This window comes from Moschus berezovskii, chromosome 19 (genome assembly GCF_049115385.1).
Source record: "Moschus berezovskii isolate FMDL1 chromosome 19, NW_MosBer_1.0, whole genome shotgun sequence".
Taxonomy (NCBI): Eukaryota; Metazoa; Chordata; class Mammalia; order Artiodactyla; family Moschidae; genus Moschus; species Moschus berezovskii.
In genome coordinates this window covers 55,362,416-55,886,581 of record NC_142478.1, presented here as the reverse complement: position 1 = coordinate 55,886,581, position 524,166 = coordinate 55,362,416, and the positions used below count along the sequence as shown (strand labels likewise).

At 48.2% G+C, this 524,166-nt stretch overlaps 12 protein-coding genes, 1 long non-coding RNA gene and 1 other non-coding gene across 50 annotated transcripts; 6 read left to right on the top strand and 8 right to left on the bottom strand.

Moving 5' to 3' along the window:
- The first annotated feature begins 5,569 nt into the window (after positions 1 to 5,569).
- On the top strand, positions 5,570 to 32,894 carry HIP1R (huntingtin interacting protein 1 related). Of its 4 annotated transcripts, none has more exons than XM_055404466.2 (32): positions 5,570 to 5,761; positions 20,307 to 20,370; positions 20,761 to 20,903; positions 21,171 to 21,227; positions 22,331 to 22,411; positions 22,757 to 22,833; positions 23,077 to 23,138; positions 24,788 to 24,928; positions 25,618 to 25,675; positions 25,801 to 25,876; positions 26,047 to 26,187; positions 26,277 to 26,338; positions 26,548 to 26,620; positions 26,695 to 26,878; positions 26,968 to 27,056; positions 27,139 to 27,255; positions 27,344 to 27,445; positions 27,644 to 27,838; positions 28,057 to 28,204; positions 28,318 to 28,404; positions 28,712 to 28,819; positions 28,958 to 29,094; positions 29,341 to 29,451; positions 29,664 to 29,722; positions 29,980 to 30,010; positions 30,096 to 30,158; positions 30,533 to 30,633; positions 30,765 to 30,870; positions 30,967 to 31,090; positions 31,174 to 31,235; positions 31,372 to 31,562; positions 31,815 to 32,894. In XM_055404466.2, the coding sequence occupies exons 1-32, from the start codon at positions 5,669 to 5,671 to the stop codon at positions 31,852 to 31,854; spliced, it is 3,183 nt and encodes a 1,060-aa protein (XP_055260441.2). In that variant the 5' UTR covers positions 5,570 to 5,668; the 3' UTR covers positions 31,855 to 32,894. The 4 variants fall into 4 exon arrangements, with proteins under 4 accessions (XP_055260441.2, XP_055260439.2, XP_055260440.2 ...); XM_055404464.2 differs by having other exon boundaries at positions 31,372 to 31,582; XM_055404465.2 differs by having other exon boundaries at positions 5,571 to 5,761; positions 31,372 to 31,575.
- Positions 32,895 to 34,504: 1,610 nt separating this feature from the next.
- On the bottom strand, positions 34,505 to 64,400 carry VPS37B (VPS37B subunit of ESCRT-I). Its single transcript, XM_055404467.2, has 4 exons — positions 64,223 to 64,400; positions 39,129 to 39,300; positions 37,437 to 37,519; positions 34,505 to 36,731 (listed from the first exon to the last, which is right to left on the bottom strand). Exons 1-4 carry the CDS (start codon positions 64,331 to 64,333, stop codon positions 36,228 to 36,230), a joined length of 870 nt encoding a protein of 289 aa, XP_055260442.1. The 5' UTR covers positions 64,334 to 64,400; the 3' UTR covers positions 34,505 to 36,227.
- Positions 64,401 to 94,199: 29,799 nt separating this feature from the next.
- Positions 94,200 to 134,282, bottom strand: ABCB9 (ATP binding cassette subfamily B member 9). Of its 6 annotated transcripts, XM_088828129.1 has the most exons (15): positions 134,130 to 134,282; positions 125,320 to 125,401; positions 122,498 to 123,556; positions 121,100 to 121,239; positions 116,848 to 117,538; positions 111,347 to 111,461; positions 110,628 to 110,758; positions 109,527 to 109,732; positions 106,614 to 106,811; positions 105,191 to 105,319; positions 102,935 to 103,123; positions 102,268 to 102,441; positions 99,521 to 99,680; positions 97,834 to 97,970; positions 94,200 to 95,441 (listed from the first exon to the last, which is right to left on the bottom strand). In XM_088828129.1, exons 5-15 carry the CDS (start codon positions 117,452 to 117,454, stop codon positions 95,181 to 95,183), a joined length of 2,307 nt encoding a protein of 768 aa, XP_088684255.1. In that variant the 5' UTR covers positions 117,455 to 117,538; positions 121,100 to 121,239; positions 122,498 to 123,556; positions 125,320 to 125,401; positions 134,130 to 134,282; the 3' UTR covers positions 94,200 to 95,180. The 6 variants fall into 6 exon arrangements, with proteins under 6 accessions (XP_088684255.1, XP_088684254.1, XP_088684253.1 ...); XM_088828128.1 differs by lacking the exon at positions 121,100 to 121,239; XM_088828127.1 differs by having other exon boundaries at positions 116,848 to 121,239; positions 122,510 to 123,556.
- A 34-nt stretch (positions 134,283 to 134,316) lies between these two features.
- OGFOD2 (2-oxoglutarate and iron dependent oxygenase domain containing 2) lies at positions 134,317 to 139,282 on the top strand. Its single transcript, XM_055405168.2, has 7 exons — positions 134,317 to 134,878; positions 135,309 to 135,365; positions 136,093 to 136,206; positions 136,297 to 136,396; positions 137,072 to 137,199; positions 137,453 to 137,710; positions 137,783 to 139,282. The coding sequence occupies exons 1-7, from the start codon at positions 134,747 to 134,749 to the stop codon at positions 138,044 to 138,046; spliced, it is 1,053 nt and encodes a 350-aa protein (XP_055261143.1). The 5' UTR covers positions 134,317 to 134,746; the 3' UTR covers positions 138,047 to 139,282.
- A 142-nt stretch (positions 139,283 to 139,424) lies between these two features.
- Positions 139,425 to 141,820, top strand: ARL6IP4 (ARF like GTPase 6 interacting protein 4). 3 transcript variants are annotated; one of them, XM_055405172.2, is made up of 6 exons: positions 139,428 to 139,571; positions 139,905 to 140,079; positions 140,505 to 140,786; positions 140,870 to 140,987; positions 141,384 to 141,453; positions 141,532 to 141,820. In XM_055405172.2, exons 2-6 carry the CDS (start codon positions 139,917 to 139,919, stop codon positions 141,586 to 141,588), a joined length of 690 nt encoding a protein of 229 aa, XP_055261147.1. In that variant the 5' UTR covers positions 139,428 to 139,571; positions 139,905 to 139,916; the 3' UTR covers positions 141,589 to 141,820. The 3 variants fall into 3 exon arrangements, with proteins under 3 accessions (XP_055261145.1, XP_055261147.1, XP_055261146.1); XM_055405170.2 differs by having other exon boundaries at positions 139,425 to 139,571; positions 141,384 to 141,820; XM_055405171.2 differs by lacking the exon at positions 139,428 to 139,571 and having other exon boundaries at positions 139,830 to 140,079; positions 140,481 to 140,786.
- A 1,547-nt stretch (positions 141,821 to 143,367) lies between these two features.
- On the bottom strand, positions 143,368 to 308,835 carry PITPNM2 (phosphatidylinositol transfer protein membrane associated 2). 10 transcript variants are annotated; one of them, XM_055405143.2, is made up of 27 exons: positions 308,784 to 308,835; positions 266,550 to 266,638; positions 183,294 to 183,466; positions 172,966 to 173,180; positions 171,779 to 171,900; positions 168,515 to 168,742; positions 165,594 to 165,902; positions 163,582 to 163,677; positions 160,750 to 160,854; positions 160,509 to 160,579; positions 157,472 to 157,719; positions 156,520 to 156,709; positions 156,261 to 156,380; positions 155,491 to 155,696; positions 153,788 to 153,966; positions 151,499 to 151,669; positions 150,776 to 150,925; positions 149,538 to 149,702; positions 148,721 to 148,852; positions 147,677 to 147,825; positions 147,233 to 147,349; positions 146,768 to 146,884; positions 146,511 to 146,659; positions 146,269 to 146,418; positions 145,701 to 145,884; positions 145,491 to 145,619; positions 143,368 to 145,377 (listed from the first exon to the last, which is right to left on the bottom strand). In XM_055405143.2, exons 3-27 carry the CDS (start codon positions 183,369 to 183,371, stop codon positions 145,051 to 145,053), a joined length of 4,107 nt encoding a protein of 1,368 aa, XP_055261118.1. In that variant the 5' UTR covers positions 183,372 to 183,466; positions 266,550 to 266,638; positions 308,784 to 308,835; the 3' UTR covers positions 143,368 to 145,050. The 10 variants fall into 10 exon arrangements, with proteins under 10 accessions (XP_055261118.1, XP_055261120.1, XP_055261125.1 ...); XM_055405145.2 differs by lacking the exon at positions 308,784 to 308,835 and adding an exon at positions 307,271 to 307,599; XM_055405150.2 differs by lacking the exon at positions 148,721 to 148,852.
- On the top strand, positions 263,992 to 266,102 carry LOC129542595 (uncharacterized). 2 transcript variants are annotated; one of them, XR_008683087.2, is made up of 3 exons: positions 263,992 to 264,128; positions 264,985 to 265,134; positions 265,968 to 266,102. It is a non-coding gene; the product is annotated as an uncharacterized LOC129542595 (long non-coding RNA). The 2 variants fall into 2 exon arrangements; XR_016035337.1 differs by having other exon boundaries at positions 264,985 to 265,125; positions 265,968 to 266,091.
- A 944-nt stretch (positions 308,836 to 309,779) lies between the features above and the next one.
- Positions 309,780 to 369,919, bottom strand: MPHOSPH9 (M-phase phosphoprotein 9). 11 transcript variants are annotated; one of them, XR_016035336.1, is made up of 26 exons: positions 369,612 to 369,919; positions 366,493 to 366,755; positions 364,306 to 364,459; positions 357,695 to 357,784; positions 356,460 to 356,983; positions 355,141 to 355,264; positions 351,250 to 351,340; positions 347,654 to 347,760; positions 343,795 to 343,920; positions 343,159 to 343,619; positions 342,703 to 342,858; positions 338,295 to 338,382; positions 336,092 to 336,307; positions 332,360 to 332,407; positions 331,088 to 331,152; positions 329,607 to 329,708; positions 323,328 to 323,453; positions 321,759 to 321,931; positions 320,470 to 320,616; positions 319,547 to 319,667; positions 318,649 to 318,752; positions 317,720 to 317,967; positions 317,347 to 317,415; positions 311,434 to 313,646; positions 311,111 to 311,229; positions 309,780 to 310,619 (listed from the first exon to the last, which is right to left on the bottom strand). XR_016035336.1 is itself a non-coding variant. In XM_055404446.2 (24 exons), the coding sequence occupies exons 2-24, from the start codon at positions 366,597 to 366,599 to the stop codon at positions 313,545 to 313,547; spliced, it is 3,549 nt and encodes a 1,182-aa protein (XP_055260421.2). In that variant the 5' UTR covers positions 366,600 to 366,755; positions 369,438 to 369,919; the 3' UTR covers positions 309,780 to 313,544. The 11 variants fall into 11 exon arrangements, 6 of the variants coding, with proteins under 6 accessions (XP_055260421.2, XP_055260420.2, XP_055260423.2 ...); XR_016035335.1 differs by having other exon boundaries at positions 309,780 to 311,229; positions 311,434 to 311,482; positions 311,923 to 313,646; XR_008683025.2 differs by having other exon boundaries at positions 311,111 to 313,646.
- Positions 369,920 to 369,933: 14 nt separating this feature from the next.
- MTRFR (mitochondrial translation release factor in rescue) lies at positions 369,934 to 382,629 on the top strand. The gene is made up of 4 exons (XM_055404452.2): positions 369,934 to 370,071; positions 373,143 to 373,192; positions 380,238 to 380,538; positions 382,242 to 382,629. The coding sequence occupies exons 3-4, from the start codon at positions 380,257 to 380,259 to the stop codon at positions 382,476 to 382,478; spliced, it is 519 nt and encodes a 172-aa protein (XP_055260427.2). The 5' UTR covers positions 369,934 to 370,071; positions 373,143 to 373,192; positions 380,238 to 380,256; the 3' UTR covers positions 382,479 to 382,629.
- Positions 382,630 to 384,936: 2,307 nt separating this feature from the next.
- Positions 384,937 to 395,374, bottom strand: CDK2AP1 (cyclin dependent kinase 2 associated protein 1). The gene is made up of 4 exons (XM_055404454.2): positions 395,024 to 395,374; positions 390,196 to 390,293; positions 388,443 to 388,569; positions 384,937 to 385,764 (listed from the first exon to the last, which is right to left on the bottom strand). The coding sequence occupies exons 1-4, from the start codon at positions 395,076 to 395,078 to the stop codon at positions 385,697 to 385,699; spliced, it is 348 nt and encodes a 115-aa protein (XP_055260429.1). The 5' UTR covers positions 395,079 to 395,374; the 3' UTR covers positions 384,937 to 385,696.
- A 16,508-nt stretch (positions 395,375 to 411,882) lies between these two features.
- SBNO1 (strawberry notch homolog 1) lies at positions 411,883 to 467,742 on the bottom strand. 3 transcript variants are annotated; one of them, XM_055404434.2, is made up of 32 exons: positions 467,576 to 467,742; positions 457,831 to 457,962; positions 457,181 to 457,285; positions 454,671 to 454,983; positions 451,185 to 451,285; positions 447,456 to 447,552; positions 445,901 to 446,061; positions 442,641 to 442,774; positions 442,362 to 442,452; positions 441,024 to 441,185; positions 437,446 to 437,581; positions 437,260 to 437,365; positions 436,971 to 437,124; positions 436,362 to 436,544; positions 435,454 to 435,551; positions 433,681 to 433,832; positions 431,090 to 431,287; positions 430,544 to 430,711; positions 430,270 to 430,445; positions 429,666 to 429,797; positions 428,172 to 428,307; positions 427,362 to 427,474; positions 427,201 to 427,272; positions 426,632 to 426,731; positions 424,575 to 424,649; positions 423,766 to 423,912; positions 423,588 to 423,682; positions 423,395 to 423,487; positions 417,738 to 417,875; positions 417,002 to 417,078; positions 415,295 to 415,488; positions 411,883 to 414,134 (listed from the first exon to the last, which is right to left on the bottom strand). In XM_055404434.2, exons 2-32 carry the CDS (start codon positions 457,960 to 457,962, stop codon positions 413,992 to 413,994), a joined length of 4,182 nt encoding a protein of 1,393 aa, XP_055260409.1. In that variant the 5' UTR covers positions 467,576 to 467,742; the 3' UTR covers positions 411,883 to 413,991. The 3 variants fall into 3 exon arrangements, with proteins under 3 accessions (XP_055260409.1, XP_055260411.1, XP_055260410.1); XM_055404436.2 differs by having other exon boundaries at positions 447,456 to 447,549; XM_055404435.2 differs by having other exon boundaries at positions 454,671 to 454,980.
- A 10,303-nt stretch (positions 467,743 to 478,045) lies between these two features.
- KMT5A (lysine methyltransferase 5A) lies at positions 478,046 to 495,782 on the top strand. 4 transcript variants are annotated; one of them, XM_055404475.2, is made up of 8 exons: positions 478,046 to 478,070; positions 483,491 to 483,612; positions 484,702 to 484,858; positions 487,954 to 488,173; positions 488,550 to 488,637; positions 491,467 to 491,526; positions 493,767 to 493,957; positions 494,746 to 495,782. In XM_055404475.2, exons 1-8 carry the CDS (start codon positions 478,061 to 478,063, stop codon positions 494,954 to 494,956), a joined length of 1,059 nt encoding a protein of 352 aa, XP_055260450.1. In that variant the 5' UTR covers positions 478,046 to 478,060; the 3' UTR covers positions 494,957 to 495,782. The 4 variants fall into 4 exon arrangements, with proteins under 4 accessions (XP_055260450.1, XP_055260449.1, XP_055260451.1 ...); XM_055404476.2 differs by lacking the exon at positions 478,046 to 478,070 and adding an exon at positions 483,112 to 483,243; XM_055404474.2 differs by lacking the exons at positions 478,046 to 478,070; positions 483,491 to 483,612 and adding an exon at positions 482,949 to 483,243.
- A 4,590-nt stretch (positions 495,783 to 500,372) lies between these two features.
- On the bottom strand, positions 500,373 to 523,748 carry RILPL2 (Rab interacting lysosomal protein like 2). 2 transcript variants are annotated; one of them, XM_055404478.2, is made up of 4 exons: positions 523,112 to 523,736; positions 514,304 to 514,455; positions 507,368 to 507,481; positions 500,373 to 500,894 (listed from the first exon to the last, which is right to left on the bottom strand). In XM_055404478.2, the coding sequence occupies exons 1-4, from the start codon at positions 523,433 to 523,435 to the stop codon at positions 500,864 to 500,866; spliced, it is 621 nt and encodes a 206-aa protein (XP_055260453.1). In that variant the 5' UTR covers positions 523,436 to 523,736; the 3' UTR covers positions 500,373 to 500,863. The 2 variants fall into 2 exon arrangements, with proteins under 2 accessions (XP_055260453.1, XP_088684251.1); XM_088828125.1 differs by lacking the exon at positions 500,373 to 500,894 and adding an exon at positions 500,922 to 501,310 and having other exon boundaries at positions 523,112 to 523,748.
- LOC129542938 (U6 spliceosomal RNA) lies at positions 507,604 to 507,710 on the bottom strand. Its single transcript, XR_008683192.1, has one exon. It is a non-coding gene; the product is annotated as a U6 spliceosomal RNA (small nuclear RNA).
- Positions 523,749 to 524,166: the final 418 nt, after the last annotated feature.

Below are 524,166 nucleotides of genomic sequence, written 5' to 3'. Positions count from 1 at the left end.
TAAACACTTTTTTTCTCCCCCAGGCTCGGCTGGTTTATACAGGGCACAACTGAGAAAGGTACTGTGTATAGAACCATTGCCTCCAAGTTAGAAACCCAAAATGTCCCTGGAGAGGCCGACTTTCTGTCTGAGAAACAAAGTATTAAATTTTCTCCTTCTCTTCATGATAGGTTCGCGGCTGCACGTCAGCTTACCTAGTGAAAAGAGAGAACACTGATGAGATGCTAAGAACAATTTCAGGGACCTGAAGGATTTGAAAAAAGTCCAGTTGTTTTGTGACTAAATGTCTTTTAGCTCATAGAGTTATAGTATCTACCCATACCTATTCTTACCCACCCACATTCTTATGTATTACAGTACATGCATTTCAAAAATGGAAATCTTAGTATTATGAATTTATCTCTCTCAACCCTAGTTATTTAAGTCCATAAGCAATTTCTGTGAAAGAGAGGCAGGCTTTGGTTACAAGATAAAACTAGATTTCAGCCTTTATATTTTGTCATCAACATTTTTCATCCTGAGAGGGGAATTCCCTGGCAGTCAAGTGGGTAGGACTCTCTGTTTCACTGCCAAGGGTGAGGGTTTGATTCCTGGTTGGGGAAGTGGTTTTTCCGGTAGTCATGTATGGATTTGAGAGTTGGACCATAAAAAAAAGGTTGAGCGCCGAAGAATTGAAGATTTTGAACTATGGTGTTGGAGAAGACTCTTGAGAGTCCCTTGGACTGAAAGGAGATCAAACCAGTCAATCCTAAATGAAATCAGTTCTGAATATTCATTGGCAGGATTGATGCTGAACCTGAAACTCCAATACTTTGGCCACGTGATGCGAAGAACTGACTCATTTGAAAAGACCCTGATGCTGGGAAAGACTGAAGGCAGGAGGGAAAGGGGACAACAGAGGACAAGATGGTTGGATGGCATCACCAACTCGATGGACTTGAGTTAGAGCAAGCTCCAGGAGTTGGTGATGGACAGGAAAGCCTGGCGTGCTGCAGTCCATGGGGTCACAAAGAGTTGGACACGACTGAGCGACTGAACTGAACTGGGTAAGTAGGATCCCATAGGCCATGCAGAGTGGCCAAAAAAGGAGGCAACTGAATTGTACTATAATATAATTTGCCTGCCAGAAATTATCTCAGCCTTCAAAAGAATGATGGGAGTGTATTTTTAGAGTTTGTGAACAGATCTATTAAATAGAAATAACCCAAAAGAAAGAAATTCTGAATAAAGATAATACTGAAATTCTGAATACAAGATAATACTTAAAGAGTTTTACCTAAAAAGTGCTAATAGAATGCAAAGGATTGAGGGTTACTATGGGGTAAGCTTGGTTTATTTCAGGAAACGTGGCTGAGGTTTAGAACATTGTGTGTGTATTAATCGCTCAGTCGTGTCTTACTCTTTGTGACAGTATAGACTATAGCCCACCAGGCTCCTCTGTCCATGGGATTTTCCAGGCAAGAATACTTGAGTGGGTGGCCATTTCCTTCTCCAGGGGATCTTCCTGACCCAGGGATTGAACCTGGTTCTTCTGCATTCGCAGGCAGGTTCTTTACCATCTAAGCCACAAGGGAAGCCCCAGAACTTTGTGTATACCATGGCTAATTGATCCTGGAGTTGTTCTTGGTGACCTTGACCTGAGATTTTCCTTCTCTGGTTAGATACCAGCAGCTACAGTGGCTGTTTCATAGCCATGCATCTTTGTTTCTCTTGAGCCATGTGATGACAATTCTGTTGGGGTCCATTTCAAAAAGGTTCATCATTCTGGGCCAAACAGAATCATCATAGTAGCCACTTCATACGTGATACAGAACAATGAATACAATCAGATTAAGAAACCAGACACATTAATCAGAACCACAGCTGGCAAGATAGGTTAAAAACCAGAATGGTCTTTGAGAGAACTTCATCAAATGAGGGCACATTAGTCAGTCCTGTAAATGATGATTTCTGGGTCCTCAGCCAAATGCACGCTTAAGAGGTCTAGCAAAGAGACAAAATAATTTGAGCTCGCATTAAATATTGTTTTGCTGGCCACTGCAGACACAACAGGGAGCAAAACTGACTCAATCTTTGTCTACAGTCTAGTGGAAGTTGTTGTTGTTTAGTTGTTAAGTCATGTCCAACTCTTTTCTGACCCCGTGGACTGTAGCCCCACAGGCTCCTCTGTCCATGGGATTTCCAGGCAAGAATACTGGAGTGGATTGCTATTTCCTTCTCCAGGAGATCTTCTTGACTAAGGGAGCAAACATGTGTCTCCTTATTTGGCAGGTGGGTTCTTTACCACTGAGCCACCAGGGATGCCCATCTAGTGGAAGAGACAGATCTTAATCAAATAATCACAAATAGGTTGTGAAAAACTGGTAAGTGCTATGAAAAATAAAGCTTTGAGCTACTGTGTCAGCATACAATAGGGGCATAGGTCGAGAGTGGAGGGTTCAGGGAAGGCTTCCCTGAGGAAGTGACATCTGAACTAAGCCTAAAGATGAGTAGATGCTGACTGGCAAACAGGAAGAAAAAGAGCATTCCAGATAAATGGTAACAGCATGTGCAAAGGCCCTGAGGTAGGAAGGAGCGTGATACATTTTCTGACCTGATGGACTAGGATGGAGCAAGATGAAGCAGGAAAGAGAGGCTGGGACACCAGATCAGACACATGTCAATGAGGCAGCGTGGGAATTGCAGCACCATCACTTAATAAGTCCAATGATGTAAACTCTACTGTTTGTTTTCTTGGTTTTCCTTGTAATCAGGTCTAAGTTATCCTAAATGCTTCTAAATATCCAATATCCTAAATGCTTTGCCCTGTAATGGCCCAGGGGAAGCATTAAACAGCACTGGAGATACGCAACAACAAGGAGAATCTCAGCTAAATAGTGACAGAGCCAGTTTTAGAATCAGGTCTCCTGCCTGAAGGTGTTCTCACTGAGGAACCTGACAAATTGAGGGTGGGGAAGACTGTCCTTGTGTCCATAGGAATGCTCTTTGATAAAACTAAGCCATATGTTGATGGGCCAAATTACGGGGGACTCTGTATTCACTTTTTCAGCTCCTTCATTCCACACACATTTTTGCTGGATGTTGCTAATGTACCAGACACCCTGCTAGGCACCACCAGGATAAAACTGAGTAAGGCAGGGAACCCCCTGGCGGTCCAGTGATCAGGGAACTCAGATTGCACAGTCTGTACTGTGTAACTGAAAATTACTAAAACAAACTTAGTAAGACAGGGTGATCCTTGCCCTCCAGCTGCTTAAATATCTTCCTTACAAACAGATCAATCACAATTCATTAGAGATGTCTTTAACAAAGTACTCTGGGATCCCAACAGTAATAGCACAGCTCCTGGCACAGTTATCAACCCTTTCTTATTGATAGGAGTGGTAGTTAGTTTCTGATGTTAAGTCCCTGTGGCAGACATTGCTTTTTTTTTTTTAATTTATTTTTTGGCTGTGCCATGTGACGCATGGGATCTTAGTTCCCTGACCAGGGATTGAACCCACACCCCCTGCATTGGGAGCTCAGAGTCTTAACCACTAGGCCTCCAGGGAAGTCCCAAGTCCCTGTGGCAGACATTCTAAACCCGGAGCGGGTACTGCCTGGTTTAAAAGAAGATGCATGAAGGTCACATAATACGCGCTTTTGTTGAATGTGGAAAAAGGTGTTTGAGAAACAGCTGATCTGGAGCCTGCAAATCCCTTTCCTGCAGGCCTTCTTCCACCACAGCTATTGACTAGGGGCTGAGGGTTAAAATTAAATAATACATGCAAAGGGTTTTACCTAGTGCCTAGCAAATACTAAGCATTCAGTAAATATTAGCTGTGGTTAGTCACTCAGTTGTGTTCTACTGTTTGCAACCTCATGGACTGAAGCCTGCCAGGCTCCTCTGTCCATGGGGATTCTCCAGGCAAGACTCCTGGAGTGGGTTGCCACGCCCTCCTTCAGTGGACCTTCCCAACCCAGGTATGGAACCCAGGTTTCCTGCATTGCAGGCAGATTCTTCACTGTCTGAACCACCAGGGAAGCCCAGATATTAGCTATTGTTATTTTATTGTAAAGAAGATTTTCGATGATTAGAATTAGATTAAAGCGGGGTTATTTTCTCTTTATAGGGGAGTAAGAGGAAAGCCTTGTTAAATACATCTTTCAAGTTCCCAGTGTCAGCTCCGGGACTAGACAGTGAGGAACCAGTGAGGTTACAGAAGGGGTCCAGAAAACACCGTTCAGGGTTGTGTAGGTATCACCTTCCCACTTCAAGGGGTGTCCTTAGTATTGGGTGATTCCACACCTATACTCTGAGAGGAAAGCTGAGGTTAGCAGAAACAAAATAACCATTTGAGAGCATACCTGTGATTTAAAAAGAAAAAAAAAAACTTTAATTTTGTGACTGGTAATTTTAAAAGCAAACCAGTAGTAATATTAAAAAAGAAAAGAAAAGAAAAAGACACATCACCTCCTGTGGCATCTGCTACATGCTCTCTGATGACCCAGCTCTGGATCGGTCCAGAGCTGTCTCCAGGCTGTCCCAGTCCTGCCTCTCCGGCTCAGGTTCTCAGCTCTAGGAGGGTCTCTGAAGAGTCATCCCACACTCAGGTTCTCAGCTCTAGGAGGGTCTCTGAAGAGTCATCCCACAGTCCCGCGTTGATTACAACTGCAGTTACATTACACCTGGGCTTCCCAGGTGGCGCTAGTGATAAAGAACACTCCTGCCAATGCAGGAGAAGTAAGAGACTGGTTCGATCCCTGGGTCGGGAAGATCCCTTGGAACAGGGCATGGCAACCCGCTGCAGTATTCTTGTCTGGAGAATCCCATGGACAGAGGAGCCTAACGGGCCTCTCAGTCCATAGGGTCCCGCAGAGTCGGACACGACTGAGTGCGCACACACGCAGTTACATTAGAGATGCACAGAGAGTGGACAGCCCAATTTTATGCCTTTGACACATAAAGACATAGGAGATCCAACCAGTCCATCCTAAAGGAAATCAGTCCTGAATATTCATTCGAAGGACTGATGCTGAAACGGAAACTCCAATACTTTGGCCACCTGATGCAAAGAGCTGACTCATTTGAAAAGACCCTGATGCTGGGAAAGATTGAAGGTGGGAGGAGAAGGAGGTGACAGAGGATGAGATGGTTGGATGGCATCACCGACTCGATGGACATGAGTTTGAGTAAACTCCGGGAGTTGGTGAAGGACAGGGAGGCCTGGCGTGCTGCCGTTCATGAGGTCGCAAAGAGTCGGAGACGACTGAGCGACTGAACTGACACAAAAGTAATAGAGGCCTGTTTAAAATGAAAGAAAACGTGTCTAGATGTGCTTCTCTTGGTCAGGTTTCATTGAGGCCAGGTTTTCTCCAGTTAACCAGATCCTGGCCTGGTGCGGACAGGGATCAGTGAGTCGGGGCGGAGGCTGCGTGTGCAGACGGAGTTTCCGCTCGCACACTTGAGGGTGGAGGGGCTGGGGGCCCTCCCCGCCCGCGACCAGTGCCAGCGCATCCCGCCAGGGGCGGGGCCAGGGGCGGGGCGGGGCGGGGCGACAGCAAAGCTCCTCCCCCGAAGGGCGGGCGTTGCCGTGCGGCGGGCGGCCTCGCGGTGCCTAGGCTTGGGCGGCCGGCCTGGGTCGCTCAGTCGCGCGGAGCCCGGCCCGGGAGCGCAGGCGGCGGCAGGATGAACAGTATCAAGAACGTGCCGGCGCGGGTGCTGAACCGCAGGCCTGGCCACAGCCTGGAGGCCGAGCGCGAGCAGTTCGACAAGACCCAGGCGAGCGGCGGGGCCGCGGGCGGGCGGGCTGGCGGACGGCGCCCTCTCCCCTTCCCCTCACACACGTCCCTCGAGCCCGGCCTGCGCCCGTCCCCGGGGCGCCCCAGGCCCCTCGCTCCCGGCCGCCTTGGTTCCCCTGGCTGCACCTCGGTCACGGCCACCCCGGCTCCCCGGCCTCCGCCGCCCCGGGCGCAGGTGAACCGGAAGCGCGCGCCGGCGCCCGGGCCGGAGGCGGCGCGGGGGGCTGGGGTGGCCGTGACCGAGATGCCGCCGGGGACTGAGATGCGGTCGAGGGGCCCAGGTGGCCCGGGAACCGGCCAGGTGTTCAGGGACTGAGATGCGGTCGGGCGCCGAGATGGCCAGGGGACAGCGGTGTCCAGGGACCGAGAGGCGGCCGGGGACCTCGGGTGCCCAGGGGCCGAGAGGCGGCTGGAGACCTCAGATGGCCAGGGCTCCAAAGTGTCCAGGGACTGAGGCGGCCGGGTACCGAGGTGGTGGAAGGGGATCCAGGTGGAGGGGGCCGAGACGCCGCGGTGGTCCAGGTGGGTCAAGGTACGTTCCAGGTCCGGGTGCATCCAGCCCGGGTTGGCCCGAGTGGATTTCTCCACCCTGGCCGCTCAGCGCCGCCCCTCCCGGGCTCCGGCCACCTTTTTCCACGCCTTAAAAGAATGCCCCCCTCTTCGGAGAAGCAATGCATTTCCTTCAAGGAAACTCACTGCTTCCTTTCCTCCTGAGTTGTTTTCCAGGGCCGCACAATATCTTATTATCTGCTGGGTGAAAAGTTTCACGTATGTAACCAGACTTGTTTGCCCGATCCATTGGCCCACATATAAACAGGTTCACACCCCCTTATTAAATGCCGGCGCCTGACAGACAGAAACTTCCTAGGGTTCCCTTCCAGCACTTCCCACGCTCAGGCATCTCTTCCTGAGGGTGGCCTATCCTGGGAAGGTTATTTTAAAAATGAAACAATGACAGGGGGTGTGTATTTGTCCGTGTGTTCCTGCAGAGACCACACTGATGAGGGCGTTGCTGTTTCTGGTTTTCTGTTCCTTTTTATTTTACAAACACTGAGGTGCTGTTCTGCCCGGGTGGGGGTGGGGGGAGCTAACTTGTTTTTTTGCCAAAGTAAGTCAACCAGGACTGACACAACAGAAAGTTTTTCTTTAGAAATAAGCTGTGGACTTCCTTGGCGGTCCAGTGGTTAAGACTGTGCCCCGCGTGCGGGGGGCAGGGGTTCCATTCCCCGTTGGAGGCCTCATATCCTCCAAGAGTAGGCCAGAAAAAGAAAGGAGCTAAAAGGACTGAACTTACCCCTGTCTGAAGCTGGGTGGTGACATTTGTGTCTGCCATTATTAGCAAGGTTCTCCTCCTCTCTCCCTGTAGGAGCAACAACTTCTGAGGTGTCTTTCAAATCAAGTTAGTACATGCAGCCTACAACAACTTTCGCTTTGAAGTAAGAGAAAATGCAGAGGAAACAGCTAACCTTTGTGCTTGAGATTAACAAGGAAGATGATAATAAAACCTTGGCTCTAGGAAAGCCTAGTGCTGAACTAACCTAGCCACAAATTATTAATTTATCCTTGTGATCATCACCATCCGGCCCCTGGTATATTTTCAGCCCAGATAGCCCATCATAAAAACAAATATGGCATTTAATTTAAAGTCATTAATGCATAATTAACTGTGCCAGGAACTTGCAGAAGGATGGGGAGAAAAATTTGATTGGCAGAGAGAATCTGGATGTCAGATGTTATTCATTTGTTGACTTTTAGTTTCTTTTATGCTTTTGAGAAGGTATAAAGAGGCCGGATTGCTACACAGAGGAGATGAAATTAAAGGGCTGAGTTAATTGATCCTATTCTTAAATTGTGATAAATCAAGGGCAAGCTTCCCGAATGTCAAAGAGAGTCCCTGATACAGCACCGCATACTTTGATGGTTGGTTTGGTAAACAAGAGGGTGTTTTGTTCTTGCTGCTTGGGTTTTTTTGAGAGGCCGAGAGGGTTACTTATCATGAATAATTCTTTCTAATAAGTGCATCTAATAGGCTTTACCCATTCCAGGGCTCTTTCTTTTTTTTTTTTCGGGAAAGATAGAGTTCAGTTTCTGTCTAGATTTGTCTTCAAAATGACTTATTGAGAGATGCAGGAATAAGGTTTTGTGCGTGGTTAATATTTAATTAGATCGCTCCCAGAAATATCTAGTGAGCTGCCAGCGGGGCCCCGTTGGAGGAAAGGACATGGAGAGCTGAAGCTGCTGCTTACAGGTCTCCTTCTGAACAGAAAATAGTTCATCCAGCCCTCGGACACGCCTTGCCTTCGGGATGCACTGCCTGGGTCTCCTTGTTGACCACAGCACCCTGTATAGCAGAGGGGCATTTTGGCTTCCTTAGAACACATGTCCCCACCGTCCTGCCATCCTCACTATTCCTCTTGGACTTATGGGTCAAGAAGAGGAAAAATGTGACTGACCACACCCTGTTTTGCAAAAGGGTTTCTAACCCCGCCCAGGTCAGGAAAGTGGAGGGAGAGCAGTCCTGCATCCTTCACGTTTCCGGTACTTGTGGTTGTTATACGTGATGTCAGTGTGTGAGTGCCTGTATATTAGTCCCCAGGGCGCCGTGCAGAAAGCTGGTTTGTTCTTCCCCAAGACTTTATGGTCCCTTTGGTGATAAAGCCCCTTTTTAAAGTGGAAGTGACAAAACTGTATTGGCGTTTTGTTCTTGTAGTATTCTGAATACAGAATACCGTGGAATACAGCATACCCGTGTTCTGAACCTGAAAATCACCTGTCTCGTTTCTAAGGTGGTGTGATATCACCGAAAGTCAGTGCCCCTGTGTCCCTGGGCAAGGTGCTTAACTCCTGTTTCGTGGTCTGTAAAAATAGAGAATTCCATCTACTTCCTTGGGCTGTTTTAAGGTCTAGAAACGATGGGGTGGGCTAAAGAGGCCCACCCCCACCAAAGATGTCCGTGTCCTAATTCCTGGAACCCGTGAATATCTTAACAGTCCAGGGTAAGAAAATGCTAATCAGAGGACCTTAAAAATAGGGGGCATGGCCTGGCCACGGTGATCCCAATGTAATTACAGGACTTTTAAATGTGGAAGAGGTCACGGGGAGGTCACGGTGATGTGCGGTGAGGGGGGACATTGCTGGCTTTAAAGCTGAAGGAATGCGAGTGTCCTCTAGAAGCTGAAAAAGGCCAAGAAATGGATTTTTTCACAGAACTTCTGTGAAAGAAATGCAGCCCTGCAGGCACCTTGATTTCAGCCCCTAAGATCCATTTTGGACTTCTGACCTCCAGAATTGTAAGATGATACGTTTGTGTTGTTTTAAACCACTGAGCCCACTGTGGTCATTTGTTAACAGGAGCATTAGGCAGCGAATACCATCAGAAGGCAAAACATGTAGTATGGGGCTCTGCAAGCGGTCAGTGATAGCCTTCTTTCTCCCTACCCCCACCTCCCCGAAAAGCTTTACAATTTGAGAACTATTTCAGACCTTCCATTAGAAAGGAGACCCATTTTTGAGGCCTAGCGTGGATGATGGCTCAGCAGATGGGAGTCCTAGAAATGCTAAACCCCAAGCTTGTTTTCTTCCTTGTCTATGAGCACATTGGCTGTCTGGGCCTCTGTTTCCCATGTAGGAAATGGAATCAGAGCCCAAAAGCTTCTTTAAGGTCAGGACAAGAGAGGGGCCCCAGTGCTCAATGAGCCGGGCCGGGTGGGGAAGAAGAGCATCACGCCTGGGTGGGAGGGTCAGGAGTTGGGGTCTTTCTGGGAGGGGCGGGAGCTGTGGAGGGGGAGCAGCAGGCGGTAAACTGTTCATAAGTTCAGTTTTTCAGGTCAGTGACATATCGCCTCTGCAGCCTCTGTGGAAATGAAATCTTATAAAGATTAACACTTATTGACATTTAGGGCTTCTCACCCTGGCTTGTCCAATAGAGACAGAGTAGGAGCCACCTGTATCGTTTTTAGATTACTTAGCCACCCTAAAGACATAAACAGGTAAAATTCATTTTCTTCGTATATTTTATTTAGCCCAGTGTATCCAAACTATGGGGCTTCCCCAGTGGCTCAGCGGTAAAGAATGCAGGGGAGGCGGGATTGATCCTTGGGTCAGGAAGATCCCCTGGAGAGGGGAATGAGAGCCTGCTCCAGAACTCGTGCCTGGAGAATCCCATGGACAGAGAAGACTGGCGGGCTGCAGTCCATGGGGCCACAAAGAGTTGGACACGACTGAGCACGCACATCCAAAATATAACGATCCCAACACGTAATCACTGTGGAAATTATGAATGGGGTATTTTACATTGTTTTCCTCCTATTGAATCTTGAGACTCGTTTTGTGTTTGATTCAGCACATCTCAATTTGGGCTCACATTTCGGGCACTCAGTAACGTAACGTGGCCAGCAGCTACTGGATTGGTTGGCTGGGTGTTAGAATCACCTGGGGGCGTTTTTACACTCGTCAGTGTCTAAATCCTGGTGATTGGGAGTGATTTGACTTGGATTGGAGTCCTGGGCACATGGTCTATTAAAGTTCCCTAGCCAGGAATTCTGTAGAACTTCAGTATCAAAGGCAAGCCCCAGCACACGGACAGGTGTTCGGGCACTTCACTTGAATTTCTGGTTTGAAGGCCGTTCCCAAATTGGCAGTAGTCTTTTGGACTTCTGATTTCCTCTGTCCTGACTTGCCTACCCTTGAATGTCATCACCCGTCTCTGCCGGGTGGGCAGACTTACACACTCTCCCTTTTAAAAAACATTTTATAGCTGATTTACAATGTCTAATTTCTGTTGTACAGCAGAGTGACTCAGTTGTACATATATAGTCTTTTCATATCCTTCTCCACTGTGGTTTATCGCAGGATATTGAATAGAGCTTTACAGTAGGACCTTGTTGTTGATCCATTCTGCGTGTAATAGTTTGCATCTGCTAACCCCAGACTCCGAGTCCTTCCCTCCCCCAGTCACCCACCCCCTTGGCAATCACAGATCTGTTCTCTGTGTTGTAAGTTTGTTTTTGTCGTCTCGACGCGTTCACTTGTGTCATATTTTAGATTCCACGTATAAGTGATATCATGTGGTCTTGCTCTTTCTGACTCATTTCTCTTAGTTTGATCATTTCTGGGTCCATCCACATTGCTGCGAATGGCGTGATTTCATTCTTTTAGTGGCGTGATTTCATTCCATTGTGTATGTGGACCACATCTTTATCCATCCACATGTTGATGGACAGGTTGTTTCCGTGTCTTGGCTGTTGTAGATAATTATACATGCTCCCTTTCTGTCTTCATTATTCCTTATAGATACTGTGGTATTCAGTTCAGTTCAGTTCAGTTCAGTCGCTCAGTCGTGTCCGACTCTTTGCGACCCCATGAACCACAGCACGCCAGGCCTCCCTGTCCATCACCAACTGTGCAACACTGTAAGTCACCAACCCCTTTCTGGGCCTCATTTAAATGTTTATTTTAAAAAAGTTCCCCCACCTCCGAGTCTGGGAAGAAACCTCAACCATATGGTGGAAGTCAGAAAGCCCCCAGTGCCACCCACGTCTGTCGGCTCCCGGAAGGCTGGGGCAAGGGAAGGGGCCTGGCACCCAGCACAGGCTGGTTGAAAGGCTAACGAGAGGTGAGCCCGAGGTTTTCTGAAAAGGACGGGAGAACGAACCCGGCTCACAACCCCCACAGGATGCTGCCCGCAAAGCCACACCTGAGCTGCCCTAGCAGCAGTGGCCTTCCTCCCCGGCCACCAGGGGTGGGCCAGCTGGGGTTGGTGGAGGGTGGTGAGCCGTGCCCTTCCTTCCAATGGCGCTGCTGTTTCACGCCCCTGAGACACCCTCCACCTGATCCTGCCCCAGCAGCCTGCTTGGTGATGCTCAGGACAGCTGCTGACTTCCAGGTTCCTGTGGTTTCCCCCCAGAATCCCCCTGGGCTCCTCAAGTGTCTAGTGACCTCTTGGTCCAGGCTGGGGTGAGGCTGCGGCTGCTCATCCTTCCCCTCCCTCTTCCCACCTTTGCTGTGTGTTTGTCCCACGACATGTTCACGAGAGACCACTGACTGCGTGTCTGTTGGCTTGTTTCCGGTGCCCTGGGATGTGTCTCCTCCGAGGCTGTTCACTTTGGTGACGGAGGTGGGAGATGGACAGGGGGGCTGTGGCAGAGCTGTCTGAGAGTGGGGCTCTGTGCCTCAGTCACCCCATCTGCAAAATGGAGCTAATCTTAGCGCCCGAGTCATGGAGTAGGTGTGAGGATTTGCAGGACGTCCCAGCGCCTGGTGCAGAACCAGTGCTGGACCGAGCAGCTGTTGGCCATTAGGCTGTGCATGGGAACGCAGGCTGGACCAAAGAAATAGAAGTAGCGCCCTCCTGGGTTCTGTCCCTGTGTCCCCAGGTGAGCCTCTGTAAGTGGGGAGCTGGGGCAGTCGGGGAGGGCTGCCGGGGGAAGGTAGGGAGCTGCCCGTTCCTGGCAGGGCGATCCTGCGGTGCCACCTTCTCAGGTATGGCAGGCCCTGTTCCTGGGTGACGCTGTCCCCTGGAAGATGCCCCAGGGGGATGCCCCAGAGAGGTCGGGGGAGGCCAGCTGGACTTCTTGGCAGAAAGGCCTGCCCTCCTGACCTTGCCCCCAGGTCAGCATCCCGTTTGTGAATGAAACCCGCCTGGGCACTGAGTCCAGCTGCACGAGGTGGAAACTCTTTGGAATTGAGTCTAGGCCTGCTTGGCTGGGTGAGGGTGGCAGGGAAACCCAGCCGGCTAACCTGAGCCGGGTCCCAGAGAGCGTTTGCCAGGAGCACCTCTGCCAGCCAGGCTGACAGCAATACCCTTCCCCCCCTCCACCTGGCTCCAGGGTGGACTCAAATATCACCTTGTTTGCAAGGCCTTCCTGTGCTGCCCTAGTTCTCGCGATACTATCCCCACTTGTTTCCCTGTCTCCCGAAACCCTGCAGCCAAGCCAGCAGGAGTGGACAGCCCTGAGGCTGGGCGTGTGTTTGGACCCGGAGTCACACGAGGAGGAGAGGTTGCATTGCCTCCTTCCCAGCCTCTAAGCACCACCCCCTGGAACCCCAGGGTCCTCAGGCAGGACACCCTTGACTCCTCTTGTGTCCTGGCACCCAGGAGTGCCCTGCTCGGGACCCGCTTGGCAAGTGTGCGCTGAATGAATGGGTGCCCTGGGGACCCATGGGTCTCCCTTCATCGATGCTGCTGCTCGGTGAAGCCTAAAAGGCCCTGGCACCCACTGCGGGGAAAGACTGAGCCCTTGGAGAAAAGTTTAGTAGAGGCGGGGTTGTTTTTCCTCCTGCTGAAACAAACACAATCTCAAATTGCAATAGGTTCTCCCGCCAGAGAGTGACTCAGGCCTCTAGCTTGTGGGCCAGACAGGTCTGGGGAGTGATGTCAGAAGGGCCCAGGAAGGAACCTGCCCCGGGGCTGGCTCCCTGTCCATCCTGGAGGCGGGACTCAGGCCACATCCTGCTGTACCACTTCCTCCTCATGTGTCACCTGCAGAGCCCAGGGGTGGTGGCGGGGCTGGGGGGGAGGTGGCAGTGCCCACCCCCGCTGAGCCTCGTCCTGGGGAATGGGAGGAGCCCTCCTGGGGCTCATGCCCTCCCCTCCCCCATCCAGTTTCGTAAGGTCAAATGATGGAGGGGCCCAGACCAAGCAGGGACTGGGGGGTGGGAATGGAGGGAAAAGACAGTTGAATGGGCAGGACGGTGTCGCTCCACAGACTTCCCATATGCTAAAATGGCCAAGCTGCCGACCTCTGACCCTGAGTTCCCACCACTTTGCCTGTGACAACATCCAGCCACCTCTCTGGCTACAGAAATCCCATGTTTGCTTTCATCAGTGGCCATTGAAGTGGCAAATGCATTTGCATGCGGCCTCTTTCCTCTTTGGAAACACTAAAGCAGGATAACCCACCTCTCTGCCAGCCCCTGTGCCCTGGCTCTTTGAAGGACGTTGTTTTTTTTTTCCCTGCCAAGTGCCACCATGAAGCGTCAAGATAACAGGACAAGGAAGATTAAGTCTGATTCATTTCAGGGTTGGTTTTAAAATAGAAATGGTTTTATAGTTGCCTTTGGTATTTAACTCTAGTGGTTAAATCATTAGCTGGAGAAAGAGACACACACACTACCTTGAATTTAACCAGTACTTTTGAAAGAGCTTTTGTTCATTCAAGTGTTCACTCTTTCACTCATCCAGTAAAGATTTACTGACCGCAGGTTTGAGGACTAGAGGTACAGCAGGGAGCAAGACCAACCCGATTCCTCATGCCAAGTTCAAGTTCAGGGGTGGGAGCTAGAATACATGGCAAACACATGGTTTCAGAGAATAAATATCCTGGGTGAAAGTAACCGAGAGAGCGCTATCTGTGTGGAGGAGGGGGCTGCTCTGGAGACGGGGGCTGCTCTGGAGACGGGGGCTGGAGGAAACTTCCCAGGAGGGGCGGCTTAGCAGGGTGACCCCAGAAACACCACCGGACCTGGGGGTGGGACCAGACTTGCCCTGTTTGAGGGCCAGAAGGAAGGCAGTGTGGCTGGAACAAAGCAAGCTGTCCCACCTCTCCCGCGGAGATGTCCTGCGTCTTCGTGTGTGTTGTGTCCTCGAAGACCCAGAGGTTTTTTATTCCTGCTTTCCAGACGGGAAAGGGGAGGTTTCTAAACTGGAGGTTCCCCAGTGAGTCGGGGTGCACGGGCCTGGACTCTCAGGGCCAGGGTGCCGCAGGTGGCCATGGTGGAGCTGGGCGAGCTGACCTGTATTTGTCCCCATTCACGTGGGCTCCTGGGGAAGGGGTCTCCCTGAGTCTGCATTCCTCTGCTGTGCAGAGCCCACCGCAGCCTGGCTGGGAGGTCAGACCTTGCAGAGAACAGTCAGGGCTGCAGCCTCTGTGGTCACTGGGCTCTGACCCCTCGCTGGGGTTTCCAGCATGGTGGCTTCTTGAGCGGGCACATCCTTGGCTACCGTGTTCTCCTGAGGTGCTCCCTGGTCCCTTCTGCCTGCTGTGCTGTCCCACGGCAATGGGGCGGTTGGGCGGGCTTGACTTCTGTCTCAAGTCCACGGCAGATGCCCAGGTGGCAAGCCTCTGGGGAATATCACCTGTGGGGTCTACTCCCCACCCCCAACCCCGCCTCACCGGGTGCCCTCTCCTGACCCGCACAGAGATGCTCCCTCTGTGTCCCTGGGAGTCACCCATCCAGGGCCAAGCTCCCTGGAGGCTCTGTTCACCCTGGTCCTGGGGTTGTCACCCCAGGCTTGACTCCCAGGCCTCTGCTGGCACCAGACGGGGTTTTATTTGACAAACGAGACTGTTCCTGGAAGCAGAGCAGGTGTGTCCTGGGGCTCTAGCTCCCACGAACCCAATGGAGCCCACATAAGAGGCCTTCCTAGAGGTCCCCAGCCCAGCAGCCAGATGGGAGCCGCCCCAGGAGGAGCCAGAGGGAGCCAAACTGAAGGCCTCAGTCAGACAGTCTTCCTTGCCTGCAGGAATGGGGAGCCTTGGGGGACCCCCCGAGCTCCTTGCTGCCACCCAGTTGCTGTTATTACCTGTAGTTTTCACAAATCCCGGATCCGGAGTCCACATCATGGCTTGGGGTCAGGCCAGGTCCTCCCTGAGCGCGGGTCCCGACAGTGGGACAGAGAGGGGCCAGAAGGATGTCTGTGCGGGCCCGTATCCCCCCCACCCAGCCCCTCCTGCTGTGAGACCCGGGACCGGCAGTGTCTAAGGGGACTGTCTGCAGAGCCAGCAGCCTGGGTCCCAGTACTGTCCAGCCACCCTGGGGACTGCTCACCCTGGGTTAGCAGGGGAGGGTTGCGGGAGGATTGTCTGGGGGGACAGTGCCTGGAGTAGTGCCCAGTGTGGGCACTGGGGCTGCATTTCCTCATTATGACCTTGAGCAAGTGACTTCACCTTCTCGAGCTCTGGTTTCTTCATCCACCTGCTTCCAGGATTACTCAGGAGGCTAAATGAGATAATGCTGGTGAGGCGCTCGGCACGGTGCCTGGCACATGGCTGAACTTGATAAAAATAATTTTATTAGTCATTTATTGAGGCCAGCTCGCTGGCCCTTCGGCATGAAGTATGCCTCCTGCAAGCTTCCCGGGGCCAGCGATTCCAAGTGCATCTCCAGAGCCTGCTGGAGGCCTCCCAGCCCTCAGCCTGGTGCGCCCTGTCCAGAGGGGCGGGCCCCTTACCTCAAGGTAGTCCCCAGGCCTAGGCTTGGAGTTCTCCAGCAGAGGAGCAGCCATGGTCTGAATGCTCGGGACGTGGTGTAGTCACCCAGCCTCAGGGTCCAAGAAGCGCACCTCTGCCTGCCCTCCCCTGTCTCTGCAGACCCCTCTCAGCTCCTTCCCCCAGAGTCCACCTACCAGCACCTGGCATATCTGGGGTTCTCACAGACCCACCATTCCTGCTGTTGTCCTGCTCTCCCACCCTGGTTCAGAAGTGGGCACAGGTGCTCCCTGCCCCGCCGTCCCCAGCCACTCAAAGATTGAGTGGGAAGTCCGATAAACAGACCCCCAAGATGGTCGCCACCCGCCCCTTGCCACTCCCTGCCCCCTTCCTGGACCCCCTCTCCAGTTTGGGCTCTTCTATCTCCACACCCAGAGAAAAAGTGAAACTATTAGCCACTCAGTCACATCCAACTCTTTGCGAACCCACGGACTGTATGTAGCCCTCCGGGCTCCTCTGTCCATGGGATTCTCCAGGACACTGGAGTGGGTTGCCGTTTTCCTTCTCCAGGGGATCTTCCAGACTTAGGGATCGAACCCATGTATCCTGCACTGGCAGGCGGGTTCTTTATCACTTGCTCCACCTGGGAAGCCGGTCTCCACACCCAGGCTCCTAACCAACCCATTCTGCTTGAAGCTTCTCCTGTCTCCCGTACAGAAAGGCTCTCTCCACGGCAGTTGATCCCGCCTGTCTCGAGAGATTATACTCTGTTGGCAGAACTGCCCCGCTTGATGGACCAGGGTGGAAGGCAGCCTCTTTCAGTCCCCGGTGCCCTCTGACTGCCCCGCAGCCCTCAGTCTCCCCACAGGCACCGGGGGGCTGGTGGAGGACGCCATGCTGTGTGGGCAGGACCGGGTGTCCTAATCAGAGCCGCCCTGGATTGGAAGCCCGGGATCAGAGCCGTGGCGGAGTCGGCTGGCACAGATTCCTGGGCTAAGGAGAGGAACCCCGGTGTTCCCCACACCCAGATTCTGCGGCACATGCAGGACAGTCCAGGGAGGCGACGGGCACCCCAGGGCCTGCTGTCCCGTCCTGGGACGGGGCTTGGCTGCCGTGCCTGGTAGGAACAGCAGGGCTGTGAGCGTCCACAGACCCCCTCTGTGTGAGCTCTGTGCCTCCTTGGGAGGCTTCCCGGCCCACACATCTGCCGCCTGCACACAACGGGGCCGTGTTCCCGCCCGGAGGGACCGTGTTCCCGCAGCCGGTGGCGAGGGGAGCGGGCGGCACCAGGAGGCGGGGCCTGCGGGGGCCCGGGAGGGGCCTGGCGCCCAGACTGTGCCAAGGGCCTGGGTCCCCCGTGTCTCGCTGGGTCCCCAGAGCCTCCCTCGCTGCCTCTGAAAGCCTTCCGTGTGCCAGGCGCCATTTAGGGGTTTGGCAGAACCGCTCCCTCACCCCACGGCACTGACAGGGACTTAGGGGTGCGGGGGAGTGAGTGAGGACACTCGTCAGGGGTGCTGAGCGTGTGGAGAGGCGTAAATCAGGGGAGACTGAAGCAGGGCAGTGGCAGGAAGGGGACCCACGAGCGCACTCCCCAGAGGGAAGGCCAGGCACCCTTTCTGGGGGTCCGGCCCAGCCATGAGAGGGCGCTTACATCTGGACTGACGTTGTGGTCAAGGCCGCCCCTCCGCAGCCTCCGGGGAGGGAGGGGAGGTGGGGCTGCTGACCCTAGGCTCAGCTCCCTGCTCCCCTGCTGGGCCCCAGCCCACCCACTCTGGCAGGGTGGGTCTCTGCTGCAGGCCAGGGGAAGGTGAACGGGGGACTGGCCTCCAGGAGGGTGGGGTGTCCGCACGCCCCCTTCCTGGGGTCTGGGGTCGGCCCCAGGACAGTGGGAGGACAGGGCACCTGCTGGGCCTGACTGCAGGTGATGTTTTGGCATCCCCCGACCTTCAGGGCAGTCTGCTTTGCACGTGTGGCCCTGCTCTGTGCTGGCCCATGGTCTTGTGGGCTGGGTGGCAGTCGTCAGAGCCAGTTCAAGTGTCAGGGCAGCGGGGGGATGGGGTTTCCCACCCCAGAGACGGGCCCACTCCCACCTTATGGGCTGGTGTGCCTGCCCCTGCCAGCTCTCTAGCTGTGCTGGAAGGAGGGTCCTGGGAGCTGGACCACAGGATCGTTAAGGACACAGCCAGACCTGCCTGTGCCCTTATTAGCTGTACAGATACCCAAGCTCCCGGAGCCTCAGTTTCCTCATCAGGAAAGTGGGCTCATGCCCACTGGGAGCATGTTGCCCGGACCTGGCGCAGGGGAGTGCCCAGGAGTTGCTGGTTGTTGATCTCTGTTCTCAGCCTCTGTGGGCCAAGTTCCTTGCCCGGTGGGGCATGATGTTGGTGGGAGGGCAGCAGTACACCCGGGCCGGCGCCTCTCACAGTTGATGCCTGTGGAACACAGGCAGGCGCTGGGGCCTCGGGGAGGCCGAGCTGGCAGAGGACCAGCAAACATGGAACAGATGGCCAGGGAGCCTTTCGTGTCTGGCTCGCCGAGGCTTCTCATGTAAGGGGAGCCAGAGCCGGCCTGTGTCCTCTCAGGACCCTGGTCCACAGTGAGGCTAGAGCCGCGCCCCCCAGCCTGGCCCTTGATGCCAGGGGAGCCGCCCCCCAGGGCCCAGCCTGCTGTGTGCTGCTGCCCAGCTCTCACCGAGCCCCCGAGAATGGCCACAATGAGCGCTGTGTGTGAAAGGAGGTCAGCCAGCCTGACTGGGGTAGGCGCAAGGGGCCCGGCCGGCCCAGCCCCAGCCGCTCCCAGGCCCAGGAGCTGGAGCAGAAAGCATGGCTGTGGCTCTTGGGGTTGTCCCCCTTGCAGAGCAGGCCTCCATTTGGTCATAACAGGACCGCAGATGAGTGAGATCGCCTTGTGCCTGGCAGGGCCAGGTCCTGTTGTCCCTGCCCCAGAGGTGGACAGCAGAGTGGCCTCCGGGTTAGAAAGGAAGCGCCCACTGCCCCTCAGGGCTCTCTCCCCGTCCTGTCTTGCTCCCACCACAGCTGGGCCCGCTCTGGACAAGTCTGGGCAGGACCGGGCTGCAGGGGGAGCAGGGGCCCCTTGCCCAGCCCTGCAAGCTCCCTGGACAGCTCCCCATGACTCCCACATGGGGCTTAGAGCCGTACCTATGGGGGACTTGGGAGAATTGCTGAGCTGGAGAGGTGTCTGTACTGGGCAGGGACCCTGTCCTGACCCTGCCGTCAACCAGCAGCTCTTCTCACTCTATCCACAAGCTCGGGGCTAGGTGGGTGGACAGAGGCTTACAAGACCTGCCTCCAGGTGGAGAATTAAAACATATCCATGAGTAAGCCCAGGGCCAGTGGTGGTTCCTGGATGAGTGAGCTGGGGGTGACAGTCAGTGCCCCAAGCCTTTGGTGAGGGAGCAGTCATATTCAGGAAGCCTTCTCAGAAGAGGAGGCATTGAGTTCAGGGGGACGAGACTCCAGCAGGTGAAGGTGGGAGGGGGCCTGAGACTGCCACCATGCTTCGAGCCTGAGTCGGGGTGGCACATGTGCTAGGCAGGTCCCCCCCTTCCTGCCACCCCTGCTGGGGTGCAGTCACTGTTTGGGTCGGTGGGACTGGGAGCTGAGTCCGGACTCGCCCATCCAGGATGCACGCAGACAGGCCGTGGGACCTGGTGTCTCCTGGTTTTCCATGTAGTGGCCATGGGGGCCTCGTCTCTCTGGGCCAGGCCACAGCAGTCTCTCTGAGAGGCAGGACCCATGGAAGCTGTCAGGAGGGGACTGGCCGTGCCCCCAGGGCCCTGGGGGGGCCACGCCTTCTGGGGAGAAGGAACCGCCTGCAGTTTTCAGATCAGAGTTGTTCTCCTGCAGCACCAGCTGGCCCTTGGCCTTATTTCCCAGACCCCAGATGCTCTCGGGGGTGGCGGCATCAAGCCTTAGTTGTAGTTTGAGCTGCACATATCAAGTCAAAGAACAGTCCCGAGTGGTCTGGTTTGCTTAGGTTAGAGAATCTCTTTTTTAAATTATATTTATTTAATTTTTGGCTGTGTCGGGTCTTAGCTGTGGTGGGCAGGTCTCTCCTTGTGCCTCACAGGCTCAGTAGTTGCGGTGGGCAGGCTTAGCTGCCCCGTGGCGGGGGGAATCTTAGTTCCCAGCCAGGGATCGAACCCACGTCCCTGGCATTGGAAGGCGGATTCTTCACCACTGGACCACCGGGGAAGTCCCTCAGAGAGTTCCTGTTCTCCCCTCATCTCACCCCTCGCCTTTAACCAGTGGGAAGGATCCACCCTGTCTGTGTGTCGCCCCTTCCCCCTTTGGGTGCTCTCTCCTGGGAAGGCTGCTGGGTGGGTCTCTGACCTCCGCCTCCTTCGTCTCCTCCCAGGCCATCAGCATCAGCAAAGCCATCAACACCCAGGAGGCCCCCGTGAAGGAGAAGCACGCCCGGCGTATCCTCCCTGCGGCCATTCCTCTGGGCCCCTGGGGGAGGCGGGGAGTGTGAGGCGCACATGGGGGAGATGGATTTGGGGTACAGCGGGGGCTGCGGACGGCCCGAGGAGGTGTGGCCCCCACGGCCTGGTGCCAGCCTCGCTCGGCCCCTTCCAGACTCTTGAGTCCTGCCTGGGGAAGGCCACCTGTTGTCTTGGGCTGTTGGGCCCGGCATGGGGCGTGGGGCACGACCGTGGCTGAGAACCACAGCGCTCAGTGGGGGGCGGGGGGCGCGGGCGGCCCGCCACCCCCATCTCTGTGGTCAGTCGCCTGCTCTGCTGCACCCACTGAGCGCCTGCCCTCGCTCATGCTGGGGGCCCTGCTGTGTGCACTTGGCCTTGACCTGGCAGGCATCATCCTGGGCACTCACCACGAGAAGGGGGCCTTCACCTTCTGGTCCTATGCCATTGGGCTGCCGCTGCCCAGCAGTGCCATCCTCAGCTGGAAGTTCTGCCACGTGCTGCACAAGGTCCTCCGGGACGGGCATCCCAACGTGAGTAGCCGCCGCCTGCTGGTCCAGGGGCCCCAGTCCTCTGTCTGCCGCCCCCCACCCCCACGAGCACCCCTGAGCCACGTCCTCTGGAATGAGTGATGGACTGTCCCCGAGTCTGGGTCCCTCAGCTCTGGGCTGGCCGCCCGTCCTGCCTGCTGCTCTCCACCCTCCGCCCCGTCTCGAGGGAGCACGTGTCGCCCCCTCCCCCTGCCCCATCCCCTGGAGGCACCGCCCGGTCATCCTTCCCCTTTGTCCCCCTTGGGGCAGGTGCTGCACGACTGCCAGCGCCACCGGAGCAACATTCGGGAGATCGGAGACCTGTGGGTAGGTGCGGGGCGTGGGTGCGGGGGCCTGGGGGACGGAGCCCCGGTGGTGTCCTCCCAGCAGAGCCAGAGCCACGTTCTCAGGGGCCACGGTGGGGGAGGAGAGCGTCAGTACCTGAACCTGAGCCTTGCTCTTAAGACCTGGTGCAGGAAGCCCCAAAGGCACCTCTAAATGGGCCCTCCAGGTCCAGAATTCAGCCCTTCAGTCCCTGGGGGTCGAGTGCCCCATGCTGAGTCCGGGTGAGGGGTGCAGATCTGGATGCCCTCAGGACCATCGGCAGCTGTCAAATCTTGAATCTGCATTTTCAGCAGGCTCCCCAGAGGTTCTTATCCACAGTGAGGTCTCAGAGCCCCCAGGAGCGTGTGTGCTAGGTCCACTCCATGACACTGGGGAATCAGGGGCATCTCCTGGGCAGAGAGAGGGCCCCTGGCCTTATTTGTCCTCCAGGAGCACAGCTGGGGCTGCATCAGCCATGTGGGGGGCCAGGCGGGCCTCTGGAACTGACCAACCTGCAGTGGGGAGACCCCTAGAATAAGGAAAACGGCATCCCTGGTGCCATCTGCAGACGTGGGCCCAGCTGCCGTGGTCACAGGGGACGTGGTGTCAGGAGGAGGCGGCTGGGAGGGTGTGTGTACACACCCGTCGGAATGTAGCTCCCCAGCCGCCACCAGCATTTTAACAAAGTATCCCGGCTCAGAACTGGCCTCTTGCCTGGACAAAGAGCTCTTTTGTCACAAGAGTCTTTCTGGCAAGACCAATAAGGAGAGAGCAATAACCCGGGCGGATTCATGTCAATGTGTGGCAAAACCAATACAATATTGTAAAGTAATTAGCCTCCAATTAAAATAAATAAATTTAAAAAAATTAAAAGAAAAAAAAAGGAGAGAGCAATAGGCAGGGAGGGAGCTGGCAGAGAAACGTCTTGGGGAAAGAAGGTCGGCCGCCTCTGGTGGGCTGAGCAGTGTTTGTTGAATGAATAAGTGACTGCGTGGGTGGACGCAGGACCGACACCCCCGCTCCTGGCCTTGCATCTTCCAGCCTTGGCTTCCTTGCTGGGCCCATGGGGTTCCCGGGCGCGTCCTCACCCGGGGCTTTCTCCGCAGGGCCATTTGCACGACCGATATGGGCAGCTGGTGAATATTTACACCAAACTCTTGCTGACCAAGATTTCCTTTCACCTTAAGGTAGTTTCCTCAGGGGAGTTGTGGGGCTCTCCCCCCTGATCCCACAATGACGTCGAGGAGGGTGGGGTCTGTCCTGTCCCCGCCTGACCCTGGGGGACACTCTGGACAGATGGCAGGGAAGTCAGAAGGCCCGGGGGTGGTTCCCAGCGCGGGCCGTGGTCCCAGCCCTGCCCTGGGCTCTGGCTGGACCTCCTGTCCCCTCCGCCTCGGCGTCTGCAGGCAGTGCCCGGGGCGGGTGGTGGCTCCACAGGCTGGGGGCTGGGGGGGCTGCTTCTCCGGCCCCTTCCCTCCCACTGGGCCAGAGCCGAGGGGTGCTGAGGTTGCGTGGGGGTGTCCTCTCCGCAGCACCCACAGTTCCCTGCGGGCCTGGAGGTGACAGACGAGGTGCTGGAGAAGGCAGCTGGGACAGACGTTAACAACATGTGAGTCCCCTGGCTCCCCCGGGGTGGTGGTCGTGCCCTGTCCCAGGGCCGAAGGTCACGTGTGCCCAGGAGATGAGGCTGAAGCTAAAGGGATGGGCTCACGCTGAACTGGGTGTTTCGGCTGAAGGACTGCCATCTGGGAATCCGTGCGAGGGTGTGACCATGAGCATCCCTCCCGCCTGGGGGGCTGGGGGCGTGCCCCGCGCCCCTCCCGCCCAGCTCTCCCTTCTTCTCCCCTCATAGCTTCCAGCTCACCGTGGAGATGTTTGATTACATGGACTGCGAGCTGAAGCTCTCTGAATCAGGTGAGCCGCCAGGAGGGATCCCGGGTGTGTAGTCCTTAGTCATGGGGCCTCCAGGTGCCTCCAAAGCACAGGGAGGAGAGGCCTTTTCCACCCCTGCAGGACACCAGGCCCTCGGTGGGCATGTCCAGGGCACGGTCTGGCAGAAGGAGCCCTGCTCTGTTGGCCCCGAGGTGGGAGAGGGGAGGGCAGGGCGGGGAGGACCCCAGGAGCCATGTCTTCAAGTTTCCAACCACCTCCTACCCAGGACAGTTGGTTTGGGACAGTCCCACTCATTCCCTGCCGTGAAAGGCCTCTGAGTCACTTCATCTCCCTGCCCAGGAACCCAGCAGCCATAGCACAGGAAATCTCAGGGTTCCCCCCCCACCATCAGGGCTGCAGAGGTGATGGTTTTGAGTGGCAGCTTTGAAACAACTTGCAGGTGACTCGGTGCTCTCCATAGGAGAGTGAGAGGCAGATGCCTTTTTAAGGGGAAGCCAGGAGTTAGAGTGGGTCCAGGCAGCCTCCTGGCACCGGTGTCTGGACCCTGAGGTCAGTGGTCTAGGGTGGGGGGCAGCTGTCCTGCAGAGATGTGCCTCTCCCTGAGGGCACCCCCACCCCACGTGCCAGCATCTCCCGGAGAAACAGCATGAGGTGGAGTGGGCATTCCCCACCCTGAGGTTTTTAACAGCCCCAAACAGAAATGTCCTGAACGCCCCCAGATGAGAAGTGACTGCATTGTGTTTTAAAACCCAAAATCATATTTTATGTGTATTTAGATTTTTTTACAAGGAAAACGTACTTGATGTGACATGTAACTAAGAATCAAGGTTTAAGCGGGTGAGGCACAACACTCAGTGCCTTCCTCCTCGGCCCTTCCCTCCCGGGTGTCCTCGTTTCACCCTGAAGGTTTGCAGGTTGGCCCCACCCGGGGCAAGGCGAGAGTAGGCCCAAGCTGGGGGCCACCATCTGGAACAGTGTCCCCTGTGGGCTGCCCTGGGTGTCACCTACTCACGTCTCTCCCTGCCCCAGAGAGGGGCCCGGCCAGGGGCAGCAGTATGTCTGTCTCTTTCCCTCCTGCTTGGGCCATCGGATGAAAGGATGATTCTCAGGGGCAGGGGAGATTGACCCTGGGTGCAAGTGAGGTTTTGGGGTCCCTTGGGGTTTGCAGAACCACATCCTGAATCCATTGCTATGAGACTGGCCAAGCCCGGGCTGTTCCACGTCTGCGCAACCTTAGGTCTCTCAGATTCAGAGTGAGGGGGAAACCTGTGGGTACAGGACTGTCAAAGTCACCCGGATCCTCAGTCCCGCTGCCTGGAGGCTCTCGAGAGATGAGAGCCACTGGCCGAGCTGAGCTGGGGTTCACGCGCCCCTGCCTTGCTGTCACCCTCACTGGTGGAAGGGCTGGGCCTCAGTCTGCGGCAGCTTCAGTGCCTGGGGCCCATCCTCACCTCGAGGAGCGTACCAGTTCCCAAGAGCCTGGGGTCGAGTCCCACTGCCCAGCAGGACTGGTGAAGCCAGTAACCCAGGCCATTGCCCTGTCTTCGGGTGACGGCCAGCTGTCCTCACCGTGGTCATCCCTACTCCTGTGACCAGAGTAGGCTCCACACTGGTGTCTCCGGGTCCCCTGTTCAGGCTCCTCCCGCTCCTCCTGCCCCTCTCTTCTGCAGTGTTCCGGCAGCTCAACACGGCCATCGCCGTGTCCCAGATGTCCTCGGGCCAGTGCCGCCTGGCCCCCCTCATCCAGGTCATCCAGGACTGCAGCCACCTCTACCACTACACAGTCAAGCTCATGTTCAAGCTGCACTCCTGTGAGTCCCCGTGCCCCCAGCCCTGCCTGCCTCAGCCCTGAGGGTCAGCCGAAGCCCCAGAGGGCTGTGCGGACAGCCTGTGTTAGGGATGGGAACTGAGCAACCTTTAAGATATTCATTTATTATTTATAAGTATATTTATATATATTTATTATTTATATAATGAGTAATAAGCCCATTACCAATTAATAGAAATAACATTTGTTATGGAAAAAAAATCACTATTTTCTAAAACAAGATTTAGCAGGGAGAGTTGCAGAGATTTACATGTTTGCAGTTCTCTTGACCTCCTGGCCTCAGAGGCTGCAGTGGGGCCCCTCCTGTGCTGCTGGGGAGGACCAGGGGGTCCTGTGGTGGCTCTTCAGTGTTCAGAAAGGGTCTGTGTGCTGTCCCAGCGTCAGCTGTGGGCAGACTGCAGTCCTGAGGCACCAGCAGAGCCTGGCGGGCCGTGGGCTGTGGCTGAGGTTACGCCCATCCTTCCCTCACTCAGTGGAAAGCCTGACCCCCTCACAGGGGTCCCTGGGGCCTCCTGATGGTGGGTGGGACCCAGCCAGGTGGCAGGAGGTCTTGTCTCTAGTCTCCGATGGTTTCTAGAAGGGGGAGGAGCAGGGAGGGGCCCGGGAGGGAGCCCTTTGAAGTCTCAGAGCCGTGAGCAGACAGGAAGCCCCCTTCAACCTTGCTGCCCCCAGGTCTCCCAGCGGACACCCTGCAAGGTCACAGGGACCGGTTCCATGAGCAGTTTCACAGGTACCGGCCTGGGCGGGGTTGAGGATGGCAAGAAAGGGGCTCCTCGGCTCTGGCCGCAGCGTGCTGGGGCTGCGGGCCGGTCCCAGCTCCTCTGACCTTCGAGCCTCCCTCCCTCCCTCCCGCAGCCTCAGGAACTTCTTCCGCAGAGCCTCCGACATGCTTTACTTCAAGCGGCTCATCCAGATCCCCCGGCTGCCCGAGGTACCTGCGCCCTCCAGTGGCCGCCGCCGGGGCTGCAGCCCTCCCTGTCCCTGCGCTGGGGTGGTGGGGGGAGGTGGGCATGTGGCTGGTGCGGGGGGGCGGCAGAGGGAGGGGCTTCCTGGTTGTTGGGGCGGGGAGTGCCCAGCAGCTTTCACCCACTGCCTCCGCAGGGACCCCCCAACTTCCTGCGGGCCTCGGCACTGGCCGAGCACATCAAGCCGGTGGTGGTGATCCCCGAGGAGGCCCCCGAGGAAGAGGAACCCGAGAACCTCATCGAGATCAGCACGGGCCCCCCCGCGGGGGAGCCAGCGGTGAGTGGCAACCCCATCCCTCCCTCCTCCCTCGGTCTCCTGGGGGAGCGGGGCGGAACTCACCGAGCAAGCATTGTTGCCCGTGGCAGGTGGTGGCAGATCTCTTCGAGCAGACCTTTGGACCCCCCAATGGCTCCGTGAAGGATGACAGGTGAGGGCCTGGGGAGCCCACTGCAGTGCGGGGCGGTGGGGATGGGGAACAGCAGCCTTCAGGGAGCTGTGATCCTGAAAGACCACGGGTGGGGGACACAAGCAGGAGATGCCCAAATCCACTGCAAAGAGCAGTGGCTGTGCCCGGGTCCCCCGAGGGCCCTGGGTGACTGAGCTTGAGAGTGAGGGCCCGCTGACCTCTGTCCCCAGGGACCTCCAGATCGAGGCCTTGAAGCGGGAGGTGGAGACGCTCCGCAGCGAGCTAGACAAGATCAAGCTAGAGGTGAGGGGCGTGGGCAGTGGGGCTGGGCAGCCTACGGGCCCCACACCCACACCCGCGCCCCTCCCGCCGCCCAGGCCCAACGGTTCATCGCGCAGCTGAAGGGCCAGGTGAACGCGCTGGAGGCCGAGCTGGAGGAGCAGCGGAAGCAGAAGCAGAAGGCCCTGGTGGACAACGAGCAGCTCCGCCACGAGCTGGCCCAGCTGCGCGCCGCCCAAGTGGAGGGCGAGCGGAACCAGGGCCTGCGCGAGGAGGCCGAGAGTATGTGGGCAGGGCCGGGGGATGTGGCAGACGGGGGCAGTTTTTCCCGAGCTGGGGGGTCACGGCCACAGCCTCTCTCGCCCCCGCAGAGAAGGCCAGCGCTACCGAGGCACGCTACAACAAGCTGAAGGAAAAGCATAGCGAGCTCATCAACACGCACGCCGAGCTGCTCAGGAAGGTAGGCCCGTACACGGAGGGGCAGGAGGGGAGCTCCGAGCGTGGCGGAGCCTAAATCGAACCTGTCCGGTCTGTCCGTGCAGAACGCGGACACGGCCAAGCAACTGACTGTGACGCAGCAGAGCCAGGAGGAGGTGGCGCGGGTGAAGGAGCAGCTGGCCTTCCAGGTGGAGCAGGTGAAGCGGGAGTCAGAAATGAAGGTGCGTCTCAGAGCCCCCTCCCCCACCATGCCCAGAGCACACCCCCATCTCCACTGCCCCCCGTAACATCCTGTCGCACCACGTGCAGCTGGAGGAGCAGAGTGACCAGCTGGAGAAGCTCAAGAGGGAGCTGGAGACCAAGGCGGGGGAGCTGGTGCGCGTGCAGGAGGCGCTGAGCCGCACGGAGCAGGTGTGGGGCCTCCCCGGCGGGGAGCACGGGGTTGGTTCAGAGGGGCTGGGACCAGCACCAGGGAACACTCGGGAAGCGGGATCTGGTCCTCACTCAGCCCTTAGTCCCGCCCCCACCCAGTCTCATGGGCCACTAGGAGCTGTCTGTGAATTCAGGGAGGATGGGGCGGGCAACCCACTTACACGCTGGCGTTCACAGAGTGGGTCGGAGCTGAGCTCCAGGCTGGACGCGCTGAGTGTGGAGAGAGACGAGCTGAGCAGCGTCGTGCGGCAGCGCGAGGCCGACCTACTGGCGGCCCAGAGCCTGGCTCGGGAGAAGGAGGAGGCGCTGAGCCAGGAGCGGCAGCGCGGCTCCCAGGAGAGGGACGAGCTGCAGGGGCGGCTGGCGGACAAGGTAGCGGGGCTCGCCCTCCCGGTGTGACCGCTGCATGAGGACAGGAGCCCTTCTTAGCACTGAGCTGGCTGCCCTGCTCTGGCAGGAGCCGCCCAGGCACTGAGGGGTGGAGCAGGGCCTCTCTCCAGAGCCCCCTCCCCAGCGAGGGTCTCAGGGGGCACCTGACTAGCTGACCTAGCCGGGGTCTCAGCCAACCCTCTGTCTCCCCCGCCTGCCAGGAGTCTCAGGAGCAGGGGCTGCAGCAGAGGCTGCTGGACGAGCAGTTCGCGATGCTCCGGGCTACTGCCGCGGAGGCCGAACGCATACTGCAGGATGCGGTGGGCAAGCTGGACGACCCCCTGCACCTGCGCTGCACCAGCTCCCCGGGTAGGGCTACCCACCTGCCCACGGTCCCTCCCCTCCTACACCCTGAGAGAGGCGGGCTGGGTACTGGGGCCTCAGCTCAGGCCCCACCCCTGACCCAACCTCCTTGTCTGCAGACTACCTGGTGAGCAGGGCCCAGGCCGCCCTGGATGCGATGAGCGCTCTGGAGAAGGGCCACACTCAGTACCTGACCTCCAGGGCAGGTGAGTGCCACGGGCACGGGGCAGGGTGGGGCAGAGGCCACAGGCCATGGTGCCCACTGGCCACTGCCGCTTGCAGGCCACCTCTTCAGGGAGCCCACCCACCCTGCGGGCCTGGGGTCCCACAGACCCCGGTTTGGTTCCTGCTCTTGCTCTGCTGCTTTGTAGCTGCGTGACCTGGGCCTGCCCCGCTCCACCCTGTGCTCTGGGAGCTGGGCTGCTGGGGCCCTTTGGGCTCTCGGGCAGGGGAAGCAGCACCAGGCCTCGCTCCGAGGCAGCAGCGTTAGGGTGTGTCGTCCTCCCCGAGCAGATGCCTCTGGCCTCGTGGCGGCCCTGACCCGGTTCTCGCACCTGGCTGCAGACACCATCGTCCACGGCAGTGCCACCTCCCACCTGGCCCCCACCGACCCTGCTGACCGTAAGTGGGCACCAGGCGCGCGGCACACGTGGTCCTCGTGGTGGACCTGGGAAGGGGACGGCTGCAGAGAGGTCCTGGCGTCAGGCCGGGCAGGGGTCATCCAGGGCTCCCCCCTTACAGCCCTCTCCCCCGCCTCAGGCCTGATCGACACCTGCAGGGAGTGTGGGGCCCGGGCGCTGGAGCTCATGGGGCAGCTGCAGGAACAGCAGGCCCTGCTGCAAGCCCGGCCCGGCCTGGTGCGGACCCCCCTGCAGGGCATCCTCCAGCTGGGCCAGGTGAGGCGGGCAGCAGAGCATGGGCCCGGGTCGGAGGAGGGTAGTGGAGCTGAGGTGGGGCTGGGGTCCCCAGTTTCTCTGCATCTCCTTCCAGCTTGGACAGAGCAGGGGCTCACGTGCAGGGCCTGCCACTGCGGGGCACGGGGTGGGGAAAGAGCACTGCCTCAGTCTTGCCCCCAGGCTCTGTGGGGCAGCCGGGGCGAAATCCATCCACCCTGCCCGACTCCCGGATGCCTTGTCCCCCAGGAGCTGAAGCCCAAGAGCCTGGATGTGCGTCAGGAGGAGCTCGGGGCTATGGTGGACAAGGAGATGGCGGCCACATCCGCGGCCATCGAGGATGCGGTGCGGAGGATCGAGGTGAGGACCCAGGGCGGGGGCAGGAGCCCTGGGTGCACCTCCCTCTGTGGGAGGGCCTCTGCAGATCAGAGGGGAGGGGGCGGCCGGGGCCTGGCCTTCCTGCCGAGGCTCTTTGGCTGATGCGGTGGTGGGGGCTGACCAGCACCAGTGTCCCCCTTTGTGGCATGCTGCCCTCCTCCCAGCCCACTCAAAGCTCTTCTCGTCGGCTGTAGAACATGATGAACCAGGCCCGCCATGCCAGCTCTGGGGTGAAGCTGGAGGTCAATGAGAGGTGAGCCCCACGTGTGCCTCCCAGTCCTCCTGGGGCGGGTTCCTCAATTTTCCCGGGTCTGGGGAGGTGGGTTCTGTCCCCGACTGCTTAGCAAACCTCCAGTGAGAAGGGCTGGGAACCGGCAGAGCACACCCTGCCCTGTGGGCCCACCTGCTGCGTGCCCACGAGGCCGGGCCGAGCTCCCTGGCTCCCCGTGGCTTCTGGGGCCACAGTGCAGACCCTTTTCTCTCGTTCCCCATCCCTCCTGCTCCCCCTAGGATCCTCAACTCCTGCACAGACTTGATGAAGGTGAGTGGCTGGCTGAGACCCAGGCTGGGCAGGCTCTGTACCTGGCAGGGCCATCCAAGGGTGACTTGTGTCTTGATCTTGTCAGGCCATCCGGCTCCTGGTGACAACATCCACCAGCCTGCAGAAGGAGATCGTGGAGAGTGGCAGGGTGAGCTGGGCTGCTGGTGGGATGGGGCATCCCTGGCTGGGCCAGGTGGGGCCCCCTACTTAGTGGGCAGGCTGCACAGCTCGGCCATTGAGGATAGATCCCTGCAAAGGGCCTGACCCTAGAGCCCTCTTTGTCCCAAATCACCCCATGGTTTAAGCCCCGCACAGGGCTCCTTTTGGGCATGAGACCCCTGAAGTGTGCAGAGTGGCAGCAGCCTCCCCCAGGGCCTGCAGTGTGCCTGGGAACCACAGCCTAGGGGTGCGCCCTTGTGGCCGGGTGAGGGGAGAGGGAGAAGGAAGGGCTCACCCCTGGGGATCTGGTGTCCCCCTGGTGACATCCTTGACCGGTCCACCCTGTCCTCCTGTCACCACTAGGGGGCAGCCACGCAGCAGGAATTTTATGCCAAGAACTCGAGGTGGACAGAAGGCCTGATCTCCGCCTCCAAGGCGGTGGGCTGGGGAGCCACCCAACTGGTGTATGTTGCCCCAGGTCTGGGGGTGGGGTGGAGGGGGCAGGGTGGGGGTGCTCAGGGTTTGGGGAGGGGGCGTGGGGGTGCCCCAGCTGTCCAGGAGTCGGCGACCCAGGCCCCGCCTGCTCTGCCCCCAGGGAGTCGGCGGACAAGGTGGTGCTGCACACGGGCAAGTACGAGGAACTCATCGTCTGCTCCCACGAGATCGCGGCCAGCACGGCCCAGCTGGTGGCGGCCTCCAAGGTGAGGCTTCCCAGCCTTCCCGGGAGGGAGACCACGGGGCGGTGGCGCACCCGCTGGGCCTGTCCCTGATCTGTCCCCGCACCCCATGGCCCCCAGGTGAAGGCCGACAAGCACAGCCCCCACCTGAGTCGCTTGCAGGAGTGCTCGCGCACTGTCAATGAGATGGCCGCCAACGTGGTGGCCTCCACCAAGTCGGGCCAGGAGCAGGTCGAGGACAGAGGTGGGCACTGGGGTCGCCGTGGGGTGGGGTGGGGTGGGGTGGGGAAGGCATGCAGATGCTGACCCACCCCGCTCTGCCCTCAGACACCATGGACTTCTCTGGCCTCTCCCTCATCAAGCTGAAGAAGCAGGAGATGGAGACCCAGGTGGCTGCCCTCTGCCTCTGCCCCCCTCCCATCCCCCTTCCCCTGCCTCGTCCCCTCTTCCGTCCCGTCTCCTGTCCCATCCACCCCCCCCCCTGGGGCGAGGCCCAGCCTGCTGAGATGCTGTGCGGGGCTGCAGGTGCGGGCCCTGGAGCTGGAGAAGACGCTGGAGGTGGAGCGTGTGCGGCTCGGGGAGCTGCGGAGGCAGCATTACTTGCTGGCCGGGGCTGTGGGGGCGCCGGGTGAGGAGGAGCCTAGCCAGCCCAGCGCCGCCCCCCGCAGCGGGACCAAGAAGCCGCCCTTGGCCCAGAAGCCCACCGTGGCCCCAAGGCAGGACCACCAGGTGCCCGGTGGGTGGGAGGGTGACGGGAGGGGCCCTGGGGTGCTGTCCTGGCCTATGCTCCCAGGTCTGTGGGCCTTGGGGACAGTCAGATACCGCTGACCAGCGGGAGCAGACACGCCCAGCACCCTGGGGAGCATGGCAGGTGCCCAGCGCTCATCCTGCGGGAGGGACGGGGGCCTGACCCAGTGTCCTGCACTCTCGGGCGTGGCCACTGAGCCCCTCCACCTTGACTCTCACAGCTCGACAGGAAGGATGGCAGCTACGCAGCTCAAGTCGTGAACTAAGCCCCTCCAAGGGGTCCGGCAGGGAGGCTGACAGGAGACCTGGGCCTCGTGGCTGAGGCGCCTCCGAGAGGCCCAGCCGCCCCCTCAGGTGCCCAAGCCCCTGGTCCCCAGCCCTTGCTGAGGGCTGACCACGCGCCCAGGACTGACAGAGGCTGGCCTCCTGGACGAGAGCCTGTTTATCTGCGACAGGGACTGCTGAGAGCAGCCAGGCCCCGACGGCCTGAGCCACAGCTCCTCGGGAGTACACGGAGCGTTTCAAATATTCTGAGCTAGACCTTTTGTGAGTTTGTGTTCAGCTTGCCGGAAGGCAGGGCCGCTCCCTGCCCTTCAGCCCTGCGGTTCTGAGGTTAGAGATGAACGGCACGCAGTCCGTGCTGGCTGTTGGGGACGGGTGAGAGGTCACTTGTTTGTAGCCTCTTGGGGCGTGGACTCCAGGGAGACAGGCCTGCTGTGGCCTCAGGCAAAGCAGGAGTGGGTATTGCCCCTTTCTCCCTGGGCCTCGCCCTAGGGCGGTGCGTGGAGCACAGGGAGGTGACCTTTACCTGGGCGAGGCGGGCCCCGCGCCCACCGGGCACAGGTGCTGCCATCCTCCTGGAGTCTGCGGTGACCCTCCTCCTTCCTGTTCATTCCCCGGATCTGCCAGCCCCTGCCCGGGAGCCCTCTCCCCTTGCCCACCTTCCTCCCTTTGCTGCCCCCACCCCTGGGAGGTTTCCAGCCTTCCTGGAGGCCTCCCCAGCTCAGCCACAAAAAGCCCAGAAGCCAGGAGCCGCCTGCCCACTCTGCAGAACAAAAGTACCTCCTGCTCCACAGGAAGGGGGCTGCCCCGGGGAGGGGGCCCGCCCCACAGAGAGGAGCGCTTGGATGAACGTGCTCCCCTCAAGCCCCTCCTCCTCCCAGGAAAGGGGGAGACCCCCGGCTGGAAGGAAAAACCCGGGTCTGAGAGGAGCTCAAGGAGCCACCTGGGTTTGCCCTGCGTGTAGGTGTTTCCTTGTGTTGAAGGGTCCTACTGGCAATAAAACACACTGACTGTTGTCACCCTCGGCCCCTGTGAGAGGCCGTGTCTCGGGCTTCATTTCTCGGGGGCCAGGACGCTCTGGGGTAAGGGGCCCACTGAGTTTGTGCGGTGGAGCACTGGGGCTACAGAATCCTTGCTGGCGCTTTTTCTGCCAAGAAGTGTCCGGCTGGTTTCCCAAGGGGAGGGCTGTGACTCTGGGGCGCCGTTTGCTGAGTCTTAGGGCTTTTCCCTGAGAGGCCTCCGTTCCCAGCCAGAGGCCCCTCAGAGCACGGGGGGCTGCACCCGCACCCACTTTCCCCAGCAGCACCTGTGCACGGCCTTGGCCAGCTGCCTCAGAAACCGCACCCTCCCCGCTGGTCGCCAGCACTTGGGGACCCAAGGACAATGTAGGTCGGGGGAGAAGCAGGTCAGCTTGGGTGGCTCCTGCCCTGTGGCCTCCTGCAAGCACCCAGCTCCCAGGGCTGTGGTTTCCGGACCCCGAGGTGGGGCCCCGCCTCCTCCAGGGTGGCTGTGAGGGGCGGGTGAGGTCAGGTGAGAAAGTGCTCCGAAAACCAACTTCCGTGAGCTGAAGAGCACCGAGAGGGAGCGGCGTCTGCTCCTTGTCTGCTAGGGAGACGGTTTTAGCCAACAGACTGACGCACCTGGTTCCCGCACCAAATCCAAACCAGTGCAGAAGCGTTTGCGCTGACTACACTCACCAACCCAGTGGAGACATCTTTCTGTGGAGCCCCCACCAGTGAGCACACCACCTAGCACTCTGGCAGGGGCTGGGCCCTGGGCCTCCCTGGACGGGTCCTGAGCAACATGGCCCGGAGGAGGGGGAGAGCTCAGGCAGGGCTGTGAGGAGCCAAGCGCACTGTCCAGCCCCACTGGGGGTAGACTACAGATTTGCCTGTAAGCTTCCTAGCAGCCACGGGGAAAAGAGGAAACTGTCAGAGACATTCTCGTAAACAAAAGCAAGTTGCTTTCTCAGCAGAAGCCCCCCTCTCACAGGAATACCATAGTGTCTTCTCGACACCCTCAGCACCGTGAAGGGAACGACATCTGTTTAAAGTGGATGATGACGGGGACGCTTCCACGGGGCAGCTCCAGTGCTCGTGCTCCTGAGTAGAGCTCCTCCCAGGGGTACAGAGGCAGCGACGCAGCTCAGCCCAGGGCCATGGGCCCAAGGTTCCCCTTCCCACCCTCCAGCAGCCCGTGATGCTGCCATGGGTCCCCTCCGAACACCTGTGGGCGAGCCTCTGGAGCAGAAGGTCATCCACTGGACTAGTCTACCTGAAATCAGCAGAGAATGTCCTCACCAGAGAGCCCATCGGCTGGCCTGAACCCAGAGGGCATCCTGAGTGCCCTGCTCTGAGGCGCTGGCAGGGCAGCCCGGACCACAAAGGCACTTTCTGATGGAAGAGGGAATGCGCTTCCTTCTTGACATACCTTGAGAAGCTGATTAAAAAACAATTCTGCTGTGAGGGCTGGGGCTCCCGGGCCAGGCAGCCACCTCGGCCACCTCCATGGCCTTCCGTGTCTTAACTTCAACCACCTTACCAGTCCACTTCGCTGTCGGAACGCTGACTGCTGAGACGCCAGAACCAGACACATCACAAGGCTCCCCAGGCAAATAAAGGGCAGGCTGTTATTAACAATTCTCTATTTATTAAAAAGGATCTTACAGCTTTACAGCCACAGCTCAGATGTGGCCCCGGAGAGACAGCGAAGCCAGCTTGGCGGCCCCTTCCCATCAACGCCGACCGAGCTCATGCGTTTGGCGGCGTCCGACGGGGCAGGCACCCCCAACGGCAGGGCGGACGGCAGAGGTACGGCGTGGTGGCACCTCTCTCGAGGCTCACAGATGTGGCAGGCCCACCTGATTGGCAGGGCAGTAAGTTGTCCTGTACAGTTGTTCTCTTGAAAAACAGTTAATGATACAGCAGAGTTCAAGTCCAGGAGTAGAAATGTACAGGAATCGAGGACAAAGGCTGGTGGCCTTGCCCATGGCCTGCTGGGCCAGACCCCGTCTGAGCGCCGCCTGGATTCTGTCCTCTGGGCCGTGGCCTGCTGGGGAGTCACAGGTCCGAGTTCCACCACTCAGCGTGATTTTTTCCATCAGCAGGTGGAGGGGGGCACCACCACCCCCAACCCCCTGCCCCAGCTGGGCCCTGGGAGCCCGGCACACATGGCACATGCAGATGAGCACCCAGGGGGGCAGGGAGCACCCAGGGTGCGGCCAGGGCCTCAGAGCTCGTCAGCCCCCCTCCACACCGAGGGGCTGCTGGCGGCCGCCGCACCCCTGCCCTACGCCCAGCCGGAGGCAGAGAATATTGGCTACGAATAAGTATCCTGGTTCGAGGTGGGTGGACTTTCCTTCCACCTGCAACACGACAGGGAACGAATGCAGACGAGACCCCCGGCCTGGCCTGCCCCTCCCGGCACCAGGTGAAGCTAAGGCACAGCACGGGCCTGCAGGTGCGACTGTGCGCTGCTTGCACGGAACGAAATTGCGTCACTTCATCTGCACCTCAACCTGCTCAGAACTGTATGTGCATTTTTCCAAAAGTTTCCCTGAATGGTCTTATGAGTGTCAAAAAAAGATGTTTTCTTCCCCAATATAAAACAGGAAAAGTACACACGTAGTAAAAACATTGGAGGAGTAGGTCTTCACAGAAAGCCTGGGCTGGCTCCAGGAGGAGGAGCAGGAGCTGCGGACGGCCTCCGTGTGCCAAGTCCAGCTCCCACCCTCCTCCTCACCCGGCCACGACTCGCCGGCCTCTGGATGTGGCTGGGGGCCAAGTGCAAACTCCGTGGGCAGCTGTGAAGCGTCCAGGGTCAGGGAGGGAGGGACTGGGAGGACCGCCTGCCCCACGCAGGTCCAGGGAGCACCTTCCAGACTGGCTCACCCGACCAACCCCCACCGGCGGCTGCGGTGGGTGGTGGGCTGGGACGTACAGAACCGTCTTGAAAATAAAGCAGAAATGATGAACCGTGCTTATTAAATAAAGCTGCAACAGGAAGACGACGATCCTATGTGGGAACAGAGGTGTGGAGGGGGAGGGAGAGGAAGGGGAGGCTTTTTCCCCCAAACCCAGGGGCTCATCAACACAGAACAAGAAACCATATTGAACACACACACCAGCTCGACCACAGCCATGCCCGGCCAAGGCCCCGCACAGCTGCCTCAGAGTCCAAAACCAGGGTTCTAGGTCTATCACCACTGACTTATGGCTCGAAAACCAGCCGGACGCCCTGCCCCGGGCACCGGAGACCCTGACAGAGCAGCCAGTGCTCACAGCCTCCATCTGTGTGTGTGGAGCCCCAGCCGGCAGGCGGCAAGGGAGCCTCCCGGGGAGGATGAGTGCAGCTCACTGCAGGATGAAGCCTGGCTGGTGGGGGGGCAGCCGGGGCGGGGGTCTCTGGGGCAGCGCTGGAGGGTATGGTGGCGACACAAACTGCTGCGCAGGGAAGCCCTGCTGGGTGGGGAGGCCCCCTCGGGGGGGCAGGGGCGGGCACTGCACGACTGGGTACGGGAGGGCCTGTCCTGAGCCCATGGCTGCGGTGAAAGGTGTGGCTAAGCGTCCTGCAGGCGCCAGGGGCGGCGGGGGCGGGATGCGCCGAGGCACCACGGAGGGGGGCCCGCTGGCCTCCGGGACGGGGTAGGGCAAGGGGGCGGCAGGGGCCGGCTCAGGCACCCTGGGCGGCAGCGGGGCGGGCGCGGGGGCCTGTGGCAGTCTCTGCCCCTTCAGCACCATCTCCTGGAGCTTCTCAATTTTAACCCTTCGCATGTGGGCCAATTTCCGCTTGCTCTGATAGACGTCGATGAAGGAGTCCAGAGGGAGTTCTCCATCAAGGAATTTCTCGGCCATGTTCTGAAGGAGCAGGAGAAACTCGGTCACGGGGCGGGCAGGTCAGCTGTTAGGGACGGAAGACCCCCCCACCGACCGGGGCAAGGGGAGCCGGGGCAAGCTTCCTCCCGACACCCGTCCCCTCCTCGCTGCAGACCGTGGCCCACCCAGGACAGGGGCCAAGAGAGGAGGGCTGGTCCTGTCCGTCTCCCGAACCGCAAACTGGACGGGCAGCAGGCCCTGCGAGAGCCGGCCTTCAAGCAACGGGGCCCGAGACCTCCATTTCCTTCCCTCCACTGGCTGCGACCTGACATGCTAGCCCCACGCAGGCCAGCGGGACAGGCCAGAGGGCCACCCCGCCCAGTGGGTCATCAGACCACACGGCCCAGTTTGGCACCATGCTGCCCGCCCCACTGTGCCACAGCGGCTCAACTTTTGACCCCGATTCGTTTCCTTATCACTGAGCAAGGCTCCCTTATCACTGAGCAAGGCTCGAGCCTCAGGTGCTCTGGGCTGTGCCCACAGGCTCCGCCCAGCCAGCTGACTCCAACAGATGGTAACTCAGCGGCCGGCACCCACAGGACAGGTGCTGAGTCTCAGGGCAGCACGCGCCCCTCACTGGAAGACCTGGCCGCCCCGCTGCTCCCCTGGACCCCTGCCCGGTGCACTCCTCAGCCCACAGGCCCGCCTGCCCCAACCTGGGGTGTCCCCCGGGGCTGCCAGAATTACCTCGGTGTCTTCCTCAATCTTGGCCCCCTCCGCCTGCAGGAGTGCTAAGAGGGTCTCCAAGGAAGCGCTGCTGGACTGTTTATCTGGAAGAAGCAGGAGGCACGACGCGGTCAGGGGGCACTGGCACCCCCTCAGAGCTCACCTCGGTCCCCAGCCCCTCGGAGCGACACGCCCCGCCCCACGCCCCGCCCAGACTCCCCACCCCGTGCCCCCTCAAAGAAAGAGCGCACTTCAGCTGGAGAGGCGACAGGAGAGTGCACGTAGTGAGTGGACTTCCAGGAAGCAGAGGGGAAAGTGGGAACATGCAGGAGGGGAAGAAGTGCACGTGATGGGGGGGCGGTCTGTGCCCGAGTTAGAGCAGCCGTGCCACCACCTGCCCCACGATTCAGGGGCGACCACTGTGCACCTGACCTATGCCTGCAACCACCCCGTTACTTCCTCTGGATTTCTGAAGGATAACTGACATAAATACCGAAAGGAGACACATCTTCAGTGTATAAACCCACCACCACCTCAACCCAGCCTGAGACAGAACGTCTGCAGAGGCTCCAGCCCTGCTCCCAGAGGTGCTGACGTCCACTCTCCAGGAACGCTGCCTGGTTCTGAGCTTCATCCAAGCAGACTCACACAGCGTGCTCCATACTGGCCTCTCTCACTGGTCTCTGAGACCACCTTTGTGGCGGCACGAATGGGCAGCTCATGCCTTTCAATGCTGTGTGGCACGGAAAGCTGCATATCGCGACGTACCCATCAGTCCAGAGACGGGTGTTTAGACTGCTTCCAAATTTAGCTCTTACAAATAAAGCTACAAGGGGCACTCATGCGTGCATCTCTCGGTAGATGCGAACGCCCGCTTTTGTGGGGGAGACGCCCACCAGCGAGACTGGGGGATCAGAGCGCGCGGCTCCACTGCTCCAGGCGCTGGCAGACCGCATCTCCAGTTCGCACTCCCCCCAGCACTGCAAGAGCCCCGCGTGCCTGCCAGCACCGGCATGACCGGTCTCTGCGCCTCTACTCAGCCTGTCAGGCGCGTTACAGTACACGTTGTTTACAGTTACAGAGACACAGGGATCACGGGATCGGATGGCACTGAAGCGTCACTGGACAGAGTGATTTTTTTACCTTCTCTCTTTCTTTGGCCACGCTGCATGATACATGAGGTCTTAGTTCCCTGGTCAGGAACTGAACCTAGGGTCGAGGCAGTGGAAGCACCAAGTCCTAACCACTGGACCACCAGGGAAGTCCCTTTTTAACTTTCTATCAATCTCAGAGTTTCCTTGAAAGCTACTCAAGGCTTCAAATGCTAGTCAACTCCTGGGTCACTTCATAATGGCTGCAAATTGAAGTGTGACATTAAAATAACAGTATTCCAGTGATCAATCTCTTTCAGAATTAACTGTGAGGGCCCAACCTCACAGGATAAAACACTAGTTGTATTATCATAATTCAGAATACTGCCTTTTTTTCCTATGCTGTTTGGAAAAGGTACAGTCTTGTTGAAAAGGCAATCAAGTCTCTTTCTCTAAACTGGTGACACAATCCTATATACAGATGGTTTTTTGGCAGCAGTGATCACTGTCTTAATCTGAAATTGTTCCCTAAATAACCTTTCTTTCCTGGTTAGTGCAACAGCTTGAAAATGCACCCTTCCATCAGCTCTTTATTCTTAAAAGACCACCCTAAAAGAGTTACCTAGCTTGGTCTTCTTTATCTGATAGGCTTCAAAGAGCACCTGGAGTTCCTGGTATTTCTGGGTCAAATGAGCCTTCCGAGAGTCCAGCTGGGGCTGGTAGAGGAGGTTTCCTTCTGCCAGGCTCCGGTTGCTGGCCAGCGTCATCTCCTTGTTGAGCTGAACGTTCTGTGTCTGAAAGGACCAAACAGGGTGATGAGAAGCAGCGTGTTAACCCCTGAGCGCCATCCCCGGGGCCATGGGACCAAGAGCTTATGTTTGGCTGGGCGGCTGCCCCCACCCCAGCTCCAGCCCCAATCTTGAACACTGCTGTCTGTTCTTAAAGAGCAAGGCCATTTCCTCTCCCTCTGGCCCGCAGGCTGGGCTTTGTCCTGGGGCCTGCGAGGCTTTCATGCCCGGAGCTTTGCTGTGACCAGAATTCCTTACTGCTGCTGCCACTGTGCTCTTAGAAGTGACTGGTGCTAAACATTCGGAGCTAGGCTTTTCCTAAACAAGTTGCTGCTACTCCAGAAAAGTGAAAGAATCACTTCTTATCAGAGGAGGGCTGGTTGGCATGGTGTCAATTCAGGCTTAGTCACCAGGATCTGAGATCAAACATGAAAGCCCGAGACCCTGGGAAGGAGCCTGCTCAGGGGCCCTGTTCTACTCTGTCCCCATGCCCACTGCAGGCTCTTTGCATCTGAGCAGAGGCCCAGCTCCTGGTCACTGGTCCACCAGTGCCGCCAGCCCAAAGATGGGGGTGGGGGATTTATCTGCCAACGGGGGTTCTGGGCATCCAGGGGGTGAGAGATTGTGTGGGGGTGGAGAAGCCCACCTGGACCTCAGTGAGAGGGGTAGTGGGAAGTCTGAGAAAAGGTGAGGAAGTCCTTAAGAAACATAACCCAAAAGTACACCTGAATGAAAAAGCAAAAACACTGTGTCGTGCACCTAGTTCAGTTCCCTTTCCCCCCATTGCTGGGTGGTCCTCTGCAGCCCGCAGCCCCGTCGCTGCCTGGATGTGAAGACTCCTTTGCCCTGGGCCTCGCTCAGAAGTGCTCCTTCAGCCCCACACCAGCCATCCCGAAGTCCACCCTGCAGTAATACCATCTACACCCCACCCCTCCCCACCCCACCCAGGCTATTTTCGCTGCTGCTTCCTTCCTCCTGCTCCTCTGACTGTAGATTCCTGGCCTCGGTGCCTCGGCTCTGACCCTCCCCACTCCAGCCATACCGTTTGGTGCTTGTGTACAGTTCCCAACACGCACACGCGCACACACACACACACAGGTGAGAACAAAGAAAGATCCTGGGAGGCCCTGACCGCTGAGGGATGGGGATGGGGACGATCCTCTCCTTCAGTTCAGTCGCTCAGTCGTGTCCAACTCTTTGCGACCCCATGGACTGCAGCAAGCCAGGCTTCCCTGTCCATCACCAACTCCCAGAGTTTACTCAAACTTATGTCAATCAAGTCGGTTATGACATCCAACCATTTCATTCTCTGTCATCCCTTTCTCCTCCTGTCTTCAATCTTTCCCAGCATTTTCCCCAGATTCTCTCCTTTGCAGACACCTAATCTGCATCTCCCCACCTAGATCACTTCATGGCAAATAGATGGGGAAAAAATGGAAACAGGGACAGACTTTATTTTCTTGGGATCCAAAATCACTGCAGATGGTCTGCAGCCATGAAATTTAAACAAGCCTGCTCCTTGAAAGAAAAGCTATTACAAACCTAGAGAGTATATTAAAAAGCAGAGACATTACTTTACCGACAAAGGTCCCTACAGTCAAAGCTATGGTTTTTCCATCTATGGATGTGAGAGTTGGACCATAAAGAAAGCTAAGCTGCCGAAGAATTGATACTTTTGAACTGTGGTGTTGGAGAAGACTCTTGAGGGTCCCCCTCAGACTCCAAGGAGATACAACCAGTCCATTCTAAAGGAAATCAGTCCTGAATATTCACTGGAAGGACTGATGCTGAAACTCCAATACTTTGGCCACCTGATGAGAAGTGACTCATTGGAAAAGACCCTGATGCTGGGAAAGACTGAAGGCGAGAAGAGAAGGAGACAACAGAGGATGAGACGGTTGGATGGCATCGCCGACTTGATAGACAAGAGTTTGAGCAAGCTCCGGGAGTTGGTGATGGACAGGGAAGCCTGGCGTGCTGCAGTCCATGGGGTTGCAAAGAGTCGGACACGACTGAGTGACTGAACTGACTGACTGATCCACCTGGATGACAGAGCAGGGCCCTCAAGATCAGGCTCAATTTAAAGCAGAATTTAATTTAAAATAGAAAATAAAGCCTATAGCTTAATATAGTTCAACACTGTAAATCTGTGCAGTAGAAACACTTTCCTCTCTTGCTGCTGTTTTTAGCCAGCAAGGAATATGGGGGCTGGCAAGACCTTCCAGAGGACTGGGGGAACCAGAGACTCCAGTCTTGAAGGGCACAAACAAAATTTTGCCCACACCGAGACCCAGAGGAAAGAAGCAGTGACCCTGCAGGAGACTGCACCAAAACTACCGCTAGAGTTGGAGGGCCCCGATGGAGGGTGTGGGTTGGCAGAGGCTCACTACAGGGACAGGGGCACTGGACGGTTCCCTTTGGCATAAACTCTCTTGGAATTCACCATTAACCCTACAGGGAAATAGCAACCCACTCCAGTATTCTTGCCTGGAGAATCCCATGGACGGAGAAGCCTGGTAGGCTACAGTCCACGGGGTCGCAAGGAGTAAGACTTGACTGAGCGGAAAGCCTGTAGACCCCAGGGCTGGGTCGCTTCAGGCCAAACAACTAGCAGGGAGGGAATGCAGCCACACCCATCAGCAGAAAATTGGATTAAAGCTTTACTGAGCAAGGCCCTGCCCACCAAAGCAAGACCCAGTTTCTCCCATCACCAGTCCTTCCCATCAAGCTTACACAAGCCTCTTAGCCTCATTCATCAAAGCGCAGACAGAAGAAGCAAGAAAAAGCACAGTCCCACAGCGGCTAAAACAAGCCCTATTATAGAAAGTTAATCACGATAAAAAAGCAGAAAGTGATGTCTGTCATGAAGGGACAAGATAAAATCTCAGAAAAACTACTAAACAAGGTGGAAATAGGCAACCTTCCAGAAAAAGAATTCAGAATAATGATAGTGAAGATGATCCAGGATCTCAGGAAAATAATGGGGGCAAATAGTCAAAAGATGCAAGAAATGTTTATCAAAGACCTGCAAGAACTAAAGAACAAACAGAGCTGAATAATACACTAGAAGGAATCAACACCATAATAACTGAGGCAGAAGAATGGATAAATGACCTGGAGGACAGAATCATGGAGATCACTGCCACAGTCGAGAATACAGAAAAAAGGATGAAAAGAAATGAAGACAGCCTAAACCTCTGGGACATTAAATGCACCAACATTCACATTACAGGGGTCCCGGAAGGAGAAGAGAAAGAGAAAGGGACTGAGAAAATACTTGACGAGATAACAGCTGAAAACTTCCTGAACATGGCAAAGGACTTCCTCAACCAAGTCCAGGAGGTACAGAGAGTCCCAGGAAGGATAAACCCAAGGAGGAACACACTGAGACATATGGTAATCAAACTGACAAAAATTAAGACAGAGATAAAATAATAAAAGCAACAAGGGGAAAATGACAACATACAAGGGAACTCCCATCAGGCTACCAGCTGACTTCTCAAGATAAACTACAAGCCAGAAGGGAATGGCATGACATATTTAAAGTAATGAAAGGGAAAAACGTACAACCAAGAATACTCTACCCAGCAAGACTTGCATTCAGATTTGATGGAGAAATCAAAAGCTTTCCAGACAAGCAAAAGTTAAAGAGAATTCAGCACCACCAAACCAGCTTTACAACAAATGCTAAAAGAACTTGATGGACATGAGTTTAAGTGAACCCCGGGAGTTGGTAATGGACAGGGAGGCCTGGCATGCTGTGGTTCATGGGGTCGCAAAGAGTCGGACACGACTGAGCAACTGAACTGAACTGAGGCAAGAAACACAAGAGAAGGCAAAGACCTACAGAAAATAAACCCCAAACAATTAAGAAAATGGTAATAGGATCATACATATTGATAATTACCTTAAATGTAAATGGATTAAATACACCAACCAAAAGACACAGACTGCTGGGTGGATGAAAACATGCGCATGTATGCACTTCTACTTACCACCTTACCACATCATTGCCTGACCCCACAAACTGTATATAATTATTTTATATTGTTAATGTTTTATTTGTTGTCTGGCTATTGATTGTGAAAACTGATAAACATCTTTTACTATTGTGATTATGTAACTATTACTCAATTAATACCATTGTATCATGACGGGTCAACAGAAAAATAACAGAACTTTATATATCACCAAAACTAGGATCCAACAGAAAAACCTGTAATCACTTTTTAAAATCCAGATGCACATCAGAATCATCTTGAAATGTTCTGGAAAATTCAAATACTCAGGTACTGCTTTTTTTTCTCCAGAGCTCCAGATACGTTTCTAATGAGCAGTCATGTTTAAAAACAACCGGATTATATGATGACCTTTTACTTTTATCTGGTTTGTTTCACTTTTTCTATTTCACATTCAGTGCTCCCATTTCATTTGGTTTATGTGCTTCAATTTCTCCGTCTTTTTTTGATGTTCTTTCTTAAGCCTTTATCAAGTGCAGTAGAAAAGCTTTTGTATACATATAAATATGTATAATATATATATTTTAGAAAACTTACGAATTTTTGCCTAACTAAAAGAATTATGACATTTTGATTCCACTTGTTTGACTTAGTATGACTAGACTGCTAGATTTCTGATTAAAAAACAGATATGCGACAAGCAACCAAGGTTTACTGTACAACACAGGGAACTACAGTCAGTATCTTGTAATAACCTCTGATGGAAAATAATTTCAAAAATAATTTATGTGTATTTATATAACTGAATCACCTTGCTGGGCACCTGGAACGCTGTAAGCCAACTATACTTCAATAAAATACACTTTTTTAAAAAACAAAACAAAAACCACTATACACCCTGGAAAACAGCTCAGAAACTCCTTTTAAACAAACCAGGCAACTACCATACCATCCAGAAGTTGTGTGGTTTGGCATTTATTCCAGAAAGGTGAAAGTTTATGTTCACAAAAAAACCCTGCACATCAATGTCCAGAATGGTCTGCTATGTAATCAAAACCTTGACGCCACCCAGGTGTCCTTCAGCAGGTGAAGGGCTTCAGCACGAGCAGGGCACAGCCCTGGGAACGGACAAGCTGCTGAGACACGTGAACGCCCAGGTGAAGACCCAGGCGACTCGGCCGAGAAGAGGGAAATAAACAACAACTCACAGGGACACGACTCCGTGATTCGGCATGTACATTTCTTGAAATGACAGAACTACAGAAATGGAGACTGAGTCACGGCTAGGGGGAGGGACGCGGCTGTCAGAGGCAGCAGGAAGCTCCTCATGGCCGTGGTTCCCTGCTCTGTTATCGGTGTCAAAAGCCTGGTTTGTTGTCCCTGGGGGAACCTGGGTGAAAGGGTACACAGGATCTCTGTGTTATTTCTAACAACTGCGTGTGAATCTACAATTACCTCTAAATTTAAAGTTTGAAAGTGAAGTGAAAGTGAAGTTGATCAGTCGTGTCCGACTCTTTGCGACCCTGTGGACGCATAGCCTACCAGGCTCCTCCATCAATGGGATTTTCCAGGCAAGAATACTGGAGTGGGTTGCATTCCCTTCTCCAGGAGATCTTCCCAACCCAGGGATTGAACTCGGGTCTCCCGCATTGTAGGCAGACGTTTTACAGTCTGAGCCACCAGGGAAGTCCAAATTTAAAGTTTAGTTATAAGTAAATAAATAAAATGCTGAGAGGCTTCCCTAGTGGTCCAGTGTAGAATCCGCCGGCCAGTGCAGGGGACACGGGTTCAATCGCTGGTCCAGGAAGATCTCACATGCTGCGAAGCAACCAAGCCTGTGTGCTGCAACTATTGAGCCCAAGCTCCAGAGTCCATGTGCCATGACAACTGAGCATGCCCGCCCTGGAGCCTGGGATGGGCCGCAAAAGAAACCACAGCAACTAGAGAGTAGCCCCTGCTTGCGGCAACTAGAGAAAGCCCCAGTGCAGCAAAGAAGACCCAGCACGGCAAAAAATTACATCTTTTTTTTAAAACAAAAAATAAACTGTTGGTGAGATCTTCTGCTCCTACTGGTCTCATCTGATGGACAAGAAGGGAGCAGAGGGGTTCAAGGCCACAGTCTAGACCCACCACCCCGGGCAAACTGTCATTCTGACTCAATCAGCTCTGTGTGTAATGAACTCTGAGAGGAACAGGCATGTTTCTGTCCTCAGATCACTGGAAATGGAACAGAATTCGTCATGCCCTGATCTCTGAGCCCTGGGATGACCTGGCCCTAACTCACCCTGTCCCGCCAGTTCCAAGAACCAACCAAGCTCTCCCCCACGAGCCCCAGCTTAGCGCCTTGCTTCTTTCCTGTCTTGAGTGAAACTCAGCGAGCACTGTGTCTGTGTTCCCACTCGCTGTCGACCCTTTGGAGCGTTGACAGGCTCCTGTTGTCTGCGGTGGGCCAGGCACCCAGCACATAGCGCCACGCAGCAAGGATCTGCTGAATGAAGCAGAGAGACCCTCTCGCCCCTAAAACACCAGTCACATGAGGCCAGGTCTGGCAGACAAGGTGGGTAAACAAACACAGAGTTTAAAAAAAAAGAGCTGCGCTTGATGGCCCAAATCCTTTATGCAACAGACGGGCTCCTGTAAAAGAGTGCTTGGAGACTGCGGGGTCCCAAGACCCCTGTGGAGGGTCTCACTCACCCTGTATCTAAGCGTGATCAGATCAGGAATTTTCCCATGTCTTCAGAGCACCGTCAAGCGCCACCACCTCCAAGGGCTACTCTACAGCGGGGCTGTCTGTGTCAACCGAGTCCCCTGAAGGGGAGGTGTGCATGCTCAGTCATATCTGATTCGTGCGACCCCATGGACTGAAGTCAGCCAGGTTCCTCTGCCCATGGGGTTCTCCAGCAAGAATACTGGAGTGAGTCGCCATTTCCTTCTCCAGGGAATCTTCCTGAACCCACGTCTCCTGCACCTCCTGCACTGGCAGGCAGATTCTTTACCACTAAGTCACCAAGGAGGGAAGGGGGTGTTCACAAATCCCCCAGGCCCAGACCAGTCCTGGAGTGTCTTCAAAGCCCCCGGGTGATCCCAATATCCAGTAAAGCATCCGGCCTCACAGCTCCGCCCAAAAACATGTCTATGAATAAAGCGTATTTTCCTGGGACCCAAGTTAGGTCAGACTCACGGCTACAAGTCACACACAGGATGCACGGAGGCAAACTAAAACTTCAACCCATGGGGACGACTGTTAAGCTGGCTGTTTTCTCTCCATCCCCGAGTGTTCAGAAAAACAGTGTTCATGTTTTTCCATGAACATCAGGAAAACCTCCAGCGGCCTCCCAGGGCAAACCCGCAGTACTCTCTGGGGTGGGGTGGGCAGCACTGTGGAGACAGGTGGCAAGGACGGTGGCTGAGGTGGGGAGAGAAAGACCTTCCTCCATGATCCTCTTCATCATCCCAGTTGAGGGAAACTGGGAGGAAGCAGCCAGCCTTGTTCTATCATTTGCAAAGCAAAGGTGGGGACAGGACTCAGGGGACCGGACAGACCACACTCGGCAAGGAAAAAGCAGCAGCCAGTCTGGGTGATGGGAAGATCCAACTCTCAACCTCCTGTCCTACCGACTCAAGGACGCCGGGAGAGGCCCACTGTGCAGAGCCACAGACCCTGAAATTGAAAATAGGCTCGCCAACCTCTTGATGGTTTCTCATGATCCTTTCTCTTAACCATAGAGAAATCTTTTCAGGAAATAATCTCTCTGTGGTAACAAAACATTTTTATACGTCTGCTCAGTTTCACTTCAGTTTCCTTTTCCTTTTCTGTTCAAAATCAAAGAAAACTGAGATGTGTGATGGCAGCATTTACAGTTAAGTTCAATTTATACAGTGATTTCTGCCCAGTGGTTCATCTGTGAGCAGGGCTGTCAGAAAGGACAGTCACCCGAAGCCTACAGCAACCTCTCAAAGGTGTGACTTTTTTTTTTTACTTTCCTCTTTCTACTTGTGTACAATGTGTGAATCATTGCAATAAGTATGTATAAATTTACAGTAAGTTATGCTTTAATTTAAAAAAAAACTGTTAGATATTAATAGAACCAGAAGAGCAGAGGCTCTAGAGAGAGAAGCTGCCTTTGTTTAAAGCAAATAAAACAACGAAGGTCTTTTACATACACTTGTCCAGGCCGAGTGGAGCTCCCCCTCTCTCCTGGGGGGCTCACACATCACCACAGGACATTCTCACAGAATCCACATGCCACCTCAAATGCTCAGGTCATTCTCTATCTGAAGGAGTGTCGTAAAAAATAAAGTTGGTTAAGAAAGAAAACAGACCTAAACTCCGCTCTGGGTGGCATGAGTGGCATTACAGATGGGAGGCGCGGGGCGGCCCGGGAACCTGCCTGTGCCCCGCTGTCCTGCGCTGGGTCAGGGCTCAGGGCTCAGGGCTGCAGTGAGGGCGTGTCTTCCAAACCACACACTTCTCTGATGGGAAGTTCGGATTCCAGCCGGCCAGTTGGCCCCTTCCTGAACACTTGGTGGGTACATCTGCTGATGTTTCCAAGTGAAACCTTTTTATGGAAAAATACTCATAGAGTGGTCCCTTCCTCCCACTTTATAATATAATCCTCATCGTAACAAAGTCGATGACATTATTAAATTATGTTAGCAAATCTCAACAAAATAGATGGAAATCCTTAGTCGTATTAGAAGACCTTTAAATGATCAAAAGCCAGGAAAGACTCAGAATCTGTGCTGGGAACTAAGATAACACAGGTTTGGGATGAGCCTGGTGGTCCAGTGGTTAAGAATTCACCTTCCAATGCAGGGGATGAGGGTTCAGTCCCTGGTCAGGGAACCAAGACCCCACATGCTCTGGGGCAACTAAGCCTGTGAGCCTCAGCTACTGAGCCCGAGCGTCATGGCGAGAAGTCCATGTGCCACAACGAAGCTCTCTCGTGGGGCCAGTTAAGACCTGACCAGGAAAAGTAAATAAATAAATATTTAAAACACACATCTGCCTTCTTACTTACCGCCATGCTCAGAAGGCCTAGTATTTATACAAAGTCAACGGTCCCATTTTATTTAACAAGCAAACCTCTTGTCTGGTAGGTAAAACACTTTGCCGACGATTTTGTTCATGCTGCTCCCCGGCCTGGAATGCCCCCTTCTCCTTAGACCCCTGCCCTGGCTACGGCCTTGGGCCTCTTTTCGGCCTCAAAGCGCCACACTCTCACTCACGGATTGCCAGGCATGAGGCATAACCTACACACCGCTCCACCCATCCACTTAAAGTGTCAGACCCCACGGCGAACTGCACTAGCCCTGGGGGGTCTACACCCACTACCTCCTTGTAAAGAACCCCTTTATTAAACACCCTGGAGTCCCCTAAGCTGTGTGCCCCCTGTCCTGCCAGAGGCCCAACTGGTACACCTGAACTGGCTTTCCCCATAACACGCAATGACATCTGGGCTCTTTCCTGTGGCCTCATTGAGCACACTTCTGGTTTTACTGTGCTGCAGTTCACTGTGCTTTTTTATCTGTTTATTCATTCACCTGAAAAGGCATTTTCTGAGGCACTGTTACACGCTGGCTCTGGGCAGGGTAGGTGATGGACATGGGTGAACAAGTAGGCAGAGACCTTGCCCTCACAGAGCGCCAAATAACTGAAGACACATTAAAGTCACGCCAACACTACCACTGTGTCACAACTCCCGGGAGTGACAGGGGCTTGTGGTGGGCTGAACAGTGGTTCCCAAGAAGAAATGTCACATTCTAATCCCTGGAATCTGGGAACGTGACCTTATTCAGGGAAAGGGCCTTTGCAGATGTAATTAAGTTAAGGATCTGAAGATAAAGAGATCACCTTGGATTACGTGGGAGGCCCGAAATCCAATGACAAGTGTCCTCGTAGGAAACACACACAGGAGATGTAGAGGGAGACGGTCAAGAGAGAGACGGGGACCGAGTGATACGGCCACAGGCCAAGGAGGCAGCAGCAGCAGGAGCGGAAGAGGCTACGCAGGGTTCTCCCCGAGAGACTCTGAGGGGGTGTGGACACCCCTGATTTTGGACTTCCGCCCTCCAGAATTGTGAAAGTGTAAGTTTTTCTTGTTTTAAGCCACCGAGTTTGTGTGATGTGTTATGGAGTCCACAGGAAATGAATCCAGGGCTGGAAACTTCCACTTCCCCTCGAGATCCACTCTCCATCCTGCTCTGTGTCCCGGGGGGGCTGCCTGGCTGAACCACAGCCACCACGTGCCTTCTGGTTCCAGCTGGACTCAGCGATGGGAACTGAAGGTGGGGGGAGCCTGAAAGGAGGAGGGGGTTCTCTGGGCCCCTTCCTCCGGGGTGGCGATCGGTAACCTCAGCCACCACCCCCATCCAGGGCAGCCCTCTCTCTCCTCCTGTTCTCCACAGGCTGCTCCATCCCTCAGGCCTGGAGGCGCGACACGCACACCTGTGGCCCGTCCCGCACCGGCCCGTGGAATGGCTTTTCCCGAGACATACAATGACCTCTCAGCAGACGCTCAGCCCTCTGATGAGAACAGCAGGCCCCTGCAGAGGGGAACTGCGTCGTGTTCACTCCCCCTCACCTGGAACGTGGCGCAGCGCCCCTGTCACCCCCACCTGGCGTTAAATGCTGGCCCCGCTCTATCGGGAGGACGCCTGACTGCCGCGGCCTGTCAGCTGTCAAAACCTTGCTAAGCTGTTCTGAAAATTAGCTTCTCTGAATGTTTATAATAAATTTTCAAACAGTTCATGTCACAGATAAATGCTTGTTATTACAAACAACCAGGCGAAACTATCTGCACCAGGAGTGGTAACAGTTTGGAAGTGAGACGTAAAGGGAGGACACTGAGATGATGATGGTGACTGCGCTAAGGAACAATCACCCGCCACGGCGCAGACATCAGACATGCAGCACGCATATGGAGACTCATCAGACACAGGTCAGCTTTACACAACCCCTTCTCTGCAGCTGAAATTCAGCCCTCCTGGAAAGCCTATTAAAATGTGGGAGTAAAGTTATGATTGTGATGGCCTAGAAGCCACTTATTTCATGTATCTTTTTTTTTAATCACTCATAAACTCCAGTACCTAGACTATGAATCATGAGGGCCACCAAAGCATGTTTCAACACGGTGGTTCGCTCATTTCATTCATTCATTCAAAAAATACTTAAGAAGCACCATTAGGTGCCAAGCTTGGGGGAGACAACAACCAGAATACAGTCTGTCCTCCTGAGCATCAGTCTCCATGTCAAGACCTCCCTGGAGACAGGCCCTGGGAGCTGAACACCACCCCACTCCAGAGGGCACCATTCACTCTGCACTGCAGCCTGCAGCCCCGGCTACATTTGCTCTTCAAATAAAAGGCCCTGGGGAGGAAAAGTGGGGTGGGTGGGGGAGTCAAACAGATGTGAATTTAAAGATTTAAGTAAGATGAATTATTGGTGGTGACAGGAAAGCTTCACTCGCCAGCACCTGTTCAATGTCCAGCGAACATTCACTGAGCACCCACTGCATGCTTGGCGCTGTGCCACCTTCTCGTCACGTATTATCTCCATTTAACCGTCTCGGTAAGGGTGAGACAAATCTGTTCCCATTTTACTTGGGAAAAAGGAAGTTCAGTCTTAGGGAGGTTGAAGAGACCACTGCAGTTACAAGCATCGGGAAGCAGCTCCGGATCTGCAACCTTCAGTGGGAGGCCATTCGGCCCCAGCGTATTCTGTATGATCACACCATCGACTATGCCACAGAATCCGCTCTCCTGCACAGAGGCCAGCCTACCACCATGCCTCTAAGTTCCCACAACCACCTAAATTCCTTTCCGATTTATGCCTATTTATTTTTTTTATATTTTCAAACACAAAGCAAAGCAAAGGTTAAATATAATGAATCCCTGGGTGCCCTTCTCCCGGGTTCAACAGTCAGCGACATTCACCAATTGCATTCCATCTGCCTGTACTCCTCACTTTAGGGAATGTATTTTAAAGCAAATCTTGGCATAAGTATCGTTTCACCCTTAAAATTAATATGTATCTGTAAGGCACAAGAACTTCTATTAACTCTAACTACAATGCCACAACTACACTTACTAAGAAATCTTTAATTTCACCTGCTGTATGGATCAGTTTGCATTCCTCTACGAGCATCCTGCCTCATCTGTTTGCGTGTTTGAAATAACTGATATAGGAAAAGCAGGATAAATGTGTGATTTCACCACCCCTCCACTTTCAAAACCACTTTTAGAAGGCTGAGTTAGTGCTCCAGCAAACTCTAAAAACAACCAGCAGGCTTTTTTTGGAGGTACCATTATTAGGTAACAGATTTTTAACCAGCTGTCGTCATTAATCTTTCCAGTGCTCAAGTTGTTCACGGCCAGTGGGAGACACCTCGAGCTGGCTCTCAGGCTGACACCACCGCCCCGCCCCCGGGGCCTGACAGCTGCCCTGCTGTCTCCTGAAACAGGGCGTCCCAGAACCATCTGTACGCATGGGGCCCCCAACCCAGACTGGTCCTTCCCAAAGACATACTGGTTCCTTCTGGTGGGAAATTCATTTTGATTTGGATCTTTTCCTCTCTAAATAAAATTAAGTAGAAAATTATTTTTAATACAAAGATACAGAACGGAAAAAATCTCAGCCTTTGTACTTCCTACTAGGAACATTCAGGTTGCATTAAGACTTTAAACACAGCAGGCTTAGGGATTAGGTGATAAAAAGGTCGGCATGCATTCAACCAGGTTAACCTCATTTCCTTTAACTGTGCTATATTTGATCTAGTTCACCAATTAATGTTAGGGTGGATTTCACCAAAGTTGCATGCAATTTGAGTTTGGGCTTAAATACTAAGGGTTATCAGAACACCCAAATTCATCTTCCATTCAGTGAAAAGATGTTCCCAGTGATGCACTCACTTTCAGAATCTTCCAATTAAAGACAGCCTCTCAGGAGGAGCCTGTAAACGAAGCCTACAATATCCCTGAGGAGACTTGCAAACGCAACCCAATGTGGCTTGATTTAAACCAAGTATTCCTTGAGTTTTTATGAAAAAACTTAACAGCTGTTGAGTTGGAGTGTTTAACATACTGACAAAATTAAGAACCTAAAAAACTAAAAAATATAGTTAAAGAACTGGAGAACATTCTGAAATTGCTCTAAAATACAACAGTTTCGTGGGCTGTGTGAAACCATCTCCAAGGCTACAGCCTCCTCGGTAAAGGACATTTGCCAGCTGCTTATCAAATGTTCTACCAAAACAACCACTCAAACAGAATGTATTAGACTAAAAAATACAGCTATTTCTGATGGTAGATATCAAAATCCTTCTTACTGAGAAAAACTTGCTGTCCTTAGAAAGCAGCAGATGATGATGGATGTAGACTCGACCAATCCCTTCCACATGGAGCTGGCTCGCATCTTAAAAATTGAGTGTTATTCACTTTAAGTGCAAAACTGAAGACAGAAATGCAAAAAACTAGGTTTGAAAATAAATGGGCCAGCTCCAGGGAAGAAGTCAGTGGTCTCAGCAACACACAATTTGATTGTTTTCTACTTCTGGCAGGCACAATATACCAGGGTGTTCTGTTGGGCTTTTTTTTTCCCCTAGAAGACTTACTTCCTAATATTTAGAGGAAAACTAAACAAGATCTCCCCACTTGCTGGACTTGTGTGGACAGTTGTGTGGCCAATGACAAACATTACTTTCCTGGTATCATGGGCCTTGTAATTCCTGGGACTCAGGGTGGAGACAGAGAGGGGTGAGGAGCAGAAGGCAAGATGGGACCCAAACAGATCACAATGTTACCTGTCTCTGTCCCTCATCTCCTAAAAGCAAGGGGCTTGTCACACCTGGACTCACCCTACTCCTACGGAATCAGAACCTCACTGCAGGCGAACCAGGAAAACAGAGAAGCCCTCGTTTCATACTATCAGAACCAGTCAGCTCAGCTGCTGGTTAACTGAGCAGTTTGGTTAAAGTGGTAACTCACTAAACACTTAGCATTTTACAGATCTTATCTGTGCTCTTCATTTATGGCAAAGGTCTTTTCTTAGAGATAAGGTCCACTAGCTCAAGTTTCAAAAGTTCCTCACCCAGACCACAACCTCTCTGTGGGGAACTTAAAAAAAGATACTGGACAAGCAAGATGAGAGCAGAATCCTTCTGGAATCTTCAATTTCCCCCCATCTAGTCCATACCTAATTCACTAGCTTTGTTTTTTTTTTCTTTAGTGAATCACCTGTAAGCCCTCAGCTTACAGTTTTTTTTTTTTCTCAAGATTTTTCTGATGTGAACCATTTAAAGCCTTTATTGAATTTGTTACAACAGTGTTTCTATTTTATGGTTTTTGCTTTTTGGCCATGGAGGCATGTGGGATCTTAGCTCGCTGACTAGGGATTGAACCCTCATGCCCTGTATTGGAAGGCAAAGTCTCAACCCTTGGACGGCCAGGGAAGTCCCAGCTTACAGTTTTCACACATGGTTCATCAGTTGCCATAGTATTTCATGAAATCATATAATTACTGTAACAAATAAAATCAGAGTGAACAGGTCTGAAAGCCAACACACTCACTCTGGGTAATTACTCGGTGTGGGAGCCGAAATGCCCGGGGAATCTGACCGTGCTGGGGGGAGGCATCAATCATTGTATCTGATGAAGGGCCTGGACAGCGCCAATTACTGGAACACTTCAGTTAAGTGGAGGGAGGTCAACTAATAGCTTCTTCTCTAATTTTAAAATCCAGATCCCTCCTTTCCTTCCCAAAAGAAAGCAGTCTATGGAAGACAGAACTTCTAAACTTTGCTTTTCTTACAACCAACCGAAGCGTTCACTTGTTTAGGAAGAGCTTCGGGGTTTTCCCCTCTTCCTCTCCTCTTAACCACAATCTACAAGGAAAGTATGTGTGAGAATTTCCTGGGATCATCTTTATACAGCTGCAGGTAAGAAAATGCCTCTCCAGGAAGATCCGGGTGTGTATTAAGATTACATCTTCAGAAGATTTTGCTTTTACATGTAAAATATATCATGACATGAACTTTCCAATGCCTGACTCAAAAATTCAGTTTAATAGATAAGGTTTACTCTCACTTGACTGCAATTATTCATCTTCTGCTCACTATGAGAAAATGCTATTCTAATAACGAGGTTTTTTTTTTCCCCTAGTCTGTGGGTAGAGAAAGGGATTAGTCAAAGGAGAATCAGTTACTCTAAGTTATTCTACTTAAATTTCACACACACACACAAAACTGCAATTATCACTGATGCAGGGAATAAGATTTCTAACTAAAAGAATCACCAGATACTTAATAATTTTTTGAAAATAAGTCATTCTTAAGTGTTTATATTTTAGCAGATTTATTATGTTCAAAGATGTTAACTGCAATATAAATTATGAAAGCAAAAAAAAAAAAAAACACCACCCAGTACCTAAGGGACTAGTCACATAAATTGTAGCATCAGTTCAGTTCAGTTGTTCAGTCATGTCCGACTCTTTTTGACCCCATGGACTGCACCACGCCAGGCCTCCCTGTCCATCACCAGCTCCCAGAGTTTACTCAAACTCATGTCCATTGAGTTGATGATGCCATCCAATCATCCCATCCTCTGTCATCCCCTTCTCCTCCCGCCTTCAATCTTTCCCAGCATCAGGTTCTTTTCAAATGAATCAATTCTTCCCATCCATCAGGTGGTCAAAGTATTGGAATTTCAGCTTCAGCATCAGTCCTTCCAATGAATATTCAGGACTGATTTACTTTAGGATGGACTGGTTGGATCTCCTTGCTGTCCAAGTTGCAGCAGACCCACATGATTAGAATATAAGCCACTAAAAATCATGTCATGTAAGAATCTTCTGACAAAAAATAAGAAAGTGCTCAGAGCATAACTTCACAGATAAAAAACAAGACAAAAACTCTACATGCAAAATTATCCCAGTGGCAGAAAACATAAAGAAAACATACAAAATGTTTAACAGTGTTTATCTCGGAGTGGTGGTATCACACGTGACTACGTATTTCTTCTTCATAGTTCTGTATTTTTTAGTTTATCTATAATATAAATGTTAAAAATGCAATTTTTAAAGGTTTGATCAATTTGGATCAGAAATTTTACACACTATATATACTTCCTTGCCTTTTCAAACAGAGAGATGAAAATAGGACAGCCTTTGCTGGGACAGAATTGTCAGTATCAAGTAACCATGGTGCCCTATGTGATAAAAACATACTCCTGGGCCATGGAAGCAGATGGCTACATTTATGACCTTAAATAAGCAGTTGCCGAAGTATGCCCCAGGGAACCTAGCCCCACCAGACTGATTAAGTGTGGGAAATACTGCAATACATACTATTAATAGCTGTAAGAGAGAAACCAAACAAAGCGAAGCAAAAATAGAACCCCTCTTATTTAACCAGATTCCCCAAATGTCTTTATCATGGAACCCTTTTAATGTAATCACCATCAAAAGCCATGGAAATAGGCAAAGCCTACCGTAAATCAAACAGCCCCAACCACTTCATTAACAACTGTTGAAGCTTTATTTGCTGGGCATTTGTTAAACTGTCATGCACTGTGTTCCACAGTTTACAAACACTGTCTTATTTAATCCTCCAAATGTCTCCTAAGGCTGATATCTTAATTCTCCCATTTTAAAGATGGGGAAGCCAATACTTAGGTTCATCCATGTCCAGAGTCTCCTAGCAACCCAAATCCTGTCTTAACAACCACTATGCTTAACAGCTGATCTTCCATTTTTTGAGCAGCTTCATTTATTTCTTGATGTCGTATAATCAGTTCTACTAGTTATCTCCTACACCCTGTAAAAAATCTGCCACTGACAAGCCAGAGGATCGTGTTGTTATCTGAGTTGTGTGCAAAGCAAGACTCAGCAGACTGCGCACCGAGTTCAGTAAAACTCCCCGCTAAGAGATTCTGGCTGACTGAAAAAAACATTTTTTCTTCCATCTTCTTTCAGCCTTCCGACTGATCTCTCTGCTTTCTGGTCTTACCCCCTCAAATCCATTCTCCTCTGGCTGACTGAATCATTTGTATGAATCACCAAGTGTGATCGCACCACTCCCAGGCTTAAAACCCTCCCTGTGACTGGAAGGTGAAGCCCAAGCCCTTCCAGCAAGCTTGGGACCGTCTGGTTTCTGCCGGCCTCTCTGACCCCGTTCCCTCATGCCCTGCCCTGGCCCCTCCAGCAAGGCCTGCAACAGTCCTGTGCACACGCTCTGTTTCTCTGCTCTGAGTCTCTGTTTATGGGGCCGGGAAACCCTTCTCCCTCCTTACCTGGCTAACGCACCCTTGCAATCACAGCTCCTGAGTCATCTCCTCCAGGAAACACTCCTGCCAATCACCCCCAGCCCTGCAAAGGCTCTCTGTAAGCTTCCCACTAGGCTGTGCCCTCACCCCTACTGCGTCACGTGTACATTGGGATCGGCTTACGTGTACCAGCGCGATCCTCAAAGATGAAAATTCTGTGGCTTAGCGGTTTCACATCCCCAAGGTGCTCCATGAAGGCTGAGTAAATGCATAAACTTCCTCGACCTCAGCTGTACTCTCATTAATGAAAGCCGCTTTCTGATGGCAAACGTTAATTAGCACTTACTCTGTCCCTCTGCCAACCCCGGCCCTGGGCTACGGTATGAAAATAACCTCAAGGCGCCATTAGCTAACCTTGGAGACAATAGAAAATTTGATTGGAAAGGAACATTAACTATGGCACTGCTTGTAATATAACAACTATTCAAATATCTGCTTTCACATACACTCTTTGGTATGATGGACCACGGTGCTCACAGTTCCGAGAGAGATGCGTTTAAAAGCTTTCCCCCGGTGCACTGCAAGGTAACCTACTGACAAGAGAGCTCCACCCATGGCTCTCCTTTCCCTCTTCCCTATGAAGAAACTCAGAATATTTCCTCCATCTTTGTACCACTGGGTAGGATGGTTTTCCTGCATGATGACGGGATGTGAAAACCCTCTGGAGCTGAGGAAGGGGATAAACCAGCTAACTCTTGCCCCAGCGTGTTCTGAGCCTCAGCCATCATACCCGTGAGCAGAAGCTGACGCACAGGTTGTTACAGACAACTGGGCACTGCTTCCTGGCACGGTCCCCTGAGTAACAATCTGCCAAATGCTGTGATAAAAGCCGGATCTACCATTGAGCTGACTGGGCTCAAGAGCACCTCGATTCTGCATGTGTCCTGAGGTTCCTCTTGACCAGTCTGTACAGCAGAAGGCAGTGCAAAAGGATGCTGACATGTCTGTAAAGTCAAGTCATCTGACCCATTTCTCCTTGCCCCTCCACAGCACCTCTTTCCTTCTCCCAACCCACTGATGATTAGCCCAATGGCCTTTTAAACTTCTATGTTCGCCTTGATTTCAACAAGTGCTTGGAAGAGGTTACTTAGCTCTCAAATTTGTATCTCTAAGCAAACCATCCCTGAGGTCCAGAACTGCACAGTCAACTGCCCACTGCAAGAGGCCATGTAACTGTCCTGCCTGTCCCCCAGGCCAGGCTCCCAGCCTCAGGGACCCCCACCCCCTCCTCCAGCCTTGCTCTGGGCCCTCCTTCTACTAGCTTTTGCTTGAAGCCCAGCTAGCTCCACTCACTCAGGAGCACTAACTGGGCACAGCCTATGTGCCAGGCCTGTGCTAGGGTGCCCGGGACACAAAGAATGGAGCCCCTGGGCCAGGCGGGAACACAAGGAAGCAAGTGACTTACAAAATGTGTCAAGTGCCACCAAGGAGGCACAAAAGAGGCTAAGGGGCCGTGTGTCTGCGACCGAGTGGGAAGAGCATTCAGAAGGCAAAGCTGAGGGGGCCCCTCAGTGGGCTGGGGCGGGAGGCAGCTCCACGTGGCGTGGAAGGGGTCCGGCCAGCTGGGCTGCATCTCCACTTCCAGAACTCTGGCTCGAATCCTAACTTCTTCTCACCTGGTCTTCCGGAACCCCCCACGCCGATCCAGCCCACACTCTACTGCCAACAGGGCCTTCCTGAAGTGCTCCTCTGATCACACCACTGCCCCGCTCCAGAGTCACGGAAACTCAGTGCTCCCCAGTGAGTCACCACCCAGCTCCTGCCCGGGCTCTCGGCCTCATCAGCTTTATTTCTTGTCATTTCCCTTCACACTAGCAAATCTGACCTGGTAACTCATGAGTCATGAAATCTGCCCCGAGCTTTCCTGCTTGTTGCCTGGGCTCAGCCACCTTCCTGAGCCCCCACTTCTGTCAAAATACAATTTAGAGAAATAAATACCTAATTCAAGACAGTGGCTCCCTGGGTGGGGGGGGGGTAGGGGTGGCGATCATGCTCGGGATGGAGCACAGGGAGGTTTGCTCTGGCTTGGTCGTGTTTTCTTCCTAAGCTGCTGGCAGGTACACAGATGTTCCTTGAGTCATTCCACACCGTTATAGGAATTACTGTATTTCATCATTTATTTTCTTAAAGCTTACCCACCTATCAAAGTCCACCTCTTGCAGTAGGAACCTACTCGAGCCAGAAAGTCCCTCTTCATCTGACAGTCAATGTTATTTACAATTCATGTGTGGCCTTTCTCTTATTCTTCCTCTAAAAAAAATATAAACAAACGACTGTGGTAAAATACACACAACATGGGCCTTTCCTGGTGGCTGAGCAGTGAAGAACCAGCCTGCCAATGCAGGAGATGTGGGTTTGATACCTGGGTTGGGAAGATCCCCTGAAGAAGGAAATGGCAACCCACTCCTGTATTCTTACCTGGGAAATCCCATGGACAGAGGAGCCTAGTGGGCTACAGCCCATGGGGTCACAAAGAGTCATACACGACTTTTCGATTAAAACAACAGCATACACAACATGAAGCTGACCACTTTAACCATTTTTCAGGGCACACTTCCCGCGGAGTTCACGGGCACTCACACGTAAACTGTGCGAGCTTGCTGTGCCGTCACCACCGTCACCTCTCTCATCTCCCCACACCGAAGCGCCCCACCTCTCATTCTGCTGTACTGTGGATGCGTGTGCACTGAATTTCTCTCAGTTATAAGACAGCGATTAAACGCTATGCACGCTTCTGCCCTTCACAGTGCCTCACACTCAGTGCTCCACAGACATGGAACTGAGACGGAATCGTCTTGAAATGGCAGCCAGGACATTATGCCTTTTAGTTTTAGCAATAACGGCCAATAATAGCAGTTCACTCAGTGTTCACTCCGTTCCAGGTACCATGATAAGTATCTTAACAACTTCTCTGATTTAGCCCACCTGCAACCCTATGGAGGCGCTTGCTGTTATTATCCCCTTTATTTTCAACGAGGAAACTGCAACTGGAAAAAGACTGAATACTTGCCAAAAGTCACATCACTGGTAACAAAAGTCAGTTCTGTACTGTACTGCCCCCACTGTGCTTTTAATTGATACAGAGGAAGTAAACAGCAATTAAGTAAATAAGGGATCAGATTTCATGTAAGCCAGCCTAAACAATTCTGAAAATCTCTTCAAAGAAAGGGAGCCACCCTCTACCAACTTCACCTGCTATGCCACTTAGCCTCACAAGGACCCTAAAAGGCAGGCACGGCCATTGTCCTCACTTTCCAGGGGACGCACTGAGCTGGAAAACAATGAAATAAGTCACCAAAGTCTCAGCTATAGTCTTTCCACGAAATCTCGATGCCTTCTTTGAAAAAGAAAAAGTGTCAGCCAATATTGGATTCCAGAAAACATTCTGGGACACAATAATGTTTTACTCAAGAGTTAAAGTCATAGGTCCATGGAAGAGAAGATTTAAATAAAGAAGTTGAAGCCTTTATATATATATATACGATAATGACTGGATGACAGGAACAGAAACATACTCCAGTAGTAGACACTCAAAGGGTTTTACATCTCAGCTTCTAAAAACCAGTCCCACCAGCGTTCAGAGCTTGTTTGAGGAAGCAGTCCCTGGTCGGTACACTTCAGAGCCATTATGATTCATGCAGTAGCTTCGCAGCCCCACACAAATCACACCAGAACACGCCTTAGGGAAACAGCTTCTTCCAGACCAGGCTCTTGAGTTTCCACAGAACTGTTTCTCAGATCCTCAGAGTTTTTGCGTGTGGGCAGTTTCACTTGCCACAGGAGTAGAGTTCCTGAGTTTGAATTCTTAGTGAATCCTCAGCTAACACCAACTCGTCAGCATTTCCTCAGAAAGCACACTGGGAAGAATGACCCAAGAGGTCCGGTTTAGCTGCCTAATCCCCTCAGCGACGGTTCCTTTTAAGGGAGTGCCCTGCAAGTCCAATGGGGTTAATGTGGACAGACAGACAAAGGCGCATTCCACTGCCAAGTAAAAATAACTCAACATAAAAATAAAAACGTGTGCATAAGAAATATCAGCCCAGAGCAAAAGGAAAGGGCCGACAATCAGTAGGGACACACTACATTTTAGAGAACTGCACGCAGACAAGAGGAACAGGAAAAGAGAAACCCACGGGCAGGGAAAATGAGAATGTCTGCAGCTCCAACACGATTTGACTCTAGTTTCCAGCTGGACTACAGCTCAGATGCCACAATTAAAACAATGTAAGTGGAGCACAATACACAGTTGTATTTAAACCTAACAGTGAATGCCTTCAAAACCTAGCCACACTTTCCAGTCGCCACAAAATAGCCCCTCAGGCTTGAAGAAGCCTTACTCTACAATTTAAAACACTTCCTTCTGCCAGTTAAAAAAGAAAAAAGGCCTCCGGTTTAGGTTAAGAGATCTATGCCTGAAAGTCCTATTCTATTTACTGTCTCATTCTAGTGCTACAGAGACAATCACTAACCACAGAAAGCTAAAAAAAATTTTTTAGGCTAATAGCAAATAAAAATCTACTTTAGATTCTTGAAATAAGACCCTATTATCTGGTTGGGATGACTTTGTATGCATGACTGTCAGTAACTGTTCCAAAAAAAGAATTACAAGTTACTAACTCAATTACTCTTTATTGAACACTATTAATACATACCATGTTAAGGACCTAACCCTGGAGAAGGAAATGGCAACCCAGTCCAGTATTCTTGCCTGGAAAATTCCATGAACAGAGGAGACTGATGGGTTACAGTTCATGGGGTCCCAAAGAATTGGACATGATTGAGCACTCACACAAGGACCTAACATGCCCTCTCTAACATAATCCCCAAGTCAACTCTAAGAGGTATTTTCATCAAACTTTCTTGGTGGTCCAGTGGTTAAGAATCTGCCTCACCAATGCAGGGGATACAAGTTTGATCCCTGGTCCGGAAAGATCCCACAGGCCACAGGGCGGCTGAGCCCCTGTGCCATAACTATTGAAGCCCAAGTGCCCTAAAGCCTGTGCCCCATGAGAGAAGCATGTAGGCAGTTTCTCTGCAATGAGAAGTCCAATCACTGCAACTAGAATAGCCCCTGTTCACCACAGCTAGAGAAAACCCACATGTGTAAACCAAGACCCAGCATGGCCAAAAATAAAACTAAGAAGTATATTTTTTTTCCCACATATCCTTCCCCAGCAGCGGCTCACAGAGGTGAGGTGACCTGCCTGCAGTCACACAGCTGGGCAGTGGCCAGGCCTGGCCCGGAATGTATAATTCCAGAGCCCAAACGTTCTTTAACACCATATCATAAACATGCCATCTGGTCAAAGCTATTTCACAAATATTTTCTTCTGTCTCACAGCCACCCCCAAATAAACCAACACACAACATTAGCAGCTGAGTGAAACTACCAGGGCCAGAACGTTGGTTGTTCACATCACAGCCCTTCCCTCAGAAATGCACCACACACACCCAGAGCAACAGGACTTTCGAAGGGTCACCATGGCTGGGTGAGCTGCCTGGCTAAGGCAGTCTGGTTTTCACGTTCAATTTCCTTGTTTTAATAAAAGCACTACACCCTGAAGAACAAACTTCTGCTGAGTAATTTAACTTAATCACGTGGCCTAATCAAGAGAGGTTGGTCCTCAGTATTTGTATAGGGTAACTCTGGAATGAAGATCATCTGTACTAAAAAAATAAAACGAAACCTGCTAGATTAATCTGCCTTTCCCTTTAAATAGTAACCTACGGTGTGTCTCAGATAGAGGAAACAGGTAAATCTGTCCTAACAGCCTGAGTCAGCAGACTGACTTGACTCCACAATCTTCCCTCCACTAAAAGACACTTTACTTCTATTAATGTTCTACTAATATAACTACAGTACTCCGTCCTGAAACTGGGGAGTCACATATAATAAAATTAACTTGTAGGCAGTGTTACACATTAGAAATACATACCTATCATTTTATTATTAAACTAGAAAGATGCCTGCAGGCAGTCAACAAAAGGTCTCCCGGCAACTGACAAGCAGAGTTAACTAAGCAAAGATTTTCTTTCTTTGGAGACAAGAAACTCTCATTCAGTCAAGAAAGATGGATTTTGTCACTTATTCTTCTCTTAAAAGGAAAGCGCCACATGGAGACCATAAATGGGGTGAATTGCATCTCAGAGCAATGTTTTATGTGCCAAGTTACAAAGCCTCTGAATACAAGGGGTGGATTAATGGAAAGACTGATACCATCTTACTACAGTGGCCTCTCTGTAGCTCCGGACAATGATCTGTTGAGGGTTTTCCAGTGATTTTGAATGTGCAACCTCCATACAAGCCCCCTTTTAAGGGGGCTGGCTCAGTGCTGAACAGTCAATCCCTTTGCAGAAAGCAAGCCAAAAGCCCCCACACAAGCTTCTGGGTGAGAAGCTTGGCCTTGTAGGCGTGGGAAGGCTCAGACTTCAGAGACAAAGGAGTCAAAGCGGGAGGTGGGCCTGGGTCTACCAGCCTGGAGAAGACCCAGACTAACAGGGCCGGACTCTCGGGGAAAGAGTTCGACAAGGCTGGGGGAAAAGGACAGAAGAAAGCACACCAGGAGCGAAGTCAGTTACCCCGGAGCACAAATCCTGCTACAAGGGATGAAGTGAGATCTCCAGAAACAGCAGTGGGCACACCTTGCAGAGACGGGGCAGCCTGTCTACTATCAGAGCTGGGGGTAGGCTGTCAGCCCCTGACCTCCGGTTTATCTCCTAAAAAACAACTTCAGGGATCCTCCTTGGCCCCAGCGAGGAAGGACACTGTGGGGCAGAGCCACCATACTAGAATTACCACATTCCCTTCTTCTACGGAGTGGGGCATGGCATCCTTCTGCCAACCCACAAGACCGGAGGTGAGCCCCCTGGGACAACACTGGTAAGACGCCTTCCAAATGAAGTCAGACCCGGAACAGACCCTCTGACCCTAAGGATCCCTTAGATAAACGGCCAAACCAGATCTTAACCTGGGTAAGTCCGCTGCCTCGTGTCTCCCAGCCTTGGAGACCCCTGCCCACCCCTAAGGCCCATCTCAGAACCACCTCTCAGATTTAACTACAGACACTGCCCCCAAAACCATCTTGGAACCCCCGATCCTTTCCTAAGATTCCTATCCAGCTAATGCACTCAGCCCCTCAAAGCCTATCCTCAGATCCCAGTAACTATCTCCCTGTACCCGTTAACCCTCCCCTCAACCCCAACCCCTGCGCAGACCTAACTCTCAGCCCCCTCAGTCCGGTCTCAGGCATCCCCAGTCCTCGACTACCGTTCCCTCGACCCATTCCAACTCAGTCTCTGGTCCCTCCACTCCCTCCTCGCCTCCCCAAACTCGGCCACAGCCCTCCACGATCCCGACTGCCCCTTCCAGGCTCCCTAATCCGCGTTCCACTCCGCCTCGGGACCCGTCCAGCCCCCGCAAGCTCCGTCCCACCCAAGACGCTTTTCCCATCTCCGCCCCAGCCTCGGTCCCCTCATCCCCAACCCCACCTCAAGCTCCCCCTTCCCAATTTCTCGTCCCAGTCTCCTCAGCCCAACATGAAGCACCGCGACCGTCTCCGCCTCAAGCCACCTCCAGCCCGCCGCGGGCCCCCGGCCCCGCGCGCCCCCCTCGAGGCCCCGCCACCGCCGCTTTGAGCTGCCGCTCGGCTCACCTCCTCCATTTTCTGCACCATCTCTGTCAGCTGCCCCTCGTCCTCCAACAGCTCGTTGAGCTGCACCAGCGACAACCCGGCGAACCGAGCTTCGCTCGCAGCGCCCGCCATCCTCCCGTCTCGGCCGCCGCCGCCGCCGCCGCCGCAGCTCTGGCCGCCAGGCTCCGCGGACCGGAAGCGCCGCCCTCACGGCCCGCCCCCCGCGGGGGGGCACGTGACGCCAGCCGTGGGCCCTGACGTCATCGCCTCGCGGGCGGGCGGACATGACGTCGCAGTCTGGGCACTGGGCAGGAAGCGTGTTAGGGGCTGGGGTTGTCTCTGGGAAGGATGGGGGCTTCTAAGGGAAGGGACTGGGAGACAGGCTTGTGACGCAGTGGTCAGCAATAATGATGTCACTGCAGCATGACATCAGGAGGGTGCGCCATGATGTCAGAAGAGCCTTTTCCTCAAGGAAAAGAAATGCCTAGAACTGAAGACAGCAGGCAGTGGGACGGAATTTCGTGTAGCCTAAGCCCAGCCTGACCAAGGGAACCCCAAAGAAGGGGATTTATGAAAAAACAATTTTAGATGCCTTTGGTTTCTCGTAATTGTGGAACTGCCAAGTCATTCATTTGACAAAATTAAGACCTACTATGTGGACGAGGAATTGGGTATATAGTTCTGAATAAAATAAAAAGGACCCCTGCTTATATGGAGCTAACAGACAGGGAGGCAAACAAAAAATAAACGAAATGGTTACAAATTGGGAGAGTGCAAAGAAGGAAATGAATGTTGAAATAAGAGTACTCACTGGAAAAGACTCTGATGCTGGGAGGGATTGGGGGCGGGAGGAGACGGAGATGACAGAGAATGAGATGGCTGGATGGCATCACCGACTCGATGGACATGAGTTTGAGTGAATTCCAGGAGTTGGTGATGGACAGGGAGGCCTGGTGTGCTGTGATTCATGGGGTCGCAAGGAGTCGGACACGACTGAGCGACTGAACTGAACTGCACTGAATGGGGATACCTTTAAAAAGAGTAATGACAGGTGGTCCTCTCAGAGAAGATGACATCTGAGGAGATCTGAAGGGTGAGAAGGGCACAACCACCCACCATTCCTATAGGAATCCCAAGGCTGCAAGACCAGCATGTACGAAAGCCCCGAGACAGTTCTAGCTTGGTACATTCAAGGAAGGGCAGAAAACCAGTATGACTGGAGCATCAGAGCAGGGACCCATATTAATGCCGTTTGCCTCAACTCAGAAGAAGGTACCTAGACATTTAGGTGGGCCAAGCTGTGCGCTTTCAGAGATATTATTGCAGGTGCCATTGTGCAGTCTCCCTACCCCTAGAAGCCTCTCAAGATCCAGGAATTCTGGGAACTTGTTATCCTACTTTGGAATCTTCCACAGTTCTAGCTGGAAGAAACCAGTATCTGAGGATAACCACAACAGCCTCCTAATTTTACACATAAGGAAACTGAGGCCCTTGGAGGAGGAAGTTGTCTTTTTTCAAAATCAAGTAATTGGCAGATCTCCTGGCTCCCAGACTGGCATCGGCCACGCTGGCATCCTACCACACTGACCTCGGTGCATAACTCAGCACTGAGCACAGTCCAGACATTCAGTAAACACTTGTTGGCTGACTAATGAGCTTTGTGCATGAAGCTGATGTTTCTGCTCCCCCATCCGTAGAACATAAGGTCTGAGTTGTCTGCCCATACATTAAACTGGGCTCCAGTGACCATTCTCTTTCCTCCGAGCCCCTGTGACTAAGGGCACACATTAGTGGGAGATGAGTAAAACTAGAGGAAGCATTTCATACTATCTGCAAACAGAAGATTTTTATTGAGTTCAAAAAGGACCTTCGATTGTTTTCTTCCTTTGAGCTTGTCCAAAAAGGTGGCTTTAAGAAAGAACATAATAAAGAAGAAGGGGATGGAGAAAGTCAAGTTTGTAACCAGAGTAGGCACTCAGTTTAGTTTCGTTTTTTCCCCTTTTCTCTCCAGGAAAAGTATAAACCTGCCAAATTGAGAATAGTAGCTGCACTTCCAGGAAATCCTCACCCATGAGGCTTAAGATGATGTGCAGAAGTTTCTCAAATTCCCCACAGAAGGTAAGAACAAGGTTGGAGGTCGGAGCACTCCAGAACATAGAAGGATGAAGTGACTCATCCAAGGCACACCAAGAACAAACCTGGTACTGAATGGCATACCTATATACAATTGTCCCTAGAGTGCTTAGTCCAAACCAGGTTCACAGTTCAGCCCTGCCTGGTCCTTATAAACCTTCTCAAACCTGCTTTCTGCCACTGACCTAGTCGAGTCACACACCACTTCCTTTGTCAAACAGAGCAAACCACAGAAAGGTCTTGTTTTCTGCTGCTCTAAAAACTTCTCGTTGCTCTTAAAAGTGGTTGAGAGAAGAAAAGAAACATAAGAAAATCCTGGCATTGGTGTCAAACCTGTTGATTTAAATGCGTGGGTGAGCTGGTACATCTCCCCCACCCTCTTTGTGTTAAACTGAGATCGGGGTTTCTCTGCAAACTTAGGTCTGCCTGCAGTATTTCTGGGTTAACTAAGATTTTGCACTGGCGAATCAAGGGCAATGTATGTAGGTGCCAGGGCTTCTGTCTCAATAGGAGCATTGTTACCGCCTAGAAATGGATCTCCTGTTACATAACACGGGGAAATGGTTTGCAAGGCATACTTCCCCACCACCTGATAAAAAAAGAAAAATATATAAGGTTCAACTAGGTGGAGGTTACAGTCTTCTAGCCTTGAGGTTAGAATTCTTTCTCTCTGATGGAAGTAAAGAGAATTACAGATAGATATTTTCCAGTTTGAGAAGCTGGAAGAAAATATGGACCTGATGATGCCATATCCATAGCACATGCTCTCAGCTATGTATGGGCAGCAGAGGAATGATTCCCTAAGGCGGTAGGTGGAACAGCCATGCTCCTCGGGATGTGTTCCTCCCCCTGATGTCACTGCCCTTGTCACTGTCATCTACTAATATCTAAATAGCCAACATGACCTAAGTACTAGTCATCAAGAAGGGGGGAAAAACTCATTTTGGACAAAGTCCCTACTTTGGCTAGTGTAAGGAAGATATAAAAATAGAGACCAGTATTTTTTAAATTATATTTAAGGTTGGTGTTATTTGGGTGTGTTAGGAAGGTGGAGGATGTAGAAAGCTTGGTTATTTTGATTTGAGGTTTGCGTTTTCTTGGTTTGGTGATTTTTCTCTTATTTTTTGCCTCCCTTGTGGGGATTATTTAATCAACTATTTCAGTTCCCCCACAAAAAAGAAGAAGAGGAAGAGAGAAACTATAACAAACCCTCACGTAACTCACCAAGTTAAGGACTAAACATCACAGGCACAGTTAAAGCCCCTAATATCCTTTCTCCCTCTCGAGAGGACAGCTACTGTCCTATTTATTTTACCTTACATGTATATATCCATAATCTTAATTTTAAAACATACACATTATATGTATATATGCATATATAAGGGGCTTCCCGGGTGGCACTAGTGGTAAAGAACCTGCTTGCCAATGCAGGAGACATAAGAGATGCGGGTTCAATCCCTGGCTCAGGAAGATCCCCTGGAGGAGGGCATGGCACTCCAGTATTATTCCCTGGAGAATTCCACAGACAGAGAAGCCTGGCAGGCTATAGTCCATTGGGCTGCAAAGAATCGGACATGACTCAAGCGACTTAGCACAGTGCAGCACAGCACACGTACATATATACACACACAGATCTTTCTGCTACTTGCTTTTTAGAATCAACGGTGAGTTTTTGCTTTTCAGTTTTTTTGTTTTTTTTTTTGGCCACACTGGATGGTTGTGGGATCTTAGTTCCCCAACCAGGGATCAAACTCCAGGCCCACAGCAGTGAAAGCACGGAGTCCTGACCACTGGACCACCACGGAATTCCCAACAGTGAGTTTCTGAGATGTATCCTTATTGATTCAGGCTTCCCAGGTGGCTCAGTGGTAAAGAATCCACCTGCACTGCAGGAGATGCCGAAGAGGTAGGTTTGATCTCTGGGTTATGAAGATTCCCTGGAGGAGGAAATGGCAACCCATTCCAGTATTCTTGCCTTAAAAAAAAACAAACCCATGGACAGAGAAGCCTAGCATACTACAATCCATGGGGCCACAAAGAATCGGACATGACTGAGCACACACACATCCTTGCTGATTCATATAGTTTGAAACATTTTTTCCACAGCTGTATGGTGTGCCATTACACATATGACAGGTTTTAAACTCCTTTCTTCTGTTGTTGGGGTCAGAGGGTATTCACATCTTCAACACTATGGGATGTTGCTAAATTGCTTGCCAAAATCATTGTACTGGTAGTGCTTGATTTATTGTGATCAAATATATGTAAAATTTACCATTTTGAATATTTTAAGTGCACAGTTCAGTGGCATCAAGTACATTCACACTGTTATGTGACCATCACCACCGTCTGTCTCCATAAGTGAAACCTGTACCCGTGAAGCAGTAATTCCTGTTTTCCCCTTCACCCTCTGGAAACCATCATTCTATTTTCTGTCTCTATGAATTTGATTCTATTAGAGGCCTCACATAAATGGAATCATATAATATTTGTCATTTTGTCTTCCCTGGTGGTCCCATGGTTAAGAGTTCTGCCTTCCAATGCAGGGGGTGCAGGTTCGATCCCTGCTCGTGGAAGCTAGGATCCCACGTGCCTCTTGGCCAAATAAACACCAAAACATAAAACAGAGGCCATACTGCAACAAATTCAAGGACTTTTAAAAAATTTGTCCTTTTGTGACTACCTTATTTCACTTAAAATAGTGTCTTCAGGGTTCATCCTTGTTGTAGCATATGTCAGAATTTCATTCCTTTTAAAGGATGAATAATATTCCATTGTGTGTATTGACAACATTTTGTTTATCTGTGAATGGATATTTGGGCTGTTTCTACCTTTTCTGTTGTGAATAGTGCCACTATGAACACTGGTATATAATGATCTGTTCGAATCCTTCATTTCAGTCCTTTTGGATGTATACCCAGAACTAGAATTTCTGGACTATATGGGATTTTTATCTTTTTGGGGACCCACCATATATATTGGTGCACATAGCAACTGCACCATTTCACATTCCCACCAGTCACACACAAGGACTCCAATTTCTCTGCATCCCTGTCAAACTCATTTTCTGGAGGGTTTTTTCTTTTCTTTTTTAAGTATATAAACAGCCATTCCAGACTCTTTGTTGGCTTTGCTTTTCTTAAAATAAAAAAAAATTGTGCCAAAAAAAGTGATCTCTGAAAGATTTGCATCACCTCATCTTTCACCCAGTGCAGGTCAGATGTAGGAGTGTCTAAAAAGTTCCAGAAACCAACTGTTATCTAAAAAGACAACTTTATCTCTACAAGCCAGGAAGTAAGATGTAAAGAGGTCCTGGATGAGCAGAGAAATGAATGTTTCTGTATGTAAAAGATGTGGCTAATTTTGAGACTGAGAACTTGAAAATGATGAAAGGAACGGGAGACAGATGGCTGTTAGATATTGGAAAGGTGCCTGGGGTAGCCAGCCTCCTGATACGCACACCTGTGAGTAGCCCTCTGCTGTCTGCTAACAGAGCTGGGCTGTGCAATCAGGGGAATAAGGCAGATTAGGCTTCTATTTCACACTCCTCTTTCACCTGATGAACTCAGGGGTGAGCCAGCTGTCATATCAGGAGCACATTCAAGACGGACACATGATGGGGCTTCTCTGGTGGTCCAGTGGTTAAGGCTGGGTCAATGCAAGGGACACAGATTCGATCCCTGGTCCAGGAGGATCCCACTTGCTACAGAGCAACTGAGCCCATGCACCACACTGCTGAGCCAGAGCTCTAGAGCCCGAGATCTGCAACTACTGAGCCTACACACTGCAGTTACTGAAGCCTCGAGCCTGTGCTCCACAGCAAGAGAAGCCATCGCAGTGAGAAGCCTGCAGACTGCAACTGGAGAAAGCCTGTGTACAGCACTGAAGACCCACAACAGCCAAAAATAAATAAAACAAATCTTTAAAAAAAAAAAGGAAGTCGTACACATGATGAAGTCGTACACAGGTGACCATAACCTCATGAGAGACCCTGAGCCAGAACCACCCAGCTACACTGCTGGGCTCCTGACCCTCAGAGACTATGAGAGATAATAACTATTGTTAAACTGCTAAGTTCTGGTGTAATTTGTTCTGCAGTAAGAGATAACTAATGCTACACCTATAGAGTGGTCATAAGAGATAAGGATGAATAAAGGACCATATTATGATGACTTCTGGAGTACGAAATGGCAACCTGCTCTAGTATTCTTACCTGGAAAATTTAATGGAGAGGGGAGCCTGGTGGGCTACAGTTCATGGGGTCACAAAGAGTCAGACATGACCAAGTAACTGAGCACGCACGCACACACACACATTATGAAACTTAAATGATCAACATTAATAGAATGGATAAGTCTGGGTGGTAAATCTGACATGGTATATTTAATAGCCATGCAAATAAGAAGCAGACTATCAAACAACATGGAAAAACCAATAGGAGTTAATATCAAGGTACAAAGGCAAAATATAATCACATATTGTGATTATAACTATGAACAAGTCATGCTTGTATATAAACAAAGGCTAGAAAGTCTTTTTAAATTGTTGGTGGATAGGACAGTAGATTAAATTTTTTCTTGTATGAGAGTTATGTTAAGGTGACAACTAGCTTGTAGTTTTTTGTTTAAAAGCAACAACAAAAGAGAAAACTGATGTAGGTTCTTTTTAGCAGCTACTGACGACCTCAGAAAAACCTTTATTGAACATCAGTACAAAGACCAAAATAATCAGCAAAAGCATAATTCCTCAAACCCCAGACTTCTATGCTAAACCAACCCACAAGAATTGAAAATGTGTTGATTCATACTCCAGTTTTTACAGTCTGATTTCCTTTCAACTCCCTACTTTAATGTTGCTGAAATTTTACTCTTCTCACTATTTTAAAGAGTTTTTTTTTTAAATATTGGCTTTGCTTTTTGTACCTCTCACCAGAAACTATTCTGTTCTGCATCATTATTTCAAATTAAATCAAGAAGCAGACTTCCCTGATGGCCCAGTGGAGAAGAGTCTGCCTGCCAATGCACGGAATACAGGTTTGATCCCTGGTCTAGGAAGATTCCTCATGCCGCGGAGCCACTAAGCCTGTGTGCCACCATTACTGAAGTCTGCAAGCCTAGAACTTGTGCTTCGCCATGAGAGAAGCCGCTGAAGTGAGGAGCCCGCACTCCCAACGAAGAGCAGCGCCTGCTCAGTGCAACTGGAGAAAGTCCATGCGCAGTCAAAAATAAATTAATTTTTTTAAAAAAAGGCAATAAAGCTATTCACTCTTCTGTTCAACCTTCCCCTTCTGCTCAACGAATCCATTCCACAGGGAAGATCATCTGTAAGATTACTTAACTTTTGCTCCCTCGAAGAACAGTTTCACAGATTGTCCCTGGAGAGGACTCTAAATGTTTTCAAATCCCAGAACTTTGTTTTCCTCACCAAAATGGCCTTCAGAAAGTGTTCAATATTTTGGCCTGTCTTTCCTTGACCCTGCAGCTAAACCACAGGGTCAATAAACAGTCTGTTCTATGTATATATATACTGCAGTAAGCTTGACAATGTCAAGAATATGAAGTTCATGCACTAAGAAATTAATTCGGTTCTAAATTTCACTTCCAGTCCTCACAAGGTTTGAAAAACCTAACATATGAGCAATGGTTACGACATTTAAGTTGATTTACATGTAGGTAAAACTAGAAAGACAAGATTTCCAGGCAATGTACTTGCAAACTCTCTAGGGAGAAACTGAAACTCTCTCAAAGTGGTACTTTCAAAAGAATCTTTATAGGGTTTGGTTTTTTTTTTTAATTATAGAAGTATTTTGTATCTTTCATTTCTTAACTGGGTGATGGGTTTATTTTTCTCTGTCTCTTTTGGGTAAATTTGAAGTACTTCACAACATAAATATACAAATTAACATTCAGAAACTTAAATATTAGTCTACTGTGAAAACACTCCAAGTAGTTAAGATGTAAACTGTAATGTTAAAAAGAAATCCTAATCTCTTATCCTAGAGGTAACTATAATAAGCAGATTTGTGTTTTTCTTTCTAGAATTTTTCTAAATCTAGGTAAACACATACACATGTAACATTTCATTTAGCAGAAGTAGGATTTTACGGCATACCCTGCAGTTGGAAGTTTAGTAATTTTAGTTACACCACATTCTTTTTAATGGTTACATAGTATTCCAGAGGACCTGCTGTGGGCCTCTAGGTTTCTAGTTGTCCATACACTATGATGCAATGAACTCTCTCATATATACATCTTTGCATACTTCTGTGAGTGTATAGGTAGAATTTCCTCTCAGTTGAAATGGAACTTCTTAATTTTTTAATAGATTTTTAAAGAACAGTTTTAGATTTACAGAAAAAAAAAAGAAATGATAGTTCAAAAAGTTTCCATATTGTCCCTCATCCAGTTTCCTGTTTTTAACATTTTATATTAGTAAGGTACATTTGCCACAATTAATAAATCAATGAAGTGAAGTTGCTCAGTCGTGTCCAACTCTTTGCGACCCTGTGGACTGTAGCCTACCAGGCTCCTCTGTCCATAGGATTTTCCAGGCAAGAGTATTGGAGTGGGTTGCCATTTCTTATTTTGAACTAAGGTCGTACTTCATCTCAAGGGCCTTTGTTTTTATATCTAATGTTCTTTTTCTGTCCCGGGATCCTAATGCGGACACCATACTGGATTTAGTCTCCTCAGGCCCTGCTGCTGCTGTGTCGCCTCAGTTGTGTCCGATTGTTAGCGACCCCATGGACTGCAGCCTACCAGGCTCCTCCGTCCATGGGATTTTGCAGGCAAGAGTACTGGAGTGGGTCACCATTGCCTTCTCCGCCTTAGGCCCTGAGGTTGTGGCAATTTCTGACTTTATTTGGTTTTCAGGACCTTGAGGAGTACAGGCATTTTAGAGGTTGTTCTCTATTGAGAATTTGTCTAGTGTTTTTGGGGACTTCTCTGGTGGTGCAGTGGCTTCCAATGCAGGGGACCTGGCTTCCATCCCTGGTCAAGGAACTAAGATCCCATATGCCACAACTGAGACCTAGCACAGCCAAATAAATATTTTTTAAAAAACATTAAAAAGGAATTTGTCTAGTGCCTTTCTCATGATTAGACTGGAGTTGCAGGTTTTGGGGAAGAAGGTCATTGGCATCACGTTGTAGCAAGAGTATAGACAAACACTGACTTCTCTGATGGTGCAGTGGATAAGAATCTACTTACCAAAGCATGAGAGATCGGTTCAGTCCCTGATCTGGGAAGATCCCACATGCCATGGGGCAACCAAGTCCATACACCACAACTACTGAAGCCCGCATGCCCTAGAGGCTGTGCTCAGCAACAAGAGAAGCTACCGCATTGCAACAAAGAGTAGCTTTCGATCATTGCGACTAGAGAAAGGCTGCGGGCAGCAGTGAAGGCCCAGCACAATCAAAGAAAAAAAAAAGGGTATAGACAACCGGACCTGATTGGTCACTGTCAATGTTGACCTTGATCACCCCTGAGTAGCCAGTGGGTGTCAGGTGTCTCCCCTGTGAAGTTATTTGCCTCCTCTCCACAGTCCTCTTTAGAAGAAAGTCACGAAGCACAGCCTACACTTAAGGAATTGTGCTCCCCCTTTTTAATTCTTAAAGTCATAAAATGGTATAAAAATCCAATTTTAAATCAGTTGACATGGAGGCAAAACAAAAAGCCATTGTTAACAGCCTCCTGTGTTTCCTTCCTGGAATTTTTTTCAAGGCATTTTCAAGTCACTGTGTTCATCTCCACCCTCCCACTCACTCCTCACCTTTTTTTTTTCTTTTTAAAAGGGGGGATCATATTTGACTTCACGGAATCTATCATTTTGAAATCATTCCACTAAAGCAGATAAATCAACGTGACTGTTTAATAACATGATCTGACCTGTGGATCATTTCAAAAGCACTTGAAGCTCCTTCAGCAAACACTGCCTCCCTTTCCATTTCCTCTATCAGCACTGAAAATAGTTGGAGTTTTCTTTTTTCTCTTAATTCCATGCATTAAAAAAAAAAGGATTCTTCTTGCCAGAAGGTGTTAATTCAGGCACTAAATCTGGAACATTCTAATCACTGTGAAGTTTTGTGTGTCTCATCTTTGGCAGAAAACGTGTGAAGATGAGAGCTTATTCCTTACACCTTACAGCTCCTGAAGCAGCTCTGCAGAAGCTCATCACTTTACATCCTCCCACACCTGAGTCACCTCCCACCTCCTGACCTCATGTTCCCAGCTTCAGGGTTTCCAGAAGCCCACCTAGTTCCCTCTCTTCTTTCAGGAGGGGCTGCCTTAGCTGATGCACCCCAAATCTGCCTTCTCCTCCCGAGCCTCTCCCCCTGTACCATTTTGAACTGTAAAAGTCATAAGTGAATCCCTCTGTATTTGTTTCATTTGGCTGCTTTAACAAACCACCACCAACTTAAACACAAATTCACTCTCCTACTGTTCTGGATATCAGGAGGCTGAAGTCAGGAAGTCCTGAGGAAGGTGCTGGCGGAACTGGTCCCTTCTGCAGGCTGGTGGAGTGGGGTCCCCTTCCTTGCCTTTCTTGCAGCTTCTAGTGGCTGCTCACAGTTCTTGGCTGGGGGCCACCTTCCATTTTCAGAATGCATCACACAGAGCTCTGCTTCCACTGTCATGTCTCCTCCCTCACTCTGACCCTCCTGCTTCCCTTTCATAAGGACCCTGTGATCACATCTACCTCGCCTGGATGATCAGGAGACACCTCATCTCAAGGGCTTTAGCTGAACACACCTGCCAAGCCCTTCTGGCTTCATAAGGCAATGTGACAGATATTGAGTATTAGGTTGTGGGTTTACTTGGGGGGTTATTATTCAGCCAGTCACACCATCCTTCTTTAAACCGAAATAAGTCAGAACCTAAGAGCTCCTTTGGGGCTTCCCTGGTGGCTCAGCGGTAAAGAATCCACCTGCCAATGTAGGAGTTGCAGGTTCAATCCCTGGGTTGGGAAGTTTCCCTGGAGAAGGAAATGGCAACACACTCCAGTATTCTTGCCTGGGAAATCCCAGGGACAGAGGAGCCTGGAAGGCTACGGTTCATGGGGTCACAAAGAGTCAGACACAACTTATCGACTAAATAGCAACATTATTCAGCTAGCCTCACCGTCCCCCTTTAAACAAAAATCAGAACCTAAGTGCTCCTTTGACTGCCTAACTTTGTACCCTATCCTGTCTCCCCAGAGAGACCACTATTAACTCAACTTGGGGTGTATTTTTTTAGACCATTTTTATCTTTAACATATGTACATATATTCACGCAGCAGATTTATTTAGTATACTGTTGATGGTGAATTTTTTAAATTAAAAACCCAAGTGGAATCATATTATTCAACATATTTCTCTGTTTTAAGATTCATCTTTATTAATAGATACAAAACTAGTTCAGCTGCCACCATTTAAAACTATTTGCGTTTCGTAGTAAAATACACACAAAATTTACCATTTTAACCACTTCTAAATCTGCAGTTCCATGGCATTAAGCACATTCACACTGTTGTACAACCTTCATCATCATCAACTTCAGACAGTTTTCATCAGCATAAACTGAAACTCTGTCCCCCTTTAAACAACAACTTCCCGATTCCCCATCAACCCCACAGCTGGGGACCGCTCTTCTTTTTATCTCTGAGTTTGCCTCTTCCAGATATTTCATATAAGAAGCATCACATAGTGTTGATGCTTTTCTGTCTGATTTTGTCTCACTTTGCATAATTTTTTCAAGCTTCCTGCATATCACAGCACTATCGGCACTTCATCTGGCAATCTAGGCCTTCTGTTTGTGCTCAGCCGACTTGCACCTGTTTACATTCTCTTTTGCAAGCCATCTGCAGCCTTTTTCACCTGGGTTTGATCTGTCCTTGCCAATGAATTGTAAACTAGGGGAAAAAAAAAAACCACAAAAAAACCTAAGGGACACTGGTTCGATCCCTGCTCTGGGAGGATCCCACATGCCTCTCAGCATCTGAGTCCGTGAGCCACAGCTACTGAAGCCTGGTCTGGGTAACTGGAGAACCTGGGTTACCCGGTACAGTCTCCAGGAGGAGCAAGTGGTTTTATTTCTTAGACTTCTCTTTTCCCATCTGGAAAATGGGGCTAATTCCTGTCTCAGCTCCTTGACTGTAAAAATAAGGCATCACAGGGTCTTCCCTGGTGATCCAGTGACTAAGACTCTGTGCTCCCAATTCAGGGGGCCCGGGTTCGATCACTGGTCAGGGAACGAAGACCCTACATGCCACAACTAAAGACCCCGCAGAGCCAAATAAGTTAATAAAAATAGATTTTTTTAAAAAAAATAAGGCATATGTATAGAAAAGCCTGCATGGGCAGATCTTGCCTCTTGACAAGTCAACCCCCGGCAGCCTGGGCTGGGTGGCCTGAGGTTCCCCCGACGCCTGGCAGGGGCTTGACAGAGGAAATAAAAAGCTACACAAACCCTTTCTAACCCTCCTTCCTCCTCTCCTCTCAGCTGGAAGGGTCCTGGGATGGTTTTTCTGGGCTGGAAATATTTATCTTTGTTCCAGGAGAGAAAGACGGCTGAGCAGGTGGAGCTATGCCTCTTCCCTGAGGGGAAAGCTCTGGAGACTCTCAGGGGTTGCAGGCTGGGCCGGTCACAGCTCAGTAGCTGAGTAACATTCCTCCTCCAGCCTGTCTATTTTAAACCACACAGATAACGAGGGAGGCGAGGCGAGATGACAAAGGCTGAACAGTGGGTGAAGGACATCTGGCACCAGGAGCTGGCAGCAGGCTGACGGGCTTTCAATGACATGGCCCAGCTCCTGCTGTGTGCAAGCCTGGGAGAGGAACGTGGGGGGCTCCCTCTCCCCTCCTGCACGCAGCTCACAGTTGAGGGGAGGGAGTGGGCAGGGCACACTTACGGAATCCTTCAGTCACTTGTTCACTCATTCAACAAATATTTAGCCTCTTCAAGTCTGTTGACATCTCTTTTTTAGTCCTGGATAATTCCCAGCCATTCTCTTTTTTTCGGCCACACTCTGAGGCATGAGGGATCCTATTCCCCAACCAGGGATCGGGCCCCCAGACCCCTGTATTGGCAAAGTGGAGTCTTAACCACGGGTACGTGCTAAGTTGCTTCAGTCATGTCCAACACTGCGACCCCATGGACTGTTGCGCTCCAGGCTCTCCTGTCCGTGGGATTCTCCGAACAAGAATATTGGAGTGGGTTGCCATGCCCTCTTCAAGAGGTTCTTCCTGATCCCAGGATTGAACTCACATCTCTTCAGTCTCCTGCACTGGCAGGAGGGTTCTTTACCACTAGTGCCACTTGAGAAGCCTCCTTAACCACAGGACCGCCAGGGAAGTGCCCTGAGCCATTCTGTCTTACAATGGTTTCCCACCCCATTCTCTCTTGCTTCTCTAAAACTCCAAACAAAGGTATAACTAATAAATCCTCCCATTCTCATTTTTCTCTTTCTGGTATTTTCTATATTTTTCTCTCCGTGTTGTAGTTATGGATTTCTTCTAATATCTCACTACTCCTTCTGCTGTGTCCAGTCTTCTGTCAAATATGATTGTGTTTATTATTTATTAAATTTCTACCAGTTCTGTTTTGTTCTTTAACAAATCTCCTAGGCTGCTTTTCATAGCTTTCTGTTGTTCCTTGTAAACATTTCCAAGCTTGCTGATGATTTATTTGTGTGTGTGTGCTAGTCACTCAGTCGTGTCTGACCCCATGGACTTTAACCTCCAGGCTTGTTGGTCCATGCGATTCTTCAGGCAAGAATACCTGAGTGGGCTCCCAGTTCCTTCTCCACGGGATCTTCCTGACCTAGGGATTGAACCCAGGTCTCCCACCTTGCAGGCAGATTCTTTACTATCTGAGCCACCAGGGGATTTTAACCAGGATCAATAAGCACGAGTGTCTTAGAGTCTGGATAATCCAGTCCCCCAGGTTTCTGTGAGTCTGTTTCTGCCGGCTCTTGCTCACAGTGCTCTGTTCCTTTGTGAGCTAGGTTTTCTTCAACGACATGATGTTCGCTGCCCTTGGATAATTATTCGTGGGGATTCTCTGTGGCCTAGGCTGAATGAGCCAGCCTCTGAGGAAGACCTGTGCTGCTTCTGCCGGGCTCTTAAGGCACCACCAACTGGAGCCATCTCAGATCAAGCAGGCAGGTCTGCAGCAATGACTTCTTGGGAGTTATTTTCTCGCTGTTCCTTTTTCTGGCTTGCTCACCATCAAGACAGACCACTCTGCCACCCATCCCCTGGGGTTAGGGTCGGTCATGTCCCCCCATGCTGTCCAGGTCAGTGTTGAGTAGTCAGCTATCAGGGAGGGAAACGGCCCTAACCCGTAGCACCTGCTGCTCCATGGTGTAAATACTCTCACTGTGGCTGGTTTCAAGCTGCCAGCGAGAAGTCAAAAACGTGATGGTTGGAAGACCTGGTGAGCCCCACCCAGGCATTTGGGGTCTCCCCCAGGATTTGGGTGAATATGAGCTGAGAGAGTCCTGAATGAGAAGGGGGTGGCCAGGAGAGGAGGAGTAAGGAGAAGGGGTGCAGGCAGAGGGAAGATCTTCGCATGGACTCAGAGGTGGGGACAAAGTTGGCATGCTTTAGGGAAAGACAGAGGTCTTTGTGGCTGGTATGGTAAGCTGGGGGAGGGAATGGCAGAGATGAGGTTTGGGGAGGGGAGCATGGCTAGGAGACCCTAGATCAGAAAGACCAGCTTTATTCCAATGGCAGGAGAGGTTACTGCAGGGTTTGAACCAGAGGAGTGAGAGGATCTGATTTAGAGGTTTGTTTGTTTTTTGCCGCACCTCATGGCATGTGGGATCTTAGTTCCCCCACCAGGAATTGAACCTGTGCCCCCTGGAGTGGAAGCTCAGAGTTCTAACCACTGGACCACTAGGGAAGTCCCTGATTTAGAGTTTTAATAACCTCCATGACTCCTTAGGTGTAGGCTGCACATAGAGACTTCCTGCCAGAGAATAGGATGGAAACGGGTAAAGAATAACTTCCAACATGCCCCCGCTCACAGTCTGATCGTGAGAAAAACATCAGACAAATCCCAAAGGACACTCCACAAACACCTGCCCTGTCCTCCTCAAAACTGTCAAGATCATGAAAAACAAGAAAAGTGTGAAACTGTCACAGCCAAGAAGAGCCTATGGAGACACAACAGTTAAATGTAACATGGTCTCCTGGAGGGTGTCCCAGAGCAGAAAGAGGATATTAGGGGGGAAAAAAACAAGGAAATCTAAATAAAGCATGGAGTTTAGTTAATGACGTATCAGTATCAGTTCATTCATCGTCACATACCATCATGTTAAATGTTAATAATCAGGGAAACTGGGTAAACGTATTACTAGCCTAATTTCTGTACTATCATCCCAATTATTTTGTAAATCTAAAACTGAAAAATAAAGTCTAGTTGTAAAAACAAAATAGGAAGATATTGCTGGCTGCTGTGTGGAGAATGGGTCATAAGGGTGGGGTGAGATGGGAGCTCAAAGACAAAGATTATTATCCCAGTCATGCAGTGAGATGTGGCTTGGGGTTTCCAAGGCACAAAGGAGATGGAGAAACAAAATCAGTCCCACTGGACAGGACGAACTGAGAGCCTATCCAGAGATGAACTGCAGGGATAAAGAAAGGGAGGAGTCAGGTATGAAGGCCAGGTCTCTGGGCTCTAGGGACTGGCAGATGGCGCTGTTAATGAAGATGGAGTTTATGTTGGGGAGGAGTGAGGGAAAGATTTGGGAGAAAAATCTCCAGAGGCTGCATTTCCGCTGTGATGAGTCTGAGGTGGCTTTGGGACTTCAGAAAGGAAATATCAGGTAGATTGGGAGGTGGATGAATTCCTCTGGCAGTTAGCCTTAAAGCACCTACTATGAGAAAGTAGCACCCACCTACTATATGGGGACCCAGGTGTGAAGAGGCACAGGTCCTGCCTTTGAGAAACTTCTAGTATGTTTGGAGAGCAAGTATCTAACTAGGACAGTGTTGACAAATCAAATATATGAGGATGGGGACTTCTCTTGTGGCCCAGGAGATAAGAATCCGCCTGCCAGTGTGGGGGACACGGGTTCGATCCCTGGTCTGGGAAGATTCCACATGCCTTGGAGCAATTAAACCTGTGTGCTGCAACTACTGAAACCCTCACTCCCTAGAATCCATGCACCGCAATGAAGAATAACCCCTGCATGCTGTAACTAGAGAAAGCCCTTACCTAGCAATGAAGATGCAGGAAAAACTCAAAAAAAATCACCTCATGAAAATAAAGATCATTAAAAAAAAAAAAACCAAATGCATGAGGATGAGGAGACCAGGTAGGGTAGTGAGAAATCTGGGGAGACTGCCTGGAGGCAGCGAGGGCACAAAGGATGTACCCAAAGCAGACATTGTCCAATTCTAGAAAAGCCTAATGTTCACCAGAGCCAGTCCACATCAGTCGAGACTTCTAGCCAGGCTCCCATTTGGAAATAGCTTTCCCTTTTCTGAGGCTGACGTCCAGAAAAGCCAGATAATTGAGGGTCAGAGATCAGCGAACACACACATGGCAGGTGCCCAGGCCTCAGGGCCCATGTAACTGTCCTGAGTCAGTTTCTGAGGTCCTGGAGTCTCTGATTGCCTTTCGTCACATAATGCATCAATCCAATCCAGGGCCAGGAAAAGTGAAGGGCCTCATATGTCCCCGGACCCTTGCTGACCATTAGAGCAGAAAACCCCTCAAAGTATTCCTCAAAGCCCCACAGCTCTTTCAGTTATGAAGACCAACAGGACATCCTGAACAGGCCAGCAGGAAGGTCCAATGATGAAACAATTGCTACACCCCCTGTTTGGGGCTACAGAGCAGGGTGAGCCCAGGTCTGGCTGTCTTGGGGAGCAGTGCGGGATGGGGGGCACCTCCCCTGGCCCTGTCCACACAGAGCCAGAGGATCAGTCATGTCACACTCTGATCAAAACCCTCCTGTGCTCTCCACCTTTGCAGAGTCATCATACGCCTCCTTAGAAGCCACACGTCCATCTCATCCTGTTCCTTCTTCCTGCTTCACCTTCTCCATGCTCCACCCCACTGCCCACTTCCTGCTCCGCCAACATCCAAGCTTCTTCTGCCTGCTTCGTAGTCTTGAGACCTGCTACCCCTTTGCCTCTGGTCAATTTTTCCATCTTTCTTATCTTTTAAAGAGGTGAAATTCACACAACATGCAATTAACCATTTTAAAGCCGGCAAATCCCTTAGTCTTAGTTATATTCACAATGTGATTATCACCAGGTCTTGGGAGTTACAAAACTCTCTCATCACCCCATAAAAACCACTTCTCACCCAATGAAGCCTCACTGCCCTGCTCACTAACCTTTAACCTGCTTTCTGTCTAGAGACTTGCTTATTCTGAGGAAGTCATATAAAAGTAATCATACTTTCACACTTTTGTGACTGGCTTCTTTCATTAGCGAAATGTTTTCAAGGTTCATCCACATTGTGGCCTGTATCAGAACTTCATTCCTTTAAAAAATTTTTTTATTTGGCTGCACCAGATCTTAGTTGCGGCATGTGGGATCTAATTTCCTGACCAGGGATGGAACTTGGGCCCCTCACATGGGGAGCATGGAGTCTTAGCCACTGGACCACTAGGGAAATCCCTTCATTTTATGCCGAATAATGTAGTCCCCTGTCTGCATATACCAGTTTGTTTATTCATTTGTTAGCGGATGGACATGGGTCGTTTCCACCTTCTGGCAATTGTAAATAGACCTGTTATAAACATTCATGGACAAGTTTCCTGCATTGACACCCGTTTTCGTTTCTTTGGGGTTAGTACCTAGGAGTGGGATTGCTGGGTTACATGGTAACTCCAGGGTCAGCTTTTTGAGGAACCTCCAGACTCATCCTTTGCCCCTGACATCTGGGGCTGGCCCTTCCTCCTCATTCAGCCCTGAGCTCAGATGTGACCTCCTCAGATCACCTCAGCTCAAATAACACTCCTCTCCCAACCACTCTTGTCTTTTCATGATGTTGGGTTCATAATCCCTTAGGACATAGGTGATTCCGTACCTCTTATTTTCCCTGGTGACCCATAGCCTCACACAGTACCCAGCACTCGATGAAGGATAATAAGTTATTGCTCAACAAGGCTTATGACTAAGAGGCTTGTAAGATGGACAAGCTCCAACACTTTGGCCACTTGATGTGAAGAGCTGACTCATCAGAAAAGACCCTGATGCTGGGAAAGATTGAGGACAGAGAACGAGATGGTTGGAAGGCATCACCAACTCAACGGACATGAGTTTGAGTAAGTTAAAGAAAGGGAAGTCTGGTGTGCTGCAGTCCATGGGGTCACAAAGCGTCAGATGTAACTGATTGATTGAACAACAAAGATGGACAAGACAGAGAATGCAGGCCAAGGAAACGTAAGCTTAAGAGTAATCCTCTGCTACACAATGAATACTGATCCATGGGCATTTGGTACCCTATTGAGGTGGCAGATCTCACGGCTCTATTCTCTGACCTGTGTGTAATCAGTCAGAATGTAAAGATTTAAAAGGCTTGTTTTCGGGACTTCCCTGGTGGTCCAGGGGTTAAGACTCTGCGCTCCCAATGCAGGGGGCCTGGGTTCCAACCCTGGTTAGGGAACTAGATCTCAAGTGCCGCAACTAAAGATCCCGCGTGCAGCAGCTAAGATCTGCATGTGTGCGTGCTAATTTGCTTCAGTCGTGTCCAACTCTTTGCGACCCCCATGGACTGTAGCCCCCCAGACTCCTCTGTCCATTGGATTCTCCAGGCAAGGATCCTGAAGTGGGTTGCCACGCCCTCCTCCAGGAACTAAGACCATCTTACAAGCCTGGAAGTGCAGCCAAATAAAGAAATAATACCTCTAGAAAATGTTTTATAATTATTTAGTATATAAATAATAATAATCAGTCATTGCTGAATGACCGATCTCAGGTTATCTAAGGTGAGGACCTGCAACAAGGTAAGGCATGTCCTTGTCATCTTAAGTCTGTTGGGACCACCCAGGGTGACTCAGCTCTTTAGTGGACTACTTCCTCCTGCCCGCCCCCCTTCCAGGGAGAAACAGAAACCAGTGGAAGGAAGTCACGCTGATGATCTATTTCTAAATCCCTCCCCATGGTGACTCAGCACAGACATCTCTTCAGCAAGCCCCAACTCCATGGGCTGGCACATGTAACCCCTAGTGACTAATTGCAAAGGGAAGAAAAAAAGACAAAGGTGGAAAAAGGGTAGAAAACAGGGTGGAAAAAAAGACAAGGGTGGGGTGGGAAATTGGTTATATGTATAATCTCATAGTCAGCCTGGTGCAATGGTTAAGTGCTCCAGCTGGGGGTTCAGGCTGCTGCTGCTGCTGCTAAGTCGCTTCAGTCGTGTCCGACTCTGTGCGATCCCATAGATGGCAACCCACCAGGCTCCCCCATCCCTGGGATTCTCCAGGCAAGAACACTGGAGTGGGTTGCCATTTCCTTCTCCAATGCATGAAAGTGAAGTTGCTCAGTTGTGTCCGACTCTTAGCGACCCCATGGACTGCAGCCTACTAGACTCCTCCGTCCATGGGATTTTCCAGGCAAGAGTACTGGAGTGGGTCGCCAGTGCCTGCCAGGGTTCAAATCCCAGCTTTGGAACTTGCTGCAGGTTATTTTTATTTGCTTTGTGGCAGGGAGTGGGCTTCTCCTGTTGTGGCTCAGAAGTTTCAGCGTGAGGGCTTACTGCTCCAAGGCATGGGGGAATCTTAGTTCCCAACTAGGGATCGAACCCAGGTCTCCTGCATTGGAGGGTGGATTCTTAACCAGTGGACCACCAGGGAAGTCCCTCTGCAGGCTATTTAATCTTACTTTTCTTTTTTTTTGGAAAAACAGGGTCAATAGTAGTAGCTGCCTCATAGACTTGTTGTGAGAATTAAGAGAGTTAATATTATGTAAAGTGCTTAGAGAGATCTGGGTATGTTGCAAATGCTTTATACAAGAATAGTCATCATCATTATCATCCATCTCAGTACTGGTATCTGCAGCTGGGCAATCAGAAGGAGATAATAAATGGGCTTTTAAAAAGTTAAATGGGGAATTCCTTGGCGGTCCAGTGGTTAAGACTCTTTGTGACCCCATGGACTGTAGTCTGCCAGGCTCCTCTGTCCATGGGATTTCCCAGGCAAGAATACTGGCGCAGGTTGCCATTTTCTCCTCCAGGGGATCTTCCTGACCCAGGGATTGAACCCACATCTCTCCCATCTCCCGTATTGGCAGACGGATTCTTTACCACTAGTGCCACCTGGGAAGCCCAAGTCCTGGCATGTGGGTTCAAGTCCCAGTCTGAGTTACACATCTTCAAACATGACCAATTTTTATCCTATGTACACTCTACCACAATTTTTTTTTACAAAAGTAAACATTAAACAGCCTCTTTCAGAGCCATCTGCCAAAAAAGACAAAAGGTAAAAAATGTCTCTGTATTATTATTTGAAATTATAATAGTTCTCCTACCTGGGGCCAGAAATAACTACATCAGCAGAAATGGCTGTTTGGGTGCCGGATTAGGACAGGATGACTGAGTGGATGGAGCTGCCCACAGTGGGTGCTCAGGTCTGGGAGAGCGTCTCGGTTGGACGCACTGGCTGGCTCTCGGGCTTTTCAACAACTTCTGTTTTCAGTAAACATAAATCAGAACAACTGTTCTCCATCTTGTCTTCCGAAGCCCCTTGGGCACTTATCATGTAAGGACTGGGTTAGCTTGTTTTGAGTACCCCATCCCCCCGGGGAAAACGGACACCCAGTCCTGAAACACACGTGTGCCCACTGCTCAGAACCAACCACTGTTAACCTTCTTCTATTTGCTCTGAATCTGCTTTGATTCTTAACTAAAGAGGAAAGCATCACATGTTCGTGCCCGTCTAGTCTCCAACCACCAGAGACAAACTCCAGCATGAATGGAGCCTGTAGCCTTCCAGCTGATTGATTTCTGAACCCTGTACACATATTTATAGATCCAAGAAATAGATTTGCTAGTGTTTCATACTAACACAGATAAACACTATCATAATATCTTTCTGCAACGTGTTTTTTTTTTGCTTGTTTTTATGTTTTTGAGATATTTCCAAGTTAATATGTATGGATCCAATATGCCTTTTCTTCCCACATAATATTTCACCATATATCCTGTACCATATTTTTAAAAACCAAATTAAAGACCTCTCCATTGTTTCTAGTGATTTGCAAATGAAAACCAGGTGGCTACAAGCATCCTTGGGCTAATTGCTGCAGAGCAATATTTTTCAAATAGCCTGAGGCATACCTAAGTCATGAAGTCAAATTTTCCTTAAATGATATAGGGTAGAATAACTTTAATGAATATTATTCCTTGGTGAAGGTTTTGTTTTGTGTGCATGTGTTCCTGGTACGGAGGCAAAGATGTTTTTCTTACTAATAAGGATTGTAGTGAAAGCAAAGTTTAAAAAAACATTGCTCTCCCAGTAATTCTACCCAAGAGAAATGCGATGTATAGCCGCACAAAAACAAGTACATGAATGTTCACAGAAGCTCTATTCACAATAGTCGTAAAGTGGAAACCACCCAAATGTCCATCAGCAGACGAATGGAAAAACAAAACGGGATCTAGCCATAAAATAGAATCTTATTCCACTATAATAAAAAATAAAGTATGGATACATGTTCCAACATAGAACTTTAAAGACATGATGCTCAGTGAAAGAGGCCAGACACAAAAGACCACATATTGTCTGATTCTGTGCATGTGAAATGTCCAGAAGAGACAGATCCATAGAGACAGAAAGCAGATTAGTGGTTGCCAAGGGCTGGCAGAGGGTGGGGCGGGGGAACAGAGAGTGACTGCCTCCTGGCTACAGATTTCCTTTCAGGGTGGTGAAAATGTTCTGGAACCAGGTAGTGAAGATAGTTCCCCAACACTGCAAATTTACTAAAAGCTACTGAATTCTATGCTTTAAAATGGTTTAAGTAATGAATTCCATGTTATGTGAGTTTTATTTCAATTTTAAAAAAAGGAAAACCACTCCTCTAAGGCAATGGTCCCTAACCTCTGGGATCTATGCCTGATGTTCTGAGTTGAGCTGATGTAATAATAATAATAATAGAAATGAAGTGCATGATAAATGTAACACGCTTGAATCATCCTGAAACCATCCTGCCTGGCCCCCAGTCCCTGGAAAAATTGTCTTCCACAAAACCTGTCCCTGGGGCCAAAAAGGTTGGGGACCACTGCTCTAAGAGTGGAATAGTTTTAGAGTTTGCACATTTTAACTTTTTTTTTTTTTTTACTAGATGTGGCAAATTGCTCTCCCAAGTTGCATTCTTACCACAGTGAGCTTCTGTCTCCCCACATCCACACCAATACGTTACACCCAAGAGAAGAGCAAGAAGGGGAATAATTCAGAGCTAAGTTGTGGGTATGAACCAGGGCTCACAATCTAGAGGCCCAAAGACTTGTTTTGTTTGCCCTGTTTGTATTTTTTAAAAGTTTGAATTAGATACCTACTGTTAAAGTCAAGACATCACAAAATGTGGTTTGCCCACTTCACTTGAAACATTGGAAGATCTGGCCCCATTTCATACACATTTCCTTGTGTTGACAGCGACCAAGGTGAGCAGCAGGTGCCCCCTTTCAAGAAGTAATGAGGTCTTCACTTCACCATAGTCCCCCGCCTCTCCCTAATATCTTACAGCTGGTCCCCTTTACGGCTTTATGTTCCCCCTCTGGCCCATGTACTTTGAGCACACTCATCCTGATGTAAAGTTTTTTTTTTTTTTTTTTAAGTATGTTTGGCTGTGCTGAGTCTTGGTTGTGGCACTAGGGTCTTCAATCTTCCTTGTGGTATTCGGAATCCTCAGTTATGGCACATGGGATCTATTAATAGTTCCCTGACCAGGGACCAGTTCCCTGCATTGGGAGTTCAGAGTCTTAGCCACTGAATCACCAGGAAGTCCCATGGTGTAAAGTTTTGAGCTCAATATGGGAGCTCACCCTAATAGCTTACATTGGCCCACGGTCGGCATACCTGTGCCAGGGCAGCCCTGAAGAAGAAGAGGAGAGGATTTCCAAGCCAACGAACCACGGATGTTTTCCTGAGATAGGGGAGGTTGCAGCCAGACAGGGGGAGAAAAGCAGACTTGGGAGTCTGAGGGGAAGGTGGCGTCAGAGCCCTGGCACAGCCACCGTGCCAGGGAGGGGTGGGAGTGGAGTGTGGAGTGACTATAATTCCAGTGCCCACTTGAGCATGCTCAGCCTCAAAGAGCCCACCATAAGCAACATCTCAAGTTCCTGGGTTTCTGTCCTTGGAGCTGTCGGCTCTGACCGTGACCCCAAATCAGATTAACAGCCTCCTCCCAACACACACGCTTTGGGTCAGAGTCTGCGGAGACCAGCTGTTTGGAAGAACCCATCTGCTGCCTGATGAACTCAGTTCTGCTTCAGGGGCCAGTGTGGAGGAGGGAGGGGGCAGCGGCTGGGGAGTGGGGTGCCCTGTAGCATACAGCTCTGATGGTGAGCAATGTCCAGGATGATGACCTGGGATGGGGAGCAGAGTGCTGGTTATAGAATTCCCTGCACTTTTCAAATATTAACAGCAACAACAAAAGTGCCCCCTTCACCAAATGCCAAAGATTCAGTTGTAGAGAGAGGCTTTCCCAGAACCCAGCCTCTAGCGAGGACAGCTACCTAGGACTAGGTACATAATGTGCGGGACCCAGAGAAAAGTGAAAATGCAGGGTCCCTTGTTCAGAACTGAAGAATTTCAAGGAAAGTTCCAGGTGGTCCAGTGATTAAGACACCACACTTCCAATGCAGGGAGCCCGGGTTCGATCCCTGGTCAGGGAACTAGATCCCACATGCTGCAATGAAGACTGAAGAACCTTCACGTTGCAACTAAGGTCTAGCGCAGCCAATTTAAAAAATATGAATATTAAAAAAGAAGAAGAATTGCAAGATGGTGGCCACAGAGCTTTAAATCAAACGTGGGGCCCTTCTAAGCATAGAGGCCATGTGTGACTATCTGGGCTTCATGACAAACAACCCTTATCCCCCGCCACCCACCCCTTGAAGCCAGGGCTACCTCTACCCTCTCACCGGCCCCAGATCCTCACACCAGGATTAAGCCTGCTCTGGGTCTTCACAGCCCCCCAGCTCGTCTCCTTTGTCTTCGTCTTGCTTGTATCTTTGCCTGTCTCCCCTCCAGATGGTGCTTTTCTTGAAGGTCCAACTGCCATGCTTTCCCCTGACTGTCTAGTGTAGTGCCTGGAACAGAGGAAGGCAGCTGTATTTGATAAATGAATTGTAATACAGAAAAAGTCAGCTTCAAAAATCATGACTCTCTACCTTCTACCCACTAGGATGGCTATAATTTAAAATAAATAAATAGGAGGACCTCCCTGGTGGTCCAGTGGTTTAGACTTCATTTAAACCACCATTTAAACAACCAATGAAAGGGGTGCAGGTTCAATCCTTGGTTGGGGAGTTAAGATCCTACATGCCTTTGGCCAAAAATCTAAAAGATAAAACAGAAGCAATATTGTAACAAATTCAATAAAGAATCAAAAAAGTTTTTAAATAAAACCAAAAAATAACAGAAAATAACAAGTGTTGGTGAGGATGTGGCAAAATTGGACCCTCATACTTTGCCAGTGGGGGGGATATAAAATGGTGCAGCCACTGTGGAAGATGGCGTGGTGATTTCTCAAAGTGTTAAACACAGAGTGATCATATGACTCAGCAATTCTACTCCTAAGTATAAACCTCAGAGAATCAAAAACATGTCCACACAAAAATGTGAATGTTCATAGCAGCGCTGTCCACGGTAGCCAAAATGTGAAAATAACCCAGGTGTTCATCAGTGGATGAATGGATAAACAGAATAAACCGAATGGGCTCCATCCATGCAATGGAATATTATTCAGCCCTAAAAGGGAATGAACCACTGATGCAGGCATAGAGACACAGACGTGGGTGAACCGTGGAAACATAATGCTGAGTGAAAGAGGTGACAGAAAAGGCCCTAATGTCTACAGTTCCATTCATACGAAGTGTCCAGAGCAGGCAAATTTACAGAGACAGAAAGCAGACTAGTGGCTGCCAGGGTCTGGGGTGGGGCAATGGAGGGTGACAGTTAATGGGGACCTGGTTTTTTGGGGGGAAAGGGTGATGAAAATGTCCTGGAAGGAGATAATGGTGACCGTTGTACCACACTGTCAATGTACTAAATGTCGTTAGTGGTAAATGTTATGCATAGTGTATCTTAATAAAAACAATTTTAAAAAACCTAACTTTGAATTGAATTGAGTTTTAGAACAGAAAAAGGACACAGTGGGAAAACTGGGGAAATCCAAAAAAAGCTTGGCATTTCACTGCCAGCACTGCGCCTGGGTAGGCTTCTTAGTCGTGACAAATGTGTCCCAGTCATGTGAGAAGTTAACATAAGGCAAAGCTGGGTGAGGGAATATATACAGCAATGCCCTCTGCTATCACTGCAACTTTTCTGCAAACCTAAAATGATTCCAAAATGAAAATCATACCTAACTTCCAGAAAGGGGACTGCTCGTTCTCCAGAAGGTTCTTTTGTCTGGCTAGGGCCCATGCTGGGGTTCAGATTTGCAATTTAGGGAGCTGAAGCTGACTTCAGCCTGGGAGAGGGAGAAGAATCTGGAATTTCCAGGCTGGGAGAGAGGGATGAGGCGAAGAGAGGGGGATGGGGGAGGAGGGAAGAGGAGTCTGGGCAGGAATGGGGTTGGGCTGGGGGGATCCCCCATGGATGCACCTTGCTGGGGAAACTCCAAGAACTTTGAAGAACAGGGATGTCCAGCACAGAGGTTGCCAATGGATAACCCACAGTCCAAAGACTAGGGAGGTGTTACATTTACCCTTGGTTTTGTAAACATAATTGAGCCAATCTATAAAAAGCAGTCAATCTCACATGACAATTGGAGATTTCCAACTTCTCTGGAAACATCTGAAAACCTGCTAATTCGAGGCCACCTTTCTCTATGTCCCCAGATCTGGAGCTGAGTTCCAGCCATCCCCTTTACTTATTTTTAAATTTATTTATTTGTGGCCGCGTCAGATCTTAGTTTGGGCATGCAGGAACTATAGTTGTGGTCAATGGGCTGCTCCCTAGTTGTGGAACACAGGCTTAGTTGCCCCAACACATGTCAGATCTTAGTTCCCTGGCCAGGGACCAAACCCACATCCCCTGCATCAGGAGGCAGATTCTTAACCACTGGACCACCAGGGAAGTCCCCTGGCCATGCTTTTTAAAGGGGTGTGAGCTCTCCTGTTTGCCATGATCCCCACCATCCCCATTTGTCACCAATTATGGCAAGAATAATAGAGAATCTGCCTGCCAATTCAGGAGATGTGGGTTTGATCCCTGGGTGGGGAAGATCCCCTGGAGAAGGAAATGACAACCCACTCCAGTATTCTTGCCTGGGAGAATCCCATGGACAGAGGAGCCTGGTGGGCTACAGTCCATGGGGTCGCAGAGTCAGACAAAACTTAGCAACTAAAGAGCAGCAACTGACACTTAGTTTCAGTTGTCACTTATCTTCAAGCTTGCACCATATTCTACAGACTAATTGACAGATTTTCTCTGTACTATGTCAAAAGTGGAAAAGCAAAAGAGAAATCAAGACACTGTCTGATTTTCATTATATCTGGCTGGCTTCACTCACCTATGGTACCTACCTGGCTCCTGGAGAGACTCAGGTTTAAGAACTCAAGTCTGATGTTTGATGGGCAGCTTTCCCTTGCAGGTCAACCTACCTGCCCCAATCCACACCCTTAAGTCTTCATGCTTGCAGGTGTTGTGTGGTTGGGATCAAACATACACATTCTTCTTGGGTGTGAATCCTGGTTCTACTCCTTACTAGCTGGGTGGTCTTGGGCAGGTTGCTTAACCTCTGTGTGCCTCAGTTTCCCCATCTGTAAAGTAGGGATGACACTGTACCTACCTTTCAGAGGTTTTTTGAGGATTAAGTGATGCAGCTCATACAAAGCACGCACACCTGGGCCTGGAACAGAACAAAAGAGGCAGAAATTTCAGGGGGTGATGAGTGCTGTGATGATAACAGATCATCAGGGTGACCGGGGGAAATCTCACCTCAGTACATGCCAACGAGGAGGGGACACATGAGCTGAGACAGAAATGAGAAAGAATCATCTGGGAACCCAGGGGGAGGAACAGTGTGTCAGGAAGAAGGAACAGGCAGTGTAAAGGCTCAGAGGCAAGAATGAGCTTGACTTGCTTGAGAAGGAAGAAGGGCTGTGTGGCTGGAGAGGAGCTACTGAAAGGCAGGCAGAGGCCAGAGGGAGGTGTTTGGACCTGATGCACTGAGACGCTCTGGAGGGTTCTCAGCACTCAGAGGCCAGGATCCGATTTGACAGGAGGGACACATGAACCTGGCAGCAGCAGGCTGGTCAGGCCTGAAGCCTCTGCTTCCAGTCCCATGGTCCCTGTCACAACCAGCCTGACTCAAGCATGGCTGTCGTTGCCCTCTGAGCATTGCAACCCCCCCAACTCCAAACCAAACAGGAAGTCTTGAGATGGCCTTGGGCCGGGGCAGGGGCCCCCAGGATGGGGCAGAGTAGGGGATGCAAAATCCACGTGAAAGAAGGCTGCAAGTTATATGCTACTCAGTCAGTCCAACTCTTTACGACCCTATGGACGTTAGCCCACCAGGCTCCTCTGTCCATGGGATTCTCCAGTCAAGAATACTGGAGTGGGTTGCCATGCCCTCCTCCAGGGGATCTTCCCAACCCAGGGATCAAACCCTAGTCTCCTGTGGCTCCTGCACTGCAGGTAGATTCTTTACCGCTGAGCCACTGGGAAAGCCCAAAGGCTGCACGGTTCCCCCTAAAGAGATCCATCTCAAATCCCCAGAACCCGTGAGAGTGACCTCACTTGGAAAAAGGGTCTTTGCAGACCTGGTTCAGAATCTCAAGGTGAGATGACTCTGGATAACTCATGTGGGCTCAGAATCTAATGTCAAATGACCTTACAAGAGAAAGGCAGAGGGAGATTTGAGACACGGGGAAGAAGGCCAGGTGATGATGGAGTCAGAGATTGGAGGGAGGCAGCCACAAGCCAGAAACCCCTGGAGCCACCAGAAGCAGGAAGGACCCTCCCCCAGAGCCTTCAGAAGGAGCTCAGCCCGGTCGACCCCTCGGTGTCAGACTTCTGGACTCCAGGTCTGGGAAAGATATGGTTCTGTTGCTTTAAGGCACCTGGTTTGTGGTCATTGGTTACAGAGGCCACAGGAAACCAGCACACCCTCCTCCAAGGGCCCCCACCTTCCCAGGCAAGTGGTTCAATTTCTCCTTCCACCCTTGTGACACATCCCCCATTACAGGTGAGAACATTGAGGCCCAGAGAGGGGAAGATAAATGGGGACGCTCCTTACAGTTGTCTCAACCTTCCTCCTGCCTGAATTGAGCTCACCTATGTATCTTGTTGTCGAGCAAACTCCAGGAGATAGTGAAGGACAGGGAAGCCTGGCGTGCTGCAGTCCTTGGGGTCACAGAGTCAGACTCGACTGAGCAACTGAACAACATGTACTTTGTTGGGTTTTCACAGCATTTTAAAATTTGTGTTTATCATGGAATGGTAAGCACAGCAAAGAGTCTAGATAACACAATGCCCTGAAACTTTTTCATTCCCTGATACTGGCGGGGGTTAGCTGCGGGGTCTTGGCTGTGTTCAGTTCAGTTCAGTCGCTCAGTCGTGTCCGACTCTCCACGACCCCACAGGCCTCCCTGGCCATCACCAACTCCCGGAGTTCACTCAAACTCATGTCTACAGAGTCGGTGATGCCATCCAGCCATCTCATTCTCTGTCATCCCCTTCTCCTCCCGCCCCCAACCTTTCCCAGCATCAGAGTCTTTTCCAGTGAGTCAACTCTTCACATGAGGTGGCCAAAGTATTGCAGTTTCAGCTTTAGCATCAGTCCTTCCAATGAACACCCAGGATTGATCTCCTTTAGAATGGACTGGTTGGATCTCCTTGCAGTACAAGGGACTCTCAAGTGTGTGTAGTGTAGGGTAAATCAATTAACCTCTTTGAGCTTCAGATTCCTCAACTTTAAAATGCAGAGAGAATTGGTTGTTGTGAGGATTAAATGAGATCAGACGCTAAGAACCTGGTATCTCTCCAATTCCACCTGAAACCCCAGCCTGGGCCTCAGCAGGTTCTTGCTGGGGCACCTCGTTCTCAGGTTCACGATGGCTTCTTCAGGGAGGGAGCCAGAGGGTCCTGGATAAATGAGATGCTCAAGGCAGGTCCAAGTCCCTGAGGGCAAGCAGGGGACTGAGCTGGCCACGGTCTGGGCCTCAGGCCTCAATTTATTTGGCAGGAAAATGGATACATGGCAGACATGGAGTTGGTGTATGTAGTGTGACTTCATTGGTTGTTAAAAATATTCAAATACTTCCATACCTGTTGGTAAAAGCCACTGCCCCAGCCCCTCTCCCAGAACCCCAGACTTCCACACAATTCAGCAAGTAAGAACTACCATCAGGAGGTCTTCCTGTGTCCAGTCCTAAGCCTCCCTTCTGATTGAGCTGTGCTGCTGGGTAACATGTCTTGGTGCCATGGGCTGTGGCATTTGCTGGGTCTCGGCTTTCCCGGGAGGCACAAAGGACCCCGGGGGTTTAGTGGAGACCGATCTGTTATCCTGCACAAGCCCCATGGAGACAGATGGATGTGAGTGTCTGCACTGGGGGTCCTGGGGATGTGAAGGGCACCTGGACACTGGATGGGGGGAGGCCCTAGACCACCCAGAGTCTCCCCACAACTACACCAGGCACGGCCTGATGGAGAAACCTAACCAGGCGATGAGGCAGATGGCCCAGGAAGAGGTCAGGGGTCAGAGGTAGTATACTTTATTGACCGGGTTCTCCCAACATCTCACAACCCCCCTACAAAGCCAGACCCAGGCTTTGCCAGCATCCCGTGCACCGGACTCCCAGATGTCCAGAGAGCCTCAGAACAGCAGAGCGGCAGGGCAGCTGTGGGGAGGGGGCTGCCAGCCAGGGGAGAGGGCACGAGAAGGGGCAAGCCAGGGGGAGGGGCTCAAGCTGGGTGCTGGGCCAGGGACCCCCTGAGGCTCCGCCAGGCCTGGCCAGCCCCTCACTCCCCTAGTTAAGGTTCGTAGTGGTTCACAGTGAGACTGGCTTAGATTTGGGGGGTGATGGGCAGGCAGGTGCCTTCCACTCCCCGCCCACCGTTGGCCTGACTCACGAAGCTGGGAAGAGGGCAAGACGGGAAGTCCCCGAACCCCGCCATGTTCCCACCACCACAGGGACTGGGACACCCCTTCTCTCCAGGGGCAAACGGCAGAGGCCCAGTTCTCCCTGAAATCCCCCCAGGCTCTTAGGGAGAAGGGTCATTCACTCCCAGCTCAGAAGTTTCCAGAACATCTCAGGGACCTTGCCCATCATTACTCCCAATTAGAAAAATGTTTTTGAAATCTAGGAGTTGATGGAGGTCATCAAACCAAGCAGTAAAAAAATCTGGTTAAGATCTTGGTTTAAAAAGGTAGTTCTACCTTCACCTAGAAGCTTCGGGAGACCAGCCCAAGAGACCAGTGGTGTCTCCGTGCCCAGACTGGCAGGGGTGGCTCATGGCAGCAGGGGGCCGGTGGTGGCCCGGGGAACAGGGTGGGGACTCGGGGAAGAGATGCAGGAAGCAGTGACTCGTGGGGCAGGGCAGATGGCCCTCCCCCTCCAGGGCCATGGGCTTGGGCTCAGAGGGCAGCAGGGGCGGCTGGGATTGGGGGCCCCCGTGGGCACCTCTGCTGGGCCGGCTCTGGGGCCTCTGCCCCACCAGGAGAGGCAGGGCCCTGTGGTCAGGCCTTGTGACTGCCGTTGCCCGGCGGCTCCCTGTGGCTGACTGTGTAGTCCGCGGCGGGCTCAAGCCCCAGCATCTGCCGCTGTACCAGCCTGGCGTAGAGGCCGCCTTGGGTTAGCAGCTGCTGGTGTGTGCCCTGCTGCACTACACGGCCCTTGTCGAGCACCACGATGAGGTGTGCCCGCTCCACCGTGCTCAGCCGATGCGCGATGATGAGCACCGTGTGTTTCTGCAGGTTGCCGTGGATGGCCTGCTGGATCTGCGGACACAAGAGGGCACCGGCTCACTTGGGCGCTGCCACCGCCCACCACCCCTCCCAGTCCTGGCTCAGATCCCGGGTTCACCATATCCCACGGACACTCAGCCTCTCTGGGGCTTCTTCGCCTGTAAAGCGAGGGCTTGCATAGGACCTACTTCCTGAGTTTTTGTCCTTGGGGGACAGAGCTCAGAGCCTGACACGGGGCAGCACTTGGTGAATGACGGAAGGGCCCCTGACATGGTCTTCCCCTAACCTTGGCCTTGGTTAATGGTCTCACCATCAGCCTCAGAGCTCATGCCAACAAAACCAGCATCACCTGCTTCCTCATCCTTCCCTCACCCCCCAAACCTGACTCATCAGCAAATCCTGTAGCCCCATCTCCCCCGGGTCTCTCTGCTCCATCTTTCCACCTCTGCCACCGTTCCTTTTCTCCTGGATCCCAGCAACTTTCCTGACCCCATGTGGATTTAATACTTTTAATCAGTGTTTGTTGAACTCATGCTCCAAGCCCTCCAAGAGCTTCTTGTCCTATTTAGGATAAAACCCAAACTCCTGGGGGGAATTTTTGGGCCATGAAACTCTTCTGCATAACGTGACATCCTGTGTTTGTTAACACCCATAGAATTTGCAACACAAAGGGACCCGTGAATGGTGACCTTGAGTTAATAACAATGCACTAATACCAATGCACTAACACCAGGGCTTCCCTGGTGGCTCAGAGGGTAAAGCGTTGACCTGCAATGAAGGAGACCTGGGTTCGATCCCTGGGTCAGGAAGATCCCCTGGAGAAGGAAATGGCAACCCACTCCAGTACTCTTGCCTGGAAAATCCCATGGACAGAGAAGTCTGGTAGATTATAGTCCATGGAATCGCAGAGTCGGACACGACTGAGCCACTTCACTTTACTTTATACCAGTTTTCAATGGGAACTAATACACTGCTAATGTAAAATGTTAATAACAGGTGACATTGTTTGGGGGGAGGGTATATACGGGAACTCTGTACTTCCTGCTCAATTTTCTGTAAACGTAAACCTATTCTAAAAAAAAATCCAAACCCCTTTCCAGGGCCTGAACGGCTGGTGTACCCACAATGACTCTGTCCTGACCTCACCATGCTCGACTCCCACCATCAACCATGCTGACCTTGGGGGGTTGGCTGTGGACCTGCTCCGAGCCTTTGCCATCACTGCCCTTCTTCCCAGGATGCTCTTACCCAGATCCCCCTGACTGGCTCCTTTCCCTTCTGGTCTCAGCTAAATAGCTACCTGATGACCCTGTCTGCACGTGAATTCTGGGCAGAATTCTGAGCACGTGAATTCTGAACCCTGCACCACATTCCAGTGGGGCTCCTGCAGGGGCAATGACCCCAGCCCCTAAATGCCGCCAGGAGAACTGAGTGTCCTAACCAACACACGCCAGGCGGTGGGTGGCTGAGCTCCCTTTCTTAGGGTACTTACTTACCAAAAGGGGCTTAGAGTTGTCACACCTTCCTCTGTCCCCGGGAGATACATATGCAAATCTCCTAAAGCTCAGGAATGTCTCTCTCTGTCATTCCTTTGAAATGCAGTCATCAGGAAGGATAGGGCCCCATCTCCCAGACTCGGTGGTGGACAGGAATCCTAATTCGAGTGGTTGCCAACTGTCTGCCAGCTCCCAGCCCGTTGTGAGTCTCCCCTGAGCTCTGCCCCCACCCCTTCCCTACATCCTCAATCTCCCTTTGAAATGGCTGCCCCATCACCATCATCACCCCTGCACAAATCTTAGACAGATCTCAGCTCTTTTCCCTGCTTTATTAGCTACTGGATAAAATCTGTTTTCCCAGCTTTAACTAATGGCCGGCTATGTTTCTCAACCTCTCTATCACAGGACTGTTTCATTTTCTACATAGCACAGGCCCCAGGGCAAACCCACCCTTGTCTCCTTGTTATCTGTCTCTCACCCTGGACTGGAAACACCTTGAGGGCAGGGGCCAATGTGACCCTGGCACCCAGAACAGCACCTGGTGCCCGGGAGGCGGGCATTAAATACCGTGTGATAAATGAATGGATCCATGGCAAGATAGGGGTAGCTAAGTCTTTAAATACACTGTGGGCCCCACTTTATCAATGACGTGAGAGTTGGAGTAAGAGAGACACTCAGGTTATGAGCTCCAGGGTGGAGCTCCTAAGCCAGGGCCCACATCTCCTGATGAACCCAGGTGCATTTGGTTTCAACACCTAGAGCCCTGAGGCTGGGCTGAGTGACCACGCCATGGGTCTCCTCTCCGCCCTCAGCTCCAGAACACCCTAATCCAGGAAGCTGGCCTGGGAGAATCCCTACAGCCACCCTGAGCCCTTCCCAGCACCTGTCCGGTGGTCTGCTCCAGCATCACCCGCCACCCCACAACTCACCAGATACTCGCTCTCTGCATCCAGAGCGCTGGTGGCTTCGTCCAGGATGAGAACGGGTGGGTTCCGCACCAGAGCCCGGGCCATGGCCACCCGCTGCTTCTGGCCCCCGGAAAGCTGGGCACCCTTCTCCCCTGTCTCTGCGGGGAGGAGGTACAGGAGCAAGTGAGTGGGAGGGGAGGCTGGGTGGGCCTTGGGGAGGAACGAGCAGTCCCTTGCCTCTGCCTTTCCCTTCTGCCAAGGGAGCTCTGCTCCCCGGGAAAGGTGGGGCTGTGCGAGGGCCACGGGCTGGAAATCTCATGGAACAGTGCTCCTTCTTCTGCTCATAAGGGGCAAGCAAATTATGACTGTGTGCGGTTGGTACCAAGATGCCAACTTTTACTTATTAATCTGGCAAAGCTTCAAACATTTGAGAACACACTGTGCTGGGGTGGCTGAGGGCAAAGGGCACCCCCAGTCTTCCTGGAGTATAGCTGCTGAGATCCCCGTGCTGCGGTGCACACTCCTCTGGGTGTTGGGTTGTGCTGTGTGAGTGCACAGACCACAGTTACAGACACACAACCCCTGGACCAGCAAACCCACTTCTGGGAATATTTCCTGCTCATTTACTTGCTCGTGCGCTGTGACTCACAGCACTGTTAACTGAAAACGACAAAACCCCCAAACCAAAAAACAATACAAATTGTCTATCAATAGGAAACTGAGGAAATCAGTTATTTTTGAGGAAAGTATTATAAAGCCACACAATAGAATACTGTGCAGTAGCTAAAAAAAAAAAGTAGCTTTCTAGGTATCAATATGGAAAAAAATGGTATCACTTAAAAAACCAGGTGCAGAATATAAGGTGCTGTTTTGTTTTTTTTCTATAGATGGTGGGAGGAACTAAAAACACATACTCATATTTGCATAAAGAAACTCCAAAACAACATGTAAGAAATTAATGAAAGAAGCTCTGGTGGGGGCCGGAAGGAACTGGTAGGGAAGACTGGGATGAAATGAAACTTTTCACTGGATGTAATTAGGTCTAATTTTTTAGTTTTGAACTGTGTGAATAGCCCTGCTGCAAGAGTTAAAATTTTAAAATACATTAAATCAAATCTATAAGTTAATATATTGTTCAACTCATTAAATTAAAATACTTATTCACATAAAGTAACTATAAATAATATAATACATATATCATTTTAAAATAATTGTTTCAGAACTAAATTGAGGTGATGGTTTTAAAGCACTGTGAATGTACTAAGTGCCGCTGAAGTGTTCACCTTATTTATTTATTTTTGGCCACACCACACAGCATGTGGGGTCTTAGTTGCCTGACCAGGGATCAAACCCATGCCCCCTGCAGTGGAAGCACAGAATCTTAACCACTGGACCACTAGGGAAGTCCCTGAATTGTTCACTTTAAAATAGTTAAGTTTAGGGACTTCCCTGGTGGTCCAGTGGTTAAGAATCCACCTTGCAGTGCAGGGGATAACTAAGCGTGAGAGCCACAACAAAAGCTCCCAAATATTGCAACCAAGACTCAATGCAGCCAAATAAATAAATAAATATTTTTAAACAGTTAAGTTTATGTTATGTGGATTTCCCCTGAAATAATAAAGAGTAGCTGGCAACGCATAACTCAGAAGGTTGAATCCCTGAGGATGGACCTCCAGGCACAGTGGAGGTGATGATCTGGGCCCTGTACCTGTATTGTAGCCATCCTGGAGCTCCATGATGAAGCCGTGGGCATTGGCCTTCTGGGCAGCCTCCACCACTGTCTCGAAGGGCACAGTGGGCAGGCCATAGGAGATGTTGTCTGTGATGGAGCGGGCAAACAGCACTGGCTCCTGGCTCACCAGGGAGATCTGTGGAGGAGGAAGGAGGGGGCATGGGAGGCCGGGAACGCATCAGTCCAGCTGTCACCAAGAACCTCACCAGCCCCAGGCCTGGCTGATGCCTGGGGCCTCAAGTCTGAAATCTGATCAGGGCCCACGGCTGGCTGCTGCATTCAGTGGCCTCTCTTCTTTCCACACATTGGAGTCTACTTTCTGCACAAGCCCTCAGCCTCCCTGATCAACATACTGGGGGCCCCGCTAAGCTTGCCGCTCTGGGCTCAGCCAAGTTCCCTGACCTCCGAGACAGAGCTCATTGGCTGCCTCTGACCTGGAAGAAAAGAGAGTGAGAGAGTGTGGACTGTGCCTCTGTGAGTGTGTCCACAGCAAGAAGCAAGAGGCCACAGGGACCTCCCTGGTTGGTGCCCCCTCCCTTTTACAGACTAACAGAAAGGAACTATTGTCTCAGGGTCCCAGCTTTAGGAATCTGTATGTAGTTGGAGGATGTCATTACAATACTGTAAAAAGAAAAAAAATCTAATTGTCCATAAATTGAGGATTGATTAAATGATTACAGTTCATCTATAAAATCAAGCTGCTACACGTATATATATTTATATATATATAACTATTCTAGTTTTGTTTTAAAAAATAGTGTATGTGCCTTTATATATTGTTGTTGCTGCTGTTTACTTGCTAAGTCATGTCCGACTCTTTGTGACCCCATGGACTGTAGCCCACCAGGCTCCTTTGTCTATGGGATTTCCCAGGTAAGAATAGTGGAGTGGATTGCCATTTCCTTCTCCTGGGGATCTTCCCAATCCAGGGATTGAATCTGTGTCTCCTGCATCTCCTATATTACAGGCAGATTCTTTTCTGCTGAGCTATCAGGGAAGTCTCTATATGTAGATATGTTTATATAAAGATGGGAAACACGTTGGGAAGGAAAGGATGTTGACTAAACTGATAATGCTGGATCGTGCCATGGGGTGGAATTCAAAAGGTGAGGTGGAGGGGATTCTCACACGTTTGTTATAAAATTCTCTGAATATTTGGGAATATAGTTAGACGGTTGAGTTCTACTGCTTTGGGTTTATGAAAATTAAAAAATTTAAAAAAAAAAATAAATAAAAAAATAAAATAAAAATTTAAACAAAGGATGTTCACAAAAGAGGAAATTCAAAAGTCCAAGAAACATATGAAAAAGGACTTAAAATCTTTAGTCACCAGGAAAATGGAAAAGACCTCAATGAACTACCTCTAGATACTCACCAACTGGTTACAGATACAGGACTGATACTAGCTATCTGAGATTAAGTGTCTGAGCATGTTAACTATTGCAAACCCTGAACAGCTCTGTCCAGGAGCCACTTCCAGAACTCTAGTGGGCAGCAGCCTGGTGCTGGCATACCTGAGACCACTTCTCCACCATCTACCCCTGGTTATATACACATGAGTGGGAAAAGGTCACAATCTGTGGCTTCCACCAGCGTCTACAACTAGCTGGAAGTTCTGGAATCTCTGTGCCAACCGAGGCTCTCGCATAACTTAAATGTCTGTTGACGATGTAAATGGTGTCTGCTTAATAGCTGGTATTTCCTGTATAGTGTGCAACCTGAACAACCGTCCAGGGTGTCCCTGCTCTTACATCAGCTCAGGGTCAGATGTTGTGTATACCTGTCTGAGAAGATTACCAAAAACTGTGTAAGGTCGAGAATAGCCTCCTTTAAGTACTGGAGATAATTTAAATGTGGAAAACCTGAACTCTCCTTCACTGCTGGTGGGACTGTAAAGTTAAAAAAAGAAAAAAGTAAACCACCTTAATGGCAGGAATTACTAGAGCTGAGGATACGCATCCACTCTGGAAGAACTACCCGCCTGTGCATACCAGGACACACAGTATCAGTGCTGTCCATACCAATATTGTTGCCAATACTAAAAAGTAGGAAGCACCCCCAACTGCCCATCGAGAAACAGAATGTGTAAGTGGACTGTGACATGTTTTCACAGTGGATTATCTCCCAGCAATGAAAATGAAGGAACGACAAACACAGCCTCAACCTGGAAAACTCACAAATAACGCTGAGTGGAGGAAACAAGACACAAAGAATACACATGTTATGACTCCAGTCAGATGAAGTTCAAAACTAGCAAAACACAGCTGCGCTGTCTGGGGAGGCACACAGCGATGGGAAGAACAAAAGAAAAGCAAGAAAATGATGATTATGAAAGTTGGGTGAGATGGCACTTCTTGGGAGGAAAAGAAGGGGCACATGGAGTGGGGTGGGTGGGGGGGTTCTGGAGTGCTGGAATGTTCTATTTCTTAAACTGGGTGGTGTTACGTTGGTGGTAATCCTTTTTTTTTTTAATATATATTTTATTTGGTTGCATTGGGTCTTAGTTAGAGCATGTGGGATCTAGTTTCCTGACCAGGGATCAAACCTGGGCCCCCTTCATTGGGAGCACAGAGTCTCAGCCACTGACGACCCGGGAAATCCCCATGATAATCCTTTGAACTGTGTGTGTATCCTGAGCCCTCCTGCCTGCATCTGTTAGTGCTCACGAGAGAAGGTCAAACAGGTAAAGGGCGGAGGAGGGCGGCAAAAGCCCATGCACCTACCACTCGGTGTAAGTACTTGTGGTCATAGGCGCCGATGGGCTTCCCATCCAGCAGCACTTGGCCCCCCTCCAGTGGGTAGAAGTTCTCCAGGATGTTGACGCATGAGCTTTTCCCGCTGCCAGATGGCCCCACGAGCGCAGTCACCTTTCCTGGGGACAGGCTGAAGGAGACGTTCTGCAAGGAACACGCAGACACAAGGTGGGGCTGCTGGCTCACTCAGAGGCTCTGGTCTCAGAGGCCCTGGGCACCCTTCCCAGCCTGCCCCATTGCCAACGCCCCCAGAAGGCTCTCCTTTCTAGGCCTTGACAGCACTTTCATACTCGTCTCCTTTGCCTGGAATGTTCTCTCTGCAGAGAGCCATTGGCTGGCTCCTGCTCCTTGTTTAGGTCCCAGATCAAAAGTCACCTCCCCCGAGAAGCCCTCTTGGACTATTAATACCATCTCTGCAGACTACCCCGATTTATTGCCTTCCTAGCATTTCTCTTAGAATCCTTTTGTTAATGCTCTGCCTTCCCCAACAAGAGCCCAACTCCAGGAGTGGAGAGACTCTGCTTTTCATATTCTCGGCTGCACTGCCATGGCCTGGCCTGTAGGAGATGCAAGAGAGATGGGAGGAGGGAAAAGATGATTGCGGGTGGTGGTGGGGGGTTCTCAGGCCCTCTCTCACCTGCAAGACTTGGGTGTGGGGCCGAGTGCGGTAGGTGAAGGTCACGTTCTCAAAGTCCACCCGGCCCTCCAGGTGGTCAGGGGCCAAGCTCCCGTCATGCACCATGGTCGGCTGCCGGTCAATGAACTCGAACACCTTCTCGGCAGCCCCTACTCCTTGCATCAGGCCACTGTAGACGGAGCCCACGGACTGTGGAGGGAGGAGAAACATGTTCCTGACCCAGTGACACTCCAATCCTAGGTCCCCTCTACATGGTGCCGGAGGGATGAAGGGGGTGTAGAGAGAGCAAGAACACAGCAGCAGGTCTGATGGGGGGTGGGCGGGGTACGGTCACAGGAGGCTGTCGGAGCCCCACCTGCTGGTACAGCAGATCAGGATGATGATGCAAAAAATGAAGAGAGTGATAAAAAATACTGATGCTTTATGTGTTACAGCTGAACCTCACCACTGTCCAGCAGGGTAGGCATTATCACCCCCCGGAAGAAGAAATGGAATTGCAGAGAAGCCAGAATGTAGCAGAACAGGAACTGGACCTTCCTCTTTCAGCTGCCACAAGATTTTTAAATTTTGATGATAAAAATGGCCCTAAATTTATACTATATGTTTCCTTGGGTAAAAATATACACAAGTATAAATGTGAATAATGACTCATTTTACTGAGTACATGTATATCTTATGAGGTAGCTGCTATCGTTAGCTCCTTTGCGGTGATAAGGAAACTGAGGCGCAGAGTGCTCAAGTAACTTCCCCCAGGTCACACAGATGGAGAAGCGGCAGAGCCAGGATTCGAACCCAGGCATCCTGGCTCCCGAGTTCAGGCCCTTATGACCTGTGACTGCGGGTCCTGGTTGATGTAATGGGGGTAATATCAGTACCTGTATCGTGGTTCTGTGAAGACAGTACTCAGCACATAGGAAGCCCTCAACACACCACAGCTGTTAACATCCAGATGTAATTACTCATTAAGACACAAGTGCTGTGCAGACATGGTCCTCTAGCCCTCATCCCAGCGGTGCCCCGGTTATCAGGGCGCTGTGTCTTTCAAGTCCTTTTTCTGCTTTTACAAACACATGCATGCACGTAATTAAATAATTTTGAGACGAAAGAAAACCACGAGATCAGACCACCCCTATGACTCAGAGATTAGCTTTTTCACTAATTCTGTATCTTAGGGTTCTCTGCACCAGTGCACGCAGCCCTGTCTCACTCCTGTGGCTGCTGCCTAGTTTTGGTAGCACAGATGGACTGTTTCTGGCATAGATTATACCGTATTGCCCAATCGCTGGTTGACGAGCATTTAACTTTTCACTGTTACAAACAATGCCACACTGGACATCCTGGGACACATGTCTTTGCCCACTGCTGTGGATGTTTCTGAAGCATGGCTTCCTTGACACTGATTCAAATGACACTGCAAGTCTGACTGGAGCCAAGGCCAAGTGCCATCTGCAGAAGACACTAACCACCCCCCGACCCCCACACCTTTGGGCTTTTATCACTGCAAGACACACAGGCTCTACCTGAGTGCTGGAGGGCTTTGTGGGGGGGGTGGGATCAGACCAGAGAACCAACACCCTCACTCTGCGTATCCTCTGGAAGTGACTGATGGCAATTTAGGCACAAGCTCCCCAGCTCCCTCATCTCAGGACCTGCTGGTGGGAGAAGCCAAATTAAGACTTAATCTACAAGGACTTCCCTACTGCTTCAGTGGCTAAGGCTCCATGCTCCCAGTGCAGGGGGCCCGGGTTCGATCCCTGGTCCAGGAATTAGATCCTGAATGCTGCAACTAAGACCAGACACAGCCAAATAAAGTTTAAAATAAAATTGAATACTGTATGCATGTATGTGTGTATATATATATAAAGACAGAATCCATTTAAAAAACAAACCCACTCTGCTCTTTTTCCATAGAGCTGCTCTTTAAAGTGGGTTAAAATAAAGTCAGACCATCTGGCTTGGAACTGGGAACCCCTGCGAACATGGGGGGCAAATCACTGAACCACTCTGAGCCTCAGCTTATTTTTCTGGGAAGTGGGGACCCGGGGATCACTGAGACCTCGTACAGGTGCTCAGGAGCATCTTCTGAAATAATTTCTGTTGCTGCCACACATTAGTGTTAGTTTAGTTGTTGGTATTATCATGTCCTTTAGAAAGAAATGCCACCTCCTGCGGACCGTGGAGCACCCCCATTCAGATCCCTCCCCCTTACCCTCTCCCTCCTCCCCAGGACACCCCCTTCCCCAGCCAGCCCCTCACCTCCATACAGTCTCCCAGGACAAACTCATAGATGATGAAGGAGATGAGGTTGCCACTGGTCATCTGCCCCGAGATGACAAGGTGGCCCCCGTAGTAGAGGATGCTGACCTGGACCACAAGCAGTGTGAGCTGGAGGGCAGATGGAAAGCGGAGTCTGACTCACGGGGGGCCTTGACTCAGATCCACAACCCCATTCCCTCTGTCTCCCCGCCCCACAGGCTGCAGGGGAGGTGAGAGCAGCTGTGGGCTCCGCACTCATAGTCACAAACTGCAAGTCCAGCCAGCGGCAGGGACGGCCTCCCACGAGCTGGTGCCCCTCTGTCACTCACACCCTCCCCACCCCCACTAGGGAGTTTTTCCCTGCAAAGGCCCCCTGCTGGAACAGGCCATGAGCCTGGTCAGGAACAAGGCTTTCTTTGTCAGGCCCTGGTGTACACACACACACACACACACACACACACAGAGTTTCCAAGCACCTCAGCGAGGCCAAACTGGAGCTATTCGTCTCCTCCTTATTGGGAAGAGCATGGTTCAGAGAGGCTGAGTCCTCTGGCTAAGGTCACACAGCAAGCCAGGCCAAGCAGATGAGGTCTGTATTACCAGGAAGGAGGGGCTGTGTCTGGGGTGTGCTTGCCTCCCACCTGCTCCGGTGCTGGGGGAGTGTCTTCAGGAGGAGTGGGACCTGCACACCCACGACACAACCCACTCGGGGCCCCTATCTGCCCCGCCTCATTCGAAGCCAGCGGTGCTGGGTCGGAACTAGACCCACAGCTGGACCACAGTGCCTTTGCACAAGCAGCAAGAGGCACCCTGACTTGTAGGCAGACTGCCAGGAGACTTGGCTAGCTGGATTTCAGGCCTTTCTCCCCTCTAGCTGGGCACTTTTGAGGAGGGGTTACCTTGGGTGGGGGTAGGTCCCAGAAGTTCCTCATCCCCTGCTTGTCTGTAGACCACCGGCTCCTTCCTTGCCCTAAATTCCAAACCCTCCTCATGCCTACCCAGCTCTTCTCCGAAAGCCACCCTCAGGTGTGGCCAGAGTGACAGGCCCCATGTGCTCCTTCTCCAGGAGGGGCTGGAACGCATCCCCAGGGAGTGAGCCGGACACTCTAGGACCTGCCGGGAAGCTGCCCAGGTCACATCCCCAGATGGCCTCGGGGTGACTCCCCACCTTGGCAGGGGTGTCTCCCCAACAGGGAAAAGAAAGTTCCTGCCCGGCCGCCTCACACCCAGGTGAGAGGTAAGAGGGGGTGTCCTGGGGGGACATTCACAGGAGTCTACGTTTCTTTCTAGACAGATTCTCTGGGGACAAGCAGAAAGTCAGGACAAAGTCAAGCGTCACACCAGCATGCAGGGACCTGGGCTAATGTCCTGACCAAGGGGCCCCCATCTTTGCGTCAGACCTGCCCAGGCTGGGGGCACATACCCCGCTGCCCCAGACGTAGTACATGTAGGCCGCAGCTTCCTTCCTGTTCAGCTGGTACACCTGCTGCAGCTTCCGCGAGTACACCTCCGCCTCCTCCTCCTCGTTGGCAAAGCTCCGCACTGTCTTCATGGCGCTGATGGTCTCCTCGGCTGTGCTGCTGGCTCTGGCCAGAGCACTCTGGACCTCTTTGGAGAGCCTCTATGGGTGGGAGTGGAGACAAGAGGAGGAGACCTCAAAACAGACAGGCTCACCCTCTGCCTGAGCCCCAGGTCTCTCTGGGGTTTTCTGTCTTTAGTTGGTGTCAGGTCTATGCAGGGAGTTCCAGGGACAAGGGGATGAGACTTAGCTCCCCTTCTTCCCCCATCTCCTTCTAGTGTGATTTGCTGAGCTCAGACAACAGACTCCAGCTGGGCTTTGGGGGTGAGCTCCTGAGGCTCTATCTCCTGAGGGACGGGGCGCTGATCGTGAAGTTATCTCTAGTATTCAGAGGAAGTTATGCATGACCATACATAATCTTCTCAGAAAAACGAGTCTCGATACCTGATCCTAAGCTGGCATAAGAGCAGGGATGCGCTCTCTGGATGGTTGTTCAGGTTGTACACTGCACAAGAAACACTACCTATTAAGGAGGCACCGTTTACATCCAGCGACATACATTAAATTATGTGAGAGACAAAACTGGCACAGAGATTCCAGAACTCTTAGCTGAGTTCTAGATGGTGGTGGAGGCCACGGGCTATGAAATCTGCCCACATTGTGTGCTTATAACTGGGGATGGATGGCTGAGAAGTGGTCCCAAGTACATGACCACTGGACTGCTGCCCACAGAGTTCCGGAAGCAGTCCCTGGGCCTCGCTATTCAGGCTTTGCGATAGTTACCACACTCAGAACTTCACACCAGCCAGGAAGGTTGCCCAGGAGGCTACATTGGCATGTCTCATGACCTGCGAGTCACGCCCAGGCCATCGGAAACACACAGTGTACTCAGGCTCAGGCACCGTGGGAGGAGCCACACTGCCTTGAGTCATGTCTGGCTGTGGACAACGTGTGTGGCTTGTGGTGATGACTCAATGATGGTATCCTATACATGGGGTACAGGTACAGGTAAACAGGGCTTGCCTGAAGCCTCACTCCTGAACTAGAAGGTGGAGCCTGAGGTGTGCACAGAGGCAGGGCTGATGTGATGCAGGGCGGTCCAGGGCTTCCTGGCCCCTCCCAGGGGCTGGCAGGAAGGCAGGAAGGGTGGGGTGGAAGGGAAACTGCTCCGACTCCAACTCATATATTTACTTTCTCTCCTCAGGGGCGAAAACAGCGAGGCCAGTGATCCAGAGCTGCGGGGGAGAGGGCCCTCCTGGGTGACTGGGCTCTGCAGGAGGACGACACAGTGGGCTGTGGGGAATGGATTCATTCAGGTGCTGGCCTCAGGTCATGGGCACTAAGGGTCCTGACCAAGTGGGGACCTCAGGGTCCAAGCGCCCTGCTCAGGAGTGCTCCTGTCCCCCTCAGGCCTGAATCACTTGGGAAGGGGCTGCCTGCACCTGCCTGCACCCACCCTGGGTCCCTGAGGGCTCAGAGGCACCCACCACTGTGGGAAACAGGAGGAAGGTGAGGCAGGGGCCTAGCTTACAGGCTGATCCTTCTGACAGAGGAAGCACTGGGGGCAGCTGGAGGGGACTGCTGCTTGCCCATCACTGCATCGTGGGTGAGGGCCTCGATCATGGGGGCCTGAGCACCTCCAATCCTGCCCCAAACTTGAACATACACTCTACAGAAAAAGAGCAAACTTTGCACTCAGAGTGAAACCCAAACTTCCCACAAAGGCCTATACCATCTAACCCCCTCATCACCTCCCAGGTCTCTCCTCACTCCTGGTTCCGGCCTCACCAGCCTTCCTGAGGCTCCTCAAACAGGCCAGTCACGTTCCCACCTCAGGGCCTTTGTACTGGATGTGCCCTCTGCTTGGAACGAGCTTCCCCAATATGTCCACCTCTTTACTCAAAGGCTACTTTCTCAGAAAGACCAATTTAAAATTGCAGCCTGGGACTTCCCTGGTGGTTCAGTGGTTAAGGATTCACCTGCCAATGCAGGGGACACAGGTTCCATCTGTCTTCCAGGAAGATCCCACGTGGCTTGTGGCAGCTAAGCCTATGCACCACAATTATTGAGCCTGCACTCCAGAGCCTGTGCTCTGCAACAAGAGCAGCCACCGCAATGAGAAGCCCGTACACCACAACTAGAAAGTAGTCCCTGCTCACCACAATGAGAGAAAGCCCAAGCACAGCAATGAAGATGCAGCGCAGCCAAAAGCAAAATAAAAATTTTAAAAAAGGATAGCAAAAGAAAGACATTTAACTTTAAAAATAAAATAAAACTGCAATCAACCCTAATGCTCTCTATTTCTTTTCATTTATCTCTTCATCTCCTCCAACTTTTATTGTATTATATCCCTAGTTGTTAAGTCGTGTCCGACTATTGTGACCCCATGCCTGGCAGGCTCCTCTGTCCATGGGATTCTCCAGGCAAGAATACTGGAGTGGGTTGCCAGTTCCTCCTCCAGGGAATCTTCCCTACCCAGGAATCAAACCCGGGTCTCCTGCATTGCAGGCAGATTCTTTACCAACTGAGCTATGACTGTATTATATATTTCCATCATTATCACTGTTGCTATTTATTGGCTGGCTCTATTAGAATATAAGCTCCCTGGGGACAGGGGTCCTGTCTGATTGATGTATCCCAGTGCCTGGGACTTAGCAGGTGCTCAATAAACATTGACTGAACGAATGAATGACTGAATGCAAACTCAGTTTTAAGACAAGGCCCTCACTAGCCCCCAGCGGCCCTCTGAGCCCATCCTAAGGGATCATTTGAGAGCTGCTGGTGGGGAGACCCCTGTGGGGGTCAGGCGGGGCCTACCTTGTAGTACTTGCCATAGATGTCGGACACCATCATGATGATGGGGAAGCCCATGAAGGTGACCAGGGAGAGCTGCCACGAGAGGCTGAACATGAAGACCACCACGCCTGTGACTTTAACCGTGTTCCGCAGGAAGATGTTGATGTTCTGGGAGACCAGGTCGCTGACCATGGTGGTGTCCGAGGTGAGGCGGGAGATGAGGTCCCCTGGAACACAGGCCTCTCAGCTCCCTCTGCAGTAACAGGGCCACTGAGAGCGGGGGCGGGGGACCCTTGGGGAACTTGGACCTTCCCTATCTTCTGGGCTGGGCTGCAGGGGGGACAGGGTGAGTCGATGGCCCTGAGGGCTGCTCTGAGCCCAGCCCTTATCCCCAGCATCTGGTTTCAGCTTCAGCATCTCCCAGAGCACAGACGAGGCAGCTGAGGCTCAGAGAGGGGAAGAGTCTTGCTCAGCGCCACATAGCATGGCCGTGACTGAGCCAGACCTGAACCCGTGGCCCTTCCCTGTCACTGGCAGAGGGGTCACTCCCCTCTTCAGCCTCATGGTAATAACAATCTGAGCTATGGAAGAGAGAGGAACAGACCGACCCTTACTGATGGCTGGATACTGGGCTAAGACCTTGACAATCCCGTGGGGCAGCTGTTATCGTTCCCATCTTACGGAGGAGAAAACAGAGGCTCAGGAAGGTGAAGTCAGGGATGGGGCCTGCACCTAGGCTGGGCTGCCTCAGAGACTGGATCTCGGCCTCTCTGTTCTGTCCTGTCCCCTGCCCTGCTCACCCCCACAGGCCGGAGGAGTCCTGGCCCATGTGCTTCCCGCAAGCCAGTGGGAGGTGAGGCCTTGGTTGCTTCGGGGACAGGGTGGCCTGGCCAGGGTCCTAGAGTGGCCAGAGCTCACAGCAAAACCTCAGACCAGCTCCCCAGGGCTCAGGGGGGCTGGAGGCCCAGGCCAGCCACCAGGGTCATCCCCACCCTGAACTGGATGGCAGGGAGAGCCAGCAGGACTGAGAACACCGATTCACACATTTACATCCTCAACATGGGGCAGGCCCACCTGGCCGGGCCCAGCCCCAGGTCGCCAGAGGCCCCCAGGAAGACCAACCTGTGCGATTCTCATCAAAGAAGCTTGTCTCCTGAGACACCAGCGAGCGGAAGAGACGGTTACGGAGACGAATGTTCAGTCTGGCAAATATGAGGGTAAAAATGCCGCCCCGAATACCTGCGGCAAATGAGCTAATTGCAGATAAGAGATGTTATGTATAGCACGACATCCTTCCGGCAACTGACCCCCACCCCTCACTGCTCCCTCCCCACTGCTAGCAGGCCAGGGCCTTCGCAGGGGTGAGGGACCCCAACCTGGAGCCCACTCTCTGGGGCTGGCACTGCCAGGCGGTCACCCTGTTCCCAACAGGAGCCCCCAGGATGAGGGCACAGGGGGAACTTCTTTTACTGTGGGCGAGAAGCCCAGCTCCACCCATCAGGCCCCTTGCCTTTCCAGAACAGCACAGACAAAGCTGGCCCTTGTTTCCTGCCTGGAAAATAGTTGGGGGTGGGGTGGTGCTGAAAGGGGAACCCCGAGGACTGAAGTCATTTTTAGGGACAAGAGGGGTGTGGCTCTAGGGTGGGGCTCAACCAAATAGGCAGAACTAAGCCAGTAGCTGGGTTGTTGGTTACCATGGGGACCAGCTGAGGGACAGGCCTTAGCCTCCCATCCCAAGGGGCATTTCTTGGGCCTCTCTGGCCCCTTTTCCTCTCAGGAGCTACCCCATCCCCGTTCCCAGCTGCAGGCCTGGTGGGTGGGTGCAGGCAGGGGGTTGCTACCTGCCGATGGCCAGCACACACATGACGATGACGGCCGTGCTGAACTGCTCCATGCTTTTCTGGATGACGATGCCATCAATGGCCCGGCCAGTGTAGTAGGGAAGGAAGGTCTCTCCTGCCGGAGACAGGGCGGGCTCATGGGGGCGTCTGCAGCCAGGAGGGGGATCTGGAAGCCCCCAGGCTACCCTCACTGCTTACTCCACCTGTGGGGTTTTCTCTCTCTCCAAACTCCTGCTTATTACCCAGGCAGGGGCGGGGAGGGGGCCCCCTCTTTTCAGAGATCAGGAACACGGGAAATGTGTTATTCAGTCTATACTGACTGGATCCTGTTATCATGAATAATGGCTCCCAGACGTGGAGAACACAGAGCCATGGGGCTCCTGGGTGATGGTTCATCCCCTCTGCATGAGGACTCAGAAGGCGACCCTGTTATCACCCATTTTACAGATGAAGAAAGTGGAGCCGAAAAGATGAGCTGAGGCTCACCGAATCACACCACCAATTGATGACTGACAGCCACCAAAGTTCACTTCTTTCTTCTCTCTGCCAGAGGGTTTAGAGTCCACATTCTAGAAGCTCAGAAGATGTTGATGTTCTGCTTCTGAGCAATGCTAGAACTGCCACCCCACCCCTCTTGGTCGGGCACTTTACAGCTTGACAGATAATTTCTTACCCATGTGTCTCGCTGTATCTTCACATCAATCCTGGGTGTGGCGGGGGGAAAGGGGCATCCAGCAGAGATGTCATCCCCATTTCACTGAGGTGGAATGGGAGACTCAGAGAGGCTGAGTAACTTGCTTGACATCACACAGCAATTAAGAGGACGGCAGGACTCAAACCCAAACCAGCTTCCAGTCTGGGGACTCATTCCTTGTGCCTTCCCTCCCAATAACCTGGAATGAATGTCCCACTCTCATGGAAACGATGGACACGAAATGGGAGGTGGTCAGACCAGCCTGTGTCCAGTTTTCACTGCAGCTCTTCTGGCAGCCACAGCCCGGGTCAGCACCAGGCATAGAGGAGGTGCTCAACAAAAGTCAATCAGTGCACCCTGTGCAGGTCTGGTGAGTCCCTCCCTGGTCAGCTCTGCAGAACTGGCTCAGCCAAGACAGTGAGGCCTTCTGTGGGGTTCTGGCGCCCTCTGCTGGAACCACAGGGTGGCTACAGAGCGGGCCTCCATTTCCCCTGCCCTTGGCCAGATGGAGTCTCCAGCCAGAAGTTCTGCCTCAGCTGAATCTCTGCTTCAGTTTACCCATGGGGAAGTAAAGGGCCTGAGGAGCTCCAGAAGAATTTTCAGTCCAACAAGCACCAGTGATGATATTAACCACCAGAGACATTCATGGAGCCCTTGCTGGGTGGGGGCGCTGAACTAATAAGCAGGTAGGCAAACTCTTTTGTTGAATCTGCCCAAGAACCAGGTGAAACTCTCTGGTCTGCCAGCAAATCTTATGCCTCTACTTTCAAAATATTTCCAGAATTTGCTGCCTCTCCCTCTGCTGTCCCACCTGGCTTTGTCAACGTCCTTCTCCTTGCTGCCACCTTTGTCCCCATCAACCTGTTCTCCACTCCCAGCAGACAGCAGGAGCCTGTGAAACCCAAGTCAGATTGTCTCACCCTGGATCAAGGTCCTCACGGCGGCTGATACCCCCTGCCTGACTGGCCCTAGTACTGAGCTACTATCTTCTACTCTCCCTCTACTCTCTCTACTTTTCCTTTAATAATCAGGCAGCTTTCTGCCTCAGGACCTTTGCATAGGCTGTTCCCTCTGCCTGGACCACTGTTACCACAGATAGCGGCTCCTTCACCTCTTTCAAGTCTCAAATGCCTCCCAATAATCCTCTAAATGCAGTATTATCATTCTTCCCATTTTACAGATGAGGAAACGGGGGCTCAGAAAGGTTAAGTCATTTGCCAAAGGTTATTGTAGTTAGGTTGCCATGAAATCCGTATTAAAGAATCTCAATGGGAGACACTCAACACTAAATTTAAACTTTTTTTTCCACAATGGGCAGTTTTCCTTTTACATTATAAGGTTTCAGAAAAATCTAGGCCCTACTGGATGTTTATTGATTGAAAAATAATTGTTAATCACAGTGTGTGCACATGTGCTCAGTCGCTCAGTTGTGTCCGACTCTTTGTAACCCCATGGACTGTAACCTGCCAGGCTCTTCTGTCCATGGAATTCTCCAAGAATACTGGAGTGGGTTGCCATTCCCTTCTCCAGGGGACCCTCTTGACTCAGGAATTGAACTCACGTCTCCTGCATTGGCAGGCAGATTCTTTACCACTGCACCACCTGGGAAGACCAACAACCATAGTATTTAACTTTTGTGAAGTACCTAGTTTTGCCAGGCACTGTGCTTCACCTCATTTAATTTTCACAATAACCTGGGACTTCCCTGGTGGTCCAGTGGTTAGGACTCTGCACTTCCAGTGCAGGGGATACAAGTTCAATCCCCAGTCAGGGAACTAAGATGCCCTGTGGTGCAGCCGAAAAAAAAAATTCACAAAACTCTGACAAAGCCCTCATGAAAGGATGAGACACTGAAGTTTGGCCATGGTAAGTAAACTCGACTAAAACTATCTGAGACTTCCCTGGTGGTCCAGTGGTTAAAAAACTACACTTCCGATGCAAAGGGTGCAGCTTTGATCTCTGGTTGGGGAACTAAGATCCCAGATGAGGCGTGGTGTGGCCAAAAAAATAAAACAATGAATGAAGTTGGGGGCCTGATCTCAAGCTGAAGCCCTTGACCTCAACATAACCCTACAGGCTGGCACAATCTGCTCGGCTGTATTTTAGGACATCTGTATCCCTGAGCGTACAACAGCTCACAACAGTGCCCTGTCAGGCGGGGGAAGCAAGGCCGTGTTGGAGACAACTGCCAACATGGGCAGGATGGTCATTCACTCATTCATCTACCCAGTGAGTCTGATTCTGTGCCAGGTATTGGGGGCCCTGAAGGAGTCAGACCTGACCTCTGACCCCAAGGGGCTCCAAGCCTGAGGGGAGGCAGCAGAGTAGATGCAAGATACTCCTGTCACCAGAGCTGTAGCTAAGGACCAGAGTCAATAGAATCCCAGTAGGCTGCTCACGAGCAGACTGCTGACCTCGTAGCATGAGGAGGAGAAGCAGTCTGGTTAAATGACAAGGGGTCATCTCAGTACTAACGGCCACTAAAACTTACTGGGAGCTTTCCATGTGCCAGGAGTTGTCCGAGGCAGCCTACTTGTATGAGCTCACTGAACCTCACAACTGCTGATTTTATAGATTTTACGTGCCTAAAATCATACAGTGGTCAAGGGGCCGGAACTGAGAGGACAGAGGGTAGATGGTACATGGAAAGGGGCTCTAGGGCTCGCCAGTCCTCTCTGAGATCACTGTGGCTCTGTGGCTGCTTCCAGACTCTGTCCCTCTGTGAGTTAAATATGTAACAACTCACAGGAGTGAACATCCCTGTACTGACCGTATGGAAAAAGCTCTGTACCTCTCCTTCTCCTCTCAATCCTTTCTGTTTGATTGTTTGTCTGTGCCTCGTGGCATGTGGGATCTTAGTTCCCCGATCAGGGATTGAACCCATGACTCTTGCATTGGAAGCTTGGAGTCTTAACCACTGGCTCGCCAGGGACGTCCCTCTCCTCTCTGTCTTTATTCCAACTTTACAACATCTTGTAACAAGGATGCTAGCAACCCCCATTTCACAGAATAAAGATGTGAAGCTATGAAAGGTTGGATCATCCACCCACGGTCACACAGCCAGGCCTGGAGCAGGAATGGAAATGGTACCTGGGCCGTGTCACCCCCAGAACCCACAGAGTTTCCACCCTGCGATGTCAGCTTCCCACTGTGTTGCTGAAGTGGCACTTTCACTGTTCAGACCAGACCGGAGTAACAGATATCATTTATATCACCAACCAGGACACACACACAGGTGCATACAACTAGGATACAAGTTTCATGCAACTTAAGCTCATCGGACACGACTGAGCGACTGAACTGAACTGAACTGAAGCTCATCACAGACTATATACCCTGATGGCTCTATTCTGCTTCATTATAAAAAATGCTTTGAACCCAGAAATGCCACTTATCTGTAGGATGACTTCTTTAGATATACCCACATTTATAGGAAATGTGTATAAACAAGAAAAAAGACTCAAAACCACCCAAACAGGAGACTGACTAAATAATCTATGGTACAGTCACACGGTGGGATATTATGCAGTCAAAAACAAAATGAGGAACTAATTGGGAAAATTCTAGGGTATATTATTGTTGTTATTATTTTATACGGCTGCACTGCATAGCAAGATCAAACAAGTCAGTTCTAAAGGAAATAAACCCTGAATATTCATTGGAAGGACTGATGCTGAAGCTGAAGCTCCAGTACTTTGTACATGTGCTGCTAAAGTGAGCATTGAAGCTCCAATACTTTGGCCACTTGATGCAAAGAACAGACTTATTGGAAAAGACCCTGATGCTGGGAAAGACAGCTAAGAGGAGAAGGGGGCGCAGGGGATGAGACAGTTAGATGACATCACTGACTCAGAGGACATGAGTTTGAGCAACTCTGGGAGACAGTGGAGGACAGAGGAGCCTGGCGTGCTGCAGTCCCTGGGACTGCAAAGAGCCAGACACAAACTTCGACTGAGCAACAACAACAGCGCAGCACGTTGGATCTTAGTCCCCCTACCCGGGACTGAAGCTGCGCCGTTGCATTGGAAGCTCCGAATCTTAACCACTGGACCCCCAGGGAAGTCCCCAGGATATATTAAGTGAGAAAAGCAAGATACAGACTAGAGGGCAAAAGGAGGGGGGAGAGAGGCGTACATGCACTTCTTTGCTGATAGCTGTATAAAGAAACACTGGGAGCACATATAAGAAATGAATAAAAGCAGTTTCCTGCCCACTTGGAAGTTGCTGGAACCATTTCCTGTAGTTAGCCCTGGGCAGGAGGATTTAGGGTTGTCAGGGGGGCAGAATTAGGGTGAAACTCTCAATGTTTACCTTTGCGAATTAATTTGATGTTTGAACCATGGAAGGAAGATATTAAAACTGGAGAGGATGGGGCTTCCCTGGTGGCTCAGTGGTAAAGAATCCGCCTGCCAATGCAGGAGATTCGGATTAGATACCTGCTCCAGGAAGATCCCACATGCCGCGGAGCAGCTAAGCCCGTGCGCCACAACTACTGCGCCTGTGCTCTGGAGCCCGGGAGCCACTACTGAAGCACGCGCGCCTAGAGCCTGTGCTCCATAACAAGGGAAGCCGCCGCAATGAGAACCCTGTGCACCGCAACCAGAGTGGCCCCACTTGCCACAACTAGAGAAAGGCCCGCACAGCAGCAAAGACCCAGTACAGCCAAAAATACGTAAATAAATAAACTTTTTAAAAATTGTATAAAATTTTTAAAAAACTTGAGCGGAAAGAAGAGGTGGTTACCCCACCACCACCACCACAAACATATCCCCTGGGTGCCCACCAGGCCCTGCGGGCCAGCACTTACCCAGAGCCGCCACGATGAGGAAGAAGGAGGCTGCCACGAGGAAGGCAATGTCGGGCTTGGTGTAGGATAGCAGCTTCTGCAGCGTGGCCCCGGACGCCTGCTCCGGCGCGGGCCGGTCCTCCCCGGGGAAGCCCTCGCCTTCGCCCTCGGCCCCAGCGCCCCGGCCGAGGGCCTTGGCGTCCGGCCGCACCGTGGACAGCAGCCACCAGAGCAGGAAGGAGGCAGCGAGTGAGACGTAGGTCCACACGAAGAGGGCCCAGAACCACGGGTCCCGGACCGGCTTGCGTACCTCGGAGAAGAGCAGCAGCTTCACCATGGTATAGATGCCCCCAAAGAGGCAAACGAGGGCGATGACCGTCCACGAGGCCCGCAGCCTCTGGGGCCCCAGGGTGCTGTTCTTGGCCACACCGATGGTGGCCCCCAGCAGCAGGCAGCTGCGGTACAGGCAGGCCGCCCAGAGGTCCAGCACCGAGTCAAAGATGTTGAAGTGGCGGATGTCCTCCAGCAGGCTGCGGTCCAGGTGGCTGAGGATGTAGATGGCCGTGGTCATGCCGACGTCCAAGCTCATGAAGGCCAGGGTCACCACCACCGCCTTCCACAGCTGCATCCTGCTGGCCAGGGGTAAGCAGGCACCAAGGGGCAGGCTCTAGCTCATGGGGGCAAGGCCATTGTCTGTGGGGCGAGGCCAGACCTGCAGGGGGCAGTGGGGTGAGGGGTGAGGGCCTGCTGCTTGCTGGCTGTGTGACCTTGAGCAACTCACTTGACATCTCTGAGCCTCAGATTTCTCACCGGTAAAATGGCAGTGACAAATTACACAGGGGTAGGGTGAAGGTTCCACTCATTCAAGGAATATTTATTGAGTTCCCTCTGTGGGCCAGACTCTGTTCTTTGTGCTGAGGATTTAAAAAAATTATTTATTTAGCTGCACCGGGTCTTAGTTGCAGCATGCAGGATTTTTAGTTGTAGCATTCCAGCTCTTAGTTGGGGCATGTGGGCCAGGTTCTCCAACCAGGGACTGAACCCGGGTCCCTGCACTGGGAGCTCTGAGTCTTAGCCACGGGACCACCAGGGAAGTCCATGTGCTGGGGATTTAACTGTGAACCAAAACAACAAAGATCCCTGCTCTTGAGGAGATGGGACATTCATGTCAGAGACAGACAAAAAGTAAGTGATACAGTGTGTTAAGAGACTAGGGCTTGTGGGGGAAGAGTTGGGTGTAAGGGATGTGAGGGAAATTTTAAATGGGGGTGCAGGGAAGAATTTTCTGTGAAGGTAACACTTGAGTAAGACTGAAAGAGGTGAGGGAGTCTGCCATGTGCATACCTGGGGGAAAAGCATTTTGGACAGGTGGAACAGACATGGCGAGAGCCCTGAGGTAGGAATGTGTTGAGGGAGACAAGGAGACCTGGGGGTCTCTGATGCCCCATCTGCAAAATGGGCAAAGCTCCAGAGTCCCCAAAGGAGGAGAGAGGCATGGAGCAACAGGAGGGGTGGCTGTGAGTAGCAACTGGGAACAGAGCAGCAGGGCAGGGGGGCAGCCTGAGAGACTCTCTCTCTCACAGCTCCGAGGCTCTGACCAAGGTGAGTGACTGGATGTTCTGGAATGCCAGAAACCTCACACAGCTCCAGGAGGCCAGTACTTCCACATTCCCATTTATAGTTGGGGAAACTGAGGCACAGAGAGGCAAAAGCACGTGGCCCACGTCATTCTGGTAACAAAGGCCTGAGCCGGGACTCACACCAGTGTGTGAAGGGTCCCAGCACCTGACCCACAACCTCAGAACTGCATTCTTGACACAACAGCAGGTGTCCAATTACCACGAGCAAACAATTACGAGGCCCAGTGCCTCCTAGCAGGCCCGCCCTTTATGTGAGCCGTGTGCTTTGCATGTGTCCGCTGATTTAGTCCTCGCAACAACTTTGTCAGATTGACACCATCATTCCCACTTAGCTGATGGAGAAACTGAGGCCCAGGGGAGCTAACAACATGTCCAAGATCACACAGCTGGTGAGCAGTGGAGCTCTGATTTGAACCCAGAGTTGTCTGGTTTTAGAAGCTAGGCTCTAAACTGCTAAGCTAAAATGTTTGTCAAGATAGCAAGTCCTTACAACAGCCAAGACATGGAAGCAACCTAAATGTCCATTGACAGATGAATGGATAAAGATGTGGCATGTATATATATACACGAAATACTACTCAGCCATAAAAAAGAATGAAATAATGCCATTTGCAGGAATGTGAACAGACCAAGAAATTACCACACTAAGTGAAGTGAATCAGAAAGAGAAAGACAAATACCACATGATATCACTTACATGTGGAATCTAAAATATGACACAAATATTAATGAAACAGAAACAGACACACAGACGAAGAGAATAGACTTGTGGTTACCAAAGTGGAGAGGGGGTGGGGGAGGGATAAATTAGGAGTTTGGGACTAGCAGATACTAGATATAAAATAAACAAGGACCTGCTGTGTAGCAGAGGGAACTATGTTCAATATCTTGCAATAAGCCATAATGGAAAAGAATATGAAAAAGACTATATATATAACTGAATCACTCTGCTGTACACCAGAAACGAATACAACATTGAACATCAACTATACTTCAATTTAAAAATACATATATATATATATACACACACACACAGCAAGCACAAACACAGAGTGTTCATCAAAGGAGAACAGAACCTACAGAAGAGGGGGCGCCGCCAAGAAAAGAACTGAGGACAGTGACAACGCTGGCAGGGACAGCAGCCAAACAGCAGACGCTGATGGTACTGTGCGCCTGGCACTGCTCTGAGTGGTTTACATGCAGTCATCCCTCACAAGAATCCTATGAGGTACATTTCATTGTTATCCCCATTTCACGGTGAGAAGACTGAGGCACACAGAGGTTAAGTGACCTGCTGCAGGGCACCCAGCTAGGAGGTAGTAGCAGAGCCTGGGATGTGAACCCAGGCCTTTGAGTTCCAAAATCTGGGCTCTCAACTCTGAAGCAGTGATTCTTCAAACCAGCCCCTGGCGGCAGGGGTGGGGGTGGGGTGCGGGGGGAGTGGTAGGCAAGACTTTTAATGATGCTCAGGAGGGTCTGAGATGCAGAGGGGACACAGGGGTGTGATGGTCCCCAAGCCTGAGGGGCTCTACTGTCACCACAGCTCTTCTAGGAAGACTCAAGTCCGTCCTAGAGAAGACGGTTGCCCTGTCAGCAGCTGACTCTTCCAGGGAAGCCTGGGCTGAGGGGAATCCAGGGCAGGGGAGGGGGTGGAGGTGGAGATGGGGGAACAGACAACCCCCTCTGCAGGCCCTTGTTCCAACCCCGGTAGGGCTGCCGGCTCAGGCTTCTGTCTGCTGCAATGCAGAGGCCTCAGGGAGCCAGCGAGTGGGTGAGCATGACACAGAGCCTGGGGAGGGATGCTCCTGGCCTGGTGCCTCCGCAGACCTCCCGGCTGCCCAGGCCCTGCCAGCCATCTTGGCTGCAGCTCACCTCGGGGTGGGGGCGACGAGTCCCTTTAGCCCTCGGGAAGGAGCTGGCATTCAGAAGTGGGAGAGGAGGCAGACCTGCCAGAGTCCAGCACAGGAGCGGGGTGGGGGGGTGGGGTGCTGAACCAGCTCTCCCCACCCTCACTCCCAGTCACTGAGGGATTCCCTTCCCGACACCCTCTGCTTCGGGTAAAGTCAACCCGTTTGATGGCCAGCCACCCACCTGGGAGCCCAGCTGTTTCTCTTCCTCACCGGCATAAACAAAGTTTTGCACTCCAGCATCACAGGCTATTTGAACTACATTTTACAGATGGGGAAACCGAGGCCCAGAGAGGGAGGGAGAGAGGCTGGTCTGAGGTTACCCAGCGAGTGAGGGCAGAGCAGCCACAGCACTGGGGTGCCCAGCTCTCAAGTGCTGAGTCCTCCTACTCCAGGCTCTGATGGAGCAGAATCCAACTCGGGTCAGGTTACAGCCCTCAGTGGAGATGGGCTCTTGTTATTTTTAAAGTTACTGAGCAGCAGAATGAAGGGGATGCGACTACCAGCCCAGACTGGGAGGAGGGGAGTGTGGGGATCAGTGGGATGCTTGGAGCCACGTCCATGCTCCATCTGCCTGACGTGGGTTTGGCCAGGTGAAGCTGGAGGGCAAATTGTGGGCACACGGGTGACGTGTGTGCCCCAAGGGACAAGGACAGGGTGGTGGTCAGAGGTCAGGGCAGGCTGTGCCCAGGGCCTGATGTGCCCAGGAAGACAGGGTCAACTCACCTTGACCCTAAGAGCTAAGGAATGGCATAGGATTAGCAAATGACCCCACCCTCACTGATGGTCCTGTCAAAGGCTTTTCTTTCCGGTAGAAGAAATGGTGGTTGGGGCATCATCAGCTGTCAGATGCACAAAAGGAAAGTCTGAAACAGCCAGGAGACAATAAATAGCAATGATTATTACAAGGGTGACAGCTACTGTTTACATTTACGGAGTATTGCTAAGTGCCTGCCACCTCCCTTCCTGATTATTCACTGCTATTCAGGGAGGGTCTCTCACCTATCATTACCATTTTACAGGTAGGCATACAAAGGCTTGGGGAAGTCAAATGACCGGAGAGAACAGGTGAAACCCACACTTCACTCTCTGGGACCCAGGCTATGCAGGGCTCCCAAGAAAGCGTCATGAAGGACCTGGAGGGGCCCACCCAGGTCAATTCACCCCCAACTTCTGGGGTGAACTTTTCACCCCCTAGCGGTATTGTCCAGCTGACTGGGGCTGGTGCTGTGGGACGGGACGGTGTCACTATGGGGTCTCTGGATACAGGGCCAGGATTTCTTCCACTCTGACTCCCACCTTTGCTGAGCCCCCCAGCCCACGCTAGGCCTTTGGCGAGTTGTTTCAGATGACTCACAGCGCTAGGTGAAGCGAACTGGCTAGCTACAGTGGCCTTCCTGACAACCTCCTTTGGTCACCTGGTACCTGCCCGCCTGAAGCAAGGGAATGGAGGCCAGCCAATCTCCAGGGGGCGGGGCAGTGGGCGGGGAATCCTGTCAGACCAGCTGAAAGCTATTTTAATTAACCTCAGGTCTGGGGAGGGGCACCCTGCTTTAACAGAGGCTTAGAAACAAGGGAGAGACCCTTGGGAACCCACAGGCTTAACTGCCAGGATGGAGGCAGAGAAGGCTCAACCCACTGGCCAGCCAGGGTGAATGGGGGGAAGGGGTTCGCCAAGGTCGGCAGGCCCAGGCCTGCCCCCAGGTTTCTGATATAGCCAGGCTCTCAGGATCTGTGAGCACGGCCCGCTGGAGGGTGCAGGGAGCCCTCCGAAGAGCTGCCAGTCAGATCCTGGGGGAACAATCATCAAAGGATCCACCCCCAAAAGGCACCCCCACCATTTTCCAAGAGGTGGCGGCACCTGAAAGGTTAAAAAAAAAAATTGCAATCTCCTTGCGGCGTGGAAAGGATGCTGCAGGGATAGGGGGCTGGGACTTGCGACTGCGGGCGCTGGGGTACCAAAGCGGGGGCCAGGAAGGCTCCCAGGAGGCTCCCACTTTCTACCGAGATGCCTTTACTCCACCCCCGGGAAGGGAGAGCCAAATGGCCCCCCAGCCTGTACCTGGCGTAGCACCTCAATCTGAGAAAGATCTGGGTCGGGGGTCCCGGGCGCCGCACTCTTACCTGTTCCCTTACCTGGCACCAGGTGGGCCGTGGGGAGGGGGAGCAGCGGGCTGGGGTCCTCAGGGGCGCCGGTTCCGCGCGGCTCATTGGAGACTGCGCCCGGCGCTGCGCTCGCTCCGCCCCTCCCTCCTCCCGCCGCTCCTCCCGGCCTCCCGCCCGGGGCTGCGCCGCAGCAAGGTCGGAACGAACCAGGCGGGGCGGGCACCGGCCTCCCGCTAGGCGGGGCCTCCGTGGGGGCGTGGCCAGGATTACCCGCCCGCCCACCTGCGGAGAGCCCCGCCCCCATCCTCAAGGCCAAGGCCCTTCCGCTAGGGCTCCAGCCCTTAGAGGCCTCGGTCCTATTCTGAGCAGGAGGAAATGGACACACCTGCTGCGGGAGGCCTGCTCTTTAATCTGCCATTTGCTCTAGAGGACAGCCTTGCCAGCCCTGGAGGATGGAGGTTATGATCCTCATTCATTCAACCAATATTTGGTGAAAGGCACTATGTGCTGTGCCCTCTTGTAAGTGTTAAGAGATGCTGCGGAGAACAAAACAAGATCCTTGCCCTTCTGGGGCTGACAATCTAGTGAGAGAGCCAGGCGATACACATAATGAATAAGTAAATTATGCTTGTTAGAAGGGAATACACTTCATGGAGAAAAATAGAGCAGGGTGGTGGGAAGTAGGAGACAGGAGGGAACCTACATGTCCTCCGCGATCGCTGGGGTCTAGGTGCTCGATGTTGAGTGTGAAAAAAGAGAAAATTCCCATTCTTTGTAGGGTGGGGAAAATCAACATGTAAATACGGTAAGATAATCTCAGGTAGTACCAGCTTATTACTTATTTCCTGTGAAGTAAATAAAACCTGGTGAGGCAATGGAAAGGGCCATGGGTCTGCTTAATTGGGAAGGGCTTCCTGAGGAAGGTGAAAGGGGAGAAAGAGGGAGCCATGGACAGATCGGGAGGGGATGTATTCTAGGTGAAAGGAACTGCCAGTGGAAAGGCTCTGAGGTGGGAACTCACCTGGCATTTGAGAAACAGAAGAGGGATCCATTCATGGGCAGGAGAGTAGGTCAAGCCTAGAGGGGTGGGGGTGGGGCAAGATATGTCCCTGTCTCTATCCAGCCTTCAGTCAGAGACTGAAAACACTCCCTGAATTTAAAACAGCCTCTGCTCCTCACATGGGACAGCTTCTTTCAAGGGGATCTAGCCAAGTGCAGAACTGTAAATGCACTTCTTTTTTTGACCCAGTAGGAAGTTCTTCTATAGATAGACTTGTGGAGGGAACGGAAGATACTAGTTTGCTGATAGTTACTGGAGGAAAAAAAGTCTGGTGGGAACTGCCAAATAATTACAGAGCATGCTCAACAGGATACCCTGTTGCTACTGCTGCTAAGTCACTTCAGTCGTGTCCGATTCTGTGAGACCCCATAGACGGCAGCCCACCAGGCTCCCCCGTCCCTGGGACTCTCCAGGCAAGAACACTGGAGTGGGTTGCCATTTCCTTCTCCAGTGTGTGAAAGTGAAAAGTGAAAGTGAAGTCGCTCAGTCATGTCTGACTTGTAGCGACCCCATGGACTGCAGCCTACCAGGCTCCTCCGTCCATGGGATTTTCTAGGCAAGAGTACTGGAGTGGCTTGCCATTGCCTTCTCCGGGATACCCTGTAGCAGGGGGGTAAAAAAAAAAAAATGTATCCATCTGTATTCAGAAGTTACAGAAAGGTATGAAATGACCTCCTGAATGTGTTGAGTAAAAACAAGGGATAGAATCTAGCTGAAGTATGATACTGATTGTGCAAAAACAAAAGCAAATATATAATTGTACTGGAAGAGAAGCTCCTGGATGGATTACCCAAAAGCTAGAGTGACTCAGAGCTGGGACCAGATTCAGGCTTTCTCATTTTTGCTGTGTGAGAATAGCCAACGTCATATTGAAGGAGCGAAACAAAGTCACTGTGCTGACACTACCTGACTTCAGGACTTACTCTAAAGCTGCCATAATCAGGACAGTGCGTTGCTGACAAGAGACAAACAGATCAAAGGGACAGTACAGGGAGCCCAGAAATAGACCCATATAAATACAGTCAACTGATCTCCCACAAAGGAGGAAAGGCAACACAGTGGAACAAAGACAGTCTTTTCAGCAAATGGTGCTGAAACAACTGGACATCCATGTGCAAAAAAAAAAAAAAAAATCTTGTCACAAATTTTACATCTTTCACAAAAATTAACTCAAAATGGCTCACAGATCTAAATGTAAAACACAAAACAATCAAACTCCTAAAAGATAATGTAGGAGAAAATCTCTATTTTCTTGGGGATGGAGATGATTGTTTTAGATATAAAATCAAAAGGCATGATCCATGAAAGAAAGAACTGATAAGCTAGACTTCATTAAAATTTAAAAAATTCTGGAACTTCCCTGGTGGTCCAGTGGCTAAAGACTCCACACTTCCAATGCAGGAGACCTGGGGTTCAATCCCTGGTCTGGGAACTAGATCCCATGTGTGGGAACTAAGAGCCTGCGTAGTCAAATTAAAAAAAAAATTAAAACTTCTACTCTGCGAAAGATATTGTTCAAGGAATGAGAAGACAAGCCACACACTGGGAGAAAATACTTGTTATATATATATATATATATATATATATATATCTGATAAAGGATTGTTATCCAAAACGTACAAAGATCTCTTCAAATTCAACAATAAGAAAACAATCTGAAAAACAGAGAAGAGACATTTCACCAAATGAAAAATACAGATGGAAAATAAACGTGAAAAGATAGTCAATGTAATTTTCATTAGAAAATTGCAAATTAAAACAACGAGGTACCACGACATACCTAATAGAATGGCCCAAATCCAAAACACTGACAACACCGAACGCTGATGAAGATGCGTAACGACAGGAACTGTCTTTCATTGCTGGGGGAACGCAAAACGGCACAGTTACTTTGGAAGAGAGTTTGGTGGCTTCTTACAAAATCAAACATACTCCTACCATATGATCCCACAATCACACTCCCCAAACGAGTTGAAAACCTATGTCCACACAGAAACCTGCACACAGATGTTTCAGTTCAGTTCAGTCACTCAGTCGTGTCCGACTCTCCGCGACCCCATGAATCACAGCACGCCAGGCCTCCCTGTCCACTAAACCTTTAATAGACATACAATTTGCAATTCGTTTCTCCGGTTTTGTAGGTTGAAATTTTGCTCTTGTGATAGTAGTCTTTGATGCACAGAAGTTTTCAGTGTTAACAAAGTCCCGATTATCCTTGTTATTGCTGCCTTTGCTTTGGTATCATATATAAGAAGTCATTAAAAGAGGGAAAAAAAATATTTCCAAATCCAAGGTCATGAAGATTTGCCCCAATGCTTTCTTCTAAGAGTTTTAAAGTTTTAGCTCTTAAGTTTAGGTCTCCTGAGTACTCATTTTGAGTTAATTTTTGTAAACAACACAAAATAGGAATCTAACTCCATTATTTTGTGTGTGGATATCCAGTTGTCCCAGAACGATGTGTTAAGGAGATTGTTCTTTCCCCCACTGAATGGTCTTGGCATCTTTGTCAAAAATTAGCTGACCTCCAATTAAAAATAAATAATTAAAAAAATTTTTTTAAATTCCATCCTTTGAAAAATATAAAAAAATAAACCCACAAAAAAACCGGTTGACCATAGACATACGGGAACCCTTATTATCTCTTATGTAGATTTCTCTTCTGAGCTTAAAACCTATATGTATCCATCAGGCAATACAATACAAGCACCTTGACATTTCCAAAGCATACTTCATGGTCTCCAACATCCCCAAACGTGTCCATGTTCCACTGTTCTTTCTGGGTACCACCATTTATCTAGCCAGGGAAGCTACAAATATTTCCCTCTCATTCACTTTCCTTATCCAACTCCTGTCAACTGAATCTCCATAATATATCTTAAATCTGTCCAATTCTTTCAAGCTCCTCTGCCATTCCCTAGATCAAATTACTGTGGTCTACTCTCTGCACCATTAAAAAGGTCGCCTAACTAGACCTGCTTCTATTCTTATACTCTTTTACTGTATTATTCAGGGAATTTTTTAGAGAAGACAAATCATCTCCCTCTTACTCTCGTTCTTATTCCCACTTCAAGCCTGTGCTATGCTGTGCTTAGTTGCTCAGTTGAGTCCAACTCTGTGACGCCATGGACTGTACCACCACCACCCCCGCAGCCCCCAGGCTCTTCTGTCCATAGGGATTCTCCAGGCAAGAATACTGGAGTGGGTATGCCCTCCTCCAGGGGATCTTCCCAACTCAGGGATCAAACCCAGGTCTTCCACATTGCAGGCAGATTCTTTACCGTCAGAACTACCAGGGAAGCCCCCATTTCAAACCTACCTTGTTTTAAATTTTTCAATTTTCTCCCATTGTTCATAGGATAAAGATAAAAATGGTAATGTGGCCTGTAAAGTTCTGCAGGACCTGATTCTGAATTTCCTCTTCAGCCCAATATACCACTCTTCACCATTCACTCTTTACCTTTACCTTTTACTCCTACTCAACTTTCAGGTCTCACCTCAAATGTGACTTGTTCAGTTGACCTCTGCTAGATCAGGTCTCCTTGCCAATTGTTATTTTAACATACTGTACCTTTCCTCTATGGAGCTTTACACAACTTGAAATTAAAGTATATGTGAGACTATGTCTATTCCTCACTAGATTTAAAGTTCCATGAACTCCACATTTTCTAGCCTGGAAATTTCAAGACCCCCCCATCATCTGACTTCTGTAGACTTATTCACAACTATGCTGCTTCACATTCCCATCCTCACATTCTGATAAAAACCAGTAAAAATTACGTCATTGTAGTCTGTCCACACTACTGTTTTCCTGTTTTCTCTTACCATATTTTTCTACAATTATTTTACTACTTACTCTAGTTCATTTTCACTGTTCACTCATTAAGTTTAATCCAGGGAGTACCTATTGTACTCCCCTACAGGGATCAAGTCCTGTACTAGAGATAAGGGACTGCTGCTGCTAAGTTGCTTCAATCGTGTCCAACTCTGTGCTACCCCACAGACGGCAGCCCACCAGGCTCTGCCGTCCTTGGGATTCTCCAGGCAAGAACACTGGAGTGGGTTGCCATTTCCTTCTCCAATGCATGGAAGTGAAAAGTGAAAGTGAAGTCGCTCAGTCATGTCCAACTTGTAGCGACCCCATGGACTGCAGCCTACCAGGCTCCTCCGTCCATGGGATTTTCTAGGCAAGAGTACAGATGTTTAGGGCATCTTTATTCATAATTGCCAAAACTTGGAAGCAACCAAGATGTCCTTCAGGAGGTGAATGGGTAAAATGGTAATCCAGACAATGGAATAGTACTCAGTGCTAAAAAATATATACGAATTATCAAGCCATGTAAAGAGGGAAGAAACATAAACGCATATTACTAAGGGAGACCAAGGAGATCAATCCTGGGTGTTCATTGGAAGGACTGATGCTAAAGCTGAAACTCCAATACTTTGGCCACCTCATGTGTCGAGTTGACTCACTGGAAAAGAGTCTGATGCTGGGAGGGATTGGGGGTGGGAGGAGATGGGGACGACAGAGAATGAGATGGCTGGATGGCATCACCGACTCTGTGGACATGAGTTTGAGTGAACTCCGGGAGTTGGTGATGGACAGGGAGGCCTGGCGTGCTGTGATTCATGGGGTCGCGGAGAGTCGGACACGACTGAGCGACTGAATTGAACTGAACTGAAGGGAGACAGGGTTTCACAGGTGGTGCCAGTGGTAAAGAGCTGCCTGCCAATGCAGGAAACATAAGTGATGTGGGCTTGATCCCTGTGTCTGGAAGATCCTCTGGAGGAGGGCATGGCAACCCACTCCAGTATTCTTGCCTGGAGAATCCCATGGACAGGGAGCCTGGTGAAATTCAATCCATGGGGTTGCAAGGAATCAGATATGACTGAAGTGACCTAGCACTCATGCACGCAAGGGAGACAAGCCAATCTGAAAAGACTAAATACTGGATGATTTCAACTATAGCATATCCTGGAAAAGATAAACTATGGAGGAACTTCCCTGGTAGTCTAGTTGTTAAAACTCCGCACTTCTACTGTAGGCGGCATGGGTTTGATCCCTGGTGGGGAGATGCGATCCTGCATGCCTTGTGGTGAAGCCAAAAAAAACAAAACAAAACCTAGGGAGGCAGTAAAAGGAACAGTGGTTGCCAAGGATCAAGAGAGGATGGGGAAGACTTCCCTGGTGGCACAGTAGATTAGAATCTGCCTGCCAGTGCAGGGGACATGGGTTGGATCCCTAGTCCAGGAAGATTCCACATGCTGTGAGAACAACTAAACAAGTGCACCGTGACCACCACTACTGAAGCCCGAGAGCCTGTGGTCTGCAACAGGAGAGGCCGCTGCCACGAGAAGCCTGCTACAGCGTAGAGGAGCCCCTGCTCGCCACAGCCAGAAAAAGCCCGAACAGCAACTAAGACCTAGTGCAGCCAAAAAAACAAGTAAAAATTTAAAAGAATAGCAATTTAAAAAAGAGAGGAAGAGGGGATGAATGAACAGGCAGAGAACAGAGGATTTTTAGGGCATTGAAACTATTCCATATGACACCATAATAGTGGATATGTGACCCTCAGTGCAGTTCAGTTCAGTCGCTCAGTCGTGTCCAACTCTCCGCGACCCCATGAATCACAGCACGCCAGGCCTCCCTGTCCATCACCAACTCCCAGAGTTCACTCAAACTCATGTCCACAGAGTCGGTGATGCCATCCAGCCATCTCATTCTCTGTCGTCCCCTTCTCCTCCCATCCACAATCCTTCCCAGCATCAGAGTCTTTTCCAGTGAGTCAACTCTTCGCATGAGGTGGCCAAAGTATTGGAGTTTCAGCTTTAGCATCAGTCCTTCCAATGAACACCCAGGATTGATCTCCTTTAGAATGGACTGGTTGGATCTCCTTGCAGTCCAAGGGACTCTCAAGAGTCTTCTCCAACACCACAGTTCAAAAGCATCAATTCTTCGGCAATCAGCTTTCTTCACAGTCCAACTCTCACAGCCATACATGACCACTGAAAAAACCATAGCCTTGACTAGACGGACCTTTGTTGGCAAAGTAATGTCTCTGCTTTTTAATATGCTATCTAGGTTGGTCATAACTTTCCATACACTGTCAAAAACCATAGAATATGCAACTCCAAGAGTGAACCCTAATGTAAATGAAGTACTTTGGGTGGTAAGGACATACCAATGTGACAACTGATTGTCACAAATGTACCACTTGGTATGGGGTGTTGTTGGTAGGGGGAGGCTCTGTGTGGGAGCAGCAGGGAGCATGTGGTAAATCTCTATGCTTTCCACTCTATTTTGCTGTGAACCTAAAACTGCTTGGAAGAAATAAAGTGTATTGCAAAATGGTTACGAAGCCAATTTTATATTATGTATATTTTAACCACAATAAAAACTGTTCACTAGAGCTTCATCTATGACATTCCCAAACTGGAAACAAGGCAAGTGCCCATCAGCTGTAGGAGGTACAATGAATGGTGGAGGAGATCACCTAGTGGAACACTATGCAAACACAAAAAACAATAGGCCACTGCTACATATAACACAGATGAATCTTAAGATCACAATGCTGGGGGTGGGGGAGAGATAACCTAGGAGTTTGGGATTAGCAGATATAAACTATTATATAAAAAACAGATCAACAACAAGATCCTATTGTTTAGCACAGGGAACTAAATTCAACATCCTATAATAAACTATAGTGGGAAAGAATTATGAAAAAGAATATGCATATATGTATAACTGAATCACTTTTCTGTACATCAGAAGCAAGCTAACACAACACTGTAAATAAACTACACTTCAATTAAAAAAAATAATGCCGAGTGAAAGAAGCGGTATACAAAACAGCACACACTACATGATTTTATCTGTATAGAATTCAAGAACAGGCAAGACTGGTCTTTGCTCTTAGAAGTCAGAGTAGTGACTACCCTTGGGATGGCCAGTCATTGATGGGGGACATATGGTGGGGGGCTGGGGTTTTCTGTATTTGGATCTGGGTGCGGTTATGTGGGTGTGTCTAGTTTATGAAAATTCAGCAAACTGTACACTTATGATTTGTGCCCTTTTGTACATGTGTGCTGTCAGTTCAAATGAATATGTACATATATACATGCATATGACATACATATACATACATGTACACACACACATCACTCTGGAATCCAAAGGATGGCTGTTCTTTTTTTGGCCATGCTGCAAGGCTTGTGGCATTCTAGTTCCCTGACCAGGGATTGAACCCTGTGAGAGTGCAGAGTCTTAACCACTAGGCAACCAGAGAATTCCCCAGTTGGATGTTCTAATTCTGCTTCTGCATCCACTAGTTTATGTCCCTAGGCAGGACCCTGAACCTCACTGAGCCTCTGTTTCCTTATCTGTAAAATGGGGATAGGGGCTTCCCTGGTGGCTCAGTGGTAAAGAATCCACCTGCCAATACAGGAGACCTGGGTTCAATCCCTGGGTCAGGAAGATCCCCTGGAGAAGGAAATGGCAACTCACTCCAGTGTTCTTGCCTGGAGAATCCCAAGGACAGAGGAGCTTGGCGGGTTACAGTCCATGGGGTCGCAAAAGAGTTGGACACGACTGACTAAACAACAACAAAATTAGGGATGTGAGATATTATCCAAGTGAGTGCTGGCTGTGAGCACAGTGATCCAGTGCTTACTGTTATTATTCTGGCTGTGGCTCCCTCTGGTGACAGCCCAGGTTGGGGCAGAGTGGGGTTGGGGAGGGCCAGTCTCAACTGAGAAGCAGAACACACTCATCTTGCAAAAACAGCCATAAAAGGAGCACCCTAACAAGTGACCTGGCCAGGGTTGGGGGGCTGCACATGCCGGCTTGTGTGGTGGCTCCCTGGGCAGCTGGTCTGCCCCGGGCCTGGGGAGGGGGGAGGTGGGGGGAAGGTGCTGGGAAGGGGAATGAATGAAGACCTGGGGAAATAGATCCTCTCCTGGAGAGCAGGGCAATTCACTATCGCTGGGCAATCAAAATGGCTGTAAAACTTTAATCACCTGCTCAGGCCCCACAGCTCTGGGCTGGGGAGCGGGGTCCTTGAGGGGCAAGCAGGTCCCTGACAGTCATTCTGCTACCTGGGAAAGCCTGGTAGCTTCGGAAGTCCCAGGTCTGGGCCCCAGAATCTCCGAGGTGCAAAGACCTGGCTTTCGTGCCCAAGAAGGCACCTTTAGGAAGGAACCCAGCAGGATCAGACTTGGGTTCCCTTCCAGACTGCATCACAGATGAGCTGTGTGACCTCACATGGGTCACTCAACCTCTGTGAATCTCAATTTCCACATCTGTAAAATGGGGATAGTTCCTACCTCAAGATCCTATCTTGTTGTGAGTACTAAACAGCTTCCCTTTGTACACAGAATAAAATCCAAAATGTTACCAGTGGCCCAAAGATTTGGTTCCAAATACAACCCTGGCCCTATTCTCTATGACTCGCCCTATTGTAGGCTTTTTGCTGTTCTTCAAGCACTCTAAGCTCAGCCCACTGCAGGGCCTTTGGGTTTACTGGGTTTATTGATACAAGTGTGTGATTGTGACTGTAATATGGAATGTTGCATGCATATAAAGGAGGGAGTGTTGATGGTATGTGTGAGGGTGTGAGCACATGTATGATTTTGTGTGAATGTGTGTTAGCACGTAAGGCTATGTTTGAGTGTGTGTGACTATGGATGTGAGTGTGACTGTGTGAACCTGTGTGTACACTAGAGGAAAGGAAAGCAGAATCATCAAGAAAATGCCAACAAAGGATTTCGCTGGCAGTCCTGGTGTTAGGTCTCCACGCTTCCACTGCAGGGAGCATGGGTTCGATCCCTGGTCAGGAACTGAGATCCTACAAGCTACACGGTATGGTCAAAATATTCATATTGTGGTGAACAGGGAACTCAAAGGGAAGACTGTTGGGTTCAATCCCCATATATATATGTCCCTTACTGGGGAATGACATGGGGCAGGTCACTGCACCTCTCTGGGCCTCAGTTTCCCTGTGTGTGTGTGTGTTTAGTTGCTCAGTCGTGTTCGACTCTCTGTGACCCCATGGACTGTAGCCCACCAGGCTCCTCTATTCATGGGATTCAAGGCAAGAATACTGGGGTGGCCAGCCATTCCCTTCTCCAGGGCATATTCCTGACCCAGGGATCGAACCTGGATCTCCTGAACTGCAGGCGGATTCTTCACTATGTGAGCCACCAGGGAAGCCCCTTGCCCCTCTGTAACATGGTGATATAATAGCACCCAGCTCAAAGGTTTGCTGTAGGGATGAAAGGAGCTAAGGTGAGTGGTAGCAGACGTGTTAGCTCAGGTCCAGTTGAGGTGGGGCTCAGCCAACAGTTGTCATCCATAGTCACTGCTTATCTGGGGAGTCTTAAAGCCCCAGAGTCTTCCTCCCCACCTCCATCCTACCTTCCTGCTGAACCATGGAGGGAACTCTAGTGCAGTAAGAAGTTCTACGGGTCAAGACTTCCTCCCAGCACCTTCATACTGCCAGCTTGGCAACATGACTGTCTGCCCAGCTTCTTCCCAGGGGTTTGCAAGTTGGGAACTTGGGGGTGCATGGTGGACAATAATGGGGTTCCCAAGACAGAGTTATCATGCAAAATGCCATGCTGGATGAAGCACAAGCTGGAATCAAGACTGCTGGGAGAAATATCAATAACCTCAGATAAGCAGATGACACCACCCTTATGGCAGAAAGTGAAGAACTAAAAAGCCTCTTGATGAATGTGAAAGAGGAGAGTGAAAAAGTTGGCTTAAAACTCAACTTTAAGAAAACTAAGATCATGGAATCCAGTCCCATCACTTCATGGCAAATAGATGGGGAAACAAGGGCAACAGTGACAGACTTTATTTTGGGGGGCTCAAAAATCACTGCAGATGGTGACTACAGCCATGAAATTAAAAGACGCTTGCTCCTTGGAAGAAAAGTTGTGACCAACCTAGACAGCATATTAAAAAGCAGAGACATTACTTTGCCAACAAAGGTCCATCTAGTCAAAGCTATGGTTTTTCCAGTAAGTTGGACTATAAAGAAAACTGAGCGCCTTAGAATTGATGCTTTTGAACTGTGGTGTTGGAGTAGATTCTTGAGAGTCCCTTGGACAGCAAGGAGATCAAACCTGTCAATCCTAAAGGAAATCAGTCCTGAATATTCATTGGAAGGACTGATGCTGAAGTTGAAACTCCAATACTTTGGCCAACTGATGCAAAGAACTGACTCACTGGAAAAGACCCTGATGCTGGGAAAGATTGAAGGCGGGAGGAGAAGGGGACGACAGAGGATGAGATGGCTGGATGGCATCACTGACTGGATGGACATGAGTTTGAACAAGCTCCGGGAGTTGGTGATGGACAGGGAAGCCTGGCGTGCTGCAGTCCATGGGGTAGCAAAGTCAGACAGGTCTGAGCGACTGAACTGGAGTGAACTGAAGACAGAGTTGCGTGTACTGTGATTGGGTCTCCGCGAGGTTGCCGGGCACGCTCTATCAAACAGAAACATACTCATCTCACACTTTGCTGTGCAGAACTTGAACCTGGTTGCGCGGGGTGTGGCCACGACCAACCACACCCTATTTCCCCCCTCACACCTGAATCCGTGAGGAGAGCCACCGGAAGTTTCTCCGGACGGAGCCCTCTCTTGGAGACACTCTCTGGAGCAATCCGCGGCGAATCCTAAGAAATAGGGGCGTAGGCAGCGGGAGCGCCGGGCAGGGACCGGGATGAATACTAAACCCAAGCTCAGACGCACAAAACTGGAGCGCAGTTGGAAAATCGGACCCCAAGGCTCCAACTGTTCTCGTGACGTCAGCTGGTCTCTAAAAGCTCCTAGCAGAAAAAGGAGGCAGAGCGTTTAAGCCGAAGGTCTTGGAATTCCGAGTTCCTACTTCTCCACGTCCTGTGAAGGTGTGACTCAAGTTCACCTATCTGTAAAGAGCGACGATTAATCCTCGCGGATGGAGAAACTGTGAAGCAGCGGCCCATTAGGCTGGCGTGTTCTCAGCCGACGCTGCCGGTCTAACTTCTGCCTGGCAGCATCTTTCTGCACCACAGACCGTTTTCTGGGGCGGAGTCTTCGGTCTTTTCTGCACTTGGGAATTTAAAACGGACCCTTGGCCGCTGGTTCCAAACCACGCCCCTGCCCGGCTGGGGGAGTACCCGGAAGTGACCCTACGGTAGCCGGCGGGGCAGTGCAACGCTTCTCACCATGGGGACCGCAGCGGCTCCCCGGCGCTTCTGCCGCTGCGCTTGCTTTTGCTCAGAAAACTTGTACGTGGCGCGCTACGGCCTGCACGTGCGCTTCCGGAGCGAACAGCAGCTGCGCCAGGACTACGAGCCCGTGAGTGGCCTCTATTGGCTCTGCGGGGAAACGAGGGGGGAGCGGTGGTGGAGGAGGGAGCTCAGTCCCCGGGGTCGTTAGTACTTTGCCTTTGGCGCGCTCAGATCAGAATGAGTTAACCTCTAGCTGCCTCCCGTATTTTCCACTTCAAATGGCGATCATGGTATTGCTTTAGTGAGATTGTCGTGAGGAGTCAATGAATGAAAAGTGCTTTCATTAAAGTAAAGTGCTCAGGGCAGAGCCTGGCTGAGTACTCTCTGTTATTAACAAGAGCCGCTGCTGTGTGCTTAACGTGCTTATCACATTTCATTTTCACGATGATCCTGTGATCGGATCATCTTCATTTCAAGGAGGAGAAGCTGAGGCTCAGAGACCTTAAGAGACTTGCCCCAGGTCACACCATCACACTTACTGGTTTTTCTGCTCCCAGATCCTGCGCAGCCGAGGCTGTGTCAGCCCTAAAGACTTCCAGCAGCTGTTGGGAGAGGTAACATTCCCCACCCTCCACCGCCCCCTCTGCATCCAGCCCGGCCCTTCCTGTTTAGATTTGTGTCAACAGCTTGAGGGGTCTCCCGGCCTCAGGTTTGCCAGTGTCAGATCCCGGAAGGGCTCCTTTGACCTCCCTTTACCTCCTTCCTGACTCCACTTACCACAGCACCTGGGTGCTGGCACCAGGAAAAGAGAAAGCAGGGAAAATGCCAAGTTGGTCTGCTTTGTGCCTTTTTGAGATGAGAAACTTGCACTCAAAGGGAGGAGTCACCTACTCAAGGTTTCACACCAGGTGCTACCTAGCTCCTGACTCTTCATTCTTCCCCCCACACTCTGCCATTGCTGATTGTCTCCCATGGAGCGGGGGTGGTAAGTGTCGAGAAGCTTCCTAGGACAGCCATCTGCAGCTTCTGGAACACAAGACTTAACCAGGACTCTGTTTCCCCTCCTTGGTTGGGCCCAGCTGTTGAAGGTGCAGGGATGGGTCTCAATCCAGCCAAGCTGGTGCAGCCCTCAGTGGGATGGGCCCCCTTCTGGAAGGAATCCCCTTGAGCTAACAGTTTAACACCTGCCATTTACCCTGGCAGAGTCAGGAACACAGGAAGACTGGGCTTCCAGCTCTGGCCTTTCCTTGAGCTTCCTGAGCCTCAGTTTCCTCATCTGTACGACAGCCTTGGGAGGGATGGGAGACCCCGTTCTGGTAACCAGGCCCTGTGTCACCCCAGCTTGAGCAGGAGGTGGAGCGGCGGCGGCGGCTGGGGCCGGAGTCGGCTGCCAGGAAAGCCCTCATTGCCAGCTCCTACCGCCCAGTGCGGCCAGAGGTCTACAGCTTGCTGCAGGTACCTGGCAGGGGGCAGGTTACTGGAAGGAGGTGGAGGCATCCGGGCCTGGGGGCTGTCTGCCCCATGGCTGGTGTGTTCTGCCCCCAGGAGTCCGCTTTGGCCCCTGAATTTCTGGCTGCAGCTGAATACAGCACGTTGTCAGGCGCAGACCTTAAGGGCCTTCTCCAGCAGCTGGAGACAGTGTCAGGTGAGGTCTTGGCCTGCCACCTGGCAGGACTGGGGGTGGCAGACTGGTGGAAGACTTCACCCACCATATTTGCCTCTAAAAGTCAAACCAGCAGGAGTGAGAAGAGGGGTGGAATGGAGCTACCAGGAGGAGGGCATCTGTATTCACTCACACCTGCACCCACCACAGTGATCAGTAATTCAGTGCTACACACCAGGCACGAGCCAGCGGCATCCTCAAACTGAGGTGACTGAAGACGTTAACGAGGGGATGGTTGAGACAAGTGTGGGCTCAGGGGTCAGCGAGGGATGGTGAGACCTGCCCCAGGGTTAGCAGTGGGGGTGGGAATGGGGAGCAGTTCCCATCCTGAGACCTGAAGGAGGGGGCAAGAGTGAAGTCTCCCGAACCTGCCAGGACCTGGAGCTGGGGGCAGAGGGGTGGCCAGCCAGGATGCACATCTGAATTTGGGGGGTCAGACCTCAGGGCAGAGTGAGGATCTAGGGATAAGTGGTGGCGGGGGGGGTGGTCCAAGAATAGGGCACCCTTGCCGCGCACGTTATGTCATTTAATCATCACAAGAGCCCTGAGAGGTGAGTACTCACGTCATCCCCATTCTACAGATGAGGAGACTGAGGCTGGGGGAAGTGAAAAGGTTAGCTCCTGGCTAACCAACCGTCCTTCCCTCTCCCTCTGCAGAAAAGAAGCGAATTTACCGGCTGCCAGTGTTCACAGCGCCCTTCTGCCAGGCCCTGCTGGAGGAGCTGGAGCACTTCGAGCAGTCAGACATGCCCAAGGGAAGACCCAACACCATGAACAACTATGGGGTGGGTGAGGCTCCACCTGGCCGGCACAAGAAGGCAGGGACGTCTGTCTGGGGAGACGTGTTCCCAGTGCAGACCTCCTTCGAGCCTTGGTCTCACCATCTGTAAGATGAAATCAGGCAATATTATTATGAAGTTAAGCATGTTGATGATGTCTGCACAGCACTCAGCACTGTCCTTAGTGAGGGACTCCCCCAGGGACCCAGGGACAGGCCCTACCAGCTTCCCTGCTAATTCTGGGTTCCCCCACCTCCAGGTGTTGCTACATGAGCTGGGCCTGGATGAACCGCTGGTAACACCACTGCGGGAGCGCTTCCTCCAGCCGCTGATGGCCCTGCTGTATCCAGACTGTGGCGGGGGCTGGCTGGACAGCCACCGGGCCTTTGTGGTCAAATATGCGCCTGGCCAGGACCGCGAGCTGGGCTGCCACTATGATAATGCCGAGCTCACCCTCAATGTGTCCCTGGGCAAGACCTTCACAGGGGGTGCCCTCTACTTCGGGGATCTCTTCCAGGTTAGTGTGTGTAACCTGTGAGGCCAGGCCGGAGCCACCGCGAGTACCCAGGCCTGACCCCACTGTCTACAGGTGCCTTCAACCCTGGCCAAGCCCTTGGAGGTGGAGCACATGGTGGGCCAGGGCCTCCTGCACCGGGGGGGCCAGCTGCATGGGGCCCGGCCCCTGGGCACCGGTGAGCGCTGGAACCTGGTCATCTGGCTCCGGGCCTCGGCTGTGCGCAACCGCCTCTGCCCCATGTGCTGCTGCAAGCCTGACCTGGTGGACGACGAGGGCTTCGGCGACGGCTTCACCCGCGAGGAGCCTGCCACGGTGGATGTGTGTGCCCTAACTTGAGCTTGGCCAGGGCCAGTGTGGTGGGCAAGGACAGAAATAAACACCCTGCAGCCCTCAGCATTTCTTGCTTCGAGAGGACACACAGGCTTCTGGGTCATTCTTTCATCAGACAGGCTGGCTTAGGTCAGGTTTGTAGACCAGATCCTTACACAGGAATTCCTGTGCAAGTGGTTTAAGGAGGGAGCACTCCAGGGAGGAGGAGGAGGACAGGGCAGGAAGGAGCTGGAGCAGGATGGTTTGACACAGCATCCAGCTTCAGCCCAATCCCACAGGGCTCTCTGGAGCATGAACTGTAGCACAGTTTGCCTCCAACAGCAGTTATTGGCTATGGGGTGTTTCAGGGTATGGAGCAGGTGAGTAACTTCCCAAACATCCACCTCCAGGGCAGCATGGCTCCCAGTGGTCAAGGGAATCTTCCAGAGCAGAGTCCAGGTGTGGGGTGTCAGCAGCAGACACCATGGCCAAGGTCGAATGCACCTGTCTTCTAAGGGGATTTGGGTGGGTCACCTCCATCTTCTGGATGGTATGGAGGGGTTACTGCAGAGGGATTAAAAGCAGGGACTTGGAGCCAGACCGCCTGGGTTCAAATTCCGATTCAGCCACTTCCAGTTGTGACTATGGGTAAGCCGCCTGCCTCTCTCTGCCTTAGTCTTTTTTCCTGGAAAGTACCTACATCCTAGAGCTGTTCTGAGGATCAAATGACTTCCCATTATAAAGCAATTTACAACAGTCTTCTGGGTTTGCTGCTGTCATCACTGTCAAAGAGTTTGCAACTTGGTGGCCCCAAGAGTGGATGAGGCATGCAGCTATGCTGTGTTTGGGAGGATTTTCCATGTTGAAATCTTGAGTTCGGGATTCCCTGGGAAAGTGGAAAGATCTGGAAATACCCGGCCCCAGTCTACATTGCAGAAACCAACAAGACCAGACTCAGCTGCCCCACTTCTCAAGGCCTGCGGTACACTCCCTCATAGGGGTCCCTGGTGACCTCTCTACTACTGAATGCAGACATCGGAAAGACCAAGGTTCTGGAGCTCACGGCCTGCTGGTGTGGACACGTCCGCAGATCCACCGTCGCCTCCTCCCCTGGGCTTCACAGGGACTGGGGGTGCTGCAGGCCGACCGAATAGGATAGAGATGGGAGAGGGCATAGCTGCGGCAAAGGGCCTATGAGTTCTGGGACTGGCACCAGGCTGGAGAGCTGGTCTCTCCTCCAGGAGCTCCGCCTAGAGGCGGAAGCCTGGAGCCCCAGCTCGCTTCTCTGGGAGGTGAGCGCGTCAGACTCGGTTTCTTGGGCTGCCCCACAGACGGAACCTGGGGCTTCAGAACTAAAGGCAGCAGCGCCTCGCTTCGCGGCCGGACAGCCTCCCATTGCACCGCCCCGGGCCGGAAGTCACCCAGCCGTTACTTCCTCGCTTCCTCACGCGAAGGCGTGGTGCCGGGGTGGCGGTCCCGCCGGATGGGCGCTTGAAGAAGGAGCGGAGCAGCCCCGGGGACTTACTTTGCCGCGGAGGGCACGGGGTGGAGGGTAGGAGCGCGCTGAAAGGGAAGAGGAACGCACCTGGCAGCTGAGGAGCGCGGCAGTTCCTAGAGGCGCCTGAGCTGCGCGCGCAGCAGCGAAGCGTCCGCGCGGGGGCGGACCCTTAAAGGGGCCGCAGCGGAGGAGCCGGGAGTCCGCGGAGAACTTGGGTTACCCGGGGTTGGGGGCGGGCAAGGATCGTACAGTTGCTCCAACTTCCCCTCAATAACGCTGCCCCGGGTAGTGACGGGTGCCAGGCCTCAGTAGAGCCTCCCTGGGAACCCAGTATGCGGGCCGGCCCCGTGATCGATCCCGGGTTTAAGCGCGCCTTCGTGTCTGCAGGCTCGCGGCGCTATGGCTCACGTCGGCTCCCGCAAGCGCTCTAGGAGTCGCAGCCGTTCCCGGGGGCGAGGGTCGGAAAAGAAAAGGAAGAAGAGCAGTAAGGACGCCCAGAGGAGCTGCTCGGCTTCGAGATCCCAAAGCCGCAAGGCCAGCACCACCTCCTCTGGGGCTGAGGGTGAGGACCAGAGGGAATGGGAAAGGGATGAGGGAACCTCAGGGAGGAAGGTGCAGGCAGTCGGGAGGGTTTCTCCAGACTGCCTTTGGGAAAATCGCAGCGAGCACTATTCGGAGGGACACAAGAGTGTCCTGGCTGTCTGGACTGAAAGACGCTCAGAATCCAGGGGCTGGGCCAACCCATTGAATACGGAGTGAAGCGAGCACTTATCATCATTTTGGTGTATCTGGGCCTAAGATGTAGGTGCTGGCCACCTTGCTCCTGGGCAGACAGTGACTGCGGAGTCGAGAAAGTGCCTCTCCACAGCGTGCTGAAGCCCTGCCAGGAGGTAGTCAGCCTGAGCCTGCTACAGGCCAGAGCAAGGGGACGAAGGTTTACTTCTTCCCCTCCTGGCCTTCCAGCCTCACCTTCTCCCTGCATCACAGAGAGAAGCAAGCACAAGGCCCGGAGGAGACCACGATCCAGCTCCTCCTCCTCTTCTTCCAGTTCTTCTAGCTCCTCTTCCTCTTCGTCCTCCTCCTCTTCCTCCAGCGATGGCCGGAAGAAGCGGGGGAAGCACAAAGACAAGAAGAGGAAGAAGAAGAAAAGGAAGAGGAAGCTGAAGAAGAGAGGCAAGGAGAAAGCCAGAACGCCGCGGAGCGAGGCCCTGCCCGGACCCTCGCTGGACCAGTGGCACAGAGCAGCCAAGGAGGAAGAGGATGGCCCAGGTACTGTGCTGCCCGGTGTGCAGGGCAGGGAGGGTCCCCTCCCTGAGGCCCTGCCACCGCCTCCCTGCCATCTTACCTTCCAGTCCTGACGGACGAGCAGAAGTCCCGCATCCAGGCCATGAAGCCCATGACCAAGGAGGAGTGGGATGCCCGGCAGAGCGTCATCCGCAAGGTGGTGGACCCGGAGACAGGACGCACCAGGTGGGGCGCGCTGGCCCCAGACCGCAGTCTCAGGAGGAGGGATGGGGGCTGCTGCTGCTCTAAACAGGCTGAGGACCAGGGGAAAAGTCCCTTGTTGATGAGACTTCTCAGGCCATTGCTCCCTATTGGCTGGAGTAGGCAACTGCAGGGGCTGGAAGGGCCTTGAGGGAGGGTCTTCAAAGAGCCACAGCTGGCCTGTCTGATGGCAGAGCTACCCCCGTCCTTGTCTCAGTGACGAGGGAGGGAGGTGAGGAGGGAGGAGTGGGAGTGGCCAGCAGTATAGGGTAGCCTGCTAACGGTGGTTGTGGGGCCTGAGGCCTGGCGCCCCTCTGCTGGGCGCTTCTGGTGCTCTGGCCTCTCGGTTAAGAGGCTCAGCCTGCCCACCCCCATCCCCAGGCTCATTAAGGGAGACGGCGAGGTCTTAGAGGAAATCGTCACCAAGGAACGACACAGAGAGATCAATAAGGTGGGTGTTGCCCCCTTACCCAGGCCCACCCCCAGCTCCTCTTCTGACCTGCCCCCTCCTGTGTGCTTTCTTCCCCAGCAAGCCACCCGAGGGGACGGCCTGGCCTTCCAGATGCGAGCAGGGCTCCTGCCCTGAGGCCCCCCGACCCCCAGCCAAGGCCTGCTACACACAGCGTTGGCACGACCTGGAGGCTGGCCTCAGGGTGGGCAGCGGGGAGCCTGCTGGGGGTTCTTTCTCCTGCAGACCGGCCTCTGGCCCAGCCTCCTCTCCAATGCAGGGAGTGGAGGTCGGGGTCACTGGCCGAGTCAGCTCCCCCATCTCCTGAAAGAGCGTTACCTTCCCAGATATTAAATGTTCCCTGGTCGGAGATGTTTTCTGTGTTGTTGTTTTTTGTGCTGAGGGGGAGAGGCAGCCCGACTTCAGGGCAAAAATAAGGACTCTGGGAGCTTTGGCAGGGGTCGGGGGCACACACCAGCCACTCTTGCAGTCCTCACCTTCAGGTCAGCCTGCCTGGACCAGGGCCCCACCCCACCCCTGGTGAATCCCAAACCCTCGGCTCAAGCTGATTTCCTCAGGCCTGGAGGGAGGCTGCTGCCCTTGCTGTTAACTCTGCAGATAAGAGAGTCCTGTTGGCCTGGGAGGAGTCCTGGCCCAGATCACAGGCTGTGTCCTCTGTGAGGCAGAGGCTGACAGCACCCACCTCTATCACTGGATTGCTGTGAGGACAGACTGAGTTCATACCCAGGAAGGGGCTAGAAGGAAGCCCAGCAGAGAGAAGGCCCACGGGAGTGTGTTGGTATTACTGTGAGCACAGCTGGCATTGTGTACTGGGAAGGACTGCCTTTCCCCCAAGGGCAGGCTGCACCCCCACCCCGTCCCCCACCCCACCCCCAGTGCTCTGGTGGCCGGCGCAGTACTGAGACCCAGAAGGAAGCCTTCCTGCTTCTTTAATCGGTGGAACAGACAACGACACAGTACACAGAGCACACGCAGGCCCAAGGGAGCAGGGACAGCAAGGGCGGGCGGGGATTCGTCAGGACACCGCTCACAGGCGGCCCAGACAGGACAGACAGACGGGTTGAGACATGAAGACTGCGACGTGGCAGGCGGGCAGGCGGGCAGTTCAGACCGAGCTGGGACGGGGGCATGGGGTCTCTGCTGAATCCCTCTTTAGAAATCAAAGAGAAGGCAGGTGGTGGGGCCTGGGAATGGCGGGCTGAGGCTCAGTCCTGGGGGTGGGGGGGCTGGGACTAAGGCTTCTACTCTAACAGGCCTGGGGTGGGGTGGCAGTCAGCAAGGCCTGCCTCACCCTTTGGTTATGACTGGTCGGGCCTGAGCCCTGCAGCTCAGCACCCAATGCTGTAAACATTTTTGGTATTTTTAAAGGACTCTGTCCTCCCTCTCTTAGTTTCTGAAAAACTGGTGCTTCCTTAAGAGGATAATGTGCCAAGAGGAATCTGAAGGGAGGCAGGAAGCCGACCTGGATATAGAAGAGAGACGTCCACGGGGAGGGTGGGCTGCCCACCTCACCATCTATGGCTGAGGGCCGCTAGGAGAGGCCCGGACTATTGCTGTTGTCCTTGGCATGGCTGGCGGCTGGGTAGGCAGGCGGGGAGCTCGGAGCCGTGGGGCAGCGGCCCGCTGGGAGAGGCTGAGCTCACTGCCCACCTAGCCTCCTGGGGCTGGCGGCCTCCAGGCCTTTATTGCAGGCGGGCCGAGACTCTTGCAGGTGCTCCTCCATCCGGATGGCTGCTCACCGAGGCGACAGGCGAGATGGGGTGAAGTGGGACCGACAGGAGGCGGCACTGGCCACGGGGCCCCTGGCTGGGGCTGTGATTGTCGGGCCGAGCGTTTCCCGCTGGGAGCAGGGGTTAGATATTGCACTTTCACTGCAACAGTTACATTAAAACTTGGTCCATAAAATAATCGTCGCTTTATACATAATGCCGGAAACAACAAAAAGCTACATCTTAAATATGAATAAATCCTGAAGGTCCCATCCCTCCAGACATTTTTCTCTGCACAAAATAAATAGCTTTCACTCTGTACAGACCCACTTTTGCAGAACATTTACATGACCCTTTGGCTGTACATATCTACACACGGGAAAGTGTTAACATCCGTCTGCGTGCCTCACCGTCCCAGCCCGCGAGGCCCTGAGGCCGTATCCACGTTGGCAGCTGCTTCTACAGAAGGAGCCTGGATGTTGGACGGCTGGCTGAGGCCTGGCGGGCTCCCCTGTCATGAAGGGGGTGGAGGAGCAGCAGAGGGGCAGCCTGGAGCCGAGGCCACAGCTGAGATCGCGGTCAGTTCTGGGAAGGGAGGGCTGATGCTCAGACCCAGCGCACAGGACAGCATGGTCCTTACCAGGTGGGAAATGTAGTCACGGCTGCCTGCCCTTAAGCTAACTAAGCGAGTTGTGGCTTCTTAGATTCGGCATCGAAACGGAATTGGCATTAAAAAAAAAAAAACACTAAGGGTGTGCCCCACTCACCCCAGAGTAGAAATTCTGTGGAATTAACGGGGCTCGGGTGAGGCAGAGAGGCCACGCCCTGCTGCCTGGGCAGCGGACAGGGCTCTGGGACCCAGAACCAGGCTGGACTCCGTCACAGTGCTGGGTGTTTTCATGTGGAGGGGCTGCGTTTGGTACAGAAAGAGTTAAGAAAAGGAAGCAGCCAAGGATTGCTCGTTTAAAAAAACCTCATAGAAATCAGATTGGAGAAGTAGAAAGGTGTAGAAACGCGGAAGGGAGGGCCGAGGCGTGGAGCCTTGGCTGATGGCAGGCGAGGAGAAGAGGCCGGGCCTGTCCAGGCCCAGCAGCCCCAGGCGAGGCTTCTCAGGAGCCACTTGGCTTCACCGACTGACCTGGCAGCCTGAGCTGTGCCCAGGGCAGAGATGGCGCCAGGCCCGTGGCTGAACTGGGCTCCAGATGGGGCAGGTGGAAGAGGCTGGGGTCTGGGGCTGCCAGGGGTTCATGGGCCAGGCAGAGCGGCAGAAATTATGATATGGCCTTTCTCTCCTATTTGTACAAGGATTCTCTGCCCTGGAGCCTTCTGTGTGGCGGCAGGTCTTGGATGGGCAAACGCTGAATTTTCATGCATGTCCATGAGTCTGTAGCCACAGGAGATGGTGATGAATCTCCACTCTCAAAAATCAGTGCAAAACCAGTGAGGTCAAACAGTTGAGTAACTCGAGTCAACAAGAAGCAGGCTGTCCCTTGTCGCAGCTGCTACCAAGTGGGAGGGGACCTGGGGGTCAGGGCGAGCAAGTGGACAGGAGGTGCCCAGGCCTGGCATCGGAATGCAGGGAGGTCAATGCACGGCAAGCGTCCAGGAGCGCCTTCTGGCCAGTCCACGTTGGGGATCCTGGTCCTAGATCTGCCCAGAGATGGTTGTCCTGCCAACTTCCACGACCAGCTGGAACCTCGCAGACCCTAAAGTGTGAGGCTAGCCTGGGAGGGCTGTGTCTGGCACAGCCTGTGTCCTCTGCCGGGTCCTGGGACGACTCTGCCCCAGCCATGCCCAGGCCAGGCCTCCTGGCAGGGCGGGCCGCCCTGGCCTAGCACCATGGAGACCACAGCGCCTCACTCCCGGTGCCCTACTTGGGGCCCGCGTTTGCGCCGGGCTCTGGCCGACCGGCCAAGGTGCGGCCCCAGCAGCCGGCCGCCATGCTCATGCTGCGCTGTCCCCGCTGCTCGCTGTCCGCCTGGCTCTGCGTCCGCTCGTGCGGCCGGGAACCGGGGCCGCTGGGCTGGGCCGAGATGGTGCGGAGCAGGTGGTTCCGGGAGCGCAGGAAGTCGCCTTGGCCCGGCAGGCCGAAGCTGCCCTTGCGCAGCGCCATGCGGGTGGCCGCGTTGCGGGCTGGCCGCGCCCGGTGGTTGTACTTGAGCTGGGCCAGGTGGGCCGCGTAGCCGTCGGTGATGAACTGCGGGTGAGGGCAGCGGGGAGCACGGCTGTCAGGGGGCGGGGCTCCCAGGGCGGTGCGGCAGTCGGGGGGCGGGGCTGCCCACCTGCCTCGCCCACCTGAACGCCGCTCACCTGGCACTGCTGCTGCAGCTTCTTGGTGGGACGACCCACGATATAGATCTGCATGGGGGACAGGCTGATGGAGCTGTAGACCGCTACGTCCTTGGTGGAGCCGTAGGCAGCGTGCACGCGCAGGTGCAGCTGTGGGCGAGACCGGTGTGGGCGCAGGCTCAGCCCTTCCGCCCCCACCCCCACCCCGCTCCCTTCCACCCGGGGACCGACCTCGGAGATGAGCAGCTTCAGGAAGTTGGCCTTGTGCCGCAGCGGGTCGTGCACCAGGCCGTCACAGAAGGACACCACGCCGTGGGGGAAGTTGTGCTGAGCCAACCACGCCACCACCCGCTGCTTCTGCATGTCAGGCCGGCCAGTCACGTAGATGATGAGGTAGCCCAGGTCCTGCCAGTGCCTGGGGGCGAGGGGCAGGCCTGGGTGTCCCACGGCCGCACTGTCCTCCCTCTGGGGCTGCCTGGTCTCCTTGCCCAGCCAGCCCTATTAGTGGGCACAGGCTTCAACAGTAACAGCCCCAGGATGGTGCTCACTGCTTGGCTCTCACAATCCCCACTCCCACCTCTGCAGCAGGTGTAACTGGTCTTGTTAGGAAAAGCCCTGCTTCCCAGGTGAGGGACCTGAAGCATCCACAGCAAGAGATCCCAGCTGGGAAGTGGTGCTGCTGGCCCCTCCAAGCCACAGGGTCCCTGACCCCCGTCCTTGCTCTGGCACCCAAGACCATCCTCTCTCTGCCCAGCCCCCAGCTACCTTTGAGCCCACCTGCTGCCCCGGAGGCACTCACCGTACCACGTCCACTGCCCCAGCCCGCACTTTGGGGTCGCTGCCCATGATGGACACGCTGGCAGCAAAGGAGCCGTCAATGCTGAAAACCACGAACTCCGTGCCCTTGGGCAGCACGGTGATGTAGCTGTCAGCAAACGTGTGGTCTCCCCTGGGAGGAGGTGGCTCGTCAGAACCCGCCGGGTCCCCTTCCTCCAGCCCCACACCAGGTCGGCCCATCCACTCATTCCTCCCAGCTCCTACCTGACCACCATCTTAATGGGGTAGACGCCCACACCTAGGCGATGGGTCTCAGGGATGGTGTAGGAGACACGCCCACTGCTGTTGGTCACCAGCGTGTCCAGGTACAGCCACTCACCCGAGGGTGGCTGCATCATGATGTGCACGTCCACCTGGAGCCAGGCAGGCCGGTCATGGGTGGCCATGCCCCTGGACCTCCCCACCCCCCACCCAGAGGGAGGCGGGGTGGGGGGGCTCCCGCAGGCTCCCCAGGTCTTTACCTTCTCCCCAGTCAGGGTGACCATGTCCAGGGGCCCGTACATGAACCGGCCCGTCAAGACCTGTGGGCCATCCTCGTTGGCGACCGCGTCATTGATCCGGTGGTTGGCTGTCACATTCTGGTGGGGGGGTGGTGGTGTGCAGAAGCAAGGTTGGGTCAGGGTGGGGGATGGAGGGGTGGCTGGGGTCTCCTGGGCTCAGCTCAAGCTTCCCAGGGGCCTGGGGGTGAGCATGGGCACAAAGTCAGATGGCCCAGGGTTCAAGTCCAGCTCGGCCACTGACCTACGTGGCCTTGGTGTGGGTCCCTGTCTGTAAATGGGGGAACAGCTCCAACCTCAGACTGTGAGGATTAAGAAAGACAGCACACATCTCTGTGACTCAGTTTCCTCATCTGTAAAATGGGCTTTTCTCAGGAGGATTCAATAGGACAACAGCCCTGGGGCCGGGGCAACCCGAGGAGCCCTCACCCGAAGCTTCACGTGGGTCCTCTTGCGCTGCCACTTCTCTCTCGGCTTTGAGGGGGTGAACACTGACACCTCCTTACCGTCCAGCTCCAAGATGCTGGCGCTGTCGTGCCTCATGACCTGCGAGGGGACAGAGGGGGTCACGGGGTGGACTCAGCCTGGGGCTTCCTGTTCCGTGGGGAGAGGCCAGCGGCCCTAGGGGCCCAACTAACCCTGCGAGGGTTTGGTGGGACAAACCCCACTATGGTCCACCCTCTGGCCCCCCAGAATTCATATCTGTCTCCTGAAGGTGTACATCTATTCACCTCATCTCCACGGCTTCCTCTGCTGGGGCCAGAAAAGTGGGGTCCCCCACCGTCCTCATTTATGAAATGGGGCCAAGTCAGCAGCAGGGTCACTCAGGGACCTGAGAGGTGTCGGCGTGCCTGGTAGGGGGACTCTGGGTACCTGTCTCAGCAGGAAGGAGACCACATCTGTCGACTCCCAGTAGCTGGCGTGGAAGAGGTGAGGCAGGGCCACGGTGGGGAAGGCCGTCAGGGCGTCGGGGCAGTACAGGGCATAGTCGATCCGCTTCTGGCCCCACCACTTTGCAGCAACTGCCAAGAGGAGGGGACGGTGACTGGGCTGGGCCCCCGAGGGTCACCTGGCCTCTCAGGCTGCTCCGCCCAAAAACAAAACCTTCCTCTGACCAGGGAGCAGGACCACCACCAAAGCGAGTCTCCTTCTCCCAGGCTCAGCGACAGGGGAGTGGGTGAGAAGGCACAGGAGGCCGGGACAGCAGCAAGCGGCCCGAGTGCCCCAGCGAGGGGGAGTGGGGGCCTGTGGCTCAGCAGGGAGGTGTGGAGTTAAGAGGGGGAGGGGAAGAGCCCAGTGTGGAGGCAGGACTCCCTGGCCCTGGTCAACCCCTTGTTGACCCCTGCCCTGGGCCTCATCACTGCCCTCTCCAGGCTTCCGCTGGACCCTTTGAATGCCCGCTGCCCCTCCCCAGGCCTCAAGACTGTGAAAGGCTTCCCAGAGTGGGAGTCTCAGTTCCTGGGCCCCAAGGCAGAGGCCTGATGCCCTCAGCCCCTGGCAGGCAGAGAGCCGAGTGTGAAGTGAGGGCCTTCAGTCAGACGGAGCCTGTGTGCATATGTGTGGGTGAATCCGGCTCCCCCTTGGGGCTGGGGGGCTGCCCCAGGTTTGCAAAGAGCCTCCCCAGTGGCTGGAGGCCAGAGGTCCACTGGTTCAGCGTCGGAGCTCTCTGCCTGCAGCCTGCCTGATAGGTGACCCCGGTCCTCACCCAGCCTCCGTCCAGCCCAACCCCCTCTCCTAGCCCCCGGCTAACTCCAGCGGCTCCTGCCTCCTCCCGAGAAGTCAGGGTGCTCCCAGCCCAAGCTCCAGCTCCCTGGTTAGGCGTTAGCGGGGCCCTGGGGGTGAGATGTGTCTGGAAATCAGAGCATGACCCCAATTAGAGGAGCATGTGTGCGCATGGAGGCCCATGGTGCCCGGTACCTTCACTGATGTCCAAGTTAGGGAGGCGAGGGGCCCTCTCCCGCTTGCCCAGGGTGGAGGGGGCTGGGTGGGGGAGGGCAAGTAGGGACAGGCGCCTGATGCTGGGGGTGTGGCTGAGCGGAGCTGGGGCCTCTGAGGAGCAAGAACAACGGGAGGGACTCAGCCATGCTGGGGCCACCAGGCCAGGTAGCCTTAGCCTAGACCCTCTGCTCTGACAGGTGGCTGGGGAGCCAGTCACGTGGCAGGGAGGCTGCCAGGGGGTTGCTGGCCCCGGCAAGAGTGAGAGGGGATGGTTCAGACTGTGCTTCTAGCTGCTAAGAAGATGGAAAGAGCCAAGGAGGCCGGGGTGATCCACACCCTGGGGTGGCAAGCGAGGCCGCGCACAGGAGACTTCGCTTCCCTGGTTCCCCTGGGCCATCCCTCCAGCTTCTCCAGAAATGGCCCCCAGCTTTTTCCCTCAAGGAACATCTGCCCCTCTGGGGCTAGGACTCCTCCTCACAGACCCATCACCCTGCAGCTGAGACAGCACCACTGATCTCCTACCAGCTGGACTTGGCCCCCCACTCCAGGGCCACCCCTTTCATATGCTCCTTCCTTCCACAGGTCTTGATGGACAGTGGGGCTGGGTCACTCTTCACTGTGGGGCCATCCTGAGCATCATAAGGTGTTTAGCAGGTCTCTACCCACCAGATGCCAGTGGCACCCACGCCAGTAGTCTCCAACTGTCCTCTGGGGGGCATAATGGGCCCGGTTGACACTGGCCGCGACAGGACAGAGCGCCCTGGCTCTGATGGATGGGTAGCGCTGCTGCACTCACTCTGGGCGATGCCAGATGCCGTGTAGCTCTCGGCCATGCCTGACACCTGGCTGGCGATGCTGATCTCGCTGGCCCGGCGGAAACCTCGGGTGCTGGGGGCTGAGCCGGGTGAGGAGGGGGCCGCGTGCTCTTGGAAGACCGTGTTGTGGGCCTGGAGTGCCTCTGCTGCAGGCAGACAGGGACCAGAGACACCAGGGGTAAGGAGGCCTTGCCCAGTCCAGCCCCTGGGACCCCCAAGCAGGGGTGCCCAGTGTGTGCCAGGGCTGGGGCAGGCCAGAGCGGCAGCTGTGCCAGGCAAGGCCAACACCCCCAGCTGCAGAGGAGTGGGGGGCATCTGAGTACAACTGGCAGACAGGATGGGCCCATGCGTGCCATGGCCTGCCTGCTCAGGGTCGAGAGGGCAGGGCTCAGAGCTGAGGCAGAGAGAAGGGAGGGCTGGGGCAGGGCTGGACAGACGGACCAATACAGACACAGTGGGCAGGGAGGCAAGGCGGCCAGGCTCACGCCCCACCCCAGCCACCCTTCCAGTCTCTTGGTCTAGTCTAGCCTTTGGCCTCTGGGGCCCGGCCTGGCCTGACCCACAGCCCATGGCAGCTGGGTTTGGGGGTGCTAGCGACAGGAGCATGGGACTGCTTCCCAGGCATGTCCTAGGCAGAGGACTGAGCAAATGAAACAGCATCCTGCATGCCCCTCACACATGGGCCACATGAGCCAGCCCCGGATGGACATCTGGGGACAAAGGAAGAGGGCTGAGGGCTCCAGCCAGGCTCACCTGGGCCCGGGCTGAGGGTAGGCCAGAGGACCCACCTCTAGACAGGAGCAGGAGGTGCGTGGACCTCCTCAGGGAGACAGGGAGTGGGGTGTCGAGAATCCAACCCCATGCCGGGACCGAAGACTTCTCCTGGGGGGCAGGTGGGTCCCAGAGGGCCCAAGGCCTCAACCCAACCCCTGGCTGCCCCTGCTGGTAGCCTCACAAGTGGAGGACAGAGCCCTTGGGCTGACACTTGTGCTGGGTGACCCCGGGACAGCTGCTCTCCTCTCTGGGCTCCTTCTTTGCTTTGAGTCCCCTCCCCGCTCTGCCCAGTGCCAAGACCGCTCCCAGGGACCTGTCCTGCCCGGTCTCCGCTCCTCGCCACAGTCCCCCAAACTCTGGGTGGCCGAGGAGTGGGTGGGGGGTCCCTGAGGACCAGCGGTCAGCCAGCGAAGCAGACACCACCACAAGCAGGGGGGTTACACACACTCAGCGCAGCCCGGGCTTGGGCGGGGCCCGTCTTGTGAGGTGAGCGCGGGCACGGGGATACTGGTTTCCAGGAAGCCGTCCCCGGGAGGGAGAGGGGCCAGGGGGCCGCCCTCCAAGACCAGCTCGGGGTTTCTCTGCACGGTCTCGACTGGAGGCAGACGGGGAGAGAACAGAGGACAAGAACAGACACTCGTGTGGACGCTCCGACAGACACAGGGCTCCTCAAGGACCAGGACAGGACAGGACTGGGACACACGGGGGGCAGGAGGGACGGGCCGTTCCCGGGGAGGGACGAGACGGACCACGGGTGGCCCTCGTTCACGCGACCTATCTCCAGGCCAGGTCAGCTGGAAGTTCCGGGCCAATCGCCTGCCACGGGGGGCCCTTCACAGGGTGGGACACAGGCCCAGCCTCTGCCAGGGTCCCTTGGGTCCTCAGCTCTGCCTTGGTGGGGCAGTGGGAAGGGGAGCGGGGTCCCTGGCTCTGTGTTGTGCGTGGAGAGGTGGGAAGGGAGAGGTCTGTGAAGGTGTCTCACTCCTTCATCCCTGGGGTGAGGCGCCTGCACCTACACCAGGTGTCCCGCTTCTAAAGGGCTCGGTGCAGGCCGCCCCTTCCCGCACGGCAGGGCCACCCCTGGAGCCCGCAGCACCCAAGGAGCCGGGCCGACTCCCACCCTCCCCCAGGGCCGGGGCGGGCAGAGGAGGGGTGCAGGTTCTCTCACCCAGCAGCGTGGAGCAGCCGTCCCCCAGCGGGTAGCGCTGGTAGCGGGGGATGCTGAAAGGCGGCAGGGCGTGGAATCGCCGCTCCAGCAGCGGCTCCAGGCGCGAGGCCGACGGGTCAGCGGGGTGGAAGAGGTTGTAGACTTGCTGGCAGGCGGGCCGCAGCTGGAAAACTGAGGGCGGGGTGGAGTCGCAGAGCCTGGAGTTAGCTCCGCCCTAAGGAGGCGGGGCCTAGAGTCGGCTAGGGTCCGGAGGAGTGGGGTGGGATTGGGGTTTTCGAAGACATAGAAACCCAAAAGTGTGTCTCCATCGATTTGGGGTTCTGTTTGGGCCACTGTCCCCTTATCTTCCAAATTTGTTTTAATTGAGAAAATTATGATAGTGGCAAAAAAAAAATTTTTTTTTTTGTAGTACAGGGATATATACGATATAAGATGTAAAACGGAAAGCTCCTCTTCACCCCAGAGCGCTAAGGCTAGAGCCCTACCTGCAAACCCTGGGGAGCCCCGAGCATGTGCGGCCCGAGCAGGCTAGAGCCTGCCCATCCACTCTGACTGAAAATGTTTCCAGGCTGTGCGCTTCCGAGCATTTTGCAGTTGTTGGGAAGTTGCCCTGGCGGTCGAGTGGTTCTGTCGGTGCAGGGGACACAGGGTTTTTGAGCCCTCATCTGGGAAGATCCTACATCCTGCTGAGCAACTAAACCTGTGCTTTCCAACTACTGAGCCCAAGGGCTGCAACTACTGAAACCCGAGCACCTGCAGCCCATGCTCTGCAACGAAAGCCTTCGCTTGCTGCAACTAAAGTGCGTGTGCAGCAATGAAGACCCAACACAATCCAAAAAAAAAAACCAAAAAAACCTTCACACTAATAGGAATATAATCTATGCTTTTTGTACTTGACCTTTGTTTTCAGTTCAGTTCAGTTCAGTTGCTCAGTCGTGTCCGACTCTCCGCGACCCCATGAATCACAGCACGCCAGGCCTCCCTGTCCATCACCAACTCCCGGAGTACACTCAAACTCATGTCCAGAGAGTCGGTGATGCCATCCAGCCAACTCATTCTCTGTCGTCCCCTTCTCCTCCCGCCCCCAACCTTTCCCAGCATCAGAGTCTTTTCCAGTGAGTCAACTCGTCACATGAGGTGGCCAAAGTATTGCAGTTTCAGCTTTAGCATCAGTCCCTCCAATGAACATCCAGGATTGATCTCCTTTAGAATGGATTGGTTGGATCTCCTTGCAGTATAAGGGACTCTCAAGAGTCTTCTCCAACACCACAGTTCAAAAGCACCGATTCTTCGGCGATCAGCTTTCTTCACAGTCCAACTCTCACATCCATACATGACCACGGGAAAAACCATTGCCTTGACTAGACGGAACTTGGTTGGCAAAGTAATGTCTCTGCTTTTTAATATACTATCAAGGTTGGTCATAACTTTCCTTCCAAGGAGCAAGCGTCTTTTAATTTCATGGCTGAAATCAGCATCTGCAGTGATTTTGGGACCTTTGTTTTCATTTAACACAAAAAACGTTGGGAGTCTTTCATATGAATATTTTCATTGAGCCCCTTTCTTTTGAATTGCACTGGGGCATTCCTTTGTATGGCTGTGCCAAAGTTGATTTAACCACAGCCTGCATCCCATTTAGGTTGTTTCAGGTTTTCCATGATTACAGATGACGTTGCCCTGCCATCTCTGTCTCTTGAGTCTTTGCACTCATATGGGTGCACAGTGTCTTGCCCTTGGGCAGGTGTCTACAACCTCTCTGAGCCTCAGTTTCCCCCCTGGTGGCCCTGCGCAGCTCTTGTAGGATGGGAGCCCACACTGGTTGATCCTGGGGGCACTGGGCTGGGACCGCTGCTCTGATGGCTTCTTAGCCGACACTTTTCCACCTCCCTGTGTGTACTGTCTTGAGGAGGAACCTGTAGCAGCATGGCTGTGGTCCCTCTGGGGCTGGGAGACCACTGCATCAGGGAGACTTCAGGGGTGCCTGGCTTCCTTATGGGAGACTGGGTCTGTCCTCATCTGATCCTGGGGCAGCCCCTTCCATCTCTGGACCTCAACTCCCAGAGGTGCCTTGGAGATGAAATGAAACAGTGTGTTGGGAAATGGGGCTGGAGACTGAGCAGGGCTGAGGCTGGAACAAAGGAGAGCCATGGGTCCTTGGTGAGGCGGGGGTGCAGAAAGGAGGCTGATGTAGGAAGGGGCCTGGGATGTGGCCCTGGCCTTGTGACAGGGGTTCACTGAGATCCTCTGCCCAGCTCATGGACCCCTCCCCTCCCCTGCAGGGGTTCTCACCATCCAGGGAGGGGATGACCGTCTTCCTCAAGGCAAGGACCAGCCCCAGGGGGCACCCGAAGAGGAAGAGGTCAGCGACCTCAAAGTCGAACTTGCCCACTGTCCCTGCGCCGTCCAGCATGGTGGAGCTGCTCGAGCGGCGGGAGTTGGGCTCGTTTCTCAGCACGCTGGCGTGGAGGCTGCAGGTATGAGGTGGAGTGGGGAGACGAGCGAGGTCACACCACGGCCCTCCTCTGGGCCGGCCTGCCCTCAGCCTCCTGAAAGAGGCTCCTCAGGGGTCATCAGGCCCCAACGAAGCTTGGGCCCTGTGCAGTCCTGTGAGTGCAGCTGTCCAGCAGCTGCTGACACCTGGTGACAGCAGGGCCCAACCTCTCCAGGGAGCCCACTGCCTTTGGGATAGCCCCGGCTGGGGCCATGCTGTCCCCCGTCAGCTCTGCCTGCTGACTCTGCCGGTCCCTGCTTCCTCCCCTGCCCCAGTCAGTCTACTCCCTCTGCCTCAGACGTGGATGGACCCAGAGACTATCATACAGAGTGATGTGAGTCAGAGAAACAAATATCATGGATCAAGGCATACATGTGGAATCTAGAAAAATGGTACAGATGAGCTTGTTTGTAACGCAGAAATAGACACACAGACGTGGAGAACAAACGGATAGACACCAAGGTGGGAAAGAGGAGGTGGAATGAATAGAGAGATTGGGATTGACAGATATACACCATCAACACTAGGTATAAAACAGATGGTGGCTCAGACGGTAAAGAATCTGCCTGCAATGTAGGAGACCCAGGTTCGATTTCTGGGTGGGGAAGATCCCCTGGAGGAGGGAAAGGCAACCCACTCCAGTATTCTTGCCTGGAGAATTCCATGGACAGAGGAGCTTTGTGGGCTACAGTCCATGGGGTCAAAAAGAGTCGAACATGACTGAGTGACTAACACTTTCACTTACTTTTTTTCATAAAATAGGTAACTAATGAAAACCTGCTGGATGTCACAGGGAACTCTACTCAGTGCTCTGTGGTAACCTAAATGGGAAGGAAATCCAAAAAAGAGGGGATGTATGTATACATACAGCTGATTCACTTGGCTGTATATCAGAAACAACATTGTAAAGCAACTGTATCCCAATTTAATCTATCATCTATCTATCTACCTATCTATATATATATGACTTCCCTGGTAGCTCAGCTGGTAAAGAATCCACCTGCAATGCAGGAGACCCTGGTTCAATTTCTGGGTGGGGAAGATCCCCTGGAAAAGGGATGGGCTACCCACTCTAGTATTCTTGGGCTTCCCTGGTGGCTCAGATGATAAAGAATCCGCCTGCAACGTGGGAGACCTAGGTTTGATCCCTGGATTGGCAAGATCCCCTGGAGGAGGGCATGGCTACCCACTCTAGTATTCTTGCATGGAGAATCCCATGGACAGAGGATCCTGGTGGGCTACAGTCCATGGGATTGCAAAGAGTTGGACACAACTGAGCGACTAAGCACAGCACAGCATGGCATGACCATAAAAAAAAAAAAAAGACCACAATTGCACCCAACACATTCTCTTGGCTGAAGAACCGTGGGCCTAGCCTGGGGATCCCAGGACCTAGGTCAGGGGGTCTTCAGGTCTCACACATTGGCCATCAGCACCACCTGGTCCGTGTCCCCCCATCTTAGAGTCCCCATCCTCACCCAGCGGGGGCCTCCCCACCCACCTGGACAGGAAGGCCTGGTGCTGCTGGATGGTGTCCAGCTCATAGGTGGACGAATCACTCCTCTTGCGGGGTAGCTGCCGTTTGGGGTCTTCAGTGCCGTTGCTCCGGGGGATGTCGATGTTGCTGCGGCTCAGGTGCCGGCTGCTCTCCAGGTTGCTGCCATGTGCCGCGTTGACCGTCGAGCCCGGGGACAGCAGGTCAGCATCCTGGAATGGCCCCACACAGGTTCACTGCCCAGTGGCCACTGGCCTGGCCCCCTCTTCAGTGCCGTGGGAGCCGAGTCTCCCCTCCTGACCCTAGGCCTGCAGCAGCTTCTCACCCAAGCCGGGGAGGGAAAGGCCCCATCCCTGTGTGCCCGATAGTTCCCCTAGCCTTCACTCCTGGCCCAGCCCGCCCATCTGGGCCTTGCTGACTTCCCACTGATCCTGCCGCCTCGCCCAGCCCACCAGGCTGCTTGCTACTCTGCAGTGAAGGAACCTTGGGTCCTCTCTCCTGCCAGGAGGCTCAGAGGATCCAGGCCCTCATGGTGACGGATCTGCTTTCCACGGTGCAGACCCGGCTTCATTGACTGCTGAAACTGCTTGTGCTCCTGTCTGGCTTAACTGTAGCTGTTCACCTGTGCCATGCATCTGTCCCCCGCCTCTGGGCACCTGTGTTGGAAACCCTGACCCTTCCTTTTTACCGCAGGCCTCTGGGATGTTTGGAGCCAGAGGGTGACACAGTCTCCATCCTGAAGGTCCCCTGCTCTGGGGGCTGGAGGGAGCTTGTACCTGCACGCTGGCCACACTGCCCCGGCGGCTGCTGCTCTGACTCTCAGACACCGGCTGGTTGCTGCAGCATAAGGCATCAAACGCCAGGATGCCCCCGACACAGTCTCCAATCAGGCAGACCTGGGTGGGGAGAGGTCCAGGGCCCTAAGTGTCCATCCCTCTTGCTGGGGTGCTGGCTGGGGAGAGCCCTGGGTCAGAGAACCAGGCCAGTCCACCCTGCAGGGGTTTCTGTCTTCCCTTCCCCCACCCCACAACTCACCTGCCCATTGAAGGTCACGCCCTCCTGGGACTTGATGAAGTCCCCGTAGGTGAGGTTGGCTCGCTGAATCACTGTGGCAACAGCCTCCTGGTACTGGGGCGAGGAGGTTGCCAGCAGGGGCAGGGCGGCCAAGGGGATGTGGTCCTGGCTGCTGGACAGACAGCCTTCATCGTGGCTGTAGGGGCTGAGGCTGGGGGAATGGAACCCGTCAGGAGAGAGCAGGTGGCCTCAGTTCAGCCCAGGGGGCCCCCTCGCCTCTGACCTGAGCATCAGAGCTGGAGTTGCCTGACACCCTGAGAGCCTCAGCCCTGACTCAGCAAACCACGTGGGGATGCTTCCAGGCCAGGTGTGGGGAACGGGGCTGGGGAGTAAGGCCAGTATCTCAGAAGCAGGGCAGCATTCTCATATCACAGATGCAGAGACTGAGGCTCAGCTTTGGGCTCCAAACTCTAACCCCCCTGTATCCTCCTGGTGGCTCACACGGTAAAGAATCCACCTGCAGTGCAGGAGACCCAGGTTCGATCCCTGGGTTGGGAAGATTCCCCTGGAGAAGGGAACAGCTGCCCACTCCAATATTCTTGCCTGGAGAATTCCATGGACAGAGGAGCTTGGCGGGCTACAGTCCATGGTGTCGCAAAGAGCTGGACACGACTGAGCAACTAACACACTCTAATCTCAGCCATCTGCATGGGTTTTGCTGTCTCCCAGCAGAACAAGTTGGAGAAGGAAATGGCAACCCACTCCAGTGTTCTTGCCTGGAGAATCCCAGGGACTGGGGAGCCTGGTGGGCTGCCGTCTATGGGGTCGCATGGAGTTGGACACGACTGAAGCGACTTAGCAGTAGCAAAACAAATTAGACAGCTGGTTTGGATGACGGGACCATTGTCCCAATATTAGGTGGGGCGGTCTCTGACACTCAGGGCCAGGGGAGGAGCGGATCCTACACACTCACTCGGAGACGAGGGCGAAGGCATCGGAGCAGATGGGTGGGCAGGGCACCAGGCGGATGGCGAGGTGGCCCAGGGCACTGGGGTAGTGCACGCGCATGACGGTGTCGAACACGGTGGCGATGGTGTTGGCATCTCCCTGCTTGGAGCTGGGGTCCCCAGCGCCCGTGTCCAGGATGGTGCCTCCGTGCAACAGCAGCAGCAGCACATGGATTTTGGAGGGCGGTGCGGCCAGCGGAGGGCTGACCTCGTCCTGTGTGGGTGGGGGGGGTTGGTGAGAGTCAGCTCCCTGGGGACTCAGCTCTATGCCCGGGCCGAGGCTTCTGTTGCGCTGGGGAGAGAGGCCTGTTGAGGCCCAATCATACCCTCTGAGAACCCCGATCTCAGTTCCTCTGCTCCGGGGCCTGGTTCCCGATGCCTCAAGCCGTTCCCCTGGGGTGGGGGCCCAGCTGCTCCTCCCTGTCCGTCCTCTCTGCCTGCAGCCCAGCTCCTGGCCGCCGACCTGACCTGAGAGAGGGGTCTATTCTTTCCAAAGCACAAACTCCACTTCCCATCAAGGGGGCCCAGACAGGGGTTTCTGGGGCTTCTGGCCTTGGGGAGGAGGCACAGGCTCAGCCCAGTGTGGGCCTCTGGGGTCAACCTGACCTCCGTGTGTCTGTGTCCAGGCATTGGACTGTCACAGACTCACTTAAGAGGGGCTGGGGTCAGGGACTCAGCCTGGCTGCTCTGCCAATAGCACTGAGCTCTCATTCTATCTATATGGGCTGTCCCTGGACTACGGCCTCCAGGCCCTGCCATTCCCAGACTCTAAGACCAAGGTCCTCAAGAGCAGAGATGTCCCAGCAGAGTTAGAGCCCCAGCACCTTAGAACAGAGAGGACAATGCAGGTATCTCTATCTGAAACCACCCCCATCATTTGTGAGGAGTCATGCCCCCACCTCTTGCTGCTCAGCCCTGCTTGTGAGGTCCAAGTGAGACTTGCATATATCCAACTGTTCCATTTAGAGATGAGGTGGCCCAGAGAGGCCAAGGGACTTATCTAAGGTCACACAGCATGTCAGTGCCAAGCTGGACTGGAACCCAGAGCTCGCACCACCAGCTCAGTGCTCTTCTCCTACCCCAGGCTGTAATCCCAGTCTCAGGGGCCTCTCCCCGCCCTCAACTCCTGGCGTGTGACTGCAGGAGGCCAGAGCCCAAGAGGAGCCACTGCTGAGTACTTGCCATGCCCATATGATGTCGGCAAGTGTGGCGGTCAGGGAAGGGAGCTGAAGAGAGGGGCCTCTCCCTAAGGAACTAGCAAGACAGAACAAGGGGCTAAAGCCATCTGGAGGGCCCTTGGGGGTCAGCTGGCCCTGAACTGGGCCATCGGCTGGCAGGAGTGGGAAGTAGCAGGACCCAAGTGTCAATGCAGAGCCCAGGAGAGGGGTGGGCAGCATGGGTGCTGAGCCCAGCGACAGTGAGGCCACAGGAACAGATCGGGCTAGACTGGGAGCCTTTGAGCAGCAGAGGGTTTTGGGTGAGAGGAAGGCTGATGGGCGGGCGGTCCTGGGCCTGGAGTGGAAATAAGACTGGGTTGCATCAATCCCCAGGAGGGGGCTGGTCATCAGCCAGTCATGGGCCTTGGGGCCTATGCAGGAATGCATGCCCAGCAGAGCTTGGGTCCGACTCCTGTCTCTTCCGAGGGCTGCACACGGCTGGCAGGCCTGGGAGAGAATGAACTTATGGCCTGAGGCATGGTGGGGTCATTGGCTGCCCAATGGTCTCAAGGATTAATCAATACGGTCGGGCGAGGGGTTCGTGGAAGGAATGTATTTGAGCAGCCTCCTGGTTACCCAGACATGCCCCTAGTCACCTGGGATGGGCAGGGCTGGGCAGTGGGGGGAGCCTGCCTGGGCATGGCTGCCAGGACCCAGCACTGACCAGCCTGAGACAGCTTTCCTCCTATGCAAACTGCTTTCTACCAGGGCACGCCCTACCTGAGACTCGAACCCTAGTGGGAACAGGGCCCTTGGGAGGCGGGGCCCAGGAGCCAGCTCTGGGGAGCCAGGAGGGCCCCATCAGTGACTCCGTAAAGCTGTCCTCTTTCCCTGAGGCTGGGAGGGGAGCTCCGGTTTGGGGACTGTTGCAAGCAAAGGGATCCGACTCAGGATGGCGGTACTCCAGAACCAGTGCTGGGCTCAAATGCGCATCCACAGGCAGATCCAGAGTCTGAGGCCCCTTCTGCCCCTTCCGGGCGGGGGGAGTGTCAGAGCTGTGTGCACCAAGGGGAGGAGGGGGCTCGCTTGGCTTCATCGCCATTAACTGGCAACTGGAAATCAACTCCCCTCGTACCAGTTACCCTTCTAGAAAAGCCTGCTTCGACCTTAGACCTCAAAGAGAACCCCAAGAGGAGAGGGCAGTGTGGATGCGCCCCCACCAACCCCTAGTCCAAACTCCCCAGGGGTCCTGAGTCCCCAGGGGTACCATCTCCACCTTGGGCAGCTAGAGGCCAGAGCAGCATGATGACCTTGCTCCACCCTGGCTCCTGCCCCAACGCAAACAGCTCTGACCGCCCACAGGTGGAGGAGCAGAAGGGGCATGAGCTCCGTGCAAAGAACCCCCAAAGTGGACACAGGCGCTCTACCAAGACAGCTTTATTGCACACTGAGAGCAGGGCGGCCACGGCCAGCCACATCACTTCTGCCTAGGTGACTTTCGCTTCCTCCCCTTCCATCTTTTTTTCTTCAGGGACTTCAGACAAGTTGAGCACAAGGTGAAGATCTTATTTTTGATCTGGAATTTACAAGTTTCTCATTTTACTCTCCAGGGTTGGAGCAAGGGCAAGGCCTTCCTTGGGGGAGCTGTCCTACTGGAGCAGATCCTACTGGTTGTCAAGGACCTCATAGCGGGTGGGTCCCAGGCCTCTCTCCAGTGCTGCCCAGGCCAGCGTGGACGCGAGGCTGTGGGTGCCAAGTTCTGCCTCCACTGCCCCCTTGGGACAGGTCCTTGGCGCCCTGCCCCCTGCCCCCCGCAGCCCTGGCCCTCTGGGACCTCAGCACTCACCTCAATGATGTTCAGCTGCTCCACGCTGGAGGCCACCCTGAACTCGGGGGCGCTCTGACGGTACAGACCATCTGCAACACAGAAGCAGTGGGTGCTGTGAGCGGACAACACCAGACAGGTGTTGTGACCATGACCTGCGGGCCCCCCAGCCCTCCTGGGTGGCTGGGTGCTCCTTCTCGGGAAGGAGGGGCTTGGTGCACTTAGCCGCCCTCCCCAGGCCCTGCCACCCCCAGCTGCTTACCCTGTGAGTCCTCTGGCTCAGGGCTTTCAATTTTGTCCATGAGATCATTGGAGTTCCACTTGGTGATGTCCTTGGGGAACATTTCCTCTGAGTCAGACAGGTCCTCTGGGGAAGAAAGAGAGGGGCTTCAGCACCTCGATCAAGGGTGGGGACCTGGGGGGTGTCGGTGCTGGGAGGCCCGGCTTCCAGTGGCGGAGGGCCTAGGAATGGCCAGTCTGGGGGCCACCATGCTTCTATGGCCCGTGTGCCCCTCCCCACTCGGTTCTGTGGTCTCCCTTCCTTAACAGAATGGACACATGGCCGCCTTCTCGCAGGACTTCTGCCTGATGTTTTTGGTTTATTATTATTATTATTTTTGGCTGTGCTGAGTCTTCAGTGCTACCTCTGGGTTTTCTCTAGTTGTGGAGAGCAGGGGCTAACTCTCTAGGTGTGGTGCGCTGGCTTCTTATTGCGGTCTGCTTGATTTTTTTTAAAAAATTGTGGTAACATTCATTGAACATAAAACTCACTATTTTAACCATTTTCAAGTAGCACTTAGTCCATTCAGAAAACTGTGTAGCCACTAGCTCTATCTGGTCCCAGAGCTCCTCTGTCTCCCCACACGGAGACCTGGCCCCATCAGCAGGCATGTCCCAGCACCCCTCTCCCAGAGCCTGGCAACTGCCGGTGGACTTTCTGTCCTTATGGATTTGCCTATTCTGGACATTTTCCACACATGGTACCTACAGTATGTGGTCTTTTGTGTCTGGCTTCTTCCACTTCACATGGTGGGGTTTTTGTATTTTTTTTCAGTTCAGTTCAGTTTAGTCTCTCAGTCGCGTCCAACTCTTTGCGACCCCATGGGCTGCAGCATGCCAGGCTTCCCTGTCTGTCACCAACTCCTGGAGCTCACTCAAACTCATGTCCATTGAGTCAGTGATGCCATCCAACCATCTCATCCTCTGTCGTCCCCTTCTCCTCCTGCCTTCAATCTTTCCCAGCATCAGGGTCTTTTCAAATGAGTCAGTTCTTCACATCAGGTGGCCAAAGTATTGGAGTTTCAGCTTCAGGATCAGTCCTTCCAGTGAATACTCAGGATTGATCTCCTTTAGGATGGACTGGTTGAATCTCCTTGCTGTCCAAGGGACTCTCAAGAGTCTTCTCCAATACTTTTTTTTTTTTAGTATTTATTTATTTGGCTGCTCTGGATCTTAGTTGCTGCCTGTGGGATCTTTAGTGGCAGCATGCGAACTCTTAGTTGCAGCATGTGGGATCTAGTTCCCTGACCAGGGACCAAACCTGGGCCTTCTGCATTGGGAGCTCGAAGTCTGAGCCACTGGGTCATCAGGGAAGTCCCCACATGGTGTTTTTAAGATTTAACCACATGTCCGTGCTTCATCCCTTTTCATGCCTGAGTCATAGTCCGTCACATGGATGGACTTCAGTTTGTTTCTCCATAATGTTCCTGACTGTTTTTAATGTCCTCGAAAGGACAGTTTAGTGAGAAGCGCTGCTGTGAACAGTTCCACCCATGAGTCTTGTGTCTGCTTTCCTGAGAACTTATCCCCGTGACCCCTGGGGAGGAAGCGGTTGTATGGACCCTGGCGTGTATGTGCTGGTCCCTCCTCCCTGGGACGGTTTCCTCAGAACGCTGCAGCAGTGACATCTCCTGCTCTGCTGTCTCTCCTCTTTTCCAGCTTTTTCTAAAACTCTTCCTGTGTCTTTCCCTCATGTCAGGGACACAGAGCCAGGAAGGGCTTAGCCTTTTGGCCTAGCTGGAGGGGAGGGTGGGAGTGTGGGATGCCCCATACCCACTCCCTACTCTCAGGGAGGCCCCAGTGAAGAGGCCAGCTCAGGGCCCACCCACCTCCTGTACCAAGTCCCCCCTGCCCTGCCCAGGGCCAAACCTGCCTCCGCCCTGTTGTGGGCCCGTGGGCGAGTCCCTGTTCTTTCTGAGCCTGTGTCCTGCCTTGTGAACCGCAGATCCATTTCCTTGAAACTGCCTGCCAGCCCCTCTTACTTCCTTGAGAGGAAGAACCAAAGATTGAAGGAAGGATGTTTAGGCCATGCATCTTCCCAGCACAGGTGGGTAATTCATCTGGCTGTTTTCTTGCTGTGCTTATTCTGAGATTCGTAGGGAAATGGGCACGTTACGTATTTTCTGCTTGTTCGCATTTTCTAAAGTTTCTGCATTACACGTGTGTTAATTTAACCATGAAAAGACAGTAATTACAAAAAACTAGAAAACCAGAAGTTACACTTTTGTAAGCTTCTGAGGAAAAAAAAATTTTTTTTTTTGGTTGTGCCACACAGCTTGCAGGATCTTAGTTCCCTGACCAGGGATTGAACCCACGCCCTCGGCAATAAAAGCACCAAGTTCTAACCACTGAACCTCCAGGGAATTCCCTTAGGGAGTTAAATTCGGCAGAGGATGAGATGGTTGGATGGCATCACCAACTCAATGGACATGAGTCTGTGCAAACTCCGGGAGATGGTGAAGGACCGCGAAGCCTGAGGTGCTGCTGTCCGTGGGGTGGCAGAGTTGAACACGACTGAGTGGCTGAACAACAATGGAAAAAATGTCCCTGTCTGATTGTAAATTCGTTTTGGAGGGTTTGAGGGAACAGTCCCACCGTCAGATCCAGGGCACATCCTGATATCAGGGTTAGGGTGAGTATGAGAGCCCAGACTCCTGGTGACCTCATCTTATCCTGCCCCCGCCCCTGACGCCCTGCTGTTCACCCAGAACTTTCCACGGGCAATTCCCATCATGACTTGCATCCCCACCAACCCTTTCAGATCCCACTCCTCCCTCTCCTGGGAAGGCCCGTGTGCTCCAGGGTGCCTACCTACCATGAGCATCGAAGAACTCGTCGTCTGAGCTCTCGTCTGAGTCCCGGGCGATACTCTGCATCCTCCACTCTGAGATGCTGTGGCGGGAAGGACTCGCTGGAAGGCAAAACCGCAGACCGACTGAGCACCTGGCTGCTCTGGGAAGAGCAGGTGGAAGCGGGCAGGTGCGATGATGCTGGAGCGGGGCCAGGAAGGCTCAGAGGGGATGGAGTGAGGGTAGGGTGGCCCTGGCTCACCTCCCAGCCCACCTGGCACGACGTGGTCCTGTCCCGTGAGGACATGGAGTGGGGAGGGTATCAGGTATGAGGCTAGGATGTGCAGTCACCCAGGCTGGGGTCCACTCGTGTGCCCCTGACCTGGCTGGCCCAGGAGTGAGCCCCTTAAACTGCCACAGTGAGGCTGATAGGTAGGGAGGCTGGGCAGTGGTGGGGAGTGAGATTAAAGGTATGGTGTAGTTCCATGGGACACTTTGGTGTTCTGCAGAAACATCCTTAAGTGTATTTGAAAGACTTAACGTTTTCTCACTTTGGTCAAAAGTACAGAGGGCACAGCAGCCACGACAATAACTGTGTGGAACCAGAAGGAACTAGAAGGGAAGCAGTGCCTGTCTTCTGAGGTGGCAGGGGCCTACCCCTAGGTCCTGAGAACCTTCCAATGGCACATGAGATCAGTCCCGCCCCAGGAGGCAGCTCAGCTCCCTGGTTCTTTGGGCTGGAGAGCATCACCTACTCACTCCTTGGCATGTCCAGCCCCTCTGGGCATTAGAACCTCCACAGAGCTCAGTCTCAGCCACCTCTTCTCAGCTGGGAGCCCGGGCTCTCTCAACCAGTCAGAGACCCTGCTTGCCCCAAGATCTTGTCTAGCAAACTTACAGTATTCAGTTTCTGCTCTAGGGAGAGAGCAGGGCTTCCCTGTACCCGTGCGTCCTCTGGATACAATCCTGTATTGGGCCCTGCACGGCTGCCCCCACCCTGGCGCCCCCCCGACCTCCCTCAGAAGAGGCAAAACTCCCAGCTACCTAAAGTGTCTGCTTCACATTTTTGTCCAGTCTTTGTTTTTGATAAGCAAGACCTCCTCCCCAGCTTTTTTTTTTTTTTAATGATCTTCGTAGTTGATTTGTCTGAACTGTGACTATTGTGCATTCTTTGAATAATCACATGTAAAAAAATTTGTCACTGCTTCAAGCTATTTCCTTTACTCATGTTGAAGGGATTTTGCTGGCTTTTGGGGTCTCAGTAGTGACTCCCAAGAGCAGAGTGGAGAAGAGCCCAAGCGTAGACTTGGGGGCCACGACGGGTGCAGTCAGTTTTATGATTGTGCTTTTATGTGTCCTTTGGTATAAGTGACTAACGATATACATTCCTCACAAATAAAAAAAAGATAGAATCTGAATTAAAAAAAAAAAAGATATGGTGTATGTGTTTCCCTGGATTCCTTCAGCACAGGGCAGACAAGCCTGGTGTAGGAAAAGCTGGATTTGCAGGCGTAGAGGGGGACTCCTGGTATTTTTCACAAAATACCCTGAGTTTTTCCACTAGCCACTGCACTTTCATATCAGTTTCAGAGAATGGATTTTCTCAGTATCTGAAGGCTTTCGAGGTCCTTTGGCAGAAGTCCGTCCTGGGTATGCTGGGTGTAGCCCCCCCCAGACCCCTCCTCTCTGCCTCAGAAGCCTGGCTCCTCAGAGCAGCAGCTGACCGGGTCCTAGAAGGGGCTGGGAGCGGGGTTACCATGTGACCAGCCTGCCTGTCTGCCTGGGGCTGTGTGGGTGAGTCTAGGGGAACCTGCCAGGGTTGGGGGTCACCCTGGGCTTTACTCTGCAACAGAGGCTATGAAGAGGTGACTGCTTCTGACTCCCTACAGGTGTGGCCCTTGGATCTGAAAGCAGGAGACCACCTTCAGTGTTAGAACGCCCCACAGCCGCCCTGGGATATGGGCTGCCCTGAGGGGTGGTCACTGGTGTGGACGAGTAGAGGGCAGGGGACCCCCCAGTGTGGTCACAAGGTGCTCACCTCCCCGCTTGGATGACCGAGATGACTTGGAGGATGTGGACCACTGCTTCTTCAGACCCCTGCCCGCCAGGGGCTCCCCACCGCTGCTGCTGGGCTGGGAGGGCTCCCCAGAGGCCTGGTCCTGGGCAGCCTCATTCTTGGCCAGCTCCGTGGCCCCTTTGTCCTCCTCATTGAACTGGGCCATCTTGCGGGACAGCATGAGCTGTGCCTCCTTTTCCAGCTCCCGGATGTTGTCCATGTTCAGCCCGTACCATTCGTCCTGCCAGCACCAGGCTTGCCGGTGGGCCCTCACCATCACCTTCCGCAGGCCTGCGGTGGGGGTGCAGGGAAGACAAAGAGTGTCTGAGTCTCCCAGGGACCCCTCGGCTGGGAGGCACCCCAGGCTGCAGGTCAGGCTCTGCTCCACACCTGCTGCTTGGCCTCCAGCAAACCACTGTCTCTCCAACCCCCAAGTTCATCTTCCCATGTGCAAATGAGGGATCCAGCTTACAGACTGCCTCCCAAGTTCACAGTGGCTCTGTAACTGGGGCAGGGGGGTCTCCTCCCTCAAGGGGAGCTGGAGGAGGACTCCCTGAATGTTTCCTATCTGGTCTAGTATTCCTCTCTTAAATTTCCCACAGAAAAATCAAGCTCAAGTTTGAAGCAGCCTGGTCCTTTCTTTTTTGAAATTCATTTTTAATTTATTTTTTTAATTAAAAAACTTTTGGCCATGCCATGTGTCATGTGGGATTTTAGTTCCTCGACCAGGGATCAAACCCCTGTCCCCTGTATTTGAAGCACGGAGTGTTAATCAATGGGCCACCAGGGAAGTCCCAGTCCTTCCTTTCTTTTTAAAATAAATATATACACATATAAGACATGATAGGGATTTCCTTGGTGGCCCCAGTGGCTAAAACTGAGCTCCCAGTGCAAGGGTTCCAGGTTCAATCCCTGGTTAGGGAACTATATCCCACATTATGAAACTAAGAGATTGAATGCTGTGACTAAATGATCCCTCGTGCCACAAGGAAGACTGAAGTTTCCATGTGTTGCAACTACAACCCAGCACAGCCACATAAACAAATATAAAATAAAATAAAACAGGATAAAGACGTACAGGAATATCTTATACACAGAAGACAGAAGATAAGATACTTTAAAGGTATAAAGAACAGAAGACCCATGAGCACAGGGAGCAGATGGGGGCTGCCTTGTGTGAGGATGAGAGTGGGGGTGATTGGGAAAGACTCTGGGGGGGTGGAATGTTCTAGAACTACATGCACTACTCTGCAAACACACTCAAACTTATGGAACTCAAACTTCTCTTACAACAAACGCAAAATTAGGCCTCAATAAGCTGCTTAAAAAAACACTGAGAAGAAATAAAGCACCTTGGCTCCCCCCCACCCCACATCATTCTTCGAGGGAGCAGAAGTGACCGGCAACACGGACCCCACCATCACCCTCCCACCCCGCAAGGGTCCATCCTGAGTTCTGTGTTTATCATTTGCTCTTCTTTCCATGTTTTTCTATACAGTATGTTGGGTTGGTCTACATGTTGTTGACATTTACATGTATGTGCCACGTTGCGTGTATTTTTCTGCCACTTGCTTTTCTGGGTGAGTTTCCGCTTTGTTGCTGTATGGTCAATTTTTATTTGTTTGAAATACCACATTTTATTTATTCCTTCTCCTGCCAATGGGCCTTTGGCTAACTTTCACTGTTTGTCCGTTTTGGTTTTACAAACCTGCTGCTCTGAACATTCCAGAACGGGCATTTGAGTTTCTCCCGGGGGGTGGGGCAGACCCAGGAGGGTCGTCACTGGATCCTCCGCCCGCTTTCCTACAGAAAACTGAGCAGCTTCCCGGGTAGCCCAGTCCTTGCTTGTCCCCAGGCTGGTCTCCGGCGACCCTTGCTCCTGATTCCCCCCTCCTGGACTCGCTCAGGCTGCTCTGTCTCCCCTGCTGTCCTTTCTAAGTCCCTAGATCCCAAAGGTCTGCCTAGAAGGAACTCCCTCTCACCCTCTGTTCCTGGGAGGGTGCTCCCAAGCCCTGGGCTACGGCCTCAGGCACACCACCCTCAGGGCCAGCCAGCACTCCTGGTGGACAGACTGTCTGATGACACATTATGTCTGGACAAAGACAGATGGGCCAGAAGATCTGGAGTCACACCCAGCACTAGCCCTCTGCTTCCTCCTCTGAAATCAAGGGGGAGCCGGGGAGTGACAGTGGCCACCCTCCCGGGCCAGGGAGAGCTGATGTGACACTTGTGAAGTGTTATCAGAGGTGCTGTGACTCTGCTCAGGTCTACACAGTCACCCTTGCTCTGGGAGTCAATGGGTGTCTGCCTGGGTGCTGCTCCTGGATCACGAGCCTCGGGGCTAAGATCAGGCCCTGGGCACTGACCCCTACCCTGACCTGGGGGACATGGAAGGAGGTGAGGTAGCTCTAGGGCAGGGAGGACCCTGGGTCAGCTCTAGCTGTGCCAGGAACCCCCGGTCATCTGTTCGTCCTCTGTTCCCCAGGCACCTGCTCCGGGCCAGGCCAGCATGGGTGTGAGGACCTGAGGATGGCCAAGCCGCTGTCCCCTGGAACTTTCAGCCCAAAGCAGGAGGCAGCATTGGTGCAGGGCCTGGCGTCTGGCCCCAGGGTGCCGAGAGGCGCCATGAACAGTGGGAAGGAGGCGTTACACTCCGTGAGGGTGGGCACCGATGTTAGAAACTCTAGTCCACAGTGTCTGAGGCAGGACATACACTGCCGGTGTTCAGTAGGTGCTTGACAAGTGTTTGTGTGGTCAAGGTAAACCAGGTGCAGGACACTGCACATGGGCCCTGGGGTCACCTGTCCAGAGTAACAGAAAGTTGGAGTCCCAGGCAGACGCGGGGGGTGGGTGGGGGCGGCAGGCAGATGGAGGGACACAGAGGGAGTGGTGGGCACCCTCACCCGTGTCGTGGATGAACCGCTCGATCTTGGACTGCATGCCCCAGTAGCGGAACTCCACCTTGCAGAGTTTGTAGGCGCACATGATGGGGAACACCTGCTGCTTGCACTCCTCGATCCAGTTCTCCGACAGGGGCCCCCGCTGGGTCTTGGTAGAGTGAAACAGCTTGGGGTCCTCTTCTGTCTTATACTCATTGGGGGGCACGGGGTCCTTGACAATGTCGATGAAATCTACGAGGAGACACCCACAACCCCCCCGTGAGTGACCATTTCAGCCCCAACCTCCACCCCACCCCTCCCTTTCCAGTCTCCTCCCCCATGTCCCTGACATCCCCGAATCTCAGCAGGACCCCAGGCTTGGATGTGTCCCAGGGCCCCGCATGGGAGTGGAGATGCTGCTCTGGGCCACTCTAATCCCCGAGCTCCCCCGACCTCAGGACCTGTGTCTTTCCTTGTTGTATTTTCAAATCATTTTCAGTGAAACCCCTGCTTTGTGCTCACTTGCCAAAGCACATAAATCAGGTGATGAGCTGGAGGAGCATGGGGGATGGGGGGGAGATGAATTTCCATGGAGGATGTGGGACGGGGCGGGGGCGAGTAGAAGACGAAAAGCTGGCATTTCAGCCACAGGAGCAGAAGAACTGTGAGGTGGAGAATGTCCCGGAGTGTGACACTTGACCCAGAAGTGGGGCAGTTTGGGGAACCACCAGAGTGTCTGCATGGTGAGAGGTGACGGGGATGCAGCTGGACTCATCAGCCATCACTCGCCAGGCACCCTGAAGGTGGCTGGTCTGCTAGGAAGCCCCTCCCAGACAGACAGCAGGGAGCAGTCCAGAAATCACGTTTGAAGGGACCAGAGGGAGGTGTCAGGCATGAGCAGGTCCAGGATGTGCTGGGCGCTGGGGAAACAGGACTGGGGGCTGTTAGGACCTGATTCGGGGAAGCGGGGGTGACAGTGACTCTGGTAAGAATGACCTCTTGTCACATGCCTCCTCCCCCAAGTCAAAACCATCTTGCTGGGCTGGCTCCCATGGTACGCATGTGTCAGACAGTGCTGTGTGCACACTTGGTGAAGAGGAACCTAGGACAGGGCTCGAAGTTCAGAGAGCCTTCTTTCAGAGGTGTGGGGCCAACGGCACTTGGTGGGGCTCTGCCGGGCCCGGGCCCTGGATCTCATCTTCCTGGCACCAGGTCTGGGCTGTGGTTTACAGAGGAAGACAGCAGCCCCACTGGAACAGGCAAGGGGTCAGGGCAGTCCGAGGGCAGCAGAGTGTAGAGGGGGATTTACATCCTTCCCGGAGTAGACCACGTGCCCAGGCCACTGGGGCAGGCAGCGGCCACCAAGGGGAGGGCTGGGACGTAAACCATGATGGGAGGCCTCTGGGGGGAGCCTGCAGCTGGCCAGACAGGAGCTGTCACAGGACCTGGGCCCTTCCTTCCTGTTACAGGTAGAGCGCGTCCCCTGGCAAACGCATACGTCGGCCTCAGAATGTGACCTTATTTGGAGACAGGGTCTTGAACGAAGTCATGGAAAGGAGGGCACCTGATCTAACCAGCATGGTTATACAAAGGAGAAAGAAGTAAAAGTTTTAGTCCCTCAGTTGTGGTCAGACGCTTTGTGACCCCATGGACTGTAGCCTGCCAGGATCCTCTGTCCATGGATTTTCCAGGCAAAAACACTGGAGTGGGTAGCCATTCCCTTTTCCAAGGGATCTTCCTGATCCAGGGATTGAACCTGGGTCTCCCACATTGCAACAAAGGAGAGATTTGGCTTAATTGAAAACAACAACAACAACAACAACACCTGAAACTAACACAATATTTTAAATCAAGTATACTTCAATTTAAAAAAAAAGGAGAAATGTGAATATAGACAAACATGGACAGAACACCATGTAAAGATGAAGGCAGAGACTGGGGTGGAGTGTCTACAGGCCGAAGAACACCAAAGACTGCTAGCAGCCACAGGAAGCTAGGGGAACTCCCTTGGAGGTCCAGCAGTTAAGAATATACCTTCCAATGCAGGGGACATGGGTTTAATCCCTGATTAGGGAACTAAGATGCCATGGGGTTACTGAGTCCTCTAGCTCTGGAGCCCACGTGCTGCAACTAGAGAAACTATGCATCGCAACAAAAGATCCTGCATGTTGCAACTAAGACGCAATGCAGTCAAATAAAATAAATATTTAAAATTTAAAAAAAGCTAAGGGAGAGACCCCAAACAGATTCTCCCTCAGGCACTCCAGAAGCACCCAACCCTGCCGACACCTTGACCTTGACTCTGACCTCCAAAATCGTGAGACACTAAGCATCTGTTTCCTTAAGCCCTTAAGTCTGTGGTACCCTGCTTTGATGGTCCTAGCAAGCTGATGCATCTCCCAAACCCCAGTAGGGCCTAAAAGCTCGGGCAGGAGGGAGGGGGCCCAGGGAAAAGCCATCCTGGCATCCAAGACTGGCAGAGGGTTATCACCACCCCTCCAACACCCGTCTGAGACCCACAATGGCTCTTTCCTAGGGGCCTGGGGGCTGTCAAGGTACAGCTGGTCCACTGATGTGTTTTGTCTGGCTGGTATATTTACAAAGATTTTTAAAATATTTGTCAACCTTGAGGAACTGGGAGATTTCACATGAAAACCCTGATTTCTGGCCTCTCTTTTTCTTTTTCCTTTTCAGGCCATGCCATATGGCATGTGGGATCTGAATTCCCCAACCAGTGAACCCGTGTCCCCTGCATTGGGAGCACAGAGTCTCAACCACTGGACTGCCAAGGACGTCCCTGGGGCCTCTCTTGAAAACAACTTAACAAATGGGAACATTTCCTGCATGGTGTAGTCAGCTGGAGGGGAGTGGAATAGAGGCCGCCCACCATCAAGGGGACACAGGCCCCATTGTGTGCACAGCCCCCACCCAACCTGCCACATCCACCCAGGGCTGTCAGCCCTAGGTGGCTCCCAAGCACACGTGTGCATTTCTGGGGATGGGGACACCTCAAAGGGATCGAGGGAAGGGGCTTGAGTGGAAAAGGCACTTAGCCTTAGTGGGCACATCAGGGAAATGGGGCCAAGAAGACCCGTACTGCCTCCCCGACTCCCCCGACTTCCCACCAGGCTGGCTTGGACCAGGCTCACAGGACAACAGCCGGTCTGGAGCCTGCCAGGCCTGGAGACCAGGGGCAGAATCGAGAGGCCCATGGGCAGGGCAACCGGGAACTTGGCCCCACAGGGCTCCTGGCCCTCCCAGGGTGGGAGCATCAGGGTGGACGGTTACCGATTGTCAGCTGGTTCTTTTCCACAGGAGACAGGCTGAAAACGTTGGGGTTTTCTCCAGCATCGGTTTTATAAAAGGTTTCGATGTCGATGGAGAATTTCTCCACAAAAGGGCAAGTGAACCTGTGGGGGAAGGAGAGTATCCACCAGGACCTGGGCTCGGAGGGGTGGGCATGGGTCGCTGGGTGGAGGACGAGGGCTGGAATGGTGGCTGAGACCTGTCTGTTCGGTCCTCCTGGACCTTCACTGCATCCCAAGAAGAGCCAAGTCCAAGCTGGGGCTGGTGTGAGGGGTGGACTTATGGGGAGGGGGGATCATTGCAGGAGGTGGCCGGCAGCCTGTGTCCACGCGGGTGAGGCATGGTGCGAATACGGTGTGGACAGAGTTCAGGTGGCACACTACCAAACGGGCTGAATCTGGACTAGCACTTGGTGTGGCATGCCACCCTCTCCCCTGTCCCCTAAGAAACCTGGTGTGGCAACAGGGAGACAGCCTCTCTCTCTTGGCTAGAGATGAGCTCAGAGGAGAAAAGTACTGCTGGGAAGTGAACAACCTGGATGGATTCCCCAGCAAGTTCCAGGCCCTCACCCACCTGGACAAAGAAGCCCCAGGAGACGCGTGGGGACCCCACCTGTTCAGCACATGGGTGGCCCCTCTCTCTTCTAACCAAGCAGTGCTCAGTTATATTGGGTGGGGGGCACAGAGTGAAAAGCACCCCCTACCCAGGGGGATCCAAAGAAAGCTGTGCTCAACATGACTTGTTATAAAATATCATCATAGTCGCTGGAGAAGTCAGGGTTGGAGGGAATCTCTGAGCCATCTGGGCTACCCTCAGTTCCTGCTTCTTCCCAGCTGGTGGACTGTCCTGCATTCCGAGGCAAACATTAAAGCGAGTTTGTGTTCCCTGAGCTTTCCCAGATGGCAAAGGAGTCTCAGATGGCCCTTGCTGGACTCATGCCTTCCTGGGCTCTCCACACTGGCAGGCTAGGAGGCACCTAGGGGTTTAGCCTGCCCTGTCCTGTCCATTCTCCTGAGGGGGAACCTGGGGGAACCTTCAGGGTACTACTTAGAATGGAGGCTCAGCTTCCTGGGAGCCAGGCAGCTGAGACAGCACTGGGGGCCAGCACCAGTATCTATGCCCCTGGGTTGCTTCCCGGGAGGGCAACGTGAGGCCGAGGGCAGGCTCACCTGGTTCGGGTGTAGGGGTAGGCGTTCCAGGACTCCTCCACCACCCGCAGGGCCGCCTTGGGCAGGATGGAGCGGAACCAGCTGGGGATGTGCATGCCCACATGGTACACCTTGTGTGTGTATTGCCCGGAGCCGCCGGGGCCGTCTGTGTACGGCCGGTTCTCCAGGATCTCCACGCCACTGCCTTCGCCGTGTGTCTCGTTCCGGCTCTTCTTCTGTGGGGACAAAAGCACGGGGGATGTGTGGGTCTGGAGCTCTCTGCAGAAGAGGAGGGGCTCGGGAGACCCAGCTGAGGGTGCTGAGTTGTGGGGGGCACTTTGGCCAACCAGGCTGGCTCCTTTTGGGTCACTTCAACATATCCTCCTCAAATACCTCCCCCCACAAGGCTCCACGTGTCCCAGCATTCATGCAGAAGACTGAAGGGCCACGGTTCCCTCTCCAAGCCCAGTACTGCACAGGCAAACTCCTCCGTTCTGACTCCTGAATCTCCTGAGACTGAAAGTGTCCCCAAGGTCAAGAGGACGTGCTTGCTTTCTCACCTTTTAGCCAACACTGTACTGGAGGTTCTAGCCAGAGAAATTAGGCAAGAAAAATAGTAAGAGGCATTTAAATTGGAAACAAGAAATAGGGATTTCCCAGGTGGTACAGTGGTTAATACTCCAATCTCCCAATGCAAGGTGCCCAGGTTCCATCTCTGATCAGGGAACTAGATCCCAAATGCCGAAACTAAAAGTTTGCATGCCTCAAATAAAGATTCTGAAATAAAGATTCCATGTGCCGCAACTAAAACCCGATGCAGCCAAAAAAATTTTTTTATAAAGGAAGAAGAGGGGCTTCTCTAGTGGCTCAGTGGTAAAGAATCTGCCTGCCAATAAGGGAGACAGGGGTTTGATCCCACATGCAGTGGAATAACAAAGCCCATGAGCCACGACTACTGAGCCTGCGCTCCAGAGCCCATGCTCTGCAACAGGAGAAGCCACTGCAATGGGAAGTCCAAGAACTGCAACTAGAGAAAAGTCCTTGTAGAAACCAAGACCCAGCCCAGCCCAAAATAAAATAAAGAAAAGCATTTTTTTAAAAAAAGAAAGAGGTAAAACTATCTCAATTTGTTAATGACACAATCTTAAACAAAGAAAAACCTAAAATCCCCCCTAATCTGTTAGACCTAATATATAAATTCAACAGAGCTGCAGGATACAAAGTCAACACACAAGAACAAATAATGCAGAAAGGAAATAAAGAAATCATTTCCATTTACAATGGCATCCAAAAGAATAAAATACTTAGGAATAAATTTAACCAAGGAGGAGTGAGGGTTGTATACAGAAAACTATAAAAGATTACTGAAAGAAATTAAAGAAGATTTAAATAAATGGAAAAGACATCTGTGTTCATATGAATTGGAAGATTTAATATTGTTAAGATGTCAACACTCCCCAAAGCAATCTGTGGGTCCATTGTAATCCTTATCAAAATCCAATGGCCTTTTCAGTAGAAAGGGAAAAACTGATCCTAAAATTCATACAGAATTTTGGGGGATCTCAAATAGTCAAAACAATCTTGAAAACAAAACAAAGTTGGAAAGCTCACATTTTCTCATATCAAAACTTGCTAATAAGGACTTCCCTGGTAGTCCAGTGGTTAAGAATCCACCTTCCAAAGCAGGGGATGTGGATTTGATCCTTGGTCAGGAAACTGAGATCCCACATCCTCCATGGTGTGGCCAATTAAAAAAAAAAGTGCTATGAAACTACAGCAATCAAAACAGTGCAGTACTGGCATAGGACAAGTCTGTGTAATGGAGGAGAGAGATCAGAAATAAATCCAATATTTACACACTATATTTACTGATTTTCAACAAGGTGCCAAAACTATTCATTGGGAGAAGGAACAGTGTTTATAACAAATGCTGCTGGGACAATTAGATATCCACATGCCCACAATGCCATACCACATATAAAGAGGAACTCAAAACAGATCAAAGACCAACTTGTTAGATTCAGGAGAAAATATTAAGGCAAATCTTTATGACCTTGGATTTGACAATGGTTTTTCAAAGAGAAAAAATATCTAAATTGGGCTTTATCAAAATTTAAGAAAGAACAGGGACTTCTCTAATGGTCCAGTGGTTAAGACACTACACATGCTTACATTGCAGGGGGAACAGGTTCGATTCTGGTTTGGGAACTAGGACCCTGCATGGCATGAGGCACGGCCAAAAGAAAAGAAACTCTTGTGTATCAAGGGACGCTATCAAGAGAGTGAAAGGACAACCCACAGAATGAAAGTTTTGTAAATAATACATCTGAGAAATTATATCCATACAATGAGGTATGACTTGGCCATAAAAAAGAATGAAGTACTGACACATGCTACTACATAGATGAACCCCGAAAACATGTCTAGTTAAAGAAATATACTGTATGACCCCATTTCTATGAAATGCTTAGAACAGGCAAACTTAGAGAGTCAGAAAGTAGATTATTGGTTGCCTGGAGGTTGGGGGATAATGGAGAGTGACTTCTTTATGGGGTGATGAAAATGCTCTAAAATTGTGATAATTTCACAACTCTGAAAAGTGCTAAAAGCCACTAAACTGTACACTTTAAATGTGTGAATTGTGCAGTGTGGGATTTACATCTCAATAAGTCTGGCATAAAATCAAACAAACAAAGAAATAAAAACCAACCCTGCCTCCTGTACTCAACTAGGATTTCAGAGAGTTCAAACACAAGGAGTGAGAAGGGGCCTTGGAGGCTCTGCCAGAGAGACGGAACGCCTAGGTCACCCCCAAGTGTCTCTCTGCCTCCAACGTCCTTCCTGGGGTCTGAAAGGTCAGGTTTCTGCTTTTGCACAAAACCTTCGTGGTCAAGGTGTTGGTGACTTTAAGCCCAGCATCTGTTTCCATGGCAACATGCTGGCATCACCAAGGTCATCTTCGGTCAGCTTCCTGGACAGCAGCTGTGCGCACGCTCACACATGCATGCATCCCGAGTGCAGGCACACACCCACGCCCACAGGCACCCCCAACAGCACTGCCTCATCCTTGGGGCACGACTCTCTCTAGGGCACGAAGATGTGCTGTATCTCCATGGCCAGAGCCACTGAGTCCCCATCAGAAAAAAAAAAAAGACCCTGATTGAGGCCAAGGAGGGGTCAGAGCAGGGACATGCCCATTCCCTGCTCTTTAAAGGAGCTCCTGGAATGTGGCCCAGATTCCGTAATGAAAACAGCAACCATTTCCTGGATGTCTTCCAAACGCCCGCCTCTTCCAGCATCCTTGTTGATCAGTGGTCGTGCTAAGTGCCTGGCGTGTTCTTCTTTAGTTGCTGCAGCAGCCCCTTGAGAAAGGTGCAGGACTACTCTCACTCCCAACGCTCAGATGGGAAGGTGGAGGCCCAGAGAGGCAGTGACCCGTCCGAGGTGACAGTTACTAAATGGCAGAGCCGGGACAAACTCAGACCTGTTGGATTCCAGGGCCTGCTCACGGCATTGGGCACCTCAAGGAAAACACCTCAGCACAGAGAGGCTATGCTGAGCAAGTTACTGAGCAAGTAGAGACTGTGGTCCTAACCCTGGAGTCAACTTTCCCTCATCCTGGACAAGTTGCTTCTGCCTGGTCTCAGTTCCCAAAACCCTAATCGGGGACGGGGCGCCCTGTCTGCCTAAGGCCCAGGGTAGTGGGTTGCAGCTTCCCTGCCATACCACGTCCACCTGGAATCTCAAACTGTGACCTTACTTGGGAATAGGGTCTTTGCAGAAGTAATTAGTTAAGATGAGGTCATCTATATGTAAATGGATTGGACAATTTAGGGTGGGCCCTATATTCGATGAGGAGGCATCCTTCTCATTCTCATAAGGCGTCCTTACAAGAAGAGAAAACGGGGGACATTTCCCTGGTGGTCCAGTGGTTAAGAATCTGCCTTGCAATGCAGGGGACATGGGTTTGATCCCTGGTCGGGAAACTGAGACCCCACGGGCTGAGGAGCAGCTAAGCCTGTGCACCACAACTACCAGCCCACGTGCGACAACTCAAGAGGCCGTGCACCACTATGGAAGGCCCTGCGTGACGCGACTGCGGCCTGACACGGCGGAAGAGAGAAGAGGAGACGGAGATACAGACACACACACAGAGAAGAAGGAGACAGACACACACAGGGAAGACAGAGACACACACACACACAGGGAAGACGGAGACACACACACACAGGGAAGACGGAGACACACACACAGGGAAGACGGAGACACAGACACACAGGGAAGACAGAGACACAGACACACACAGGGAAGACGGAGACACACACACACAGGGAAGACGGAGACACACACACACAGGGAAGACGGAGACACACACACAGGGAAGACGGAGACACAGACACACACAGGGAAGACGGAGACACAGACACACACAGGGAAGACGGAGACACACACACACACAGGGAAGACAGAGACACACACACACAGGGAAGACGGAGACAGACACACACACAGGGAAGACGGAGACAGACACACACACAGGGAAGACAGAGACACACACACACAGAGAAGACGGAGACACACACACACAGGGAAGACGGAGACACAGACACACACAGGGAAGACGTAGACAGACACACACAGGGAAGAAAGAGACACACACACACAGAGAAGAAGGAGACACACACACACAGGGAAGACGGAGACACAGACACACACAGGGAAGACGGAGACACACACACACAGGGAAGACAGAGACACACACACACAGAGAAGACGGAGACACAGACACACACAGGGAAGACGGAGACAGACACACAGAGGGAAGACGGAGACACAGACACACACAGGGAAGACGGAGACACACACACAGGGAAGATGGAGACAGACACACACACAGGGAAGACGGAGACAGACACACACACAGGGAAGACAGAGACACACACACACAGGGAAGACGGAGACAGACACACACACAGGGAAGACGGAGACAGACACACACACAGGGAAGACAGAGACACACACACACAGAGAAGACGGAGACACACACACACAGGGAAGACGGAGACACAGACACACACAGGGAAGACGTAGACAGACACACACAGGGAAGAAAGAGACACACACACACAGAGAAGAAGGAGACACACACACACAGGGAAGACGGAGACACAGACACACACAGGGAAGACGGAGACACACACACACAGGGAAGACAGAGACACACACACACAGAGAAGACGGAGACACAGACACACACAGGGAAGACGGAGACACAGACACACAGAGGGAAGACGGAGACACAGACACACACACAGGGAAGACGGAGACACACACACACAGGGAAGACGGAGACACACACACACAGGGAAGATGGAGACACACACACACAGGGAAGACGGAGACACACACACAGGGAAGACGGAGACAGACACACACAGGGAAGACGGAGACAGACACACACAGGGAAGACGGAGACAGACACACACAGGGAAGACGGAGACACACACACAGGGAAGACGGAGACACACACACACACACAGGGAAGACGGAGACACACACACACAGGGAAGACGGAGACAGACACACACAGGGAAGACGGAGACACACACACAGGGAAGACGGAGACACACACACACACAGGGAAGACGGAGACACACACACACAGGGAAGACGGAGACAGACACACACACAGGGAAGACGGAGACAGACACACACACAGGGAAGACAGAGACACACACACACAGAGAAGACGGAGACACACACACACAGGGAGGATGGAGACACAGACACACACAGGGAAGACAGAGACACACACACACAGGGAAGACGGAGACAGACACACACACAGGGAAGACGGAGACAGACACACACACAGGGAAGACAGAGACACACACACACAGAGAAGACGGAGACACACACACACAGGGAAGATGGAGACACAGACACACACAGGGAAGACGGAGACACACACACAGGGAAGACGGAGACACACACACACACACAGGGAAGACGGAGACACAGACACACACACAGAGGAAGACGGAGACACAGACACACACACAGAGAAGACGGAGACACAGACACACACACAGAGAAGACGGAGACACACACACACAGAGGGAAGATGGAGACACAGACACACACACAGGGAAGACGGAGACACAGACACACAGGGAAGACGGAGACACAGACACACACACAGAGAAGACGGAGACACACATACACAGAGGGAAGACGGAGACAGACACACACAGAGAAGACGGAGACACAGACACACACACAGAGGAAGACGGAGACACACACACACAGGGAAGACGGAGACACAGACACACACACAGAGAAGACGGAGACACAGACACACACACAGAGAAGACGGAGACACAGACACACACACACAGGGAAGACGGAGACACAGACACACACAGAGAAGACGGAGACACAGACACACACACAGAGGAAGACGGAGACACACACACACAGGGAAGACGGAGACACAGACACACACACAGAGAAGACGGAGACACAGACACACACACAGAGAAGACGGAGACACAGACACACAGAGGGAAGACGGAGACAGACACACACAGAGGGCAGGTGGCCCTGTGACAATGGAGGTAGAGACTGCAGTGAGACAGCCTTAAATCAAGAGATGCCAAGCATTGTTGGCCACCACCAGAAGCTAGCAGAGACAAGGAAGGTTTCTCCCCAGCCCCCTAAAGCCTTCAGAGGGAGCATAGCCCCCTAACACCTTGATTTTGAACTTCTACCCTCCAGAACGTTGAGAGTATACATTTCCATTGCTTTAAGCCACCCAGTTTGTGGTGGTTTGTTACGATGGCCCCAGAGCATGGAATGAAGGTCTAGGGTGCCGGGTGGCTCGGCAAGAAGAGGATGTGCAGGTTGGAGGGGCCAGGGCACAGGGAGTCTCTGAAGGTGCCCAGTCAGCTGGGATCTGAGGGCAGAGAAGGACAGAGAGGGACCAGGGATGGGGGTGGGGGGGTCCTTCCTGCTTGGCCTTAGTGGGGCTGCACAGACCCCAGGTCCCAGGGTTGGGGCAGGGGAGAAGAGGAGGAGGGGAGGGCAGGCAGGGCTTGGTGCCTCCCCCGGGGATTATGGAAGGATAGGCAGGAGAGATAGGCCTGGCTCCCAGGGGCACAACTGCCCAGGGTGAGACCTGACGGGTCCCCCTGCCTACTCTACCCACACAGGCTGGGTGGAGAACCTGCCCCTCCTTCTGCGCTCCCCTGCCCGATCCCTGGAGGCTGGGGTCTGCAAGAGAGAAGTCTGGGCCACCAGGCGTCTGGTGCAGAAAAAGCCCTGGATGAAGGGGCGGGGAGGGGTGGGTTTAAAAGATTCAAAGACCAAGAAACCCCCGGCCAATCAGGCAGCTCTCAGAGCTGTCCAGGGTCCTGGCCAAGCCGCTTCTGATCACTTCCTCCCTTTGCTGAGCACCTCCAAGGATGGAAGGCTCTCTCTCTGCCAGACAGACCGATTTTTCTTCTTCTTCTGAAACCTTGAACAACATGTATATTGAGTTTTGTTCAGGCAGGTGCAAGGCAGTGTGACACGTGAGCCCATCTTGTTCACAACCTCAGGGAGGAGGTGGCTTGTTCAGCAGGCAGGCCTCTTCCTAGCTGCCACCCCAGCTGGCAAGCGGGATCACTGGGCAATGGATGAATGGTCTTGCTCTTCTTTCCAAAGAAAAAAGCTGCCTTCCTTGATGGTCCATCCACCTTGTAAGGCCCAGTTCAGAACGGAGGCCCTCCTGGAGCACTGGCCCCAAGCCCACGTGAGCACCGGGTTCCTGTGCCCCCAGCCCCACTGGTCTGGTCTCCATTCAGTGGGCTGCATACACATCTGTCTCCCTGCAGGCAATCCTGGAGCACAGAAAGCGCTTTTCATTCATCTCTGTAGCCCAATGCTCAGCCACAGCCAGGCACAGAAAAGTCTGGTGAATTTAACTTAAAAAAAAAAAAGTTTACTCATTTATTTATTGGGCTGTTCTGGGTCTTAGTTGTGGCATGTGGGTTCTGGTTCCCTGACCAGGGATGGGACCCAGGACTCCTGCATTGGGAGCACGAAGTCTTAGCCACTGGACCACCAGAGGAGTCCCTCAACTTAGTTTTTTAACAGCATTATTGAGGTATGACAGACAAACAGTAAACCATATATATGTAAAGGTACAGTCACTGAGCTTTGATGTGGGTCCACGCCCATAAAACTGTCATGCCGTGGAGATAACGGGCATGTCCATCACCCCCAGAGTGGATTGAGTCCCCCCGCCAGAACTTCAGGGCCAGAGGCGGGTAAGATAAATTCCAGAGTGGGAGAGAGGCCTTGGGAGGCAGACGGCGTCGGTGAGGCTGTAGGAGGCAACACACAGGAGGCTGGGAACGCTTCACATTAACTGGAGGTACAGGAAAGATGTTGAAAAACAAACAACTTGGAACAGGGGCTGCAGACAGATGGCAGGTGTTTGAGGAGCCCTGAGTCAGAGGTGGTTATATACTCAGAAAAGCCTGGGGTACCCTGGAAGCTGAAAGCCAGCTCCCAGGATCTTGATGTCCCCAGCCTCCCAGCAGAGCTGAGAGCCGCCTGCTGTGGGCCAGGGCTCCCCGTTGGCTCAAGGAGGAATGAAGAAGCCACAGGACACACAGATCCTCCGGCAGATCAGCTGGTCCTTGAGCAGGCTGAGCCATCTCCCGAGCTCCTGGCGCTAGGGGGCTGATGCCAGTCTCGCCTCTCCCCACTCTCTAGGAATAATTAGGGGGTAAGTGGTTCAAGAGGGAATCGAGTGGTGCTTCTGAAGAGGCATGAAGCAAACAGCCCCCCAGAGAGGCTGAGTTTGCCTTCTGTTCTCTTCCTGGACAAGCATTCCATGCAGTGCTCTGGGTCAAACTCGGGATGGACACGGAGGCCCTGCCAGGCTCCCCCTGCCCTGCCATGATAGGGGCCTGTGTAGCCAGGGGTGGCACTGAGGCACCCTTGTACCCTGGAGAGCCAGAGCCAGGTGGGAAGCAGGTTCATAATCAGGCCCCCAAGTGGGAGGAAAGCTTCCAGGCCAGGCAATGGGCTGGGGCGCTGAGAATGAGCGAGAGGCTGGCAGAGAAACTGGGATGGGACTCCACCCTCCACTGAGCAGGACCCTAGCCAAGACCTCAAGGAGCAGGGGCTCTAGTCCCATCTGGGCCATGAGGACCCGATCCTGGGGCTCTCCATCCTGGGTTCCAGGTTACTCAGGCACTGAGTAGGGAGCCCAGCAATGTCTTGGGTGGGGTGGTCATCTCTGGCTTTTCACAGGACCGATCATCCTCAAATCCATTTGTGTGCATGCTAAGTCATTTCAGTTGTGTCCAACTCTTTGCAACTCTGTGAACTACAGTCTGCCAGGCTCCTCTGTCCTTGGGATTCTCCAGGCAAGAATACTGGAGGGGGTTGCCATGCCCTTCTCCATGGGATCTTTCCAACCTAGGGATCGAACAGGCATCTCTTATGTCTCCTGCACTGACAGGTGGGTTCCTTCCCACTAGTGCCACCTGGGAAACCCCAAAGTCATCTATGACTCTGTAAATCAGCCACTTAGCCTAGGGTAGAGAGGAAAGTGTGTACCTGGAGCCAGAAGGCAGGCTGTGTGCTCCTGGACAAGTCACTGAACTTCTCTGGGCCTCACACCTTCCTGTCTGTCAAACAGATTGTTATGGACTGAATGTTTGTGTCCCCTGTCCCCCTAAATTCATATGTCACAGCTCCAACCTCCAATGTGATGGTGCTGGGAGGTCAGGCCTTTGGGAGGTGTTTAGGTCATGAAGGTGGGGCCCTCACAATGGGATCAGTATAAAGAGACCCTCCTGCCAAGGAGCTCCCTGGCTCCGTCCACTGTGTGAAGAGACAGTGAGAAGGTGACCGTCTGTAAGCCTGGAAGACAGCCCTCACCAGACACTGAATCTGTCAGCACCTTGATCTTGGACTTTCCAGCCTCCAGCACTGTGAGAAATAAACGTCTGTTGTTTAAGCTGCCTCATCTGCAGCATTTTACAGCCTAAGTTGACGAAATGCAAGGATGATATCGGGATCAGTGAAAAGATGGGTGTTAAATACAAAGAGTGCTAGTCTTACAAACGCTGTGAATACTGTGCTGGTGAGAGAACCCAAAAGCCACAAACACCTGCTGCGTGTTGCATGTGCCTGGCTTCGTGCTTGGAAGCCAGAGCTCTGGTGCAATTCACACACTGACCGGGAGCCCACTGGACAGACGCTGCTGTGGAGGCCGCGGTGCCACCCTGCCCCCATGTTGATGCAAAGAGCCGCTGAGGGCACGGTGGGGCCTCCCTTGCCCCACCACCCACCTGTATCATGTACAGCTGGGCGATGCGGTACTCCTCCACGGTCATCGGCAGAGGAATCCGATATTCCTTTATAATCATCTTGGAGTCCAAGCCTTCCCGTTGATGGGGAACTGCGTGTTGGGACTTCTAGACGAGGTTCCTTAAATAACCATGACAGAATTCACCAACGACCCCTGAGAGAGAAAGAGAGGACAGAAGAGTCACTTTCTGCAAAGGCTGGTGAGTACAGTGGCACAGGAAGGACCCAGTCTTCATCCCAGGTTAGAATTCTGACCTCAGTTCGGCCACCAGCCCACAGCATGACCTTGAGCCCAACATGTGACCTTGAGCAGGTTCCCTCAACCTCCCCAGCCTCCATTTTCCCTGTGGCTCAGCAACTGTGTACAGGACCTGTATAAACTGATCAGCCTGGTGGAAATAAAGGATTGTTCTGCTTGCAAGAGCCAGGCAACAAGAGGGCATCGCATCCCCTAAGAGTCAAGAGCATCGCGCTCCTGTTTTATGCACAGGTCTAACAAGCGGCAGCCTCAGCTCTCCTGTGTTCTGGGGTAGCTGGAGGCAGGCATGGTGATAGCAGCAAGTGATGATGGCTGGCAAGAAGTCAGGACAGGGGCTTCCCTGCTGGTCCAGTGGTTAAGACTGCGCACTTCCCATGCAAGAGGCACGGGTTTGATCCCTGCTTGGGGAGCTAAGATCCTGCATGCTGCATGGCCAAAAATTTTTTTAAAAGGGTACAACTTGAAAATATAAATAAAATGAAATACAATACATAAATAAAATATAATAAAAAATAAGAAGGCAGGACAAACGAAACTATGAACAACAAACATGAGAAATTTAAAAAACTGGCGGTCTGGGACCCTTTAGCATCAGGGCAGTCGGTTCTGCTCCTGTCACTGGGCACACATGGCAACACTACTTCCCAGCAGATCTCGAGTCATCAAAGGAGGTGACCTTAAGTGTAGTTTCAGTTTAATCCACCACCCAGTGCTTACTGATACCGACTCTACTGCTGACATTGGGCTAGGTCTTGGAGGTAGAAGAGGAAAGTAAGATACACGGTTGGGTCGCACAGCATGTGAATTATGTATCAATAAAGCTCTTTAAAAACATAAGCAAGGGGCTTCCCCTGGCAGTTCAGTGGTTATGGTTCTGCCTTCCACTGCAAGGGGTGCAGGTTCGATCCCTGGCCTGAGAGTTAAGATCCCACCTGCCTAGCAGCCAAAAAACCAAAATGTAAAATGAAAGGAATATTGTAACAAATTCAATAGACTTTAAAAATGGTCCACACTAAAAATTTTTTTAATTAAAAAACTATAAGCAAGCAATGTATTCACAGCAGCTTATATTTAACACAACAATATATTTGATGAAGACCTGCACCTAAAGGAATCATATTTTAAAAAACAAGCTTAATGCTTGAAGGAGGCACATCCTAAGTGGTCTGGAAAATGAAATCATGCATCAGAGTCTTTCCCCTAGATGGCAGGGGCTTCGCTGTAAATATATTTGGTAACCCCTAGAGAGATCAGATGGTATTAACTGGAAGCTGAGTGAAGGTTTCCGAGACAGGCAGTGGCAGAATCAGGATAGTACTTTAGAAGGATCACACCGGGGATAGCAGTTGGTGAGGATTCACGGCGACTGGAGGCAGGGTGTCAGCTAAGTGATAAAAATGAGGGACTGACTAGGCAGGCAGCTTCCCCAGGGCACCAAGTGTATGAGGCCTAAGCATCGCCCAGGCACTAATGCATTACTGGGTAACTAACAAGACTGGGAAAAGCATATACACCAGAACTCCTGGGATAATCAATACATAAGATGGAAAAGAAATCCTTTAATAAACCACCTAACAGGAGAGATGGAGCTGGGGGGTGTATATAAATAGGCCAGAGATGGCCCTGCATTATTAGCCCAAAATAACCCCCATGCCATTAACTTCTTTACAGTAGGTAGGTCTATATTGTGTTCAGTCCCTCAGACATGTCCGACTCTTTCTGACCCTATGGACCATAGCCCACCAGGCTCCTCTGTCCAAGAGATCCTCCAGGCAACAATACTGGAGTAGGTTGCCATGCCCTCCTCCAGGGAATCTTCCTGATTCAGGGATCAAACTTGTGTCTCCTGCACTCCAGCACTGCAGGCAGATTCTTTACTGCTGAGCCACCTGGGAAGCCCAGGTAGGACTATCAGCCCCCCTGCAAAACCTCCAGCATCAAACTCAACTTCTCACATATCCAATTGCTTTAAATACAGTCCAGATAAGCATCTTTGAAGCCAATTAAGACTTATGAACTTGCCTGTTGGTCCAGTGGTTGAGAATCTATCCGCCTTCCAATTGCAGCGGACACGGGTTCCATCCCTGGTCCAGGAAGATCCCACATGCCCCAAGGCAACTAAGACCCTGAGCCACAACGTTAGAGCCCAAGAGCTCTAGAGTTCATGCTCTGCAATAGGAGCAGTCTGTATGCAGCGATGAAGACTCAGTGCAGCCAAAAAAAAAAAAGAGAGAGAAACAACATCCTGGGCTCAGCTGGGGCAGCACAACACCTAGGTTGACACTCTCGAGAGAGTAAGACACCAATCTGGGCACCTCCTCACGCTCACACAAACGCACACACACACAAAATGAGAAAGAATCAATGTTTGAGCGGTTGGACAAAATGAGGACTGGAGACAGGGAAGGGAAAACCTAGGTTCAATAAGTGTCATGTTTCCAAAGCTTTTCCACTGTTTTGTGGGCTCCTTCTGCAGCAAGGGATAAATGCAATGACCAAGAATGACCTTGGGCAAGACCCACATTGTCTAAATAACAAAGAAGACAGATGCTAACAAAGAGGTCAGACGCAAACTCTAAATGTTTTTGAAAAACTGTAGGAATCTAAGCAATCTGCCCTTCTGCGCTCTTCACAGCTCCACAGTAGATGACCTGCCCACACTCGCCCATACACAAGTCAGACCAAGTGTCTGCTGGTTTGCTTCCTCTGGCCTGCTAGGCACCAGGGCAGGCTGTGGGGCTGGACTACGCTTCCTCCTTCCGTGTGAATGTGCTCAGTCATGTCTGATTCTGTGCAACCTTATGAACTGTAGCCCGCCAGGCTCCTCTGTCCATGGGATTCTCCAGGCAAGAATACTGGAGTGGGTTGCCATGCTTTCCTCCAGGGGATCTTCCTGATCCAGGGATTGAACCTGCGTCTCCTGCACTGCAGGCAGATTCTTTACCATTGAGCCACAGGAGAAGCCCATTTAAGTGCATGGTAACTAACAATAGGGGAGAGGAATCAGAACTCTAAGAGTGACCCAAAATGTGCGGGCAAGGACTTCCCTAGTAGTCCAGTGGTTAAGACTTCACCTTCCAATGCAGGGGGTGCAGGTTCAATCCCTGGTAGGGGAGCTAAGATCTCACATGCCTTTCAGCCAAAAAGCCAAAACATAAAACAGAGGCAATATTGTAATGAATTCAATAAAGATTTTTTTAAAAACTGGTCCACATTAAAAAAAAGTCTTTAAAAAATGTGCCGGCAGTCACAGTGGAGTTCCACCCTGGGATCTGAGGTCATAACCTGACAATGCCTTTCTCAGCTGTGTAACCTGTGCCTCAGTCTCTCTATACACATAATGGGGATAACAGCACCTGCTGTCCAGAGTCATCATCAGGGTCACTGAGATAAGGGCAGGTGAAGTGCTCACATGCCAGGGGTGTTCATCACTCAGAGGGGATTTCAGAAAGACTTTACAGAATGTGGAGCTTTCAGACGACGTGAGTTGGGTTTCCTGGGTCAGTGAGATTCTGTTCAGCAGAGCAGGTGGGAGGAGGATGCTTTGGGAGAAGGAACACCACGTGCAAAGACCCTGAGGCAAGAACGTGATGCCCCATCTGAATGACCTCTCACTGGTGCAACCCCGGTATTGTCACACGGTGTCCCTGGAGGATGGTACCGGGGCAGGGGTTGGGGTGCAAAGACCACCGGCAGCCACTGTCCCCAGGGCAGGACATGCTCGAGGCCGAGACGTGGCTACTCTCTGAAGCCAGGCGTGACAGCTCACTCACATGTGTATGGAGTCCAGTGTCAGGTTGAGAGGAAGCAGGGTGACAAGTGATCTGCCTTGGCTTCCAGAAGGGCTTTCTCCCAGGGGAGGAAAGACACACTGGCCAGATGGGGTATGACCACAAAGTGCACGTTTCTCAACCAGCACTTCTGCACAGAAGTCAAGCTGTCCTTCTGAGCAGCCCCTGGGAAGGTCTGCGGTCATCCATGCCTGTCCGGGCTGATCTCTGGGAAGCCATTGGTGCTCTGCCTGCCTCAGGTCACTCTGCCTTGGCCAGAGGAGCAGCTCTCAGGAGAGGGACATGGGCCAACTGGGGGTTTTCTTTCAAGGAGATCACTCTGAAGGGCCTGGCAATCTCTTGCCTTGTTGGGTACTCACATTTTATTTACTTAAAATCAGATCTGTTTCTTTCTACACCTACACTAGTCGGTTCAGACAACCATTCTGACTTCCTGTTGATGGAGGAGTAGGGGCACTTCCGTTCTCAAAATGACACAGAATGACTAAAGACACAGAAAAGTCACCACGGCCATGAAACGAGGAAATGGTTGCACCCCCTAACCACAGTCCGTGAAGGACAGCAGCCAGGCACCATGAGGTCCGAGCTGTCAGCAATGGACATGCTGAGAGCTAACATGTGCCACCTCAGACCTCCAAACAAATAACATCACCTCCTGGAAGACACAGAACCATGGAGTCTGGGGCTGTGGATGCCCCCAGGGGAAGACAGCCATCGCCCCACATTCTGTTTTCTATTTTAAGTTTTTAAAAGTTATTTTTATTTATTGTTAGGCTGTGGGCTTCCCTGGTATCTCAGCTGGTATTCACCTGCAATGCAGGAGACCCCGGTTTGATTCCTGGATTGGGAAGATCCACTGGAGAAGGGATAGGCTGCTCACTCCAGTATTCTTGGGCTTCCCTGGTGGCTCAGCTGGTAAAGAATACACCTGCAATGTGGGATACCTGGGTTTGATCCATGGGTTGGGAAGATCCCCTGGAGAAGGGAATGGCTACCCACTCCAGTATTCTGGCCTGGAGAACTCCATGAACTGTATAGTCCATGGGGTCGCAAAGAATTAGACACAACTGAGCGACTTTCACTTTCATTAGGCTGCACTGGGTCTTCGTTACAGTATGCAGGTTTTCAACTGCAGCATGTGGGATCTTAGTTCCCTGACCAAGGATCGAACCCAGGCCCCTCACATTGGGAGCATGGAGTATGATTAACCTCTGGACCACCAGATAAGTCCCTTCTTTTCTTTTATTGAATTATTACATAGATCCAGAAACATGCACATAAGTACACATTGGTATATTTTCACAAACTGAACAGACCTATATGACCAGAACCCAGGTCAAAAAACAGAAAGTTAACAACCCAGAGCCCCCAATTCAACCCACCGTGGCACAACCTCCCCAACCATGGACAACCACTGTCCTGCCTTTTGCCTGTTTTGTATCATGTACTAGGTTGAAGCCTGGGCTTCACAGGTAGTGATAAAGAATACACCTGCCAATGCAGGAGAAATAAAAGACACAGATTCAATCCCTGGGTCAGGAAGATCTCCTAGAGGAGGAAATGGCAACCCAGTCCAGTATCCTTGCCTGGAGAATCCCAAGGACAGAGCAGCCTGGCAGGCTATGGTCTGTGGGGTCTCAAAGAGTCAGACATGACTGAAGTGATTTTGCACGCATGCACTTGGTTGAAGCATACAAATTGCCAATATCCAACTGTCTTTGACCCACCAAATGAGCAATTTCATATGAAATCATGCTGTAAGTGCACTTTTGATTCTAAGCTGCTTTTGAAACATCATGCTCCCAGGGTTCATCCAATTTGCTGCATGTGATTGTAGAGGGCTCAGTCTCATTGCTATCTAGCATTTCACTCCGTAAATATGCTATAATTGATTTAACTATTCCATCGTTGATGGGCATTTGGGTAATTTTCAATTTGGAGTTTATTGGGAATACGGCTGCTGTGAACAACTGAATACACTCACAGATACAATTTTACATTATGGAATGGAAGGGGAGAGACAGTCGATGGGAAAATCACACCAATATGCCATTTCTATGTCAGAACCTAGTTTTATAAGGAAAGGAGTGAAGTGGGACTTGGGAGGGAGGTGGGGCAGTAAGGGGATGGATAATAAGACAGAGAGTCAGAGATTTAAAGAGCTTTTTTATGAACCATAACGACTGCATGAACCCCCAAACCTGAGACAGCTGGAATCCCTGGGCACAGGATAAAGAACAGGTCTGGGAGGGGAGTCTTCCAGACAATAAATTAGCCCAAAATGCAGATGCAGACTGCCCTGGATCATTCCCTGCATTTCCTTCAAGCTGCTATTTAGAAGGTAGCTGCTGCTAAGTCACTTCAGTTGTGTCCGACTCTGTGTGACCCCATAGACGGAAGCCCACCAGGCTCCCCCTTCCCTGGGAATCTCCAGGCAAGAACACTGGAGTGGGTTGCCATTTCCTTCTCCAATGTGTGAAAGTGAAAAGTGAAAGTGAAGTCGCTCAGTCGTGTCTGACCCTTAGGGACCCCATGGACTGCAGCCCACCAGGATCCTCCGTCCATGGGATTTTCTAGGCAAGAGTACTGGAGTGGCTTGCCATTGCCTTCTCTGAGAAGGTAGCTACAGAACAATAATCAGAAAGAAATTCACATAGTCGTGTGCATCATGGGTGGGGGGTGGGAAATGACTAACATGCATTACAGGAGGAATCATCCAGAAAAATGCAGAAAGATTTCAGAAAAACAGCTCTCCCTTGAGTCAGAGAAGATTACAGATAAATCTCTTAGAAACAAATGGGGGCAGAGGAGTGGAAGAAAGTAAACAGAAATTTAAACAAGAAATTACTAGATAAGAGAAGAGATGAAAGCTGAAAGGTTGGTAAGCAGAGTTCAAGGGGAAATGGAAAAGAAAAATAAATACATCACAGATACTTTTTAGAGTCTTATCATAAGCAATGAATAAAGAGGCAAAACATAGTGTGAACAATTAGGGATGGGAGACGGGCTTGAGAAACTCATAGAAGATTAAGTGAAGAATAATCCGTGGTCATGTATGGATGTGAGAGTTGGACTGTGAAGAAAGCTGATCGCCGAAGAATTGATGCTTTTGAACTGTGGTGCTGGAGAAGGCTCTTGAGAGTCCCTTGGACTGCAAGGAGATCCAACCAGTCCATTCTAAAGGAGATCGATCCTGGGTGTTCACTGGAAGGACTGATGCTAAAGCTGAAACTCCAATACTTTGGCCACCTCATGCTATGAGTTGACTCACTGGAAAAGAGTCTGATGCTAGGAGGGATTGGGGGTGGGAGGAGGCAGGGACGACAGAGAATGAGATGGCTGGATGGCATCACCAACTCGATGGAGATGAGTTTGAGTGAACTCCGGGAGTTGGTGATGGACAGGGAGGCCTGGTGTGCTGTGATTCATGGGGTCGCAAAGAGTCGGACACGACTGAGCAACTGAACTGAACTGAACTTAATAAGACAAAATGACAGATATGGGAAGCAGAAGGAAATCCAACATATATATAATTGGTATGCTTCTCTGAGAAAATAGAATAATAGAATGGAAGTGGGAGAAGTATTCAAATATATAATGAAAAAAATTCCCTGAAATAAAAAAAGATTTGACTCTGCAGATTAACTGCCATTCTGTGGTCCAGGAAAACCTGACGGTATAACAAACATCAAGACATCCTTAAAAATTTGATTGAGCTTGAAGGATAAAGAATCATACAACTAGGGGGGATATGGAGATGGGTTGAGGACAATCAAAGTCCTCCTCAGCAGCACAATTTCAAAACACAGTGGAGCAATATCTACAGAGTTCTAAGATAAGGAAAATGTAAACCAGAATTTTTATACCCAGGTAACCTGTTCTAATCAAGCCTCGTCTCTGGCCCTGGATTGAGTTCTTCTCCTCTGGAGGCCAAGAATCCCGGTATCTTTTCATGGTTCAGCAACAACCTTTCACCTTGGGGGTTCATCTGGGATTCTTCAGAACAAGGTAAGGATGCTTGGAGCTCTAGCTCTTTGTTCTCCTAGCAAACACGCTTTCTGCTGTACTTTACACTCACTTTGCGTGAATGAATGACACACCCTGTGTGAAGCAAGTGAGGAGCCCTGCTCTGCTGTTCCATGGTGATCTCATACAGCTTATGGCAGAAATCTGTTGGGGGTTTATACCGACCTGCCAATGCCAAGAGGCACCCAACGTCTCCTTCGGGGACCGACCAGAAATGGGCAAAGCATGTGGACCGAACTCTCCTTTCTCGGTCAAACTTTTTGGTCTTTTTGACCATTTCATAACTCCTTGGGAATTAGAAGTATTAAACTATCTGTTGAATCATAGACTTTCAAAGGACTTGTGATCTATGCTGTTACTGTGTACTGTTACTTAGGTCCCAAATTCAGATTGGTAGTCAGGAAGCACCTAGCCTCGCTAGGGATCAAAAGTTCGGAAGTTAGATGGAGCTTTAGCTACAGGGCTTCCCTGGTGGCTCAGATGGTCTGAGCGTCTGTCTGCAATGCAGGAGACCCGGGTTCGATTCCTGAGTCAGGAAGATCCCCTGGAGAAGGAAATGGCAACCCACTCCAGTACCCTTGCCTGGAAAATCCCATGAATGGAGAAGTCTGGTAGGCTACGTACAGTCCATGGGGTTGCAGAGAGTCGGACATGACTGAGCAATTTCACTTCACTTCAACCTGTCCTTTAAGCATAAAGTGAACAGACATTCTGAAACATGAATTTAGGAGCTTAGACATCCATAAGGTGTCTTTAAAATTACCTGATACTAAAATCCAACCAACCGAAAGATAAATAAAATTAAATTCATCAATGGAGAGATCCTGGTGAATAATACTAAGTTATATTTTTGAAATCATGACAGTTATGGTTACTGAATAAAACACAAAGACCTTGACATGGTATATAAATAATATAACTAAGAAAAATAGAGAATGGAAGAACGGAAGTTGATGATAATTTCCTCAACTTCCATGGCATGGAAGTTGATTCATTATGTAGATTAAAAAACTAATGAGGAATGAATAGTTGGAGCACAGGAATTTTTAGAGCAGCAGAATTACTGGACATGATGCTACCCAGCTGGACGCATATCACCCTACATTTGTCAAAACTCATAGACTGTACAACACAAAAAGAGTGACCCTTAATGGAAACTATGGACTTTGGGTGATAACAATATATTGATGTAGTGCCATCAGTTGTAATGTTCCACTCCAATGGGGGATGTTGATAACAGGGGAAGCTGTGCTTGTGTAGGTGGGGGTGGGGAGTATATGGAGAATCTCTGTACGTTTCTCTCAATTTTGTTGTGAATTTGAAACTTCCCTAAAAAATAAATTTTATTACTTAAAAAATTAGCAACTCAAACCTTTTAAAGTTCTTCTCTCAGAAAGTAGATTAGAGGTTAGCAGGGGCAAGGGAGAAGAGGGGAATGGGGAGTCATTATTGAATGCTTACAGAGTTTCAATTTTGGTGATAAAAAAATCCTGAAAATAGCAGTGGAGATAGTTGTACAACACTGTAAATGTACCAATGCCACACAATTTTACACGTAAAAAGTGATTAAAAAGGCAAATTTTGTCATATATAAATATATATCACAATTTAAAAAATTAATGTAATAGGCCAAAAACCATTGAATTGTACATTTTAAATGTGAATTGTATGGGATGTGAATTATATCTAAAAACCTCTTAAGGGAATTCCCTCGTGGTCCAGTGGTTAAGACTCTGTGCTTTCACTGCAGGTGGCACAGGAACCATTCCTAATCAGGGAAATATAAGGCTGGTGGTGCAGCCAAAATAATAATAGTAATAATAATAATAATAAAGCTCAATGGACATGAGTTTGAGTGAACTCCAGGAGTTGGTGGTGGACAGGGAGGCCTGGTGTAAGAGTCAGACATGACTGAGCAACTGAACTAAACTGAACTGAAAGCTGTTAAGTTTGTTTCCTCTTTTCTCATCTTAACTCTAACCTGTTAGAAACTATTATCACTGAAGAAATGTTGAAATGTTTGAATAAATATTTTTCTGAAGTTTAACAAATACATGCAAATAGGTGATTTGTCGTTGGTTAAATTCAAGTAAAATTAAATTTTATTTTTATTTTTAAAATGCATGTAGAGGGGCTTCCTTAGCAGTCCAGTGGTTAAGACTCTTCACTTCCAATGCTGGGGACCCAGGTTCAATCCCTAGTTGGGGAACTAAGATCCCACATGCCATCCAGCACAGCCATAAATGAAAAATAAACAAAATGCATAAATAAATAAAAAAGCATATTTTAAAACATTAAAATATTATAGCATTTTAAAAAAGCTTTTACTACTCTGAACATATCTGTATCATGCCATGCATATCTATATAGAATCTGGAAAAATGTTCACTGGATTCTATGCATGCACACGCTAGGTCACTTCAGTTGTGTCTGACTCTTTGCAACCCTATGGACGATAGGCCACGAGGCCCCTCTGTCCATGGGATTCTCCAAGCAAGAATATTGGAGTGGGTTGCCATGCTCTCATCCAGGGGAACTTCCTAACTTGATCGAACTTGAGTCTCTTATGTCTCCTGTATGGGCAGGGTGGCTCTTTACCACTAGCGCCACCTGGGAAGCCTGGATCCTGGAGAGGGTTATCACAAATTGACGGAATTTTGGGCAACTTTACTAGCACTTTTCTCTATCACTCACTTTTTCACAAGGCAGCAGCAAAAGAGTGTGAGCAGTATGTATCTAACTGGCCAAAGAAGGTCGTCCGCGTAGTTGTGAAAATGATGGACTCTGAGTCAGTCAGACCTTCTGCCACCTCCCAGCAGTGACTGGGCAAACTGCTTAATCTCTTTGCTCTTTCATTTGATCTTCTACAAAATAAGAGGTGAGAATAGCACCTACCCCATTGGGCTGTCTTGTGGATTAAATGAGATTGTTCCCATAAAACACTTTAGTCCAGTTCCAGCCAGCACTCAGCTTAGCAATTAGGAGGTACTGCTGTGCTGAGCAGGGTCTGGAAGGTAGGTGCCTGGGGAACAGAGTCCGTGGGCTCCTGGCTGGGCTGCCAGGTGCAGGCACAGGTGCAGACACTACACCCACCAGCATCAGGGAAAGACAGCCCAGCACCTAGGACAACTGTCCAAAGGACGAATGGCAGGTCCTGGTTGGCTTTGCAGCCAGAATGCAGACCTGGTTAGGGCACACAAGAGTCCCCTTGTTCTCTCTCTGGCTGAGTCTGGAGCCAGGGGTAGGACACAGACAGACCCCAGTCCCCTAAAGAGAGAAGGCAGTGTGACTTGGCCTCTGCCTGTCCACTGTGCCTCCTCACCCAGCCCTGAACCCTCAGATGATCTCATTACACCCACTCTGGCTGCCTGGGCTTGAGAGGCAGACTCACATTTCATCTTGGTCCCCGCTGGAGTCGTGATGGGTTAGATAGAATTATATTTTACTGCCTTCCACAGGGCAGCTTTTGGGGCTAGAATAATGAGACGGAAGAAAGAAATATACAAGTCTGCAGAGGCTCGCCTGCGTGGGAAGCCAGGCAAGGAGTCTGTGTGACCGTCGCCCACAAACCACTACCCTCCCCCCAGCCTCTCTGCAAGAAGAACAGCGACAGGCCTCCTAGAGGGCCCCTCAGATGTGGCACCTATCTCTCGAAAAGCCTTGGGTTTCCAGAATCCCTGTATTCATGACCCTAGAAAGGACCCCCAGGCCCCATGTTCATCAGGAAACAGCAGAAGGGCCAGGTGATGTCAGAGTGGGGGCTACTTGGCATGGCAATCAGGGAGGCCACAAGGGGTGGAACCAGCTCTGGTCAAGGTGCACAGCTCAGGCTGCATCCTGCTGGGCCCAGAGCCCTGGCTTGGGCTGGGAGTTGGGGAGGGCAGGGATGGGGGGTGACCCTCCCCCTTTCAGGTAGCTCATCCCATGAGAATTAACATGGGAAGACAGAGAAAATAGACCTGCAGTTGATCCAGAATATCTGATTCTGCCCAAGGACTTGTGGGCAGGACAGCTCTGGGGACCTCCCTAGCTGGGAGTTCAAAGGTCTCCGGGGACCCCGGGTTGGGGAGGCATTATCAGCAAAGACTGGTGGATTATTAGGGTTTGGCTCAGAAGGGTGGGAAGCTAGGAAGATACAGCAGTGGCTCTGAGCGGAGGCCAGGGCAAGACACCCGTACTGGGAGGGGGAGCAAGAGAATTGAGTTTACAGAGAACCTAATCTGTTTTTCCGTGATTAGCCGGGGTTTGACGTCACAGATGGAATTTAGGAGTGAGGCTGTGCAGAGGCAGCGGAGGATGGAATCCATCCAAATACAATTCAGCTGCATTCTGGCCATTTAGGTCTGGAAGTTCCTCCAAGCCAGGCCAGCAGAGCCTGCCTACACATTCACAAGAGGAGGGGACGGCTGGTGGGGACGGAAGGGGCCCTAGGCACTTTGGGAACAAACTTTCTGGATCCCCTGGGTCTCTCTGCTGCTGTCTTTAGGTAGCCCCCTTCTTCTGCTCTCTGCTTCCCCAGCCTACGGGCCCCCAATCAGGGGCCAAAGTGGGTATATACTAAAAGAACTTCAGCCACCCCCATGTGGGCAACTCCTTCCCTCCATACCTCCTCCTACCATCCAGATTCAGGGAAGGCAGGCTCCAGATGAATGGGAGAGGGTGTAGAGGGGAAAGGGGCAGTATCCCAGGGACCAGCTCACCAGGCCCTGGGTGGAAGGGATGAGGGGTGATGGGGGGAGAGTACGATCACTCATTAGCTGCCTCTCTGTCCCCTGGGGGTAAAAGCAGGAGCAGACATATCCCCCCATGAAATTCTGAGCTGGAAGGAACAGGACTGCTGCTGCTGCTCCTGCTGTCACTTCAGTCGTGTCTGACTCTGTGCGACCCCATAGACGGCAGTCCACCAAGCTCTCCCGTCCTTGGGATTCTCCAGGCAAGAACACTGGAGTGGGTTGCCATTTCCTTCTCCAATGCATGAAAATGAAACGTGAAAGTGAAGTCGCTCAGTCGTGTCCGACTCTTAGCGACCCCATGGACTGCAGCCCACCAGGCTCCTCCATCCATGGGATTCTCTAGGCAAGAGTACTGGAGTGGGTTGCCATTGCCTTCTCCGAAGGAACAGGGCAGGGGCTTGCAATTCCTGCCCCCACAGTAGTCTCACCTTTATCTGTTAGACACTGGACTTCCTCCAAGGTTATGGGGAACAGTATAGGACACCCCTGTTCCAGTCCAACCTTCACTTTATAAATGGGGAGACTGACGCCTGGATTTCACAGGTGTGAAGAGCTGGAGGACACAGACCCCCTCCATGTCCTGTAACCTTATGAGATGATGACACAGCACCCCACAGCTTGAGTGCTGAAGGGGGCCCCATGGAGCCCCAAAGCCCTGAGCACCCCTGCAGTTACTGACATCCCAGAAAAGGCCACACGTCTCCTCCCTGTTTGCCTGCACTGCCAACCTGGGGACAACTGCCAAGCCACTGCGGGACTCAGTCATCAGCCCTTCCCCCGGGGACAAGGGCCACCTGGGGGCAGCTCGCAGTGCTCTGCAGGTCGGGCGTGCTGGGTGGTGGGGGTGGGACCCTTGGGACGTGTGCAAGGCTTCTGCAGCATAATGTCTGTAAAACCCCAACTCGAACAGCAGCCAGGACTTTTTATCACTATGGTGCAGACAGCAAACCAGGTCCCCAGAGGGCTGGCACCCTTCTCAAGGACAACCACAACACCAAGGGCGAGGGGCACCCCACTTTCCCCAATTTCATGACTCCTACTCTCTGCCAGCTCCAACCCTGCTTATCGGGAAACAAAGAGAGGAGATGTGCAGGTGAGGAAATTCAAACTGAAGTCCCCCAGGGGCTTTCTTGTGGGGGGTCCAGTGGTTAAGACTCCACGCTGCCCGTGCAGGGGACACGGGTTTGATCCCTGGTCAGGGAACTAAGATTCCCTCATGCTGTGGAGTGCGGCCAAAAAAGATTTAAAAAAATAAACAAGACCCAGATCCTCCAGATGAGCAAGAGAGGCACTAGCCAGAACTCACCCCACCCCTTCTGCTGATCACCCTGTGGGGACCCTGCTGGTCACTGCCACAAAGACCAGCACCTTGAGAGCTTCCCGGGGGCTACTCCCCCCTCTTAGCACTCAGCACAGCTCAGAGGAGGTGGGGCCATTCACACAGAATGCCACTGGATGCTTAGAGGTCATAACAGAAACATACACACAGAGGGACCTGGGCTGACAGTCCGGCTCCAAGCTGTGGCTCACACAGCCGTCACCTGGGGGATGCCTCAGAGGTTCTGGCTCCCAGTGGTCTCCCCTGGGTGCTACCACTGCGGCACCCAGGTCACTTTCCTATGTCGGCAGTACCCCTACCTGTTCACCTAAGCCCCTGCATCTGGGCCTCTGGGGTGTCCGCTGGCCTTAGAAATGAGCACCCCTTGAGGGGAGAATGCACCCCAGCTACTGGGTCAGAAGGAGGAAGAATCCACCAAACCAGATGCTAGGAGGTGGGACCACCTCCAGGTTAGTGGGGGAGCCAGGAGCTCTGCTTAAGCTGGTGTTCAGAACGCCATCCATCATAGGCTGGGGTTCTGCTGCAGGCTGTGCCCCAGGGCACCTCCGCTCATGAATCCCCTGGGAAACATAAGCTTCTGGGCAGCAGAGTTAATAAGAAAAACCAGCAATGAGAGCCAGAGCTGAGATTTTCACCCAAACTGGGATGACTCCTTATGTGACAATAACGACGTGATAACAACATGAAATAAACATCAGGCTCCCAGCACCGAGTGCTCACTTCTTGGACCAGCCTGGGCTCCAGGGTCTGGGGGACACCTCAGTGGACTCAGCACCTGGCAATCCTGCCCCTGTGATTCTGCTCCTGCACCCACCCCAGCTATTTTATACCTTCTCCTCAACTGTTCTTCTCCTTTATTCCCTCAAATTCCCACCCTGGAACCCACTAATCCACCAGTACCTACTGCTCCTGCTATAAATACAAAGGAAGAGCATCGTGGCTCCCAAGAGAGGTCAACCTCTCAAGCACTGAGTCCCATCCTCGTCATTTAAGAACCTTCTTCTGGACTTCCCTGGTGGCCCAGCGGTTAAGAATCCCCTGCCAATGCCGGGGACATGGGTTCGATTCCTGGTCCGGGAAGATCGTACATGCTTCGGGGCAACTAAGCCTGTGCATCACAACGGCAGAGCCTGGGCTCCAGAGCCCGAGAATCACAACTACTGAGCCCGTGTGCCACAACTACTGAGCCAGCACTCCAGAGCCACCATGCTCTGCAACAAGTCTCCCCACAACTAGAGAAAGCCCTTGCCCAGAGACAAAGGCCCAGTGCAGTAGAAAGAACCTTTTCCCGATGGGCAGAACTGAATAGACATTTTTCTAAAGAAGCCATACAAATGGCCAGCAGGCACACGAACAGATGCTCAACATCGCTAATCATTTGGGAAATGAAAATCAAAACCATCCACAGCTATCACCTCTCGCCTGTCAGAAGGGCTGTCATCAAAAAGACCACAAACAGCAAATGCTGGAGAGAATGTGGAGAAAAGGGTACCCTGGAACACTGTTGGTGGGACTATCAATTGGTGCAGCCACTGTATAAAACAATATGGAGTTTCCTCAAAACACTAAAAATAAAATTACCATGTTGTTTTGTTGTTTAGTCACTCAGTCACGTCTGACTCTTTTCAACTCCATGGATTGTAGCCCATCAGGCTTCTCCATCCATGGGATTTTCTAGTCAAGAACACTGGAGTGGGTAATTCCTTCTCCGGAATTACCATACGATCCAACAATTCCACTCCTTGGTATTAAAGAAAATGAAGACATTATTTTGAAAAGATATATGCACCCCAATGTTCATAACAGCATTATTTACAATCGCCAAAATATGAAAGCAATCTAAGTGTCCACCAACAGATGAATGGATAAAGAAGCTGTGGTGTACAGGAAAGTGAAAGTCACTCAGTCATGTCTGACTCCTTTCAACCCAGTGGACTGCAGCCTGCCAGACTCCTCTGTCCGTGGAATTATCTAAGCAAGAATACTGGAGTGGTTGGCCCTTCCCTTCTCCAGGGGATCTTCCCAACTCAAGGATCGAACCCAGGTCTTCTGCACTGTGGGCTGATTCTTTACCGTCTGATCCACTATATACACACACAATAGAATACTACTCAGCTATGAAAAAGAATGAAATTTTGCCATTTGCAACAACATGGGTTGACTTGGAAGGCATTACGCTTAGCGAAATAAGTCAGAGAAAGACCAATACTGTATTTTGTCACATATGTGGAATCTAAAAAATAAAACTAATACATGTAACAAAACAGACACAGAGAACAAACTAATGGATACCAGTGGGGAGGGGCAGGTTAGAAGTGGGGAATTAACAGATACACACCAAGCAGCATAAAATAAATAAGACACAAGGGTATATTATATAGCACAGAGAACATAGCCAATATTTTATAATAATTTTAAATGGGGTATAAATCTATAAAATACTGAATCACTATGTTTTACACCTTAAACCAATATAATGTTGTAAATCAACTGCACTTTAAAAAAATAAATGAAAATTAAAGAGCAGGGCTTCCCTGGTGGTTCAGTGGTAAAGAATACGTCTGCCAATGCAGAAGACACAAGTTTGATCCCTGGTCTGGGAATATCCCACTTCTTAGAGCAACTAAGCTAGTGTGCCATAACTACTGAGCCTGTGCTCTGGAGCCTGGAAGCCACAACAGTTGAGCTCAGGTGCCGCAACTACCGAAGCCCTTGCACCCTAGAGCCTATGCTCCACAACAAGAGAAGCCACTGCAATGAGAAGCCAGCATACCGCAACGAAGAGCAGCCCCCGTTAGAAGAAACTAGAGAAAAGTCAGCACAGTAATGAAGACCCAGCACAGCCAAAAATAACAAAATATTAAAGAAATAAATAATTATTTAGAAACTTAAAGATCAGAAAAAAAGAACCTTCTCCTAAGTTAACTCTCTCTAATCAGTTTCTGTCTGTCTACAGCAGACCCCTGTCCCGTCAGCATGCAAATGTGCTTGTAACGGGACCCATATTTACAAACCCCCCTAATAGCTTGCTTTCTTTTAAAATTTTTTAAAAATTTATTTTTATTTATTTGGCTGCTCCGGGTCTTAGCTTTGGCACACAGGATTTTTTAGTTGCAGCATGAAAACTCTTAGTTGTGGCATGTGGGATCTAATTCCCCAACCAGGGATCGAACACTCACCCCCTGCATTGGGAGTGTGGAATCTCAGCCACTGATCCACCAGTGGAGTCCCTTGATATCTTTTTTAAGCTAGCACTTTTGAGATATAATTGGCACATAAAAATCTATTAGTTGTAGGTGTACAACACAAAGATTCGATCCCACAGCTCTCTACACCCCAGTTCCTCTTGGAACCATCCCATTTCTCCACTTTCCATTATAGCAAAAATCCTCTCCAGAGCTAGCTATTCCTGGGATTTCCACTCTCTCACCTCCTTTCAGCCCACTACATCCCAGAAACTGCATCAGTCAAGGCCATGACCAGGTGGCTAAACCGGTGGCCAGCTCTCAGTCCTCGCATTTCCACTCTTTGTTAATTCCTGTGTTTAACACATAGTGATGGAGTGTCCACGGCTTGCAGGCATGTAGCACAGACTTTGAATAGATTTCTGCCTGGAAAAGGTTCATTTTGCTCAGCCAGCACACCCAACCAGCAAACCTCCAATTGGAGCCGACTGTGCAAGGTTCCAGAATCGAGGCTCTGCGCCAGCTTATACAGGGCCTGTCAACCATCAGCTGCAATTTATGAGTTTTGTTGGTTTCAAAAAATAAATAAATAAATAACTGGTATTGTGCAGCCTGCACATAGCCCTGCCAGGCTGGCTTCAAACCGGGAGGGGCATCAACCTCATGTTGGGAGATTTAGGAGCCACTGTCCCTGGTCCTACCCGCTTAAGCCCACCTGACTCATGACAATCCAAGGCTCTAAGTCCCCACAGTAACTTTTTTTTTCTGCGCTTGAGTTTCTCTAGCTGCCCCAAGTCGTGTAGGATCTTAGTTCCCTGAACAGGGATTGAACTCAACTCCCCCGCTTTGAAAGGCAGATTCTTAGTCACTGGAGCACTGGGGCAGTCCCCACAACAGAGCCTGTTGCAAAAGCTACAGCCCAGTGGGGCCCAGGCCCAGTGCTTTCTAGCTGTTCCAGTGAGTGTTAGAGCCCGTTAGCTCCAAGAAACTGCCCACAGTTGCCACGATGCCTAAAACCGTGTTTCCCAGACTTGGCAATCCCAGGAACCAATTGAAATGTTCTTTGAAGACACAGATGCTGGAGCAACTGAAGACTCAGAGACTAAGCCCCAACTCCACCGTAGTTCATCATGGGCACCGCAAGGAGGATGACAAGAAAATACAGTTCAGGGGCTTCCGTGGTGGTCCAGTAGTTAAGAATCCACCTTCCGATGCAGGGGACACAAGCTTTAATCCCTGGTCCAGAAGGATTCTACATGCCATGGCCGTGGAGCAACTAAGCCCGTGTGCCACAACTTGCACCCTAGAGCCTGTGCTCTACAAGGAGAGAAGCCACCGCAATGACAAGCCTGTGCGCCGCAACTAGAGAAAGCCCGCGTGAGAGCAATGAAGACCCATCGCAGCCAAAAATAAGTATATAAATAATTTAAAAATCCTCTTTAAAAAAAAGAAAATACAGTCCATTCTGTCCTGACTCTTTCGAAGACCCTACCAGGGCCTCATCATACCCTGCACCCCGACGTGTGGAAATCAGATTTTCTGCTTGGTCCCCTGGTGTATAAATTGCTTCAATCATTTTACACATTCAGGCCACATGAATAAACTATGAGCTACTTAATCCTCATGACTGCCTTGAGTTAGATATATTACCCTCATTTATCTATTTGTTTTATTGAGGTGTAATTTGCATTGCATACAATTCCTTCTTTCAGAGTGCACAATTCAGTGGGTTTTGATGTATTATTTACAGAGTTGTGCAGCCATCATCACTGTCTAATTCCAGAACATTTTTCATCCCCAAAGAAAACCCCACGCTCATCATCACTCAGTCTCCATCCCCTCCTCACCTCCCTGGGGAACATTAATCTGCTTTTGGCTCCTATGGATTTGCTGGTTCTGGATATTTCATTTCCTATGGAATCGTACAATAGCCGTTGGTGTCTGGCTTCTTAAACCCAGTATCACGTCCTCAAGTTTCACCCACCTTGTAGCCTGTGTCAGTACCTCACTCCTTTTTGTGCAGAATAGCATTCTATTGCATGGCTATTATGCCCATTTATATATATATATATATTTATTTATTTGGCTGTACCAGGTCCTAGTTGCAGCACTCAGGATCTTCCATCTTCGTTGCAGCATGCTGGATCTTCAACTGCAGTATGTGAAATCTATTTGTTCTCTGACCAGGGATCAAACAGGGCCCCCCCGCACTCGGAGCTTGGAGTCTTACCCACTGGACTACCAGGGAAGTCCCTATTATACCCATTGTCAGAGCTGAAGAAGGGCTTCTCAGGTGGCGCTAGTGGTAAAGAACCTGCCTGCCAATGCAGTAGAGCTAAGAGATGAGAGTTCCATCCCTGGATCAGGAAGATCCCTGGAGGAGGGCATGGCAACCCACTCCAGTATTCTTGCCTGGAGAATTCCATGGACAGAGGAGCCTGGTGGGCTATGGTCCATGGGGTCACAAAGAGTCGGGACACGACTGGGCACGCACGCACACACACACATAGCTGAGGAAAACCATGGCTCAATGTCATTAAGGTATCTTGTGCCTGGTTACTCAGTACACGTTGCAGTCAGGTTTATCTTACTCTACAGCCAGGATAGAAATAGCTTAAAAACTGAACAAATGTCTTCTAAATTTATATCAATTTATATAAATCTATCCCCCAAGTACAGATAACCACATTTTATGGTTTACAAATGCTTTTAGCTTCATACTCTCACTTTTGCAGCTCAGTCCTTCAAGGTAGAATAGGCAAGTGTGCCCCATTTTGGAAAGGAATCAAAATTTTAAGTGGTGTATTCAAGGCTAGAGATATTTATTGATGGGTTAGTAGTGACTGCATCTGAATACAGATATATTGTGGGCAAAGAGGTTTAATGTTTGCTTACAGCAAAAAAATGTTTGTTTAAAGCAAAAAACCTTTAATGCTTTTTACAAAGATGCATGACTTGGTGAAATCATTTTTGTCTTTTTCTTTTGGATTATTTTGTTACGAGGGCAAACCTTGGACCTGAGGGCCAAACCCTTGTAGATTCTGCCCAAGAGTCGTTACTTGGCTTTAATTTAATGTTCCTGGCTGATCTTGGAAATCAAGGCTGCTTTCTCTTTCCAAACACAGATTCCTTGGTTCCAGCCCAAAAGTGCTGCACTACAGAGCATGGAACCTGGGAATATGTATTTTTAATAAGTTCCCTGTGTGGCTTATAAGAACAGAAAAGCACCTAGAGGCTAAAATCTTAACTCCATAACCTTACAAGTCAAGTCCTTAGAATCAGGTCTCAATCAGTCCCTCCTACCTCTCCTCCCAACAAGAAATCTGACACTGGGGCCCCTCTGAATGGCGTGCAACCAGCAGTGTTTACTATGCCAGAGGTCCAGCTCTATACCAGGTGCCAGGGGGAGCAGGGGACCAAGACAGAGCCTTTGGGGAGCCCCTAGGTCAGCAATCTTTTTGGCAACAGAGACTAGTTTCATGGAAGACAATTTTTCAACAGACTTGCGGACTAGGAGATGGTTTCAGAATAATTACATTTATTGTGTGCTTTATTTCTAATCTAATGCTATTGTTGATCTGACAGGAGGTACCAGCCTACAGCATGCACTGGGGAAGATGGACATTTCACAAGTCACTGAAGACCTGGTGGGAATACTATTCAGCCTAAAAAGGAAGGAGATTCTGCTACCTGGGCCTTGCCTGCTGGCTCTAGCCATCTGAGCTGCTTCCTATTCATGGAATATGCCAGGCTACTTCTTGATCCAGGCCTCTGCCATCCTCCTTAAATGCCCGTCCTCGAGGTGACAGGACAGGTGACCCTTTGTCCTGATATGGGCCGTGGTCTGGATGCCATGTGCCCTCGGTGGAGGCTCCCCACTGGCTCGGCACCCTCTGGGACAGTCTGATCCACTTGCACACAGCTGTGCCTTCCCCACAGCGCAGCCAACCCCACGGCTAGGGCCTCACCTGTCTTGTTCATGGGTAGAAGAGTACTGGGGATGATGCAACGAGAGCAAATTCACCCTGTTCATCTTGTCGTTCTCAGCAGGTGCCAGGGAGCAGGGGCCTGGCACTTAGTGGGTACTCAGGAAGACCTGCCTGGCAAATGTTCATGCAGCCCTGTGACAGGCAGATAACGCTGCTCAGCAGCCAAAGTGCTAATTATGAACTGCTCCCTTAGCTGTTCCTGAGAGCAACTAAAGGATTCTCCAAGAATAGTGTACCCTCCGTCACGTCCCTGGAAGAACACACCGGCTTTCTTGACAGTGTCTGTGTGTGACTCAGACTATTCACGGAGCCAGACTTGCCTCCCCGCACAGTATGCACAGGGGTACAGACCTCAGACAGGAGGGGAGAGGGCTGCGTGTTGCTATCTGCCTGGGGCACGCGGCAGCATCTGGGGCTGTGGTGGCCCCTCCTCCAATGGGGCTGGGCTTGGGAGTGACCAGCATGGCTCTGAAGGAGATACGGCAAAGCCAGGGAGCTCTAATGCCCCTAGGAAGGCTGCCAACCCCTCTCGGATGTGCACGGTACATTACAGTCCATCATGCTCGGAAAGTCAATGCTCAGAAGCAGCCTGAGCAAGACAGGAAGACAAAAGCCCAGAGGGGCTGAGTCATTCAGTGAGCCCACACAGCGAGTTACGGGCAGAGAATCCCCCTGGAATCGCTCTTTCCTGGCCTGTGACCCAGAGTTTGCTCTACTGTGCCCTTGGGTAAGCAAGGAGCCAGGTACCGCAGGCTCCAGCAATTGGGTCTGAAGACCCGACTCAGAAGGGAGCAGGCAGGGTGAGCTGGATGCTGAGCCAGAAGGCCCAGCAGTGTCCCTAGCGGGGGTTGCCCACATGAGTGCACATGCAAAGCTTTGTACGACTTTGGCCAGGTCATGCTCCACCTCATCACATGAGTGCTGTGGACTTTAGAGTCAGGCCTCCCAGGACTGCCAGGGAACACAACCTTCCTGGAAAGTTTCCCAGGTAACTGGCTCTCCTTCACAGCTATCAGTTTCCCTTCATCACCCCATAAAATCCTCCTGCTGATGACAGATGTCATTCCTCTCCAGGCAGGGAGAAGGGAAAGAAAGAAACACACACATAACCTGGTGAAATTAGGAAAGTCCAGAGAACATCTATTTCTGCTTCATTGCCTACACTAAAACCTTCGACTGTGTGGACCACAACAAACTGTGGAAAATTCTTAAAGAGATGGGAATGCCAGATCACCTCACCTGTCTCTTGAGAAACCTGTATGCAGGTCAAGAAGCAACAGTTAGAACTGAATATGGAACAATGGACTGGTTCAAAATTGGAGGCGTTCAAGGCTGTATATTGTCACCCTGTTTATTTAAATTATATGCAGAGTAAATCATGCAAAATGCAGGGCTTGATGAATCACAAGCTGGAATCAAGATCACCAGAAGAAATATCAACAACCTCAGAAATGCACATAATACCATTCTAATGGCAGAAAGTGAAGAACTAAAGAGTGTCTTGATGAAGGTGAAAGAGGAGAATAAGAAAGCTGGCTTGAAACTCAACATTAAAAAACAAACAAACTAAAGATCTTGGCATCTGGTGCCATAATTTCAAGGCAAATAGAAAGGAAAAATGGAAGCAATGACAGATTTTATTTTCCTGGGCTCCAAAATAACTGTGGATGGTGATTGCAGCCATGAAATTAAAAGGCACTTGCTCCTTGGAAAGAGCAAAGGAAAGCTATGACAAACCTAGACAGTGTATTAAAAGCAGAGACACACACTTCTGGCCAACAAAGGTCCATATAGTCAAAGCTATGGTTTTTCCAGTAGTCATGTACAGATGTGAGAGTTGAATCATAAAGAAGGCCAAGCACTGAAGAACTGATGCTTTCAAACTGTGGTGCTGGAGAAGACTCTCAAGAGTCCCTGGGACTGCAAGGAGATCAAACCAGTCAACCCTAAGGAAATCAACCCTGAATACTCATTGGAAGGACTGTTGCTGAAGCCCCAATACTTTGGTCAGCTGATGTGTAGAGCCAAATCATTGAAAAAGACTGATGCTGGGAAAGACTGAGGGCAGGGGGAGAAGGGGGTGGCAGAGGATAGATGGTGAGATAGCATCACCGACTCAATGGACATGATTTTGAGCAAATTCTGGGAGACAGTGGAGGACAGAAGAACCTGGATTACATACAGTCCACGGGGTCACAAACAATCGCACACGTCTTAGTAACTGAACAACAGCAACCTGGGCCCACAGCTTGGGAAGAGAAAGCATCAGCTAGAGCTGGGTTGCCTAATTCAGTTGCATAGGCTGCTCACTGCCTAACTCTAAGCAGTGACACGCTCATGGACTACCATTGGATTAGCACTCTCTTGAGCTGGGCAGTACAGGGAAAGGGCCCTGCCTGATTTGGAGGAATGTCTTCACTAGTCTCAAGGCCCATGTCTCACTAACACTTGCCCTAGCGTAAGGACTCCTCAGTTCTCAGGGACTGAAGCCCAGGACCTAAGAGAAGAAATTAACCATCTTCTATGAGCTGAGTTTCACGTTCTTCTCCAGCATTTTCTCCCCTCTCTCCAAATCACTCTCCATTCCTACTTCTGTCTTTGATCAGTTTTGGAAAGTGTTCAGCAGCTCTCTCTTCAAATATGAACTCTGGCTTATAGTCCTCTCCTCTCTCTGGAACTCTGACTAGATAAATGTTAGGTGTTCTCCTCCTCGGTGTGTCTTATCTCCGCTACAGTTTCCTCACATCTGGCTTCCAGTCATTAATCCCTTTTTCAGCTATGACTACTCTCCTAGTGAAGTTCCGTTTGATTCTTTTCCACGTCTGCTGCTGCTTTTATTTTTTGGCTGTGCTGCACAGCATGCAGGATCTTAGTTCCCTGACTACGGATTGAACCTGTGCCTTCAGCAGTGAAATCGCAGAGTCCTACTGAAACACCAGGGAATTCACTGCTTCATTTCTTTACAGCCTTTTATCCCCTGCACATATTTTCAGCCATGACTTTTATTTATTTAAATGCATCAAACGTAGTCAGTTTAAGGTCTAGTCCTAAATATTGGTGTATCTGCAGTCCTGAAGGGCTGTTTCTGCTGCAGACTGTCCGGGCTGCCCCTGGCTCATAGCACCTCCTTTCCTCTGGGCTCAGTTACTCTTAACTATGAACTAATCATTTTCTGTGGAGGTTCTTGGCAGAAATCTTCTGAGACTGAGAACAAGGGTCTGTTTTTCTTGAGAGAATTTACATTTGTTTCATCAAATGCCTGGTTACAACCCTGAACTCACCTGAGCTCTCACCTTAAATCATCAGCTAGTGGTTTGTTTTGTGTGCGCATGTAATTTTTGTTTGTTGAGGGGATATTTTCGCTTTTTTAAGCAATACTTAAAAAAAAAAGTATTTATTTATTTATACATAGACTTCCCTGGTGGTTCAGATGGTAAAGAATCTGCTTGCAATGTAGGAGACCCGGGTTCGATCCCTGGGTCAGGAAGATCCCCTGGAGAAGGGGATGACAACCTACTCCAGTATTCTGGCCTGGAGACTTCCATGGACAGAGGAGCCTGGCAGACTACAGCCCATGGGGTCAGAAAGAGTCAGACTCAACTGAGTGAGTAACACTGTCATTTATTTATGGCTGCCTTAGGTCTTAGGTGCAACACTCAGGCTTCTTTCTAGTTGGCACTTGGGCTCAGTAGCTGCAGTGTAGGTTTAGTTGCCCTGCAGCATGTGGGATCTTAGTTCCCCGACCAGAGATTGAACCTATGTCCCCTGCATTAGAAGGCAAAGTCTTAACCACTGGACCACCAGGGAAGTGCCTAGTGGTCAATCTGAACCACTAGGAAGTTTGAGTTCCTGCTTCTCATTCTTCTACTCTTCTGCCCAAATAGCTAGTAAGTCTGTTTGTTTCTGGGGGCTGCTGTCACAAACTGGGTGGCTTTCAACACGTAAATGTATTCTCTCACAGTTTTGGAGGCCAGAGGTCCGATATTAAGATGTCATTGAGGTTGGTTTCTTGTCCCATGCCTATCCCCCGACATCTGGAAGCTGCTGGCAATCCTTGGCATTCCTTGGCTTGTAGCTGCATCACTGGAATGCTTCTTCTGTCGTCACACAGCCTTCTCCCTGTGTCTCTGGGTCCCTGCATCTTCACAGGGCTTTCTTATAAGGAAACCAGTCACTGGACTTAAGGTCCATCCTACTCCAGTAGGACCACATCTTGATTAGATCTGCAAAGACCCTATTTCCAAATAAGGTCAAAAGATGGTGCGCTTGATCTGAACTGCAGGCCAAAGTTTGCTGACTCTTGTTCCAGTGACCATCTTTCAATATTTAAACACGTGTACTTAAACATATAACTCTCTAGGGTGCTTAGATTAAAATGAATCTATCTTGGCCTTCCCTGGTGGTCCAGTGGTTAAGAATCTGCCTGCCAATGCAAAGGACATGGGTTTGATCCCAGGTCAGGGAAGATTCCACGTGCCTTGGGGCAACTAAGCCCGTGTGCCACAACAACGGAAGCCCGCGAACCCTAGAGCCTGTTCTCCGCAACAAGAGAAGCCACTGCAACGAGAAGCCCGTTCACTGCAATGAAGAGTAACCCTGACTCACTGCAACTAGAGAAAGTCCGTGCACAGCAGTGAAGACCCAGCACAGCCAAAAAATTAAATAAAACTTTTAAAAGAGAAACTTTAAATTTACAAAAAAAAGTCTACCTTTCCTTCTTCAACAAGAAAGGAAACAACAGCTGTATTCATTCTAGCTTCTCATTGATCTCCCAAACTGTGGGGGTCACTCCAGAACCCCTTCCTGCTCATCAGTCACAGCTAGGCTCAAAGGTAGAGAACCTCTCTACCTCCTGGAAACAATACTGGCCACTGTTTCCTTTCTCACTCCATTTTTCGGGAATCCCATTTTCACTCCATCTTTCAGGAATCCCTCACGGTTTGTTTTTCACTAAAAGGCACCTCTTTGCCTATATGGATATTTGTGTGTGTGCGTGCTCAGTTGTGTCCGACTCTTTATGACCCCGTGGACTGCAGCCCACCAGGCTTCTCTGTCCATGGAATTTTCCAGGCAAGAACACTGGAATGGGTTGCCATTTCCTACTTCAGCCATGTCTCTTGGGTCTCCTGCATTTGCAGGCAGATTCTTTACCACTGTACCACCTGGGAAGCCCTACATGGATATCTACGAGGATCTTTTCTATCACACAGAAAGAGGTGGAGCAAGAAGAGAAGGCTGTGGGATGCCCTCAGTCTGCAAACAGTGACCTCACCCCTGCTTAAACTTCCAAGGATTTTTTAAAAACGAGAGGACAAAGGGAACACGGTCAGTCCTTCAGTGATGGCAAAGGCAGGGAGGCTGTCGGCAGCTATATCTCGTCCATGTAGCCAGTCTGGGACAAGGGATTTGGCACTTGGGCCACAAGAGAGCTATGCTAGTCCCCAGGGGCATTTGGATCTGCAACTCCAGCCATTGCTGATGCCGGCTGCCCCATTCTCCCTCCCCTGGTGACGTGAGCATCCATGTAGGTCCCTTTTCACTGGAGCTGGCTGGAGCTGGACTTCTGTTACTCACAACCAGACAGGTCCTGACTAATATAGGATAGTATAGGATAGTATATCTCTTGATCTTTTGCATGTTTTTCACTTGTTGAGCAAACCTCTTTCTCCTAAAGGGCATAGAGATAAATTTCACCCTGCCCCAAGGCAAAAAAATGATGAAAAAATAATTCCAAATCAGCTAACATGTTCAGTTATTCTGAACTCTCTCACGCTGCTGTCTTTGTCCATGCAGTGGAGAGTTATCTGGTCAGGGAAAGGGTGAAGCAGATGATGGGACATCCAGGGTTCTGGACAGGCGCCTCCCTTACATTACACATAGATATTATCTGTGAAGCCTGAGCACTTTCTGTGCGTCTGGGAAGTTGCTCGGGGCTTCTAACAAATCTAGTTCCACCTGCCTGGAACTACCTCAAAGCCTTCTTCCCACCCCCAGGAGGTGGTAACACCACCAGCTGGGCCTACCCAGTGTGTCCAGTGCCGCTCGGACTTGGTGCTAAACAGACACAACACTGGGGACCAAAATAAAACGCATCTCGGTAAGATCTTGACTCAGCTTTGCAGGAACAGCAGGCTCCTGTGCACACACTTCCCCACCCTGCATGCCTGTTTGTAAATTAATCACACGTCAGAAGACTCTGCTCAGAGTCACAGATTTCTGGACTACTCTGAGGGGAACTCGGGCTACGGGATCTTTGGATCAACTTCAAAACCAGATGAATCCTTTCACCAGACCCTAGATGGGAATTCTGTCTTCCCAGACCCCTAAGCCGTCTTCATCTTGCACCCCTCCCCAGCAGAAGCATAGAGGACAGGGGGAACCAGCACTGCCCCCCCCAAGAGCCCTGTCTACAAAAGTGTCCTCCATATATTGATATGACAGTTTTAACATAGACACGCACACTTGTAAGATGTTACTGGAAGCTGTGTGAAAGCAAGATTAGAAGAAGAAAGGGTCTTCCCTGGCGGTCCAGTGGTTGAGAATCAGCCTTCCAATGCAGGGGACATGGGTTCGATCCCTGGTTGGGGAACTAGATCCCCCATGCCCTGGAGCAACTAGAGAAGCCAACACACTGCAACTACTGAGCCCCTGTGCTGCAACGAAGACCTTGTGGCTCAGCTGCTCAGTTGTGTTTGACTCACTGCAACCTCACGGACTGCAGCACGCCAGGCTTCCCTGTCCTTCACTATCTCCTGGAGTTTGCTCACACTCAAACAAAGACCTAGTGCAGCCACAAATAATAAACAAATAAAAATAAAACATCTTGAGGAAAAAAGAAGTAGAGAGAAGGTAGTTAGGAAGCAGCATTTTAAAATTATATGTTCACATCCACACTGGCCATTGTCTCAGGCCCCTGCCTCTCTCTGGGGTTCTTCCCTGTGGCACTAACCTCCCTCTGCTCCTGGGTCCACAGGTTCCTGGAACACTGCCCAGTCCCAAGCCCCGCTGAGCTTCCTCATGAGTCAGTTCTAAGGGTCCCTGGGTGGGAGCAGAGGGTCAGTGGAAGGAACATTGGGCTGAGCTTGCCGACCTGTACTCGTCATGCAGCCCTGGCCTCAGTTTACTCATCTGGGAAGCAGAGCGGACACCTAAAGTCTGGGAGCTCTTAGGCGATGCCAGGTACCCCAGTGGCAAGAGTGTAGGCTGATAGATTATGCTCACGTTGCCTGGGAGACAAAGTCCTCTTCTATTTGGAGCTGTCCCAGAGTGTTCCGTGCTGGCTTCTCACCAAGAGGGCTTCACCTGAGCCGACAGATATGGGGACAGCACCACCGTGGTTACCTGCCTTCACGGGTCAGGGTTGGGTTCACTGTGTCAGCAGCTCCTGCCAACACCAGGAAGCCCGGGCCCAGGCTGCTGCCTCCTTCTGCTAGACTGGAAGCATAAAAGAATTGAACTGCCCTGGCTTCCTCTTCCAGAAAGTCTTCCTGAGTGAGAAACGCTCAGAGTCTTTCCGCACTCTCCTGTCCCTGAGTGACACTGGATCCTGTCCCTGCCCTTGGGCACTGGGGTGATGGTCCACAACCTGGGCCTTGGGATCCGGCTTTCTCCACATTCAGCTCAACCGGGGAGTCATAGGATTCCATTAAGAATGAGGCCAACAACCATCAAGGAACATACCTTAAAGTTTTCTCTCTAGGGCTTTGTAGTCCTGGGAATTCATTGTCTGAGGTCTAGCCCTTGGCTGTGAATGAGGACCACGTGCGTGTAGACTGAAGTCATCATTTGCTTTGGGCAAGTTGGGGAGCTCTAAGGTCTCAGATCCCAAATGCAGTGTGTTTATGTATGTGTATCCCTTTCTAACAGAGACTTTGAGAAGAGCAAAGGAAGGAATGTTCGTACCACTGTTCTCATCCTATAAATATTTACAAAGTGCCCTACATAGACCCCGAATGAAACCAGGGGTGGGCAGAAGGCAGGACCAGTAGTTCCTAAGACTCTCTCCAGGGACTTCCCTAGTGGTCCAGTGGCTAAGACTCCGAGCTCCCAATGCAGGGGGCCCAGGATCAATCCCTGGTCAGGGAACTAGATCCTGCATGCCCCAACTAAAGATCAAAGAACCTGCCTGCCACAACTAAGACCCACAGCAGCCATTTTTTTTTAAATAAAGGACTCTATTTCCACAGGCGATGGGCCTACAGACTCTGAAGTTGGGGCGCCCTGGGGCTTGTGGAGGCTGTGGGCACTGGTGGTGAGAACTCAGACACTTGGACGCCTGGCTAATTGCAGGGAGCCTCCAGGGTTCCCCACCCGCTGACGCCCACCCCAAGTGAGGAACAAGTCCCGGGAGAGCAGGAGGGGGAACCATCTGGCTTGTCCTTAATTATTAACCGCGCAGGAGGAGGTACAGGCAAGGCCATGGGCCAAGGCAGGGGAACCAGGAGCAGCTGACCCCATCCCGGAGGGAGGGGGTGGTCATGGAGGGGGACCAGGGCCTTTGACCACACATGCCCCGAGGATCTAGAGAGTGTGACCTAAGGCTGTGACCTTAGGTGGTAGCTGGGCTGTGAGCCTGGAGGCGATTCTCCTGTCCAGGCTGCAAAAACTAAACCAAGCTTCATTCCCTGAGCTTTTACTTTTCCAAGTAGTTATGAACCAGTGTTCCTCATTCCTTCCTTCGGGGCATTTTGCAGAAGATTAAAGCAAGGCCGGACAAGGTCAGGCAGTTCAGCCAAAATCTCTCGACTGCCAGGGACCGGTAGGCGTCCGAGGCCCTAAGCGCCACCTGAAGACCCTCCCCATGGACCGCCCATCGCTAGGCAGAATTCGCCCCACTTGTGGTCCCCATTCCTCCCGGCCTCGGTTCCAGGCCTTGTCAGCCCGCCCTGGGGGGCAGAACAGCTTCCTCGTTGGCCTCCAAGCTCCCAGTTTAGATTTTCCTCACTTCCAAAATCTTCCTTCTAGAAGCCGACAGACACACGCCGTTTGAGAACTTTTCAGCGCCCCGGAGCGGCACTCAAGGCCCTAGGCTCCGCCCCCGCCGTCTGGGACCGGCCCACCGTTTGGCCGCCTGGAGCCGCGCTGCGGGCCGCTTCGCACCTCGCGTCCCCATCAAGGGCAGCGTTCACGGGCTCACCGGGTTCCCAGTGTCTGGCGCGCGGCGGGAGCTCCCTCACTTTGCCGGAAGCATGTGCTGAGATTCACACTTGCCTGTCTTTCTGTCGAAAAGCCCTTCCCCACCTGGTCTCCCTGGCAAACTCCCAAAGTGTCCTTTAAAACTTAACCGGTACGCGCCTTGCCAGCACCCGCCTAGATCGAAGCTGGGTACCCCGGGATTCTCAGGGAGCACCTCGCCTCCAGCCCATTCCCACTGCCTGGGCCCAGACCAGGAGGCTCCAGGGCAGGGCTCTGGCGCATCCTGAGTCTTGAGTGCCACTATAGAGCTGCAAAGGTGCTCAGGGACCACCACCCGGCTTGGTGGTCCCTGGCAGGAAGAAGACCAACCCCCAGCACAGCGCAGGGTACACAGAGTCCATTTTTCTGGAAAGTCAGAGAGAGGCACTGGAGGCTTGGGGTCACTTCCGGGGGATCTTCCAGGAGGCAGTCTGGACAGGAGCCAGTAGACAGGCCACCTCCCCATGGACTAGCCCCTGCCCCTGGTGGGCAGCTTACACGGGGGGCCCTTAGCCTGAGTCCTGGTCAAGGATCTAGACAGAGGGTGGGCCCAGAGAAGGTTGGAAAGGAATGTTCCTGAGTGTGCGAGTGTTCCTGAAACCAGTACCACTGGTCTCCTCATCCTATAAATATTTACAAAGTGCCCTAGATGGACCCTGAGTGAAACCAGGGATGGGCAGAAGGCAGAGTTTCTAAGACTGTCCGCCACTGTGTCTTCAGGAGCTGGGTCTGTGCTCTCAGCTGTGGGGGCACTGGCCCAGGCTCACCCCAGTCTTTCCACACATGCCCACACACACAATTAATGCCCCAGCAGGTGCAGGGCCTGCTTCTCCCGCAGGCTCAGCTTGCGGCTCACTGATCTGTTCTTTACAGAATGTATCTGAATGTCCTTCCTGGACCAGTGTGAAGTTGGGAGCTACAGCCAGGCTGGACCTAGGGCTAGCCTGAGGGCCACTGAGCAGGAAGTACAGGGTGAGCTTAGGGCACAGGGGGACAAAACAGAACAGAAAAGTCAGGCTGAATGGCCCCCAGCAACTGATGTACATGTGATTTCACTGATAGGAAACATCTGAACTGGCAAATCCCTAGAGAAGGAAAGCAGGTTGGTGGGTGTCAGGGGCTGTGGGAGGGACTGCTAATATAAGGTTTCCTCTGGGCAGGGACAGAAATGTTCTGAAACTAGAAAGAAGTGGTAATGTTCTCAATACTGTGAGTGTATTGTGTGTATGTTCAGTTGCTCAGTCATGTTCAACTCTTTGCGACCCCATGGACTGTCCATAGGATTTTCCAGACAAGAATACTACTAGAGTGGGTTGCCATTTCCTCCTCCAGGGGATCTTCCTAACCCAGGGATCAAACTCGTGTCTCCTGTGTCTCCTGCATTGCAGGTGGATTCTTTACCTGTTGAGCCATCTTGCTGCTGCTGCTGCTAAGTCGCTTCAGTCGTGTCCGACTCTGTGCGACTCCATAGACGGCAGCCCACCAGGCTCCCCCATCCCTGGGATTCTCCAGGCAAGAACACTGGAGTGGGTTGCCATTTCCTTCTCCAATGCATGAAAGTGAAAAGTGAAAGTGAAGTCGCTCAGTCATGTCTGACTCTTAGCGACCCCATGGACTGCAGCCTACCAGGCTCCTCCTTCCGTGGGATTTTCCAGGCAAGAGTACTGGAGTGGGTTGCCACGGCCTTCTCCAGTTGAGCCATCTTAAAGGCCACTAAATTGTTCACCCTAACAAGGTTAGTTCTTTTTTTTTAATGTTATATGAATTTCATCTCAAAAAAAATTTTTAGGAAAAAATAAAGTCGCAAAACGCCATTCATCAGTTTCCCTCCTTTATCCAATATGCCTTGGCAGTCAGTCTGTTTTTGCTGAGCTAGCATCCCAGCTCTTAGGTCCCCAGGGCTCAGAGCACCAACCATGGGTACATTTTCTATGTTATCCTGTGTTTGCTTGTTTGTTTCTTTAGCAAAGGTCCCACAGCACACTGTAAGAGAGGGGGGCTGACTGTGTCACCTTCCTGCTTAAAACTGTCAAGAATTCACCTTTAGGACTTCCCTGGCTGTCCAGTGGTTAAGAGTCTGCCTGCCAATGCAGGGGACACAGGTTAAATTCCTGATCTGGGAAAATCCCAAATGCCTCGGGCAACTAAGCCTGTATACCACAACTACTGAACCCACGTGCCTAGAGCCTGTGCTCTGCAATGAGAGAAGCCACTGCAGTGAGAAGCCCAAGTGCCACAACTAGAGAGTAGCCTCGGCTCTCCGCAACTGGAGAAAGCCCTTGAGCAGCAACAATGACCCAGCCAATAAATCAATTAATAAACAAAAATTTTTAAAATTCACCTTTATTCACCAGAGAACACTTGAGCTCCGTATCCTGGCACTCAAGGGTTTGGATAAACTAGCAATGGAGCAACATCATACATGGAGGTCCCCAGCTGGTCTGGGGATGCCCAGCCTATCAAGCTGAGCCCCGCCTTGTTGATAAAGCCATCACTAGCCCAAAGCCTCCTCAGCCAGTGCCCCTTCCCTCCACCAAGCTCTCTGCATGAAGGACGTGTGTTACTGTGGATACTCCCACTTCACACCTGGGCTGCTTGGAGATCTCACATTCCCCACAAAACTGTGAGTCCTCCAAGAACCAGAGACCATGCGTCCTCTCCTGTGGACGCTCCCGATGCTACCACAGTGCTGCCCAGCTCCAGGGGCGTCGCTCCCTTCCATGTAACAGTGCTTTCACCCACTCTTCACTCAATGGTTTCGCCTGAATGGACATACAATCCCCCACCACAGATAAACAAACGGTTTTGTTATATATATATATGCAAAAGTCAGAAGAAAACACAACTGCACCTCCAGCTAAAGTGGTCGAATAGACATGCAGAGTCCAAACAGCATACACTCAGGGAGAGGATGAAGGCTGGGGTTGAGGTCGCCAGAGGGAACACCAGATGGGCAGCGGAAAGTACAACCAAGAAAAGTTTCCAGAGCCCAGGGTACAGACGTGGTGCTCCTTTCAGGGGTCTAGGGTAGTGCAGGGGTCTTTAAGGGTGCTAGGTTGACACCAATGGGATCACAGAACTCAGACACTGAAGGGGAACTTGGTACCTAACCCCTTCATTGTATAGATGGGACCTTAAGACCCAGAGAGGACTCCCCTCTCAACCCAACAGTTAAGACTCTGCACTTCCACTGCAGGGGACAAGGATTTGACCTCTGGTTGAGGAACTAAGATCCCATATGCCATGCAGTGCAGGCAACAAAAAAATAAGGCCCAGAGAGGGGCAAGGAGTTGATCTGTTTATCCACCCATCAACGCATCAACCTTCAATGCATCTATTCTCCTATCACCTACCCATCCATCCACACATGCATTCACGTATCCATCCACGCATCCATCAGCTACCAAGCATGCGTGCACATATCCACCCATACATCCACACACACATGCGTCCATCCATCTATCCGTCCCTCCCTCCTCTCCTTCTAGGGAGCCAGGGCATAGCCCTAGCCTCTCAACCCTAAGCTCTCCACAAGGGGCCACAGTTGCTTTCAAGTTCATGGCCACACAGAGGAACTTTCTGACCCCATTAGGTAGGTAAGAAGCAAGTCCCTGCTAGTGGGGCTCATGCCAAAATACATACTATCTCAGGCACCTGCCCTCAAGCCTGTTCACTAACAGCTCAGGGAGGGCAACTGCTTAGAGCCCACTCTGCAGATCAGGAAACGGCAGCCCCCCTGGCATTCACTGTCTCCCTGCACTGTGACGCTGTGGGGCAGGTGTGGCTTGGCTGGGGGTGGTGGGAGACACTCTTGGTGGGCAAGAGGTCAAGCAAAGGCTCTCAAGCAGGACTGCCATGGCAGGCAGGTGGCGAGGAGTGTCCCTGGGTCACCACAGGATGGTGGGAGATGTGTGGGAAAGAGCTTGCACATCGGGGAGCATGCACTCGGGGACTTCGGAGCCCACCAACGCTCCCATATGCGAGGGGTCTCCTGAAGGTTACAGGGAGAGCTGGTCCCCAAGAAGGGCAGGCAGATGGGGTTTGAGCAGAGTTATGTCAGCTCCCTGTGTGCCCGCAGCTTCAGACAGTAGTGCAAAAGAGATTCGGGGGCGAGCAGCTCTAAGTGCTTGCAGCCGCCAGCTGCCGCGAACAGGCAAGGTAAGGAGAGCACAGGTGCGCGTACAAAAGGACTATCAGAAGCAGCAACTGCAGCAGGCGGTGGGTGGAGGGTCCCCAAGGAGGCCCTGCAGCACAGAGCATCTCCTGGCTCTCCCCGTCCTCCCTGCCCAGGGAAGGGCCCAGCTCGCATCTGTCTGCTCCCCTCCATTCGCACCTGGGAACCATCTGCTTGCCTCCTCCCCATTCAACGTGCTTTGCCTACAAATCCAGTATGCTTTGTCCCCATACTCCCTCCCAGAGAGGCAGCCAGATGGAAGGGCAAGTCTGAGCCCTGGCACTTTCTCTTCTCTGTCCTTAGATAAGATATATAAAGTTCACTCATCTGTAAAGGGGAGGGGGCGGTGATAATACATCCAAAGAGAAGGGTCAGACATACATGCAGAGAGAAGCCCACAGTATGACTGGCAATAACGATGTGTTCTATCACCCATGGTGATCATAAAAATGTCTATCTCCTGGGCACTGCTGGTGGTGCTGGGTGGAGTCCTGGAGGCCCCTATGGGTGGCATCACCACTTCAGCTCCAGGAAAGGGACCCACTGGGAGGGACACTGAGGTTGCTGGGGCAGGGGCTAATTGTAACCAGAACAAAAGCAGGTTTATCCTTGGAGCCAGATGCATTTAAGAATTCAGAGCTCCCCACACGTTAGATGGTAACGCTGCATATTTCAGCAGCATCCAATAATCAACTCCGTGGACATTTCTGCAGTGAAATAAGTGAATCCAGAATACATAAGGGCTATAAATAGCCCCACTCGGACTATAAATAGCTTCACCTCGGTTCAGGCGGGAGTTTGCTGCCAAGTGAGTTATGAAAAAGTGTTTGCTTTTCAGAACTTGCTGGAGTTTGGAATTGAGGATAAGGAATTGCACATCAGTGTTTTTCATCACAAACCAGGGAAACAACTGACTGTCAGCCCTGGCTCATCCTGCAGCCAGCGAGGTCCCAATCAGTGTCACAAGCCTCCTGCCCCTAACACTCACCGGGCCCTGACCCCGGGGACACTGCACAAGGAGACCAGTCACCAAGCAAAAACAAAGGTGTACACGCATAAACACACATATAAATATAATCACATCAGACACAGGTGTGGAGGCAAACAGTGACGTAGGCCCAATCCAGCCTTCTCGGTGCTTCAAGGATGGGGAAGGAGCCCTCGGGGCCCGGTGTTTGGGAATGCTGATCGACATGTTCTGTGAAGTTGCTTCAAGGATCAGAATAAAAAGGACGGACCTCCCTGGTGGCAGTGGTTAAGAATCTGCCTTCCAATGCAGGGGACTTGGGTTTGATCCCGGGTCGAGGAACTAAGATCCCACATGCTGTGGGGCAACTAAAAGTCCCCATGTCACAATGAAGAGCCCACCCATGGTAAGGAAGACTGAGCACAGACAGGAAATCATTTAAAAAATAAAATAAAAATAAAAGGAGGTATTGGGGGTGGAAGAGGGATAAATTATGAGTTTGAGAGTAGCAAAAATAATCAACAAGGTCCTACTGTATAGCACAGGTAACTATACTCAATATTTTGTAATAGACCATAATGGGAAAGAACATGAAAAAGAATATATATATACACACACATATATGTTTGTATACGGGGCTTCCTAGGTGGCACTAGTAAAGAACCTGCCTGCCAATACAGGAGACGTAAGTTCCATCTCTGGGTGGGGAAGATCCCCTGAAGTAGGAAATGGCAACCCACTCCACTCTTCTTGCCTAGAGAATCTCATGGACAGAGCAGCCTGCTGGTCTATAGTCCATAAGGTTGAAAAGAGTTGGACACGACTGGAGTGACTTAGCATGCATGCACACACACATGTAAGTATATGTATAACTGAATCACTTTGCTGTACACCAGAAATTAACACGACATTGTAAATCAACTCTACTCCCATAAAAAACTAAATAAAGGTGATATTAAAAGGGCAGCCTCTTCAGTCCCAGAGATGCCCTTATGCTCCCAGGCTCTCTTTTGAGGCCAAGCCTTAGTGGGTCTCTGTTCCTATTCCAGGTTCCCCAGGTGAACACAGACAGAAGCTTCAAGCTGCTGGTTCTGGGCAGCCCCAAGAGACTGGGCTCACAGTCTGGAGACGGAAGCCGAGAGCAGGGATGAGCTTACCCAGGAGGAGGGGGTAAGACATCAAAGGCAGAGCCCAGCTTTGAAGCCAGACCAGGATTCCCTTAGTGGCTCCACCCTTCACTGGGTCTTGGCAATTTACTCCAACTCTCTGAGCCTCAGTTATTCCATTTATAGAAGTAGGTCCAATGTCACAGACATCCCGTAGGGTAGTCCGGCGGAGGTTGGAGTGGGGGGGAGGTAAATTAAGAGACAATGAACGGGGATTTCCCTGGTGGTCCAGTGATTAAGAATCTGCATGCTGATGCAAGGATCCCGGCTCCAAGAAGATTCCACAGGCCCCGGAACAACTGAGCCCATGCACCTCAACTACAGAAGGCTGTGCTCTAGAGCCCGTGCTCTGCAACAAGAGAAGTCACCGCAGTAAGAAGCTTGAGCACCAAAATGGAAAGTAGCCGCTGCTCACCCCTGCTAAAGAAAACCCCCACGCACAGCAACAAAGACCTAGCGCAGCCAAAAATAAACAAATAAACCAAAAATTGTTAAATGCCTTTAAAAATGAAAGAGAGACAATAAACGTAAAGTGCCCAGCACACCACACCCAAGGAACAGTAGCGGCTGCCATCAGTACCATGACAATGGCGATGGTAATGCTGAGACAGTCCTGCTAAGGGAGGGCTTCCCTCTGACCTGTACCCTCACACTCACAATGGTCAGGAGCAGAGGAAGGGACTCATCAATATTGTCCTCACCAACCTTCCCACCACCGGCTGGGACCCCTGCCTGCATGATGACACGAGGCAGGCAGACAGATGCCCTCTCCACATCTTCTGTTGGAAGACTGCAGCCAAGAGGCTGATGGGGACTTCAGTCAGTTCAGTCGCTCAGTTGTGTCCAACTCTTTGTGACCCCACGGACTGCAGCACACCAGGCCTCCCTGTCTTTCACCATCTCCCAGAACTTGCTCAAACATGTCCATTGAGTCAGTGATGCCATCTGATCATCTCATCTTCTGTCATCCCCTTCTCCTCCTGCTCTCAATCTTTCCAGGCATCAGGGTCTTTTCTAATGAAAAGAAAAGACCTTCGCAGCAGGTGGCCAAAATATTGGAGCTTCAGCATCAGTCCTTCCAATGAATATTCAGGACTACTTTCCTTTAGGATTGACTAGTTTGATATCCTTGCAGTCCAAAGTGACTTGATCAAGGTCAAACCGGGCAAGTTAGTCACAGGAAGGGAACAAAAACCCCTGATTCTGAGCCCAGGGTTACCCACCCAAGCCGGCATCCTGAAGCTGGCAGCCCTTAGCAGCCTCTGGGCACTCCAGGGAGTAAGGCCACCTTAGGGACACAGGGATGTGAAGCCGCATCCGGTGGCCGGGCTGAAGGAGGCGCAGGGCTGGTGAGCTGGAGGGGAGGGCAAGAAGAAGAGGGGGTGGCTGGGGTGCGGGGAACTGAGTCATCTTAACCGGTCCAAGCCCATTGCACACAGTCTGGCTCTTCTATCTTTGGCGGGGAGCCTGGGGCTATTTCTGGAAGCTCTGCACACAGCCCGCCACTTCCCTGCCAGGCTGACTGGGTCAAAAACAAAACCAGCCCAGCAACAGCCCCGTGTCAACAGGGTGGGGAGGGAGGAGGCACTTGACAAGCCCTGAACGGAACAGCAGGCTTGGGGGTGGTGGGGGCGGCGGGGGCAGGAATCATCTCCCCACCCTGCAAAAAATAAAATAAAACGAGGTGGTGAAACAAACAAACAAAGCTCATCGGAGGCAGCAAGATGCGGTGGGGAAGACTCGCTTTGGCACAGATGGACTTCAGTTCAAATTTAAGCTTTGTCTTCAAGCCAGTCATTCAACCCCTCCAGGCCTTAGTTTACCAGTTTGCAGGAACATCATCCACCTCACGGGGTTAGGCAGGATTAAATAAGATGATGCTGGGGTACTGGGCACCTCCTTCTGGACAACTGAACTCTTCGCCTCAGCCTGATACTCTGGTCATCCCTCTAAGGCAGCTCAAAGCCCCCTTTCCTGGGCAGCCCAAGTCCACCCAAAGCAAGTACTCAGAAAACCCCTGTGGGTGGAATGAAAGCGGGGAAAGGGTTGGCAGTAGAGTGGAGGACAAGGATGGGAACAGTCATGTAGGACATTTTTCCAAGGAGCTGGTACCACGGGAGTGGCAGTCACAGGTTATCATGTCTCTCTGACAGATGACAGGCAAGGGCTCAGAGAAGGGAAGTGACATGCCCAAGGTCACTTGGCGAGTCAGAGCTCGGGGAAGCCCAGCTGGCCCCAGTAAGGGCTGAGGTCCTCAGCAAGCTGCGCTCTGATTTGTCTGGAGGAGAAACTGGGGCCTAAGGACAGGGATTGATGCTTTTGAACTGTGGTGCTGGAGAAGACTCTTGAGAGTCCCTTGGACTGCAAGGAGATCCAACCAGTCCATTCCTAAAGGAGATCAATCCTGGGTGTTCACTGGAGGGACTGATGCTAAAGCTGAAACTCCAATACTTTGGCCACCTCATGCGACGAGTTGACTCACTGGAAAAGACTCTGATGCTGGGCAGGATTGGGGGTGGGAGGAGACGGGGACGACAGAGAATGAGATGGCTGGATGGCATCACCGACTTGATGGACATGAGTTTGAGTGAACTCCGGGAGTTGGTGATGGACAGGGAGGCCTGGCGTGCTGTGATTCATGGGGTAGCAAAGAATCGGACACAACTGAGTGACTGAACTGAACTGAAGGGCAGGGAAGACAGCATGGCTCAGAGAGAAAGGTACAGGTGGCATAGGGCTTTCTTGAAGGATCATCTTTCCCCGGGGGCCTGGGCTCAGGGGTCTGGAGGTAATTATGGACCAAGGAGGGTGGGAGCATGTACTGGGAAACTGACAGCCTAGTCAGACCCCCCCACCCTGTACTTTTCTCATTAGACTCTTAAAAAGGAGCTCAGCTTAGTGTTGTGCAATGACCTAGATGGGTGGAATGGATCAGGGCAGGGGTGGCAGGGAGGAAGGGAGGCTCATGAGGGAGGGGATATATGTATACATATGGCTGATTCATGATGTTGTACAGCAGAAACTAACACAACATTGTAAAGCAATTATACTCTAATAAAAGAAATGAAAAAAAAAAAGCCCCAGGTTTGGACTCACAATAGCCAAAAGGTGGGTGCAATCCAAGTGTTCATGGATGGATGAACTGATAACCAAATGTGGTCGATCCATACAATGGACTGAATGAATGAATGAATGTTATTCAGTCTTAAAAAGGAAGGAAACTCTAACTCATGCTACAACATGGAAGACATGATGCTATGTGAAATAACCCAGACACAAAAGAACAAGTAGTGTATGGTTCCGCTTCTATGAGGCACCCAGAGAGATTCATAGAGGCAGAAAGGGACTGAGGGGAAGTGGGATTTAGTGTTTAACGGGGACAGGGTTTCAGCTCAGGGAAAGAAAAGCGTTCTGGAGATGGATGGTGGTGATGGTTGCATGAGAATATGAATGTACTTAGCCGCTGAACCACACACTTAAAAATGATTAAAATGGGAAATTTTGTTATATGTGGTGGTGGTTTAGTCACTAAGTCGTGCCTGATCTTTGCGACCCTGTGGACTGTCACCCACCAGGCTCCTCTGTCCATGGGATTTCGGGGCAAGAACTCTGGAGTGGGTTGCCATTTCCTTCTGCAGGGGATCTTCCCCACCCAGGGGTCTAATTCCAGTCTCTTGTATTGCAGGCGGATTTTTTTTACTGACTGAGCTACGAGGGAAGCCTATTACGTGTATTTTATGTACTTTATCACAATTTTAAAATAAAACAGAAAAGGGAGAAAAAACCCCAGAATTGGGTACAGGGTTTTCTTTGGGGGTGATGAAAATATTTTGGAACTAGACAGAAGTGACTGTACAACATCATGAGTGTACTAAATGCCACTGAACTGTATACTTTAGAAACAGTTTTATGTTATGTGAATCTCAATTAAAAAACAAATTAAGCTGCTGAGGATGAGGCAGGTGGCTCCAGTGGACAGGCACCCTGGGCAGGGCTGGGAGCTAACGGTGTCTTCCATCACTGAGCCTATTACTTCTCTCTGAGCAGGAGCATCTAAGGGACATCACAGGTGTGGGCAGGGATGCAGACAGGTGACCGAGATGCCAGCAGCCAGGCAGGCACGGGCCACCTGGTCCCGGCAAAGGGGAATGCATGGCACCGTGGCAGGGTCCCCTCTATCACCCCTGGGGTAAGCAGTTCCTAGAAGTCAGACACAGGAAGAGTTTCACACAGCAGCAGGATCCATTGCTCCTTGGTGGATGGGGACACAGGGCCCTTTGAGGGAGAGGGATACACCCAAGGTCTGCAGGAGGTCACAGCAAGGCTGGACCTTATGCTTTCCAAAAGCATCCAGCCTATGCATGCAGTTGTGGAGATCAGTATCCCCTCACAGCTGAGATGTGTTCAGTGCATCTCATCTGGGACAGGCCCTGGACACACGGGGATGAAGGCTCTTGCAGGTGCGAAGCACTTAGATGACCGCTCCACAGTGTGCCCCCTCCCAGTGTAGTGCCCCGTGAAGGCTCGGCGCTCAGAGAGAGGCAGAGCTGGGGGAAGACAGGGTGTCTGGCCAGCCCCTGGACAAGGTTTCTGGGCAAGCTAGCAGGATATGGAGCTTCCAGAGAGATTGAGGGAGGGAGACTCGGTTTCAGAAGCCAATGGGGTGGGACGGCACATCGGGGGAGGGGGTTGGTTGCACTTTGCAGAGGAGTCGATGGCAGCATGTGGGAGCACTCCTCCCCCAGCAAACCCATGAGCCAGGGGTCTGGGGCTGGCACTGCCATGTCTCTTTGGCTGCCCTGGGGTGAATCTCAGTCTCAGGCTCAGAGCTCACGGGATGGGGACTCGGATGCTGTGTGCAATAACAGTCCTTTTGAGGGCTGGGAAAGCACCTCCCAGGACGGGACGCTCACCCCTACAAGGTCCGCTCGAAGGCTCTTATGTCAAGCAATCTGTCTCCCTGGGACTCAGTCTGGTCCTGAAGCTCTTCAGAGCCTTGTTTAGCTTTTCTTGCCCAGGACACCATAAAGCAGGCGTCCAGGACTTCTCTGGTGGTCCAGTGGTTGGGAATCTGCAGGCCAATACAGGGGACATGGGTTTGATCCCTGGTCCGGGAAGATCCCACATGCCACAGAATGACTAAGCCTGGGAGCCACAACTATCGAGACTCTATGCTGCCACTACTGAAGCCCGTGTGCCCTAGAGCCCATGCTCTGCAACAAGAGAAGCCACCACAGTGAGAAGCCCGCACACCACTAGAGAGTAAGCCCCCAATCGCCGCAATTAAAGAAAGTCCATGTGCAGCCAAAAATAATTAAATTAAAAACAAATATATAAATAAATATAACCAACCTTAAAAAAAAAAAAAAGAACCAAACAGGTGTCCAAGCGGCACACCCTCTCCAGGATAGTTACCCACACTCCCCACTGGCCATCACATCACCTCCTGTGCCCTGGGCTCTGATTCTACTCGCAGTGGCAAAGCCGCCCTAGCTGACGACAGAGCCTGAGGCAGCTAAAAGCCCCAGAGCTGTTTCCTGGGATCCCCCCCGCCGCCAGACTATTGCTTCCCCTGCCAGTGCAACAGACTTGCCCTACCTGCTGGGTGGAGTGGACAGCAGTGTGTCCTCCCAAATTTGTGTCCACCTGCAACCTCAGAATGTGACCTGATTTGGAAATAGGGGCTTTTTCAGATCTAGTTAAGGATCTTGAGAGGAGATCATCCTGGATTTAGGATGAACCCAAAATCCTACGAGGGGTGTCCTTATAAGAAGAGGAGAGGACACAGGAGGAGGACACACAGAGGGGACGACCATGTGGACACCGAGAGACCAGAGAGACACAGCCACAAATCAAGGAACACCTGGGGCCACCAGGAGCTGGGAGAAGCCAGCAGGGATCCTCCCCTAGAATCTTCGGAGGGACCACAGCCCTGCCGACACCTTGATTTTAGATTTCTGACCTCCAGAATGGAGAGAGAATACATCTCTGTGGTTCTAAACCACCCAGCCTGAAGTCTATGGTCACGGCAGCTCTGGGACACTGGTTCACTGGTTTGCAGCATCAGGAAATAGGATGAAGCCTGAGCTGACCACATGGGCATCACCCAGTGTCCCCTGTGCTGGGAGCCTTCAGGAGACAAGGCAATGGCGTCCTGGCCGGGAGGGTGACACCAGAGCTCAGCAGGACAGAGCACGCCTGTCACCAAGCTCTCACCAGTGCTTCAGCCCAATTAGGTAAGGTCACTTGAGCCCATGTGAGGCTGTGAGAAGCCGCTGTCTGTCTGCTATGAAGACATTTGAGGGGAAGTGGCTGTTGGATGTGAGGATACACGGCCTTTCTGCTTTCCCCATGCTGGTGTCTAGACAGCTTGTTCCATGCCCCCACACCTGGTCAGGACAGCCCAGCCTTGTCTGAGTTCTCAGGGGCACCAGCCCCAAGCCAGCACCAGAAGCAAAGGCCTAACCCAAGCACTGCCGTTTCTTCTCTTTTTAAAAAAATTTTGGCCATGTCATGTGGCATGTGAGATCTTATTTCCCCAACCAGGGATCAAACCTGTGACCTTTGCACTGGGAGCCCTGAGTCTTAAGCACTGGACCACCAGGGAAGTCCCAGCCACTGCAGTTTCTCTGGTGAGAGATGCTAGACCTCCACCCTGACCTCTGGCTCAGCGCCCCCTACCTGTCTCCATTTTTGGAGAACCTCTCATTGGGGGATGGGGAGCTGACCGAGGCTTCTGGAAGCTCTGGGACTGAGACTGGGGTCTCCCTGGCCTCCTGCTGGGGAAGGGAGCTCAGACAGCTGAGCATCAGCACACCCCTGTGCAGGGGAGGGGCTCTCCCCGCTCCCAGCTCTGTGGGTGCTGCCGTGTCAAGGGGCAAGGTTAGGGCCATCACAGCACTGATGAAGTTGGTGCTCAAAGGGCTTGGCCATGGCCAACAGCAGCACCTCTGCAACTGAGGTACCGGATGAGCTGCTTTAGAAACGTCTCATGAGCTTGTTGCAAATCAAGATTCCTGGGACTTCCTTGGTGGCCCAGGGGCTGAGAATCCACTTTCCAATGCAGGGGACACAGGTTCGATCCCTGGTCGGGGAACTAAGATCCCACATGCCAAACAGCAACTAAGCCTGCCCACCACAGCTAGAGAGTATGTGCACTGAAATGAATGACCTGCCTGCTGCAACTAATAAGGCCCCCCTGGGGCCCCCCTAGAAGGCGCTTGCTGCTGTCAACCACCTGCAGAGACAGGTCTCATGGAGCACCCAGGCCAGGTGGCTCTGAGGAATGTGGCACTGGCCAGGCCCAGGCAGGAGCCCTCCCACTGGCTGCCATACTTGAGTCCTCGCAGACTGCCAGGTGGTTAGAGGGAGCACAGCTGTCCATGGCACGGAGGCTCTTCTCCCAGGAGCATCGGGCAGTATCTCATCCTCAGGCTGCACATAAGGCAGCCCTGCCTGCTAAATGACCTCCCGGGGACTTCCCTGGGGTCCAGTGGTTAAGACTCCATGCTTCCAATGTTCAGGGTGTGGGTTCGATCCTTGGTCAGGGAACTAGGATCCCACATGCTGGGCAGCACTGCCAAAAAGTAAATTTTTTTTTTTTAAGGACAACAACAACAACAAATGACCACACAGGACCAACTGGTTCTTCAGCCAGGACCAGTAGGGGGTACACCTCTAAGGGCCCAGCATCGAAAAGGCCCTTCATGCACTGGCCCAGCATGTATTGGCTGTGAGGCAAGAAGCAGACCAAGAATGTGATGACTTGTGCCAGTGCTTTGCAGAAGGAAAATCACCTTGTCACCAGTGAGGGCTTTCCACAGCTGCAAAGGGAGGGGGGCAGATGGAAGGGAGCAGGGACCAGTGCGGAGAGGAAGGGGAACTCTTCCCTGACCCTGGAGCTGCCCAGCCCAGTCCAGCTTGGCTCTGGGGTACTCAAGAGAACCCCTCTGGGTCTCTGTGCCAATTTCCCCATCTTCTGGGCCTGACCTGGAATCCCCAGTGCGTAGGCTGCTGCCCCGGAGGGCAGAGGGCTACAAGCAGCTTCAAGCCGCCCTCTTATCCCCAGGGGGAAGCAGCCAGGAGGTGATTCAAGCATAGATTCTGCTCCCTGCTCTCTTTCTGGGTCTGGGGAGGCCCCTCCTTGGCACTGTGGCCACATCTGGCTCCAGCAATGAGACACACTCCCTGTGCCTTGGTTTCTCCACCAGCAACACTGCTGGGGCCCTGTGCCCTCCGCTGGCTGGCAAGGCCCAGGCCTTCATCTTCTAAGCCGCAGGCAGCTGAGTGACCACACCTCTGACGGAAGCTCCCGCTGGCCATGGCCCAGCACTGGCTCTCCAAACATTCGGGAACGTGTAAAGCAGCAGCTGAACTGGCCCCAATCCTTGGATGACCTTTGGTACAGAGTGGCTATTTGAAACTAATCCTTATTCTTGAGTCCTGCCCTGGAGGAGAGCCCTATAAAGCAATCACTGGCATCATTTTGCTCCTTCTATTGGCCCATTCTCACCCAGCACCCTTGGCACAAGGATCGCCCTTGTCCTGCATAGAACACAACTCAGGCTGGTGGCATAGAGTGTCTTCCGCCAGTACTCAACGCCAGGTCCATGTGGCCAATGACTTCTGCTCCTCCTGTCTCCCCAGGGCAGCCCCCACCTCTGAGTCTCCCCATCTAGGAACCTGGAGTCCCAAGGGAGGACTTTAGCCATGCAGTTCGCAGGAGCCCAGTGGGCAAAGGAAACCAGGCAGCTGCCGAGCGTTCTGAATTCCCCGTTCTGTTCCCTGTCTGCGCAGCCTAGCGCAGCCCTGACAAAGCCCAGGCACAGCCGCAGGCGGTGATAATGGTGTGTCCACGCCTCGAAAGCTGTGAAGTGCCTGACAAGGGCACGGGGCGACAGGCGGACTGAGGTGCCGGCCAGGAGTGCGAGGCTCTGCCCGTATCCTCCCTGGTCCTTCCCGCCTCCCAAGGGCACCATCCTTAACCCTGGTCCTGCAGACCAGGAAACTGAGGCTCAGAGAGGCCAAGGGGGATCTCCCAGGTCTCACCCCTGGGCCGATGGCAGAGAGTGGACAGGACAGAGGCTCGGTCTTGCTTCCACCTCCGCGTTCCCCAAGCGGGTGGTGGGCACCCGACGGTGTGAGATGGCCTCGAACGAGCCCCAGACTCCCGCTCTGTGCTGCCTTCTGTCTTCCCTGTGACCCCTGGAGAGATGAAGAGGACCTAATGAGAAATGATCCTCTTGCTATGGCAGCAAGGTAGGGAACCTGGAAAGGAATTCGCTGGGGTGATGGCTCGGGTACCCCACACTCACCTTGGAGGTTGGGGTGGCCCGTGGTCAGCAGAGCCAGAACTCCCAGCAAGCATGCCAAGATTTACTGAAAGAGGTTCTCTGGAGCCAGGGGTTCAGTGGAAGGCCACAAGGCTGACAGCATGGGAAGGGAGGCTGCAGCTTGGACCCAAACGAAACCAGCATCCCAGCAAGAAACCATCAACTTCATCCAGGCCTGGGGCAAGCAGCAGGCTCTGTCCTCTGGAAGGAAAGACTCAGGCCCCAGGGAAGGCCTCGCCCAGCCCAGAGAGGGAGCTGGGGAGGAGCTCAACCTCGGAGGCCCTCGAGTCAAGGGAGAGCCCTGTCTCGAGAGAGTCTGGCCTGGCCACGACCTGAAAACTCCCCCACCATAGCTCCCTCTCCCCCGCAGGGCTGGCCAGCCATTGGCTTTGTTCCTGTGGCTTCTTAAGGTACAAACCCTCCTCTGTTATGTCACTATTCTGTCCACTTTTAGAGAAAAGCTCTCAAACGGTGTTCGGTTTTTTGTTTTCTCATCTCTAACTTATCAAAAAGTTGCAAAAATAACCTAAGAACTCTCAGATTCTCTCTACGCAGAATGACTGTTTAAATCGTCTGCTTTGCCACTGGCGCAGTCTCTGCGTATCTATATGCATATGTCTACATACTCCAAACGCTTACAGTCTTTTTGAGCCACAGAGAGTAAGATACCAGGATATCTAAATGCATGGTAACAACCCTCTGATGCCAATTCTTGGGATTCACTGCCACACACCCTCACATTCCTCTCCTCCGCGCTGAGGTACGTAAAGTGGGTGGTGCTCTCTCCAGGTTACAGATGAGGAAACTGAGGCACGGTGTCCTGGGGTATCTGGCCCTCCTTCTACACCAAGCCACCCACATCTAAGGTCTCATAAAACACACACACCCACTCTGCAGACTCCTGGATGCAAGATGATATCTTAACTCTTTTTTATTTTTTTCCCTAAGGAACGTTTCATGTGGCTCTCATTTATTTATATTTGGCCTGGCACACAAGATCTTCGTTCCCTGATGAAGAATCAAACCCACAGCCCCCTGCACTGGAAGCATGGAGTCTTAACCACTGGACTAGCAAGAAAGTCCCTGCCTTAAGTTTTACAAGAACGTGAGCCAGGCTGCCCCCACAGCACAACAGAGAGCAGATCAGCACCCGGAGAATCAAGATTCTCCACAGAGCAGAGGGCGGGAATGATGGGCGGTGGGCGAGTAAGCGGCTCCCCACTCCACCCTGCACCGCCTCCTCCTTCAGGGCCTGCCCTCTGCTTCTTTCTTTTTCTCTCCTTAGACAGCTCGGATGGACGGCCTCCTCCCTGGGGGGGCAAGGACTGGGTCTTCCCTTCATCCTAAAGCCCAGAGGCGGGGGACGCCATGTAGAGCAGCTGCCTGTGTAACTGATGAGTGAATGAGTGAGTCAGAGAGCCGAGTTCTGGCCCTGCCACAGGGTGGGCTACTCCACTGCCCTGAAACTCAGTGTATGCTTTTGCTCAGCTGCTCAGTCCTGTCTGACTCTTTGCGACGCTATGGACTATAGCTCGCCAGGCTCCTCTGTCCATGGGATTTCTCAGGCAAGAATACTGGAGCAGGTTGCCATTTCCTACTCCAGGGGATCTTCCCGGCCCTTGTGTTAAGACTCAGTTTGCTCACCTGTAAAATGGGACAACACCAACCACTTCTACAGTGGTTGTAAATTATTACATTAGATGAGGTTTGGGAAGGCACCTGTGAGGTGGGTGTTAAGATCCCGGCTCCAAGTTTGCTGAACCAGACAATGGGGAGAGACGGAAGGCAGAGCTGAAGATGCCTACGTACAAACAATGTGGGGAAGGCACACACACGCTTGCACGCACGCATGCACACAAGGCCTCACAGCGCAGCACCTCTTGAGCTTAGCGCTCTCTCTCTGACAGCCTCTCTTCCTTTCAGCTTGAGACCCTCAGCAGCCCAACGGGCTTCCACTGGAGACGCAAATATACTAATGTCTATAACACACTTGACAACACAGCAAAGCCTGGGGCGACGTGGAAAAGAAGAACGGTAAGAGAGCAGGGCAGAGTTTTCCAGAAGTGGACACAATGGTCTGTCTCACTCACATAAGACTCAGAAGTAACAAGCAACGCACAAAAAGGACAGCTGTGCGATCTTATCAATACTGGGAACTGTTTATGGGAGATCATGTTATCAAGGGCAGAATGCCAGCTGGTACATGCACCCCTGATGGAAGCAGGGAAAAGGGTATCCATGTGTGTGTGTGAGTGAGTGTGCATGTGTGTGACTGTATGTGTGTGTGTGTATGCGTGCGTGTGTGTGTGTGTATGTTCAGGCACATTGCAAAGCAGACCGGGAGAGTTGAATGTTCATGAGCTTCTGTTCTCCTGCATAATTTCTTAAGCCATTTGTGTAAAAAGATGAACTGCCACCACTAAGATTTTCTCAGTCTCAGCCTCTCAGGCAGTCATGGTCCCAAGTCCTAGAACCCTGGTTGTTGAGCCAGGACCGACTGTCCTGCCCGACGCAGCCTGGGTAGGGGGGACGCCAGCGCACGGGGCAAGACAAACCAAACTTCCCCGCAGAGATCTTCCGTTGGGCTTCCTGAGGACTGTCCGAACCACCAGGCTTCCCACCGAGCCCTCCCCTGCATCCCAGGGCTCCCGTCGAATTAAAGAAGAGAGAGAGAGCCACTCACCACCTGAAAGCCAGCCAACACGGCCAGTATTCCACTTTTCCTGGAGTGAGCTTTCCACACTTGGGGCGGCTGGAGCCACCAGCAGCCAAATGGCTCCCACCTCTCCGACCTGCTCTCACACCCTCTGCGGCTCTTTACGAGGCTTTCAAGTAAGGCACCGGTTTGTGAGGTTGCTCGGAGAGAGGAGGCTGGCTCCTTGTGCTGGAGGACAGGAGAGGGAGGTGGGGAGGCTGGCACGGAGCACTCAGGATTCACTCTGGATGAAAGCCGGCGGGTTGGCGGAGCCGTGCTTCCCTCCCACCCCACACCACCCCCCTTCATGCCAGCCCTGTTCTGCCATCCTTCCGACTTGCTGGAGTGCTGATGAAACACACACGTGGTTTGCCCAAGCATTGCCCCCCTAACCCTGGACGCTCGTGAAAGACACCCGCCCTTGGAGGGAGGCCAAGTAACCCCAGTGGCCGCAAACTCCCGTGGGTTCTGGGAGCCAAGCTGAGAACGGGGTGCCGCCACTCACGGGGCTGACCTTTCCCGTGTCACATCAGATTTTCCGTTCACCAGCAAACCCAACCCAACCCAACCAACAAACGGCCTCCCCACCCCATCGCACGACTCGTAAAGCCATCAGAATTTACAGCAAACCGGCCAGAATCCAGACGCGGCTAATGTCATTAAGAAGCCTGCACAGTGCCCAGATGCCGGCAGGGGCTCGGTGACAGACACCAGCCTCGCAGCGAAGGGAAAGCAAGACACAGCACAGACGCTGCAGGCACAAAAGCCTTCTTCTCATCCTGCCCCACAGGAACCGATCTGATTATCAAAGGGAAACACGGAGGACTCAGAGGTTAAGGCGGCTTTAGTGAAACAGGGCTTTGGGAACAACCATAGTTTAAAGAGACCTGACCACAGACCCAGCCCGGAGTGGGGGGCGGGGGAGCCCTGCCTCAGGCTGTCTGTTTTTGAACGCAGTCCACCAGAGATAATGCTGAAAACAAGCACATAATCCAAGGAACCGCCTGACACTGAGACACATACCTGAGTGTCTAGGCGCCCTGCCATCTCAGCCCCCAAGGTGGGGACCACGATCACGGCTGACTATTATTTCCTCTGATACCTGCACCAAACTTTCAAGCCTCACTCTGAGTCACTGGCATTCACTTTCTATTTAAAGATCACACAGGGCTTCCTCTTAAGCACCATTCAAACCCGTGGCTTCTAAGAACTGGGTGTTAAATCTGTTTTCTTCAGGCCTCACTTTCCATCAACAGAGATGTTCTCCTTGACAGTGAGGGGTTCTTTTTTTCCATCATCCACTGCCAGGAGGCAGAGGTAACCAGAGGGGCACGGATCCCAAGACCACCCCTGGGACAGGCGGCGGATGAAGTAATCTCACCGATTCCTTTCTGGAGAGCTATGAGAAGCTGTCGTGAATGCCATGGCTGGGAACAGGGTAGACACAATGGAAAACCTCAACCCACCGGGCAGCGGTCTTAGGATTCTGTCTGAGCCACATTCTACTGAGGGGCTGTCCCAGACACACAGTGGTACTGCCCGGGACAGCCAGACAGCTAGGACCCTCCCTCTGCCCGGATCAGCCTGACCACACCATCTTCTGGGAAATGCCTGGTTACAGGGACAAAACATTTCCCCCACCAAACTCAGTTTCCAGGTGAGAAAGGATTGGATAGAGAAATCTGTACCAAGCCATCACCGCTTGGGAGCCCTGTCCCATCTGGGGTGTATGTGCATGCCCCCAAATTCCCTCTCCCTCCCCTTGTGGTCAGACCATAGTCCAGGAAAGCAGACTGTTCATGCTGTGTAGCGATGAGGCTGAAAAATGAAAGCGCAACAGTCACAGACCCAAGCACCAGGAGTGGGAACGGGCCACTTAGAGCCGCCCTGGAGGAAAGACCCCACACACACCCAAATTCTGCTGTGTGCCCTCCAGCTCCGAGTCGGGCCATGCCTCTCCCTCCCTCTCCCCCTCCATCCCAGCTACTCCAGGGAAAACAAGCAGCCCACGTGACCAGGACAGAGCCTGCCTTGCTAATAAACCCGTCCTAAGGCTCTAACAGTTTTAGCAGAACATTACCTTTCAGGAAGAAAATGTAAGGACCGGGAAGAGGGGAGAGAAAGTGTCAGAGCTGGAAGCCACATGCCACAGGAGCTGGCCGGGGGCTGGTCCCACGGCCTCCCATGTCTGCGGAGGATCCCTGAGCTCCCCATGCTGACGGCCTCAGGGAGCCACCCCCGGCACACAGCCCTGCCGGCAACCCATGCCTGGAGATGGCCAGGTGCCTCAGAGACCAGGGACGGACGGACAGATGGACCGATGGATGGATGGATGGAGGCGCCGTGAGCCTGGCGGGGACGAAGGAGGAAGGGAGGCCAAGAGGAAGGGGTGGGGAGAGAGGAGAGAGAGGGAGGGAAGAGGGAGAATTGATTTTCTCTCCTCCACTGGGACCACTGAGCTAAGTTGCCATGGAGAAAGGGGAGCCGCTGGCAGAGCCCGAGGCGGGCGGAGGAACCTTATGCCGGAGGGAAGGCGTCAGCTCAGAGCCAATCCCCACACTTCTGGTGCGGCCTCCCCTGAACCAGGCCTTCTGGGCTGAGGCGGCCAGGCTGGGAAGGGAACTGGCCCGACTCAGTGGGGCAGACAGCAGCTCTCTGCCCGCTGGGAGGAGACAGGGGTGAGGGGACAGGAAGCTCAGGGCTTCCTTGCCTGGTTCACTGCACTCCATCACCCTGAGATGAGCCACGCCCCTCATCTCACGCCCCGCCGCCCGCTTGGCTAAACTCCCTGGGGACTGAGGGGCCCAGAGCCCCTCCCGACACCCTGGGTACCACCTGGGGCCCTGGTGTTGGAGGAGGCATTTCTGACCTCCACCTGTCTCCCCGTCTCTAAAAATCAGTGTCGCCAGACCATAAGGCGCATTTCCTCATGAGTTTCAGCCACATTTTCCAACCTCAGGTGGGATGAGCGGACATTCACTAAGGGAGGACCTTGACACATGGAGCCTCTTTTGCAGGCAGTGCAGGAAAGATGAAGGCACTCTGGGGTGCGGGGTGGATGACCCTCCCATGGAGACAGCCCTCCTGGTTGGACACCCCTCCCAGGTGGACGACCTTCCAGGGTGGACGACCCTCCGGGTGGACAATCCTCCCAGGTGGTGACTCTCCAGGGTGGACAGCCCTCGCAGGCTCTGCCTCCCTGCTGTATCCCACCCTGGACGGCTCCCACTGGCCCCTGCCAGCCCCGCTGCTACTCCAGTCCCCAACGTGCCCCAGCTCTGGCCTTTGCTGCTGGCCCCACACTCACTCCACGATGTAGAAATGGGGACAGAGAGAGCACCGGGAGGCCTGGGCTGGGGTCTCAGCCTCCCCTCTTGGAGATGACATGACTCCTCACCACAAGCGGACACAACCCCACCATCCTCCCAACTGGAACTCCAGGGCAGTTTGACACCAAGACAGCAGGAACTGGGGAAGGTGCGTAGATACCAGCTTAGGAACGTCGTGCCCTTGGGGGGACGGAAGCATGTCGGGCACACCCCCTAAACGTCCCACCTCCCCTTGCTGCCCACGGCCAGGACTGAGGCCCTGGAGAGACTGAAGGCAGCACAGAGGCCTTGCACCATCCGACGCACAGACCTTAGGGTGGCCCCGGCTGGGTTCCGGTCTCTGAAGGCCGCGATCTGGGAAACATTTTCTCTCCACCATTTTCTTCTGGCTTCCCCCTCATACCTTATTACGAAAATGTCCACACACACAGCAAAGTTGAACACATTTCCTAATGAACATTACATATGTGCACCACTGAGATTCTACCATTTCCTCTCGTGTTTAATGTGGCAAAACACCCATAAAATTTACCATTTTTTAAAAGATTTTTTTAAAATGTGGACCATTTTTTAAAGTCTTTATTGAATTTGTTATAATATCAGTTCTGTTTTGTGGGTTTTGGGTTTTTTTGGCTGAGAAGCATGCAGGACCTTAGCAACCCCTCCACTGGAAGGTGAAGTCCTAGCCACCTGTGTTGGTGGTGGTTTACTTGCTAAATTGTGTCTTACTCTTTGAGACCCCCATGGACTGTAGCCCACCGGGTTCCTCTGTCCATGGGATTCTCCAGGCAAGAATACTGGAGTGGGTTGACATCTCCTTCTTCCAGACCCAGGGACTGAACCCTCATCTTCCGCACGGCAGGCTGATTCTTTACCGCTGAGTCACCAGAAAAGCCCCATCACCCCTGAACCACCAGGGAAATCCCATTTTTACTATTTTAAAGCCCACAAGTCAGAGGCATGGAGTGCCACAATTACCTCTCTTTCCAGAACATTTTCATCACCCACCTGCCTCACCATGATAGGCACTGACTCCCCGTCTCCCCTCCCCAGCCCCTGGCAACCACTAGTCTGCGCTTGGCCTCTGCGGGCTCCCCTACTCTGGACACTTCAGATCAGTGGGATCACACACTTCGTGGCCCTTCGTGTGCGGCCTCTTTCCCTCTGCATCGGGTTCTCAAGGTTCGTCCACTCGGTAGCGTGTGTCAGTGCTCCAGTCTTCTTTACGGCCGAACCACAGCATCGGAGTCACTGGATATGCGGGTTGCTTCCAGCCTTTGGCTATGGTTCTCTCACTTTCTAAATGAGTTTTTCAGAGCCCAGTGACGTTTCCTGAAGCCTCTCCTATGGGATCTGGTCTCAAAAGGAGGCCCCCAATGGAAATGTCAATCCTTGCTCAGCCTCTTCATTAAAGCATTGCTCCCCACTGGGTGATGGAGCCTGCGTGGGGGAGCTCCACCTGGCCCTGAGGCAGAGGTGCCAGACACGCGTGTGGCCAGCTAGTGGCTGTGGGTCACCTCAGTCCCGGGAAGCGGCCCTCTGGGCAGCAGGACCCTTGTGTGCACCATCCCCACATCCACCCAATGCCCCCAGGGTCGAGGGCTCTCTTACGCTGACAGGCTGCCTCACTCGTGAGTCATTTTCCCTTCTCTGAGCCTCAGCTTCTCCATCTGTAAAATGGGGGCAAACAGTCTCCACCTTGAGGGGGTGCTCTGGAGATGAGACTGATGTTGTTTCATGGAACTTTCTGGGATGATGTATGTGTTTCATGCCTGGGCCACCGCTAGCCCGGGGGCTACCAAGCCCCTGGAAGGTGAACAGTGTGACTGGACAATGGAATTTTTAATTCTATTTCACTTTAATTTAAACTTGAAATGAAGGGACTTCCCTGGGGGTTTAGTGGCTAAGACGCTGAGATCCCAACGCAGGCAGCGTGGGGTCAATCCCTGGTCCAGGAACTAGATCCCACATGCCACAATGAAAGATCTGGTGCAGCCAAATAAATAATGCTTTTAAAAGTTAAATTTAAATTAAGAAGTCACATGGGGCTACTGATGATCGCTCTGGACAGAGCAGCTCTAAGGTCTCAACAGGCTGGGGACACAGGACACACGGTCCAGGCCCAGCGCACAGCTCCTCTGTCTTTTCCTCTATCCCTTCCCCTCCCTACTTACCCCACGGTGTCTGGGCAGTGGAGCGAACCTCTCTTTGCAGCCTGGCCCCCCACGCTCCCTCTAAAAGGACAGAAGGTGGGCAGTTGGGCTCTCGGGGAACACAATAGGCATCAGCTGGGGAGTGGGCACGGTGGACTCCATAATGACGTAGGGCCCGGAACCACTACCTCTCCTCCTGCCCCCGCTGGCCCCAGAACCCTATTCTAGAATCCCATCTCCTGCCGTTTCCCCCAGCAACTTCTGAGGTCATCCCTGGAATGTCCAGGCAGGAGTTGGAGGATTGAAACAGACCCTCCCAGCACTCCTAAAGTAGCAGTGGGGATCCCTGTGGGGATGGACAGTGGGTCCATGATCTCTGGCTGGGCTATCTTGGCTTTTCAGGACATCTTTCCACGTGCACGGGGCCGTTCTCACAGGCTTGTGCCCTGGCACTGGGGCTGGACTAGAGTCCAGACCAGATTCCAGTTCGACCTTCTCACTCTGCTGATACTGAAACCCAGATGCAGCTGGAAAAACACAAGGCAAGGTTGGGGTATAGGGAGAGGGGGCGTTGGGGTGGAAGTCCAGGCCCCCTACTCCCCCTGGCCTGGCCTGCATGGGCCTCCTGAGATGCAGGAGACTCTGAGATGGGCCAGGGTAGGAGGGGGCCCCCAGCACTCCACCCCACGCCAGGGCAGGTCAAGGGCCCAGGGGATGGCTGTGCGGCTTCAAAGCCAGAACAATGGGAACCAAAGCCTAGCCAAGCCACCATTCAACTCCTGTTCCCCCCACTCCCCAACCCCACCAGCCCCTATCTGCCCAAGTTAGGGAGAATTGATGTCTGGGGGTGGCAGTGAGGACTCCAGGAAAATTTAAACATAACCATAAACAACCATAACTCCACCTGTGCTGTGAGCCCACCAACAGGTACGGGTCACCTAGAGACTGCTGCCGAGGACCAGGGGCCCTGGGCGGCTCCCCCTTTACCCTGAAAAACCTCCTCTAGGTTCCCACATGCCCTCTGCTTCTCTTAGCAGGACAGCCAGAGGGATCTCCTGCAGACCTGTGCCCCAAAGTGGCCTGGTCTCACCCCACTCATAGTGAAGATCTGGAGGCCCCGCTCTGCCCGCCTCGGAGAATCTGTCCCTCAGACCCTCTGTCCAGAGCCCCTCCCCCTGAAGCCTCTACTCTGGGACCCTCCTCACTAAGGCTTTCCTCAACCACCCTTCTTTCTTTCTTTGCCATGCCGAGCCTCATGTGGGATCTTAGTTCCCCGACCAGGGATCGAACCCACACCCTTTGCATTGGATTGTGGAGTCTTAACCTCTGGACCACCAGGGAAGTCCTTCCACTTTATTTCAAACTTCACCCCAACCCCGGCACTCCCTTGACTTTCCCTTTTATTTGATAGCTTTGATCCTCATCTAATATACTATGTACTTTCCTTTCTTCTTCTTCTGTTATTTTAAAAATTGTAGTAAAATACACATAACATCAAGCTTACTGTCTCATTTTCAAGTGTACAGTTCTGTGGTATTAAGTACCTTTGCACTGTTGTGCAAATATCAATCCCATCCATCTCCAGAACTTCTTCATCTTGTAAAACTGAAACTCTGTCCCCACTGAACACCAACTCCTGGTTCCTGCCCTCCCGGCCATGGCCCCTGGCACCCACCATTCTACTTTGATTGCTTTAGGCACTTCACAGAAGTGGAATCATACAGTCGCTGTCCTTTTGTCTCTAGCTTATTTTACTCAGCTTCCCTGGTGGCTCAGATAGTAAAGCATCTGCCTGCAATGCGGGAAGCCCAGGTTCGATCCCTGGGTCAGGAATATCCCCTGGAGAAGGAAATGGCAACCCACTCCAGTACTCTTGCCTGGAAAATTCCATGGACAGAGGAGCATGATAGGCTATAGCCCATGGGGTCACAAAGTTGGACAAGACTGACCGACTTCCCTTTCTTTCTTTCTTTCTTTCCTTTATTTTACTCAGAGTAACATGTATTGGGTTCATCCATGGTGTGACACATTCTTTTTTTTTAAAAAAACAGTCTTTCCCACTGCAGTGTGGCACGAGTAGTAAAGAACCCATTTGCCAATGCAGAAGATACAAGAGACAGGGGTTTGATCCCTGGGTTGGGAAGATCCCCTGGAGGAGGGCTCGGCCACCGACTCCAGTATTCCTGCCTGGAGATTCCCCATGGATAGAGGAGCCCAGTGGGCTACAGTCCTTGGAATCACAAAGAGTTAGACACGACTGAAGGGACTTGACAGATATGACCACTAGAGTAGAGGCTCCTTGGGGGCAAAGATTTTGATTGGGTTGTATTCACTGCTATCTCCCCAGGCCTAGAAGAGTACCTGGCACCCAACAGGCACTGAACACATTTTTGGAATGAATGAATGAGCACGTGAGTGAATGAATGAAGACTCTGTAGTACCCTACCCTACAGGGCTGGGTCTGCCCCTCCCTGCATCATGAACCAACTCCCATGATGACAGCCCTGCCCCATGGCTTTAGACCCCTGCCCTGGAGTCCCGGGCCTGCTGTTCCAAGGGGCAACAACACTCGGCATGCACAAAACCTCCTATCTGATGGTGAGCTTTCCCCCTAGACATGGTGCACCTATGGGAGGATTATGACAGGGACAGTCAGATGCCCAGCTGTGGATGTTACGGTGTGCCCTGGAGCCTCACACTGGCCTTGAGAGCAGGGAGGAAGGACAGAGTCAGTGAGGACCTGGAATACACAGCAGGGAGGCCTGCACACATGGGGATTCGGGTGACCTGGAGTTCGCTGTGGACCCAGCACCTGCTCGGAGCACGGTTCACACCTTGGTGGTCCCTCGTCTTCCACCTTCTCCATTTGCTGCTTGGCTTCCTACAGCCTCCTTTCTGAGAACTCATTTTACTCCTGTTTTGGGGCTAGACGAGCTCACAAAATCAAATTAATGTATAAGGAGGACCTCTCCGTACGTGCAGCGAGCCTGAAGGGTCACCAGCACTCCAGCCAGGCCGGCTGGCGCCGGGGGATGTGGGGACCTCAGCCCTTGCCAGGCTTGGGTGGGAGGTGTCCACCTCTCGGACAGTGTCCAGGAGCCCATGACAAGGTTCAGCACCCAGCCAGACCTCAATCCGTGGGGGTGGAAGATAGTCACCCCAAAAGAGCCCAGATCACTCCAGAAAGCTCCTCCCTGCACCAGGAAAACAGACTGAGACAGTGGAAAAACAGCGGTAGCTTTAAATTATTTGGCTTGCAGATACGAAAAACATTTGCCTGTTGAAGCTGTTTGCATGTTTGGTTATTTTTAGGGTCAACCGAAGTTGCCTCCCTTGGAACCAGATGAAGCCCAGGAGGCACGTAGTCTTCCTTCCCAGATGGGGGTCCCAGACCTGCATCCCTGGGAACTGGGGCTTGAGTGTGAGAGCCCTGGGGGTCGAGGACAGAAGGGCCCCCCCCTCCCTGAATACACACACCGGGGGAGCCAGGGTAAGTCTGCCGGGACCTTTAAGGAGATGTTCACTGCTGACAGTGTGGCCGCCCACCTGGGTCCAGAAAGAGGCCCCGTCTCCTGCCGGGAGCAGGCTTTGAAGAGAAGGAAACCGGAGGCCCTGTCTCCCACCAGGCCTGGCTAATGGGAATATTTTGCTGACATATTTCTAGAACAAACGGCAATTAGAGCAGATTTGCTCTTCCACTCCCCCTCCCCAAAACAGGAATAAATCAGCTCAACCAATTTCCCAGCTAATGATTTCCTCCATTAAATTAAAAAGAAGAAGAAGAAAATGTTTTTTTTTTTTAAATAGATTACCAGCCCTGTGCTTTCGGAGACCATGTGACCTGTCAGCTCCTCTTAAGCCCTGATACATCAACATCTCTTCATTAATTTTTAATAAATAAAAATGTCATAGTCTAAAAAGCACTCCTCCTCCACCTGCTCCCAGTCGGCCAGCATACAAGGGTCAGCTCCTAGGTGGGCCGTGGGAAGCTGGCTCAATTGGACCAAAGATAATCTGAGAATCAGTGCGTGAGATCCATTTCACAGATGAGAAAAATGAGACTCAGATGAGAAGCACCTAAACACACGGCCCACGGAGGACTAAATGTGGGTTGAAGGTCTTGATTTCAAGGTGTACCCATTTTTGTTGTTGTTGAGTCCCTAAATTGTGTCCGACTCTTTGCGACCCCATGGACTGCAGCATACCAGGCTCCTCTGTCCTCCGCTATCTCCCAGAGTTTGCTCAAACTCATGTTAATTGAATTGATGATGCTATCTAACTATCTCATCCTTTGAGGCCCCCCTTCTCCCTTTGCCTTCAGTCTTTCCCAGCATCGGGGTTTTATCCAATGAGTCAGCTCTTCACATCAAGTGGCCAAAGTATTGGAGCTTCAGTTTCAGCAACAGTCATTCCAGTGAATATTCAGGGTTGATTTCCTTTAGGATTGACTGGTTTGATCTCCTTGCAGTCCAAGGGACTCTCTAGAGTATTCTCCAGCACCACAATTCAAAAGTATTAATTCTTATGCGCTCAGCCTTCTTTATAGTCAAATTCTCACATCCACACATGACTACTAGAGAAATGCAAACAGGTGAAGCCAGGAGCTAAGGAGCCCCAGCCTTCAGGTGTAAGGATGATATGAGTTACTTTAATGGGGACCTGGGCCTCTCTTCCTCTTGTTGCTCTGAAGCTCCTGCGACAGAGGCCCGAAAACACCACAGTTATTTCTAAAAAATTCACCTCCCCCACCAACAGCAGGGGTGAACCTTGGAAGCATTTGTGCTAAGGGAAAGAAGGCAGACACCACGGGACAAATACTGTATGATTCCACTCGTATGAGGTGCCTAGAGTCAGCAGATCCTTAGAGACCAAAGGTGGAAAGGTGGGTATGGGGGAGGGGAGGGGAGACTTAAGTGTTTAGTGGGGACAGAGTTTCTCTTTGGGGAAAGAGGAGAGTTCTGGAGATGGTGCTGTTGATGGTGACCCAACAACTTGAGTGTAATTAATGCCACTGAACTTAAAATGGATAAAGCGGTCAATCTTATGTGTATTTTGTGCTTAATCACTCAGTCGTATCTGACTCTTTGCGACCCCATGGACTGTAGTCTGCCAGGCACCTCTGTCCACGGAATTCTCCAGGCAAGAATACTTCAAGTGGGCAGCTGTTCCCTCCTCCAGGGGATCTTCCCAACCCAGGGATTGAACCCAGGTCTCCCGCATTGCAGGTGGATTCTTTACTGTCTGAGCCACCAGCGAGAGTGGACTTGTTTTTTCTTTTTATATCTTTTCATTGTGGTAAAACAAAAGTCCACTCTCCAAAATGCTATTTGAAGACACAGGAAGGGGGACTTCCCTGGTAGCCCAGGGGCTAAGATTCCATACTCTCAATGCAAGGGGTCCATCCCGCATACCGCAACTAAGACCTGACACAGACAAATAAATATTTTTTAAAAAATAAATTAAAAAAAAGATACAGGAGGGCCTAACAACTCCACAGTGACCAAGTCAGAACCCTCTGTGGCCTGCTGCTAGCCAGACCTCAATTCCTGAAGCACAGCCGGGGAGCTCACAGGCCCCTCCAGTCATGCAGAAATGCCAGGGACTTTCAGAGAAAGGTTCCTTGTGTCAGCCAGCGTCACTGAGACAGGATTCTGTGTCCCTGATGGCTTATCAGAGGCCAGAAGGTAGGCAGAGGCTAAGAAGGCCCAGGAGACACCCTCTCTGAAAGATGCCCCAGGGCCTTTGGACACGCTGTGCCCTCTGCCAGGAATGCATTTCCCCAGATACACATGACTCAATTCCTAAGCTTACATAGGTTTCTACAGAGAGGTCCTCTCTGGACTATCCTGTAGCCAGATGCAGGAAAGTCGCAGGGACCAGGCAGGCTGGCCTTGAGCAAGAATGGGAACCCAACAGCTCTAAGCATCCATGCTGGCACCAACACACTGTCCCTGGCAGGAGAGAAGCAGCTCATGGGAGGGCTGTCAGATCCTGGCCCCACCGCTACCAGCCAGAGGGACTTGGCAAGTTCCTTCATCCTTCTAAGCCTCAGCTTTCTTTTCTATAAAGTGGGGATGGGGACGTCCCTGGTGGTCCAGTGGTTAAGACTCCATGCTGCCAATGCAGGGGGCAAAGCTTCGATCCCTGGTGGGGGGAACTAAGATTCCACATGCTGCATGGTGTGGCCAAAAATTTAAAAAAAAAAATAGGGATGGACTTAGAGAACAAATGTATGGCTGCTGGGCGGGGTCAGGGGAGGGGAGGAAGGATAGAGAGTTTGGGATGGGCATACACACGCTGCTATATTTAAAATGGATAATCAACAAGGACCTACTGTACAGCACAGGGAACTCTGCTCAATGTGATGCGGCAGCCTGGATGGGAGGGGAGTTTGGGGGAGAATGGAGACATGTATGTGTGTGACTGAGTTCCTCTGCTGTCCACCTGAAACTATCAAAACATTGTTCATTGGCTATACCTCAACACAAAATAAAAAGTTCAGAAAAAAAAATGGGGAGATGGGGATGAAAACAGATTTCTTTGAGGACGATGGGAGATAATGTATGTAAGTGTTGGCACAGGGCTGGGATGTGGCCAAAGGTCAACAAATGGTAACGATTCTAATCATAAACTCCCAAACATGCAGGCACGTTCCTTCAAACAGGGTCCAGGGGGAATGACCCCAGGAAACTCAAAGGACACACACGGCTAATCACTACCCAGGCAAGCTGGGGGTCAGTGACCCGGAAGGCAGAGGATAGAGCCTGTATGGTTACCATGCACTGTATGAGATTTCATTGATTGAATCGTTTTGTCCCCATTGTGCAAACGAGGTAACTGGAGCACACACAGGTTAGTCACTTTCGTGCTCCAGGTCACAGAGCCTAGAGGCGATGGAGCCAAAGTCAAACCCTGGTCATACGGCCCCAAGGCCTGAGCCAGTCCTCACTGTTCCATAGTGCCTCTTTTATTTAACTTCTTTTTTTCTTACAGTAGGTCCTGATTGGTTATCATTTAAAATATAGCAGTGTGCACATGTCAATCCCAAACTCCCTAACTTTCCCTCTCCCCAGCCCTTCCACCCTGGTAACTATAGCTTTCTTCTCTAAATCTGTTTGTTTTGTAAATAAGTTCAATCATAACAAAATTTTTTTAGATTCCACATATAAGCCATATCATATGGTATTCGTCTTTGTCTGTCTGATTTACTTCCCTTAGTATGATCATCTCCAGGTCCATCATAGTATACCTTGAGAGAAGTGTGAATGGAGGAAGGGAGGGAGGAAGGAGCGAAGGAAGGAAAGGAGGGGGAGTCCAAAAAAGCAGAGGCAGAGCCCCGGACAGCTTCCGCAGCTCTGACATCCGGGCTACGTGAGTTTCCAGAAGCTGGAGGGAAAGATCTCAGAGCAGGCCCCTTGGGGAAGCCCACAGCACAGCGGGACCCCCCTGGTTCCTCTCAAAGGTCTCCAAGGCCAGGCCCAAGATCTTCGTACTTCGTTCCTCTCAGCCCGTCTACAGGGATCAGCACCCAAATGTGCAATTAAGTCCCTCAGCTGGGCAGGGGGAGGGGAGGAACAGCCCAGCGCCCAGCTCCGCCCTGCTATGCCTCCCCAGCAGCTCAGAGACCCAGGGGACCCCTGAAAGCCCTAACCCTCTCAGCGGCCAGATACAGAGGGCCCTGCACGCTGGCGGGTGATTCTGTGTGCCTGGTCGAAGGGCAAGAGGCTTCCAACTCATTCTTGAAGGTGATTCACTTCCCTCTATGCCAGCGGTCCCCAACCCCAGGGACACAGACCAGTAAGGGTCCACGGCCTGTTAGGAACCAGGCCACACAGCAGGAGGTGAGCAGCGGGCTAAGCTTCATCTGTATTTATAGCCGCTCTAGTTACAGGAAAACAAGCTCAGGGCTCCCACTGATTCTGTATTATGGTGAGTTGTATAATTGTTTCATTATATATCACAGTGTAGCACTAATAGAAATAAAGGACACAATAAATGTAACGTACTCGAATCATCCTGCAACCATTCCCCCCAACCCCGCCCCGGCCCATGGAAAAACTGTCTTCCACAAAATTGGTCCCTGGGGACAGAAAGATTAGGGACCGCTGCCCTGTGATACCTTCCATCTTCATTAACAACTCTTTTAGGCTACAGAATTTCTAACTGGTCTCCCTGCTTCTACTCCACAGGGCAGCCAAAGTGAGCATTTTAAAATGTAAATGCAAATAGGAATATGTCATGCCTGTACCTCAACACCCTCCCCAGCTCCTCTCACACTTAGGACTTTTTCTTTGCTGTTCTGACAGGCATGCAGGATCTTAGTTCCCCAACCAGGGATTGAGCCCACACCCCCTGCAGTGGAAGTACATAGCCTTAATCACTGGATGGCCAGGGAAGTCCCAAGTCCAAAGTCTTTATCATGACCTACAAATCCTCCAAGATCACACCCCTGACTCTGCCACCTCCCACCTCCTTCCTCTTGTATTCCTCAGACTTGCCAAGCACACCTCGGCCTCAGGGCCTTTGCACCTACTGTTCCCTCTTTCTCAGATATCACAGGACTAGCTTTCCAAGTTTGTTTAGGTTTTAACAGGGAGGTCCTCTCTGACACACTGTCTCAAACCCCCTACCACCTCATCCTCTCTCTCTATTCTAGTCCTTTGTTCATTTTCCATCCTGGTATTTAGTATTGCCTGTGTGTTAGGAAGGGACTTCATCTGGTTCACTGCTGAATTTCCAGTGCTTAGAACAATGCCTGGTACATGAGTGGTGTTCCAAAACTCTGTTGGATTTATTTTTTGGCCACACTGCGAGGCTTTGGGGATCTTAGTTTCCTGACCAGGCCCCTGCCTGGACTGCCAGGGAATTCCCCTGTCTGTGGTTTCAGACTTGAGGACAGTCGGTGGAAGTCGGGGAGCTCTGGGGACGGCTGTCGTCCTGCCGATCAGTCTGCACGGCCAGTCTGTGCACAGTTATCAGCAGGACACCAAATGTCTACATACTTTCATAGTGCTGTTACACTTCTATAAAAAGTTTTTTAAAAAGCTCCGTTGAATGCATGAATTATAGATAACCAAACAATGAAAGATACACAACACAGCTCGTTAAAATCATCTTGTAATAACGGATAATGGAGTATAGTCTGCAAAAATACTGACTCACTATGAATCTAATATAATACTATAAATCAACTATACTTCAATAAGAATAAATAAATCAATAAATAAAAGCACAGATAGATTCAACAAGACCCCTAGTACCTACCGAGCAGATCAAACTAAGTAGAACACAGAGTTCTCTCACCATGAACCACATAAAGTCATCTTGCTTTTTATGGAGAATGAGAAGGGAAGGGACAGGTCCTTCAGGACACGGCAGCCACAAGAACTTAGTGAGGCACTGTTCAGGGGACATCTATGGCCCCTTAATGCAAATCTGGAGAAGTTCAAAGTTGTAAAACTGCAACCCCGCTGGGCACTAGAGATCAAGCTGTTGGTCCCAAATGCACTCTTGCAACTGGCCAGGGGACATCAGTCTGTTGGGGTGCCAACAATGACATCCCTGGCAGAGGCTGTAAGTGCCTCTTCCCAGCAGCCAGATGGGTACCGTCAGAGGAGACGGACTGTGCCTGGCCTGGCTGCCTAGACTTTACCCTCCCTGCTTTCTTCCAATGGCCTCCCACCTGCCCTGCCTGCTTCCCAAGGGGGCCTTCCCACTCACTGCCAGCCCAGAACCCTCTCCTGGGGAGACCATCCGGTTGCCTCTGGCTCCCTTCTGGGTTCCAGGACTGACTCTTTGCAGACTGATCCCCCCCAAAAAGGGAATAGGTCTTTGTCTCGGGTGGTCTGTAAAGCTGGGCTGAGGGAAGAGGAAGATGAAGAGAAAACACGAATTTTCCCTGGAGGAGAAAGAGAATACACGAATTTTCCTCCCATACTCAGAAAAGATGTGGAACATCTCTACCTCACTCTCAACAAAACAACTCGTGCAGGGACTCCTCTGGTGATGCAGTGGTTAAGAACCTGCCTCGCACGCAGATTCTTTTCTATCTCCACTTTACAGGTATTTTTCTATCTCCACTTTACAGATGTACAAAAGGAAGCTCCGAGAAGGTAATTGCTTCAAGTCCCACCAGGAGTTACAGACCCAGTAGGCACTCTGTCCTGCCCATCTAGCTCCCAGTGACCACAAACTGGGCAGATAGGCCTCCAAAAGGAGTCAAAAGCCAGGCTAGCAACACCCAGCCAAGTTACCTCATCTCTTGGGATTTCCTCATCTGTAGGAAAGGAGGTTTATATCAGTGCTGACACTGGGAGTATAGCAAAAATGAGATAAGACAACATGAGGGGAGTATCCAGCACAGGGCCTGGTCCAGGGCACAAACCCACTAAACATCAGCAGCTGTTCACGTTCATCAGCATGTTCATTAATTTCATGAACATTAGACTGTGAGGTTCCTGCAGGCCCACCTGCCTGCTTCCTCGGAGCTGAGGACAAGTTGGAAGCTAGGTAGTGAGGATGTGGCTGGAGCGCCCAGGGTAAGCAGAGGAGTTAGGCTGCTCACGCGGTCACCCGCTCACTGGCAGGCCCCCGCTGACCTTGCAGAAACAGCAAGGAGTGCTTCCTCTCTACCAGGTGCCTGGCTTCACAGCGGGATCAACATCCTGCAGCCTCTTCCTTAGGAGACAGGTTTTCAGAAGCCCCCAAGTTGCTATGTGGCAGCCTCGTGGGCCCATGACTTACGGCTGCTCCCACGCTCCCAGCTACAAGAGCTGCCCTCTGTCTTCCAGTAAAACCCAAGAGAGGCTGATCAATGTTCTCCTGCTTCGTTCCCACCACCATAGACAGGGGGTTGGGGAGTGAAAGTGACAGTATTAGTGGCTCAGTCTTGTCTGTCTCTTTGTGACCCCATGGACTGTAGCCCCCCAGGTTCCTCTGCCCATGGGAGTCTCCAGGGAAGAATACTGGAGCAGGTTGCCATTCCCTTCTCCAGGGGAATTTCCTGACCCAGGGATCAAACGTGGGCCACGAGCATATCAGGCAGAGTCTTTACTGTCTGCGCCACCAGGGAAGCCACTGGTGGGGGGACGGGGAGGGGGGGTGGGAAGGGGAGTTATTAAATCCATCCATCTAACTTCTCCACGATAGGTCAGTGGTGCCTGATACTAGTGATTCTTTACTGTGTGGTGGGGGGAGGGAGGGTGGCTGGGGTGGGCCAGGGGTGGGGGAGACAGAGACAGTGTAAGGGTCAGCTTGGCTGTGTGTCTAAGACCCAAATGCAAAACATGCGTAAAGGTCAGCTTGGCTGATGGTTTTTAAGACATTGACATTATAACACCCTGGCCACCCTGTGATTCAGATACCTTCCTCCTACCATCCAGAGCCTACGGGAGCCTGGCTGTCAAACCCAGAAAGCCACCTCCCCACACTGTGCTGGAGACCCCATCTATAACCGGCCTGTAGTTCCTATGAAGAGCAGCTCTCGTCTCTGGGCCACCCCATCGCCTAAAGAAGATGGCACCTTGGAGAGTAAGAGCTGCCTCAGTCTACTTGCAAGCTTGTAGGCCCTTCTACCCCGACGAGTCCTCTTTCATCACCCCTACCTCACAGGACTGATGCCGGGGCTCATATTAAATAAAGCGGACAAAGCCTCCTGCGGACGCCTGACTTCCAGAGCCAGTCAACGCAGGAGCTATTTCTCTTTGCCTCCTAGCCCCCCTGTTTTGTTCTGGAACTTGAGGGGTCCTTGCAAGTAAGACAGCTCAGCAGAGAAACCCCTCACCCAGTGTTCTACACTGACAGTCTGGGGTGGGTGAGGCCTCACGTGAAGGCTGTAGAATCTTCTTCATAAAGGTTTTTTTTTCTTTGCATTTATTTATATGGCTGTTCTAGGTCTTAGTTGCGGCATGCAGGATCTTTAGTCGCGGCATGTGAACTCTTAGTTGCAGTGTGTGAGGTCTAGTTCCCTGACCAGGGATCTGACCCAGGCCCCTGTATTGAGTGCTCAATGTCTTCACCACTGGACCACCAGGGAATTCCCTGGAGCCTTCAGAATCTTCCCTGTGACCCTGACTGCAGCCTCCGTCCGCCCCCAAGAACCAGGGGTGGCTCAGGTGTGGCCCCTAGGGAGCTGAGAAGTGCGGTTCCTTTGAATAGAAGACTCTGTGCCCCAGAAAGCAGTGCCACACGCAGTCGTAAACAGGATTACTAGTCACTCTTAGAAGAGAAGACCATTAGAGCAAGATTGAACTAATGCGTAACTGCCCTCTTCTAATCCCTGGGCTGGACTCAATCAGGCTGTCTCTCATCTGAGTCCCTTTGGATCTGCCTTGAGGCTCCTGAAGGCCTTAGATGTCAGTCTCAAAGCAGGGCCTTGGGAAACATGCAGCTCAGGATTCCAGCCTTGGAACAAGGCCTCTTGTCTGCCGAGGCCTGGCGCTCTCCTTGTCTGTCTGTCTCACAGAAAGAGAAAAGAAAGACTGGCAGGAAACCCTGAATGGACCCTCTCCTTCCAGGCCCCCTCACAACTCTCCCTTCTCCCACTCAAGGGGCCTCTCAGAGAAAGAACGTCATCGCTCCACTCCTGGGAGCCCCTCTTGGAAGCTGCCTTTCCTGCTGCTCGCATCCTCTGCAACTGTCCCCTGACCCTCTCAGTAGCTCAGAGCTGTGTTTGAGATGGAAAAAATGTCACTCTTTAAAAATGCACTCAACTGACGAGAGGAGAACAAAATGTCGTCAATGACACACACGGCTCAGCCACGAAAAGGAATGACGTGCCGACACAGACTACAACACGAATCAACTTGAAGACGGCATGCTGGGTGAGGGCGGCCTGGCACAAAAGGCCACAGGCTGTCTGTTTCCATTTATACGGAATGTCCAGAGAGGCAAAATCCAGAGAGATGGAAAGCAGACTAGCGGCTGCCAAGGGCTGGGGGTTTAGGAAGCGATGGGACAGGGGCAATGTCAAGGGGTTCATTTTTGGAGGGATGAAAATGTTGTCAAACTGCGATGGCTGTACAACTCCAAGAATATACTAAAAACCACTGAACTGTACACTTTAAATGAGTGAACTGTATAGGATGTGAATTATAATCTGAAAGGCTTTTGTGAAAAAAACCCCACAGAGAGACTTCCCTGGAGGTGCAGAGGTTCAGACTCCTGGAGGGCTTCCACTGCAGGAGGCATGGGTTCGATCCCTGGCCAGGGAACTAAGATCCTGCACACCATATGTTGTTGTTGTTCAGTCGTGTCCAACTCTTTGCAACCCCAGGCTTCTCTGTCCATGGGATTTCCCAGAGAAGAATAGTGGAGTGGGTTGCCACTTCCTTCTCTAAGGGATCTTCCTGACCCAGAGATCAAACCCAGGTCTATTGCATTGGAGGCAGATTCTTTACCATCTGAGCTACCAGGGAAGTCCTATAAACCACCAAATGTAAGTAAACGTCCTGAGTTCTGTGAACTTCCAGCAAATCATCGAACCCGAAGTGGGGGAGGGTAGGAACCCCCACTCATAGCAAAGTCAGAAGTAGGTAACCTGGGACCCACTATTTGTGATTAGCATCTAAAGTGGGGTTGGGGGGAAGCAATCTTATGGGACTGAGCCCTTAACTCAAAAGGTCTTCACTAACCCTGGGAAGTTAATGTCAGAATTGAATTGACTGTAAGGACACTCACACGTTTCCCATAGAGAATTGGAAAATTGCTTGGTGTGGAAAACCCACACATTTGGTGTCAGAAGTATTAAGCAGATAAATGGTTTTGCTTTATTTCCTATCTGAGAAATGAGGCCTTGGACTTCCATGACCTTCAGGAGGCTCCTGACTCTGACCTTCTCAATCCATGAAGGCTGGGACTTCGGGACAGTGTCTGCCTTTTGACTCATACAGTTCTTAACAAAGACCACAGCATTCCCCCAGGCAAGATCAAGGCCTCACGATCTCCCCTTTCGCCTATTTATCAATCGACACCAGCAGAATCATAAATACATGATGATGTGTTTATGTATAAATCATAAATACATTTATAAATACATAAACACAAGACTGGACTAACTTCTGGGTTCTGTGGTTTACTGGAGCAACCGTGTTTATCTTTCCATTACATGGCACTAAGTCACTGCTTTTTCAGGGTGCTGGAACTCAGCACAGAGTCAGCACTGGGGTGAGGAGGGGAACGTGGCAGGCTGGAGCGGGGGTACTAAGAGTCACAAATCAACATCCTTTTACAACTGGCTGATTTGGGGTCGGAACCTGGAGAGGGAAGCCGGGGTCACGGACGAAGCCTCCAGGGAAGCAGTTATCTTGGCTCCAGACCCAGGCTACTAGCAGTGGCCACACTTGCCAGACAAAGTTGCCCCTCCAGTGATAAGGGGACCTGAGCAAGTCACAACCAATGGATGGCTCCAAGCACAGCCCCATCATCTTTAGAAACCCGACTTTCTCAGGCATGTACCCACATGTGTACATCCTGGATTCACAGGTTCTGTTAAAAGCAACAACAACAAAAAAATCTTTCAGGTACTCAACAGTGCAAGACATCACGATGCTGCCATCAGCCTGCCCCCTCCCCGCCGCCTCCGACCTGTCATCCCCATGGAGTCAGACGAAGCTTTTTCTAATACATCAGAGCATGAGAGAACTGAGCCCCTCAACACTCTCCTTCGGCTTTCAAGCCAGCATCCATGCTCCTTAACCAGCCCACAAGACCTGCCCCCCACCCCCGCTGGCCTGGCTCCTTCCCTGGGCTCAGCCTGCGCTACCAGCCAGACCCCGCAGCACCTGCTCTGGCCTCTGTGCCTTTGCACAGGCTGTTTCCTCTGCCAGGAAGGCCCTCTACCACCTCCCGGGTTGGGTGAACTTGGTGTTCCAAGAAGTCCAGCCCAAGTGTTGGTGCCCTTCCTTCATGGGCTCCGTGCCCCAGAAGCAGGTCCCCCACCCCATTCCCTCAGGCTCATAACATGGGCACCATAACTGCCCTCTGACTCCAGTCCCTTCTGGTGGCCAGTGAGCTCCTGAGAGTGGGGACGACACCCGATTCATCCCTTGGGGCTGAATGATGGGTCCACACACGTACCGCCCATTCGAGACGCCAACGTGGCCCTGTGGTTCCCTTTGACCTTGAAGCCCTGAAGCAGCTGCGACAATCGTGGGGCAGGGGTGCAGACCCCTCATCCACAGGACAGGGCTGTCCACTCCCCTCCGCAGGGCGACGTTCAGTGTTAATAACCATTCCATCCTTGCACTGGGCCTGAGCGCACGGTCCCCTGAGCACAAGGGGTCTTTGTTCACTGAGGCTGCAGAGGGGACCGGGCTCGTGGGAACCACTTCCCACGACTGGTGACCGCATAGTAAGGATACTTTGTTCACAGGGACATCCCAGGATTCTTGCCAGTTCACCGACTCCTATCCTTTTCCATGAAAAGTCTCTCCCGGGAGCATGTCCTGGTCAGCGCCAGCCCAGGTACCTGATGCTGCCTAGGAGGGGGCGGTCAGAGCCGGGGAGGAGGCAGGTGGAGGAAGGTGGGCCCGAGGAGGGGGTGAGGGGCCAGGGACCACCGGACCCCTGCCCCCCGCGACTCTAGCCTTGACGGGGCGGGGGGTCACTAGGCGGCCGGCTTTGGGTGAGTACTGAGGACTGGGAAACCAGAAGACAAACAAACCTGGGATCTTTTCAGGAGGAGGCAGCCGGGAGGAAGCAGAAGAAGGAGAGAGAAGGCAGCTTGAGAAAGCAGAGCAGGCACCCCGCAGGCCTGAGTCCAGAACCACCCAGAACCTGTCCTTGTCTACTGGCCACGCTTGCAACAGGACTGGGCCTGGGGAAACCAGTGGGCTGGAGATGCTGGCCGGGGGCTGCCATTTTGGGCACAACACGTGACTGTCCCAGGACTTTTGCTTGGGGTTGGGGGGGTGCAGCTGGTCCCCTTTATCAGCTCCTAGCAAGGCTAAGGGAGAACTACCTCTGGCAGCCCCGCCCAGCCATGCAAGGTTCCCACAGACCAGTTCCTCCCTCCTTTCCTCCCACGGACCTCCCCTCCCGCCGCCCCTCTGCCACCCGGCCCCCCCAGGCACAAGTGTGCTTTGTGAGGGAGTCAGTGAGGAGATCTGTCTTTCCGCACGGCACAGCGTGGCTGGGGAGGTGTTCCAGCAGACTTATTTATAGCCAAGCACCCCGTCCGCACGCTCTCCAGCGCTGCCTGCCTCGTTTGCCTGCCTGCCTGCCACTGGGGCTTTTCAATCCGTGTCTATATTTATCCCGAAGCCGTGGGGATAATGGCAAGGCCAGAAATAGCCTTGAAGACATTCACGTGAAGATGACGGACAGGTCTCCAGCTCCCAGCTGACCTCGCCCCCCACCCCTTCCCCCGTCACCCGGCATCTGCCACTTGGCCGTGGGTAACGGGGAACAGCTGGAAGGGACTGGGGAGGTGGCCGAAGCCAGATGGGAACAACATAATCCCTCTCTTCCCGCTGGCCGTGGTCCTCTGTAGTGACGCGGCGGGACAAGTCCAATATGATACATCACAGCTGCCGGGCTGCAGGGAGACCAAGGGTGACACGGTCTCTTGATGGACGTCAGCATGTTAATCAGCTCAGAGACAGAATGGAGAGTCAGAGCTGGAACATACGCACAAAAAGCAGGTCACCCGTGCACCAAGAAAGCAGGGAGATGCAGGTGCAGGGCTCGCCGTGGAAATGTGCCCATGGTCTCCCGTTGACCTGGCCTCTTCCCACCTCCTGGAAGGGAGGACGACTCAAAGACAATTTGGCTGGTCAGGGAAGAAGCTGAGATGTTACGGGAACCAGTGGGTGGCTGCTGCTCCCCCAGCTTCAGCATCCTGGAAGGAGTATGCTCCGTCCGGGATGGGGGACAGACATCAATAGAGGGAGGCTCAGGGACTTCCCTGATGGTCCAGCGGTTAAGATCTGAGCTTCCACTGCAGGGGGTACAAGTTGGATCTCTGGTTGGGGAACTGGTTGAGACCCCGCACGTTGCCTGGTGCAGCCACAAAAATAAAGTTAACAGAAGAAGAAGAAAAGAAAAGCACAGAGTGCAGCAGGAGCCAAGAGAAGCGGCTGACTACTTGATGGGAATGATTTCATGAAAAGGGGGCATTTTGGCTGGGCTTTGATGGATACACAGGAGTTTACCAGGGGAGAAGGGGGAAAGGCATGAGCCAGTGCCTTTAGTACTCAAAGTGCGTGGTATGTCTGGGGAATGGGGGAAGTCCCAAGTGTCAGAAGTGGTGAGTCAAGGGTGGTGAGATGGACCCAATCACAGATCTGAAGGACTTTTGAGCACATGGGACTCAGGAGGCTCACTCACATCCTGGTAGCTGTGGCTGTGCCCTGGGGTGTTCTCTGACCTGTCACTGATCCCAACAGGGAGGGGCTTTCTGACCTCATGCAGCCCAGCTTCCTATGACAGGACCTCTGGGCAGATCCCTGACACCTGAATCAGTAGCTACCCTGGTCCTGACTTACATCTGACTCCCCATCCACCCATCCCTCCCACGAGCCCCAGCCCATCGTTGGTCTCTCCAGGGGAGCCCAGGCTGAAGGAGCACCTCCTCACAAGCAGGAAAGAATCTCCAGTTGTGAAGTGACCACAGACTGTCCCACATAGTTTCCATTTAATCCTGGTCACTGGGCCAGGTAGATTCAACCTGTCCATTTCACAGATGATGACATGAGGCCTTTGGGAAGTTGAACCCCTCAATCTTCTCAAGACCACATTGTAGCTGGTGACTGAGCTGGGTTTATAATGAGGTTGGTCTCAACTCTGTAGATAGGGCTTCTCACCTGCTTTCTTCCTTCCCTGCTAGGAGGTCCTTGATGTGTATGTCAGCTGGACTTCTACAGGGTCCAGTCCCTTTCCAGGCTAGTCTCCATCTCACCACCCTTGACCCCGCACTTCTTCCACCTGGGACTTCCCCCACCCCACCACCCAAAATACCACACACTTTGAGTACTAAAGGCATCAGCTCATGCTATTCTCTGTGCCTTCCCCACTTTGCTCCTGTCCAACTCCTACGCATCCTTCAAAACCCAATTGAAATGCCCCTCCTTTCTATGAAATCTTCCCCATCAGGCAGTTGGCTGCTGCCTTCTCTCTGGTCTGGCTACACTCTGTGCCTCCCTCTACTGATGCACTATTTGCTCTGATTCGTGTCTGATCCCAGATGACAAACTCTCCTCCCTCCCTGTGACCCACTGCCTGGCACAGTAAACATCTGCCAGGTGAGAGAGTGAACCAATCCCCTCCTTACCCTCACCCAAAGCTGTCATTTTTTCCCACTTTCCTCCAATTGTTTTCCTAAAGACTGGACTCCCTTCAGTAATCGAGGCGAATGATAAGCTCGGGTGCTGACTCTTCCTCCCCATCTGGGCAGCAAACAGGCTGCCAGGCTCTTCTAGTGCTTGGAGAACACCCAGTACTGCCAGGTTGATGAGCTGCTGCTCTGCCAGGGCCCCGACAGCAGGGCCAACCCCTGGCTGAGGGAGCAGGCCCGTCTCTGTGCCTGGGGGCTGGCGAGGCCCTGGGGACTCTGGGCCACATCTGCAGTGTGGGGCTCCAAGGACACACTCCATCACTAGGCTACCTCTCCGCGGAGCTCCTGCCAGGGCTGCCACCTCTTTCCCAGAGGCTGACCTCAGAGCAGGAGCTGGGCTGCCGAGGAACAGGGGTCGCTTCAAACGGTTGGGTCTTGGCTTCCCAGCGCTGTTGGGTCTGAGTGACCCAAACCGCTCCTGATTCTGGAGGCCTGGCTCCGAATGCTCCCTGTGTTCCTGAGTCTAAGGTCAAAGTGCCTTTTGGAGTTGAAGCCACCCCTAATATCACAGATCCCTGTCAGACCCTCCAAGTGAAGGGAGCTCCCAGGGTGCAAGACAGTGACAGTCTAGGGGGCTTTCTCAGGGGTGATCAGAAGAATCAAAAGCACCAAAACATGGGGTACCCCCAGAAGCAAATTCTGCATCCTTTAAAAGAGCAGTTCCCAACCTTTTTGGCACCGGGAACAGATTTATGGAAGACAATGTTTCCATGAACTGGGGCTGGGGGGAGGGGATGGTGTGGAGGTGATTCAAGTGCATTACATTTACTGTGCACTTTATTTCTGTTATCGTGACCTCAGTACCACCTCAGATTATCAGGCATTAGATCCAGGAGGTTGGGGACCCAGGCTGTAAAATATCATGGACGGGGTACCTACTGTGTGCCCAGTGCCTGCAGTCTGTGCGGGGGGGGGGCGGAAATACTTATAACAGCAAAAACTAAATATAGCCCCCCCCACCAAGCACTTTATAGACACTCTCATTTAAACCCCATGACAACCTGTAGTGAGCACTAATCTTGTCCCCATTTTATAGACAAGGAAACTGAAGCTGCGAAAGGTGAAGGGGCCTGTCCCAAGTCCCCCAGCCAGATTCTAAGCCTGGGCAGCTTGGCTCTGGACTCTGCATTAACCGCCACACTACACAATTCTGCAAGACCATCATTATAAAACAGTGCGCACTGAAAAATGGGACAGTCGCCTTGGAAAAGTCTGGCAGATCCTCAAAATGTTAAACATGAGAGTTTTCATATAACCCAGCAATTCCCCTCCTAGGAATGTACTCAAGGGAAACGAAATGTAGGTCCACATAAAAACATATACACAGGAGATTTCCCTGGTGGTCCAGTGGCTAAGACTCCTCATTCCCAAAGCTGGGGGCCTGGGCTTGATCCTGTGTCAGGGATCTAGCTCCCGCAGGCTGCAACTAAGAGTTCATTTACTGAAACTAAAGATTCTTCACGCAGCAGCTAAGACCCAGTAAGGCCAAATAAATAAAAATAAATATTATAAAAATGTACACATGAAATATTTTTAAAAATGTATACATGAATGTTCAGAGCAGCCTTATTCACAGTAATCCAAGAGTGGGGGGGAATTCCCTGGTAGTCCAACAGTTAAGACTTTGAGCTTCCACTGAGCAGGGGGACAGGGATTCAACCCCTGGTTGGGGAATTGCAGGGAATCCTGCAGTTGCGAAGCTCAGTCTAAAAGAAAACAGTGGGGAAAATGCAAATGCCTATCAACTGATTGAATAGATACATGTATCCATCCACACAACCGAATGTTATCCTGAAATAAAAAGGAATGAAGTACCGATTTACGTTACCATGCATGAGCCTTGAAAACATCACTGTGAGTGAAAGAAGCCAGTCACCAAAGGCCACATATTGTAGGATTCCATTTACACGAACTGTCCAGAATAGGCAAATCCATAGAGGTGGAAAACAGATGAGTGGTTGCCAGAGGCTGAGGGATAGGAACACTGATTCACTGAGCACCTACTAAGTACCAGGCACTGGGCAAGGTACTCTACACTGCCCCCTTCTTTTTAACATTTATTTATTTGGCTGTGCACGTGAACGCTTCATTGTGGTCTGTGGGATCTAGATGCTTAACCAGGGATGGGACCCAAGCCCCCTGCGTTGAGAGTGCAGAATCTTAGCCACTGCACGACCGGGGACGTCCCTACACCGCCTGTCTCGTGGGCTCTCTTTACTCTGGTTACAGTCTTTTCAAATCTAGGCCATTCTTGCAAGATGCTTTAAAGGTTCAAGAAAACACACCCCTGACCTCAGAAGTCCCCTTGTGACGGGAGTAAAGCGTGAGTCACGGGAATGGGGCTGGCCCTGGGGCGATCCGCGACGTTGGAGGAGGAGTCCGCCTGCTGGGATGTCAGCTTGGCTCACCACTGCCGCCTCATCTCATCCTGTCGCCCTGGCCTGCTTCTTGGGTTCAGTGGATAAGCTTCACAGGGAGGTACCAGGGAGTAAGGGCAACACACTTCCCCAGAGTATTTATAACTCACATGAGAACCAAAGGGAGGGAGTGCCCAACTGAGGGAGGAGGCGTGGCTCTCTTTCCAAGCCTCTAGAAGCACAGCTCTGCTCTGTTTTCACCTCCAGCACACAGAACAGCTCAGGCACACAGAAGGTACTTAATTTGTGTTACTCAAATGATCACCTGACTTAAGGCAGCTCCTCTCATCTGGGAACCCCCTCTCCTGGAAAGCATGCTGCAGGAACAAGCCAACAGACTCCTTTTCCTCCGGGAAACTGAGGAGATGTAGATCCCAAAATCCATCACAGACGCAGGCGCACGCTGAGCACAGCACTCTACCTTGATTGTCCTGGAGAATGGGCCCCATCCTGAGAACTGCCCCAGAGAGGCTAGGAAGGGTGCCCCTCCAGTCCTCTCCTAGTGCTGCAGCCCAGGGCAAGCAAGAACTAAATGGCTCATGCCCTGGAGGGAGTCTGTCTGGTTTTGTTTGTTTTTTGCCATCCCCTCACTTCCCAGGTGGCACTAGTGGTAAAGAACCCACCTGCCAATGCAGGAGACTTAAGAGATGAGGCTTTGGTTCCTGGATTGGGAAGATCCCCTGGAGGAGGGCATGGCAACCCACTCCAGTATTCTTGCCTGGAGAATCCTATGGACAGAGGAGTCTGGCAGGCTATAGTACATGGGGTCACAAAGAATCGGACATGGCTGAAGCAATTTAGCACAGCACACATGCACACTTCTAGCTCCCAAGGAAAACTCCAACAAAAGGACTGGGGTAGGTGTGACACCAGGCCACTAAGACTCAAGCCCCACTTCAGTGATCCAGCTCTCTCATGTCTGGGCACCACGCTCTCATCAGCCCTGTCCTGTGATCACCTGTGGCTGCCAGGTGAAAGGTTGCCTCCCAGGAGTTGCACCTGGGTCCCCGCATTTTAAGCGCAGCTTGTGATGGGTGACACAGCTGTAGGCAGTGAGATCCCAGCCCCCACCTACCCTCCTTGCTCCCTTATAAGGGATGAACTGTGGATTTAAGTAAGCGTGGACCACTTAAGTAAGCGTGGACCACTGTGGACCACTAAGAGTGCAGGAGACTTCTGACTCATGTTCCCCGGGGTATCTGGTGACTGCAGTGGCTGTTCATAGAGTCCACACTCAGACAGAGATCCCAGGCCTGGACAGCTCCTGCACGTGCCTCACACCTGAGCCTGATTATCCATGATCATGGGGGCATCCTCGGTCCACCTGTCTGTCTCCTCAAACTGTTAGCTCCTCCAGAGCAAGGGCACCTTGTCTCTGGGCTGTCACCTTAGTACTAGCTCAATAAAACCTTCAGAAACATGCACAGAGAAAGAGAAAGCTAATATCACATATTAACCCACATATGTGAGGTCTATAAGAATGGTACAGATGAACTCTCTGCAAAGCAGAAAGATAGAGACATAGAGAACAAACATGGACATCAGGGGGGAAGATTGGGATTGACACACACTAACTACTATGCATAAAACAGGTAACTAATGAGATGAGAACCTGCTGTACAGCACAGGGAACTCTATACTCAGTGCTCTGTGGGGATCTAAATGCGAAGGAAATCTGAAAAAGAGGGGATCTATGTAGAGGTACAGCTGATTCACTTTGCTGTACAGCATAAACTAACACAACATTGTGAAGCAAATACACTCCAATTAAAGAAAAAAATGCGCGAGAGCACTGCCTCTGATCTGCCCAAGAGTTCAGACGTGACCACCAAGACATCAGCCCAACTGAGATCAAAATGCGGGCCCAGAGAGAGCCATTAAAGACCCAGAGCATCTAGAATCATCAGCTTACACTCCAGGTTCCTGCCAGCCAATAAGTCTGCCAGGACCCCGTGTTCTGCTGCAGTGTCAGGGGCCTTCTTCCCTTGGAACCTCACACCTCTGCAGGTCTCCTTCCAAAGCCACCACCAGTTTAGCTATAAACACTTTGGACTCAGTGTCAGAAGCTCCAGTCTTGGCTCTGTAGGTTAAGTGAAAAGGTTGCACTACATGATCTCTTCTTACGTGATCAGTCGGTAAGTCATGTCCAGCTCTTTGAGACCCCATGAACTGAAGCCCCCCCAGGCTCCTCTGTCCGTGGGATTCTCCAGGCAAGAATACTAGAGTGGGTTGCCATCTCCTTCTCCAGGGGATCTTCCTGACCCAGAGATAGAACCTGAGTCTCCTGCATCTCCTGCATTGGCAGGTAGATTCTTTACCACTGAGCCACCTAGGAAGCCTAGATGATCTCCTGGGTCCTTTCAAATCCATGAGAACCTGGTTTTTAAAAGTCCACACAGGAACTTTCCAGACTAGGTTGCTAAGACTGCACTCACAATGCAGAGGGCCCAGGTTTGACCCCTGGTCAGGAAGTAGATCCCAGATGTGGCAAATAAGAGTCTGCATGCCACAACTAAAGATCCTGCATGCTGCCACAAGGGTTAAAGCTCCCCGGTGCTCCACAGCTGAGATCCAGTGCAGCCAAATAAGTAAATATATATTTTTAAAAAGAAAAAAGTCCACACAACGAGGGTCACCTCATTCCTCAGTGATTCCTTCCAGCTCTACCTTTAAAACATACCTGGAGCCCAACTCTCTCATCACCGCCACTGCTGCCACTCTGGTCCAACACCGAACATCTCACTTCTTGCATGCATCTCCCCACTGGTCTCCCCGCTTCCTTTCTTCACCCCATCCAGTCTGTTCTCAACACAGTAGCCAGAAACCATCCCTTTAAAGCACAGATTGGATCCTGGCCCTTCTCTGGTCAAACTCTGGAGTGGTATCATACCTTACTTAATCAAGGTGAAAGTCCAGACAGGATTTCAAGGCCCTGCTGGATCTGGGTTCTCATATTTCTCCAAACTCCTTCCCCTTCCCTCACTCCCTCACTTAGGTTTCTTGAGCACCCTGGACAAGCTCCTGCCTCAGTGGCTTTACACAGGTTGTCTCTGCCTGGGATAACCTCCCAGCTCTCTCCCTCACCTCCTTTAGGCTTTTGCTTAAATGTCCTTGACCGGAGAGGCCTTCTCTTCCCCTGTTTATTTAGCTGTGATCACCATTTGATGTATTTATATGTTTTACTGCATGTGTGTATATTGTATGTCTACTCCCCTGCTAGACTATAAGCCCAGGAGGACCGGAGTTTTAAAAGTTTTGTCACTCCTTTATACCCAGCTCCCAGAAAAGCAGCTACTCACTAAATACATGTTGAATTAATAGGTTTTGATCATTTGTGGTGGTCTGGACATGCTACTAAGAAAAACAGTCTCAGGCTATATGACCCTCCAGCTTGACAGAGTCCCTCTGAGAATCCCAAGCTCTGGACACTGTCTCCGAGAATCAGAGTGATTATTTTGGGCAGGTCCAAGGCTCAGGAAGTATGTGGAGGGACAAAGCAAGGAAATGACACAGACCTGGTCTGGTCCCCAGGAGGTGTGGGGGGTCATTTCATAAGCAGATGCTTCCTTGCTGGGCAAGACAAGGTTATAAACAAAGCTCATTAGCGCATGGGACACCCATCGAGGGGAAAGCTCAGGAAGGAAAACTCAAGGGGTGGGCTCTTCATTAGCACCAGGGAGGACTTCCCTGGTGGCCCAGGAGTTAAGAACCCTCCTGCCATCGCAGGGGCCATGGGTCTGATTTCTGGCGCAGGAAGACTCCACACACTGCAGAGCAACCAAGTCCATGTGCCACAGCTGCTAAGCCTTCGCTCTAGAGCCTGGAGGCCACACCTACTGAAGCCCAAGTGCCCTGGAGCGTGTGCTCTACAACAGAGGCCACCTTGATGAGAAGCCCGCACACCGGGCAGGAGAGTGGTCCCTTCTCACCGCAACTAGAGAAAGCCCGTGCGCAGCAACGAAGACCCAGTGCAGCCAAAAATAATTCATTATAAAAGAAAGAACCAGGGAAAGGCTGACACAGGGGAAGAGAGAGCAAAGGGCAGCCAGAAGTGGGGCGGCAGTGCCAAGAGCCTGCGGACAGAGCTCCAGGGGCACCCCAGCCCGACCACTGAAGCTGAGCCAGCTGCTCGCCCCACCCTGCCCTGCTGACCCCAGAGCACTCAAGCTGAGGGCCCTCGAGCCCGGCTCTGTGAAAGGTGCCTGGGTGAACGTCCACAAGTGACCAGGAGCAGAGGCCAGAAACCAGGCCCGAGAAGTGCAGCTCCTGCCACCTGGGTAAAGGTGAAGCATGTTCTGGGGAAGATGTCTGTCACTGAGGCCAAGAGGGCAAACCCAGGGAGTGGGCGCCCGGGGCTCCTGAGGAGAGGATGAAATGGGAGGTGGAAGGGCTGTACTTCGGCAGGACACTGCTACCCACAGGTTGGTGGGGTGGGGAGGTTCCCCAGAGAATGTGGAAAGAAGCGAGGGCCAGGCTCCACGGGAAGCCCCTCCACTTTCTACCCAAGTCTGGGCAAGGCTGGCCAGGCGAGAAGGGAATATGAGGGACTTCCCTGGTGGTCCAGTGACTAGGACTCTGAGCTCCCAATGCAGGGGGGCCTGGGTACGGTCCCTGGTCAGGGAGCTGAATCCCACATGCCACAAATAAAGAGTGTGCATGCTACAACTAAGATTGCAGATCCTGTGTGCAGCAACCAGGACCCAACGCAGCCAAAATAAACAAATGTTAAAAAAAAGAAAGAAAGAAAAGGGCATATGGAAGGGAGAGGTCAGGAAGGGACATAGAAGGGACACCAGATTCTGCCCAGCTGATTCCTAAGCTTGAAGGACCACAGGACAAGCCCCAGTCCTTGCTCCTGCTGCCACTCCCCACCCTGCCCCTCCGTGCATGCTCGCGGCCTCCTTCATGGGCCCAGCAGACCTACAACCCAGGAACTGTCAGCCAACCCTCCCATGTGGGGCTGGTGTGCAGGGGGGCGTACAGCTTCCACAAATGAAGGAAAGACACCTTACCCCTCCCTCAGCCTCCACCCAGGGGCCCGAGGGGAGGCGGGGAGGCCAGCTCGGTGGTGCGGGCTGGTGTGGACGAACGGTGTGTTGGTTGCGGCTGTGGTCTGAGGTCCCTGCCCTTGTCATCAGCTCTCTTCCTCCTCAGGAGACAGCAGTGACCTTGTGGAGGCCTTGGCGGGCAGCGCGACAATGGCAGGAAGTGCCCCTCCCCGCCAGCTGGGGAGTCAGGAAGGAAGTGACCGACTCTGAGCCTGGGCCCTGGGACCCCAGCTGAGCCCCTACCCCAAGAGCTAGAAGCTCTGCTCACCTGCTCAGGACGGCAAACGTCCTCTGCTTTGGGGAGAGGCGGGGCTGAGAACAGATGCTCTCGCCCCTGGGACCCCCCTCTTAGAGGCAGACCTCCTGCGGATGGACGGCTTCTGCGTCGGGTCAGCGGGACGCAGAACGCGAACGCGGCCAGGCTGAGCTGAGAAGACAACTCCAGCTGCCCCCTGCCCGCCCTCCACCCCACCCCCACCTCCTGGAAGGAAGGGCTCCGGGTTCCTCTGGAGCAAGGAACTTCTCTAAAAATACACCCTGCTCCTTAAGCCTTTTCCTCCTCCAGCCCCCTGCAGAGGAGATGAGGAGTTGATCTCCCTCTCGGAAGGGCCATCTCGCTCCACACCACCCCCTGCCTCTTGCCATCCAGGGTCCAGTGGTCTCCATGTCTGACCAGGCCACAAACTCCCAAGAGGAGCTCAAAGGCAGGTAAGGCGTGACCATGACTGTCTCCACTGTCCGGGAGTCCAGGGTAGAGCCCAGAAGGGGGAACCTCAGGATGCTGGAACAGCATATGCAAGAGGGCAGGTGAGAGGGCAGAGCGGGCACTGGGCCAACACCAGGGCAGAAACCCCACAGGGGCGGAGACTGCACAGCTGCGTCTCGGGCACCTGGCACGGTACTGAGCTGTCACCGGGTACTCAGTAAATGTTCGCTGGGTAAACAAGAGAAGTTGAAGAGTTCTTTTTTTTAAGATTGTTTTTGATGTGGACCATTTTTAAAGTCTTTATTGAATTTGTTACAATATTGCTTCTAGCTTCCTTAATTTTTTGTTTGCTTGTTTCTTTTTGACTGTGAGGCATGTGACATTTTAGTTCCCAAACCTGGGATCAAACCCGTGTCCCCTGCACTGGAAGGCAGAGTCTTAATCACTGGACTACCAGGGGGGTCCCCTGAGGAGTTCTAAGTGAGGACCTGCAGATGAGGGGAGGCTGTAAGCCCATCGTCCGTACACCACGGATCTGGGGTGCGAGGCCATCACGAAAGACAAGAACCCCCTTCCTGTAGAAGAGGAAACAGGAGGCGAAGGCTCTGTGGGAGCAGGGCCCCTGAGCCCTGCTCAGGCCGGGCTGTGTGGGCCGAGGCGGGCTCACCAGGCCCCCACCCCCGGGCAGCAGGAGAGCGAGTGGCCGCGGAGAGGCAGAGAGGGCCCCGCGTCCCCATGTCAACTCCTTCCCCAAACACCCATTTGAGACACCTTGGAGAAAATTCACGCAAAACAACAGAACAAAAAATATAACACAAAAAGAAAAAGAAAATACAACACAGCATTCTCCCTTCTTAGCACTTGGAGGCCTTTTCACGGCAACAAAAAAGGGTGAGCAATTAGAGGAGACAGCCCACGGTGAAACACGGCAGCGAGTGGGCCCATGGCTGCGGCCTTGTCTGCTGGGCCCTGTGTGCCCAGGGAGCAGAGGAAGCCCGAGTGAGTGAGGTGAGGTGGGGGAGGGATGAGGTGGGGAGGGCAGGGGGACTTACGTGGAGCCAGGACCCCAGCCCGTGGGGAAGTCCAGCTGTGTTTGGGAAACCACGTCACGTGCATGGGGTCTAGACTTGGGGTCCAATGCCAAGCTCACCACTGACTAGCTGTGTGACCTTCAGCCAGAAACTTGCCCTTTCTGAGCTTCAGCTGTCTCATGTAAAACAGGGATTGTCAGTATTCTTGCCTGAAAAAATCCCATAGATGGAGGAGTCTGGCAGGTGGGCTACAGTCCAAAGGGTCAGACATGACTGAGTGACCAAGCACGCATGCAGACAAGGGCTTCTGCACAAGTTACTATGTGCTTAGCAGAGGCAGTGCGCTTATAACCCATAGCCCAGCCGACACAGCAGAAACCAGAGACCTTAGTGCTTCCTTCTTCTCCCTCCAGGTTAGTTTCCCCAAATGGAATGTCCCCCCTCTGAGCCCCAAATCTCAAACCAGCCAATTGGCACACAGGGAGAAGGGTTCATCGATGTTCAGGAAAGAAAAAGGCAACATCACTGCAGCTGCTCCGCCCACCAGAGGCCTTGGGTGTGACAAAAAGCGGGCAGAGGGAGGCTGGGGCCTGAGATTCAGGACAGCAATGGGATGAGATGGACCGGAAGCCAGCACGGGGGCTCCTGCAAGAACTCAGGGCAGAAGGAGAGACAGGGCCAGCCTCTAGGGGATGCAGCTACTGGTCCTGACTCCATAGAGGATCCCAGCCCATCACAGCCTGCGGCCTCAGTCTCCTCCAGGGAGGTGGTTACCCAAAAGCACTCACACTGTTGTTTCCGTGTTGTCAGCCACAACTTGTGAGACACGGCCAACCAGCCCCCAGACTGCGTGCTCAGACGCTTCAGTCGTGTACAACTCCTTGTGACCCCATGGACTGTAGCCTGCCAGGCTCCTCTGTCCACAGGATTCTCCAGGAAGAATACCGGAGTGAGTTACCAGGTCCTCCTCCAGGGGATCTTCCTGACCCAAGGATCGAACCCATGTCTCTTATGTCTCCTGCATTGGTAGGTGGGTTCTTTACCACTAGCACCACCTGGGAAGCTCACCCTGGAAGCCCCAAAACTCTGGTCCTGTCTCTTTGACTGGGGTGGGGAGGACCAGGCTGAGCCAGGGAGCCAAGCAGAGAAGCACCCCAGGGTGCCCTGTACAAAGGAGAGTAACACAGGCTGTCCCGGGGAAGCCAAAGCTACCAGAGACAGAACATCAGTCCTTCCTGCTAGGTGAAGAGGAATCAATATCTACAAGACGCAGGACCGATGGATACAATCTACCCCATGTAAGTCAGACAAAGTCAGACATTACAGAAGAGGAAACGGCAGCTGAGCCCCTGCACCCCAAAACTCCACAGCTGGGAGGGGGGCAGTCCTTACCTGCGGGTCTGCGTGGGAAGGCAGCGCCGACGTCCTACTCTCAAGGCCCACAGAAGGGTGTCGGGCACCAGGACAGCCTGGCCAGCATCCTGCAGGGAGAAGCCCAGAGGGCGAGGGGGTCAGACACCTGGTCGCTCTGATCGCTCAGATCCCACTGGGAAATCCACGTGGCCAGGCCTCATCCTGAGCAACGCCAGAGAAATCCAGACGTGACCAAAGGACAGGAGCGGGACGCCTGGCTAAAGGAGTCTTCATTTGACAAAAGGGACTCCTTCCAGGACGCGTTCCTGGAGGCTGATCCACCCGACACCGCCCAGGGCTCCCTCTGCTTAGGAAGACAGCTCGAGGAACCCACACCCACATCTCTAGCACACGTGGGAAGCTTTCCTGTTTCAGCGTGGCTCTCTCAGCCTCAAACCTGAGGCTTTACACCCATCAGCCTTTGGGACTGGGGGACCTCGGGACCTCAGGCTGCAGAGGGGAGGCGGGTGGGAGACCGGGATGTGGAGGGGCAGGACATAACAGCCCGGAGCTCTCGGTCAGCAGTCAGCCAGCATCTTGATGCCTGGGGCAGGGTCATGGTCAGCCTCTCGGGGAGATGCAGATAACTCTCACCTTGTAATCAAGCCCCTGAACTTGGGCAGTATGTGGCTGGAGGCCCACCTCCACCAGAGGCCAGAGACGAGCACTCACAACAAAATGAAAAGAGGTGGAGAAACAGATTTCCAGGGAGTCCCGGGGAGCAGTCAGCCTAAACGAGCACAGCACGTGCACAGGCACCATGAAAGCCATCACCCAATCCAGGGCTCCCCCCAGGACACGAGATGCTCCCCTGAACCACATGTGCAGCTCAACAAGAAACGGAGAAGGACCCCTATGGTCCCTGCCCGCCATACCCCCCACAACCATGTCCACGGCCTGCCTTTGTCTGTGGAAAAACTAACCAAAGAATAAGTTTAATCGGAGAAGTCAGAAGATGCAAAAACAAAGGAAAACAGTCAAAGGAGCCCAAATAATAATAGTTTAGTCATGAAACACAGTCAAGGACCTCCAGTTCCTCCTCAAGGGCTATAGGTAACACTCCCAGCCATGTCCTGGGAGCTGTTTTGCAGATAGAGACCCCCACTAAGTGGAAGAAGTTAACTACATGACGACCAGACACAAGCCATGACACAAGCTGCCACAATTCTGAGAACTGGCCTCAAAGAAATGAAACAATCCTGGAACTGAAGATTAACTGTACTTAAAACAACCAAGATGACCGCTGGTCAGACCACTGAAGACCAATTTCAAGATGAGCATCAGAGCTGACTGCAGTTTCTGCATGGAGCCCCCTCTCTCTGTCTATAAAAGCTCTTGCCCCCTGATTGTTGGTGCAGCATGTTGGGGAAGGGGAAGTCAGCCTTTGGACGGGTGTACTGCCTCCCCCGATCCCTGTCTGCTGGCATCCAAAATAAAGCAAACTTTCCTTTCCATCAACCTGGCCTCTACTGGTTTTTGAGCTGCCAGTGGCCAGACCCCACTTTTGGTTACAAAGATGCGTTCTTGTTTGTCTGACATCGGTGGTTCCCGTGCGTGGTGCCCAGGAGGCAGGCAGCAGCCCAGGAGGCCTCCCAGAGACCATGACGGGAAGGTGGAAGCCTCGACTGTTCCAGGAACCCAAATCCAGAGCAACCCTGCTCCTGGGGCTGAGGCCAGGCACCGGGCAACCAGGGACACTCGAGGTAAAAATCAAAGAACAGGGGGGTTTCATGGTGCCTCGGAAAAATGAAAGTGATACGCTGCAGAGTGAGGGCACAGACGGTGAGAGTTCAGAGGAGGAAGAGAAGCGAACTAGGGAGGTGAAAAGATAACCAGCGACGGCACAGTGGTGGGAGGTGTGGCTGCAAGCGACAGAGATCGGCTTTTCACACGCCGCCCACGCCCCTGCAGTCCCACGCTCCCTCTGGGGGAAGCCTCAGCAAATGCTGTGAACTCCTCTTTGGGACAGGCCTGCAGGGGTTGAGGCTCCTTCTCTGCTCTGCACTTACATGTGCAACCCCTGAAGAGCGAAACATCCCAGGCGGCCCGGGTGCCAGTTCCCCTCCTGGACACACTAACGTCGCCAGCTCCCCAGCGCCATCCCATCAGAACCCTTGGCTTGCCCTGGCGTACGCCCTGACTCTGTAGGACTTCTCCTCTGTTCTGCTTCTTAGCTTTCATCACAACACCTTCAACCCCTCTGGAAGATCTGTGCCCATCTCCCCATTTGAGGGGTCAGGAAATCTGCCAAGAGGTTTAGTCAAAGGCGAGCCGGCTTCAGCGCGACTCCCCTCCACTGTGTGTACCTCTCCCAGGATGTCACCTCTTCCGAGTGAGAAGGTCAGCTGTGATTCACACACCCCCCTTCCCCCTACCATCTGCTGCAGAAGATCTGAGGGGGGCTGCGAGAAAGGATGCTTACTCTTCACACAGGGGTGCATGATGGAGAAATGATTTTTCTGACAAAAGAAAGCATTTAAAATCCAAAAATTGAATGCAGGGTCAACTTAAAGAGCCAGGCAGCTCCTGGGGGGACAGAGCTCTAGGGGTAGAGGGGCAAAACCACACTGAAATAAAGTAGGAAGATGATGCAGGAGGACTTGGCTTTCGTCCCATGACCACTCACACAAAAGGCGAAAAGCCAGTCAGCCTGCTCCCTTAAGCGGGATGAAACATCAAAAGAGAACTCAATTCCAGGCTGAGACTTGCTGCACGCATGTTCCGTGCACACCTGTAGCTGTGGTCTAGGGGGGCATGGGGGGAAGTTCTGGAACTAAATGATGTGTGGTGTGCTGCTGTTTACCAGGAACAAAGGCATGTTATCCCTTTGAGCTCCCTCCCCTAGTGTTATTGAAGTATAATCGACAAATAGAATTGTGATATACTTCAAGTGTATAGCCATAAAAAGAATGAAATAAAGCCATTTGCAGCAACATGGATAGACCTAGAGATAATCATACTTAGTGAAGTAAATCAGACAGAGAAAGACAAATATTATATGACATTGCTTTACATGTGGAATCTAAAAAGACGATACAAATGAACTTACAAAATAGATATTTTCTATATCTGTTATAGAAAATAAGCTTAGGATACCAAATGGGAAAGGTGGGGTGGCACAAATTAGGAGCTTGGGACTAGCATATAAACACTGAAAGTGAAAGTCGCTCAGTCGTGTCCGACTCTTGGCGATCCCATGGACTGTAGCCTGCTGGGGTCCCCATGGAATTCCCTCCATGGAATTCTCCAAGCCAGAATACTGGAGTGGGTAGCTGTTCCTTTCTCCAGGGGCTCTTCCCAACCCAGGAATTGAACCAGGGTCTCCTGCATTGCAGGCAGATTCCTTACCAGCTACCAGGGAAGCCCAGCACGTACACACTGCTATATATAAAAGGGATAAACAGCAAGGACCTACTATGCAGCATAGGGAACCACAGTCAGTAAAAATCTATAATGGAGAAGAATCTGGAAAAGGATATATATGTATATGTATAACTGAATCATCTTGCTATACACCTGAAACCAAGACAACGTTGTAAATCAACCATACTTCAATTTAAAAAAATAATAAAGTGTGCAGTATGATGATCTGATAGATGTATGCACTGTGAAGGGATTCTCACCATTGAGTTTATTATTCTATCACCATGTTGGTTTTATTGTTGTTGTTTTGTGGTGAGAACACGTAAGTTCTACTCTTTTAGCAAATCTCCCATATACAATACTACAGTGTTATCAATTGTAGTCATCACGTTATACATCAGCTCCTCTTCTTTCAGTTTTAAATCTAAATCTTCAATATGCCTCTTCAATGACTTGGAAAATTGCAAGAGGGTGAAAAAAAAGAATGAAAAAAAAAAAAAAAACCACCCCATCCTCTGAGAACAGAAGTCAGAATTGCTTTCCTGAAAAATTTTCGGATTCTTAAATGTTTTAGTCGGTGGACATGAATTAGCAAGTGAATCTGTTTCTCTACACAACTGCTATTAATAGCATATCAGTCTCTCTTCATCCCCACTAAATAAATGTCAAACAAACACTTAAAGAATACTGGTTTGATGGGGTGCCAAATGACTAGCTTGCCCAGACGTCCACATGTCGAAAGCTGGCCCTGGTTGAAAGTGTAAGTTCCAAACGAGTGGGTAGCACGGCTGGAGTTAAACACTGTTGTTTCCATCCCCTGCTGACATGGAGACCAGGGGAGGCAGGTGGCTGAAGAACGGGCAGAGAGGGATGGATGCAAATGGCAGTGGTACCCAAGCAAGTTGTCCAGGTTGTTAACAGGTAGGGGCTGTCCAGCTTTTGATTCCATCTGAAGGCATGGCTCCTGATTTTCTGATTTATTAAGATGTAATTCACATGCCACAAAATTCACTCATTTTTTTTAAAAAAAATTCATGTGGGATCTTATTTCCCCAAACAGGGATTGAACCTGCATGGCCTGCATTGGAAGGCAGATTCTTAACCACTGGGCCATCAGGGAAGTCCCATGACCCTTCTAAGGGGTACAATTTAGCAGCATTTAGTACATTCACTAAGTTGTGCGACTATCACCTCTCTCGAGTTCTGGAACATCTTCATCACACAACCCAACATCGCCCCCCGTCAAGGAAATCCCACATCTATTAGTAGTCACTCGGCAAATCCCTTCCCTCCAGCCCCTGGCCAGTGCCATCTGCTTTCTATCTCTATGGATTTGTCTACTCTGGACATCTCACATAAATTGGATCATGCGGTAAGTACATGGCCTCTTGTGCCAGACTGCTTTGCACTCTGAAGCATGTTTTCAAGGTTCATCCACATCGTGGCATGTGTCAGTACTTTATTCTTTCTTTGTGGCTGAACACCATGGCATCGTGTGGATCGACTCTGTTTTGTTTATCCATTCATTTGTGAATGGACATTGGGCTGTTTCTGATCTGGGGCTATTATGAATTATGCGGCTGAGAACATTCATGTACAAGTTTTTGTGTAGACATATGTTTTTGATTCCTTTAGGTACATAGCTAGGAGTTCCTGATTTTTAATAAAATAACTTAAAATGAGCAATACATTCCGAAAAGATTTCTTAAAAAGGCATGAGAATGAGTTTCTCTCTTGTCCCTGTCCCCTGGCACCTGGTTCTTCTCCCCAGGGTCAAGCTAACTCTCCCTGAAAGGCCCAGACACAATGCACAGCCTGCTGCACTTTACAGTCATCTGGCAGGAGGAGACCTGACAACTAGATGAGGCTGGAATCAGCTTAGTGATGCTTCGCAGAGGGCACAGGGCCTGGTCTGAGTCTGATCTCTGCCGTCTGTCAGCAGCCCGCCCCTGGGAATCTGCTTAGCGCCCTGGGTGGACAGGTTTTGACATCTGGCTCTGCCATCTCTAGGCCCTGTGGCCTCAAGTCAGCTGCTTAACTCCTCTGGACTTGGCTTCCTTGTCTGTAGAAGAGCGCTGACACTAGGACTTCACTACTGGCCCAGTGGTTGAGACTCCCTGCTCCTAATGCAGGGGGCCCGGGTTCGAGCCCTGGGAAAGGAACTAGATCTCACATGCTGCAATTAAAGAAAAAAAAGATCCCGTGTGCCACCACTAAGATCCAGAGCAGCCAAATAAATAAATAAGAAATAAAATAAGTTGTTTTTTTTTTTAAATAAAGAGTGCCAACACTACTACCCAGTTCACGGGACCGCCAAGAAGGGCCCATGAGCTCAGGAAGGCAAGTGCTCAGCACCGAGCCTGGCACACAGTAGGCACCCAGTGTTTGCTGCCGCTGTAATTACTACCACAGCTACTTACCACACTTCGACCGACCCCATCCTTGGTCTCCCCATCTGGAAAATGGCAGTAGATACCTGCCATGCACGGTTACATGGACTGCACGAGACCCCAGGGTGGGCCGCTATTGCTGAGCAGTGGGAGCTCCGGGAGAGTCAGAATGGCCATGCTGCATCCCCACATCCCCCGGTCCTGCTCCAGAACCACCCCAAGGAGAGGCCAGGTGTCCCCACTCAGCACTCTCGGCTCTGAATTCTCCACCCCACCGCCCACAAGTACAGAGAAAGATCCTGCTTCCTGGACCCCCAGCCCTGGGGGCAATGGGTGGGTGATGGCTGGGCTTCTTATTTCTTGTCCCTTTCCAGTCACCATCCACCACCCCTTTCTGGATCCTTCCCTCTGCTTTCCCAACACAGTCAACTCCGAACCTGAACTCTCTCTGAAGCCCAGGCATGGAGGCAACAGGGAAACCTTCAGAGACCTTCAAAGTGAAGGGGCCTCAAGTGAGGAAGGACGCATTAGCGGGGCCATTAGGAAGCTGTTAGGGGAGATCTGCTCCCCGCTGGCAGGAGGCGAAACCAAGCCTGCAGAACAAACCCGGGTCCAGGAGGGCAGAGCGGGGAGAGGAGCTGCACAGGGCTGCCTCGGGCGTGCAAAAGTTCACGGGGGAAAACACCCAACACACACACACACACTTAACAGAAAGGAGAAATTCTTAGCCTGCAGCAGTTGGTAGCATTATGTAAAATCCCAAGCCCACAAAAATATCATTTGGATGATAAAAAGTTAAATTTAGCTAAGTACAGAGTGACTAATACTACGAGGGAGGGGCAGCGCCCCCAGTTGCCTGGAGCTGATACAGCTGGCTTTTAGAAAACTTTTGACAAGTAACCAGGGCCTGGTGCGGCCCAGAATAACAAATTATGTAATAAGAGGCTCAGCCATTAGCAGTACAGAGCAGACGGCAGGCGCTGCGGCCGCCTGGAGGCAGGGGACCACTGGGGTCTGACTGCAGCTCCTCCCATAGCACCCGGCCTCTGGGAGCCCGGGAGATCCAGGGGCATCCGAGAGTGGGGATGCGTTAGCGTGAGTGGATCCACCTGCCTCTTTTGCAAAGAGCTTTTCTCAGAGTGGCTGTGCTGGATGTTTACCTTGGTGGCCCCTCGTGGGCCAGGGCCCTGGGAAGTTCCTATTCTTTGAATCCAGTCTGGCCCCATGTCCTGTATGGACCAACAGAACTGGGAGAACTGGGGAGACAGGGAGTTACACTGGAACAGAACCTTAAGGAAGGACTAGTTGAGATTCACTGAAGGCAGAGACTCCAGCAGATGTTAGCACAGTGTTCACAACAGCACTAGTAACAACAGCAGAAGGCAGGTCACCCTGTCAATGGGTGGATGGATGAGCAAAATGTGAGCTATACAAAGGAATAGCATACAGCCCTCAAAAGGAAGGACATCCCATCACATACGACAATATGGACGAGCCTTGAGGACAATATGTTGAGTGAGATCAACCAGACAAAAAGGACAAATACTCTCTGATTCCATTTATATAAGGCAGCCACAAGAGTCAGTCCAGAGAGATGGAAAGTAGAACGGTGGCTGCCAGGTGCTGGGGGAAGGAGGACGGGGAGTTAAGTGTTTAATGGGGATAAATTTTCAGTTTTGCAAGGTGGAAGGGATTCTGTGGATGGTGAGGATGGTTGCAACAATGTGAATGCACAGTGCCACAGATCTGTACACTTGAAAATGGTTAAAGCATGCACCTGAAGCTAACACAATGCTGTTTTTTTTTAATTAATTTATATTGGAGTATAATTGCTTTATAAGGTTGTATTAGATTCTACTGTACCGCAAAATGAAGCAGCTAAATGTATACAAATATTCCCTCTTTTTTTGGTCTTAATTCCCATTTAGGTCACCAGAGAGCACTGAATAGAGTTCCCTGTTCCATACAGTCTCATCAGTTACCTATTTTATACATCGTGTCTATAAGTGGATATGTGTATCAATCCCAACTATGCTTCAATTAAAGCAATGGTTAAAGTGATACATTTTACACTATATGTATTTCACTACAATAAAAAAAATTAGAGATTTTTTTTTTTAAAGAAGAGGATGGAGGAAAAGGAGGAGGCATGGATGTGTCTGTCCCCTGGGGGAGTGGGCAGCCATCATGTCAGAAGTCCAACTAGCTGGAGATCACTGAGCCAATCCAGCCATGGGGAGGGGTCACGCATAGAGGAACCAGTGCCTCAGCTGACAGTCAAGAGCCTATATCCATCCACCAGCCATGGGAGCTGGGTCATGGTGGAAATGCATCTTCCACCTTGAGTCAAGCCATCCCAGCTGACATCAGCGGAGCAGAGATGAGCCATCCCAGCAAGCCCTGCCCTAATTGCCACACCATCAGCAAATAAATGGTGCTTTCAGCCACTAAGTTGGGGGAGTCCTCTGCTGCAGCAGCAGAGCACTGACACAGCAGTCAAGCCCTCTAAGGGGTTTGGGGGAAATTTCTGTTATGAAGCTCTTTCACGCTCTCACAAATGAGTCACTGAGAGAAGTCAGAGCTTGAATGAGTCTGAGGAAAAGACTGGTTTTCCACCCCCCAAATCCCAGTGGAGTAAGCACTGACATTAAGCCCTGTGTTAAGATTCAAACAGCTGCTGGGAAGGCTGGAGGATTTCTCCAATGAGCCAATGGACTAATCAGGCCATTTATCAGCTGATCAACTCCACATTCTTTTTAAAAGTCATTCTTTTTAAGCCATAAAAAGAATGACTTTCAATGGTCCTGCCCAGAGCAGAGACTTGTACAGTGTGGACAGAGATATTGGTGGAATTTCCTGTGGTGGGGGTGGGTGGGTAGTGATCCCAGGTGTGGGGAGGCTGAGAACAGAGTTCTAGCTGGCTGACTCTAGGCAAGTCAGTTCCCCTCTCTGGGCCTCAGTTTCCCCAGCTATACGGTGAGAAGACTGACGTCTAAAAGGCCTTTCCAGGTATGGAGCAAAGGGACTCCTCCTACACTGTTGGTGGGAATGCAGATTGGTACAACCACTACGGGGAACAGTATGGAGGTTCCTTAAGAAACTAAAAACAGAGTTACCATATGATTCAGCAATTGCACTCCTGGGCATATATCCAGAGGAAGTCATAATTTTAAAAGATACATGTACCCCAACATTCACTGCAACGCTACTTACAATAGCCAAGATGTGGAAGCAACCTAAATATCCATTGACAGAGGAATGGATAAAGAATTTGATGGTTATTTTATACAATGGAATACTACTCAGCCATAAAAAGAATGAAATAATGTCATTTGCAACTACACGGCCGGACCTAGAGATTATCATACTAAAGTGAAGTAAGTCAGGCAGAGAGAGACAAATATCACATGATATCACTCATATGTGGAATCTAATTCTTTTTTTTTTTTTTTGGGAATCTAATTCTTTAAAAAATGACATAAGTGAACTTATTTACAAAACAGAAGTAGACTCACAGACTTCAAAAGCAAACTTATGGTTACCAAAGGGGAAACATGATGGGGAAGGATAAATTAGGAGCTTGGGATTAACATACACACAGTACTAAATATTAGACAGATAACTAACAAGGACCTAGTGTATAGCACAGGGAACTCTACTCAACACTCTGTAATCACCTATGTGGAAAAAGAATGTGAAAAAGAATGAATACACGTATATATACATACATATATATATATGTATAACTGAATCACTTTGCTGTACACCTGAAACTAACAGAACACTGTAAATCAACTATATTCCAATAATTTTTTTAAATTAATAATGAAGACCTCTCCATTCGGCTCCAACATTCAACACTGCAGTTTTGGCAGAAGGGAAAGCAACACTGAAATAGAATCCAAAACACTGAACAAAGTCTAATTACCTGTGTCTAGTTTACAGGGAGACACACACACTGGAATCTTCACCTCTGTCCTCTGGGAGCCGAAGCACTCTTATCTCTGTGTCCTTTGTGAATTTGTTTGTTCCTTCCACAACACTCCCTGTGGAAGTCCGGCTTGATCCAATTTCATCTTCTGAATTACACTTTAGCTCCCTGGATTCTTAGTGGGGCTGTGTGATTAGTTCTGTGAATAGAGGGATGTACACCACTCCCCCACCCCTAGGCCTGGCCCCTAAGACACCTCACATGATCCTCTATGCTGAGACTCCTAATTAAGGACAATCTACATGCAAATCCTTTGACTGTGTGGATCACAATAAACTGTGGAACATTCTGAAAGAGATGGGAATCCCAGACCACCTGACCTGCCTCTTGAGAAACCTGTATGCAGGTCAGGAAGCAACTGTTAGAATTGGACATGGAACAACAGACTGGTTCCAAATAGGAAAAGGTGTACGTCAAGGTTGTATATTGTCACCTTGCTTATTTAACTTATATGCAGAGTACATCATGAGGAACGCTGGGCTGGAAGAAGCACAAGCTGGAATCAAGATTGCTGGGAGAAATATCAATAACCTCAGATATGCAGATGACACTACCCTTATGGCAGAAAGTGAAGAGGAACTCAAAAGCCTCTTGATGAAAGTGAAAGAGGAGAGTGAAAAGGTTGGCTTGAAGCTCAACATTCAGAAAACGAAGATCATGGCATCTGGTCCCATCACTTCATGGGAAATAGATGGAAAAACAGTGGAAACAGTGTCAGACTTTGTTTTTTTGGGCTCCAAAATCACTGCAGATGCTGATTGCAGCCATGAAATTAAAAGACGCTTGCTCCTTGGAAGGAAAGTTATGACCAACCTTGATAGTATATTAAAAAGCAGAGATATTACTTTGCCAACCAAGGTCCGTCTAGTCAAGGCTATGGTTTTTCCCGTGGTCATGTATGGATGGGAGAGTTGGACTGTGAAGAAGGCTGACTGCCGAAGAATCGATGCTTTTGAACTGTGGTGTTGGAGAAGACTCTTAAGAGTCCCTTATACTGCAAGGAGATCCAACCAGTCCATTCTAGAGGAGATCAATCCTGGATGTTCATTGGAAGGACTGATGCTAAAGCTGAAACTGCAATACTTTGGCCACCTCATGCGACGAGCTGACTCACTGGAAAATACTCTGATGCTGGGAAAGGTTGGGGGCGGGAGGAGAAGGGGACGACAGAGAATGAGATGGCTGGATGGCATCACCGACTCTGTGGACATGAGTTTGAGTGAACTCCGGGAGTTGGTGATGGACAGGGAGGCCTGGCGTGCTGTGATTCATGGGGTCGCGGAGAGTCGGACACGACTGAGCGACTGAACTGAACTGAACTGACATGCAAATGAGTTGGGGAAAAAAAACTTAGCTGTGGACTTCCTAGTAGGCAAAGCAAAGAGGGCAACAGGCTGACCACAGAACTCTGTTAACCGAAAAACACTGCTCACGAAGAGAATCTCTGTCTTGGCCAAGAGCTCTGAGAGGAAGGCTCTCCAGGGTCTCTGGGTGAGGGAATCAGTGTCTGGGTAGGAGGGAGCAGGAGACCAGGCTTGTCCTGAAATCTGTCCCCTCCACGGCAGAGGGCCAGCTTTGGTGGTCCTCTTGTGGCCTGACTGGTGCGTTACTGCACGGAGTGTAATTCTTCATCCTCGTTAACGTTAATACCGCAGCAGCATGATAAATACGGAAAATATTTACATACCCGTACCACGGATGGGTTGTTTAGACCATCTGGCTACAGGATGCAGTAAGTATTGTCAAACACATGGCCTGTTTATAAAGGCTGTGCCTCAGCCCTGGGAGAGGCCGGGCTCCGGGGTTCAGGTGGCTTCCCTGGGCCTCATCTCCACCATACACTGGACCATGAGGAACTCGAGAGACCAACTCACAACTCGGCAGGCCTGGACTCACCATCAGCCTCAGGCCCCTGCCAGTTGGGAGAAGAGCCCTCAAACCCCGTCTTCTGCTCCCTCTGGGCAAGCACGTTTGATAACCTCGTGACACTTCTTTATTAAGGAACTCTTCAGGACTCAAGTGCTTCAGACAAGACTCACCTGGCCAGGACTTCTCGGGTGGTCCAGTGGTTAAGAATCTGCCTGCCAACGCAGGGGCCACAGGTTTGATGCCTGGTCCTGGAAGATCCCACATGTCTGGGGGCAACTGAGCCCACCCCCCGACAACTACTGAGCCTGTGCTTTAGAACACAATCACAACTACTGCACTGACATGCTGCCACTGCTGAAGCCCGTTAACCAGAGAGCCCCTGCTCCACAACAAGAGAAGCCACTGCAATGAGAAGCCCGAGCACCAAAACTGGAGAGCAGTCCCCGCTCACTGCTACTAGAGAAAGCACGCTTGCAGCAGCGAAGACCCAGCACAGCCAAAAGTAAATAAATCAATCAATCTTTAAAAAAAGAAAAAAGACTCACTCAGCAAGACCGCCCCAATCCACAGCCACCCTGGGAATGTCTCCAGGGAGCTCACAGGACTATGGGGAATTCTCAAGAGGCAAACAGCACAATTCGCTTGTGTCTGAAGCAGCTTCTGCCTGAGCTTCGTCTCGCTAGAGAGGCAGGAGACAAGGACGAGGTACCACCGCTCCTGAAGGATGGATGACGGTGAGCTTAAGCTTGCCTCAGGGAGAGTTTCTTCTGCTGAGTTCTGAGATCAGGCTGAATAATAGAGGTTTATTTCCTCCTGGGTGGACGTTAATTTTTTTCCCTTTCCTTCTTTTAAATTTCGGGAGTGGGGCGGGTTGCCTTATTAATTTTAGTAAGAGCCAAAAAGTTCCCTTTGGAGCTTGTTTTCACAGTAGCAATTTTCTTAATGGGACTCACGCGTTTGCCCGCCCACAGGAGGAGCCGTGTCAGCCTGGCCGTCACAGCGCCCCGTGAACACCTTCCTGACAACCGTGAGTCAAATGGAAACTCACCGCATTGGCTGCGTGGCCACCAGCTGGCCCGACACTCTGACAAGTGCTTTGGGGGGGGCACACCTGGAGGGAAGGTCAGCCGTGTTTCCGTCCACTATGAACTCACAACTTTAGGGTCTCTTTTTTTTAATTAATTTTTTTGATGTAGACCATTTAAAAAGTCTTTCTTGAACTTGTTATAATATTGCTTCTGTTCTATATTTTGGGTTTTGGGCCACAAAGCATGTGGGATTTTAGCTCCCTAAACAGGGACAGAACCTGCATCCTCTGCATTGGAAGGTCAAGTCTTAACCACTGGACCACCAGGAAGTATCTAGTCTCTTTTTTTTCCATTTTTTTTAAGCTTTTTATTTTGTATTGGAGTATAACTAGTTAACAGTGTTGTGACAGTTTCAGGGGAACAATGAAGGGACTGAGCCATACATATACACATATTCATTCTCCCCCAAGCTCCCCTCCCATCCAGGCTGCCTTGTAACATTGAGCAGAATTCCCTGTGCTATATAGAAGGTCCTTGCTGGTTAGTCACTTAAAATACATCAGTGTGGACTTGTCTGTCCCAAACTTCCTAACTATCCATTCCCCCCTTTCCCCCAGCAACCATAACTTTGTTCTCTAAGTCTATGAGTCTCTTTCTGTTTTGTAATTTCATTTGTATCATTTCTTTTTAGATTCCACATATAATGGATATCACATGATATTTCTCCTTCTCTGCCTGACCTACTTCACTCTTTAGAGTCTTCTTATAATGAACACCCTCGAAGATTTAAAATGCACCAACCAGAGCATTCAGGGCCTCAGGGAGCACACGGACTGGGTTCAAGTGCCAGCTGGCCACCCTGCCTCCTGGAATCTGGATTTGGACTGTGAAATGAGGGTTAGTGACACAGCAAGAAGCTGCTTCCTGCTCTGATAGTCATGAGCTGGTTCTGTAGTGACTGGGCAAGTTGGGGACTCTGTGGCCAAAGGACTGGCACTCTGTCCATGCAAACAGGGTGAGGACCACAAACCCCACATGTGGAGAGATGGAAAAAGTCAGAGCCTGAGGCCAGACACGGCCTGAGGCTCAGGGGTCTGCCACCGAGTCCCAGGAGAGCAAGCCCGCCTGCGCATTCCACATCCTCTAAAAGCACAGAGCCTGCCGGTACAGAGCTGGGACAACAGTTCTCACTGGTAACACACCAAGCGCCCCAGTGAGGCCGGGTGTCCGTGCAGAAGGCTCAGCGCATCTCTCGGAGGCATTTCTGATCCCTCGAACCCCAGCAGTGATGTCTGCTCAGACCCACCAAGGAGTTTCAGACTCCTGTTCCACTCACGGGCTTGCAGACAGAGCTGGGCAAAGGCTCTTTTTGCAAAGTGAGCTGCTGGGGACACGGACTTATGTGACAAAGACCACACCCAAGTCGCCACTTGCTTCGTTCTCACTGGGTTCAACAAACATCCAGGAACAGAACTTCCCTGGAGGTCCAGTGGGTAAGACTCTGTGCCTCCACCGCAGGGGGCACAGGTTCGATCCCTGGTGCAGAATGTGGCCAAAAAAAACCCTAAAGCATTTAACAGCAAGCCAGCAACAGGCTTCTTTTGTTTAAATGCAAAAATGTAAGAGGGCCAAGAGTGGGCCCAGCACCTCAGAACAGGGCTTGGCTTAGGGGGAGTGGATGAGCTCCAGGCCTCCCAAGTCAGAGTGAGGATCTTTTCCAGACCGAGGAGTCCCGGCCGGCCCAATCTGAGCCCCTATGTCTCCAGCTCTCAAGGCCTCCTGCCCTGGCTCCCACACCCCAGCGGACAGGCCAGCACTAGGCACCACCAGGCCCCCTCCAGTTCAAGGTGAAATGAGAACTGCATGGTCAATGGAGCAACCCATACTAAAAGCTCTGTTTATTCTCTTTTTATTCTTAGATTAGATCTTTCCTATTTCTTAGTGTCCTTTAGTTCACGAGAAGATGGCTACGGGGAATTATAGCTTTTCTGTGTGGTTAATTATTTATAACATAAATTTTAACATTTTTAAGCATTTTTAAGTGTGCAACGGCATTAAGCACATTCACAATGTTGGGCAACTAGCATCACCACCCGTTACCAGAACCTTCTCATCCCCACAAACAGAAACCCTATAATCATTCCAGGCCCCCTTTCCCCCAACCCCAGGTAATGTCCGTGAATGGTACCTCTTTAAAAATAATGTTCTTACTTGGCAACATCATCTTGTAATTTAAAAAATATATATATTTATTTGTTTATTTGTCTGCATCGCATCTTAGTTGTGGCATGCAAGGACTTTCGTTGCAGCGCATGGACTCTCTAGTTGTGGCACACAGGCTTAGTGGCCCCACGGCACATGGGATCCTAGTTCCCCGACCAGGGGGTCGAACCCTCATCCCCTGCCTTGCAAATTGGAGTCTTAACCCCTGAACCACCAGGAAAGTCCCTTATATTGTAATTTTAAAGCTCCTGGTGCTTCTCAGCTACCTGATGACAGATGAGTCGACAGAGGAGGGGCCTGGACAGCTTCTGTTCCCCACCCCCACCAGGAAGGAACCTTACAGGCCACAGTCTGCCTGGAGGATTCACAGGCTCCCCCCCTGCTGTGCTTGAGTGGACATCTAATGGGAGCCGGCTGGCCAGGAACTCTGCTAGACTTGCCCTTTGCGGTAGAAAGGCTCTCACCCAATTTTCTCCAGATTTTCATTTTACTTAAAAGCTCTTCCTTGCTTGGGGTTTTGAGGTTAAAAACCACTGTCTCTTGCTCCCACGCCATAAGTTGGAGTGTCAATTGGTCCTACCTTTATGGAGAGCAATTGAGCAGTAGCTACAGAAAATAAAAGGCAAACACTCCTTGACCTAGTAATTCTACTTCGGGAAAATTTTCTGCAGATTTGAAAGCCTATTTGCATCAAAACCTACAAACCAGGAGACTCACTGAGGCAGTTTGCTCTTCCTTGGTTACAATGCAAAACTCCATGGATGGGGAGTTGGTTTAAGAAATGATGATGCATCCAGTAGACAAATAACGAGCCCATCGTTAAAAAGCTCCAGGCATGGGACTTCCCTGGTGGTCCAGTGGTCAAGACCCTGAGCTTCCTTCCACTGCAGAGGGCACACTGGTCGGGGAACTAAGGTCTTGCAGGACGCAAGGGTGAGGCCAAAAAATAGAAGGAAAACAAAAAAGTCCCAGACAGCCTAAATGAACCAAGAGAGGAGGACCTCCAGATGTCTGAATTGTTAAGTCAAAACAGCAGGTGCATAGGGAGGCAGCCATTTGTGGTTTTCTGAAGTAATATACACTCATATATGCAGATCATCCTTCTGAAAGATACACGCACTGGGAGACTATAGGCAGGAAGCAAAGAAGACTTACATTTACCAGTAATCTCAGCCCTTTGACAGTGGGTACCAACTACTGAATATACTGTATTAATTATCCAAAAATATTTTTCATACCAAGTATGGTCTTTATTTATTATTTTGTTATTGGACTACTTTACTGTAACCTATGAATTTGTAAATTCTATAAATCAAGGAATGTATCTAATTTATCTTCTTTCTTCTCCTAGGTTTTTATGTTTAAGACGCACAGCATAATGACTTGATCTAGTTTATCTTTAACACCTTGCTAATGTCTGGTATAACATCACGTACAACTTTTCGTGTGTTTTAGTAATTTTTTGAAGACATGAAAGAATGAGTAAACAATGAGTGAAGAAAAGTAGTGGAGTGGCCTCCCTAGCGGTCCAAGGGGTAAGACTTTGCCTTCCACTGCAGGGGAGTGGGGTTGGGGAGCTTAGATCCCACATGTCTCGAGGCCAAAAAAACAAGACATAAAACAAGAAATATTGTAACAAACTCAATAAAGACTTTAAAAAATGGTCCACATCCAAAAAACTTAAAAAAAAAACATACTCCAATATAAAATTTAAAAAATGAAAGAAGAATTTATTTTAAAAAAAAGGATTGGGAAACTAAGTCATATTCTTTAAATACTAGAAAACCATGAGTCTTGAGTTGCCAGGGAAAGAAGAGATTGAGGGGAGGCAGGAAGTGACTGTGGAGATTGAGGTAGAAAAATCAGACTTGGTAATTTCAAAAGAAGATAAACACCACTGACAGGGCAGTAACACTGGTGTTAAAAGTTTAAGTGGGGACTTCTCTGGTGGTCCAGAGGCTAAGAGTCTGAGTTCCCAACGCAAGGCGCCAGGGTTTGATCCCCAGTCAGGGAACTAGACCAACCCCATGTACTGCAAATAAGACTTGGCAAAGTCAAATACATAAATAAATATTTTTTTAAAAAAACATTTAATTGAACATGAGTTTTTAAATTTTTAATTTTAATAACTATTTTAATTTTTTAAAAAAAGTCAACATTTAATGTTTCTTTTGGAACAGTAGAATGCCAAAAAAAAAAAAAAAAAGTAGGTAGTCCAAATGATTTTAAAGTACATTTTTTTGGAAACCACATTATGCTGCTGCTGCTGCTAAGTCACTTCAGTCATGTCCTACTCTGTGTGACCCCACAGACGGCAGCCCACCAGGCTCCCCCATCCCTGGGATTCTCCAGGCAAGAACACTGGAGTGGGTTGCCATTTCCTTCTCCAATGCATTAAAGTGAAAAGTGAAAGTGAAGTCGCTCAGTTGCGTCCGACTCTTAGCGACCCCATGGACTGTAGCCCACCAGGCTCCTCCATCCATGGGATTTTCCAGGCAAGAGTACTGGAGTGGGGTGCCATTGCCTTCTCCGAAACCACATTATATCTACCTTTTAATCCTGGGAACCACTAAAGAATTGGAAAGGATATCAAAAAACCATCCCTCTCCAGTGAGCTGGTTCTCAGGTTTGAGAGCTCTCAAGGGATCAGTGCATACCTACCAAGCTTGGAAGCACTTGCCCGGGATCCTCCATGATCCAGTCTGCAGGCCAGCAGCAACCCTGACCATTGAGATGTGGGCTGACCAGCAAGGTCCCTAGGCTTCAAGGAATAAACTTCCACAAAGCCCGAGGCCCTCAGTCCTCGGAAAGTTACGCTCGCTCCCTTGGCCACTCAAACAAACAACTGTGGCTAAAATAAGGCAAAAGATTAACAGTGGCAAAACCACACTGAGGAGAGGAAAGGAAAAGAAACAGGGAGGAGGGAAGGCTACCGTAAAAGGAACCGAGAGAGCCCGGGGTTCAGTCAGAGGGCCGTCTGGCAGGCGTGTCTCCACCCGGCTCTTCCAAGGCCCCCCAGGACAGCCGGGTTCGTGACACCCGAAGTTCATCTGCATCTCGGTAGCTCCGGCCAGTTGGATGACTCACCCATCCCTGAAAGACTGAGTGATACCGACGGCTCGCTGTTTATTCAGAGAGAAACAAGAAATGCCTTGGAGAAAGAGCAGGATCATCACCAGGGAAACATGAAGGGTGCCTCAGTCCCCAACAAACTGGTCCATTCAGGGTCCTTGAGCTGGTTTATTTAGTTTTATTCGTTCATTTATGGGTGTGCTGGGTCTTCATTGCAGTGCTCAGGCTTCTCATTGCAGTGGCTTCTCTTGTTAGGGAGTGCGGGTTCTAAAGCACGGGCTTTCTCCAGTTGCAGCAAGTGAGGGTTACTCTTCATTGCTGTGCGCGGGCTTCTCATTGCACTGGCTTCTCTTGTTATGGAGCACGGGTTCTAAAGCATGGGCTTCAGTAGCTGTGGTACATGGGCTTAGTTGCTCCACAGCATGTGGAATCTTCCTGGACCAGGGATTGAACCGGTGTCCCCTGCGTTGGCAGAATTCTTAACCATTAGTCCACTAGGGAAGACGTCATCTTTTTTTTTTTTTTTAACTTGGCCACCATACCATTTAGATACATCTAAATATTGTATCTGCTTTGAACCCCTAAACTGTATCCATCTTGAAACATCAATTTTGCAACCTTGTTTCTCAGTGTTCTGTTCTGCATCTTTCCTAGCCCATAGCACTGGCTTCACTCTGAAGTGATTTAGTGAAGAGGTTCTTGGCTGTCTTGCAACTAACATCAAGGGAATTCCGCTTAGAGCAGCGTTTTTAAATGCTTGGCCTCCAGATCTCTTTTGGACACATTCTCCAGTAGCAGTCTGCACTTCTTAAACACAACTTGGAAAATGCTGTAGAGTGTTTCACTCTTAAGGATTAAGTTGCTACTGATTAGAGATGCTCTTTGTCAAGCTGAAATCTATTCCTAACCTTTAATTGTTATGCTTTTAAGAGCAATGGGTGTTGAACTTGATCAAATGCTTTTCTGACATCTACTGAAAGCATCTAAGTTCTTTTTCTTCCTCTTCTTTTTTTTTTCCTTTTGGTAGATTTCCTCATCTTTAATCATCTGGAAGGACTGATGTTAAAGCTGAAACTGCAATACTTTGGCCACCTCATGCGACAAGTTGACTCACTGGAAAAGACTCTGATGCTGGGAAAGGTTGGGGGCGGGAGGAGAAGGGGACGACCGAGAATGAGATGGCTGGATGGCATCACCGACTCTGTGGACATGAGTTTGAGTGACCTCCAGGAGTTGGTGATGGATAGGGAGGCCTGGCGTGCTGTGATTCATGGGGTCGCGGAGAGTTGGACACGGCTGAGCGACTGAACTGAACTGAATCATCTGCTTATAACTTTAAGTCTGGTCAACAACCCAGTGTACCGACCCCTGTGCCAGGAGCCACAATAGGGCAGCAAATAGCTCTTGCATACAGAGGGAAGTGGGGGTACAGAACATGGAAAACACACACACAGCTGAACAGCACGCTAGCATTTGTGAATTTGTGTATCACACAAAAGTCACAGTGAGAACCCAAGGAACCACATGAGTCATGGAGGCCTTCCTGTAGGAGGTGACAGAGGGTATTTAGAGACAGGCTGGAAATAAGGGTATCTGGATTTGAGTCTTGCCCCCCATGGAGCCCAAGAGCATGATTTCCTGGCCTCTAATATTGTCAGCAACAAAACAGAAATAATCATAGACCACAAGACCTTCAGAGGCATCCAGGTTAGCCTCCTTCATTTGCAAACAATTCCGTTCCGTTCCGACGCTCAGTCGTGTCCGACTCTTTGCGACCCTGTGGACTGTAGCCTACCAGGCTTCTCCGTCCATGGGATTCTCCAGGCAAGAATACTGGAGTGGGTTACCATTTCCCTCTCCAGGGGATCTTCCCGACCCAGGGATCGAACCCGGGTCTCCCGCATTGGAGGCAGACACTTTAACCTCTGAGCCACCAGGGAAGCCCAATAGAGGCAGAGAATCAAAGGGAAGTGATTTGTTCAAGATCATCGAGCCATCCCTACTGTTTAATCTTGGTTCCGAGGGGAGGGGGAGAGAAACAAAGACAACTTGGAGATCTTGGGCAGAAAGGAAGCAGAGAACACCTGGTGTGTCGTGACCCTTCCCCTGTAATAAACATTATTGTTGTCACCTTGAAAGCGGGCTGAGTCAGGAGGCAGCCTGTGTGCTGGATTCAGGGTGCAGAGGTCAGCGGTCAGAGGAGCCTGGCCGGAAAGAGGGGAAGATCCTGGAGCAGCCCCTGCAGCAGCCCCAGGTCTCCTGCATCAACACACCTGCGCAGACGTACATGGATGGCTTTTCAATCATTCATTCACTCCCCTATTCATTCAGCAAGTATAGAGACCACACTGAAGTGTGTCCCCCAAGTGCACGTCCTCCTTGGAACCTCAAAACTTGAACTTATGTGGAAATATGATCTTTGCAGGTGTAATTAGGTGAAGTCAAACTGGGTTGGGGGCGGGGGCCTGGATCCAGTATGGCTGATGTCTTTTTTTTGGCTGCCCTGGGTCTTCATTGCTATGGGGGCTTTCTCTGGTTGTGGCGAGCATGGGCTACTTTTCGTTGTGATATGCAGGTTTCTCATTGCAGTTGTTTATCTTGTTGCAGAGCACAGGCTCCAGGGTGTGCAGGCTCAATATCTGTGGCACACTGCCTGGCTTAGTTGCCCTGTAGCATGTGAGATCTTCCTGGACCAGGGATTGAACCTGTGCCCCCTGCATTGGCAGGTGGATTCTTAACTACTGGACCTCCAGGGAAGTCCCTGATTGGTGTTCTCATACAAAGAGGAGAAGAGATACATAAACAGATGCACACAGAGGGAAAACAAGCACATGAAGACAGAGGCAGAGACGGCAGGGAGGCAGGGATACATCTATAGGCCAAGGACAGCTGAGGATGGCCAGCCACCACCATGAGCGAGGGATGTGTAAGACTCTCCCCTCAAGCCTCCAGGAGCAAGCAATCCGAAATTTGGACGTGTGGTCTCCTGAACCAAGAAAGAATAACTCCTCTTGTTTTAAGCCACCCAGTTTGTGGTGCTTGGTTACACAGCCCCAGGAGCCCCAGAGCTTGCCCTGTGGAACCTGATACTGGGAGGGAGAGGGGGTGTTTGACTGGAATCCTTCAAACCACATTATCCCCATCAGCAGGCTGGTCCCCCCATCCATAGGCTGTGACCGAGCATCCCAGCCTCCCCGGGCCAGACACAGAAAGCCAAGTGCTCCTGAAGCTGTGAGGCCCCAGGTACCATTCAACATGCTTCACACTCATTGTCCTCTAACTGCCATACGCATGTGCTCAGTTGCTCAGTCGTGTCTGACTCTGCAACCCCATAGACTGTAGCCCGCCAGGCGCCTCTGTCCTTGGCATTCTCCGGGCAAGAATACTGGAGTAGGTCGCCATTTCCTTCTCCAGGGGATCTTCCTGACCCAGGAATCAAACCCACGTCTCCTGACTGGCAGGCAGACTCTTTAAAGCCCACTTTAAAAGTCAGTTTCAGCCAAAAGGCAGTTGAGGACACAGCAAATCTGAGAGAGCAGCCCGTGCCAGAACCATACTCCAAATCTAGACTGTCTGCATGGGGTGGGGGGGACACATTATTTTGCACACCCACTTCCCAGCTCCCCTAGAGCTGTAGCACCTGCCCCGGGCAGGCCTGTCTCCCACTCATTTGCAGCTGTGGGGACCCCAGGCAGTTGGCATCTGGTCTTTGAAAAGGTATTTATCTTTCCACTCCCTGAGAGCAAGCGAGAGCCATAAAAGGCCATGCCCAATGTCAGGAGCACAAGTGTTTCATAGAGACAGATATCGTTCACATATGGCGACCAGGCCTGGTCACTAATGGACAGGGACGCCTCCCCCAGGAGCGTGAGAGCCCAGGATGCAGACATACTGCTGAGCTGCAGGCCTTGGCCAGGCCACAGGTGTGGACATCTCCCAGTGCCTGGACCAGGCCAGGTACTCCACAAACAAAAACAAGATGTGAGCCATCACAAGGCCCACTTGAGGTTCTAGCACAAGCCTGAGACTTCTGTTTGGGCACCATCTTAATTTTTTTTTGGCCATGGGGCATGTGGGATCTTAGTTCTCTGACTAGGGATGTAACCCATGCAGTGGAAGCATAGAATCTTAACCACTGGACTGCCAGGGAAGCCCTCCATTTTAATCATTTTAAAGTGCACAATTCAGTGGCATTGAGGATATTCCCAGCATTGTGCAATCACCATGGTTATTTCCAGAATATTTTCATCACCTCAAACAGAAGCTCTGTCCCCTCTAACTCCCACCCCCAGCCCCCGGTAAGTACTGTTCTCCTTTCTGTCTCTGAATTTGCTATCCTCGGCACCTCAGACAAGTGGAATCACACAATATTGTCCTTCTGTGTCTGGCTTCTTTCTCTTAGCATCATGTTTTCAAGGTTCATTCATGTGGTAGCCTGTGTCAGTGCTTTATTCCTTTTTTGGCCACGTAATATTCCATCGTGTGGCTATACCACACCGTTTCTTTTATCGATTTATCAGCTGATGCAATGGTTGTTTTCAACTTCTGGCTATTGTGAATAATACTGCTAAGAACGTGGGTGTATAAGTACCTGTTTGGTTCCCTGCTTTCAATGTTTTGGAGTAGAATAACCCAGGAGTAGAATTCTAGTAACATTGTTTTGTATGTGTAGCCCACATTCTATTAGCCCATTCATCAGTTGGTAACCAGACAGAGGAACCAGAGACCAAATCACCAACATCCGCTGGATCATCAAGAAAGCAAGAGAATTCCAAAAAAACGTCTACTTCTGCTTTATTGACTACACCAAAGCCTTTGACTGTGTGGATCACAACAAACTGTGGGAAATTCTCAAAGAGATGGGAATACCAGACCACCTTACCTGCCTCCTGAGAAATCTGTATGCAGGTCAAGAAGCAACAGTTAGAACTGGACATGGATCAATAGATCGGTTTCAAACCAGGAAAAGAGTACGTCAAGGCTGTATATCGTCACCGTGCTTATTTAACTTATATGCAGAGTACATCATGCAAAATGCTAGGCTGGATGAAGCACAAGCTAGAATCAAGACTGCTGAGAGAAATATCAATAACCTCAGATATGCAGATGACACCACCCTTATGGCAGAAAGTGAAGAAGAACTAAAGAGCCTCTTGATGAAAGTCAAAGAGGAGAGTGAAAAAGTTGGCTTAAAACTCAACATTCAGAAAACTAAGATCATGACATCCGGTCCCATCACTTCATGGCAATTAGATGGGGAAGCAATGGAAACAGTGAGAGACTATTTTTTGGGGGCCCCCAAATCACTGCAGCCATAAAATTAACATTTCATGAAATTTAAATTTCATGACTGCGGCCATGAAATTAAAAGACACTTGCTCCTTGGAAAAAGCAGAGACATTATTTTGCCAACAAAGTTCTGTCTAGTGAAGGCTACGGTTTTTCCATTCCTCATGTATGGATGTGAGAATTGGACTATAAAGAAAGCTGAGCACCGAAGAACTGATGCTTTTGAACTGTGGTGTTGGAGAAGACTCTTGAGATTCCCTTAGATTGTAAGGAGATCCAATCAATCCAGCCTAAATGAAATCAGTCCTGAATATTCAATGGAAGGACTGATGCTGAAGCTGAAACTCCAATACTTTGGCCAACTGATGTGAAGAGTTGACTCACTGGAAAAGACCTTGATACTGGGAAAGACTGAAGGCAGGAAGAGAAGGGGACAACAGAGGATGAGATGGTTGGATGGCATCACTGACTCAATGGACATGAGTTTGAGCAAGCTCTGGGAGCTGGTAAAGGACAAGGAAGCCTGGCATACTGCTGTCCATGGGGTCGCAAAGAGTCAGACACGACTGAGTGACTGAACTGAACTGAACCTGGTGTTGCTGCTTTCCTTTTTGCTCTTTGGCCATGCCACTCGTGGGATCTTAGTTCCCCAACTAGGGATGGAACCCAGGCTCTTGGCAGTGAAAGTGTGGAGTCCAAACACTGAATCACTAGGGAATCCCCAGTAACGCTATGTTTAATCATGTAAAGAACCACTAAACTGCTTTCCACAGTGGCTGCACCACTCTTCATCCCACCAGCAGGGGACAGGGATTCCCGTTTTTCCACATCCTCATCAACACTTGGTATTTTCCACTTTGGGAGACTAGTCAAGCCTGAGATGTCAGAAGAAGGGAAGAGACAAGCGTGCCCGGGGCCCTGGACATGGCCTGCTGGCGTCTGTGCACTTCAGCCTGCTGTCTCTGCGGGGCTGCACGGGTACAGGCAGAGAGTCGAGAGAATTCAGTTCTAGTTCCAGCACAGGTGCTTGTGGCTGTGTGACGCTGGACACAGACTTTAACCACTGTGAGCCTTAGTCACGTCCTCTGTGGGAACTGAGCTAATGCCCCAGGTGTCGCTTCCCACAGGAGGTGGGGCTGTGAATCTGTGAGAGCAACCGAAGGAAGAGTATTTTCAGAAACTCTACAGGGGGACACAGAGGTGGTAGAAAGAGGGGGGTGGGGTTAGCCTCCCTTGATAGATCGTTTCTGATCGTGTATGGAGAGGACCAGAATACGTTTCCTTCAACCTCCTCTTTGTCTGCCTATTCAAAAAAGTTTTTTGTTGTAATTAATTAATTACGTTTTGGGGGCTCTGGGTCTTCGGTGCAGCATGCAGGCTGTCTCCAGTTGTGGAGAGCGGGGGATACTCTCTAGTTGCGGTGCTTGGGCTGCTCATTCCAGTGGCTCCTCTTGTTTCGGAGCTTGAGGGCTTCAGTAGTTGCCGCACCGGGGCTCTAAAGCACAGGCTCAGCAGCCGCAGCACACGGGCTTCGTCGCCCCTCAGCATGTGGGAGCTTCCCGGACCAGGGACTGAAACTGCATCCCCTGCACTGACAGGCAGACGCTTCACCATTGGACCACTAGGGAAGTCCTCTTTCTCTGCCTTTGAATGGAGAAGCCAAAACATGGGGAAAAGTAGAAAGACAAAGAGGGAGTAGGAAGAACGCTAGGTGACCGACTGAGGGCAACCTTGCATCAGAATAATTACTGGGCACAGACACACACCCCAGTGTACAGACACACACACATACACTGACAGCTCTTGAGTCACATCATGGATTCAAAGTTTGTCTGAATCTCTATGTCACCAGATCAAGAGAAGCACACAGAGAGCAGGAATTAACAACCCAAATTTTCAGGGGAGGAAATGAAGGCCCAGGGAAGTAGGGTCACACACAGTCCAGTCCAAGTGGGGCCTCTGGACGCTAGTGCAGCTCAGCCAAAGCACCAGACAGCCATGGACACCGAGCTCCTCGCAGGGCCTGGGCCCATGGCTAGTTCTTCCAAAGCAGCAGCAGCATCTGTCTGTCTGTGTCTGTCTGTCTCTCTCTCACACACACACCCAGTGACTGAGGTCTCCACCGAGCAGCCAAGGCTACATTCCGGGAAAGAAACAGGACCCTTTTTCCTCTCACCAGCAGGAAAAGCACAGAGCCTCGTGGGCCCCCAGCCGGCATCTCCATAGTGACAGAATCACAGAGGCTGCAGGGCTAAAAATAAAGCTTCCACTTTCTGAAACCCCCGTCTGCTCAGCTCCAGCTGCACGAGGGCTTGGTGATGCTCTGTGGCCAACACCTAAACAGCGAAGAGGGGCCCTCTGCCCTGAGGACGGGGAATACACACCCAGGACACCAGGAACAAAACACCATCTGTGTTCCCACGAAAGAGTTCCCAAAGGTTGTCACCCACGGGCTCCGGGACAAAAGGGCTCCACGTGGGTCATGACAGCAAGCAAAAGGCACCCCAGCTTCCATCATGCACAAACGTCCCCACACACGCACAAGCAACCCATTCACAGCAGCCCTTGGGAGGCACCTCTTAAGCCTTGAAAGTAAGAAGTGTTCCTTTTCCAGAAGTACCAAGGGTTTGCAAGTTTTCCCACTTAAAAAAAGAAAAAAAAAAAGATTTCAAAATGCTTAGCTCCCCAGGCAGGCTCTCAAAAACCTACTTCACTGCAAAAATGGGTGCAGTGTATGGTAAATGGTCTAAAACAGCCATTTTGCCAAGGGCTTCCCTGGTGGCTCAAAGGGCTTCCCCGATAGCTCAGTTGATAAAAAAAAAAAAAAAAAAAAAACTGCCTGCAATGCAGGAGACCCTGATTTGATTCCCAAGTCGGCAAAATCCAAAATCCGCTGGAGAAGGGATAAGCTACTCACTCCAGTATTCTTGGGCTTCCCTGGTGGCTCAACTGATAAAGAATCCGCCTACAATGTGGGAGACCTGGGTTTGATCCCTGGGTTGGGAAGATCCCCTAGAGAAAGGAAAGGCTACCCACTCCAGTATTCTGGCCTGGAGAATCCCACAGACTGTAGAGTCTATGGGGTTGCAAAGAGTCAGACACAACTGAGCGACTTTCACTCTAACTTTCCCTGGTGGCTCAATGGTGAAGAATCCACCTGTCAGTGCAAGAGACGTGGGTTCAATCCCTGGGTTGGGAAGATCCTCGGGAGAAGGAAATGGCAACCCACTCTAGTATTCTTGCCTGGGAAGTCCCACGGACAGAGGAGCCTGGCAGGCTACAGTCCATGGGGTCAAGAAGAGTTGGATGCGACTGTGCACACACACAGATGGATTTTTTTCAGAGCCAGACTGCCTGGATTTGAATGTAACAGCCATGCGCCCTTGGGGTAGCCAGCTCTCTGCTTTGGGCCTCGGTTTTCTCATCTGCACAATGGGGTTAACTGCAGGGTGCCATTGAGGACCAGGTGTAGACTAGGTGCTTCAAGAGCTCAGTTATTCAGCTGCCTGGGGGTCCTGTTCTTGGTGGGTCAGCCTGAGAACCTGCTAGCAAGTGGACATTCCAACTGAGAGCAGCTTTTCAAGGGGCCAGCTGTGCATCAGCTGGAAACTCCCCATCTTAGCCAGCACTTTGCACACACTGAAACCCCGCCCGGCCAACTCTCCATCTACATGACCTTCTCCAAATCAACCCTCAGCCTCGGCTTATCTTCTAAATAATCTATAACATGGATCACAACGAACGATTTCCAGTATGATTATTAACTATATTACGGCTCATTTTAAACGGCCTTAAAATTCTCAAATAGCGCACAATGAATGCAACTCCTCATTAGTCACGCAGCCCTGAGTTAATAATTAAGCAGCCTTAATTGGTGGATGTGGAAAGGCATGGTGCAGCTTCCTAGGCACCACTGCACATGGAACCAGCCCAGCCCTATAATGGATTTCCTAAGTCAGCTCACAGAGCTAATTCACATCAAAAGTTAATTAGCCTAATGAAGGCAAGTACGACTTAGTGACTTCCAGCCTGATTCTGCTCTGACTCAGCCACCCCAGGAGGCTGCCAATGCCATCCTCCTGGCTTCGATTTCCTGGAGCTCCAAGGAAGGGGCCCTGGGGACGGTGCTTCGGGGAACCATGTGTTCCTGGCTCCCCGACTGCGATCAGCTGGGAGTCAGCGAGCACTCAGAAGGCCACAGAAAGGCAGGATGCACGTCCTTGTGGAGTTCGTTCTGGAATCTCTGCAAGGAAGGGAACTTTCCAGCGAGTGGAAGTCATAGGTGAGCCCCAGCGAGGCAGAGGGCCAGGCACCACCAACCTTCATAACCTGTGACTGGTGAAGACCAGGACTGTCCCCTGTCCCTGACCAGGAAGATTGCAGCTCACGTATGCAGGGCAGCTGACAATCCACAAAACTCCCCTCTCATTCAGACTCTAGCTGGGTCCTCCCCTGGGAGGGAGCATCCCTGGATGGATACAGAAACCAAGGCCCAGAAAGTCGTGATCATTAAAGGCCACTCATCTTGGAAATGGTACAACTCAGACCTTCCAGACCCCCAGGCCCTCCTGGTCCAGCCGTCTTTCACTGTTCCTTGTTCAGGGGAAGCCAAATTCAACATTTCCCTGGCCCAGAAACAGCCCAAGAGTCCATCAACAGAAAAACAAAAGGTGGTCTGTCTATACAGTGGAATGTTACTCGGCCAAGAGAAGAAGGAAATTCTGACACGAGCTACAACGCAGGTGAATCTGAAGGACATTATGCTCAGTGAAACAAACCAGACCACAAAAGGACGAATACTGTATGATTCCACTTATTCGAGGCACCCAGAGAAAATTCACAGAAACAGAAAGCCCAGTGGTGGGTGCCAAGGGCTGGAGGGAAGAGAAAGTTGCCGTTTACCGGGGACAGAGTTGCAGTTTGGGAAGAGGAAGAAGTTGTGGACAGGGATGGGGGTGACGGTTGCACAATAGGATGAATACACTTAATGCCACAGGACTGTTTGCGGAAAAATGGTCACGGTGGTAAATTTGACATTCTGTGTATTTTACCACTCACACACAAAGAAATGAAGTACTGATACCTGCCACCGCATGGCTAGACCTTGAAAACATTATGTTACACGAAAGAAGACAAGACCAAAGGTCACACAGTATAAGATTCCATTCATTGGGTGGCCAAAAAGTCTGCTTGCGTTTTTCTGTAACATCGTATGGAAAAAAACCAAACGGATATTTTTTGTCCAACCTAATATTTGAAATAATCGGAACAGATAAATCTATAGAGGCAGAAAATAGAAGAGTGGTGGCCACAAGCCAGGGGAGGAGACAGAAGGGAGGATGACTGCTGATGGGTGTGGGGCCTCCTTTCGGGGTGCTGAGAATACTCTAGAATGAGACAGAGGCGGTGGTCAAACAGCACTGCAAACATAGCAGGTGACAATGAACTGCACATTTAGAAGTGGTCAGTTCTCTGTTACATGAATTCCACTACAAATTTTTAAGAAAGTCATGAAACAAAATCCCCCATTCTCTCCTTCTGCACCCATCTGCCTTCCCCCTTCCTGCATCCACACCCTCACCCAGTGCTCTCATTTTCTGCTGGGCATGTGTCCAGCGGCCGTTCCTGGCCCTTTCATGCGCTGCACACCCTGGAACCTCCATTTGCCCTCTGCATCCAGCCTGAGCACAGGCAGAGGCTTGGAATCCTCCTGAGTGCGTGTCCTTCCGAGCAGGTTGGATTCTAGAGAGAGCAGGAGAAATCTGGAAGGCAGCCTCCTGGGAGAGCAGGTGGGCCAGACCTCCTTCCCCAAGTTTCCTCCCGTCAGAGTCTTTGTTAAACCCTCTTCTTGGACTTCTCTGCTGGTCCAGGGGTTAAGAATCCTCCTGCCAAAGTAGGGGACAAGGGTTCCATCCCTGATCCGGGAAGATCCCATGGGCCTCACGGCAACTGAGCCCAGGCTCTGCAACCAGTGAGCCCAAGCACCTAGAGACTGTGCTCCGCACAAGCGAAGCCACCGCAATGAGAAGCTGGTGCGCAGCAACAAAGATCCAGCATGACCCCAAATAAAACTTAATTAATAATAAAATCCTCTTCCAAGTTCAGAACCAGGCAAGGTGCTCCAGGAAGCCAAAAAGGCATACCTCGGCCCTGCCCCTGGGAGCAGTGCTGGCTGGGACGCTTGGACCCTAGGAGCCACCTGGAGAGGATGACAGTCCTAGAGTGGCCTACACAGTGTGGAGGGCCCCAAGGAAAAGCAGACCCTCTAACTCTTGCCCATCGGACCCCGGCCTGAGCTAGAGAATCCCACGGGGACCCACCTGCATCTCTTCTCTGCCTAGCGGCCACTGGGCCTTCTGCTCTCCCAGCTTGAGGGGACCCCAAGACAGAAGGCAGGCGATTGCAGTGCTGGTGGGAGACACAAAGCGCTGGCCTCTGCCTCCTCCCCTCCCTGCTGCTGGGTCTTCTCTAATGAGGGAGAGAAAGGGCAAAAGGGGGGCAGAAAGAGGGGAGAAACCCAGAACAAACTGACCCACCGCCGCTGAGAACCCAGAGCAGATGGTGAGCAGGGCCCACCCACCCTGGTGGACGAGGCCCCATCCACTCTGATCTGTGCCCTTTAAAAGTGCACCTGCCCCGCCCCCCCACACACACACACGGGCATCCTAATACAGCCGGTCTGAAAGCTGCTCTCACTTCAGGGAAGGGAAAGGCACCACTTCCCAGGACCTCAAAGACACACAACAACCCACAGGGCCTCTGACCACAGCCTCCTGAGTGTGTGGCTACAAGACTCGACAACTGGGAGCCCAGGGGGCCCCCAAGTCATGCCCATGCGGTGATCCCAGAGCACACTGCCCTATCTCAGGAATCTATGATAAATCCTGCTCTACATCCATGGTGCCTTTGGGCCTCTTTGAAGAACAAAAGCTACAGGACAAGAGAAATTCTGTTTTCTTCTCTGGGTAAAAAGAAAAGAAACAAAAATCTCACATAAACCTAAACTGAAAACTTCTGGGCACTGTTCAGACTGAACTGCATCAGGAAATACTCATGGAATTTTTGTTGTTGTATGGATCTTAGCTCCCCAACCAGGGATTGAACCCCAGGTCTCAGCAGGGAAAGCCATGAGTCCTAACCAATGGACCATCAGGCAACTCCCCTGATGGATTTATAAACAACAACATAACAGCATGGTGTGGGTCATGTAAGGAACACAACAGCATGAACTTGAAGAATCAAGGACCCTGGTTAGGACAAGAATCCTGGCCAGCTGTTAACTTGCTCTATGGTTGGCCCAAATCATGCCCTCCCTGAGCTGTACTGTGTGTGAAACGTGATAGCTGCAAGCACTGGACGCCAAATCAAGACCTCTTCTAGCCTCAGTTTCCCTACCTGCAAAATGGGCACAGCAGCATTTCTGGGTGTCAAGTGAAAAACAACAGGCAGAAGCTCTCTGGGCCATGGAAGGTGCTACCCAAAACATGGATGAATGAGAAGGGACATTTCCCTCTGGATCTCTAGCCACTGCCTCTCCCCAAATGGTCATCAGTTGGTCCTGAGTTACCTCCTGGCCACTGTACTGGGCACGGGGGACTCAAAGTCAAATAAGCCCAGGACCGTGAGCCTGCAGAGCAGCTAGGCTTGACTGGGGGATCCCCATTGTCTGGAGAGGGAAGAGTTGCCTTCTCCATGGGCAGGAATCTCAGGATCCAGAAAAGTCCACTATGAAGCATCAACCTGTCTGGTTATGTGATGGGTACCTTTATCAGCCTAAACCCTCCAAACACCATTCCTGTAGCTCTCAGGCCACCAAGACAAACTCAAGTGAACCAAACATCCCAGATTTCACAAGTCCGTCTCCCTCCAGTTCACAACCGCGTCTTGAGTGTCAAGTCTGCTCCCCATCCAGTCTGGGGTAGTAAGGTTTCAGGCAAATGGAAAGTCATTCCTCCTGAAAGATCAAACCCATGGATTTGTTTTTTTTCCCAACACTCCTTCCACTCGCCTATTCTCTTAAGATGCTGAATTCCTCTTTTCCCCTGCTGCTGCAAAGTCAGACAGCACATTCCTCAGGAAAGGGGACAGTCAGCCAGGAAAAATAACAAGGTAAAAAGAGACAGCAACGGGTGTGATCGGCGCTCTAAACCTTGGTACCTAAGGAGTGAAAGGCAGGCTGCGCTGGCCAGCTCTCATCGCCACAAGCTCACGACACTCGGTGAGTCATCGAGGCTAAGACCCGAAATAAAACCAGTGGCTTGGGAGCTCAGCTGAATACTGATGGAGGGATATGTTCCCTGCCTCCCCTAGCTACTCCTGGTGGCAAAAGCTCAGGCTGCATGGCCCCCAAGTATAAAAATTAATGAGCTCCTTTCCATACTGGGTTAATGCAAATCATGCTCTGGATCAATTAAATCGGCCACTTCAGAACTTTGCTTGGCTGTGTTGGGAAATGTCACAGGCGTGGGGGGAAAAAATGAGGTCTTAAGTTATGCATGTCCATCTGATGGCTCAACAAGGGGGAGTGCTTTCAGAACTCTGGAAGCTTTTGTTATTAATGGTGTTTTAGTGCTGGGTTCTTAAACACATCAAACAAATTTCCTTCAAACTGGTAGTTACGGACTGCCACGGGGAAGGCTGCAGGCCTCCCACCTCCCAGATGGCTCAACCACAATGAACGCGTGGCCTGTCAGATGCACAACACTGACGAACTAATTGAAATATGCTGCAGGAAGCCAACCCCAAATAAATGTGAAATAGTGGCTTCCTTACGCCAGAGCCCGCCTGCCGAATGGCCTCCCTGGCTGGCCCATCGTACCGACTGAGCGGTCCCCTGGCTCCGAGAGTGCCGCTTCTGTGTGGTTTTCAATGGACTAAAATGTCTTTTTTTTCCCCCATTGTGATTACCCGAGAAGGAAAAATTCTAATTGCAGAAAATGTTTGGTTTTCCTCCTTCTAATGGGAAAAAAAAAAAAACCCAGCAAGTGGAAAGTCAACTCTCACCAAGTGCCCAGAAAAGCAATTGTTGGCCCCTCAGGCAGGATGGAGGGGAGAAATGGACCTGCGGGCGATAAAGAGGCCTTAACCAGCCTCCAGAACTGCGGGCAGCCCTGTGCGGATGGATGCTGGTCCCTATTGGAACTGGGAATGGCCACCCTAACGTCCATCCCCGGCCCTTCAAGGTGGGTTTTCAAGGGGCCGTAAAGAGACAGCAGATGGACAGCCCATCTTCCACCTGCTTCACACAGGGCACTGGCGCCTGGTGGGCTCTCCGTGGGGCCTCACTCCTCGGTAGACCACAGCCAGGTGAGGCCAGGAGGCCACAGGGCCTGACTCGGTCCGGCAGGGCCGCAGCGGGAGGTAGCTCTTGCCCTGACTCACAGCACAGCAGTTGAGTCAGCCAGGCCCTACGGATACCTGGGGGGTAGTCCCCGGCTGCTAAAAGAGAAAATTCCATCCTTCAAGGGGAACCATCTCCAAAAAGGGAAATAAAGAACCTTGGAGAGAAGAAACAGCAATAACTCCTATGACTTCTGTACCAACTCTTCAAGGGGCACAAGCGACAGAACATTTTTGTAAAGGTGCCCAGGAATAAGAAAGCCAGGATTGGAGGCGTGGGGCCCCAGGAAGCCCCATGCTGGCCTGAAATGCCTCCTTAGGAGCATCATTCCTTTGGGTGACGGACTGCCCTCAGCTCCAACCAGCAAAGACCAGTTCTGTTAGATGTGAGGTTGCTCACATCTTCTGGTGTGCTGGAACAAGGGACCTCCTGTCTGCAGGCTGTGGAAAGGGGAAATGGGCACCCTTCTGGAAGGGGTACAGGAGGGCGAAAGGGGGAAACCTACGCCCAGATATTTCTCCTTCTTCTGGCACCCAGGACGGAGCAAACACAAGAAGCTGTGGTCCCAGCCTTTACTCACCAAGAATTACTGAGCATTGACGAGGAGTCCAGGTGGCACTAGTGGTTCAGAATCCACCTGCCAAAGCAGGAAAGTCGGCTTCAATTCCTGGGTTGGGAAGAGCCCCTGGAGGAGGCAATGGCAGCCCACTCCAGTATTCTTGCCTGGAGAAACCCTTGGACAGAGGAGCCTGGGGGGCTACAGTCCTTGGGGTGGCAAAGAACTGAACTCAGCTGAGCACACGTGAGGAGCCCTGTTCTGGATGCTGCAGACACAACGCCAAAGACAGCAGATGAGGTCCATGCGTGGGAGTGGGGGGACTGTGGCCACAAACAGGAAAGGCTCTCACAACAAATGCGATAGAGCTGAGGGGAAAGAACCACACTTGGGATCAGCCAGGGGTGGCTGCAAGTGTTGGCTGGACCCCAGCTACTCACATAAGCTATACCAGGTCCTTTACCTCTCCGAGCCTGTTTCCTTTCTGTTAAATGTGGCAACAGTCCCTCCTTATCGCTCAGGAATGTTGTGTTGTGGAACTACTTTGCATAAACAGTCAGTACCCATTATTCACGGATTCCGTATTTACGGCCCCTCCTATCTGGCTACAGTTTTACCTGTAACTCAGAAACTGAGGAGCGCGGTGCTTACTCGGTCTTTTGCAGACGCACACAGAGCAGGGAAAAACTGAGTCACCCTGCCTGCCTGAGCCCTGCAGAGGTCAAACAAGGCAGCCCCCTGCCTTTCAGTTCAAACTGTCAACAAATATCCTTTCTGTGGTCTGTTTAGTGCCATGGTTTTCACACTTCTGTGCTTTTTGTTAGCAATTTAACATGGCCTGGAGCATGAGGCTGAAGTGCTGTCTAGTGCTCAGAGCCAGGGAAAACCGTGATGTGCCTTATGGAGAAAACATGTGTGTTAGATGATCTTCACTAAGGCATTGAGTGACAGTGCAGTTGGCTGAGTTCAATTTAATGAATCAACTGTTGTTGTTTAGTCACTAGGTCGTGTTTCCTTTGCGACCCCATAAACTATAGCCCACCAGGCTCCTCTGTCCATGGGATTTCCCAGGCAAGAATACTGGGTGCGTTATCGCTTCCAGGGGATCTTCTCGACCCAGGGATCAAATACACAACTCCTGAACTGGCTGGCAGGTGGATTCTTTTCCACTTAGCCACCAGGGAAGCCCAATGAATCAGTAACATATATTAAGTAAGAAACACACATAAAAAGAGTTTTCTATTGGTCAGGGGACAAACGTTGTGGCCAGAGGCTGGCAGGAACCTAACTCTGAATTTCCCCAAAGAGCAGAACTGCCAGAACTGGACCTGGACTGTGTGCACGCATGACCTGGGATGTATTATATTACACTTGAAGACCTTTTGCCCTGCTGGGCCACCGCCCCATGCAGCTGAAGGCTGACATGTCCACACCCATCCGGTCAGCATTACCATGGGATGGGAATCAGCCTTGGGATCCCCAAGTCCTCGGGCTTCTTTTAATAACTCTCTGTCTTTCCCCTGCACCACCAACTCCCCACACCATCCCATAAAAGGGAAGTGGGACTGTGGGGCGAGGGCTTTTGGAGAAAAAGCTTTAAGAAAGATTCCAGATTTCACCAAAAAGAGGGTGTGAAACTGCTTTCTCTCTTTAAAAAAAAAAAATCATTTTTATTTTTACAATAAGGACTTAAAAAAACTTATTTGGCTGTGCACACAGCATGTGCAGCTGTGGCATGCAGGATCTAGTTCCCTGACTAGGGATCAAACCCCGGCCCCCTGCATTGGGAGCTTGGAGTCTTAAGCCTTGGACCACCAGGGAAGTCTCGAAACTGCTTTCTCGACGCTCTTCCCCAAGGCGCTTGCTTGGGTTTGATTTGTCTGCTGCCGGGAACCCTGCCTGTTGGTTAATCTGGTTTCCCTCCTCTGGCAAGGGCAGTTGTTAACATGAGTAACTGAAGCAAATGCCAGCCCTCCTCTCCAACAGAGCTCTTTCTGCCTTTGATCATGACGATTTCGCAGGACTTTCTCTTGGTGTTCGCCAGCCTGGAAGTGAGGAAGGCAGAACCCCTGTACCCACTTTACAGGAACAAAGGACCCATGTACAGGACTGCTGCCTGTCGTCAACCCCCGCCAGTAACAAGAACCTGCACCGAGCTGGGAATTAGGGACCTGGGTTCCAGGTTTCCGGGCAGGTCTTGGGCAAGTCGCTTCTCTTCTCTGGCATCACTCATCCTTAACAGGGCGCAGTCCTCAAGGCTCCGGTGTTCCCAGAGCCTCCTGCAAGGCTGGAGAAGACCTGAAAAGGCACCACCAGTCTTGCCATTTTCTCTCCTTTTCCACAGGAAACTTTACTGGAAGGACCCTGGTGATAACCACAGATTTGAAACTCTAAATTCTACACACCTTTCCAGGTGCTGTGACTATCAAAACTCCACCCATTCTTCAAGGCCTCCTTCAAATCCCACCTCTTCCAGGAAGTCAACTCTGACCGCCTTATCCAGAAAGGGCGTCTCCTCCTCTGAACCCTGCCTACTGTTTAAGCCACAGCACAGCCCATGTTACCTGTGGGGCGAATCTCCCTAACCACACTGTGAGTCGAAGTTTTACGTTCGATGTTACTTATTGTATTCAACTCTTTATATGTCCAGTTTTCCAGAAACCCTTTGTGATGACTTATAAAGGAAAAGCAAAGGAGAAAAGGAAAGATATAAGCATCTGAATGCAGAGTTCCAAAGAATAGCAAGGAGAGATAAGAAAGCCTTCCTCAGCGATCAATGCAAAGAAATAGAGGAAAACAACAGAATAGGAAAAACGAGATCTTTTCAAGAAAATTAGAGATATCAAGGGAACATTTCATGCAAAGATGGGCTCGATAAAGGACAGAAATGGTATGGACCTAACAGAAGCAGAAGATATTAAGAAGAGGTGGCAAGAATACACAGAAGAACTGTACAAAAGAGATCTTCACGACGAAGATAATCACGATGGCGTGATCACTCACCTGGAACCAGACATCTCAGAATGTGAAGTCAAGTGGGCCTTAGAGAGCATCACTACGAACAAAGCTAGGGGAGGTTATGGAATTCCAATTGAGCTATTTCAAATCCTGAAAGATGATGCTGTGAAAGTGCTGCACTCAATATGCCAGCAAATATGGAAAACTCAGCAATGGCCACAGGACTGGAAAAGGTCAGTCTTCATTCCAATCCCAAAGAAAGGGAATGCCAAAGAATGCCCAAACTACCGCACAATTGCACTCATCTCACACGCTAGTAAAGTCATGCTCAAAATTCTCCAAGCCAGGCTTCAGCAATATGTGAACCATGAACTTCCAGATGTTCAAGCTGGTTTTAGAAAAGGCAGAGGAACCAGAGATCAAATTGCCAACATCTGCTGGATCATGGAGAAAGAAAGAGAGTTCCAGAAAAACATCTATTTCTGCTTCATTGACTATGCCAAAGCCTTTGACTGTGTGGATCACAATAAACTGTAGAAAATTCTGAAAGAGATGGGAACACCAGACCACCTGACCTGCCTCTTGAGAAACCTGTATGCAGGTCAGGAAGCAACAATTAGAACTGGACATGGAAAAACAGACTGGTTCCAAATAGGAAAAGGAGTATGTCAAGGTTGTATATTGTCACCCTGCTTATTTAACTTATATGCAGAGTACATCATGAGGAACGCTGGGCTGGAAGAAGCACAAGCTGGAATCAAGATTGCCAGGAGAAATATCAATAACCTCAGATATGCAGATGACACCACCCTTATGGCAGAAAGTGAAGAGGAACTCAAAGGCCTCTTGATGAAAGTGAAAGAGGAGAGTGAAAAGGTTGGCTTGAAGCTCAACATTCAGAAAACGAAGATCATGGCATCTGGTCCCATCACTTCATGGGAAATAGATGGGGAAACAGTGGAAGCAGTGTCAGACTTTATTTTTTTGGGCTCCAAAATCACTGCAGATCCTGATTACAGCCATGAAATTAAAAGACGCTTACTCCTTGGAAGGAAAGTTATGACCAACCTAGATAGCATATTAAAAAGCAGAGACATTACTTTGCCAACCAAGGTCCGTCTAGTCAAAGCTATGGTTTTTCCCGTGGTCATGTATGGATGTGAGAGTTGGACTGTGAAGAAAGCTGATCGCCAAAGAATTGATGCTTTTGAACTGTGGTGCTGGAGAAGACTCTTGAGAGTCCCTTGGACTGCAAGGAGATCCAACCAGTCCATTCTAAAGGAGATCAATCCTGGGTGTTCATTGGAAGGACTGATGCTAAAGCTGAAACTCCATACTTTGGCCACCTCATGCGACGAGTTGACTCACTGGAAAAGACTGATGCTGGGAGGGATTGGGGGTGGGAGGAGACGGGGACGACAGAGAATGAGATGGCTGGATGGCATCACCGACTCGATGGACATGTGTTTGAGTGAACTCCGGGAGTTGGTGATGGACAGGGAGGCCTGGCGTGCTGTGATTCATGGGGTCGCAGAGTCGGACACAACTGAGCGACTGAACTGAACTGATATACATGCACAGAGACAGTGTAGTAGAAATTAGTATGCTGACTACGAGGGTGAGTGAATATAATCTCTATATGATCATGTTGCGTTGTCCGTCCAGCGTCCTGGAAGCCAGGGAAGAGGAGGTGACCTGAATCAGTCAGAAATACAGTGCAGGTGGAATGAGCAGAGTCCAGCAGAATTGGGTAGAAACCCGCAGAGCCTTTGGGCAAGTGGGTTGACCTCTCTGTGTCTCAGCTTCTTTCTCTGGGAGAAAGGAAGGTGAACACCACCTCACTTGCAGGGTGCATGGGGCAGCCTTGTGCACACTTACATACAGTACACACACCAAACACATTTCCTTCCCCATCTTCCCTCCCATGATCAGAGGAAGCACGCTACTTTCCCTGCACACAGGGGAGGCAAAGCTTCTAAATTCTAAAATCAATTTTTCAACATGACTCTAAGAAGACTTGAGCAGAGAGGGGGCAATGCCCCTTATTCATTACCCTGGGTTTTAGAGCATAGTGGACAAGGATTTGCCATGGCTGCCATGGCACTATTTGATAACATCCTGGGTACCTAGTGAAAACCTAATAAACACTGATGGAAGGACGCAGAGAGAAGTCATTTGAAGACCACTTAGCGGGCCTTCACTGGTGGTCCAGTGGTAAAGAATCTGCCTGCCAGTGCGGGGGACACAGATTCGATCCCTGGTCTAGGAGGATCCCACATGCCTTGGAGCAACTAAGCCTGTGCGCCAAAACTACGGAGAATACGTGCAGCAACTACTGAAGTGCGAATGCTCTAGAGCCTGTGCTCCGCAATAAGAGAAGCCACCGCAACAAAAAGCCCACAAACGGCAACTAGAGAGCAGCCCCCACTCACCACAACTAGAAAGAAGTCCACACAGCAACAAAGACCCAGGACAGCCAAAAATAAAATAAATAAATCACTTTTTAAACCTCCATTATTAAAAACAAATAAAAGACCACTTAGCTACATCGGTGTCTGGTGGCAGGGGGTCCTGGTGGGCAGGTTTCGGGAGGGCTGTCCACAAGGCTGAGAAGGGGTAGGGAAGGGTCCTGGAAGCACGTGACTGCTCACTCAGGATGGTTCACCTTTCCTGCCCATGACTGAGGACACAGGCATGAGATCACTGGCCTTCCACAACGGAGCATACACACCCCCACCCTCTACTCCATTGTCTTTTCCAAAAGCAGCCAGGCAGAGATCTCGAAGTACCACAAGTTTCCGCTTCTAATCTCTACAGATGAATGGCACTGTTCTCCATGATTGGCTCTTCTCAGAGACCAAATTGGAAAGCCTGAACCAGATGGGATGGTGAGGAGAACATCTGCCTGCTTTCATTTCATTTATGTATTTTTTGGGGGGGCCACACCTCACGGCTTATAGAACATCCCTGACCAGGAATCGAACCCGAGCCTCCTGCTGTGGAAACACAGAGTCTTGGGCACTGGACCGCCAGGGAAGTCCCCATCTGCCTGGTTTTAAAACAGGCCTCTCGATAGGGAGGAAGGCAAAGTTGGGTCCCTGTGAAAGACAATGCACAGTCAACTGGGACAAGGGCTCTTAGCTTCTCACCTTTATCCCATAGACCTTTTCCCTAGAGCCTCCCAAGTGCCAGGCACGGAAGAGGCAGAGAAACAAGATTTAGGGCCAACCCTTGCTCCCCTAGGAGCTCAGTCTAGCAGGGAGGCGCAGGATAACATTCAACTGCCATTCAACTGCCATTTTTTGTGGTAAGTTGAATCAGCATGGGGCACAAAGGTGGAGGTGATGGACTCCACCTGGGAAGGCCAGTGAAGACAAGCCTGGATAGCAGTAACGAACAGTCAAAAAGGCAGAGGATGCAGGGCCTGCAGGGCCTCATAGAAGCAGAGGAATTTTCTTTCAGATTCCATAAGGATCAACCAAGATCAAGAGAAACCTGGTGACTTAGTTACAGATGTTATGGGAGGGCCAGGCCTGGAACCCTGAATCCCAGTCTGGTTCTCTACTGCCTCCCATGCCCAACGAGTGCGGAAGGCCAAAGAGAGAAGTCCATTCCACACCCAGGGCCCAGAGAGCCCACAGTCTGTACCTGGACATCCTCATAGCAGAGCATGTACTGTCCTAGTCATTTGGCAAGTCACTCCCTACAAGAAAAACAGCCCTTCCTAACTCATGGTGTTTCTCTCTGCAAAGGAAGAGGGCTGGGAGTCTTTTTCAATCACCAGCGAAGAATTTAACAGGGACAGTCCAGGAGTCAGATAAGCTAGGGTCCCAGAGCTAAGCTGGGGTGAGGACTTCTACTCCATCCAGACGCTAACGCTGACAGTGCCTAGGATGCTCAAACCCCACCTCCATCCTCCAGGAGCTGACAATCCAGCAGGGGAGATAAGCCAGGCACAAAAGTAACTATAAAATAAGGCAGGTGGCGATAAGAGTCACACAAGAGACCCAGATAAGGTGCAATGGGAGTTCAGAGCAGAGATGAGTCACGCTGGCGGCTTGGCCATGGGGAAGACTCAAATGAAGGGGAGCATTCCCTTCAGAAAGGAGGGAGGGGTCTAGCCTGCCACCCCAATGGCTCCCGGGTGGGGACTGGGGAGAGAGCTAGCAGTGGCTGGAGAAAGATGCTCAAAGGAGGTATCCTCTGAAGAACTCTGCTTTCTAGAGGCGAGGAGGTGGGCACGCCTGAGACTTTCTGCCCTAGCCCATATTTCAGAGGTAGGGACAGGAATGTAGGATGGGGAATCTAGTATTTACTACGTAGGGGGCAACAAATGGGTTGAAAGGGGATAGAGCTAGAAGATTTGCCTTGAAATGACATTTGCCTAGCAAACACACTCTATTTACTCAGAACGTCCATCGGAGGTTTCCCTAAGGGAGAATTAGCTGTATGCTACGGGGGAGGGGGGACTCAAGAGTTTTCCGCTCGCCAAGTCACCCAGCGGCCCTGCACGCCCCCCGCCCCCCACCCCATAAGAAAGACTGAAAGGGATAGGAAGGCAGATGGCTGCTCAGACACAGAGCTGGCACCGCAGGTTTTACAACAGGAAAGGGCGACTCACGGGATGGAGATTGGCCAGATTTTTCCTCCAGTGAGGGGGACACCCGGGAGCACTTCTTCCAAGTCCTAGCCCCCTCTCTCTGAGGGCCACACCCCACGCTTAGGCCCCGGGTACCCACCCAGGCAGGCCAGGGCTGGAGGAAGCGAGAAGCGCAGAGGGCTGGACGGAGGGCTGTGGCCACCACTTCCTCCCGACCCCCAGTCAGGAGCGCGGGCCGGCCGGCCGGGGCAGGCCCAGCACTGCACACACACCTGCCCCTGGGCCGCCGTGACACTTGTCACTGGGGGAGGGGAGCCCTCCGCGCCCCAGCCGGAACCGACGGAAATTCGGAATTAGCATTGGGCCCCCCACCCCCCGAATCCGAGGGCCAGTGCTTGGGATGGGGGGGTCGGGTGCCGGGCTGGGGGCGGATTTCCTCAGCCCGGGTCCCGGCGCGCCACACCCTCCTCCCAGCGCGGGGCGGGGGGCCCGGGGCTCCCACTTTTCCCCGCGTCGACCAGGAGGGCGGGCCGGGGCCTCCGGGAGCCACCGCCCGCCCGGCCGGTGCGGGGGGTGGGGGTCCCCGCCCCGAGCCCGCCGCTCGTGGGGTTCGCTGCGGGCCTGAGGAGGGGGCCAGCCGCGCCGCCTTCCGGCCGGGCCGCCGAGACACTCACCCCGCTCCGCGCGGCGCTGCTCCGTCCTCTTCGGCCGCGCTGGGCCGCCGCCGCCTCACGCGGCCCGGGAGACTCCGGCCCGGCGGCCCCGGCCCGGCCGGCTGCACCCCGCGGCTCCACGCCCCGCCGCCGCCAGCTGGCCCCGGGCGAGCGGCCGGGCTCCCGCGGGCATGCTCCCAGACCGTCGGCGGGCGGGCGGCGAGCGGGCGCACGTGCGGGCCGCCGCGGGTCTGGGCGCTCGGAGCGGGGGCCGCGGGCGGGGATGGAGGCGGCGGCCGGCGGGGCGCGGGGCCGGGCGCGCCCGCGGACCGGCCTGACAGCTCTACACGGCGGCGCCGCCGTGCCCCGCGCGCCCCAGCGGCCGCTGCTGCCCGCGCGTGCCGGGCCCGCCTCGCATTCCCTCACTCGGCGGTGGGCCTGCGCCTCCGTCAGGCCACGCGCGGAGCCGCCCGCCGCCTCCGCCCGCCCGCCGCGAGGGCCAGCCTCCGCCCGGAGAAAGCCCGACAAACTTGGCCCCGCTCGGGCGCCGGGTCTGCGCTCGCCCGGGCGACCCCCGCAAAGGCCTGAAGGTCACTTCCATGTGGGGAGGCGCCGGCCCACGACCTCTTGACCCTTTAACACTGTCAGGCTCACTTGCCAGGAGACACCCCCCACCCCCAACACTACGAGGGGAAAGGAATGAGCAGATTTACAGGAAAGGATAAAAGAAAAAAAAAATCGAGTCCTTTGGGAGTAAAATGACAGAATCAAGGGGAACGAGCCGCAGAAAACTAAGGAAGGCATTTGGAATGTGTGGGCAAACCAAAGGTAGTCAATGGAAGTCCAGACCTTCACACCTGGTGCTTTTATCCGTTACCAACCTGATTCGCAGAAATAGAGGCAACCAGTTCGCCTCTCCTCAGGACACCAAATATGGTCTGAACGGAAAAATGAAAATGCTCTTTGGCAATCAGAAGGCGTGGCAGTAATAGTAGCCAGAGGGTAAGTTCTAGTCCCTGACCTCAAGAAGGAACTGGCAGAGGATCAAAAATAGCTTCATCTTGATATTCCAACCAGACTGGACACTCCAGTTGGACCAAGAGGGTACTGAGTGATATTTAAATCATGAGGTATATATTTAGATTAAGCAAGGATGGCCTTGTCAAGATTAGAAGTAACTGAATTAAACAGGGCACACCCCAAACCTAAGAGTAGTTTACTAAGTATCACTTCTGGAGGAGGAAATGGCAACCCACTCCAGTATTTTTGCCTAGAGAATCCCAAGGACAGAGGAGCCTGGCGGGCTATAGTCCATGGGGTTGCAAAAAGTCAGACACGACTGACTGAGCTTAAGTATCACTTTCTCAGGTTGAAAGGAGCCAGGGAGCGCTTCCCCTTGGGAGGGCGAGTAAGGTGAAGTTAAAAGCAGCCCAAGATGAGTTCAGATCAAGTCAGAGAGAGAACCACCCAGACCAAAGGCTGTCCCATCCATCTCCTTGGACACTGAATGGGCCAACTCCTTCCCTCCACCAAGAGGCACCCTAAGACCCAGTAAAGGTTTCCAGCCCCAGCTGCTGTTTTGAGTCGGCAAGGGATTGAGTCATCATCTGTCTCCTGCACAGGCGTCCAACTGGGCTACATACAGATCCTTTCACTGCTACTTCTGCCTTGACCTTTACTTTTTTGATAAAGGTTAAAAAAAAGTTTTCAGAGCATATAGATTTCCGGAGTGAGGCTCTCTGCCTGTAGGCCAATCAGAACAGAGCCCCTGGACGGCTGCCCTTGTAACCCTGCAGTGCCTGCCCCCAGACCAGTAACCCAGAGGACTTAACACCATTAAAAACCAGAGCCCACAACTGGCCAGCAGGAATAAATACACTGATAGCACAGATGTTTGTATCCACAAATATTTATTCAGTGCCTGTATGCAAAGAGATGGTCCCTGCTCTTGTGGAGCTTACAATTTCATCACTCCAGCATTTGACTAGATTTAAAAACTGCAACAAGGACTGGTCTTTATCTAATGTCAGCAGCACTACAGGAAGCAGATTTTTCACTGTATTGGTCATGGTTACAGTGAAATTGTGAATACAACATTATCTTTGAAGTCTGTAGTCACAGCAATGACATGGCATATAATGTCCAGCAAATGCAAAGTTATGGCTTGATTCCTCCTATTTGAGAGGAGTCTATTGAAATAGAAAACAAATCAGAAGGGGAAAGCTTAGTAACACAGGTTCTAAGAATACTGGTGTAGTTTATTATTAAACTGCCACAGAACTCTTGGCAAGGCGGGAAATCATTTCCTGCAAAATTGGTGCAGTATAATTCATTTAATCAGACCTGCAAATTTCATAACCATGTACAATCACTTGTGATGGGTAAATACGATTTATCTTTGATTCCTTAAGGGCTCTAGATATGTATTTTTATTTTCTAAAGCTTCTTAAAAACTCACAGCACAAGTCGCACATTAAAATTTATTGAAAACTGCTTTTGAGATATCTAAAAATTAAAACGACAGAGATGTCTAACTTCTCAGAATTCAAATAGCATTCAGCCAAGCACCTGGCTTTTCCAAGTTAAAAAGGGGAACAAATTCTGGTTGCTTATCAAACTCCAAAAGCAAATCATAAACTTCATGTTAACTTTCAAACATTCAGTGGCATCCTCTTCCTTTGTGTGGTCCTGCTTCACAGGCCAGCAACTTTAGAAGTCTAATTATGGAACATTGAAAGAAGCAATTATTTTTATTACATTGGCAATACATTTTTTGGCAAAACAACTTATATGAAACAACCCCCAAATCACATTTAAGATTGCAGGGTACCTGAACCTACTACAGAGGCCGTCAGTTACTCATGGAAAAAAAACACACACACACCAGAGGGAAGCTCATTTAAACCCCGAGAAAGCTCATTTTTTGCAAAAAGATGGAGAGAACATCTTTGACCACCTAAGGTATGTCAACCAGCCCAAGGAAGTTTTTAAGTCAATTGCTAGGGACATGGTCTACTTTTCTAAGAAAGCACTGAAATCACTACTTCAAAAGCCTATTTAATAACTCAGAATGAATATGAAATGTACTACTGACTGAAAACTTAAGAGACACCAGGCACTTTGCATATAATCTCCCATAATGGAAGGAAGTTTATCTTATCTTTCATGGAGGAAAGCCTGAGCAGGGTGTGATCCAAGTCTGGCTCACCTGTCCCCTGTCCAGCTCCTGCAGTCCTAGTGTGGATTAGTAGGTATATCCACTTGGCACCTTCAAGCAGTCAAGCACATTCCTCCCTTGGGCGGTTCAGTGAAAGGAAGGCAGCAGGTCTGGGTGACGGAAGAGCAGTAATTCTATTTGAATTTTAAATGCACTTCCTAGAAGTGGAAGATTCACTCAGTAAAAAAACCTAACTGCAGTTAGCAACTAAAGTATAGTTTACCTCCCTGGGATATAACACTTGCTTTTTAAGGTTGTCACCTTTCCAGCTTTTAGGCTGTTTTTAAACAGAGTAGTTGTACATTAAGCATTACCAAAAGGAAAGACGGTTGGAAGGATTTTCCTTGGTGTCCCTCTTCACAGCTATGGAGAGAAAAGAATTTTTTTTAAATTTCTGAAGTGACTGATACTTCCAGTTTATGACATGTCACAAATCAAATCACATGTTTCCTGAGAGGCACAGAAGACACTTTAATGGGGCTTAAATACTGGAATATGACTACTAAAGAAGATAACTCCCTGGTAAGATAAAACTCTAATCTCTTCTGAAAGGGCAATTTCCTATTCTTTGGAATGTAACAGACTTTACAATAAAAGCAGGGAACAATGAAACAGGCTAACAATTTTCCAGTGAGTTTTTAATGTCATGAATAGGAACATATTAAAGGGAGTATCACTGGAAAAGTCAATCCCTTTATTAAGTTTTGACACAGCTATACTGGAGATTGATTAAAATGAACGTTTTCTTCACTAGAACTAAGAGATTAAAAAGAAGAAAAAAAAAAAAGACTAGAAAAAAATACCGGGAATAAGGCACTTGATTCTGATGAATAACTCTGATTAGCCCGAGGTCTTCCACAGGTTGCAGGAGGTGGGAGCAAAGGTTTGATTCATGGACAGGAAGGAGCAGGAGAAGCAGCTGTCAGTTGGTTCCCCTTGCTGAGAACCCCCCACAACGCTGAGCAGGGAGCCTGAGGAGGGAGCCAGGCCTGGAGCTCAGGCAGAGGAAGCTTTGGTGAAGGGTGCTCAAAGATTCTTTGAGATCCCTGCTCGAAGGCATACATAGACCTTAGTGGAATATCGGGTGGCTTGGCTCGCCGAAACTACATGCTATTAAGAGCCACAGGGAGGAAGACAAAAAGCTCAAAAGTAAACCAAACTTTAAAACCTGAATCAGTGGGAATTAGTGTTGAAAGTGTGGAATGAGTCTTGTTTATCAACACATACTGAGCTTGAGTGGCCACCAAAAAAGTGAGCAGCTGAGGAGCCCAGACCTTGACCAGCAGTCAGGACCTCTACCTGCCATACTTCTTGTCAGATCACAGTCTCCTGACTACATGGAATTTCTGAGAGCAGGAGGCACTGCCAAGGCAGTGGGCTGGAGCCCCCAGCAAGGCCAATCGAAAGGCACGGAGCTCTATCTAGACACATTACCTATGCAGTAACAAGCAGCATAAGCTGCTCTGACCTCCACATACTGTTCTTACAGCAGCTACTATGGAAGTGTTTTTCTTCATTGGGAGGGTGGGGGGTTGGGGGGGATGGTGGAGAGATGTTAAAAACGTCTTCCTGACAATCTAACATCTGAGGCCGTGTGCTCTGAGGAAACTGCTCTTACAACCTCACTGGGTGGTGGCCTGTATTTCATCAAAGCTTTTTATCATCTCATTGTCAAAGGTGGGACACAAGTTACATTCAGAAAGATGGGCAGAAAGCTACAGCTCTCCAACTGACTTTTTCTGGAAAGTACTACATATATCATAAAATTAGAGATTTCCATCTCTAGCATTTTTCTTTCTTACAAATAAGAAAGCTGAAGGGAAAAAGAATGAAATATTCTCACTTTCAGAGCTTTCCAATATTCCATTATTTCCAACATTTCCATTATTAACTCTAATATTCACTCTAAGACACATTTCAAAAGGAATTACATTACCATTTTTTAAAAAAACTTCAACATAGCTAAATCTAGTGTATGCTTTTTTTTTGCATTCAGCATGTATTACTCTATCACTGTGGAAGCTCTTCTTAAGTATTTATTTAAAAAAACTAGAATCATATTCACAACGTAGAACAAGTTTATAAAATTGGTGTGCAAAGTTCATCGTAAAAGGATAACACTATGTTTAGAAACAAAGCTGCCTCCCCTGTTATATTTGTTTATTCTTGATATAAACAGGAGACGTATACTATTTTAAAATAATACTTTTTAAATAGTAAAATATACAAGAGATTCCTGAGCATAACAAAAATATCTTGAAAATATGTGGCCATCTGAAGTATAAAATAGCAAGTGTAAAGAATAGCATGATTGTAAAACTACATTTGAAGGCTTAGAAACAGTATAAAATAGTTTGCCTTTTTTGAGTGCATAATTATACATTAGTGCAAACAAAAATGTCTCAAAATTTAATGACTACAAATCTCAAAGATTTGCAGAGGTGCGCAAAACATGGAATTTCTTTAAAGTCATGCGAACAGAACCCAGCTCTCGATTAATCTTCTCCAAACGATCTTCCAAGGCTTCCTGGGCGAAAATAAAGGAAAAAACTTGATCAGCATTCTACCGAGTTCACCAATTCTATAAGTACCACCAAAATGACCTCTCAGCAAATGAGCAAGTTTAAACATCAAAATTAAAATTATTTTGGCTTTTATACAAATCATTCTTTACATTATTTCATTTAAACTATAAACATAAATCAACTTTTCAACCATTCAAGGTAACTGCTGAACTTTAAATATTCTCAATATGTTTGATACAATCTGCGAATTATAGCAACAGCAACCCAGTTCTCTAGAAGGAGAGAATTATTTGACTCTGCTGAACTGAGAACAGTACAAGAGGAACCTAGAAGGTTCTTCATACATTTCCCCAGAAAAAATGGACACATCTGATTGGTGCTATAACCCACTTATATCAGATAACTTTCTTCTGACCAAAATTTCTAGGTTAAAAAGGGAAAATGCTGGAGGAGACCTTTCCAAGAAACAAGACATTGTATAATGAATCAGTGTAACAACTGCTATTTTAAAATAAATACTACTACTGTTAAACAGTACCTGAAATATATATTCACCACTTTAGGTATTTTATTCAGTACTAACTCCAATGGTATCCTGAAATAAAACCTAAAAATTTTCTCTTCAACAACTTTCACTGTAAGAAATTAACAGTTCATTTTTAGAATATTCAGAAGACAGAAGAGCAAAAAGTAAGTAACAACCACTGTTCCTCTTTCCTGTTTTTTTTATGTAGATAGGAACATCATTTTTAAGAAAAATCAAACACTTCAATGTTTTTCAATTTAACTTTCTTGTTATGGAATATCCTTTATGAGATCATTTTAAATTAAATATGTATTCTGAAACATGCCTCTACACATACCCAGAAATATTGCCTTAGTAATCATTCCCTCGAGTAAAAAGGCTAGGTCCAAAAAACTGTGTAATTTTAAAGCTCTGGATGCATGTCAAGCTGAACTCCAAGAAGTCTGTGACATTTTCTCCTTACCCAGTGTTGAAGAATAAGCTTTTCCCTAGCCCAGGTATCACTGTTGTTTTTTTTGTTTGTTTTACACCTGCCAATGTAAGAGCTTACAAATGATGCATGCACATGTGTGTGTGCGCAGCTGTGTCCAAGTCTTTGCAACCCCATGGACTGTAACCCACCAGGCTCCTCTGTCCATGGGATTCTCCAGGCAAGAATAATGGAGTGGGCTGTCATTTCTTTCTCCAGATTTTTCCCGCCCAGGTATCAAACCCACGGCTCCTGTGGCTCTTGCACTGGCAGGCAGTTTCTTTACCACTGAGCCTCCTGGGAAGCCTTAAAAATTATTCTTTTGTTAAAATGTGTGTGTGTTTTTTTTTAATTCAATAGTGAGGTGGAGCATTTTTCATCTTTTTTTGCCCTTTTTTACTTACGAATCCTACACAAGCATCTTCAGCCCTTTTTTTTGTTATTGCCCTCTGTTTTCTTACTATATTGAAACAGCTTTGACATACATGACCGGAAACTAAGGCCCTTTAAAAGTCTTATTTTAAGAGCTTGTTGGGACTTCCCTGGTGGCTCAGTGGTAAAGAACCTGCCTGCCAATGAAGGAGACACGAGTTCGATCCCTGGTCCAGGAAGATCCCCTATGCTGCAAAGCAACTAAGCCAGTGTGCCACAACTATTGAGCCTGTGCTCTAGAGCCAGGGAGCCACAATTACTGAGCCCACGTGCCACAGCTACTGACGTCCGCACACTCTAGAACCTGTGGTCCACAACAAGAGAAGTCACCACAACAAGAAGCCCACACACTACCACTAGAAAAAAGTCCGCACAGCAGCGAAGACCCAGCATAGCCCAAAATAAAAATAAATAAAATTATAAGGAGCTTGGGCCTCCCTGATAGCTCAGTCGGTAAAGAATCCAATCCCTGTGTCGGGAAGATCCCCTGGAGAAGGGATAGGCTACCCACTCCAGGATTCGTGGGCTTCCCTTGTGGCTCAGCTGGTGAAGAATCTGCCTGCAATGCGGGAGACCTGGGTTCAATCCCTGGGTTGGGAAGATCCCCTGGAGAAGGGAAAGGCTACCCACTCCAGGATTCTGGCCTGGAGAATTCCATGGACCAGTGACTTTCACTTCACTTCATAAAAAGCTTATCATCATTATGTAAACATATATGGAACCAAATGTTTCAGATACATTTAGAATTAGAGAACCAATAAATTTTTCTTCTGCCTTCCCAATAAACTGCTTTATTTATTTATTTTTGGCTGCACCTTGTGACTTGTGGAATCTGGGACCAGGATCAAACCTGTGCCACCTGCAGGGGAATCGCAGAGTCCTAACCACTGGACCACCAGGAAATTTCTCAGTAAACTACTTAAAAATGAGTTTCATGTGTTGAGTCTTACCAATTATTGAATAAAAACTTTCAGAGCAACAAAGACAATGAAAGAAAGTCAGAAAAAAAGAGACGTTAATGATAACAAAGATCCCATGTGGGATCTTCCTGGACTGGGGATCGAACTCATGTCTCCTTCACTGGCAGGCAGATTCTTTACCACTGAGCCACCAGGGAAGTCCCAACAAGCTCTTAAAATAAGACTTTTAAAGGGCCTTAGTTTCTGCTCATGTATGTCAAAGCTGTTTCAATACAGTAAGAAGACAAACAGCAACAACAAAAAGGGCTGAGAATGCTTGTGTAGGATTCGTAAGTAAAAACCTAGGAAAAGACCTCTTCTTCTTCCTATGTGTCTCTCTTTCCTTCTGTTATCACAGATCAACCTGAGAATGAACTTTTCCTGACATTAAGGCACTGAAAAGCCAAAGCACGCAGTTACATGAGACACAGCACTGATGTGATGTTTAAAATGTTACAAAAAGAGATTTAAAATGTCCCATGGTTTCATGCATTTTATTGATAATTCTCTTTGAAAAGCAACTAAAAGAAAGGCACACGGGCCATTTCACCTGCACCATCTCCTGCTCAATAATGGAATCACATCTCTCTTTTTAACCTCACATCTATTCCAGTTGCAAAGTGCCACTGTTTTACACGTTTACTAAATGGAAAGAGAGAAATAATTTGCAGTTTGGGGAGGAAAAAACAAAACACAAAAAGAGAGATTTAATGTGAGAGCCTTAACAATGTAGAAATCTGTTAACAGACATCTTGCCATTTGCTCCCAAGTTAGTTTCTTAAAAACATGATGGCATGAATGCCTTTTTCTTGGAAGTATCAAGTGAAATCACTTTGTTCCTGAAAGCTAGCATCAAGTTATAAAATATGCTGTCATTACTAAACACTTCCCATAAAGGCTAAAAGTTCTGATCGACTGTTTCAGTGTGCCTAAAAACTGACATTAAAGAACCACTGTGGGGGCTGTGCGGACTTCCCTGGTGGCCCAGTTGTTAAGCATCCACCTGCCAACGCAGGGGACATAGATTTGATTCCTGGACCGGGAACTAGGATCCCACATGCCTCAGGGCAACTAAACCCATGTGCCACAACTACTGAGCCCTCGCTATAGAGCCCACTCTCTGCAACAAGAAAAACCAGCGAAACAAGAAGCCCATGCACCACAACCAGAGAAAGCCCGCACGCAGCCAGTGAAAACCCAGCACAGCCATAAGTAATAAATACTTTTTTAAAATTAGAAGAAAAAAAATCCTCGTGGTTAAATGGAGCACTGACTAGCATCAGGCCTAGAAGCAGATTCAAGCTAAGACACTTCACCTGATTTAATCTCGTCTGCAAAGTGACTCGTCCTCCAGTAGAAGGCATTCGGCTTAGTGCTGCCTCAATCTGGTAACACACACAAAAAAACGTTTAAATAAAAATAGGGGAATTCTAATTACTGGCGAGGATGTTTATAACAGAATGGAAAGAAAAGACGTCAGCCTAGTATTTCCTTGTCCATCTCGACTTCACCTGAGTTCCCTCTGACACGATTAGTAACGACAGCTCGGTTCACACATGTTTCCAGCACAGCTTTGTGTGGCATCAACAGTAACTTCCTGTGTTTGACTCAATAATTCCCTTCTGACTGTTCCTCAGACATATGTACTAAGTTAGACAAAGATTTAAAACTTTTTTTGTTTGTTTTTACCTGGTCTTTTTCTTTTGTAAGTTCATCAAAAAACCGTTCCGTTTCAGCTAGGGTCCTTATCTTTGCTGTATACTCAAAATTGTTACCCTGTGGCGCTGTGGAGACAGGCTGACACTGTTCATAGCTAACTGACTTGTTCTTCTCCCAGGCTGGTCTCACAGAGACTTTCTTCGCTCCATTTGGCAACGGTTCGGGGGAAGAGCTATGATTAACATGGATGTCAGTGGCTTTTTCTGAGTATTTTTTTTCTGCCAGAGAGAAAAGAAATTTCTTCCTTATCAGCTCTTCTCAGAGAGCATGTACACACTAAATATGCTACCCAACTTCACTTTCTGGAAATGGCTGCTACATGGTCAAAAAAACGTTAATGAAAAGAAAATATGTAATCACTCATATATACTCAGCTTTTTCTCCTCAGAATTCTTAAAACCTTTCCCTCAGTCTGACAATCTTCACATCTCCCCTAAATAAACGTATGCAAACTTTCTGTAAATTTGAAGCAAAAAATATTTTAAAATTAAGCAACACTTTTAGTAGACATATATCAACATCACAGAGTTAGCATTTTAAGGGCCTGCCCAAGCAATTTCATGTATATTATTTTATAACTTTATCTCAAACGGAAAGTACAAGTGAGAAAAAGGAAAAAACATCCAAAGCCTAAGTTGTACATAAGTTATAGAATATAAAAAACTGAACAGTATGGCCCTGGTAATTAAACATGAACATCCCCTGACCTCAGTTTCCCAACTTTCCAATAAGGATAACACTTACAAACAATATGAGCGTCAAAAATGCTTATTTTTAGAGGCCCTTGGGTAAAAAAAAGGATTTAAGTGCAGGCTATAATGACATCTAGAGCCTTGATACCAGAAACTCACAAAATCAATGACTAAAACCATAATTAATAATTTTTTAGGAAAAGATACCTTCCGCGTCATCTAGAGGAAGAAACTGGAGTTGTTTCCTTGGATTGGAACGTTGTACAGTAGACACAGGAACAGTATCTAAATCATCCAAAAGTATATCAAATCTATTGAATGAAGCAAGTTACTTGTGAGAAAAAAATGTTAACCGATGTTCCCTATTCTCCACTAGACAGATGAGCTGGCATCCAAGTTAACTCACATATTTACATATCTTTTAAGAGAGAAAGGTGGTCATATATTTTTTAAAACTGAAATTTAAATAATATTTTCTGACACAAAATTACATTTACATACTGGCGACTAAAAGCATTTACTGATACATGATCTCATCTGATCTTTGTAACAACCATATGAAATAAGCAGGGAGGCATTATTATCCCTGTTTTATAGAAGAAGAAACTGAGGTTCAATATGCTTCATTAATTTTCCCCAACAGCCTGAAAGAGCTGGTCCACCAGCTCTCGTGTCTTAAGAGTCAGTGGTTGTCTTACACCACAGCACACACTGCAGACCACCCTTCAGAGAGAACAACCTCCTCAGGAGCACAGGTAAACTGATGTTTAGTGCCAGGGCCATACCAGGACAGCCCACTTTCTTGTACAAATGGCCCACAGTTTTCCTTATACCTTAAACCTTTTTAGGAAAACAAAGAATTATTCTGTATCCAAAAGCTGGAAGGGGTTCTGAGGCAATATTTAAATTTTAGAGTAGCCAGTTCACACGGTTAAAAACTGTTTTCATGTATTATAGTACTTTTTTTAGTAGAGCGTTTATTTAAATGATTTAAATCCACAGAATCCCCACTGACAACTGAAAAATTAGTGATAGCCAGATGTAAAAGATGACATTTAAAAAAAATCAATTCTATACATATTTTATTCTATTTTAGAGAACTTACCGAATCGGGCTGCTTTCATTTTTGCTAAGTAGATGACTAAATCCTGGGGACAAATTTTCTTTAGGGGATCGCTTTGGACTATACGCCACGGTCACTGGTGTTAACATAATCTCTCTTTTTGCTATAGGGGAAAATGAAGAGGGGACAGTCTTCTCCTTCTATGTATGGGCTATGTTGGCAAAACACAGAAAAGTACTGAAAGAAAAACTAACTTTAAAAAGAATACATTTTCACTGTAAAACTTTTTGAAAGATAAACAAGAGTATACAAAATTAAAACAATTCATACTTCTATCTAGAGGAAACCACTGGCCACATTTTACTCTATCAGACTGTCGTTGCAGTGCTCTGTCTCAAAACTGGTTTTTCAGGATTTTAGAAGTCGACTGGAAATACGATGGAAACACCAGTGCACCTATGAACATTTCTAAGAGCACAGTCATATATGAATTTCTTCAGCTGCTTATGAAAATGGAAATTAAGGATACAGAAATCCAATGCTTAACTTTAAAATCATACTTGCAACTGGCTAAAGAAAAAGTTGACTAATGCTGAGTAACTTTAGGTAACTACATTAAAAAAAAAATCTTTTTTTCAGGCTAGCTTAATTTGTTTGAACTAATGTTTAATTAGTCAGTCATCAAAATGTTTGAGTTTGACTCAAAAACTGAAGTGGTATTAGTTGCAAAACATTTGTGGGACACACATAAAAATCTCACTTTGATAAACAGTGAGAATTTCTTCCGTTATGGTCATAGTAACTGTGCAATCAGACAGTGTTACTGAACAAGACGCCATTTAGAGATTCGGTGTTCAGAGCACTGTACTAGGTGCTAAGAAAAGCATAAGGGAAGCAGAAAGCATCAATGTGTACAGCTCAGATGCCACTCTTCCAAGCCCAAGACAGAAACCTCTAACCCTTACTTGGAGTATTCGATTTACGATTTGAAGGTGGCAAAGATGATGATCTCTGTGAAGCAGAATTAAACCTCTTTTGTCTGTGCTGGGCACCCTTCTCTGGGGACCGACTTGCACTGACTGAAGAGTCAGTTGGCCGAGGATTCACCAATTCTGTAACAGAAAAATGTAAAAAACAGAACAAATCTAGCTTCAGTTATCTGCCTTCATCAACAGATGGTTACACAAAGCAAGCAATTCTTCCATCTAGATTATAATGATTATTTGCAAATGCACCACATTACAATGAAAATGTTGGTGAAGAAAAATGTGGGAGTTTTTAATGAATTCATTCTGGTTCTCTGTTTACAACTGGCATTCAAGGTGATTTTTCAAGAGAGTTTATTTTTAGAAAACAGGTCACTAATTTATTTACTAGGAGATACTGCTTAGGAAATGCAACGCCAAAGACGTTAATGACGTGATTAACAGGCCTGACCAAATAAGCTCCAGAGAAAGTACAAGTGCCTGGACCTGTGAAACACACTTCAAGTATTAAACACACTTCTTGGGCTTCCCTGGTGGCTCAGTGGTAAAGAATCTGCCTGCCAATGCAGGAGATACGGGTTCAATCCCTGATCTGGGAAGATCCCACATGCTGTGGAGCAAATAAGCTTGAGCGCCTTAACTATTAAGCCTGATATAGAGCCCGGGAGCTCTTAACTACTGAACCCATACACTGCAACTACTGAAGCCCACACACCCTAGAGCCTGTTCTCCACAAGAGAAGCAGCAAGAAGAACAGCCACAACAAAGATTAGCCCCTGCCAGCCACAACAAGAAAGAAGCCTGGGTGGCAACTAAGACCCAGCACAGCCAAAAATAAACAAATGAAATTATTAAAAAATACACAGACTTCTTGTCCTACTGACAGATGCTCAGTAGGCAAGAAAGGGAGCACAGGAAATGTCCCATATCACTTTATGACCCCAAACGCCTGGGGTGACCTTCTGTTGTGTGCAAGCAAGACGAGCTGAGGCAGAAAGTTTCAAACACTCTTCAGAATGTCACAGAAACCTTTAATAAGAGACTAACACGTCATTTACTTTGTATAAAAGGTATGTGTGTAACAACAAGGATACATTAACAACTAGTGGATTCAACTGTCTGAAATCAGGCTGAAGCAGCAGGAAAATAAATTTAACCTTTTATTACTTGGGGCATTCCATTTTAAGAAGGTATATAGTTGGGGGAGAAAGGGGAGGAGATCTATGTATGCATCTATATTTCTATCATACAAGGAATAAAATACTTACTATTTGAGGTATCCTCTTTCTCTGTCTGTGTGCCCCAATTTTTAAATACTTTTTCTTCATCAAGTTCTTTCAGAGCTTTCATGATTGGTGTGTCTAAAGTCTCTCTCTGCTTTTTTATCAATAAACTTGGTGAACTTCCAGGTGAAAGATCCTTTTCCAGAGAAGAATGGTACCTTAAATAGTAATTACAAGACACACAGTGCTATGACCTGAATATTTTCTGTCTCCTCAAAATTCTTATGTTCAATGAGATTCGTATGATGAATTCTTACTCTCAACGCGATGGTTTGTATGTGGGGGGCAGGGAGGCGGGGCCTTGAAGGTGATTAGGTTTTGATGATAACATGAGAGTGAAGCCCCTACGCTGGGGTTAATACCTTTATAAAAAGAGGAAGAGATATCTTGATCTCTCCCTCCATACATGCACCAAGGAAAGGCCACATGAGGACAGAATCAGGCCCCAGTCATGCTGGCACCCTGATCTCAGATGGCCCACCTCCAGAGCTGTGGAAAGTAACTGTTTGTTGCTTAAGTCACCCAGTCAAGGGTGCTGTAACAGCCTGAACTAAGACGGTTTACTGGGATTATTACTAAACTAGAGGAATAACATGTGGAGAGGAACTGGCAACCCACTCTAGTACTCTTGCCTGGAAAATCCCATGGACAGAGGAGCCTGGTGGGCTGCAGTCCATGGGATCGCCAAGAGTCGGACATGATTGAGTTACTTCACTTTCACTTTTCACTTTCATGCATTGGAGAAGGAAATGGCAACCCACTCCAGTGTTCTTGCCTGGAGAATCCCAGGGATGGGGGAGCCTGGTGGGCTGCCGTCTATGGGGTCACAGAGTCAGACACGACTGAAGCGACTTAGCAGCAGCAGAGGAATAACATGAGAGTTGATAGTTATACTCCACAATGAATACATACGCTTTTCAATACAAATCAATAAAACTGAACCTGTTATATAAGACGAGTGTTTCCCAATCCTTTTCACAGCCTAGCGCATGTTGTTGTTTAGTCGCTAAGTCGCATCTTTCTCTCTTGTGACCTCATGGACTGTAGCCCACCAGGCTCCTCTGTCCATGGGATTTCCCAGGCAAGAATACTAGAGTGGGTTGCCATGCCCTCCTCCAGGGTATCTTTCTGACCCAGGGATAGAACCAGCATCTCCTGCATTAGCAGGCGGGTTCTTAATCACTGAGCCACCACGGAAGCACTCAGAGAAATATATTATTTATATGGCACTCTGGAGGAAATGAATGAGGTTGCTTCTGGGGGCTCCGGTGATCCATAGGGTGAGGATCAACCTCGCGTCCTAACTGCAAACCCATGCACAGGGTACATGGCTATGCCAGAGGCACAAGTGCAGAGGCTCTGCATGGCCTGTGAAAGGAAAATTTCCTAAAAGCACTAGCCTTTCAAAGTAAAATAAAAATCAGATCCTCAAAATTAAGATATGAAAGGAACAAGGAGATGGCTCTTTAAACCTTCCTGAACTTTGAAAGGCAACTGAAATCTCTAAGAAAAGTTAACAGTGCCTAAATGAGATCTTCGATGGAGCTGTCTCACCCAGGAAGGCAGGCATCCTCTGGCTGGCTGTCCACCTTGGTGTCCAGGGGCTGCCCAGTGAAGATGGAATGCTCCGCTCCTGGGATCAGCCACTTCCTCCGGCTGACGTCTGAGCCCGCCAGTGTGCTGTGAGGATGAGAAGTGTGCTCAGACGCTGCAAGGTCTGCGCTCTGGTTTAGGCTGAACACAGACAGCAGACAACCTGCTCTGAAATACTATTTCCACCCAGGTATTGAAAGACCGCATAGCACAATTTTATCATTGTAGCTAGATGAACTCTATTTGAGGGTTTTCAGTTCCAGCTGAATTGCTCTTCTTGGTCTCGGAAGAACAGGACAAATCTTCCGACAAATCAACGCACAGCTTAAACAAAACATCTAGCTCACACCTAGAAAATTTCATAATTTGTGAATTCCTTGAACTAAATCTAGCCTCCAGATTTGGTGCATTCACGTGCATACAGCTCTGAACACCCCCGCCCAGCCCCTCACCACGCTTCACACCCTTTACGGCCCATTGGAGCTCAGAGCCAGGGGATAAAGGACGGTCCTGCCTCTCCCTCCTAGACCAGGAGAGCTCACAGAATTTTCTGTAAAGACAGAAAAGGCCTTCCATCTGCACAGTCCAATACCGTAGCCATCAGCCACATACACACAGACTCGTGAATGCTTGCAACACAGCTAGATTTAAACAGCTCTGTGGAGAAGGGCCCTGCGGTACTAAACAGTGCCGTTCTAGACCAGGACATTCCTGCCTCCGTTCCTGTGAAGCACAGCCCGTCCGAAGCTCAACCATACTTTGGGAGTTCCTGCCCTCATCCTGAGCACTCTCCCCATGCACATGGGAGCTGCTCCACCTCCCACCAACTACGCAGCTCTCAGAGGATGCTCACTGGATTTTATCACCGTAGAGAAGACAGTCCCCTCAGAAATCAAACCTCCAGGGACTTCCCTAGTGGTCCTGTGGCTAAGACTTTGTGCTCCCAAAGCAGGGGCCCTAGGTTCGATCCCCGCTCAGGGAACTAGATCCCACATGCTGCAACTAAGAGTCTGAATGCTGCAACTAAAACTCCCGCATGCTGCAACTAAAAGACCCAGGGGAGCCAAATAAATATTTTTTTAAAAAGGAACTCAAACCTCCAAGATCCTTCTGACTCCCATACTCAAGCATCTGCATGCACAACACTCTCACCTTAAGGCCCGTGACCCTGAGCCTCCCCCTTCCCTGGGCGTGAGCCCCTCCCGGCTTTACAGCTCCTCTTTACCACCCACCCCCGACCCAGGACACTCTCCTGCTGATCGTTACTCATTGCCTGGAGCCCCTCCTCTGCTCACTTTCTGACACACCTGACTGGCAGCAAGACCTCAGCCTGGATGACTACAATGAGCTCACTTTTCTTCAGTGTCTGTATTTTTACAGCTGAGCTTTGCAGGAAAGAAGCTGCCTGCCTGTGTAGACTGGGGCATCATCAGAGAATCGCTATCTCAAGTGGACGCCCGACACTGGCTGCCAACACATCTTCCTGTAATCAAGGAGCTCCGATTCCCCAAATAAGACTATCTGACACCCTCTCCACTCTCCTCAAACCCCTTGCCCCAGCCTTGACTGTCAGGTGATAACCAACCATCACACTCCAGAGACAAAACAGAAACCAGGAGACAGGAACTCCTGTCTTCCTCTCTGCGTCTTTTCACAACAAAACTTTTTTTTAAAGGGTTGTCTCATCTATTTTCATTTCAATCCCAGTCACTCCTCTTCCCCTCAGTTTTTAAATGAAGAATCATTTCAAACATTTTTAGAAAGTTACAAAGAGTACCATAACAAGCACTGGCCCATAGTTTTAACAAATGCTAACATCTTACCATATATGTTTTTAATTTTAAGACATAAAAAACGTATTTCTTGTTGTTTACATTTTTAAAATTACATAAAGGGCATAATGTACACATCCTTTTAATGCTTTTTCTACTCAACATTCTCTATGAGACATACCCATGTTAATACATATACAAACCTCTACCATTTTAATCATTTACCCACAGTATGCCTGTATCACAAGTTATTTATCCTTTCCCCTGTTGGTGAATGTTTAGTTTTCAATGTACTCCCTTTTCAGCAACACTATAATAAACATACACAAGAACTTCTCTAAGGTAAACATCTATTGTATGTGTGCTCAGGTGCTCAGTTGTATCTGACTCTTTGCAACCCCTTGGACTACAGCTCACCAGGCTCCTCTGCCCATGAAATTTCCAGGCAAGAATACTGGAGTGGGGTGCCATTTCCTACTCCAAATACCTATTAGGTTGGTGAAAAAGCAATTGAGATTTTGCATTGTTGAATCCTGCTATTTGATACTGGAATACCTTCTTAAATGTGGTTATGTTATACATAATTTTAATGTGCATTTTTTTGCTAATGACTAATTACTTGCTGTTTATATTTATTTTAGACTATAGAAATGATGTTAGATGAAAAGCAAATTCAAGTGACTTTTTTTCTTTATTCAAATTCAAAATGGGTTGTAAAGCATCGGAGACAACTTGCAACACCAACAATGCATTGTGCCCAGGAACTGCTAAGGAAAGTACAGTGCAGTGGTGATTCAAGAAGTTTTGAAAAGGAGACAAGAGACTTCAAGATGAGGAGTGCAGTGACCAGCCATTGGAAATTGACAGCAACCAACTGAGAGCCATCATTGAAGCTGATCCTCTTTTAACTACATAAGAAGTTGCCAAAGAATTCAATGTCGTAAGTGAAAGTGAAAGGGCTTCCCTGGTAGTTCAGCTGGTAACGAATCTGCCTCCAGTGCAGGAGACCTGGGTTTGATCCCTGGGTTGGGAAAATCCCCTGGAGAAGGGAATGGCTACTCACTCCAGTATTCTGGCCTGGAAAATTCTGTGAACTGTATAGTCCATGGGGTAGCAAAGAGTTGGACACAACTGAGAGATTTTCACTTTCACTGGCATTTGAAAGCAAATTGGAAAGGTGAAAAAATTCACTGAGTGCCTCATGCTTTCTCTTATTCTACACAACAATGAACCATTTCTCACAGGATTGTGACATGCGACAAAAAGTGGATTTTATACAACCAGTGACGACCAGCTCAGTGGATGGACTGAGAAGCAGCTCCAAAGCACTTCCCAAAGCCAAACTTGCACCAAGAAAAGGTCATGGTCACTGTGTAGTGGTCCGCTGTCCGCCTGATCCACTACAGCTTTCTGAATCCCAGTGAAAACATTATATCTGAGAAGTACGCTCAGAAAATCGTTGAGATGCGCCAAAAACTCAAAGCCTATAGCTGGTACTGGTCAACAGAATATGCCCAATTCTTCTCCAAGACAATGCCCAACCACGTGTAGCACAACCAACACTTCAAAAGTTGAACAAAGCGGGCTAGGAAGTTTTGCCTCATCCACCATATTCACCTGACATCTCACCAACCTACTACCATTTCTTCAACCATCTCCACAACTTTTTGCGAGGAAAATGCTTCCACCACCAGTAGGAGGCAGAAAATGCTTTCCGAGAGTTTGACAAATCCCAAAGCACGGATCTTTACGCTACAGGAATAAACAAACTTCATTCTCGTTGGTAAAAATAAGTTGGTTGTAACGGTCCCTCTTTTGATTAATAACAATGTGTTTGAGCCTAGTTATAATGATTTATCTGGAGGAGGGCATGGCAATCCACTCTAGTATCCTTGCCTAGAGAATCCTATAGACAGAGGAGTGTGGTGGGCTACAGTCCATAGGATCACAGTCGGACATGACTGAAGTGACTGAACATACAATGATTTAAAATTTACAGTCTAAAACTGCAATTACTTTTGTACCAATCTAATAACTAGCATCCTATTTCTTCTGCAACTAGTTTTTTGTTGTTGTTCCATATTATGTTAAGATTAAACCACACTGAGTCTAGTTCAGGAGTGGGCAAATTTTTTCAGTAAACAGCCAGATAATAAATATTTTAGGTGTTCTCAGCCAGATAGACTCAGTCCCAACTACTCACCTTTGCCACTGTAGCACAAAGCAGCTATAGACAGCACATAAGTGAATAAACTTGGATCTGAGCCAATCAAACTTTATTTATGGACACTAAAAACTGAATTTCACATAATTTTCATGTATCATGAAACTTTTGTTTCCCCGAAAAATTAAAAACAAGACTATTCTTTGGTCACAGACCCTACAGAAACAGGCCATAGGCCTGGATTTGGCCAGGGAGCTGTCGCTTGTCAACCCCTGACCTGGCCTGTACATGGCCACGCCGAGCAGTATTATGCATAAATGGATCACGACGCACTGACACGACAGCTGTTGACATCTAGGCTGTTTTCACTCGCTCTTCCTTCAGTGCATTCCCAGCTGGTTTCCGCTCCTATGGCTCCACATAGACGGCTCTCCAGGTCACCAGAAACCCCCAGCTTGCAAATGCAGCGGACGCTCAGTCTTATCTCACTGGTTCTCATGGTACCTGCTTCAGTCTTCCTCCTATTTTCTAGCAGCTATTTCTCAGTTTCCTTTTCCAGCTCCTTCTCTACCCAAAACCAAAACACTGGGGCTCTTCAGAGCTCTGACCTGGACTCAATTCTCACTACACACACCCATCCATCCAACGACTTTAAGCGCCACCTACAAAGACAAAACTCTAGTATTTATAACTCCAGTCTTCTTTCTGCACTCCAAATGCAAATTTATCATCCCCTGCTTGAGTTCCACTTGGAATTCACATGAATCTCACACTAAAATATTCCAGATGGAAATTCTGATTTTGACTCCATGGTCTGCTCTTCCCATCTCTTCCCTGGGTCAATGTGACACCCTTGGCTGTTTAAGACAGAAACAAAGGTTTTACCTGGCCTTATCCGACACCTCCCTTTCTTACCCTCCATCCTCATAACCACGTACTGTGGCTTCTATCTCTGGAATTTTCTCAAATCCTTCCCCTCTACCCATTTCTGTGGCCACAACCCAGCTAATACCATCTCTCTCAAAGTCCTTCAAGAGTCTAATTAGTCTGTTTCTACTCTTTTCCCTTCCTCAAGGTAGGTTCACTGAACAAAATTATAAATCAGGTGACACAATTTTACTACACAAAAAGCCCTTCAAAGGTGCCCAAATGGACTTAGAGTAAAACCCAAACCCTTGACCATGGCTTAGACAGTTATGTACGATGGGAACAGTAAGGCCACACAAGCCTCCTCTGGGTTCTTCAAACATAAAACTAAGCTCTCTCCTTCCTCAGGACTCAGCAAGACCACTGTCTCTGTCTGGAACACTCCCTCCCTTCCACACCTCTCTCCTGAACGACTCCACACACGTCTTACCTCTCTGCTTACATGTCCCCTCCTCAGAAAGGCCTTTCCCACCCCCACCCCCGCCCCGGGCAAACCTTAGTCCTTCCTTTTGTTCAATCTCAAACATCCAACTTTGGTTATTTACATATTTTTTTCTTTAAATAATCCATTATGTCCCACATAAGATAGATTAGCAAAAATTTAGAAAAAGTTTCTCCTTTGACAATTACAACTTAAAAAGGTTAACAACACAATAACAAATTTTTCTGATAAAACGTCAATATTAGGAAATTATAATCTACTCTATTACTCTTTTTTTACATCAAAATCATAATAAAAAACAATTCAAATTATGAAAACACTTACTCTGTAAATGTATCATCAAAATAATGTTCTTAGCTTATAACAAAGCTAATCTGGAAAAACTGAAAAGAAAAATTCACACAACCTAACGCAGATCCATCATCATAAGTTTTTCATTAACACAGGAATGAAATTTATGGAAGTTAAGAGCTACGGCAACTCACTCCAGTATTCTTGCCTGGAAAATCCCACGGACAGATGAGCCTGGTAGGCTACAGTCCATGGGATCTCAAAGAGTTAGACACGACTGAGCAATTGAGCACAAGGGCTAACAGACCTTTTGAGATGTTGTAGTCCAATGTCCTTGCTTTTAGATTGAGGCTGAGCTCCAAAAAAATTAAGTGATCTATCTGAGGTCACACAGCTGGGCAGAGTCAAAAACCAAAAACCATCCCAATTCTCCTCAGTCCCAATCTTCTTCTACTATTTCCTCCTTTTGGCAAATGCTTCTGCATAAGAGTTTTCACAACACCTAACAGTAAAATTCTTTCACACATAAAATCTGTGATGACATTTAACCCTGTCTTCCTCACGATTTAGACAGATGAGTGTCTCAGCTCAATTACAGGCTTTACCTATTACTAGTTTCACAGAGATTAAATGAAGTAACTTACTTGGCATGTGAGGGTCTCATGGGAGTTTTAGAATTATGACGAAGACTTAACATATTTTCATGCTCTACTTGCTTGACTTGAGCTTCAAGTTTTGAAATTGTCCTAATTCAAAAGCAGTAAGATAAATTAAGTACATTTCAACAAGCTTAAAATACAGCTCAACTATAAATTATTTATTTAACAGACATCTCTAGGAAAGGGGTGACAAAAGAGATGCAAATCCATTAAACTTTAAAAAGCTGAACAAAATTAGGGAGAAAAAATAGAAAGGCAAATAGAAAAAAATCTTACAAAGGAGCATTTCATATGCTATAACTAAAGGAAAAGGGAACAACAAATGCATTTAATATAGCAAGTAGAAAAAAGATTAGAAATTTGACTACAGATAAAACAGTACAATTTAAAAATAAAATTCAAATAATCAAACAAATTGCAATTTGCAAATAAACTGCAAAAGATGTTTAACTCTAACATGTACATGACTTGTACAAAATATACACAGGTTAGGCTCTCACAAAAGAGGAAGCAGGTTTGCCATCCAAAGCAGACCTATTATCAAGAACTTGCTTTCTGAACAACTGATCAACTTACAGGCAGCTCATCTAATTTGTGCCATGTTCAGAATAACAGCTTATCTTCAAGTTCACCAACAGAAAATAAGTACTATGGCCAATTATTTTGAGGCTTATCTTTGCATTCTTTCTGTTCTTTTAAAACTTTTGAATATGTCTTTATCTCATCTTTCAAATTTAGATTCTTACCTACTCTGTTGCAGGGAAGGTTTGAGAAAGAAAGCTCTAACAGGGCTGATTGTGTATACCAATCTGATAATAAAACTATCCCTAGAATTGAACGCTTCACAGAAAAGACTTGAGCAGACAAGAAAGCTACACAGTATTTCTGTTCTTTCCAATAAGAAGTCCTTAAGAGTATGGTAAAATCTCTAAATAAGAGACATCATTAATCTTCAAACACAAAAATATATTCTGAAGCCAATTAGAAATATCTAATCATGGCCATAGGGACCATTTACACACTGTGGCTTATGTAATTAAGCAAATCAGATCATGAATACAGTCCCCGAACCTGGTCTTTAAGAAATATATAACCACAAAATTGCTGTGAACGCTGTTTTCTTTTTGGAGCACGAAAATAATTCAGTGAATTAGACTACTTCCTAAAATTCTTTTCAATGACTTAATATCACTTACACTTTACCTATACTAAGAAAATGCATAATGTTTAAGCACATGCACACCTTGCGGGCACAGCCACTGATGTATTCTAATTATTTTAAAATCTTCAGCTAAAATCAAATGTATTTCCAGGTGAAGGGAAGATGAGGATAAAATCTAATCTCAAAGTACTTAAAAATCCTCAAGTAAGGGTTTTCTTTCCCATCACTTTCAATATAGACACATATTTAAGGGCTGAAAGAACAATTAAAGGTTTTTGCTTATTAGTAAGATAATAGATTTTACCTTTTCAAATCAGAAATCTGAGTATGTGCATCAAGCAATTTGTTCTCAGTTATATTTAATGTATCCTATGAAAATAAAGAAAAAATTCAGGTAACTGAAGACAAATATTTAGATGTATTCCTCTTAAGATGAATAATATAAAACTAATCTAAGACTACACCAAAAGAGAACTACAAAGAAAATTATGCAGATACTCAGCAAGTCTGGTGTCAACCAGAGAAAATACACACAACACAAAGGAAAAAATGAAAGAGCAAACACTGGTTTAATCAAATAGCTATGTATAAGTTCCCTTTTTAATAAAAGTGAAGTAAAGTGAAGTCACTCAGTCATGTCTGACTCTTTGCGACCCCATGGACTGTAGCCTACCAGGCTCCTCCATCCATAGGATTTTCCAGGCAAGAATACTGGAGTGGGTTGCCATTTCCTTCTCCAACAGATCTTCCCGACCCAGGGATCGAACCCAGGTCTTCTGTGTTGCAGGCAGATGCTTTACCATCTGAGCCACAAGGGAAGCCCCATCCAAGTACTAACCAGGCCCAACCTTGCTTAGCTTCCGAGATCAGATGAGATTGGTCGTGTTCAGGTTGGTATGGCCGTAGACCCCCTTTTTAATAAATAAAGTCTATTATGCTTTGATTAGAAACAATCAGTGTTAAAATTAACATTTTTAAACACAAACTGACTGAAACCTCAGTAAATGGAAAAACTAAAACCTGTAATGATGAGATTTCAGCTGTAATGACTAGCCCCTGAAACCCCAGACATCCTGGCTACCAAGCTATGCTGGCCTTTTCACTAACCTTGGATAATCACAACCCTGCATTTTATGCAACAGAACTACTTGAAACTCACTTACTCATTGTGGAGTTTCAGTGAATTAGAATTTGTAGATCCCAAACAGAGTTTTAATTATAAGAATTCAAACATAAGTTACTCAACCCCATAAAAAGCTACTGTTTTGCAACACAAAACTTTATATCTAAATAGTATTAATTATGTGCATTTGTATGGTATTTTATACACTTCTAAAATTTTTATCTCATCTCAAATGAAGCAACCATTCAATAAATATCTTTTAAATGAACAAATTTAACAAACTTGTGAGTTCAAGGGCAGATATTTGAAAATAAGGATACTGACACAGGATAAGTCTAGTTCAAATAGCCAGATGGGGACAGAAGGGAAAAAAAAGGGAGACAGTCAGATATGACTTCCAAACTGATGCGTCTGCCCCACAGGAAGTTCAGAACATGAGTCACTGACCATTACCTTTACTCTTTCGTGTTCTTTTCCAAGGGACTCATACTCTCCTAAAAGCTACAAGGAAAAACAAAAGAATTGCATCACAAGATTAAACATTAGAACATCAGCGGAGTCTATAAAAACCTATAAAATCACTGCCCATACTCTTCAAAGATGCTAGTGTAATGAAAGGACAATGTTAACACATTGTTTCAGATTAAAGGCATCTAAAAAAATGAGAAACAAAAAAGGGAAAAAAAGAGCTGAGTGAGGGAATTCCCTGGTGGTTCAGTGGTTAGGCCTCCCATAAGCTGCAGAGTATGGCCAAAAATAAACAGTCACATGTGGCTAGCAGCGATGTTAGAAGGCACAGTTCTATAAAATAGTCTGTGATCTTCAAAGAATTTGAAGGTTATAAAAGAAAAACAAAAACTGAGGAACTGTTCCAGATTAAAGCAGATAAAAGAGATATGACAACTCAATGCAACATGTAGTCTTAGATCTGATTCTGAACAAGGGAAAAGAGATCTGTTATCTCTTTATACCAAAAGTATAACTAAAATTTTGGTATAACTACATTTATAGTATAATTCACAAAAATTGAATGGAGCGTATAAATTAGAGTACTGTACTGGGGGAAACATAGTTTTTTTGAGGCAGAAGCCCAGTTTGTCTCCCTTTGCCTCCCGCTATCCTTTCCTTCTTCACCCCCTCAAAAGACTACTGTACTAATGTTAATTTCCTAATTTTGCTACAGTTATATAAAAGACTTTCTTTGTTCTTAAGAAATATACCACGAAGTATTTAGAGATAAAGGTTATATCTCTAACTTACTCTCAAATAGTTTATGAAAAAAATTTTTTTCAATCATTTAACTACATGTGGACAGAATGATAAAACACATAAGATGTTATTCAGAATCTAGGTGAAGGATATATGGAAATTGTTTATATAATTTTTGCAACTTTCTGTAAGTCTGATGTTATGTTCAAACAAAAAGTACAAGAAATTTTAAAAACCAGGAGCTCATGTACTCACACACACTAAAATTATACTATCAATACATTAAATAAGAATAATATTAACCAAACAATATAAAGTTCTAATAAAATACGGCACAGTGAACAGAGTGTTCATATGCACGCCCTCCTGAAACTTTACTAAAATGACTGTAAAAGAATAAAAAACATAGTGCTTGCTGATATGATATGCTGAAAATGATACTTTACTTCTGTGATTTTCCTCTTAATAACCCCCGGTCTAATGATGAGAAAAACATCAGTCAACTCTCAAGGGACATCCTGCAAAACACCTGCCCAGTCCTCAAAACTGTCAAGGTCATGAAAAAGGAGGAACGTCTGAGAAACTGTCACAGCCAAGAGGAACCTATAGAGATGTGATGGCTAAATGTAACCTGGTCTCCTGGAGGGAGTCCTGGAGCAGAAAAGGAACATTAGGAAGAAAACAAGGAAATCTAAATAAACTGTTGCATTTATTTAGTAATAATGCATCAAAATGTTCATTAATTGTGGCCAAGGTACCATACAAATGCAAGATGCCAAAAAAGGGGAAATGGTGTGGGGCATATGGGGACACTCTACTGTTTCCTCAGTTTTTCTGTAATTCTAACTATTTCTAAAAAATAGAACTTTTTTTTTAATGTAAAGTGGGGCTGTAACTATAAACGTTTTCAGATGTGGAAAGCCTCAAAATTTGTCTCATGCTTCTTTTTCTCAGGAGATGTACACTAGCAAAACAGAATATGTAGAACCTATACAAAATGACAGATGCAGTACAGAAGAGAAGAAAAGACAACTCCCAGAATGATGACAAAGGCAAGCCTTACAAATCTGTGTATCAAACCTCAGAGCAATCAGTTCAAACTGAAGCAAGGATACTAGGGAGGCAGGCAAGGGGAAAGGAAGTGTTATGCATGTTTAAAAAAAAAACAACTAAGCAGATTAAAAATAAGGCAATTACTAAATTAAGGAAAAATATAATAAAAGTTGTATAAGAGAAAGGAAATAAAATCACTGAACACTGCAGCTTAGCTCTGAAAAATATTTATATAGACATAAATACTGAATTCTAATCCACCTATAAATAATATATTGTATTTAAAATCTAAGATACCACTGATCAGAGATCATACTATTTAACCACTGATCAGAAATCATACTATTTAACATTTACTAAAATATTAAGGGGGGCTTCCCTGGTGGTCCAGTGGTTAAGAATCTGCCTTGCAATGCAGGGAACACTGGTTCAATTCCTGGTGCAGGAAGATCCCACGTGCCATGTGGCAGCTAAGCCTGAGTACCACAACTATGGAGCCTGCACTTTGGAGCCCGAGAGCTGCAACAGTTAAACTCGGAACGATGCAAGAAGAGAAGTCACCGCAATGAGATGCCCATGCACCGCAAGTAGAGAGTAGCCCTCACTCTCCACAATTAGACAAAGTCCATGCAGCAGTGAAGACCCAGCACAGTCATAAAATGCTAAGAGGAAAAAACGCTGCCAATTAAAATAAGACACTATAGTGTAAAAATGTATTCCAATTTCAGAGTTGTTCAAACGTAAAAAATAAGCTTCTTAGAATCAATTTAATCACACTGGAAAGAGAGGGACAAATGTTTGGGAGTTAATGGTGTAAGAAAGCTAAACTGTAGTGATCTTGCACAGAAGGAAGTCAATATATAACGTCTGAGACTGGCAGGTAAAAGAAAAGAGAAATGTAAGTTTATTATTTGGAAACAGGGAGCAAAATTTTAGAAGAAATAACTAAAAGGGCTGAAAATGACGACCTCTAGGATAGAAGATTACAAGTTAGGAAGAGGTGGAGAAGACTGCTGTTTCTCATTTGAAATTTGACCATTTAAACCATTCACATGTATTATCTTCATGAAAATAAATGTTAAAAAACAAAGCAGCAAAGATGATAACGATAACCCTGTATACGAGACAGCAAAAGAGACACAGGTGTATAGAACAGTCTTTTGGACTCTGTGGGAGAGGGCGAGGGTGGGATGAATTGAGAGAATGGCATGTATATTATCATATGTGAAATGAATCACCAGTCCAGGTTCGATGAATGAGACAGGATGCTTGGGGCTGGTGCACGGGGATGACCAGGAGGGATGGGATGGGGAGGGAGGTGGGAGGGGGGTTCAAGATGGGGAACACATGTACACCTGGGGCGGATTCATGTCAATGTATGGCAAAACCAACTAATATAATATTGTAAAGTAATTAGCCTCCAGTAAAAAAAAAAAAAGCAGCAAGAATCAAATCTAAAGCTACCAAAAAGAAAATTTCAACAGACAGAAATACTTTTAGATTTTTTATACTGTCACAAAAACTTAAACTGAAAAAACCTGAAACTTAATCCATCTTTAATGTGATACAATTCTAAATTTTAAGTGAAATTAAATCAAAATGAAAAATTATATCAAGTCTCTTCTAAATCTGGTTCATTTTATCTTCCAGACACACAGATGTTGATTTAAGACCACTCAAAAGCTGCCCTGCTAGAGACCGAAAGGCGTGGGAGTGACACCATAGTTCTGAAAGCCCTGACTTCCTGTTTCAAGATAAGACCCAACCGACTCGACCAGAAAGGTATACAGATATTTGCAGCAACAGCAAAGTCATGTAAAGCGAAAAAAAACATGAAATATGTCATAACAGCTTGTAAGACTACAAAACCTGAATCTTCTTTTAGCCAACCACAGAAATGAGTTATCGTTATTTGTCACTTACATCTTGAAACATTTTGTTTTCTTGTTTTAGTCTTGCTTCTTTATCATCTGAGAGTTTGTAAGCATTCTCAAATGCCTCTTCCAAATCCTGAAGTCTAGATTTCAGTCGAATAATGGTATTGTCTTTTTCTTTATTACTTGTTCTCATTTCTTCAATTCGTCCCTGCAGAATTTTGGAGGCACTGCTGGCTGCATTGAAGCGTTCTCTGAAATCACTCTACAAAACACAGACAAGGATAATACGCTGTTTTCAATAATAATAATTTTTTAAAAAAGGTCTCAATAGCAGCTAATAAACTATGGACACTAAAATATAAAAACATATAAATGGAAATGAACACATTTGATATTCGGTTATATCCTAGGAATGGAGACTAGAAAGGATTACCCTACAGAATAATACACAGAAAAGCACTGAGGCATTCTGATTCCAGGACTCACCTATAGACCACTTTAAAGAGGAAAAAATCACCATGACTATCAGGAAACTGATTCTGAGAGCAAAACTGGAATTTTTTGCCACACATTAATATTTATAGGGGGAAAAAAGGCATTTCTTACCATATTGTCTCATCATGAAAAAAAAAGAAAATTCAAAATGCATCTGATCTGTTAATATTCATTCAACAATCATTAATTGCAAATTCACCAGGCACCAGGTTACTAGGGTGCCAGAAATGTAAGATGAACAGACACGTCCCTGACTTCATGAAGTTTATAGTTTGGGAGGTGCATGCATGTGCATGCACGCTCAGTCACTCAGTTGTGTCTGACTCTTTGTGACCCTATAGACTGTAGCCGCCAGGCTGCTCTGTCCATGAGATTTTCCAGGCAAGATACTGAAATGGGTTGCCATTTCCTCCTCTGGGGATCTTCCTGACCCAGGGGATCGAACCACATCTCCTGCATTGGCAGGCAAATTCCTTACCACTGAGCCAAATGGGAAGCCACAGTTTAGGAGGAGAAAAAGATAACTAAATAAACATCAAACACACAGAAACAATGGCTAGAATATAACTGGCATTTTCCAGCAGAACAATGTTTGTAAAGTTACACACAGAAAAACAAGTTACTTAAGAGGAAACGGTTAAGCACTCCTACTTATATATCTAAGAAAACTGAAAATCAGTTCAGTTCAGTTCAGTCGCTCAGTCGTGTCCGACTCTCCGCGACCCCATGAATCACAGCACGCCAGGCCTCCCTGTCCATCACCAACTCCCGGAGTACACTCAAACTCATGTCCACAGAGTCGGTGATGCCATCCAGCCATCTCATTCTCCGTCGTCCCCTTCTCCTCCCGCCCCCAACCTTTCCCAGCATCAGAGTCTTTTCCAGTGAGTCAACTCGTCTCATGAGGTGGCCAAAGTATTGGAGTTTCAGCTTTAGCATCAGTCCCTCCAATGTACATCCAGGATTGATCTCCTTTAGAATGGACTGGTTGGATCTCCTTGCAGTATAAGGGACTCTCAAGAGTCTTCAAAACTGAAAATATGTCCATATAAAATCTTGTATACACATGTTCACAGCACTATCATTTATAATAGCCAAAAAGTGAAAACAACCCACCTATCACTGATAAATAGATAAATAAAATGTGGCAGTGCCATACCACAGAGTACTACTCAGCTATGAAAGAGTGACATACTGGCCCACGCTACCCTACAGACAAACCTTGAAACCTGATGCTAAGTGAAAGCAGCCAGACACACAAGGTCACATATAATGTGATTTCATCTACACAAAATACCAGAATAGATAAACTCATAGAAACAGAAAGCAGAATAGTGGCTGCTTATGGCTGAAAAGCGTGTGTATGTGAATGGTGGGGATGGCTAAAATTAGGGGTTTGGGATTTCTTTTTAAGGCAGAAAAAACTTCTAAAATTAATTATGGTGATAGTTGCATAAATCTGTGAATATACTAAAAACCACTGAATTGTACACTTTAAAACATGAGTTTTATAATATCCAAATTATATCCCAATCAAAAAATAAAAATTTTAAAGGGTAAAATTTGTAATTATTATACGAAGCCAACAGCCTTCAAAATGGAATCTTAACAAGAAATCCTAAAGGAGAAGACAAACAACATATAATGCTTTTATAAAAATATTCACTTGTCTCTAAAGTTCAATTAATAAAAAAGTTTACATTTTTAAACATTTAGCCACTAGAACAACAACAAAAAATACCATACTTACTTACCACTTCTCTTTCCAGTAAGTTATTCTTATTTTCAAGTGTTCTTACACGACTAGTAGCTTCATTCAGAGCACTCTCTAACCGGCCACATCTAAAAAAACATATATTGAAACAAAACAATCAAAAGCAATATCCTTTTCTTAAAAGTGTTATAAAAATCTGATTCTCTAATATATTACATAAAACAAATTTTCCAGTGTTAGCCAAGACTAAGGATGCCATTTTAGTAAAATATATCCCAATGAACCTGATATTATAGCATTCAGGGAATATTAAAAATGATATGAAAAAATCTCTAAGAATTATTAGGTAAAAAAAAGCAAGACATGAGCAGATTTTTGTATATTCAGATTCACAGCAGCATAATTCACAATAGCCAAAAGATGGAAGCAATTTAAGTGTCCACTAAGGGATGAATGAAACTGCAGTACTTTGGCCACCTCATGCGACGAGTTGACTCACTGGAAAAGACTCTGATGCTGGGAAAGGTTGGGGGCGGGAGGAGAAGGGGACGACGGAGAATGAGATGGCTGGATGGCATCACCGACTCTGTGGACATGAGTTTGAGTGTACTCCAGGAGTTGGTGATGGACAGGGAAGCATGGCGTGCTGTGATTCATGGGGTCGCGGAGAGTCGGACACAACTGAGCGACTGAACTGAACTGAAGGGATGAATGGATATAAACAAAAGGCAGTGTGTGTGTGTGTGTCTGTGTGCGTACATGCAATGAAGTATTATTCAGGCTTAAAAAGGAAGGAAAACGGACACATGCTAGAACATGGATGAATCTCAAGGACACAGTATGCTGAGTGAAATAAACCAGACACAAAAGGACAAATACTGTGATTCCATTTATACAAGGTACCCAGAAGCATCAAATTAATAGAGACAAAGTAGAATGATGGTTGCTGGGCTGGAGGGAGGGGGTCATGGGGAGTTATTGTGTAACTCCAATACTTTGGCCTGACAGATTTTCAGGTTAAAACAAGTTCTGGAAATGGATACTGGTGATGGCAGCACAACAATGGGAAGGCACAAAGCCAGTGAACTGTACACTTAACATGCAACATATAGATGACTGTGTAAAACAGCTTGATCTGTCATGAAAAAAATTTATATACGCACATACATTTTGATTTCTAAAAGGATGTAAAAAATTAAGTCTAGGATGTGAGAACAGAAGATGGGTTAGAAAGACTTCATATTATATCCTTCTATGTTATTTCAAATTAGCATGAATGTCATTATTCTTATAATGAAGGACATTCTTTGTAAAGCTAATTATCATAGGACCTAAAGATAACAAAATACACAGAAGAATTCGGTTACCATTTTGACTCTGTTTAATGATGTATTGTGAATAACAGCTAGCATTTATTGGGCACTGGCTACATACCGAGTCTATGTTAAGCACTTTGCATTCATCCTCACAATCCTGTGAGGCAGGACTGCCATCATTCCCACTTTACAAATGTGAATACAGAGACAGAGAAGTCAAGTTCCTCCTGAGACACACTAGGATTCCGAGCAAGGCAGTCTAGCTCCAGAGTTCAGGTTCCTATCCACTATGCATCGATAACCTCAGATATGCAAATGACACCACCCTAAATGACAGAAAGCAAAGATGAACTAAAGAGCCTCTTGATGAAGGTGAAAGAGGAGAGTGAAAAAGCTGGCTTAAAACTTAACATTCAAAAAACCAGACCATGGCATCCAGTCCCATCACTTCATGGCAAATAGATGGGGAAACAATGGAAACAGTGATAGACTTTATTTTCTTGGGCTTCAAAATCACTGCAGATGGCGACTGCAGGCATTAAGTAAAAAGATGCTTGCTCCTTGGAAGAAAAACTATGACAAACCTAGAAAACCTATTAAAAAACAAAGACATTACTTTGCCAACAAAGGTCCATCTAGACAAAGCTATCATTTTTCCAGTAGTCATGTACGGATGTAAGAGTTGGACTATTAGGAAAGCTGAAGGCCAAGAATTGATGTTTTTGAACTGTGGTGTTGGATAAGACAGCAAGGAAATCAACCAGTCAATCCTAAAGGAAATAAATCCTGAGTATTCATTGGAAGGACTGATGCTGAAGCTGAAACTCCAATACTTTGGCCACCTGATACGAAGAGCTGACTTACTGGAAAAGACCTTGATGTGGGGAAAGACTGAGGCAGGAGGAGAAGGCAGGTGACAGAGAATGAGATGGTTGGATGGCATCACTGACTCAATGGACATGAGTCTGAGCAAACTCCAGGAGATAGTGAAGGACAAGGAAGCCTGGCGTGCTGCAGTCCATGGGGTCGCAAAGAGTCGACACAACTGAGCAACTGAACAACAAAAGCATCAAAGCCTTGCAGAAATGAAATACTGATAAAACTGTTGATGAAACAGTCAAATAATAATACAGTTCACTGAATAGTCAACTGTAGGTGTGCTGTTATTTTTCTGTTTTAATTACCACACTGATTCTGGTATGCCAAAGATCTCACCCCCTAAGCTACAACTGTGTGACAGGTGTTAATGGCCCCAACTGGAGCTCCCAATTTGCAATTTTAAAGTCTGAAAGAAACTGCTACGTACACTGCCAACATAATTATTAGTTTTTGTCTTAGGTAACTGATTTCTCTCTGAATAACCTCAGGCCAAACCAAATCCTCTGGGGGTAGTGGAAGGGGACAAAAATGCATTGCTCTTCATTTGCATGTTACAGGCACATTGACTCCAGTGCGTAGACTGCTGTTGTTATTAACATTTTCATTTATTTAAGACACTGACTTCCAGTCTGCTCCTCCATTCTCTCATGACTCTGAGGGGTTCCAGAAATAAAAATATTTTAACTAGTTCCCCTTTACTTTGTGCCTTCTTTGGCACCTTTTCTTTGACCTAATAAGGCCTACTGGTCGCTTCTGTCAGGCTTCTGATTTCCAACAGGAAGTACCTGTGGTCATCTATGCCTTCCTAAAAAAAAAAAAAAAACCCCACACACAAGAACCAACTTCCCTAGCCTGCTATCTACTCTTTTCATCCTAGAAAACCTAAAACTAGCTTTTTCTTTTTCCTTGCTCTTTTCAAACTACTTCTCTCTGCCACTGGACCCCATCACCACCACCAACAGCAAAATGGAAGCAATAGAAATGACCAGGATGGAGTAAGACAGCATGTTAACTACCACAGCAACCACACACGGGTATAAAAGCTAGTTTTACTCGATTCTGCACATTAGACTGCTAACTGCACCACAAGATTTCAGCTCCCTCATAATTATTCTCAAGGAATTTTGTCTTCTTTGCCCTCTAAAGAAGGATTATTTGCTGTTATCTAGACCCTACCAGTTTTCTTTCCTTTTTTAAAAAATAATTTTATTTATTTGTTTTTGGCTGTGCTGGGTCTTTGTTGCTGTGTGGGTTTTCCTCTAGTTATAACAATCAGTGGCTACTCTCCGGTTTCAAAGCACAGGCTCTAGGCACAAGGGCTTCAGTAGTTGCAGCTCCTGGGCTCTAGAGCACAGGATCAATAGTTGTGGCTTATGGCTTTGTTGCTCCTCAGCATGTGGGATCTTCCTGGATTAGGGATCGCGCCTGTTGTCTTCTGCATTGGCAGGTGGGTTCTTTACCACTGAGCCACCAGGGAAGCCACCCTTCAGTTTCCAATCTGTTTATTTCATTTGTAAAGTATGTTGCAAGATATGCTGTTATTAATACTGCTGCTGCTGCTGCTGCTAAGTCACTTCAGTCATGTCCGACTCTGTGTGACCCCATAGACAGAAGCCCACCAGGCTACCCCCGTCCCTCGGATTCTCCAGGCAAGAACACTGGAGTGGGTTGCCATTTCCTTCTCCAATGTGTGAAAGTGAAAAGTGAAAGTGAAGTCGCTCAGTCGTGTCCGACCCTTAGCGACCCCACGGACTGCAGCCTACCAGGCTCCTCCATCCATGGGATTTTCTAGGCAATACTAGTATCTCTAAACTAAGTGGAAAGCTGTTCTTAATATAAGACCATGCTCCCGTGTGCCTATGTTTTTTTAATGAGAATTATTTCCACAGGTGCATGAGTGGCTGGGTTAAAGCTATGCATATCTGGGTAAGAAAAAAGGACATCGGCCACAGACTTATTAGGAAATAAGTACACAGGACAAAACGACATTCCTTGACATATACAAAATCTGCTCAACTGCCTCAGTACTTTGCCCATATGAAACAAATGTCCTCATCAATTTTCAGTATTTTGTAAGAGGATGGCTCAAATCTTTTAAAATAATGACTTAGGCAAACATGTTTCTCTGAAAATTTTCAAATCGAAATTACGTGCTTTCAAAGTGTTTTATCATCACAATATATTATGTTTTGGGTAATATAATATATCCAAATTGGAGAAATACTAACTTTACAGTTAAATTACAAGTTTTACCTGTCTACAAGAATTTGATTGGTTTTCTTCCAGTCTTCAGCTGCAGAAATTTCTTTTTCCTCCAGTTTCTGTTTCAAACTATTTATTTCTGATTCATAGTAAGCTCGAAGGTCTGCTATGTGTCGAGCATGTTTTTCCTTCAGGTTCTGCCTAATCCTGTTGGTGAGAGGAAAAAATATTTAGAAAGCATCTCCTCACTCTCTCAATAGGAAAAAACAACACAATCATTCTCATAATCAAAAATATAGCCTTTTCCCTTTATACACCTATAGAAAACACGAAATTAATCCACAAGTTGACAGCTATTAATAATAAAGCAAAAAAAGATTATTTTTTAGACAGTCTACCTTAATTATTTTAATGTATTACTGAAGTTCAATAAAAACCATTTTCATCATTTAAGCAGACATGAGAGAACATCTATTAACATTACAAGCCATTCCCAGAAGTACATACTTAGACAATACCACAGGATCCTCCAGGGAAGTCAGTGAAATGCATTCTGGGACACCATTGGCTGTATCTGGAAGCTGGGACTGACTGACTGAGACAGGCGGTCCCAGGACAGGGCTTTCTTCATCTACAGTGCTGACTGAGATGTCGTTACTACCAACGGTACATACTGAAGGAAACGTGGAACTGCTCCTACTCTCATTTCGGAATGCATGACTTTTCCAAGAGTCCACTGGCGAAACTTTTGCATCTGTCGGATACTTTGGGAAACCAGATAACTGAGAAGTGATATGACTTGCTTGTGAAAACAAGTCTATGTCAGAGTGACTAGAAAGACTACGTTCTAGAACAGAGTCAGGTGAAAAAGATATTCTGTCATCAAGTGCATTCAAAAAGCCATGTGGTTGAATCCCTGAAATCTGCTGATTTGGTTTCATGTGTAATGTTGGGTCCAGAGTCAGTACCTAGAAATAAGACAGAGAACAGTAAGCTTTTGCTCTCTCCATGCAGGTTTTTTTGTTTGTTTGTTTGTTTGTTTAAGTGAGTAGGCTTTAGATCACCTAGGGAAAAGAAGCTCAAGATGCGAGTTAAAGTCATGAAGCATCTTTTATTTTCACTCAGCAGTGCTGACAACTTTACCTCTGGCGGGTGACTTGGGTTGGAAGCAGAAGTGAGATTCCTCTCAGGTAACTGCTTGTTTTCCCTTTGTTTTTTATGATAAATATCCGTCAGTGATGGTGGCTTCATCTCATTACTAGTATTAGACTTAAAGATATGAAACAAAATTATTCAAATATTATCAATGATGAAAAAAGTTTACTTTCCTGATATCAAGATCAGCATCATAAAAAGGTTCTTTGAAAAATTTAAAATAAACCAAGATGCTAGACCATCAGATTTATAATAAGAGTTTGGAAGTCATTCCCCATTACCTGTTACCTCAGGAAAAAATTTTCGTCTTTTCTAACCATAAATATTAATGGGATAATTTAAACCTAAGATATTTAAAACCCTAAGAACACTTTCAAAGAATAAAATCCATGGTAATCTCCTTACTTAAAATGAGAACCAAGTTCTGAATAAAAGACTTCATAATGAGTGAATGAAGCGGGACAAGAAAACTTCCAGCCAGATTAATTTCCTGTGACTTGAAGGGACAGGTGTCAAGGGTGGAGTTGCCTAGCTCTGTAGTTACATTCGTGTTTAAGAGTTGGTAGTCCCTGGTGCCTCAGATGGTAAAGAATCCACCTGCAATGTGGGAAACCTGGGTTTGATCCCTGGGTTGGGAAGATCCCCTGGAGGAGGGCATGGCAACCCACTCCAGGAGTCCTGCCTGGAGAATCTCCACGGACAGAGGAGCCTGGCGGGTTATAGTCTATGAGGTCGCAAAGAGTCAGACACAACTGAGCGACTAAGCACAGCACACCACAGACAACAAGAACTGTTAAGAAAGAAGTTACCCAGTGAAAATAAGACCTCCTTTCAGTTCAGTTCAGTTCAGTCGCTCAGTCGTGTCCGACTCTTTGCGACCCCATGAATCACAGTACGCCAGGCCTCCCTGTCCATCACCAACTCCCGGAGCTCACTCAAACACATGTCCATCGAGTCGGTGATGCCATCCAGCCATCTCATTCTCTGTCGTCCCCGTCTCCTCCCACACCCAATCCCTCCCAGCATCAGACTCTTTTCCAGTGAGTCAACTTGTCGCATGAGGTGGCCAAAGTATTGGAGTTTCAGATTTAGCATCAGTCCTTCAGTTCAGTTCAGTCGCTCAGTCGTGTCCGACTCTCTGCGACCCCATGAATCACAGCACGTCAGGCCTCCCTGTCCATCACCAACTCCCGGAGTTCACTCAAACTCATGTCCACAGAGTCGGTGATGCCATCCAGCCATCTCATTCTCTGTCATCCCCTTCTCCTCCCGCCCCCAACCTTTCCTAGCATCAGACTCTTTTCCAGTAAGTCAACTCGTCGCATGAGGTGGCCAATTAGTTATAAAAGTAGGAAGATACAATCCTCACTGCCACAACTGAAATCAGGGCTTTGCTACGCTGCAAGTGTTACAAAGAGGCCTCAGCTCAAAATAGTGACACACTGGGCCTAACTTATCTCAAGATGGGACTTATTGTAGGTCATGACAGGGTACCATTTAACTCTGGGCCTCAAATTTAAACTTTGGACATTCTCTCAAATGATACTACAGATTCAGTGAGAGATACATTGAAAGCACTGAAAGAACACATTCGTCATACAGCTTTAAAGTTTTAAACTGTCCCATTTTCAGATACTACAAAGACTGCCAATCACCATGAATTAATATTTTTTAATAAACCCTTAACTAGCTTGTGAAAAAGACAATTATACTTTGTGTGTGTGCATTAAAGGCATCAATTTGTTAAATGTAAACATTTAAAATTAATGACTTCTGTAACCCCACTTTGAAATTTTACACTTATATACCTACAACCTAGAAGCATTTTCAAGTGCTGAAGCCTACATTGAGCAGCAGTTCTTTGGCTCTGGCTATAACCTGAGGTATCCTACCCCAGGGGACTGGGTGAAGAGTTACAACTATTCTATTTAGAGCTCATAGTAATATAAAGTGACTTTTTTCACCTTGGAATGGGTGAAGGGATGGATGGACGGAGAGATGGGTAAGTGAAAGAACGGATCAAAAACAGCATATTAGAGAAACACTCGGAAAGTAGCCCTATATTGGGACTTCCCTGGTGGCTCAGTGGTAAAGAATCTGCCTGTCGATGCAGGAAACATGGGTTCAATCCCTGGGTTGGGAAGATCCCCTCGAGAAGGAAATGGCAATCCACTTCAGTATTCTCACCTGTAAAATCCCATGGACAGAGGAGCCTGACAGGCTATTGTCCACGGGGTCACAAAGAGTCAGACATGACTGAGCACACACAGCCCTATATGAGGGACTGCTTCTTTTTTTGCCATGCCACAAGGCTTGTGGGATCTTAGTTCCCCAACCAGGGATTGAACCAAGGTCCTCAGGAGTAAGAGCACAGAGTCCCAACCAATGGAACACCAGGGAACTCCCTTTTCACTACTTTTATGATTTCTCTTGTCATATTTTAACATCTCTGAACAGAGGATGCCTCTTATAATTAATGGTATCCTACAAATGCCTTTGGTCAAGTAGTAGCTGTGACACAATTGTCACTGGCTGCTCATATGCAAATAAAAAAGCCATCAAAATTGGCCGAACAGGTGTCAGCAGCTTGGAAGAAAATCCTAGTGGCTTGAACCTGTGCTGGAATCCCTGAGAACTAATATTTAAGGGACAGTGAATCAGCTGCTTAAGCAACATTCCCCATCTGAAGGTCAAATACAGGTCAGTCCTACATAACTACTAAGCCAGGTGAAAACTCAGCACCAAAGCTTTTCATCTCTTTTAAAGAAATGTAAAGTCACCAATGCTCTTGGTGGCCCAAGGGAAATGGAGTATGGGAAACACAGAAACTAGCACTGACCTAAGACAAGAGTATGAAGAGTTAAGCCCCTGAAGGTAGACGCTGCAACCAACTTACTTCACTTATATTTTTCATTAAGTATGTATGAGAAATAGATGATAAAAATGTTTAAGTCTATAAAATATAAATTCTAAGTGATAAGAGAGCATTGCATCAGTCTAATTGATGAATTTTTTTCTTGGTAGAATAGGAAGCAGGAAGTCTTAAAACTGATGGGAACTTTATATTTTGAGTCAACAAAACAGAGTGTTCATTTACAGATGTTGCAGATCAAGAAAACACACACAGTGAGCCTATAATTGAAAAGCCCACTGAGTCTCCCAGACCCCTCAATCTCACTTCCCCAGCCCTTTGTGTTTATCTGTCTCTTTTACTCCTTTCCTGAAGGATAGAGTGCTGGTTTCCACCTTCTCTGGGACTCAGATGTCCACAAATCTGCTGGCCCCATGTTGTCCGTCCATCTACGCCTGTCACTTGTGTTTACAGCTCTCCTGTTTACTTTAATTGTATCTCTCCTTTCCTCCAACCTATTTTCTCATCCCCTGATCTAAGCACAGGAGAGAGAGAGATATATCGATATACACATACTGGATATTTTTATTTCTTTGCTCTGAAGTCAATAAAATATTTACATTTCTTGCTCAAGAAAATCAATACAGTAACTTATGACAAAATGGATCATTGGGAGGTTATAACAGTAGAAAATCAAAACCAGGTCTGGGAATGGGAAAAGAAGTTTATCTGTGTACTTACCACATTTAAAATAGTGGACACAAAACCATGTCATTTAATTTGACACTGGACATTTTTAATTACATTTTTAAGTAATTTTCCTAAGATCACACAAGCAATGAATGATAGAGACCAAATTTTGAAAGCAGGCAGGTATGATTAAAAGCCCATGCCTTTTTTTCTGTATATCAGAAATTGAAAAATACAAAATTTATAAATGAAACTATACAACTGTGTAACACAAATATACATGTGCGTCACGTGTTACTAAATTACCTGGCTTGGTGATATATCCGTGGAGGAGGCTGGTGCAAATGTCTTCTCTAAAGTCTCAGGCAAAGAATGATACATGTCCTTTTCCTCCAGTTTCCAGTAAGTCAGTGCTAATGTGAAAAAATACACAGAATAGATAAAGGTGAGGAAAAAGAATAATAGTGCTTTCTAGAACTTATTATTTCTACCTTAAGAAAATTAAACATGGGAGGTTTTGGCTACCTGGATACAGAAAATTTAATTTAGAAGGGAAAAAAATTCACTTAAATGTCTTGCCATGTAAGAGTCCTAACTTAATGATTCAAATATTTTAAACTGAACTATAAAATAAATATTTAAGATTTTTTTTATGTGGACCATTTTATTTTTTTATTTTTTATTTTTATTGGAGGTAAATTACCTTACATTAATATATTGGTTGGTTTTGCCATATATTGACACGAATCCGCCCCGGGTGTAGATGTGTTCCCTTTCTTGAACCCCCCTCCCACCTCCCTCTTCCCCATATCCTCCCTCCAGGTCATCCCCATGCACCAGCCCCAAGGATCCTGTATCATGCATCGAACCTGGACTGGTGATTCATTTCACATATGATAATATACATTCTACAATGCCATTCTCCCAAATCATCCCACCTTCACCCTCTCCCACAGAGTCCCAAAGACTGTTCTATATACCTATGTCTCTTTTGCAGTCTCATATACAGGGTTAAGGTTACCATCTTTCTAAATTCCATATATATGCGTTAGTATACTGTATTGATGTTTTTCTTTCTGGCTTACTTCACTCTGTATAATAGGCTCCAATTTCATCCACCTCATTAGAACTGATTCAAATGCATTCTTTTTGATGGCTGAAAAATACTCCATTGTGTATATGTACCAAAGCTTTCTTATCCATTCGTCTGCAGATGGACATCTAGGTTGCTTCCATGTCCTGGCTATTATAAACAGTGCTGCAATGAACACTGGAGTACATGTGCCTCTTTCAATTCTGGTTTCCTTGGTGTGTATGCCTAGGAGTGCAATTGCTGGATCATATGGCAGTTCTATTTCCAGTTTTTTGAGGAATCTCCACACTGTTCTCCATAGTGGCTGTACTAGTTTGCATTCCCACCAACAGTGTGAGAGGGTTCCCTTTTCTCCACACCCTCTCCAGCATTTATTGCATGTAGACTTTTGGATAGCAGCCATTCTGACTGGTGTGAAATGGTATCTCATTGTGGTTTTGATTTGCATTCCTCTGATTATGAGGGATGTTGAGCATTTTTTCATGGGTTTGTTATCCATTTTAATGTCTTCTTTGGAGAAATGTGTTTAGTTCTTTGGCCCATTTTTTGATTGGGTCATTTATTTTTCTGGAATTGAGCTACAGGAGCTGCTTGTACATTTTGGAGATTAATCCTTTATCAGTTGCTTCATCTGCTATTATTTTCTCCCATTCTGAAGGCTGTCTTTTCACCTTGCTTAGAGTTTCCTTTGCTGTGCAGAAGCTTTTGATTTTAATTAGGTCCCATTTGTTTATTTTTGCTTTTATTTCCAATATTCTGGGAGGTGGGTCTTGGAGGATCCTGCTGTGATTTATGTCGGAGAGTGTTTTGCCTACGTTCTCCTCTAGGAGTTTTATAGAATCTGGTCTTACATTTAGCTCTCTAATCCATTTTGAGTTTATTTTGGTGTATGGTGTTAGGAAGTGTTCTAGTTTCATTCTTTTACAAGTGGCTGACCAGTTTTCCCAGCACCACTTGTTAAAGAGACTGTCTTTTCTCCATTTTATATTCTTGCCTCCTTTGTCAAAGATAAGGTGTCCATAGGTGCGTGGATTTATCTCTGGGCTTTCTATTTTGTTCCATTGATCTATATTTCTGTCTTTATGCCAGTACCATACTGTCTTGATGACTGTGGCTTTGTAAAAGTCCGGCAGGTTAATTCCTCCAGTTGCATTCTTCTTCTTCAAGATTGCTTTGGCTATTCGAGGTTTTTTGTATTTCCATACAAATTGTGAGATTATTTGTTCTAGTTCTGTGAAAAATACTGTTGGTAGCTTGATAGGGATTGCATTGAATGTATAAATTACTTTGGGTAGTATACTCATTTTTACAATATTTATTCTTCCAATCCACGAACACGGTATATTTCTCCATCTATTAGTGTCCTTTTTGATGGCTAGTGTTTTATAGTTTTCTATATACAAGTCTTTTGTTTATGTGGACCATTTTAAAAGTCTTTATTGGTTATAATATTGTTTACATTTTGGTTTTTTGGACATGAGGCATGTGTGAGTAGCTCCCTGACCAGGGATCGAACCTGCAACCCCTGTGTTGGAAGGTGAAGTCTGAACTGCTGGATGGCCAGGGAAGTCCCTAAAATAAATATATATTTTTTAAAGACAACAATTTCTTTATGCAAAGTACAGACTTACACAGGAGAAATGTAAAGAACTTAACGATTCAAATGCTTATTGAGCATTTACTATGCCAGCTGCAGGGAGGAGGCAAAAAGGCTATAGTATATACAGTATGTCAGAAGGTGGCCAGCACTCTCCTCTGGTAAAATTTAAAAACTGGGCTTAAGGGAGGATGTAGTGTGTGTGGAAGGAAGGACAGGTGCTCTTACTGAATAGGATGGTTGAAGTTCGCCATGTTAGCCATGTATGAGGAGGTTCCCCCCATAAGGAGTGAGGAGAACATCCCACGTACAGGAAGCAGCTGAACAAAAGCCCTAAAACGAGAACTCATCTGACATATTTGAGCAAAGAGCCTCCCTGCTAAATCAGAGAAAGGGGGAGACTAGCAGACACTGAGGTCCAACAGCAGGGCTAGATGTCTGTGGAAATAAGGACAAACTCCAGGCTCTTATTCTGCACACAGCAGACCCACCGCAGGGTTTATGCAGAGGAGTCACGTGATCGGACCGGTCCTTACAAAGGATCGCACTGGCTACAGTGTTGAAAACAAATGGAAGGTGCAAGGTGAAAGCAGGGAGGCTGGTCAGGAGGCTCATGGGAACCCAAAGGGCAGGTGATGAGGCTCTGTGAAGGATGAGAGGAGGGAGGTGGTGACAGTTGCTAGAGTCTGGCAACTTTCACAGGCAAAGCTGATTCATCCTGAATTGGATGTGGGATGGTAGAAAAAGGAGTTAGTGTGTAAAGCCATTAAGACTAAAATAGGTTCACCATGGAAAATACAGAATGGCTCACAGGGGAGTTGAATCTCTTAATTCACTTTGGATATCTGAGAAAACGTTGAGATGATTTTTGTAGCCATTTGAAATAACTGCAAAAAAAAAATTCTATCTCTTCAAAATTTGTAGCACAAATTAAGGCAAGAGAGGAAGTTACAGATGCAGAGACATAAGACAACACACACTACATCTTAGAAACCCCTTTAGTATACAGTATATGATTATCACCTAAGAGAAATGCACACATTACTATTTTGAAAAAACTCCTTAAAAATATAAGTATTGGGACTTCCCAGGTTGTTCAGTGGTTAGGACTCCATGCTTCCACTGCAGTGGGCACAGGTTCTATCCCTGCTTGGGGAACAAAGATCCCTCGTGCCAAGGGGTATGGCCAGAAAACAAAAACAAGTATCATACCTGTTCCTGAATCAGACATCCAAGAATTTGGACCCTCATCTGGTTTGTTGAAGTAAAAAGCTCGAGAATGTGTATCAGCAATGAAATCAGACTACAAATCAAGAAAGAAAGCCATCAGTTGACAGTTTAAAATCGCTAGGCACAAACTGCTGACCCAAGGAATATGAGCCAGGTGTCAAACCCAGGCACAGAGAAACTTTCAGAGGTTCACAAAGAAAGTCAGCCTGGCTTTCCCCATGGTTCCAATAATTGCAAAATGATACGAATTAACAGTGAAGGATTTTCTATTCCTGTGTAATTTACAAACGTTTATTTTGATTCTCTGTGGAGCTAGAAGAAGAAACCGGAAGCAGATGTTAAAAAGTTCAGAATGAAAACGGATTCCTAATTTGCCATCAATTTCCAAAAGAAATTACAAGTGCCTAGAATTAGTCATTTAGTACAAAAATTAATGTAAAAGCTGTAATAATTCATTTTTATCAGTAAGACTGCAATAAACTCCGAAAACTGGACATAAATAACTAACATGAACTCTAAACAGTAGAGTATATCTTATATACAAATAATTTGTTACCAGAAAAGGTTAAAAATGCTTACTTATCCTCAATTCTAATTAAAAGCTCCGAGTTAAAATTTCCTTACAATATCTCTGGCATTGTCACAAGAAATCTGTGTTTCCAAACAGAGATATGTGAAAAGATTATTTACATCGGAATTTTTCTTATCAGTTCCACCTCCAAACTTTCAATTCCTGTTAATAAGTACATGGCTCTATTTGCTTACAAGCACCCATGGACCCACTGCCAAAGTAAAAGCATGCTAAAGCTGCTGACATTCTCCCTACCAAGAAGGGGATCTCCGCTCAGCCTTCTTTTTCTAGCCTCCTACAGATTCCCAGATGAAGCCAATGGTAAAGAATCCGCCTGTCAATGCAGGAGACATAAGAGACATGGGTTCGATCCCTGGGTTGGGAAGATCCCCTGGAGGAGGGCATGGCAACCCACTCCAGTATTCTTGTCTAGAGAATCCCACGGACAGAGGAGCCTGGTGGGTTACAGTCCATGGGGTCGCAAAGAGTCGGGCATGAATGAGCATGCACACACAGCTTTCTAAGGCACCAATTTTAACCTCTTTTTCATCAAATGTCTCTTCTACAACTCCTATCTGTTCGAATTTGTGTTGCGTATCTGAACTTAACTGACCAGAAAAAACTGAAGACTAAGTGAAAAATCCCCAGTGAAATATTTTGTTTTGCACCGGTTCTGAGGTGCAAATCCTAAAGTGACGAGCCAACACACACGGCATTGGCTGGAGGGGGCTTACCTCACATAATCCTCTGCTGCTCTTCCAGCCCATAAGGCATTGGCTGAAGAAAATAGCTCATTTTTAAAGAGAAAGGAAAGTATGGTGCCAGGAAAGCCCTTCCCAAGAAACCAGCCTCAGCCTAGCGCAGGACCTTCATCAGTAACCATCTAAAGCACCTGAAAAACCACCACGGAGGCCACAGCTGGAAAAATGATAACAGCCAGTCTGTCCCAAAGGACCAAGGAAACAAAGACCAACTGGAGCTTTAGAAAATCCCTGCGCTAAACACTATCCAATTTCAAGTTGTGCTTCAGAATAGCTAGACCCCCAAATAAACTATATTGTATTAGAAGAAAATTGAATCCCAAGAGAATTCTGTTCATAAAGATTCCCTGGATTCAGGCTGAAAATGAAAAGAAAAACAAACAATGAGAGACATGAGAAAGGATGAAATAAAGAGGAAAGTTCCAACTTTTGTGAATCCACAGAATTTGAGAATTAGGCAAGTAAAATGTACATTTCAGGTGTCGTGTCTTTGTTTCACCAACCCCCATTACCTGAAAGCTGTTTAAAACAGACATACCAAAGAAACTTGATTTCCCCTAATGATTTAATATCAAAAACATCGAATCCACCTTTAAAAAAAATAGGAAAATAAAACTTGTTTAGGAGGTGATCAAAGAAAAGTTTAAAGAGCATCATGCCCTCGTCACAGCTTTTTTACCCTCTGCCCTACTGAGATCCCCAGAGGCAGAACACACTGCTAGGAAGACCTAACCCCAAACGGTATCTCTGAGACAGTACCTTTGGCTGATCCTTCGGCTGCTCGTCAGATTCTCCACTGAATGGAGGAAGAAAACGGCCAGATCACTGGTTTCAAGCTTTACAGCCCAGAAGACTCACTGGAGGAGCTTTTAAACCACCTGGTAACAGGTCACAACCACACCAATGAGGGCAGACCATCTGGGGCTACTGGCCAGGTGTAAGTAGGTTTTTTAAAATTTGTTTATTTGGCTGCGCCAGATCTTAGTTGCAACATAGGGAACCTTGTTTCCCAATCAGAGATCGAACCCAGGCCCCCTACATTGGAAGCGCAGAGTCTTAGCTACTGGACCACCAGGGGAGTCCCAGATTTCTGAAGCTCCTAATACCCTAATGTGCAGCAAATTCTGGGAACCACAGGGCTACATCGAACAAATACTGATCCACAGTCTCAAAAGACAGTGAATCCACTGAGATACACACCACAAATACTAGTTTATCAGAAGTGAAAAAGTCTCCACTGAGTTTCAGTTAAGTTGAAACAAAAAAAAGAAACTAGTATGTATCAAAACATTTTCCTTTTCTGCCAACCTACTCCAATGAAAAAAGCAACTTTCAGTCCAGTCTCCAAATGCTTTTATGCCATTACACCAAACAAGGATATACTGTGCTGGTTCAAAAGAACAGAGCTACCAATACAGCATCAGGCCCAGTGGCTTGATGGTTCATGTAGCTTCTTCACTTTCATTTCCCTCCTCAACACGAATCTGATTAAGTTCAACACCTGATATTAATAAGCTTAACTTACCACAGGTTGAAGAAAGAAAATTTACCAAAAGAGAAGTAAAAAGTGCCTTATGAAGGCTGAGGGACTGTGTTCTTATGATTTCTATTCTTTAACAGATCTTTTTCAAAGGATGATAGAAAGACTGTTCAGAATAATCAAGACATGACCTGTTTCTAAAGGAATCAAGTTTGTAGAGAGACTTGATTTTGTGATTTCAATGTATTATATTAAACAATGTTATTCAATGACAATTGAGGCCAAAAGGGCTTTAAAGATATTTAAACTCACTCAGTATCCATAACTCTTTAACAAAAGCAGCTGCTGTATGAGCAAAAGGGCCACATAAAATGTAAACATTTAATCTCTTGCAATTTGGATTATAAATTCAAGTTGTCCAAGCTTCAACTGTTTTTATAGAGGCATCTAAAGCATTCACACATATATTACTACTTATTACAACTTAATAGTAATAAAAATTACTTGAGGGTTTTTCAAAAAATAATAGATTATTCTCGCTAATTGTAAACATTTGCAGTACAAAGGGAATTAGGACATTTACAAAATAAATGTTTCATTTTTTTTTTTTTCTAGTACTTTCATTCCTCACTAGCTTTGGTTTCTGGCCTATTAAAGAACCACGACTTGGACTACTGTTTCCCATTCTTAGAGACACCATAAAAAATAGGCAACAAATGAACAATACAAAAGAAAAGGCAAAAAAAATTTTATGTTAATGAACAGGTGGTAAATGCAACATCCGTTCCGTTCCGTCGCTCAGTCGTGTCCGACTCTTTGCGACCCTGTGGACTGTAGCCTACCAGGCTTCTCCGTCCATGGGATTTTCCAGGCAAGAATACTGGAGTGGGTTACCGTTTCCTTCTCCAGGGGATCTTCCCGACCCAGGGATCGAACCCGGGTCTCCCGCATTGGAGGCAGACGCTTTAACCTCTGAGCCACCAGGGAAGCCCCAAATGCAACATAATTATCCTGATTGTCCGCAGCTAAAGCACACCAGAGTCAAGTGACTTATCACCTACTTTCTCCATTGGTGATTTCTTGGTTTGCTCATCTCCTTGCATAGATTTTGAGTAGCCCTCTTCTTTATGTGCTTTCTTTGGTTGGTTCTGCTTCAGCCTTTGAGCCCATGATGTTATTGATTTACTATTTAAAAAGAAAAAAATAAAATACCTCTCTTTAAATGCTGTCTTCAAATAAAAGAAAACACTGATAGAGACTATGCTTCGAATTGCTTTTCTAATAGCAGAGAGGGGATAGATTTTTATTGAGTAGTATGAGTTTCTTTTTACAATATCTTATTATCAAAGGCAAAATGAAGAAAAGGACTGACTAGCAGTGATTAACAGTATGTATAGTCTGTGGCCATGGGATAGAACAAAAACCACCATAGTGGCACCTACAAGTACTAAGTATATCTCCCTAGTGAAAACATACTTATTTACATGGACTTATGGGTTACATGGACTTATGGGTTCCCATGGAGAAGGCAATGGCAAGCCACTCCAATACTCTTTGCCTAGAAAATCCCATGGATGGAGGAGCCTGGTAGGCTGCAGTCCGTGGGGTCGCTAAGGGTCAGACACGACTGAGCGACTTCACTTTCACTTCTCACTTTCACGCATTGGAGAAGGAAATGGCAACCCACTCCAGTGTTCTTGCCTGGAGAATCCCAGGGAAGGGGGAGCCTGGTGGGCTTCCGTCTATGGGGTTACACAGAGTCGGACACGACTGAAGTGACTTAGCAGCAGCAGCAGCAGCATGGGTACCCAAGATATGAGTTGCTATAGTTAAATACCTTACATTAGATGACATACTTCAGAGACATAAAACTGAACATAATTTTAAGTGATTATTTGCCTTACAAATTCAGCCTAAGTTTCTTTTACTGAAAAGTCCCCTGGATGAATTAAAATGTCTTTTAACTTACAAAATCTCTTCTAATATATAAAAAACATAAAATTGAGCATGCTTGTATATAATATTTGGTTTTAAATTATATGAACGTGTGACAAAATTCCAGTTGATTCAGTCCCATACTCTTAATTTTCAGCAAGTCAATAGTGACTAGAAAATATAAAAGGTATTTTTCTGGCAAGCCTCCCACCCTGAGAGTTTTCGTAGTCTTATTATCAATGGGAAGGTAGTCAGCTGTCATTAACATATAGTGTGCTTTGTTACTTTCAATTTTCCACAGGCAATAAATAAAAAATTTGATAAAACTGACATGTTCAAACACATCTCATTCCAACTAAAAAGAGCTGTATTTACTAAACATTTTAGATTATAAATGTATTTAACAAGTAAAACTCCCTTCAACTGATGGAGAAATTCAACTTACTTGTTTGTTTTTCCACTGTATACTTCCGAAATCTTACTTTCACCAAGAAAACTGTGTTCAAATTCACCAGAAAAAATGGGAGTATCTTCCTTTAAAGAAGAACAGAACTCTTCATTTGGATGTATATAAAAACTCTGGTTTTTCACACCATCTCCAAGTGGCTCTGCTGGCACCACCGGTGCTCCAAATTGTCCTTCAGAAGCCTCCATGTGCTCCATGAAATCCTGAGCGTCCTTAGATTTGTAGGTGTTTAGTTCTGAGATGCAAAAGGTTCCATACCCACTGCTCACTGAGCTACTATCCACATTGCAGTCTGGTTGCGACAAGGATGCTTCTTGCTGCATTTCAGACTCTTCAGACTTGGGATAACTGATAACATATTCATTTCTCTCACCGTTTTCAGAAGAAAAACCCATTTGACTTTCTGAAGATCTTTGTTTGCTTAAAGAACTTCTATCATAGGAAGCCCAGGAAGCATTATTGTTCTGTAACTTGACTAAATTTTTTATTTCCTCCTGTATACGCTAAAAATAAAGAGATTTGGGAGAAAAAAAAAGAGATTTGGCTAAGAATGTATATTAAATATCACATTTTCATAAATATCTTAAAAATACTGCGTTTAAAAATAAGGGCTACTACTCTAAAGATGACACTTGTGCCTTACATTTAATTTATAAGCAAAACTGATATAAAGAATTAACTAATTGGGGGCCTCTCGTCTTCTGAGATGCCCCTCACTCTGACTGTAGAGTGTGTTTCTCCCAGGGCCTCTCTTGCCTTTTGAGACAGACCGCATTCTGTCTGTGGAATGTGTGCCTCTCTAAGTAAATCCACTTATCTATTACCCTGGCTTTCACTGAGTTCTGTCTTCAATGAGACCTAAAGAACCTGAGCTTCAATAAGCCCTGACACTAGGAATTAAGCCCCTACCCGGGTGGAGGACAGAACTATGATGCTGACCCTCCTGACTTCAGTCTACTAAAGCATGGACTCTATAGATCTCTGCCCCAACTCTATGCTGAATTCTCGTCTGCTCAAGCCCCCTCATGAATATGCATGTGCCCTTAGTTTAAAATTTCCTCAATTTTACAGTTCAGGGAGACACTGCTTTGGGTGTTCTCCTTACTTGCTCCAAGTACTAAATCCTTCCTTCTCAAAAATAAAAATAATTAACTAATTGGTTCTTCTGCAAATTTTACAATATAAAACAAGAATCAATATAAAGAACAACTTACCTGAATTTGGTTGTGAAATTGCTCCTGCTGAGCCACTATCTGCTCTTGGCATTGTTTTTCCACCAAACTGAATAGTTGTAACCACCTGGTCTATTAAATTATAAAATATTTTGGTTAAAAATAATTTTTAACCAAGTATTTCACAGAAATATTCCTCCAGTGGGAAAGGGTCTGTTTAAAATGTATTTTTAATGTAAAAATTATAAGCTAAATTAGTTATCTGTTCTGTTCTGTTTAGTTGCTCAGTCGTGTCCGACTCTTTGCGACCCCGTGGACTGTAGCCTACCAGGCTTCTCCATCCATGGGATTCTCCAGGCAAGAATACTGGAGTGGGTTACCATTTCCTTCTCCAAAATTAGTTATAAAACTATAAAATTAGTTACAAAAATGCAAAAATACAAGGACATAGGCTTGGGCACTCCATTATATTACCTGTGGTCTGAAGGTAATATAATAAACTTGAAGGTCTCAATAAATCTGATTAACTTGATGTCATTTGCTACCTTTCTAATTAATCAACGACTGTTGGTAGATGCACTTCAAATTTGTCTTAAGCCCCTCTTCCTTTCCTCATAACAGCCAATAGTATTCTTAAACATTAACTTGGACCCAGAAAAAGAATCCCACATCTTAAAACAACAAACAGTTTGGTATTATGAGAATCTGACCCCAAATTAGTTTTTCAAGTTAAAAAAAATTTTTTTGAGAGTAAGATATTAAAGTGTTTTAAACACTGCAGCAGCTAAAAGAAAAAGAAAAAAAAAGATTCTGAAAACCTATGGAAGTGACCTAAGATTCCCTTCAGAGCCCCTTTTAGGTCCTGAACCATCCTGGCCAAAGAAGAGTAGTCAGTGCTCTTGTAACGAGATGAGGCCAAAACACAAGAGGGGAGGATGAATTCTCCAGAGGCTGAATTCAAACTAAAGGCTGGTCTACTCTCAGTAAGAGTTCAGTTCAGTTGCTCAGTCGTGTCCAGCTCTTTGTGACCCCCATGGACTGCACCAGGCTTCCCTATCCATCACCAACTCCCAGAGCCTGTTCAAACTCATGTCCATTGTGTCGGTGATGCCATCCAACCATCTCATCCTCTGTTGTCCCCTTCTCCTCCCGCCTTCAATCTTTCCCAGCATCAGGGTCTTTTCAAATGAGTCGGTTCTTCACATAGGTGGCCCAAGTTATTGGAGTTTCAGCTTCAACATCAGTCATTCCAATGAATATTCAGGACTGATTTCCTTTAGGATGGACTGGTTGGATCTCCTTGCAGTCCAAGGGATTCTCAAGAGTCTTCTCCAACACCACAGTTCAAAAGCATCAATTCTTTGGCACTCAGCTTTCTTTATAGTCCAACTCTCACATCCATACATGACTACTGGAAAAACCATAGCTTTGACTAGACAGACCTTTGCTGGTAAAGTAATGTTTCTGCTTGTTAATATGCTGTTTAGGTTGGTCATAGCTTTTCTTCCAAGGAGCAAGCATCTTTTAATTTCATGGCTGCAGTCACCATCTTCAGTGATTTTGGAGCCCAAAATATAAAATAAACAAACAGTATGCAACAATATATGTCAAAAAGTAGCTACTGCGACAATTGGCTTCCTTGTTTAAAACCGTCCAGTGTCATTTCCATTCCATTCTATTCCCTACAGGGTCCTGTGTGATCTGGGTTGCACACACCTCCCAGCTTCCTCTCAAATCCCTCTGTCCCTTTCATGACACACGCTGGCCTCCCTCTGTTCCCTGGACATGCCCAAACTGTCTTCCGCCTCAAAAGTCTTGTACTGACACTTGCTGTACCCTCTACCTGGAAAGCTCTCTCCCCAGCTCTCAACATAGCTGGCTTCTTCCCATCCCACAATTTCAGCTTAATTATCCTCTTCTCTCGAAGAGTTTTCCAAACCATCCTCACAGGCACTCTCTTTCTTGGCATCCTGTTCAGTTCCTTCAGAGCATTTACCACAATCAGCAAATATCTCATTTGTTCACTTGGGTTTACCAGTCCCCCTCCCATCCCGGCCTGCACTCCAGCACCTAGGATACAAGACCAGGTTAAGAGTGGGCACTCAGATATATAGTCTAAACAAACATATAACAATGGATATTGAAAGCTGAAGGAAATCAACCCTGAATATCTGGAAGGACTGAGGCTGAAACTGAAGCTCCAATACTCTGGCCACCTGATGTGAAGAGCCGACTCAGTGGAAAAGACTGACGCTGGGAAAGACTGGGGGCAAGAGGAGAAGGAGGCGACAGAGGATGAAATGGTTGGATGGCATCACTGACTCAATGGACATGAGTCTGAACAAACTCAGGGAGATAGTGAACAACAGGGAAGCCTGGCGTGCTTCAGTTCATGGAGTCACAAAGGGTTCAACATGACAGTGATGGAACAACAACAACTGCAAACCGAACTTTTCTTGGTATTATAGACCACACAATCCAGTGATCCTCCCCATTGATGGTGAAAGCCATTTATTCAGTGTAACAGAATTAAGCTGAAATCTGTATAACCGTATTAAGGTAAAAGGGAGAAAACCTCAAGATTGGAAAAGAAAGCCTTAATAAAATATGAGGGTACTGACAGGAAGTGAAACTCTAAATCAACTGACTTCAGGACAAAGTGGACTAGATCAAATCAAGTCCCTTACTCTCAACTTACAAAGTACCTTATATTAATGAAAACAGAAAAGAAACAATCAAGCAACAGTTTTCTTAAGTTATATCCCTATATCCTTAGGTGTTATTTTTAATCTGATACAGTTATTATTCACATAAAGCTTAACTATAATAATGATAGCATAACAACTTACTTAATAAAAATAATGGCTTGTGAGACAAGATATTAATCACAACCTTATCATCATTTTCTTATTCAGGATACAAATGAAAAGAGTTCATTCAGGCTATAAATTAGTGGAGATTTTTGTTTTTCTGAGACAGATTTTATTGTTTGCCCTTTAATTTTAAATAAAGTAACTTAAAGAATATTATTAATACAGTGATAACATCATACACTTAATTGTTAAGAAGGGCTATTATTCATTTCAAACTAAAGTGATTTGTACTACCTGAATTTTATATATTGTTGGAGGATATGGGCACCTGACTGAAGTTTTCCTGTGAACGCACTTTTCTGATGCTGTCAGCCTGCACGGGATTGCTGTAGCCTGGTTCCCTAGTCTGACCTGGTAAATACCCTGTGGGCTTTCCCGTAGTTCTGACTCCCACCTCTCCACCAACAACTTGTATCATTCTGAACAAGTAAATTTAATTTCTTTATACTTCAGTTTCCTAGTTTAAAAAAAATTACTAAGGAGATATTTTACATTCCTTTACCATCCTTAAAATCCAGTGTTTATTTTTTTGGTGTGGGGGTGGGGCCTGTGCTGGGTCTTTGCTGCTGTGCAGGGGCTTTTCTCTAGTTGCAGTGAGCAGAAGCTACCCTTTAGTTGAGGTGCACAGGCTTCTTACTGCAATGGCTTGTCTTGTTGCAGAGCACAGGCTTAGCTGGCGGACAGGATTAGTTGCTCTGCGGCATGTGGAATCCTCCCAGATTATGGATGAAACCTGGGTCTCCTGCATTGGCAGGCAGATTCTTTACCACTGAGCTACCAGGGAAGCCCTCAGTTTCCTAATTTATAAAATGGCAATAACAACACGTTATTTGTGGCTGGGAGGATTAAATTTTAAATAGGATGCCTTCAAGGCAAGGATCTCAATATGTAGAAATCTGTGAGGTCATGGTTGTCACAAAGATAGTGGGAGCACCACTAGCATTTGGGGGGCAAGGTCCAGGGATACAAAGCACAGGACAGTCTCCACAATAAAGAACTATCCTGTGTCCATTTTATATTATATTTTGCAGTTTTCAAGTCACCAAATTGTCCAGGAATGCAACTACCAGGATGTTTCAGAACTTGCTCAGAAATTAGGCACCGTTTCAGAAAATCGTGTCACCAGCTACAGTGCTGCTGCATCAACGCAAGGCAGCTGGACCCTTCTGTGCTGATGGCTGCTGCATTCATGGAGAGTCTGCTGCTGCTGCTGCTGCTCAGTCGCTTCAGTCGTGTCCGACTCTGTGCGACCCCGTAGACGGAAGCCCACCAGGCTCCCCCGTCCCTGGGATTCTCCAGGCAAGAACACTGGAGTGGGTTGCCATTTCCTTCTCCAATGCGTGAAAGTGAGGTCGCTCAGTCGTGTCCGACTGAGTGACCCCATGGACTGCAGCCCACCAGGCCTCTCCATCCATGGGATTTTCTAGGCAAGAGTACTGGAGTGGCTTGCCATTGCCTTCTCCGCATGGAGAGTCTACAGAGGTAAATGCTGGACTGCTTTATTATGTTCTCTAATGTAGATACATCTGAGCATTTATATACTTACATATTATCTTATTATAAATATTATTACTCCTTTATATCACAGGACATTACACTGACTTTAAAGCAGAAACAAGCAGGTTATATTATCTGTGAATTTCATTTCAGGACAATATAAGTTGATGTTATTTTAAAAGCTGTTATAAAAAGAGGGCTTCAGGTCTAATAAGGTTGAGGGTCACTGACAGAAAGCGTCTAGTATACTGCCCGGCAAATAGATAAGCAATAATCATCAGATAACTGTTATTATTATAATCAGTAGTGCTAAATAGTTAAAATGCTACAGATAATGATATGCTTTAAAATTTTCTTACAATCATAGAAATATTAGCAAGTACTTTAAAATGCATTAGAGGAATTCCCCGGGGGTCCAGTGATTAGGACTCGGTGCTTTCACTGCAGTGGACTCAGTTTCAATCCCTGGTCGGGGAACTAAGATTCCACAAGCCACACAGTGCGGCCAAAAGCAAACAAAAAGAATATTTTAAAGTATTTCTACAGAAATGCGTTGATAAGATTCTTTCCTGATAGAATAAAAATATATAACCTTCCCAAGTTTAAGCAGTGATAAACTTTGAGAATTCCAGAAGAGAAGTTTTAATAAAAGAATTCTAAAGAATCAGGTCATCACCAGATCTCTCCCAGAGCTCTGTAGAAGGTTTAGTTCTTTAATAATGTACATTAGCTTCTTATAACTGGTAGAAATTAAACAAATGTAACTATTTGAAAAGAAAGGTATAAACATGAAATTCAGGGAAGAGCCAAGAATAAGACTTACACAATATTTACCCTCCCATTCTTTCTTAATCACTACCCTAAAGCATCAGAGGCCCTTATTTTCAAATGTTATAAAAGCACACAAAACAAATTCAAGAAATTTTACTGAAATGGCCAAAAGAGCATTTCATGTTCTGTCAAAGTACGAAATAGCTTACAAAGCTCATCAGTGAATAATCAATTATATGCCTATATTATGAAAATTAAAGTCAATTAATACTAAACATAATTTTAAAAATCTGTTAGATCACAGAAGAAAGGGCAGAAAGAAACCGGTTCAACTGTTAGGAGGTGTAAGTGGCTAGCTGGTATCCTGGCATGTAATAATCTATGTCTTAAATTCACAAATATACTCTGATTCTGATTGAAGATGTTGATTTCGAAGATTTCAAATAAAACTTTCTAGTTAAAAATGAATTTACCAGACGTCAAGCCACATTCAGACAATTTGCCTCATTTTTTTTTAAAGCATTAGGGGGAACATTTCGTAAAACATTCCATTATTATTTACATCATTTTACAAGGACATTTTATAGGTCTTTTGCATTAGCACATACTGATCATTATGTGGAAAAAAAAGTATAAAAAGTTAAAATGGTTTTCTTTTAAGTTTGCCGTAACAGTCATTTTTATAACTCTAATGATTATGGATAATGAATATAAGTAGCTATTACTGATTTCTTAAACCAGATAATCTTTCATTCTACTTATTCTACATTCTGAAAACTAACACAAATTATAGTCTTAGAACTATAATTAACATTTAAAACAAAATTTACTGCTCTCTAAATAAAGAATTTAATAATAATGTTTTATACATTTCTACAACGCATTACCAACTCTAGCCTTGGAAAAGTGTATCGTGGGCATTACTGCATGACACAAAATTTACATACAAATATTCTTTTAACTGTTAAATTTTCATATCACAATTTAACCTATGGACAAAAGAAAGAACCACTTGACCTGAATAATCAATGTAAGTCAATGGAGCACAGCTAAATGCAATAAAGTATGAAACAGAAGCCTTATTTATAAACAGAGCATTCAAAATATTTCAAAGTGAATTTATGTTTCACAAAATCATGACAATTCTGTTTAAGTTACTTAACAGATTAGGATTAGTAACAAACATCAACAATTTGGTTGGTGATTCTCATTTTTCTGGAAGAAGACATTTTAGTTTATAAAAACTAACAAAAAAACCTAACAAAGTATTTTAGTTCACATTTACAATATATAAATTAGAATGTCTAAATTGTTAAAACGTACTTTTGATCATCTTGTTCACATTTGTTCTATATTGTTCCCTAATTAATATACTTGACCGCTTTATTCTAGCAATAACTTAAGTATCATGCTCTTTAGAATATAAATTGCTAATAATTTAGAGTTTAGTAGAGGCATATTCATAAATAGAAATTATTTTTTTAATTCCAAAAATAAAACAAAACTAGATACCTCACAGTTTTTCCAAAGTTCCGAATCAGTCTTTCCACTGTTTTGTAGCTCTTGCATTAAAGAGGTGAGGACTTGAACTGTACCTTGAATTACAGATGGTCTGGTCTTCCCTGAGAAAGAGGATACCCCATTTGTACTAAGGTGGGGACTACTTCTGTTGAAACATAAATAATTCACATGGTTTTCTTCATTCTACCAAAGTGTTGAATAATTCAGCAGTTCAAGATTTAGCAGAGCAGTACAAAACTACTGATACTTAATCCTACTCAAGAGCACCTCATTTGCTGAAAATCTGATCACAAGTTTGTCCACGAAAGGAAAATAGTAGTGAAAAGACAGACAGCACTTAATTATATTTTTAAGAACAAAACAGAAAGACCTTCTTCAGAAGGGAGAGAATATTCCAGAGTAGAGCAGAAGATAAAAGTGTATGCTAAACAATAAGGAAAATTCTCAGTGACTCCAATCTAAATTATTCCAGAGGAGTATTTCACTCCACTTCAAGAGCAGTCCTTTATTGTAATGGAGATCCTTTCTCCACTACCCAGAATTACAGTCACATCTTGTTAACTGGATCCCCCTAATTTGGCATGATAAGCTCATGCTTATCTTTGCACTGTCTTTGAATAAAAGTAGTGCCAAGCAAATTAGTAGCAGATATTCAGGACTTATTTAGCCTATTCAATGTGTAAAATAGCACTAATTTTTCCCAGGAGGACTGTTTTTCTAAATCTGAGAGGAGTTTATTTCAGATTTGCTTTATAAAAACACAAGCCATAATTAGGGACATTAAAATTTAAATTCCAACCACTAAAAGGTCATTTTTCTTTTATTTATTGATACTCTGCTTTGTTTTACAAACAATTTGTGAAAAAGAGGACACTAATGAAAATAACAGTAATATAATAAAGAGTTAGGATCAGAAAAATACTAATAAAAATTCAAGGGAAAGAACATAATATGGTATCCATTAAGGGTTTAATACACAATTATAGTTGTGCAATAATCAAGTTTAAATTTGGCCAATTTAACTGCCAGTCACAATAAAAGAGAGACAGTTCAGTGACATAATTTTCATTAGAAAGGCACATTTAAGTTCCTCCAGGCAAATCAAACTCTATGTTCTAAAAAGGGTTTCTTCTAGAAGTGGATTTCAAAAGGGCTGCCAAATGATGACACAGGAAACAAAAAACGTGGCCAACATTCAGGAAGTAAGTATAGATTATTATGGCAAGTGTTTCTGGACCATGTCCCATGCTTTTTTTTTTCTCTCCCTTTCTACCCTACTTTATGCGTTCTCCTTTTATTTTATATATTCTTGTAAGCTGCCTTAAATTCCTCCTGAGGAAGGCAAAAAATAAACAAATCTTTTAAGCAATTTATTTAAAATACACAATTTCTTCAAGATCTATTACTGTGTGCAAGTTTGCTCCTTTACCAGTAGGCGCCAGACTGCTATGTTTCTGCTTTACTGTACTTGCTTTTTATAGGTGATAAATGGCCTCTGCCTCTTTGCTGTTTGTAAGCTAATGTAAATTTTGAAGCTGGCGTGCTGTAGTTCATGGAGTCTCAAAGAATTGGACATGACTTAATGACTGAATAACAACAATTAGAAACCAAATAATCAACTTGACTATGTATAAAATTAGAGTAAACAGGCCCCGATTAAAACAAACCAAACGTGGGATAATTTAAAAAGAAAATGCAGAAAATGCATTGTTTGATAGCATCTATTTTGTCAACTCAGCTCGCTTTTTTGCTAACTTCCTAGTATTCAATTTTTTTTCAATCTTGAAATTGCTGCCTTCAAGATTGGTGAGGTATTTCTGCAACATGAAACATTATTTTTCCTCTTAATTTCAAAATGGAGAAACAATATTTAGTCAATTAAATTTTAAAAATATGCTTGTAATTTACCAAAAATAAAAAAAATGTAAAGAGAACTGCATCCAGCAAAACAAGTCCTTTTTCACAATGCTCCCCATATAAAAGCATATCTCTGGGAGAAATGAAGACCATGAAAATACTGAAATTATTCTTAAACAACTGTCCTTGAACCTGATCACAGCTTTGGGGTTTTAAAAATGCAAACAGTAAGTATGACACTATTTGGATAAACTGCCAAATTATGCAAATAAAGTTATTTTGATTTGTCATTACATTAAAAAAATCTATTCCCATTCTTACCTATTAGTATTTACGTTCAGTCCAAGAGAATGAGGAGAATTTTTTATATCAGATTCTATAGAAGATGAAGTTTTCTGTGAGGGTTTCCCCAAGTCAAAATCTTCCATAGTGTACAGAAATTGTTACACGCTCTCATTTGAAAATTCAGGTTCTTGCACTGTTTGAAGAAACTGAATCTGAGTCATCTTCAGATGCTTCATCGTCTACAGGCATTTTCAGTTGCTGACATTCAGAAGTGAAATATCTGAAGGTCCCAGGAGAGTCTGAAAATGAATGAGGAACAAAATACTATTACAAAAAACTTTGCCAAAACTTTAGAAACCTTGATCCTTTTATACAAATCTACATTAAGGAGAGCAACACTTTTCGTAATAGCCAAAATTCAGAAACAACTCAAATGTCCATCAACTGTTGGATAAATAAATGTGGTGTGTCCATATGACATGAAGAGCTGATTCACTGGAAAAGACCCTGATGCTGGGAAAGACTGAAAGCAAAAGGAGAAGGGGCCGGCAAGAGGATGAAATGGTTAGACAGCATCACTGACTCAATGGACATGAATCTGAACAAATTCCAGGAGATAATGGAAGACAGAAAAGCCTGGCATGCTGCATGCAGTCCACGGGGTCACAAAGAGTCAGACAAGGCTTAGTGACTGAACAACAACAATCCATATAATATTTCTCAGTCATAGAAAATAATAAAGTGCGGAATTATGCTACACTGTGGATAAACATTTAAAACATTATGCTAAAGGGAATTCTTCGGTGGTCCAGGGGTTAGGGCTCAGACCTTTCACTGCTGTGGGCCCAGGTTCAATCCCTGGTGGAGGAACTAAGACCCTGCAAGCAGCACAAGGTGCAGCCAAAAAAAAAAAAAATACACACACACACACTAAGTAAAAGAAGCCCAACAAAAGACCTTATTGTATGATTCCATTTATACAAAGTATCTAGAGTAGCCAAATCTATAGAGAAAGGAGATAAATGGTTGCCAGGAGCTGGGAGGAGAGAATGAGAGTGACCAAAATGGGCATAGGGTGTCTTTCTGGGGAGATGAAAAGTTCTACAATTAGACAGTGGTGATGAATGCACAACCCTGTGACTATACTAAAAAAATCACTGAATTGTACACTTTAAAAGAATAAATTTTATGGTAACTTGTATCTCAATAAAAAATCTACAGTAAAAATGGCAACCCACTCCAGTGTTCTTGCCTGGAGAATCCCAGGGATGGGGGAGCCTGGTGGGCTTCCGTCTATGGGGTCACACAGAGTCGGACACGACTGAAGTGACTTAGCAGCAGCAGCAACAGTGATTTACAGAAGTAGCAGTAGTAGTTGAAGGCAGAAGGGGACGACAGAGGATGAGATGGTTGGATGGCATCACTGACTTGATGGACATGAGTTTGAGTAAGCTCTGGGAGTTGGTGATGGACAGGGAAGCCTGGCGTGCTGCAGTCCATGGGGTCGAAAAGAGTCGGACACGACTGAGTGACTGAACTGAACTAGTATTTTTTCAGGTAACATTTCAAAACTTTAGGTGCTTAATAAGCAAGGTTCCAGACACAATTCTGTGTAATAATTGGAAAACTTACATGCCTTGTTCATTCCTTTAATACATTTTATCAAGCATGCCTGTTGATTTATACCACGAATAGATGAATGGGAACTACTTAGTATTTAATTTGGTATTGAAAACCGTTAACAATGCTTGTTTCCCCACTGAAGGTGGGGGTGGAAGGAACGCATTTTGCACTGTATACTATATACACAGAATACTTTTAATTACTTCTGAAAAAATAAACTATTTGCCAGGTCCACTAAAATTTAACTGAAGCTAGATGTACAGATGTAAATTGGCTGTAACAAGTCAACTGCCTCCTTTTTAAGAAATTCATGTACTTTAAAAAAAAAAAAAAGCCAAGGAATAACAGGGGAAAAAAAGAATAAAAGAAAACCTATGCTGCTTACAAGATGGAAGCTTTAGGGGACGCAATAAAGGAAAATAATGTATTATTCTGTTTCCTCTAGGTTCCCACTTTCTACAGCCTGGTTTTACAAAGCACAACGTTGAAAGCATCAGCTCACAAAGGAACCGTTTCCTTCAGGGACAGGTGTGAAGGCCAAGGGTAACCCGACCTAGCTAAACAGATTTCTCCCCAGTGACTCAGCCCATCACCAACGACAAAGGGTACTGACAAACTCAGGGGCCGCACCTTCCATCTGGCAACGAAAATACCTGAATTCAAATCACCTTGCTCTTCCACCAGGAAAACGCAAAATCTCTAGGGACATGGATCTGCAGGCAACTCCATCTATTATTTTCCCCGTTGAGTTAATCCGGACGCAGTAGATCCAGATGGATCTTGAAATGTGATGATGCCTCCCCAGCAGAGCGTGGGGGTGGGGAGAGGGATGCGGGGGGGATGAGTTTTTTTAAAAAGATATACAAAGCATAATTTTAAGAACCTGATGGAGAATGGATATAAGAACAGAGACGTTTTTGTATCTCCCACAAACAAAATATGACGCTTCGGATGCCCCCAGCTCCAAAAGGGAAAAAGGGAGTTAGGGAGAAAGGAAACGACTGATACGTGGTCTGCTGAGAATATAAAAGTTAACCAGGCGTTCTGCTTTGTTGGGAACCCGAGAAGGGGAAAGAAGGGATGATTTCAGGTTTTGAGGCCAAATTCTGACATTTTCGCGCTGACAGCCAGACCGCCGCTGCTGGTTCTCGCCTAAATTGTAGCCAGCGGGGAGGCCAGAGTTAAAACTGTCGGTGCCACAACTACATTACTGATTCTCAAAGGAAGTCCAGGAACCTGGTCAAAAAAAAAAGAAAAGCGAAATCCCTCAAGCCCCCCGCCCCTGGGGAAGAGGCGCTCAGCGATTGGGCCGCGCGGGTGTCACTCAAGGGCACAGAGTCTAGAAAAGGCGTACGGACCAGGGCAAAGCCCCCACACGCCCGCTGGCTCCGGTGGGGTGGTGTCGCGTGACTGTTGGTCTTCCCCCGCCCTAACCCATCAGCACACTCAGGGGTCCGCTGGCTCGGTGTCCTCGACGTCGCGTCCCCTGTCCCCTGCGACTGGCAGCTCCCCGCAGGCCGGCGGCCACTTACCTGGCCGCCGCTCCCACTGCCGATGTCAGGGTCAGGCGCTCGGCCTCTCGCGACCGTTAAACTCGAGGGAGCGTGCGCGCGCCCGGCGTCTTGATCGCGATTGGTTGCTTGGCAGGGGGCGGAGACGGCCGTGCCCCGGCGCTCGCTTCGACTTACCCCTTCCTGTCCCCCAGCTCCCACCAGAGACCGAGGTCAGCCTCCGGGGAAACGAGAGGGGCGGGGCTGCTGTCAAGTCCTATCCTCTGATTGGCTCTCTTGGAACCTACCGCAGCTACGCGGGAAAGACTACTTAGCTTCCCGCATGCGCAATAGGTAAGACGAGGGGGGCTCTCAGGCCTGAGGGCAGCTGCGGCAGGAGAGTCGCGCGTGCGCAGACCGGGAAGCGAGTTAGTGTTCCAGCTCCTGAGGTGATTACAGTTCCCCCAGAACATTGGGGGCGGAAGGCCATTCCTGAGGTCAGGTAAGCGTCTATGGAGAAGCTCGGCATCCACACGGTTGCCCACGATCATCAGGGGCTCTGGAGAAAGGACTGGGAGCTGGAACCCCTGAATTTCCCTATTTTGCGACCCTGAGTCGCGTCGCCCATTGACCTGGAGGCCCCACTGGCTGTGAGATGAAGCCGGCCCCGACACCTGAACTAAATTGTCCCTGGAACTGATTTACCTTAGGCTGGGGCGGGGGGTCAGCACTGGGCTCTTCACGGACTTGGGGGGCGGGCGAGGACGAGAGCCCACCGTTATGTAGAAAACAGTTCCACCGAAGCCGGAGAGCAAATGGATCGATGCTCATTTACTTGTTCGGCAGAGCCTTGGGTAGCTATGATCATGCAGCTGGGCCTGTTTTAGGCATCGTGAGGGTTTTGCTCCTGCCAGGCCTTTCGAAGGACCACAGAGAACCCACGTCCCTTCCCGTGGGCCCCTCAGTCCATCTCACACCCTCTGTTCATTCCGCGTTTTTCAGATGAAAGTACTTCCAGCTCTTTCATTTACCTCTAAGTGTCCTGAACCCCCAGTAAAGTCACTTCGCTAGCCCTGTCCTTTGGTGTGCTGAGAAGCCAGGATGCAGGAGCAGAAGGATGCAGGATGCAGAAGCCAGGAGCAGATGTTATTTGCCTTTGGAATAACAAATCTGCCAAGAGGCGTTTCATCTGATCGGAGCCTTCTAAAAACACCTAACAATTTGTCTCAACAGTAAAAATTCATTCTCTTCAAAATCTTATCAGTGTATGGAAGATCTCAAGCTTAAATAAATCAAATCCTCCTCCCAGTTGTGTTAATCCACCAATCAGTGCTGTGTTTAATACCTAAACTAAATCAAATTACTTTTAAGCACACGGCTCTATTTTCAATGTCTATTTCAAGTCCATCAAAAAACAAAACAAAAAGCAGTTTTACCACTAATTTCAGTTGGTTAAAAATCTATAATTGAGATACTGTAGAATCTTGCACTCACACAAGAATGGGAGAGTGGATTCCTGGGACAGCTCCAGGCAAAGGGAGGTATGTTTCCCTCAAGAAAAATGTTAACCCCAACATTGAGTACTGGATATTAGTTCCTAATCATGCACTAGGCAGGAGAACATGGCTTTTTGATACAGAATCAGATGGATTTTGTTTAGTTTCAGTGTGTTTCTGTCTTTGGCAGTGTGATTTTAGGTAACTTTCAAAAAACCTATTAATCTGTGATTAATTAATAAGCCAATGTGTTCAGGAACTAGTATTCTGATTAACCAAATTATCTTGTTAACCAACAGACATGAAATATTTTGGTAAAGGTAGTCACATGTTATCTCTTAATTTAAGCTCTTTGAAGGGGTCTAAATTTTTACAGATTCAGAGTGGAAATTGTTTTTGACTAATTGGACTAAAAAGAAACTTTATATAAATAACTAGGGAAGAGAAGGCTTTAGAAATACCAGTATGTGCTGTGTGTGCTGTGCTTAGTGACTCAGTCGTGTCCAACTCTTTGCGACCCCATGGACTGCAGCCCACCAGGCTCCTCTGTCCATGGGGGTTCTCCAGGTAAGAATCCTGGAGTGGGTTGTCATGCCCTCCCCCAGGGGATCTTCCCAACCCAGGGATAGAACCCAGGTCTCCTGCATCACAGGCGGATTCTTTACTATCTGAGACACCAGGGAAGCCCAGTAACTATTAATCTAATTTAACCTCCCTCTCCTCATACTGGAGATTTTGCATTACTTGTGTGCAAGCTTACACTAATATTTTATGGCTTTATAAGGGTGTGATTACCATATGACTTTATTATAACATCATATTGCTCAAGTGGGGCTTCCCAGGTGGCTCAGTGGTAAAGAATCCACCTGCCAGTGCCAGAGCCACAGGAAATGCGGGTTCAATCCTTGGGTTAGGAAGATCCCCTGGAAGAGGAAATGGCAACCCACTCCAGTATTCTTGCTGGGATAATCCCATGGACAGAGAAGCCTGGCAGGCTACAGTCCATGGGGTCACAAAGAGTCAGACACAACGGAGTGACTGAGCATGCATTGCTAAAGTATTTATCTTTTGCCATGAAGGCTTCAAATGACAGTTTTGAGTGGAGCTCCTTGATTGGGATAAGATTAGGCTATTCAGTAATGCTGCTACTGCTAAGTCACTTCAGTCGTGTCCGACTCTGTGTGACCCCCATAGACGGAAGCCCACCAGGCTCCCCCATCCCTGGGATTCTCCAGGCAAGAACACTGGAGTGGGTTGCCATTTCCTTCTCCAATGTGTGAAAGTGAAGTCGGTCAGTCATGTCTGACTCATAGCGACCCCATGGACTGCAGCCTACCTGGCTCCTCTGTCCATGGGATTTTCTAGGCAAGAGTACTGGAGTGGCTTGCCATTGCCATTACGTTCTCCGTATTCAGTATTTAGTAATACTGGCTGTTAAATGCTTGAGGCATTTAATGTCTGTTAACCAGGGTGTTACTTGGTGTCAGTAATTCTTATATCCAAACAGCTTGTCATTGATGGGAGTTGGGGGAGGGCTGTCCCCCACAGGAAAAATGAGGAACTCTAAAACCATTGAACATGAAAATGAATGATCAGGTGTACATTTAAATATGACTTTTTTTTTTTACCTTTCCTACCCCTCATAATTTTTCTTACTATATCAGATAATTCCTAAAGATCTGTATGTTTAAACCAGGACTTGTTTTGATGAAGGTAGTTTTTATCTTTCAATTTGAAACCGGCTGGGAAGTCAAGCTATATTCTCGGCATCATAATTACCTCTCTGGCACCTGATTTCATAGACCACAATTATGACCTCACCAAACAGCAAGTCTCTGGTGATCACATGGTCCCTAAGAATTTCTTAAATTGGACCATACAAAGTAAAATAGTTTGCAGGTCAAGTTCTAGATATCTTTTCTCTGAGCTTTTAAAACATAAGTCCATGAAATAATCCATTTGCAGACTGGGCTTGTGTTTTGTTAGCCAGAGGTTGCTGAGCTTTGTGTGCTTTGGAGCACCACTAAGTGCTTTAAATCTGTGGCGACCTGTGCAATTTTTTTTTTTCTCTTCCTAGGTGGTATACCCTCCATTTTACAGATTTGGAAACATGGCCAGAGCTGCATGGTGAGTAAATCATGGCGTTGAGACACTGACTCAGTCATGCTGACTACAGAGCAGTATGGCCTGTCAGGGACAAAAAAATAGAGAGAAAGGGTCAAGAGAAAATTGAAAATGAGCTAATACTCTTTAAGGAGCTGGGGGAAAACAAATCTGGAGATGTTAATGAAAGGTTAAGAAACAAGGGGTGGGAAGGACAAATTTAGTTTAAGAAAAAGGAATATTCTTCCAAAATAAGTCTTCCTGAAATATTCCACAGAGTATTCATCTCGTCTTTTATTTGTATGAAATACAATAATGTATTTGAACGTGGTTTGAAAACAGGCATCCTAAACAAATACAAGGCATCATTAATAGAGTCTTTGTGACTTTTAGAGAAAAATGTGGAGTGTAATCATTGCTGCTTTTTTATGTGTCTGTCTTATTTTAATAGCATAGTTGATAAATAACAGAGTTCCTGTTGGGTGCCATAAATAGAAGAAAATCACAGTGATGCACCCAAATAGGACAGGTGTAATTGTGGATTCAACATTTTCTGTTTAAAAAAACTGGACGGGTTGTTAGTATTGTATGAATTGAAAGCTTTCTCTTTATCTGCTTTATTAGTTGTCTCTTGAACTGGGCAGCAGTAGGCCTATTGAATTTAAACCAAACTCAGGAGTGGTCTCCTTATCCTCTTGTCCTCTGTCGTCAGCTCTGTCATTTTGATAGCTCTGTTGTCCTTTCCTGCTCAGTCCATTGTGTTTCTTTCTTCTTTTTTTTTTTTTTGAGAAGTAGGTCTCTGGAAACACTTACTGTGGCTGGATAGTGCTTTCTCTTCAGTGGAGAACCCCCAGCCTAGGAAATGACAGGGTCTGTGTCAAGCCTGAGCCAGTTCCCTGGGGTTCTGTTTGGGGATGTGTTCCAGCCCTCATGAGGATTTGGGTTTCCCAAGCAGCTCAAACTGTAGGAACTCTGCCTTCAATGCTGGAGACCTGGGTTCAATCCCTGGGTGGGGAAGATCCCCTGGAGAAGGGCATGGCAACCCACTCCAGTATTCTTGCCTGGAGAATCCCATGGACGGAGAAGCCTGGAGGGCTCCAGTCAATTGGGTCACAAAGAGTTGGACATGACTGAGTGACTTTCACTTCACTTCTTCATGAGGATTTCAGGTAACCAGAACAGAAGCATGAGCTGGATGTGAAAGGGAAAGAAAGGGTGCTTTCTCTTTACTCCCATTTGGCAGGGAACACCAAAACACACTTTTGTGGGTTTTTTCAAATGTATTTACTTATGTATTTGGCAGCATCAGGTCTTAGTTTCAGCACACAGGGTCTTCCTTGAGTCATACACAATCTTTTTCTGAATTATACAGACCCTCAAGTTGTGGCGCAGGCTTAGTTGCTCCGTGGCAGGTGGGATCTTAGTTCCCAGACCAGGGATCGAGCCCACGTCTCCTGCATTGCAAGGTGGATTCTTAACCACCGGACCACCAGGGAAGTCCCCCAAACACACTTTCAAAATATAGATTATTACTAAGCATTTCTCAGAAAATCCTCTCACTTAGCTTCTGGTGCCATCAGCTGGCCATTTTGTCTTTTTAAAAGCTCACTGAATTTGGTCCTTCACAACTGATGAGATAATTGCTTTTGAAATCTAGTTTATCTCCTTCTTCAGGAAGGGGAAACAAGACCATGACTAAGCAGGTAAACAGCCCTGCTGCATTCTGGCCTCAACTTCTGAAACATTATCAACATAAGAGACAACAAGCTCTGAAAAGCAGCTGGAAGAACTAGCTAATTCCTGTGTCCTTTGCTTCTCAAACTTCAGCGTGCTGCTGAATCACTTGAGGACCTTATTAAAATGCGGGTTCTCATTTAGAAGGCCTGGGGTCGGACCTGAGATTCTTCATGCCTAACAGGCTCTCAGTGGTGCTGCTGCCCCATGGACCACACTCTGATTGCAAGACTCCAGAACTCCCTTATCCACTATAGTGGCCGTGAGCACTCATGGCTAGTCCAAACCAACATGTGCTATAAGCGTGGCCACACCTCAGATTGTGCAGACCTCATATAAAAAGGAGATCTCAATAATTTTTATATTGCTCACATGTTGACCTAATTTTATTTGGGATGTATTGGATTAAGTAAAGTATATTGAAATTTACTTCATCAGTTGATATTTACTCTTTTTAGTGTGGCTTAGAAAATTTAGAATTTCACATGTGGCTTGCACTGTATTTCTATTAGACATTGCTGTTCTAGAACATTAATGCAATAGAAGCAACATTTTTGGTGTTTTTTTTTTTCAGATGACCCAGTTTCTCAATCCCCTCGTGACCATTTCACCTGCTCTTTTTGCTCAACTCGACATTCATTTCATTCTTTTCTCCAAATGTCTTTCCTCTCTTGCCTGTTCCTTCCCTTTCCACCTTCTCCACCTCCATCATTGTCAACACGATCCTAAGACTCTTACCTAGCAGTCATATAATCCCAAGAGCCAGGACTGCAGGCAGCAGCCACCTTACCTGGGAGCTTGTTAGAAAGGCAGGGTCTCAAGCCCCACCCCAGACCTAATGACCTGCATCCTGTTTAACAGGGTCCCTAAGGGATTTGTCTGTGTGTGAAAGTTAGAGCCATGAAAGTGTGAACTCACCTTTCCTATTGTTGTCATTTAGTCGCTCAGTCCTATTGACTCTTTGCGACCCCATGGACTGTAGCCCTCCAGGCTCCTCTGTCCATGAGATTCTCCATGGCAAGGATACTGGAGTCAGTTGCCATTTTCTTCTCCAAGGGATCTTCCTGACCCAGGGATCAACCTGCATCTCCTGCTTGGCAGGCTGATTCTTTACCACTGAGCCACCTGAGAAGCCCCATCTTTGCTAAAGCACCCCATTTCAGTGAATCTCCACACCTGTTCCTTTGCTTAGTTTGGATGATTCCTGCAAGGTTGATGCACTAAGTTGTTTCTAAGAGAAACTAGTACTCTACCTTTCGAAAACATCATCACTGAATGGTGGGCAAATGGCATCCAGAAGGTGGGTCCAGAGCTAATCCTGAGCTTTCCAGACTCACATACCCTCTCTGTGTCTCAGATGCACAGACAGTAGCCTCCCCTTACCACTCTCCAGAGCTTTTGAGCCATTGGTGAAACAAGCCTCACCTCGCTGCCCCTTGTTTAAAGTCTGTGTGTGCTCCAATCACAGGCCACATTCCAGAGCAGAGCATACCACCCCTGAGCTAGGTGTCTGTCTTGGTTTGGGCTGATCGTGTAAGCCAGAGGAGGGACTCTGCTGGCTCCTATCAAGAACAAAGGCACTTAATAGGATGCAGCTTCAAAGTCCTGATAACCAGCCTTCCGGGTGACTTGAGGGCACAGTGAAGTCTGAGAACCACTGCTCTCTGGCTTCTCGTCCATGCTAGGCTCTGGCACATACCTTACTTACAGACATCTCCATTTCCGTTTTATGCTGTAGTCTCAGACTCATCGAGGCATATAGTAGATGCTGAAAATATTCATGGAACAAATTAATGTTCCTGTTGTAAAGGCATCGCCTTCTTATCTCCAGCTTGACCAAGTGAGAGAGCGTGGCTTTAACCTGAATTGCAGTCAGCTGTCTAGTGCAGACGCCGCCCTCCAAGGAAACGCAGAGCGGAGGGGAGTCAGGGTGGAGACCCCACCCGGGCCTGAGGCTCACACCAACAGGAAGGAATCCGGGCTTGCTGTTTCGACTGCCGGTTTCCCCTTACTCACACTGCTTGTTACCATTTCTCTCTCTTTTTTTTAATGTCACGATGAGCTCTAATTCAAGCTGCTTTTATTGTTCCCCAAAGACTTTGGGTTGCTCTGTGGGTATCACAAAAACTGAAATCCAATCTGTATTCTTCTCCGGGCTTCAGGGAAGTGGAGCCATGGTGTGTTTGTCATTTTTAGCCATTTTTGGAGTCCAGCCAGAGCTCCAGGAGATACTCAAAGTATTTGGAATCATCCGATTGGCCGTTGGAATTAGCTGTTAGACAAAGCAGCCAGTAACTGAACACTGGGGACCTTCGTGAACTCCAGTCGGGTGGGAGACCTTCCTGTGGGTGTCAGCTCTGAACTAGGACAGAAAGGTAGACTTGAAGTATACTGAGCTGGCGACAAAGCAGCTGATAAAAGTGCTCTCCTCCTCTCCACCCTTTGTCTGGGAGTTTCGCCCTGTCTCAGACCTCTTTCCTTTTCTTTGTGGCCACAGTATATTCTACCGCCATCCTGCCTGGTCAGATTGCCTAACGGAAGGGCAGCCCCAGGAGAGGCACTGGGCTCCTGTTCCATGAACCTAATCCAGGGACCAGACACTAATACACAAAGGAATTCTGTTCTGTAGACTGAAAGCAGAAATAAGGGGAAGGAAATTGTGGACATCGATTTGGTTTCAGTCATTTATAGGGGAGCGGATTCTTTGTTGTAGAGACGGCAGAGAAAGGCTTTATCATTCATCATTTCCTGAGGATGCTTCTGACATATTTCACACAATAAACAGAACCCATTTTTAAAGCACCACTTTCATTGGCATACTCTTGTTTCAGAATACCTCCCCTGGTAGCCACGGAGCATCTTATGAAACAACACCTCCTTAATTATCACCCACTGGGACTGATGGAACGTGGTGAATGTGGTACTTTTCACAAAGAAGATATGAGTTTAGACCAGAGGTTCCCAACCTCCTAGGGGCTTCCCTGGTGGCTCAGCGGTAAAGAATCCACCTGCAGTGCAAGAGCCACAGGAGATATGGGTTGGATCCCTGAGTTGGGAAGACCCCCTGGAGGAGGGAATGGCAACCCACTCCAGTATTGTGCCTGGAGAATCACATGGACAGAGGAGCCTGGCCCACTATAACCTTTTAGGGTTGCAAAGAGTCGAACATGACAAGCGACTGAGCAAGCCCACGTGCCCCAGCCTCCGGGATCTAGGGCCTGATGATCTGAGGTGGAGCTGATGTAACAATAATAGAAATAAAGTACACAATAAATGTAATGCGCTAGAATCATCCTAAAACCATTCCCCAGCTCTGTGGTCCATAGAATAATTGTGTTCCACAAAGACAACTGTCTGCCAAAAAAGGTTGCAGACCATTGGTTTACATCATAGTGTCAGTTTGAAAACTAGCACTGGCCTAAAGCCTGAAAAGTATATTTCATTTATTTTCCATAGAGAGATGAAGAATACTGAAACAACCCATGTCATCTGTACTGATAACTAAGATAGGCACTTAGATTTCAGAAAATGCACATATTTACAAGGAAGCCACGCCTACTAGCATGTTTCTGCCATAAGGTCACCTAGAGATCATGTGGGGCCCAGTGGACATCAGCCATCAAAACTGCTGGTGGGTGAAAGGTAAATGAGCCAAGAGAAACCTAGTGAAAAATAACTTGGTGGATGTTAAGTACTTTTGGCTGATGAAGTTGGCATAGGTAAACTCCAGTTCCTACCTGTGCTAGAGACCAGTTGCCATGAGCTAGAATGTACAAGGTTTCAAGTGGTGAAAGAAGCTGTCTAGACCCTCACAAGAAGCAATTGTTAGAGGAATACATAAAGCAACTACAATTAAAAAAAAAACCCTACATCTCTTTTCAGTGTCTACAGAATCGTCGATCAAGAAGCATTTAAGTGAGGGGCACATTCGTACTTCCCTAAATCCACCTGGGTGATTTTGCTAAAAGCCAGTCTCATACCTTCAGGAGTATCAACAAAGCCCTTCCCAGAATACTACTGTTTTCTCTGATTTCACTCAAAACCTGTGTGTGTTGCACGGAGAGGGCTTACATGTGTGCCAAGTTGCTTCAGTCGTGTCAGACTCTGCAACCCTATGGACCAAAGCCCACCAGGCTCCTCTGTCCATGGAATTCTCCATGGAGAATTCTGGAGTGGGTTGCCATGCCCTCCTCCAGGGGATCGTCCCTACCCAGGGATCAAACCTGTGGCTCCTGCCTTACAAGCAGATTCTTTACCGCTGAGCCACTGGGGCAGCCCCAATGAAGAGGGCTTATTCTGCTGCATTTTTCAGATGAGACAACGGGCCAAGGTTGTGACACACACCCCTGGCCCCGTTCACATGGAGAATATGTAGGCCTCTGAAACTTGACAGTTCCTTTCAGGTCTTCTGCCTTCCCTCAAAAAGCAGCAGAGGCCTGTGGGGCTCTCCACATCCTCACAGCTGCTGTTCTCTCTGCCTTTGCCAACTGAGACACTTCAGCTTTCTGCTTGTCTTGAGTAGGTATTGAGACCTCCCGTTCAGCAGCTCTCGCGTTCTTCTTAAACACCTTCTCTGACTGGGAGAAATTCTGTGAGCTCCGTGAAGACCGCATCTTGCTCTTTCTGACCTCATGTCACTCCCTCTCCCTTGCCTTTTACTTTGAACCTAACAGGCACCTTAATAAAAAACCAGTGGATTTGGTAGCACTAAGGATGTGTGCTGGTTGGATCCTATGATTGGCAGTGCTTCTGAGGGAACAGATGTTCCTATTCAAATCCATGAAACTGGAAACATTAAAAAACAACAATCAGGACATTGATTTATAGTGATATTTACTGCGTCAGACTGTTTAAGCTCTGCTCTAAAACAGATCATCACATACTGTCGTCTTTTCATTTTGATTTCAGAGATTCTCACACACTTAAATCACGTCACTTGACTCAGATTCTAAGTCTTGCTTGGTGTCCTATGGAGTATTTCCTCATCAAATTACAGCCCCGTGCTTTTGAATTTCACACTTGCAGCCTCTCCTTCCTGAGAAAACGGCACCTCTGGGTGCTTTGAAGATATTTTTGGTCCGTTTACAAGAAAATATTTACCAGCTGGCAGGGCATGTACTGCTGTGCTGAGAACACTATAGACAGTGCAGGGCCGGGGAGAGGTGTGTGTGTGGCCGGGTGTCCTGTCTGCACGGATTTCCTAAATCCCCTGCCTGCCAGATGGGTGGTGATCGTTTGAACTGGTGCATAAGAGGTGATCTTAGAACCTGAAGAAGTATTCATCTAATCTTGAGAGCAGACAAGGCTGAAGGGCTCTCCTCTCTGTCTGATTCAGGTCCTGAGAGCCCCTCACCATGAGAACCTCGGGTCTCTTCCGTTTTCCCGTCCCACTGACCAGAGTGTGCCTGGTGCCCTGGGGACTCTGGCTCTGCGAGAAGCTGCCACTCCTGTCCCCAGGAACGATGGCCACTCTGGTGCAGGCAGCCGGCAAGAAGGACCACCCCACGCTGCTCTCCCTGGACGAGCATGAGCTTGAAGAGCAGTTCGTGAAAGGCCACGGTCCAGGGGGCCAAGCAACCAACAAAACAAGCAACTGTGTGGTGCTGAGACACGTGCCCTCGGGCATCGTCGTCAAGGTAGAGGAAGGTGGTCTCGGGGTCCCCTGATTTTTTCTGAGTGACAGCTGTGGCCCCTAGCAGTAGGGGGGCTGTGAGTCTTGGGCCCGGCCCCAGGAGCCCCCTCCCAGCATCCTGTGCACTGCGCTCTTAGTGCTGCTGTCCTTGAACTTGGCAGGCCCCACAGTTCTTGTCGAGCCACTGGGCTGCAGAGGGCTCTGTCTGTGGCCCTGCCATGGGCTCTGGGCCCCCAAGCAGCCCATGGGCCCGGGCTGTCTGCCAGCAGGCTCAGCCCTTAGCCACCTGGCTGATAACTCAGATGGCTGCACTCTCCATGTCTCTCCGTCTGCCCTTTGGTAAATGTCAGCAACACCTGCCCTTCTGGAGAAGGACTGAATGAGATAACGAGGCAAACTGATGTCGACCCTCAGCAGAACTGGCCGGCAGAGCCTCCTGAACGTAAAACTCCAACCACTGATCTGAACATCACCAGCCGTCAACACATGCTGCGCTCTACGAAAGGCTGTACTGCTTTCTCTTGTTTCCTGGTTTGGTAGTGGCCTCACTGGCTCTGGAACTGCCGGTCTGTCCCGTAGCCCCAGGGCCCTGAAGGCTGCACAAGCCTCAAGGCGCAGTGGAGAGAGGATTGGCAGGTTTTCCTACACCAGTGGTACCGTTAGCAAGCACTTAGGTGTCACGTGAGCATGTTGCCAGCCAGCCCTGTTCTGAGCAGCTTCACCTTCAGGTTAACTCTTAATCTTTATAAGCCCACGCTCATAAGGTGGAGCCTGAGGCCCAGAGAGGTTTCTCCAGCTGCCAGAGTCAACTTAAACCAAACCCAAAGTCTGGTCCTGACAGCTGTTCTTTGCTGCCATATTTCTGAATATATTAGTTAAAATCTCAATCATTTTTCATTTCTTCCTCAAAGAAACTTATTTATGAGCAACAAATAAAACTCTGAAACCTGACATAGTTAAATTTGTTTAACCTATTTCATATAGCTTACTCCAAAGTTGCTCGAAATGTTATCTTTTCATTTAACAGAATTTATCAAATAGCTTTGCAAGGCACTCGCCAGTTATGAGATATTGCGTAATGAACATCATGGTTGACTAATAGTGCATGCGTGCGTGCTGTCACTACAGTGGCGTCCAACTCTCTGCGACCCTATGGACTGCAGCCCACCAGGCTCCTCTGTCCATGGGATTCTCCAGCCAAGAATACTGGAGTGGGTTATCATTCCCTTCTCCAGGGGATCTTCCCAACTCGGCAGTGAACCCACGTCTTTTACGTCTCCTACATTAGCAGACAGGTTCTTTACCACTAATCCCAAAAAAGGCTATTTTCCTCCTTGAGACAGAAGTTTATATTTATAAATGGGGCACACAAGAGGGCTTGCTTAGACATACTGGTTGACATTTCCAAAATTATCTGGGGACTTTCTTTGAAGGCTATTGTTACTTCTAAACAAAACAACACTCCAAATATTGGCACAGTCACAGTGAAAGCCACGTTAACAGCTGGGGTGTGGGACTGGGCACAGGCTGGGCAGAGGCAGGAAGGGGCTTGGCCTTTGTTCTGCTGCTGATCCGCTGGGACTCCTGACAAGTGGCTTTGCCCCTGCGGGCCCAACCCCTCTGTAAAGGGATGAGGTTGTCTAATGATTCCCAAGGTCCTGCCCAGGACATACCAGCTTTCACATTATGAAATATCATCTCTTACAGTGCCACCAGACCAGATCCGTTGACCAAAACAGAAAGCTAGCTCGGAGAATCCTGCAAGAGAAAGTGGACGTCTTCTACAATGGCAAAAACAGTCTCATTTGCAGAGAAAAACGCGAGGCAGAGAAGAGAAAGCAAGAAAGAAAAAAAAGAGCAAAGGAAACCCTAGTGAAAAAGAAACTCTTGAAAGAACAGTGGGAATCCAATAAAAATGTGCCCGGAGAGGACTGCAGGTTCTGACTGAAAGAACCTGCCGACGGGCCTCCAGAGTGGTGGCTTTCAGAGAAGAGTGTGTGTGCCGGGCCCCAGAGACAGCCAAGTCTCTAAGCGGCAGACAGACTGTCACGAATAGAGATGCAGACTCTGAGAATAAAACTGTAAAGAAACACGAGGAAGTCATTACTGGAGAAGGAACAGGGGCGCTTTTGGGTGGGAGGAAAGGTTATGGTAACAGGAGGCTTAGAGGGCCTCCCGGGCAGCTGCAGAGTCCTCTTTCTTGACCAGGGCGCTAAGTAGAAGCATGGCCCCTTTTAAGCTATACATTTGTGTTAACTGTATCATATTTTATTATCAAAAGTGAGAAGTGAAAGTATTTCTGAAAAAAAAAAGAGTAACAGACTTTTTATGGAAAATGTTAGAATTGAGTCAAACAATAGCATTGGGGTCGCACAGAGTCGGACACGACTGAAGTGACTTAGCAGTAGCAGCAGCAGTGCCTCCCTGTCATCTGCTGGGACGTCACTGATCATTGACACGTGATTGTCAGGTAGCATCATGTCAGGTTAAGAGAATAAAAGAAAACAAGATGGTGGAAGATTTACAAGTTGGTAAGCCACCTGCCCATCTACCCCATTAGCTTGATAGACTGTATGTTGACAAGTGACCACTCTGGTGTGGAAATACACATGTCATTCCCTGTATGTGGATCTACAAGTAGTAGTTTTATGAGAGATGAGGTTTCAGAAACCTGGTTTGTGAATTTGCTTGATACCATCCATCAAGCCAGATTTGGCCTTACAGATTGTTGGTCGGGGAGGGGGGAGGATTAGGCATGGTTATTAGCTTGGTTTATTAGAACCCATCGGAGTTTATGCAAAAAACTAGGAAGGAAACAAAAACCATGAGGTGAGAAAGCCACTGTCAAACACAGGACCTGCCTCATTTCTTCACTGAAGACCAGACTGCATGGTGGTGGTGGTTTAGTCACTTAAGTCATGTCCAACTCTTGGGATCCCATGGACTGTAGCCTGCCAGGCTCCTCTATCCATGGGATTCTCCAGGCAAGAATACTGGAGTGGGTTACCATTTTCTTCTCCAGAGGATCTTCCCGACCCAGGAATCGAACCTGGATATTCGTTACCAACTGAGCTATGAGGGAAGCCAGACTGCACGCATCCCAGTAAAATGACTTGTAAGGAAACCAGGTAAGGCTCTTCTAACCTGGCAGTGGCCTGGTTTGGAAGCTTAGCTCCATGCAAGGCTCTGGACCTCTGGCCACAATGTGCAGGACCCTTCCGATCTCCAACCTCCTTTTAGAAGGTAGCCAAGAGAAGCATCTGGAATGGTATATGAGAAACCATAACAGTGGACGGGAAACTCAGGGGAGCTTCAGACAAGAGGGACAAGTGCTTTAATTTCTGTCTCCCTTCTTGAATTTTTGTGAATTTCTTATCATGTCCATGAAGGAGATGCAGACAAGCCAGCTCCCTAATACCCACCTACTAGCTTTTAGAGCTGTCGTGGCTGGGGCCTAGCCTCATACCTGTAAAACTGACCACATCCCTCCTCTTAGTCTTACCTCTCACCTTTACCTCTCACGGTAAACCCTCATTACATGGGGATCAATGCCTAAGAATACAGGAAGGATGACCTCAAAGTCCCTTTGGAAGGCATTCCTGGGGTTCCCATGGGTTCTCAGGACATGCCAGGAAACCCACTTTTCCCAGCACCAGGACAAATAGTTCTTACCATCTGGTTAGAACAGAACTAGCCGGCTGGAGTTTAGTAGTGTAGTGTAATCGCTCAGTCGTGTCCGACTCTTTGTGACCCCACGGACTGTAGCCCACCAGGCTCCTCTGTCCATGGGATGCTCCAGGCAAGAATACTGGAGTGGGTTGCCATTTCCTTCTCCAGGGGATCTGGCTGGAGTTTAGTAGCCATTTTATGGGAAAAAAAAAATGCTCACAGGGTAAGTTCCTAAACACAGAATGGCCTAAGGGAGGCAAGCTCAGAAAGGGCAGAATCAAGGGCTTCCCTGGTGGCTCAGTGGTAAAGAATCCGCCTGCCGATGCCAGAGACGCAGACAACCTGTGTGTCTGGGAAGATCCCACATGCCTCGGAGCAACTAAGCCTACATGCCACAACTGTTGAGCCTGTGCTCCTCAAGTGAAGCCACTGCAATGAGAAGCCTGCACACCACAACTAGAGAAAAGTAACATGGCCTCTACCCTTGCTCCTTCCTGGCATTCACTTAACACCCGCTGTCGTTAAATTGCATCCACTGCGCAGCTTCACCCAATCCTTGCCTTCTGACTTACCCAACACATCCCGTCCCTAGCCCGCTGTGCTACTGACACTGTCACACAAAACCTTCCTGGACCAGGTAGGAAAATGCCCTTTGACAGGTCTCTCCCACCTCTCGCTGAGGAGCTGTTTTTTTTTTAAATATCACCAAGAATTCAAGGAACCCACATCTTAATACAAGCTGTTAATGAAAATAAGCTTTATTACATCAAGTAATAAATACAAAGACGCAAACAGTTCCATTTTCTTCCAGGTGTTTGGGTCAACCCTCAGAAAAGGCAGAACTGAAATCTACATAGTCTTAGGAAAAATTTCAGGGGTCCTTGTTAGGTTTGGTTTGGGAGGTTGCTCTTTCTTCTGTATTTATAACTTGTGCATTTTAGAATGGACTTCAGAGCACTAATAATCATGCAAATATGCTTAAGCAAAAAAGAAGTTACATTAAGCAGAATCTATACCTTATGGCAAACGAGGGGACTGGCTACTAGGTTAAGTGTGCTGTCAAGTCTGTACTACTAAAAAACTTCAAGTTGTATCAGCTTGTGAAAAGGAACACAGAACAATCTGGGTTAACATAAATGTATTTAAAAGAAAACCAGACATTGGTATCTTAAGAGTCAAAACTAGTTTGCTGTAAGACAGGTAACTTCTCCGTGCATCTTTTGAATCAATGCTTTTAAAAAAAAGAAAACAAAACCACAAACACCTGGGAAGTTCCTAACTATTTCAAATGTAACTCCTAATCAATTGCAAAATCTTTCCTCAATCTTAAAGAGACTGTAGATTCAGAGCCTAAGTGAACCATGGGAGGGGTAGGGGGAGGAGAAACTGAACTGGCTAACCAATTTGAAAACAAGTTTCATCTGAACAAGGGAGGTGAACCGTAACTTCTCCTCTGGGAAGAAGCTGGAAAACCTTCCAGGCTCACAAGGCAGCTAGGACCTGGCGTTCCGTTCCGTTTCAGCCAGGCACTCCCGCACCAATCCTCTGGCATGGATGATGCCTGGAAGAGAAGCAGAGACGGGCGTCAGAGGGCAGCACCAACTCCAGGAGTGGATAGCGGTCCTTCCACAACCAGCTGCAGAAACCTCAGATTGGAGAGAACGTGGGACCTGCATTCTTCAACCCAAACCCCATCCTATCCCTCAAAGCCAACACTCCTAGTCACATCTCCCTAAAAGTATTTCTTCCCATGCTCAAGATGACAAACCTGCAAGCTCTCTTTTCCTGACGTTACTCTACACAAACCACGTTACCATCCAGATGCCAGGAATAAGTGTCTCCACCCAAGTTCTTTAAGCGAGGACCCGTGAGAGATTGCAGGCCAAGTCGCTTCAGTTGTGTCTGACTCTTTGCAACCCTATGGACTGTAGTCCTCTAGGCTCCTGTCCATGGGTTTCTCCAGGCAAGAATACTGGGGGGTTGCCATACCCTCCACCCTCCCTCCAGGGGATTGTCCCAACCCAGGGATCGAACCCACATTTTTTTGTCTCCTGCATTGGCAGACAGGTTCTTGACTACTAGTGCCACATAGGAAGCCCACTAGGGAGCTTTCAAGCCACTATTTTTCCTAAATTCTACAAAGGACTTGGGAGTGTCAGGTAGCCTGTCCAGATTTGGGACCAAGACAAAGGCTCACTCAGTCCACCCTGGGCTACTGCTCCATCCTTTCCGCAAGGGACTGGTGCCATCTACGCTGTGATTTCCCCTCATCTTTTATCACTATGGTTTAGGAGTCATCGTCTGTTTGGGTTTTGTTTTTGTTTTGGCTTTACTAAACTTCATGAAACACTTACCTCATTTTAATTGACACCAAGAATCTATTCCTTCTAAGAGCTGACCACGAGAGGGCCCTAGGAATGACACCCCAAGTCACTCAGGTATCCCCACCTCACAAATCTTATTCCCCAGAGCTTCTAAAGACTTTGAGCGAAGGACTTACGTACAGCCAACTGTCACGGCTACACCCCTCTGCCATCATACCATGACAGAGCCCAGACATTACACAACCATGTTCCAACAAGTCTCTACTTAAACTCTGAAGTCTGAATTTAGCAGAATTTTGACATGTCACAGAGTTTTCTTCCAACGTTAAAAACCACAAATAGTTCACTCAGGTTTGGGCACCAAAAAACAAAACAAAAAACGCAAATAGGAACTTCCCTGGTGGTCCAGTGGTCAAGGCGCCACGCTTCCCCTGCAGGGGATGTGGGATCCATCTCTGGTTGGGGAACCAAGATCCTGCATGCTGCGTGGTGCAGCCAAAAAATAGAATAATAAAAACGCAAATAGCATTCTTGGTGCCTGATCCCCATGCTCTAGGACCCTCCGTCCTTGCTGTGATGTAAACCTGGCAAGCTCTCTCAGGCACTGGTCAGAGCAACTGTGGGCCTAGGTGCTCACCCAGGATGTGCCCTGCACCTGTCGCTAGGTGCATCCACGTGCTGACCTGAACCACCAGCTTTGCTGGGTGGCTGCAGATAGCCCATCAGACAGACTCTGGGGCCCAGCATTTCCGCAGGCTTGCCAGTTAGGTAACCAGCACTCCAGTTTACCAGGACTGTGGGCCGAGTGATGCCCCCCTGACCCCTGCGGCTGGACTGGGGTTAAGCTCATTCTCTCCCCCAAGGCCTCTTCCAGCCCCTACTGCCAGCCTCCCCTCCCCACACCAATGCCTGTTATTCTCTGATCTAGCTTTGCAATCAGTCTCTTCACATAGGCAGTCACCACCTGTCCTCAGCCAGCCTTTCCCATCACTGGAGCCGTGGCTTGACTACCACCATGCCCCCCACTGTCACGCCCCAGATTTACAGCCACAGAATGTTCCCCTCTCGTTTTTCTCCAAAGTTGCTTCTCTAACCTTAAAAAAAAAAAAAACCCTCCTAAAATTAAATTCGCACATAAGCCACCATGCTCTGAACTGCCACCTTCTAAAATAGAAATCCTTTTCTCCTCTCCACTCCCCTTTCACTTCGTGAAGCAGCAACCAACCTATTTCACTGCCTTCTGAAGTCAGCTGGCCAGTCACATCTTCACGTGAGTCCCTTTCTCCCAGTGACACCAGCCTCCCGCCCTCCTTCCCTCTTCAGTCACGAAAAAACTTCAAAGCGCTCTCACCATCCGCCCCACATCCCTCCTTGGGGCCCCGCTCCAAAGAGGACAGCACAGGGCAATGCCGGCCCCTGCGGCCCCAGGCCTCCCCCAGAGGGGGGCCCGCTGTACTGGGCTGCCTGCTGCTCCCAGGACCAGAGTCGGCCAGCAGGAGCGAAGCAGGCATGAGGCAGAGCTGCAGGATCCGGGTACAAAGGCTTTTTTTCTTTGGTCACGTAGCCTATGGGATCTTGGTTCTCCCACAGGAATCGAACCTGCAGTCCCCTGCAGTGAAAGCACGGAGTTTTGACCACTGGACCCCCCAGGGAAGTCCCGGGGCTTCCCTTCTCAGATGCCTCGTCTGACGACTGGCCGCCAAGCCTCTTCCCTTCAGATCCCCAGGACAGTGTAGCTTATGCTGCCTCAACAGTCACTCTGAAACAAAATGAGCGCCCCTGTGCCACAGGGGATGCTTCTGTCTGCCACCCTCCATTTTCCCCAAAAGATCTTTCAAGACAGGTAGAGAGCCAGTGCCGGGGGTCAGCCAGCAGAAAGGCATTACCTCGAGGGAGTCCAGGGTCCATGACTTACCTCGTTTTAGTCTCTCCATTGCACTCTTGCTGCCCGCGTAAGTGGGTCTGATCTCCTTCCCCAGCTCTTCGATGATGGCCAGCAGCTCGGCATATTTGCTCTGGGGCACCTGGCTGTTCCCAGTGCCCTGGAATCAGAAAGGAAAGCGTTCAGAAGGATTGCGCCCAACCTGACCCCAATGCCACAGTCAGAACCCCACTGCACGCCAGTGGCACGGGGCCAGGGCACGGGGCGGAGGGAGGGCAGCCCAGCCCAGAGTCCTAGGGCAGATGCCTCTGCTGCGGCCAGGCACGTCCCCTCTGGGCAACAACTACAGACCTCTCCACTATCCTCGTACACTCAAGGCCACCACCCAGCAGTCTCCAGAAAGCCCTCTGATCATCTCAAATAAGGAAAAAAGAGTCACGAGAAAGGTGATCACTGAGAACTTCCTGGAAGGAGCCATGGCTAGGCAAGTGATCCCGGGAGGGCTGGGGGTCCAGAGTGAGTGGCCGAGATGGACGCCACACCTGGGGGTCAGCAGGACTAGAAAAACTGGCAAGGCCATCCAGACAGAACCCAGAATGTATTTAGATTCATCCCTCCTCCCCACACAGGCAGGGCCCACCACACAGAAACCCTTTCCTTCTAGACCCCCTCCAACTGCCCCCAGCAAACACACTGATCAGCGGGGCCGAGTTCCCAGCAGCCTGCTCAGGCCTCCCCGCCCCCACCAGCTGCACCAGGCCGCCACCTCCCCCGGGGAGGCCCTCGCCTGCTCCCCCCTCCTCTGCTGCCTCTGCCTCCTGGCCTCCTGGTCCTTCCTCCTCTCCTCGTCTGGCTCCTCGGCGTCCTCTGGGCGCCCCCGCCGGGCCCCTCGGCCCTGCCTACTCTGCTCTAGCCGCCGCCTCAAGGCTGGGGCGCTCCGGGGTCTGTCCAGGTTGTGCCTGGCCCCATCCTCCAGCCACCAGCTCTTCAGGGGGGCCCTCGCCCACACACGCTTCCCCTCCGGGGACAGGAGGGCCTGGCGGGGCATGGCAGTGGGCCGCCACCTCATCCCCCAGGGCAGGGCCGGCCTCCGTGGCGACCTCAGAACACAAGTTGCAGTCATGGGAGAGAATCTCTCGGCTGGTGGCCCAGGCGCCCCCCCACCCCCGCCTCGAGGCAGCACTTCCTAAGGAGGGGAAGTCGCCTCCACTGATGGCCCCCGCAACCCAAAGGGGAAAGTCAGCCTCGGCTAGTTTTGGGGTAGAGGGGGGCAGGGTCACAGCCCTGTGACTGGTGGAACCAGGTGTAAAACTCAGGGGCCACCAGCTCTTGATGGAAGCCCCCTGGGCTCCACTAGGCTATGGGCCCCGTCCTCCCTGCTGGGGCCATGATCTTGTGGCGAGTGAGTGGGAACAGGGTCCCCTCCACTTCGTCTAAGCTCAGATCCAGAGTCCAGGCTGGACCTCACCTGCCCAGGCACCAGGCATGAGGAGACCGACCAGGGACACACACGGGGTAGTGGCCCCGAGGGGAACTGCGGCTCCCCGGGCTTCCAGCGTCTCTGGGCTCTCCCACCCCTTCCTGTCACTCAGTGTCCCCCGTGAACCTCTCGCCACGTCTCCATTCCAAGGCCCTGAGCCCCGAACACGAGCCCAGCCAGGGCCCTGGGTTGAGGAAGCTGGGGTGACCACACCAGTCCATCATTGCTACTCCTTCCACTGCCTTCCCTCCGTGCCCAGGCCGCCCCCAGGGTCCCCCCTACCGTGCATCACCCCTGCTGCCATACCTGGGTGTAGCCTAGAGATGGCGGCCCGTAGTCACTTAGCAGCTGGCGGTACTGTGAAGACGTCGCCATGCTGGTGGAGGGCGGGTGGACGCTCCCAGCTGTGGGGGAGGAGACAAAAGTCAGCAATCCAGTAGCCTTGGCTAACTGTAGCCATTGCCAAGGTAAGGACTCTGAGTCCCCCTGCCCAGGACTCGTGCCATCAACAATGGTCTTTTGTCTCTGAGGACAGAGAACCCTCCTCCCATCCTCTAGTTTGGCGGTGGCTGACACTTGGCCTAAATGACTGACAGTAAAAAAGTAGCTAACAGACCACTGCCCTTCACACCCTCCACCCAGCAGACATTGCTAATCAATCACAAAGCTCCTTCCCATTCATGCCATCAAAGGCTCAGAGCAAAGGAGAAATCCGCTGCTATTCTCAGCCTAATCCTTTCAAGTCTCCTTTCCTTAGGTCCTGCGCCTCAGAGGTTGACAGCCTACGGACCCATGGCTGCCACAAGAGTCCACCTGCTACTAAGGCTGGTCCACCCTTGGGCTAAGACTTCCTGTGTGCCCAGACTTCTGCTGGACTATACAGTGAGGAAGACTGGGGAAGGTTCTGGAGTTCTGAGGCCCAACCCTGGCCGGGGACTGGTGTGCATGTGTGCTCAGTCGCTTCAGTCGTGTCTGAATCTTGGTGACCCCATGGAGTGTAGCCCACCAGACTCCTCTGTCCATGGGATTCTCCAGACAAGAACACTGGAGTGGGTTGCCATGCCCTCCTCCAGGGGATCTTCCCGACCCAGGGACCAAACCCACATCTCCTGCATTGGCAGGGGGCGGGATTCTTTTACCACTAGTGCCACCTGAGAAGCCCACTGGACACAAGTCAGGAATCAGGAGCACATCACAGCCTGTGTATCTCTGGGCAAGTCCCTCAACTCTCTGAGCTCCCATCACTCCTCCCCAAAGAGGGGACCAGACTCTTGCCAGTCTGAATCTATGCTTGGAAGGCTTATGCCCCTAGAGCGGGGGAGGAAGACCCGATTTACGGATTGCCACACGAGAAGATGCTGTCCCTCGGCGGAGGGACCACATGGGGCCAGGGCCTGGCTCAGAATGAAGTCTCCTGGATGGGGGATGGGGAGGTCTGCAGCAGGGAATATTCCAGCTCCAGCTCAGTAGCTGGAAGTACGCAGACCCATAATGGCGTCCAAGTGGCCATTAGCGGGTAAAGGATGTCCTGCGGAATTACAAACAGCGGTAACCATGGAGAATTTACCTAGCCCTCCTCAGCAGCAGCCCGCCTGCCTCCACGCCTGGCCCAGGAGCAGCTTCCCCTCTGCCTGCCGCCCCCGGAGCCAAACGGTCTTTCTCTCTCTCTCTCTCACGCACACAGCGGGATCTGCAGACTTGGCCCCAGGGATGGACAGCTGGTGCCAGGCTGGCCAAACCGACCAGCTGCTCATCTGGTGTGGGCAAGGGGAGGGGCGGGAGAGGAAGGAAGTTCAGGGGCTCAGGCTGCTGGAGCTAGAAGGGGCCCTGGAACCCCTCACTGCAGAGAGTGAAACACAGACCAGAGAGGGTGGGCACTGCCCCCAAACCACACAGCACAGAGGAGGCTAACACCTCACACCTGTCCCTCTGGCCAGGAGCTGGCGACAGTTCTGCACCCAACCTGACTGGCCCTGGATTTCTCCACTGGGGCCCAGATTCATGCCCAAGCATGGGATGCCAGACAGGAAACACAGATTCTGCCACCTCTAAGTTGGGGACTGAGCACAGCACCCAGCTCCATGCCTCTAAAAAGGGCTGCTCACACACCTGTGCTATACAGCTACACTCACGTTTGTGACCTCACTCAGGTCTCTGACCTCCATCTGAGGCAACCATGGGTGTGCAATGGCCAGAGCAAGGGAATGTAGTGGGTGCTCCCCCCACCAGCTCCCCTCACCACATCAGCCAAACCCCAATTTCCTGGCCTTCTGATGTGGGTGGTGAGTGTGGTCTGGGTAGCTCAGGCTTCACTGCCCCAGGCCAGGGTTCAAGTCCTGACCACTGCAAGTTCTTATGCTTCTCTCTGTAAGGCTGGGATGCTAAAGGCCAGAGTTGGGGAGGGGGGGTCCACGGCACTGCTCAGCACTTCAAGGCATCTAGAAGATTCCAGCTCCCAGGCAGTCTCCTATTACTACATTCTGTATGTCTTGTCTTCCTGACCCATCCTCTCTCCAGGCAAGGGTCTGGACTGGGAGCCAGGCCAGCTGCGCCACACTGGGCTGCGGGACCTAAGACATGGCCCTTCTCTCTCCGGCCTCCATTTCTCCATCTGTTTGAGGTAACAGTTCCCAACGGAAGGTCTAAAGGCTCTAGAACCTGCTCCGCCACGGTGCTGGGGTTAGGTCCTGAGAGAGGAAGAAGGAATGGGTTACGGGCGTGGAAGTGGTGTGAAGTCTGGCAAGAGCCCAGAACCTGACTTTCCTATCACCTGGGTGATGTGGTAGGCGACCCTTCTCTGAGCCAGTCCTTTGCTCAGTGTTCAGAGGGGGAGAGTCACGGAGGGGCCCCAAGTTCCACTCATGCCCACAGCTTCCTGCAGACGCAGGGAGGGCCGGCGGTCAGGCTGCCCAAGGCCAAGGAGAAAACCAGACAGGGCGTGAGCGCGGTCGTCTCGGAGCATCGCAGACAATGCGCGCAGTGTGCGGGGACCAGGGAGGGCCCTGAGCCGAGGGAGGGATTGGCAAAGGCCAGCAGCTCCTGGGGCCAGGCGCGGCTCCCCGCCCCCACGCCAGACAAAGAGCGGCCCGGGCCTGGGGAGCTGGCGGCCTTCCCGCCACTTGGGGCGCCTGGGGGGGCTCTCTGGCGGGGAGGCGGGGGCTTTGTCTAACTCCGCCACTGCCACCGCCGGCCAGGCCGCGGCTTGGCAACTCGTGAGCAGGAGGCAGGGCTGGAGGGCGTGAGGGATGATGACAAGGAAGCCGGAGGAGCGGCAGCGGAGAGTCCATCTTGGATGCAAATGGCACAGGGAGATGCGGGCTTTCTAAAGAGGTCCATGTGGAGTCGGGGGCTGGCCCCCCACCCGAACACCAGAGATCTGGAGACCTCAGCGCTCCTCCTGGAGTTCACCACAGGAGAAGGAAGACAATCTGGGCACAGGTGCTAGCCAGCCCAGAGCAGGGCTTCAGAGTGCCTAAGCGGGTGACTTGCTCCCTCTGGGACCCCAGTCCCCAAAGGGCCAGGTTCAGGGTCCCTGCCTCAACTGCACCAGGGCAGCCTGAGACTTCCCGCCGACCCGGGCCGGCAGCAAGACCCTCCACCCATCCCACCCCAGAGTCAGATGAGGGAGGCAGTGAGAAACACTGTGGCCACAAAGCCTGCCTCCTAAGGTGTGCAGACCCCAGAGATGAGAACATTTCAGCTGAAAATAGGGGCCGTTTGCTCTTGGGGGTCAGACAGAGCCCACACTTGACCAACTCAACTATCTACCCCCACAGCCATCCACACCCTGAATCTTAACCCTTTCCAATCCCCAAATCTCTGTCCAATAAGTTAAATACACACACACACCCCTATATATACCTGTGTATAGGTATATACATACGTGCATATACACTTAGTGCTTTTCTGGGGCGCCCTTCAGATTTTGGAGTTACGGAGTCAACATTAGAAGACAAGGCCCAAAACTTTCGGCCAACTGCCAGCGTGGCATTTCTGACCAGTGAGGCCCATTTCCTCCCTGCCAAGCCCCTGCCTCCACCCCCACCTCCATGCACCTCGCTTTTTTGGAAGTTTCCCACCAAGAGTCTAAAGGACAGCCTCGATGAGAGGGGACAGAGTTAGTCATCTACGAACCCCACAAAATTTTACCACCAGCCACACACACCCCGCGTGCCCCCTCCCATACACACACCCCGCCCCCGCCCCGGTCTCTGGGGCAAGACCCCCGGGCTCAGCCTAAAGCTGCCGGACAACTTCTGCAGGAGTTTCCTGGGACCGCCCAGCTTCAGTCCCAACACAGGGAGAGCACGGCTCCTGCAGGAGGACCCTCTAAACCCAGACCTGGGGGCTCCAAGATGCGGGACCCCGGCTGCAATGCCTTCCCCGCCCTCCGCTTGCAGTCAACTCCGAAGCCCCCGGTCCTCTCCAACTTCTCTCACTCTGCGCACTCCTTGAGGGGACCTCCCGTGCGCCCCGCTTTGGGCACCCGCTCCCCCACGACAGGCCGGGCAGGCGTCCACACCACCTCCCCTGCACCGCCGGTGACCCCAGCGGCCCCGCGCCCTCGGGGGCGGCTGCAACCTGGCGCTCTCGCCGCCCCGCAGCGCCGCCTGCGCGTGGCCCGGTCCTGCTCACGTGCACCTCTGCCGCCCGGACCCCCCGCCCGGGCCTGCCCCCCCAGGTCTCCAAGGGCGGACCCGCGCCCGGCTCCCGGCGCCCCGCTCCCGGCGCGACCGGGCCGCTCCCGATTCCCGCCGGCAGGGGCCCTCGCCGAGCCGCCCAAAAGCCGGAGGAAAAAGGAGCCGAGAAAGCCTCCCCCGCCCTCGCTCGCCGCGCTCCCCACGAGCCCTCGGCCGCCGGCGTGGGGGGGACCGCGGCGGCCGCCCGCGACCCGGGCCCCGGCCCCGGCCCGACCCGAGGCCCGGCGCGGCGCGGGGCGCACCCGCGAACTTTGGCAGCGCGCGCGCCGGAATCATGGCGGCGGCGGCCGCGCTGCCCCGGGCCGGGACCCGGTGCCCGCCGACCCCGGCCGCCGCGGGGCCCCGGGAGCCGGGGCCGGGGCCGGGCGCGCGAGCCCCCAACTTGGCTGCACTTGGGGCGCGGCGCGCGCGGCCCGCGGGGCGCACTCACTCACCGGCGTTGAGGGAGGCGGCGGGCATGTGCGCGGTCAAGTTCGGTTTGTAAGACATCCCCCCGAGCGGCGGGGCGCGCCGGGGCGCAGCGGGGCTCGGCCCGCGAGGGCGGCGGCGGCGGCGAGACCCGGCGGCGGCGAGGCGGTCCCGGCGTCCGTGCGCCCGTCAGTGCGCCCGCCGAGCTCCCGCGCACTTTTTGTTGTTGACGGCTCGGGCCGCACCGGCAAATATGGCCGTCCCTCACCCTGACACCCGCTGCAGTATATCACCCATACATCGGGCGGGCGCGCGGGCGCAGGGGCGGCCGCAAACTTTGAGCGGAGCCAGCGGGGCCGGCCGGGGCCGGGAGGGGGCGGCCCGGCGCGCCGCGGCCGGGCGTCAGGGGGCGGTGCCGCCCGCGGCCGCGCCCCGCGCCTCCGGGCGCACTCGGCGCCCGCAACTTGGCAAAGTTTGGGGGGCTGGGGTCCCGGCAGCGCCCGAGGCCCACCTGGGTCCCTTTCTTCTGCTGCGCTGGCGGTGCCTGGAGATTTGATCCTGTACCGATTAATTTTCTGTTTTTTTTTTTTTTCTAAAGCTAGGTAGGATTGCGGAATTACTTTTTTTCCCCTTTGACTGTGGGGGCAGGGATGGAAAATTACCTGGAGAAAATGGTGGCGAGTGGTATTTTTAAGCACGTAGATCATTCCAGACGCTGAGGTCTGGCTACTCCCCAGAATAAGAACAACCAATTCTTGACATTGATTTCAAATAAATTTCACGTCCCTGTCGGTATTAAGTGGTTGTTAACCCCTTGGCGGCCTAGACTCCTTTGACACTGGACAAAAGCCGGAGGCCTCCTCCCGCGAAAAACACACCGTCGCATCCACCTAATTTTGCATCTTAACTCGTTCAAATATTTAAGAAGCGCCTGCTGTGCTGCGAGCACTGTTCTAGGCGCTAAGAAGACAAGAATAAACTTGACCAAGTTTCTTCTGTCCTGGAGTTTACGTTGGAATTTTTGACCCTCTTGCGACCCCACCACAGCCCACTTCTCAAATCTGACTCAGCTGCAATCATGAAATGTATTTTGCATCAGAGAATGAAGCTTTTGAAGGTATTATTTCTTGGAGTTCTCCTTAAATAGTAAATCTTGTCAAAAGACACAAGATGCCATTTTTAATCACCCTGCTTTGCAAATATCTTTATTAGCTACTTTCAGATACATCTTTACAGACTTTCAGATTCATCTGAATCTAGTGAGGATTCTTATTGCCCCAGAGGTGACAGATACACCCATTCCCTCCTTCCTTTAGGAGTGAAGGTACAAGCGATACCCCTCTTCCCAGGACCCCTTGAGATCAGCTTTGGGCTGGTTCCGTCAAGGATGTTCAGCGAAGTGTTATTTCGGGAGTAAATTAATATCGTAATTTTCCTACCCTGCTCCCAGGGGACCAATACTCTAGAGTAGCACTGTCCAACAGAAAAGTATTGCAAGCCACATATGTAGTTTAACAGTTTAAATAATCACATTCCAGAAAGTAAAAAGAACTGATGAAATTGATCTTTATTTTTTAACACAATATATGATTTAAATATATAATGTATTATTTCAATATATAATAAATATAAAGCAATTATTAAGATACTTTACATTCTTTTTATGATACTATCTTCAAAACCCACCGGGTATTTTACCTTTACAGCTCATCCTGATTGGGACTGGTCACATTTCAACAGCTTGGTAGCCACAATAGCCAATGGTTTACTTATTGGACCAGTACAGGGCTAGAAGCTGTAAGCAGAGGGCTCATAGGCTGACAGACCTGGGAATTAATTCTGGCTCCATCATCTATTCACTGTTGGACTAAGTCTCCATTTCCTTGGGGCAAAAATCCAGGTCTCAGAGGTCTGCTTCAGTCCTTTCTACAGATGATGTGGGCTATTCTCTCCATATTGTATTTTTAGAATGATGTCCATCCTCTCACTGATCAGGACTTTTTGGGGGGGGCAATGCTGAGGGGTATGTGGGATCTTAGTTACCCTGCCAGGGATTAAACTTGTGTCACATGCAGTGGAAGCAGAGTCTTAACCACTGGACCACCAAGGAAGTCCCACCACTGATCATCATGGAAAAATATTTTTCCTTTTGTTTTTTAGATCTATTCATTTAGTGTAAAATTCACCCTTTAAAAATACACAGTTCAGTGGGATTTAGTATAAGCACAAAGTTGTGCAGTCATCAGCACTATCTAATTCTAGAACATTTCCGCCATCCCAAAAGGAAACCTAACAATAGTGATTCCCCATTCTTCACTACCCATAGCTTTCAGTTCAGTTCAGTTCAGTCGCTCAGTTGTGTCTGACTCTTTGCGACCCCATGAATCACAGCACGCCACGCCTCCCTGTCCATTACCAACTCCCAGAGTTCACTCAAACTCATGTCCATCGAGCTGGTGATGCCATCCAGCCATCTCATTCTCTGTCGTCCCCGTCTCCTCTCACCCCCAATCCCTCCCAGCATCAGTCTTTTCCAGTGAGGCAACTCATCGCATGAGGTGGCCAAAGTATTGGAGTTTCAGTTTTAGCATCAGTCCTTCCAATGAACACCCAGGATCGATCTCCTCTAGAATGGACTGGTTGGATCTCCTTGCAGTCCAAGGGACTCGCAAGAGTCTTCTCCAGCACCACAGTTCAAAAGCATCAATTCTTCGGCGATCAGCTTTCTTCACAGTCCAACTTCCACATCCATACCCATAGCTTTGCTGCTGCTGCTGCTGCTAAGTCACTTCAGTCATGTCCGACTCTGTGTGACCCCATAGATGGAAGCCCACCAGGCTCCCCCATCCCTGGGATTCTCCAGGCAAGAACACCGGAGTGGGTTGCCGTTTCCTTCTCCCATGTGTGAAAGTGAAAAGTGAAAGTGAAGTCATTCAGTCATGTCCGACCCTTAGCGACCCCACGGACTGCAGCCTACCAGGCTCCTCCATCCATGGGATTTTCTAGGCAATAGTAATTTAGGCAGCTGCTAATCTGCTTTCTATGTCTATGGATGTACCTATTCTGGACATTTCATATGAATGGATTCAGTTAAAATATATGTATGGCCTCTTTCACTTAGCATAATACTTTCAAGGTCCATCCGTTTTGTAACATGGATCAGGACTGTGTTCCGCTTTATGACTGAATAATATTCCATTGTATAGATAGGCCATATTTTATTTATCCATTCATTAGCTGATGGACATTCCATTCATTTTCACTTTTTTATTATTATTAATAAAGCTGTTATGAACATTTGTGTTCAAGTTTTTGTGAAAATGTTTTAGTTCTTTGGGGTGCATAACCAGGAGTGGAACTGCTGAGTTACCTAGTAACTCTGTGTTTAAATTTTTGAGGAACTGCTACACTATTTTCCATAGTGACTATCATTTATATTCCTACAAGCAATCTGTAATATTTATAATTTCTCCATATCCTCACCAACGGCTTTATTTCAGGCATCCTAGTTGGTATGACCTGGAATCTCATGGTTTTGATTTGCTTTTTTGTTCTTTTGTTTTTGGCTGTGCTGGGCCTTCATTCTGGTGGATAGGCTCTTTGTTACAGTGTTTAGTTGCCTTGTGGCACGTGGGATCTTAGTTCCCCACCAGGGACTGAACCTGCATCCCCTGTATTAGAAGGCAGATTCTTAGCCACCGGACCACCAGGGAAATCCCTGCATGTTTTCTTTTTGAATTTGGCTGAAGGGGCACTCGGGAACTTTGATCTTTATTATGGCACGTGGGATCTAGTTCCTTGACCAGGGAGTGAACCTGAGTCCCCTGCACTGGGAGCTCAGAGTCTTAGCCACTGGCCCACCACAGAGGTCCCCCTCTTAACATGTTTTTTATTTGAGTTTTTATGTTAAGTTGTATGAGTTCTTTATTCTGGATGCTTGTCCCTTCCCAGATTTATAGCTTGCAAATATTTTCTCCTGTTCTGTGGACTATCTCTTAATTTTATTTCGTTTATTTATGTAGGCTGTGCTGGGTCTTCATTGTTGAGCCTGGGCTTTCTCTAGTTGCAGAGAGCAGGGGCTACTCTCTTGTTGGGGTTCCCAGGCTCTAGAGCACAGGCTCAGCAGTAGTGGTGTATGGGCTTACTTGCTCCGAGGCATGTGGGGTTGTCTCGACCCAGGGATTGATCCAGTGTCTCCTCCACTGGCAGGCGGATTCTTTTTTTTTTTTTTTAAAGTTATTTATTTATGGCTGTGCTGGGTCTTCATTGCTATGCAGGCTTTTCTCTCGTTGCTGCAAGTGGGGGCCACTCTAGTTGCGGTGCAGGCACTTCTCACTGCAGTGGCTCCTCGTTTCACAGCATTGGCTCTAGGTGTGTGGGCTTCAGTAGTGTGGCACATGGGCTTAGCACTTGTGGCTCCCAGGCTCTGGAGCATAGGCTCAATTGTTGTGACTCACAGGCTTAGTTACTCCAAGGCATGTAGGATCGCCCCAGACCAGAAATCGAACTCATGTCTCCTGCATTAGCAGGCAGATTCTTTACCATTGTGCCACCAGAGAAGCCCTCTTAATTTTCTTGATAGTTTTGGTAAGAAAAGTGAAAGTCTCTCAGTCGTGCCCGACTCTTTGCGACCCCGTGGGCTATATAGTCCATGGAATTCTCTAGGCTAAAATACTGGAGTGGGTAGCCTTTCCCTTCTCCAGGGTATCTTCCCAACCCAGGGATCGAACCCAGGTCTCCCACATTGCAGGTGGATTCTTTACCAGCTGAGCCACCAGGGAAGCCCAAGAATACTGGAGTGGGTAGCCTATCCCTTCTCCAGGGGATCTTCCCGATCCAGGAATTGAACTGGGGTCTCCTGCATTGCAGGTGGATTCTTTACCAACTGAGCTATGAGGGAAGCCCACAGTAGAAAAGGTTTTAATTCTACACGCACTCCCCTCCAGCACCACGTGGTTTGTGGGATTTCAGTTCCCAAAGCAGGGATTGAACCAAGGCCCTTGACAATGAGAGCAAGAAGTCCTACCCACTGGACACCCAGGGAATGCTCCAAAAGTTTCTGATTTTGATGAAGTCCAACTTATTTTTAAACGTCTATTTGCTTGTGGTTTGGATATCATATCTTGTCAAAGGTCATGAAAATTTTCACCTAAATTTACTTCAAATAGTTTTTCTACTTTTTGTTCTTATATTTAGGCCTTCGATCCACTTTAAGGTAATTTTTGTGTATGGATTCACACACAAAATTCATTCTCTGCATGTGAATATCCAGTCAGTTGTCTCAGCACCATTTATTGGAAAGTCTATTCTTTCCCAATTGAATGGTCTTGACACCCTTGTTGAAAATTAGTTGATGATGAGTGTGAGTTTATTTCTAAACTCTCAGTTCTATTCTATCAATCTATGGAATCTATGCTTGTGTCCTTACTACACAGATTTGTGACCCTGCCACACTGCAGCTTTGCAGTAGGCTTTGAAGTCTGAGTTCTCCAACTTTTTCAGGATTATTTTGGCTCTTCTGGGTCTTTTGCATGTCCCTATGAATTTTAGGATCAGTTTGTCTTTTTTTTTTGCAAAAAAAGTTGGAATTTTGATACAGCTTTATTAAGTTCATCAAGTTAGGGAGTATTGCAATTTTGATTTCAGTGTTAACTCTTCCAATCCGTGACTACAAGATGTCTTTCCAATCATTTAGTTCTTTTTAATTTCAACAATTTTTCAAATAGTTTTCAGTCTACAAGCCTTGTACTTCTTTGGTTAGATATATTCCTAAGTATTTCATTATTTTTGATGCGTTTGTGAGGTTTTCGTGGGCTGCCGTCTATGGGTTCACACAGAGTCGGACACAACTGAAGCAACTTAGCAGCAGCAGCATCTTTAGTGTGCAGAAACACAACTTATTTTTATATATTGTCTTCTATCCTGACACTTTCCTGAATTCACTTTTTAGCTGTAATAGTTGTTTTGTGTCTGCATGTAGATTCTTTAGGATACTCTATATGTAAGATCATGTTATCTGCAAATACAGAGTTTTCATTCTTCCTTTCCAAATGCAATGCATTTTCTTTTACCTGCCACATAGCTCTGCCTAAAACCTCGAGGACAGAAGCAGTAAGAGCAGACATCCTTGCCTTGTTCCTGATCTTAGGGGTAACGATTTTAGGTTTTCACCATTCAGTATGATGTTCACTGTGGCCTTTTCGTAATCCCTCTTATCAAGTTGAGGATGTTCCCTTCTCTTCCTAGTTTGTTGAGTGTTTTTATCATAAAAGAGTTAGATTTTGTCAAATGCTTTTTTAGAATCAGACTTCCTTTTTTTAAATTTTATTTTTGGCCGTGCTGGGTCTTTGTTGCGCACGGGCTCTCTAGTCGCAGTGAGCAGGAGCTATTCTCTAGTTGTGGTGCGTGGGCTTCTCACTGCGGTGCTTCTCTTGTTGCGGAGCGAGGGCTCTAGGGTGCACGGGCTTTGATAGTTGCAAAGCAAGGGCTTACCCGCCCCAAGTCATGTGGGATCTTCCTGGACCAGGGATCAGACTGGTATCCTCTGCACTGCAAGGTGGATTCTGAACCACCGGACCACCAGGGAAACCCAAATCCTTTTTCTTTTTTTAAAGTTATGCTTTATTTTTTTTGTTGGCATATAATTGCTTTACAATACTGTGTGAATTTCTGCTATACAACAAAGTGAATTAGCTATATATATACACATACGTGCCTGTTTAGTCGCTTCAGTCATATCCAACTCTAAGCAACCACATGGACTGTAGCCCACAGGCTCCTCTGTCCATGGGGACTCTCCAAGCAAGAATACTAGAGTGAGTTGCCATGCCCTCCTCCAGGGGATCTTCCCAACCCAGGGATCGAACCTGTATCTCTTACATCTCCTGCACTGGCAGGCAGGTCCTTTACCACTAGCACCACCTGGGAAGCCCCAAATATACATATATCCCCTCCCATTTGAGCCTCCCTCCCACCTCATCCCAAATGCTTTTCCTACACCCACTGAGATCATGGTGGGAGGGTAGGCTCCCCTTTATTCAACAAATATTAATAGTTATCAAGTGTTTACTATGTCTTATTCACTATTGCAGCAGCAGCAGGAGAAGGCCATCCCCATGTTGTGATGAAGCTTATCATTACAGGCATGGCTACCCTGTTTTGTCCCCTCTCACCCCACTACACTGGAGCCGTTTCCTTACCCCTTGTCTCCCATGAGTTCTTCTTCAGACCAGTCTAGATTACGCCCCTGGTGCTTGTTCATTCCCACATCAGAGCCTTCATCACACCAACCTGCCCGTGTGTTTCACTTGGCGAACTCCACCAAGCCAGCTCAAATACCCCACCTCTGAAAAGACTTCCCTGCTATTGCCCACTATTGCATTTGGTGGTCTCCTTGAGTTTGAGCCACATAAAGGAAAGGCCTGCATCCTTGAATGTCTAGTCAAGGCACATAGAACATCCCATAAAGGGCCTCAGTGTGTTCCCAGAAATGAGGCAAAGCAAGATCGATTCTCATTTGTAGGTGGTAACTCCTGTTCACAACCTTCTTCCTGCTCACAACTCACTTTCCATAAAAGATGTGTTAGCTTCCTGGGGCTGCCATTACCTAATTACCACTAACTGGTGGCTTCAAACAACAGAGACTTACTTGCTCTCAGTTCTGGGGGCCAAAAGTCTGAAACCAAGGTGTGGGCAGGGACACAATCCCTCTAAAGGCCTGAGGGAGGATCCTTTCCCTCTTCCAGCTTCCAGAATGGCTGCACACATTCTTTGGCTTGTGGTCACATCACTCCAGCCCTGCCTTCAGATGACCTTCTTTTCGATGTGTCTTCTCCCTAGCTCTTCTAAGAACACTTGCTACTGGATTGAAGACCCACTTTAATTAATGCAGGATGATCTTATCTCAAGAACTTTAATTATACCTGCAGAGACCTTTTATCCCCAAAAAAGTCACATTTACAGATTCCAGTGGGTAAGACTCTGCGCTCCCAAAGTAGGGGACCCAGGTTCAACCCCTGCATAGGGAACTAGATCCCACATGCCACAACTAAGACCTTGCCCAGCAAAAAAAAGAAAATCTGTATGAAATTCTCAAATAAGTCCCTTTAGCTTAAATTTTTTTTTTTTTTTTAGCAAAGAAAGGTTTATTGCAGGGCCAAGCAAAGAGAACAGGTGGCTTATGCTCAAACACCCTGAACTCAAGATAGGTCCTTTTTAAATGAGTGGTTTTAGAATTATCTAGAATGGACCCTTATTAGTTTAATGGGTATGTCACAGAGTGATTTCCCAAGGAACACAACAGATGGAGAAAGCAGTCCAGTGGAAGAGCCTCAGGCGATAAGCTTTAGCTCTGGATCCACTGTGACCAACTCTTTAGGCCTCAGATAACTTGTTTAATCTATCTGGGCCTTAGTTCATCTCTAAGATTAGGGAGGTTTGATGGGATGAAGCTCTAAGAATTCTCAAAACTCTTAACATCCTAAGAAAGCAATCAGGCAACATATGTACCATTTTCGCCTAAGGGAAAAGCATCAGAAAAGTCTTGAATTTGTTAGGAAACTTGATACCATTCTGGGGCCATCAGCTCCAAAGTGGAGTGAACCTGCCCCAGGTGGTAAGAAGGTGACTTGCAGGAGTTGAGGGTATATTTAAGCATCTATGTATGTGGGATTGACTGCATACATACTAGCACAGAAGCACATGTAGGACTTATAATTTAATAAATTAACAGTGGAAGCACACTCAGAAATGCTTACTAGAACACGCGACCAAAGTCTTCCCTGGTGGTCCAGTGGTTCGAACTCTGTGCTTCCACTGCAGGGGGCACAGATTTGATCCCTGGTCAAGGAACTAAAATCCTGCAGATCCTGCATGCCAGGGGGCACAGCCAAAAAACAAACAAAACAAAAAGACCATGTGAACAAAAACATTCGGAGACCACTGATCTAAAAAGGTAGTTAACTAGGCAATCAGACCCAACAGTTTGATAACCAGACAGGCTGTGGGTAAAGTATCATGATTAATTTAGCAGTGACTCCAGTGTGGTTTATATCCTCTGGACAGTAAAACCATATTTGACATCAAGTTGGGTTTTGATCAGAAGTCTACACCCAAATTTATTTTCAGTTATGTTTCTGCCATTATTTCTGTTGTATTGACCAGGAGCTGGCAAGCTTTCCTGAAAAGGGTCATATAGTCAATATTTTAAGCTTTGCAGGCCGCATTATCTCTCACTGCGCAAGTCTGCCATTATAGCATAGCCTTAGATGATACATCAAATGATGGGCATGCCTGGATTCCAGTAAGACTTTGTGAACACTGATTTGAATATCACGTATTTTTAACGTGGTACAAAATATTCTGGGACTTCCCTGGTGATCCAGTAGTTAAGAATCCACCTGCCAATGCAGGGAACATGGATGGGTTTGATCCCTGGTCGGGAAGATTCCACATGCCAAGGGGCAATTAAGCCCACAAACCTAGAGCCCATGTTCCACAAGAGAAGCCACCACAGTGAGAGGCCTGCACACCGCAATGAAAAGTAACCACCACTCGCCACAACTAGAGAAAGCCCACATGCAGCCACAAAGATCCGATGCAGCCATAAATAAATATAAAACCACCCAAAAAATGTGTTTTTTCAAACATTGAAGAAAATAAAAATTATTCTTAGCTTCCAGGGTCTTTCAAAAATAGGTGACAGTGGACCGGACAGACCTGTGGACCATGGTTTGCCAATCCCTGTGTTAGACCTCAAAAGTTTGTTTAAGTCTGATCTGCAAACAGAATAATCCTACTTGCATAGCAATACCTCTGAACAGGAAACACACATGTAAAAACATACACGTGGAAATAGCTAAATGGAAATCCAATATTAATGTAGAAATTTCGAGGATTCTATAACTTATCCACTGTTCTTGCCTGGAGAATCCCAGGGACGGGGGAGCCTGGTGGGCTTCCGTCTGTGGGGTCGCACAGAGTCGGACACAACTGAAGCGACTTAGCAGCAGCAGCACAACTTATCTTGATCTAGGACTAGAGATGAAAAAGTACATTCAAGGGACCTCTTATGTCTCTAAACAGTGGGCATGTTCACAGAACACTTGACTTTCTACCGAAGGTTCATGAATATCTCTATTTTCTACGAGTAATAATTTATTCTAGTTTGCCTTTCTCCAGTAATTGCACATCCATCTTTGTGAGAATGAATCTTGCCTACAACCACAGATAAACAACAGAAGCTAGAGCGTTTTTTGTGATACTCAAAAATTTACCCTCTCAAGTTCCCCAAGAAAGGATAGTGAAGAAACTGGCAAGAATGACTGCCTTGGAAAGGAGAAGGAGGGCCAAGCGGGAGCAGAGAGAATGTTCAGTGTGTGTTCTCATCTGCCTGTTGACTTCTGTCAGGTGCTGGTGTTACTTATTCAAGTAAACAACCAATCACACACATAAAAATCAAGTATTCCAGACTCATTTAGTGTTCACCTGGCGGTCTTACCTTTGCGCACTACCTGATGGTGATCGCTAATGGGACGGTAGCTTGGAACCGGCAGTGTGGCACTCCTCTCCTAACCCAAAGATGCACTTGACGCCCAGAGTGGGCAGCTTTCGGAGGACAGAGCCAACTTGCTGAGAGTTGGGCTCTAAAAATAAACATTTTGCACATTTCTTTTAGCCTCCTTTCTCTCCATAAAGGCCTTCACAGATGGCTTCTTTACATCATGCTCTCAAATGACTAGCTGATAAATATTCATACTTATGGAAATCGTATTGTACATACTCCAAACCCCTAGCCAGTGAACATTTGTATTTTCCATTATCTCAAGGGTGTTGCCCCCGTGTTCACCGGCCGTGTCCTCTATAAAACACAAATGTGCGTGCAGACACACAGATCAGACACCAGCCTTGGCCTCTGTGTGACCGACTTGCTTAGAGGCAGTTTTTCCCATCAAGAGGCCATGTCTGGAGACATTTTGGGTTTTCACTATTGGCAGGGTACGCAGTGTGTACGACTGGTATCTAGTGGGTAGATAACAAGGGTGCTGCTCAACACCATACAATGCACAGGACAGCCCCCACCTCTCCCTACCCTCGGCAGAGGGACTGGCCCCAAGGTCAAGGGTGTGGAGGCCCAGGGGCACACCATGTGAGGCAGAAAGCAGACCTGGATTACAGATGAACCCCCAAAGGGGAATAAAGTCAAAGCAAACTGGAACCGTTAACAGGAAAACTCAGTGAGGACAATGGAGGATCTCCATCAAGTCTGGCCTCTCATTTCTTTTTATTCAGATTAATACTCAATGCATTAAGGTTATACATTTAAGAACAAGTTTTCTTTAAATCTTGACGCTCAATTTATAAATATTTTTGTGAGATTTCAGTTAAAATGTAAAACACTCCCTTTCACTTGTTCTTCAATTAACGCTTGATTATCTCACGTGTTTGAGAGGCTAAATTCCCCTAAACGTGAACACCATTTACAAATTTGATTAAATTCCCTTAAGCATTTCAAGCTACAAATTGAACATGATTCTCTCAAGCATTTCAAAGCCCACAAAGAGGACTCGCAAACAAGCCAGACTAGACATTTAAATGTTTTTTTAAAAATACCTTTGTCCACATCTAGAGAACAAGTGAGTGGCATGGACCCCTGGTCCAGACCACCCCTGCAGTTCCCAACCTCTGTGCCATCTCATCTGTGAAGTGAGTGGCAGCTCTCACATGGAGGCTTACACACACACACACACATACACACACACACACCCCTACTCACCATTCTGGGTGTCCTGTAGTATCTTCTCTCCTGTTCATTCCCAAATTCTCTGGCTTCCCGAGCCCAGTGCAAGGATCTGACTGGATCTCTTGGCCAATCATTACTCCACCATCCAAGAGCCCCAAGTCTCACCACCCTCCATCTCTCTGTCCACTGCAGGCTCCACAGTCTGGTGCCAGTGGATAGTGGCTCACCTCCTCCCCCCTTCACCATACACCCCCACACCCGGTATTCCTGATGTTTCCTTCCTAGCTCCCATGACCACCAGAACCTTAACCTAATCGCTTATTTGCTGTCTCTGACATGAGAATAACTACCCATGAAGAATCCCTCCCAAAGAGAGCCATGCGACCCAATGCTAGACACATAGCAGTAGCTTATTAAATACTTAGTGAAGAAATATAAAATACAGGCACCAATTCCACAAGCCTTAGAAATAAAGGCTTTTCATCTGAGAACTAGCAGAGGACTAAGGACAATGGAAAGCACCCGCAGTGACTGGCACACACTAAGCTGTCTGCAGTAGTTTCCCTTTTGTTTTTCATCAGCAGAGCTCCAATCTCAGACTCACAGATTGGATGGCTGTGCAGCAGCAGGAATGAATTCTCAATAGCAAGCCTCATACCCCCAAGTTCTCCAACACTGCGGCACCTTGCAGAGGACACCTGTGATCTGAGCCCCCCGGCCCAGGCACCCAGTGCTAACTCAATGAAGCTCTACAGCAGTGCAGCCATTTTTTTGCTCTAATAAGTGCTGGGTTGCTTTTTGTCCTCATCTTAAGAAGCCTTCTATAATTCTTTTTGAATACAAAGCCAATAAAAAGTCCAAGCCCCCAATGGAAAGAAGCTCTATAGGTCAGCGTGGTGAGCCCTGACAGAGCTCCAACAGGTACTCAAGAGCCCAGTCAAACAAAACACACAGATAAAAGCAGCATATTAGCCAGTTTAATTTATTTAAGAATCTTACAAAAAAAGGAAAAAAAAAGAGAGAAACAAAAATCAGAAAACACAACAACAAAAAAACTAAATACAGAATTTTGTTATGCTTCATGGTTGATCGTTTTTACTTGCAAGGGTATATAAACCTCGCTAAATGCAGCCAATACATTCTTTTATTGCATGAGACCCAATTTTTTAAGTTACAAATCAAAATGGTTAGAACAATTGTTTCTGGACACTTGGTACTGTATCACCACAGAAGGCTGAAGAAGCAGTGCAGTATCATCAGAACAGTGCGTACCCTTCATACACTGAGGGACATTCAAAACAGAGTAGCAATATAAAAAGAGAGATTGTAAAAAAGAACACAACAGAAACAACTGAAAGAGTTTTACATCCACCTTTGTTTCAAATTGTCTTTGGATTCCATCACATGTTGTCTCAAGATGCACCATGTCAGATTAGTAAAGGAGGAAGATCTATGCCTAAGTACAAAAGTATCCTTTGCTCAGCGGGAGGTAGAACCTGGCAAAAGTTTTATTGCAGAGATACAGCGTACCTCTTCCCACCTCTCATGGTTGATGGTAGATACAAGTGGTTATTGAAAAATAATATCAGTAGTTTGAAAATTCAGTATAAACCATGAACAGGATGATTTTTTTCTGATGGCGGTGAGACTGCAATGTGCTACGTAGAAAATACAAGCCATCTGCCCCGTAAAGTGGGAGTCAGAAAGAAGGCTCAAGCTTCTTTACCCTCTTCAGTGCCGCAAATACTGCCATAGCAAGAAAGGCCCTCAGGACGGGGGGATGGGTGGAAAAGCCAGGGGGTTTTCACTAAGGAGCCTGTGGACTGACCCTCAGCTCCAAGGAGGCTTGACCTGCAAGTATGGAAGACAGCCTATGTCCCAGGTGGCAGCCCTTGCTGGACTCTGCTCTACAAGGGTGTGGCCTCAGCCTGACAGCTGCTGCTGCAAACCATGTGGTTCAACTGCTTCCTGGGAGTCAGAGGAAAGCCTCTGACAGAGGAGCTCAACTCTGACAGGCCCTCTTTCAAGACACACTAGGTTCCTAAGACTCACCTAAATACAGACAATTTCTAAATGTCAGTAAGTCTACCAAGCTGAGAGCAACAAATGAAACGTGTACATGAATGAAAGGCCCAAGAAACGCTCATGGTGTCTTTGCTGAAAGTTACAGAGGAATATTTTCTTAAAAGTGTAAAATCTGTGGGTAGAAACACAGTGTTTGCCTGTTACCACACTTCTGTGAGCCACTCCTGGGTGGGCCCTCCTGGCAACACTAACCCAATCATCGTTAAGAGTGCCTCCAGCCCTCTCAGCTCCTAGGTTTACAGTCAATCTAGTCAAGATCAACTCAACAGCTCACTGGCGGTGGGACAGCTCAAGGGATCCCACCAGCCTGGCCCCTCCACAGTTAGCACATCAGCCCTTGAGCTGAAGGCTCATGGAAGCCTGCACAAGCAGTTGTGCTGCTCTACTCAGGACAACTGTCCCTGGAAGTGCCTTCTCTAACCTGCCAGTACGGACACCAGCACGTACTGGGCCTGTCTCCATCCCTTAACTGGTGGGACAGAAGTAGATCACCCATGCTCACTGGAAAGTAAGTTTCTGATTATTATTTGAAGGCTAAAAGGACAGACTCAACTTCTTTAAGAAACAGAAAATTTGCAGCAGCAGCAGCCCATACATCACTGTTCAGATCTACAAGATTTCCCTCTCGGCTGGAAAGCCACAAGGATGAAGGATGTGGTGCAGGCCTGAAAAATTGCAAGGGTAGAAAATGTCAGGTTTACTGAAGAGTTGAGTTTAATTCCAAATGCACTGAAGAAGTTAGAGGAGCTTAAAGGAAGTTTTGGGAAGAAATTTTCTCAGGTGAAAACAGGCTCACTATAGCTTCCAAAGAGCAACATAAATGAGCATAACTAGTCATATAATGACAGTATCAGAAATTGCACTCAAGTACATTCCCCCAATACAATGCATTGCACACAGTAAAAAATTTGTAATAAAAATGCAAAACACAATCAGGCATGTTGAAAAATATTAACACAAAACAGACACAGGAATTCTATAGTAAAGATGCAAAACCGAATTCTAAAATACATGAACAAATTCACCTAAAGTTTTTCATGTTTCTAGAGCAAAAAAGAAAAAAAAAATTTTTAAGAAGCCCCCTATGGGAAACCAAGAAAAGAATAAATAGAATTGGAGGAGGGAAAAGAGACAAACAAGTGGGTAGGGTCCCAATTTACAAGAAATATTTACATTCAGAATTCAAAAGAACTCAACATTTCTATATATACACATTATGTACATATATATAAGTACAGCGTAAGATTAGAAGGTGGGTTTTGGATTTCACCTCAAGTACTCAGAAAAAAAATTACTAGCTAGCTAGAGTTGCAGGTATCTAAATGTGTTTCCTTCACTTATACGCCCTTAAAATGCACTGCCTTGTATTATAGACAATTGGCATCCAACAAGGACTTTTTACAAATGGTTTTTGCTCGCAGCTGTAGCCACAGTACGGGCTGCCTGCTGCGTATTCCAGCAGCAAGGCATGCACAGTGCGTGCACCTGGGTGTGGTGTTAGCCAAGGAGACCTCAGATATAGGAAGGATAGTTAACCAATGCCCACTACCACTGGGATGCCTGCATTCACCAAACATCTGTCAACCAGGTACCAGTTTCACAGCGACTACGTAACACCATTCGTAGAAACTGTCAAATGTCAGATACATTTTTTAAGAGAGTAGTTGGGTAGGAACTTTCCTCTTAACATCTAATCAAGAAAAGGACCCAAGGGAAAAACACTTCTCCTCTGTTTCTACTTTCATCAATTGAGATGCATCAATCATTTCTAATCTATCACTTTTCTTCCCCCTCCTTGAAAAGTGGAGGGGAATGAGGGAAAGGTTCCCATTATACAACTGTAAGTGCTGTCCTGGTACCCTTGCTCGTCATCCCTGTTAGAAGTTGTTCTGACAGCATCACATGGAGATTAGCAAACGAATGCCCCAGGGGGTACAGCTAGAAAATTATGCCTCTAAAATATTAGTATTTCCCTGGAGTTTGGTAACCGAGAACTTTTACCTTTACAGATGAAGGAAGATAAAAGTAAAAGGTTTTACTGTTGCAACTCAAACAGTTTTCTGAAGTGCTAACTGGATTGGAATAAATATATATACATACACACACTCCTACATTGCTTTGGATGCAGGTTCTTGCTAACTTATATACAGATGTGGAGAAAAGATACTGAAGAGTTGTATCGGCAATTTAGCAGCAGAAAGGGAAAATTGCTTAAGATATTTACTTTTTCATCAAGTTGTGTTTAAAAATACCTTATTAATACTTTTAGGAATTTGTATCATTGATACATATCTGGATAATCCCACTAAACTGCAGCTAGAGACCTTGTGGTATGGAGGATGCTAGATCAGGGGAACACTAACCTCCCCCAATACCATCTGAGCAGCTCTGGACTGGGAAAGTGGTTTTCAGCACAATCGGTACTGTAAACTCTGAAAACACGAACATGATTCATAAGCAGATCTTTGTGCTCAGAGCCATATTGCTAAAAAGGGAGAAAAGGCATTATAGAGGCCAAATGGACTCACATACGGTTCAACAAGGTCCTTGGGTTCAGACGTGGCATTTAGATCCTGAAATGCAAGACCTGTTCTACAGAAGTGAGCTCTCATTTGAGACCTGACTTTTTTTTGACAGAGGAGGATGTTGAATGCTGGGTTTCCCCATATTGACCAACCTAACACTTGCTGACGTGGATAAGGGCACAGTGTAAAGGTCGTATGTCCACCTCCAGAGAGGAGCATGGGCAGAGGCTCCGAGGGCTCACGTGCGCACCGCACCACCATGAGCGTGGGCAGCCAACACCTCAGCTCCCCATCCGTTCACATGGCTGCCTTTCCGAGGTCTACTCTGAGAGTTTTCACAGGACTTATTTCTGGACCTTTTTTAAAAATGCAAAACAAAGCTGTTCTACAAAGAACAGGACATACACATCCCCCTCTGTAACAAGATAGCTATTCCAAGAGCAAACATTACATCGTGAATTGTGAGGGTCAACTAATTTCAAATTAAAGAATCCTCATACTGAAGCTGCTTGGAAAAAACAATAACCTGCTTTAAAAAAAAAAAAAAAGATGCCCACACACACAAAAAAACGAAGTTGGGCCAAGCCTACAAGAGACAGTCTCTCTTCCACAACCCTGCCATTCTGTCTCACTGGAGGGAGCAGTCTGGTTAGGCTTCCTCTCCACAGCTCTATCTCCCTTGGGGTGCTGATGGAAGTGGACTAGGCTCCTGATTTAAAACTAACTGGGAAGTTTTGGTGCAGGTGGACAACTCTGCTCTTGGCTGCCAGCTGGGTCTAGTGGCCCTAACAAGGGACACTGGTTGATATTCACATGGATCACTGCCTGAGATTAAGGATAGACTGAGGATAAAAGTTGCATCCACTGGGCAAAATATGCCAAAGAACCGAAATTATTCTCAATTTGTTCTTTTAGGCGTCAAGAATAAATAAATCCAAAGAAAGAAAACTTATGGTGAATGTGACCTAACTAAACTCAGGCTTGTAGAAACACAAGAGGATGACAGCTCTAGCTCATTACTGAATATACATCTCACCAGATCCTGCAAGAAGTTTAGAAAGGAGCAAAGGAGAACAGTTCAACTTGCAAAACATTTGAAAGCACTATTATTTCACCCCTTCCTCAATACCACTTTGATTTTGGTGGGTGGTTTGAAGCCAAAAATCTAAGGCTACCTGGAATGTTGAGAAACACGCCGAGTTCTGCAGCGTTTCCATCACAGGCTACTTCTGCAGATGGTGAGGGCCTAAACAAGAGTCCACTTCGGGTTAGTATAATAACTTTTTATTTGACATCTACAAGATTGTGGTATCTTGCAGCTTTTGACCAGGTTTATACAATCTCAGTTTCTCAATAGTGCAACCTGTGCAAGCACAAAAAATAAAGGGGAAAAAAAAAAGGAAACAAAAAGACCAATTGTCCCCTCACTTGTTTTTATAAACATCTATTATAGGCGAAACAAAACTTACCCATATTATAGATAAGTGTCTATTCACATTTGTACATTACCATTTTTAACAGCTTGAGATAAACTCTACAATGTCTTACAACACGTTAAACAATATTCAAGTTACTGGGTAACAACAATAACAAGAAATAAACATACAGCAGAAGCCTCAAGTGTTTCCTCATTGTCTAGTTTACAACTCAAGTACAAAGTTTTCATTTTTAAGAGTGACAAAGCAAATTAAGATAATGAAGTTTAAAAAAAAAAGATTGTTTGCAAGACAGAAGCCAATCTGTACTCCTTTCTACAACTATCTTTAAGTTAAGAAAGATGTAATTTTTTTTAAGAAAAACAGGCTTGTAGCCTTTTTTGCAGCACACATTAGGAATGCTATTAATACATTAAAATTAACTTTTATCACCAAAAAAATGTGTGTACTCATTACCTTGACAAGAAACCTGGGGCAGGGAGACTGGGAGGAGGAGAGTCTGCAGGGTTTGAAGCGATACCCAGGTATAAACACTATAAAAATGCAGTAACCAATGCTGTACATCTACCAATGTTTTGCTCTGTTACTTGACTTCTGTGTTAATCGTGTTTACGCATGCTTTCAAAGACATGCACTGTCAGAACAAAAACTAGAAAAGAACCTGAATGCATGATATGCAATCTTTCATTTCATGCTTTAATAAACCTATTGTTTTAATAAGTTGGAAAAAGAAACCAATATATATTTTCTCTATTTATAGACTCAAAACACATGCATCTGGGGATAAGTCCCACAGCAATGGCATGGATGTACTGCGTTAACCCTGAGCACTGTATAACATAAAAGTAAAGCCAGTTTGGGAAGTTCCAAGCATTTTTAAACCAATTATGGTTCGCAGCTTTTAACAAACTCACAAACAAACAAACAGACTGACACATACACACACATACCCCTCTGCTCACCCAAAGTAAAAGCATACGGTAAGTACCATGGGAAAAGCACAAGGAAAGACAGATGTACCACTGTCGGCACGGCTGATTTTCAGTTCTGCTATCTATTCCAGGTTTGTCCTTATTCCCAAGAAAATTAACTACAGAGAGCACAACTGAAAAAAAAATTATAATTCTTTGGAAACTGTCCCTGATTTTTATGCAAATGATATGCTTCAACAGCATTTCAGATACATCCATGTTGAAACCTGTCTGTTCTTATGTGCTGCTCAAGCTGGCGATGCTCTGGGGGTGACGCTGCTGCCAGAGCTGTTTCTGCTGGACTGCAAGCTGCTGAGACTGGTCTGAAGTTGAAAGGAGATTTATAAGAGGAGACACACAATTTGCAGGAATGATCAAACCTGCAAGGAGAAAACAATTTATAAAGGTTGCATCTAGGAGAACTCATACTGTATTTTACAGCTTCACAAAAAATTCCAAATGATGTTATAATATTAAGTTAATGAACAAGATTCCATACACAAACTAAATGAATAACTGAACTGGCCTCTTCAGAAGCAGCCTGATCCCTCAGCAGTATTACCCACAAATGCCTGAGCACATTCTTGTGTCTAGGGCACTACCACCTACCTGCTGCAGCAGGAGAAAGCCAGATACAGGATCTTCCTAGCCACTATCTTTGCAGTCTAGAAATGCACGCAAGCACCACCTTTTCTTTGGTATGTACTAATGTACCAGAGAGACTCCAGATAGTGGCTACAAATTCAAATGCACACTGAAACATTAACTTCTAAGTGGAAGAGTGTGGAAGTCAGCAAACTGGACAGTGTATACATCCTGTATCAGGGAACCTGAACTTCTCTCAAGTGGGAATAGGAGCTCTATGCTCCAGGCTTCTCTGTAGTGTAATCTTTTTTTTTTTTAAAGAAGATAGAATTATTCCTTTGATTTTTAAAAGGTGGCAACTAATTCAACTCAAATCTGGCAACCAAATATACTTGAGGATAAAAAAAATGCTCATGGACTGACTCTGGCCTGCAGGCAACCCATGCAACAGAGAAAGGTTGTTGCAAAAGAAACCAAGAGCACGTGATAAGGCAAGCACAGTAACTGGTGGACTGCTGGGAAGTGAAGCCTGTCACTGAGGGTTGGTGGGAGTGGGCAGCCTGGTCCCCTTGGCTCCCTGTGTGACTTCAGTCCAGCCTCTGTGCACAGTGGCTTTGAGTTACATAGTCTCACGTGGCCCGAACACAAAGAGACAGATGTCAGAGAATCCTTCGTCTTTGTACCAGAAAGCCTGCACAGAGGTCAACAGGGAGGGAAGGAGGGAGCGAGAGCATTGCAGGCAGCGCAGAAGCCCATCAGAACCTCAGCCACAACCAACTACAGATATCCAAAAGCTCAACTTCCATTCATCCTATTAAGAACATAACAGAAAGGAAACTTTACCCCACCACTGGAATAGAGAGATTCTAAGATGTTATGAAGCAAAATAAGAAAAACAAGGATCTCATTTTCTTTATTCTCACAGCTCAAACCAAAGGAAAAAAAAAAGACTCACCTACAATCCGTTGTCCATCCTCTGTTCTTAGGCGAACTATCTGCATTTTCACATTTGTGCCACTGACAGACGCAAGAACACCCTCAACTTTTGTCCAGACGCTCAGTACTGAGCCACATAATACATAGTATGTGCGGCAACGAAGACCTATTTCACAAACTAATCCCAAGCTTGCTTTTTTGCAGTTGCCACGCCTAGGACAGATTAAAAAAAAGAAAAAAAAAAATATATATATATTACATATATGAACATGCACACACACCAGGCTCACACCTACTGAATTTCAAATGGAAACTGCCCTATCATTTACCTTAAGTGACAGTTGCAGAGCCTGCAGTTCTTTTCACATATTGGATTATCCTGTCCAATTTAAGGTATCACTACTGATTTTAAAATTACAGTTATTTCTGGGGTCTGGCACCCCATAAAAGGGCTGATGTATTGTTTTGATAGCCATATTGCATGTGTCATTTTAATATGTTTACCAGATTAATGCCAGTTTATAAGATAATTCTCCCAGGCATTTCTACAGTATTAAAGGACAAATACATGGTTCTAAATCAGGTAAGCGAAAAAGGTCTCAGCAAAAACAAACAAAACCTTGCTTATATCACAGCAAAGCTATCTACTTCTGTTCTGTTCTGTCGCTCAGTCGTGTCCGACTCTTTGCGACCCCGTGGACTGTAGCCTACCAGGCTTCTCCATCCATGGGATTCTCAAAAACCTGGCTAAAATTCATCTATATCCTGAGTCCCTTTTCATAAAGTGGGCCAAGATATTCCATTCTCCCATCCAAGTACTAACCAGGCCCGACCCTGCTTAGCTTCCGAGATCAGACGAGATCGGGCACGTTCAGGGTGGTATGGCCGTAGACGATATTCCACTCTCAATGCCCTGAAATGAACATAATGACTTGACAACACCTCTGGCTAGCCTAGCAGCACATCAGGATCAGTTCCAGGGCTCAACAGTGAAATTTTCTACTGCTGTTAGCTACTTGAAGCATCTCTGTGGTTTCGTTGATGTTCAGTTCAGTTCAGTCGCTCAGTCGTGTCCGACTCTTTGCGACCCCATGAATCACAGCACGCCAGGCCTCCCTATCCATCACCAACTCCCGGAGTTCACTCAAACTCATGTCCATCGAGTCGGTGATGCCATCCAGCCATCTCATTCTCTGTCGTCCCCTTCTCCTCCCGCCCCCAATCCTTCCCAGCATCAGAGTCTTTTCCAGTGAGTCAACTTGTCGCATGAGGTGGCCAAAGTATTGGAGTTTCAGCTTTAGCATCAGTCCTTCCAATGAACACCCAGGATTGATCTCCTTTAGAATGGACTGGTTGGATCTCCTTGCAGTCAATAAAACTGACTTGAGACACCAATAAAACTTTGGGGGTGGGGTGGGGGGAATGTAACAAAAAAAGGAAGGAAGGAAATGAAGAGAGAAGTAAAAAGAAAAAGCTAAGTCTCAACCCCAAGCATGATAATTAAGTCCCTGCAGGCAGACGACAGTCAGTCGGAAGTAAGGAAGCATCCATGAACAGCAAAGGGGAGATGTAAACAGTGTGTGGTCAGAGACTTATGGACCTCTGCCTGAAGAAACAACAGCAAGCAACTGATATCTGCCCATGGGACAGACTGCTAAAGAGTAAAGAGGTATTTAAATTAAATCTTTACAAATGGAATAAATGGTGAGAAAACAAAAATACTAACCAATAAGCATGAGTACAAGTATCTGCAGATGAATTATACTGATCTAACCAGTGGACCAGGGCATCGTCTGAGACTACCTGTGAAAAGAAGATGAAAATTCCACTGAAACACACACTGGTTGCCTAATTTGATCTCTGAAGTCAATTTAAAATCATCTTTGCATACAGAACCTGGCCCTTGCTACTGCTTGCATCCGAATGCTACAGCTCTCCCATGAGGGCTTCCCTATGTAATGAATATTTCAAATAGCTAACAATTACAAATTGTTTTCAAGTGGAAAATGGCTAGGAATAATAGTACTATAAGGTAATGCTAACAACAAAATAATTACACAGTAAAGTAAGAAACAACAGGCATTCACTATTTTTCTAGAAATCACTGCAAAATGTAAACACAGCAGTTCACAATAAAAGCTCGAGTTGGTGGGAAGGTATTTTAGTCTTGTACATCTTCTTTTCATTTAAAAAATTCTAATTTTTGTAGTCAGCATTGTTAAAGCTTCCTCTTCTGACAACATAAGCTGCTTCAAATAATCATAATTTTCCCAATGGTTGATAACATTAAGACTGTGATATTAATTTAATAAGACTTTTTTAAAAGTTAAAAACTTTTCCTGAAAACCATACTCTAGCAATCAAATAGGAAAAACTGACAAAAAAATTTCACACATAAACATACTTTCGATACATTATGAAAAAATATTCATATATAACGTCATATACAAATGGAAAAATACCTTCTTATACTTCTTTTTTAGATCAGCATAAATTTCTAATTTGAGCTGTTTCCCGGTATTTGGTCTATAAACTAAGAAAAGCTTCTTTTTAGGGTTCACTTCTTTAACTAAGATGGCAGTTTTCTTGTTGTTTCTTATCTATTAAAAAAAAAATGGTGATATAGTCAACATTGTACATTTTAAGACAGGCTTGACTTTTGTACCATCACATCAGCAAATCTTATCCTCTGAAAGATTTTAATGCCAAAGTCAAAGAAAGTTAAACTGAAGTCGCTCAGTTGTGTCTGACTCTTTGAGACCCCATGGGCTGTAGCCTACCGGGCTCCTCTGTCGATGGGGTTTTCCAGGTAAGGGTACTGGAGTGGGCTGCCATTTCCTTCTCCAGGGGATGTTCCCAACCCAGGGATCAAACTGGGGTCTCCTGCATTGCAGACAGACGCTTTACCCTCTGAGCCACAAGGTAAGCCTATAATGCCAAATGTGGAGGTAAATACAGAACTGAGAGGAAAAGGACAACACTGCTATGTAATCGAGTTAAACAAGGTAACGGCCTTAACTTTGAGGCAGGCTGTAGGCAAGGTATTTTTTAGAAAATTGTGTTGAGTAAGACTTAAAGCACAATGTCCAATGGAGAAAATTTTGCTTCTTCTAGTCCATGACACTGGACCCACAGCCTAGACAGGCTCAGAGATGTGACAGAGGAATCTAAGTAGTGGGCAGGAAGGGTCTCCATGGGAAATAATCCTAAGGTATGTTACTCTCCTTCAAGTTACAATGAAATATAACCTTCAAGAAAACAACTTTGATCATTCACAGTCCTCTGAATTCATCTAATCCACCAGTGCTACAATTTTAAGCCTACAGTTTGTGAGGGCGAAATACCACATGAAGTATCACAAACTGACCTGTAGACAGTAATGCTTTAATAGGAGAAAGCCAAATGTTGAACAAATAATACACAATATGATGCAGAAGAGGAAGAAAAGGATGCATTAGACAAACAACGGAACTTGGTGTTTCTGTTTTTTTTTAATTTTTAAAAGTTGGACTTTATGAGAGAAATCCTAAGACAAATGAGTTGTAAAAAGGACCATTTAACCCAAGGAAAAATAAGGTTGGGAAATTTGTATCTGTTCTAAATAACGGTGAACAATTTCAAGCAGGAGTCTCTGGAGCCAAATTGAAGGAAAAGGAAAACTTTGAAAGATATCGTCCCAGCTCCTCTACAAAAAAGCCCTCCTCTACAGGGCTTCCCTGGTGGCTCATACTATAAAGACTCTACCTGAAATGCAGGAAACCCATGTTCAATCCCTGCGTAGGGAATATCCTCTGGAACAGGGAATGTCAGCCCAATCTGGTGTTCTTGCCTGGAGAATTTCATGGACAGAGGAGCCTGGCGGGTTATAGTCCACTGGGTCACCAAGAGTCGGACACAGTTGAACAACTAACACTTTCTTTTCTACAAAATAAATTGTTTGCTAAGCTATTTTTTATGTTAAGATAATTCTTAAATGGATAAAACGACTCGGTAATCTTACCTTTTGTGGATATTAAAGATCCTTTGTCTTTTACTTGTTCACATGATTTGAAACACTGTTTATATAATTACTGCAAAGTCTATGAAACACTAGTTGAGTGAAAAGTACATTTAAAAATCTTTTGTCAGCTGATGTGAAATAACTCTAATTATACTTCAAGGCAATGTTTAAAGCATGAAACAATGTGATCTACCTTGACAGTGTTATTACAGTTATAAAATAAGTATCACACTACAGAGGAATTAAAAGTGATTTTGTGGACTTTTCTGGTGGTACAGTGGATAAGAATCTGCCTGCCAATGCAGGGGACATGGGTTCCATCCTTGGTCCGGGAAGATCCCATATGCTGAGGAACAACTAGGTCCTTCCACCAAATCTACTGCCTCAATGCCAAGAGCCTCTGCTCCTCAACGAAGAGTATCCCCTGCTCGCTACAACCAGAGAAAGCCCACAAGCAGCAATGAAGACCCAGCACAGCCAAAAATAAATAAATAAACATTATTTTTAAAACTTTGCAAATGATTCTGACATGGCTTTCCTAATGTCAACACACATTAAACAAATTCTAAGTCATATGTGCTTGCTGCTGAGGAGGTTCAAAGAAATAGGCTATGCCTTCCTGGAAGAATGCTTCCTCTTCTTTAACTTTCGGGCTGTGCCCCAGTGTGCATGATCTTAGGTACCCTGACTAGGGATGGAACCCACGCCCCCTGCATTGGAAGTGTGGAATCTCAACCACTGACCACCAGGTAAATCTCAGATGTCTCTTTGAAGGCCCTCACTCCTCACATCCAGCTGTCTGCGCCCATGCAGACAGTAACAAAGGGCAACGTTACCACATCCTTCACTCTAGGGAAACTGGTAAGGATCAGCATTTTCAACAAAATCTACCAGTGCTTCAATTCTGGCAGTAACTTCAAATGAAAGACAATAACCAATATCCTATATGGAACAATCAAAATCCTATCCAAGGCCTTAGAGAAATTTGAATAAAATCTGGTGAACTGTATCAATATCTTCACTGTGATATTGTACTATAGTTGTATAAAATGCTACCACTGGGAAAACTCATGTACAAGAAATTCCTATGTATTAATCTGTATAGCCTCATGAGGATCATAAGATTTACATACACATCCCTCCCTCCCCACCCCCCAGAACCAGATCCAGTTTGAGAGCTTTGCTACTGAGTCAGGGACCATAAACCAGGCTTATGGACAAAATCTGGACTGATCTTATGCTTAAAAACAGTTTAAGGAAGGGAGGGACAAAGTATCTTAGAAAGGAAGGGAAAAAAATTCACAAAGAAGAGTCAGCAGAGATGATACATGCCCTGCAAAATCTACGATACTGACTATCTGACCCCTCTCATAAAAAGTTCAGGACTCATGCTCTAGACAGCTTATTTATGGTATCACCCTGCCTGTGGCATCATCATAATTGATCTCCTTTACACAGTTACTTCTTGAACCAGGTCTTCATTTACAGTTTGTCATTCCATAAATGTTTGCAAATACGCAAAAAGTGCTATATACATACAATGGAGTTCAGTTCAGTCACTTAGTTGTGTCTGAGTCTTTGCGACCCCATGAACCGCAGCACGCCAGGCCTCCCTGTCCATCACCAACTCCCAGAGTCCACCCAAACCCACGTCCATTGAGTCGGTGATGCCATCCAACCATCTTATCCTCTGTTGTCCCCTTCTCCTCCTGCCCTCAATCTTTCCCAGCATCAGGGTCTTTTCCAATGAGTCAGCTCTTTGAATCAGGTGGCCAAAGTACTGGAGTTTCAGCTTCAACATCAGTCCTTTCAATGAACACCCAGGACTGATCTCCTTTCAGATGGACTGGCTGGATCTCCTTGAAGTCCAAGGGACTCTCAAGAGTCTTCTCCAACACCACAGTTCAAAAGCATTAATTCGTCTGCGCTCAGCTTTCTTTATAGTCTAACCCTACTTATTTAACTTATATGCACAGTATATTATGAAAAACACTGAGATGGAGGAAGCACAAGCTTGAATCAAGATTGCCGGGAGAAATAGCAATAACCTCAGATATGCAGATGATACCACCCTTATGGTAGAAAGTGAAGAAGAACTAAAGAGCCTCTTGATGAAAGTGAAAGAGGAGAGTGAAAAAGTTGGCTTAAAGCTCAACATTCAGAAAACTAAGATCATGGCATCCGGTCCCATCACTTCATGGCAAATAGATGGGGAAACAGTGGAAACAGTGGCTGACTTTATTTTTCTGGGCTCCAAAATCACTGCAGATGGTGATTGCAGCCATGAAATTAAAAGACACTTACTCCTTGGAAGGAAAGTTATGACCAACCTAGACAGCATCTTAAAAAGCAGAGACATTAATTTGCCAACAAAGGTCTGCCTAGTCAAGGCTATGGTTTTTACAGTGGTCACGTATGGATGTGAGAGTTGGACTATAAAGAAAGCTGAGCGCAGAGGAAGTGATGCCTTTGAACTATGGTGTTACAGAAGACTCACAAAAAGGAATAAAGAACTGACACAGGTTATAACATGGATGAACCTTGAAAAAATATGCTGAGTGAAAGAAGCCATACACAAATGTCATACATTGCATGAGTCCATTTATACGAGGTACCAAGATATGCAAATTTATAGACAGAAAAGAGATGAGAGGTTATCAGAGGCTGGGGGAGTTGTGTAATGGTGATGACCGGACAAGACTGTGAATATAATCAATGCTACTAAATCGTACATTTTAAAATGGATAAAATGGCAAGTTTGTTATATATTTTACCCTAGCTTTAAAAAATTCTGTAATATGCCAGAAATCATTATATACTTAAGTGAGTGAACTGTACAGTATGTGAATTATATCGCAATAAAGCTGTTAAAGAAAAAGAAATAAAGATTAAGAAGACTTCAAGAGGAAAATAAATAGTAAAGGCAAGTAAAGATCTAAAGTATGGATAAGAGGAGTCCTAGTAATGGAGAAATTCAAGGAAGAAAATACTAAAAATTTTATAAATAAAAATAATTTAAAAACTTTCTAAAATAAAGATCTGAAACTACATATTAAAAGAGCATACCACCTACCTGAGAATACTAACCAAGAAGGACTAATACAAGATAAACTCTAACAAAATTACCAAACTTTAAAGAATCCTTCGTATATACAGACACAATTAAATATAAAAGGGAAAGGAAATTCGAACACGATCAAACTCTAACAGCAACTCTATCTCAGAAGAGTAAATAATAGCATCTTTTAAGATATTCAAGAAAATGTGAAATAATAGACTTCATGTCTGGTAAAACTGTCATTACCTATAGAACTAAGATTAATTAAGGGTTAAAAGAAGAGTATACCATATCATTGTCAGATGCCGACATGCAGAAATAGTATAAATATTTTTTAAATAGAATGGGGGAAGTATATGCAAACAAGTTATTTTAAAAAAGTATTTTCAGGAATATTGGGGTAGAGTGCCCATAATATTTTATCATCCTGTGTGCCCTGAAGAACAAGGATTATTGGTGTGGAAGAAAGAAGACCAAAGTATTAGAGAAGAGGTGAAACTAAAATTCCATAGTTTTAATCAGGATAAACAAATATGCACTCATCTGTGTGTGTACATGTATATGTCTAAATGTAAATATGTATACACACACTCTCTCTCCCCTTAGCTCTGTCCACAAGCAAATACTAAACTAATGACAGTAGTTACATTAGTAACTGAAAACTGAATCTTGAAGACATAAAGCATTATTATGACTAAAAAAGGTCACTCACTATATTATGGGGGAAAAAGTTCAATTTACTAAGAATATGCAATTTTGGGGGGCCATGCTGAGTGATAAGGAGAATCTCAGTTTCTTGACCAAGGACAGAAGCCATGCCCCCTGCAGTGGAAACATGGAGTCTTAACCAATGGACAGCCAGAGAAGCCCTCGAATATGTAATAATTTAAAACCTGCATTTAATAATACTCAAAAACTATTAAAAATGTATCAGACTTACAATGATAAATTATCATAATAGAGAAAGCTAAATACAGCTGGAAAATCAGTACAAAGCAAACATAATTACAATGCTGGCAACGAAAACACATTATCTTAACATTTAAGGAAACAAGTCTTACTTGCAATGACAAATAAAAGCCATCATCTGGTCCTGTCAGCTCAGCCCAAATCTTGGTAGCTTCCTCCCAGGACATTCCCCTCTCCACACTTATCTGTAAAAAAAATAATAATGAAATGTAAATTAAACTCACTTCTTAGGATGTCTATCAGAAAAGCACACTATACTTGAATGAGCACATTTTACACACTTACTGTGTATAATTCTACATGACCAGATGTTGAATATCCTGGAGTCAGAAATTTCTTAACATCACTTTTCCTCACTTTTTCATCTCCAGAACCAAGATCTTGAATAAGAAAAAGCAACATATAAGTATAAAAAAAATTTCATCAGGAATACACATGACATTTAAAAAATTTCCCAACTTACCTAAGATTCCCATATCGTATCGCCCATTTTTCTTGGCATTTTGAACGACTGCAGTAAGCGTGTCTGCAAAATACTGAAACAACGCATTCTGTTGGTGTACTTCCATGCCCAAAATTCTGTTTAAGAATTTTCCTATGTTGTTATAATCTGCAATGACAAAATTTTATGAACGATTTAAGGCATTCAAATGGCAGCTTACCAGGTTTATTCATCTCAGCCTAGTTCAAGTCTCACTTTCTTCTCCAAAGTCTTCCCTCACAATTCTTGTACTATTTCCAGAATGGGCCTATACTTTGACCACTTCTACCTCTAGCTATTAGTACAGCTATACTATGTGGTCAAAAGATGTTTGCCAAATTAGATTTTTGCATCTTCAACTTCACTTACTGAAAATATGAATACAATTTAGCACAGAAAAATGCTTTCCAACATTAAGTCATAACTTGTAAAGTTAAGTCCCAGAAGTCAGTGAAGCTCAATTTTTGCTGCACAAGTAGAACGCCCTGGAACTCTGGAAAATTACCACTGCCTGAGCTCCTGCCCTGGCTGAAGTACTTTCAAAAAACTCAACAGTTGCTCATACCTGCAACCTAGTTTGAGAATTGCTGCTACACAGAGAGAAGAGAATAGAGGTTTAATTTTTTGAATAAACATAGTAGCAAAACCCATCAGGAATGCTTTGTGAACAGTAAGTACTGAGAAACAGACCAACAGACTTGAAACTTCCCCTTCAAAATGACAAAAACAAGCAAAATGGGCTGTAATGATACAGCAACAGTTATGTACATATATGAAACTCACATTATTACCTTTATCTAGAGTAAGAATTCCTGAACGATCTTCTACATTTATTAGGCCAACTCCTATAAGTCCTTGTCGAACATCTAAAATAAAACAAATTTATAAAAAATGTTACAACTCAAATGACTCAATGAGCTGTTACCTATCTAATGAAACCAGATCAAGTTTTAGCATACGTATCTTCCATAATTCCTATTAGCTGAATTAAAAGGAACGCACAGACCCTAAAGATCTTTAGGCACTTCAAAATCCTAGAACTCTAACTTCACATTGTACATACTGTTTTCACTAAGACGTCTTATCTTTTCAACAACAATCTTTGGCAGTGGAGATTCTAGGCTACAAAGCTGCTCTGCTCACAGAATCAATTTTGAATTTTGAATACACAGCAGGATAGTGATTACATAACTGTGTAAATAAGGAAATAATCATGTTTCCTTTCCAAACATTACCTATCAGTATTGACAAGGAGATGCAAAAGATAAGCAACAAGTATAACAGTCAACATGTTCTAAATTATGTTACTAAGAGGATAATTTATAAAACTTAAAAATACTGGTGTCCAGGCTCCAACTCAGACTTACTGAATAAAGGTTTAAGAAAGAGAAAAGGGTCAATAGGAAACATAATTATATCCTATTTACATTTTTATTTAATTAGCTAGACTGCTACATGCTTAAAATGTTTAGATTCTGTAGATGACAGTACAACTCTGTAGACAAAGAGCTCCAATGCAAAAAATCCTCATTTTAGGAACCCATTCTATAAAGAAATTACCTGAATAGAAGGAATTCTTCTGAATAGAAGAATAGCCGTTATAATTCCAGCACTTTGTGATGCAAAAAAACTAAAACTACTTGAATATCAATAAAGGAATAACTGAAGAACTGTTACATAAGTTAGATGGAGAATATTACACAACTATTAAAAACATGTTCATGCTATAGCTAATGACTTATAAGAGATATATGTCTGTGATATACTGAGAAAAGTACGTTGCCAGTAGTATGTTTTCAAAAAGCTCTGTGTTTAGACAAAGATGGACAAGGGTTTGTTAGGCTACTCCCATTCAAACTGTCAACATTTGTAACCTTACCAGATGAGAGCGGAAGTGAGAAGGTAGTTACTGGCTCTTCATTATTCACTTTTAGATCAGTTTTCATTACTGACAGTGAATAAACAACATGCACTATTTCAGAACTAGAAATAAATTGGGGAGTCGTTTTGACAATCCCTCCAATGACCAGACAAAAAGAAAACAAGATGGAAAGGGAGAGGGACAAAAAAGAACAGGGCTAAGGTTTTATAGGTTTTTGTTTTGTTAAATGCCATCAATGATTATAAACAGCCCTGCCAGCTGTGTCAATATGGACTATTACCAACAGTAAACACCAGTTCAATCAGAAAGGACTTCCTAGTAAAAAACGCTAACTTAATAATGACAATGTTTCAAGTATCTTACATCTATTTATTCTCCAAAATACTTTCATAGTTTCCTGAACTACTAAAATCTCTCAGACTACAAATATTAATGGGGTAAAATCTATACAGCTAAGAATTTCTATAGCACTATTTAGGACTTCTTTAATATAAAAATTTCCAAATATACACAAATGTAAAAAGAGAATATTCTATGAACCCACATGTACCCATTATCCAATTTTAACAACTGTTAAGATATGGCCAATTTTGTTTTATCAATATTTACACTCCCCACTAACCTTCATACATTTACCCAGATACTTTAAATGCAGAAAGTTATTTGACATAGTCATCTTCAATTAATCTAACAAAACCATTTTTTCCTCTAGTAATCTAAAATTATACAACATGCAATAAACTCAAGAGTAAAGTCACTTTACCTGAATGAAATTTAGTAAATCTACTGCTTATTATAAGAGGTCAATTTAGGTGTCTGATAACCATCAATTTCTAAATTTCATACATTTTATGTCCAAAGAAAACTAAAAGCAACAGCACCTCTTAGAATGGGTTTTAGTACCTTCTAATAGGTGAGACTTGTCAGTACTCATTTTCCTTTTTTATGATTATTTTTAAAAGTTACCTTTAAAGAATTCTCCAGGATAGTCTGGAGGTGGTGATACCATAGGAGAATCTAGGTTTACGATGGATTTCATGACAATTTCTAAAGCATTTCTTCCATACTGCAATAAAAAAAAACAAAGACATTTAACCAGTTTCAGAATTTGGATACTCTTCAATTACATGACCAAATGAATGCTATAAAAACTACTATTGTACCAAACAGTAAAAAATGGCAGGACTCAACTAACTTTATGTAAACTTTACATGGCCTAGTGCCTCATTCACACCTTTGCACACAGTAGGTATTCAATAAATAAACAACCTTCTTTACTACTGGGAACTCCCACTTGATTCAACCACAAGTATTTATTATAATCCTCTTTTCCCACAGGAAAGAGATCATTACAATGCACATCTGGATCACCAAAGACATAACTGCTTTCCATCTTACAGGAAGCCGTGATTTTACAGCAAAATCATAAGAGAGGCAACTTAAAAGTTTTAAACAGTAACCACTTGACCTTTCTGTTCCTCATGGACACCATACACTGCCACACTTTTTCACGGATAGTGAGAGCTGAAATGTACCTTATTATCGAAGTTGAACCGGCTCAGATCTCTAGATTCTGTTGCTCTTCTGTCTCCATGAGTAAGTGCGCCCTATCCAAACATAAAATTTCCAATCAAGGCAGAGAAGACAAGTAACATACACCATCTTTTACACACATCTATGTAACTAAAAACCATACCAAACTCTCAAGTCTTTTAGCAACAATAGATGCAAATCTTTGTTCTCCTGCCAATTCAGAAATCAGAAAGACATATTCAGGAGCGGTAACTTGATTTGATCTATGAGTTCGTCCTGTAACGACATTAAAAAAAAAAATCATTGATTGTGTTTGCTAGATACTAGTGTTCTGAGATCTATTCCTAGCACTTAATAGTAAGCTGGTATCCTGAGAAAGTAAAGAATGTAATCATCTCAACTCCCCAAAAAGGAAAAAATTGCAAACAATGACTTGAACTTGAACAACATTTGTATTCAGAGTAACAATCCTCACTGCAAGAGAACAAAAACTCCCATAAAACTGTTAAGTGATAATCACATTATTAAGTGCTACCCCAGTTTGGTTGACCACAATGTTGCTGATGTACAGCTGCTCTGGATTTTCAAAAATTATTTTCTTTTTTTTTAAATTGCCAGGTCATGGGACATGAAGATGGAAGTGGAAGGGAGGAACAATGTGCCCTCACTCAAGCCACTGAGGTTTGAAAAGGACATCAAGTGGCAGCTGCTGACACAGGTAATGTACATCCCCAGAGGTCTGCAAAAAAGATATTCCTAAGGAGCCCCATTCTTGAATATAAAGCCAGAGAGCCCTTACTGCAGGTCTTTTACAGCTTTTAAAATGACTAAGAAAATACATTCATGATGTACTCTATACTTTAAGGTATATGTAATACCCAAGTATCTCCAAAACCAACACATGCGTCAAGTTTTACTACATCCAGTATTAAAATATTTTCCCCAATGAAGTGAAATTCAGTGCAGGACTTACCAAATTGCTGAATTGCTCTATCAGCACTCCATGGTAACTCCAGAGTCATATGAACTCTCCGCCTTTGATTTTTAGCTCTTCTATCCGCTTGTAATGAAATACCCGAGCTGGCAGCTTCTGAGATGATAGCAATATTCTGTATCAAGTGGAAGGAGAAAAAGTAAAAGATCACTTTTGCACAAAGACAAGCAGGAAAACATCCACCACTACATATTCTCCTTAAATTATAGAACCCTTCATTTTAGCTGTGCATGGTTACAAGAACACTCAAAATCAAGACTACATTTCCAGTCTCCCTTACAGCTAATTGTGGGCACACTCTGGCCAGCAGGTCACATGGACAATGTCCAGGAAATGTCCCTGATTGAAGATATGTCTTTTTCCTCTCTGCTGGCTGAAACAAAGAGGCATAAAGATTGAATGTGAAATAGCTGTCATGGGATATGGAGGTTAGCTTGGAAATGCAAGTCTGCATATAAAGTACCAAGACAGAAGTGACCTAGTCTTCAAGGGGTCATGCCAGTGCTGTTCTACCTAACAAAATTTCTACATGAGAAAAACGAACTTCCACTTTAAGTCACTGTGATAGTGGGTTTTCTGTCACTTAACAGCCAAACCTGATCCCAACTAATACATAATTTCTAATGGACATGGGCCTAAATAACTAGTGAAACAAATACATAAAGTAATTGATAATACCTCTACCTACAATCTTTAAAATATGTAACAAGAGCTTTAAATACACTTAAAAGATAACTGATAACTTAATACCTATCATCTGTTTTACACTTGTAGAAGCAAAAGAATTTTTTAAAATACAAAGGAAAATGTGGATAAAGATATAAGATTTTATTCTACCCCTTTCAGATTAAGGAATGAGGCTGAAGTGTTTTTTACACCTACCTATTTTTTAGGAAACTCATCAGCAAACGCTTATAAGTAATTCCAACTAGATGGAGGAAGAACTATCTGAGACTCTTATAATTCATGAAGTTTACTTAACAATAAGAGCATACAGAAAGGGCCTCTGAAGGCAACCACAACCTCTGCAGTCATTAAATAAGCAAGTGTAATCTACATTCATTCAGAGTAAATCATCCTGATAGAACATAGCAGAGCAAGATAAGAAACAGCAAAACTAAAGAATCCTAGTAATCTAGGCATGCTTAAATAAATCTCTAGATTCAAAATTACATTGACACTCAAGTAAGCATTAATATGACCTGAAAGAACATGATATATTAATATTCTGATTAAAGACTTCAAAAGGCCCCAGAACTATCAAGAGCTGCATCTTATTCTGTGCACAACACTTACTGCATTCAACTTACAATAAAATAATGAAAACATGTAAAATGTTCAGTAATTACTATTAGTTTAAAAAAAAAAAGAACATTCAACATACATGATTTACATTAAAAGAAAAAACCTAAAGATTAACTGAAATGTATGGGCATAATTCTTTTCACCAAAACGCATCCCAGAAAAACCTACCTTATCTCCATCCATAAATCTTTGTTTTTCTGTAATATTTAGTATTTCCACAGGAACATCGAGTTCAGATCTTGACTCATAAGATATGCTTCCATCATCATTGCTTACAACCCTCCCCTTGCGGCCAGTCATCTGCAAAGTCAAACAATGTTGCTTACAATTAAGGTATCTGACTACGGTGCAGGAAGTTCAGGACTCCCACTAGAGAAACATGGTGGAGGTGAAAGGGAGAAGGAAGTCAGTGTGCACTGTGCATCCTCTCCCGCACCAGGTGCCAGGCTGGGGAGAGGAAACACTGCAACATAAAGCCTGGTTCTGAAAAGTTCAAATTCAGTGGAGAAAACCAACATGTGGCAACGACAACAAAGGCTGTGTGACAGGGGCAGTAACAGAGATCTGAGTCTTGGGGCAGATACTCAAGACACTAGGGGAAGGAACTCACTTGCTCTAGGATGACAACAAGAGTAGAACAAGGGTCCTCAGATCTCAGAGAGGATATTAGATAATTTTATGAGGAAACAACATATTACTCATTCTAAAGGGTTTGTAAGTGGCAAAAAAAAATTACCTAGGACAGAATCAACCGTGTTCAAGTCATATTTACCTCAGCAACATTTTCAGGGCCACCAAGTTCATCAATAAGTTCATCCAGGGTATTAGGAGGGAGGTCTTCAGCTAATTTTTCTAGTTTATCAAGTAGGTCTTTCTTCATCTGTTGGGCCCGTTCCACAGCATCCTGACTTGTTATAAGGCTACTGTTGCTGTTGGTGTTACTGTTAGCTAGATAAAGTACATGTGTTAAAAATCAGTATACAGTTTAAATATTTGTTTTGTTTGAAAGTACATTTCACAGACAAAGCAAACATCCACGTGGTTACCTGGTGCACTGTTAGGAGCAGGTGAAATAACTGGTGTAGAAGAAAAACTAGGTCGTTTTGATCCAAGACCTGATGCTAATAAGGCACTTTGAATAGAATCTGGATCTATACTTTTCCGTTTTTTTTTATCTTTGTTTTTCTTATGATCTTTTCTGATTAACCAGGGATCTGAAAGTTAAGGAAAGACATAAATCATCTGTTAACACAAGTACAGAATTTTCAAAGGAAACCACCAGTGAGTTTTTTTGTATTGTTGACCGACAACTTGTAAACCACCACCAACTACAGCAGTCTGGTACATCCATACATCATGAGGTAAATGCCATGATTTGAGGTTAAACATAATTGAACAAAACTGACATCATAACCTTACACAAATGAGCTCAACTGCCAAAAGACAGACAAGCTTGGAGCTCCCACAAAACAAAGATTAGAATCTGTCTGATAATTTTTGCAGGAAAAGAAAAGGTTTTAGTACAATATCCCATTTCAAATACAAAGAAATAAGGACCCTTTAGTTTATATTTAAAATATTAAATAACTTACCATCTTCATCATCCTCACTAGACTCATCTCTGAATGGGTTGAAATCATCATCATCTCCAGAACTCATATTTTTAGAGCTCTCATAGTCACTTTCTTCATTATCAGAGGCATCAGATTCACTTTCACTATCATCAGAGCTGCTACCAGTAAGGCCACCTATTTTTCGTGCTTTTTTGGCTTCTCGAGTTATTTCTCCACCTGCCCACAAAACCCAGACAAGAGAGTTAAAATGCACCGTGGTAAAAGTTAAGAAATTATATTCAGTTCATAAGCTAATACAGTTAACTAATTCAAAAGAGAATTACAGAAGAAAAGTATTTGCATAAGTATGCAAGAACAAGGAAGAGGGGAAGGCAACCCATTCTACAACTCTTGCCTAGAAAATCCCATGGACAGAAGCCTGGCAAGCTGCAGTCCATAGGGTTGCCCAGAGTCAAACATGACTGAATCAACTAAGCAGCAGCAGCGGCATACAAGAACAATTAAAAATTCATGAACAACTACAGCCTTTTGGACTCCTATAAGAAATCAGGATATATACAATTATTTTTAGGAGAAATTATGTACATAAGCATAAACTCAAGACAGCCTTCAAGTGCACAATTTCAAAATTCAAGACAACAAAGATGAAACAATCTCTGGCATTGTCAGAATGTGTGCATCAGGTTGAGAGACAAGGCCTAATAATTACAGGTTTTTAAACTACTTAAATACTTTATTTAATACTACCAAAAAAAATCTAAAAAACTGCATTTTTAAAAGTTAAATAAGGTGCTAATCTGAATTATCTCACTGGAAATTCATAGAAGATATCTAGAGTAAACTAATCAAAACTAAGAAGAACATTAAAAAGGTTCACATACTAATGAAATGATGAGAAGATAATTCAGAAAAGGGAATTATGACCATCCAGTGACCACTCTAACAGGTCACTGACTCTAGGCCACAGCATTACTTTTTGTGTCACCAAAATAAAAATAATGCCAATTATAATAGCCAACCTGCTTTCAGGCATATTAAAAATATAAGGGAAAAAGCATTTCTTGCGACAGATGAAAATGTAAGGTTAAAGTGTCAGGCACTGTGTTTAGAACACACAGAATCATGTATGTTCTTAACAGCATTTGAGAGAGAGCCTGAGATGCTAACTTCTAAAAGGCAAAGAGCTTAGTAAACACCTAAACACAAATCCAACTTTGCAATTTTTATTAAATGTCTAACAAACATAAATGAGCGTATGCCTAATAAGTAATAAACTAACAGAAGTCTCTTTAAAGAAGACTATACAAACACACAGGCTTCCCAGGTGCCTCAGTGGGTAAAAAATCTGTCCACAATGCAGAAGATGTGGGTTTGATTCCTGGGTCAGGAAGATGCCCTGGAGGAAGGCATGGCAACCCACTCCAGTATTCCTGCCTGGAGAATCCCCATAGACAGGGGAGCCTGGCAGGTTACAGTCCATAGGGTCGCAAAGAATCGGACATGACTGAAGCGACTGAGCACGCATGCATGTACACACATACTCTCACACACCCACACACACAGCATCAACAACTGAAAGGCCCAGATTTTGGTTTCCCCATTTATCATCTGGTAGTTGTGTGAACCTAAGGATATCGCCTAACCTCTTTCTGTGCCTTAACTTCCTGTGTATAAAACTGAATAAATAAAGCCTTTCATATGGATCCCTTGCAATTAAACAAGACCATGTGTGGGCGGTGCTCAACACAGTGCCCAGCACCAAACTGTTACAGCCCCAATTTAAAATGGGGATTACTTGTGCATTCAAAACAACATGGGCCATGGGAATTCCCTGGTGGTCCACTGGTTAGGATTCCATGCTTTTTGGCCCCAGATTCAATCCCTGGTCAGGGAACTCAGATCCCACAAGACACACAATCAAATAAATAAAAGACACTTCCTTTAAAAACAAAACAAACACTACACGATCCAAGGAAGGCAGTTCAGTTCAGTTCAGTCGCTCAGTCACGTCTGAGTCTTTGCGACCCCATGAACCACAGCACACCAGGCCTCTCTGTCCATCACCAACTCCCGGAGTCCTCCCAAACCCATGTCCATTGAGTCGGTGATGCCATCCATCTTATCCTCTGTTGTCCCCTTCGCCTCCTGCCCTCAATCTTTCCCAGCATCAGGGTCTTTTCCAATGAGTCAGCTCTTTCGCATCAGGTGGCCAAAGTATTGGAGTTTCAGCTTCAACATCAGTCCTTCCAATGAACACCCAGGATTGATCTCCTTTAGGATGGACTGACTGGATCTCCTTGCAGTACAAGGGATTCTCAAGAGTCTTCTCCAACACCACAGTTCAAAAGCATCTATTCTTTGGCGCTCAGCTTTCTTTATAGTCCAACTTTCACATCCACACATGACCATTGAAAAAACCATAGCCTTGACTAGACAGACCTTTGTTGACAAAGTAATGTCTCTGCTTTTTAATATGCTGTCTAGGTTGGTCATAACTTTCCTTCCAAGGAGTAAGCATCTTCTGAAGGCAGTACATGCCTGAAATACAGCTTGCATCAAAATGCTCAAGTTTATATTACTTCCAGCACCATTTAAAGGAAGGTACCCACCTTTCCGCTTCTTTGTTTTATTTTCCTTACAAGGACTATCTCTTGGTGAACTGCTGTTACTTGGAGCTGTCAAATCAATTCCCAGCAAACTATAAAGCTTTTTTCTGTCCGGGGCAGGGAAGTGTTTTTCAATGAGTGACTGTAACACTCCTCTGTTCGTAGAAGAGATAAAAAAGTGACAGTCAGTAGCTCAGTATGCAAAATTATTATATATAAAATATTACTGAAAGTATTTGCTTAAAATAAGTACACTAAATTAGCAGCATCTCCAAATTGGATACAAGTAGGTTAGTTCCACATAATTATAAAGCCAGCTTAGGAACTCAGCACCATGGTTTCTTTTTCAGAAATGCTGCAGCACAGGAGGACTACACGTGGAAAAACTGAACATAAGGGACTGAGTCAAAAGGTGATCCAGAACAGCTGGACTCTGAACGTAAAGGACTTTAACAATCCTTTAACCAATTTATTTCACATATACTTCCATTTTCAGGTATGTGATGGAGTTAAAAATAATTAAATCTATGTCTTACTAAAAAACAAAAACAAAAAAAAGTTTATTCAATCTTACAAGATACTGATAATCCAAGTCAGAAGAATTTCAGTATTCTAGGCAAGACTATCCAAATGAAATATAATGCAAACCAAGCACAACTTTTATACTTTTCAGAAGCTGCATTAGGGCTTCCCTGATAGCTCACTTGGTAAAAAATCCACCTGCAATGCAGGAGACCCCACTTCGATTACTGGGTCAGGAAGATCCGCTGGAGAGGGGATATCCACTATAGTATTCGTGGGTTCCCCGCGTGGCTCAGCTGGCAAAGAATCTGCCTGCAATGCGGGAGACCTGGGTTCGATCCCTGGGTTGGAAAGATCCCCTGGAGAATGGAAAGGCTACCCACTCCAGTATTCTGGCCTAGAGAATTCCATGGACTGAACAGTCCATGGGGTCACAAAGAGTTGGAAAGGACTGAGCCACTTTCACTTTCAGGAGCTACGTTAAAATGTTACAGAAAACAACTTGTCAGTATAAAATGTTACAATGAAATGTTTTACATTCTATTTCCTTAAGTCTTTGAAACTTGGTGCATATTTCATACTTGAAGGTCATCTCATATTGGAGTAGCCATTTCAACTGCTGCACTAGCCATGTAGTACCTATCATCTCAGAGGCAGTAGTAGGCAAGATACAGATTAGCAGGTGCATGCTCTGCATTTAAAGGAGTTTTAAATTATGTCTTAAAAGGAGCCACTTGAATGTATTCCCTAAGGCAAAAGATATCATGGTGGCAAAAGTTATTTCACTAGTTTTACTCCCACAGTTGGAATTGTCTGGTTAGGCAAAACAAAAAATAATGTCTAAAGCCTTTCTTAAAATTCTTTTGACTTTTCAAGGATTATCTGCAATGTTTACACTAAAGCATAATAAACTGGGACAAATGAAACCATTATTATACCACTGGATACTGGCGGTTTCAAATACACAAAGCCAAGACAAAACTGAAACTTAAACCAAGCTGTCAGAATTCCAAGATGTACAAAACAGAAATCAAGCCCTTCGATTAGTCCAAATACTGGACATATAAAGTTAAAATACTTAACATTTCAGTATTTCTATGTCACTGTTTTTCAATAGATATATTGCTATGGATACACAGGATTATGAAAACTCAGATCAGAAAAACTTATATTTAAAAGGCAAAAATTTTGCCTCCAGGAAATGCTAACATTTAAACTAATCTTTTAGTAAAGACTCAAAACCGTAAACATTACTTGGCAGTTGAAACAAAATCATTCAATTCTCCCCCGCCCTCTTCCAAGGCTTCTAATGTTCTAGCTTCTCCCGTAGACTGCAGACCAATTACAACACACTGGAGGGAAAAAAAGAGTTCTATTAATTATAAATAAAAATATGTATGTGGTTTCTTACAACATATTTTACACAGTTTTAAAAAAAGATTTTAAGGCTTCCCTCGTGGCTCAGTGGTAAACAATCCACTTGACAATGTAGCAGACATGGGTTCTATTCCTGATTGGGGAGGATCCCACATGCCACAGAGCAACTAAGCCCTTGAGCCACAACTACTGAAACCCACATGTCCTAGAGTCCATGCTCCATAACAAGAGAAGTCACGGCAATGAGAAGCCCAAGCACTGCAACCAAAGAAAAGCCCATGCAGCAACAAAAACACAGCACGGTCAAAATAAATAAATTAAAAAAGATTTCAAACAAGAATTACCCATTTTGTACATGTGTATCAATGTCTTTATTTTGCATATTTGAAATGCGCTATATGTAAAACACTTAGCCAGGTGATAGTATTACAGCAGTGAACACTACTGAAGCCCCTGCTCCAGTTTTTTGCGCTTTAAGTAGATATATATTCGCCAAAAACAAAAAACCTTTGCAGTATTACATATCGATGCTATCAGAGGTTACATCTATGGATAGCCAAGTTATAGTGATGTTTATTTGTTATTATACCTTTTTGAGCTATCCAAATTCTTTATAAATATATATTGCTTTTATTAACATAAAAATGTATTTTTTAAAGTCTCACTGTTAATACTCTTACAACTATCCTTTCGAAACAAAGGCTTTTATAAGTAGAAAACCTCAACACCCAAAAGACTAAAACACAAAACCAAAGACGCATCTGTTAATGCATTCTCCAACTTACTTTTCCATTCTTGATTTCTTCTCGAGCTAGTTGCACAACCCTTTTAACTTTGGATGCTATGCACAAGTATTTGAAAAATCTCTGGTGAGCAGACCAGAACTGACCCCACATGGATTTCTTCATTCTCTGTTCAGCATCAATCAGATCTGCAGCTTGCTGAAACCGCTCTCGAGCAATGACCCACTGAAGGCACACAATCAACAGATATTTCAATCTTCGAGTGTGATTTACTTCAATATGACTAATTCAATCAAAAGAATATGTAAGATACCATTTAACATTAATTCAGTGAAGCATTTTCAGTAACTTGGGAACCTCTAAACAAATATTTTTTAGGACACTCACACAGAGCTGTCTCAAAATTCCTATTAACTAATACAGTAATTTTAGGAAACAGTTATGTTGATTTTTAAAGCTATGCATGCTATGCTATAAATGGTTATTTAAGTTACTGTAACAGAGAAAACTGGGGAAATAGGGATCCAGTAATTTATCTGTTGTTTTACGGCAGAAATATACTGTGAGCTGACAGACATTACACTGGACAAAACTAACAAAAATATCACCGGGTACATTAAAAATACTAGGAATTAAGGAAAAAAGGCTCACCAGTTTGACTGCTTTGTTATACATTTTAACATAGCTCTGAGAAAGAAGAACTTCCTCAATTTTGAAGGTCACTCCAGTAAAGCTCAGCTGTCGAGCAATGTACATTCCTCTAAGCTTCATATCCATAGCAACTATTTCCATGGCACCAACACCTCTGAATAAAATTAAAACACACAGTAACTATCATTAAATATAGTAGAGCTTTAACATACATGGAAGAGATTTTAGCAATAATACCTCTTTTAGATTGCTACTGAGAACAAATAATGTACACTGTAAATTGCAATACCTCCGTTCTACTGCCTGAATAAAGTCACTGAATTCTCTAAATGGAGTTCCTTCACCCCATATTCCAAGACGGTTCATATAGGCCATATTTCGTGGTTCAGAAGCACCTGAAAAACCCCCAAACACATCTTACTGCTGAGAAAATAACATGTAAAGAGATATATTTATCTTTTAAATAAATACTCACCAGTGGCACTAGCATAGACAACTCTGGCTTTTGGCAATTTGTTCTGAAGTTCTAAAACTGCTAAGCCTGTCTTGGTTGGCTTTGAAGAACCAACAGGACATAAGTTTTTTGCTTTATGACATTCGTCAAAAACTATCTGTAAAGAATAAATTAAGGAACATGTCACTTTAGTACCAAGTGTCTCTAATCTCAGAAAGACTTAACTTTTATTTCCTTGAGGCCTGGGGAAACATGCAAGAGTCCTAAAGAGTAAAAAAAAAAAAAAAACAGAAAAAAAATTCTGGAGTGAAAATAAATCATGATTATCATGGGGAGGGATGTTGTTGGTAACAAGCCCCTGCACATGAACTTTTGTTTTTTTACTAACACTCATATACCTATCATCTGGTTTCATCAAACCTTAACGTTTTACCATATCTGCTGCAGACTGTTTTCTTTTTAAAAGTTACAAATATAAATAAAGCCCTCTATGTGATTGTTCTCGATTCCCGCCCCCGCACTAGCCATAGAGGCATTCACTGAATTTGGTACTAATCGTTAACTAGATATTTAACTCTTTTTCTAGATATAATAAAGTTACTACTGTGAAAATGAAGACTGCTTAAATCAAATGGGGGATTGTTGAGGGCCTGTGGTTTTTCTTTTTGATTAACTGCTGTTACACTGTCCTTCAGGTAGCTGAAAGGAGTTTCCTAACTTCTTCAGACATGCAGTTCAGTTCAGTCACTCAGTCGTGTCCGACTCTCCGCGACCCCATAAATCACAGCACGCCAGGCCTCCCTGTCCATCACCAACACCCGGAGTTCACTCAAACTCATGTCCACAGAGTCAGTGATGCCATCCAGCCATCTCATTCTCTGTTGTCCCCTTCTCCTCCCGCCCCCAACCTTTCCCAGCATCAGAGTCTTTTCCAGTGAGTCAACTCGTCGCATGAGGTGGCCAAAATATTGCAGTTTCAGCTTTAGCATCAGTCCTTCCAATGAACATCCAGGATTGATCTCCTTTAGAATGGACTGGTTGGATCTCCTTGCAGTATGAGGGACTCTCAAGAGTCTTCTCCAACACCACAGTTCAAAAGCATCAATTCTTCGGTGATCAGCTTTCTTCACAGTCCAACTCTCACATCCATACATGACCACGGGAAAAACCACAGCCTTGACTAGACAGACCTTGGTTGGCAAAGTAATGTCTCTGCTTTTTAATATACTATCAAGGTTGGTCATAACTTTCCTTCCAAGGAGTAAGCGTCTTTTAATTTCATGGAAGCAATCAGCATCTGCAGTGATTTTGGAGCCCAAAAAAATAAAGTCTGACACTGTTTCCACTGTTACCCCATCTATTTCCCATGAAGTGATGGGACCAGATGCCATGATCTTAGTTTTCTGAATATTGAGCTTCAAGCCAACTTTTTCACTCTCCTCTTTCACTTTCATCAAGAGGCTTTTGAGTTCCTCTTCACTTTCTGCCATAAGGGTAGTGTCATCTGCATAACTGAGGTTATTGATATTTCTCCCAGCAATCTTGATTCCAGCTTGTGCTTCTTCCAGCCCAGCGTTCCTCATGATGTACTCTAAGTTAAAATAAGCAAGGTGACAATATACAGCCTTGACGTACTCCTTTTCCTATTTTCCTGTTGTTCCATGTCCAGTTCTGACTGTTGCTTCCTGACCTGCACACAGGTTTCTCAAGAGGCAGGTCAGGTGGTCTGGTATTCCCATCTCTTTCAGAATTTTCCACAGTTTATTGTGTTCCACACAGTCAAAGGCTTTGGCATAATCAATGAAGCAGAAATAGATGCTTTTCTGGAACTCTCTTGCTTTCTCCATGATCCAGCGGATGTTGGCGATTTGATCTCTGGTGCCTCTGCCTTTTCTAAAACCTGCTTGAACATCTGGGAGTTCACAGTTCACATATTGCTGAAGCCTGGCTTGGAGAAGTTTGAGCATGACTTTACTAGCGTGTGAGATGAGTGTAATTGTGCGGTAGTTTGAGCATTCTTTGGCATTCCCTTTCTTTGGGACTGGAATGAAGACTGACCTTTTCCAGTCCTGTGGCCACTGCTGAGTTTTCCAAATTTGCTGGCATATTGAGTGCAGCACTTTCACAGCATCATCTTTCAGGATTTGAAATAGCTCAACTGGAATTCCATCACCTCCACTAGCTTTGTTCGTAGTGATGCTTTCTAAGGCCCACTTGACTTCACATTCCAAGATGTCTGACTCTAGGTCAGTGATCACGTTATCGTGACTATCTTGGTCGTGAAGATCTTTTTTGCACAGTTCTTCTGTGTATTCTTGCCACCTCTTCTTAATATCTTGCCACCATTTCTGTCCTTTATCGAGCCCATCTTTGCATGAAATGTTCCCTTGGAATCTCTAATTTTCTTGAAGAGATCTCTCGTTTTTCCTATTCTGTTGTTTTCCTCTATTTCTTTGCACTGATCACTGAGGAAGGCTTTCTTATCTCTCCTTGCTATTCTTTGGAACTCTGCATTCAGATGCTTGTATCTTTCCTTTTCCCCTTTGCTTTTCGTTTCTCTTCTTTTCACAGCTATTTGTAAGGCCTCCTCAGACAGCCATTTTGCTTTTTTGCATTTCTTTTCCATGGGGATGGTCTTGGTCCCTGTCTCCTATACAATGTCACGAACCTCTGTCCAGAGTTCATCAGGGACTCTATCAGATCTAGTCCCTTAAATCTATTTCTCACTTCCACTATATAATCATAAGGGATTTGATTTAGGTCATATCTGAATGGTCTAGTGGTTTTCCCTACTTTCTTCAATTTAAGTCTGAATTTGACAATAAGGAGTTCATGATCTGAGCCACAGTCAGCTCCTGGTCTTGTTTTTGCTAACTGTATACAGCTTCTCCATCTTTGGCTGCAAAGAATATAATCAATCTGATTTCGGTGTTGACCATCTGGTGATGTCCATGTGTAGAGTCTTCTCTTGCGTTGTTGGAAGAGGGTGTTTGCTATGACCAGTGCGTTCTCTTGACAAAACTCTATTAGCCTTTGCCCTGCTTCATTCCGTGCTCCAAGGCCAAATTTGCCTGTTACTCCAGGTGTTTCTTGACTTCCTACTTTTGCATTCCAGTCCCCTATAATGAAAAGGACATCTTTTTTGGGTGTTAGTTCTAAAAGGTTTTGTAGATCTTCATAGAACTGTTCAACTTCGGCTTCTTCAGCGTTACTAGGTGCCAAAGCTCTCGCAGGACAACTTTGATGCTATATGAATTCTGCCATTTTGCTAGCACTGATACAGTTCTTGGGTCCACCACTCCATTAGAACCATTGGCTCCAATCATATTAATCTGTTACAAAGCTGGGTGCTTCTGGGTATTTAGGTACACATTCTATTTTAAGGCTGCATATTCAGCATGTCCCATACCTAAAGCAGGAACTAAACAGTGGCCTCATATATGACAGCTACAAAACAGAATCAACTATCTGACTCCCTCGCAAGCTATGTAATCATTAAAGCTCTCATTCCAGCAGTCTTTTTACTTAACTTCAGAATTCCCAGATATTACATTAACTTTCATGTCACTAGAAAATATAAAATTTGTTGCAAAGGATACCACTCCGTCGAAGTCATCACCGCACCAGTGTAGAAGCTGTTTTAACCTTGTTTTATATTTACCACCAGACTGACTTTCACCAATAAGGGAAGAATAGGTAGCAAAAATAACACCCTTCTTCACACTCCCGTTATGTTTGGAAGAAATTTTTCCATATTTAAACTGAAAAAGAAAAGAGAAGAACTTAATACACTTCTGTCTCTGAAATATTTATCCTCCCCAAATTTATACAGCAGGGAAATGATGGTACCAATACACTTTTGTCTCTGAAGTATTTATCCCACCCAAATCTATACAGCAGGGAAATGATGGTACCATGATGGGCTTTAGGAAAGTCAAAGGACCTCTTAAGATCATACACAAAATTTCTCACACACAAGTGCATACATACATACACACACGTGTGTATATATATAAAATTAACGTATAAGGATCCAGTTTTCAAAGTCTATCCTCAAAAAACATTACAAACCAAACTCTCCCCAAGAAAAAGACACAATATTCATTCTACCAATATTTACTGTGCATTTTCTATATGCAAAACTGTAATTAAGATCTGAGGGATATATAAGAATTATGAGCAATAGTTACTGCAGCCCTCCTCAATTATACTGACTCAGAAATTAATATTTCTAGATGCCCATTACATGTTTTAGTTTTGAACTGTTGGTAATCATCCAAGACACAATACTTTTACCTACCAACCCATTCAGTAAACCTCATTCCAAAAAACGTCACTGAGGGCCAGAGCAACACTGAAGCAACTTAGGACTAGCCTGCACATTTACTCACTTAGGACTAGATGTACATTTACCCACTGTCAAAGGCCTAGCAGGAGGCCAATAAAAACTTGCTAAATGAACATTAAACTGTGCTTCTAGAAAATGAAACATATATTCTTCCACATGACAGAACTGTTTTAACATGAACACAGGTACAGGTAGACAAGTTCACTGAATATACAAATATCTAAACCAGTCTCCAAACCAGAATTCATGAGGCAACGGACACACTACCTGTCCACACAGCTCTATTACACTGCACTCTTACACTCATTGCATTAGATTCATCCATAAATAGTAGTTTTATAAACAGAAACTATCAATGAAAAAAACCCTGAAGACTGAGAGAATAAACTCCGTAAAAACAGACAATGCCTATTTTATTTGACACTACATAACCCTACCTGGCACATTATCTAAATCAAAAATTAACAACTGTGGCTAGCACTCACTATACTTTTCGTGAAATAACTCATTTAATCCTCTTAACAACTCTATAAAGTGGAAACTATCATTCTTGCCTCACAGATATTTATTGAATAGAAGACTTTCATACCTTATTCAATGAATGGACCAAAATGTTTTTTGCTCCAATATCCCTCAAATCTCTTTCAGCATCATACTTTAAATCATTTGAAACACTGAACCTATAAAAAAGAAAGGGAAAAGAAAAATGCACAAATTAGATGCAAATCCTATCATTCTAGCAGTATTCAGGAATAAATAAAATCAGGCCTTGACACTTATAAGAAAATAGACCTACTCATTAAGACCCATCCCCATATGCTGGATCATTTACAAATGAAAGTTCCCACAGACAGTCTTTGGCACTTACCACAAAGCCCTTTTTCTACTCAACAAATAATTTTCATAGATGATTCCTGCTATTGTCCTTCCTTTTCCTACACCAGCACCATCGCCTATTAAGAAGCCTGCACGATCTCCGTTAGGTAGGAACGTTTCATGTTGCTGAAAATGAAAATGCTGATAATTAATCTATTCCTTTAGATATTTTGGTGATCAGTTTCTCATATATTATTTTAGCAATATACTAACATTGTCTATTTTTATACAAATAACATACAGTTAGCTTAGTGTGGAAACTATATTTACTATTCAGGAATACTCTGTTTCATTTTGCTGCATGCACTGTTAACTGCACTTTGGGGAAACAGCATTTTTTTTTTTAAAGGAATTGACAGAAATGATTTATCAAGCAATTTTATTGGTGCCATTTTTCCAAAAGCATTTGCTCACTTCACGTCTGTATCACATTTTGGTAATTCTCATAATACTTCAAACTTTTAAAATTATTATTATGTCGGTTACTGTGATCTGTGATGAGTGATCTTTGATGCTACTATTTTAATTGTCTCAGGGTGCCATGAACTTTGCCCATAATTAATAAACATTGTGTGTACTGTGACTGCTTCACTCACTGACCATTTCCCCCACATCTCTTGTTATCCTTTGGCCTATTTCCTGAGACACAACAGTACTGAAATTAGACCAATTAATAACTATACAGCAGATTCTTTAAGCATTCAAGTAGAAGGAAGGTCTACTATGTGTCTCACTTTAAATCAACAGCTAGAAATGATTATTTTAAGGCCAGGCCGCAGGGCACGTGGAATCTTAGTTCTCTGATCAGGGATCGAACCCATAGCCTGTGTATTTGAAGTACAGCCTGTGTATAGGAAGTACAGAGATTTAACCACTGGGCAGCCAGGGATCTTCCCTAGAAATGATTATAACGTAAGGAAGGCGTGTTGAAAGCCACAACAGGCTGAACACTAGGCCTCTTGCTCCAAACAGCCAAGTTGTGAAAAGAAAAAGGCCTTAAAGGAAACTAAAAGTGCTACTTCAGTGAACAAACAATAAGAAAACCAGCCTTATTACTGATATTAAACTTTTAGTGGTCAAGAGAGAAAACCAAACCAGCCATAACATTCCCTTCAGCCAAAGCCTAATCCAGAGCAGGGCCTGGATTCTCTCTTTAATTCTATGAAGACAGGTGTGAGCTGCAGAAGAAGCTAGTAGAGGCTGGATCAGGAGGTTTAAGGAGTCTTGTCCATAACATAAGCACAAGGAGAAACAGCAAGAGATGATGTAGAAAATAAACCAAGTTATCCAGAAGATAATAGGGTAAAAGTGGCAACATTAAACAACAGATTTCCAATGTAGATGAAACAGCCTCCTATTTGGAGAAGATGCCATCTAGGGTATTCACAGCTTAAGAGAAGTCAATACCTGGCTTCAAAGCTTCAGAGGACAGGCTGACTTATGAGGGGTTAATGCAGCTGGTGACCTGAAGCTGAAGCCAATGCTCATTTCCCATTCCAAAAATCCTAGGGTCCTTAAGAATTATGCTCAATCTATGTTGCCTGTGGTCTGTCTACAAATGGAACAACAGAGCAGTAAATCTGTTTACAACATGGTTTACTGAATATACGAAAGCCACTGTTGAGACCTACTGCTCGGAATAAAAGATTCCTTTCAAAGTAATACTGCTCACTGATGATGTACCCAAGAGCTCTGATGGAGACACACAATGATATCAATGTCACTTTCATGCCCACTTTACAACACAACAGCCATTCTGTAGTCCATGAACCCAAGAGTAATTTCAACTTTCAAGTCTTACTCTTTAAGAAACACATTTGGTAAGGCTGTAACTGCCAGAAATAGTGACTCTTCTAATGGATCTGGACAAAATCAATTGAAAACTTCCTGAAAAAGGAATCACCATTCTAGATGCCAGTAAGAACATTCATGATTCATGGGAAGAGGTCAAACTATCAACATTAACAGGAGTGTGGAAGATGACTCCAACCCTCATGGATGACTTTGAGGAGTTCAAGACTTCAATGGAGAAAGTAGATTCTTGAGATGGAATCTACTCCTGATGAAAATGCTGTGAAGATTGTTGAAATGACAACAAAGGATCTAGACTATCACATAAACTTAGCTGATAAAGCAGTGGCACAGTTTGAGGACTGACTCCAATTCTGAAAGAAGTTCCACTGTGGGTAAAATGTCATCAAACGGCACTGCATGCTACAGAGAAATGATTAGTGAAAAGAAGAAGGAATCAATGCAGCAAATCTCATTACAGTCTCATTTTAAAAACCTGCCACAGCCACCCCAACCTTCAGGAGCCACCATTCTGATCAGTCAGCAGCCATTAACACCAACACCAAGACCTTGCACTAGCAAAAAGATTACAATTTGCTGAAGGCTCAAGTGATGATTAGCATTTTTTAGCATTATTTCTAAGTTAAGGTATATACATTTTTTGGGGAGAACATAATGCTATTGCACACTAACAGACACCATAGTGTAAACACTAAGTTTAACATGCACTGGGAGACAAAAAAGTTCATGTGACTCATTTTATACAATGTTTGTTGTTCTGTGGTGGTCTGGAACTAAATCTGCCCTATCTTCAAAGTCTGATTTTGTTTTTTTCCCTTGCTACCCTCACGGGTAGCAGGTAACTAAAGCTAACAAACTGGTGAGCATTCTTCCATAATTTTTCAATGACTATACAGTCAAATATAAACCTTTTTATAATACATATAGTGGATGGTTGCCTATTTATTTTACAAAAATGGAGTATATCAGAAATCCTCTTAAGACAACTGGCATAAGATAAAAGCTGGTACAACGCCCATATGGTAATACCAAAGTTTATTCAATCACTCCCCAAGGGTGTGAGCTTTCAAATCTTTTCTAGCTTTCAGTTTCTAGGGGGAAAAAGCTGCAACAAATAGCCTGATATATATGTTCTCATCTAACAGTTCCATGAAACAGACTCCCAGTAATGGAACTGTTAGGTCAAAGGATATAGGTATTTTTAACTTTAATACATATTCCCAGTGAGTCCCAGAAAGGCTATGACAATTTATCATTCCCACTATAAATGCAGTCACCAAATCCATAGTATCCTTTTCATTTTCTAATACATAAAACTAAAAAAATCACATTCACAAGTTTTTCATTCAAGGAAAACTTAACTTTGAATTAAAACAAGTATATATTGTGAACTAAGATTAAAGATAAAAACTGTACAAGTTATAAAATATTATGGCTTACCTGGGCTGCATAAGTAATTGCTTCAAGCTGTAATGCTGATAACCAGCCATTATCAATGGTTTCTTCAGAAATAGATGTCTTGTACCAAACATCAGGAGGAGTAACACTGGATAAAGAACTAGTCTCAACTACAGCATCTGGGTGACGTAGGCCAATTTTTACTAAACAAAAGTTTAAAAATACATCATTTGAATTATTCTGAGTAATAACACTTCCACTTTTATCATAAAAATTATAGCATTTCTCCTCTGACAGAGAAATGTAAGTAACTATACACCCTGGGATCCTATATAATGTCACTGATTGATGTAAAGTACTGTTTAACTAAGGTGATCTACTTACCAACTACCTATGGTTTCAACAGAAACTTGTGAGGGTGGGGGGAGGCTCAACAGGGAGGGGATTCATACAGACATGGCTGATTTGGGCTTTCCTGGTGGCTCACATGATAAAGCATCCATCTGCGATGCAGGAGACCTGGGTTCGATCCCTGGGTTGGGAAGATCCCCTGGAGGAGGGCATGGCAACCCACTCCAGTATTCTTGCCTGGAGAATTCCCATGGACAGAGGAGCCTGGTAGGCTACAGTCCATACGGTCGCAAAGAGTCAGACATCACTGAGTGATTAAGCACAGCGTGGCTGATTCACGTTATATGGCAGAAACCAACACAACATTGTAAAGTAATTATCCTCCAATTAAAAAGATAGTAAAATAAATAAGTTTATAAAAAAAAGACTTGCTGATTAAAAAGATCTAGAAAAATACCATCTCAATTCATACCACCAGGTTCTCCAGTAGTAGCAGAGCATACTCCTAGATTAAGTTCATTTTAAATGATCTAGAAAGTATGGGACCTAGAATCCATATACAGTTGGTAAACAGATTTTTAGTTTAAGCAGTCTTATTACTGACTTTTTATAGAAACCCAGAGTGTATGAGAAATTCTAGCCATAGAATTTCCCATCTTATTACCCTCAGAAAATGAAAATGTGAAAAAATTTATATATAAACTAAAAATTACTGATTTTCAACTTAATATACTGGCCACTTAAAAAAACAACCAAAAACTGAATCACTGTCCTTGTGGGGAAAAAAGGAAGAAATGGTGTTAATTTAAACCACTGAATTCAAAGAGCACATTTTATTTTAAGATTCCCATGCTTTTATAGCTTGTTTTAGATAAGCTGTATAAACTATAACGCTAACATGTAGGTTTACATCTCCATAATTTACTCTGATTTTATAATCACTGCTGATATGAGCAAAATTAACTTGAAAGGAAAAAGCTTTTTTACTCTTGGTTTTAAAAGACTTCATTCCAAAACAAAGTTCTAAATTTGTGTAGGAAAATTAAAACTCACAGTAGAATTTTCATGTAGCTATTTGAAAACATATTATAGTTTAAAACATATTCATACACAGCTCATACTTATCAAATCCTGAGGTACCCAACATGGACAGATCCTAATAGGTAACAATGTGTGGGGAAAAGTTTTTTAAGTTTAAAAAGAACCCAGAGGTTTTTTATTATTTAAACAAATCTCAAAGACATACATTTTATTGGCATATACTCTGCATAGGTTTCTGCATGACCCATTTCTTCTTCGTCTTCTTCTTCTGGTTCATCTTCCTCTTTCACAACAGGGACCTTCTGTAACAGAGAGAGCAAAATCAACTAAGTCCAAAGAATGGCGGCTCAACCAACACACAGAAATACTCTTCTGCAGGAATACCCACTATCTTCATCTTGGAAGCAGGACATGCCATTCTATAGTTCCTAAAATCTAGGTCATACTCCATGGCTTCCCTGCTTCTCCAATGATGAGCACAATCTGCGATGTGATATCATCACAAACACACACATGGAACACCACAGGGCTCCACCACCTTCTCAAACCAGTTTCCCTTTCAACACTGCCCACCAGCCTCCCTGATGCCCAGATATCTCTCTAACCTCCAGTCCTCACTCTTCATTCCAATTCCAAGAATAGAAAGAACAAGAGGTTTGGAGAAAAAAGGTGGATAAGCCCCAGAAGCACATTCTACAATCTCATGGGCAGGAACTCTCTTTAAGTCTCACTCCCACCCTCTTTTCAGTTCACCTCCATCTGAAGGTGGTGAAGGTTTTCTTTCCCTCGGGTCCTAAAACCAAAACCCCAGAAAACTCGGGAGTGTAAATGTTCTTCTGAAACATAAAATTTATTTCAGATGTCTGTATCTCCACAGACACAAAAACAATACCACATCATCTACTCTCCAAACACTGGCATATCTCAGACTAAAATGGGTTATTAGTAACCACACCAGGAGAACAGCAGACTAGGAGAAGACCAGACAGTCCCAGGCAAAGTGCGTGAATGGCCACTATAGCCATGTTACCTTGTATTCCTCTACAGAATTTTAAAGGGGTAGAGACAAGGAGAAATAGGGGATAGGAAGCCCTAACAAAGCTTCTTTTCACTACCAGCACACCATAAAGGGAAGCTCTGTATAAATGAGGGCTTAATCAAGGAAAAATGTAGGGAGAAGCTGTGAGACCCGAAAAAGACGAAGAGAAAACCTAGTAAGGACCTAGAGATAATGCCAAGGATAAGATGGTATTAAAAGGTAAGATCAGGCTTTTCTTTTGTTTCATTTTTACTTATTTTTACTTAATCTAGAGCAGAATATGATGACACACAGATACTCAATAAATGTGGGAAGAAATAGGGAGATGACAGATAAACATTCACCCAACATCAATCCATGAAGTCCTTTAGGAAAAAAAAAAAGTCAAAAAGACTCTCAGAAAGTATGCCAAAATGAAAAAAAAAAAAAAGAAAACAAAACACACACACAAAAACAAAACAAAACAGAAAGTATGCCAAAATGAAACCCAGTTTCAGAAATAACAGACCAAATGGGGATAGCCAAAGAAACAGACACAAACCCCAATTCCGCTGAATTTGTATAGCCTTGGGCAACTCACTACATCCTCAGTCCTCCCTACCCCCTCTTTGCACCTCTTCTTCATCTATAAAACAGGTATATATACTATACTAAATAACCAGCCTCCCTTCTCCCTCTACCTTAAAAAAATTTTTTACCACAGATATAATTGGAGGATTAGCTGGTCACAAAATTCAGGGACCAGACAAGTAATATTTCTAAGCCAGCTGGATGGAAAGTGGCAACTGACACCAAGCTTAGGGTGAAGGAGCAAAATGAAGGGGAAGGAAACTGTGGCACATGGTGAACACGTGACTCACACACAGTAGATGCTCACTACAACTCTAGGTATTTTTATGTGTTAGTGACACAGTCAAGATTTTTCAAAATAATGTGGAGTCCAAACAAAACACATGTCAATTGGTTCTGGTCCACAAGCTACCAGTTTGCAATCTGTTAGATGTCACTTAACTACTAGGACAATACAGAACTTTTGACATGTTATGGGCAACATGGGCTGGACTAGAAACTTGAACACTAAAATCTTTAAGAAAAATACATTCTTATTTTCAAAAAAATCAACTTTCAAGTAAGCTGTTGGCACACAATCACGAAGTAAACTGATACTGCCAGGACTTATTCTTCTGGTCCCTGTTCAAAACCTCAGGCACAAGTTGCTTTGCTGTCCCTCCAAATCCAAATTCCATTCCCAGTCTTACCAATCCTCTGGTATCGTTATGTACAGTCACTTCTTATTGTCTCATTTTTTTTCTTTCCCCTTACCTTTTCCAATCACCTCTGAAATTCCTCAAGTTTAGTTCCTTGTCACTTCCTTTCTGGATTACCTGACAACCACCTAACCTGTTTCTTCTTCCCAATCCATCCTGAGTCACTAACAAGTCCCTCTACTTCCATCCAGTCGCCCTCACTGGTGCTGCTCCAAGTCCCAAGTATAAATCAAGACCTTCCACAGAGCCCCCCACCAACCATTCCAATTTCCTTCTGCAAGCCAATTATCCTAAGCACATAGCTACCACCTTCTCTGTGCCTATTGATGCTGTAGCTCCCTTCCTAATATGCCCTCTCAGTTTCCCCATACTCAACACCCCAACTCCACGACACCTCCTCCATAAACTAAACTCCTACCAGGCCACCCGAGTCTCATCTTCCTCCAAACTCATAACCCTTATTGTGAGCACCACAATGCACCTCTTGTTGTACCTTATATTACTACTTAAACCACATGGTATTAAATTACATTTACTAAAAGGGGGTACCAGAGACCCACCTCACAGAGGTAGTGTTAAACACTGTGCAATTATTAAATACCGGTATAGAATCAAATTTTTGCCTTTTCATACAAAGGTCCGTCTAGTCAAGGTTATGGTTTTTCCAGTAGTTGGACTACAAGGAAAGCTGAGTGCCTAAGAATTGATGCTTTTGAACTGTAGTGTTGGAGAAAACTCTTGAGAGTCCCTTGGACTGCAAGGAGATCCAACCAGTACATCCTAAAGGAAATCAGTCATCAATATTCATTGAAGGACTGATGTTGAAGCTGAAGAAACTCCAATACTTTGGCCACCTGATGCGAAGAGCTGACTCATTTGAAAATACCCTGATGTTGGGAAAGATTGAAGGTGGGAGGAGAAGGGGACGACAGAGGGTGAGATAGTTGGATGGCATCACCGACTCAATGGGCATGAGTTTGAGTAAACTCTGGGAGTTGGTGATGGACAGGGAGGCCTGGCATACTGCAGTCCATGGGGTCGCAAAGAGTCGGACACGACTGAGGACTGAACTGATGGCATCAATTTACCTGAAGCATATAGTACTTTCAAAATGTAATAAAAAAAGTTATCATATGGGGTGGGAGGTGGAAGGAGGTTCAAGAGAGGGACATATGTGTACCTATGGCTGAGTCATGTTGATGTATGGCAGAAACCAACACAACATTGTATAGCAATTATCCTACAATTAAAAATAAATTTTTAAAAAGTTGTAATTGCTTACAATTAAACCATTATATATCTGACAGTTCATAACTAGCTATATAACAAGGCTCAATCCTAAAATGAACATAACTATGAAATACTTTTGGTTAACTCCACACTGTCTTTTTTACTTATCAGACAAGATTTACAATAAAAAAGGTGTTAGTATTTTATGTAATACTCTATCAAATATGCAAGTTACAGTCACCTTGTTTAGAACACATTAGTTTATTCCAGTGAGGTTTAATGCTTAATTTATGTGGCTGAGACACTCTCCTTCACCTAAAATATACACTTAGTCAAGGGTATAGCCAAGTGTAATTTCATACCACACAAAAATAGAGATACAGTTTTTGAAACTCACCATGGTCGGGGAAAAACTCCTCATTTTCATGTCATTTATCCATATTCTTGCTACTTCTTTATTAGAAGACTCTTTCTTTACTGTGCCATTGCTTACATCAGCTGATGAGAGACAACTTACATTTTAGTACAAGACATTGTTCAAACAATTTTCCTACAGTTTAAAAGAATATTCAGTAAGGTTTACCCACTTCACAAACCAAAGAACACAAATCTGCTTATTTCCAATTAAGCATTAGGATAAAAATATCAAAGTTACATGTCATTATACAGACAAGGATTGAAAACAAAAAGAAATGTGTGCACAGGAAATTTGAACACTATTTATCAAAGACACCTCAACCAGAACACTATTTGGCAGTTTATCTCAAAACAATTACCAAAGGCTAGCATTATTCTGAGACACTTCACTTAGTTCATTAAAAATAAAAATAAAAACCAACACCTGGTGTTATCACAGAGACAAGAGTCAATCTCATGTGATCTGGAGGTAATTACTAACTTTCCAGGCAAAATAAGTATTTCTTTTAATTAGGGGAAAAGAAATTTAAAAAATCAAGGAACTCTGGTCTTCCTTCCCTCAGAATAAAGATCCAAACAGAGAACCTGGGCTTCTATACTAGTGGTTTACAAACTCTTTTTAAACACTAAAAACAGAACCTCTCAATCAAACTAGAACAGCTTGACTGAGAAACCCAGAACCCCTGTAACCAGACTCCAGCCATCCCTGAAGAACTCCCAGTACTGGTATTCTTGAGATCAGTGTGGAAATCACATCAGGAGAATGCATCAGCGTCTTGTTCATGTACTCTATCAAAAGATGGGGAGTACTTTGGTGGCCTGTCACTTTGGACTACACAATGGCTAGGATTAAAGTGTTAGAAAGATAAAGAAGCTGGTACAGAAATAATAAATTTAAACTTGGGGACACAGATTTAACATAACTGTGGAAGAGCCAGTGAACAGTTTCACAGAAAGGACTGGAGCTCAACTGAGACCCCAGAATCCAAAGAGAAACCCAAAGGGCTAACGGTTGCAAAAGGGGCAATATCCCTACAGATAGAGACAGAAGAGAACAGGCAGAGAATTCTCTGGGGGTCCTGTGCTAGGATTCCATGCTTTCACTGCTGAGGGCCTGGATTCAATCCCTGGTCACGGAACTAGGATCCCACAAGCCAGGCAAGGACAGCCAAAAACAAAAGACAAGAGAGACACAGAACATGCAAAACCTTGCTCTTTGTCATTTCATCGTTCATCTTTCTTCCCTTTCAAGAAAAAAAAAGACCCTCTCTGACAACACAAAAGTTAGTTTATCTTCAGCATTCACTTATCATGTTTCTTTTTCATCTCTCCTCTAGTCTGACAATTTCTCAGGCTTCCACACAAGGATGGCCTTGACTTGCAGTCATCTGTTAAAACTGTTACATTGGATGTAGATGTTACTGTACTAGATATTACTTGGTCAGCTTCAAATCTACCCTGTTCTGCTCTCTAAACTCTTTCCTCACAATGGCACAGCAGCAGTCTTTCTCCTCATTAAACCCAGACTTTAATGAAAAGCAGCTTCCACTAACTGCTTATCAGCCCTAAGTCTCCCAAGAGCCATTTCAGATCAGATGCTGCCCTGCACCTCGGCTAGGTCAGGGTCACGGTTACGGTTCTGCTCTCCATGACAAAGATTGGAAATCAGTCCTAAGATAGTTAAAACTATTTCTCAATGGGCATCAAGTTGCCAGGCTCCAGTTAGTTCAAGACCTTGAGAGTAAAACTACAGCCATGAAGCACAACAGTATGGACTCAAACAGAAAGATTATCTGATATTATTACATTTGTCACTGGAGACAATGTTAGTTCTGCATCACTCTACAAACACTCCTTACCCATTCCTTCAGAATGCCCCCATAAATGCAAGGACATTGAACTTCCAAGCAATCAATTCTACTGCAAAATTACATACGGTCTGCATCAGATGTTAAAACGTGTCTCCCACAACTGGAAATAAAGCAGTTGTGTGGAAGGAGGAACTCTCTACTCAATATCTATAACCTCATTCCAAGGGCCCAATGGGATGTTACATATATTAGTATAAATCACCAGGCAGGCAGGCAAATACTATTTAACTCAATGGAAAAAGTAAAGAATATCCTTTTCAAGAGTTCACATTTTCAGAATTCCTTAGCAGTCCAGTGGTAGAACTCCATGATTTCACTGCCAAGGGCACAAGTTCGATCCCTGGTCAGGGAGTTAAGATCCAGCAAGCCACCCAATTCAGGCAAAAATAAATAAATTATCTGTTAAATAACTGAGCAATAAATAAAAGCCACTCTATTAAGAAAAATTAACTGTAAAATTTACATTCTTTACACACAAATGAATTTCTAAAAAAAAGTGATCAAACCACTGTTGAGCTTTTTCTCTTTAGATCTAAACCTACACTTAAAATATTAGATTACCTAGTGGTAATGGTCGAACAGTTCTTGTGAATATACTGAAATCCAGACTTGTACCCCTTTAGAAGGTACAATGGTATGTGAATTACCTCAATAAAGCTATTATTTAAAAAATATTATGAGTGCTCACTTCAAAGAAAATATAGTGAATTATTTTACAATAAAAGTTTATACATTAAAAAAAAATTTACTAAAAACCCAACTACCAACAAGCAATGAAGCTAATAACAGGTAAGATCATAAAACTGTAGGAATTAAAAGAGCAAAGCATCAGTCTGTTACCTTAAGCATGGTTCAAAGACCACCAGTAACAGCAGCTCTAAAAAGTTCGTTAGAAATGCAGAATCTTGGGCGCCACCCCAGAGCTATTGAATCGGAGTCTGTTTTTTAACAAGATCCCCATGTAAGGACTTCCCTGGTAGTCCAGTGGTTAAGAATCAGGCCGCCAATGCAGGGGACATGGGTTAGATTCCTGGTCTGGGCAGATTCCACATTCCATGGGCAACTAAGCCCATGAACCACAGCTACTGAGCCCACACCCTAGAGTCTGACAGCCATACTACTGAAGCCCAAGCACCCTAGAGTGTGTGCTCCACAACAAGAGAAGCTACTCCAATGAGAAGCCTAAGCACTGCAAGTAGAGAGTAGTCCCGGCTCACCACTACCAGAGAAAGCCAATAAGTAACAAAGACGACTCAGTACAGCCAAAATAAAAAAAATAAATAAATTTTTTAATATAAAAAGATCCCCAGGTGACTCATAAAGTTTGAGAAGCAATGATTTAAAGGACTGAGAAAAATGTCAACCAGCTATTCACAATATACAAAACTTGAGATCTCATGGTGTTAATGTAGCCTCTCAATTCCACACATTATCTCAAAGCTTAGCGCTTTGAAATGATGCTCCCTTGAAGGAGAGTCACGCAGACATCATCTCTTTCATGCTCAGTTCTTTCAAGACCTAAGTAAACCCCTGAAAACACACTGACATATCTTAACAAAGACAGGAAGTTGACACTACTAAAAACAGAGACTTACTAGCTGCTGTTGCAACTGGCTGAGCAATATTAGCCGGTGGCTTCAGTTTCATGAGTTCATTCAGACTATTATTTTTTAACAGGTCCTTCAGTTGAACTTGGTCTTTTGAAGGTGCAGAAGTCATGGCATTTCGTACTGCTGGTGCTGAGACTGAAGGGCGTGTGTTTGCAGTAGTCTGAATGAACTTCGTTAAAGTGATGGTTTGCCTATTCGTGGTTACAGGTGGTGTCTTAGTCATTACAATTGTAGATCCCAAGGTCGGAAGCTGATTTATTTGATTCAGCACAAACGTTGTAGTAGATGGAGGCTGCTGCTAGAAAAGAAAACCATATACAGCACACCTGTGAAAAATTCTTTACTCTCTAGTGCAACTCATATCCATAAACAGAGGAGGCCATTTAAAAATCTAACACTGACTTAAGAACCTCAGCTAACCACTGGCACTTCATTTCTAATAATCATTAGCTATAAACTACCTAGTTAAAGGGCTTCCCTGGTGGCTCAGTGGTAAAGAATTCACCAGCCAATACAGGAGGTGCTGGTTTGATCTCTGGGTTGGGAAGATCCCCTGAAGAATGATATGGCAACCCACTCCAGTATTCCTGCCTGGGAAATCCCATGGAGAGGAGTCTGAAGGGCTACAGTCCACGGGGTCGCAAAGAGTCGGACATGACCTAGCAACTAAACAACCACCAAGTTAAAATACACCACTTTAAGGAAAAGAAGGTATAGCAGTAATGCGGAGGGCAGCAAGCATAAAATGAGAGTATCCTAAGTAAGCTGTGATGTACAGCAACCCTACATAACACAAGGACTAGGAACATAATTTCTAATCCCAGCACCACTCCAACTAATAGGGTAACTCTAGGCAAATCACTTTATGCCCGGAGGTGGGCTCTCAGAGGATAATTTTTCATGTCTAACATTCTATGATTCCTGTAGAGTGTTTTTTGTCTATTGCACAGACTATACTGAGACTATACACAGACTATACTAACTTACTAAGATAAAACCACCAAGCAGAGTTTCAAGTTCCTATGACATATGAAAAATCCACCCAGGTAAATTACAAATACTAGTGATAATGTGGGTTCTTCCTTTGAGTCTAAGACAAAGCTACACAGCATTTTATTTTTTTGAGTTGGGAATGGGAGTTAGGAGTTGGACAAAAAATTTTTTAAAAGTCAAGATCTGAGGATAACAGTATGTCTGTGACTTCTACATCTAAAGTACAACTAAGATATTTTTATAAATTTAAATCTATTTCTACTTTCTGCTCCCTTTAAAATATCTGTTATTTCTCCAGGGCTTCTCTAACAAGAATCTTCTAGATTACTATTTATCAATTTTAAATGTAACTTTCAATAATACTTTAACACAAAGTCATCAAATTTTAACCTAACGGTTTATCTAATAATTTATACCACTAGGGCTCTTAAATAAGTAATTTCTATGCTTAGGGAGTTCCCTGATGCCCTGGTGGTTAGGATTCCAGGCTTTCATTGCCAGGGCCAGGGTTCAATTCCTGATAGGGGAAGCTGAGACCTCATAAGGCATGCTGCTGTTGCTGCTGCTAAGTCGCTTCAGTCGTGTCCAACTCTTTGCGACCCCATAGACGGCAGCCCACCAGGTTCCACCATCCCTGGGATTCTCCAGGCAAGAACACTGGAGTGGGCTGCCATTTCCTTCTCCAATGCATGAAAGTGAAACGTGAAAGTGAAGTCGCTCAGTCGTGTCTGACTCTTAGCGACCCCATGGACTGCAGCCTACCAGGCTCCTCCATCCATGGGATTTTCCAGGCAAGAGTACGCAGTGGGGTGCCATTGCCTTCCCCATAAGGCAAAGTTGCCAACAAAACTGCTACATTTAAAGCAAGATGAGGAACTCTACATTTAAAGCATAGTAATACCACATACGGAGAAGGCAATGGCAAGCCACTCCAGTACTCTTGCCTAGAAAATCCCATGGATGGAGGAGCCTGGTAGGCTGCAGTCTGTGGGGTCGCTAAGGGTCGGACATGACTTAGCGATTTCACTTTCACTTTTCACTTTCACACATTGGAGAAGGAAATGGCAACCCACTCCAGTGTTCTTGCCTGGAGAATCCCAGGGACAGGGAAGCCTGGTGGGCTTCCGTCTGTGGGTTCACACAGAGTTGGACATGACTGAAGTGACTTAGCAGCAGCAGCAATACCACATAATAATTATATGTGCCAATGGACCAAACTGATTAAAATGAAAAATGTAATGGGATAATGTGTAGTTCATCTTTACTTCATGAATTCTTGATCATTTTCAATAAATAAACTAAAAAAATGTTTTTTTCCTATCTTTGATCAACATAACTAACAGAAGAATGAAAGAAATGTTTTATAAAGTAGTTGAGAGTAAAATATTGGGAAAGCTGCAAAAAGCAGAACTAGTGAAATAAACTATTTTATAATGAAGGTTATTTTCTGACTATAATCCTAAACTATTTTCATAGCAACGCCAAATCTAAATAATTCTTACCCTAACATTTAAAAGTGCCGAAGTAGGTACCGTCTCTGGTTCTTGTTTAACAGGAACTGCTGCTTCAGTCTCCAAACCTAGTTCTAATGCACTAAGTGGCACTGACTGGAGAGGAAACATTAGAGAAAGAAACAAAGAATGATGGCAGTGAATTCTGTTTCAAGAACAAGAGATGCATTTATTTTATTAAAATTAAAAAAAAACAAGCTTTACATTCAAATGGAATGTAAAACCACTGATACCAGGTACAAAATAACAATATTTGTAAGCATAATATCTTTGTTATACTACACTAACACGAGAATCTTATTTTTGCTTTCAGAGAATGTCTATCGTGAAACCTCAGAAAAATGTTTGAAATCTCAGAAAAATGTTCCTATAAAGTACAAAGACAAGTATTCAGATTAGTGGTCCTCCCATAACAACTCTAAGCAACTCATCTCTTGCTTTTATATCACCATATATCAAAGCAAACAAGTCTTGATTTGCACTACAAGTATTTTCCACCTTGTGAATGAACACTAACACTCAACATAAAAATAATGTTCACATGCATATTTAAAATTAAAACTTATTAATACCTATTTCTATAACAGAAAATAAAGCTAAGAAAAAATTCATTTTTTACAGATGCTTTGGAAAACTCTTACCTGCTGTATGGGAGGGGCAGGTGTTGGAGTTGCAAGCCCCGCATCTCCACCATCAATATCGAAGAGGTCATTTGGACTAATTCCACTCTCGCTCAAAGCAGCAAGCAGTAAATCTTGCCCTGGTTCCACCATCTTTAGAACAAAATATTAAATATTAACATAAAAAACTTAAAATGACAACTAACACTCTTCTAAATATAAAACCAATATTTTCTACCAAATCCATTCAATATTTATGAAGAATCTTCTACACAGCAGGCAAAAACAGATGAAAATAGTCTCTTATCCAAAGAAATTCACATTAAGATGGAAAGGACAAGGGACTTCCCTGGTGGTCCAGTGACTAAGACTCTGTGCTCCCACTGCAATGGGCCCAGGTTCAATCCCTGGTCAGGGAACTAGATCCCACGTACCACAATTAAGACTTCACAGCCAAATAAATATTTTTTAAAAAGAAAGAAAAGTCACACTATGTAATTCAAAAATAGAGTGGATGATTTAAAAAACAAAACAAAACAAAAGGTGGAAAGGACAAAGAAAGAAAGTGGAGTCGCTCAGTCGTGTCCAACTCTTTGCGACCCCATGGACTGCAGCCTACGAGGTTCCTCTGTCCATGGGATTTTCCAGGCAATAGTACTGGAGTGGGGTGCCATTTCCTTCTCCAGGACAAAGAAGCACGTAAATCACAGCAAGAGTCTATGTCTACAAAATGCTGTGGGAACAGAGAAGGAAATGGTGAATTAACCTGGTGGTTACACAGATGACAATGCAAGCAAGTCTCAGGTAAGAAATCGCCAGGCAGACAAGGATCTTCTGGATAGTGCATTCGAACCCATGGCAGCACAAAGATACTGGCATTCTAAAAAAGATGGCTATAGTAATTCACCATGTTCACTGTGGGTATGGAAGCTCAGAACAGAAATATGAGGTTCCCAAGGTGATGGCGAGAGACAGGAAATTATCGCCTACAGCCTGTGCACTATGTAGAGAGAACATTTAATCTTATGGGCAACAGCGGTTACTAAAGGGTTTTAAGATAGAGAACTGCATGATGCAGTCAGATCTGTAGCTTAGAAAAATTACTCCACAGCAGTGTGGAAGCAAACTGAGAATGGGTAGAGTAAGACCAAAGCAGGGAGACATCTTAGGAAACTGCTACGGCAGACCAGGAAAAAGATGATATGTGTTAACAGCAGGGTACAGAGATAAAGAAGGGGGAATGGATTCCAGGATATTTACGAAGGAGATTCCGTAAGTTTAAATAAAAGCTCAAAATGAAAGCGAGAACACGAAATACACATAAAGTATAAGTTGGTAGAGGATTAGAGTTAAGCCATGATAAAATGGGGTCGGGTGGGAGAGGTTGAGCCCAGAAGACCTAAAGATACATGGAGTTCAGTGTGGGGAATGCCTATTTCGAGCAGGCAGACACATTTTCAGTTGGAGTTTCCCAAGCCAGATCAAAGTATTCTACCACTAGGATGAATTTTTATCTATTTTGAAAGGAAAAATAAAGTTTACAGAGCTTTCTGAATTTTAACTTTTCTAATTTATCTGAAATAACCAATTTATACATACAAACATACTTATGAGCAATCTGACCTCTTGGTTTTTCTCAGATAACTAATTTCATGCTACAAAAATTCTAATTTCAGTTAGTCCACTTGTTTTCAGACTGTGCAATAGAATTAAATGTTTCATTATGTCCTACCAAAAAAATATAGTTGTTAGCCAAGAATACCACGACTTCCCAACATACAAGAACTACTCTTTTAGATGAAATCAGGACACTTTAACAGAGAAATTCTCTACTAGATAGGTCTATATCATCTGTACATCATTTAGAAAGATGTTCTAAAGGAAATATGAATGAGTTCAGGTGGAAACCACAGACATTGAGAAACAAACTAAGGGGAGACCTGCTGTTTAAAAAAGGTGAGCCCGAAGATTTCCCTAAAATTTTTCAGAGAAAAGAAAAGAAGTCTAAGGAAAAAAGCATTCTGAGCAGACAGGAGGAAGGGAACTGACAGTGATTAAATATCTTTTGAGCTCCCCTGAAAGTTCATCTGGTAAAGAATCAGCCTGAAATGCAGGAGGCCCCAGTTCAATTCCTGGGTTGGCAAGATCTGTTGGAGAAGGGATTGGCTACCCACTCCAGTATTCCTGGGCTTCCCTGGTGGCTCAGCTGGTAAAGAATCAACCTGCAATGTGGGAGATCTGGGTTCGATCCCTGGGTTGGGAAGCTACCTTGGAGAAAGTAAACACTATCCCTCCAGTATTCTGGCCTGGAGAATTCTATGGACTGTGTAGTCCATGGGGTTGCAGAGAGTAGGACACAACTGAGCGACTTTCACTTTTTTCCACATGCCTCGAAGTGTGTTTAGCTCTTCATGTACATCACTAGTCCATGACAATCCTTAGCAAGACAGGTACTACAATCCTAGACATGAAACTGAGGCTCAAAGAGCTTAAATTACCCACCCAAGGTCACACCTAGATCTAGACTTCTCAAACTCCCAAAGTCATGCCATCATTTTCCAATCAGTAGATAAAGAAGTCAATGTTGATGTGAAGTTTCAATACTTAACTTCAGAATAAATGCCTATCTGAACTGGAATGGGGAGTGTTGCTATTACACAGAAAGATGGAAATAGTATGAAAGAACCAGATGACAGAGGAGACAAGTAGGAGAAACATCCCAACATGGATTTAATATAAAATTGACAAACTATTCTAATAAGGAAGTAATAAGTAATAGTTGACCATACTTTACAAATTACTATTCTAGTACATGGTACACATGTACCAAGAGTGCTAAATCAATGCTTAAAAAAATATATTTTCAATTATAAAATACTTCACTAGGACCAATGACCTAACTAATTATACTCAAAAGTATACAAATATCATTAATTTATTTCAACAAAAAATCATTTAAGTGTTACTGAATTCATGAGCTTTTTGAAATATATTTTCTGAACAACTATCATTAAAAGTACAAAAATATCATTATAGAAGAGAGGAATTTGGGGAACAAACTTGTTGGCATTCATACAAGAGATAACAGCAACAGTTATAAATAACATTATCAGTGATCTCTTCAAAGTTCATAGGAATCACAATTTGAGACCCTCTAATCATGGGAAATAGATGGAAAAACAGTGGAAACAGTGTCAGACTTTATTTTTTTGGGCTCCAAAATCACTGCAGATGCTGATTGCAGTTATGAAATTAAAAGACGCTTGCTCCTTGGAAGGAAAGTTATGACCAACCTTGATAGTATATTAAAAAGCAGAGACATTCCTTTGCCAACCAAGGTCCGTCTAGTCAAGGCAATGGTTTTTCCCGTGGTCATGTATGGATGTGAGAGTTGGACTGTGAAGAAGGCTGATCGCCGAAGAATCGATGCTTTTGAACTGTGGTGTTGGAGAAGACTCTTGAGAGTCCCTTGTACTGCAAGGAGATCCAACCAGTCCATTCTAAAGGAGATCAATCCTGGGTGTTCATTGGAGGGACTGATGCTAAAGCTGAAACTGCAATATTTTGGCCACATCATGCGACTAGTTGACTCACTGGAAAAGACTCTGATGCTGGGAAAGGTTGGGGGCGGGAGGAGAAGGGGACGACGGAGAATGAGATGGCTGGATGGCATCACTGATTCTGTGGACATGAGTTTGAGTGAACTCCGGGAGTTGGTGATGGACAGGGAGGCCTGGCGTGCTGTGATTCATGGGGTCGCAAAGAGTTGGACACGACTGAGCGAATGATCTGATCTGAATCTGAGCAGTGACCAAGTAGTGATAATACCATAAGAGACAATGTCTTTCACAAATTATTAGTGAAAAAGATTTTAATTTTACACACATCTTATATACAAATAAAATCTAGAGCCTTTCTCTCAAGCCAATTGGGCAGAAATTTCCTATTTGTACTTTTTTTTTTTTGCAATGAGAAGTGGGGAAGGGGATATAGAGAAAATCTATGCCAGTGTCTAACTTCATTAAGCAAAAACCCTTAATATTTAATCATATTCCTATTCTCAAACTATTACAGACTCACAGAATTTCAGTGCTCAAGCTAACAGAGCCCCTGCTGCTGCTACTGCTGCTAAGTCACTTCAGTCGTGTCCGACTCTGTTTGATCCCATAGACGGAAGCCCACCAGGCTCCCCCGTCCCTGGGATTCTCCAGGCAAGAACACTGGAGTGGGTTGCCATTTCCTTCTCCAATGCGTGAAAGTGAAAAGTGAAAGTGAAATCGCTAAGTCATGTCCGACCCTTAGCGACCCCACAGACTGCAGCCTACCAGGCTCCTCCATCCATGGGATTTTCTAGGCAATAGTACTGGAGTGGCTTGCCATTGCCTTCTCCGACAGAGCCCCTAAAAGGGTACATTATGCAACCTTCTCCACATTTTACAAACAAGTAAGATATATTCCTGAGAGGGAAAACATTTTCATTTTGAAAGTATATAATGTAAACGCAAATACCGTTATGTGCAAAATAACTGTTACAGTGTCTACAAAGATTTCACAGACCTCAGGTGACATTTAACATGTAGCAACCTAACAAATACTTTGGCCACCTGAAGCGAAGAACTGACTCATTTGAAAAGACCCTGATGCTGGGAAAGACTGAAGGCGGGAGGAGATGACAGAGGATGAGATGGTTGGATGGCATCACCGACTCAATGGACATGAGTTTGAGTAAACTCTGGGAGTTGGTGATGGACAGGGAGGCCTGACATGCTGCAGTCCATGGGGTCACAAAGAGTCGGACACGACTGAGTGACTGAACTGAACCTAACAAACCTAAATGTTACTAACCATAGAGTGATTCTATTTCAAACAATGAACAACAAAAAGGTTATGATAAAAGTATTTTTATCATAAATACTTTCAAAAATATCACCTGTTCAAACAGTACATCTATAAAGTATCCATGATAAATAACAAATAATAAATAACAGTAGTAAAGAGAAACTAAAAAATATCCTTGGCAGGAAAAGAATCCTGAGAAACAACAGTCAATCAGAAGAATGAAAGGATACAGTTCCCACGGAGAATACCAACACTGAAACCTATCAACAAAGACAAGGTTCCTCTTGTTGAGACCAAAGCAGATCTTTATAGCTCTGTAAAGACACAAGGGATCTATCTGCAGTGGCAGCAGCACACCACACAGGTTGAAGTGGGAGTCGAACAGAACACATGGTTTCGAATACTGCTAGTAGCAGGAGACAGTCAAGCAATAACTTAACTCAGTTTTCTCATCTTCACATGGGAATAAAAAGAGAACCTTCTTTATAAGATTGCTGTGTTGATTAAATGTTATACTACTCGGGATAAATATTAGCTACTAACTATTAACTCTCATACTGATAAACATTACTATAAAGTTCAAAATATGCTTTTCTTCAAATTGCTGATGCAACACCTTATTTCCAGAATATAAACTTTACCTGTTGGCAATTTAATTCAATAATTAACTTCCGTATTAGCTCTCTTTTACTCAGGTCATACTTTCAATTTGTCCAGTTAACCAGCATATCTAGAGGAAACTGGCAGACATCTTCAAATGTGTACACGTAGTATCATTTTTAAGAAGTATCTTAAAAAAAAAATTATCTTAGGGAGGGGACATACATATACTTGTGGCTGATTCATGTTGCTATATGGCAGTGTGTTTGTCGCTCAGTTGTGTCTGACTCTCTTGTGACCCCACAGATGTATGGCAAAGGCCAACACAATATTGTAAAGCAACTAACCTCCAAAAAAAAAAAACAACAACTTTGCCTGAAAAGGACTTTTCTCATTAGTTAGTAGTGCTATGCATGTCTGATTTTTGACCCAACTTTTGCTTTTACGCAGCCCAGATATCTGATGACTGACATTTAGCTTAAGAATCTGAAGGATAATGATCCACTTTGAATTTAACTGGTAAGTCCATCAACAAGTATTCATTAAGTGTCTACTGGGTACTGGTTCCTTAAGAATATTAGGTAGAAGGGAAGGTAGATATAAACAAGTTTGCTAAAGAGAATTTTCTTTACCTAAAAGGATATAATCTGTATTTTTTAACACCTACTTCCCCAAGCAGCAATTGCTCAGCGACATGCCCCTCCCCTCACTCTTACTGCAAAATCTATAGAAAGAATGGAATCACAAAGGAGTGTGCAGATTATATACAAGTTCCAAAAATGTTTTGAAAAAGCACCATGCGAAAGAATGGGGGAGGAAGGTGAAACTATGTTCTCGATCACAACATGAAAATCAAATGGCTAGTCCTCCCAACATTCACTGTATGGTTGGACTTTTTTTCTCTTAACTCTCAAAATAATCGGTAAGAAAAATTACCTGTTATCCCAGTGCCTGAGATGAGATACCAAGGCTTAGAGAGATGAACTGTAACAAGTTAACAAAGCAAGCTTGGAGCAGAATTATAAACCTAGGACGGCTGATACCACAACCTCCCAGATTCTGTGTTTTGAATCCCATACCAGTATGTTTCAAACTGCTAGTCACAACACAATGAGTTGTCAAACAATTTATGCTATGACCAGTATTTTTTAAATGTTTCAAATACAGACTATTCAAATACGTTAAATACAGAACAGAACTAGTGCAGCACACAGTAAAAGGCAAACATTATTATACAAAACTCAGCTCTACAGGTGTATTAATGTGCTAGTTCACAATATAAAACACATTTCTTACTATGGATACAGTAAAAAGGTTTGAAAATCACTGCTCTGTGCTACATACTGTCTCCTAAGAAGTAAATAAGCAAATTAATTCGATGGGTTTTCTACCATATATATATATTGTTCATAAGAGAGAGTTCCTGCTCTTCAAGAGCCTTTCCACCTACAGAAAATTTCAGTGGTATCCCAAGGCTGTCCTTAATACTCAGTTCAGCCACATCAAAGTGGATCTGTCAATCAGCATAAAAAAAGACAACTGCAAAAACTTAAGGATTACACCATTTTGGTTATTAATTGGGTATTTAATGGAAAACAATTCCTCTCAGAAAGTATCTTTACTCCAATTTTCAAAACCACAGAGCCTCATGAGAAGTCAGGTAACTTGTGAAGACCAGCCCTCAGACCTACCTGCTTTCTTACTTAACAGGCAGGTCAGCAAATCTCAAATCAAAGCTCAGTTTAGAGACTCCGTTCTGTTCCGTCGCTCAGTCGTGTCCGGACTCTTTGCGACCCTGTGGACTGTAGCCTACCAGGCTCCTCTGTCCATGGGATTCTCCAGGCAAGAATACTGGAATGGGTTACCATTTCCTTCTCCAGGGGATCTTCCCGACCCAGGGACTGAACCCTGGTCTCCCGCATTGGAGGCAGACGCTTTAACCTCTGAGCCACCAGGGAAGCCCACCAATTTAGATACTAAGAAAGGCCAAAATGTTATCTGTACCTAAAGTCTTCGCGGGTTGGGGGCGGGGGGAGGGGGGGGAGGACAGGGACGACTTTAAAAATCTCCATACTGCACATTTTAAAATGGTAATCTCAAAAAAAAAATAATAAAATAAAACGGTAATCTCAGTAACGCCCTTAAAACCTGTAAAACTGTCTGAAACATAAAAGCATTCAATGGACAATTGACTGGATGAATGAATTTATCAACTATAAGTCACTCACTGCTGCTGCTAAGTCACTTCAGTCGTGTCCGACTCTGTGTGACCCCATAGACGGAAGCCCACCAGGCTCCCCCTTCCCTGGGATTCTCCAGGCAAGAACACTGGAGTGGGTTGCCATTTCCTTCTCCATTGTGTGAAAGTGAAAAGTGAAAGTGAAGTCGCTCAGTCGTGTCCGACCCTTAGCGACCCCAGGGACTGCAGCCTACCAGACTCCTCCATCCATGGGATTTTCTAGGCAAGAGTACTGGAGTGGCTTGCCATTGCCTTCTCCGTAAGTCACTCACTAAGCTTCCCTTTTTAATTAACACTTATCCAGCAACTGAAGTAAAATTTACTTAAATTTCTGAAGAACTGTAAGGAATAAATTTAGACTGGAAATAGAGTTAGACTGGGAGACAAAAGCAAGAAGCCAGAGGAAAACAGTAAAGATGTCTTCTCTGGTAAGGTAAAACACTGGAAACAACTTCTTTAAACATGAAAATAAAATGTCCCCTAGCTTGCAAAACTAATGTCCTACCAGCAGTAAATTCTACATTTTACCCTAGAAATTCTGTACAAACTATCTTTTGTGTAGTGATGAAGGCTTTCCCTATTTCTTACAAAAACCAGTTCTGACTGCCGTAAATAACCCGGAAAATATGGGATCCCTTCGCACTGTTAGCTGCTTTAAGTGACTGCAACTGTTACGAGGAATAGCGATAGAGCAACTATGGATTTGACAGCTTTCTGGGTCCTCCTTGGCCGACACTTTAGAACCCCATTCCGTCTCTAATTCTGGTTACACTGAGAATATCAAATATTTAACTCAACATAAACTGCTAATAATCAACTTTCAAAGGTCAAAGGGGACCCAGCTTTTAACCTTCTCTCATCAACACGTGTTCAGTACAAACTTCCGGGTGCAGTTACAATTGGCTGCGCAATTCAATGGATAAAAACGTTGCTTTCTTTGACTCTAATTTTCTCTCCCGTTCTTTTCCCACGTTTATCAACCAGCGACTCCCCAAAACAAAAGCCTCCCACAGTAAACCGAGCACGCACATAAAAAAGAGCTTCTCTGTGCGAGGATCAAGTTAGTGGTCCGCAAACATTAACCAAACAGAAGCACAAAGCCGAGGTGGAAAGGGGAGGAGCTGGACGCCAGGGTCAGGAAAGAAACAATCACAAGGGTTCTGCTGCTGCTGCTGCTAAGTCACTTCAGTCGTGTCCGACTCTGTGTGACCCCATAGACGGAAGCCCACTAGGCTCCCCTGTCCCTGGGAATCTCCAGGCAAGAACACTGGAGTGGGTTGCCATTTCCTCACAAGGGTTCAGGAACATCCAAATCTCCTCAGCGGTTAAACCGACTTCAAACCACTTCTGGGAAACCACCAGCATACACTGGTTTGGGGAACTTTAGATGCTCGTTACGCCAAACACTCTCAAAGTACGCAAATCCCCAACCGACTTGCCCCTCCACAGAGATGCCTGCTTAGCGTCTAGGAAGCGGGCAAGCGAGCTTGGGGCAAAATGAACCTGATCACTGGGTGAAGCGTGAAGGTGGCCCCACGTGTCCCACGTACCATCCCCACAACCCCGACAGCGAAGTGACCAGCAAATTGTAGGTGCGGTGTCCCGTCGCTTCCCGCACTCTCGCCCTGAACTGGAGCAATCCTTGGGTACGAGGACTTTTGAAGGATTGCGGAGCTCACTTTCCTGCGAGTCCCGGGACCTCACAGACCCCTGGTCGAGCCGCGGAACCAAAGGGGGCGACCCAAGCAGAGCCGGAACCGGCGTCCGCAGACACTGACTCCTCGCTCAAACGAGATGTCTCCAACACCGGACAGCGGGGCCCTCGGGGCCCGAGAGCCCCACGCGCGGCGACCGCAGGGCCCGGCGCTGACGGGCGGAGGAAGCGAGAGCAGCGGGGCCGCCGCCGGGACCGTGCCCCCGAAGACCCCGGGGCGCGCAGCGGAGGGGGCGGCGAGGGAGGCCCCAAGCCAGGGTGAGGTGGCGGCCCCCCCCAGCCCGGCCCCGCACGGCCCCCTGAGGAGGGTGGGAGTGGGAGGCTGTCCGGGAGAAGGAGTGTGGAGGCAGAAAACGGATAAGGGGTGGACTTACTTTCCCCGCCGGATCCGACACCGGAACAGCTTCTCTCAGGTGACGAGAGCTTGAAGAACCAGAGGCGACGGGAGCGGAGGCGGCGGTGGCGGCGGCAGCAGCGGCGTCCGGCTCTGCCTACCTCCCCGCCGCCATCTTGACGCCCCTCCCCCCAACCCCCCCGCCCCACGGGAAGGGGGTGGGGCGACGGATGAGGCGCCGCGCGCACGCAACGCGCGCCGCGCGACCCACGTGACTTCCTCCCTTTCCCCCCACCCCCAACACCCCACTCCCTAGCACTCCTCTCCGCCCCGCCTCCCTCCTAGGTGAAGGAAGATGATTTCCATCCCCCCATGACCGCCCCCTGCCTTCGCCGCCAAGCACGAACTCCATCGCTCCCGCCGACCGGGTACCAGTGGTTGGATCCAAGGGAATTCCGGAACCCAAACGGTCCATTACCGCGGCTCCCGGGTGGGCGAGGGGTGAGGGGGCCGGGTTTCCGAGAAGGGGGAGGGGGGGAAGGCGAAGGCCGCCTAGGAGAGTCACGTGTCTACTGCTTCCGCCGGCGCTCGAACGACCTCGCGAGAGTTCCGTTCCTCCTCCCTTTCTCCCCCGCGGGCTGTCGGGAAGAAGGTCGGTGCTTTGACTTGCCACGAGGAGGTCAGCTGGTGGCCGGGCGCATGCGTGCCACACCTGCTTTCAAATTCGGGCTAGGAGGGGCCTGAAGCTGTTTTCAAAACGTTTTTGGTGTGTGGCTTTGGCCCAGGAAGTTACCTAGTAGTGTCTCTGTCACTTTGAAACGGTTTTTACCTTAATGAATTCTAGAAAAAAATATTCGCCTATTTATTGCTTCTTAGGCTTGCTCAAAGCACTTTTTTCAACTTGAAACCGCAAGTAACGAGCCCCTCGGCTGTTCCATTACCATAATCAGATCCTAAGGAGTGAGAGCGCGGTTAGCCCCTTTCTCTTTTTCTCGCGCACACCCACTAACCTGAACAAACTGTTGCTCTCAATAATGATTGCTGCAGGTCTGTTGCTACCTCCTTTCTCTTCCTTATTTTATTCTCCGTTATGATTATTGTTATTGGTACTACTACTAAATGACCTGACCCAGAATAAACAAATTAACTTGGTAACCCTTTTGTAAAGTCATCCTGAGAATGCTGTTTGAACCCGTTGCTTAGGTAATGGGCACGCTGGGTGATTCTTGCCCCCTACCGGTGGCGCGTCGAACTCGCCTTGTGCTCAAAGCAAATTTAGTGGTTTGGTTAACTTGGAGGTAAAAGTGTGAGCTCTTCTAGAGACAATATGGGGCTAGGGGAAAGGGGGAAAAAAATTACGGCAAGAATAATTGAGTCTTCCAACGTAGTGTCTATATACATAAATATGTATTGTTCAGTTCAGTCGTGTCCGACTCTTTGCAGCCCCGCAGACTATATAGCACAGGCCAGGCTTCCCTCCATCACCAACTCCTGGAGCTTGCTCAAACTCATGTCCATCCAGTCAGTGATGCCATCCAACCATGTTGTCCTCTGTCGTCCCCTTCTCCTCCTGCCTTCAATCTTTCCCAGCATCAGGGTCTTTTCTAATGAGTCAGTTTGTCATGTCAGGTGGCCAAAATATTGGAGTATTGGAGCTTCAGCGTCAGTCCTTCAGTGAATATTCAGGACTGATTTCCTTTAGGATGGACTAGTTTGATCTCCTTGTAATCCAAGGAACTCTCAAGAGTCTTCTCCAACACCACAGTTCAAAAGCATCAATTCATATGTTTTATATATGTGTACATATAAATAAATATTTTAAAGTGTGTTAATGGCTCAGTCGTGTCAGACTCTTTGTGCCCTCATGGACTGTAGCCTGCCAGGCTCCTCTGTCCATGAAATTCTCCAGGCAAGAATACTGGAGTGGGTAGTTGATCCCTTCTTCAGGAGACCTTCCCGACCCAGGGATTGAACCCAGGTCTCCTGCATTGCAGGCAGATTCTTTACTGTCTGAGCCACCAGGGAAGTCCAGGCATTTTAAATTGAAGGTTAATTACCTTGCTGATCACTACTGTTATTTCATTTACTGCATACACACACCTATAAAGATAAAAATAATAAAAATAGTTCCATAAGAACAATGCCTTGGAGGAACTTCCCTGGTGGTCCAGTGGTTAAGACGCTGCCCTTCCAATGCAGGGGCTCAGGTTGGACCCCTCGGGGGGAACTAAGATCCCACTTGCCCCAGAGCAAGAGGCCGGAAAAAAAAAAAACTGCTGGAAAGCAAAGTCATTCATCTGTCTTGTTCACTACTTTCCAGTAGACTAGTTTATGATCTAGTATAGTGAAGTGAAGTTGCTCAGTCGTGTCCGATTCTTTGCGACCCTATGGACTGTAGCCTACCAGGCTCCTCCATCCATGGAATTTTCTAGGCAATAGTACTGGAGTGGGTTGCCATTTCTTTCTCCAGGGGATCTTCCCAACCCAGGGATCGAACCTGGATCTCCCTTACTGCGGACAGATGCTTTACCATCTGAGCAACCAGGGAATCCCATGTGGTCTGGTATAGTTGACAGCAAACAAGCAATTGTCATATTATGAAAGAATGCAGCAAAGAAATCTAAGACAATGTAGTTAATTCTTCACTCTTTGAAGCTTGGTTGGAGCAATTCAGTTTCCAAGTGGCCCCCAAACTCTAGCTGTACACTGGGACTAGATGAGTCCTAGATCCACCTTTTTTTGGTACTTTCTGAGCATCTAAGCCAGATTCTTGGGACTTCCCTAGCAGTCCAACAGTTAAGACGCAGTGCTTCCAGTGCACGGGCGAGGGTTCAATCACTGGTTGGGGAACTAAGATATCCCATGCTGTGTGGCTTGGGCAAAAATGCCAGATCCTTGCTGCCATCTCTGCACCATCTCTTTACCCTGAACCAAAGTAAAATATGGAGTTTGGGGGCATATTTATACAACTGCACATATGCACAGAAATGTTATGCAGTTATTCATGGCAGTAGCAATTTGCAGAAGCAAAAGATGGGAAACAACCTTAATGTCTTTGAAGAAAAGATGAACTGACTAAACTATGGTACTTTCCTACAGTGAAACAGTTGTTAAAAAGAATGAAGCACTTCTGTCTATGAGAATACGTAATATATTTTGATTGAATGTACACTCAGGGCATCTCAGAATGACAACACAAGTAGTGGTTGTATCGGGGGATAGAAACTGAGATACTGAGGGTCAGAGGCAGAAGGAAAACTTACTGGAAACACCCAGAATAGAGATACTGCTGGAAGTGGATAATTCAGAAAAATTCCCTATTCAGGCATGGTGTAGACTCCTCCTCCCCTGTGGTTATTTATATTTACACTGTACTTCTCATTTCATTCAAAAGACATTTATTGAGTCAGATATGTTAGAGGTATTGTGTTAGGGACACAAGTTTAAGAAAAACAAATCAAGGGGAGGGGGAGTGGGGGGATGGTCCCCTTACAGAGTAGTAGGCGTTAATCCTCAAATTACACACAAAAAAATGTAAACTTGTAACTGTGACAATGCAACATAAAAGCTAACAGAACCTAGTAGAGTAATTTGATCTCATCAGGGAAATCAAAGAAGGCTTCCTTGAGAGAGTGATAACCTCCATAGGATTTGACAAGTAGGTGTTAAATCCTGGAAGTGAACAGGGAACTTCAAGAAGAGGAAACATGCTTCTGTAACAAATGTTCTGTAACAGACAGGAGGAAGCAGAGAGAACAGACAGTAACAAAGCAGGTGCACCAGTTATTAAGACATGGCTTTTCTGAACTTTCCTGGTGGTCCAGTGTCTAAGACTCCATATTCCCAATGCAGGGGGCCTGGGTTCAAGCTTTGGCCAAGGAATTAAATTCCACATGCCACAACTAAGAGTTCTCAGGCCGTAAGTAAAGATTCTGCATGCTGCCATCCTGAGTGCCTCAACTAAGACCTGGTGCAGTCAAATTCATTAAAAAAAAAAAAAAAAAGGTTCTCAGCTCCAAACTCAAGCGTCTGTGCTCTCCTTTGTGATGCACTGCAAAACTACACTGCTGCTTTGCCAGCTGTTTCAATGTTACACTCTGCAAGGCTAGAGGGAGGCTGCTAGGCTGGAGGAGGAAAAAGTTTCCCGTGAACTTCATCCCAGCAACACCTCTTCACCCTGGCACATGCCTTTCCTTCCTACAGCAGCAGCTGTATCCATTTTGCAGTTTTTCCCTACACTTTACTGGTAGAGCTGGCCTCATCACACCAAACTCTTCTTCCAGACATGAGGACCAATGAGAGCATCCACAAGGTCACACTCTAAGCTCAGAGACACCAGCTGAGCAGAACCCCCTCCTGGGAGTTTGGGTATCAGCAACATGGGGCCCCTCCTTTATTTTTTAACGTTCTTTCAACCTTTGCTTATTTTTTACAAATTTTTGACAATTTTGAAATTACCAGGTAGACCACTTGGTTTTTATTTTATACTTATTTTTATTTGGCTACACTGGGTCTTAGTTGTGGCATGTGGGATCTAGTTACCAGACCAGGGATCTGACCTGGGCCCTCGGCAGTGAGAATCCTAACCACTGGACCACCAGGGAATTCTAGGGAGAATTTCTGCTTGCATTTTCCCCCCATGCATTTAATGTATTTATAATGACTGCCCTTCTATTCATTTTTATAAACTTTCCCTTAAAAACACAATATTTAAATTGTTAACTTAAAAGGATACTATGGGATACTAAGGGTTATGTGATGAACTGTGTCCTCCCAGAATTCATATGTTGGAGACCTGACATAAACCTCAGAATGTGACCTTATTTGGAGATAGGGTCTTTACAGATCTAATCAAGTTAAAATGAGATCCTTAAGGTGGGTGCTAATCCGACATGATTATGTCCTTATAAAGGGAAATGTGGAGATAGACATGCAGAAGAGGAGAACACCATGAGAAAATGAAGCCAGAGGTCAGGGTGATGCTTCAACAAGTCAAGAAAGCCAGCCTAACACCAGGAGTTAGGAGAAAGACATGGAAGAGAATCTTCCTAACAGTTCCTCAGAAGGAACCAACCCTGCCAGGACCTTGGTTTTGGACTTCCAGCCTCTAGAACCATAAGGTGATACATTTTTGTCATTCAAGTTGCTTAGCTTATAGGGTTTTGTTAACAACAGTCCAAGCAAACTAATGCAACTATTAAGAACAAGTCTCACAGAAATTCCCTGAGGGTCCAGTGGTTAAGAATCCGCCTTCCAATGTAAGGGGTGGGGGTTCGGTACCTGGTCAGTGTGGGAACTGAGATTCCCACATGCCAAGGGGCTACTAGAGAAAACCCGGGTACTGCAAATAAGACCCAATGCAGCCAAATATATATATATATTTAAAAGATTAATATTTGTTTCCTGAAAAAAAAAAAAAGCCCACACAGAAAAAAATGTGAGAAGAATCCCATTCTAAATTGAACAGCCTGAGCTGTGCTGCTAAACCATCTCTAAACTGACTTTCAAAACAAACAAAAAACTACCCTTATTCATCAATGCATACATTATCCATGTGCTTTTTCAATAAAATGATTTTTAAAACTAAGGAATTCCCAATCAGTTGAACAACTACCTTGTAATACCTTTTCTTAAAGAGAGACGTGGCAGTGGGGAAGGGGGGACTGGGAGAAGGGGAAAGCAGTGGGCAGGGGGGTGGACTTTCCTGGTTGTCCAGTGGTTAAGACTCTGCACTTCCACTTCAGGAAGTGCTGGTTCAATCCCTGGTTGAGGAACTAAGATCCCACATGCCGTGCAGCAGTGGCAAAAAAAATTTTAATAATTTAAAAAGAAAAAATCAGTTCAGTTCAGTTCAGTCGCTCAGTCGTGTCCGACTCTCCGCGACCCCATGAATCACAGCACGCCAGGCCTCCCTGTCCATCACCAACTCCCGGAGTTCACTCAAACTCATGTCCACACAGTCAGTGATGCCATCCAGCCATCTCATTCTCCATCATCCCCTTCTCCTCCCGCCCCCAACCTTTCCCAGCATCAGAGTCTTTTCCAGTGAGTCAACTCGTCGCATGAGGTGGCCAAAGTATTGCAGTTTCAGCTTTAGCATCAGTCCCTCCAATGAACATCCAGGATTGATCTCCTTTAGAATGGACTGGTTGGATCTCCTTGCAGTACAAGGGACTCTCAAGAGTCTTCTCCAACACCACAGTTCAAAAGCATCGATTCTTCGGCGATCAAGCCTTCTTCACAGTCCAACTCTCACATCCATACATGACCACGGGAAAAACCATTGCCTTGACTAGACGGACCTTGGTTGGCAAAGTAATGTCTCTGCTTTTTAATATACTATCAAGGTTGGTCATAACTTTCCTTCCAAGGAGTAAGCGTCTTTTTATTTCATGGCTGCAATCAGCATCTGCAGTGATTTTGGAGCCCCAAAAAATAAAGTCTGACACTGTTTCCACTGTTTTTCCATCTATTTCCCATGAAGTGATGGGACCAGATGCCATGATCTTTGTTTTCTGAATGTTGAGCTTCAAGCCAACCTTAGTACATATTAACATATATGTATATATTTACATATGGGGAATTTTATATATTTTATATATCTGTGCATATCTATCCATACATATTACACATATATACACATACATATAATGGGAAAATATAGGTATATTATATATTTTGTTGTTCAGTTGCTAAGTCATGTCCAACTGTTTGCAACCCCATGAACTGCAGCATGCCAGGCTTCCCTGTCCTTCACTATCTCCTGGAGTTGGCTCAAACTCACATCCACTGATTCAGTTATGTTATCCAACCATCACAATCTCTGTCACCGCCGTCTCTTCCTGCCCTTGATCTTTCCCAGCACTCACAGATGAATGGAAGGGAGTTGGCAGATTACAGTGGCCATGACTGTGGAACACATACCCTATTTGGTAAAACCTTATAAGAACTCATGCCAACTAAAAAGTATTTAGGGCTTCTCTGGTGGTCCAGTGGTTGAGAATCTGCCCAGCAATACAGGGGACATGGGTTCGATCGCTGATCTGGGAAGATTCCATGTGCCGAGGGGCGACTAAGCCTGAGTCACAACTACTGAGACTGGGAGTCTAGAGCCAGTACTCGGCAAGAAGAGAAGCCACCACAATGAGAAGCCCATGTACCACAGTTAGAGAGAAGCCCCTACTCACTGCAATTAGAGAAAGCCTGTGCACAGCAACAAAGACCCAGTGCAACAAAAAATAAATAAATTTTTTAAAAGTATTTAACAACAGCAAAAGCCTGGAGCAAATATTCACGTAAAGGTAACAGCAGAGTAAGGAAAAATCATCTCAGCACTGGAGTGATTTCACCCACGTGGTATGGCCCTCTTTGGAAAATGGAGATCATTAAACAGACATTCCTGAAGCGTGTCACGTTATTTCAAGATTCCAGGTCTCAATGCAGATTACTGTCACTCAAGTAGCTATCTGCAGTCCTTCTGTTTGCATAGCTGTTTGCAAAATTACTCTTTAGATTCACAAATCTATCCATCTACCCTTGGCTTAAAATCGTGTAGTGGAGACTTCCCTGGTGGTCCAATAGTTAAGAACCTGCCTTGCAATGAAGAGGACGCAGGTTCACATCCCTGAGAGGGAACTAAGATCCCACGTGCTGCAGAGCAACTAAGCCCAAGAGCCACAATTTGAGAGTCAGCTCATAGCAACAAAAGATCCCTCACGATGCAATGAAAATCCTGTGTGCAGAAACTAAGACTCAACATAGCCAAATAAATAAATATTAAACAAACAGAAAACCATACAGTGGTTTCTTATCAGACTTGCAATAAAAATCTCAGTCCTTATTAATGGCTTTTGGGTCCATGAGGGTCCGGTCAGGAAAACAGAATTTAAAATAGGCAATTCATTAAACAGGTGGTGGAGGATTGAACAAGCGAAAAGGGAACATTGAAGTAATTTAATCATAACAGCAGGAAGCAGTTCCCACTTCTAGGGCCAGAGAACAAAGAGAACAGTTGAGGTTAGCAAAGCAAGAAGAATCAGAAGAGGATTCCTGGAGGGCTGGTTCTTATGCCTCTGAGAAAGGGGCACCGGGATGTTGGTGCTGGCCCTTCAAGAGCCTCCCCTTGGAAGGGGAGGGGCCCTGCCAAGCTGGGGCTCAGAACTCTGAAAAGGGGCTGTTGCTGGCACTTCTGAGGTAGCGCACTGAGGCTATTTCTGGAAAGAACCTGGAGAGTGAACCAAATGCCCTGTCAGAAGCAAAATGTCATTACTTACCATGATAGGAATAGCAAGTAAAAGGGCATGCATGAGTGAGTCCCTCCCCCTGCCTTCCAATCTCCTCTCCTATTGCCGGAACCTAAAACTAGCTGACAAAGGTGCAATACAGTTTGCAGGATGGACACTGCTAGGCAGGGTAGAGAAGAGTGCACCTGCAGCTGAGAGACCAGCACAGCCTTCAATGGCCTATTCAGTCTAGCCCCTGCCGACTTTCCCAGCCTGATCCCCTCCATTCTCCCCAAAAGTGCAAGTTGCTCAGTTGTATCTGACTCTTTGCGACCCCATGGATTACAGTTCATGGAATTCTCCAGGTCAAAATACTGAAGTGGGTAGCCTTTCCCTTCTCCAGAGGATCTTCCTGACCCAGGAATTGAACCGGGGTCTCCTACACTGCAGGTGGATTCTTTACCAACTGAGCTATCAGGGAAGTCCCATCCATTCTCCCCATGATATACTCAATTCCAACCACATTGAGCTTCTTTTTCTTTCCTAAAACAACCAAAGCTGATCCCCAATTCTGGGGATTTGTTTTCACTATTCCTTCTACCTGCAAGTATCTTCTCCCTTGGGGTTCACTTATTCAGGGTACAACCTAAAGTCACAAACTCAAAGAGGATTTCTCAACTTCACCAATCTATAGAAGCAACTATCTCCCCCCACACACTCTGCAAAATTCCCTATTTTCATTTTACCCACAGCATTAATCACTATTCAGTATTATCTTTATTTTTAAATTTGTTTAAATTTTTTTTGGCTGCTCCCCATGGCATTTGGGATCTTAGTTCCCTGACCACGGATCAAACCTGTGCCCCCTGCAATGGAAGTGAAAATCTAAACCACTGGACTGCCAGAGAAGTCCATTAACACTACCTTTAAAAAGTGGTTTCTTATTTTTTTCCTAAAAAATTTAGGCATCTGTCTTATTTGCCACTGTGTCCTTCGGGGATCAGACAGAGCCAATAAACAGCTCAATAAATGTTGAATTAATGCATTTTAGTGAAAGTAAAAACCTCTGTATATCTATGGAAGCTGGAAGCAATCTGACAGGTCACAGATGACTCCATCGTTTGACAGCTGGGTAAGCTGAGGATCAGAAAGCTGAAATGATATACCAAAAAGCACAGTGAGTGACAAGTGTTGCTTCCTACTTTTCCCAGTGCTTTCACATATATCACCTTGTTTTGCTCTTCTACTTTCCTGGTGCAAATGATAGGGTCCTTGGGCAATGGTGGGGATTCCAAAATCATCTTGGGGACCAAAGAGAGAGAATGGACCTCTCTGCTCCTATCTCCAGGAAGGATCCCCAGGGAAGAGCTGTAACTGAACACCTTATCTATGTTCAAAGCAAAGAATACCTAGGATACCTGTGCTTCTCGGGGACTTAACCGATCGAGGCTCCCCTGGGTGGGGAAAGGCGCAGGGTTGTTTCCCAGGGGTGAGGGAAGCCCTCTAGTGGACTAGGACTCAAAAGACTGATCCAGGACCCAGAAATAAACTGTTCCGTGACGTTGGGCCGCAAGCGAGTTACCTGTTCCTGCTGATCCTCTGTTTCCCCATCTGTAAAACAGTTGGGGTATGTTGGGCTAGGATCGCTGTGGTTCCGGGAGGCTGACTCAAGTCAGTCGGTAAGAACTCTGCCCGCGGATTTTGAATACTGAAAGAACAGACTCCATAAACCTTGCAACTTAGGAATGAATGGATTAAACTGCTGGAAAGGTCAAGGTGGTTCGGATGTTAAACTGCTGGGGGCTAGGCTTCCCATAACTGGTGGTCGAGGGGTCAAAGGTCGGGTTCCGGTCAAACCTGAGAAAAACCGGAAGTCCCCTGTGGTTCTACTCAGAGCCTGGGCCGCCAGCCGCGTGACTAAATCTCCCCGGGGCGGAGCTTCAGCACCGGCAGAGGGAGGAGTTTGGAGCCCCCCAATGGCAGCGCAGCTCCCCTTCCAGCACAGCCAATCAACACGGAGAGATGGTAAAATTTAAACCCCCCACCCTCCTCCTCCGCTGAGACCTGTCCCGAAAGCGTTTGTAGAAAGTGCGCCGCTCGCCCCGCCCCCGCCGGGGAGGCGGGGAAAAGGGCGGGCTTTCCCTCCAGAGTTTGCCTATCACGGCGGGCAGCCTGGGGAGAGACGGGCAGCAGCGCCAATCAGGGCAGCAGCCGGGACCCGGCGGAGCGGTTGGCTACAGTTGTTGCAACTTTTTTCGAAAGCTGCGTTTCCCGGGAGATCCTAGGCGGTGACAGAGCGGGCCATGGCTAGAGGTATTGGCCCCGGTGGCCAGCGCCGGGGCTGCTGGGTGGGGGGTCGCGCTGCAGGCGACACCGAAGTGGCTGGAGCGGCGGCGGGAAGGCGCTCTCCCGCCGGCTGCTCGGAAGGAGCGCGGGGATTAGTAGGGTTGCGGGGGGAGGGGCTGCGGAACCTTTCTCACCTCTTCCCCATCCTCGCTCCCGAAGCCCCCAGAAGCCCCTCCCACTCCCGTGCTTCGGTTTCCCCTTCTGGTGACCTGCCTCTCGACAGGCAACGGGGCCATATGTCAAAGATGTTTGGAAACTAAAGCTCCTAGCACCTCAAGGGAATGGTTGTCATTGATACAAATGAGGGGGAGGGCGAGGTTTACGCTTGCTTAGGGGCTCTCTCTGGTTTGGAAAGGAGGTGATCCCGAGGCGAGGGCACAGATCGGTACCCTACTTGGTGGGGAGCGCGTCCGAGTGGACACCGCGGCAGGCGCCTTCCTTTCCCTTTCCACGCCCTGAGTCAGCTCTGCGCCGCCGGGGCGGGGACGGGCCCCGCTGGCCCACTTGGGGGTGAAACAGGTCCCCTGAAACCCTTCGCGCCGCAGCTGATCAGGGCTCCTGCCCACGGGAGATGGCTTGGGTGGGGTTGTGCTGCCGCGAGGGAGTCGATGTCTCTGCCTAAAGTTCTTCGCACAATTAGTTTGCTGTCAGGACAGACCCCCGTTATGCGGCAAAGTGATCTCTAACCGCTGGTCGTTTCCAGCCGCTGTGTCTCCATGCAAAAACTTGAGCGTGACGGTTCACCTGAATTATTATGTAAAAGAGATAAGTCGAGGTTTTACATTTTTTTCAGAATTACCAGGGTATTACACGTTAGTAGGAATTTGCCTTAATGCAGTATGCAGGCAGATCTTTACCATCTGAGCCACTAGGGAAGCCCAGGCTCCCCATAGCGATCATAATGAGCAAAATAAGGATTCATTCAGCAAATATTTATTGGGTTTCTTTGTTTTCAGCCCCTGCACCCAGTTGCTTCATTTATTCTCGTAGCATCCGTTTAGACTCTTTGGGAACAAGACTTACCTAGATTTTGATTAAGAAATAAGGCATAGTGAACTTCAAGTTAAACAGCTTCATAACCCAGTCCACAGAGAAAAGTAAGATGCCTCAAATATTCTTCTTCAGGAAAGTGTTAAGCATCTAAAAGTTTATTTAATAATATCTGGCTAATTTATCTGACAAATCTGAATAAAATTGTGAAAATCACTCAGTCGTGTCTGACTCTTTGTGGCCCCTTGGACTGTAGCCCACCAGGCTCCTCTGTCCATGGAATTCTCCAGGCAAGAATACTTGAGTGGGTTGCCATTTCCTTCTCCAGGGGATGTTCCCAACCCAGGGATCAAACCCAGGTCTCCCACATTGCAAGCAGACTCTAACTGGCTGAGCCACCAGGGAAGCCCCTTTAATTTTTCCCATCACACCAAAATCATTTAAATTACCTATTTTAACAGTAGTGCATTTAAAAAATAGTTTGCTTAAATTAATCTGTAGGGGGAAACAAAGTGAACCTCTTGGCCATTGAAATAAATACTTAATAAGGGTTAATAATAATTATCACCTAGCGCCAGGTACTTTATTATGTCAGTTAATCTTTACAAACTGGTATTTTCATTTTTCGGAGATGGAAGCTGAAGGCCAAAGTCACTGGACATACTCTAGCCATTCTGTCTCTTTGCTTGTTCCACTTTACCTCTCTTATTATTATTATTATTATTTTTTTGATGTGGACCATTTTTAGTCTTTATTGAATTTGTTACAGTGTTGCTTCTGTTTTCTGTTTTGGTTTTTCTGGCCTGGAGGCATATGGGATCTTAGCTCCCCTGGCCAGGGATCGAACCCTCACCCCTGCATTGGATGGCAAAGTCTTAACCACTGGGCCACCAGGGAAGTCCCTCTTATCTCTCTTACTTAGCCAAAGTGAAGAGGAGAGTTCCCAGCCTCTAGCATAACAGGCTTATGAATCACCTTTGTAATGTATGGTCAGTGAGTCACTTGACCACTCCCCCCCCCAATTGTAGTTATTTATTTCTTAGGCTTCATTATTCTTGGAAACCATTAAACTGGGCATTTAGTGTCATCAGATATCAAATTATTTACATTACTTCAAATGGTCAGTCTTTTTCTTCCAGAAAAGCAGTCTTTGTTCACAGCTTGTAGCTCACTTTGAGAGCCCTGCTAAGTCACATGAACATAATGTTCAGATATCTGGCAACTCCTCTCTGGTTTAGAAATTTTACAATCATGTAAATATTTACAGCCTCAAGGGTATTCGTTTGGGTAAGATCTGTCCATCTATCAGACGGCCTCCTACTTGGTCTCCCTCTTTCCACTCTGACCATCTCCAGTTTATCGGAACTAGAGTGGTCCCCAAGACCACAGATTTTCGTCATGTGCTTCTCATCACTCCTCCCATCCCTAACCATACCCTTTTGCTCTTAGGATGAAATCCACAGTCCTCACTGTGGCCTACAGCAGCCTTCCCACTCCTCTGGCCTCCCTGTGCTCTGTCTCTGTCTGTGTTCATCGTTGTGTCTTTAGCAAAGGGCCTGGAACACAGTAGGTAATGAATAAATGCTTGTGAAATGACTGAATTAGTATTTTAGTGTCTTGAGTTTGAGGACAGCAGTATACATTTTTTTCTGCTAAAGCATCTTCATATTTATCAGTATCTTAGTCACATAACTCTTAAGCAAGTGATTTATCTTCCCCAAGCCTCGGTTTCTACATCTGTGAAATGGAATAGTATCTTCTCATAAAGGGTTGGGAGGGTTAAATGATACAGCCTAGAAAAATTCAGTAGCTGGCTTCCCTGGTGACTCAGCCGGTAAAGAATCCATGCAATGCAGGAGATGAAGGTTTGATCCCTGGGTCAGGAAGATCCCCTGGAGAAGCGAATGGCAACCCACTCCAGTATTCTTGCCTGGACAGAGGAGCCTAACAGGCTACAGTCCATGGGGTCTCAAAGAGTAAGACACGACTGAGTGACTAATACTTCCAAATATTCAGTAAATGTTAGCGATTAGTATCATTGGTGATGAATTCTATTTCTGTGAGATCCTGGGCACCATTAAGAGTTTTTATTTCTGTGACTGGGTATATGTATTTGTTAGGCACATAGGAACTTCATGACAGAGAAAAGAATCGGTTCTACAACTTTACTGAATGATTTGTACTACATTTCGTAGCTACCAGAGCTGCAGAGTTGAGAGGAATGGTGCTAGACTTGTTTTTAGTGTATTCTCTGCATCTCTGCACTAAAATACAGGAAGATGTAGCTATGGGTATGTGTGTGGGGTGGGGGAGTCAAAATAGTATGATAAATGGACAAGATGACTTGAGCAACTGTTTCCTGCCTCCAAACCAAGATCCCCTTGATTGTTTGGCAACAAGCTACAAACTCTTTCTGCCCTGAAGAGGTAACAGATACTGTTTCAAATGGCTCAACCTGGGTGTCCCTTTGGAATCCTCAGTCTCTGCAGAGTCTCTTGGATATTCAAGTGGGCAGAGTACCCTACCCTGCTGGAATTAGTGGTTGGGTGGGGATGGAGGGACTTCCCCAGCCCTGCTGTGAAGGATTCTAAAGCATGAGCTGATTTGGGCGGCTGTGTCCTGAGCAGTGTCTTACCATTTAATCCACCGTCTTATCCTTTCTAAGAGGAGGAGGAGGCAGCTACTTAAAGTGACAGCCATTTGTTTATGTGGGTGTTGGAAGGTGTCCTCGGTAGGTTGTGGAATTCATTGATCAGCATCCATGAGGATGCTGCAGCCCAGGCTGGGGAAGAGACTTGACCTTTGTCACAAAGCACTTCTGGAGCAGATGCAGGGAGAGATACCCAATCTTTGCCTCCCAGGCCATAACCCAAGGCTGGATGCCCTGAGGTGCTTGTTTGCATCTATGACTTTGCACAAATACAGGGACTCTTTGTTGGCTGTGAGCCCTCAAACCTTAATGGCTACAGCACAGTGGTTCAGGGCAGTAATCTATGCTGAGATACCACAGTGCCTGGAACACCTGTCTCCTAGGACATTTCTCATGGGGGGACGGGAACACTTGGGTGACCTGTTAATAAGCCTTCTGCAACACCATTTAGCTCCTCCCTACCTATTTCTATAACTGGTAAGTTAGTGGCCGAGAGTGTAGGCTCTGGGGTCTGTTGGCCTGGAAATCTAGTTCTAGTTCTGAGAACTTGGCCAAGCTTCTCACTTCTCTGAGGTGATTTTCCCTGTCTGTGGAAGAGAAAATAATAAGGTTTCTACCTTCAAAGGGCTGCTGAGAGGTTTGAATGACAAGGTATGCAAGAGAAGCGCCCAGCAAACGTGCTATTATAATTCCCCGGCTCCATCTCCCCAGGGACCGTACGAATCAGGTGCAGCCCGCCTGGGTTTGACATCTTTCTGACCTGATCACTTTCTAGTTCTGTGGCTCTGGGCAAGCCCCTGCATCTCCCTGGAGCCTCAGCATCCCCACCATAAACGGGTTAGCCACAGGACCTGGCTCCCAGGGTCTTGCCGGGAAGGTTAATTGCCCACGAAAACGCTCCGTGAGCACCGGCTCAGGCACACCGGAGGGCTCTCGTTCACCGCTGCCCGCTGCGCCTGGCACGGACGGGTCTCCCGAAATATCCGTGGAGCCAGCGAGAGTGGGAGCCCGGCCGGCCGAGAGCCCGGGCTGTCATTATCATGTTTCCCACCCCTTCCTCCCCGAGTGGCTGAGGGCGCGCGAGAGGGGGCGCGCCCGAGTTGGGATTCGTCGCGGCCGCGGGCCCGCCCTCCTTCGCTCCCTCCCTCCCTCCGGAGGAGCTTCTCAGCGCCGCCCCTGCCAGCCCCCTCCCCGGCCGGGAGCGGACGGTGGGCGGTGGCGGCGAGCGGGCGGGCCGCGGAGGACGCGCCGCCAGCGCCTCCCTCCCTGCGTCCTCGGTCCCGGGCCGGCCGGGGCTGCCGCGGCGCGCGGGTGCCGGGCCCTGCCTCGCAGGCCATGGGGGAAGGGGGCGCCGTGGGGCGCCGCCGGCCCTTCCCCGGGGCGCCGCGGCGGCGCTGGTGGCGGCGGCAGCAGCAGCAGCAGCGGCAGCGGCAGCGCTGGTGGCCGGGCCGCGGCGGCGAGGGCGAGGGGCGCGCCGCCATGGGCCTGGCCGGGCTGCAGGTGGGTGTGGCGGGCCCGGCCGCGCGGGGGGCGGGCGGCGCGCGGGGCCCGGCCGGGCCGGGAGGCGGGAGGGCGACGCGGGCCCCGGCCCGGCCCGGCCCGGCCGGCCGGCCCACCGCCGCCGGGCCCTCGGAACATGGCTGCGGCGGGAGGCGCCGCCGCGGCGCCCGGCCCGGGCGGCCCCGCTCCCCGCCCCGCCGCGCCCTGAGCGCCCCCTCCCCCGCTTCCCCCGGGTCCCCCTCTCCAGGCAGGAAGATGTCCAAGCCCCGCGCGGTGGAGGCGGCGGCGGCGGCGGCGGCGGTGGCAGCGACGGCCCCGGGCCCGGAGATGGTGGAGCGGAGGGGCCCGGGGAGGCCCCGCACCAACGGGGTAAGCAGGCACCCTTCCCGCACTCGCTCGGCGCGCCCCCAGGGGCCGTGCGGCCAGGCGCCCCCGCGGGCCCAGCTCCGAGAGCACGTGGGCGCGCCCGCGGCCCTGGGCGGGGGTGCGGGCGGGGCGCCCGGCCGGGCAGCTTCCTTTTCTGCTGCCTGCCTGGGAGTGGCGTCCCCACTCGCTCCGCCATGACCCTGGCAAGCTCCGACCTCGGAAAAGTTTGTGTCTTTATGGCATTTCCACACCCCGAGACCCGGCCATCCCGGTGGCGGCTGCGCCTTCCCAGAGTGTGCGGGGCCTGCCCGGGGCCCTCGGGGAGGTCACAGGTCTTCGCTGACTTGGTGAATGGCTCACCAGGCAGAAAGGCCCAGCAGTGTTTCTGGGAAAGCCCTCCTCCCGTCTATGCTTACTCAGAGGAGAGGCCCCACACCCAGAGACACCAGCAGTGACCCGTACCGCCCCACCGGCCTGCCCACCGCAGTAGAGTAACCGCCCTAAATGCGTTGGTCTCCTGAGCTCCGCACCCGCCTAGTTAGCCTGAATTTCCCCAGCCGCAGCCCAGGCCCGCAGTCCTGGGACTGCACGATTTGAGAGGGGCCAGGCTTGGGCTCATAGAAGGCTCAGACAGTCTTGGCAAGTTCTATCAGCTGACCTCAGGTCCAAGAAGTGGTTATTCAGGTTCCCTGAGGCCTGTCTGTGCTGGAGTTCCCGCAGCTCCTGCCAGGGCAGTCAGCTGCTGCGCAGAGGCCAGCCGTTCCAATTCTGGCCTCGTTTGCCCTGGTCACTCGAACCTCCTTGTTACTGGTAGGTTGCCTCCTCCTTCTATGGATCTTTGTGGACAGCTGGTTCTCTTCGCTAGCCAGATGTTTCCCCCTGCCCTCCTTAACAGACTGGAGTTAGAGACCAACTTGGACCTGGGGGATTCTAAACCTTCCACTGCTAGGCTTCCCCTAGTAACCCAGTTTTTAAACCATGTTTTTTTCCTTTTTTTTGTCTTTTGGATTCTGGTTGCCCTTTCTCCGTCTAAATGTTGTAAGATCTTCTTCTTCTTCAAGCCTCTTTCAGAATATGCATTTGTCGTTTTAGGAGAATGTATTTACCGGGCAGTCAAAGATCTATACCTACATGAGCCCGAACAAATGCTCTGGAATGCGTTCCCCCCTTCAGGAAGAGAACTCAGTTGCACAATACGAAGTCAAATGCCAGGGGAAGCCATTAGCCGGAATCTACAGGAAACGCGACGGTAAGCCTCTGAAATGGCCCTTCTCTATCCACCACTGACCGGGTTGCATCCTCAGTAATAATGTATATGTGCTAGGTTTCCTTATCCAGTCTTTTCAAGCCAAAGTTTGCAAAGTTTGAATCATGTCCTGTCTTGCTGCTAAGAAACATAGACACAGGGGGAATAGAGCCGCCTGTTTCAGGGCGTGTGCTCTGTTGGTCTAACAGGTTCTCCCTGTTTTTACAAGAGTTAGCATATCTTTCAAGCTTGGTTTTCTTGCCAAGTTGCCAAAATAAGGCAGCTGGCATATCGTTAGAGAGGTTCACAGGCGCTAAAAGTACAGAAATGATGAGTCTAGGTTGTCCAGATCAGGCACTTGTACTGCATCTGAGTCCTGTGAACCTGAGGAACTGACTTCCTTCTCTTTTATGAGCTGGCCTTGACCTCAGTTCTAAAGGTTCTTTCCACTCAAGTGCTCATTGCTACTCTCTGAAGCAGCGTACTCCAGAATGAGATTTAGAGTTAAAATGCTGAGCAAGAAAATACTCAGTTATTGAAAGTTCTGTCTGGCCCTGCAAAACATGCTGAAACCTGTTGGAAATTTTGCTGTAACCCAAATATTCCCTTTTAAAGTTGCAGGGGTGGGGATGGGGGCTGGTGGTGAACTTTCCCCAGTTACTGTGCACTAAAACTTGCCTTAAAGAAACAGCAGCTACCAGCAGCTCCATCAACTCTGTACAAGGAAGCTTTGTATTTGTTAACAGAAAGTGCCACAGAGGGATGGGGTAGCCCAACCTCTGGTCCAGATCTGAGAACCAGGGGCAGGAGCCAGACCTCAGCCTGATTCCCCCTGGTGATTTTATTTCAAATGGACTTTGGTTCTAATCCTAGCTCTGCCATTATGAAAGGAAGGGTCACAGGCAGGTTGCTACGGTATTTTGAGCCTCAGTTTTTCATCTGTACAGTGGGAGAGAGGAATCCTGCCTGAAGACCAGTTAAAGCATGGGTGCAAAATGCCTTTGTGAGCAAGTTCCCTGGTGCTCCAGTGGTTAGGATTCTGTGCTTTTACTGTCAGGGGAGAAGGTTCAGTCCCTGGTCGGGGAACTAAGATCCTACAAGCCTCATGGCACAGCCAAAAGAAAAGGGAGGGGGAGTTTGTGAGCGCTCCATATTGTCATCCCATTTTCCACTGGACCAGAAGCATCACAGCCTCCCCCTCCCTGCACTCCTGCTTCCGCAGCACTTAGGCCAGCACTAACCACACTGAGACTTGGGAAGGGCCTCTCTCTAGATGCCATAAGCCAGCCTTACATCCCTTCTGGGATGGGGCGGGATATAGATTGTCTTAGATGGTTACATGGGGCACAAGTTAGCTTATTTGACTCGAAGTGTTACTACATGGTGACAGTTGAAATGGGGGGCTGGATGAACACTGGAGGAGACCCCCACAGACCGGGCATCTATCCATGATTCTCATCCTTCTTCCTGCCTTGACACAGACTCACGTGACAGCTCATGTTCATGAACACCACCCACTCCTAAGGCTATGCCTGACGTCTTGGCCTTAACTCCCTCTTATTCCACTCAAGACTGTGTGTGAGAGAGACAGTGTGTCCGGACCATCTGGAGAATGGTCCGGATGGCTGCTGGTGTATTTATTTTTCTTTGTTTGTTGAACTATAATTCAGATATCCTGACGTTCACCATTTTAAAGGGTACAATTCACTGGTTTTAGGTATACTCACAGATTTGTGTAGCCATCACCTCTGTCAAACTCCAGTACATTTCCATTACCCCAAAAAGAAGCCTTGTACCTATTCACAGTCATTCCCCATTCCTACCTTCTCCCAGCCCTAGGCAACCACTCATCTGTTTTCCATCTCTGGATTTGCCTGTCCTGGACATTTCATATAAATGGAGTCATAAAATACGTGACCTTTTGTTTCTGGTCTCTTGTACATTATAATGTTTTGAAGGTTCATACGTGTTGTAGCCTGTGTCAGTACTTCATTCCTTTCTGTGGCTGAATAATATTCTATCATGTGGATAGACCACATTTTACTTACCAATTCGTCAGTTGATGGACATTATTAGAGTTGTTTTCACTTTTTAGCTCTTATGAATAAGCTTCTGTGGGCATTCATATATAGGTTTTTATGTAGACATATGTTTTTAATTCTCTTGATAGATGCCTAGAACTAGAACTGCTGAGTCAGATGATAACTCTAAGATTTTGAAGACTGCCAAATTCTTTTGCAAAGTGACTGCACCATTTTGCATTCCCACCAGCAATGTAGTATTTATTTTTAAAAAGTAAAAAAATTTTATGGGAAAAAGAAACAGTTCAATACTGGTGCTCCATGAGTATTTTTAGTAACAAGTCATTGGCGACATCCCACACAACACACTGAACCGGTATTGGGGCACCATGCTGAGAACCACTGTGAACCACTGTGAATGCCACGCTTCGAGCCTGTTAGAAGAGGGAATTAAAAAAAAAAGAATCCGAAATGAATCATGCCAGGGAGTTAGCCCTTGGGGAGGAGGTCTTTGTTGGGGAGAGGTTCTGCTTTATCACCTTATTTCCGTCCACCAATGCTGCCCCGCTCTGTGGGAGTTGAGCTTTTCCCCCCTGCAGCCCATTTCCTCAAAAGCCATTGATGGAGCCCTCATGCCAGTGTTGCTGGCCGTGACACTTCTGCTTCAAAGGCTCTTCCCTCAAGATGCAGACGACCTGATGGGTTGATTAATCACAAGAGTGGAATCCAATCATAATATATATATATATATCAACTTATCATGGGCTAACACTTCAAATATCTTATAATTGTATTGATCAATCATACCTCAACAAAGCTGGAAAAGGGGGGAAAGGAAAAAAAGATGCAGAGACCAAAAGTTCTGCCTAGTGTCTGGGTCAAAAAGTAAAGCCAGATCTTTTCCCCAAGATACTGATTAGTGGACACCAGGCTTAACAGCCCAAGGGCACTACTGCCCAACATGCCCTCACCCCCTCAGTCTTCTCCCTGAGCCTGTCTTAGCAAGCAGCCGAGGGCTGGAAAGTGGGAGATGTCAGGTCCAGAGTCAGCCTATCTCTCCCCACCCTCTGCCCACAGAGAAAAGAAACTCTGGGAATGCAATACGAAGCTCCATGAAGGCCGAGGAACAGAAGATCAAAGACGCCAGGAGAGGTCCCCTGGCACCTTTTCCAAACCAAAAATCTGAAGCTGCAGAACCTCCCAAAACCCCGACCTCATCTTGTGATACTCCCAATGCAGCCGCTGCCAAGCAGGCCCTGAAAAAGCCCATCAGGGGCAAACAGGCCCCCAGGAAAAAGTAAGTGCTCCCTGAAGCCACTCCTCACACAGGGCGACCTGCCGGGTACCAGCTGCGGGGAGGCCACCTACCCTCTCAGGCCCTTGAGCTGTTAAGGTTCAGAGTCCGGAGACAGCACCAGGGATACCATTACTTGTCCACGTCCTGGTCTGCCTCGGGTCCAGAGCCCCCACCCTGCTGAGAGTAGACAGCCTGCCTTTGGCACTCTTCTGAGGCTGCCGTGGGCAGGTGAGCTGAAGTGACCCCAGGCCACAGTGGACAAAGGTGTTTTAAGTGACCCGATTTCCAAGGAGCCTGCTCCTGAAGAGTCACGTGCCTCCTGGCTCTGAACATGGTCTCAGTGCTAACGCTTGGTTCCTCCTCTTTCCCACCCCAGAGCTCAAGGGAAAACACAGCAGAATCGCAAGCTCACAGATTTCTACCCTGTGCGAAGGAGCTCCAGGAAGAGCAAGGCTGAGCTGCAGGTAGGGTCACGTGTTTCAATTCCGGCTCTCAAAGGGGCAGGGTGCGCTCACCGCGCACCACCTGAGATCTCTTTGCATCATCATGGGGAAAGTCTCTTGGCCTCCGCGGCCCCAGTGTCCTCTTGGGTCTAGTGGGGGTCCTCATAACTCCCTTGGGTCACTGTGGTGCTTAGTTAAGATGCTTCTGTGAAGGAGTCTTGTCACCTGTAGTGTGGGGCATGGAAAGTCAGGACCTTCAAGGAAAGTGGCTTTGGCAGGGCCATCGGAACCTGAGACTGTGGGGTGGGCTGCGTGCTCTCTTAGAGGTGTGTTTATTTGCTGTCCAGAGGTTTCGTGTCTTGAGATGATGAAGATCACTGGCTTGGGAACTACTTCCTGGTTGTGTGACCTCAGGGCTTAACCGCTCTCTGCCTCTCTGCCGTGTCTTCTGTGAAATAGGATGATGTAGTCAAGCCCTGTGCAGTGGTTGGGAGGGTAATGCATGTTAGTGAACGTTCATGGAACACTTAGCACCGTGCCTGGGACGCAGGAGGACCTATTAACCCTTGTCACCATTGCTTCCCCCGTGTTGTCCTTTCCCGGGGCTCTTCTCTGGTCTTCCCCACGCAGCCACAGAACCTGCGAAAACCAGGCAGGAAGGCCAGCTGGGCTGTAAGGCCCCCGCCCGCCGTGTTTGCAGAGTGCTGAGCTGTGCACAGTCGATCAATATTTGATGCAGTGAGGTGTGGTTATTGCCTTTCTGTTAGGGGAACCCAGGGTGTGGCTGGCCCTGAAGCCCCCAGCTGCTTCCATACCCCTCCCACCCAGGGGCCGCAGAGCAACCTCTAGGCTGGGGAGGAAAGCTCAGGACTGCCGCCCCGCCCCCAGGGAGGTGGGGGACCCCGGCCTCTCAACCCTCAGACTCTTCTGCATTTGGACGTTGAATATGTAGCCGTACAGATGGTGAGGCAGCATCTCTGTGTCTCCTTCTTTGAATTGACAAGGCTTCATTTTTTAAAAAGGGGGAAGGGTGTCATTTTTCTCCCCCCCCAGAGAGAAGCTCTGGCTGTATTTCCTTAGAAAGGCAGTGTCTTTCAGCCAAGAACAAGCTGTTACAAGCTGTTTGCCTGCAGTGGGAGGCTGTGCGAGGTCAGCCTAGAGACAGCACTGCAGAGGGCGAGGCAGTGCCAGCCCCCAGCACCCAGGACACCTCCCAGCCGCGGTTGGGAGCCGCAGAGCCCACACAGGGAACCTGGGGGTCCACCCAGCACCGCTGTGGGCTGCAGGGTGGGGGAAGCCTGAGTTGGCTTTTTTTAATTAAAAGAAAACAAAATCCAGGGGCTTTTCTTTCTGGAGGACTGGAGGCTGCAGTGGGTGTGTTGCCAGAGTGCGGAATTCTACTGCAGGCGAGCGGAAGGCAGCTGGCAGTGGCTCCCCAAAGCTTGGTCTGCAGGCAATCAGGCCCACTCTGTGGCTGGATGGAGAGCCAGGGGCCAGGGAGAGCCACGCTCTACCCACCACCGTTTGTGTTGGCTCTGTCGAGTGGGCACCCCAGCCAGGTGGTGGCTGGCCAGGCTGGTGGGGCTGCGGCTGGCAGAGGTAAGGCCTGAAGGCAGGGCATCCGGGTCTCCTCTCGGGTGAGGCCGGTCCCGACCTGACTGCCCTTCTGGGCCAGCCAAAGCCGAGGTGGACAGGGCATTCGGGAAGGGTGTGGGTAGGTGGGGCGAAACAAACAATGAGTCCCGAAGACACCTCATTGTGGCTGAAGACAGAGCAGGCGGGGCTCAGTCCAAGGTCCAAGTCCAGGACAGGAGGGTGGAAACAGGGCCCTGGAGAGATGCCCTGAACCCCTTGTTGCTTTGCTGCAGGAGCCCCTTCTCTGGTTGGCCTGGCAGTGGGTGGGGTGACAGCCGCAATGGGCAGGGACTGCAGTGTTGGCAGTGCCCTGGCCACATCATCACCAGCCCAGCCCTAGGCCTGGCATGCCAAGCAGCCTGCTGACTCCGGCTGGGCACGTCTCGAGTCCTTCCTGCCTTCACTCTGGTTCACACCTTGCTCCCTTTCCAGGCCCCAAGGACCGACTACCGCTGCAGTCCTCTTTAGGATGCTTGGAGCTAGTTGCTCACATGTCCCAACCCCCCCCCCAGAGTAAAATGGACTCCTTGGCTGCACACTCAGGCTGTCTCACCTTGCCCCAGTTCGTCTCCTCTGTCTCATTCCATCCCAGCAGGAAAGTCCCTGTCCCCACTGCCCACCACCTATCCCAGTTTTCCCACGATTACGCCCATCTACTTCTGCACACTTGTAACTAATTATTTAACAAGGTGGTTGTGCCTGTGCATGTGGGGGTGGGGCCTTGTTGCCTTGAGGGCTCACTACGCCCAGGTGCTATTCTTGGCCAGCCACGGTGAACAGAGGCTGGACGTGGTGGATGGGTGGGTACATACCTCCTGTCCAAGTGGTGGACCCTCTGATCAGTTTAGCCCTGGCTAATTTTATATGCAGTCGGAGTCCTGATTTTTACATGTCCGCGATTTAGATATTTTGTAAATGTCTGTGTGGGCCAAACAGAGCATAGCGCCAAGCCACATTCTGCCACAAGCCCTATTCTACCCTTGAGCCACCCTGTTCCCCCTTCTGGCCCACCTGAATGCCAGGTGGTGAACGGCCCACCTTAGACGGGCCATGAGGGAAGGATGGGGGCTTAATGGCTTGGACATTCCTGGGGACCGATGCCATGGAGGCTGACTATGAGTGGACCCTGTGGCGGCCGGGACTCCCGGAGCAGCCTTGGTGAGAATGCTGACGCACTTCTTGTTTTTTTCTTTTTTTCTTTCCCTCCCCACCCAGTCTGAAGAAAGGAAAAGAATAGATGAGTTGATTGAAAGTGGGAAGGAAGAAGGAATGAAGGTAAGGGGCCGCAGAGCCCACCTCGTGAAGGCTGAGGCTGTGAGATCGCACCCTCCCTGGTCCAGAGGCCCATGTAGGAGCCACCTTGCCTTAACTCTCTGATGTTGCTGTGACCAGGCAGACTGTTGCAAGTTGTCAAGGGACTGAACACTAAAAGTATCCTTAAGGGAATGCCTCCTGAAGGAAATGTAATAAGATGCTATCCTGTGGAAACTTTTTATTTATTTATGGCTGTGCTGGGTCTTCGTTGCTGCATGGACTTTTCTCTAGCTGCGGTGTGCGGGGGCTCCCCTCTAATTGATACGCTCGGGCTTCTCATTGCGGAGCATGGGCTCTAGGGCACACAGGCTTCAGTAGCCGAGGCTTCTGGGCTCCAGAGCACAGGCTCAGGAGTTGCGGTGCATAGACTTAGTCTGCTGCTCCGCCTTTGTGAGATCTTCCGAGACCAGGGATCGAATCTGTGTCTCCTGCACTGGCAGGCGGATTCCTACCCACTGTGCCACCATGGATGTCCCTGAGGAAACTTTCATGATGAAGGACTTCCCTCACAGTCCAGGTTAAGGATCCGCCTGCCAGTGCAGGGGACTCGGGTTCAACCCTTGGTCAGGGAACTAAGATCCCACATTGCCACAGGGCAGCTAAGCCCAAGTGCCACAACTTCTGAGCCCACGCGCTGCAACTAAGATTTGACACAGCCAGTAAGTATTTCTTTTTAATCATGATGAAATGTATGCCTATATATGTAACTTAGCATCGTAACCGTTCTTTTAAGTGTACAATTCAGCGGCATTAAGTACGTTCTTCATTCACAGTTGTGCAACTGTCCTCTCCGTCTAGTTCCGGAACCCTTTCATCCTCCCAGACGGAAACCCCGGACCCACCAGCAGCCACTCCTGTTCCCTGCCCTCAGCCCCTGACAGCCAGTCTGCTTTCTGTCTCTGTGGATTTGCCTCCCCTGGACATTCATACAAATGGAGTCAGAGAATGTGTAGCCTATTGTATCTGGCTTCTTTCATTTAGCATGACACTTGGAGAAACTTTTAAAAGGACAGGCTAGTTTTTTCTGTACTGTTTTCCTGGGAAATGGCAATGCCCAGGAAGATTTGCTTTTCTCTTGTGTGCTCAGTTGCTTCAGCCGTGTCCGACTCTTTGCAACCCTATGGACTGTGACCCGCCATGCTCCTCTGTCCCTGGCATTCTCCAGGCAAAAATACTGGAGTGGGTTGCCGTTTCCTCCTTTATGGGATCTTCCTGATCCAGAGATCAAACCCAGGTGTCGTGTCTTCTGCATTGGCAGATGGGTTCTTTACCACTAGCACTGCCCCCTGTTCTTTTAGTATATTTCAGACATAGTGGGAGCATGAGAGGGGAGGAAGTCTCAGTGGCAGTGGCCAGATTGGTCTGGGCTAGGACCCAGAGGATGGGAAGCTTCAGTTTCCACCTGCCACTGAGGGGAATCTGAATTTAGTTCTGGGCCTCTCAGCCAGTCACCCTCCATCTCCATTTAAAATGGAGTACAGGAGGAGGTCAAAATAAATAAATGGAGTGAGGAGAAACCCAGGCGTGTGCATTATGGAATAAAGGAGAGACTCAGAATATTGGGTCCTACCCTTCCCCTAAAGAGTAGGCCAGGATGTGGCTTTGAGTCTGTGCTACATCGCTTCCTAGCTTGGTGGCCGGGGACACATGACTCTGCCTGTCTAATCCCTAATTTTGCAGATTTTCTCAGCTGCAAAATGGGGCCGCACCTACCTAGCAGATCTCTCAGGATCGGATCTAACAGTGCTTTGCAAACGAACACAAGGGAGCTCTTTGAGGTGATGGATTCTGGCGATGGTTGCACAACTGTGTATGCTGAATGGGCTTCCCTAGTGGCCCAGTAGCAAAGAATCTGCCTGCCAATGCAGGAAACACAGGTTCGATCCCTGGGTCTGGAAGATCCCAGGGATCTGGAGAAGGAAATGGCTACCTACTCCAGTATTCTTGCCTGGGAAATCTCATGGACAGCAGAGCCTGACAGGCTACAGTCCATGGGGTCGCAAAAGAGTTGGACATGACTTAGCGACTAAACAACAATAATATGCTGAATGATACCCTTCAAACCATGTGTGTGAAATGAGTGGATTTTATGACCTACTGCAGTAAGGCTGTTGAAAGAATGTATTGCAAGCTGCTGGCCACTCACGGTGGCATTTGTTGCTGTTTATGAACCAACCCTCCCTCTCGGCACCTCCCAACAGATCGACCTCATCGACGGCAAAGGCAGGGGCGTCATCGCCACCAAACAGTTCTCCCGGGGTGAGTTTGTGGTGGAATACCACGGGGACCTCATCGAGATCACCGACGCCAAGAAGCGGGAGGCTCTGTATGCACAAGACCCCTCCACGGGCTGCTACATGTACTATTTTCAGTATCTGAGCAAAACCTACTGGTAAGTCCCCTGGGGCTTCAAGTGGCTCTTCCCCACCCTGGCAGAGGTGTAACCAGAGGGCCACCGAGGGCATCCTGACTCTTCTTTTGGTTCCAGCTTCTTGCTTGTTTCTTGCTGCCATTTTTCAAAGCTGCAGTGCAATTCTTCCTACCCTCAATTCCCCCCCTCCACACACACACCACTTCCATTTTTAATTCTGGTGATTGAAGTGGTTCTGGAGGCAATCTTGGCTGCCAAGTGATGGACCGGTCACGTGAAAGCCTGCAGAGGGGCTCACCTGGCCTTCCGCCTGGGGGATGTGACCAGAGCAGCTCTGGGAGTCACTGATTTCTCTGTTCTCTATGCGACAATATCAGTGATTGTTGCTTCATTTTATTTTTTAATAGACTGTACTTGTAATGTTCCCAGCAAAACTGAGCGGAAAGCAGAGAGAGTTCCCATATACCCCGCCTGCCCCCACGATCCCGCACAGCCTTTCCCCTACCCTCACCAGCAGTGTTGATTTTTATTCACTTACTTGTGCCGAACGCCACAGTCATCTCTGGTGCTTCCACAGCGTCTTTTGCATTCCCGTCTACACTCCACCACCTCCCGCCCAAATACCCCACACCCAGCGCCCCTCTGGGCTCTTAAAGTTACATATATGTATATTTTGAGTTGAATGGCTTTCCCAAAAACACGGCCATAAATCGCCATCATCCCACCAGAGCTGAGAGCAAGCCTGACTCAGACTGTGTTCAAAAGCCTCTTTATCAATTTAATCCTCTGTTTCCCTCCCTCCCCACCAGCGTGGATGCAACCCGAGAGACGAATCGCCTGGGGAGACTGATCAATCACAGTAAATGTGGGAACTGCCAAACCAAACTGCACGACATCGACGGCGTGCCTCACCTCATCCTCATCGCCTCCCGTGACATCGAGGCCGGGGAGGAGCTTCTGTATGACTATGGGGACCGCAGCCGGGCTTCCATCGAAGCCTACCCCTGGCTGAAGCATTAACCCAACGGCCCCGCCCCCTCCCCCCTTCTAAGGACAAAGTGCCCTCAAAGGGAATTGATTTTTTTTTTTTTACACACTTAATCTTAGCAGATTACTTCAGATGTTTTTAAGAAAAAAGTATATTAAGATGCCTTTTCACTGTAGTATTTAAATATCTGTTACAGGTTTCCAAGGTGGACTTGAACAGATGGCCTTATATTACCAAAACTTTTATATTCTAGTTGTTTTTGTACCTTTTTTGCATACAAGTCGAACGTTTGTGCTTCCCGTGCATGCAGTCCAAGACTCAGCACAGGTTTTAGAGGAAAGAGTCGAACATGAACTAGGAAGCCGGGCAACGCACCTGCCTCCAAACGAAGAGCCAGGACTCTCTCCCCCGCTCCCCACATACCTGCCCCCTCCAACATCCCAGTGCCAGGTGGGCGTGAGGAAGACACTGCCTCCCCCACGCCTGGATGGGATGTTCCCAAGCTCTTGTTTTTCCTGACATCTCGACAGGCGCACACTGAAGTGTATGAATATTTTTTAAAAAAAGGTTTCACAGTAAGATAGTCTTCCCCTCTGCTTTCTCGAAAGCTTACTGACCCGGTTGCTCACGGGCCAGGCCTCGATTTACTCTTCCACGGGCTGCCGCTTTTCCGGGCACCTTAAAGCATCAGGGCGGGGAATCAAAGGAGACGTGGGCAGGGACAAGCATTGCTTACCTAGCCCTTGCAGGGGCAGGGTTTCCCGAATACTGGGTTAGTTTCTTTATAGAAATGTGAACACTGAATTTATTTTAAAAAATAATAATAAAAATTAAAAAAAAAAAGACAAAAAAAAAAAACCACAGAAGACAACTTACATGTATATAGGTCTTGAAGTGAGTGAAGTGGCTGCGTTTTTGTTTTGGGTTGTTTTTAGTTCGGCTTTTTCTTTTTCCACCCTTGGTTTTGCTTCTGTAGAAGAGCTATGAGATGGTACACTATTCTAATCAAAAATCTAAAGTTTTGTAGTGGGACCAGAAATTACTTACCCAATTCTCCACCCCCTCAACCCCAACCTGATTTTGCTTGGGTTGAAAGTTCCAGACCTGCTGTCAAGGCTTCCATGTGTCAGACCACCTGGTGTCCTTCCTGTAAAGCTGCAGCCATGAACCAAAGAGCGAACCTACAAGCCCCGAAAGGCAGGGTCCCTACCCTAGCTGCCAGGGGGCAGGGGAGCTGGCAGGCCCAGGGATCATGGCTGAGGGTCAGGTTTTCACCTTGTCCGTGACAGCAGGAGTAGCGGGTAGCTTCTTCCTAAAGGGGGGCCGACTCCCACTTTCTGTCAACTTGTAGTTCAGGGGCCTGGGGCTCCAGAGCTGTGATCTGGGGTCTCTGGCACAACCCCACTGCATCCCCCGCTCCCAGGTAAATGTGAATGGAGACAGGTATGAGAACCTGTCCTCAACTTCAATGCCCCCCAGCCCGGCCTCATGACGGTGCTACCTAAGGAAGTCTTCCCCCTCCCACGCCCACCCCACCCACCAATCCCACACTTGCCTGGTCAGTGGTCAGCAAATTGGAGGAGGATCCGATGGGAGTGTGTAAATGTGAGATAAAATGTCTTGGTTGTACCTGTTTGTGGTTTAGCTTTGTATTTAAGAAAAGGAAATAAACTTGAAAATTATTTGTCATCATAAAAATGAAACAAAAATTAAAATATTTATTGCCAGGCGAGGCTACCTGTGTCATTCTGTTGTTTTTCACAAAGCAACGGTAGAAAAAGGTAATGCACTTTGTTTCTCTTTTGGGCTGTACCATGTGGCATATAGGATCTTAGTTCCCCAACCAGGGGTTGAACCTGGGCCCTCAGCTGTCAAAGCATGGAGTCCTAGCCACTGGACTACCAGGGAATTCCTGGTTTGTTTTTTTTTTTTAATTTATTTTTGGGTCCATTGGGTCTTTGTTGCTGAACTCAGGCTTTCTCTAGTTGGGACGAGGTGGGGCTACTCTAGTTCTGGTGTGCGGGCTTCTCGTTGCAGTGACTTCTCTGTTGTGGAGAATGGGCTCTAGGGCATTTGGGCTCAGTAGTTGTGGCGCATGGGTTTAATTGCTCCTCCGTGTGTGGAATCTTCCCAGACTGGGGATTGAAACTGTGTCCCCTGAATTGACTAGTAGATAACTATTGGACCACCAGGGAAGTCCCCCCTGTTTATTTTACAAAAGGGCCACTTAACCAGTTTGAGTCAGTTTTGGTGACTGTCCTAGGGGACAGTCTCTTCATTTTTATAATGAGGGGTCAGAGGTTGCTTGTGGAAATTAAAAGTGAAGCACATGGCCCCCTTAGAAGAGTCCCCAGCATGTAGCATATATTTTAGCTGTTGTAATTGTCATTGTTTCTAACACGCAAGACTAGATTCTCAGGTGGGCGTCTCAAGAATCATCAACCTTGCCTGTCTGGTGCTGGAAGTATCCCAGATCCTGAGCCCTAACCCCCACACCACAATCCACCCCGAGAGGCTACATTCCTTCAGCCCCAAGGCACTGGAGGCAGGCTGGAACTGAAGGCAGAGTCCTTGGTTTACAGGTGAAAGATCCATTCCTGGCATAGGCTTTCAGCATCTGTCAGCTGTTGCCCTGAACAAATCACTTACCCTCTGAAATCTGTCCATCAAGTTGGGAACGGCCTCTGCCCACCTGCCTTGCAGGGGTTTCCTGAGGATTCAGTCATTACATACTACTTCCTTACCATGGAGGGGACAGTGTAGCCTGGCAGCCAAGTGCTTAGCCCTGGAACCGAACCTCAGGTTTCACCCACTTCACCGCTGTGTAACCTTGGGCAGGTTACCTAACCTCTCTGGGCAGCACTTTCCTCCCCTGTGACAGAGACAATACTGTTGCTTGCATTGGGGTGATTGTGAGGGTTGACCAAGTTTAAGACATAAAAGTACTTGCACAAAGATTATCTTCAGGAATCAGCTATTATTAAGATGAAAATTTGGGATATTTTTTAAAAATATTTATTAAAATTATTTAAAATAATTATTTAAAAAAATATTTATTTGACTACACCGTTGTGGCATGCAGGATCTAGTTCCCTGACCAGGGCTCGAACCTGGGACCCCTGCACAGGAAACGTGGAGTCCCAATCTCTGGGCCACCAGGGAAGTCCCTTGGGTGGTTTCTATCATTCAGTATTTACAAGTGCCCCAGACTGACAGATAACTGCTTCTAAGCCTGCTCTCCTGCCTCAGGGTTTGGAGATGGAAGCCTGCAGTGTGGGAGCAACGGTGTCTGTCTTGAATGTGGTCACACTGGGCTCAGCTCCAAGAACTTACTTCTGGAATTCGAACGCCCACATCCCAGCATCTGTGATTCTGAAGTCAGGATGCTCAGATTTGTTTCCCAAGTCAGTTCTCACTTCCAAGGGGCAGAAATCTTCCTCCTCCCTCCCCACTATTAAGAGGAGAGCACCTAGTCAGGGATGCACCATTTTACAGGGTTCTGGGAGTCAGAAGCCCCTGTGCTGTGGCAATCGCATTCTGGACCAGACACTTAAAGGTTGCCAACTTCTTTTGGGAGGCAGAGTGGTTTTGACCTTTGCACCAGAGTTCAAGTCCTACTTCTGTCACTTCCAGTTGGGGCCTTGGACAAGGCCCTTAGCCCCACCATACTAGCAGCTGCTTGGGTGAATAATAATAGTAACGCCCACCTCATAGGGATAAGGTGAGGCAACATATGTAGGTGCAGTAAATTGTGCTCATTATTATTAATATCAGCACTTTTTGGAGAATCAGGGTACGTAGAACTTCACAGATAAGAACCAGGGCCCGGTGGGACTTCCCTGGTGGTCCAGTGGCTAAGACTCCATACACCCAATGCAGGGGGCCAGTGTTGAGCCCTGGTCAGGGAACTAGATCCCACATGCTGCAACTGAGAGTTTGCACGCTGCAACTAAAGATCTCATGTGCCACAGCTAAGACCCGGTGCAGCCACATAATTAAAAAAAAAAAAAAGAATCTAGAATCAGGCCTGCATTAGCATCCTGGGCAGTAACTTCATAGCTACATGACCTCATGTAAGGTACTTCAACCTCTCAGAGTCTTCATTTCCAAATCCATAAACTAGGCAATTCATATTAGTTAGTCTCCATCTCCTCAAGTTGTTAGAGGAACAAATGAGATAATCCAGGCAGGAACCGAGACGTGATCACTAAGCCAGTGTTATTCACTGAGAAGACAGGCTCACAGGATGTGTTCAGCAGGCTCATTAGTCTCCTGCTCTCTATGGACTGTATTTCACTGATGCCTAAATTTACTTCTTTTTCACATTTTAACATTGCTGAAATCAAGGTGAGCCTTAAAGTCAATAGCATCTTGATGTTATCATTTGTAGCATTTTTTTCTCCTGTTACAGCAACACACAAAATAAAGGTGCATCACTTAGATACAATGAGATACATGCATGTAAGTATACATATGTTATATATGTATAATATATATGTGTGTCACTTAGATACAATGAAATACATGTCCACCATACATATGCATCTAAGTATACATATGTTATATATGTATAACATATACATGTGTGTCACTTAGATACAATGAGATACCTGTCCACCATACATATGCATATAAGTATGCATATCTTATATATGTATAACATATACATGTGTGTCACTTAGATACAATGAGATACCTGTCCACCATACATATGCATGTAAGTATACATATATTATATATGTATAATATATACTTGTGTGTGTATTTGGCCCTTGAACAGTGCAGAGAGTTATGGGCCCTCACTCTCCCCACATTGAAAAAAATCCAAGTATAGGGACTTCCTAGTGGTCTAGTGGTTAAAACTTTAAGTTTCTAGTGCAGGGGTGTGGGTTTGATCCCTGGTCAGAGCACTAAGAGTCCCGTGCCACGTGTTATGGCCAAAAAATAAAATTTTTTTAAAATCCACCTATAGCTTATAGTCTTTTATAGCTATAGCCTCTGAATTCAAGGCTCCTCCTCCATATATGCAGATCCAACTAGATTCAACCATCTCATATCTCCACATATGCAGATTGTGCAGTACTATGGTGTTTACGGGCTTCCCTGGTGGCTCAGAGGTTAAAGAATCCACCTGCAATGCAGGAGACCCCAGTTCGATTCCTGGGTCGGGAAGATCCCCTGGAGAAGGGAAAGGCTACCCACTCCAGTATTTTGGCCTGGAGAATTCCATGGGCTGCATAGTCCATGGAGTTGCAAAGAGTCGGACACGACTGAGAGATTTGCACTTTCAATTTCACGGTGTTTACGTGGACCTGCACAGTTCAAACTGAATTGGTCAAGAGTCAACAGTATACAGTTCACAAATTTGGAAACCAAAATTCCAAAAGGCTGAAATACTTTACACCAGGTCACATAACTCTAAGAGGCCACTCTAAAACACAGAAAGTGTAAAAGTCATTTTACTTTAATACAAAATCATATATAGAAAGTCATATGAGCAAAATCAAATATTCACTAAATATCAGTGAAGTCACCATCGCAATGTCCATACCAGGTTTTCCTGCACCCTCTCCCCATCCCCACTTGGGCTGGTGCATTTCACTGCTGTGTGGTACAAACATGGGCCCAGGAAAGCAGAGCTGGCATCCACATCTATGTGCCTGGGCCCCCCTGGGTGGTTGCAGTGGGGCTGCAGGTGGCCCCACTGTTTCTTTCTTCTGCTTTCTCAATTTCTTTTGCCACTTCTCCTGTCCTGGCCCAGCGTTCAGGGGTGTTCAGTTCTGCAGCCGGGGAGAAAGCCTCACCCCTTCCTCCTCGGATTGCTTTGAGGGGAAGCGAAGAAGCAAGTGCAGTGGGTGCGCATGGCACCGAGAGATGATTGTGGAAGTCGTCTTCGTGGGTTGTCTTCCGTGTCTGAGAACGCAGTCATGGCCTCAGGTCTAGGTCTGCTTCCCTGATCGGAAAGAGAACCTGGTGGGGGGCGGGGGAGTCAGAGGAAACAGAGAGAGCTCTGAAGCGGGGGTGCAAAACTCCCTGCAAATTCTGTAAGCAGCTCCTGCAGGCCATTCACCCAAAAGTTTATTTCTTAAGAGATCATTATGCAACAGGCACTGTTCCAGGGCTTTCCATCCACTAGTTCATTTCACACTCATAACAACATGAGGAGGTTGAGTACAGTCAATAGCCCCATTTTACAGATGAGCAAACTGAGGTTCTGGGAGGTTAAGTAACAGGTCCAAGGTCACACAATTTTGTCTTGGAACTGGGAATTGGGCCCAGAAGCCCACTTAACCACTGTGCTAGACTGACAAATGGAGTCTGGAATGTTTCTGTTCTCATTTTAAGTGGTTTTTATTGTAGAGGAAACGATAACTTCTCAGTGTTCCCTACAATGATAAAATGAATAATGACTAACATGTAAATTCTTGGATATAACAGATAACACATAAAGATATCCCCTGAGGCATGAGCACGAAACTTTCAGTCCTCCTGTCAAGTCCACTTGACACATGGGGGTGATCACAAAGTACAATGTCAATGCTAGTTCAGGTTGTTAGAAAGATGCAAAGATGGCCAGTGAGCTGAAAAGTCAGTGATGGGGATACAGGCTCTTGCTTCTAGTCAAAGACAAGCTCCAGTCCCAGCCCTGCTAGCAGCTCTGCCGCCAAAGGCAGGGGCGAGCCCTTGACTCATGTGTGGATACAGGCGTTAGGGCACATCCGCCCTCCCCCTGAACCTATGTATACCACCTCCCAACCCCCACTTCCCTGCCTCAGGAAATGACATCACCCCCCACCCAGTCATTCAAGCCAGGAACTGGGAGTTGTTCTCAATTCCTCTCCTGTCATCCCATCTGTTGTATTTTAGTCACCGTGCCCCAAATATGTTTCTAATCCCACCACTTATCTCTTCCACTGCCACCCCCAGGCCGAGCCACCCTGATGAGCACCACAGCCTTCCTGTCCGCCCCCTCCCCCACCACCCCCACAATCCACGCAGACAGCAGCCAGCATGACTGCATCACTGTGCAGAGATAAGTCATTCCTCAGCTTAAACCCTTCCAGGGCTCCCCACTGTCCTCAGGACAAAGATAAAACCCTTCTCAGCATGACCTAATTCTTCGGAAAGTTGTTCATTCATTCAAAGACAGAGAGGGGGCTGGGGGAGAGGAACTGAGCAGTTAGTGTTTAATGGAGACAGAATTTCAGGATGGGATGATGAAAAAGTTCTGGAAATGGATTGTGGTGATGGCTGCACAATATCATAAATTTCCTTTTTTCTTTTTATGGTCACAGCGTGTGAGATCTTAGTTCCCCGACCAGGGATCAAACCCATGCCCCCTGCAGTGAAAGTTCAGAGTCTTAACCACTGGACCACCAAGGGAAGTCCCTGTAAACATATTGATATGTAATGCCCCTGAAAAATGGGGACTTCTCTGTTGGTCCAGTGGCTAGGACTCCACACTCCCAATTCAGGGTCCTGGGTTCAATCCCTGGTCGGGGAATTAGATCCCACATGCCGAAACTAGGAGTTTGAATTCTGAGACTAAAGACTCCTAATGCTGTGGCTGGGGATCCGGAGTACCTCAACTAAGGATCCTAAGTCCTGCAACTAAGACCTGGTGCAGCCAAATAAAAAAGTATTTTTTAAAAAAATGATTAAAATGGTCGAAAAGACATAGAAAACTATTATGGTTACCAAAGGGGAAGTACGGGGGAGGAATAAATCAGGATTTTAGTATTAACAGATACATACTATATATAAAACAGATAAACGACAAAGACCTACTGTACCACACATGAAATAATGTTCAATAACTTGCTATAACCTATAACAGAAAAGAATATTTTTTTTAAAAAAGATATATATTATATATACGTATAACTGAATCACTTTGCTATACACCTGAAACTAACACAACACTGTAAATCAACTATACTTCAATTTTTAAAAAATGATTAAATGGTAAATTTTATGTTAGGGATAATTTTTTAAAAACACTAAAGAAAAGAATCATTCACACTCAGTTCTCAAAACCCAAAGCATTTGACCATATATTGCTTAAAGCTGTGCTGCCCAATACAGCGGCCATTGCAAGTCTTAATTGAAATATGCTGTCAGTGTGAAATAGACATACTATTTTTAAAAAAAGATTGTAAAATATCTCATTAATAATATTTTATAGTGATCACACATTGAAAATGACAGTATTTTGGAAGCGTTGTATTAGTAAAACATATTACTGAAATTTTTGTAGAAAAGTGCCTGAAGAATTCCCTGGAGGTCCAGAGGTTAGGACTCTGAGCTTCTACTGCAGGGGGCAAGGGTTCAATCCCAAGTTGGGAACTAAGATCCCGCAGCCATGGCGCAGCAGAAAAAAAAAAAAAAAGCCTAACAAAGAAGAATGCCTGGTGAAAAGGAAAACAATGACAGTGCTAAGTGAAGGGGGGAAAAAAAGCACTAGGAAAGAGAATGAAAATGAAGTGTTAAAATATCAGTTACCATTGAAAACATCCACATAAAACAATATATACTTTTTAGAACACATTAAATACATATGAGATGGGCTGAGGGGCAGGGGAGCTGGGAAGCAGATTGCGAATGGGGGATGGAGATAAAGAAGGAATAAATAAAAGCAAGAAGAAAGAAAGCTTGTGCTGACAACGAAGCTCATCGTGCCATGAGCTGAGAATCACTAATGGAACGCTCTGTTCCTAAGGATCCAAAAAAAGAAAAAGAAAAAAAAAAATCTCTCTTCTCTCTTGAAACAAAGGCATCTTAATTAAATCTGCCCTGGAAGGTAACCCAGAATCTCTGACCCCTCCAAATTACTTCCCTGTAAAACCAGAGTCAACAGAGTCCTTACAAAATCGGTCACGGCAGTACCCCCAGGGTGAACACCTCTCCTGGCGCACAGTATAGACTCAGTGAGGGTCTGTTGACTAACTAATGACCAAGTACATGAATGGAAGTTGAGTCCCCTCAGCCCTCCCTGGCAGGCAAGACTAATGAAGCAAGAGCTGGATGAAAGCTGAGGACCTGATGCAGCCCATAATGCGGGTTCATTTGGATCGCACGGTTTTTATTTTTAAGCAAAGATGATTTGCCAGCACTTGGAAAACAGATTCCATGAACAAATCCGACGCCTTGGCATCTCTCAAGAATCAGAAGGTCTGTTCACATGTTGTTCATTGGCCAGACAGAGCTGAAGGGCAAATATCCCCTACCCCACCCTACGCCCCGCCTCACACATCCACATGAAGTGCTTGGCCCCCGCAGGCTTTCAAGTTAGACATCCTTGATCAAGGACGTTTCTCACTTTCAATCCAAAAGACCAGGAGCTGGTAAATGTCACCAGGTCAGACATTTTCAAAGCAACCAAGACCAATAGGCTGCTTGCTTCAGCCTGGAGTTGAGGAAAGGTGTGCCTCAGTTCAGCTCAGTTTAGTTGCTCAGTCATGTACAGCTCTTTGTGACCCCATGGACTGAAGCACACAAGGCTTCCCTGTCCATCACCAACTCCGGAAGCCTGCTCAAACTCATGTCCATCTAGTCGGTAATGCCATCCAACCATCTCATCCTCTGTCGTCCCCTTCTCCGCCTATCTTCCATCTTTCTCAGCATCAGGGTCTTTTCCAATGAGTCAGTTCTTCGCATCAAGTGGCCAAAGTATTAGAGTTTCAGCATCAGTCCTTCCAATGAATATTCAGGATTGATTTCCTTTAGGATGGACTGGTTTGATCTCCTTGCAGTTCAAGGGACTCTCAAGAGTCTTCTCCAACACCACAGTTCAAAAGCATCAATTCTTTGGCACTCAGCCTTCTTTATGGTCCAACTCTCACATCTATACATGACTACTGGGAAAACCATAGCTTGATTAGATGGACTTTTGTCAGCAAAGTAATGTCTCTGCTTTTTAATACACTGTATAGGTTGGTCATAGTTTTTCTTCCAAGGAGCAAGTGTCTTTTAATTTCATGGCAGCAGTCACCATCTGCAGTGATTTTGGAGCCTAAGAAAATAAAGTCTGTCACTGTTTCCATTGTTTCCCCATCTATTTGCCATGAAGTGATGGGACCAGATGCCATGATCTTAGTTTTATGAATGTTGAATTTTAACCCAGCTTTTTACTCACCTCTTTCACTTTCATCAAAAGGCTCTTTAGTTCCTCTTCACTTTCTATGTTGTCACCCTGCTTATCTGGGGTTATTGATATTTCTTCTGGAAATCCTGATTCCAGTTTGTGCTTCACCCAGCCTGGCATTTTGCATGATGTACTCTGCATATAAGTTAAATAAGCAGGGTGACAACATACAGCCTTGATGTACTACTTTCCCAATTTGGAACCAGTTCATTGTTCCATGTCCAGTTCTAACTGATGCTTCTTGACCTGTATACAGGTTTCTTAGGAGGTAGGTAAGGTAGGTATTACCATCTCTTAAAGAGTTTTCAACATTTTGTTGTGATCCACACAGTTAAAGGCTTTAGCATAGTCAATAAAGCAGAAGTAGATATTTTTCTGGAATTCTCTTGCTTTTTCTATGATCTAACAGATGTCAGCAATTTGATCTTTGGTTCTTCTGTCTTTTCTAAATCCAGCCTGAACATCTGGAAGTTCTCGATTCAAGTTCTCTGGTGAAGCCTAGCTTGGAGAATTTTGAGTATTACTTTGCTAGCGTGTGAGATGAGTACAATTGTGCAGTATTTTGAACATTTTTTGGCTTTGCCTTTCTTTGGAATTGGAATGAAAATTGACCTTTTCCAGTCCTGTGGCCACGGCTGAGTTTTCCAAATCTGCTGGCATATTGAGTGCAGTACTTTCACAGCAGCATTTTTTAAGATTTGAAATAGCTCAGCTGGAATTCTATCACCTCCACTAGCTTGTTCATAATGATGCTTCCTAAGGCCCACTTGACTGCACTTCACACAGAATGTCTGGCTCTAGGTGAGTGATCACATCATCATGGTTATCTGGGTCATGAAGATCTTTTTCGTATAGTTCTTCTGTGTATTCCTACCACCTCTTTTCAATATTTTCTGCTTCTGTTAGGTCCATACTATTTCTGTCCTTTATTGTGCCCATCTTTGCAAGAAATGCTCCCTTGGTATCTCTAATTTTCTTGAAAAGATCTCTGCTGCTGCTGCTGCTAAGCCGCGTCAGTCATGTCCGACTCTGTGCGACGGCAGCCCAAAAGGCTCCTCTGTCCCTGGAATTCTCCAGGCAAGAACACTGGAGTGGGTTGCCATTTCCTTCTCCAATGCATGAAAGTGACAGTGAAGTTGCTCAGTCGTGTCCAACTCTTAGCAACCCCATGGACTGTAGCCTACCAGGCTCCTCCGTCCATGGGGTTTTTCCAGGCAAGAGTACAGGAGTGGGGTGCCATTGCCTTCTCCGAAAAGATCTCTACTCTTTCCAATTCTGTTGTTTTCCTTTGTTTAAGAAATGGAAGAAACTAAGGTGTGCCTAGTTGTATTCATACCTGGAGTCAGAAAATGCATACCCCTGGTTCAGTGGCTAAGACTCTGTGCTCCCAATGCTGGGGGTCTGGATTCAACCCCTGGTTGGGGAACTAGATCCCACCTGCCACAAGTAAGAGTTCGAATCACACAACTAAGGGATCCCACATGTCACATTGAAGATCAAGGATCCTGTGTGCTGCAACTGAGACCCGGCACAGCCAAATAAATAAATAAATACTTTTTTAAAAGAGAAGAAAAGGCATATCTCTGGCTGTTGTCCAAAGGTTCCCCACATTCAATTGTCTGGGCATTCATTAAAAATCCAGATTTCTGGGCCTCCTCCTAGAATCAGCGATTTTATTTCTGAGAATCTGAACTTTAACTATCATCTCACAGTCTATGTTTTGAGGTGCAGCAAACAAAGAAACTAGGAATGAACAAAGGTGCATGAAAACAAGGGGAGTGTTCGAAGGAAACTGTCTTATGTGTCCTAATGTTTGGAGACAGGGGCCCCTCCAGAGTTGGAAGTAAAAGAGGTGATGACGTAGCCCCCATAAAGTCCAATAATTATTGCTATTGTTTTTCTTGTTGTTTAATATTATTAGAATTATTATCTGGTTATTGTTATTATATCACAAGGAGGCAGTAGAGTGTAGAACCTGGACTTCCTTGGGTTCAAATACTGACTTCACTACTTATAATGTGTGTGACCTTGGGTACAGAACTTTACCCCCTGGAATTTATTTCCCCATCTGTGAATCAAGGATAACAACAGTGCCTACCTCAAAGGGTCACTGTGATGAGTCAATGAATTAATAAGATCAGGTGCTTATGCTACTGCCTAGAAGATACCATAATACACTGGCATAGAGTTTTCGTATCAGCTGCAGGACCACCACCAGGAAAGTAGGGCCTCCCCACTCACCCCCATTCCTGCCTTGAGTGATTATTTAGTGGCAACATGGGGCAGCAAGTCAGCTTACAGTTTCCTTATGATTGTCTTCTCCTCCTTGTTGCTGTTGGCATTGCTGCCCCTGGGAACAAGAGCCTCTTTCTCTCTTCTTCCTCCTGGGCCTTCTCTTGGTGGAATCAGGCCACTGGGAAAAATGAGATAAATAAGTGGGTTGTTTTATTGCAGATCTCTTATCTGTGCAGCTTTGAAAGTGAAGGTTCTTTTCTTTTTACAGTTTATTTGTTTACATATTCATTATTATTATTAAAAGATATGGAATGCTTCCTGAAATTGCATGTCATCCTTATGCAAGGGCCATGCTAATCATCTCTGTTTTATTCCAATTGCAGTATATGTGCTGCTGAAGCAGGCACCGAAAGTGCAGTTTCTTCGTAATTATTATTATATTAATAATACTATCATTGAAAGCTCTAGAGTTAGACATCCTGACCCATATCTCTGGACTCGTCCTTCCTCCTTTCCAGTGTTGATACTTCCTCTTTCTTTATCTTATCTAATTACCATGGCTGGTACTTCAAGCTTCTCTAATTTTTTAGAAATATGATCATGTATAAATTCTCTAACGCAGGGCTCCACAACCTTCAGGCCACCAACTGGTACCTCCTGTCAGATCAGTGGTGGAATTAGATTAGAAATAAAGTGGACAAAAGTGTAAAGTTCTTGAATCACCCTGAAATCATTCCCCGCTCCACCCTGGTCTGTGGAAAAATTGTCTTCCATGAAACTGGTCCCTGATGCCAAAATGATTGGGGATGACTGCTTTAACTTAAGCCTTGATTTCCTAATTGGTAATAAAAGGATCATAAACGTACCTGCCTTCTAGGATTGAGGGATAAAGTGAGATAATACATGGAATTCATTCATTTAACAAATATTATTAAGCTACACAGTCTACCAAGGTATATAGACATAGCAATGAACAAAAACAGATAAAATATCTTCTCTCATGCAATTTATATTCCATTGAGAAGAAAATAGTCAAAGAACAAATAAGTAAAAATGTAAAAATATACAGTAAGTCAGGTGGTGCTAAGAGCTAGATCGATATTAATCAATAAGATACTGAAGTCAGGTGACCCAAAGAGGGCCAGAGTATCTCCCTGGACTTGATGTACAGAACTTGGAAGAAGGCTGTTCTCTCTCACTTGCTCCACTGGGACTGAAAGCAGACATGCTCCCTAAGATTCAGAAAAGGATTGTCTTTAATACAAGATAAGGAGGCCAACAAAGAAAAAGAATCAAAGAAAGAATCAGGACTGGGGTCCCTGATTCCAACCCTGAGGTCTTAGATGCAGTTTTTTTCTTTATTTCTGAGAGCAATTCTAGGATCCTTCCAAGTTATGTGAACCAACAAAATCTCCTTTTGTACTTTAGCTGGTTTGAATAGGATCTCTGTCACTTGCAACCAAAAGAAGCCTGACTGTGAGGAAGCATTTTAATGTCTGACCCAGTAAGCTCATTAGATCCACTTAGGTGTTTTGTTGTGTGTACCAACTCGTAAATTTATGCCTATGCTACAGGCGTAAATTTCCCCCTTACCATAGACTGAATTATGTCCTCCCAGAATTCATATGTTGGGACTTCCCTGGTAGTCCAGTGGCTAAGACTCTGAGCTCCCAGTACAGGGGGCCTGGGTTCAATTCCTGGTCAGAGAACTAGATCTTACATGCTCCAACTGAGAGCTTGCATGCCACAACTAAAAGAATCCACATGCTGAAACTAAGACCCAACACAGTCAAATAAAAACAATTAAAAAAAATTTTTTTAACTGTTTTTGAAGAATTTGTATGTTGAAGCCCTAACCCCCAGTATTACAGTATTTGGAGATAGGGCCTTTGGAAGACAATTAGGTTTACATGAGGTTATGAGGGTGGACCCTCATGATGGATTAGTGCCCTTTTAAAAGGAAATACAGCTTTCTCTCTTTCTCATTCTCTCCACCAGCTGAAGACACAGCAGTATGGGAGCTGTCTACAAGCCAGAAAGAACCAAAACCAACCATACTGGCAGCTTGATCTAAAAATTACCTTTCCCCACTACCTACAGCTACAGAACACCCTAAAACTTAGTGATTTACAATAATGATGGGGGACTGCCTTGGCAGTCCAGTGCTTAAGATTCTGCCTTCCCATGCAGGCGGTGTGGGTTCAATCCCTGATTGGGGAACTAGGATCCCACACATGACACAGGGTGTAGCCAAAAGTGTAGCCAAAAAAAAAAAAAAGTGAAAACAAACAAAAAACCATGATCTATGACTTCTCATGATGGCTCTATTTTTTTTTTTTTTTTTCTGGCTGCTCTGCACTTGTAGGATATCAATTCCCTAACCAGGGATTAAATCCAGGCCTTTGGCAGTGAGATTGTGAAATTCAAACCACTGAAACCACCAAGGAATTCCCAGATGGCTCTGTCTCTTATGGTTGATTTGGTGGCTCTCCTAATGGTCCACTCTGGGGTTCTCAAGTGGCCGTGTTCAGTCGGTGGATCAGCTGGGGCTGTCATAGGAGACCCCTCGATTCTTCTTCATGTGACCTCTCCACGTGACTGCCTTGAGCTTCCTCATAGCATGGCAGTCTCAAGGCAGCAGTCTGAGAGCACAAACATGGAAGCTGTTAGGCCTTTGAGAGTCTTAACCTTGGAAGCCAAACAGCTTCACTTCTACCACATTCAACTGGTCCAAGAAAGTTATAGGGCCATCTAGATTCAAGAAAAGGGAAAACAGACTTTACTTGTACTCTGATGAGAGGAGTGGCAAAGTCTCACTGCAAAAGGACTGCAGGATGGGAAAAACTGTTGTGTCCATCTTTGGAAACAGCCTACAATAGCTGCCTTCAGTTAAAAACTATCCTTAGTATGAGCTTGGGCTTCCAAATTGATGCAGTTGCTAAGAGAACACCTCAGTTGACATGCTGGTTTCTCCAGAATATATAACGCTAGAGACTAAACAGAATCCTGCTATCTGTCTATCAGCCTGCACCAGATGGGAAATGCCCATCTGTTGTTCTCTGGGAATTCAAAACTGGAACCAACATGTGTTGCTTTATTCACTTGCAAGCTGCTTACGGCATTGGCAGTCTAGCAGTTCCTCTTTTTAATTAACTGTGTCTGGAGCACTTATTAAATGAGATGAAGGCAGGTCTTTCCATTAACATGGTTCCAACCTCAGCGGAAGGAAGACAATTAAATTCCTGTTGGCAGAATTCAGTCCTTTCGGATAGGGCTTTCTAAGGACATTTTTACTTTGCTGCTCTCTTAATGATGTCACATTGAATGACTTTAACGAATAATATCATTGGGGGACTTCCCTGGTAGTCCATTAGCTAAGACTCTCTGTTCCCAGTGCAAGGGGTCTGGGATGGATCCCTGGTCAGGGAACTAGATCCCACAAACTGCAATTAAGAATTTGCATGTTTCAATTAAAGATCCCTCGCACTGCAAACCTGGCACAGTCAAATTTAAAAAAATTTTTTGTTTTGTTTTGTTTCAGAGTACATCCCATACGTCCAAACTTTCCAAGTTTCAATGTGGTATGACAATTAAAAGCTCAGGCTCCGGTGTCAGTCTGACATCACATCTCAAGGTTGCCACCACCAGCCCAGGGACTTTGAGCAGCTACTTGACCTCTCTGACCCTTAGATCATGTTGGGGATAATATTACCCTAACTCACAGGCTTGCTGTGAACACTAATTGAAATTATGCTTGGGATACACTAACCAGAGTTCCTGGTAAATCTGTATACAGGTCAAGAAGCCACAGTTCGATCTGGACATGGAACAACAGACTGGTTCCAAATCAGGAGAGGAGTACATCAAGTCTGTATATTGTCACCCTGCTTATTTAACTTATATGCAGAGTACATCATGCGAAATGCCGGGCTGGATGAAGCACAAGCTGGAATCAAGATTGCCAGGAGGAATATCAATAACCTCAGATACGCAGATGACACCACACTTATGGCCAAAAGTGAAGAGGAACTAAATAGCCTCTTGATGAAAGTGAAAGAGAAGAGTAAAAAGCTGGCTTAAAACTCAACATTCAAAAAACAAAGATTATGGCATCTGGTCCCATTACTTCATGGCAAACAGATGGAGAAACAATGGAAACTTTATTTTATTTTCTTGGGCCCAAAATTACTGCAGATGGTGACTGCAGCCATGAAATTAAAAGACGCTTGCTCTTGGAAGAAAAGCTATAACCAACCTAGACAGCATATTAAAAAGCAGAGACATTACTTTGCCAACAAAGGTCTGTATAGTCAAAGCTATGGTTTTTCTAGTAGTCATATATGGATGTGAGAATTGGACTATAAAGAAAGCTTAGCACCAAAGAATTGATGCTTTTGAACTGTGGTGTTGGAGAAGACTCTTGAAAGTCCCTTGGACTGTAAGGAGATCAAACCAGTCAATCCTAAAGGAAATCAGTCCTCAATATTCATTGGAAGGACTAGTGCTAGGCTGAAACTCCAATACTTTGGCCACCTGATGCAAAGAACTGACTCATTGGAAAAGACCCTGATGCTGGGAAAGATGGAAGGTAGGAGGAGAAGGGGACTAGACAGGATGAGGTGGTTGGATGGCACCACCGACTTGATGGACATGAGTTTGAGCAAGCTCCGGGAGTTGGTGATGGACAGGGAAGTCTGGAGTGCTGCAGTCCATGGAGTTGCAAAGAGCCAGACACGACTGAGCAACTGAACTGAATTGAACTGATAAATATTAGTTGGCACGGGACGTCCATGTGGTCTAGCAGTTAAGACTCCACGCTTCCAATGCAGGGGATATGGGTTTGACCCTGCAGAACTAAGATCCCATGTGCTGTGCAGCACCACCAATACACCAAAACGAAACAAATACTAGTGGACTGAGCCTGTGCTCTAGAGCCGGCGAGCTACAGCTACCAAGTCTGTGCGTTGCAACTACTGAAGCCCGTGCACCTAGAACCTGTGCTCTACAACAAGAGAAGCCCTCACACTGAAACAAAAGAGTAGCCCCAGCTCGTCGCAACTAAAGAAAGCCTGGGAAAAGCAACGAAGACTCAGCGCTGCCAAAAATAAATAAAATAAAAACAAACAAATATTAGTAGGCAATACGTTTTTATTCTTTTGGTCTTTCCTTTGCCTGCCTCTAATGAAACCTGCTTTGTTTAACTGCGGGCTTCTCAGAATTATTCAACCACAGAGCTCCTTTATGCCGTGCCATGTGGCTTGTGGGAATCTCAGTTCCCCAACCACAGACTGAACCTGGGCCATGGCAGTGAAAGCACCGAATCCTGACCACAGGGCCACCAGGGGACTTCCTAGAGCTTCCTTTTCAAGAAATACCTATGTAAAGTAAAACATTTTGGGAAACATGGTACAGAGGGATACAGCAAAGTCCAAACCTGCTATATCAACAACTTCCTTATTTCCTGCCTTGCTTATCCTACAATATTTATTATGATTTTTTTAACTTTTAACTTGTATAAAATTTCAAACTTAGAGAAAAGGTATTATATTAGTGCAAAAACTTTCCATATACTTTTTACCCCAATCCTTCAAATGCTTATCCATGTATCTATCTACCTACCTGGCCATCCATCCACCTTTCCATCCACCGACCCATCCACCCCGGCTACTATCTACCTTCTCTCCGAACTCTCTTGAGAGAGAACTGGAGAAATCTTACCTCCTTACTCCTAAATACTTAAGTGGCTTTCCAAAGAACAAGGACTTTCTCTTACATAACCAAATTGTTCAGTTATCAGAATCACCACATTGATTTTTCAAATAGTGAATCAGACCTGGTTATTCCCTTGATTAAGTCTTCTTGTTACATTTGCTATAAAACTAGAGCTCCTTGGTGGGGTTGGGATGAATTGGGAGATTGGGATTGACACATATACATTATTGATACTACGTATACAATAGATAAGTAATGAGAAAATAGTGTATAGCTCAGGGAACTCTACTCAATGCTCTGTGGTGACCTAGATGGGAAGGAAATCCAAAAAAGAGGGGATATATGTATACAAATAGCTGATTCACTTTGCTGTACAGCAGAAATTGATATGACATTGTAAAGCAACTATGTGTGTGAGTCGCTCAGTTGTGTCTGTCTCTGCAGTTTCGTGGACTGTGGCCCTCTAGGCTCCTCTGTTCATGGAATTCTCTAGCAAGAATACTAGAGTGGATTACCATTACCACTATACACCAATAAAAACAACAACAACAAAATAAAAACCTAAAGCCCTTTCTGTGGCCAACACGACCAGCTCCTGGTCTCTTCTGAACCACTGTATACCTCACATTCCAAGTTCCACCATGGTTCAGTTCAGTTCAGTCGCTCAGCCGTGTCCGACTCTTTGTGACCCCATGAATCACAGCATGCCAGGCCTCCCTGTCCATCACCAACTCCCGGAGTTCACTCAAACTCATGTCCATCGAGTTGGTGGTGCCATCCATCCATCTCATTCTCTGTCGTCCCCGTCTCCTCCCACCCCCAATCCCTCCCAGCATCATGGTGGGTCCCCTAAATTGGCCAAATGGTTCCCACCCCAGGACCTTTGCACTTCCTGTTCTACTTTTGCCCAACCAAACTGTCACTTGGTTGGCTGCTTCTTGTCAGTCACCTCAGAGGGGTCTTCCCTGTATACCCAATCTGACACAGGCCCCTCCCCAGCACTCCAGTCTCTGTCAAGCCACTTTTCTACATTCTCTTCAGCATCCACCACCCTCATCCTGCGTGCTCACTGCAGGCTTCCTGGCTGAGTGCCTATCTTCCCCCTAGACTAGCATGGACTTCCTATTTTGTTCCCTGCTCTACCCTCAGTGCCGGGAATAGTTTCCAGCCTAGAGTGGGTCTCTAGTAAGTTGACTGAATGAACATCAGAACAGACAGGTAACATATCAAGGAGCTCCAGACAGGACCTGGCTCTGCAGAGTAGGAGCCCCAGGGCAGCACAGCCTACCTCTTATAGCACTGCAGCTCTTCCTGCACCACCAGCAGCTGTGACTTGAGCTTGTTGCGCTCCTGAAGGACGTCCCTCAGCTCCTGCAGAGTAAACCGTGGTCGGTTGGGATCTGTCAGGTCAACCACCATTTTGTCTGGTCCCAGGTTCACCTGTAAGAAAGGACATCGCTGGTACATTTTCCCACATGAGGATGAACTTTTCATCCCAGACAGGAAAGTTCTCTTGTTCTGTTACTCCCAGGGACCTGATGAGGTGAGGCATTGCCTGCTGCAAGTGTCTGGTTGATGGTAAAGAGGTCTGGGAATTCCCTGGCAGTCCGGTGGATAGGACTCTGCTTTCATTAGGACTCTGGGCCCTGATGTGATCCCTAGTCGGGGAACTAAGATCCTGTTTAAAAAATTTTTAAAGAAGAAGCAGCAAGAGTTCGAAGTACTATTCTCCAAGAAAGGAGCCAGGGCTCTCTGGAGAGGGGCTGAGTCTAGGGCTGGAGCAGGGAAAGTCCAAGTTGAGTCTGGAATATTCCATTGTGTGAAGGATGGAGACAGCTCAAAAGGACATAGTTCAAAGGTGCTCCTACTGGCCAAACTGAACAATCTGAGTAACAACATGAATAATAACAAGACTGGATAAAAGCCATCAAATAAAAAGAGGAGGATTCAGGAATCTATACTTTTTAAATTTAAATTAATTAACTAATTAATGGGGATCTAACAGCTAATTTTATATGTCAACCTGACTGGGCTAAGGAATACCCAGATAGTTGGTTAGCCCATTATTTTGAAGTGTGTGTGAAGGTGTGTTTTGGAAGAGATCAGCATTTGATTTGGTGATATAAGTACAGCAGAGGGATCTCTCCAACGTGGGTGGGCATCATTAAGGGCCTGAATAGAACAAAAAGGTGGAGAGAGGGTGAATTCACTCCCTGCTTGAGCTGAGACATCCTTCTCCTGCTCTTGAGCACTGCACATCAATGCTCCTGGTTCTTGGGATTTTGAACTGTCCCAAACCATGACTTTTACCATCAGCCCCTGAGACAAGCCTTCCAACTTGGACTGAATTACTATGACACCAGCTTTTTTGGTTTTACAGTTTGCAAGCATCAGATTGTGGAACTTCTCAGCCTCCATAACCACCTGAGCTGATTCCTATAATGAATATTCTCATCTGTATCTATAGCTACATCTATATCTCCTATTGTTCTATTTCTCTGAGTAATACGCTGGGAAGGAAGGGAATCTGTACTTTACAGCAGAATGCCAATTAATATTTATTTATTTATTTGAATGCACCAGATCTTAGGTGAGGCACAGGGGATCTTTGATCTTTCCGGTATCATGAAGGATCTTATAGTTGTGGCATGCGAACTCTCAGTTGCAGCAAACAAACTCAGAGTTGCAGTATGCGGGATCAGCATGGGGGATCTACTTCCCTGGCCAGGGATCAAACCCCAGACACCTGCATTGGGAGCACAGAGTCAACCACTGGACCACCAAGGAGATCCCTGGAATGCCAATTAATGTGTAGAAGATGATAAGAGTCAGAAAATTCTAAGAAAAAAAAAAAGAAAATCCTTTTGCAACCAATTTAGTGATAAGTGATTCAGGCAAGACTAATGAATGGATCTAAAACCATTGGGTGAAAATTTGTCGAAGAATAGGATATTTTACACAGTTTCAAAGTATTTTCCCACAGGCTACTTGTGCATTACAAAGGGCATAAAAGCACTCTTCCACTGCAGAAATTTTGTAGACAACACCTTAACCAAGGGCTAGAAGTTAACATCACCAAACACCAATAACGACAAACTGAATCAGGCACCTCCTGATCCGAGACCCTGAGAAGGATACAGCATCACTTGAGTGATAACCCTGCTAAACACGTGTTACTTGTTTAAACATGAATCTAACTGTGAGGAGACACCATAACAAACTCAAGTTGAAGAACATTCTACAGACACTGATACATAACACATTCAAAAATGTCAATGTCACGAAAGAGAAGGAAAAGCTGAGGAATTGCTCCAGACTAAAGGTGACTGAAGAGAGGTGTCCTATGTCCCTGGGGTCCAGTGGTTAAGACTCTGAGCTCCCACTACAGGGGGCGAGGGTTCGATCCCTGGTTGGGGAATTTAAGATTCTGCATGCTTAGAGGAGTGGCCAAAAACAAAAAAAAAAAATGAGAGAGAAAGATTTCCTAAAGATACTGTACAACTCTATACTAGATTCTATATCAGAAAAAAAATGCTATAAAGGTCATTATTATGAATTTTGAATAGGGATGGCATTTAGAGCTTAGTATTCTGTTCTTGCCTGGAGAATCCCAGGGACGGTGGAGCCCGGTGGGCTGCCGTCTGTGGGGTCGCACAGAGTCGGACACGACTGAAGCGACTTAGCAGCAGTAGCAGATTCTACCAACTTTCCCCCCCGAACTTGATTATTTATTGTGGTTATGTAACAGGATGTCTAGGAAATACATACTGAAGTATTTAGTATTTAGGGTAAAAGATCCTAATCTTTTACTAAATCTGCAGCTAACATAATGTCTGCACAAATAGCTGGGCAGACTTTGAATGAGAAAATAATGTGTATATACATATGTGTATATGGGTGTCTATAAATACTTCAGTGTGTGTATCTTTTTTTTTTCTTGGCTGGACTATGCGGCATGCAGGATCTTAGTTTCCCCACCAGGGACTGAACCCACACCCCAGGCAGTGGAAGCAGGGAAGTTTCGGTGTCAATTTCTGTTCTTTTAAAAATAATTTTATTTATTTTTGACTGTGTTTGTCTTTGTTGCTCTGCATGGGCCTTCTCTAGTTTTGGCAAGTGGGAGCTACTCCCCAGTTGCGGTGCTCGGGCTTCTCATTGTGGCGGCTTTTCTTGTTGTGGAGCACAGGCTCTAGGCTTCAGTAGTTGTGCATGGGCTTAGCTGCCCTGCAGCATGTGGAATCTTCCTAGACCAGGGATCAAACCCACATCCCCTGCATAAGCAGGCAGACTCTTAACCACTGGACACCAGGGAAGTTCCCAGTGTGTATTTCTTAAGACACACTATACACACACACAAACACACATATACACACCTGAATACAACAACTGAATCAGGGCGAAAGGTATACAAGTGTTCATTGTACTTGTCTTGCAACTCTTCCATAGGTTTGACATTTTTTCAAACTGAAGTTAAAATGAAGCAAATATCTGAAAACAACCTTAATGTCCATTAGCAGAAGTCTAGTTAAATAAACAGAGGCACCACCACACTCTGGAATATTCCAGAAGAGGATAAGACATACCACAAGGAGAAAGGTAGTAGTGCCCACATTCCTCCTCTTGGACTGACAAGTATCAGTGGTGTTTGAGAAAACACTGTGTTGTAAAAGCTGTGGGGAAACTGGCTCCTTCACTGACTGCAAAGGGAGCCGATCATTTTGTCCCCTTTAGTGCAATTTGGCAACAGTTCCTGGTGGCACCAGGCTTCTCTGGTGGCTCAGATGGTAAAGAATCCACCTGCAATGAGGGAGACCCAGGTTCGATCCCTGGGTTGGGAAGATCCCCTGGAGAAGGGAATGGCAACCCACTCCAATATTCTTGCCTGGAGAATCCCATGGACAGAGGAGCCTGGTGGGCTACAGTCCATGGGGTTGCAAAGAGTCGGATACAACTGAAGTGACTTAGCACATATACACATTAAAATATCAAATGCCTTCCCTTTGACCCAGTGAGTCCACTTCCTCTACATACTCAGGGGCCAACGGGTACAGATCAGAGTAATCCACTGAGGCTCGGGCTCAGAGCAAATGATTGGAAAACAAAGGTCTTTTGATAGGAAACTCATTAAAGCAGAGATTCTTAACATTTTTTTTGTGTTCTGCAAACCTTTTCTGGCAGTTTGGTAAAGCCCATGTGGATTCCATCTCAGAATAATGATCTTAAATGTATAAAACAAAAGGCATAGGATGACAAGGAAACCAACTAAGATAACATACACTCATCAAAATCTAAAAATAAGTATGTGATCCAGAGACCTGCTCCTTCATTAAACACAATGTAGCCACAGGTCCAATAAGATACAGAACAAAAACAAAGTTTTGAGATATGTACTACATTGTAATGGGATATGAAAACACCTGTGATTTACACTGATGATTATCAGGGGTACTACTGATAATATTACTGTGGTTTGTTTTCTACATTCATGATTTTTTTTAATTTATTTATTTTTAATCAAAGGCTAATTGCTTTACAGTATTGTGTTGATTTCTACCAAACATCAACATGAATGCATTCATGATTGAATAAAGTGGTACCTTTCATCTGGAGGCTGGTGAAAATAAAAATATAATTTCTTCCCATGCAAGTTCATGGACCTCATGGATCAGACTCAATCTTGGGGAACAGGGGTGAGCAGAGTCCCAAAAAGTCCAAGCTGAGAACCCTCAGGTTGAACAACTGATATTACTGTACAATGGAAGTTTCCAAAAGCCATTAAAAGATGAGGAAGTAGAGATTTTGCTGGTGATCCAGTGGCTAAGACTGAGCTCCCAATGCAGGGTCCCGGGTTTGATCTCTGGTCAGGAAACTAGACCCCACAGGCCACAACTAAAAATCCTTCATGCAACTAAGACCTGGTGGAGCCAATAAATAAGTAAATAAATTTTTTTTAAAAAGATGAGGAAGCTCTTTATATTCTGATTTAGTACCACTTTCATGCCATGTTAAGTGAAAATAAGCAAGTGGAAGAACAGGGTATATATTATCATACTATCTGTGTGAATAACAGAAAACTATATTCATATCTGCTTGTGTTTGCATGAAGTAGCTCTGGATACTTTAAGAAACTGATTGCTTAAATTTTTTCCAAGGAGGGGATGTGAGAGCTTTTCCAAGGCAAATACTTTTGTAACTTTTGAATTTCGAACTTAAATTTTAAAAAAACAAAGGAAAAAAATCTCACACCTATTGGGATGGCTACTGTAATCAAACAAACAAAATATAAAATAACAAGTGTTGGCAGGACTCCCTGATGGTCCAGTGGTTAAGACTCTGTGCTTTCACTGCAGGGGACATGGGTTGATGCCCTTGTGGCTCAGCTGGGAAAGAATCCACCTGCAATGCTGGAGACCTGGGTTCAATCCCTAGGTTGGGAAGATCCCCTGGAAAAGGGAAAGGCTACCCACTCCAGTATTCTGGCCTAGAGAATCCCATGGACTGTATAGTCCATGGGGTCGCAAAGAGTTGTACACAACTCAGTGACTTTCACTGCATTTGACTTCACAAGGAATATCCCACATGGCATATGGTATGGCCAGAAAGAAAAAAAAAGACAAACAAGCTTTGGTAAGGATGTGGGAAAACTGAAATTCTTGGACACAGTTGATAGAATGTAAAATGGTGAAGTCACTATGAAAAATTGAATGGCTGATCCTTTAGAAATTAACAACAGAATTATCACATGATACAGCAATTTCACTTTTGGATATATACCCAAAAGTCTTGAAAGCAGGTGCTTGAAGATTGATTTATAGATCCATGTTCAGAGAAACAATATTTATACAGATCATGAGGTAGAAGCAACCCAAGTGTCAACTGACAGATGGATAAATAAACTGGTGAATCCCTACAATGGAATGGTATACAGCCTTTAAAAAGAAGGAAATTCTGACACATGCCACAACATGGAGGAAACTTGGGACATGAAGTGAAAAAATAAGTCAGTGGCAAAAGAACAAAAATCATCTGATTCTACTTATATGAAGTACCTAGAATAGATAAATTCATATAGACAGAAAGGAGAACAGAATTGCCAGAGGCTAAGGAGAGAAGGGAAATTTGGAGTTAGTGGGCACCGAATTTCAGTTTCGCAAGATGGGCATTTTGGAGAGGACGGTGGTGATGTTGCATAATAGTGTGAATTGACTTAATGCCACTGAACTCTGTTCTGAAAAATGATTAAGATGGTAAATTTCACCTCTACTTTACCACAGCTAAAAATAGTAATTAAGAAAACAAGAAGAAAAAAAAAAGACAAGGGGATATTTTTATAAACTGTCTAGCAGCATTAAATATTCATTCTCTCTGCCTTTTCCCCCACGCTCGTTCTCAAGGTTTGGAAGGAAAATGTGCTATCTCATCTGGGGCTACGCCCCAGGCAGGAAATGGCCCGGCCCCTGTGCAAACCACACCGGTCATGATCCATCGTGGGTCTATCTTCGTGCCTGGAGTTGGAGATGACAGGAAACAAAAGCAAAATGTGAGCTGAGGGATCTTGGGCAAGTCATTTAACTGCTCTTGAATCTCAAAAGTCAGGCTACTAATCATGATATTCAACCATCTCATATGACAGATCCTAAAGAAGAACCTTATCTACAAATAGAATTGTCACCATGACTAATGAGTAGGTGAAGTAAAAGTGTACCAACAAAGCTACCGGAAATCTTCACTCTTCCTGTGAATTTCAGCCACCCTGCTCCTGTTGTTCTTTCATGGCACACTTCTCGGTCTGTAATCCTGTGGGCTGGTTTTGAAGGTCTGTGTGTTGTGCTTCTCCCACTAGTTGTGAGGTTCCATGAAGGCAGGGACCTTGTCTAATTTAGCTCCATAGCTCTAGGGACCTCACAGTGTAGTCACTCATCAAATGTTACCACAAGTAAAGTTACAGGTCTGTACTTTAGTACTGTGTGGTTAAGACTAGCATCTCTGAGGACTTCCCTGATGGCGCAGTAGACAAGAATCTGCCTGCCAATTCAGGAGACATGGGTTTGATCCCTGGTCTGGGAAGATTCCAGATGCTCTGGGGCAACTAAGCCTTGTGCTCCACAATGGGAGAAGCCGCCACAATGAGAAACCTGCGCACCACAACTAGAGTAGTCCCTGCTCACTGCAAATGGAGAAAGCCCTCAAGAAGCAATGAAGACTCAGTACAGCCAAAAAAAAGGAAAACCAGACTAGCATCTCTGAACTTTTATCCTGCCTCCACCTCTTACTTGCTATAAGTCCTTGGCAGATTACTTATTTGTTCCATGTCTCTGCTTCTATAAAATGGGAATAATAATCGTATGAGGATTAAATGAGATAATTCACTTAAGGAAGGTTTTTTTTAAAACTGTAACTGGAGACCTACTAGAGAGTCGTGATATTAATTTAGTGAGTTGCAAAATAATTCAAAAATTCATAAAAATTAAATAGGAAAGTATGACTATATATCATGTTTGGTAAGGGTGAGTTAGGATAAATTTTTTTTTGAAACTTTGTTTCATCAGTTTTGAATATTGATGCAAAATGTAATTTTGTAAAATGGGGGTATAACATATATACAGAAATATGCACTAATCTTGAATTTATAGCTTGATGATTTTTACCATATGTGTATACCCAAGTACCCACATCCAGATTAGTTCCCTATATATTTCCTTCCTGTTCTCTCCCACTCTCCCATCCTGGGGTTACCATCAACCCGTCTTCTATAAGTAAAGATGGGACTTCCCTGGTGGTCCAGTGGTTAAGACTCCACACCACTAATATAGGGAGCTTGGGTTTGATCCCTGGTTGGGGAACTAGGAATCCACATGCCACCTGGTACAGCCAAAAAATTTATATATATATATATATAAAGATTACTTTGTCAATTCTTGAATTCTACGTATAGGAGGCTCTCTTTTGTACCTGGCTTCTACCTCTCAATGTAATACCTGTGAGATTCATCCATATAGTTGTGTGTTTCGTACTTTCTCATTGCTGTATAGTATTCCATACCACAAGTTAAAAAATCCATTCCTCTGTTCCATCTGGATTGTTTCCCAGTTTGACACAATTATGAATCAAACTGCCCTGGATATTCTTGTACATATTTTTCTGTGGTCATAAGCAGTAATTTCTCTATAGTTAAAATGTACCTCTTACCCAGGTCAAAGATTCTCAAATCGTGAAACCTGGACCGAGAGCACCTGTATCATCTTGGAACCTGTGAAGAGTTGTAGATTCTAGGTCTCACTGCAGACCTACTGAGTCAGAAACTCTGAGACTGGGGCCAGCCAATCTGTGTTTTAATCACTCAAGGTGATTTTGATGCCTGCTAAAGCTTGAAATGCCTGCTTCCCTGGTACTGAATCTGCCTGCAATGCAGGAGGCCCGGGTTCTATCCCTCGGTGGGAAAGATCCCCTGGAGAAGTAAATGGCAACCCACTCCAGTTTTCTTGCCTGGAGAATCCCATGGACAGAGGAGCCTGGCCGGCTACAGTCCACGGAGTCTCAAAGAGTTGGTCATGACTGAGTGAGTAACAGAGTAAAAGCTTGAGAACCACTGCTCAAGGTCCCCATCAATCTGTCTTCTGCAAGATGGACTTCCCCGGTGGTCCAGTGGTTAAGACTCTGCCCTTCCCTCTTCCAGCAGGAAGCCTCTGCTTTAGAAAATACTCAGTGCATGGCCCAGCACCTAGTAAGTGTTCAGTTAATGGTACCTATCTTAAAGCTTCTGGGCTTCCCAGATGGAGCAGTGGTGAAGAATCCACCTGCTAATGCAGGAGACATAAGAGATTCAGGTTCCATCCCTGGATCGGGAAGATTCCCTGGAGGAGGGCATGGCAACCCACTCCAGAATTCTTGCCTGGAAAATCCCATGGACAGAGGAGCCTGGTGGGCTACAGTCCATGGGGTCGAAAACAGTCGAGCAAGACTGAGCAACTGAGCACACACAACACTTCTAAACTGAGGACTTGATACTCGTGGGGATTTGTTTTGAGGGGCTTGGATGTTCAAGAGAGGTAAGCGGCCCCCCTCCCACTGGGTGCTCCCTGCACCCCGCACTCACCTCCGGGCCGGCGGCCGAGCCCTCTCTCCGCAGCCCCTCCACCTCCTTCCTGAGGTTGTCCCGCTCCATTCTTAGCTCCTCCACCGTCAGGTTACCCTCATTCACCAGCGTCTCCAGCATCTCCAGGACGCGGACGATCTTGAACTGCAGTTGTGTCACCCGGGGGTCACTGCCCAGGGCCATCAGCTCACGGCCCATCACGTAGGAGATGTCATATACGTCCTCAGCGGTCAGCTGCAAGGGGCTCTTGCCCAGAGCCCCCTCGGGCCCCGCCTCGTCCTCCTCCTCTTCCTCTTCTTCCTCTCTCAAAGGGGGCTCCTCCATGGCGGCCCAGACCCCGACAGCCTCCGGAGCTGCTTTCTCGGAGTCTGCGAAGGTTCAACTTCCTCCCGGCGCAGAAAACTTTCCGCTGGGCCGAGGACCCTGCCGGGCCCGGGGGCGGGGGAATGTGGCCCAGAAGCGGCCAATCAGCGCCTCCGAGGGCTGGGCCCGGGAGGTGGCGGCGTCGGCGGAGGCCACGCGGGGCGGCTCGCAGGCCCGTGCTCCCGGTGCACCGTCCACGCCGAAGCCCGTGCAGGAGTGCGGGCTCCAGGATACGGTTCGGGACAAGAGAGGACAAGAGGAAGGGAGGGCAGGGGAGAAGAGGAACAGAGAAGTTAAAGGGTGACTGTGATCGCTCTCCCAGCCTGGGAGCCGCCGCAGACCAGGGGAAGGGCAGCGCCCCTCAGCCCCGCCCCTTGGTAACGGCGACCGCGGAAGCCGCGTTTCCACGGAGACGGGGGCGGGGTTTCCACCGCAGCCTGGGAAAGAGGCTAAAAAGCACACAGCTTTTCCCTTGCTGTACTTGGGCCTTCCAGCCATAGAATTTGCATGGTATGTGGAGGCAGATCCGGCCTCTGAGAGTATTTTCTGCGGCAAAGCTGGAAAACAGCAGTAGGTGGCAGTTCCAGGAAGTCCGGAGATCTGGACTTGCTTTCAGGCCCATTGTCACCGGGATCTGCAGCATCTGACCCTCAGTAAACTGGAGATTTCCCTGCGCTCTGCACCTGGCTCTC

Bases quoted from the DNA above. Each gene is read 5' to 3' on its own strand.
- HIP1R (XM_055404464.2), top strand. From the start codon at position 5,669: ATGAACAGTATCAAGAACGTGCCGGCGCGGGTGCTGAACCGCAGGCCT. The intron at 5,762-20,306 runs GCGAGCGGCGGG...GTCTCCTCCCAG, and splicing joins AGCAGTTCGACAAGACCCAG to GCCATCAGCATCAGCAAAGC. The intron at 20,371-20,760 runs GTATCCTCCCTG...TTGACCTGGCAG, and splicing joins GAAGGAGAAGCACGCCCGGC to GCATCATCCTGGGCACTCAC.
- VPS37B (XM_055404467.2), bottom strand. From the start codon at position 64,333: ATGGCGGGCGCTGCGAGCGAAGCTCGGTTCGCCGGGTTGTCGCTGGTG. The intron at 37,520-39,128 runs GTAACTCTTTTA...TGCTTCTTCCAG, and splicing joins GATAAAGAAGACCAAGCTAG to ATAAACAGTCCAGCAGCGCT. The intron at 36,732-37,436 runs GTAATTCTGGCA...CTGCTCCTTCAG, and splicing joins AGATTGAGGAAGACACCGAG to AACATGGCCGAGAAATTCCT.
- ABCB9 (XM_088828129.1), bottom strand. From the start codon at position 117,454: ATGCAGCTGTGGAAGGCGGTGGTGGTGACCCTGGCCTTCATGAGCTTG. The intron at 103,124-105,190 runs GTGAGGGGCTGG...CTCCCTCCACAG, and splicing joins TCCTGGGAGACTGTATGGAG to TCCGTGGGCTCCGTCTACAG. The intron at 95,442-97,833 runs GTGAGTTGTGGG...TTGTGTCCGCAG, and splicing joins ATGCAGAGAGCGAGTATCTG to ATCCAGCAGGCCATCCACGG.
- OGFOD2 (XM_055405168.2), top strand. From the start codon at position 134,747: ATGGGGACCGCAGCGGCTCCCCGGCGCTTCTGCCGCTGCGCTTGCTTT. The intron at 134,879-135,308 runs GTGAGTGGCCTC...TTCTGCTCCCAG, and splicing joins TGCGCCAGGACTACGAGCCC to ATCCTGCGCAGCCGAGGCTG. The intron at 135,366-136,092 runs GTAACATTCCCC...GTGTCACCCCAG, and splicing joins TCCAGCAGCTGTTGGGAGAG to CTTGAGCAGGAGGTGGAGCG.
- ARL6IP4 (XM_055405170.2), top strand. From the start codon at position 139,917: ATGGCTCACGTCGGCTCCCGCAAGCGCTCTAGGAGTCGCAGCCGTTCC. The intron at 140,080-140,504 runs GTGAGGACCAGA...CCTGCATCACAG, and splicing joins CACCTCCTCTGGGGCTGAGG to AGAGAAGCAAGCACAAGGCC. The intron at 140,787-140,869 runs GTACTGTGCTGC...CTTACCTTCCAG, and splicing joins GGAGGAAGAGGATGGCCCAG to TCCTGACGGACGAGCAGAAG.
- PITPNM2 (XM_055405143.2), bottom strand. From the start codon at position 183,371: ATGATTATAAAGGAATATCGGATTCCTCTGCCGATGACCGTGGAGGAG. The intron at 146,885-147,232 runs GTGAGGGCTCCT...CCCCCCCACCAG, and splicing joins GGACCCACGTGAAGCTTCGG to AATGTGACAGCCAACCACCG. The intron at 145,885-146,268 runs GTGAGTGCCTCC...CCTCGCCCCCAG, and splicing joins GGGGCAGTGGACGTGGTACG to GCACTGGCAGGACCTGGGCT.
- MPHOSPH9 (XM_055404446.2), bottom strand. From the start codon at position 366,599: ATGGAAGATTTTGACTTGGGGAAACCCTCACAGAAAACTTCATCTTCT. The intron at 355,265-356,459 runs GTAAGTTGAATT...CTTTTTAAATAG, and splicing joins TACAGTGGAAAAACAAACAA to TAAATCAATAACATCATGGG. The intron at 329,709-331,087 runs GTAAAATCTATT...CTTTTGAATTAG, and splicing joins CAGATTTCTGATTTGAAAAG to GACAATTTCAAAACTTGAAG.
- MTRFR (XM_055404452.2), top strand. From the start codon at position 380,257: ATGAGAACCTCGGGTCTCTTCCGTTTTCCCGTCCCACTGACCAGAGTG. The intron at 380,539-382,241 runs GTAGAGGAAGGT...CATCTCTTACAG, and splicing joins CCTCGGGCATCGTCGTCAAG to TGCCACCAGACCAGATCCGT.
- CDK2AP1 (XM_055404454.2), bottom strand. From the start codon at position 395,078: ATGTCTTACAAACCGAACTTGACCGCGCACATGCCCGCCGCCTCCCTC. The intron at 390,294-395,023 runs GTGAGTGAGTGC...CCTCCCCCACAG, and splicing joins CGCCGCCTCCCTCAACGCCG to CTGGGAGCGTCCACCCGCCC. The intron at 388,570-390,195 runs GTATGGCAGCAG...TTCTGATTCCAG, and splicing joins CATCTCTAGGCTACACCCAG to GGCACTGGGAACAGCCAGGT.
- SBNO1 (XM_055404434.2), bottom strand. From the start codon at position 457,962: ATGGTGGAACCAGGGCAAGATTTACTGCTTGCTGCTTTGAGCGAGAGT. The intron at 442,775-445,900 runs GTAAGCCATAAT...TTTCATTTTCAG, and splicing joins CAATTACTTATGCAGCCCAG to CAACATGAAACGTTCCTACC. The intron at 415,489-417,001 runs GTTAGTATTTTT...AATCTGTCCTAG, and splicing joins ACTTGTACTCATGCTTATTG to GCGTGGCAACTGCAAAAAAG.
- KMT5A (XM_055404474.2), top strand. From the start codon at position 483,079: ATGGGGGAAGGGGGCGCCGTGGGGCGCCGCCGGCCCTTCCCCGGGGCG. The intron at 483,244-484,701 runs GTGGGTGTGGCG...TTGTCGTTTTAG, and splicing joins TGGGCCTGGCCGGGCTGCAG to GAGAATGTATTTACCGGGCA. The intron at 484,859-487,953 runs GTAAGCCTCTGA...CTCTGCCCACAG, and splicing joins AATCTACAGGAAACGCGACG to AGAAAAGAAACTCTGGGAAT.
- RILPL2 (XM_055404478.2), bottom strand. From the start codon at position 523,435: ATGGAGGAGCCCCCTTTGAGAGAGGAAGAAGAGGAAGAGGAGGAGGAC. The intron at 507,482-514,303 runs GTAGGCTGTGCT...CATTTTTCCCAG, and splicing joins GAGCTGCAGTGCTATAAGAG to TGGCCTGATTCCACCAAGAG. The intron at 500,895-507,367 runs GTAAGCTGACTT...GCCCCCCACCAG, and splicing joins AAGACAATCATAAGGAAACT to GTTCTCTTTCCGATCAGGGA.